We start from the raw sequence: 576716 nt of genomic DNA on the forward strand, positions 1-576716 counted from the left end.
TTTTGTGACTCATCCAAATGACTTCTTCAGTCTCAGCTGACTGCAGGTTTCCCCAACCTTATAAACAGTACATTTGTTTGTTTTCTTTTTCAGCCATTCTGTTGTAGATTTGCCGCTGTGTTTAGGTCCATTGTCCTGTTGCATGACCCAGTTTTGGTCAACCTTTAGCTGTCAGACAGATGGGCTCACATTTGACTCTTCAATACTTGGGTTTAAAGAGGACTTCAATCAATGAGCACGAGGTGCCCAAATCATCACACGTCCATCACTGTGTTTGACAGTTGGTATGAGGCATTTATTCCAATATAATGCTTGGTTTTTGAAAAACATCCCCACTCTGGTCTTGTCACTCCAAGGGACATTGCTCCAGAAGTCTTATGGTTAGTTCTGATGCAATTTTGCAAGTCCAAGCCGTGCTGCCAATATTATTTTTTAAAGAGATACAGCTTTCTACTAGTGATGTGCGGATCAATACTGAAATATCGATTCCTCCGATACCAGTCATTTATGTTCTAGAATCGATTCTCACATTAAAATATCGATATTTTAGTAATTTAGCGTAAATGTGTAGTTTATCATTAACAGGAACACAGTGGGAAGAACCTATTTCATTCCGATTGTCTACATTGGAAGGAACTACTTCCTCTTCCGCCTTTCATAGTCATGTGCGAAATACAGCTGTATAAATGTGTCAGCTCCTTGGCGTGCACACTCACAACAATGGCTGAGCGTAACTGGAGTTATGCGCGGCCATATTTTACATCCACAAACGTGGTTTGCGATACATGTGGCAAGAAAGTGAGGTGTTGTGGCAACACCACTAACCTCGTCAAACACCTCAGAGTAAATCATATCACAGAATATGACGAGCGTATGTTGAGGCGAACTGAAGAGGAGGACAGGGACATGTGCTGCTAGGGCGAGACAGACGTCTCTCACGGAGTCCTTTAGTGCTGCAGGCGGGCAAGGTGTTCAAATAGCGCACAACTTCAGGTTTTTTATATCTATTTGATGAACTCTGCATTGTTAAGTGATAAGAACAAGTAATCTGATGTCCTGTAATCATTATGACGTTATAATTTGAGATACAATAAATAAAATACGTTTTTGTACAAAGTATTGTATCGGATCAGTATCGTCGATACCACCCTGAATTTTACCCTTCATTCTAATTTGTGTTGTACAGTTATTTCATTTTTAACCTTAATTTATATTTTATTCCTTCCTAGTTAAATTTACCCTTTTTAATTTTTCATATTTATTTCCTATCTTATTCATAGCCTTTTCCTTTTTTGTTTTCTTTAGGTCACGAGCAGTTGTCCAAGCATTTCACTACATATCGTACTGTGTATGACTGTGTACGTGACAAATAAAATTTGAATTTGAATTTGAATTTGAATTTGGTATCAGATCGGAAAGGAAATCAGTGGTATCGCACATCACTACTTTCTACCTTCCAAACAAGCCATACTTTCCAGTCTTTTTCTGTTTGTATAGTTATGAACTTTAACATTTAACATGCTAACTGAGGAATGTAGCCTCTGAGATGTAGCTCTTGGATTTTTGTAGTTTCTCTGAACACTGCACAGTCTGACTTTGGGGTGAATTTGCTGGAACGTTCACTCGGGGAAAGATCGGCATCTGTCTTGAACGTTTTGCACTTGTGAGTAATCTTTCTCGCTGCCAAAATTGTTTAACCCTCCACAGACCTTAGAGAAGCAGCAACAGTTGCTTTTCTAAGATAACTGCTTATATCGCCCCTTCATGGCATTGTGTTAACAAATACTGTACCTACACATAATGCACAAAACCAGCAAACTCACAAAGCTTCCATAGACATGCTTGATGTTGATCAGTTAATCAAGTGCAATTGGTGCTACTTACCATCTTAATTCCAGTGGAAATAGTGAAAGTGTATTTCGTTTTCACACATATATATTTGGCCTATTGTTTGTTTAAAAAAAAATGGCATAATGTAAAGTTTTAGGCTGTAAAATGCTCCTTACCACAAAATGTGTGACAGGTTGGGAATGCAGGTTAATAATTTTACTGAAATGAAACTCTCAAACTCTTCTTTGGTTATAACTATACCTATAGCTTCCTGTGTACCAGTTTATTGCAGGAGTAGATGAAGGGGTAGGGGTTGAATGGCGTATTGAAAGAGCAAAGACAAGACAGCCATGGATTTTAAGAATATATCAAAGCTGCTTAGCTGGTGACGACTTATTTGCTGCATTCACAGCCGAGACAGTAAATCTCAGCCTCCCCCACTTTTGTTCATCTATCTTTGTTCTGCAGCCATCTTCCAAAATTTCTCTTTGTTTCTTATGCTGCCTCTTTTTTTGAAAAATAACTTCATTTCAGGAGATTGCCTTATAATTATCACTTTAACCCTTTTCTCAGATTTTGTCAGATTATTTAGTGCAAATCTGTGGTGCATTGATTGTAAACTCTTTATCAGGCTACCTAGATGCCCACAGACTGAAATTCAGCTCTGTCTGCGCTCAGTGTGAGTGAAATGTGGGGTTGGGTGGGCTACCATTGGACCTGAATAATTCATGCTGGCTCTGCCTCTGTCCATGTGTTTTAAATACTGGTTATAGACTAGAAAGCTATGAATCATTCATCAGAGGCGATTAAAGTCTGCTGTTAATTAACCCTTATCCTTTTGCAGTAGTGTGGAGAGGGTCAGTGACTGATCCCTGCCCTGACCTCTCAGACCACCTGCTCACTCCCTCCATCTTTCACTCCTGAATTTCACTATACGTCCCGTTAGCGTGTGAGGCAGTGTGCAGTTGTCTTTTCTTGAATCAAAACGGCGGATCCAATTGAGATACAAGCAGTTTTTCTCATTATAAGTCACCCGAAACATGTTATTTTTTTATCTTATGACTTTCAAGAATATATTGCAGCGCTCAAAATAAAAGACTCTTTGAAATGTGTTTCGAGTGTACTGAGTATGTTAAATGTGTGTAAGTGTGCGAGTGTGTGTGTGTGTAATTGCCGTGACGAGACAAGATGTTGAGAACTCAGCGATGCATGTCGCCAGAGCGGTTGAACGCTCCACGGATGGCCCACAGAGAGGAGGAATGAAGGAGAGACAGAAGGGGGGTAGAATGATGAGAGGAAAAGTCAGGAGAGACAGATATATATGAATAAACAATGTGTATTCTTTAAACAACAGAGAACTTCACTGAGACACCACACCAAGCAGCTGCATGTGCGATTTCTATTTTAGCTCTTCAAAGTGTGTGTGTGCCAGGTGTGTGAGGTCAGCATAATTACACTGAAAGTTCAAAGTGTCATTAAATGGCTAATAGCAAATTAAAACAGCTCCATTCTAGTGTACATATGTTCTTTGTGTGCATTTATATCATATGCATTCAGATGTAGAAGTGATATACATGTAGCTACTATTCTTTGAAGCAGTTAACAGACAAGATGTTAATATTTGAGTCAGAATTGTCAATGCGTTTCTTTCTGCAGCAGTAAATCAAAAATGCAATTCAAACCAATGCAAGTTCTTGCAATGGTTTGAAGTCATGCTTCATTTGTTGCACAGCGGTTGGGTCCATTTGCGTACCATAAAGTTCCTTCGCGGAGACTACAGAGAAGGATTTTCAACCTATGAAATCATGCTTCTTTGCAGCCCTTCAACAATACAACTGCACATAGCTCAACGTAGATGACACTATGCACAGGCTGAATGGGGGTTGGTTGGAAAACAGGAGAAATGTGAAAACACATCAAATATCAAAAAGTAAAGCAAGAGAAGCATAGTTAGTGGCTTTACTGGACTCTTTTACCTGGTTTATTTAGTTACTTTTTATTGTTTTTAACACTTTGTTTCAATGTAGACCTTCCTATGCTATAACAGCTCAAGCAAGCACAGCTCACAGACTGCTTGTTCATGATGCTGCCCCCTGGTGGCAGTAAACGAATAAAAATGTGTAGATCAGCGGTTCCCAACCTTTTTTGCGCCACGGACCAGTTTATGTCTGACAATATTTTCACGGCGAGGCCTTTAAGGTTTCGCGGATAAATACAACAAAATAAAAATCGACTGGTATAAAAAAAAAAAAGCAGATTTATTCATAACACACGGGAAAAGACCCAGGGAAACTGAGTTAACAATAAAAATATTTAAAAACACAACAATAAAAACCATGAAAACCATAAATTTTCCAGTACTAAACGACTCACGGACTGGTACTGGTCCGTGGCTCCGGGGTTGGGGACCACTGATGTAGATGACTTTTGACAAAGCTGCTTGTAGGCTGTGCACTGCTCGCCTGAAGAAACCATGTTGGCGCTCTTAGTCTGCGTGAAGCGTGATTTGCAATAGTGGACTCCACTCAAATGGTTGCCACTATATATTATATTCTTGCATAAAAGTAAAGTTACCAAGTGCCAGTGTCATTTTGTAGTTAAATTCCTTTCCTGCAGCAACTACGTCACCATCTGTGGAGGAATTTCTGAACATCTAGGAATATAAGAGAGAAATGCAGGTCGTCTACACTTGACACCGTGATTACGACTCTACATGTAAGATTACAGAGAGGCTTTAACAAAGTCATGCATTTCTTAAATTTTACAGTGAACTTCCAGGCATTTTGTTAAAACTATATCGTGTCACCAGTGTTGCAACTATGCAGAGTATTCTGCGCTCATCTTACATGCTCTCATTTTGCAGAGGATTCATCTTTGTGAGAGACAGAGGACCCTGTTGAATTCTGAGTGAGCAGCATTTCAATTCCACATGCCACGGTGAAGCGACTCCACACAAACACCGACAATCGCTTTTTTACATGTACATTTCTTCTGCCTTTCTGTGTGTGTGTGACTGTCACACATGTTAACAAACACACTTACTTCATCAGCAGTGCTGTTAGGAGCTGTTTGGAGGAGATTGCTATTTGCCACCACGTTCTCTCTGCAAAGGCAAACTGTAGATACGTTGGTGATTCTACGGACAGTATTTCTTTGACAGGACTTGGGACTGATGGAGTGTGTTTGTGTATGTGTGTGTGTAGCTGCTGGTGGTGGGGGAGTGACAGGCAGTGACGGTGGGTACACAGCGTAACCTTTAGAGTGGAGCCACAGGAGCATGACGGCCAGACTCCAAGGTAACAGAGAGGGAGAGAGACAGGGAGAGGTGTTGTGGGGGTTGTTGGGAGGAGAAGGAGAAATTCGACAGGTAGGGGAGATAGAAACTTCAAGGTATCTGTGTCATCTGCTCTTCTGTCTGTTTGCTTTCCTATGTCCCATTGAAAGACTGCTAGCAGCCAAGAGGTTGGAATACAAACGAAAAAAGTTTAACGCTTTAGAAAACAGGTGTATTTTTACGACAGCGCCACTATACACATCAAATATCTGCTAGATATAGATAAATGTATACCTTTTTTCCTGTGACTCTCCTATGAAAGATACTGCACCCCGACGCATTCTTGACACGGGGAAAAATGTAACTTAGCACACATATAAGGTAAAAGAAGAAGGTAGAATATGTGTTTGCTCACTGCTATGTATCAGTAAATCTGAGGAAGTGTGGAAGAAATGGGTGAATTTCTTCGTTCCCGCCCTGCCTTGATTACACAGAGTTTTAATCATTTCTCCTGTCCAGCAGGTCCAGTGCTAATTAATTTCTCTGTGCACATTTTAACACACACCCTCTACATATGCAAAGACATGGTGCCTATTTACGCTTTACACATGCTCATGTGGACGCAATGACACGGCTGAGTGTCTCCCTGCAACATTTTTCTCATTAGGATCTCTGTCCTGTCAATCGAGGCTTGGTGAATAATTTATAGACGTTGCAGAAAAGAGTTTACAGGGGGGAATATGTGCATGTGTGCAGCCAAAGGCAGTGATTTCAGTTTTTAAGCTTCCATGAGACTTCGGGGGGGGGGGGGGGGGGGGGGGGGGGAGGTTGTCCATGTTTCCACAAGCTCAGATCTCCAATTCATTCATACAGACCACATATCCACATGCAGTGTAGAGGTGAGCACACACACTGAGCAATAAACATAGTGGTGGATTTACGTGAGGCCCCAAACGCAGGACAGTCTGATGCTGATAAAGCAGGGCATGAACAAAGGCGAATGTCCAAGAAACAAACTGCAAAAACGCAATCCAAAAAATGAAAGAAAAAAAAACTTGGACTGCAGGGCTCCAGGGACACAGCTATGTGGGATGACTCAACAAAGGACAAGGGGAGACTGGGCCAATATTTGCAAAAGCTAATGAGAGAAGTAGAAATAGCTAAAGCTTATAATAGACGAATCATTTTCCATTCGTCTATTAGGCACCAACAGAAGATCACATATCACTCCAGTTTTGGCCTCCCTTCACTGGTTGCCTGCACGGTTTAGGTTTCATTTTAAAATTTTAGTTTTAACCTTTAGGGCCCTAAATGGTCAAGCTCCCCAGTTTATACCTGACCTGCTGAAACAGCGTTAATCGTCCCGAGCTCTAAGGTCATCAAGCCAGAGTCTGCTGGTGGCCGCACGCACTCGATTTAAAACTCATGGTGATCGGGCCTTTCAAGCAGTGGCACCACGGTTGTGGAATTGTCTTCCACTGTTTTTATCCTGTTACTGACTCCATTGATTCTTTTAAACAGCAGCTGAAGACATTTTCAGTATACAAGCTTTTAACTAATTTGTTGTTTTTATGTTGTATTTTATTGTTTTACATTGTTATTTGTTGTATTTTCATTCTTTTTCATTTTCATTCTCTGTATTGTGAAGCACTTTGTGATTTTTATCTGTGAAAAGCGCTATATAAATACATTTTACTTACTTACTTACTTACTTACTTACTTAACAGTGTGCAGCTAGGTGGCTACAGCCGCCAGCTAATGCTAGTTCAGGCAAACTAGCTAGCAAGATGTAGTTCACTCTGAACGAATTAAATGCAATGCTAGTTTTAGAAAATGCTGAACAATACAAAAAAGGGTACCACCTTTCATTCAAAGTGATTCTAATAATTTTAGGGTAATAAAAACCCTACTTACTATGAACAAGAAAACTCTGGAAACCAAACCACACTGTAGCAGGTTGTACAATATTGTATTTCTACTTCTATCTAAACGTGTGTGTCTACAGAGATTAACATGCTTCTAAAGAGAGCCTCGGTTCAATGTTTGGCACTTCTAAGTTTTCTTTAGTTTTCCACCCTGCAGTTTGCTGCTTACCTGCCGTCGCTCTCCCACAGCTGCACCAACTGGGAACCACATCCATGACGAAAGAAGTCTGCTGTTGGCTTAAGATTCACCGACATACACAACATGCCATGTTTTATTTTTTTAAAAATCCAGGCCTGTTGCATCCTCTAATAATCTTTCCCACTAGTGATACTTTCTGTTTTCTTAATCTCTTCCTTCTCCACCTACTTTATTCACATGTGGTTACCATGGAATACAGTTTTCGAAAACCAGACATTTTCTTTTGTTTTGTTTTTCAGTTGCGAGTAACATTTGTTATCATGTTCTTTATGTTGTTTCTTGTCATCTTTTAGGAAATATATTGCTGATATCATGAAAAAAATAATACATTTCATCTAATTTAATTTAATTTAATTTAATTAAACTTTTGGTCTTAAAATGGTTAAATAATTTAAAGAAATAACAAATTTGCATTAAATCAGTAATTGTTGCAAACAAGCAAAGGAATAGTTCATACAGAGGATGGTTACAAAATTGCCTAGTAAGAGCAAGAAATAATGTGAAGTTATCAAAAACTACAATATATGTTCAATGTATAAAAACATGTTAAAAAAAATTGCATGTGTTAAGTGTGTGTCAGAGAGTGATGGATGATTATATTTCTGATAAAGAGGAACACATTACTCTCTTGAAGACAATGGTGTTGTTACTCTTTCCGCATTTTGAGTTGAATAGTTTCCAAGTTTGCTAGTGGTGATGTTCAGCTGTGTCAGCTTGATATGGTTAAAGGGAAATTGGTTTCTAAAATTGACAGATAAGTTCATTTAAATATTTCCTCATAAACTGACTTTATGCATATATATTTATCCAATTTAATCTATATGTCAACACAGACACATCTGAACATTATCACATTTTAAAGAAAATGCACATAATTACATATTTGTCGACTGGGACTGATTTATGTACGTTTTCTTTTCTTTATTTGTGGGGTTTTTTTTCCAAGTTAAGATTTATTCATTTAGGTTGATCAGTTATGGTTTAGTTGTGCCAGCATGTCGACATGCAGAGAAAAAAGCGGCCAAACGTTATAAATGAAGTGCACATACACATGTTAAAACACACACACACACACACACACACTGCTTGGACCTAGGCCTGCGACTATGACAAGCCCTGCTGTCTGCTTCGGTCCTCTCCCAGGCTTTGGGAGAGGATGGGGAGGAATGCTAAAGAAACCAGGAGAAGCCAAGCATACAGTTTTGCTGTGGGGGTAGAGGGAGGCAGAGTGAGGGAGGAGGGATGGATGCTGCTCACCACACCACACAACTCTCTTTCTCCATCTCCCTTCCTCTCCTAGCATCCTTTCAGTCTGCAGAGACCCCATGTGTGTCAGCCAAGCAGTGGAGCATTCCTTCTGTCTATTTTACCTATTTTTTGTTGTTTCTCCTGCTGTCTTTCTCGCGCTCCTCTTTTCCACTTTCCTCCTTTATGTTTTCTTTTGTTTTTACATTTTGCTGCTTTTAAACATGTTTTTCAGCAGAGGGGTTACAGACAAAAACATAAACTCTCAAGCTTACAGTGTTATGCACACTGAGATTAAAAGAGAGCCAAACTGGAGGAGGTGTAACAGAGAACAAGAGTTATACGATGAACTCTAGATTATTTGAAATTCCAGATTAAATAAAATAGAAATCACTAAAATTGAGAAGAAGGAATGGGTGGTCGTAGAGAGGCAGCTCTAGCCAGTTTGGGTCTGTCGATTTGTTTCCTGTTAAACTTCTCCACAGCAGGTGTCAGCTGAAGAAGGAGACTTGGAGGCGGAGACATTGAGGAAGAAGGCAATTATTGTTGGGGAGCGTTTTGTTTTGTTTGTGGAAGCAGCATTGTGTGGCCTTCTGCTAATGAGGCCCAGCAAGCTTGTTAATAATGAATTGGGGGAAAAAGGTGACACAGAGTGTGTGTGTGTGTGTGTGTGTGTGTGTGTGTGTGTGTGTGTGTGTGTGTGTGTGTGTGTGTGTGTGTGTGTGTGTGTGTGTGTTTGGTGAGGTCATCTCACCAGAGGGTGTTGACATTCTCTCTGATAGGGCCCTAGGATGAATATGGTGTCACAGCACTGTTTGATATTGATCTGGTCTCACTCTCTCACACGCACACACGCACACACACACACACACACACACACACACACATACACATTCTAACTGGTTTACTTCTATCAAAAACAAATTTGTTTGCCGTACTTTTCCAATATTTGAATTTTAAAAAGAATAAACTACTGTAATACATACTTTCATTTCATTTCATTTATTTGTTTCACACATGGTTCAACAGTATTTCATTTCTTACTGACAAACCCTCGTTCCCATTAATATAACACTGCACCCATGAGTGAAAAGGAGCAGGACGAAGAATAAATTCTTATTAGCACCTGACCCCTATCTGAATTCCAAATAAATTTACAAGTGGGCACCTACAACCCCAAAAGCACTCTAACATTTATCTACACTTATCAATGCAAAATGTAACAACAAAACAACATAATCAACAGTATACAATACCAATAGATGGCTGCCTTTGTGTGATCCTGGCAAACTGATGCTTAAAATAAACTTTCCTTTTACAGTCCCCACTACCTGAACACAATACAAATAAACTTCGAACTTTGGAGGTAATGTATTATTTTTTGCCTTGAACATGATTAATTATGTTTGTAATGTCACTAAATCTTCTAATTTCAACAATTTTATAAACAGATTATTTGTATGTTCTCTATATTTAACATTATGAACCATTTGTACCACTTTCTTCTGTAACAAGTATAGAGGTTTTATATTACTCGCATATGTATTCCCGCAAACTTCAGCACAATAACTGAGATAGGGGGAAATTAGTGAGAAATATAGAATACGCATTGTCTAATAATCTAGTATGTCTCTAACATTAACTGGAATATAAATATTTTTAACCATCTTTTTTTAGATTTCTGTACTTTCTCTACTTTGTTTAATAATTGCCCAAAAGTTCTCAATACATGTCGACATGTGTGAATTTCTTTAGGATAATTTTGTCTGAAATCAAACACAGCAAGTTGTGAGTGTCACACTGTAAATGGCTTCATATTAGTAACTTGTCTCCTTGCAACACAAAAAAGTTTTTTTCCTCATAAAAAGTCAATTTCAACTCACATAATGGCAGTACCGGGAATAAAATAAGAAATAAAATAAGAGTAGAAAACACTGGGCTCAAATTTCAGGCTCATGTGTAGCCCTCTGTCCTACTGATGACATATTATGTGAAATTATTTAACAATAAATTAATGTTAGAGCTGGTGATAGATTTCATTACTGGGTTGATTTGTAGAGCTGCAACTTTTTTTCCTACAAAATAAAACTAATCAAAGTGCAATCAGTGTGTCAGTAAAACCAGCAGGTTACATCACTACTGGTTCTCTCCATGCCTTCATCCATCAGGCATTGTACTGTTAATTTTACAGTGTTTTACAATATTGTTTAGTTGTGACTACTAAAGTTGTTTGTTGGTCTTGCTCATCCCATCAGTATGGTGACCTTTCAGCATGAGAGCCGTGCAGCATTCCACACTCATTGTTTTCACTCCTCTTGAAGCTGTACTTGTTAGTTTAAATTAAAAGCGCCAGAACCTAGAAGGTAAGAAGGGACAAGCAGACATAACTATCAAATGGGCCTTCACACGTTACATGGGATGTATATATTTGCCATCTTTAGTTACATTTTACACATTATAAAAGTTCCAAAATATGTTTAGTTCACAGTTCTGTGTTGTGAGCCAAAGCCTAACTTTATTTATGCTGTATACATTTAACAAATGAATCCAATTTTAGATCAGAAAGGTGAGTGTTTGAAAGAAAAATCAGTCTGGAATTGTGTTATTTTGTCAGCTGTCTATAGCTTTCCTCTTCATGTTGGTGGTTTACTCAGGTTACAGTGATGAGCACAAAAATCTGATCTTATATGAGAGGCGACCACCACAGTAAAAGTGCAGACTGTTCCATGCTTACCTTTGCTCAGCGTGTGTGGGTTTGTGTGAGCATGTGTGTGTACTTCGCCTCGATGGGTGTGTCTTTGCCAAGTACAAGGAGTGAGAGAGAGAATTATTGCTCCCCTCACTTTGGTGTCCAAACGAAGCCCCTTGGATTCTTCCAAACTAACACCTCCCCGAGGAGAGAGGATCAGACAGTCTGCAAGAGGAATGAATCTCTGCGTGTTTCTGTGTGTGGGTATCAATACGTGTGAGTGTGTGTGTGTGTGTGTTTGCGTGCATGTGACCAGCAGCTGTGTTAGAAGGTTTAGGTTAGCATGGACCACAGACCGCTGACAGCTTCTCCTCTGTTACATTTCCTTGCCTTTCTCTGCACTTTGCTCTCTTTTGTCGTTTTCCATCTTCATTGTGAATACAGCCTGATCCTTCCATTTCTCCTTTTAGTCTTTCAGTGTACCATCTGACTGTTAATAGCCTCTGTCAACACTAGCAGTCTTTTCTCTGACTATCTGCCTGCTTTTTTCCCCCTTACCTCTAAAAGGTGAATGTTTTCAGCATCCTGCTTTTGTCTATATGGCTGTCTGTTTTTGACACTCTCTTCTGTTGCTTTAGAAGCCCTTTCTCTCTTCCTCTCAGCACCACTGAGACAGTGACCAAAAATATACAGTCTTATTTAACTTGCATGGTTCTTGCTTCCCTCCAGCCATTTAGCTTTTCTCTCGTCTCGTGTCTCCTTTCATTTCTTTCTTTTACTCGTTTGTATCAAACAGGCTGGAGGAGGACGTGAGGTGCATTGAGTTAATTTATTTGTCTCTTCCTATCATCTTCTTCACCCATCTTCTGTAGATCAAACTCTATAGGCAAATACTTTAGACATATTTAAGTGTGAATTTGCTTTTGCCATGCTCTCTAATGTAGGGTATGTGCATGATGTGACTACATAGTTTGGTGTTGCCTTTCTGAACAGCTTCACACATTTTGGAGGTTTGTTATTCTCGTTCTTTCTTACCATCTCACCAGCCTGTCCCCCTGGGGTGAGGCAGAGGAGAGCCCAGAACACCACAGCAGACCTTGTCTATTTCCATCCCCCTTTCCCGGTCGCTTCCTGACGACACAGGCGGCCTCCTGGTACCATGGCTGACCCCTTCAGTCAACTCTCTTCAGCCAGACTGACAGCTGTCAATCAAATGTCTGGGCTGCGTTGTGACATGCAGAGGCATTGATAGACAGCGGCTATGTTTGTTAGTGTGTATTTGTGTTTATACTCATCAGCAATGTGTGTCCTTAATATCAAAGTTGTCCAAATTCATTGATTAAAAAGCTGATGTGAGGTTCATTCATGGAGCTTTTATAGATTTAACATTTTGAAAAATTTTGTCGAAATAAAAGTTTTGTCCTTTCTTTTCATTGCTCTCCAATGTACAGCGATAAAAGACAAAGAAGTGCTTTACTGGACTGGTTGTATTTAATCAATATACTAATGACTAAACAGGCAGAGAGGTGGAATTAAGCTCAGTAGCTTTGTTCATTTTAAAAGCGCCTCCTGTGTTGTGTTATTGAGTAAGGCAGAAATTTCCAGACGGTTAAAGGTTTTGAAGCTGTTGTTGGAGCTCTAAAGATTTCTCATCTCGCCTCTTTTTGTTTGTGTGGGAGCAACAGACATTTCCATTGTTTATCTGCATTATTATTCTCCACTGGCACCTAAACCACTAATGGCACAGCGTTCAGATCAAACGGCTCTGTTTATGGCAACCAGGTCGGATCTCTAGTCATAATCAGAGCAAACAAAGTGAAGACTGTAGACTGAACTGTATCAGACAGTGTGGGTCAAGGGCAAGAAATCATCTGTACCTTCAGATATTAAAAGTATCTAGTTTGGATTTAAAGTTTTTACTTTACACAACACCAACTGAATGTTATCTCTATAAATTATCAGATACCGCTGACTGAAGGTAAAATGAAGAAGCACTGAGATCTTTTACTTGAGTACAATTTTAAAAATGCTCATAAAAAATAAGGCATTTGTGAAATAGTGAAACTCAGCTTTTTAGTGTTCTGAAAATCACATGCATATATATATACAGCGAATCATAATTTTAGGCCCATTATGTATGTAGCATTTCAATGGTATCAAGCTATGGCTAATATTTGGCAGTTTAAACTATATCACATTTTTCATTTGCAAGACATGAATAGGTGGAAAATTAGCCATTCAGTGGTGGACTTGCCAGGGTTTGGTATCATTGTCCTACTGCAAAAGTGTTCATGAGCTTCAGCGTATAAACTGATGATCAGACATTCTCCTTCAGGATTTTGTGGTAGAGAGCAGAACTCATTATTCCATTAATCACAGCAAGCAATCCGGGTCCCCAGACCCAGTGGTAACATTTTTCAGACAGAATGAAATTTAAAAACTGCACTGTATTTACTCAGGTCATCTTTGTCTACTATTACCATTTGTTTGATGATCTGAAGTACACAAAAAACAATTAAAAAAAAAACTTTTTCCCAGCAATTTAGGTACCTAATATCAAAAAGAAACACCAATTAACCCCATAAACCCAAAAACCTTCAAGTAGTAGAAAATTGCATCAAATCTAACTTCAGTTGACACAGTAAAGCTACTGAGGTGCAAGTCATTGTGACATAGTGCAGCAAAAATGTTTCAGTTCATTTAGGTTTGCTGCATGGACGTGTCATGTCTCACAGTGCTCAGAAGTGAGATGACCTAAAACAATGTTCTTAAGTGGGAACCACCCAGGCATGAATATATGCAAAGTGAACTGGTATCTTAAGATTTTTTCAAAAAGTAAAAGCATTTAGTTAAATAATACTTTGTTATCATTGTGTAATGTTGTTATGTGTTCTCAAAAACAATGTTCCTTGGTAAATCAACAAATTCAGCTGGCTTAACAATTCATTATTACACGTAATGAAAATCTTATTAGCTGAGGGCAGTACAATTAAGACTGTGATTTATATAACTGCAAATTAACATATCAATAAGCCTTATAGGAAATGTCTCATTAATTAGTCATCCCTTAATTGGCCCTGAATGCCATTAGTGTGCTGTGTGTGTTAACCATGCGTTCATTAATAACATTACTGCGGGACACGGATCTGCACGGCCAAGCTAAGTTTAACTGTTGTCTCTTCAGCTGTTGCTGTGTGTGTGTGTTTGTGTGTCTGAGAATGGTATGACACCCGTGGCCGTGCTGATGCGGGCTGGTTTTTCTTTGACCGATGGTGCCTGGCATTGGGAGGGAGGAGGGGTGGGGTGCTGGAAGGTGCGGTGGGAATGAGGAAGGGGTTTGAACCTCCCACTGGTGCTGATGAAGACGAATGAGCTAACAAGACATGACGGAATTGCTTTTGCAAAGAGGGGGGCTGAATGCTGTGTAGTCATAGTGTTAAGGGCGGCTAACGGGGCAGGTTGATTTATTGTTCCTGCAGCAGATAGCCACCATTTTGCCCCCTCCTTTCCCTACTTATTCAGCAAGACCCCTCGGTCTTTAATTACAGCCCCCAGCTTCCTTCATTCTCTCATCCATGTCCTTATTAGAAGAGTCATACCACACATCATACATCCATGCTAGCAGAGGACAACTGTGTATGAGACAAAGCCTGAAGGGGAAAGGCTGAAGCCCAAAATGTCATCGCTACATTGAGTTTGCATTCCATTACTTTCTCATGGTCAGGAAAACAGGGAAGAAATACAGGAATGGGAGAGAGTAATGAAACAAGGGAACTGAAGGTCAAAACTAGAAGAAAAAAACACAGAATGGATAAAATTGAGGAGAGGGGGAAATGGAGTGATTAAGATATGTACATAATGGGAATGAGGGGATTGTGGATAACAAATGCAGAAATAGAGCAATCCTCAGAGAGAGGAGGAGGGGTAAATACATGTTAAATGGTGTTGGAGGTCTGAGAATAAGGTGGAACCTGGTGGCCCAACCTGATGAATTCATAAAACCCCCATGGAAAAAGGAGGAGGAGAGGATAACATGCAGAAAAAAGGAGGAAAGTGGGAGCTGCTATCTCAACAACAACAAAAAGGCTGAACCAAGAGCAAAATACACACTTCTTTCCTTTCTGGTTAATTACAGTTTAGTCTGTTTTAGCCTGAATGTGAAAAATCTGGATACATAACATAAGACTCCTCTGCACCAACAAGTGGATAAATAGCTGTGCAGGTCTACATTAGCAATTCTCTGCAGCAAAAAGGCAGGAGAGAAGAGGAGTGAGGTACGGAGGGTGTGGGGGGGCAGCTCACCCCACAAAATTTATCACCACATGGCTTTTCACTCTCTGAAATATCAGCCTATTAAAACATTCATTGAGCTGATTAAACTGCAATAAAATCTAACAAAATTTCCACTGACACTTTCAGTGCATGATTCATTCGGCTAAAGCTTTGCGTGTGCTTCTCCAGTGCTCATAAACAGAGCGATGGGAAAGGTCTGATGCTGCCGCCATCTCTTGGCTGACTGTGAGTTTAAGCAAGGATCTGTCAGGGGTTTTTTTTCCCCTTTATTTAAAGATCAGGGAGAGCAATAGCGTACAGGATTTATGTTGAAAGGGAGCAAAGTGCTGACCTCAAAATGGCCTTTTGCTTCACTATCTATTTTTCATTCTGATTAATTTTTACCACAGTGGTTTTAACTTCATGCAATGCCAGGTCTAGAGTCTACAAAAGTCTACAAAATACTTCTAGGACAATCTAGGACAATATACTCGTCCTAGATTGACTTAAGGTAATAAAACACACCAATGAGCAGAGTTTCTCTGGTTCAGTATGGGCCTTTGAGGGCCTGACACAATGTTAATCATGTTCATTCACAAACAGCAAATGCAACGACTCTGTTTCACCATATCTGACAAAAATGTAAACATTTTCTTTTATTTGTGACCCTTTGGTATGCAAAAACGTCAGTTTTACCTGTAACTACTAAACATGTAACCTGTAGTTAAAACATTTAATGTAGTAGTGCAGAAATTTAAAAACTTAATCTAAATTACTATGGAAAAGTCAATCTATGAAAAAATGTTTAAAAAAATGATTCTTTATGTCTACATAGATAGATAGATAGATAGATAATCACAGTCTTAATCACAACATAAATTACAGAATATTACAGACAACTGGATAATTAGAGATGGTGAGGGATCAGATTGCAGGGATATCCAGTCCACATATCACTGCATTAGCTGAGATGGAAGTGTTTTGTGTTGAACTGGTCTTGTATTGATCCATCTGGTTTATTACAGCCAGTGTGAGTGTTAACAGTGTCAGGAAGACAGGAGCAGGGATTACCTGGAAATGGTGCTATTGATTGGGGTTCGCCTCAGGAGAGAGCTGCATGTCACTCAAACCACCAGGGGCACACAATTTTTCGAAAGATGGTGCACAAAGCTGCCTTTTGTCCACAGTGATGTATCTGCTTTAGAGGTCATTTTACTGAAGGAAAGGTGTTTTCTTAAAGGGGCTGCTGTGAGTCGTGACCTTCACAGATGACATGAGTTGATGAATCACAACAATAGAAAACCATTTAACTTAAAGCTCTTTTTTAAACTATCATGATGCATGAGCTTGTCTGGTTGTGTATGTGCGCCCAAAGTCTTAATCTGTTCCTATGACACAGAATTAGACTTTGAGACCTTGAAAGGTTTTTTTTAGAAAAAGGTGAGGACGTGGTGTTACAGTTAAGATTTGGTTTAATGTTAGGATACGTCAAACATTTAGGTATGCTGCTGAGATTATGGGTTGAGGTGTCCATTATATTAGTGGGGGTCCTCAAAAATATACTGTAGCTGTGTGTATAATGCATGTTATTTGTCAGTCTGCCTGTGCTTCACTGCTGTAATCTTAACCTGTGTTGGTATGAGAGCCACTCCAGTGTCATTGTCACGTGGCTGCATAGCTTGCTGGCTGCAAAGTCAGCCATCGATTTAAAAAACACTGACCCCATTTAACATGACACCACTGTTATAATGTCATACTGTACCAACAGAGAGACATTAAACCAGTTTGTCAGCTCTTTAAATAAATTTGACAAAGTTATAATGAACTGAACTACAGAACACATCGTCTGGCGAGTTCAACTCTGCGGCATACGGCAATTTTAAAGGTACAGACAGTTGTTTTTTGAGGTTATTTAATCGGAAAAAAGAATAATTCTATTTTTTTATTAGTTTGTAATTAAATCTTCCAACAAACTGATGCATCCTCATAAACTTAGAATTAATCTATCAAAATTACATAGGAGGGGGCGCCATTTGTGGAAGCTCCACCACCTTAGATATTGTGGCCAAGATGAACATTTTTATTCTGCCTAGTCATGTTTTATGTATGTGGCTAGAGATCAGCCGACATATGTAGTACACCAAAGGCAAAGGAGAAGAGAATTTTTAGGCATTTGCATGACATGGATGAAAATTTTAATTCATGTCTGCACCTTCAAACTCAAGATATGAAGGACTAAACCTATGTTTTATCATTGGCGAAGAGTCTCCTTCACCAAATAAGTGAACACATGAAGGGAAGAGAAAATCTGGATAAACGTCAGACCCTTCCTCCTCAGCTCACGCCTCATCTCTTCAACTGAAGTCAGAGCTCGAGTACACATAAAGTTGTATAAGCATGCTTACTTGTTTCAGAAATTGTCACAATTGCTAATTGTCAGCAGATCAGACATGAATTTTAACCCTGGTCCTTTGTCTTCTTCAGGGCTTCTTTGCAGTAGCCAGTGTGCACATTTGGGGCAGTGTGGATCATGCTGCCACTTGGCTTTGTACTGGAATTGTGTGTAGTAGTATTGGAGCAATTTTAATAGCTTACATGTCCTTATTTCCTAACCTAATATTCACCAGGACTGGTGGATTTTTTAAAATTTTGTTTCATTAATTGATTTGCATTTAGTACATATTTATATGATTAATAAAATTGCTTGTAACTGTGCTTTTACTGGACATTTTTGACTTCAGTATTTGTATAAATTTTATAGTTGTAACCCTTCTTACGGTGCAAACTACAGGCAACTACAGGTGGCATTTTGCTAGGAACCAAAGCAATTGCAAAGAGGATTTTTGGCACAATAATGTGTACCTCTTTGCAACCAATTTCACCTAGCAACTGACTGGTCTCTAGGCCTGAGTGACTGGGGCCAAAAACATCCTAAACATCTTCTGACTATTTTAGCACTTTACCAATTCCCTTTTGTTTTTGAAGCCTAAACCCACTGTCTCACTCGTTAACACAAACCAAAACATGATCTTAATATATCCACCCAGCCGTCTGACTGCTGCAGACACTTGCAATTTGTATCTGATTACCCAACATGCTTAAACGATGAAGCTCACTACTCCACAATGAAGAAGTGATATCAAAGCTATTAATACAGATCAGAATGGTTTCAAAGGAACAGAGGTACTGGGAGGATGTGGCACTCAGGGCTCCTCATTGCTCTGTGGCTTCTTTGTGCCACCCTGTTGGCCTGCTTGCTCCTCTGGCTAAGAAAGAAGTGCCAAGGTAAAATTTGTTCCTTTGTGTGTTTTGGTATGGGCCCGTATGGTCTATGTTTCACTCTGTGTTTTATTCAAATGGCAGTATGAGACCGGTTGACTGGTTGAATTTGTTTTCAGGAACTTTTGACGTGTTGTTTTTATTTTTATTTTGGTAAATTGTCATACCTTACTGGGTAGTAAATACAGAAAAATGACACGGTTTGACATATTCAGTTAGGATGACTGTGCATTTTCACAGTAATGGGGGAAAGGAGGGGAGGGGTTCCTGTGAGGTTTACAGATAGCAGCTCCTGCGTCTATTTAAAGTCAGCTTCAACAAGCTAACTGCAACAGACCAAACTGTTGCAGTTAGCTTGTTGTCATATTGATCCTTACTTTTCATATATAATCAATTCACACATGCATCGATATCAAAAATTGACATCCCACACATTGGTTTGTTTAACTATTATTTGTGTGTTAAATATTGAGTTTCATCTAGCTTTGTTTTGTCTCATTTTTCATCTAACACATAGCAATATAGTTAATTCAACATTAATTTAGGAGACCAAAAATAATGTATTTCGTTCTGCCGTGCTGGTTCCTCAATTAATTCAGCTTCTTCAGGTGTGATTCATCAAACATTTTTAAAAACTGCAAAAACCCTCTGGACTCATACACAAACAAGCCTGTACCCACATCTGTTGGAGGTGTAATACTGTGCTGCATGTAATTACTCATCTGATTCATAACTGTGCATGTCAACAGGGGACTAACAAGGTATAATGTGTGTGCAGGTGAAAGAAAAAAATGGGCACAGTTTTGTGGTGCAGAAGATTTGTACATTTTCTTGCATACAAACAATACAAACAAGTGTAAATTGCTGTGTGAATTACAGGCTTTGTGAGCAGTAGTCATCTATATGGAATACCCTGAGGTCTTGTTGGTTCAGCACTGAATTGGACTTATTGACTGGCTGAACTGAGAGGAGACTTTTTTCTTATTATAAACAAAATAAACAAAATAACACCCAGCACCGCCAGCATTGATCTGTGCAGCGTTCCTCTGACTTGGCATGAGAGTACAACCTTGCCATGCTCCTATTCAGTGGCGGTGGGCATTGTTAAATTGGCTGTACTGTGGCCCAATGGCCTTACGGGACACCATGGGGGCAAACCATATTTTGAGGAAGGGGGGTTGGTAGAGCGTGTGTGTGTGTGTGTGTGTGCGTGTGTGTGTGTGTCTAAATGCGTAAGCACAACTATGTGTGCCTCGAATGTCTGCCAACAGGATAGTTGGGCTGTGCACTTTTGCAACTGTTACTACCTTCCATAACAGGCAGGCTGACTTAGAGGCTCCTTGTACTGTACACAGTACAGCAGGGTGGCAGGGATTTCTGCATTCAAGGTCTCTTTCTCCCAGTCAGCTTCAGCTCCAGGACCATGGCACAACAGAGTCCTACCGACCCCACGAAGATGGGAGTGGGTCGGGCAATTGCCGTGCTTACCTCCGGAGGCGATGCCCAGGGTAAGTAGATGGTCTCCGGGGAGCATGGTGTGCCCAGGCAGTATTGCTGTTGTTTTGTTTCAGCAGGTGGCAGATTTGACTGGTGAAAATCAGCACTTAGGGACTCATCAGCAGTGACAATACAGTCAAGAATTTAAGTCTTGTCTTTGAAACTGTTCTTGATTGTCAAAGACAAATAATAAACATAATGAATACAAACTGTGCATATATAACAATGAATTAGACTTAACACTGTAAATCAGTTTTAGCTAAAGTGCTAAGAATGGCCCAGACAAACTTCACTGCCATGTTTAATCACCACAGCAGCTCTGTTTTAATATCGACTGTAACTACTCGCAAATTTTTACTCACTGATCATATTTAATGATTTTCCTTCTAAAGAGTTAAACTACTGAGCTATCCACTCTTATGGATAACTTATGTAAAAGGGCAGCATGAAGGACTTCACCCAGACATGGTAGAACTACAGACAGAGATAGATGCTCCCCTGACCTTTAACTTGATGAGGAATATCTCCACTGTGACCTTTGGGAGGCGTGTCAGTGACCCCACACAATCCTGTAGTGTAAGCATGTGAGGCAGTGAGCTATTCAAATGATTCCTTTTTTTTCCATCTCAAATGTATAAGATCCTTGAACAGAGTGCAAAACTGGATATCTCTAACCTTTCTTTATTTTCCCAAAATACCTAAAATACATAATCCTCATTAGAACTTGTATGTCATTTACCAAGTTTCTTCCTCCTCTTCTTCCACCTTTCTCTGTAGAACTGTATCTGTTATGGGGGCTAATTTTAGAGGCGTGACCTTTCTGTCATGTGTTTGTAAAGGGGGGAGATAGAGTGGGAGTGCAGTCCAATTCTTCCTTACTCTCCTCTCCTTTTTTACACCGTAAGTGGAGATGCTCTTGACACCCTTAAAGTTAATTTTCCATATCTTGTCCTTTAAACAACCCCTTCAAAAGAGCAGACACAGGCCCAGTTTCCTTTCCAGCAGTTTACCGCTATCAGCTCTCTTGTGGTTCTTGATGCTCCCATTTGGTGTTTATCAGCTGATGAAACATGTTAATATGAAGTCTAAAAAAAGAACTGTCATTATACTTGCAGAGATTAGTTGTGCTAAATCAATGCAGATTATTATCAAAGAAAATGGTGCCTTGGAAAGAGTAAATAGCCTACTCGAGTTACCCCACTAACTTAGAGACAACCAGACAGACTTTGATGTAAAACTAAAAATAATGCAAGCGAGGGTGGAATATTCTTTAGTGATCCCCACGAGGCTGAGGTGTAAAAATCGGTTGTGAAAATATGCTAATCCAGTTATCATAAATTTTTAAGAAGGGCATCATTTTGAACTTTTAACTGTATTTTCATGCATTTTACAGCTTTTCCTATCAATAAAGACCTCTCTTATGGCCATTTACATACCACCATAATAGATAAACAAATGACATAAACCTTCCCTTTTTTTCACTCCTATTCTCATTTCTGTTTTTAACAATGTGTCCAGTAATAAAAGAATAGAATATTTTTGTTAATAAATATAAACTCGTATTTGATAATTGCAGGACAGCCTGCAGAATGAGCTACCAGAACCTTTTCTGTCATTTTACACAATTTTATTTCTAACAATTTATGCCCAAAGAGTTGTGGCGACTTTGTTATGCAGAAAACTGGGATATATTGTTGTAATTGACTTTGCATTGCTTTTTCTCATACTAAATTATTCTAAAGATTAAATGTGCAGTTAAACATCTCTGTACTGATAGAAAAAGGTGTTTCATTGATCTAACTTACCCGAGATCGAAGTGGACCGTATGACCCCCATATTGTAAAAGGAGTGTGACATCCCTGCCATAGGTATAGAAAATCTGTAGGATTAGGAGTGGTGGATATTCATGCATGTAGCATGTGGGGGCCAGCTCCACGTGTAACCCAGCACCTTAGCCAAAGGCAATCACAGGAGAATTGCTCCTGTGTGTTTTTGATGGCAGTGGGAGTACAAGGAGAACAAGAAACCTCTGCGCAAAAGACCTTTAGCACAGGTTTGAACCCAGAACCCTCTGGCTGTGGGCAATGGTACAAAACTTTAAACCACTCAGACTTTAAATCATTAGACATACATATGTTAGGCAGGAAGTTGCTGAAGTGCCGCATCTATCCCAAAAATTTAAACCAAACTTTTGTGCTGTCATAAGTTTCCTATACATTATTCCTGCAGGTATGAACGCAGCTGTGAGGGCCGTAGTCCGAGTGGGAATTTACACTGGAGCCAAGGTCTTCTTTGTGCATGAGGTAAATTCTGCTTTTAACTTCATTTGGTTTCTTCAGATTAATCATTGTAAACACAGATTCAAGAGCTCCAGGTGGTATGTTCAGTTTCGGCATGATGTTTGTGCAACAAACCAAAATTACCATACCTAATATTGCAGGTATGAATGCGAGAGTGAATGAATAGTGGCATTGTAAAGCGCTTTGGGTGCCTTGAAAAGCGCTGTATAAATCCAATCCATTATTATTATTATTACCATACCTAATATTGTTATTCAGTTAATACTACCGTTAACAGTAAATATATAATAAAATAAAAAGTCTATGCTTGTTATTTTTCTTTTTAAAATTTAAAAATATTATTTGATTCTATATGGCATATATTCCACTGCCTAATATCCCCACCATAATAATAAAATCAACTGACGGAGTAGAGTAGCTGACTATATAATCACTAAGATTCCCGTGTTATTAAGCCCAAAGCTTTATCCAAGATATGACCCTTTTCACTGAGGTGATATTGTTCTTGTTTGTTAACAGGGTTACCAGGGTCTAGTAGATGGAGGAGACAATATCCGCCCTGCTACGTGGGAGAGTGTGTCAATGATGCTGCAGCTGGTGAGAACACACAAGGATGCAAAAACTGCTGGGTTTTCATTTTTGTTTGTTTTATTGTTTTTTATGTTAAAAAATGGTCACAGACTAACTTTTTGCTACACTCTAAAGCAGTAGATCAAACTAGCAGCTAAATATCAGCATTTTTAAATTGCAATACTAAATAGAAATGAAACATTTGTGCTTAGATTTTGTATAATTGCAGCTGCCATTCTCCTTATTATCCTCTTTGTGATTCTTGTCGGGGTCTGAAACCCTTCTTCATTGCCTGACGTCAGGGTGGGACTGTGATCGGCAGTGCCCGCTGTCAGGACTTCCGAACCAAGGAGGGTCGCACAAAGGCTGCTTGTAACTTAGTCAAGCTGGGCATCACCAACCTGTGTGTGATTGGAGGTGATGGCAGCTTGACGGGTGCAAACCAATTCAGAACAGAGTGGAGCGAGCTGCTGGCAGACCTTGTTAAAGCCGGTGAGAAACACAGAATTCACTTTTCTTAGCGACACAATAAACTCATGTTGTTATGAAACATCCATCGTTTTCTAAACTACTTGTCCAGTTCAGGGTTGCCTATGCCTGGCGCCGATTCTGGATCACCAGCCAATCACAGGGCTAGTTATGGAACGTGGCAAGGTGCATTTTACTGCTGTTAGCCTATTTGTCAAGTGTTTTGTCATTTTGGTCCTCAGGTAAGATCACGGCAATTGAGGCCAAGTCCGCTTCCCACCTTAATATTGTTGGCATGGTGGGCTCCATTGACAATGACTTCTGTGGAACTGACATGACCATCGGCACTGATTCTGCCCTGCATCGCATCATAGAGATCGTGGATGCCATCACCACCACCGCACAGAGGTATGCCCAGAGGCATTCGCATTTTTAAATGTGAACAAAGGAGACAACTGATTTCAGAACTCCTGACCCAAAATCTGTTATTGTGCAGTCACCAGAGGACCTTCATCCTGGAGGTAATGGGCAGGCACTGTGGGTAAGTACAGCTTGTGTGAGTGTTTTGTGCGCGTCAGTGCAAGTGTCAGTTCAGTAGTCACAAAGCTGTAATTACATTATCTCTGTGGAACCACAGAATATGGCACTGACACCAAAATAGATGGAAATGGAGGTGATGAGTTGTGTGTGATATATGTGTGTTCAAGTTATGTCATCCCAGTTTCTTTAAAAACAATCCACAAATTCTTGATATCATCTCTAAAATTGAGGACGATGTTTTGTTTTGTTTTGTTTTATCTTATGTTTACTTGGTCACATTCCTTTATCGTGTTTGTTATTATCATTATTCTAGGAATTAATTTTACAACAAAAATCTCATTTTAATATGTACCAATATGAGCGTTAGATATTTTAAAGTTTTAGAAAAAATATTACTTGGTTTAGTTTGTTTGGTTTCCAGTTACCTGGCTTTGGTGACAGCTCTAGCCTGTGGTGCTGACTGGGTGTTCATCCCAGAGATGCCCCCAGATGATGGATGGGAGGAGCATCTGTTCAGAAGACTAACAGAGGTGGATTTCACATTCATGTTCACTTTGGCTTCATTACAGTCCATACATGAAAAGTGAATTGCAATACTGTGTTTTACTCTGTCCCTCTTAGCAAAGAGGCCGTGGCACCCGCTTGAATATTATCATTGTTGCAGAGGGAGCGATGGACCGCCAAGGTAAACCAATCACCTGTGATCATGTCAAACAGGTCAGTATTGGCAGTACTCTAGAATACCACGTTAAGCTCAACTATAGTTAGAAGGACTGCTCATAAATCATCTGTCTGTGCAGCTGGTATCAAAGAAACTAGGTTTTGACACGCGCACAACCATCTTGGGCCACGTGCAGAGAGGAGGGACTCCCTCTGCCTTTGATAGAATCCTGGTAATGTCTCAGTAAGATCTTCACAATGAATCACCGGCTGGTATTGTTTTCTTTATAAAGTTAACTGTGTAAAGAAAATGTGTTTCAGGCAAGCAGAATGGGAGTGGAATCAGTTATGGCTCTACTGGAGGCCACACCAGAGACTCCTGCTTGTGTGGTCAGCTTGTCGGGAAACATGGCTGTCAGACTTCCACTCATGGAGTGTGTGCAAGTGGTGAGTTAAGATCCTAAGCACACAAAAAGTCAGATTTCGACACACGGGATCTTCTAAGTATCCAATATGGAATATATAACATGTATGAGATACTGTAGGCAAGCTATAATTGGCTTTGGGGTTGATATTTTAGAATATCTGACCCAGATTTTTGTTTTCCTTCCACCTTCACCTATATCAGACTAAAGATGTCACAACAGCCATGGCTGAGGGGCGGTATGATGATGCGGTGAAGCTCAGGGGAAAGTGAGACATGTACTTTTGTGTTGCTAATACGAAATGCTCATGTGCTGCAATAATTTTTCAATGTCCATATTTTTTTTGTTCTAATTTCTGGCAACAGGAGTTTTGAGAACAACTGGAACACTTACAAGATGCTGGCTCATGTCCGCCCCCCAGAGGCAAAGGTTTGAAACTGCCGTGCTACCGAATAAATTGTCTTTCAGTCATTAAGCCTCATTGAAAAACGATATCTCTCTGTAAATATTTTTAATAAAAATCAAATATGTCTGTAAATATTTCTTTGCCAGAGTAATATCAACATCGCCATACTGAATGTGGGAGCTCCGTGTTCTGGAATGAATGCTGCAGTCCGTTCAGCTGTCAGAACTGGACTCCTCCAGGGCCACCAGATGTTGGCTGTGCATGATGGCTTCGATGGCTTGGCCCATGGAATTGTAATCTAATTGCATGCAAAAAATAATAATTAAATAAATAAGCCAGACCAGGGACCGTTTACTGTTTAAGCATTTAAACAGCTGTTTACCATAACTGTGCACAGCCATGACATACGATAGAGCACATGCTCTGTGACTCCACAGATTGAGCCCATTGGCTGGTCTGGAGTGGCAGGATGGACTGGAAAGGGGGGCTCCTTCCTGGGCACAAAGAGGTGAGAGGTGACAAGTGCAGTAATGAGAGTGCGTGTTACAAGTCTTACATCTCCATAACTTTTATCTTAGGGAGATTTAATCTGTTATCATGTGGCTTTCTTCTGTTCTGAAGATCCCTGCCTCAGGAGTTCATGGAGAAGATCAGTCTGAGCATCACTAAGTTCAACATTCATGCTGTGATCATTATCGGAGGCTTTGAGGTGAGCAGCATTAGACTGTGATAATGCCACAGGTAGATCGGTATTCACACCATAACCTACATATTTTAGGTTTGAGCAGGGATAAAGAGTAAATGCAGGTATTATTATTATTATTATTATTATTCATTAAGTAGTTTTATTTAAAAGGGACCATGTACAGTATTAGCATAAACGTTGCCATTCAATACATTGTATCACAGTAAGCTTAAGTTGATTTCTTTTATAATTTAAAAATATTAATACACAAAACAGTACATTTAGGAAAACAAACAAACAATGTATTTGATGCAGCATTTCACATCTCTTTAACACAGTAATAACGTATTTAACATGTGTTTACATTTGCACCCATGAGGGAGTGTCCAATTCCCACTTGGAGAATGACAAAACACAAAGTCCAAAGCTAGAACCAGCTGTGCCATAGGTCAGCTACCCTCTCTATTTTTAACTGTGAAAGTTAAAAATAGAACCCAGACCTCTTACAGTGTAGGTTGCCTTCAGACTGCAGCATGTAGTAGGCTCTGGCCTACACAGAAAATCAGGAAAATGTGACAGCTGAGCTTGTAGTGTAGAGCATCTGTGCACTAGAGTGGAAGCACAACCCAGTACATGCACCTCCAATTAACCCAAAACAAGCACAGAAACAGGTTTACAGCAATTGCAAAACATACACACACACGCACGCACACACACACAAAAAACCAACCCTCGGTCAGTGCCAGTTACCCACAACAAATGTGGAGGTGAGTTTCTGTGTGGATGAAACCAGTCTACTCTGTTTCCGTATCTTCCTGCCACATTGAGAGCACATAAACAAGAACGACAGACACTCATTCTTTTACTGTTTTCTCCTCATAGGCATTTTTGGGAGGTCTGCAGTTGGTGCAAGCTAGAGAGAAATATGAGGAGCTGTGTATCCCACTCGTTGTTGTTCCCGCTACTGTGTCCAACAATGTTCCTGGATCCGACTTCAGCATTGGTGCTGACACTGCCCTCAACACCATAACTATGGTAAAGCTCTTATTTGGCACACTCTTAAGCACAACAAAACAACAAAGCATCAAAGTCCTATGCAGCACATTGTTCTCTTCTCATGTGTCTGCATTTGTAGACGTGCGACAGGATCAAGCAATCTGCTGCTGGAACCAAGAGAAGAGTATTCATTATAGAGACTATGGGAGGATACTGCGGCTATCTGGCAACCACGGCTGGTTTAGCAGGTGGAGCTGATGCAGCCTACATTTATGAAGAGCCTTTCAACATTCATGACTTAGAGGTTTGTCTGTCTCGTTATGAGAATCACTGATGGATATGTGGATATTTTTAAACACAGGTTTCTTATTCTTGACTTCAAAAAAAAAAAATTAATTTGTAGCTAAATGTGGAACATCTGGTGGAGAAGATGAAGACTACAGTGAAGAGAGGACTCATTCTGAGGTTTGAGGGAATTATCAACATTATTACATTTATAGGGTTCACCACTGGAGGTCATATCTTATCTGTTATTCTACTTTTGTTTTAGAAATGAGAAGTGCAATGCAAACTACACCACTGACTTTATCTTCAACCTGTACTCAGAGGAGGGTAAGGGCGTGTTTGACTGCAGGAAGAACGTCCTTGGGCATATGCAGCAGGTGAACTGCTTAATGAAGATCTTCTTGTTTTTTTGTTTCCAAGATCATTATTTGACACCCAGTTCAATATTATGCATTAAAGGAAACCTGTATGTTATCAGGGTGGAACCCCTAGTCCTTTTGACAGGAATTTTGGCACAAAGATGGGGATGAAGTCTGTCCTGTGGTTGACTGACAAGCTGAAGGAATGCTACAGACATGGTGAGATTTTAGTATACCTCAGAAAGCAAAATGTTGTATTGACTTGCTGACCATCGATGTTCCCTGTGCTAATGCCACTTGTGCTGTTTAAACCTTAAACCTCAAGGTCGCATCTTCGCCAACTCTCAGGATTCAGCCTGCGTGTTGGGCATGAGGAAGAGAGCTTTGGTTTTTCAGCCTCTGGCAGAACTGTCAGAACAGACTGACTTTGAGTGAGACCGCATTTCTATTCTTTTCTGCTATCTAGTGCGCTGAAATAACTAAATGCAACTTCAAAAAGAATGTTTTACATATTTACTCAATAATTTGATCTCTTGATTTCATTGATTTCCCTCTGCAGTCATCGTATTCCAAAGACTCAGTGGTGGCTAAAGCTGAGGCCCATCTTGAAAATCCTGGCCAAGTACAAGGTCAGCCTGGACATCTCTGAAAAGACTGCAATGGAGCATGTCATCAAGAAGAGGGGCTTAGTTAATCAGTAGTTCAGCTGTAGGCTTATTTATAAGGCATGGGCACATGACCTGACTGTCTTCTTTGAAAGCACTTTGTAAACCATGTTTAAGGAGAGTGCAATATAAATAAAGCTATTAATTTAAAAAAAAATTGTCTCACAGTGGACTCCTTCACCAAATCCCAAGGTGATCACTTTCCTTCATTGCTTATCTCACTGCTGCTGCTGCTGTGCAAAAAAGTTTTTTGTCTATTTTATGCACCCAAATATAATGCCTGTCACTTTATTTCAATCTAAAGTTTATATAAAATACAGCTTTTCAGTTATCTGTAACTGTTTCCCTTTATATGAGAGCTGTCCAATATTACATCAGATTTCTTCTACTCTTTTAACCACATTTTAGACTCAAAATGTGCTCTGAAATACCATTGTCACTGTGCATTGTTATTAATTAATAATTAATTATTATTAATAATTATGATAATTAAGTACAACATGGCACTAATACCTTTAACATATAAATGAAATAATGAGCTATCTTTGATTTATATGGGCTGAAAATAGATTGTGATTGACTGTTTCATTTGAAACATGTAAATATAAATAAAAGAGCAACAGAAAACAAAGTAAAAATCAAAACAAAATTAAGTCACCATGAATAACTCCATATGCCACACAATTTAAATGTCTAGTAAGGAGTAGGATGAAATACTATTTACACCCCCATGGCGTTATTTAATAGTTTACAAACATGTGTTCCTCAATTTAATATATAATACGACAATGGACATGTATAATTATTTACAAGCATAAAGTTTAATTACTGCTTGTAATATTTTTCTTAATTTAAGATTTTGACAATGAGTTCTCAGTGTGATTTCTGCATTTTTCCGGCTAATGTACGATTTATATGCAGTGAGACTCAATAAAACTACGGTACCCATAATTCATTCTGTTTCCGGCTAAAACGGATGTCTTGTCGGATTGGTCTTCAACGATCTTTTAAAAACAGTGAGCGGGGGAGTAAATTCTGTGAGAGGAAAGCGGCGGACATTGATAGTAATTTTTTTAACGTACACTATTAAAAACAACATTACGCTATTGTGGAAATGTTGCTTATTGCGGGCAGCTAAAAACCTGTTTATCTACCGTACGCACAAAAAACATTTTTAAAGACGTCGACCTTCAAGTAAGTCGCAGTAACTGTTCTCGGTTAAAAGTCTGTTATAGCGTCATAGTGTATTGACGTTGTTGCTAACGCTAACTAGGCTAGCCACTGTGTTGAAGTTTAAGTTATCTTTTATTTACTCTTGGCTAACGTGTTTTCCACAGCTGTCGTCATGAAGTGTTTAAAGGTGGACGAATACATCAAGCGGACTGCTTCCGTGAGAGAAACGGAACTTTTATTCCACGAACTCGAGGTTGGGACCAGTTTATTAAGAAGAATGCTATTAACTTTAGAATTCACGTTAAATTGCTAGTCTGACGCAAGCTGTTAATGTACCTATATTAATCCATTATTAATTGCCTCTACGTTCTCGATTTGAAAGCTGGATTTATTTATGTATGGTCTTTATTTTGCAGAATTATGTAAAGGGTAAGCCCGGGCTTCAGGGTCGCACACTGTGTGACCGGATCATCAGAGCTTGTAACCATCAACTTGGAGTTGGAGGCCTTGACTTGGAGCACATCGGTCAGTTGGTGAAACTGATGGAGCTTTCTCTTCATGGCTATGACATCTTTGCAGCACTTGTGCCTCAGAGCAACCCCTTATACATGGAAAAGATTGTTTTCCATATTGTCAAAAAGCTAAGCAGCATAGAAGTTCACACTCTGTGCAGCCACATAGCTGGACTACTTTACAGTCGTCTTTCTAAAGCCCAACAGGTATGCGTTGCTTTCTCTACAAGAGTGTCTTGTGAAGTATGTCTGACATTGAGTTGAAAAATTAATAATTTAACAAGATTTGTATTTTCTGTAGGATGAAGAAGACTACTGTGTTCTTGTGAGGAGCTGTTTTTCCGTGCTGTGGAACGGACTATCTGCTGCCAAAGACAAGAAAATCTTAAATCCTCAAGACAGACTGCGCTGCCAGATGCAGGCTTTGAGCTTTCTTTTGCTTTTGGACACTGAAAATGCAACTCCATCTCTGCCTAAAGCTGTTGTATACATTGAAGATATCATCACTGAATTTGAGAGTAGCTGTGGAGTGATGACAAAGGAGGATACCTCCATTCTTCTACAGGAAATGAACACACTTTTTAACACATGTTGGACTGGTGATCAAGACTCTGACAGGGATGGCTCAAAGCAGCGTGCAGCATCACGTTTTTACGTGCTTTCTGAAATGGTGCTGATTATATTGAAGGTGCTGTGTAAGGCTGGCCACCACAGGCTGGCCTCCTCCTTCCTGAGTGAAATTGAGAGAAAGGCCTCAGAGTTTCTTAGCTGTCAGTGTACAGCAGTGGTGCTTGCCAAATGGGGAGTAATGATTCATTCAACAGTGAAAGCAGGTGATGAGGCTCGCCAGGCTTTAACAGAGTGTGCTAGGGCCGTGAGATCAGTCTCTGGTAACCTGGGTGACAGAGAAGGTCATGCATTTCTGGAAGGGTGCAGCTTTGTTGTGTGGGCTGTCGACAGTGGGTATGACAAGGGTTTAAGTGGACCGGTGCTACTGGCTTTGTTTTCTTTTTTTGAGGAACACCAAGAGTGCGTAATGAGGATACTAAACAAGGTTAGCATTGCCTCTGACGAGTCAAAATAGGTTGAAGTTTGGAAAAACTGACTTTTTCCTGATTATAAGTGCTTTTTTTTATTATTATTATTATTACATTTATTTTTTCAGAACTTGTCATGCCAGACCGAGTGCAGCAGACTACAGAAGTCACTTTGCTTCAGTATTTACAAAGGCTTTGAGTTTGCCTACGAGAGCATGCTTGCATCTGAGGTAAGTAGGGATGGGTAGAGTGACAACATAACATTGTTTTGATTATGTTTTTCAAGGAAAGTAACAAAACTAAGACCCAACTAGATATTTTCTCTTATAATTACATTGTGCTGTTAATAACTTTCTTTTGCTCTTCTTCTTTTACTGTTGTTGTTTTGTTGTTGTTGATTTTGTTTTTTAATTTAGCAAAGAAGAAAGAGGAAAAAATAATAATAATAATAATGGATTGGATTTATACAGCGCTTTTCAAGGCACCCAAAGCGCTTTACAATGCCATTATTCATTCACTCTCACATTCACACACTGGTGGAGGCAAGCTACAGTTGTAGCCACAGCTGCCCTGGGGCAGACTGACAGAAGCGAGACTGCCATATCGCGCCATCGGCCCCTCTGGCCAACACCAGTAGGCAGTAAGGTAAAGTGTCTTGCCCAAGGACACAACGACCGAGACAGAGAGCCCGGGGATCGAACCGGCGACCTTCCGGTTACAGATACGCTTCCCAACCCCCTGAGCCACGGTCGCCCTTTGTCTGCCAATACTTATACCAGTATGCAGTTAGAGCTGTGGGGATTAGAACGACTGCAGGAGGGGCATGGATGACCAGGGAAAAATATAGAATGATTTTTATTTATTTATTTATTAATTTTTTCTCTTAAACTGAACTTGGAAAGTTCTTGCTTTATAGCTTCTTTTTTTTTTTTTTTTTAAAGTAAAACATTTTGGTAAACAAATTCAAAAAGAGAAAGCCGCTTGTTAACCACTGTTATAGATAATAGAATTGCTCTGGTTTATTACTGTTTGAGTTGTGCACATACAGTCAAAGGTGTTTCTGTAGATGATGATGGTGTTGGCAAAACTGAAAAATCATATATTTCTGTGTGGTTGTTTTGTTTGTTTTTTTGTTTTGCTTTTGTTTTGTTTTTTCCCAGTTCTGATTGTACTTGGTTTAACTGTTGGTTGTGATTTGTTGTACGTAGCTGGAGGACAGTGACACACTGGAAAGAGTGCTGCTCTACTGCCAAGCCACAGCTGGACTGATGATGACAGAACTGCATAAACTGTCTAGTGAAAACCTTGTCATCAAAGCAGGTGATTTTCTGTTATTAATGTTGTCAGTTCACTTGAAATGAAATTATATGAAAGGGTTCCTTAAATTATACCATACTTTAGATAGAAGGATTTTTCCTGACGGGCATAAATGAAACGTCAGGTAACAAAACTGCTTTTAAAGAATGTAATTACATGAAAGTTTTGTTGACTTTCTTTTGTCTCTAGCTCAAATAAGAAATACCATGAGGTAAATAGTTCAGTTTATTTGGTCAGGGTTTTTGTGCCTTTTTTTATTTGTCATTTTGTGTTCATGTGTCTTCTAGTAATTGCTGTGAGCAACTTGGCTTGTGGGTTGTACAACAGACGTCTCTATGACAAAGCCTTTATCCTAGTTGAAATCCTCTGCAGGGATCTGTGCAAAAATTGCCCTGCCTCTCTCTCTGTGGATAGGGTAAGTGTTCTTTAATGATTGTGTAATCTTATATCTCTGGTCATATTTTGTAGTGAGGCACAGCTAGGGGAAAATTTGGGGGTTTATGACTAACATTAGTATGCAGACTGCAGCAGTTGGTTTACGAATGAAACCAACGTAATGTATGGGAAATTTATTATATTTGCTAAATATTTGCAGTACTTTCTTTAAAATGTCTGTTTTTACGGTTTGTGATCAGTTGAGCCGGCCCTTCATGCTGGCTGTGCAAACTTCACGGCGGACTGGGCAGTATGATCGAGCTCTGGACTGGGTGATCCTGTGGCTGAAGGCTTTGGGGGACAAAATCACTGCTCACATGACTGAACCTGTATCGCTGTGGGTGAAAACAAAGACTGATGCAGCGTGTAATTCTGAAGAAGACATTAGGCTCAGGTACAAACAAGGACTAATGAAGTGATTTTTATTGTATGCTTGTCTTAGATTTGTCTTTTCTAACAATATTAAATGAGTAGAATATTGATTTAACAAAAGATAAATGCTTGTTTTGTGTTGGCCATTTCTTGAGCAGGACGTTGCGTGACGGTTTTGGTCCTGATGTACCTGATGAGAATGTAATGTTGCGCCTTTTGGAGGAAGAGCTTAGTGCTTACAAGGAGATGCCAGGAGATACAGCCCAGGAACGGTACAACACTCTGTGTGATCTGTTGGATATCTGTCACGAGGAGAGTTCCCATATACATCTGCGGGCTGTTTACCTCTGTGAAATGGCCAAAGTTGTGTGCTTCCAGGATTTCAGTGAACAGACTGACTGGTAAGAACTTTTTTTTTTTTGCACCAGTTCTAATGAACTCTGGTCCTTGAGAGACAAAACACATTCTTTAGTGTACCACCAAACTGTGTACTTGGGTTATCACCATCTATGGAAAGTAAATGTTTTCTCTGTGCTCATTATGTTATATTATTTGTGTACACAGCTCAGCAGTGGATTTTATTCACGAAGCTCTACGACTTCTTGATGAAGAACCAGAGACTCCAGAGAATGCAGACAAACTGAAGGATGACAAAGCCCATGCTTTGCTATGGCTTTACATCTGCACTCTGGAGAAGAACCTTCAGGAGGTGAGCGCTGTGTCATCAATCATCTGCTTGTTTTTGTGGATTGCTGTTGTTTGTTTGCACAAAGGTGTGAGAAGGAGTAAAACTGAAAGTGTAAAGTCCGGTTTACATAGTGGAAGCCATGAGAGGTTATTTAGAGGTCCCTATTCAAATGAATGGGAAGAGAGACATATATTTTAATTTTAAGGGAACTGTGTATGGAATCAGCAGTTGAGTCCAGTAAAGACCAGACATCAAAGTCTGATGACTTGTCCCGAAATACTTTTTAAAAGCTTTATACTCTGCATGTGCACGTGCACAGTTTCATGATATGTTTCACGAACATAAGTGGCTAAGCTGTTTCCCAGTTCAGCAGTCGATTGGCTCTTTAGAGAAGGACAGCAGCCATATTAGCTTGCCTCCTCGTTTTATATAATGTTTCTGGTGTTAGTTTGATACTTCTTATTTGTTTGTGTTTGGATTAATTGTTGCTTGTTTTTTTTTTTTTTTTGTATTTCTTTTTTTAACCAGGCCATTGATAGTGACAGAAAAAGGAAAGAGCTGCGTGAGCAGACACAGTGTGTGACCAGTTCCATAGGAAACAATGATTTTGATTATGAAGACAAGCAGAAAACACAGGACAGTATTCCGGTTTATGAAGGGCTGCATTTCAACCTGACTGCAGAGCACAGTAAGAAATTTTTTTTCCCCCCGTCAGTCAAATCTAAACTGATTGTTTGTTACTGGATATGTTTGTGTGATATTTACAGTCCTCCTTGTTTTTTTTTGTCTTCAGAGTTGTGTCAGCCGTTGGAAAGCGCTTTGGATATTTGGACCACTATTTTTCAGAGTGAAACCCTGCCTTCTGTCAGAGAGCCAAAAGAGACGTGTCGTTCCATTGGTGTGACTGCATCACTGTTCAGACTCATGGGAAAGGTAACAGCACAGGATGTGTAAAATGTTTTCTTTATGCTCCGTTTTGCTAATATCAGTCATTCTAGAAGCACATTTTGCCACTTGGTAACCAATGAAAAATTAATTGGTTGAACATGTTTTTGGTTTTTTTTTTTTTTTTTTGAAGCTGCACTGTAATGGTATGTTTGCTGTGTTGCAAGAATATTCACTGACCATGTTTTTGTTTCCAGCAAGTTATCTAAACACCAATTCCATCCACTTAAAAAAAGAAAAAAAGAAGAAGGCATGATTGAATCCTTTTGTGTGTTAAATAATAATTATGTTAAATAGTTATGATATCAAACTTTACCAGAATAAGTGTATGGCCAGAGAGATTTCTTGTAACTGTTTTGTTTTCTGTTGTTTAGCCTCTCCAGGCTTTGAAGGCTCTCCAGATTTTGACGGACTTCTCAAGGAAACTGGCTGATAACGAGGCCTGTGCCAGCTCGCTCATTCATTCAGCCAGTATTCTTCTTGATTTGGGCTCCACAGAACTGGCGCAGGTAATGCATGCCGTTTAGTAACCTTTCTTACTTTATATGCTTTTGTTTAATAAGAGGCAATATCCAAATGCGCCATATTGTTTTTAGACACAGCTAGACCAAGTGGAATCAGTTCTCCCAAGTAACACAGCAGAGGGATCTTCATCCTTGTCCTTACTGGCAATCCTGGTGAAAGCTCAGTGCCATTACAACAATGGGCAGGTATGTAGCATTCTTCACATTAATCCACTGATTTTGATTTTCCTAAAACATATTATTCTTGCAAGTTATCATTGTTGGCGGGATTTTGTCTTTTAATTGCCCTTCTTGCGTTTGCTCCCATTTCAGATTGACTGTGGACTTCGCTGCCTTATTGAAGTGCTGAAAGAACTAAAGCAGCAGCAGAAACAGTCAAAAAGCTGGTACTTGCTGCGTGCACGGACTCTGCAAACATGCGCTTCTTTTTTGAGCATAGATGCAGCTCTGCTTCCCCAAGTTCAGAAAAATCTTATAATGGAACAAGGTTAGAAGCACTTGCAACTCTTTCTTGAGCCAGATGGCCTTGTGTGTTTTTAATTTTGCATTGTTAGAATATGGCGAAGAAGTTTTCACCTATAGTATGTATGTATGCATGTGTATGTATCTCTTAGGTATAAGTACTTCAGATGGTGCCCTGTACGAGAGCCTAAAGCTTCTTTGCAGCCTTCTGGTTACTTTGGTAGGAAAGGGCCTCTATGGGACTGCCACCAGCAGCAACAGTAGCACAAACGTGGTTTTCATCAACCAGGGTATGTTTGTCCCTCATTCTGAAAGTCATTGGTGCTTGTTTTGCCTCTTGTAACTGTCTTCCTATTCCCTTCTTATCCCCTATGAGCAGGAGATAACCTGGCACTTAAGTGGCAGCTGCTTGCAGAACTGCTAAACTGTTCTAAGAAGATGGTGTCTGTGAGGAGCGACTGCGGGGCCATTAATGACGCCAGACTACAGTGTCTAGAAGCCTTGAAACTGGCCATAAAACTTCAAACACTCAGCCAGTATGTACATGTACATCTTAGTGAGTTAAAATGCAGTTTTTATGAGATATTTGTCTATATGCTTTCTACATTGGTGATGTTAATGTATTGAAGTGACATTTTTATTGTGGCTTGTTTTGGTTTTTTTTACACTGAGCACAGTAAATTATGAATTCCTGTTAACAGTGTTTTATTTTGTTGTTTGTTTTGTAGATGTTCCGAGTTGCTGGTGATGAAAGCAGAGTTGGAGCTGATGCAGGGAGAAAAAGATGAAAGTAGAACTGATTTGGACATCGTCAGAAACCTTCTGGAGCGCTCCACAGGTCTGTAAATGTATAGCTCCAACACATGGGGCCAGATGTTAGTTTAATAGTGTTGACTTCCAATAAAAGGTAATGATATGATCACAACTGAAATGTTGCTTTTCATGTTATTGAGTCACAATAGACAATGAGACTGGACTTACCAGAGGCCACGTGAAATTATAAAATATGTTGCAAGGTTGTTGTTTTGTAACTTTTTTTTTTCTTTTGTTTTCCCAAAGACTTTTCTGATCAGGTGCAGAGGGCTGAAGTGAAAATCAAGCCAAGGAAAGGTCGTCCTGTCCAGAGACCTCAGTCTCCTCTTCCAACCATAGAGGATGATCTCAAGGACATCTTGAGCACCAGGTGGACCTCCAAAGAGCCTATAGTGAAGGATCTGTCCGGCTCTCCACCTCTCAAAGCCCTGCCTCACCGCTGGCTGTCGTCACTGACCCATGAACCTGAATGTCAGTGCCCTTGCTGCTCTGAACCCTGTCTAGGTCGTGCCACTGCTCGCTGGGCAGCTGCACAAGCTGATCTGCTTCTTCAGCTGGATCCGAATGACACCAGTGTCAGCTCCAAACTTCAATGGGCAACATTATCCCGCTCTAAGACTGTTACTGCCAAACTTGGAGTAAAATTGGCTAAACTCTTCCCTCTGTACAATACTGGCAAGCATATTTCTAAACCCTCCCTAATGCAGGATATAGTTGGCCGTGTTTATCTGCACATGGCTTTGTCTGGGGTAGATCCGAGCCTTACCAAGGTCTGTGCTATATGGAAAATACTGGAAGCTGGGTTAGCTTTTGTTGAGTCTACACCTTCTCCAATGCTAAGGCCTGTGAGAGCAGGCCTAATGACAGCCAAAGCCATTGCATCCCTGATAAGCTTGGCTGCCAAAAACGAATGCACTCCTGAGGAGCTCTTCTCAAAAGCTTGGACTTGGAATATGCCGAAAGAGGGCAAAGACCTGAAATCAGAACAGAAAAATGATCCTCCTGCATCTGTACTGAAAAAATCTAAAGACGTCATTAAAAACTCAGTTACTGCTGATCCAAAAAAGGAGGCAAAGAAGACCAGGTCTGTCAAACCTAAGATTCAAGTCACAAGCTCCTCAACCAAAGAAAAGAGTCAGGTTCCTATCACACCAGTAACTGTAAAGTCTTATCCTTTTGTTAAAGAGCTCAGCTCTTATGACTTCAACACAGCGGTACCTACTTTGGCCCTTACTCCTGTACAGATGGTAAGATGCCCTGCTTCAGTGCAGAAACCATCAAGGACTGCTCCTAAGCTACAGTTTCATGTGTATGAAGAGTTGTCTCCAGTTCAAGGCAAAGCTCAGCCTGTGCCTGCTGCTCCTAAACGAACAAAGAAATCCCGTTTCAAGGTAAGCATCTAATGATGTGAGATTTTATTATTTCATGATGTGCACTCCAATTTTATGCAAAAATAAGAAAAATGTCTTTAAATTTTAATTATAGGTGGAATTTAGTGATGAAAGCGACTCAGAGGCTAATGCGCAGGCAGAGCCCAAAGTAAAAGCTGAAGCCTCTAAGACACGAACAACTGCTAGGAGAGCTGGCCACAATACCAAAACAACCCCAGATGCACCTGCAGAGAAGGTTCCCCCCAAGAGGCAGGTTAGAGGAAAAAAAAGCACCGTGGTCCCTCGTGCTGCTTCTTCTGAGGACGAGACATTGGTCTGTCGGCCTGGTTCAACAAGAAGAACCAGAAAACAAGTTTCCGCAGCTGCTGTGGAGGAACCAGACACAATGAGGACCATTGAGGAGGAAACTCCAGAAATTCTGGACATGAGCATTGAACAACTTAGGACATCAGATGCTGAGGACAATTCAGCTGCAAGTAAAGATAACAGTATGTATTTTGTGCACATTTTGGAACATCTACATGTCAGTCATTCACATGTATTGCTGTTTTGTTTTTAAATTACATCAGTGAATTCAGATTACAGAGAAGTTTTTCCCTAACTCCCTTGTCAGTAAAGTGCGTAGTTGTAGTTTTCACAACATTTACTTGAGGAACAAATATCCGCAAGCAAATACAAATATCGATAATTCAATTCAATTTTATTTATATAGCGCCAAATCACAACAAAAGTCGCCTCAAGGCGCTTCATAGATACAGAGAAAAACCCAACAATCATATGACCCCCTATGAGCAAGCACTTTGGCGACAGTGGGAAGGAAAAACTCCCTTTTAACAGGAAGAAACCTCCGGCAGAACCAGGCTCAGGGAGGGGCGGCCATCTGCTGCGACCGGTTGGGGTGAGAGAAGGATAGTGGTCACTATAGTCTCTAACAGAATATCTTGACTGTTTCTCCAGACGTGGATTTTGAGGTGCTGCGGAGGGATATGTGCGGTAATCTGGAGAGAGATGAGCTGTTGGTTCTCAGAAGCAGAGGTCATCTGAGAGAGAATGCACAAATCCACCTCTCTCATGCAGACAGCAGGCCAGGTGAGCCAATATCAGATGATGCAGTATTAATAATGGACTGGATTTTATACTTGTATCTTATGATTGTTTTCCTTTTGCTGGCACCCAATGTAAAATGAGTTCAAGTACTATAAAGGAAGGGTTGCTTTATAAAGTAAAACAAGGGCTATGATACCACGATAGGGCTGCTCAATTAATCGAATTTTAATCACGATTACGATCTGGGCTTTCAACGATCATTAAAAATGACTGAGCCGATTATTAGCCCCTCCCTCATTTATCCGCGACACCTTAAAGGCCGGTCCGTGAAAATATTGTCGGGCATAAACCGGTCCGTGGCGCAAAAAAGGTTGGAGACCGCTGATTAAGAGGACCCGAGGGAAGCTCTGAAAGCTAAGCAGAAGTTATTTGGAGAGTGACTGCTGTTGGTTGAAAAGAGAGTTTAAAAAAAAACAAACTTCAGTGGTGTTGCACACTATGTTATATTATTTTTTTAAAGTCATTGTTAACCCTTTAAAGCCGGTCAGAGCAGCACGCTCCGTTTTGCGTAACTATTGTTAAATCCCTGTAGAACCTGAACCGTGTAAGCTAGCGCAATAATTTGTTTTGCATATGAAACCGGAGGAGTTGTACTTACATCTGATGCCATCAGCTTGTCCTCGGTCACGGTTTCGTTCCACATATAGCTTTGCAAAAATTGCATAAAAAGCGCTTGCAGGAACAAAAACATAATATTCCAGAAACACGCTTTGCCGTTCCTATCAGCTGTTCCTAACACTTCCCACAGTGAAATGATGCACATGCTGTTTTCTTTGCAAATTTGCATCATAGGATTGTTTTTTGTTTTTCCTGCAGTATATAAAAATTGCTGTATCTCCAAAATAAAACTATGAAGACACTCAAAATAAATTTCCTGTTGTTGTAAACTATTTTTTGCAACTTTATTGTATTTAAAGTTTTGAGGGATAAACCTCTTAAATTTCTCCAAGTAGAAATATATGTAAACAAAACAAAAACGATTTTTAATTTTTTTTGTAGTTTATTGCACTTTTTTGCAATTTATGTAATTACTATGGACTTAATGCATACATATTATTAAAATATGGGCTATAACAGTTGTATTGATGTATAGCAACTTGAAATGCTCCCACAAATGGCACTACAGCATGTAAAAAAATAATATAAGCTCTGGCGGACTTGGTTCTATAGTAGGTCTTAAAGGGTTAAATAAATATCGTCAAATAATCGTGATCTCAATTTCAGTGAAAATAATCGTGATTATCATTTTTGCCATAATCGAGCAGCCCTATACCACGACTGTAAACCAGATTTGTATGTTAACACTGTTTTTAAGTTTTAAAATGTAATTATCTGATCCAAAGTGTCAAAAAAGGGCCACAACAATAGAAAAATAAACATGGAAGTAATATATTAGATGTGGAGTCCCTAATGAAGTTTCATCCTTAACATCTTTTTTTCAGACAATCTCACTTTGGAGGATGTTCAGTCATTGCTCCGTTCAGCGTGGTTGACTCTTCAGCACTTCCCCCCTCCCACTCTTTATCCGACCCTGTGTGCTCTTTTGGCCTTGACCACGGGACAGCAAAACTCTATAACCACAGCAATGCTACATAGCCATTCTGTGGGCATCACAAGTCGGCATCGCACAATCAGGCATATAGCCAGTTGTCTCAAGTAAGCACCTGTAATATGAAGTGTCAATTTATGATTTTCCACTCATGACATTCTATTTTCTGACACCCGTCATTTCTATTGTAATAGAAAGCTGAAAAAGGCTTCCAGTGAGCTGGAGGACAAGATGCATACTCTGAGTCTGAATGAGCTCACTCAGACTGTGTGTGAACAGAGGCTGGCTCAGATGGAGAACATCTTTTTATTCCCAACAGCTGACCCCTCGACTTTTCCAGAGACCCACGGCCAAGAGTTTATCCAACAAATCCAGCACCTTCCTTCAGGTAGAATAATACTTTCTTTGATTTCTCTTGCTACCCTGACAGCAGTGAGCGTCTTCTATTTTAGCATCCATAGCCCAACTATGTCAGAATCTTTAGCATTTGAAAGGCTAAGCTAAGTAAAAGCAGAGTTTGCATTATCAATGTGACCTAAATAACATCATTTGACAGTTTCTCTGTCTATACTTTCTGTTTTAGGAGTGACTGCATGTGTCATGTCTGTAATGGGAGTCAAACCAGGAGAAATGAGCAACAGCATCATGCTGACACGTCTGGAGAAAAGTTCTGCTCCTGTCACAGTTTATATTGACACATCTAAACAAAAGGTGAAGGTTTTCAGCAGACTGTTGATCTATTTTCTTCCTTCAAAGCAAATACATTTACAATTAATGCAAAATGAAAATGTAAACTAACATAGTTTTTACCTCTCAGCCATAAAAAGACTGATGGGGTATTACCACCCAACTTTGTGAACACGATAACATGAACAAGGAGACGTAAGATTTTTATACCATAAGTGTATCTATTAAAAATCTCAGACAACTTTGTCTCGTCAACGTCAGAGGTCAAGTTTTCTGAAAGTCTTGTGAATGCAATAGCTTAAGAAAGAAGTCACCTAGGATTTTCAAATTCATAGCACAGGTGCATCTACTAGGGAGCTTAAATCTAGAAACAATCAAGTAAGGGAATTTTATTACTGTCATAATCTGACGCCTGAATTTAAATACTTTGTTTGGTTCTGTGACTTCATGCCTCAGTCGTGACACTCAACAGCAGCAGCCCCAGTGCTTTGTCCAGCTTTGTTTATAAGACCTTTAAATCATATTTTTAACAGACAATGACTAACTTTGACTTTCTGTTGTGCAGCATCCCATTAGCCAGTTAGTCCAGGAGATGGATAGTATTCTGGTCGAGCAGAAGGTTGTGAGCTGTGTGTCTGAGAAAGCCAAGTGGTGGGAGGGCCGCAGGACTCTCGACTCTCGAGTTGAGGTCAGTATTACAGATAAATGACGTTGCTGGACTTCATAGTGCCTGCATTATTCACCTACTTTGATTTTGTTAAACAGTCATTTAGACCAAAAAGTGTCATAGAAACAAAATTTCTATGAGCAATGTGAATTGCTGTTTTAGAGCGTTCTTTTAAAGTGAAAACATTTTGCTATCTCACCTTCAGCAACTCTTGAAGGACATGGAGAAGTTGCTTGGATGCTGGAGAACCTTCCTTCTACCCCTTTCACTGGATGCTGAGCTTTCCAAACAGACCCAACACCTTTACAAGGCATTATCTGCAAGGGGGGTGCCAGTGCAAGAAGAGATGTTGAAGGTGGTGTTTTTTTTGTTTGTTTTTGTTTCATTTCCATGGATCTTTAACATCAGGTTAATCGATTATTCTGACCACTAATGCCTCTGACTTGTCTTAGGTTCTGCTTTCTGCATCTCCTGTGCTATCTGAAGACGATTTGAAAAGATTCACTCTAGGAGTTTCTCCACAGTGGGACACTGAGTGTGATCAGCTTCTTCACACTGCTGTGTCCCAGCTCTTACAGAGGGATGAGCCCCGAAATCATGTGGTTCTAATCCTTGACAAGGTTGGTTTCATCATCTCTGTGAAATACTGAATTCACTTTTATAGCTAATGCAGGCATGTGTGTCACTACAAGTTGAAAAGCATCACTGCATTGTATCACTTGTGAGAAGACAAAGTATTTGCTGCTTATCAGCTTTTGTGCTTTTTGCTGCAGTACCTTCAGAAGTTGCCATGGGAGAGCATTCCCGTCTTAAAGTCTAGCTCTGTAAGTCGGATGCCTTCTCTGCACTCGCTGCTTGGACTGAGCATTCAAAAAGAGGTATGATTAAGCTCTATAACTGTCAGGTAGGACTCATACATCTATGTTAAGGCGTTTAACATTCACACCTCTCATTAACTGCAATGCTAATAAAGACATTCCCATGCTGTCAAGGATTAATGCAAAGTGTCTGTATTGCTAATGAAATAGTTGATTTCAATAGTCGCAATGTTATCATTATTTCAATCATTCTTTTAGACTGACTCCGAGTCTATTTTGAGGCGTGGTGTGGATGCAAAGAAAGTGTTTTATGTGCTCGATCCTGATGACAATTTAGGAAACTCCCAGGAGCGTTTCAAAGACTGGTTTTGCAGGTGAGACTGAAACATATCAGTAATTGAGCACAAGTCCATGCATAAATGTTTTTCATCAGTTCAGTTTTCTATTCTCATTAAAGCAAACCGGACTGGGAAGGAGTGTGTGGAGTTGCACCTGCCTTGGGCCGACTAGAAGAAGCTGTTTCTACAAAAGACGTCTACATGTGAGTTTCAGTTTTTCAAGTAAAAAATTAACTACTGATTCAAACCCCTTTGTTTGAACATTTTTCTCTCTTCAAGATTCACTTTAAAATTCTTTAAAAAGAAAAAAAAAAAAGGGTCTCCCTTAAAAACACATTAAAACCAATAATGTCAACCTGAATGAACTACATATATATATATATATATATACATACTTGTAAAAATTAATTCTGTAAGCAGACCACTAAGCACTGTGACGGACTCCAAGGCACTTCATCACTTGGGTAATACTCTCATCTTGGCAGCATCATGCTATTGGTGTACCTGTCAGGGCTTAAAGGAAAGAGGTTGGGGTGAAAGTTTTTCTATTAGTAAAAATAATTCAGCCACGGTCTTGTTGGAGTAGCTTGAGGACAAGTCTGGTTTTACCATCGTTGTTGCTAACGACAACCCGTAAAAACAGGCGCTTGTCCGTCTGTAGTGTGGTTATATTAAATATAAGAGAAAGAGAGAACTTTAAGAAATTAATATAGCCACTACAGTGACCATCAGAACGATGAAAAAAATATTGTTTTATTTTGCGACACCACGAAACAAACGATAGCGTAAAATGAAACGATAGACGTTTTTATATCGTCATCCGATATATATCATTATATCGAACAGCCCTATGTAGAGATGTGTACAAAAAGACCCAAAGCTTAATGTGCTACTTTGAGGGCCTTCTGGAGATAAGTAAGGGGCAGTGTGCAGAAAGTGAAGGTGTCTGGATGGTGACCCTGAGCTTTACTGTAGATGGTTCACACTGGGACTGATTTCTTAATCAAAAATAAAACTTTCTCTTTGTCAAACATATAATAGTCATTCTATTTTACATAATTAGGGCTTGTTTTTCGTAACATTCAGTTCTGTCAACAGATTTCCATCCATCTTTTTTTACCTTGTATTTCTATTTTTTTTTTTTTTTTTTTTCTTTCTGTTCGTTTTGCGAGTTTCACTTTTTTTAATCTATCTCTCCATGATTTTAGTTATGTGGGCCATGGAGCAGGAGCCCGATTCCTGGACAGCCAGGCTGTTCTCAAACGGCCGCTGAGGGCAGCATCTCTGCTGTTTGGCTGCAGCAGCGGAGCCCTGGCTGTCCGGGGGCAGCAGGAAGGAAATGGCATTGTGCTAAATTACATCATAGCAGGCTGGTAAGATATTTTTGCATTTTCATTCATGTGCAGCTGAATGAAAACTGGATAACGTGATCATATGAAATGCACAGCATTTCCTTTTGATGGCTGAAGCAAGTTATAATAGCTGATGTGAAACCTTTTCATTGTATGCATTTATTTTTAACTTGTGCACTACAAAGTACTTATGATTACAACCTAAAAACAAAAATTTAAATAAAGAAAAATAAACATAAATAATATATTTTTTTAATACTGCTGTTGCAGATTTAATTGCAATTTTTTTGAAACAAACTGTTGTTAACAGAAGGAATATTTGGGAATCTTATGTACAGGGTGGGCCATTTATATGGATACACCGTAATAAAACGGGAATGGTTGGTGACATTAAAGTCCTGTTTGTGGCACATTAGTATATGTGAGGGGGCAAACTCCTCAAGATGGGTGGTGACCATGGTGGCCATTTAGAAGTCGGCCATCTTGGATACAACTTTTGTTTTTTCAATAGGAAGAGGGCCATGTGACACATCAAACTTATTGGTAATGTAACAAGAAAAACAATGGTGTGCTTGGTTTCAACGTAACTTTATTCTTTCATGAGTTATTTACAAGTTTATGACCACTTATAAAATGTGTTCAATGTGCTGCCCATTGTGAATGTGAATATAAACAATAGGTTGTTTTGTTTTTTTTATATACAGTAATTACATAAACAAACACAGTTGTGTCTGAGAGTCAAATTGAGTCACTTATATCCAGTGAACTGTTCAAGTTTGTCAGAAAACTGCATACTGACTTTATTTAAGGGATAATTTTAAGGCAATACAAGGCTTATTTTGTAAACTGACAGAAATCATTTTAATAAAGAACAGTGGTCCCTAAATCTAAAAAATAGAATCTAATGGATGTACATTTGTTTTTATAAATACAGGTAAAATATCTTGTTTCAATCAAAATCTATTTTGACTGCAGTTCCTTCTCAGCTGCTTGCTTTGGCTTCACATAACAAGTTAATCCATTTATACTTCTCCCACTCTTCACACACTGATAGCAACACCGCAGGAGAAATGCCAGCACAGGCATCCGGTATCCGTAGTTTCAGGTGCTGTACATCTCGTATCTTCACACTATAGACAGTTGCCTTCAGATGACCCCAAAGATAAAAGTCTAAGGGGGTCAGATCGGGAGACCTTGGGGGCCATTCAACTGGCCCACGACGACCAATCCACTTTCCAGGAAACTGTTCATCTAGGAATGCTCGGACCTGGCACCCATAATGTGGTGGTGCACCATCTTCTGGAAAAACTCAGGGAACCTGCCAGCTTCAGTGCATAAAGAGGGAAACACATCATCATGTAGCAATTTCAAATATCCAGTGGCCTTGAGGTTTCCATGGATGAAGAATGGACCCACTATCGTTGTACCCCATATACCACAGCAAACCATCACTTTTGTTGTTCCAACAGTCTTGGAGGGATCCATCCAATGTGGGTTAGTGTCAGACCAATAGCGGTGGTTTTGTTTAACTTCACCATTCACGTTAAAGTTTGCCTCATCACTGAACAAAATCTTCTGCGTGAACTGAGGGTCCTGTTCCAATTTTTGTTTTGCCCATTCTGCAAATTCTGTGTGCCGATCTGGGTCATCCTCGGTGAGATGCTGCAGCAGCTGGAGTTTGTAAGGGTGCCATTTGTGAGTAGCTAATATCCACCGAAGGGATGTTCGACTAATGCCACTCTCCAGTGACATGAAAGTTAGCGAGCAGTTTGCTGACTGTAGCATGGGAGATGGGTGGTCTCGTAGGGCGTCTTGCATTGAAATCTGCTGCAATGACCCGGTTACTGCGTTCACCAGATATCAACACAATTTCGATCCGCTCCTCACGTGTTAACCTCTTCGACATGTCAATGGCTGTGAACAAAGAGAAACTTGTAAATAACTCATGAAAGAATAAAGTTACGTTGAAACCAAGCACACCATTGTTTTTTTCTTGTGACATTACCAATAAGTTTGATGTGTCACATGGCCCTCTTCCTATTGGGGAAAAATTCAAAAGTTGTATCCAAGATGGCCAACTTCTAAATGGCCACCATGGTCACCACCCATCTTGAGGAGTTTGCCCCCTCACATATACTAATGTGCCACAAACAGGACTTTAATATCACCAACCATTCCCATTTTATTACGCTGTATCCATATAAATGGCCCATCCTGTAGAGCAGGGGTGTCAAACTCAAATACACAGTGGGCCAAAATTCAAACTGGAACAAAGTCGCGGGCTAACGTTAATATTTATTGAAATATATTTATTCCTCCAGATATAAGAATGAATCTTTTCTTATGGACTCAAACACGTTTGCTGAAAAACTGAATATGGAACAAGCAAAGCTTTATACTAAACAATATATATATTAGCTGTATAATACCAGTAGGCCAGCTCTGATAGTAATTTGGTATGGCTTCGCGGGCCAAATGTAAGTAGGCTGCGGGCCAAATTTGGCCCGCGGGCCAGAGTTCAACACCTATGCTGTAGAGTATCTAGTTTGTAACATGTCTTATGGTCATCATCCTTTTGATTTTTTTTTTTTTTTTTTTTTTTTTTTGTTTGCTTGTTTTAGCCCATTCATCTTGGGAAATCTCTGGGATGTCACAGATCGGGATATTGATCGCTTCACCAAGGCCTTGTTAGAGTCGTGGTTTTCTGCTGGCTCCGGGGCACCACTCCTCGACTTCATGGGGTCGTCTCGGCAGGCCACTCACTTGAAATATCTGATAGGCTCTGCGCCCGTGGTATACGGGCTGCCAGTGCACTTATCATAGGGAGCCACTGAGGTTTTTTTTTTTTTTTTTTTTTTTTTTTTTTTTTTATAAATGCATTTTGAGTATAACATTATAAAAAAATGTTATATAACCATTGTTTTGATTATCTTTTTTTGTGTGTGTCAATATGTTTTAAATAACTTAGGATTTTATTTTATTTTTTTTAATTCATCATTAATGTATAGAATGAACTCCTTTTTAAAATATAATAAATGTTTTTTTCACCCACAATCTGTCGGTGCCCTGTTAATTATGTAAAGAAATGAAGCCCAGATCTGTCTCCACAATTATCAGATCTCAATCTCTGGGAGTTGGTTGACCAGGAGATTGGTATGATGGATGTGCAGCAGACAAATCTGCAGCAACTCTGTGATTCGTTCATATTTAAATGGAATAACATTTCTGAGGAATGTTTCCAGCACCTTGTTGAATCTATGCCACGAAGAATGAAGGCAGTTCTGAAGGAAAAAGAGGGTCCAACCCAGTACTAGCAATGTTTATTTAATAAAGTGGCCAATGAGTGTACATTGAACCTGGTGCCTGTGGTACCTGACATATTTACATAAAGCTCTCTACCTTAAACCAATACAAAAAAAGAAGAGTAACGGTATAAAAGTGTTTGACACGAAAAATGTCTTCAGAAAGGAGCCCCCCATAGCCCATCTTCTCGTATCACTGCTGAATGTTTTTCTAGTCACTGTTTTGAACTTTGCACCCATGGGGCATGCATGGTGTTATTTCTTTGGAATAAATTATTTTTTAACAGCAGTTGGTGGATGTCCACACTTTCTGGGTGCTCTTGCAGTTTTAGTTTTATTTTGTCACAAGCACAAAAAATAAATTTTATATAGGGCCTATATCCAGCAATATTTTTCTTCTTCTTTTGGCCTGAGCAGATTGAAAGCAGATCATCTGCCTGCATCTCACTCTATCCCAGGAATCCCCTGTCACACAAACCCTCTGCATACCATCCTTAACTACATCCATGAATATTTTCTGTTGTCTTTCTCTTCTCCTGCTGCTTGGCAGTTCCATCTTCAAGATCCTTTGTCTGATACATCTGCCATCTCCCCTTTTCGCAGGTCTAAACCATCTCAGCTTTACCTCATCAAACTGCTATTCCCTCTGTGTACTCATTACTAAATCCTGATCTCTCCCACTGAAAACTACATCTTCGATTGTCTGTGAAGGTTCTCAGTCAACCAGGTCATCGTAGTCTATGGAGCTTGGGGGGGAGAAAGCATCTGGAGACATTTCATCTTTTATCCAAGAAGCGTCTTTAGTTCATCTTCGACTGCCACCTGCAATTCGGACTGCTGTGTTTTAGTCATTTCAGCTATCTCCAAACTATACATCATAGCATGTCTCACTACCACCTTGTAAACCTTCCCTTTCACACTCGCTGATATCCTTCTGTCACAAATCACCCCGGACACTTGGCTCCACCCTGCCTACACACTCTTCTTCACCTCTCTTGTGCACTGTCCATTGCTTCAGATGGTTGACTGCAGGTATTTAAACTTCTACTTTCACTACCTTTGCACCTCGCTACCTCTCTCATTCACACATATGTATTCTTTCTTTCTTCTATTGACTTTTGTTCCTCTTTCCTGAGTATATCCTCACTTCTTCAGGCTCTTTTCCTTTCTTCCTGCTCTCACTACAGATCGGTGCCATCTGCAAACATCAAAGTCCACAGAAACTCCTCCCTGACCTCATCTGTCAGTGATCACCATTTTAAACAAGAAGGGGCTCAGTTCAGATCCCCAGTGTTATCCCAGCTCAAACTTGAACCCATCTGTCAGCCTCACATACTTCTCCTTGAAGAGGCATAAGGAGCTGGTTCACTTCCTCACTTCTCCGCAGTGGGGCGATGTTTCAGACTAGTGACGGTCCAGCTCCATAACCCGGAAACAGCATCACTAAAGGTCTCTTAGCATCACGCTTCCAACATGGCGGTGAATCTGACAGACCTCTCCCTGCCTCAATTAGAGGGACTGAAAACCCAGCTAGACCAGGTAGTGTGCCTAGTTTATCCGTGTGTGTGTGAGGAATGTGTCCTTATAAAGGGGTCTAATCAGAGCTTTAAGCGTGCTGAGAACGGGCCCGGGTATTCAGCCGGCTAGCACCACTGATGCTAACAGTGCAAACCCATTGTTGTTGATGCTGTCGGCACACCTTATCAAGTCAAGCATAAAACCATTGGTTGGTAACCGTGTGCCACTTGCTTTCTACGCGTTGTGTCTTTTTGCAGGAAGTTGAGTTCTTGACGTCTTCGATAGGTCAGCTCAAAGTTGTCCAGACCAAGTATGTTGAGGCAAAAGATAGCTTGAATGTCCTAAACAAAAACAATAAAGGTGAGTAATAATTTTAACTTCTGACAGCCTACCTCTGGTAGATTGAAAAACATGTTTATCTCAAGACTCAAGAGGCGTGAAACTGACTATATCGGCAATAACTCGTATTATTATATATTAGATGCACCGGTATTCAAATGAAATGCAAGTAGCAGCTACTACCCTGTTTATTTACTTCCCCTTTTAACCAACCAGTTAACTGATAAATGTTATGTAGTGAGAGTGAGGAGCAGGTTGAAGACAGCCTAGAGAGGTTTGAAAGTCAGCACAAGTGTTGAATGAATGCCATGTTGATGTCAGAGTAGAAAGGTCAGACTGCTTTGAGTTGATGGAAGAACAACAGCAACTCAAATAACCACTCTTAATAACTAAGGTCTAAGACATTCATCGGACGTCCTCTATGAAAAATCAACTACACATCCTGGATTATAGTGTACATGACTAAATTGTGTGGCTATTACCCCTTTCACAGTTTCAACAAAAAAAAAGCAAGAGCAAAACACAGAAGGGCTGAGGCGCTGATCTGAGCTCATATGCACTGTAATGATATAACCAGTCATCACATTAAAAACGACACTTGTTACAACCTTATTAGTTCTTATGACACCCCCCACGACCATTTCTGGCCAAAAACAGAATTCTGCTTTTTCAGTAATGTTTGCTGGAAATCTGTGGCTTAATTTGATTTATTATTACCTCCTCCTTTCTCCTCTCTCATATAGGAAAAGAACTCCTTGTGCCTCTTACCAGTTCTGTATCCTTTTGTTTGCACTGGACAGTAAGTGTTTTGCTGTGTTGTATGATGTGCTTTAAATTACGTCATGGTTATCTTGAGCTATGCATGTTTGTCCTTGACATTCCTGTTACTCAGATGTATGTCCCTGGGACATTAAATGATGTGGAACACGTTTTAGTGGATGTGGGGACAGGATACTATGTTGAAAAGGTAAAAAAATAAAATAAAAATTTGCAATTTGAAAAGCCATGAATGGATTATAATGAAACAAAATGTTTAAATGTGTTTGAGTTGTGTTGAGATTTCTCCTTTATGTCTCTGCAGAACGTGGAAGACTCAAAGGCATTCTTTAAGCGCAAAATAGACTTCCTCACAAAGCAGATAGAGAAAATTCAGCCGGCCCTACAGGAAAAACATGCCATGAAACAAGGTAATTTCCTTATCTCGGTGCACCATCATACAATGTGACATTATACTGGTTTTAAGCACTGTATGAGTCAGAATTCTGGCTGGGTTGGAGGGGGATGAAATACTTATTTTATTCAATGACATGCATGTTTCTGGACTTTTTATTTTTTTTTCTTCAATTAAAATGAAATTATCCTAAAAATTAGACGACAGCAATTATGATTATTTTCACCACATTAATGTCGACTCTTTTTGAATGGATTGAACCTCAGTCTTGAAACTTTACCTTTACCTTTTGATCTCATCGGCAAAGCTTCATGTGTGTATCTTGCAGAGTTGTGATACAGTTGTGGTGACAAATTGTGCCAAATAACAACCAAATTACTCATAGTGCCTTTGCAGTTGTTTCCCGTACAGAAGGTGTCTTCATAAACACATTTTATCATCATTGACAAAAACACAGACTTACAAGGTGAAGATGATATCAGCTGAAAATCCATGTCCACTCATGTGATGAACCACGTTGGATAATAAGTTTGCAATGCAACATAACTCCCCCACATCTTCACTGTGTCTGTGCCAGGCATCGTACTTGTCCTCACTCTGTTTGTTTTTTTTTGTTTTGTTTTTTAGTTCGTTTAGCCTTGGCTTTTTTACAGTACAGTTTTTGTTTTATACACTAAAGAGTAGTAAACTAAATACTTAAGTAGCTTTCAGCATAGCTAGCTAATATGAATTTTGATGAATTAACCTATGAAGATGACATTTGATGACCTCGCCTGTACCCTCAACCTAGTACACTAATGCTGGGTGATTTAACCCATGTGTAAGTTATATAAAACAGCATGTTAGTGTTGTTGGGTTAGTAACGACTTTACACCTTGGCATTTATCAATGAAGATGTGGTTCAACAACCATTAGAACAGTATTCGGGTTTATCCAGGGGTAACTAGGGGCAGAAACCCCCTCACTAACTTTTGATTCAAACACACTCATTTTGTTCTAATAGTCAGGAATTAAATATGACAGAAACCACTCAGAAAAGAGCTTCAAGGGTTATTCTGAGTAAGCTATGAAGGGTAATAGAGCTAAAATACAATAAAAGTCGTTCATCAAATCACCTGAGTGAATAGTTCAAATGTGAAGAAAAGCAATGTTTTCAGCCTCTCCCATCCAACAGGGAACAGCATGCTAAATTAAGAAACAGCTCAACTGAAAGTCATTTGTATGCTTATGAACTGCTCAGTCTTTAAATTTGGCACATTTCCTGCCCCCCTACTGTCTGTATTGCAATGGAATTCCTGCACTACGCAGGGGTTAGTCTAAGGAGGGGCCAAATGTCACTTTAGTGACTATTCTTTGGGATTTGGATAATATAAATTATTAATCTAGCAAGGATTTTATGTATATTCTTATTGATTAAACTAGCAATATATAAAGAAACTAAATGTTTTTTCTGGGACAGCAAATGTTTGATCAGTGGACTTATGAACCATGACTGTTTTTTTTTTTTTTTTTTTTTTTTTTTTTATGAAGCCATGTGTTGAGTCTTTAACATTAAAGAATAACGGTAATTTCCAGTGTCCATGCCATTACAAAAGATGGGTATGAGTGCATATCGGAAAATGTTAATGTTAATCGATAGCAGCGTTGAATTTATATTATACTTGTCTTCTTTTTTGCAGCTGTAATTGAAGTAATGAACATGAAGATCCAGCAGTTACAACAGAGCCAACAAGCCTCGCAAATGGGGACCACCAAGGCATAATAAGAACAGCTGTTTGAACTCCTTATGAGCAGGAGGATTTTTTTAGTTTGTGTTGAGAAAACATGCTTCAATCTGACGAGCACAAACCTTGTTTCAAATATATTACAAGTAGCCTGTTGTTATTGTAAAGCAGCCATATGCGCTTGGTCAATTTTAAATTAAATTGGGTGTCCAGCATGTTTGATTATTAAAGAGGTCACTGTGGATTCAATGAACATTGAAGTGTTTGTGTTATTGTGTTTATCAGTGAAAGTCAATAAGGACAGCTGTTTTGTTTGTAAGACTGAAGATTGTAAAAAATGCACTACTAGACTCTACTTTGGTACTACTTACAAGACGCTGCACTCCCACTCCCATGTTTTTATTTATTCTGGTTAATTAAATTCACAGGGGCTGCGCCATCCTTTCTGACTTGTTTAGCTGGGGTTTAGAAGGGGTTTGGTTAGAATGAAGCTTGCAGGGCTTTAAAAGGCAGACAGTGATCATTGTTTCTGTGTTGCAGTGTTTCAGGTGTTAGCAGGGATTTTGATTTATTGCACAGGCTGGGTAATCAGTAATCCACTAATCACATAGTGTTGTGCAAATTGTGTTGCTTTTGAAAGACTGTGGTAAACGAAGTCCCTGTAATAAGTTTGACTGAGGTAAATCTCAAAAACAGTGACCTCTACAGGACATTTTGACTGTTTCAGAGTAAACTACAGCTTCTCCCGACGGCCATGTGCTTAGGATCATGAGACTTTGACCCCTTCAGGCTGAAGGTGGGCAGGGCCATACTTAAATTGCAAGGTCACTGTAGAAGGCCACAATTGCCCTTAAAAAAAAAAAAAAAAGTAATGTGACACCATTAAATAAAATTGGAACTAGCTTATTAAATGTCAAATTAAATGAATCGTTAACTTATTTATACTGATAAATTATTTCACTTTGTAATTAATAGCAGTTTTTTTTAATGATCTAATTTTGTCAGTCCTCCACAGTTCTGATTTAATTTGCAGATTTAATCAGCCAAAAGTGAAATCACGTGTGCGGGTTTTATGAGAGCTGCGTTGATTCAATCGACATGATTTCATCAGTATTGTCGTGCTGGAGCAGCACCGTGTCAAGTTCCACCCACTAATTACTGTTTAGGTGAACTTCGCCCGGTAACCCAGTTTTGTCCGAACTGCATGCTGTCACAGTTCACATTTTAAAAACTCTCCTTGCTTTTACTTTTCCTACTGCGACAACACGAACTTATCGGACTGGCTCTTTCCAAAGCTAATTCAAGGCTGTTTGGCAGTACTCCGTTTCCTGAGGTCACAGATGGTTGCTATGCTGCGTTGCTGTTGCCGTGGAGGCGGAGTGCAGCCTGTCGGGACGGTCGGTTGAAGATAGAGGACGTAACTGTCACATGCTGGAGGAGAGTAGCGAAGTTTATCTGCGGGATGAGGATCTGAATGGAAGAAATTCATGAGTAAAATGGATAGTGCTTGTTAAAAAATATAGCGAAAAAAGTTTTCGGTGTCTTAAAGATAACAGATCTCAAAGTTGTCGTGCGCGCGGACGTGCCTTTGGAACTGGAGCGCGAGCTGTCGTTTAACCGTACTGCCGCAGTTGTTGGAAGAGACCTTAATTAAACGTAGACACCAAGATCAGCAACTTCGACTTACGATATTTAATAGCAAACTTCGCACGACAATTGAACTATCGGTTCCCCGCGACTGACGAGGACCTACGGAGAAGATCAAATCAGCATGGTGAGTTTTGACGAGGCCTTGTTGCTAGCTAACGAGCAGCAACCTGTTTGCTTCCTTTCTCTCGTTTCACACACGCGTGCTGTGTGAAGTTTCTCAGATACTTGTGTGCTTTTTCTTTGATTACACTACACTTTGTCTTTACGTTTCTCATTCACCACAAGCACTTCTCTTGCATTATTTTAACATGTCAAACACATTAGCTTAGTTTAGCAGTACGAAGTGTAGCCGGTGTCGTGTGCGGGTAAGACGAGAGCGAGTTAGCGAAACATGGTGGTGTCACTTGTTACATATGGCAACGTTACGGTAGGACACCAACCAAAGACCCTATTCGGCAAACACGTATTTACGAACTCATTGACTTGGTGTTGCTGCTTTACGAGTAACACTCGGTGTGCGTTTTAAAGTTGGATTACACGTGTAGTAAATATGGCACGTGATTTGTGTTAAACGTTAGCACCACTGTAGCTGAATAGCCCGTGATAAAGGTCATAGCACTATGCGACGTTCATTGTGAAAATATAAGAACACGTACAGCAGGGGTAATGATGATCGATGACAGCCATTTTAACCAGAGGGAGACTTATTTAAGCGAACTTTAAATGAACACAGTGAATATCACTTCGTGTTTGAAAGCGCTCAGGCATGTCGGTGCCATGTGCTCTTCTCGACCCTCAAAGTACTTCTAGTATTTCACTGTAAACCCAGACCTGCTGCTTTTGTAATACAGTGTTGGAAAGCAGATTGGATTGAAAATAAGATTCTAGTACTGTGTAGCTACTCTAAATATTGCACACTCGAGATTTTACAATGGATGACAGGTCAAACTGCCTTATTCGAGTCATGCTGCCTTGAGGCGGGTCTGCGCCATGTACGGGTGTATGTGAGCGACTGAGAGGCGGAACAATGGTGATAAGCAAGCCAATGAAAATTCAGCTGGGGCTTACGTGCGTATGCGTGTCAATGCTTTAGTAGTACTACTTCAGGGCTCCGGTGAATGTGTGTGAAGAGTCGACACATTTGCAAAGCTGGATTAAAGGATCGCTAATGAACAGAGTTCATCCATTGGATTGGCTCTGATGTATAATGCTAAATTAGCTTTGAATGTCTATTTAGGATCTTGACTGACCTGTCTTGTTGATTGACTTGACATATGGCTCACAAATGTTTATTGACACTTGAGACTCATCATTTAGGGGGTGGGAAAGCGCATCTGTAACCGGAAGGTCGCCGATTCGTTCCCCGGGCTCTCTGTCCTGGTCGTTGTGTCCTTGGGCAAGACACTTTACCCTACCGCCTACTGGTGATGGCCAGAGGGGCCGATGGCGCGATATGGCAGCCTCGCTTCTGTCAGTCTGCCCCAGGGCAGCTGTGGCTACAACTGTAGCTTGCCTCCACCCACCAGTGTGTGAATGCGAGAGTGAATGAATAGTGGCATTGTAAAGCGCTTTGGGTTCCTTGAAAAGCGCTGTATAAATCCAATCTATTATTTATTATTATTATTATTATTATGACTCATTCAATTTGTTTTGTTTTTTTTAAACTCCAGTACATATATTAAAAAAATATCAAATCAAAAATATCAATTAAGACCACAGTGCAGTAAGTACAACACTAAAGTAATCTCTTTATTCAGTAATATACATGTTTTTACACTATACAAGGCTGTACACAATCTCTCATTTTTAAAAATTACATTTACTCTTGCTACAATTCGTCCAGTCTTACTTTCACTCCACTTTGAGTGACATATTTGAATACCACTTTCTTATGATTGATGAATGTTTCTCAGAAATTAGTAACCTACCAACTGTATGCAATTATGTGTAATGTTTGAAGGAAAAAGCTATTTATTCTGTCTCTTTTAATGATCATGCAGGTTACCACAAAGGGAGCGGGCCTGAACCCCAATGCCAAAGTGTGGCAGGAGATTCCTGCCCAACAGAGTGAGAGTCCCGAGGAGATGGACAATGCTCCATGGCTCAATACCTGCCTTCCTCCTGCTGAAATGACCGAAGGTATGTTTGCAGGGAAGAAAAAGTTAGTTCCTCTTATATGGTACTACACTAAAACCAAACGTTCTCACTTGTACAGTGTTTTTTTTAAATAAAAAAAATAGGGAGTTGCTGTGTGGCAAGTATAGACATGTATAGTAAAATTATAGACATGGTATGAGGAAATGGTTGAGGTTGCTTCTCTTGTCCATGGGAGTGTGCAGTAAATGCAAACATGACAAACTTTGTTTTGTGTATTATAGTATCAACAGTTATGACATAAATGTTGCACAGTGAGGATTGAATGAATTAAGTGTTCAGGTTCACTAAACTGAAAATTGCTGACCAAACAGTAGGACCGGAGTGCAACAAAAGTTGGTTGGTTTTCATGAATGAGATTGGGGGGGGTTTGTTAGTGTGCTCCTGTATTTATCAGGTTCATATTGTGTAGCAAAGTTTGGTCTTGCAGTTTTGTGTTGAAGGCCAATGAAGTTTTGCTTTGTTTTTATTCCCCACCCCCCTGGAAGACCCATGAAGGTTGAGTTCTGTATTGTCCTTGACACTTCTCAAGCAGACAAACAGTCATTTCCTTTAATAAGCCCTTTGGCAAGTCTGAAACACTGGCCCATCTAATTTCATCACTTAGATTGTGCAAGTGGTACACTCTGTCATTTTAAGAAGACAGATATTGTGTCACTGATGCTTTGACTCATTTATACATATTGATTACTGTACCGATTGTCATCACCCATTTTTCTGTAGCCTTTTCTGCTAAAGTCTTATAATCAGATGTTTGAATTTCACTGGCAGTTGATCCACAATTTGGAGTTCACGTATTCACATGTCATTTTACATGCATGTAGTTGAACTAATTGGAAATCTCTTGGATTAGAGTTTGCTTAGCTCTCATTTTGATGTTAAGGGCCCGCAGGGTTATAGTTTATAGCCCGTTATAGTTTCAGTGTAGTCCTCAAAAGATATATCTCCATAGGATGAAACCTTGCACTTGTAATATTTGAAATAATGAAACATTTTTAGTGAGATTGCACAAAGGTGCACTCAGTCCTGTTGTGTACTACTTTATTGAATGTGACACTTATCACTTGGCTACTGTTTTCTCTTAGATTACTCAGATGTTCCCTCTTCAGGAGGTAAAGGATACTACAGTGAAAACGTGGACAGCATTGCTGAGTATACCCCTGTGAATGACATCAGTCCGTCTGACCAGGGGTATTTAGGCTTTGACCCACAGTGCGAATCCGCCATAGATAATTCATCTGAGGTGCAGGCGATGTCCGAAGAGAGTTTGAGACAGTCTTTAAAGGAACGTCTCGAGTTCTTCTTTTCTAGGTGAGTTGTGTATAATGTTTTGTTGCCTTAATGGGACAGCAGTAATTACTGAATTTACTTTGTTTCATAACTGTAAGAAGCCATTTAACTTTTAATTGGTGTATATTCTTATATTGAGTCATTGGTGTCTGAAGTTTCTAATTTGGCTTAACTGCGGTTTTCATCTTGATTCAGCTGCACAAACAATAATTCAGGCCGATAGTGATTTAATGTTCTGAAATGTCTTTAGTATTTGCGAACTCTGTGCTTATTGAACAAAACTTATTTTAATTTAAATTATTTTATAGTGACATGTTAAATTGGACAATGTCTAACACAAAAGTGCTTAATAAATGGCTTTCCTACACTAATGTAAATGATTTAACATCAACCCCACCACCAACCACCATCATCATTTTGGTTGTTAAAAGGTTGATGTTTGTGTTTTACTATTACTGCAAAGAAAAAGCTGTAACTCAGAGAGACCAATGTTTTGGGTATTGCAGAGAGAATCTTTCAAAGGACCTCTACTTGATATCCCAGATGGATGGTGATCAGTTTGTTCCCATTTGGACACTTGCTTGTATGGAGAACATTAAAGCTCTTACCACTGACATGGACCTCATTCTGGATGTACTGCGAGGTACAAGTGCTTCTGTTTGTCGTTGTTTCACATAGACAGGCTGATACTTTTAAAAGTTTTGAACTCTAATAGTTCTTAAACTGCTACCTGCTCCAGCTTGATCAAATATAGAAGATTTAATGTAAGACTTTTTATTTATTAGGTAAATGCAATTACCTAGTTTACTACTTACAAGTGCCCATTGTTACTTTTTAAAAAGTAATGCATTACATACTTGAAAGAATTCATTACATTCCTTTTGTTTTACTCTTAGTGTGTGGTTAATTTACCACATAAATAAGATTATTCACAGTGTCTACCAACTTTAAACTGGCTACAGTGGAGCAAAGGTCTTTCATAGCTATTACATAAATGGGATATGTCAGTTGTCTTCAGCTGCACTGTGAAGATTTAGGAAAAGAATTTAAAAAAATTTTTTTTTTTTTTTAATAAGCCTCCCCCATGGTGCAAGTTGATGAAACTGGGAAGAAGGTTCGACCAAACCACAGTCGCTGCATCATTATTCTAAGAGAAGTGCCGGAGACAACCCCAGTTGAGGTAAAGACGACTCCTACATGCTAATAAAATATTGCTCTGTAACCCCATACTGTCTGACTGAATAGTAAAATCTACAAAGGAGGGCTGGAAACTGATTGTGCTTGCATAAATTGTGATAACTATTGTCAAGTCAGCTTTAGATGATTAAAATATTGTGTGGTAGTGTGTATGCTGTAGCTGAGTGATAGCTCTTTTTCTTTTCGGTCAGACTTTGCATGCTGACTTGTGGAGAGTGATGGAATGGTCTGTTTTAGGTCAAAATGTTTCATGTTGTGTTCCTCTCACAGGAAGTAGAGGCTCTTTTTAAGAGTGAACACTGCCCGAAACTGTTAAGTGTTGAGTTTGCGCACAACAGCAACTGGTACATAACTTTTCAGTCAGACATGGATGCACTACAGGTACGTCCCCTTATGAATTACCACAAGATACTTTTACTTATTTTTAAACTGGTTGTACAATTTTAGGTTTACACAACCAGTTAAATATTCTATTATTACCTGGCATATTTAACTTAAAATTGCTAAATCTCACTACCAAGCAGGTGCAGTACTTTCTGATCTTTTCATGTTTCACTAAGGTTCTGCATTAAAGGAAAGAGCATTTCTACCACATTTTCTTTACTGTTTTCTTTTCTTGCCCTCAGGCTTACAGATACCTAAGAGAGGAAGTTAAAATGTTCCAAGGGAAACCAATCATGGTGAGTCAGTCAGTGCTTGTTATAGATGTATGGAGCTTGCTACGCTTTGTTTTTCACTTGATAAGCAAGAATGGGGATTTTTTTTTTTTTAGGGCTTTTAAAAAAAGTTTTTCTATCAGTGATATTTTTGCTGGACTTTGTTATGACATCGTGTGCCCTGCTCTTTTATCTGATGGCGCAAATAACACTGATTTGTTGATGGTCCTGTTTAAGCCCCAGTGATGATCAGTATCGCGCTTGGAAGGACCCATATGGACTGTGGCTGGCTGGGTGGAACCTTTCACTGGCTTTCTTAAAATCTGTCTGTTTCTATGCTGTTCCTCTCTCCCTTATTTTTCTTTTATACTCCTTCCCCTCCTCCCCCTCAACACCTTTCTTTCCTCCTAGTCGGTGCAGTTTTTATGGCCTAATGACCGTGAGATTATGAGATCTGAGGGGACTAAGGACAGTAGAGCTATATGGGTCCTGTGGAAATGTTATATCGATATTGATTCACTCATTTTCCCTGCAGGCCCGCATTAAGGCCATTAATACATTCTTTGGCAAGAATGGCTTCTGTAGCATCCAGGATTCAGGTGTGTACAGTCAACATGCTCCACTGCAGGCTCCATATGACTCAAGTGCTCCAGTGTACATGCAGTCGATGTACAGCCCTCAGCAGCAATACCCTGTTTATCCTATTGTGTCTCCCTCCTGGAATCCTCAGCCATCAAACATGCCTTATTTCGAAACACCGCTGGTGAGAACCTTAATATACTATTCAGAATGTCCCATAAAGCTGCTATGTTATTTATTTTAATGTTTTTAATGCTGTTCAAATTAATGGCAGTCTCCATTGTAGCTAATATTTATAACCTCTGTAAACTCAAAGTTAATATTAGAAGTATCAGAGGGTTTTTTTTTGTTTTTGTTTTTTTTTTTTTTTAGTTACATTTGTAATGATTTTTCCTGTTTGGTGATATGCAGGCACCTTTCCCCAACAGTGGATATATGAATGGTTACAGCAGTTCCGGGAACTACAAAGCTAACTCAAGCTCCGTCAACACACATGCTGCTATGACCAGGAACCGGTATGTACAGTTATGATACAAACTTTTAGTTTATTAGATCAGTGCAGACTTGAAGTTACCATCAGATAAGATAAGATAAAACTTTATTAATCCCTCGGGTGGGCTCCTCTGGGAAATTCGGTTTCCAAAAGCACAGCACCGACCATCAGGTGCTGGCAGTGTTTGTTGTAAGCTTTAATTTAGGTAATTAAGGACTTTGAACTTGGTAAAATACTTTCTGCGGATGGTAATGCTAGCATTAACTTAAATGGAACGCAGTTTGGTACCAGTCCTTCCGGAGTCCATTATTTTGCTTCAGGACTGAAACTTTGTTCTTTAAAAAAAACAAAGGAGAAAAAAAAAAAAAAGAGTACTGTCAGTTTCCTCTGTTATTGTCATTTGCAAACCAATAAAGATGAGCTTTCTTGCATTGGTCTTGTTCACTCGTTTTATTAAAAAAAAAAAAGTGTACAATCCTGTCAAACTATGCTTTTGTGGTAGCGCTTGATTTCTGTAGTAAAACTTGTAATTTTTTTGTGTGCACCTAGAAATCATTTAAGAGGTCATCCCAGGCCTGGAGATGTGCACTCTTCTTTTGCTCCAAGGAACCGGTTGGATGGTGTGTCTGGTCCACAGGTCCTGCAAACACAACAGCTGATCTCTCTGGCCTCCTTCAACCTTAAAGATGTGAGCGGGTCTGGACGGGGCAGGTGAGTTGGTGTTATCCTACACTTACCCCTGTTAACACTAAAACTGTTTCCAATCTGATGTGGCAGTCTAATGGTATGTTTGTTTGTTTTTATAGAAGAGGCCCCAATAGAAGCACAAGGAGAAAAAGGGAAGATGAGCAGGCAACGGTCAGTCGGTTTCCTCTTTTCGTGCTCTTCATTTAAGAAGTTGACTGCCTGGACTGTGTCCTACAGTGTCTTGGTGTGCTGCTTTTTAATATATTGAATTTTATTTCTTCATTCAATGTAGAAGCCCGTCCCTGTACCGGAGGCCAAGGCATCGCATCCAAAGTTTGACCTGGCAGCCTCCAATTTTCCACCTCTGCCAGGATCTGTGGTCAGTATGCAGGAGGAAAGTGTCCCTGAGATGCGCCTTTCTGATATTGTGCGTGGCCTGAAGGTGACAAACAAGGTGAATATGTTGCCTCTCCTGGTGCTTTCTATCCTTAAGACTCTTTACAAAATGAGGTAAAATATAAATGCACAAATTTTAATTGTCATTACAGTCTGTCGGCAAAGATGTTCCCACAAACATCGCAGAAGGTCCTGTAAACAAACCTGATCCTGTAATTCCACCTAAACCTGCTGTTGTGTCCACACAAACAACCACTCCACCAGTCTCAAGGTAACCTTTGCTTCAGGCTAATATATCAGTGAATAACAAAGGTATTGAGTCTTCAACAATTCACTTATCCCTTACTTTTTTTTTTTTGTATACGTTTAGTGATTCTCTTGTCGTAAAGGAAGAGGATAAAACTGAAGCTCCTGTAACAAAGGAAAATGTCTCCTCATCCGCACAAACTCACACACAATCACCTTCAGAACATGCTCCCTCCACCTGCAGCCAGGCTCTTTCTACCGAAACATCTTCATCGCTTCCCACATCTCCAACATCAGAACCGGTAAGGACTTATTTTGTGCTGCTTATCACATTATATTGTCTTGTAACATCAGCTTACAACTCTCCAAACTCAGCGTGTTTTGTCATCTTGTTGTTGTTGTTGTTTTGTTTTTTTTTAAACTGTGGTTCCCTGTTCTTTCACCAGGGTCTAAAAAAGCTCAGTTATGCAGAGGTGTGCCAGAAGCTGGCCAAAGAACCGCTGCCAGCACAATTGCCCTCTCCCTCCACTCCCACCTCTTCAGACAGCCAACCCCTGCAAGAGCTCAAGGTAAACAGGGTGGAGGAGCCTCGTCCCAATGGCCGACAAACTGCAGAGAAACGTGGAGATAAACGGCCTCCTCGGCAACCACTGCGCTCCTTCAGAGGGGGAAGTGGCCAAGCCAGAGTCCGAGAGCCAGGGCAGAAGATTCGGGAACATCAGAAGGGCCTGAACACTGGGAAACGATTTTCACCACAGCGGGCAGCCAGACGCAGTGGCAAAGAACAGAATATCCCTCCAAGTTCACCAAAGTAACCAAAGGGTGGGGGAAAATGAACTGAAAACAGAAAAGAATATATGTACATATGTAATATATAAAGACAGATGCCTATATTTCATTTCATGAGTTTGTCACATCTCTTTAGATTACTGCAGGCCTGAAATTATTTGAAAAATTATAAATAGATTTTCCTTTTCGGAAAAATGTCGTCATGGATGGAATCGCAGGGTTCGCGGTGATGAAGCATACTTTGCTGAAAGTAGTGTCATGATATGATATGAGGATGTCCCTGTACATTTGTTGAATTTGTGGCATCTACATCTGTGGTTTAGAAAATATGAGACCTTGTGTCTCTTTTTAAACATGTAATTAACAAGTAATCTGAAAAACTAGTATCTATTGTCAGTTATCCATGGACTTGACATGTTCAGCTTCAGAGTGGGTTGAACTTTTGAAAGGTAAGAGTAGCAATATTTGTAGAAATGTTTGTAGACACTTGTTCTACGACTAGTGAATCTTGTCTTGAACTTATAATACTTGTTGGGTTTTGTGTTTTGCAATAATTTTCCTTTGTGGCACAAATATTGGATCAATACCGCTAACATTGGAATAAGTGGAGCAGATCTGCTTATGTCATTTTTACTAGACTTTACAAACCTTTTTCTTTTTCATAAATTATAAATATCTAATTATTCTATCAGTGCTAATGGTTGGTGGATGTAGGCAGGAAAGTGTTTGACCAGATCTTGGTGATGTTGGCATCTGCTTTGTAAAGTACAAGTAAAAAGGGTTTGTTTTGTTTTTTTTCAGCTAACTTTGGTTTCTATTTCACAAAACCAGTGTACACTGGGATTAGGTAAATAATCCAGTTAACTAGGTCATTGTAGTAATTTGGTGTTTGTGGTTCCTTCATAGTTTCAGATTGTTGAAGTGGAACAGTCATGCTGATTCAAGTCTTCGTCAGTGAACCCTCTTTACTACTAAAATATTATGAATGGCCTGAGGGACAGGGAGCAGAAATTTTCCCCTCAATGTTGAATGTTTTCACTGCTTGATTTCAAAAGTAGCATTTTTATTGCTTGAATCACACGTGCTGAATGTAGCTGTGGATCTCAAACCATTTTTAATGATTTTTAACATGTATGTTTTGTGTTTGCAAATTCAGTTTTTGTTTGTCCACATGGTAGTGTATTTTGTTGTTAGCGTTGACTACATGTTATTCAGTGTTTGTAATGTTGATGAATTGGTGTGTAGACTAATTTTTATTAGCTGTTAGGTTCTGATCTGTAATGCAGCTTGTGGCTTGACAATGAATATCTTTCAGTTACAAATGACAGAAGGGTATTGGGATGGATTTTTCAACTTGTTCTTATTAAATATGGTTAAAAGAGATGAGTAATTTAAGATAGAATTCAGATGTTAACAGGGAATTTACAAGACAGGCTGTACACTCTAGTAATCAGTAGTTTATACTGGATTTTTATTTATTTTATTTTATTTTATTTTTTTAAAGTGTGCAGCTGACTGACACTGCTTGTGTTTTAGACTATAAGGAGTTATCAAACCAAACTCCTAGTGCCTTAATGGGATTTAATTTCATTGTAAAAAAATGCTGTAAACCACCTCATTTTGAGGCAACAAAAGTTTCAGTTCATTCTGTAGGACTTGCCCTTTTTTTTTTTTTTTTTTTTTTTTTTTTTTTTTAAATGGGCTGGACATTTTTCGGAGTACATTGGTTTATGCGCTGAGTTATAGTAGCTTGATGTATTCAAAAAAATAAAGGTTTTATTTTTTAAAATTGGTTTTGGTTTTTTGTGTTTTAAGCCAGAAAACAAAATCTGTTCAAGGATTTCAACATGCCATCTGCCAAGTAAACATCCGGAAATAAACATTATGTAACTGCTGTAGGCGCGTTTGGCTTAGTCTTCAGTGGGTGTGTTCATAGCTTTCGCTGGTAGTTGACGCGAACACAGCGGAATATATATGTAGAGTTGACATAACGGCACATTGAGATAAAAGTCAGGGAATATGTAATGATTCATATAATATCAATCTTATTTCGTGTAAAATCTACGATTCCTCCCACATAGAGAAATCCTGTTACATAATAACTCTTCCAAGTTCTCTCGCGGTATTTGGATAATGGAAGTGTCAAGAGTGTCAACAACGGCCAAGCAGCAGCACAGCAGCGCTGTCCGGAGCTGGGAGGGGGGGAGTGAAGAGGCAGTCTAAACGTGGGGTAAGTTTAGGGCATACTTTAGTAAAATGTAATGTAAATCGTCATTTAAAGAAAAAAAATGTGTGTGTATATATATGTGTCTGGATATTCATAAGGCATGCACCGCGCTCATACAGTCGTGGCTTGGTATATGGGCACTATTTAGCATTAGCGTGCTAACGTAATGCTAGCTACTAAGTTGGCGGACGTGTTAGTGTAACTTAAGGCAAGCTAACGAAGCTTCCATTAGCACTTAGCATGAGCTCAGCTAGGGGATTGTACTTGCACTAAACAGCTTTATTTGCTAGACGTGCCGCGCCTTCTGATATTTGGAATGAGTTTGTTCAATGTTAGCTTCCATGTTCGCTATAATGACACGTATGTCAGGTTGTGGAAAACAGTATTTCACGTGCTTAGCAATGTGGATGTGCTACCTTGCGGCCCATTTCTCATTAAGTCATAGCTAACCAGTAATGGATTTGTAACCTGTGTGTCCTGTCCACAGTCTGTAACCCATGTCTTATAGCTAACTACATAGCCGGACTACATCGACAGCGCTAATAGCCAACGCCAGTGACTCGATCCTGTTAAGTGGAGGTTGCATGGTGAGGTGCTTTGGCTCTTGCTGCCTCATCGTTGAACGCTAGTCCCACATTATACCCAACCGAGTCTAAAGAAATGCTCAAAACAGGCCCACAGTCTTCGGCCTGTGTCCCTCCTATCCAGATGTTATTGTGATTTTGGTGACAGATGAGCAGGCACGTGTAAATTATGACGATTTAGATTGTAGTTCTTATCAGCTCCATGACACTCAAGCTGATGCTGTAGGTTAAGAACATTTGGTAGTAACATATCTGGTGCCCTTATGTAATATGTCTTGGGAACCTGAACATCAGCTGGTTTATCGCCTAATAAATTGGATGACATTGCTGTGTTTGTTGCTTTCTTTTACAGATCATTTGTCTGAGATGGCGGATGACCGGCCCTTTGTATGCACTGCCCCAGGATGTGGGCAGGTATGATTTCTTAAGACATACCCCTAACTCTAAACAGCCATAGGAGTCTGAATCTCTGCTTTTTATTCTCTTGTTATTAACTGAACCCAGCTTAGCTCACCAATTACGACTGCTGATAAGGTGCTGTGTAATGTATGATGAAACATTGCTTTAATAGTGGAAACCAGGCGTTATTAATCTCGCATCAGGATTAAAACTGTCTTGATATTCCTTAAATGTCATGTGTGGTGTCTTTTGCAGAGATTCACAAATGAAGATCACCTGTCAGTACACAAACACAAGCATGAAATGACATTAAAATTTGGTCCTGCCAGGACAGACTCTGTTATCATTGCAGGTAATGGCATCGCCATTTGTCTTTTTTTAAATTAATCTGTGCTGAGGAGGTGGTCAGTGCTCTGAATAGATGAATTGTATATAATAGTCTGTGTCTGAAGGTGATATTTTTGTCCACTAATACTGACAGTTTTTTTTGTTTTTTGGCAGACCAAACCCCCACTCCCACACGTTTTCTGAAGAACTGTGAGGAGGTCGGTTTGTTCAATGAGCTGGCCACCTCCTTCGAGCAAGAGTTTTGCAAAACGCAGGAAGATGATCAGAGGACGAAAAACCCGGTGAGAAAGACAGGGTTACTGTAGATCACGCAGTGTGCTGGTTTCAAGATAAAATTTGAAGGCTTTCATCTTCTCATCTTTGCTTTTGGTCTTCAAGGCCGCATCTTTACAAACACCATCTGAAGTAAAAGATGAGGATGAGGGGCCCTTACAAGTCGATTCTTCTCCTCCTGGAACTCCTGATTCCTCGTCCAGCATGTCAGAAAACAGCAGAGACTCTAGGGTGAGAGCTGTGTTGTAATTTGCTGTCCTTGCACGCACGTAAAAATGATGGACACACAAAAATAGTTACATTGCTTAATTTATTAACAGGAGATCTACACAAAGCCCGTGGCAAGCTCTGCTCCCACTCCAACTATTGTGCGTCCTGGTTCTCTTCCCCTTCACATGAGTAATGACTCACTACACCCCACGTTGCCATCTCCAACCTCCGTCATCACACAAGCTCCACCCTCCAACAGACAGCTTGGGTAAAATAATTTAGGTTGCTGTGGTTTGCTTTACTGTTTTACTGTTTGGACCATGCTGACAATTTGTAAAACTTAAAATGAATTAACTGCTGGTAAAATGTAGAAATTATAAGTCTAATTTCACATGACCAACTAGCAAGAAAGTCAGTAATCCAGTCCAACCAGAAATCAAAGATGGGGTGGTTTGATTTTTACCTGGTGGGGAGATATGCTCCTATTAATTAGAAAGTCTATATTTGTCAGTCACTTTTATTGAACCATAAAGTGCCTTTTAGACTCTGCGTCTGTTATTTATTAGCCATCATTTATGGCCATTGTAAAGCTGTTGCAGTTTTTTGTGCAAAAGAAAGCATCACTTTTTTTCTCTTTTAACAAATTGTTTCTCTACCAATATTTAAACTTTTTTGAGACACTCACCCCAAACTTAGAAATATAGCTACCTCTTCAGCGAATCTCTTATCCGTAGACTTGGATTACAGTAAGCAGCTGTAGTTGTTGTGTTGTACCACAGTTTAGCATCTTTTTGTTTTTTAATTTCCAAAAGAAGTATGGTTACTATCATCGTATGTGTCTTGATCTACTATGGAAATTGAGGCAGGTGTTGGAGAGCTGCAGCTCTGCACCACTCCGATTCTCCAGACTTGCGTGTTCCTCAAGCCAAGCTTAACTTTGAGAACTTTTGAGTCACATCTTCATGCTGCTTGTGTAAGCTCTGTACAGTTAACTCATGAAGAAGTGTTCATCGGAAAAGTGAAACACTATAAGCCTGATCTCTGCTCTATCAGTGGGAACACAGTGGAGAAGCACCTATTTACAAATGTCTAATCTGGCCAACAGCTCTCCCACAGGCTCGTATCCACTGGTGAGGCACCTCCCTAATGGACAGGCAGTTCCTCTCTTGCCCAGTCCTGTGCAGATGACCTCAGTTATATCTGTAAGATATTTTCCAGAAAAATGAAAAACTATACAACAAATTGTAATTGGGATGGAATTTTAACATATCCTTTTGGTTTTTCCCCTCTCATCCACTTTATGGATATTCGTTGCTATGTGGAGCTTGCGAGGCCAGTGAACACAGTGCCTAACATCCCTGGGATTCCAGGACCGCCTGTTGGAGGTGCTAGCAGTGGTTCATCCTCCCCATCTGGCTATACTCTTCACTCTGAGGCAAAGATGGTGAGACCATCAGTTGTACTTTCATCATTTTGTAGGCTGCTGGCTAAACATTTCATTTACATAAACAAACGAATGACATTTATAAAACTTTTACATGACCTGGGTGTTGTCTCTGTGTCTTTTTAGCGGTTGAAGGCAGCTCTAACTCATCAGGGCCCAGGAGCACAAGATAGCATCAGTGGGGGGTCAGGATCCATCCCTGCTGTTCCACAGCGACAGGAACAAAGCCAGCAGCCCTCTCAAAACTCTGATGCACCATCACCTGCCCAACCACAGGTAGGTAGTGCACATATCACACAAGTTATGTGGTCCTAGAGCACACCTAGGACTATAGACTTTTAAATGTGTGTGATGAAGGAAAACCTTTGAATGTTCCCTCAAAAAGCTAAATGAGACTCAATGCTAACAGCTGTAGTTTTCACATTATTGATGGCATCAAAGAGAAAAATTTAGCAGAATGTCAGGCTTGTCCAACATTTGTGCTCATATATGCAAAATAAAGGCCGAGTCAGTTTAAGTCAAGCATGAGCATTGGATTGAGTGTGTTTTGGTTTGGATGCTTTAATTTGACAGTTAAGGACACCAAATTGTCTGCTACCCCTGATTTTTTACCCCTGTTAAATGTCAGAAGTTCCTGATGCAGTTGTTCTGTTCTCCCCCACTTACTGATCACATTTGGGTTTACAAGTAGCCAACTTTTACCCCCTCCTCATTCTCCAGGTGTCCCCTGCTCAGCCAACAGGGGGCAGGCGGCGGCGAGCAGCAGAGATGGACCCTGACGAGAGGAGGCAGCGTTTTCTGGAGAGGAATCGGGCAGCTGCTTCCCGCTGCAGGCAAAAGCGGAAGCTGTGGGTGAACTCTCTGGAGAAAAAAGCAGATGATCTGGCCAACATGAACGTCTCCCTCACAGTGAGTCGTCTCCAGGGCGTAACATCAAGCATGTAAACACCCTGGCGGTCATAAATGGGTTTCTGTGGTGATATGGCAATAACGGGGCATGATGGGAATGATTTATGTACTGTATTTCTTTTTGTGCTGCTGTCAGAATGAAGTAACCCATCTGAGGAATGAGGTGGCACAGCTGAAGCAGCTTCTCCTGGCCCACAAGGACTGCCCTGTCACTATTATGCAGAAGAAGGCAGCTTTATTAGGTAACCAGTTGAGATAATGAACTGACCATCAGACTTCTTGTACTGTGTCACTTGTGCCAGGATTCATCTGTCACCTCATCCCATCTAATGCATTATTTTTACTCGCTCACCTCTCTAAGGGTGAATGTTGCTCTCTCTGTCTGTAGCTGCAGGAGGAGAGGAAACCTCCAGGGATACTTCCACTGAACCCATCGGCTCCCCAGCGGCAGTCATTCAGCACGTGCCGTCGCCCTCGGCAACAAGTCCGGGGGCCACCATCAACGGGCTGAGCGTGCGGGCTGCAGAGGCGGTGGCCATGTCGGTCTTGGCCGGCATGGGATCGGGCCAGGCTGCAGGGGTTGTCATGGCAATGCAGCCGCAGTCCGCCCCGAGATGATCCGCAGACACTTAATAGACCAGAATGAACTCGAGTGGCATTCGGAGGTCGGACTCGTGCAAAGATTTCTGAAAAGAGGAACCTGCCCTCAAATCCCTCTCCCCTTCCAACCCACACCCCAAAACTAAGATCCACTTCCACACCCACCCAATTCCCTCGCAGTCGCCGATAATCACACAAAGACGCGGCACAGTGCCTCCATCAGCCCTCCACTCCAAGCAGGCTCCCTTTTTCATTGAAGCTTCGTCACTCTCTCTATGTAAATATGAATTACATGTCAGACACTCACTCTGCAGGGTTTGGGGTAAGTTCTTGTTCAGTTCTGACACTTGGGAAAGGTTTAAAGGCTCGAGAAGAAAAATCTGAATCAGAAACATCGTTTTTTTGTAACTTCCTTTCACAAAGCCACTGTAGTCCACCTTCTTCCTACACACTGGTTGTGATGAGTTCTTTTTTTTCTTTTTATTTGTCCTTCCCAGGCTGACACTTTTTCTGTAAAATATCTTGTATTTTTCATGTGTAAGAAAAGATTTTTTATGCCGGATATGTTAGTCAGATAATGTTTTGCTAATGCAGTGAAAGTCTGAGGAGAGCTGAATGCAGTGAGCAGTAGCCTGGAAAGTGTTTATATTGTTTTGTTTTCAACCTGTTCTTTCAGTTTTGAGTTAATACACTTGTCGCTTTAGTCAGCTGAGTTCTTAGCAAACCAAATTGTAGATGGTGTTCACTGTTTACCCTGTGATTGTGTGCCTGACACTTTTTTTTTTTTTTAAATCATGTATTTTAACCCATTCAGAATGGATGACATGTTAGTCCTGTGTATGAAACCCTATTGACTGCATGGAGTATTTAAGGGTGAAGATTACCACTGTTTGTGATTCATCCTATTCACTGTTTTCATGTTATTTTTTGGTTCTCTAACATTGTTATCAATGCAAAAATCATTGTAAGGATTCCATCCTCGGTCCTAATGTAACACACTTGAAAAGTTTGATCCTTCAGACGGCCTTTAAATGATAATCATACGTAGATTTTTAAACTCCAGTACCCATGCATTTCAGTTGAGGAAAGACTAGTGCAATATATTTTTCTATTGAATATCGATGTTCTTGCATTTAGATGACATGTGTAGCCCAGCTGCTGAGGGGGTGGTGGGTGTTTGGTCGAGTTTTAAAAGCTAAAGTTATGAGGTGACCAAAGCAAATGTGAAGATAAGTATTCTTGAGTGAATGAGATTTGTGATTAGTGTGCATTTTTAGAGAGTTACAGGTGTCCTGGTCTTGTGTGCTTTCCACCTTTTGACGAGCCGTCTTGTATAATGAAGTAGACTCAATACTTGTGCACGGTGCTTCTTTTTAATTGCAAGTTTTAAAATGCAGCTTATTTTATATGGCATTGTACTTCCAAGACTATCATATTGCCCCCCTCCCTGTTGCTCTTTTATAACATGTCTTTGTTTTAAGATGTTTATTTTTGCTCTGTGGGTATGTTAGACCCCCACCCCCCAATTCATGTAATAGTACTTCCCCTTAATTTGTAAAGAGGACAGTTTTTAAGTGTTTAGCGACAGTGAATCCACATGGGAAAATGTCTTGGAAGGAGTTTACTCAGGCCTCAAGATGGGATACATTATTTGTGTACAGTCTCAACTAATGAATAAGTTGTCTTGAGCAAATAATAAAAATAAATTAACGAACCTGAATTGTGCTTCAGTAATAGTATGTTGGGGTTAAAAGTAAGCTGCTCTTAAGCCTGCAAGTCGTTTTTCATTAAACTTATCGCATCTTTTTGGGTGCAGCTGATGAAACAATGGCATAAAAATTTCCACTTTTTTTTTTTTGGGTTGGTGGAAAACCAAAAACAAGTTAAAGGGTGTTAAATGCAGGATCTAGACCACTGATTGAAACATAACTCTAAACATAGTGTTGCCTTTACTGCTGTCAAAATAGGTTGGTTAACCTGGCCAAAAGGGCAACAACGTAGATGCATAGAAACACAAATTCTGTTTGTTATATAAATATTATTATAATTATACAAATTAACAGTATTTACTCAAATAAAATAGTTGCACACAGATCTCACCAGGGCTTGACATGGTTAAGACGAACCCCTGAAGTTCAAACTGATCATTAGATTTAAAGGGACTTTGAACATGGCAGAGTTGTTGTGTCAGGTGGGGGTGGTCTGAGTAATTCAGAAACTGGTTATCTAGTAGGATTTTTCACACAAGCACACCAGCCTAGAGATGGTTATTTCCATGCCACCTTGAGCACACCCAAACTTGTCTGATCTCAAAAACTAAGCAGGTAAGCAGGTCTGGCCTGGTTAGTACTTTGATGGCAGACCGCCTTGGCATACCAGGTGCTCTAAGTTTGGGTTGGCTTTAGCTCAGGAGGCGTCTACTAAACGGAAAGTTGGTGGTTCAATCCCTGGCTCCTCCAGTCTGTATGCCAGATATCCTTGGGCAAGATACTAACCTCATGTTGCGCTCTGATGCATCCATTGGAGTGTGAATGTTGGATAAAAAGTGCTTGTATGAATGAGTGAATAAGGTAAGTTGTATAAAGTGACGCCATATAAGAACCAGTCTATTAAAGTTTTACAGAGACTGGTCTGAAAAAGTGAAAGCATCCAGTAATTCTCTGGATGTAAGAAGAGAATCACCAGACTGCTTTGAACTGACAGCAAGGATAACTCAAGTAAATACTTGTTACAAACGAAGTATGCAGAAGAGCATGTCTGAATGCACAACACGACAAATCTTAAAGCAGATGAGCTACAGCAGCAGAGACCACAGCGGGTTCCATTCCTGCCAGTAAAGAACAAGAAACTGAGGCTCACCAAAACTGGATAATAGAAGATTGGCTCTTAGGTCTGATGAGACTCATTTTTTCATTTTGTGGAAACAGCAAGAAAACATGGCTCCATCCTGCCTTGTATCAACAGTTCAGGCTGCTGCTGCTGGTGTAAATGGCATGGAGTATATTTTCTTGGCAGACTTTGGGCCCATTAGAACCAACTGAGCACTGTTTAAACTCCAATCTTTCTGTCTATGCCCATCTCTTTATGCCACTGTCTTCCAGCAAGACAGTGTGAAATGTCACAACGATCTGAAACTGGTTTCTTGAGCTTGCCACTGTACTCAATGGCCTCCACAGTCACCAGATGTCAATGGAGCAGAGCGCATTTGGGAATGTGACGCATCTTGTTGAATCAGCAGTTCTGGAGGCAAAAGACCGACCAACCTGGTACTAGAAAGGTGTGACTACGGAGTTGACCGGCGAGCGTGTTTAAAATGAGTGCGTACATGTGATTTCCGGTGCCATCTTTGTTTGGAATAGGTGGAAAATAAATAAAAAGTGATGCAGCCTGAAAATTTTGTTAAATTTGTTAAGTGTGCAAGTGAACATTACATTTTTTTTATTCAGATATTTTGTTTTTATTTATCTATTTTTTATTAGGAAAATACGCCCCCCCAATCCACGGGGGATTATATATTTCCTTGAAACATCACACAAAATATCTCCAATAAAACCTGGCGCCACTTCCACCATTAGTGCATGAAAATACCTGTACAAACTCGAGCTAGCACCCACCTGAGGGGAAGGTGACAGGTGAGCTGAGGCGACAGGAATGCTGTGTTTTCTTTTCTTTTTTTTTCTCCCAGCTGTAAAAACACAACAGCAGAGGGAGCAGAGAGTCTGCTTTTCATCCCACCATCCTGTCACGGCAATTACCGTCAAGCCTGGTCATGTGACTGACGGACTCCTCTGGCGAGTTGTTCCCATCTCCCACAGTCATGGCGGTGTCGGGGAGTCGCGGAGATGGAGTAAACAACACGACTACTACATCTTGATTTTTTAAAATCCCCCCCACCTCTTCCTCTGAGCTTCATGGTGGATCTTACCTGCTGTCATTTGAGATTTCACAAACATCCCGCAGGCTGCTGTGCTTCCAACGATGGCCGACCGCGGCGTTGATCTGTCGGCTCTGCCTAAAGAGGTCAGGGACCAGCTGGCGGAGTTGGATCTGGAGCTCTCCGAAGGTAGGGTTTGCATATAGCGGCGATAAGTAGGTGGTGGTGATGGGAAAGCTGCGGCTCGCTGAAGTTAATAGAGAGGGCTGCGTGAGCGTGTTTGTGTGCAGTCATCCACCGTCTGCTTTCCCGTGTCAGCTGGAGGAGAGTCGGTGCTGCTGCAGTGCATCGGGACACGACTGCAAGAATTTATAAAAACAAAGTGACCTCCTTTTCCAGCTGTTGTTTCTCCATCAGTCATCTTCGTGTGTATGGCATGCTCTTAGCATGATCACCTTAATATTTGGGTTTTTTATTTATTTTTTTAGCTTCCGCTTCTCTATATTCTTAATGAACCCACATCTATACCACGCAATGTTTACAGAGCACATACACTCCTGTCTAATGAAATGGGTCAAGGCATTGTGTGTGAAGAATTTGTGGACACGAACTGATTCATTGGGCTCTCTGAACGCTCTGAACCCTGAACTGCTGCACAAATAAAATGGATTTTGTACATTTATTTAATTATTTATTTTTGTAAGAATGGCTGGAAGAAAACAGAATATGGAGCTGACTGTTATGCAAGTCTCCTCCTCACACTGTGAATCACTGTGCAGCAACTTGATTGGTGCTGTGCAGTTCTCAGGTGCCTGGGGGTGGATGAGTAATGTTGTGTTTCACATGGAGAGCCATGCAGGAGGAAGCATGGGCCACTAATGATGCCTCGGTCTCTGTTGCAGTGCAGAGTTGCCCAGCCCATGTGAAAGAAGAGGTGAAACTTCACATGGGCACGAGAGCGAGAAGAACCTCGGCAAAAGTGTCGTGACTTTCTTTTTGTATTCATTCGAAAGGTGACACCTCTGTGAAATGTAAAAAATGTTTTCCCCGTTTTTGGTTTAGATTCAGGTTATAGGAACTGCAAAATAAACAAAACAGCACCACTCTTAATAGACTAGACTCTCGGAGCATGACTGCAGCCTGTTCAGACCTGAGCTAGTGCTGGGAAAGAGTTGTGTCTTTAATTATAGGCTCCAATCAGCAGTGTGATAATGAGAGTGAATAACTGAGGTTGTTCACTGTATGTTCATCTCATTGAACGTGGCTGAGAGGCAGCGAATGAGAAATAACCGTAACGATGTGCACACTGGCGTGCAGTAATGGCACATTCATAACTGCGATTGTTATCATCCTGCACTTTTCATGATGAACTTTTAAAAAAGAAAAAGGAAGAAAAAAGCTTGTTTGTGAATGAATTAGGTGACTGCAGTGTCAGATCAGTTTACCTGGTGTGGGTTGGTGTTTGAGCACTGTGGCACGATTGCAAAATGTAAGTGCCACTGAGCCCAAAAGGCAGCACTTTGGTTGTGAAATTTACTGTTTTAAGAGTTTGAGATTTTTTAAGTCAGATCTTCTGTAAGAGAACCTATCATGTAGTTTGGAAATGTCTTTGTAAAAGAAATGAATATCCTCTGTTCCACTATAAATATAGTTAGTTGAGTGCCTGAGTAGAGCAGGGCGATATGGCCAAAAATATTTATCACGATATATATTTGAAAATTTGCGATAACGATATAACTGACGATATAATTGATGCGAGACAAAATACAACTCCACAACATTACTAGTGCAAAAAGACAACCTTCCATTTATTTTCACTTAAACAAGAAGCTGGTTTTTATGTACATTAAAGCTTTATAAAAATGTAACAGTGCAAATGCAAATTCCTTGCTGAAAGTTTAACCAAAAGGCATTTCCAGTAGAAATGGGCTGACATATACTGAGCATAACCATGTATAATATCCACTGAAGTTAAAAAGAGGTGCTTTGCAACATTAAACTGCAGTGTGCAGTACGTATTTTTCGGACCATAAGGTGCACGGGATTATAAGGCACATTAAGCGAAACAAAGCAGTCAGATAAATCAAACTTTATTCAACTCATTCTTCTTGCTTCCTCCACTTCTGTACCATTGATTCATTAGTGTTGAATTCTCTGGCAGCTGCTCTATTCCCATGTTGTTGCAGTATATTAATGACTAACCTTGTATTGTGGATGGATTATCTCAGTTGTTCTCCTGACTGAAGTTTGGTCCGTTTACAGCATCCTGCCATGCGACTGAATTTGTCTCCAACTATCAGGAACCTTAACGTTAACTTTTACAAGTGGAAAAGTGTTAGTGTTCGTCCTCCAGCTTCACTGTTTATGTTATGCTAACATAGCTGTGTCGCTAGCGATCACGTAGCACATCATTATATACCAGCTAGCCCAACTTCAGTAACCCTACAAACGTCACTGCTGTTTAGTTTCCTGTCTTCATTTATGTTGGAAGTGATAGCAGAGCTGTACGTTTGAATTTTTTCAGAAATCTCTCAGTCAGAACATGCAATATCATGCTTAGGTAACTAGCGAAACTAGCGTGCTAACTTCCGCTAGCTTCCTGCTAACTTCTAACTCCGTTAAATGTAATAACTTTAGTTTTCATGGATGCCTGGAAGTTAAACTTTATAGTTACACCTGGTAAAGCAGCAATGCTGATCGTTTTATTAAAGATGAAAGAATTTAGACAGTTTTTAACTCTCAGTGATGCTGCAGTGTTGTTTGACCTGAGAAATACGGGGTTTAGGACCCAGATTACTCCCAGATTTAAGAGCATCTTAGTCCGACAAATACGACAATAACGACAGCCGCTTGCATGTTCTGCAAAAAATGTGCTTTGTCTTGTATCTGACGGACAAACACCAAACCAGTTCCACATCACTGAAGTTAAACCATTTTTACAAACCAATTCTGGTTCATCTGTTTCACTCAACAATCGGCCATGTGCGTATGAAAACAAAGGCACTGCGCATGCGCGTTTTACTCATATTCTATCGCGATATTTCATTTTCCTATCGTTGCCTAGCATTATACCGGTATTACCGTGAACGGTATAATATGGACCAGCCCTAGTCTGGAGCATTGGTTTTGGCAGGTCTTATTATTAAAATGGCCAAAAGCAATAAAAAAATGATAAATGGCCTGTATTTGTATTGCGCTTTACTAGTCCCTAAGGACCCCAAAGCGCTTTACACATTCAGTCATTCACCCACTCACACACTGGTGATGGCAAGCTACATTGTAGCCACAGCTGCCCTGGGGCGCACTGACAGAGGAGAGGCTGCCGGACACTGGCGCCACCGGGCCCTCTGACCACCACCAGTAAGCAACGGGTGAAGTGTCTTGCCCAAGGACACAACGACCGAGACTGTCAGAGCCGGGGCTCGAATCAGCAACCTTCCGATTACAAGACGGACTGCCGACTCTTGAGCCACGATCACCCAGGGTTATTCATAAACTGTCAGGACTTTTTTTAAATAAATGAAGGCCACTCATTGCCAGGTCCGAGTGTGTGTACCACTACCTTCAAACATGCTCCAGAGTATGTCAGAGTCCTTAGTTTGACAAACACATGCCTCTCGGGTCCTCAGTGGCTACTTCACTGAATAATACTGCTTAGAGCCAGATTGTGCTGGTTTGTGAAGGACGCTGTTGTCTTCAGCACGGAGTATAGCCTTCTTTCCTTAGAAGAAGAAAAGAAATAAGTTTTAGAGGAAAGTTCTTCTGTAACCCACAGAAGCTGTGCTCGGTACACTTGACCAGTTAACACCGTGGACCACTGGGCCACAGGAGAGAATTTGCTAAAAATGGTTCTCTGTGCACCTTTATAGATATTTATGATAAACAATTTCTTTCTAGTATATTTTTATTCTTATAATAGGAGGAAACAAATGTGCTTTTCTTTATAGGATGTCTATCAGGTTTCAAACTACTCGTTATTTACTCTAATCTGATTGGATTTCAAGTCATCCAATTTCAGCTGTGTACAGTTTTCGGTGTTTTTGCTTTGTTATAACCTCGCAAACGGTTGCTTCTTCATTCTTGTCAAATGGTCTGCCTGGAGCAGCTGTTGCTGGCAAGCAGGAATTTTTGAGCATAGGGGCCTACGGTGGTCAGAGTTACCTGCGAGAGTCTTTTAGTGAGATTGTGAGGTAAGTCGACACCACTTGTCCCTCTTCTGGGGACTGAGCCTCAGAGGGTGAGTGCATCGTTTGTAACTTTAGATGAGACATGATTCTCTTGCTAATGAAAAGGTTCGCTGCTGTCCAGATGTCCTGTTTCTGTATCCGCAACTTCTAGTGAGATAAAGTGCCCTCGCCGTGTGCTCAGAATACACACAATGGGACAAGGCGAACAGCAGCTGGACCCCCAATGAGTCTGAAGCTCTCTCATGGCTATCTTATACATAGCAACAATTTCCCCCATTGTTGCCCACATAGATGGGACTCCCCTAGCAACAAACAGAGGAAATGTGCATCAGCGTTTTTTTGACAGAAATAGTTGTGGGCTGCAGTGTGGGTATTTGTCTGTATTTGTGTGTGTCTGTGTGTGTGAGAGAGAAAGAGAAAGGGCACAGCTCCACCTACTTTAACCTCTTTGACTGTACAGACACAAAGAGAACCTTTGAGGGGGGTTGGTGTCAAAGACTTGCTGTTTGAACTCGACTGGAATTTGGAGCCTCTGAACCACAACTGTTTTCTGCATTTGGGCTTCATAATATCAGCAGCTTCTATCTTCAGAGTATGTTAGGGAGTGAAAGTAAAAGAGGGAAAGTGAAAAACAACTGCACAGCTCGTCAAGCAATGTTGAGTATCCTGTTTAGTTATTCTCCACTCAGACAATTATTGATTTGAACTAAACACTGTTGTTGTGGGATCACAGCAGCTGTGACACCATTTCAATGTCAGATCACACCTGCCCTTGAGCTATGACTCTCACACACCTGTCAATAGGGCTGTTCGATATAACGATAAATATCGGATGACGATATAAAAACGTCTATGTTTAATTTTATGCTATCGTTTGTTTCGTGGTGTCGCAAAATAAACTGTTTACGGCAATATTTTTTCATCGTTTTGATGGTGACAGTAGTGACTAAATTCATTTCTTCTTTCTCTCTTTCCCTTTTATTTAATATAACCACACTACTGATGGAAAAGCGCCTGTTTTATGCGTTGTCAACGAAGGTAACACCATCGCGTGTCCGCTTGTTTATGTTCCACATAAACCTTTCACAATAAAGCTCAAGATCCTGTTGAGACTTTTCAAAATAAACGGAATCACGTGAAAGAGCAGATTATTTACGGATGAGAAGTAAAAAAGAGCCGCCAGGTGCTAAAAAAATAAACCTTAGACGCAAACGTTAGAGCGGCTTTTCCCCGCAGCACGCCGTGTAATAAATACTCACAAAGAAAACGGCGGTGGTTACAATTTATGTCTAAAAATGTATAGTTTCATGCATCGGACTCCAGGTACACGACGCGCAGCTGGAAACACTTCACGCAAGTCGAGCTGCCCGAGATTCACATAATTTACAGAAAATGTTACATTTTTGTGATTTATATCGTTATCGGGACGATAGAATTCTTATATTGGGATATGAGATTGTGTTCATATCGCACAGCCTTACCTGTCAAGCTTTTTGACTCTATTCCATTCAGTGCTGAAATGCTACCAGTTTTATATACCAAATGGAAAGACATGGAAATACATCATGTGTGAAAAAACTCTGGTATAGGAGCATACTGTGGGAAGGGCCCATAGCCCCTTGACCCTACTTCCGGCACTATTTATGGGATGGCACTGATCCATCTTTGAACTCGGGCTTCATTTTGAGCTCAACTCAGCTCTAGTAAAGTTTGATGATAGCATCTTGTACAGTTGCGGCACTATCGTGTTGACAAATCTGGCCGCTGTGAGCCCGTGGACCCTATCTACACCTTTGTAATAGTTTGCACATTTTGCCATGGTGTATTCTTCGAAGATCATGAATATACGTCTGCATTTTTATGACAGTTTATCCAACAGTGGGTGAGATGTTTGAGTAGACTGTCAGATTGAATTTGCTGCCCCCAAACCTATGCAATGCTATGCTAAAAACAAAACAAAAACAGCATTTTGCTATTAGTGTTGAAGCTCAGATATCATTTTGGTGCTTGTAATGATAATATATGCCATCTGCGCCATGATTTTCTGCATGGATGTGTTTGACCATAAGTGCATCACGAGTCCAGTAAGACTGCAGTTATGTGTTTACATAGTTTTTTTTTTTTTCTCATATTTTTACGAGCTCCCCAGTCCCTGTTGCAAAGGGCCGGCTGTTGAGTGGACGTGTGTATTCTCTAATGAACAGCATCCATCCCGCTGTCTGCCTGCGATGCTGCTGCAGAGGGGATGCAGGTTTTCATGTCGGCAGCCCGCTACATACTGAGAGAGAGGGAGAGAAATGAGAGATTATAGCCTTGCCTGCGTCTCTCAATCTAGGTCACAGAGCATCAGGAGGCAACAAGCCTGGCTCATTTAGCCTGTGAAGCACAGTGGGCCAGGACTGCTGCGGGGGGATCTCTCCTCCTTTCCCACCCATCCACTCTGACTCTAAAAATGACTTCTCTCAGTCTTCCTCTGTCCCCCTATTGCTTTATTATTTCAGTATTACCCTCCACAAAAATAGATGAAATGCTGTCCTGTGTGTCTGATTAAAAAATAACAATAATACTGAAGTAGTTCTGTTGGCATTTCCTGCAGTGAAGAGTGTTAAGAGCATTATGACAGACTGTATATAAAAGATGGACAGGTTTGTTTTTAGAAGTCGTCTTGGCCGTCGTATTGTTAGCTTCTTTATTTAAAAACTGGACATAACCACATTCGAATTAGGGTAGACCTTCAGTGTTGTCTGCTAGTGCTAGCTAGGCTGATTTACTCTGATTTGTGATGGGATGCTAACCATGGCCAGCATCAGCAAATCTAAGCTCTTAGGGTGTCTTTTAGTGCAACCAAACACTGAACTTCAGTCATCACCCACCTAAAGCAGTCACACCCTTAATATCACATAACATTAACCTTATAGTATAACTGAGTGAAGTTAATCCTTTGTACCTGTTGGGGAAATTACCTCTACCAAACCCTTTTTTGGTACCAGGCTTTAAAAATGTGTGTATTCATGTTGCAGAGCTTACAGCTCCATTTATTTGTGGTTGGTGTGCACACAGCATTGACCGGGACAGGAAGGAAGCTGATTTAGCTTTTATCTCTTTAATTTTATCTCTTTAAAAGCTCATTAACTGTTGCAGAGGAGCTGCCCTCTGATCTTCACTGTCCCAGGCCACAGGCTTGATCCTACACCATGAAAAGATGAACTCTTCTGCTGCTTGTTTCACAGCAGGATCCGGTTTGGTTTGTTTTAATTTGTGGATCATGGTTTTCATGTAAAACTTTGCATGTCCACTTTCACCACAAGCGCAGACACACTGTTACTAAAAACCTTCTGCTGCTTTGTGTACTAAAGAAACTGAATTATTTAGATGACATTCAAGCGCACCCCTCCAGCTGGGTAACTGAATCGTGTCACGTTCAAGTTCACAGTGAACCACAGGTGGGTCTTTAGCCTCCTCTGGCTTTAAAGTTGTGCTTCCCAACACCTTCTGGTAATTAAAGCTAAACTTCCTCTGATCTGTTAGTTTCCATTCTCATGCCACTTTCTGCTAAAAATAGCACAAGTCAAAGAAATGCCAGAGTGAGGGTGACAGTGTTGGAAAGAGAGAGTGTGGTTAAGTCGATATGCTATTTGCTGAATTATTAAAAAGTGGCAAATAGAAGTGGCAGTCGGACTTGGCCTCACATGCTTCAGCCCAGGCAGTGCGCTGCTACTTAATCCAAGTTTCTTTCTGGTTTATGTTGCTTTCACTTTCAGGCCGAGCCTCCTGAGCTCAACACGTTATACTTATTCTACGTGTCAGTGAGTTAATATTTTGATAAATTGTCCTCATCATAACTCAGCCCAAATCAATTACTGATTGTACTGGCTGGAAAATACTGTTATAGTAGCTGCTAATTCAAGCACAAGAACTACAGAGGAATAGCTTAAAAGAGCCTTGTGCCGCTTGACCCTTTCGATCAGATACGAGGCTTCTCATCCTGCCTTGTCTGGATGTCTGTGATCAAACCAAACATACTGAAATAGAATTAAACATGCAAGTTCATTGCCCTAACACAGATATGTTAGCCTGCAGTTTTGTTGCCTGGAGGCCCTGTTGGCTGTAATATGCAAACTACTGCAAACTACGTTACACTTGGCTGTTCGCCCATCCGTTTATCAACATCCATTGCACAACAGGACCTCTTCAGCATGCTGTTGATCATTTTGGAACCGACTCCAAATAAATGCTCATTCAGTGACTGAGCAAAGTTCGCAAGCTTACTTCTGTAAATCTATTTCATCTTGCATTTCATTTCATCTGCTTCTAAAGCGCCATCGTGTTCATTTAACACAGGGGTGGGAAACTCCAGGCCTCCAGGGCCAGTGTCCTGCAGGTTTTAGATCTCACCCTGGGTCAGCACACCAGAATCAAATGATTACTTCATTACCAGGCCTCTGGAGAACTCCAAGACATCTCGAGGAGGTAATTTAGCCATTTAAATCAGCTGTGTTGGATCAAGGACACATCTAAAACCTGCAAGGACCATCATGGATTCGTATGTCACGTTCCCTCGTGCTGCACCACACAGTGGTATGGACACAGCTCTTGTGTGACCACCCACACCCTGCCCCCAAATCCTCCCTCCCCCCCTAACACATGCATTTTTTTCCTTTTGAAATTTTCCATAAAGCCTTTATCAGATTAAAACAGCCATATGTTGAAGCACATACAGGAACACAACTGCACACTGTGCTAAGCTGTTAAAACCATTATACGGGAAACATGAGGCTTCTGCCACCAATGATAATGTGCTGAGATGCTTTTGCAAATGTGGGGGAGAAATGCAGCTGAGTGTTGCTGTGTTGCATGATTTTCTTATAAATCATAATAGTCAATCGAGAGCAATTAGCCGATTCCCATCAACCCGTGAAGACAGGAAATGCACTATACGCTTTAGCTGGTTATAGTTTCAACTGTACAAATAAAAGCCCCTCATGGGTGTATATATTCTACATTTTTAATGTTCCTCCGTGAATCTTTTGCAAATGAATACAGCAACAAAGAAGTTTTATTCGGTGGGACGAGTAAAAGTTCTGCAGTTGCTAACAGATTAAAAACAAGGCATCTGATTGGATAATTATAACTGTGAGGTCAAAGGAGGGGGTCCTGACAAAAGTTTAAAAAAAAAAAAAGAAAAACCCAAGACGAAACGCTCAGACTTCAAATAACCAAAGAGGCAAAAAAGTGCTACAGAGCAGGGATCCTTAAGCAAAACCATTAACAATTAAAGCAAGTTATAGTAACTATAATATTTATGAGAGGCCTAATAACCTTCTAATGCTTTCTTAATTATTTACAGCTCAGTTTGTAAATGCTTAGCTGCACACTTTAATAGAAGGGAATATAAACAAAGACGTAAAATCAAAAAGAAAATAATCTCAAATGAATTCATGGTGAAAATAGTCTTTCACCATGAATTTGAATGAATTTTTGAAGTTTCTACATCAGGGGTGGGCAATTCCAGGCCTCGAGGGCCAGTGTCCTGCAGGTTTTAGATCTCACCTTGGGTCAACACACCTGAATCACATGATTAGTTCGCCTCTGGAGAACTTCAGGACATGTTGAGGAGCTAATTTAACCATTTAAATCAGCTGTGTTGGATCAAGGACACATATAAAACCTGCAGGGACACCGGCCCTCGAGGCCTGGAATTGCCCACCCCTGTTCTACATGCTTCTGAGGGAAACCTCACACTGGTTAATGAGGAGTGCCCATCATAGTTTTCACGTCTGGTTCTCTGGAGGTTCATGTTAAGTCATGCTTTGCTGTCCTCCAAAATAAACTGTCTCTGTGGAATGGGTCTTTGGAAGTATCAGGCCTTGCATTAAACAGGGCTACTCTCATGTGTTTTGCTTAACACCAAAACAGTTTTTAAGTGAGCTCCTTTGGTGCTTTTGTCGTTCTTATACAACATGAAACTTTTATTTTGAAAAACAAATCATTTTTTTTATTGAGTTATTTTTAAATTTTGCTCATAAGGACCACATCACTTGTTCACACATCCTCATGTTTGATCAAATTCTTACAGTTGATGTCTACATACTTGGATACTGGCCACTGGTACAGGTCTCAGCAAGAAAACTGGTGTGTGAAGAGTTTTCGTAGGAATTGCAAATGACAGTAAGAACGAGTTAAGCAGAGGTAGCCTCTTTCTGCTCTGCCAGGCTGATTGTTCTGATCTCATCAACTAAACCACACGTCCACTTAGCTGCTCCATTCACTGACCCTTAACCTTTGCTGTTACACCATTTTGAAACCTTATCAGACTTTTTTATAATAGCTTCATCTCCCATTTTCATTTTCTGTTTTCCTTTGTGGTTCTAGAGTGTACAGGCTTGGTCATGAACCCTCACAGGGAGACGTTATACATTACAGTCAGCTGTACAAATACACTTGATGTAATCTGACTTGACTGGAAAGGATTTGACTGTGACATCTGCTCACCAGGCAGTTCTGTGACTGCCTAAAAGTGTGTTGAACTTCACAGTCAGCATTTCAGCCCCCACCACACACACACACACACACACACACACACACACACACACACACACGATTAAAACCCGGAATACAATCCTCGCCTGGGTTTAGATCTCGCTTTGTAAGACGCTAGACATATTTAATGCAGTCAAAGACAGCACAAAATCATAGCATTTGCTAAGTTAGCATAATATTTAAAAAATATAAAAACAGATATATTGTGTTTAACAGCGTGCAAAACTCTGTCAGCACCTGCGTGATGTTTTTGGATACGGTGATACTGCTCCTGGGACATTTTTGTTTTTAGGTTTACATCATTTGTCATACATAATATTATAGCCAGAACTCAGCGTCTCACTGGTTGTGTAAATCCCGTAGGAGGATATGCGTTTGACGGTGTTCAACGTTTGTAACGGCTTCTTCCAGCAAATGTTGAAATGCAATGTGTCAGGTGTGTCTCCACGCCCTTTTCTTTCAGTCTTGTTTCCAGCAAAGACAGAAACTAAGGAAGGAGGTGGAAGGGCTGCCGACTGAGTCACGGTTTCATCCCAGACACGTCTTGAGCTCAGTGTGTGGAGGCAAACATGGAAACATGAATTGCACTGTTGGCCAGAGTTAACCACACCCTGCTTACAATTTCAGGGAAAACGAATCACCTGAGAGATCAACTACAGGGAAACTGTGTGTGTGTGTGTGTGTGTGTGTGTGTGTGTGTGTGTGTGTGTGTGTGTGTGTGTGTGTGTGTGTTTTTTAGAGCTTGAGGCTTTTTTGAAGCACTTTCTTTCACTCACCAGTGCCTGTAATTCCAGTTTTGTTGTCTGACAGAGTAAAGGTACAGGTAAAGGTAAAGGTACACAGAAATTCTCTGTTGCTTTCTTTTCGATAATCCATTGTTGTTTTTTGTATCCTCCCAAACGGCAATAATTACTAAAACCATCATTATAAAATTCTCTAAAAAAGATAAAGATGTTTTGTTTGGTGAAATAAAACATTGCACAAGACACCTTGAATTGGGGAAATGATCATTAAAAAAAAAGCAGTGTAAAAGTGTGATATGTCAGACAGTGTAGAATAAGATCATCGACGCTGAAGAAAGGCGAACAATATGGAAGTCACAGAAGAAACAAAAAGCTCCAAGTTTTGTCAGTAGCACCCGAAGTGTCATTCACACTTGCATGGTCTTGTATTCTCAAGCAGTCTGGACTGATTGTTCAGTACAGAAAGCATGCATCATACAAAGGACATGAACCATTTGCTAGGATCTACATTTATGTTCCATATAGACAAAAGTATTTGGATGTACATATTTATCTACAGGCTGCACCCTGTACCAGGTCGCCCGTCTGTCACATGGCTCACACAGAGAAACAGACAACATACATTTTTTTTATCTAGCTATATTATCCCAGTGTGGGTGTGTGTGTCTTCTAGAATACACATTCAGTTTTCTTGTTGTCTAAAAGCAACACAATATTAAGTGTTCTTAATATTTTGTCCCCGTAATATATTATTAATGTGTGGACAAAATGCTGAAATGTCACCACCAGGTTTCAGTTCAATCTTATACATGTTCCCTTGAACTCAGTCAGCAAATGCAGAGGAGCCCCAGAGCCAAAGAGGAGGGGCCATATGTCAGTTACTCTGGGTAAATTCGAATACTTCACTGACAAACTTGTTTTATTCCGTTTGGAGGATCCTCCTTGGAGTTTGCTATTGTGTGATTATAGTAGACACATTATCATCAGGCTTATTCGCTCTTGTAAGATGAGAGAAAACGGCAGGAAATCCACGTTTCCTCTGTAATATTTTGCCAAGTGTTTATATAATTTTCACAAAGCAGGTGTTAACACGACTTTAAGTTGTTTGTTTCTTTTTTTTTCTTTTTGGAGACCAAGTATTCGAATGATAATGTGATGAGGGAGAGAAAGAAGCAGGGAAAGAAAATAGAGGGCAGTAGCTAATTACTATTCAGACTGAGTGCCTGTGGGGAGGAAGGAGAGTGCAGGCCTGCTGCAATTCAAATAATCTGAAGCTAGAAAGTGTGAGAGTGTGGAGGGCTTAGACAAGGCACTGCTTTGATGTTTCTCCCCTTCACGTCGTGGAAAGTGAAAACGTACGCTCTGAGGTGCACGCACGGGTTTCCTTTACTGATGCAACTGTCAAACAAAGACAGGAGAGCAGAGTGGCGGCAGCCTCGTGTGAAACCTGACTGTAACACTGAAATAGTCGCATGGTGACCTCTCCACCAATAGGACAGACGTGACTGGGCCACTCTGAGAAAGTGGGTTAATGAGTGAGGCCCTCATCACCTCAGCAGGGCTGTGATTTGCCTCTAGCAGATTTCTTTGACTGTTTGCATATAGTGTGTGTAGACATGTTTGTCTTTATAATATAAGCTGGGCTAAATAATACATCTTTTTAACTCTTTTTCTGGTAACATTTTATAATACGGTTTGCAACTAAGGGTGTAATTCCCCTCTAATTAAATGGGATTTCAATGTTTTTTATGTGAAATTACAATGTCATTATATTTACCCACAAATACGCAGTCTGACTAAAACAGTAGTGCCTCATGTCTTTACTGAAAAGTGTTGGTAAAGTATGGGAATTCTTGAATATAGACCTGGAGTGAGCACTTTCTGTCATATTTCAGGCCTGCTTGCTCGAGAAGCAGGCCTGAAATATGGTGGTGATATACATTTAGGGGACCGAACTTTGTCATTAAGGGTACGGGGAGGTTGTCAAACGTCGTATTTTTGCGGGAAAGAGTCAAACAGTGACGACCTTTACTTATGAGACTTGCACAATGGTGAGGAGGAAAAAATCTCCCAACAAAACCATTTCAGCTCATAAATGTTTCAGGGTTGTTGTTATTGAACAGAATGTCAGAAAAACAGGATTTTACCTTGGCCATTGCAAAACATTAGTTTTATTTATTTTTTAACAATATCATTGTGGATGTACCTGTGTGCTTTGACTCATTCTGCTTGCACAACACGACCGAGGTCCATGGTCATGGACTGCTGCTCAGACACGCTCCTGCAAAATTTCTCAATGAAATTCAGACCTAATCTGTCCAAGTCCCAAATCTTGATGGCCTGTCCACATAACTTGTTTTGTCCTCCAAACACAACATTTATAACTTTTATCAGAAAATTACATTTTTATCTCATCTGTGTTACCGAACAGTCAATTTTTGTCTCACACTGGACACTTTAACAAAGATTAAGTTGCGGTGTGGAGTTATCTGTAGGTGCTCTGCCGTTCCCGTGGATTTTTTTTTCACCACTTCTGGGCTGTGTTCATAGTGTAAACTTTGTATGATGCCCGACACTATGGAGAGTTCCTCTATCGCTAGACTAGGGATGTTAAACATAAAACCCAGGGGCCAGAATGGGCCCATTAAAGATCTCCAATCCAGCCCACTGGACGGCATTGGAACATGTAAAGGAGAGCATAAACTTTGGAACTTTAACTCCAAATTTTAATAGGTTTTAATAGGATTTATGGGCATCCATAAAACACACCATCTACTAAAGGTGGTTTGAGTTGTTGTGCTAGTTATCATGAACTGAGAAAACCCCAAAGTCTTTATAAATGCTTCTGGAGCCATTTCTAGCATATTGCACTTTGATTTTTTTTTTTCTATGATGATGTGAAAAATTGAGGCGCGTCACACTAACTGATCCTTCTTCTACGAACTTACCATATCAGTTTTTTTTGTTTTTCCTGTGCCCTTTATTCACAGGGCGAGGCACCGCTACAAGCTGCAAGGGTTGAAGTGTTTCCAATCCCATGGAAAACCTCACTCAAAATAGCTTTTTGGAAAAGTACCAAAAAAAAGATGTTGGTAATTATAATAGTTTTTTTTTTTTATAGTCACATTTTAGGAATAATTGATGGAAAAAAAAAATATAAGGGAGCACACATACATATTTTCATGCAGGGCTCTAATCACCTGTAGTTCACTGATCGCATGCAATGCTTTCACATCAGTTTAACCCTTCAGCTTCAACTGCTGGAGACCAAATGTGATGACGCAGCCGTAAAAACACAGATGACTTTCAAATCATCCAGATGGAACAGTGATTACTTTGAGATTCATTTAATGCCACACAAGCCCCTCCCCCTTCACTGACTCCATCTCCCTCTCTGCCTATCTGCAGTGAAACTGCCTGTTCACATAAGCTAAAAATAAATTGTGTCACTGAGCGTGGCCAACTGTACTGTTCATGCATTACTTATGGAAGTGTTTGCTTTTCTTCCATTTTCAGAAAAAAAGGGCCCTCAGTCGCCGAGCAGATATTGTGTTGGAGTGGTCTCTCAGGCAATATCCTCCAAACAGGAGCACTTTCACTGTTGCCGTCCTATCCACAGTGATGTCAGCAGTGTGGCAATTTATATGGCTGTGTTGTAGGTTGCCTAAGCTTTTCTGTCTCTTCTGCTTAAGAGTTGTGTTAGAGGTTCTGTTTAAGACCAAGCAGATTAGTCAGTTATTAAATATAAGCGGAGGATCTTTGTATCATCTGTAATGTCAATTACGCAAAATGTGATTCTTATTGTTTTCATCCTTTCATAACAACAAATCCAAAAATTCCAACAATCATAAAGCAGGAAACAGAGGCCCAGCTTGAATATCCACCACAGTTAAAAACACCTTTAGCCTAACATGTGAGGCCATACATTCTCACTCTTTACAAAATAAGAATAACTAAAGTTTAAGCAAACTACAGTTTCAAAGGTATTGGTGTATTTTTTTTTCTGGACTGTTTAGTCATAACCGACATCTAAAGATGAAGTTTGCATATAATTGCGGATACAAATCATCAGCTATTTCTCTGAGCGGTTTTCTAAGTAGATTCAAAGTTACTCAGAGCGAACTTGGATGATGTCTTGACTGCATGTGTTGTAAATCATATGCGTTTCATGTTGATTTAATAATAACATGTTCACAGTGCAAACTTTTTTGCACATCTCCTGTAAAGAATTCATACAAATTTGTGACCTTGAACCTCTTTCTGTTTTGGTTTGCGCTGGAAGGCCTTCTGTTTTGGGGATTCGTGTAACCATCATGATTTTGTTCCAATTTTATGCTGCTTTGCTTTTAACACACCGACTTCAAAAAGTGACACTTCACTTGCTGCTTTATATTCCACCCTTTGTCTTTGTAACAAGATGCTCACTTCACGTTAGTGCTTTTAACTTTGTGGTTTGTTGGAACCACATCAGAAAATCCTCATCTCCTCTCTGTTGTCCTCTGTGCTGTAACTGGGCAGAGAATAAAAATCAGTGCCAGAAAGATTTGTATTTTTCTTTGCATCTCAGAATCCTAAATTGTAATCACAGATTAAAACTGAGGCCCACAGGGCATTATGCTACTGAGTGGCTGATTCACAAACATCAGGGTCCTCCATCAGACCGGCCAATACTTGTAGTTGATATAAAGCTATCTCCCCTTCGTACAGACATTTTCAGGCACTGTAAAAGGATAACAGGTTGTTTCAGAGACATGTGGAGATGAAGTTTAAAATGCAGCCAGGGCAGCTACTGGTGAACATACTGAATGAATCATTGCTGATCAACACAATTACTGTAAGAGTGTGTACGGGCTCTCCAGATGGATTTTTAGTAACTCAAAACCTGACAGCTTTGCCCACAGAAGAGTTTGGCAGAGTTTCTGTATCGCTTCGGGGCCAGCCGAGAGCTCAGTCAGGCTGTGTTGGGTCTGGTGGGGTGGAGGAAGCTGCAGATGGGCTGTTGGCAGGAGGGATGGAAGATGGTGTCGAAAGGACACTGCTTACCTATCACTTGAATACGATCAAGTCAAACCCGTGGCTCAGGATTCCTCCTCTTCTGTCCTTTGCAGCATCATTCTCATCTTCATAAGCTTTTTCTGACTTCATCGCTTTATCTTCTCTGCATTTCCGTTTTTCCCTTTCTTGTCCTCAGTTTTCACACTTCTGTCTTTTCTGTCGGTGTCTCTGAATCATCCCATCTCTTGCCCACGCTTCCGTACGTTTCCAGATTTAGTCCTGTTTTGTTTTTCTCTTCTTTGAGGCTGGAATCGAGCCACATGTTTGACGCCTGCAGTCATCTCCAGAGATTACTGCAACACTGTGTGGGTCCAACTGTGTTTTCATCATCTTCTTTATCATTTTTTTTCTTTTTTTCCCTGCTGCTTCCTGCTTTTTCTATCACAGTGGGTTGGAACAGGTGTTCGCTGACTCCATTCACAGATAGAAAGCTGATCATGCTGAAGCTGTTTATTCTACCATCGATCTGCGATAACACTTGAGTAACTGTTGCTTGGTCCTTATGACAGTCTTTCTACGATCTGCTCTGCTGAAGCAGGGTTAATGAGAGGGAAAAAGTGATATTAATAATGCTGATATTGTTGTAATGGCAAAGAGAAATGTGAAAACACTACCATCATAACATTTTTTATTAAAGTTCAGGGTTCAAATGAGCACCTTTGACAGTCTAACTGGTGTATATTTGAATTCCATCAAATAAAACAATCAGAGTTTGAGATGTTTTGTTATTTTTATGGTGGCATATCTTATGCTCATTTTTTCAGAAGCAATACAGAGTTTTATTTTATTTTATTTTTTCTACAGGTGACATCACACAGAAGGGCTATGAGAAGAAAAGGGCAAAACTTCTGGCTCCCTACATAATCCACACTCCACGTAAGTGTTCATAATCCCTTTTTTGATCGGGCTAAGCATAGATGTGCATCCCTCATGTCTTTGCTGTTTTCCTGTCTTGCTTAGGCATACTCAAAACAATATTTTCTTTGTCTTTTTGCCGTGGCAAAGAATCTGTTCTTGACTTAAATTAAAAAACTATATTTAAAAATAGAATCATTTCACACCCATAGCTTTTTTTAGTAGCTTTTTATTTATTATGTTACAAAAATGAAATTAAAAAACAAAAAAAACAGACTTGGAACAGCAGATCTACAAAGCAGACAAACACGAGCTGATTCTCTCAGTTGGAATATGACAATCCATGTCCTTAAAACAACGTCCAAAAAGCCCACCTAAAAAAAATAAATGTAGCTTCAAACACACACAAAAAAAATCAATTTTAATATTTTTCATGTCATTTGAAATTTACATTCAGTTCAGTTCAATTTGATTTCAAATATATGGCGCCAAATCACAGCAAAAGTCACTTCAAAACGCTTTATATTACAATATTATAGAGAAAACCGCAACAATCCTCAGAGTAAGCACTTGGCAACAGTGGGAAGGAAGGACCCCCTTTTAATAGGAAAAACCTCTGACAGAACCAGACTCACAGAGGAGCGGCCATCTGTAATAATAGCGATAGCAGAGACCAATTGACATGACAAGTATACATGGTGTGCTTAATGCACAGCCACACTGTGCACATATGACAGCAACATGGTTTCATGGTAAAAAGGCTAAAGTGGCATTTGAGGTTTTCCTAAAACAGAGAAAACTATCCAGTCTTTGTTGTGATGCTCATTAATATCATTACTATCATCACTGAGGTTCTGAAGAATATTAAATGGTCTGATTCCTATACAGTGCTCTCCCACTCCAGGTGAACATTCAATGTGCTTTATACACCGTTTCATTTATTCACTGCTTCTGTTCACACTCTGATGAACAACACATATTTGGGAGCAACTCAGATTCCAGTATCTTGTCCAAGAATACTTTGAATACTTTGTCCAAGACTACAAACCACCAACTTTCTGATTAGTAGATGATGACCTGCTCTACCTCCTCCTCTAGCCACCCCGTTGCTAAGAATTCATGTACCTTGGTAGCCTGGTGAGCAGCCACAACAGAGCCCATAAAAACATCACAGCCAGAGTGAACAAAGCTAGAGGTGCTTTTAGGTGACTGAGAAATATATAGGATCCAAAGCAAGCTCCAGCTCTACAATAGCAATGTTAAGACAGTGCTGCTATATGGCTCTGACTCTTGGCGGGTAGTGCAGAAGGACATAAACCAAATCATCACCTTCCACAGCACAGTTAAACAGATAGTGTTTAACAGAAACAGTTAAAAGTTCAGCAGATACCCAAGGCCTGTTACAGGAAAGTCTTCTGCCTATTAAATCAAAGTGTTTGCAGAAATGAGTATGTAAAGCAGTTTTTGATTGTTTTGTAACAATGCATGTATTTTGTGTTTATTTTACAGCACCACCTCCTCAAAATGTACAGCCTCCTGCTCCTAGTTCCTCGAGCCATGCACCTCCACCCTCCAGCTCATCCCGGTATCGTGAGCGACGCACTCGCAGAACGCATCGCAGTGGAGGAACCCGGGATGACCGCTACAGATCAGGTGAGCAAGAAGTCCAGCGCCAAAATGTTCTTCATCCCACTTTGGTTGTCCCACCACGGATCACACCAGCGGTACAGCACACTACAGCACAGTTTTCAGAGCTGAAACGATCCGACAACAGTCTGTTTTTAAGCTCAGATCCTGGGCTGTTTCAAAGGGACAAATTAAAGAGCTGTGGGGAACGTGTGTGTGTGTGAGAGCGAGGCAGACAGCAGTGCTTTGCCGCAGCTGGGAAAGCCCCCTTAGTGAGGACCCCCTTCTCAGGCAGAAGAGTGATGTCAGTGGCTGGCTATGTATGAGAAGGTTGTGAGGAGAGCAGGGGAATACAGATTTTTTTTTTTTTTTTTTTACACAAAAAAATCCTATATAAGTGGTAAAGATCCGAGAAAGTTGATTCTGTTCAGCCGCTGTGTTTTCAGTGGGAGAAACGTTTCGTCACTCATCCATGTGACATCTTCTGCAGCTTACTGCAGATTTCCTCAGCCTCATAAACACTATATTTACTTAATGATCAAAACCAACACCACTGACTAACAGTGGGGCTGTGCAGCCAGTTTCATGATCATTACTGTGTAAGTTTGTTAAGACTGATGATCAATAGTCACGAGTACCATTCAGAGAGTAGTGAATGTCTGCGATCTCAGCATTGTTACGTGTTGAAGATGTACCCTTTGGCCCCCTCCTTGATTCAGAGATGGTTGTTTCCTTTTCACGTGAAGATGAGACAAGAGAAGCACAAAGCACGTGTGCAGGACACAACTAGTGTTTGTTGACTGAGAGTCGGGCTCTAAAAGCATCTCCCTGTGGGCTGACCCACACCCTGCTGGTTCTTTTCTTAAAAAGCCTCTCAGCCTGTGCAGCATGCTAAATGCCAGGCTGACTAATCTAAAGTCTGTCTGTCAGACTGGAGTTTAGTGGAGAGTTGTCTAAAAATGTTTCAGCTTTACAGAAAATCTTACTGGCAGGGGCAACATACATTATTTTTGTTTAATCTGGTTGGAGGATTCAGAAAGATTAGAGCTTAAAAAAACTCAGTAGAGGCTAAATTGAAATTGTGATAACAGGTCTGTGTTAGGAAATAAATCTTTGTTTTGATGTTTCGCTGATGGCATTGCACGATAGATAAGAATTTAAATATTGAAAGTCCCCAAAAGCTATATTTGTGTCCTGGCTTCAAAATAGGTTGTTGTTATGTTGGTCAGGCTATGATTGTTATACTTACTGTGAGTGAAACTTGGCAATAAAGCTCCCTTGTGTATTCAGTTACTGCTCTTTTATAAGACAATCAGTAGTTTACAGTGTAGTGGGCAGTGAATTTAGATTTGAGACACATGCATTTATCTGTGTTATTGTCTATGTCACAGTCACTTCTGTGGTTCAAAACCCTTAATTTGGATTCCATAGTGGAATGAAAATTGCTCCCAGAATTGTTGTGCTTCGTTCCACAATGTTTTCGTAGTCTCGAAAGTCTCCGACATATGAAATGAATTCTGGTATAAAGAATTGCAAATACTGCAAAAGTGGTTAAATTGAGAGATGAGAAAATGTAAAATAAAACCAAGCTGAATGGCAGATGGTATTCCTCAACTAAGTTTATATTGCAGGATGAGAACAAAAAGGAGTGTCACAGTGGACAAGAAGTTCCTTTACATGCTGGAAAATACAGAATATGCAAATATATTGATGCACTGAGGAAATACAACACCACACACATTGATGTTTTCACAATTATGTTTATTCAACTAAAATCTAAGAGGACCCATTCTTTCAGAAATGTTTTTAGAGGCAGGCTGTGTGGCTAGGTTTCTTTGGTTTTATACACCTGAATTCCAAGATTAAGGCATTGTTTGGCCCAATACTGTGTCCACATAGTGCATATTTAACTCTGAGGTTTGGAGAAAATCAACAAAAACCGTTTCAGCACAGAATGTATAAAACAATATTTCTGTTCCTGATCTTGTTCCCTTTTGCAAATTTTAGGCTACACGACTAAGTCTGAAGCTGTGGTGATTCCATTCAATTCAGTTTTATTTATATAGCACCAAATCACAACAGCAGTTGCCTCAAGCACTTTATACTGTATAGTAGCAACCCTACAATAATGGAGAGAAAACCCCAACAATAATGACCCTCTATGAGCAGGCATTTGGTGACAGTGGGAAGGAAAAACTCCCTTTTAACAGGAAGAAACCTGCTGGAGGTTTCTTCCTGTTAAAAGGGAATCTGCCACAGCCGGCTGTAGGTGAGGGGAAGAAGAGTTGTGGTAGTAAGTTTATGGGGGTGTATGCTGAAGCTGAATGCTAGTCTTGCCATGTACAACGGCAATGCTAATAACTGATGTTAGCACGTTAATTAGCTTGCACACGTTTTGCTAATGTGCAGTAAAACAGAAGCTAAAGCTGAGCCCATCAGTTTTGAGGTACTTTGTTGTAATTTTGCACTAATGAAAAAAATCATCAAAAGTGTCACATTTCACCCTGAGGCACATGGATATCTCGTGATAAAGGCTGGCAGCATGTACTGACACATTTTACATAAAAAATAAAATAAAAATGCAAATGTGTTTCTGATGGTGGCATGAGGAAAAAAAGAAGATCACTAAAGTCAGGAGGTGTACCCCTCTGGGGAACAAAGGATTACTATAGTAGGCTTATAATGGCAGTTCATCCAAAAACCGATGAGGAGTTTCTATCAGAACCAAAGTTGTGATCCTACTCGACAGAAAAAATGAACTTGATGACCTTGAGTCATGTTGTTAGAAAATGGCAGGTCAGAGATTTCTAATTAGAAGTGTTACAGCCTAAAATAATGTAAGAATAGTAGAAACTGCAGCAGTGAGGAACAGAAAAAATAAGGTGGTTATAATTTTAACAGACTGCAGAACAATTTAATTGCCTCTGGCTTCCTGCAGTTATTACACCTCTTACACAGCCTGTCACTACGGAGTTCACTCGAATACACCGCTGACTGCTTTCTGGAGCTGCTCTCGCTATGATTACACTTTATGTTTTATGTTTTATGTACACCATTTTAGATTCAGATTAAGAAGATAAATAAAACGGGCATGCATCAAAGACATAAGTAAAGGTCCTCAGCTGCCCACATGTCAGTATTGATTGGAACTGGAGTAAAACTCACCGCAAGCTGCCACGCACCCCACTGTGCCCATCACCGTGGAAACCGCCCTCATCCTCCCGGACATGTGCAAGGAGTCGTCTCTCCTGACGCTCCGGTGCGAGGATGCGCAACAGCACATTATGAGAGCGAATGATTTAGCTGAGAACAATCTGTTAAGCAGAATGACAGTTATGTAATTATGGTCCCCACTGCTGCTGTGAAATGAGCTGTGCTCTGTGATTTATTTAAATCTGTTGATGTTTCAACAAAAATGATGCCCTCCAGTCGATAGATGTGAAAATTCCCTAAGTCGTCTTTTGTGGCGCGTGTTCTGTTACGTGTTCTGAGCGTGCGTCTGTTTACGCGGTGCCTTTTAATGCGCCTGTGGGTGTCATCAAGTGAAAGTATCTCGGCATTCATTACTGTGTGCATTTGCGCGTGTAGGCATGTGAGTGGGCTAATACACGGCTTGGCTCTCTCCTCTCTGTGTGCCGTTTCATTGGGAAAACGCTGTCTTCCTGTAAGGATTTCTTCAGGCTTCTCACCTGTCACCGTTCTTCAAGTTTTAAACATGACTTATAGACATAACACTGCACTCCTGCTCTCAAAAAAATGCTGTCACCAGCTAAAGCAAAGTAATGTTTTTCATCATTATTTTGCAAGCTTGCTAGATTTTTCTCTTCTTCTTTTTCTCTTTATCGTGGGACTCCTAAAGTTAGTTACTGTGCCTTGAAATCTCATTTAGGGGGCTCGGCTCCTCGGTTGAGATCCCCTATGGAAATCATTCAAACATATGAAAATGTTATTCACACAGCAGTGACTCTTTGAAGTAGTTCAATAAACTTTCATATAACAGGGAGAAAAAAAGGTCTCACTAATGGAAGAAAAAGACCATAAATGGAGGTAGTAAACAAAATGTACATTCTTGAGTCATGTTGAAAGAATGTGAACAGCTTTTTTTCTTTGTGGCCTTCTTTGTTTTGTTGCTCTGAATGAGATCCAAAGCCATTGGAACTAATCTCTACCTAAACTAAATGTGTTTGTGTCAATACAGATATCCATACTGAGGCAGTACAAGCTGCCTTGGCTAAACATAAGGAGGAGAAGATGGCGCTCCCCATGCCTACCAAACGGAGGTCCACATACGTGCAGTCACCCATTGAAACACGCACACCACCAGGTAGGACGTGCGAAGGCATTAAAGTTGGACTTTTTAGTTAAGAATTATGGACATTTACATTTTGTTTTGTGGCACTAAGACTCCTCGTCTGGATCCGAAGATGAGACAGCCGTGCGCAGGCAGTCGTCAGTGGTTGCTCCCCAGCCTCAGGTCAACCCCAACCTGCAGAGCCCGGAGTCTTGGGTCAACCACATCGTCCAGGGCTCTTCCACCTCCTCCTCGGCCTCCTCCACCCTCTCACAGGAGGCCAAACCACAGCCTCAGAGCCAACCTCAGCCTCAGTACAAACCGCAGTACCAGCCTCTTTATAAGCCTCACCACCAACCACAGTACCAACCTCAGCACCAGCCCCACGAGCAGCCTCGCACTGCCGCGGTGACGGACATGCTGGCTCACAGTCGCATTGGTGAGACGTGCGCCTGTGTGGAGAATGTTCTGTGCAGACGTTGTGTATGTTAAAGCAAAGGACAGTAGACTTATTAATTATTTAACTGGTGGAAAAGCAGCAGGTAAAAAGTTTGGATCATCTGATTGGTCAATTTATGTAATGCTGCACAACTAGCTTTAATATAGCCTAATCCTGTAATGCAGAGTACATAAACCTACCAGCTATAGTTAGCTTGTGAGTAGTGTTTCACATACAAATAAACTGAGGGCTTTTCACTGCCATGTGTGAAGGTAATAATAGTCTTTTGTTTTTGCTAATGCATGAGTGTTTTATTTTTATTTTTTAAATTTAAAATTAAAATTATAGCTACAGTACATTCGTCCCATTAAAACACGTGGACATCTCACTGCTTTCCCTTACAGCCCACTCAGAGAATAGTGCACCTCCTCCAGATGTGACAGCTGTGGCCCCTCCGGCCAGAGGCCCACGCGTGGACCTGCCCTCCAACGCTGTCGTCCGAGGGATGAGCCGGGGACAGAGCCGCTCGAGCATGATGGAGACAGCGGATGGTAATGGAGAACAGTTCATTTTTAACATTTTGTGTCTCTTTGCAAGAATCTGATTTCTCTTTCTTCAAATAAGTGTTGACTTCCAGCTGTGACCTTTTTATTAATCAAGTTGTTTTTCTTCCCGATTTTTTTTTCTTTTTTTCCACTCTGTCAAATTATTTTTGACCGGCTAATAGGAAGAGGTAATATACAGAGTAAGGAAACTCCTTAATCTACAATGTCCATGGCGTTCTGTGTTTCTGACTCTCCCTGCTGTGTGTACTTAGTGATTTAACCAGGAAATGAAACAAAAGCAACGTCTACACGCACAAAAAGAATCCTCATGTGTGATCCCAAACCAAAAAAAAACCTTTATCCCGGCTCTCACTCCGTTCTCCTTGTGTTGACGCCACCCACCGCGCTGCTGCTTTTCAGTCCGGACATATGTTACGGTTGACTCAAAATGGTGTATCTGTGGTTAATTCAATTTTTTACTAAAAAGTTACGGCATGAAAAACAGCAGACTATGTGATGGTAAGACGCTTAAACAATGTTCTAATGTTCTGTCACTGTGTGTCGTGGGATGTGTGACTGTGTATTTATCCCTGCTGCTGCCCCTCTCCACCTTCACCCTGCCTGTAGGAGTTCCTGTAAGCAGCAGGGTCTCCACTAAGATTCAGCAGCTGCTGAACACCCTGAAGAGGCCTAAGAGGCCCCCGCTCAGTGACTTCTTCACCGATGACGCCGAGGAGATCGTAGAAGGTACGCTGCTGCACTGAATTAGCTGTAGCGGTAGACTGTTCGACTTGCACAAATTACACATAGAAAAATTGGAATTTGTGCCCCTCCTTACTCCAACGTTTTATAATAAGTTAAAATAGTCAGATGTAGTGCTCCAAAATGACATTTCTGATTATTTATGAACACTTACCTGTTTTACAAATGTATATTTAGCTTTCTCTAATAAGCCAAAGAGTTTAAAAGTTGTAACTAACTAGCATAGTTCCCATTTAGGGTGAGTGTGATGCAGGATATTTTAGGGGCTACATGCAAAGATGTTTCCTAAATGCCACACATGCAGGAAGTTGGTCTAAAAGAGGACAACTCTAAGGATGCACGCAGTGAAAGCATGTATGCCACTGTTTCTAAACACTGTAATCTGCCCAGAAATCAGAGCTAATGCTAACTGAGTCAACAGCTGCTGGTAAGGAGAAACCTAGTTTGTATTATTTTTATTAAACCACATATGCAATGACTGGTTTAGTCATTGCATATGTGGCAAGAACTGATTGTTTTATAAATGTCCCCAAATTTCTTTTGCAGGTTGAGAATTTGCTTGTAAAGGTGTGTGGCCAGGCTAGAATTTACTGATGTTCTCTGAACGTCTCACGTGCAGTGTTATTGAAAACTTCAAACTTAGTGGCTCCATGGTATAATGCATGCACTCACCTAGCAAGCGACAATCCCTGGTTTCTCTCCCTGGAGGAGACAAAAATCCCTTTGGGCTTGCGTCAGGAAGGCCATCTGGTGTAAAAACTGCCACATAAAATATCTATCTGCTACAGTGACCCCTTGTGAATAAGGAAAGTAGCTCACAGAAAACTTCAAAGTCAACACTGCACTCTGTCGGGTTCCCTGCAAACCAGATGAACAGACACATGCAGAGACATACAGAGATTCCTGGATTTTTTTTTTAGGGCGATTGCTTTTCTGACAGTTCAAAAATATTTTTCTAATCCTTTACTGATTATGTTGAGCTATTTATGAGGAAAAGGATGTTTGTACTTGGCTTTAAAGTTTGAAAATGTTAGTAAAAACACAAAATAAGGATAATTAACGAATCAAGTCTGCATCCCTAACAGGTAATATGTTGGTAATAAATTAAAAGATATAAAAATGAACCGTTTTTCACAACATGGTGACAGAAAAGTGCTTTGCATTTGTAAATCGTTTTAAATAAGTGTCTTTATATATGAGATTTTTTGGAATTCAAATTTGTGTGATGTAAAGCAAAACACTGATAAAAATCTATTTTAGAATAAGGAGATGGTGATAAATCTTTGGCATTTATATATATGTGTGTATACATATATATGTGTATACGTGTATACACATATGTGTGTGTATATGTATATATATATATATATATATATATATATATATATATATATATATATATATATGTGTGTGTGTGTGTGTGTATGTGTGTGTATATATATGTGTGTGTGTGTATGTGTATATATGTGTATGTGTGTGTGTGTATATATATATATATGTATATATATATATATGGAGAGAGAGAGAGTTTAAGAATAAACTTGCTTTATAGTTATAACAAGTTGCAGACTTCTTGTTTATTCTCTGCCCAACTCTGCTTGGATCAACTGATCGTTGTGTTTGTGGCATTTCAAACACACATTGCCAACAGGCAAGCTGCCCTCTGGTCAACAAACTATGCATTATCAGCACTCACTTTACAGAATGTTGTCCAATTCTTATCGCTCTTCCTTCTGACGATGCTGTCTGTGTTGAGCGCTCAGTGAATCTGCGTTCGACTACTCCGCCTAGGCTGCACTGTCGAGCGCAGATCCACTAAGCGTTCAACACAGACACCCTCATTCAGATCTGGCGTTTGGAATTATTTTGGTTTTTTGGTTTTCATGTAACGTATGACCCTGAAGGTAAGCGTGTCATGGACTAAAGTAAAACAGTATGTTGGATGTGCCATGCAATGCTCAATTACATGGGTGGGAACTAGTGCGTTAGCGCAGTTAGCTCGTTAAGGTGTTGGCCGTCTAGCCCCACGCAGGGGTAGCTCGTTAACGGAGATTTGCCGTGTTGTGGCGTTAACGTCATTTCAACGAGATTAACGCTGACAGCACTAGTGGGAACACAACGAATATGACTGCACATTTACCCCGACATCATCCTAGTGCAAAGACAAGTGGAAGCAGACAAAACCAACAAGCATGCATGCTACAAACTTTACCCGAGTCATTTAGACAGCCGTTAGCACATGATTCTCCTTATGGGGACCTGATATGTTTAATATTGTGGCGAGCTCAGACAAGGAGGAGACGGAGGTATCGTTTGGTCTTGCTTCCCGTGAGCTAGCCAGGGAGCACAGCCGTTTATTGACATCTGCAGAAGAACACTGCTGCTAGCTAACTGCTCAGCCCGGCAACCGCACAGCAACAACAACAACAACACACAGAGCGCCCTCTGACCCCGGAAGGACACACCGTGGCAGCGAGAAGGCGTCACCTGTCACTATGGCAACATAAACAAAACATAACTGTACAAACAGAACCCCGAACAGCCCTGACCCGCTACATAGCCCCCACCTAAGGGGTCAGTCGTCCCCGACGACCCCATTACCCCACACAAATGTCCAGGTGCCTTCTTTTGGCGCACCGGCCGGTCACGACCGGCGGGGGAAAAGTCACTCGAGTCAGAACATGGGGTGCCACCATCATCCCACTTCTGACACCAATGTGGCGAGCTCAGACAACGAGGAGACGGAGGTATCGTTTGGTCTTGCTTCCCGTGAGCTAGCCAGGGAGCACAGCCGTTTATTGACATCTGCAGAAGAACACTGCCGCTAGCTAACTGCTCAGCGCGGCAACCGCACAGCAACAACAACAACACACAGGGCGCCCTCTGACCCCGGAAATACACACCGTCGCAGCGAGAGGGCGTCACCCGTCACTATGGCAACATAAACAAAACATAACTGTACAAACAGAACCCCGAACAGCCCTGACCCGCTACAATATGCTGCTGAGAATATAGCCCAGAAGTAGCGTATAGTATAGCTTTTATTTTGGAAAGAGCCTTTTCTCTGTAATAAACTCTCTTTTCCAAAGATGAGTGACTCCTCAATCAGATACAGGTGTTACCGCGCCAGATCCGCGGCCCCGAACCGTAGTAAGGAAACCTCTGGCAGTTACTTGAAGGTTCCGTAACTGACTCGTAGCCGGCAACAGCTTACTATACAGGTCAACTCCGCTAGCAAAAAGATCGAAGGAGGCGTAGGAAACTGCTTCACCGAACTTTATTTCTTCTCTAAGGCACGAACACCGCGTACAGTGGGCTGAAACAGTTTACTCACAGCGAGCATCGCCGACACAACTCTGGCTGTCGAGGGAGTTATTATATTCCTTTTATTTATTTTCTTTCCGTCTCTTCTGTAGCTAACCGTTACTTTTTCCCCTTCTCCGCTCTCTCTCTTCACACACACACACACCAGGCAGTCCCGCTACACACATCCCGAATACATTTCCCATCAGGCTTCATCCTTAAAGGGCCATGCCTGTAAGTTAACACAGGGCTTGCAAAATCGCTAGCCCGACGTCCCGGGGCTAGCGATTTTTCCAGTCGGGCTACCAAAATCTATCTCTGCCCTGCCCGTCGGGCTATCATAGGAAGGAAAAATATATGTCAATGCTTTTGCATTCTTTCGTTAATGTAGCTGGGTAACTATGTCATTGGCATCGGTGAGCCACTGTCAATATGTGACATATTGAAATCGTGTTTGAATTTGCTCTTGTTTTTTGCTTTCACTTTGCAAATGTCCAGGTGCCTTCTTTTGGCGCACCAAAGTCACTCGGGTCAGAACATGGGGTGCCACCAGCATCCCACTTCTGACACCAATGTGGCGAGCTCAGACAACGAGGAGACGGAGGTGTTGTTTGGTCTTGCTTCCCGTGAGCTAGCCAGGGAGCACAGCCGTTTATTGACATCTGCAGAAGAACACTGCCGCTAGCTAACTGCTCAGCGCCGGTGTTGTGCCAAAAAGTGATTGTCTGCCAAAAACTGATTTCCGGTATTTGCCAAAAACTGATTGCTCGTATTTAAACTGCTATAAGTAACTTGTTGGGCTATAATAGGTGAAACATATGTCAAATGCATCCCTCATGGATGACATAAAGTCATCTTGAGCCACAAACAACATTCGTGTAACAAGGTAGAAGCCGCAATCAGTTTTTGGCAGTGACTTTTATATAACCTTTATTTATCCAGTTAAAAAAAAATCTCATTAACATTAAAAATGTCTTTTGTAAGAGTAAGTTGGCCAAGAGGACAGCAGAAATGGCAGCAAATATTACAATATTTCTGTAAAAATATTTTAAGTGGGGATAAAGGACCGGATTGGTTATAATGTAAGTACAATAGCAGAGAGTTGTAAAGATACTTGAAAAACAGATATTGTTTTAATTCTCTATATAACCCCTTTGTAAACCCTGTTCACCGAAGTCTATTTACGAACATACGTAAAGATATTACACATAAAAAATACACAGAAACATTGGAAATCAGTTTTTGGCAGACAATCACTTTTTGGCACAACACCGGCAACCGCACAGCAACAACAACAACACACAGGGCGCCCTCTGACCCCGGAAGGACACACCGTTGCAGCGAGAGGGCGTCACCCGTCACTATGGCAACATAAACAAAACATAACTGTACAAACAGAACCCCGAACAGCCCTGACCCGCTACATAGCCCCCACCTAAGGGGTCAGTCGTCCCCGACGACCCCATTACCCCACACAAATGTCCAGGTGCCTTCTTTTGGCGCACCGGCCGGTCACGACCGGCGGGGGAAAAGTCACTCGAGTCAGAACATGGGGTGCCACCATCATCCCACTTCTGACACCAATGTGGCGAGCTCAGACAACGAGGAGACGGAGGTATCGTTTGGTCTTGCTTCCCGTGAGCTAGCCAGGGAGCACAGCCGTTTATTGACATCTGCAGAAGAACACTGCCGCTAGCTAACTGCTCAGCGCGGCAACCGCACAGCAACAACAACAACACACAGGGCGCCCTCTGACCCCGGAAATACACACCGTCGCAGCGAGAGGGCGTCACCTGTCACTATGGCAACATAAACAAAACATAACTGTACAAACAGAACCCCGAACAGCCCTGACCCGCTACAATATGCTGCTGAGAATATAGCCCAGAAGTAGCGTATAGTATAGCTTTTATTTTGGAAAGAGCCTTTTCTCTGTAATAAACTCTCTTTTCCAAAGATGAGTGATTCCTCAATCAGATACAGGTGTTACCGCGCCAGATCCGCGGCCCCGAACCGTAGTAAGGAAACCTCTGGCAGTTACTTGAAGGTTCCGTAACTGACTCGTAGCCGGCAACAGCTTACTATACAGGTCAACTCCGCTAGCAAAAAGATCGAAGGAGGCGTAGGAAACTGCTTCACCGAACTTTATTTCTTCTCTAAGGCACGAACACCGCGTACAGTGGGCTGAAACAGTTTACTCACAGCGAGCATCGCCGACACAACTCTGGCTGTCGAGGGAGTTATTATATTCCTTTTATTTATTTTATTTCCGTCTCTTCTGTAGCTAACCGTTACTTTTTCCCCTTCTCCGCTCTCTCTCTTCACACACACACACACACACCAGGCAGTCCCGCTACACACATCCCGAATACATTTCCCATCAGGCTTCATCCTTAAAGGGCCATGCCTGTAAGTTAACACAGGGCTTGCAAAATCGCTAGCCCGACGTCCCGGGGCTAGCGATTTTTCCAGTCGGGCTACCAAAATCTATCTCTGCCCTGCCCGTCGGGCTATCATAGGAAGGAAAAATATATGTCAATGCTTTTGCATTCTTTCGTTAATGTAGCTGGGTAACTATGTCATTGGCATCGGTGAGCCACTGTCAATATGTGACATATTGAAATCGTGTTTGAATTTGCTCTTGTTTTTTGCTTTCACTTTGCAAATGTCCAGGTGCCTTCTTTTGGCGCACCAAAGTCACTCGGGTCAGAACATGGGGTGCCACCATCATCCCACTTCTGACACCAATGTGGCGAGCTCAGACAACGAGGAGACGGAGGTGTCGTTTGGTCTTGCTTCCCGTGAGCTAGCCAGGGAGCACAGCCGTTTATTGACATCTGCAGAAGAACACTGCCGCTAGCTAACTGCTCAGCGCCGGCAACCGCACAGCAACAACAACAACACACAGGGCGCCCTCTGACCCCGGAAGGACACACCGTTGCAGCGAGAGGGCGTCACCCGTCACTATGGCAACATAAACAAAACATAACTGTACAAACAGAACCCCGAACAGCCCTGACCCACTAAAATATGCTGCTGAGAATATAGCCCAGAAGAAGCGTATAGTATAGCTTTTATTTTGGAAAGAGCCATTTCTCTGTAATAAACTCTCTTTTCCAAAGATGAGTGATTCCTCAATCAGATACAGGGCTTGCAAAATCGCTAGCCCGACGTCCTGGAGCTAGCGATTTTTCCAGTCGGGCTACCAAAATCTATCTCTGCCCTGCCCGTCGGGCTATTGTAGGAAGGAAAAATATATGTCAATGCTTTTGCATTCTTTCGGAAATGTAGCTGGGTAATTATGTCATTGGCATCGGTGAGCCACTGTCAATATGTGACATATTGAAATCGCGTTTGAATTTGCCTTGTTTTTTGCTTTCACTTTGCAATCGCATGAACTGTGTATAGAGAGCGACAGTACTGATTGGTGAGTGATGATAATTTGGGCACCAATTCCTCTGACATCGTCTTATCAATTGTTAGCTTACTATGCAAACATGACAAGTGAAATCTCCCACAGCAAGCTTAAACATATGAGAGGTGGATCGCGCAGAGAATCGCTGACCATTGTGTGTGTGTGTGTGTAAAAGCAGCAGGATACATATTTTAGTTCTGCTGAGCCAAATAAGACAGGTCAGGGTGAAGAAGTGACAGCCAAAGAAAAGCTTACCACAAAACGTAAAAGTTATGACAAATCAGACTATAAGGCAAAAAGAAAGTGCAGCTTTCTGGTTTCATGGACAAAAGAATTTCTGTGGCTGCAATATGATGAGCTAAATAACCAGGACTGCACATAAGTGGTCCGCAGGTGCGCATTCGCTGTCAAAAAAACAAAAAAAAAAAAAAACGCGCACAAGATATGAAGTTGCAACGCGTGTTTGCATACATAAGATTTTCTGGACGAGGACAGACATTTGTTTAAAACTCTTAAAGATGTCGAAGAAGCTCCTTTAAGCAATTACTTTGGTGTTCCTCCACCTCCAAAGAAATGTCAGAAGGAGTCCGAACCACAAAAGAAGCGCGTATTCTCGGAAAAGTGGTTGCAGGAGGTGAGCTGGCTTCAAACAAATGATGAACGCACAGAGATGTGGTGCGGAATGTGCCGTGAAAATCCCACTCTAGCGGACTAAAACAGTGCTTTTATATGGACGCAAACGCGCGTTGCAACTTCTTATCTGGTGCGCGTCTTTTATTTTGACAGCGAATGCGCACATGCGGACCACTTATGTGCACCCGTGTAAATAACATAATGTTCTGCCGGGTGTGTTGTTAGTTTTCTCTCGATTTCTGAGTCGACAAGCGCCTTTGTTACTGGGACCAGTCATTTTAAGAAAGGCCCCCATTAGAAATGCAAGAAATGCATTATTGCTCAGTCTGCAATATCTTTCCCAGAACAAACACCAATTGCAAATAACATACTAAAAATAAACCTGAAAAATCTGTTTAGAACAGCGTACTATGTTGCAAAGAGTGAACTACCACTGGCAAAATTTAGCAGTCTTTGCAAACTTCAAAAAGCAAATGGCCTAGATCTTGGTTCCACTTGTCTCTTACCCGTGACTTCAGCGGAAATTTCAAATTCAGGATCTGACACAGACTGATTCATGTCCTACACAGTTCTTACAAGTTCATAGAAATTTCTGTTCAATTAGAACCAAGTATTTGAGTTGATGATTGTAATTTTTATACAATGTTGTAATTTGTTTTTCAACAATTTTTTGATTAACGTTTTGTTTCCTTTACAATATTATACTTTAATGTATAATATTGTAAAGGAAACAAAACATCAATCAAAAAATTGCTCTCTTTTTTATTCGGGCTACTTACATTTATTTTGGGCTACCAAAAACTGAAGAGTCCCTGCCCGAAGGGCTACCAGGGAATTTGAAATTTTGAGAGCCCTGAGATATATTTATTTTTTTAATTACTTTTGTTTCAGCAACATTAAATTTAAAAACTGTACTTTTGAGTTAAAATATATATTTATAATTTTAATAAATGACAAATTAAAAAGGCATGAACGATTTTTTTGTATCGAAAAAATATCGAACCGTGACACCAAAGTATCGAACCGAACCGAGAATTTTGTGTATCGTTGCACCCCTAATAAATAAATACATATATATATATATATATATATATATATATATTAGTAAATTTAAAAAAAAACGAAAAAAAAAAAACCAGGTAACATGAGAGCTCAGGAAACAAAGGGGGAAACCATGTAGGAGGAAACTGATACCCCGCATGGACCGGTTTTACCTCCGTGATATCTCATCTCATTAGTCTGTAATATACTCAAAAGTGTCCTGTTGTCTCTCTTTCACAGTGCCCCAACCGGACCCCAACACACCCAAGCCAGAGGGCCGTCAGATCATCCCAGTGAAAGGGGAGCCTTTGGGAGTGGTCAGTAACTGGCCTCCAGCCCTGCAGGCAGCGCTGGCTCGCTGGGGAGCCACTCAGGGGAAGAGCCCTGCCCTTACTGCTCTCGACATCACAGGCAAACCACTCTATACACTGACTTATGGTGAGACACAAGATTCAAAGAGAGAAGTATAACGTCATCAAGTCAGTAAAATGATGTCATTTAATGTCATAAACGCTTATTGTGACGACTGAAAGATAACATTATATATGTTTATTATTTTAAAACCTAGTAATAGTAAAAAAAATGTGCAAACTCTTTGACATTATATTTCTCTAAAGGTGCTAACCCCCCCCGCCCCCTCAAAATCTACCATCTGTCTGTTAGGGAAGCTGTGGAGTCGCAGTGTGAAGCTGGCGTACACCCTCCTGAACAAACTGGGCACTAAAAACGAGCAAATCCTCAAACCAGGAGACCGAGTAAGAGCTCACACTCAGAAAACACACACTTATTTACAGCAAATGATTATTTTTAACTTGTGTATTTGCAATGAACATTGACTGTATCACAATTTATTGCTGCTGCCTCTGTGGGAGGCAGGATTTTTTTTGTTGTTGTTGAAAATAACATCAAAAAAGACTGTTTTTAGTTTTTCACACACTGCTTCTATGCTGCTTTTATGTCTATTATGTCCTGTTACGTAAAACGACTGATATGGAAGAGGGTTTACTTTATTAAAATGACCACTGGCCCCAGAAAGTGCTTGTTTTAACGTCCAACTAAACTTTCTTGGTAGGTGGCGCTGGTGTACCCCAACAGTGACCCCGGGATGTTCTGGGTGGCATTTTATGGATGCCTCCTTGCTGAAGTTATACCTGTACCTATTGAGGTACCGCTGTCTCGCAAGGTATAAAAACCGTCACAGGAAACTTTCATTTTATGTTTTTATTATGTTCAAAAATCTGAGTGCTTTCTTGTTGTCCTGTTTGTGACGTGTTTAGGATGCAGGTATCAGCCAGGTGGGTTTTCTGCTCGGTAGCTGTGGCGTTGGTCTGGCTCTGACTAGTGAGATCTGCCTGAAAGGCCTACCCAAGACCCCCACGGGCGAAATACTACAATTTAAAGGTCAGCAAGCAAGTTCTGTCCTGAATGTCCTGAATACCTGTTTTGTTTTAAAAAAAGCAACCTTTGTCTAATTCAACACTAATGTCAAAAACATTGGGATGCTTTGTTTTGCAAATTTCAAAAACTCTTATTCACAGTAGAACCTGGAAAACAGACCAAATGTTTTAAATGAGAAAAAGTAACATTTCATAGCGACACGTATCAAAACAGTTAGAACAGGTCTGTGCGTACTGCTGTGTGGCATCCAGTCCATAAACATCTGGAAACTGAGGAACCAGCTGCTGGACCTTTTGGAAGGAAATGTTGTCTGCTCAACAGTCCTGGGTCTTCTTTGTCCTGTTTTTGGTTTCATGATGAGCCAAATATTCTCATTTGGTGAACGGTGTGAACTGCAGGCAGGCAGGCCAGTTCAGTACCTCGCCTCTTCTACTATGAAGCTGTTGTAATAGATGCAGTATGTTGTTTAGCATTGTCTCCAGGCCTTCCATGAAGGAGGTGTTTGTCTTAATGGGAGCATATACCTTTCTGCATTGTTGGCACCTTTAAACTTGTGAAAGATACCGTTTCCAAAAAGGCACCAATGCAGCTCTATTCCATCAGAGATGCAGGCTTTTGAACTGAGCATGGAAAACAAGCCAGATAGTCCCTCTTCACTTTAGTCCACATGATGCAGCATCCATGTTTTCCAAAGACAATACACAATTTTCATTCATCTGACCACAGAATAGTTTTACACTTTGCCTCAGTCCATTTTAAAAGCACTTTGGTCCAGGGAAGACAGCACTTTTTTCTTGATCATGTTCACTTACGGCTGCTTCTTTGCACGATAAAGCTTCAAACTGCATTTGTCGATCGCACAGCGAACTGTGTTCACAGACTGTGATTTCTGGAAGTGTCCCTGAGTCCATTCACACTCATGTTACTGACCCAGTTAGTTCAGTTCAGCATAACTTTCTTTTCCATCCTTTTGTTTCTTCCATCTCAACTTTTTCAGACATGTTACAAAATCCATCCAAATATAAAATGATCTAATATTTGTATGCCTGAGTTTAAACATTTGACATGTTTTCTGTGTTATGTGTGAGTTTATATGATTTGCAAATCATTGCATTTTTTTTTTTTTACACATTACTCAGCATCCCATTTTTTAGGGAGAATTGGGGTTTTAATTCAGATCAATTTTGGTGGCTTTTAGAAAACCTGTGAGGTTTTGTTGTTGTTGTTTTTTGTTTTTAAAGAAATTAAATATTTCTCGAAATTGTTGTGTGATGCATATCTTCCCTGTCTCTGTTAGGCTGGCCTCGAATGAAGTGGGTGATAACAGATTCAAAGTACTTGACGAAACCATCCAAAGACTGGCAGCCGCACATTCCCACTGCTAACACTGACCCTGCATACATAGAGGTAACACAGCTGTGCTTATTATTATTTTTACTTTTGTTGCTTCATTCTTAGAGCCTATTCCATCCTGTCAAAGTACCAAAAATATTTTAAAGCATCATTTTAGTCAGGTGTGTTGTGGCTCATCTGTTGCTTCATCTCTTTGTAGTATAAAGCAAATAAGGAGGGCACAGTGGTGGGCGTGGCTGTGTCTAAAGTGGCCATGTTAACCCACTGCCAATCACTGACTCAGGCCTGCAACTACTGTGAGGGTGAGTAGAAGGATAGTGTTTGCATCATCCATTACACAAAGCTTTATTTCGGTTCAGCTCCATATTATTTATATAACAGCAAATCACAACTTGAGTCATGTCTCAGTTTAGATTGTTTAGACATAGCCAACCTCACTTATGTGTTTGTGTCTCTGTTTTAAGGGGAAACTTTGGTGAATGTCTTGGACTTCAAAAAGGACATGGGCTTATGGCATGGAGTTCTCACAGTGAGTGTCATTAGCTGTAGATTTCTAGGTTAGGTTAGGTTGCATATACAGCTAGGTGCATGTACAACGTCTTAATTTGTGTGCACATTATATCTGAACTATAAATTCGCTAGTAAATGTAAAATGTTAAATTACTAATGAAAGATTTCTTGCACAAAATCATCACAAAATGGGTTTCTCACTGTTTGTGTTGTTTGTCAAGTTGGAAGGAAAAAAATCCCTTCCAGTTTTTTTTTTATTTGCAACCTCCAGTAATCAGGTTGTTTGATTGCAGGCTGTAATGAACAGGATACACACGATCAGCGTTCCCTATGCAGTGATGAAAGCCTGTCCTCTCTCCTGGGTGCAGAGGGTCCACATCCATAAAGGTAAATTATCTTTTACTCTGAGACGAAGTGTATTAAAAAATAATTTTATAATACTCCATGTAACTCCTGCTGTTGTGCAGCTCGTGTAGCTCTGGTGAAGTGCCGAGATCTGCACTGGGCCATGATGGCTCATCGGGAGCAGAGAGACATCAGCCTGGCTTCATTACGAATGCTCATTGTTGCTGATGGTGCTAATCCCTGTGAGTATGTCCCGAGCCATCGCTGCTTTGTAAAACTGGGTCTTTTCCAACAAGCCAAATTAGATGTCACACTTTTAAAATTGTACTTTCCAGGGTCAGTGTCTTCCTGCGATGCCTTCCTGAACAAGTTCCAGTCTCATGGGCTGAAGCCTGAGGTGATTTGCCCCTGTGCCACATCTCCAGAGGCCATGACGGTAGCTATACGAAGGTAACTCACTGACCTATATTCACTGCTCTTATTGGATGTTGTTAAAAATTACAGAAAACTTAAAGACAAAACCAGAAGATTAAAACCAAATTCTTTCTATTCTTTCATGTCTCACACAAGCCACCTTCACAGCTTGTATTTCAGTCCAACTAGACAGAAATTTATATGTGATGTTGTTCATAAGAGGGTAGGCAGATGGCTAACAGATGGAAACATCCATGTTTGATTGTGAACTGTCTACTCGTGTAGATCCGGAGTGCCTGGTGCGCCTCTTCCTGCCCGTGCCATCCTTTCCATGGGTGGCTTGAGCCACGGTGTCATCAGGGTGAACACGGAAGACAAGAACTCCGCTCTGACTGTACAAGATGTGGGGCACGTCATGCCTGGAGGTGAGGGTAGAAGAAAAGCTGCATGATAAACGGCTTTTTGTTTGCATTTGTTTTTTTGATTGTAATTAATTTGCTAAAAAAGAGACCATTACGACCTACACTTAAAAAAAAAACAAAAAACAGTTTTCTATACATATTAGGAGATTACAATATTGACTAACTATAACCACGTGGTTATAGTGTAAAAATGTAATAGGCCTAGTTGCCGCCAGCTCTGAAATCTTTCTGTTTGACCTTTTGCACGTCTCCAAGAAAATGGAGGCAAACAAGCTTGTTCAAAAATATAATCATAAAATTATAATCATATGAGAAAATTAGAAATTCAAATAATTATCTTCTTCTTTTCAACATCCAGATAAAATGTTCCAGTTTTTTGGCAGATGTTTATTTCTAAGACTTCATGACATAAACAGTTGGGTTTTTGAACACTAAAACAGCATTTATTATTTTGGCTATATACCAACACTTGTTCATGTTACAGTTTGTAATGAATATGCAGACTTTAAGCTTTCACTTAGGAGGTCAAACTAAAATATTGTACCAACAACTGCCATTTTTATATATATATAGTGCCCTGTTTATCTGGGCTCATGTGTAATTGAACAATCTATACGAAAAATTGACTCGGCCTATTCATTAATATTTCCTCATAAATGAATGAGGTCAAAGGTTTGGAAGTGATTCCAAGTGTGGCATTTCATTTTTAAAAGCTTAATCTGTGAACCCACAACATGCACTAAAGAAGCTCTCAGTGGAGGTCAATATCCACCAGAGAACTAGCAGGGACATTAGCACGTTGGCACAATAATGAGGGGGGTAAAAGGATGCACTGTTGTACTTGAACCTGGACTAATTTGGTCAGTGATCATGGGATCTTTTCCATCATAAAGAGAAAAAAAAACATTTATCAAACCTCTAGGAGACAGACATGTCATAATCCAAGCCTGTAATAAGCCCCTCATAAGCCTCAGCAGTAGAAAACAAAGATTAGACATTGGAGGCAGTCTGATGCATAAGTGTGCATCTGTGGTTAAGCAGACAAATTTGTACTTTAAGCTAAAATGAAACCCAGGAGTTTCTGAAGGTAAAGAAAGGCAAGACTGAAGGCATAAAGAACCACAAAATATAAAAAAACATTTGCAGGCCTGGAAACAAGGAATCCCAAAGGAGGAAACTCATTCTTTGGTGTTATCTGTTTGCTTCCTGACATCGTGCAGCCATTTCCTGCAAAGGATCCTCAGCAAAGTCTTTAAAATGAATATTTTGATGTAACTGTGTTAATTTGTTCATTTATATTTATGACACTCAGATAGGGGACTGAATATAAAAATTGTTAATTGTTAAAACAAGTAATACACTCTTTTATTAAATTTAAGCTGAAAGCCTACACTTTCCCACATTCTGTCAATCCAGTCAATCTTTTTAAACTGCAAAAATAACAGAAAGGATGTAAATCTGAATACATGTACGCAACAAAGAATGAAAGTGGGACTTTTTTTTAGTCATACGTCTAAGATAAAATTATCAAGGGAATCATTTTAAATTAGGAAGTCCGTGTTTTCTTAACTTTGCCTTTTTGTCCCTCCAGCTCTGATGTGTATCGTTAAGCCAGATGGACCGCCTCAGTTGTGTAAAACAGATGAAATTGGAGAGATAATTATCAACTCCCGTGCAGGAGGCAACATGTACTATGGCCTGCCTGGACTCACCAAAAACACCTTTGAGGTGCGAAAGCAGAATAACCAACACTCAAACTGCACATGCTGCCACCATCGTTAGTAAGGGACGCAGTTAAAGCTGATTCTGTTTTTGTGTGTTTTGCTGTTCTTTCTTTGCGTCGTCGTGCCCAGGTGATACCGGTTAACGCTAACGGAGTTCCCATTGGAGAGATTCCATTTGTGCGATCTGGACTCCTGGGGTTTGTTGGCCCAGTAAGTAGGACTCTTTCATTAGAGCACTTCTGTGGCAACCTGAAACCATTCGTCTCTCTCACTAACCGTATAACAACCCTGCTGTTGCATCACTTGCTCTGTACAGGGCAGTCTCATCTTCGTGGTGGGGAAGATCGAAGGCCTGCTGATGGTGAGCGGGCGGAGACACAACGCCGACGACTTGGTGGCCACAGCTCTTGCAGTTGAGCCGGTCAAGACTGTGTACCGTGGCAGGTGAGGCAAAACTCTTCTTCATGGATTAAAGAAAATAATCTTAGAGCTCTTTGGTGGGTCAAGTGCAAATCTTATTTATAACTACTGACATCTAGTGGTATAGAGGAAACACAGCAGGCCCCACACTGACAACTGAAGGGATTATTGAAAGATAAAGTATTTCTACTTTCTGTATGCTTTAAACTGCTCATTTGTGTTTGATTTCCACGTCTTCTGGCTAATCTTCAGTGAGTTTGTGTATCCTCGTGTGTGTCAGGATCGCTGTGTTTTCAGTCACGGTGTTCTATGATGAGAGGGTTGTAATTGTGGCAGAGCAGAGGCCCGATGCCAGCGAGGAGGACAGCTTCCAGTGGATGAGCCGGGTGCTTCAGGTAAATTCAGCCACAGCGTTCGAATGGAAGCCTCCATTCAGTGTGTCTACAATATAATCTTCAGTCTTTGGAGTTATCGAAAAATCATTCGACATATAGAACATTACCCAGCAAAGCTAATCTCAGTGCTTGGTTTCATCTGTAGGCTATTGATAGCATCCACCAAGTGGGGCTCTACTGCTTGGCTCTGGTCCCGGCGAACACCTTACCAAAAACGCCGCTGGGTGGCATCCACATTTCTGACACAAAGCAGTTTTTCTTAGAGGGCAATCTCCACCCCTGCAATATCCTAATGTGTCCCCATACCTGTGTCACCAACCTGCCCAAGCCCCGCCAGAAGCAGCCAGGTAGGTCTGTCTGACACAAACTTCTGTTCAACATGACTGAAAATGATCCCCATCAATTTCTTACAAGATTATGCCAAACGAAGCCTCGGTGAGGAGGTTCATAATTTAAACGTATTTAGCATAAATTATTAAATGGAGTCCAGCACAGAGACTGTTTATAGATGTAGTTTGTAGGAAACCTATGGGTCTGCTGTGCAGTCATAAGGATATAGATGCAGTAATCTGCAAATGTCTTAAGTCACCCCTCATTTCTAGGTGTTTTGCTAGGAAACTGCGAAATAAGAGCAGGAACTTATTGAAATGTGCAAACATGCATGGCATCTAAATAAACAGTGATTGTACTATTCTAACAATTCAGTATTTGGTTTGACAACCTTCAGTCTTAAACAGAGTCTGAACTCTCTTAGACAAGCTTTCCTATCATTTTTGGGGCAGGGCTAGCTCAGTAGGTAAAGTGGTGGCCCCATTATCGGAAGGTCGGGGGTTCGAATCCACTGAACAGCTACACTGAGGTACCCCTGAGCAAGGTACCGTCCCTACACACTGTTCCCCGGTGCCCAATGGCTGCCCACTGCTTCACTTAGTGAATGGGTCAAATGCAGAGAGGAATTTTCCCACAGGGATCAATAAAGTATACATTATTTTTATTATTATTATTATTTTTTAAGTAGTTTTCAGGAATAGTTCTCCGGGCTTCTTGAAGGACATTCAAAGCTCTTCTCTCGATGCTGCCTTTTGTTTGTTTCTGTGTCAAGATGATCTCACACAGCTTTGATAATTTTGAGGTCTGGCCTCCCTGTCTTGTTTTTGCCTCCTACTTTATTTCACTTTATCTCTTTCGGACTGTTTTGTCTTGTAGTTGGTGTCGGTCCTGCATCTGTCATGGTGGGAAACCTGGTGGCAGGAAAGAGGATTGCCCAGGCTGCAGGGAGAGACCTCGGTCTGATTGAAGATCAGGATCTGGTCCGAAAGGTACTAGAACTATGAGCACCGAACTCCGAATCTGATAACCCAAGCTTCGATCAAACTGCCGGCAGAAATGGCCATAAAATGTTCATCTTCTCATCCTCTTTGGCACTGGTTGAAATGCTCTGGTGTCTACTGCACATTAATTGGAATCTGCAATAAATGAAAATGTGAATGGATGAATGTATGCAAGAACTATATCAGAATTTTGCACTGATTCTTGCAGTGTGACCGTACCCTTTTTAACCTAACTCCTGTTTTTCACAAGAGCTAAATGCAAGTCTTTCAGAAGCTGCAGGCACCCTGTGCATGTAATTAACAGCATTGCTCAGCAAAGTGTGTTAAAATAGGAAACACTGAAACATTTCAGCTGCCACTGTAACAATGGCTCTACCTCAGCCAGAGCTCAGTTTTATAGAAAAATCTGGACTCTTCTTTCTCTCTTCTCTCGTCACTCTCTGGATGTAGCTCTGTATGTGGCCCACCGTAATGGTAAGAATCACGACCCTCTCTGGCATGTTCCCCACCCTCGTTTATTCTGGTCATGCTCGAATCTGTATTGTATTGTGGTTTTAGTTTGTGTGCTTTCGTTCAGTTCTGACGTAAGCAAGAATTTGCATGGGTTTTTAACTTTTTGGTATTTCAGAAAATAAGCACCTTCCATGAATGTCACCCTTTATTTTTATTGCTGATGTACCTTTCACATCCTAAGTTAGGGTTCATTACTATAAGAGCTATATTGGCTTAGTGTGCTATTAATTCTTGTTCAGATCATTTATACCAGACAGCTCTCAGACAGCACACTCAGTGTAAGCATCGCTTTGTTTATTTTCAATTTAGACCCTAATAAATTCTTTTTTTCAACACCACCCTTCCTGTATTTACCCCCAGTGGCTGGGTTTGTAATATTTTATACACTTAAACAAAAAAACCCTCAGTTTACAGTGTGTAATTATGTTTCTTATTTAATAACAGCATCAGTATTTGACAGAGGCGCTACAGTGGAGGGCACAGACAGACCCAGACCACGTTCTCTACATTCTTCTTAACGCCAAGGTACCAAACTGATCTGTCCATACACTGCAAAATGCCGTACATCATCTATGTGATTGACAAAAACAATACATAGTAACCTTACTGTCACCTGTCCTTCAGGGTGTGACAGTGGGGACAGCGACCTGTGTCCAGCTTCATAAGCGAGCTGAGAAGATAGCTGCAGCGCTCACTGAGAAAGGCAGCATCAACACAGGAGAGAATGTAGTGCTGCTCTATCCTCCTGGTGGGTTCTACCTCCGGCTCCACGTCTAAGCGTTCCTTCCGTCATCATTGTTATGAAATGATTTTCCTCTGTTTGTTTTCCCTCAGGGATCGATTTGATTGCTGCTTTTTACGGCTGTCTCTATGCTGGATGTGTTCCTGTAAACGTCAGGCCTCCGCACCCTCAGAACCTGGCAGCCACGCTGCCTACTGTCCGCATGATCATTGACGTAAGTGCATGTGGTTACATGCATTTATGCCTGTCCTTTCATTTAATCCTAAGCAGGATCTCATTCGTGTAGATATTAGGACTAAAAAAAACACATCCATACACTGGATTACTTCTACTTATGCTTTCACCAAAAATAACTCTGCAACTACTTGGCGCCTCTCTGCGCTTCATTAGATTTTAACAGATCTTTATGGCATCCAGTTTCCTGAAATAATTTCCATTTACAAGCTACATTGATTCCGAGAGCAAATTATGCTCATGAAGTGGGTCCAGTTACAGTGTCCATCGTAGTTTCCACTTTTTAACTGTAATCGACCCGCTGATGGAATGTGCTGCTCACAATTTTACAACAAAAATGATTCTGACTGTTGTGTTGTTCACGCTCCCATTCAAATGTGTTTTGTTACCAGGTCAGTAAAGCTGCGTGCATCCTTACGACACAAAACCTCATGAGGACTCTGCGCTCCAAAGAGGCAGCTGCCTCTGTTAATGTTAAAACCTGGCCAACAATCATTGACACAGGTAGTAAATACTCTTAGTATGTTAATCAAGCCTGAACATATCTGAGTACTGCATGATGCTCTGGTTACAAGCCATGGGCTAAATCAGGCCCCCCCTTGTGGTGCCAGTTGGTATGATTGAGACGTTCCAGCTATTTTTAATGTTTTATAAACACCGTCAAGTATTTGCAACTCAGATGTAAGTATGCAGTTAGTATTCAGTTATTAATCCTTGTATCAAAGAATTATGAATAATAAGTCAGTAATGTGAAAGTCAGGCATTCTAAAGAAAGATGATTCGCTGTCCTCACAGTTCATTCATTTTGGTAAATATTCTGGTAAATATAAAAGTTTGTTTATTATAAACTATCGTATTTATCAGAAGGTTGATCAAAATTAATCAAAAATTAAAGGTTAATGACTCTTTGTTTTTATTAGTAGCTTCATAGTATGGTGGTTTACACATTTGCCTAACAAGGAAAAGATCCATTACTTGGTCTCCGGAGGTTACACAAATCCTTTTTGGGGTTGTGTCCACTGTAAAGGCATCCGATGCAAAAGCAAACGTGTGTAGCTGCCCACTGCAGTGCCCCATTGTGACTGAGGGAGCTGCTTTTATAACAGTTTGCTGTCATTTTGCTATGCTATAGTTTTCAATGGTCCATCAACGTGATTTTTAAATAAATCAGCCGTGAAAGCTGTAAATAAGCAAACACGCCGAAAAGAAAATGAGAAAATAAAACACTTTTTTTCCCCTGTTCAGTTTTAACATATGACAAAACTTTAAATCCTGCAGTTTCTTGTTATTTACATACACACTCCAAATTAAGTACACGTTGTTCACAGCGCTTGACTTTCTCATGTGTCAGATTCAAAGCAGGAACATGGTTCATTAGTTGTGGGTCGCAGTCGAGGCAGCGTAGATGAAGTTGGCGTCGGTTATTGTGGACTGTTTGAATCTGCAACACTGAGACACTAAAACAGGAAGCTGGACATTTCACTGCTTTCTACAATTGTTATCCAAGTTGCTCAGTGGGTAGATTTGTGAATAGACACCTGTTTGGTGAACTTTGAGTTAGTTGTTGCTTGCTGGATCCTATTCTATATCATTGCTCAATATTATCTTAAGTTTACTTTGTGCACAGCACTGTAAAACCCGCATTATTGGTGTTTGCAGATGACCTTCCTCGCCGCCGGCCTCCACAGATCTATAAGCCGCCCACAGCAGAGATGATAGCTTATCTGGATTTCAGCGTGTCCACAACAGGCATGCTCACTGGAGTCAAGGTGAGACACGTGACTTTTTATATGACTCCTCTACTGACTGGGGCTTTTACAGGATGGATTTTGCCACATGAAAAAGACTGTAAAAACACTGAGTTCTGTCACGGCGCTATTTTAAACCAAATATTGGCATCAATTCTGTGGTCGTTTTTTAATTTCGTGTTGGCTGTATCTTAAACTTGTTAATGACTGTCTGGTACACTGTCTCATACATTACAGCAGTAGTAGAGTAGTATTAAAACACCAGCAGGAATCAGCAGGGTGTCGTTTTTCTTGTTGTAATCCAGTACAGTCACAGATGCACATACCTGGAGCATGTCTTCATTTTTAAAAAGTGAAAGCGTGTAAGGAACAGTTTCTGGTTATATATGAGTGGCAGATATCTATGGAAGACTTTACTTTGTTTTATAAAACATACACAAAATTAATTCTTTATCTTTTCTCTTCTTTTGTCAGATCTCTCATGCAGCAGTCAGCGCACTTTGCCGCTCTATAAAGCTTCAGTGTGAGCTGTACTCCTCTCGCCAAATAGCCATCTGTCTGGATCCTTATTGTGGTCTGGGCTTCGTCTTGTGGTGCCTCGCCAGGTACGGTAAAACGTCAGCTACAATATTTCATGGTTATTTACAAAGGTATCACTTTCCCCACTTTTTCACCTACATGTTTTGTCTCACAGTGTCTACTCAGGTCACCAGTCAATCCTGATTCCTCCGTTCGAGCTGGAGACCAGCTTGTCTCTGTGGCTAAGCACGCTCAGTCAGTACCGTATCAGAGACACCTTCTGCTCCTACTCTGTCATGGAGCTCTGCACTAAGGGATTGGGTACTCAGACAGATTTACTCAAGGTTAGGACTCGACATGCAGGAAGAGAAACAATACAGCTATTTTTAAAATAAAACATCATGGGTTTGATCATTTGCATGTTTGTTTAAGGCCCGTGGTGTGAACCTGTCGTGTGTGCGGAGCTGTGTGGTGATAGCAGAGGAACGCCCTCGTCTTGCCCTCACACACTCCTTCTCCAAACTGTTTAAGGATGTCGGGCTGTCGTCCAGAGCTGTCAGCACTGCTTTTGGTTCCAGAGTTAACCTGGCCATCTGCCTGCAGGTACACCAACCAGCAGGACGTCGCTGTTGATCATAGATCAAATGAGAAAGAAGTGGGACCTCTTTAAACCTGTTCTTTTATATATGTGTGTGTTTCAGGGCACCACTGGTCCTGATCCCTGTACGGTGTATGTGGACATGAAGTCCCTGCGCCATGACAGGTGAGAACAGTCAAGTTAGTTAAAGTAAACTTGCTAGTATTTAGTAAAAGCTTACTTTACACTTTTTTTCTAGCTAAATGGGATTTATTGGACGCGATCAATATAAAAAATAATATCACGTCTGGGGGGGTTTTCTGAAAAAACAATAAAAACAATAACACAGTGAGGTTCTGGCTAAAACCTCACTGGCATCAGAAACTTCTCTGTGCAGGAAAATCCCTGACATGGTCCAATTCGCAAAGATTAATTAGAACTTTGAATATTTATAAATGCGCTGCCTGTGTTTTTGGCAGAGTGAGGCTGGTGGAGAGAGGAGCACCTCAGAGTCTTCCTCTAATGGAGTCTGGCAAGGTGAAACTCATTATGCGCTGTCCTGTGTGGGGTTTTTTCTCAATTTTTGAGAGGTTTAATGAAAAGCATGTGAGTTGTATTTAGTGTCTTTGTTTCTCTGTCATTTTTAGATACTGCCAGGTGTTCGGGTGATCATAGTGAATCCAGAGACCCGAGGCCCACTTGGCGATTCTCATCTAGGAGAGGTTAACCACAGCACACACGCATATCGAGACCACACCTGAAGCTAGAGAAGATTTTCTCTGAAAGTTACAGATGTTTCTTTCTCTTAGATCTGGGTAAACAGCCCTCACAGTGCCAGTGGCTACTACACCATATACGGAGAGGAAAGTCTTCAGGCTGATCACTTCAACACCAAGCTCAGCTTCGGAGACCCGCACACTTTATGGGCCAGAACTGGATACCTGGGTTTTGTGAAGAGGACCGAGCTACTGGATGCAAGCGGGGGTAAATAGACCACAACTGAGCTAAAACCTGGACTCAGAAATATTGATGGAATAGTGCTGATAAGTTTAATGTAACAAGGTTTGCAGATTTAAACCTGATAAAGCATAAACTTAAACAAACTTTATGAAACTAAAGTAACCTCGATCCTACAGTAACCAATTACAAATTTTGCTGTAATGTGACTGAATTTGTTTGGGGGGGTGTTGCTTATATTGTTTGCATTTCTGTGCTCAGATCGGCATGATGCTCTGTTTGTGGTGGGCTCACTGGATGAGACATTGGAGCTACGAGGCTTGCGCTACCATCCTATTGACATTGAAACGTCAGTGTCACGGGCTCACCGAAGTATTGCTGAGAGGTGCGAATGCATGCACACACACCGACACACACTTTAATGTTTTTAACAATGTAGGAGTAGATAATAACTGCACATAAATAACCTGAGCTTAATATATAATAATATCCTATAGTATTTATTAAAAATAAAAGGGCAGCTCGTTCTCTTTCTTTTGGCAGGACTTTAGATATATAACAAATTTTGGGGTTAACTTGAGAAAAAAGGCAGTTGGAAAGGTCAAATGTATCATAATACTACAGTGGGGCAAAAAAGTATTTAGTCAGCCACCGATTGTGCAAGTTCCCCCACCTAAAATGATGACAGAGGTCAGTAATTTGCACCAGAGGTACACTTCAACTGTGAGAGACAGAATGTGAAAAAAAAATCCATGAATCCACATGGTAGGATTTGTAAAGAATTTATTCGTAAATTAGGGTGGAAAATAAGTATTTGGTCACCTCAAACAAGGAAAATCTCTGGCTCTCACAGACCTGTAACGTCTTCTGCAAGAAGCTTTTCTGTCCCCCACTCATTACCTGTATGAATGGCGCCTGTTTGAACTCATCATCTGTATAAAAGACACCTGTCCACAGCCTCAAACAGTCAGACTCCAAACTCCGCCATGGCCAAGACCAAAGAGCTTTCGAAGGACACCAGGAAAAGTATTGTAGACCTGCACCAGACTGGGAAGACTGAATCTACAATAGGCAAGCAGCTTGGTGTGAAAAAATCAACTGTGGGAGCAATCATCAGAAAATGGAAGACATACAAGACCACTGATAATCTCCCTCGATCTGGGGCTCCACGCAAGATCTCATCCCGTGGGGTCAAAATGATCATGAGAACGGTGAGCAAAGATCCCAGAACCACACGGGGGGACCTGGTGAATGACCTGCAGAGAGCTGGGACCAAAGTAACAAAGGTCACCATCAGTAACACACTACAACGGCAGGGAATCAAATCCCGCAGTGCCAGACGTGTTCCGCTGCTGAAGCCAGTGCATGTCCAGGCCCGTCTGAAGTTTGCCAGAGAGCACATGGATGATACAGCAGAGGATTGGGAGAATGTCATGTGGTCAGATGAAACCAAAGTAGAACTTTTTGGTATAAACTCAACTCGTCGTGTTTGGAGGAAGAAGAATACTGAGTTGCATCCCAAGAACACCATACCTACTGTGAAGCATGGGGGTGGAAACATCATGCTATGGGGCTGTTTTTCTGCCAAGGGGACAGGACGACTGATCCGTGTTAAGGACAGAATGAATGGGGCCATGTATCGTGAGATTTTGAGCGAAAACCTCCTTCCATCAGTGAGAACTTTGAAGATGAAATGAGGCTGGGTCTTCCAACATGACAATGATCCAAAACACACCGCCCGGGCAACAAAGGAGTGGCTCCGTAAGAAGCATTTGAAAGTCCTGGAGTGGCCTAGCCAGTCTCCAGACCTCAACCCCATAGAAAATCTGTGGCGGGAGTTGAAAGTCCGTGTTGCTCGGCGACAGCCCCAAAACATCACTGCTCTCGAGAAGATCTGCATGGAGGAATGGGCCAAAATACCAGCTACTGTGTGTGCAAACCTGGTAAAGACCTATAGTAAACGTTTGACCTCTGTTATTGCCAACAAAGGTTATGTTACAAAGTATTGAGTTGTATTTTTGTTATTGACCAAATACTTATTTTCCACCCTGATTTACGAATAAATTCTTTACAAATCCTACCATGTGGATTCATGGATTTTTTTTTTCACATTCTGTCTCTCACAGTTGAAGTGTACCTCTGGTGCAAATTACTGACCTCTGTCATCATTTTAGGTGGGGGAACTTGCACAATCGGTGGCTGACTAAATACTTTTTTGCCCCACTGTATATTGTGATATTTAAAAACCCCATGTAACAGTATCATTTCTGAAACGTTGTCAACACAATTAAAGGCAGTACAATTACAAACATAGTTTTAAGGATAAAAGACATGTTATGAACATGTTCCTATATGCTGTTAATGCAAACAAAGTCAATATAGCATTAATATCATTTTGACCTACAGAGGAATCGATGGACTTTGAAGGATAAGTCAGAGGTCACGTATGAAGTCATATTTGAAGTGTTTAAACAGTACTTTCTGTATCTTGACAAAACATACCACACCTCTGAGATTCCTGTCAATTCTCGGCCAACAAATCATTAACTTGACCTTGAACAACTTCATGGATTTAAGCCAGATTTTAATGGATCATTAACATGACCCTACAAAGTTTTATCAGAATTCATTCAAAATGTTTCCAGCTATTGTGTTTACAGACAGAAAGACACACAGAAACGCTGCCAAAAACATAACCTCCTTGGCGTGAGTAAAAAGCCTGGCTGGTACTAATAAGGATAGAAATATAAACCTTGCAGATAATCATTGAAAATATTATGTCTACATTCATTTAGAAATCAGCTGTTTTTGTTGTTGTTTATGGGAGAAAGAAATACAAGAAGTGATGAATTAATTTCAAAGGAGGAGCAACTGAGAAAATAACCTTGAAAACATGAAGGTAAAAGCAGTAAAATTGAGCCTTTGTGTATAAATTTTGGAACCCCACTGCCTTAATAAAAGATTACATTTTAGGCTGTCATCACAACGTAATATCCGATTAGTTTTTATTATTCCTCATCGTGACACTGCTGTTAAGTGCCTCGTCCTTGTGCCTCACAGTGCTGTGTTTACGTGGACCAACCTGCTGGTGGTGGTGTCGGAGCTGTGTGGTTCAGAGCAGGATGCGTTGGACCTGGTGCCTCTGATAACCAACGTGGTGCTGGAGGAGCACCACCTCATTGTGGGTGTGGTGGTCATCGTTGACCCCGGTGTCATTCCGATCAACTCCAGGGGAGAAAAGCAACGCATGCACCTTCGTGACTCTTTCCTCGCTGACCAGCTGGATCCTATCTATGTTGCTTACAACATGTGAGCACTTGTGGTGGTGTTCTGGGATTTAAAAATAATAATAATAATTTTTTAGCCATTATCCCGCCATCTGGCTACTGGCTTGGTTGAGGTGTAAGGCAAAAGCATGAACCACATATACTGACACCTAGCCCTGTGTGACACCAGCATATCTTGGCCACATGCATGTCTGTGATTGGATCTGTGATGCTTGGAGTTGTTCACTGTGTTTTTGTTTTTTTTGTTTTTTTTCAATATATAGAATTTTGGGGAAGAGGTAACATGTGCATGTCGCACATTGGAAGCAAAAAAAGAAAAAGTCCCTGCTGCTCCTATTCTTTTCTTTTTTTGTTCTGCAGAAGGGACGGAACAACACATACAACAGGCCGTTACCACAAAAACCTTCCCTTTTGTGTCTACGCACCGCAACTGCACTTCAATCTGCAACTTGAAATATTTTTACATTTCAGACGCACACAAACGCATCTGCTGAGCCCTCGTCATTTATCACTAATACAGATGAATAAGAGGGCAAACTGTGAAAATAACAGCAAGTCTGTGGACATTACTTAAAATGCTTTTTTTTCCCTTAATAATGAAGCCAAATAGATTTTCCTGCCCTAATATATTTCTTGCCTTATAAAACTTTCAAACAGCCATACATTCCTAACTTAATTTTTAAGACTTTACCCTGAACGGCTGTTGATTCTCCTTTGGGTCTGAATAGTAGTTGAAATCCTGGTAGATATCCAAAGGGATCAAAGCAAAAGATGAAAGAGGCCGTATTCTGTACTGTACTTACAAGGGCCTCCTTTTATTTTAGATACTGTACGTAACTGTATAGATATTTTTAATTGTAAAAATGTATAGATGCTTACTCAGCTCTCTCGGTTGATGGTTTGTAGATAAAGAACCCAACAGGGAGATTACAACAGTAGCAGAAAGAAGATTGTAAATACAGTTTAACAGTTTCGAAGTGGTACACTAGCTATGTAATGGAGGATAAAGGTAAATAACTTTAAAGCATTATTAGTCAGGATGAATTTAACATTGCACTTTCACAAAAAAAATCTCTATTTTATTATAACAATGAGGCATTATAAATGGTTCAGGAGCATGTGTGTGATGAATCTTGGCTGAGGACTTTTGAGGTGTCAGTGGGAGGACTATTGCTGGTAATGCCAGGAAACTTTCTATCAGCCGCTGCGGGGGGGGGGAGTGTCTACGGAGAAGGCTAAAAACAATATTATGACTGTTTTCAGGCTACCAGGTTATTTTGTAAGAAAAAGCAGGCCCCACAAGTGTTCATATATAATCCATTACCATCATACTTGCAAAAGAGCCATGCCCCTCTAAGTTTACTTTACACAATAGAGCAAGTATGTAAAAGTTCAGCCCGTTTCTCCCCTCACCGCTAGAAGGTTCATTCAAACTGTGTTTTGTCTTTGTGCAACTTTGTAAATAGTTAACTCTGAATGGCAAAAGCAATGCTGTTAGTACCATCATTATGTATCTGGATTATTTTCTGTGTTCAGTCACTGGATTTTTAGAAGCACTTGTGAATCCATCTGCAGAGCTTAGCCAGATTTAAAACATCTTTGGTTGATAATGAAAGGTAATGCAGAAAAATGGGTAAAAAAAAATAAATAAAAAGCAGCTAGATATATTTGCAAACTGTAGTTGGATTCCTGCGAACTCGTGCTTCTCCTTGTGCTCCTCAGAGAAGTAAAAGTTTGTTTGTTTTGGATCGTACTGTTTCAGTGATGAACCTTGAATATCAACATGTATATAGTAATTGTTTTTTTGGGGGTTTTTTTGTTCTGTTTGGACTTTTGCTGTAGTTTTATTATAACATTCAGTCATGCCAAACATTTTAGAAACAACTTTAACATAACTGGGAATGATAATCATTTAATGACTGCACTTTGCACTGGTGGTACTTAACAGCAGGTTTCTAATGTGTGAACTTTATCCCCGTTCAATGTTACATTAAGTATGTAATGTAATTTTACAGCTTGATACTTGTTTTTGCCTAGTTTCAAATCCCCCCCCCCCCCCCCCCCACACACACACACATATATATATATATATTTAAAAAAACGAATAGCTCTTCATCTTAGCTTTAACACTGCATCCTACAGTTGCAGCAGAATGTTTGCATGACTCAGCCAAGCACAAGAAGGAATTGTCTTGAGGCACATCTTGTCTTGAGGCACAAATGTGGGGGAGGGAGGGGATTTAAATATGTTTGAAACTGTATATTCAGGGAACAAAACTCCTAGGACAGGGATGGACCAGCTGGTCCCGTGGTGCAATCTGTGAAGAGTACCCATAAAATGTAGACATTTGTCAAAATGAGGCGTCACAAACCTAATAAGCATACAGAGGGGTAACTGACAACCAGTGTCCATCTACCATCAACCTGCTTCACTGGGAAGTCTACAAGGGCTTCTTCTGGTTTCCACTCTTTTTTTCTCCGTCAGAGTTCTTACACACTATGCAATCCCGACGACGGTGTAATTTCTTTTCAAAGCTTGCACAGTCTGGTGAAATAAACATGATGCTTATACATTTTGTAATTACTAAGAACGGAGGACTGAACAAATTTAATCAGTAGTGTACTTAAGACTGTATTCATCTCTTGAGTTGTTCTGTCAATGTTTTGTGTATGCACACTTTAGTATGTTGTATTTTAATTATTTGGTGAAATCTAAACTTGCTCCAAGAAGGTGTGATCCACTGATTAATCTTTATTGCTACAGAGGTGTTTCAACTTGTATAGTTAAAAAAAATAATACTAAGGTGGTACACTTTCCCATTTTCTCACTTATTTTCTATTTTGGTTTGTTGTACTTTGTTTTATACTTTATGTATAAGTAATGCAGAATAAAAAGAACCATTTAATCATTTCAAGTGTCTGGATATTCTTGAGCTTACTAATGAATACTGTTATTACTCTAAATATCTTACACTCTTTGAATTATTGTACACACTGCATCCCCACAGACTGTGGTCAAAAAGGGATGGACATGATCAGTGACTCGCGTAGGCTGTGGTGTTTAAACGATGCTCAGCTGGGGCCCCAAATGTTCCAAGAAAAGATCCCCCACATCATTACTGCACCACCACCAGCTGGAACTGTTGATATAACAGGATGGATTTATGTTTCCAGCCAGATTTTGACCCTGCCATCCGAATGTTGAAATCGAAACTTAGCAGACCAGGAAACCTTTTTCCAATTTTAGTGAGCCCATGTGAATTTTAGCCTTGACAAACCTGGCACCCGATGAGGTCTTCTGCTGCTGTAGCCCATCTACTTCAAAGGTAGATGTCTTGTATTTCTGCATAGTTTGGTTGTAACAAGTTGTTATTTGAATTATCGTCTTTTCCTATCGGGAGAAGCAATTTGGCCTCTGGCATCAAAAGCACATTTTCACATAGAGACCTGCTGCTCACTGGATATTTTCTCTTTCTCCAATCATTTTCAGTAAACTCTATTGATGCCTGTGTGGGGAAAATCCCAATACATCAGTAGTTACTGAAACTCTCAGATCACTCTGGCACCAGCAAGGATACCATGTTCAAAGTTACATTAAATCCCCCTTCTTAGGGGACAACTGCTCTTGCAAGTTGTCTTGACCATTTCCACATGCCTAAATACATTGACGCGCTACCATGGGAATGGGTGATTTTTTAAATTTTTATTTTTGTTAAGGAGCTGCTGAATGGGAGCACATAACAAAGTGTAAGTTAAGTGTAAGTGCTTCATTTACAGTAACTTCTACCTACTCCACACTATATGCAGTAGAAGTCTTGATTCTCTCTGAAAGGATGTGAAAACAACTCAACACCTTTTTTCTGTGAAAAATTACATAAGTCACTCACTTAGACACACTGTAGGTTTACAGAGCTGCAGTCTTATCTTTTCTGCACTGCCATATTTTCAGCAGGCACACCTGCACACAGACATTTAGTGAGTGTATTTCTATAGGATACATCTTTTGAACCTATTACAGAATAACCTGGGTCATATTCTCAAGTAACAGGCTCTGCAGTTCTACCAATAATTTTGCACATGTTTTGTAAGGTCACAATGACCTTGACCATAATCACCATAACTAGTTCATGCCTGTGTCAGTTTGTGTCAAATCTGAAAAAAATTGCCTCATGGAGTTTGAGATTTACATTTGCACAGCTGTCACTGACTCCGAGCTGAAAACATATCAGTCTTTTAAAAGATATGCAACAAACATGAACATAACTTTTAGCAAATGGGTCAAACCATTGATGCGACTTCAGAGGGGATTTTTTTTTTACTGGTACTGAGATTTTTTTCACCCCTAACCCCCTCCCTGAACCTGGTTCAGCCTGAGGTTTATTCCTGTTAAAAAGGAGTTCTTTCTTCCCACTTTGGCCAAGCGGGTTGTTTGATTGCTGGATTTTTCTCCATTTTCTGTAGGGTCTACACTTTACAATATAAAGCACCTTGAGGTGACTGTTGTTGTGATTTGGCATTATATAAATTAAATTCATGTGAACTAAATTAAATTACATGCGTACATAAAAGTGGCAAGTGTCTAAGAAGCGTTAACAACAAAACATACTACATTATACATGATCTAAAAAATATGTAATATTTTTGTCAAATTTAAATGTTAAAAAAAAAAGGCCTGTATTTATATAGCGCTTTACTAGTCCCTAAGGACCCCAAAGCGCTTTACATATCCAGTCATCCACCCATTCACACACACATTGGTGATGGCAAGCTACATTGTAGCCACAGCCACCCTGGGGCGCACTGACAGAGGCAAGGCTGCCGGACACTGGCGCCACCGGGCCCTCTGACCACCACCAGTAGGCAACGGGTGAAGTGTCTTGCCCAAGGACACAACGACCGAGACTGTCCAAGCCGGGGCTCGAACCGGCAACTTTCCGATTATAAGGCGAACTCCCAACTCTTGAGCCACGATCGCCCCAATCGATTACTAAATCACATAGATATAGTAAAAAAATTACAACTTCTATTTAAAACATAATTAAAAAACAAAAATAACTAAGAAGACACTAGCATCATCAAATCAGGACAGAATCATAAAAAGAAAAATCAAATTAGATATCAAACTCAAAAGGACAGAAGGACGACATTAAAAAGTTGCAAACATTTAGTCTTGAATGCTCTGCACAAAGTCATATATATATATATATATATATATATATATATATATATATATATATATATATATATATATATATATATATATATATATATATATGTGTGTGTGTGTGTGTGTGTGTAATATCATAGATAGTTGAGTTTGTTGTCTCATTAAAAGCAAGAAAAAAAATTGGCCTTTTGTGTGCAAATTTTGATTTGAGAATGCGTAGAACGTGGCAAGAACCTGCACTACATGAATAATATAAAATGCATAATCAGCAACAACTAGAGAAGAATCAGAAAAAATGTTGTCAACTATATTAACCATTAACATGAAGACAAAAACAAATGAGAAGATGTGTCAGGAGGCTGTCCACAGATAGAGCATTTCACACCTGTCATTCTTTGATCCGTTTAAATGAACCTTCTTCAAGTCAACATCTCAGAAAATGTTGCAGCTCGAATAGTCAGAATTGTCTTTATTCCCTGAAAACATAATGAAGTAAACTTTTCATTTCTCTGTGTTTACTAGTTGTTCAAACTCTTCTCACCAATCACAAAGCCTAAAGAAACTGTTACGTAATGCGTCTTTGCTTTAGCAGCACCGCCCATTTCCTTTGGGAAAAAAGTGGTCAGCGATTTTTTTAGCTGACATCTTTATGTTTTTAGCCTTTTAGCCTTCGGTGCTAAGTACTTTTAGGATTACTTTTTTTGATCAAAGGTCTATACCCAAATCGCAGGAAGTCCACGCTGTGAGCGAGAGCAGCTTCTCTGCATTTGAAAAGGTAAATTTCAGCTGCCTGAGCGGCAATTTTGTGCTCGTGTGGCTGTCTGCTCGGCTGTGGCGGTAATGGCGGCTGCTACTTCGTCAACTCCTCGCCGTTTTACGAAAAGGGAAGGTGTAGTTAGCTTAATGGCTCCCCGTATCGCTGACGTCTGTTGACGCGGTAACTTGCGTGCCAGTGACAGAGTTGCACATATTTGCTCATTCAGACAAAAGCTTGTCCATCCTTTGAATCGGAGGAGAGAAACTTGCCTCGGATGTTGCTATGAAATCGATTTATAAGATTTAAACTGCTCAACATCCGTTTTACTGTACGTTAGCTACCGTTAACTAGCAAGTGTAACCTTAGTGATCTAGATCATTCTAGCAGTGAGGAGCTTTTATTTCACCCGAAAACGTTTGCTTGGGATGGAAGTTGCACATTGTAAAATTAGCAATAAATGAATAAAGAAAAAAAAGTTGAAACTGTTGACTGTCGGGCCTAGGCATGTTTCGTAACTCCTTTGCAACGTTAGTTGCATTTGGGCTAGCGCGACCTAACCAAAGAGGAAGTTGTTTTTTTTTAGTTGGCTGTAATTCATGTTTTTTAAACTGCAGAATAATTAAATAAACTGTGATTTGACCGCTCATATATTCTTCACAGTGATTGTATTAATGGTGTTAAGTAGTAGAGGAAAAGAAGCAGAGAAGGCCACAGCGGATTGGTTACAACATGTCACAGGCGTACCACCCCGCCACAGAAAGTTGTTGTTAACACTAGCGCCACTATGAAACGGTAATGACTTATTTCTTCCCAGTTACTATGGAAGAAGTACAGCAGGTCAGCAATGGCATTGAGTCACAGACTGCAACCATTCCCACTACCATCACAACCTCTCAGTTCTCACAGATAGGCCACCAGGTAACTAATAGATTCAAAATGCATTAAGAAGTATCACTGCTATACTACAGCTGCTCTCGCACTGCTGATAATACAAGGCCACTTATGAATGCCAGGCTGAAAGCGCATATCTGACCTTTTGTTACAGCTTCATGTTTAGGTTCATTCATGAAGTTTTTTGTTTTCAACTCTTGCTGTCACACACCTTAAATTTGTTTACTTAAAATGGATTAAAGAAAAATTGAAACGAAAAAACCAAATACATTCTAGGTTGTAGTGTAGTAAGTCTGCTTGGCTTAATCTTGCTTCTTATTTCATAAAGCTGTTTCAATTCATATCTGTAGTACTATTAAGGTCACAATATCTATGAACTATCCACTTAAAGTACATGGTGTCCAAATGAGGATAAATGAAGACTTACATGTGACAAAAAGCAACTATGTGGAATCATATTGTTATCAGCTTGTCGGGTTTATAAATAATAATTTTAAAGATAATTTTTCTTAAGATATCCTTTTATAGTTTGTTATTTTTAGTCATACTAATTGGATATTGCCCTTGCTACTGAATGTCTTTTAAAAAAGGGAGGGGAAAAGCTTTTGTGAACAATTAAAGACGAATTTACCTCTACTAAAACTACACCGGCGTGCCACAGGAAGCTTCGTGGCTAAATATGGCAAAAATAAAAAGTATGTTGTGTGTAAATTTGAGTGAAAATTTCCTTATATCCTTATTAATATTTCTGTTGTTCTCAAAAGTTCGGAGCACACTTGTGTGTATGTATACACACACACACACACACACTCACTGACACCAAGCTACTATGTCAAACATACAGTTTTTTGACATTTAGAACTTTTCTGTGTTTTTTTTCCAGATGTCACTGGGTGGTTCTCCTGTAGCTGTTGTGCAGCTGCCTGGTGGTCAGTTTCAGGTTCAGGGTGTGATCCAGTCTGCACAGTCATCAGTCATTCAGTCCCCTCAGGGGCAAAATACACATGTAAGACCGGCTGCTTTTCTCAGCTCTGTATTTATTTTATTTTCAAATGGACCTTTTGCTTAAATTGTTTTTATATCATAATTGACCACCTACTTTCAAGGCCCTGGGTACAGACAGTGAAGACTCACAGGATTCATCAGACAGTGGAGCAGCAACTCAAAAAACCAGAGAAATACTGGCGAGGCGGCCTTCATATCGGTAAGGAAAACAAACAAACAAAAAGAAACTGAAAACCCAGTTCTTGTTTAATAAACAACAATTCAGGAACTGTCATTTTTTCACATTATAGAAAAATCCTGAATGACCTTTCAGCAGAGGAAGTGGCACACATTGAGGGAAAGGACAGCAGTCCCACATCCACAGGAGTTACGGGTGTTACAGTACCAACCACACCAATCTACCAGACCAGCAGCGGCCAGTACAGTAAGAGCTTTTCCCTTCGGTTATACTTGAAAGGAGAACCTACAAAATCTTTCTCGCTGACTTGCGAAATTAAGAATTGCAAAATTAAGAATTGCCTTGAAATGTAAAATATATATATATATATATATATATATATATGGAAAAGAGCTCTATATACATGGAGCGCTATACTGAAAGTTAGAATTTTTGTAGTACTTGAGCTACTCACAAAAAATGTAACTTTTACTTTTGCTTTACCAGCTTCTAATACTCTTTGTGTAATTTTTTTCTAGTTACCATAGCTGCAAATGGCACAATCCAGCTGGCATCTCCAGGGTCCGAAGGCATTCAGGGACTTCAGGCTGTCACCATGGCCAACTCTGGTGGAGCCCAGTCAAGCACCACCATCCTTCAGTATGCCCAGACACCCGATGGACAGCAGATACTGGTGCCTAGCAATCAGGTTGTTGTACAAGGTGAGTCAATAAAATTTGCCAGAGTTTTCAAGCAGTTTTTTCCTGATTACTTTTTTGTGAGCTTAAATGTGTTCAGCTAAATTATGCTCTCTCATAACATGTTCCGGTCAGATGACGGTGCCTTATCAAGGGGCTCTGACTACAAGAACAATGTAGGATTGGCAATCAAAAAAGTAAATCCAGTCACAAGTCTTCCTGGAGCTTACTCCAACATCCTGTAGTACATACCACGGACCAGTAGAATATGGAAAAACACACATACTACACTAAATACTTACCTACCATGCAGCATATTGTGTAGTGGCCTTGTGTCTGAAAATCTTTACATTCTTAGATTTTATCTGCTCAGTGGTATGTGTGTAGTAACTTGCCAAATACAGCTTGTAAGGTTCTTTATAAGAACCATCTTACTTCCAACAAGATGTCTTTTTATTTTTCAGTCTAATTATTGTTTATTTGAAAAACAAACCCAAACTGCTAGTTGAGTCACATAAGTTTGAATTCTTTTGAAATAAGAGGGGTAGAAAAAAGGCCAACAAACCCGAGCAGTAATAATTCAAATTTCAGGTGAACACAAGAATTCCTCGTGTGTGCCAAGTGAAGTAACATATGTCTTGTTGGACTATACCACTGTACATAGTTCTGGTCAACTGAGAAGTAATTACTGATCAAGCATCTTAACTCATGCCTGCATGCAAAACTCTTGTTTTTCCAGTTGTAATTCTTTGACTATTGTTCCACACAGGTGCAGGAGGAGAAGTGCAGACGTACCAGATCCGCACAGCACCCACATCCACTTCCTTGCCTCAGACTGTAGTTATGACGTCTCCTGTGGGACTGTCCCAGACTAAAACTGATGATCCAACAATGAAAAGAGAAATTAGGCTCGCAAAAAACAGGTAAATCCACAGTGTATTTGTGAGTAAAACAATGTCTCATATTCCGCCTGGATGGGGAAGCTTTAACAAGTTGTATGAAAAAGCTATAAGTTTACAAAATCATCAACTGATTTGGACCCGAAAAAACAATCTATAGGTGTGAAAATGCCCCAGGTGCTTTTACTTTGTGTACATTCATTTTATGTTTATAGTTATAGTTGGGGAGGTAGGGATTGGACAAAATCCTCTATCACCGTATCAATAAGTTTATAGTGCACATTGTGAAACACTTTTTTTTTTCCTGTTTTCAGAGAGGCAGCCCGTGAATGTCGACGGAAGAAAAAGGAATATGTTAAATGCCTGGAAAACCGCGTAGCTGTTCTCGAGAACCAAAACAAGACTCTGATTGAAGAACTCAAAACATTAAAAGATCTTTATTGTGTTAAAACAGGTTAACCTGTGTGAATAATGTTCATGGATTGGGACGTAGTGTGACAGTGGTGCACCTCAGCCATTTGGACGTGATGGGGTTTCTGGGAACACTTCATTTCAGGCTGAGATTCTACAGGGTTTTGTTTTTTGTTTTGTTTTTTTACTCTGTTTGATATATAAAAAAAAAAGTGACTTATAGCAGTGACATTTACTCGGGAAAAAAATACAAATTGGCCATTTTTCCACCTGCTGTTTTTAAAAAATGCTAATGCTATAACATTTATAGTTGTGTACATTTTTAATAATGGGAGATGTGAAATTGTGAGCTTTAATGTTGAGTCTCAGTTTCTAAATGTATCCCTTTCCTTTTTTTCTTGTTTTTTTTTTTAACTTTGCTGTTGGATTTTTTTTTCTTAAACAACATCTGCAGAAATTTGACTATATAATTACTACACAGACATATTTTGTTTATTTTATGAACCAGCATTTCCCCTCATTTCCCTATACGGAGATGTTACAATTGTCATTCCTTATATTTGTGCAATGCAATATAAAAGGTAAGAGAGAAAGGAAACAAACAAAATTAAGTGTGGTTTGTTTGGGTGTTTTATGGCCGTTCCTTAGACAATCAGGGAAAAAAAGCACAGTGTCCAGGTAATATTTATTATATACATCATGGGAGGGAAGGGAAAGGAGAACAAAACAGTAAATGAAATGTTGCTGATTGTGTAAATAAATATATTTTCACTCAATTTATGTAGTGTGGCTAATGTATTGCAATAAAAATGTAAGCAGATCTGTTATAATTACAGGGATGAATGAAAATAATTTCAGGTTTTTTTCAGAATTTTAAACTTGTGTGCACTCAGATGGGCTGCCTTTCAAAATAAACCTCCAGCCTGAACTTGGACCTCAACTAGTAGTTTGAAATTCATATGTGAACTCTGGACAGGCCATTACAAGTGTTGCTTTAGGATGTATGTCACTGTATAACCTGAATGTTTTAATATAAACTCCACAGTCCACCATGCCGTCATTTAATACAATATCCCATGATGTGTGGCCTGATCATCAAACTGACATCTGGAGCATCAATGTGTCTCAAGTTAAGCTCGGAAAAACCAGCTACCTCTATATCTTTCCATGTTGCTCTGGTAATCATGCATCCATCCCCGAGAAAGCACCAGAGAGGCTCAAACACATACTGCAAAAAGTATGTCCAGGATGAAGAATCTGAGACAACATGTTCCAAAAAGTAGAAGGCGCCACCCTGAAACACAGTCAGCAAAAAAGATTACATTGTGTTCATGTGTGGTTGTGTAATGCTGGTTATACATACACTGGGGCTGACTTTCTGGCTGATACTGGTTCAAACTAGATGAAGTGTGACAAAGAAGGGGTGTGGCGATTCCAGTATAACCATTGGAGTCATACATCTATCAGATATTTTAGGATTTGCTAACAGTAAAAAATATTCTTGACAAGCATAAAGGGAAAAAGAAGTCTACTTTAAAAGTGCGGTCTTTTGCATATTTTAACTTAAAATATTTAACAGAGTTGTTCAAATGCCATGCAAGACGTGTGAGGTTCAGGTAAAATATCACCTTCAGTGGGTCAACCACAGATGATGCAAAATCTGCATAAGTAGATACTTCACAGAGAAACCAGTCTAATACTTTGTAGAATGGCTTCATTTCATTTCATCACTTGAGATGCCACTGACTATACTACATGTTGAGTACTTCTGGAAGAAGGGCTTCTAGAGCTACAGATATTTACCCAGTCTCTAGCCCTAGCTTTTCATATTGGCGGAAGTTGGGGCCAAATACTTTTTAAGCAGCCGGTGATATATTTTAACCAGATTCATTGCATAAGATGATTTCTGGGTTAAAATTACCCCAACCCGTTGTGGCAGATGGCTGTTCCTCCCTGAACCTGGTTTTGCCAGAGGTTTCCTCCTGTTAAAAGGGAGTTTTTCCTTCTCACTGTTGCCAAGTGCCTGGGGCTCATCTGATGTAAAGCATGTTGAGAGTAGGTTGTTGTTCTGATGTAACGCGATGTAAATAAGACTCAGTTAAATTGGATATGTTGTCCACTGCTCTACAAGAAGCCGGGAAATGGTGGTAATAACACACCGAGTGTGTTTAATGCCACATAATGAATTTACTAGCCGACCTCATGTAACCGACTACAATGCCATTCATGCGCGTTAGCAGCAAATAAAATAAATCCTACTGAGCCTGAAGGCAGCACCGAGACGTTACTTACTGTTCTGAGAACGCGCCGGGCCTCCTGCAGGACCTGCTGCACATTGCTGACAGAGCACAGGACTAAGGTGCAGACAACAACGTCCGCAGAGCCGTCCCGTACTCCCCGCATGTCCTCCCCGGAGACGCACATAAACTTGTCGTAAGTCAGATGCTGGTTTGCGTCCATGCTCATCCGCAGGTACTTCTCGAAGTGCGGGTTGGGGTCAGTGCAGGTCACCGTGCAGCCGTGAGGGTAAAACTTGAAGTTAGCTCCGCTGCCGCACCCGATCTCCAGCAGGCGGAGGGTGCCATCGGTATCTGCAAATTTGGCCATGTTTCGGAAAAGCTCCCTCTTGACTCTGTGCATTTTGTCGTTGTATGAAAATGTCACATTGTAGGCGAGCAAGGGAAAAAGGCGTTTGTACATGCCACGCAGCCCTATGACCTGCATTGCGTGCAAGGGCAGACTCAAGGCTGAACAAAGCAGTCTGCATAATTTCATTAGACAAACCTTCATTTCTCACCGAGCTTACCTGAAACTTTGCTGTGGCACCTGAAGATGAACGATTTAAGAAGCTCAAAAGATTATAATCTTTAACACGTGACCAACGCCTCTCATTGACACCAGGAGGTGCTGGAAATGCAGTGCAGCCTACATGAGAGTGAAAGCAACACCAAGTTCCTCCCAATCTTTGAAAGAAAACAAACTCAGTGGGATAAAGACTTTTAATTGCTGCTGTTTTGACACAGTCACCTAAATAACAGCAAAAAATATAAATTTTATCTGATTTTAATCACAAAAGGTACAAATCAATCCCCATAGCTCACAAACACTAAGACAATTTTTTTCCCGGCAAGCAATTTGGGAATGAGGAATGGAGGATGAAACACCACAATGTATTTGTCACTTTAGCTGGATTCAAAATTAGAGTTGTGTGCTGTCTATGTAAGGTTGTCTTTTTAGTGTTCATCTTTTTTGTACAACACTAATGGCTCACTCTAATAAAAAAATAGTATTAAGGTGACTGGTGGTTTCTATTACTGGTGGTCACATGATAGGAGAGGAAAAAGGCAGTTAATGCTCAGCGTATTCAGAAGCTGGTTGTGTGTGTCTGTGTGTTTTGGAAGGGGGTGGGGGGCTCCCTAAAAAGACAATCAGACTGAATTTATTTGACAGCATAGCCCGAGATGTGAGGTTTCATTATGAAGAAGAGTGGCGCTTCAATGTGTCTTAGTTTGAGATCAGAGAATCCGGCTTCCTCCACATATTTCCATGTTTCCCGGACGATCCAACATCCGTCACCGAAGTAGTACCACAAAGGCTGGAGAACGTGCTGAAAGAAGTACGTCCAAGTCGAGGTGTCACCAGCTACGTGCTCTAAGAAGAAGAAGGCTCCACCCTGCACGACAAAGATTTAACATGTAAACTATAAAGTGTGTCAATATTGGGTAATGAGTGGTAAATTAATAGTTTAACTGGCAAACACGTAGGCGCTCATTTCGTCTTAAGATCTACTACAGAACACACAAATTGATAAACAGAAAAAATACATCCCCAACAAAAAAACACAACCAACCAAAACAGTGGTGAGCTTTTGTATCTGTGGCCAGCCTACCAAAATCACTCGAAGAAAACATCAATGTCTCATCCAGGAGGACAGAAAAAAAACAAAAAACAGAACATCATCTAAAGACTGAGAAATTTGTTTACTGAAAAAGATCCCTAAGACTGTGCGGCCATCAATTCATGTCCTAAATCTCAAGGTTATTTGGATTATGCAGCAGGACGATAATCCGAAACACTAGCAAGTCCACCTCTGAATGGCTCAAAAAAAAGAAATGATGGTTTTGGCGTGGCCTAGCCAAAGTCTAGAGTGAAATAAGTTTGAGATCCTTTGACATAGCCATAAACAGCCATTCATGCTCAAAAACCCTTCAGTGTAGCTGAATTAAAACACAAGAGTTGCCTAGAATTCCTCCACAGACATGTGAAAGACTGATTCCAGTTATCACAAACACTTGATAACAGTTCTTGTTGTCAAGGGTGGAAAAACCAGTTACCAGGTTTAGGGAGTGATTACTTTTTCATATAGGGCCAGGTAGGTTTGGATAACTTTTTAACCCTTAATAAATGAAATCATCATTTAAAAACTGCATTTTGCATTTACTTGGATGACCTTTGCCCAGTATTACATTTTTGATGAATTGTTCAATGATTTCAAACATGTAAGTGTGAGAAATATGCAAAAACATAAGGATTCAGGCAGGGCAAATACTTTTTCACAGCACCGTACTTACAAGCATTAAACTTATTTTTCCTGTTCAAAAAATTATTAATACAAGCATGAAGTGAAATTTACAGCCTACACGCTAATGGCGCATGCGCACTCACAAAGGAACCTTCTGACCAACTTTACACAAACATCACATTGGGGAGACATGTCAGAAAGGTAGGCTGATAGGAAAAACAACGAAAATACACTACATGAGGTAAGAGGAGGAGAAAAAAAACTGTGTTAAAATAAATAAATACATAGATAAAATGGTCAACAACATCAATTTGTTTTTTAATAAGATGCCAAAATACAGTTATTTACTGTTAAAGTAAAGAACTTTTGTAAAATACATGTAAAAGTCACTTTGCCAGTATTTAAACTGTGTGTAAATGACTTGTTGGCCTGTCAAACATATCTCTAATTAATTACTCCAAGTCATTCTCAGCCTGAAACAACATTCCTGTCATGAGATCAAAGGTGCAATCAGTTTTTGGCATTCGTTTCTTGCAAAATGCAGGAAATCGCTTTTTATGTTAAACAGAATACCTCACTGCATCTGACACATCCATGGAAGTTGGGCGTCTTCCTCTTGATCAATGAAAATTGCTTTTCACACATATCCAATAAATTAAAAATGTAATGTATAAAACAATATTCTTAAGAAATATATGCACTATAATGATCTAATAATTTAATTAATATTGCTTTAAATTAATATGGAATCCCATAAAACAGACCTAAATGCCTTAAACTGGAGACAGATTAAAAAGGTGCATGGTACAAAGTGCTATTACTGTCCATCTAGTGACTTAGTGCCTATTGGACTGATATTGGAAACTAAGAACTGATTTCAGTATTGCTGTTGGATATAACAGGTGGTCTCTAATAAATTTAAGTAATGTTTATGTTGTACAATCAAACAGAAAATGATGATAAACTTTTTAAAGCGTGAACACTGCAGTTGTTTTCTTGATGACTCTTCAACTTTTACTGATTGATGCAGAACCACAGCTGGAAGGCAGTAAAATCCACCAAGGGAAGGTGGCAGTACCCGCTTATCACGATCACGTGTCCTAAAGCTCACAATTGTTAAAGCGATAGAGAACACTTCGACAATTATAACTTTCATGAAAATATATTGACTCTAGACAACGACAGACTCTTAGGATACGAAGCGTCTTCTTCTCCCCCAAGAGAAGCAGCACAAATAATAACATAAACAGCATGGCTGCCAATCAGTGTTTAATATGGACTCGATTCAGTCTGAAGTAATTGCTGCAAAGCCCACTCACTGGTCGCAGTATGCGGTGTGCCTCTCGCAGGGTTTGGCTCACGTCGTCCACAGAGCAGAGCACCAGGGTACAGACTACAACATCTATCGAGTCGTCCTCCACTGCCCTCAGGTCCTCCCCCGACGCCACCACAAATCTCTCATATCTCAGGTGATCGTTCTTGGCCATAGTTTCTGTCAGATATTTCTCAAAGTGCGGGTTGGGGTCGGTACAGATCAATCTGCTACCAGGCGGATAAAACTCAAAATTTGCACCTGTGCCGCAGCCAATCTCCAAAATTGTGAGCTGCCCGCCAGCCTTCTTGAACTCTGGCAAAACGCAAAACAAATCCTTCTTTTTATCGTGCATCTTCTTATTGTACGATTTCGCCATCCGATTTATACAAATTGGGAAAATACGCTTGTATATTCCGTACAGGCCTACGGCGTGAATCAGGTGAAGCGGAATGCATAATATATTTACTATAGAGCTCAGAAATCTCATTACAGAAGTCATTTTTGTGGAGCACGACTGTCGTGCAGCTAAGCCGCGTAAACAGCAGCGAATGATCGCGAGATAGGAGGTCAGACGGGAAGTGTGTCACGCTTTTCTAAATAAAAGTCTACATAAAAAAAGCTATCAGGTTACAAACAGTAGCTGCAAGCATGCAGGAAACAGTCATCAGAACCCAACCCTAATACTGATATGAATCTAAGGCGGGCACTAATAAAATTATGATAAATATATATATCTGTAGGTGGCGGTAGTGCTGAAGTTAACCTGCTCATATTTCAATATTACTGCATATCAGTACAGTGTAATTCACTGGTAACAGGCCAGTCTCAGACAATATATCAGACTACTGATATATCAGTGAAACTTTAATGGACATGGGCATATCCATTATGGTGGAATCATGTTTTTGACCACCCATCCTTTATCACGTTTTTATAAGATCATTTTTTTCCTTCTCAAAAATTGTCGAGTCATGTCAAAAAAAAGAAAGAAAAAGAGTTTATCCCCTTTTCAATAGTCTGTAAAGGTTCTCGCTCATCCAGGTCATTGCAGTCTTTCACCCCTCATCTAAGATGCTTCTTCAGTTAAATTCTGATGTTTTACTATGAAAACTGACCAGGTTATAAAATACAATCTCAGATGAATGAACAGCACATGATGGACTACACTGGGTCATTATTTATTTTAGTAACTTCATAGGCAAGAGTCTCTGAAGATGAGGAACAGAATAACAAACACCAAAATACATTTGTCACTTTAGCTGGATACAAAATCAGTATTATACACCGTTTGTGTCTTTTTAGTGTTTATCTTTTCTTTTTACAACACTAAAGGATCACTCTAAGTTGACCGGCACTTTTTATCTCTGCTGGTCACATGACAAAGGAGAGGAAAGTGAGTTAAAGTTCAATGTATTCTGAGCGGCGCCTCAATGTGTCTTAGTTTGAGATCAGAGACATTGGCTTCCTTCACATAATTCTATGTTTCCCGGCTGATCTCACATCCATCACCAAAGTAGAACAACACAGACTTGAGAATGTGCTGAAAGAAGTATGTCCAAGTCGAGGTGTCACCAGCCACGTGCTCTAAGGAGAAGAGGGCTCCACCCTGCACGACAAAGATTTAACATGTAAATTACAAATTATAATAACTAACAAAGTTTTATGGACCCACATGCAGGAGCAAAATATTTACAGCCTCCAATGCTGATAAATAAAAAAAATAACAGTTCAAAAGCAAAGTGCAGCACCAGGAAACAAACATCTAGAAATACAGGAAATGCAAGAATACACAACTAAGAGAGACAACATGACAAACCAAAATTAGGTCCCTCTCTCTCTCTGAAAACAGGACAAAGGTATATAACCTAACATGAGACACAGAGTAACCATTACCAAAAGCTAACTAACAAATACAGAGTTAGACACACATATAAATGCAGAACCTTTATACTGAAAGAAACATAGGGGAAGGCTGCAAAACAAGCAAGAAAACAATTACTATAAAAGCTATTAATAATCACAATAAACACAAATTCTACTAGTTAGTAAAACCAGTTCCAAATCAATTATTTTTCTCTCTGGTAAAATCCATATTTTATAACAATCTTTTTTTTTTTTTTAACCATTTAGTACTAAACTACATTTACTACGTAACTTGCAACACAATTACTATGAAGGTTGACATGAAATTGAACTGCATATATTAAATGAAAAACTTAATTTAAATGGCGAGCAGAACTGTATATTGTCTAATCCACTATGTTCACAAAGAGGGAAGATTCAATTGATGTCAAAAGTTAAAAGAAAAAAAAACTTCTGGTGGACTGCTCCAAGATTAAGCAGGAAGTTGATGTGGAAAATCAAGAACATTTTGGCTTAGCCGAAGACTGAAGGGTTAAAGAGCAGAGAGCAGGTCAGATAAGTGACTGCAAAAATGGCTACTGAAGCTGGCTTTGCAGGCTCTATCGCTCTTGTGCCCGGTGTGCCTTTTAGGTGAAACCAGCAGACACTGGAGATGTGGACAGAACTGCACATGTGCACCAGGAAAGCCTCCATGCTAATGTGAAAATTCTGACATATAATGTCAAGGCTGACTGGGAAGCCTTTTATTCGCAGTTTCAATTTTAAGTCCAGGCTAATGGTACTGAAGGAATGCACCTAAGCTCACATGGCCACTTCCAGTCAGAGTGGCTTAGCTTGTGGTCTCTTCATGACATTCTTGCGCACAGTGCATCTTTCAATGGTGCTTTTGAAGCCTTTGGATTTGTACTGGCCAGGATGAAGGCAGGAAGGCAAAAACATCTACATAAATGGTGCTTCATGTGACATAAGGCCATGTTAGTAGGCCACAGGCTAAGGCACTGATGCTGTAAGCTCCGTAGAATGTGGAAGGGATTGGCCCACCCTCAGATGTATTCAGGACTTAAAGAGGGGTTTCTGTACACAAAAACTGTGCTCCTTTCTATAGTAAGTAGATCAAAGAACAACAGTGGAAGAGAAACCCCTTACAAGCTTTCTATAGTTTGAAGGAAGCAAAAAAATCTCTTTAAGGTTTCACTTCACTACAGATGACTTAGTGGAGGTCCCAGTGCTTTACTCACTTGAGCCCTTCTTCCTTTTGGTCTCGATATGGATGTCAGCAGTGTTGGATCAGGAGCTCTTGAACATTGCAGGTTTTTTTGAAGAGACATCAGCCAAAAGCTTACTGCTATGGATGCAGCAGAGTGGAGGCGGATACATGAAGATGATGTTCACGTCAAACTGGTATTTGTGTGAGATTACCATGGTGTCTCAAGCTCCAAAGGGACTCTGGTTGGTGTTTGATTGTTTATGTTAGTGTAATGCTGGTGAGAGCCACCCACAGGAGAAAAGAAATGGCAGTTGCTCATACCACCGACCTGTGGGAGATGGTGCTCCAGGTGATGTCCATCTTCAATGGTTTCCTGCAGGGTACCCCAATGGAGAGAGTGGTGAAAGACATCCATGGTCTTTTAAATAATTTCCCCCAGGGATCAATAAAGTATTCTGATTCTGATTCTGATTCTGATTTCCCCCAAACTATGAGGGGAAACCACCATGCCCTCCCAGCTATATAGAGTATTTCACCAATTACATCGGGGTCGGCCCTGAGCCCCTTGCGCTCGTAATAGACATGCTGAGAGATGAGGTCAGGCAGGCGTCTCCATAGAGTATGATGTTTGCAGATGATATTGATCTGTAGTGGAAGTAGGGAGTAGGTGGAAGAGAGCCTGGACAGGTTTGAATAACTGGGGTCAATCATCGAAAGAAATGGACAATTCAGGAGACAAGTGAAGAAGAAAGTGTAGGATGGTGTGGATGGAGACAAGTGTTAGGGGTGACTTGTGACAGAAAGACAGATAGTGGCAAGAGCAAAAAGGAAAGTTTGCAAGGTGAGATCTAATATATGGTTTGGAGGAGGAAAAGAGGAAGACCACAGACAAGTTTTATGGATGTAATGAAGGAGAACATGCAGAGGGGAGAGAGGGTGATATGGAGCAGATGATCTGCTATGGTGACCTCTAAATGGACAAGAAGACAAAGATGAAGAAGATTTGTCTGTATTTTCAGTGCTTAGAGTAAAACCATCTATGCATGGTTACAAATTTAATTTCACATTTGCAAATCTGGTTACACACACATTCCAAATTACACATGAACAAATCTCTGTAAAGATTTACAAATATATTTGCACATTTCTGATCACACATACATGAATCAGAATACACACACACACACAAATCCACACAGAGATCAAAATGCACACACACAAATAATTTTGCTAGAATAATAGCCCCATAGTAGAGTCCACCATGTGAAACTAGCAGATTAGCCTAAAATACAACCTCAGATGACCAAAAGCACATGACATATTACATTGTCTCATTATTTATTTAATAATAGCACCCTTTTTGTTTCCAATAAGAGGAATTAAGAAGGTAAATAGCAGCCAGGTGCTGCTAATCAAATGCATTCGATTAACATGTCATCAATAAGTGTGGACACCCATGGAAACAGTTTTGGCAGTTTGTTGGTCTGGAGCAAAGCCTCGACCTCAACCCTAATGAAAATTTGAAGCTTGAACTTAAAAGCCAGGTCTGTACCAGAAACCAACCAAATACTGAAATTGTCAATGGCTACTATAACTGTCAACTACTATATCACAACTGTAGAGCTATAAATGTCTTTATTTTTGTAATTCTTCTTTGTCAAAAAACACAATGGCATGATTTCAATACGCTTCTTTAACCCCTTTGCAAAGGTAAATAAAACTAATAAAGATAATTTGGTTGTGTGTACATCCTTTTTTTCAGATTTCATCAACCAGCTGTCAAGATGGTGGCCCAGGGATGATGATTTGGGCTTGTTTTGCACCTGGGCACCTTATAGTCACTGAAATGAACTATCAATGTATTCTAGAGTCAAATGTGAGGGCAAATCAGCTGAACAAGAAAGAACTCAAGGTGACATAATGTCCCAGTTAAATTCCAGACCTCAACCAGATTGAAATGCTGCAGGACATTAAAAGGGCTGTGCCTAAAAAACACCTACACACCTTATTGAACTAAAGCAATACTGTAAAGAGTAGAGGGCCAAAATTCCCCTACAACAATGTGAGAACCTGATAAAGTTATACAGGACAATGATTGTTTCAAGATATTTCCTCTAAAGGTGGTTCTACAAGCTACTGAGTCATGACATGTACCTAGTTTTTCCAAACACTGTTTCTAATAATGACACTGTAAAATAGTTCATGTATTGTTGTTCATCTATTCATTTGATGTGTTTAAACAATTTGAGAACCTGCCATGGACCTGATTCATCTTCTTTTAAAAAAAAAATGTCCTAATGTTTAAAACCTTACAGCTGCTTCAGTTTTTTAACAGGTGCATTTTATATGGCAAAAATTTGTCTCTAGGTTTTTCAATCACATAAACTCCCATGTTGTGTGGTTTACACTGAAAAGAGTCATGGTACTGAACCAAACAATACACTTACAGGTTCATAAATGAAAACATCAATCAAAAAGAGCCAGAAGTGAAGAATTTAGTCAATGTTTCATTTTTGGCCTGTTTGTCACTAAAAGCAAAATCTGTCATAGACTAAAATTATTAGGGCCCGAGCACTAAAAGTGCGAAGGCCCTATTGTATCTGCTCCGTTTATTATTATTATTATTTTTTTTTTTATTATTTATTTATTTATTTTCATTGAAATGAATTGCCTTTTTGAGGGCTTTAACATGCTCAAAAACTCATGAAATTTTGCACACATGCCAGGTCTGGTGAAAAATTTCGTATTTTAATGGATTTACATATGAGCACTGGGAAATGGCTCTAGAGCGCCACCTGTGCCTTGTTAAATGCAGCCCTACGAACACATTGTTTGAGCTACATACATGAAATCTGGCACACATGTGTATCATACCAAGACGAACAAAAAAGTCAATTGGCCCACTGACGCAAACCCAACAGGAAGTCCGCAATTTAGAAGTGAAGGTGACATTTTGGCACTAATTTTGCTATTTCCATGCCTCGAACTTTTGCGAACTCCTCCTTGGGATTTGGTTGTATAAGCTTCATTTTTGGTCAGTGTCAACTACACACCTGGGCCATGTTAAATTGCGGAGCTTTGGAGTTTTCGGGATACGGTGAGGCCGTGGCGCCACGGCGAATTTCGATGACTCGCCATGAAAATCTTATTGCCTCTCATTCTGTCATACATTGTCCGATTTGGACCAAAGAGCACACATATGATAAGGCTCCATATTTGACATCAGGGACAGCGCCACCTAGTGGGAACAGGAAATGTCATGTTTTACACTTTGGGGTACGGTATTGTGATGGGCGACATCTGCAGCCTCAAATTTCTCCAGGAAAGCCTTAAGGAGTTGGTCTTGGGTTACAGAGAAAACGGTGACTTTTTGCCAAAGGGTGTGAACCCTGCAGCATGGCGAACTTTGATGTCTCGCCATGAAGAAACAAATTAGTATAACTCACTGAAATCCAGTTTGATCAGTACCAGACTTCACAGGCATGATGTCAGACCCGCCCTGAACAGATTGATGTGCCCATTGTCAGGAATATGCAGAGCGCCACCTAGTGGCAACAGGAAATATCATGGCTTTAATTTTGTTGTACTGATTTTCACAGGTTCATCATGGCCACCTCAAAAGTGGTGAATATCACCATCAGTCCTTCATGATGCTTCAGTGCGAAAATTGTGACTTTAAACTGAACAGCGCACCCTGGTGGCAACGCGGTTCACCATGAAAAATAAAGTTGCTTTTGAGGGGCTTGGAAAGTTTAAAAAGTCTTGAAATTTGGCACACACCTCCAATGTGATGAAGGCTTTCTTGTTATGTGATCATTTTTAAGGAAAATGGTAAAATGGCTCCACAGTGCCCCCTAAAAAATGTCAAAACATCAGCCCCTGCTCTGTGTTTTATCTATGAGTCTGAAACCTGGTAAGCTTATGGAAGATATCAAGATGTACAAAAAATTATCTTGGAGCAATATCCCAAATCCAACAGGAAGTCAGCCATTTTAAAATTAATGTGTAATTTTATCGACATTTTGCCCTCTTTTCAGGCCTCATACTTTGACGAACTCCTCCAAGGGATTTCATCAGATTGAACAATTCTCCAGTGTGTGGAATCTAAAGACCTTTTTGATGTTGAATTGCGAAGCTTTTTACGTTCAGGGAAACGGGGTGGTCATGGCGACACGTGGAGTTTCAATCACTCGCCAAAAAGCAGTAATCTGCTGTCACTCCAAAACACAATGTCCAATCTCTCCCAAAGGTCACAGGTGTGATGAGAGTCGAGCTCGGAAATGTTTGATATGCCATTTGTCAGTAATGGTTAGAGAACCACCTAGTGGGAGGACTATAATCATGATTGAATGAGATGAAATGTTAGCTGGATGTTAAATGCATGAATTCCATCAATGTGACATCAGATCGGAGGTGCTGGTTTCAGGTGTTGGGCGTGGCCCGACGCGCCGGGGGTGCGAGGGCCCTCATAACGCTGCTTGCAGCTTTAATTTAATTTGTTATTAATAATGTGATTATTTTGGGGAACAGCACAGATGGTGTATTTGCGGATCCATCCATCCATTCGCTTCCGCTTATCCTTTTCAGGGTCACGGGGGGCACTGGAGCCTATCCCAGCTGTCATAGGGCGAGAGGCGGGGTACACCCTGTACTGGTTGCCAGTCTGTCGCAGGGCCAACACACAGGGACAGACAACCATTCGCACTCTCATTCACTCGCACATTCACACCTAGTGACAATTTGGATTATCCAATTAACCTATCCCCACAAGCTGCATGTCTTTGGACAGTGGGAGGAAGCCGGAGTACCCGGAGGGAACCCACGCAAACACGGGGAGAACATGCAAACTCCACACAGAAAGATCCCGGCCTGATGGTGGAATTGAACTCAGGACCTTCTTGCTGTGCGGCAACAGTGCTAACCACCGTGCCACCGTGCTGCCCGTATTTGCGGATGTTTTTATTATTCATCCAGTTTTTCAGCAAGTGAAGACATGTATAAAACTCCATGTTTGGAGTTTTATACATTCTGGTAGCAGAATGTGTTGCTGTTCACATGTAACTTGAGAAGAGCTTCTAAGACAATCTGGTGGATGTCTCTGTCTCGTCTACAGTACACTATACAAATAATTTACTCGGGACATCTATATCCCATGCTTAGAGTTTTTTAAATGGCTCACTTATTTCCAATAGACATTAAACTGCAGTTCTTTAATGCTCCACTAGATGGAGACATTGTTAGCTCACGACACTTCCTTCATAAACTCCCCCAACACTGTGATTTGAAGGGTGAGGAATATAGACAACATATTGCAAAACATTTGTGGCTGAAAGCAAGTTACAGGTAAGAATTTTGTAATCTACAGGGTTGTGTGTTTAAAAAAAAAAAAAAAAAGTCTCATAGGGGAATGACGGCACACTTAACTATGTGAGGTCCATGTGCAGTAAAGACAGTAAGTCTGTTTTCTATATTTAACATAAATTGCACAATTTCCAGTCATTTTTGACAATTTCATAAACAAAACAGTGTATTATTGTGTTTAAGTAAAACCTTAATCATCAAATTTATTTCACAGTGCTGGTGATTTTTGGTTAGCCTGCTATGGGGCTCCAAAAGCTCAAACCCAGTGTTTTAAATTAATCAAGTCTTGAAACAATTCTTGGAACTCTAAACAGCATGGTTTACAGTTAATTTTACTGCTTGTTACAAGGTTTGGGAGCTTCGTTGAGGTTCTCCGTCAGATAACTGTGCACATAGAATTTTGAAATGATTACATCCAATAGAAAGTTGAGCTTTAAAGCTGTTAGCTCGGAGGTGGTTGTTCCAGTTTTGAACAGCTGTAACAAGATTGATGCTAGTCTGTTTATGTTGTACACATTATATGTGTGAGAATCACACACACACACACACACACACACACACACACACACACACACAACCATGGCTACATCACTTTAACATACAGACCGAAGGAGCTGGGATCTGTTGGATGAGTCACTGTACCTGTTCGTACTCTTGAATCACAGCTACCTCTCTCTCTCTCTCTCTCTCTCTCTATATGTATATATATATATATATATATATATATATATATATATATATATATATATATATATATATATATATATATATACATACAGTGGGGCAAAAAAGTATTTAGTCAGCCACCGATTGTGCAAGTTCCCCCACCTAAAATGATGACAGAGGTCAGTAATTTGCACCAGAGGTACACTTCAACTGTGAGAGACAGAATGTGGAAAAAAAAATCCATGAATCCACATGGTAGGATTTGTAAAGAATTTATTCATAAATCAGGGTGGAAAATAAGTATTTGGTCAATAACAAAAATACAACTCAATACTTTGTAACATAACCTTTGTTGGCAATAACAGAGGTCAAACGTTTACTATAGGTCTTTACCAGGTTTGCACACACAGTAGCTGGTATTTTGGCCCATTCCTCCATGCAGATCTTCTCGAGAGCAGTGATGTTTTGGGGCTGTCGCCGAGCAACACGGACTTTCAACTCCCGCCACAGATTTTCTATGGGGTTGAGGTCTGGAGACTGGCTAGGCCACTCCAGGACTTTCAAATGCTTCTTACGGAGCCACTCCTTTGTTGCCCGGGCGGTGTGTTTTGGATCATTGTCATGTTGGAAGACCCAGCCTCGTTTCATCTTCAAAGTTCTCACTGATGGAAGGAGGTTTTGGCTCAAAATCTCACGATACATGGCCCCATTCATTCTGTCCTTAACACGGATCAGTCGTCCTGTCCCCTTGGCAGAAAAACAGCCCCATAGCATGATGTTTCCATCCCCATGCTTCACAGTAGGTATGGTGTTCTTGGGATGCAACTCAGTATTCTTCTTCCTCCAAACACGACGAGTTGAGTTTATACCAAAAAGTTCTACTTTGGTTTCATCTGACCACATGACATTCTCCCAATCCTCTGCTGTATCATCCATGTGCTCTCTGGCAAACTTCAGACGGGCCTGGACATGCACTGGCTTCAGCAGCGGAACACGTCTGGCACTGCGGGATTTGATTCCCTGCCGTTGTAGTGTGTTACTGATGGTGACCTTTGTTACTTTGGTCCCAGCTCTCTGCAGGTCATTCACCAGGTCCCCCCGTGTGGTTCTGGGATCTTTGCTCACCGTTCTCATGATCATTTTGACCCCACGGGATGAGATCTTGCGTGGAGCCCCAGATCGAGGGAGATTATCAGTGGTCTTGTATGTCTTCCATTTTCTGATGATTGCTCCCACAGTTGATTTTTTCACACCAAGCTGCTTGCCTATTGTAGATTCACTCTTCCCAGTCTGGTGCAGGTCTACAATACTTTTCCTGGTGTCCTTTGAAAGCTCTTTGGTCTTGGCCATGGCGGAGTTTGGAGTCTGACTGTTTGAGGCTGTGGACAGGTGTCTTTTATACAGATGATGAGTTCAAACAGGTGCCATTCATACAGGTAACGAGTGGGGGACAGAAAAGCTTCTTACAGAAGACATTACAGGTCTGTGTGAGCCAGAGATTTTCCTTGTTTGAGGTGACCAAATACTTATTTTCCACCCTAATTTACGAATAAATTCTTTACAAATCCTACCATGTGAATTCATGGATTTTTTTTTTCACATTCTGTCTCTCACAGTTGAAGTGTACCTCTGGTGCAAATTACTGACCTCTGTCATCATTTTAAGTGGGGGAACTTGCACAATCGGTGGCTGACTAAATACTTTTTTGCCCCACTGTATGTATATATATATATATATATATATATATATATATATGTATACTTTTTTTTTTTTTTTTACACCCAGCACGCCCCTGCGGGCGGTTTATCCTTCAAGCTCGGGTCCTCTACCAGAGGCCTGGGAGCTTGAGGGTCCTGCGCAGTATCTTAGCTGTTCCCAGGACTGCGCTCTTCTGGACAGAGATCTCCGATGTTGTTCCCGGGATCTGCTGGAGCCACTTGCCTAGCTTGGGAGTCACCGCACCTAGTGTTCCGATTACCACGGGGACCACCGTTACCTTCACCCTCCACATCCTCTCGAGCTCTTCTCTGAGCCCTTGGTATTTCTCCATATATATATATATATATATATATATATATATATATATATATATATATATATATATATGTATATATATATATATATGTATGTATATATATATATAAACCAGCTGTTCTCCACAGAACCAGCAAAGGTGTACTCTCAGTGGCAAGGGAACAATAAGAGAACAGCACCACCAAGGCTGGAGACGGAGCAATACTGGAAGAGCATATGGGAGAAGGATGCAACCCATAACGGTAATGCTCAGTGGCTAGTGGATCTGAGGGCAGACCACAGCGACCTCCCTGAACAGGGTCCAGTAACCATCACAGTGGCAGATATCCAAGAAAGGGTCTCCAGTATGAAGAGTTGGACAGCACCAGGGCCCGACATGGTTCACGCCTACTGGCTGAAGAAGCTAACTGCACTCCACGAGCGTCTGGCAGCACAAATGAACCAGCTGCTAGTTAACGAGATACACCCGGAATGGCTAACTGAAGGCCGGACGGTCCTGATCCCCAAGGACCCCAAGAAGGGACCGGTCCCCTCCAACTACCGACCAATAACCTGCCTCAGTACTACATGGAAGCTCCTGTCAGGCATCATATCGGCTAAGATGAACAGGCACATGGGTCAATACATGAGCGGGACACAGAAAGGAATTGGCAAGAATACCAGAGGTGCAAAACACCAGCTACTGGTAGACAGAACAATCAGCCGAGACTGCAAGACCAGACTGACCAACCTGTGCACTGCCTGGATTGATTACAAGAAGGCCTATGACTCAATGCCCCACAGCTGGATACTGGAATGCCTAGAATTGTACAAGATCAATGGGACCCTAAGAGCCTTCATCAGGAACTCAATGGGGATGTGGCGTACAACACTAGAGGCCAACTCCAAGCCCATAGCACAAGTTACCATCAAGTGCGGGATCTACCAAGGAGATGCTCTGTCCCCACTGCTGTTCTGCATAGGCCTGAACCCCCTCAGTGAGATCATTAACAAGACTGGCTACGGATACCGACTACGGAACGGAGCAGTTGTCAGCCACCTCCTGTACATGGATGACATCAAGCTGTATGCCAAGAGTGAACGAGACATCGATTCACTGATCCACACTACCAGGCTATACAGCAATGACATTGGAATGTCGTTCGGACTGGAGAAGTGTAGTCGGATGGTAACAAAGAGAGGGAAGGTAGTCAGAACTGAGGGGATTGAACTACCAGAAGGCAACATTGCAGACATAGAGGACAGTTACAAGTACCTGGGGATCCCGCAGGCAAATGGGAACCATGAAGAGGCCGCTAGAAAGGCTGCAACCACCAAGTACCTGCAGAGGGTCAGGCAAGTCCTGAGGAGTCAGCTGAATGGTAAGAACAAGATCCGGGCCATCAACACATACGCCCTGCCCGTGATCAGGTACCCTGCTGGGGTAATAGGCTGGCCAAAGGAGGAGATAGAAGCCACTGACATAAAGACAAGAAAGCTCCTGACCATGCATGGAGGGTTTCACCCCAAGTCCAGCACCCTGAGGCTGTACGCTAAGCGGAAGGAAGGGGGCCGGGGACTGGTGAGTGTCAGCACCACAGTCCAGGATGAGACAAGGAACATCCAAGAATACATTGGGAAGATGGCCCCAACTGACCGAGTGCTCAGTGAATACCTCAGGCAGCAGAAACCCAAGAAAGAGGAGGGAGACGAGGAACCATCATGGAAGGACAGGCCCCTGCACGGTATGTACCACCGGCAGATAGAGGAGGTGGCTGATATCCAGAAATCCTACCAGTGGCTGGACAAAGCTGGACTGAAAGACAGCACAGAGGCACTAATCATGGCAGCACAAGAACAAGCTCTGAGTACAAGATCCATAGAGGCTGGGGTCTATCACACCAGGCAAGACCCCAGGTGCAGGCTGTGTAAAGATGCCCCAGAGACAATCCAGCACATAACAGCAGGGTGCAAGATGCTAGCAGGCAAGGCATACATGGAACGCCATAACCAAGTGGCCGGCATAGTGTACAGGAACATCTGTGCCGAGTATAACCTAGAAGTCCCGAGGTCAAAATGGGAGATGCCCCCAAGGGTGGTGGAGAATGACCGAGCTAAGATCCTGTGGGACTTCCAGATACAGACGGACAAAATGGTGGTGGCTAACCAACCGGACATAGTGGTGGTAGACAAACAGAAGAAGACGGCCGTAGTGATCGATGTAGCGGTTCCGAATGACAGCAATATCAGGAAGAAGGAACACGAGAAGCTGGAGAAATACCAAGGGCTCAGAGAAGAGCTCGAGAGGATGTGGAGGGTGAAGGTAACGGTGGTCCCCGTGGTAATCGGAGCACTAGGTGCGGTGACTCCCAAGCTAGGCGAATGGCTCCAGCAGATCCCGGGAATAACATCGGAGATCTCTGTCCAGAAGAGCGCAGTCCTGGGAACAGCTAAGATACTGCGCAGGACCCTCAAGCTCCCAGGCCTCTGGTAGAGGACCCGAGCTTGAAGGATAAACCGCCCGCAGGGGCGTGCTGGGTGTTTTTTTTTTATATATATATATATATATATATATATATATATATATCCACAGAACCAGCAAAGGTGTACTCTCAGTGGCAAGGGAACAATAAGAGAACAGCACCACCAAGGCTGGAGACGGAGCAATACTGGAAGAGCATATGGGGGAAGGATGCAACCCATAACGGCAATGCTCAGTGGCTAGAGGATCTGAGGGCAGACCACAGCGACCTCCCTGAACAGGGTCCAGTAACCATCACAGTGGCAGATATCCAAGAAAGGGTCTCCAGTATGAAGAGTTGGACAGCACCAGGGCCCGACATGGTTCACGCCTACTGGCTGAAGAAGCTGACTGCACTCCACGAGCATCTGGCAGCACAAATGAACCAGCTGCTAGTTAACGAGACACACCCGGAATGGCTAACTGAAGGCCGGACGGTCCTGATCCCCAAGGACCCCAAGAAGGGACCAGTCCCCTCCAACTACAGACCAATAACCTGCCTCAGTACTACATGGAAGCTCCTGTCAGGCATCATATCGGCTAAGATGAACAGGCACATGGGTCAATACATGAGCGGGACACAGAAAGGAATTGGCAAGAATACCAGAGGCGCAAAACACCAGCTACTGGTAGACAGAACAATCAGCCGAGACTGCAAGACCAGACTGACCAACCTGTGCACTGCCTGGATTGATTACAAGAAGGCCTATGACTCAATGCCCCACAGCTGGATACTGGAATGCCTAGAATTGTACAAGATCAATGGGACCCTAAGAGCCTTCATCAGGAACTCAATGGGGATATGGCGTACAACACTAGAGGCCAACTCCAAGCCCATAGCACAAGTCACCATCAAGTGCGGGATCTACCAAGGAGATGCTCTGTCCCCACTGCTGTTCTGCATAGGCCTGAACCCCCTCAGTGAGATCATTAACAAGACTGGCTACGGATACCGACTACGGAACGGAGCAGTTGTCAGCCACCTCCTGTACATGGATGACATCAAGCTGTATGCCAAGAGTGAACGAGACATCGATTCACTGATCCACACTACCAGGCTATACAGCAATGACATTGGAATGTCGTTCGGACTGGAGAAGTGTAGTCGGATGGTATCAAAGAGAGGGAAGGTAGTCAGAACTGAGGGAATTGAACTACCAGAAGGCAACATTGCAGACATAGAGGACAGTTACAAGTACCTGGGGATCCCGCAGGCAAATGGGAACCATGAAGAGGCCGCTAGAAAGGCTGCAACCACCAAGTACCTGCAGAGGGTCAGGCAAGTCCTGAGGAGTCAGCTGAATGGTAAGAACAAGATCCGGGCCATCAACACGTACGCCCTGCCCGTGATCAGGTACCCTGCTGGGGTAATAAGCTGGCCAAAGGAGGAGATAGAAGCCACTGACATAAAGACAAGAAAGCTCCTTACCATGCATGGAGGGTTTCACCCCAAGTCCAGCACCCTGAGGCTGTACGCTAAGCGGAAGGAAGGGGGCCGGGGACTGGTGAGTGTCAGCACCACAGTCCAGGATGAGACAACGAACATCCAAGAATACATTGGGAAGATGGCCCCAACTGACCGAGTGCTCAGTGAATACCTCAGGCAGCAGAAACCCAAGAAAGAGGATGGAGACGAGGAACCATCATGGAAGGACAGGCCCCTGCACGGTATGTACCACCGGCAGATAGAGGAGGTGGCTGATATCCAGAAATCCTACCAGTGGCTGGACAAAGCTGGACTGAAAGACAGCACAGAGGCACTAATCATGGCAGCACAAGAACAAGCTCTGAGCACAAGATCCATAGAGGCTGGGGTCTATCACACCAGGCAAGACCCCAGGTGCAGGCTGTGTAAAGATGCCCCAGAGACAATCCAGCACATAACAGCAGGGTGCAAGATGCTAGCAGGCAAGGCATACATGGAACGCCATAACCAAGTGGCCGGCATAGTGTACAGGAACATCTGTGCTGAGTACAACCTGGAAGTCCCGAGGTCAAAATGGGAGATGCCCCCAAGGGTGGTGGAGAATGACCGAGCTAAGATCCTGTGGGACTTCCAGATACAGACGGACAAAATGGTGGTGGCTAACCAACCGGACATAGTGGTGGTAGACAAACAGAAGAAGACTGCCGTAGTGATCGATGTAGCGGTTCCGAATGACAGCAATATCAGGAAGAAGGAACACGAGAAGCTGGAGAAATACCAAGGGCTCAGAGAAGAGCTCGAGAGGATGTGGAGGGTGAAGGTAACGGTGGTCCCCGTGGTAATCGGAGCACTAGGTGCGGTGACTCCCAAGCTAGGCGAGTGGCTCCAGCAGATCCCGGGAATAACATCGGAGATCTCTGTCCAGAAGAGCGCAGTCCTGGGAACAGCTAAGATACTGCGCAGGACCCTCAAGCTCCCAGGCCTCTGGTAGAGGACCTGAGCTTGAAGGATAAACCGCCCGCAGGGGCGTGCTGGGTGTTTTTATATATATATATATATATATATATATATATATATATATATATATATATGGAGAGAGAGAGAGTTTAAGAATAAACTTGTTTTATAGTTATAACAAGTTGCAGACTTCTTGTTTATTCTCTGCCCAACTCTGCTTGGATCAACTGATCGTTGTGTTTGTGGCATTTCAAACACACATTGCCAACAGGCAAGCTGCCCTCTGGTCAACAAACTATGCATTATCAGCACTCACTTTACAGAATGTTGTCCAATTCTTATCTGATAAAGGATTTCATCTGCTCAACAGTCCTGGTTCTTCTTTGTTGTATATTCAATTTCATGACACACCAGATGTTTTCAGTTGGTGAAAGGTCTGCGCTGCAGGCAGGCCAATTCATCACCCGGACTCTCCTATTACAAAGCCATGCTGTTGCAATAGCTGCATTATGTGATTTAGCATTGCCTTGCTGAAATATGCAAGATCTTGCATGTAAAACGCAACATCTGGGAGGGAGCATATGTTGCTCTAAAACCTGCATATACCTGTCTGCATTGATGGCACCTTTCCACATTTGAAAGATGCCAATTCCAAAGGCACTAAAGCACTTTCATACTATCAGAGATTCAGGCTTTTCGAACTTAATGCTGACAACAAACTGGATAGTCCTCCTCTCTTCTCTCCTCTCTCGTCTTCAGTTTCTCCAAAGGAGATTTTCAAGTTTTGATTTGTCTTACCAAGGAACAGTTTTACACCTCACATCAGTCCTTTTTAAATTAGCTTTGGTCCAGAGAAAATTATGGCATTTCTGTGTCATGTTCACTTATGGTTTCTTCCTTACACGGTGAAGCTTTAGCCTGTATTTGTGGATGAGACAGCAAACTGTGGTCACAGTGATTTCTGGATGTGTTCTTGAGGCTGTGCAGTGATTTCAATGGCAGGATCATGCCTTCTTGTACTGTCTGAGGGCCTGGAGATTATGGGCATCCAATATTGATTTTTGGCCTTGTGTTTTTGTGCAAGGAGATTTCTCCAGATTCTCGGAATCTTTTGTCAATATTATGTGTTATAGACGATAAGATATTCAAAATGTTCACAATGTTTGAAGAAGATTATTCTTAAATTGCTCCACAATTTGTAGACAGTTGTGCTCATCTTTAACATGCTAAGATGCTCTTTTATTTACCAAATCATGTTACTGAGCAGTTGCCAGCAGTTGCCACTGCACAGACTCAAACTTTTTTTCCACGTGACTGTATTTACAGTGATGCTGTGCTTTTCCAGTTAGAATAATTAGATGCAAATGCTGCCATCAAATTCCAAGCTAATATTGAGCTGAGGTAATATTTCTCATGAAATGTTAAAATGTTTCAGTTTAAACACGTGGAATGCAGTGCTCTGAAAATCTCATAAATCCACATTTAGTTCACATCAGAACAGAGAAAATACACCAGTGGTGTATTTTCTCTGTTCTGATGTGAACTAAATGTGGATTTATGAGATTTTCAGAGCACTGCATTCTATCTTTACTTACATATTACAACATATTACAAAACAACCCAACATTTTGGAGCAGGGCTATTATATACCACTGCTGGTATATACCTTATATTTTGTCTTCTTTCAACTGTATTGCATGCTTCATCCTGTCACCCCAATGTTACAAGCTCCTTAATCATGGGATGTACTTAGTTCTTCACAGGACTGCACAGACTCAAACTTTCTTTCTCACATGACTGTATTTACAGTGATGCTGTGCTTTTCCAGAAAGGAACTTATAAAAAAAATAGCAATTCTGGTTTTGTATCTGCTTATTTATGACACAAGGTGTGACAAATTTCGTGTTAAACTTAATTCTACAAATCAGTTGTATTGAATGCAAATTCTATGCAATCTAAGCATTAAAGTAATATTAAACAAATTATTTGTTTTTTGGTTTGGTTTATTAATTTGCAAAAATTAAAGATTAAGGTATTTTGCTAACTGCTTACAAATCCCAACCAGAACACGAACGAGTTATCTTACACGAGTAGCGTACACTGTCCTTTTTTTTTAAATAAAATAAATAAATAAAAAATAAATAAAAAATACATTTCCTTACGACGCTGCGGTCTCTCGTCCGTTATTGAAACCAGAGGCATTTACCGACACTCCCCAACAATTTGCTGAGAGTCATCAATTATGCAGGGTAGCCGCACGCACTGGGAAGGAAGATAGCAGCAACAATATGGCGACAGCCGCATTTACTCCCGGCTCTTTCTCACATCTGCAGTTCGGTGACAGCTGTCTGGATTTCTGTTAATGCGAGAAAAAGTAAGTAGACCTTATTTTTTCTGCTTTGTCTTTTATTTCACGTCACGGGATGGATCTCGGTCTTACTTTGTCGACTGACTGCATCCCAGTGCCGCAGAGCGGTCCCTCTCTCAGCATCTTTTCCCAGCGTCTGTGGAGGGCTCCTTGCCAGTACATGGACTAATATGTAAGCGGGGCGGCAGGCAGAAGTAGCCAAGATGTGATTTATGGAATGAAAAACAGCCATCGAAATGCGACGTGGTAGAAAAAGGGGAGACGGGAGGTTGTTAAGGGAGTTGGCCCGCCGCTGGATAATAGGCTATGACATTTCAGTGTGTCGGGATGTAAAACACAGCCTACGCATATAAGTGAGATCATGTCAAACTTCTGTCAGTGGCTACAGCAACTATGGTGTGTGCTCTCAATGGCTACGCGAATAATGCGCCCCTGGCAAAAAATCATCCTCCCAGCATTTCCAGCTTTGTGCCATTATTTTCTAGGCTAACTGATAGTTTTACCCCCTCCTCTGCCACCCCCACACTCCACCTCTGTGCCCCCCTCCCTCTTTCAGTCTCTTTGGAGACTGTATTGCAGGAAGAGGTAGGTGCGTCTGTAGTTTGGCAGTCCTCAAAGGGGACCACGACACCCCTTTCTAGTCTTTTCGTGCAGTATTTCCCGCGGTGGTGGTACTCTGTAAACCTGCATCACAAGGAGTCTATAGATCTCCGAGGTCTATAGATACGGGTGCGGTGGCTAAGCTGTAACATTAAGGCCATTTTAGTTTCGTTTATTTTCTGCAAAAAGCCCAATTTCACTTTCTGTTGGGCGAACTGGGTTGTGCTGACTTCGTGTGTGTTTTTGTCGGTCCAGAAATGAGTATTCGGGATGTAGCTTGTGCATTTAACTGACCTACTAGAGTCAGAGCCCATATAGCAGCAGTAAACCACACTGCAGTATTTTAGGCTATGGCCCTATAGAACAACGGCGCGCCTCAGTAACAGTGGACTTTACCCTGGACTGCACAGGCTACATATCAGCATCACCAGGCCACTTTCATGGCAAGACGTAGAATATTAAAGAGGGAGTGGGTGGTCTTAATCCCACAAAGGGTAGAAGTTCTCTAAGAAATAGGAAGATGTGTGCTTGATTTGTGTTCAGTTTTACCGCACAGCTCCCTGAAGGGAAGAGCTCTGTAATAATTGTTTCTCTTTCCTCGTCTGTTCTCTGAGGACAAACGGGTTCAGATGAATAATCAACTCATCAAATTCCCACTCAGGACATCAAAACTTCGGGCCTACCTGAAATAGAGTCAGCTCTGTCATCCCCGTATATGATATGAGGGGGTTACTTGAGCCCCCTTTCATATTTGGCAAGCAGCTTATTTTCTCAGCAACGCTTTCGTTTTGATGGCATTTAGAGGCTGGCAACGTTTAGACTTCGCTGCAGGAAATGAAGGATGAAGTTCTGTCCGATCCATGTGACTCTGATGCAAGAGCCCCGTACGCCTCCTACTCTGGAGCACAGTTGTCTCCGCGGTGTCCTGATAGCTTCATCACATGTCAGGTCATCATCAGAGAGAGAGAGAGAGCCGAATCAAAAGCTTCTCTTTTCTTCACCGGGAGTACGGCCGCTGTGCGCCTGGATGCCTTTCCTATGCGCAGAGGGCGCAGCGTCACGGCTCTTTTTCAATGGGAGGCAACTGAGGCTCTCGGAGTTTTGGGGCTTTTCTATCATCCATTCCTTATTTTCACTTTGAGCGGATTTTAATCAAACCGAGACCGGGTTGGCTCTGCGGAATTTAGCTCCGGCTGTGTGCGGTAGCATTCACTGCAAATTATGTAAGAGTGACCCGAGCGGCGCTTTTAATTCGAGAAAAAGTCCTATTTTTGCACTTTTTAAAAATGTTTTTCATGTTATCCTTTAAGTTTTGCTGGAAATCATAAAAACGACATCTGCAAAATTTCGAGCAGTTTTACTGCCTGTTTTTTTTTTTTTTTTTTTTTTTAGATTTGTCCCAGCTTTACCTGTGAGTGCACACGAACTGCTGGTCATGCTATTGCATCCTGGTTTGAATCACCTTGACGGATCAATTGATGTAGCGTTGGTGGAAGGAGACTTGGAGGTTGTGCCGTGGTTGGGTTACTTAAATCGGACTTCGTTCCCCTTCTTTTTTTCCAACATATACTCAGATACCGGGTTGCCGGATCTCTCTCTGCCTGTGGATTGCTTTTGAGTTCGTTTTTGATTTATACCCAGGTCTGTAACCTTGCCATTGTTCCCCTAAATGTTTTGCACACACTCATGTTTGAATTTTTGACTTGACTGTTTAATAAAGTGTATTATAGAGCATGCACAGCCATCTGGGGACTGAAATCTATCTATTCAGGGTGCATGAAGACAGTATTATAACCTTACTTTTAAGCAATGAGTCAGAGTATGAGAGGCTAAATAACAGTGACCAATTCATAAAATCATTTATGCATTACTGTGTGAAACGGTTCTGTGCCTAAGAATGTTAAACGATTATAAATCAGTAATTAATAAAGTTAATCAATCATTTAACTGTTGTTACAGGATGTCGGATACCAGGAATGTGGCATTTGTAAAGTGTATCACAGTAGGGGTCAGGTGGATGAATTTGTCACACTGAATCATAAAAACTGTGATTTATGGGCAAGCTAAATGTATTTTAAAGCCAGCTCATCATGCACAGTGAATATTTACATTATCATCATGGATGAAACCCCACCCTGACTCGCATTAAGTTTATTAAGTTCTTTTGGTGACAGTGTTCTCATGTCTGACTTTACTGAAATGAGAAATGTCTGGTGCTTTCTGGCTTGTGTGTTTGTTTTGCACTGAAGAGGGCTGAATTTGCCTGTGTGCACTTAACATTTCTACTAGCAGCAAGAGCTGTTTGAACTCCACCATAGCTTAGTTTTTCCATATCTGGGTTTATCATTTCCATAGCTGAAAGCTGCACATATGCTGCTGCAGAGTTGGATATCTCTTCTAGTGAGAGCTACCACTTTCACATTATGGTTTTTCATTTTATTCTTCACTACTTTAGGCGCTGTGTAGCTGCAAATAAAATGTAAAGTAAATGCAGAATTTAATGTCAGATATATTTTGAAGGAGAGGCTATCAGACGTACAGTGCATAAACTCAAGAAGAGAAAACTTGACACGTCTCCTTGTTATGTAAAGTTGGGGTCACAGAGGTGAGAACAAAAGGGAATTCAATGCTGTCTGTGTGCCTCAGTCATTAAGGCTGATGGTTAGATGCTTGCACTTTTTATGTCTTTTAACCCTCTTTTTCTCTTTGTTGAGTATCTGTTCTCACTCTTCCACCCTTTATCGTTGTCTTCCTATCAGAGCTGGATGTCTGGGATGGAAAACAAATAAAGAGGAAATAGCTGCAGGATGAAAACATGGCCGCACCCCTTCTTGCACCCCCAGGACCTGACAGCTTCAAGAAATTCACCCCGGAGTCACTCGCTAATATCGAGAAACGCATCAAAGAAGAGAAGAACAAGAAGCCGCCCAAGCCAAGATCAGACAGCAGTCACCGCGACACATCCGACGAAAATGAGCCCAAGCCCAACAGTGACCTGGAGGCTGGGAAGAGCCTGCCGTTCATCTACGGCGATATCCCTGATGGAATGGTGGCCACACCACTGGAGGATTTGGACCCGTTCTACCTGAATCAGAAAGTAAGTTGTTATACAGCCTTACTCCACTAAACAAATGTCCTCTTCTTACCAGACAAACACTACATATATTAAATCAAGTTTAAGGATTCCAACTCTCTTGAATTCTCTGAATAGTATTAAACCATTGTCCTGAACCCCCTGATGGGCAACTGCCATCACTGTAAACTTAACACATTAGGTGATTTGAAATGAACAACAAATTTAGATCTCATATCACTTCAAGCAGAAAAATCAAATTATTGTTACCACAGAGCTAGAGATAACAAAGATGACCTTGAGGCAATCAAGTGCTTTTCAAAACTATTTTTTAGTCATGGTACTGGGGCTTCGAGGCAGTCATTAGAGTGTGCTTTGATAATATAAAATATCTGTGAGTTTACATATATGTTTTTTTTTACTACACTTGTACAATGAAAGCAAAGCTGAGGAAGAAGGACATTTGGCTCGTGCAACACTGCAGGGCTGCTGTGGAATGCAGTTCTTGGGCAGCGGTTAGTCTCGGGTTTCTGCAGGGTTGATTAATAATATGTGTTAATGCATAATAAAGATGATGTAACAGCTGGAGGGGACGACAAATTTGCCTTCATGTTTCAGTGCTATTGTGAACTGAATTCTGTTACGACAAAGCAAACTCCCACATAACAAGTGCTCTGTCAGGATGGCGGAGGAGAAAAAACGATCTAACTGGATTGTGTTTATCAGCGCAGCATATGTGTGTGATTTCTTTTTTGAGTTTTAGTGTTAAACAGTACATTTCTTTAATTTTAAAATAGATAAACCAGAAAAAATCAAAGGTTTTCTCAGTGTTCTCTCAAAATCATTGTTACGCAGCGTTTGTACCAAACTCCAAACTCATATTTCCCCCCCAAATCATGTATTTCTTATTAATGAGACCCACGGCGCTGAGATTCCTGTCACTCCATACTAGGAAAAGAGGAATGAGTAGTGGAAGGCAGAAGATGGCAGAAGAGGACAGGGAGTGGAGAGAAAAAGGCTGGAGTGTGCAATAGTACTTTCAGCTGTGTATAGGTGGGGAGTAGCCAGTCTCCAGTGTGGTAGCAGGGATAATGTGTAAGAGAATCTGTGGGCTCTGTAGACGCCAGAAGCCCAGTCAGCAAGACTCGTGATCTCAACGAGAAGCACTTCCTCGTAGCCTGGATGGAACTATTAAGTACATGTGCCTTTTCTTATCTATTGAGCCAAAGCCCTGATTCAGTAGTGTGTATATATATATATATATATATATATATATATATATATATATATATATATATATATATACACACACTACTGAATCAGGGATATTCAGTTGGAATATTCAGCATTCTTAAAAAAAAAAAAAAGTGTAAAAATGTCATTTTGTTACATGAAACATTAAATTTAATGAAATCTGGTCAAATGAAATTTACTTGATTCAGTTTATGTTAAGCTGTTCGTTAGCTGTTATGTTTTCTGATAATGATTTATTATTTGAATAAATAAACATTTGTCTTTATATATTTCATTTGCTATTTTCTTAAAATAATTGCTTCATGTTTACAAAGGCCAAGAATAATTTTTCAGATTGATCTAAATCTTCCTGCAGAGTTTTCTTTTAAACAGTAGTGTAATGATAATCAACCCCCTGTGTATTTATATGCTCTTACTGTCCAGATGATTTGCGGTACATGGCGGAAGTATTCTTTAAAATGGTTATGATGACATGATAACATCTACATTATCAGTATACAGGGTTCTGCTTCAAACGAAGTAGCATAGCATAGTATTTCCATGCGAGAGGTCTTTTAGACTTATATTTCTTCTGTTGGTACAAAAGTTAATATAATACCGTATAATTGCTGCAGGTACACTTATGTGCTGTGTCAACATGCATAAGCTAAATAAGATCAATCAGAAATATAAAAATGCCTCACTGGCGACTTACAGCCACAGTCCTTAGTTTGTTTGTTTTTTAATCCTCTGAGCAGCTCTGTTGGTGCAGCTGTGACTATGCTGCATGGCTGAAGAACACATTTACACTAAATTAGGTAAATAAGGTATGGGTGCTAAACTTTTACACTTCCATCCATCTTTGGCTTCACTGATTCCTGCATACAGTATGTGTTTCTGAACATATCAATACAGGTTTTGATTTCTCTTTATTCTGCTCAGTCACGATTTGCTTCCCTTATCGCAGCTAATTATGTGGTGAATTAGCAACATCATACCATCTTTCGTACCAGTGAACTGCCTAATCCACTCATGTATTTAACTTTGATCATAACCATGGAATTTACTCTAGTTAGTTAGTTCCTCTTACTCCCCCCCCCCCTGTTTCTGCAATCACCTTTTCGGGCTGCTCGTCTCCTCTGCTCAACCCACCATCGCTCACCGCTGCGCTGTGTGTCAATGAGTGTGTCTGAGCGCGTTCATGTGTGTTTGCGTGTGTGTTACCATCAGCTGCAGCTGCAGGAAACCTGATCACAGCACTTTAATGCAGTGTTAAAGTGGTACTGTGTGGAGAAAAAGAAGCTCTGGTTTTGTTAGTTTGAAAGCTTGATGTGCTTTCTGTATGTGGCATTTCTGTAACTGTCGTATTCTAGCAGCACCCAGTCTACCAGTCTGCACAGGCTTGTGCAGGGCAGCAACTGCTAGTGGGTGCACAAGGGGAGCTCACAGCGAAAAGAGCGGTTGCTTCTGAAGCTCAGCATGTAGCACTGCACACACCATTACATTATGTCCCTATCCCATCATCTCTGTCAGTGTGTTTGTCTATCTCCTTTACTCCCCTTTCTCCTCTCCTTTCCGCTGCCTCCTCTCTAGCATGTTCTTTTCTTTCGCGGTGTAGTAAATTAGAATGAAGCCCAGGCTTTAGTGCTCTGTCTGAGTCCTCAGTCTCTGATGACACAGCATCCTCCTGTTCTGAGCTGAGTGAGGAACGGATAGAGGGAGGGGAGGGGGGTTGAATGTGCTTTCACTGCTAGCCAGGTTGGTATTAAGAGGGAAGGTAGGGTAAGGGGTGGAAAGTGTTTGGTTTTTGTTTGCAGCACAGCATATGGGTAAGGAAGTGGGATGACGCAGTTTTTCTGATACAGGTGAATTAGCTTTGAGTCATTCATATTTAGATGCGACCGTCTGTCCACTGAGTTTCGACGGCAGCGAATGAGCTATATTTGCTGACACTTAGTAATTAATTAACATGTCTCGTGATGCTGGTTTGCCATAAAGGAAGTGCTATGGAAATAATACTTTGTCAAGTCTAACAATACTTTTACTTTTCCATAAATTTATTCTAGATTGACTTTGTCCATACCAGGTACACTTTACAGATTGGGTTTTTGACCGTTCTCGCTTGCAAAAGTGTACCAGATCACGACAGAAATAATATCTACTTTGCCACTTTATTGTTTGGTCAGCATCTTAAAAGGGTAAAAAACTGCATGTTTGTCTGGTTTGGGTTATAAATGATTCTAATGTAATCGTTTGTGCATTTTTGTTTGATCTGCTTTATACATTTTTTATGTCCATCTTCTAATACATGTGCTGATCACAAAGACTTAATTGTTGTCAGTTTCATAAAGAAGTAATTAAGAGAAATAAACCACCTCTTCCCTGCGACTTACTATAATCTCCCCTTTAAGATTTCATTGAGCTTTCTTTGTTTCTCTTTCGTCCTCTTCTCATCTCTAAGTTTCTCTCTCTGCTGCATGCCTACCAATTCCTCCTACTCCTCCTCCTCCCTCCATCTACCCATCCATCTCAGGTTTGGCTCTCTCATCTCTGCAGCTCTTTGGTTTTCTGTTCTGCATCACTCCCCCTCCATCCTCTTATCTGTCTCTCTTTGGCTCTCTTTGCTTGTGTCCCGTACCTCCATGTGTCCGCTCCATGCAAACACAAGCACATCTGCAAGTAGACTGCCATTGTAGCTGCATTCTGTCTCCTGATTCTTGCATGTGCTTTGTTGAGAGTTATTATCATTTCCACAGCTTTGCAGCAAAGGTGGCTTGGTAGAATGAAGCCCGACCTGCTGAGTCGTGCATTTAAAGGTGTGCATATTCATTTGTTTATAGCAATATAGATCAGTGCTATTGTGATAAGCGTATGCACTGTACCTTCATGCACTTTGTGTGAATGACTGCAGTAATCATTATGTGCCGCACAGTCATTTGTTTGGTACTTATCTACTATAGCCACTCTATTTGATTGTATGTTTATCCATTTGAAGAGATGCAATTGAACCACTCGTTCACTACATGTTAAATATTTTCATCCCGCTGGAATGCTTTGTGAAGGCTAAAACCTTAATTTCATATTGATGAACTGATTCACTGTCTGTGATCCTACTTTACAGAGTTTGTTCAAGAAATTAATTAAACCAGGGAAAATTGTTCTGTCAGTTAGGCGCTTTGAAGAATTTAAACAGTCAAAGTTATCCTTCACACATTCACTCAGCTGCTGATTTCATTGGTTGGACTCAGGATGGTGGCTGCTAACGATGGCATGCTTCACGTGTGTGCCTGTTTTCTTGTGCAGGTCCTTCCATCTAGTTTTATTCTTTAAAAACTGTGAAAAGTGAATTCCAGTTTACAAAATACTCTTATAATTTATATCTGACCACAAAGATTTGCTCCCATTTTTGGGATCAGGAACAAAAGTTGGACTGTCCTTTTTTTTTACTCATATGTTTTTACTCATACGTTAGTTCGACTTTTTTTTTTTTAAGAATATGACTTAGGATGTGCAAAAATAGCCTGTAAAAATGACACGTTTACTAAAAGAATTCATTCATTCACTATATATAAGGTTCAGCGATTCATTGATTATATGATCAATTAAGGAAACTGCCTGACATTTGCGAACCTTGTAGTAATCATGCCAAGTTTGCGTCAACAGTAGATTTTTCTGTCTCCAGGCTGAGACAATTCATAAAGTAGTTAGAAAGCCTTTACAATTGAGTCTACGGAAGTTTCTGCATTCCCAATGCAGCAGAGGGTGACCTGGAGTACTGTGAAAAAATCTTGATCCACTCCTCTTTTCTGTGCTGCTAAGGAGCCAGACGTTCTTGTAGTTTTGGTTTTTTTTGTGGATACCATCTGCCTTTTCTGTCATTTTCAGTCCAGTCCTTTGAAAATAATCACAGACACACTGCTAGTGCATTAAAAACATGAATAGATAATGAGACACACACAGTAGAAAACTATCACTCATGGATTGACCTCCCCAGAGCTCGGACCTCAAAATTACCGAAGGAGTGTGGGATCATCTCGACAAAGAACATAATAAGACAGTCAACATCCACAGATGAGCATTGAATGTCCTCGAGGAAGCCTGGAGAACTATTCCTGAAGACTGCTTAAATTACAAAAAAGGCTTGGCAAATTGTACAAGCTCTGTTTTTGCCTTATAGACTATATTTCGATGTTTGCTTGTTCATGCTTCAATAAATTGCAGCACCTTTCCACCCTGTATTCTTAGCAAACGGGATGGGTAAAGATATACCATACTACAATATGGATTACTATACAATAGAGACTCAGGTTTTATGATGACTCAGGTTTTTAAAAGCATCAGTAAACCCATATGACTTATCTATCGCAATATCCTTGACATTGATTAGCCTATCATAGTCTTGCACAGTGGGCATATGCTGCTAATGAGATATTCCTGTTCTTCCATCCCAATGCTGTATTGGTGAGCGAAAACCTTCACTTGACCTCTGGGAGAGATTTACCCTTTGGACAAGACTTGGACAAGTCTGTGATTTCCTCTTTTTTCTGTGGTCATTAAGTAGATAATCCTTTTTATTTTTCAAAAAAAAAAAAGAAAGTAAGAGGATATTTTGAGTAGTGGTTATGATCTATGGACAAAAAGCAGCAGGGAAGGGAAAAGGAGGGGAAGAGTAAGGAGTTGTCTGATCTAGAGGATACATTTTGTCTTTAGCCAGACTAAGGGAACTATTTTTGATTTAATTAGTTTTCTGGACACCACTTGATTCAGGACACTTTGAGTCGCCTCCTCGTTTCTTTTCCCTTGGTGGATATCCCAAACTCACGGTGTGTGTATTAGTGATGTGGTTACTAAAGACCAAATGCATCTATCATATGGGTTATCACTACAGAAGTACAAGGATTCCTCGTCCTTTTCGTTTTCTTCTTCTTATCATTACTGTTACTATTATTATTTCCATATCGATTAGCTCAATGAACTGAGCTAACTGATAATTGATATCCATCCATAACATTTTATGAATGCAAGCTCACTGCGATATAAATGATTAGCTTTTGAACTAAGAGGATAGAATTGCTGTTCTTCAGTGAGGGCATAACAAAGAACATGATCAGTTTTCTCCATATAGTGGCAGCTGATATTGTCAGTGATGTCATAAAGACGCAGAAGAGGCTGTTGTGAACAAAGACAAATATCCAGGCAGCGTCCACATTCATAACTCACTTACATTTACATCCAAACAACACATTTATAAATTGTCAGTGAACCATCTCTAAACTGTATTGCATGTAGATACAGAAAAAAAGAACAAGTGCTTGCAGCAGCTGCAGCTATGAATGCACAGTATCCCTGTGTTTGTTTGCAAATAATTCCTCTTACTGTCACCTCCCATAGTTTTGTCCAACACTGGGCTCAAACATCCACAAACGTCCACAAACAAACACACAATGCTGTCTCACCCCAGTGCCCAGCCCCACTTGGCCCGGTGCTGTTTATGGGTGGGGACCGGAGCAGTCGTTGAGAGCCTAGAGTCAGCAGATCTGCCCTGATCGATGACAGCATTTGCCATCTCCTTCCAGTAAGAGCTTTAAACTTGGGATGAAGAGAGACATTTGGCCACGAAAAGGAGAGTTTCCCATGTGCCTGTCTGCTGATCCTGAAGCTGCTCAAAGCTTTTATCAGGGGGAAAGCTGGCCAGGGCAAAGTCCCAGTCTGATGTAAGAAGGACAGAACTGTAACCCTGATTCCTGGGTGAATGATCACCCATGTCAGTAGAGACTCTTACTGCTGCTGCGTACCTTTATCTCTTTATTACCGTTTTTAACCTGTATACTTAGATCATTGCAGGGTAATTATTTCCAAATACGTATAGTCACAAACCAATAAGCAGGAAGCACAGTATAAACTCCAGTATTACAATCAGCCTTGTAGATACAGAAGAAACCAGTGTATTCAGAGGTCAGCTCAGTAAGCTCTATCATCATACTTTCAATAAGATAATATGAAGGTCTTCAGACTGTTTACTGAATATTTGACATAGAAGTGTTTGTAGGGTTTGTCTGTCTCACTATCTCTGTCTCTCTCTCTTTTTCAGACGTTTATAGTCTTAAACAAGGGGAAAACACTCTTCCGCTTCAGTGCCACGCCCTCCTTGTACATCATAAGTCCTTTTAATCTATTTAGGCGAATAGCTATTAAAATTTTGATACATTCATATCCTTTCAAGTTATTTGATTTGTTTGCCTTATAGTGAATGAAAACATTTTTTCTGTTTGCTGTTGAAGTGGCCAGCTCATTGTAAGTTATTTTAATGAACTATAAGGACTAAATGTCCCTGCTGACTGCTCTTCTTTAAGTTTGTCTTTAATGTTAAAGCCATTTTTCAGTTATTATGGACGCAACTGTTCAGTCTTTCCTTAACTGTGTTCTCACGCTATTCAGCATGATCATCATGTGTACGATTTTGACCAACTGCATATTCATGACATTCAGCGATCCCCCGGAGTGGTCCAAGCAAGTAGAGTAAGTCCACCTCCATACTTCTCCTCAGCAGTCATATCCTCATTTGATGTTCTCCTCACCTTTTTTGTCCTCTTCTTTTTTTTGTCCTTGAAAGGTATACCTTTACAGGTATCTATACGTTTGAGTCACTCACAAAAATTGTTGCCCGAGGTTTTGCCATCGACGGGTTCACCTTTCTCAGAGACCCTTGGAACTGGCTGGACTTCATGGTCATTTCAATGGCGTAAGTACTTCAGAACACATTGATTTGTAATCAACAAAAATACGACTTCTCCCATATGAAAGATAAAACTCGCAGCTTGAAAACGGCACAGATAAATATGCACTGTCTGAGTCTTCTTTTGCAATCTTGACTCAGATTATATTTGTATTTAAAGTTTATATTTTATTGATCATAGAACAGCCAACAACTGCGACTTTGAGAAGTTGAAAGATTGGAATCAGATCAGGGTGTTTGTGCATCCTTCAAAAGTCTCGAAACTTCTTAAAAACAAATTTTCTGTTATAAGGCGTTTAAAATGATTGAATTGACTTAACTTCAGTTGGGATGGGTCCTAAAAGTTTTCAGTCTGCCATACGTATTGATAATAAACACATAAGGACAGTCTCTTTTCCTTAGTTTTCTTTAGTTTTATCTTATTCTCTTTTTCCTGAGCTAACATAATAACGTATTTAAAGTGGTATGGGAAAGGTCCTAAACTTAAATTTAACTGCTGATGCCAGCAATACTTTTCTAAAAAGTTGAAACATTAACATGTTTACCATATGAAAGTTTCTGGCATATTGTACTCATACTTCATAGCACAGTACCTGCATTCATTTTAGAAATAAGCTCCTTATTTGATCATTTTCTATTCAGCCGTCATACTTCTTTAGTTTCTGAGCTATTTTGTTCTGGCCCATCTTAAATGAGCTCAGTGAGTTTCTGGATGCATTTTGCTGTTGATAATATGGTATTAAAATGCATTTGTTTATGCACTGATAAATTTTAGGTTTTGTTAAGGTTTTCAGAAGTGCTCCTGAGCCCATTTAATGATTTCCACTGCAGAATTATTAGTCTGATCTTGATGCATTCCCACCTGCTGGCAAGAAGCTTGGGGCCATTCAGTACTGGTTTTCAGCCTCGTCCCTCGCATAGAAACTCTAAATTATACCATACACTTCTCAATTTAGGGTTCAAAAATTCTTAAAGCTCCCCTCACTGTGACGTCTGAAAGACCCCACCTACCTGGGATGCTTTTAACCCCCCTGGCAAATTAAAAAAAAAAATCAAACATCAGTTTGCTTATATGAGTTTTAATCTGACACTTTTGTGCAATTTATCAGTCATAGTAACAAAGTACAGTACGCACATTTTATGTTAAATACTCATATAAGCTCAGAATGATTTGAACATTGTTAAACTGGGGTTTTATTTGTGATTCTACACACTGGCATGTTTCTTATCAACACTTTTTTCATTGCCAGTTTGCTCTTGCCTGGGTATAGATTATGAATTTCTTTCCTTTTTCCTGTTTGCCAAGTCGTGCATGTGTGAAGGCAACAGGGGTTAGTTAATTTGAGAGAATGAAACCATTTATCGCTTTATTCACAGTTAAAGTGATTGTAAGTTGTAAGTAAAGTTGATTGTAATGCACTCAAAATAATATTCATGCCCAAAAACGCTTTAGTGTAATTTAATTACATATAAATTTTACAGTACAAGGTAAAACAAAATTTTCTTGATTTGCATACATCCAGTTTATACCAAGCAAATTTTCCTTACCAGTTAATTATTTGGATAAATAAATCATGGATTTTATATTTTTCTGTTGCATTTTGCATTTTTGGGTGTGATTTGTGTTGATATTTTTAAAATGAAACACTTCAACACAATGACTAATCCACATCACTCCATCACAGTTGCTGATGATGCTTATTCACATAGTCTGTATTAACCTCTTTCTTTCTTTCCCCTGGTCAGCATGGCTGCTGAGTAACTGTATCTGATCCACCTTGCAGGTATATAACAGAGTTTGTAAACCTAGGCAATGTGTCAGCTCTGCGTACGTTCAGGGTTCTGAGGGCTTTGAAAACAATTTCAGTTATCCCAGGTAAGAGAGTCCAGGTGTTTGTGTTTGCGGGTGGGCGAGCCACGGGGTTGATGTTAGGTGTGGTTTTGTTCCACTCCCTCTCCTCTCCTCTTCTCTCTGCGTTCTCTTCCCACTGGTTGAACAGGTGTTCTTGCTCTCACCGTGGTGTCCCTCCTGGTCTTCGATGGTGGTGCTGGTGTCGTGTTCTTGCGCATACGTGCGTGTAGTTATCGTGTGTGTGTGTTGTGTGTCATGGGGCTCTGTTCTGTGTGTCATCCTACCTTGTTACAGATATATAACAGAGTTTGTGGACCTTGGGAATGTCTCGGCGCTGAGAACGTTCAGGGTTCTCCGAGCACTGAAAACTATTTCTGTCATTCCAGGTGAGACTCCCATTTAAACACTAAGGCTGAGCTTACATTACCTCTTAGCTCTATTTGATTCTTTCATTTTAGTCTTTCTTTTACTTTTAAAGAAGGTATTGATTTTGAATTATTTCCTTTGTTGTTTAACTTTTTATTTTTTATTATAATCAAAAATGGTAGCAATACATTTTTGATAGGCTTAGCAGTCTACTTGCACCTCACATTAAATTAGAAATGTCCAGAGCTGGCATAAATTAAAGGGAAAAGTTTACTCTAAAAGCCATTCTGCATGTTGTTAAAAGTGATTAAATGAACAAACTAATTATTGTGAATTTTTTCACCAACTGTCAGATCAACTGTGTTCAGTTTTACTACGTTCTTTGATCCAAATTATCACTGCAGGGATTTGTTTTTAACACTATTTCATTCCCTAAGACTGCCAAGCCTAATCTGACAACTGCATGAAGCTTTGAAGTACATGCTATTACACGTTTGGCTTTAAGAGGCTATTCTTTTTATTTTATTTTATTTTATTTTATTTTATTTCATTTTATTTTATTTTATTTTATTTTATTTTATTTTATTTTATTTTATTTTAATCAGGATGTAAATAAACTTTTTTTTTCTCTTTTGAAGATCTTTATCCATCCTGGGAGTGAAAGAGAAAATATAAAGAAATATTATAATGTGTTACATTTCTTTGCACTCATTTCCTATTCTTTGGTGTGATAAGAAACTTAAGTCCTGATTTCCAAATTGACATAAGTTAGCGAGACAGCCTAAATCCACAGAGTTGTTACAAGTATTCCAAGGTAACCTTCCAAGTACCTTGAAAAACTGTACATGAGTGTAGTGTACTACTGTAATCTAAATATTTCATATGCTCTAATTTTCTTTTTATGTTGGCAACAAACAATAGGTCTCATTTCTGTATTTTTATATACATCACATTCACCCGTTGTATTTTTATGACAACTCTGTAAGCACCATCGCAGCACATTACATGCTTCACACATACAGCATACACAGACAGGGTACAATAATGTTAATTCCAAGCGTACAACACTTAGTGTGGTAAAACCAGCTTGAAGTTTCAACACCATGAGAGAGAAAAACAGATGCCCGGGATGGAAATGGTTCTTCGGTTAATGCAAGGTCATCACCACGTTTTAGACGAGTGATGCTGACATAGTCACTTCCTTCAGCCTTAGCGTTTAAATGACCTGCATGACACCTCTCATTGCCCCCTTACCCCCTACCTACAGGCACGTACTCTTCCTCACCTGTCCTCTCTTTCTCCTCTTCACTTCCTGCTTCCTCGATTGAGCCTGATTATGTCCACTGTTATCTGTTTGTTGTGCTGTTGTGTGCAGTTCATTTGTTGGATGCAGTGTAATTATAAAAGAAAGCTACTCAGGGATGTTCCCATAGATGAACACACAGATTTAAAGGAAATTAGGTCTTTTTCACATGGATCCTAAGTTACACAGTTGTACAGTTCCGATAAATCAGCTTCGTATTTCTTTAGCTCTCACTGTGTACATTGTGTACAGTTGTTATGTTTTTTTTAAAAAGAAAGTAAACCAAGTTTCAAGTCTAAGGTTTTACATATTGGGACATAAGAAAAAGGGTTAGGGTACTCTTCAGATCTTAAAATGATTTAAATACAACCTAAAATCAACAACAACACGTGACATTTTGTCCATTCTTTATTTAACAAAAAACTAAGACAAAGTGCAGAAGCAGTGTGTCAACAATATATCTTATGATTCATCAGCTTATAGAACCACTTTGAGCAACAATAACTTGACGTCATCATTTCCTGTTTGACATTATCAGTCTCTTACATTGTTGTGATGAAACCACTCTTGGACCGCCCTTCTTTACAGCGTTGCTTCAGTTCCTTAAAGTTCACTGATATTTGTTTGTCCACATTTTTTTTATCATTGTCCTGTTCAGTGACTCAATGTCAGCCAAGCCATAGCTATAGAAATGGCCTCACGTTTGAGAATATTTTGGTACACAGAAGAGTTTACGCTTTGCTTGTGCTGCTGCAAAACCAGCCCAAATCATCACCCCTCCACCACCGTGCTTCACAGTTGGTGTGAGGTGTTTGTTGTGATATGCTGTTTGGGTTTCACCCAGTGTGATGCTGTGCATTATGACCAAACATCTCCACCTTGGTCTCATTGTTCCAGACATCTTGTAGTTTCTTCAGATGGAAATTGGTGAACCTAAGTTGTGTTGTCATGTTCTTTTTAGAGAGGAAGCTTTCTTTTGGCTTTCCTCCTAAACATACTTGTTCAGTGTTTTTCTGACTATACCAATATGAACTTAACATTTTACATGCTAACTGAGATCTGTAGTTTGCAATGTAGCTCTTGGGTTATTTGCAGTTTCTCTGAACATTGCATTCAATTCTTCAGAATACCGTAATTCCAAAACATCTGCTTTTATAGAGGTGGTGCATTTGATAATCAGCACCTGGCTGTTTTTCACACACTGCTTCTGCATTTATTTATGTTAAAAAATGATGACACAGTATAATATGTCATGTCAGTTGTTCATCCATCTGAAGTTTTAATTTGGAGAATAGCTAAGGACCAGATGATTTTTATCTTATGCATAACATCAGAATTAAAATTGTTCAGCTTCTTTTTATATAAATATAAATACAAAAGTGTGCCTTTCTAATGGAAACATCCCCTACAGTGGTAGTATTCGTCGTAGTGCCATATGCTCTCTGTAGAAATTGAGTGTGATTTCTTTTTAATAGTCTATGACAGAAAAATCAGTGCTGTACACTTCAGTATTGGTACGGTAAACTTTAACTAGAACAGGCCAGAGGTGATACAGTGGCCAAAGCTAAGCTTATCAATGACTAAATATTCAAAATGCAAAAACCTGCATAAATGTTAGATTTTCTCTTAATATAAACACTCATTATATTAGGTCAGCTGAGCAGCCTGCAGTCTTAATCTAAATTAATACAAGGAACGCTGGAAGTCAACAGGCAGAAAATTAGTATGTAGGCAGGGGAGACGTGGAGAAGCAGGACAGCATGTTCTTCTACGTCTAAGGTGCATAAATGTATCTGCAAACAATGGCTGTCTACACTTTTTTGTTACTTTATGGGACTACCTGTACCTGTTTATTTTTTGGATAGCAGACTATTACAGATTCTGGATGAAATATCTCACAAACTGACTGGTTTTCTGTTAAGGATGAATTAGGGCTTTAACAAAAAAAATGAAGGAATTTAATTGCATATTATTTTGAAAATGCGCCACTTTATTCTACTAAATAATAAAATAAAATTAACTTTGGTTAAAACGTAGTTAAGTGATAGTTCAATTACAAACACACAGCATACAGTAGCTAGTGCTGAATAATTAATCAGAATTTGGGCTTACACTTGCATCGAGGCAGAAATGACAATGAAAAGCAATGCCTATGCACTGGTTTTATTCTGTAAGGGACTGCACAACACACTCTGAATGTCAATTTCTGGTATTGAGACTTGGCAGAGCCGGGTGCAGATTCTTAAGAAATCACTCCGATGCCTGCCAAGTTTAGCTTTATATAAGAATCTGCACAGCACAGGGTTAAAGACAGAATTAGTTTATACATTACCTAATTTACCCTTTTCATGCATGATTCGAGTCAGCTTAGAAGTGCAGCTATAACACTGAACCCAACACATCTAGTGCGAAAACATTTTATTTGTGTCTTATTTTGTGTATGTGTCTATGTGTGTGTGTATTTGAATGTGTATCTCGGTGTGCATGTGTGTGTGAGTTGTGCCTGTTTCCATGTGTGTGAATTTGTGCACATTTGTGTGTGTGTGTGTGTTATTCATATGTTAATCGACAGGCCTGAAGACCATTGTGGGCGCTCTAATCCAGTCTGTGAAGAAGCTGTCGGACGTGATGATCCTGACCGTCTTCTGTCTCAGTGTCTTCGCTCTGATTGGACTGCAGCTGTTCATGGGGAACCTGCGGAATAAATGCGTGATCTGGCCGATCAACATGACGGCTCTGTACCCGAATGGCAGCCGGGCTTTTGACTGGGGTGAATACATCATGAACACCTGTAAGTGTTGACTTTAAAACTTGATTAAACTTTGGGACGCGTATGCAGCATTAGAGATTCTTTGACTTAGTCATGATGTCTGAGGGATGAAATATTAACAGAAACGCTGACTCACTCGGGTAACACAGACTCTTTGCCCAGTGGCCAATGCAAGTGACTGCTCTCTCTCTCTTTTTTAAATAGCTAATTTCTACTTCCTCCCTGGTCAGCTTGATGCTCTGCTATGTGGAAATAGTTCTGACTCAGGGTAAGCCAGTACTTCGCTCAGTAAATCCTCACAATTATATTTATGCTATGTTTACAGGAGCTGTCTGCCATATTCCTGTTGTTCCACCACACATCTTAAAACATTATCAGAAATTTAACAGGGGGGCAGTCGGTGTTTGGGGTATTTCAGCATCAGATCCTTTTCCTGGGATGACCCAGCTAATTTCTCCAGTCACAGCCATTACGAGGCCTTGTTGACGCTTTCTTCCAGTGCAGTTACTCCTTGTGACATCAATGTATTCTTGTTTTCTTCTAGTTTGTGCTAGTGCTCCACATTCCTCCTAAATACTGCTACCTGTCATATGTTGGGCTGTGGTTTTATGCCTGTAAGATTCTGTTGAGCTCCAGCCAGTTAAACTTTTGATGCTTAGATATGGCTTATTGCTGTATTTGGAGGTGTAACAACGGCCCTGTCTTGCATATCTCCAGGGGATATTTGATCGTATTTTGATCTGATGGATTCACAGGGTGTGTAGATTAAAGAAAATCAAAAAGCACACGAGATATTTTTCATCTCGTTGCATCCAGGGCAGGGATGTAGATCAGGATGCATGTTATCTTACCTGTGTCGATGTCAAAGTGGTGCTTTTCATTCACTTTTTAAATGATGGTTTTCGGTATTGCTCTGTTATCCTCTATCAGACGATGTCCAGAGGGTTTTACATGTATGAAAGCTGGAAGGAACCCCAACTACGGTTATACCAGCTTTGATAGCTTTGGATGGGCTTTCCTCACCCTCTTTCGTCTCATGACCCAAGACTTCTGGGAAAATCTCTACATGCTGGTAAAGACTTGTTTTATTAAAGCCTCTCAGTGCCCAGTAGCTACCTCTCCCTCAAGCAGCACACTTCATCATAAAAAATATATATGAATCATCAGATTAGCATGGATGTCTGAATGATTCAGCACTTTTTGATGCTTTTAGGGACACAAATGCATGTGCAAATTCAGTATGTGCACCAAAATCTGTTAAGGTAGCTGCACTACCATGACTGTGAGCTGGAATATTTCCTGCTTCTGTAGACCATCACCATCACAAGCATAATAGCTTCTCCTTTTTTGGCAAAATAGGTTTGTGTTGTAGTGTGTGTACGTGTATGTGTGCGCAGACTATAAGGCATCGTTTCAGTATGGACGTTTTCCCGGAGAAGGTCTTCGGATTGTCGAAACATCAGAAATGCTGACATAGCACACAATATAGAGTGCATACTAAAATCCAGCAGAAAAAATCCATAAACATTAAAATAACTGTGCACCAAGGAGGATTTCAGTTATATTTTATCATTACTTGTTTCATTTTAGTCTTAATCTTGCATGATAAATTACTGATTCATTCACTTTTATGCTATGTCTGTGTTTTCTGTGAGACTCTTCGAGCTGCAGGGAAGACGTACATGATCTTCTTTGTGCTGGTCATCTTTGTGGGCTCCTTCTACCTGGTGAATCTGATCTTGGCTGTGGTGGCCATGGCCTATGAGGAGCAGAACCAAGCCACGATTGAAGAGGCACAGCAGAAAGAGGCAGAATTCAAAGCCATGCTCGAACAGCTCAAGAAGCAACAGGAAGAGACTCAGGTCTGTCATACTCTCTAATATACATACACCAATATGCATTTTTCATAGTTTTAGGTTATCATGTCTTTTTTTTCTCTCAGGCTGCTGCCATGGCGACATCTGCTGGTACTGTGTCAGAGGCTGCGTTAGAAGATGAAGGTGGGGGGCACTTGTCCCGCAGCTCCTCGGAGGTCTCCAAGCTGAGCTCCAAGAGTGCAAAAGAGCGTCGCAATCGCAAAAAGAAATGGCGACAAAAAGAGCAGGAGAAAGAGAAAGGAGACAGTGAGAAGGTGGTTAAGTCCGAGTCAGATGATGGCAGCAAGAAAAGCACCATTCGATTCCCAGGGAGTCGACTGGGAAGGAAGACGTCCATTATGAACCAGGTAAAGTTAGCGAGAAAAGCTGTAAACTCGAGAGTTTCAGCAATGGCCCCATAGACTGTATATAAAAGATGGCTGTGGATGCTGTGATGTCACTAGTGGTGTTGTGGCCTTCTAAATCGAAGTAAAAACATTAATGCTCATCCTCCAGCTTCACTGTGCTAATGTGTTAACATTATTCTAACCATAGCTCTGTTTTTAGCCACCAGGTAGCAAATCTTTATATGACAGTTAGCCCAACTTCAATAATCCTACAGACATTACTGCTGTTTAGTTTTCTGTCTTCATGTGTGTCTGAACTGATAGGAGAGCAGTACGTTTTTGTTTTTTAGAACATGGTATATCATCTTTAGAAGGAAACTTGCGAGTTAACTACCTGCTTATCAGTTAAACTTTGTAATCCTTTTTATTGTTTCCTGGATGAGCAGCCCACACACACACACACACACACACACACACACACACACACACACACACACACACACACACAACCATGGCTACATCACTTTAACATACAGACCGAAGGAGCTGGGATCTGTTGGATGAGTCACTGTACCTGTTCGTACTCTTGAATCACAGCTACCCAGATGCAAAAGGCACCAACAGAGCCCCCACATGTTAAGTTTATTGACTACAATTACTTGCACTTACACCTAGTAAAATCTATCTGTCATTCAAAACAGCCATTCCTATAATAATGTATAACTTTAAGCCTTAAAATTAAAATGGGTGAGTTGTGTAAAAAAATTGTTATTTTTGCTATAAAGTTGGACATTTTAACATGTGGGTATAGGGGGATTGAGTTACTTTTGTAGCCAGTCTCTTGTGGCCATTTAAGGAATTGCAGTGGCCAGGATTTGTATGGGGATCCAAGAAGAGCATGTGTGCTCATCCAGAGCTTGGGTGGATGTGATGATTCAGCTTCTTCCTGCACTTGGTGGTTTAAGCAGTGACCTCGTTGTGGTATCAGCTGTATCAGCCTCTCTTGAGCCACAGCCCTCTTGGGACTCTTCCTGCCACTTCAGTTGTCATACAGGCAGTTTTCCTACTCTTCTTTCACTCATTGCAGGACCTTTTGAGACTTTGGTTTCTTACTACTTTGTCTACATTTGTTGGCCAGTCCTCTGTACTTTATTTGTGCTTGTACGTATTTGTATTACTTTATCTTTCCCTGCATTGCAGTTGCAGACAGGATAGAACAAAATAATAATCAAAATAACCCAAAAGCTTGCAGTGAGCTTTTCTTTCGTTAAACATTGTTACGTAGTTTTTTCTCAATGAACACCACAATGTGTAATGCTGAAGATTTTCAACATTAATACTTCACTTATTAAGATCTAATGTGTCATTTAAGTGTGACTTTTAAGATACAGATAATCGTTTTTTTTAAATGTATTTTTTTAGTAGGAAAAAAATGGACCGAGATGAACATCACTGTTTTGCCTATTTGCCACATATGTGGCGTGGTGCAGAAAAATTTAATATGTGTCTACAGCCTCAAGATATGAAGGATCATTTCTATGTTTATCATCTGAGAAGTGATCCCCTTCACCAAAGAGTCGGAAATGTGATGCAGGGTTTACTTTACAATAGAAGGCGTCTTGAGGCTACTGTCGTTGTGATTTGGTGCACTATAAATAAAATTGAACTGAATAGAAAAAAATGGGACCAGCATCTAGGTAAAATGTTATCGTCTTATTCTTATTGTCAGCAGATTAAACATATAACCCTCCAAGTTCCATACAGCTGACGAGATGGCTAAATAACAAGAGCAGCTAGTTCTGAGCTAACATTATGCCTGCTAATGTTAGACTCAAGGGTCCTAAAAATCACACTTTCTCATTGATAAACAATTCAATTACATTCTCACGTTTTACTAGTTTATTCGATAAGTGTCTGAATCTAACAAGGATTCCACTTCAAGGAAAGTTACAATAACAGTGGCTAACAGAGGCTAACGACAGCTAACAGCGGCAAAAACAGCAGAGCTTAACAACTTACACTGTGCCGCAGTCATCAATCTCCTGCTACTGAGTGGTGAGATTTTACACACTGTAATGTTATTTTTTTGGAGCAATGCAGTTCTTCTTGAAAAGCAATATAACATGTTTTAAATATATTATGGTTATATTTTGTGCCTACTGCCTGTTTCTCATTTCTTTTTAGTTCCCTTCCTCTGATTTATTCTTGTTTTATATACCCCACCTGTACACATCAACTAACTCCTGCTGTTTTAAATAACTCCTTAATTCTCCCTGTCCTCATTTATCTCTCCTCTTTCAGTCACTACTCAGCATCCCAGGCTCACCCTTCATGTCGCGCCACAACAGCCGCAGCAGCATCTTCAGCTTCAAAGGCCGTTCCAAGGACATGGGCTCAGAGAATGAATTTGCAGACGACGAGCACAGTACAGTAGAGGAGAGCGAAGACCGTAGAGGATCCCTGTTTATACCTTACCGTCGCAACAGCTACAGTGGCAACAGCCAGGGCTCATCACGCATCCATCCGCTGGCACCCCACCCTGGAGGGAAGAGGAACAGCACAGTGGACTGCAATGGCGTGGTGTCTCTCATCGGCCCTGGGCCCGGCAGACGGCTTCTGCCTGAGGTGAAAATAGATAAGGCAGCCACTGATGACAGTGTAAGGACGTCCATGGGACACCTAATACAGTTTAGGCATGATGTTGGTGGCCCGGGTTTCTGCAGCTTCTCCTTCACAACCTCTTCCCCTGCCTCTTGTTCCTCTTTTCCCTAAACCCAGTATCTCCTTTTTTCCACTCCCTGAGTACACAGAATCTGTTTTATTTTTTCACCATACACTGACTCTTAGACTTCCAGCCTGATCTAATGCCTTTTCACTTCTTTTTTTAGCAGCACTAGAAGTCACTAACCAGTTGAAAGAACATCCGCAAACTCACTCCCTTGCCAGAATCATCACCATTACTTCACTAACAGTAATGCGTAATGAGATCAGCCCTTTCGAGTTGCCCTAACAGTTCAATCACTGAGAAAAAAATCATTATTATATGAAATTCTTTTCATTCTTTACTTCTACTTCCTCATTCTTGAGGGCTTTGTACATCTGGACACATACTATTTTCTATCACTGTTCTTATCTGGAGTTCTTTTTTCTTCTTCTTCTTCCTTTCAGCCTCACTTTCCCTCTGCTGCCTTCTCTTTCCTCCTTGCCCTCATTTATCCTCTGCTTCTGAGAAATGGATGATGCAACGACAAATATGAAAACTTTTTTTTCCTATAATAAATGTCTCTTGTCATTCTAGCTAGCATGGTTGAACCCTCTTTTATTGTCAACCAATCTACCTGCTTTTTACCTTCTCTAAAGTTTAGCATGATGTGTCACTAAATGATGTCTTGATGTCTTCCACTCTCTTGTTGACATGCATGCCACTGCATGCATTTTACTGTTTCTTAGGGATTGTATTTTTGTCATGCACATTAAATGATGGCAAAATTAGAATGTGCTACCTTAAATTCTCAAAAGTAAAAATACCTCAAATCAGATTAAATCATAATGGAAAAAAGAGGAATTGAAATTGAGCCCTCTTTCAAAAAAAAGTTTTAAATAAACCCTGGTTCTTTACCTGGTTGTGCTAATTTAAGGCACCTATTTGAGAATTTACAGTAAGAACTTGAAATGTATTTGATTATATTTTCTGGAAAATGTAGAATATCAGTACATTATTTGATACTAAAGCGACAGTTCTTTTGCCTTGTGAGCAGACCTCAGATCTCTTTCATGATTTAGATGGATCAAGTTGCATCTTGTGGCAACTGCTGTTGTAATTTGGCGCTATATAAATAAAATTGAATTGAATTGAATTTAGATAGCTGTGGAGCACAAGGTTGAATGTCTGTTTAGATTCATGTAATGACCGTGACATCATGTCTTTCTCTGAGTACAGACTACAGACGTTGAGATTAAGAAGAAGCACTCTGGCTCTCTCATGGTGTCTGTGGATCAGCTCAACTCCTCCTTCAAAGGGAAGGACCGTGCCAACAGTCAAATGAGTGTAGTCACCAACACTCTGATAGAGGGTACAGAGAGTTTATATGTTTCTCTTGTTCTTTCTAATCCTGTGCCGTTAATTGTCAGATTAGCTCTTAGTGCTAAAATACGTTGAGGACATGAAAATGCACAAGTAAAAACAACATCAGTTTTCCTCGGTATCAACTAAGTGACAGCTGTTGTTGCAACTTGTTAGTATATGCCCATAAGTTGCATGTAATTATCACATAAGTGAGGTGTTCAGGAGTCTAGATGTTACAGCACATAATGTCACTTAAATAACTAAATGTTAAACATTTCACGTCCCCCCTTTTCTTCCATCTCTTTGTGCAGAATTGGAGGAGTCTCAAAGAAAGTGTCCTCCCTGCTGGTACAAGTTTGCTAACGTCTTTCTCATCTGGGAATGCTGTCCCATGTGGCTAAAACTCAAGCACATAGTCTACTTGATTGTCATGGACCCCTTTGTTGACCTGGCCATCACCATCTGTATTGTTCTCAACACCCTTTTCATGGCCATGGAGCACTACCCAATGACTCCACATTTTGAAGAAGTCCTGTCTGTTGGAAACCTGGTAAGAAGCTGCAGTCAGTCTTTATTTAGTCTTTTTTCTTACTGTTTCCATTCCTTTTTGTTGTTGTTTTATGACTGCATGCTCAGTATGTCTCTCAGAAGGTACAGAAATGTCGTAGGTGTATTGTGTGCCTCAATTACCTCAAGCCAACTCATCAAAGCTTCATTTGATATGTGCACTTAAGAATATATACACATACCGTATACAGGAATCTGATGGGGTCTCATTAAAGATTTAGTACCATTTTAATGTAGCCAACTAGGCTTGCCTGCCAAACTTTTATTACGTCCACTCACTCTTCATCCGTTGCATCTTGCTTCCTTCAAGTCTGCTGAACCCTTAACTTGCTCTCAGCTGCTTCCATACAGACATAAGCCTGTTCAACACTGATTTGACCAAGTATATAACAAGATCTGTCGCAGGCATTCTGGTTTGTCTGTACTCTGTCTGTGCTACCAGATATCACTGTCGCACAGCTGTCTGAGGGCAGAAATACTGGCACAGTGTCAGATATTAAGACAGGAAATGAGGTCATAGGCATTGGCATGCAGTCCAGGAACTGAACTCAGAGGAATCTGCGCAGTATGATGGATGGTGCAGTGTGAATCACTGGGTGTTCTCTGCAGCACTAACAGGACATAGCAGAAGGACAATACAAAGCAACGAGTAATATAGTTAATTACGAATTCTGCTGAAACATATCCTTGTTAATTTTTTAACAAGAAATGCTTCAAATGCAATCTAAGCATGCCTCTTTATCCTGTTTCCCGAGGAAACATATTAACATATTCTTCATGTTTTTCTCTGTGTGGGTCTTTAGGTTTTCACTGGCATCTTTGCTGGGGAGATGTTTGCCAAGCTAATTGCCATGGATCCCTACTATTACTTCCAGGAAGGCTGGAACTGCTTCGATGGCTTCATTGTGACTCTGAGTTTAGTCGAGCTGGGACTGGCTGATGTGGAAGGCCTGTCAGTGCTCAGGTCTTTCCGATTGGTACGTGGAAAATAAGAGACATTTGATTTGACCTTTTGTGGCCTTAATATACAAGCTAGTATCAGGTAAAATTTGTGCAGCTCTCTTTCTTACTGATCATCAGATCAAGGCTGACGTTAAGCCTGGCTTCTGTAGATATTACATCAGGTTGTGTTTTGTAGATATGAAAAACTATAATTAACCCTGTTCGTTTGTTTTGTGCTTCTCTTGTAGTTGAGAGTGTTTAAATTGGCCAAATCATGGCCAACACTCAACATGCTGATCAAGATCATTGGCAACTCAGTGGGAGCTCTGGGTAATCTAACCCTGGTGTTGGCCATCATTGTCTTCATCTTTGCCGTGGTGGGAATGCAGCTATTTGGCAAAAGCTACAAGGACTGTGTGTGTAAGATTGCAGAAAGCTGCGAGCTGCCACGCTGGCACATGCACGACTTCTTCCACTCCTTCCTAATTGTGTTCAGAGTGTTGTGTGGGGAATGGATTGAGACCATGTGGGACTGTATGGAGGTGGCAGGACAGACAATGTGTCTAACGGTCTTCATGATGGTCATGGTGATTGGTAACCTAGTGGTAAGCAAAGACAGACATTACATAGTGTACAGGCTCCTGAATTATAGTAATCCATTGAAGTTTAATAGATACATTGCTGTGAAAAAGTATTTGCAGTTTTCATGATTTCTTTGTTTTTTGCATATTTGTCACACTTACAATTTTCAGATTATCTAACAATATTAGACAAAGATAGTATATACAAAATGGTGTTTTTATGATGATTTCATTTATTAAAGAAAATAATATCCAAACCTACCTGCCCCTTGTCTAAAAAAGTAATTACTCTCCTTGTCAAAACACAGTTTTTGGAAAGCTGAGTTACAGCCAACCCAGACCAGTTAAATCAAGAAATCACTTAAATAGAAGTTGTCTGACAAAGTGAAGTAGGCTAAAAGATCTCAGAAAGCAACACATCATGCCGCAGTCTAAAGAAATAGCTGACAAACAAAGTCACTGACATCTATCAGTCAGGAAAGTGTTACAAAGCCATTTCTAAGGCTTTGGGAACTCCAGTTGACCACAGCGAGAGACATTATCCATAAACAGAGACAACTTGGAACAGTGGTGAACTTTCCCAGGAGTCATCCAGGACGTCACAGAAGAACCCAGAACAATATCTAAAGAACTGCAGACCTCAGTTGTCTCAGTTAAGGTCAGAGTTCATGATCAACAATAAGAAACACACTGGGCAAAAATTGCATTGACACAGTTCCAAGGAGAAAACCACTGCTGACCAAAATGAACCTCAAATTCTCGTCTCAAATTTGCCTAAAAACATCTTGATGATCCCAAAGACTTTTGGAAAAATATTCTGCGGCCGATGAGACAAAACCTGAACTTTTCGGAAGGTTCAAGTGCTGTTCCATCTGATGTAAAACTGACACAATATTTCATAAAAAGAACATCATACCAACAGTCAAACATGGTGGCGGTAGTGTGATGGTTTGGGACTGTTTTGCTGCTTCATGGTGATTTTCCGTAAGTGATGGAACCATGAATTCTGTTTTCTTCGAGAAAATCCTGACGGAGAATGTCTGCCTATCAGCTTGTGCCATCAAGTACAAGTACACTTAAGAAGCAAGACAATTATCCAAAGCACACCAGAAAGTCCACCTCATTTTGGAGTGCCTAGTCAAAGTCAGGAGTTAAATCTCATTGTGATGCCTTAGCACGATCTTAAACAGGCTGGTTTAACAGGATTTTCAGAAACCCTCCAGTCTGGCTAAATTTAAAGAAAAGATGTGAAATGTGAAAGCCTCATTGTCAGTCACAAATGCTCCATTGCAGTTCTTACCACCAACTACGGTACAATCAGTTGTTAGCCTTAGGTGGCAATAGCTTTTTCACATCAACTTTTTCCTTAAATAAAATCAGTTTTTATTTAAAAAATGCATTTTGTGTTTACTCTGGGGTTTTTTTAAATTGAAATTTCTATGATGATCAGAAACACATGTGAAAAATATGCAAAAAAAAAGAGAAATCCAAAGGTGGCAAATGTTTTTTTCCAGCGCTGTATATTGTGAGTGCTAAAATGAGAGCTTCTGTCTATTTTCCCTTTGAGGTGCTGAACCTGTTTCTGGCCCTGCTGCTGAGCTCATTCAGTGCAGACAACCTTGCTGCCACTGATGATGATGGTGAGCCCAACAACCTCCAGCTCGCGGTTGCTCGCATTAAGCTGGGGATTGCCTGGTTCAAGGCAAACATGCGGGTTTTTGTAGCCACAATGCTAAAGAAGGTACCATATAATTTAACATTTATACATCTCCTTGTTTAAATAACATTGTTTTGTGTCAGACTCCTATTTGATGGCAGTTTGTTTTGTAATAGCGATTTTTCATTGGTTGTTTTATCACTATGACAAGCAGCCTGTCGAAGACGAACAGAAGCCTTTGGATGAAATGTATGAGAAGAAGCTCAACTGCATTGCAAATCACACAGTGGATATCAATCGAGGACTGGACTATGCTAAAAATGGCAATGGGACCACCAGCGGAATTGGGAGCAGCGTGGGAAAGTACATGATTGATGACGACTACATGTCCTTCATCCACAACCCAAACCTCACTGTCTGCGTTCCAATCGCTGTTGGCGAGTCTGACTTTGAAAACCTTAATACTGAAGATTTCAGCAGTGAATCCGATGTGGAAAACAGCAAAGATGTGAGTATCATCTGCCCTTGCTTTGCAGGTAGTTTTAGTAAATTATTGTTTTGATGTCAGAGGTGATGAGGTTGCTAAATATAACATGGTAGGAAGCAATGCAATAGTGCAGTAAACAGAATAAAGTTGAGTATATCGTGCAATATGCAGTAAGTGGAACTCATCTGAGTTGCCACACTGGAGAGACTTAGTTTAACTGACATTTAAGAACATCCATTTAGACAGGAGCGCTGTAACACTGAGCCTGAGTGCTGACCCTGCAGACAGCCAAGAACAGCAGGCAGACAACAGACTGCCCTGGTGAGATGACAGAGAAGCAGAGTCACAGTCTACTGTACAGTATAAATGGAGGAGAAGGATAGCCAGACCCAAAGTGTGTGGAGAAGTCTGATGGGTGGGTCACCTTGACCTAGTTTGTTGTAGGAAGAAAGGAGATAATGCAGCTGAATCACTACTGTACCTGCATCAGGTTTATATTCTACTGAGCTTCCTCAACCACAAAAATCTACCCAGCGCTGCAGCTGGCCAGAGGGCACGCTGCAGCGCGAAAGCCAGTCAGAAAAGCATGATGGCTATTTTGTAAAAAGAATTTTAAAAAAATGGTGGAAACAGGGGAAGAAGGGGTGAATGTTGATGTGCATTCACTCTTCAGTGAACTGAACTGTCCTGAGTGTTTGTGAGTGTTTTTGTCGAGTTAACAGTAAACGACTAATATCAAACGTGTATCTAAAGTATTAAATGAATCGTGCGATTAAAACACACATTACCTTACATCCTCTTTTCCCTCACAACACAGATAAATCCCCCGATTCTTTCAAATGTGTGCCAGTGCAATCCCTCCATTGTGTTTTGTGAGGTTTTGTTTTTTTTCTACTTAGGTTCTGTTTTGAGTGTTTGCTGTTTGCTGGTGTTTTCAATGCATTTGACCTCTCAGGGCCACCGTATAATGACTATTATTAACAATTCAAAGAATTACTGATTATCTCTAGTGACTAACATGACTTTTAATAACTGCGCTACATGGCTGTAACGTGTATACCTCCATTTATAAATCATGTCATGCATATAAACCCAAAGGATGCATTAATGTAATGGCTTCACTGGCACTGTGCCTTATACATATTGTACGCTTTCAGCATCTCACTGCTGAACCTATAACATTCAGAGAGAAACTAAGAGGTTGAACTGATCTCTTTGTCCTAGCTGGATGACACCAGCTCGTCTGAGGGCAGCACAATAGACATCAAGCCTGATGTGGAGGAGGTGGCAGTGGTGGAGGTTGTGGAGGAGTATCTTGACCCAGAAGCCTGCTGGACAGATGGTAAGTGGTGATTAATTTTTAACTTTTTGGTTAGTAATAACAACAAGCCCACACAATATGTTATCGGTGTACTGTGTTAATGACAGCTTATTCACAGTTCAATCCATGATGTATATCAACAGTCGTGTTTTCATTTGGCATGCAGAGTGTGTGGCCAAATATAAGTGCTGTGATGTTCCCATTACTCACGGGTGGGGGAAATACTGGTGGTTCCTGAGGAAGACCTGCTACCTGATAGTGGAACACAACTGGTTTGAAACCCTGATCATCTTCATGATCCTGCTCAGCAGTGGGGCCCTGGTAAGAACACACACACACACACACACACACACACACACACACACACACACACACACACACACACACACACACACACACACACACACACACACACTGTAGCGTAAACATGTTTCCAGTTTTGCACACTCTCACAAACAATCTAATTGCCCTACTACAATATCTAATTAACAATATGATAAAATGCACATCAAAGGAAGAATACAAGCAACAAATTAGAAAAACATGAGCAAAATCAGTTAATGATTGCATTTAGTTCTGAGGATGTGAGCAAGCATCATCTTCTGCTTTTCTTCTGCAACTGCTCTTGATATTATTGCCGATAATGGACAGCAAAGTGCTGTAATGCACCAAGCTTTCAACCAGGAGTTTCTAGCTTAGGCTTGCAGCTTTATCCAGGTGGGAGGTAAAGACAAACACTTATATGTGGAATAATGGAAACAGGGAATGAAGGGAACCATGACCCTAGTCTGATAGGGTTATGTTTATCAGTTATTTTTCTGCATGGTGTAAACAACTTATTGTCAACAACAAATAAACACAGCATGTCATCCAGCAAATTCTAACCCAGGTGATTTAGAAGAGTGAAAAGACCTTCATACTGATAATAACACTGGTTGTTTCATGCCATGCATATTGTCTGTGTGATGTTTCTGTTCTGCTCTTCAGGCCTTTGAGGACGTGTACATAGAACAGAGGAAGACAGTCCGTATCATCCTGGAGTATGCGGATCGTGTTTTCACCTACATCTTCATCCTGGAGATGTTGCTGAAATGGGTGGCTTATGGCTTTGTCAAGTACTTTACAAATGCCTGGTGCTGGTTGGACTTCTTCATTGTTGATGTAAGTACATTTGTATGTGGCTTGGTTACATACTGGCCACATGATGATAGTTTAAGATTGCAACATCTACAGATTTGAGAGTTTAAAGTCAGTGAGTCATTTGTCACACAGAAAAGATGCTCTATTGGGGAAACACGTATGTTTGTTTTTTGTTTCTACCAAATGGGCGAATGTCTCAAAAAACATGGTTTTATTGCTTCAGCCAAAAACTAGAGAGATAACAGTTCCTGCACTGCTGAGTCACAGACCTCTTTATCTAGTCAGCAGTGTCTACAAACACCAGGGACCACAGAAACGCATCTGCACATTGCTCCATGCTTCTGTCATGAAGCCTGGAGATTTTGCTTAGTTTCAGTAGCACAATGGCCTCTCTGTCCTGAATGTTCAATCTGGCCTGCTGAGGCATTCAGTGTTTCCCTCTCTTGACAGCTACTGTAATTCATATGTGGTTTATCCTTTTCTCTCATTTGTGTGTGATCTGTTTCTCACGTGAATTCTTTCCTGCATCTATATTTTAAAAAATGATGTCATAGCTAGTGGGCAGCACGGTGGCACGGTGGTTAGCACTGTTGCCTCACAGCAAGAAGGTCCTGAGTTCAATTCCACCATCAGGCCGGGGTCGTTCTGTGTGGAGTTTGCATGTTCTCCCCGTGTTTGCGTGGGTTCTCTCCGGGTACTCCGGCTTCCTCCCACCATCCAAAGACATGCAGCTTGTGGGGATAGGTTAATTGGATAATCCAAATTGCCACTAGGCGTGAATGTGAGTGTGAATGGTTGTCTGTCCCTGTGTGTTAGCCCTGCGACAGACTGGCGACCTGTCCAGGGTGTACCCCTATGACAGCTGGGATAGGCTCCAGCGCCCCCCGCGACCCTGAAAAGGATAAGCGGAAGCGAATGGATGGATGGATGGATGGATGTCATAGCTAGTGAAATATCTGGTGCTTCTCAGGAAGTGACACTTTTTATAGCACTTTACTTCGTTATTTTACGGTTTTGAGGAAAAGAATAATTTGGAAATTTGAGAATTAAAGTGATTGATCACTGAATGTGATGGCATACATTCAATGATATTTTATGGACAGTTTATTTAATTAGTTGATCATTTCAGTCCCTGACATTGACCTTTCCAAATCCAAATGATTTTTTCCTCAAAATGTGTAATTTAATTCAATTTTATATATTTAGCAATAAATTTATATTTTTTGTCTTGTCGTAATATTGATTTCTATATATATATATATATGTATATATGTGTGTTTTTTTTATTATGTCCTATGTTGTGCTAAGTCATTCATTTATTTTATTTGTCCTTTGACCACCAATTTATCTTCACCCTTAATTGTGAAGTGCCAGTCTGTCTATGTTAACCTCGACATATACATATAAACAAGCATTTAGTTATGTTTAATAGGAATGTAGTATTGTATGTTGTATTCCTGATGGGGGTCAGAAATTGTAAGTATGTTTACCCTGCACACATACCATATGTGTGCATTTTTTTATGATTATTTGTGTATATCATGTATTTTCAGTTACTGTCTGATTGTCTTTTACAATATGTAACGTCACAATAGTTTGTTGAGAACAAAGAACATAGGAGTAGTCAGGTTGCTTCACAAACATCTGCCTTTGTTTTTAACAAACATCCTCAGTTATCAAGATTACGATTGGAATCTGGCCACTAACTTTCAGTGATCATGTTGAAAAGATCAGGTGGTCAAAGAATCATTTGAATATAGCAGTAGAAGATGTTAAAGTTTGGAGAAACTGACCAAATGACACTGCTGCCCACAAGAAGGACAAAAGAAGGACAAAGAATAAGTGTGTGAGTCTTCACACGGCCACTTCAATAGTTATTCTTAATTAGCATTATGTTCAATCCCCTTTTATCTTCAGATCTCCTTTAATTCTTTGTGGCACAGATGCAACAAGGTGCCAGAAACATTCCTCTGAGATTTTGGTTCATGCCGAGTCGACATGACTGCATCACACAGTTGCTGCAGGTTTACTGGAATCTCCACATCACCTTCTAGAAAGGTGTGAAGGTGCTCTGGACTGAATCTGCTAACTGTGAAGGTCATTTGATTTCAGTGACCTCATCGTTAAGATACCAGAAACCAGTGGTATGTTCTCCTACTGGAAGGAGCCATCAGCAGATGGTCACTGTGGTCATAAAGAAATAAACATGGTCAACAAGACCCCAGAGGAAAATGTCTCCCACACATTATACCAGCAACACCGTGAACCATTGATGAGACAGGATGAACCCATGTTGTTTATGCCAAAATCTGACCCTACCATCCAAATGTTGCAGCAGAAATCAAGACTCATCAGAACACACAGCATTTTTCTTCTGTTGTCCAGTTTTGGTGAGCCTGTGCAAATTGTAGCCTCAGATTCTTGTTCTTAGTTAAAAGGAGTGCAGAAGACCACACCCAGTGCTGCTGAAGCACATCTGCTTCAGAGGTAGATGTGTTGTGCATTCAGAGATGCTCTTCTGCGTGTCCTTTGTTGTAAAGAGTGTTTATTTGAGTCAATATGCTTTCCTGTCAGCTTAAAGCAGACTGGCCATTCTCCCCTGACCTCTGGCATCAACAAGGCATTTTTAGCCAGAGAACTGCCGCTCAGTGGATATTTTTTTTCTTATTCAGACCATCCTCTGTCAACCCTGGAGATGGTCATGTGGGAAAATTCCAGTAGCTCAGCAGTTTTTGAAACACACAGACCAACTGTTCTGGCATCAACAATCACACTGCGTTCAAAGTAATTTAAATCAGTTTGAAATCGAGCAGGTCATCTTGGCCATGTTTACATGTGCTGAGCTGCTGTCGTGTGGTTGGCTGATTAGTTAATGAGCAGTTGAACAGGTGAACCAAATGAAGTGGTCAGTGAGTGCATACACAACATTTGTGAGACTTATAATACAATGTTATGCAGAAGATGTTAATATCACTACAGGACTGAGATATAAATTCACTTCCATAGAAAGCCCTTTAAATGTAAATCAAAACAATATGCAGTTACTTGGCTGTATATAACAACAATCAATATAAAACAACCAAATGTTAAAACTGAGAAATGATATTGTCGCTTTAAATGATATGTCAGCAAATCATTTAAAAAGGGTTTAGATATCTATATTACAAATGTGTAGCATCTTTCTTTTATTTGTCTCTGTAGGTGCTTAGAAACGTCACAGTTAGAGCCTCCTTTGTTAAATATTGGCATTTATAGTGCTTCAAATAGTATCAGTTGTTTTCAGATCTGGACTTTTAAGCAGTTTTGCATTGTCTGGTTAAGTAAGGTCTTCTCTATGAAAGATATAAATAAGGACAATTTTTGTCAAACATTTCCCATTAATGAGCAAGTGATTTTTATGCGCATTAACTTTGTAATGAAGCTTGCAAAATCAAGGGTTATCTTCCAATTTACACACAGTGTAAAAACTTCAGCAAAGGTTTGAGCTATAACTTTAGAAAGTGTTGTGCCAAAAGCAAAAGAAATCAGTTTAGACTTGAGAAAAAGAATTGCTTCTGCTCACAAAGCAGGAAGTTTATCACAGAGTTCCTGAGTGTCAAGAACTGGAGCAAGAAGTGTGATCGAGAAATTCAAATAGAGCAACACAGTACAGAACAAGCCTGGCAGAGGCAGAAAGCGAAAGATTTCAAAGAGCGTGGAAAGAAAACTAGTGAGAGATGTGTCTGCAGAGCCCAGGACAACTGCAGAGGGGTAGGGTAACCCTACACCTGCAAACCAGACTGAAACAAGCTAAGGTGAAGATCAGAAGAAAGTAGAGATTTTTAGCCACAGATATGCTGCTTATAGTTGGAGAAAGAAGGGGAAGGCATACAAGCCAAAATGACACCATCCCTACAGCGAAACATGGTGGTGGGAGCATTAAGCTATGGGGATGCTTCAGTCCATCTGGAACTGGAAATCTCATCAAGGTGGAAGGAATGAAGAAGAAAGAAGGATATGTGACGATTTTAAATGAAAACCTCAAGCAGTCGGTAGCAAAACTGTCCTTACTTTTTTACAATTTTCATGTAGGCTAAGTACAGATTTTCTAAATGTGTGAGTTGGATCCTCTCTTCCCAACAATTATAGTAAGGGGTCTGTCCTATGGGTCATGATGGACGACAAAAGTGTTCAATTATTCAAGTTACATGGTGGATTTTTTTTTTTTTTTGCGTAACCCTGAAATATGAAGACATCGCAATATAGTCTGATAACTTAATCCAGATTTTTTTAATGCAGCCCTCTGTCCTAACACTGACCTGTCCTCTCTCTCACAGCAGGTTCCTATAACTGTGTCTCTCTTTAAGTTAAGAGAGACGTTGTGCAGCTATCGAGAGGGACTGAGGGGTCGGTGTTTGGGGGTCCAGGGTAAGGTTGATGTGCTGTGGTGGGACTCCTACTTTCACAGGCTTTTCCTCTCTTCTAACCCTGAAAGTTGTCGTCAGCTTCTGCGTTTTCTCTCCCTTCTTTAAGTACAATGCCCTCTGATGTGGAAACTGTACTGTTTTGTATCGTGTACTGTGTGTATATTATTGTGTCACATTGATTTAGTGTTTGTGAACTCATTTCTCCTCTAATTTTTCCCTTTGTTTGACTCTCTTCTCTTCCTCTCACTGTGTCAACCACAAGTTTCTTTCCAGGTGTGCTCACTGTGCTGTTAAGCTGGTTATCACGCTAGACTGGCTTGCCAAACTAAACCAAACTCAAACATAAGCAAACACATTTTTTTTAAAAAGAAAAGGAAAAAAAGAAGTCCGGCTACGCTTTATTGACCGTTGTTTATTGTAATAACTCCTGTTTAACCGTTATGCTATATAGATACATATACTTACACATATATAACCTATATATGTACTTATATATATCTGTATATAACCATTCAGCCATCCTTACACTTTAGAGTCCACCTTTCTCTCTATTTCCCCTCTAACTTTGTGGGTCCTCTCTTCCTTTGCCTCTGTCTTTCCCTCTTCTGTCCCTATCTGTGTAGGTGTCTATAGTCACCCTTATAGCTAATGCGTTGGGCTACTCCGATCTAGGCCCGATTAAATCACTCAGGACACTGAGGGCCTTGAGACCCCTCAGGGCCCTGTCACGTTTTGAAGGGATGAGGGTAAGACCCAAGATACCAGGCAGCTGGTCCTTTTGCATGCCGAATAAATAAGAAGTATCAGCGCATGCTAGAGATGGCAGAATAGATTTTAAATATCTCTGAGGGGACTTTTCTTTTTTTAAAGATGACTCCTTGGATTAGTGAGAAGCTTTTTGCATGGACGCAGATCATCTCAGATGGTCATCATACATCTGATTTGATTAATCATGTTTCATTTCATATATAATAAATTTAGCATTATTTTAAAGCATTTAGCAGTGACTCCAAATATTAACAAAATTAAACTCTGTCCAATGCTTTATTTAAAAAAGTAGACTGCACTCCAATTTTTTGTTTGAGTGATTCAGCACGCTACAATAAAAGCTCTGTTTAGTACCAGCTGAAGGAACAACTAGAGGTTGGTTTGAACTGTCAGGCAAAACAAATTCAAGCTGAGCCATGCAATAGGGTTATGACACAGACCCAAAATGCAGTCTGTTAAGTGCTACAGAGCCCCCAGCTCAAATGAACAGATATCCAAATTAGTAGTCAATCTTTGTGCATACTTCATTTACAAGGTGCACACAGTTAAGTCTGTCCTTAAGTGTGTGCACAGTTTCTACATCTATAGTTGTGATGTAACTCCAGAGTTTTAACTAATAAACAAACAAAACAGAATCTGGTTTAATCTGGTTATTTCATGTGATGGATTGCGTCAGCCTCTGGTTGTTGCTGGGCAAAAAAAAAACAACAAAATTTTTTATCGTGCCTAGGCTCAGCATCTTCTGGCTTTTGCTCTGGCTCAAGTGTCCTGTTATCTGATATTATCACAGTTTGGCTTTGGCATTGTCACACTGGAAGATCAACAAACTTCTGGTTGCATAACCCCTCCCCTGACATCCTTGCTCATCACTCCTCAGTGAATTTCATCACCATGATTTTCACGATCACCGTTTTGCAGTTATATTAAGTTATCGCATAGCTGCATTGTCTCTATATTACAACATTAGACAGAACACAAAATAACGCAAATAATTTTGACATTTGATGTTTGCCTATAGTTTTGGTTTATTTGGCTTTCTGTTTTCATGGCTTGGTGTTTGGAAATGCACATTCCTGTGTTTTCCTCCTAATTCTAACAGCTGTATATCATTCAGGACGGTAAAGTTATCTTTTATATTAACAGTTCATGCAATCATTACTTAATTGATTGAATTAATTTGTTGCATTGAGCAGCCACAGCTAACACAAATGTTCTCTTGACATACTGGAACACAAATAGTATACGAGTGTGTATGAATGCAATATACTTTTGATGGGAATAACAATATGCTGGGGCACAATACAAAAAAATCTGATAATGTGGATTAGAAGCTACAAAAGGATAACTTTATAATGATTTAGAACTAGTTGTAATGAGTTTTAGTTTAATATACCAAGCTGTCATAAAACAGTACTACGTCATTTAAATGCTGACAGTCAAAAGTGATGATTTATAAAATTTGTAATATCCCCTTTATTACCAAAACCTATAACACAAACTATTTTAAGCATGGCTCTCTGTTCAAAGTTGAAATAATCAGAGTTCTACACTGTTTTGACTTGTTGTGCATTGTATTGTGCCCTGTTGTTATACTCGCTTGTAGGTTATTGTGATTGGCATGAATTTTTACGAAGCAATCACATAACGCAACTTGAGTCTCTAAGGGAGGGAAAGAATGTGCATTTCTATGTAAGTGTGTGTTTCTGTGCAAAATGTTATAACATCTACAAGCAGGTGGTGTTTGATTGCTAACATACACTCTTGTCTGCTCCCCACCCCCCTGTTCTTTTTAGGTTGTAGTGAATGCCTTGGTGGGTGCAATTCCCTCAATCATGAATGTGTTGCTGGTGTGTCTCATCTTCTGGCTCATCTTCAGCATCATGGGTGTCAATCTGTTTGCTGGAAAGTATTACTATTGTTTCAATGAGACAGCTGAGGAGTATTTTCTACCGCATGAGGTGAACAACAAAACAGAGTGCCTCGCACTCATCAATGACAACTATACTGAAGTCAGATGGAAGAATGTCAAGATCAATTTTGACAACGTGGGCGCGGGATACCTGGCACTCCTACAAGTGGTGAGAAACTTTTTTTTTTGCTACTTCGCATTTGTACAATTTTTTTGTTTTCTCACACTGTGACTGCCACCATCGCAGGCAACATTCAAAGGCTGGATGGACATCATGTATGCGGCAATAGATTCTAGAAAGGTAAGCTTTTTCAGTTTACAAATAGTCTGACTTTCACATCAGCAGGACCTACAGTTTTTTTAATATGTTTTTTTGTTTATGGCAATTTGTAGGTGGAGGATCAGCCCATTTATGAGGACAACTTGTACATGTACATCTACTTTGTCATATTCATCATCTTTGGCTCATTCTTTACCCTAAACCTCTTCATTGGTGTCATCATTGATAACTTCAATCAACAAAAGAAAAAGATAAGATTGCTTTTCTTCATTTATCTCTCAAATATACACATTTTTACTTTCTCACCAGAGTTAGATGAAACAGTCAATTACACTATAATCAAGAAGACAGATGTATGTCCCAAAATGTCATTAAAATCTACACCGCTGACTTTGACTTTTTTTTTAAAGTAGATCCTGCACTGGAAAATGTGGTCTTGCAGATTGTAACCAAATTGTTTTTTGTCCCTTTACTTTGGAGGTCAGGATATCTTCATGACAGAAGAGCAGAAGAAGTATTACAATGCAATGAAGAAACTAGGGTCCAAGAAACCACAGAAACCAATCCCCAGGCCCCAGGTAAATATTCTCCTCCCTTCTCCTCCACGCAAGTTACATTTCTAAAAATCATTAAGAAAATCACTCCAACATCCCTCTTCTGTCTTCTCGCTTTCTCCTCAGAACAAAATCCAGGGCATGGTGTTTGACTTTGTGACGCAGCAGGTGTTTGACATCTCCATCATGATACTCATCTGCCTCAACATGGTCACTATGATGGTGGAGACAGACAATCAGTCGGAGGAGACAGAGAACGTGCTTTACTGGGTCAACTTTGTCTTCATTGTTGTCTTCACTGGCGAGTTTTTACTGAAGCTCTTCGCACTACGTCACTATTACTTCACCAATGGCTGGAACATTTTCGATGTGGTTGTGGTCATCCTTTCAATTGTGGGCAAGTATTTAAAAAGGCTGTTTATGCATGAGGGGAAAAGTCAAAGCAGCTTTACTGGAAATGGCTCAAATAAGCCAATTTCATTCACGTACTGCAGATGCACACAGCTCAAACATGAGCCAGACTTTAAGCTAACCTGTGTGTGGTCTCCTGCAAACTCTGTTCAGGCAGCTCTCTTGCCTAAACCAAACTTTGTGTTTCTACCAGTTGTAATATATATGAATTAAAATATATGTAGCACTAATGTGCGCAACCTGTCAGAAGGTGAAATTTAAAATCTTTCTTTATATTTTGCTTTCAAGCAGCCAGACTTTCTTGGAATTTTTAAAGTGGTGTTGAGCAATAGCACTTTCTTGCTAGTAGCCTGTCACAAAAATCCATAATTTGGTTCCATTTCTTTAATCGAATCTATGAAAATATAACATAGTTTGACAGGGATAAAATTTTATTTTTGCACCAACAAAATAGCTAAAAGCTTGGCTTATCTCAGCATGGTGGGCAACTGTGCCGTTAAAAGATTTAAAGCCAATCTTATGGAAGGGAAACATTGAGAAAGGGCTGAGGTATGCCAAATTACTCAAGAACTGGACTGAAAATAAGCCTCAGGAAAGCTGCATAAGAGAGTTCAGGCTCAGTTAAAGAACACAGCTGGTGTAAAGAAATATTTCCCATTTTCCAAGTAAATATAAAGAAATATAAAGAAATCAGGGATTGCTGGACTTTTGCCCAGTATACATAAAATCAAATATAAAAAAAACTTCAATTTCTTTCTTTCAAATGTCTTCAGTTCAAACGTTGCCATACAGTTTTTCCTGGCTTTTTGTTGTGATCCTCGTGCTGTATAAAAACAGATGGATTACTAACTAAGACCAACAAGTAATGAAGAATCAATGTTTCTTTTCCTGCTGTGTGGAATGGGGTAAAGCATTCAGTCGGCTTTTGTCTCAGCCTTAACTAACATGTGTTTGTTTTTCCTTCCTTTGAATTTCAGGAATGTTTCTGGCTGACCTGATTGAGAAATACTTTGTCTCACCAACACTGTTCAGGGTGATCCGTCTGGCTCGTATCGGCAGGATCCTGCGTCTCATCAAGGGGGCCAAAGGAATCAGAACTCTTCTGTTTGCCCTTATGATGTCACTTCCTGCCTTGTTCAATATTGGCCTCCTTCTTTTCCTGGTTATGTTCATTTTCTCCATCTTTGGAATGTCTAACTTTGGCTATGTGAAATACGGGGCTGGAATTGATGACATGTACAATTTTGAAACCTTTGGCAACAGCATGATCATCCTGTTTATGATCACCACGTCTGCGGGATGGGATGGCCTTCTGCTGCCTATTCTGAACTACCCTCCGGACTGTGACCCCTACTTGGAGAACTCTGGGACCCCTGTTACGGGAGACTGCGGCAACCCATCGGTGGGCATCTTCTTCTTTGTTATGTACATCATCATTTCTTTCCTGATTGTAGTCAACATGTATATTGCCATCATCCTGGAGAATTTCAGCGTGGCCACAGAGGAGAGTGCAGACCCACTCAGTGAGGATGACTTTGAGACCTTTTATGAAATTTGGGAGAAGTTTGACCCAGATGCCTCCCAGTTCATCACCTATGCCAAGCTTTCTGACTTTGCAGATGCACTCGAACACCCACTCCGCGTGCCCAAGCCTAATACCATTGAACTGATTGCAATGGACATGCCTATGGTGAGTGGAGACCGCATACACTGTCTGGACATCCTCTTTGCCTTCACCAAGCGTGTGCTGGGTGACAGCGGCGAGTTGGACATGTTGAGGCAACAAATGGAGGAGCGTTTCGTGGCTGCCAATCCTTCCAAGGTCTCTTATGAGCCTATCACCACCACTCTGAGACGCAAGCAGGAGGATGTGTCTGCCAGAATCATTCAAAGGGCCTACCGCTCCCATTTGGCCAGTCGGGGTTTTGTTTGTAAGCGCAAACCAGCCAATAACAAAGACGAGAATGGTGGTAACAATCAGGAACAAGAAAAGAAAGAGGGCACTCCCTCAACTGCCTCCCTGCCTTCTTATGACAGTGTAACCAAACCTGAGAAGGAGAAACAGGACGACAACAATGAGGGCAAAGGGGGAAGGAAAGAGAAAGGAAGAAACCAAAAAGACATCAGGGAATCCAAATGTTAGGCCACTGGATGTATATTCACAGTAATAACAAAAAGATGATACTAATGCGAGCGGAAACTCACCAACACAGTTGTACAGATTATTTCATTTGCAAGTCAGAAAAAAAAAGTCTTCAGTAATTTTGTTTACAGACTTCATTCTTATATTGATGCAGAGAGAAGCATCTTGGTCTGTTACAGCTTGAAGACTTGAACTTTAGTCAAACCAAACATAATCAGCATACTGTGCGACTCTGTATCTGGACTACTTAACAAAAAGTCAATCAAAACAGACTGCGTCCCATACCGCTCACGTATGACTGGTCTTACAGATAAGTTGAGCAAACTCTACACCAAGAGGTGAAATGGAAAAAACAACAACAAAAAAATCACGCGTCTGGATGCAAGGAATGGTTTTCTTATGGAAGACAGTACTGTGAAAGACAACAAGGATGCTGCTCGCTGCTGAAGAAACGCCTTCTTGCAGCAGCCACAGAGTGTTTCTGTGTCTTTTAATACAGAAATGTATAAAGGAACAAATGGCACACTCACTCTATGAGCAAACAGAAGGTGAGTGAAAGACACAAATAACAGTGTGAACTACTTTTTTGTTTTATTGAGCTAGAAATTGTTTTCGTTTTGTTTTTTGAGCAGCGAAAATGCAAACAGAAGAAAAAAAAAGAACAATATCCAACAAGTTTGCCCATGTCAATCAACTCTTCTACTCATTTTATCTTTGTTATAATCCACATCGAAATCCTTTTTTTAACATGGGCTTTCACACCAAATTGAGTAAGTGTCTGTTTATTATGGAGTCAACTCGGGCCAAGGGCTTAACATTTACTCAGAAAGATTTCCAAACAAATAATAAGTGTGCTTGTTCAATGCATAGAAATGACTTGCATGATGGCATGTTTTGATCAGAAATCTTTGCATGAATTATCATAGTCCACAAGACACTAATACTCAGACCACGACGGTGGCTCGACTGTACGATCAAGACATGTTCGAAATTTGAAAGTTCAGAGTAATTTGTTCCACGAAGATAAGCGATGTGGGGAGGGGGGGGTTGATCAGCTTAAAATGGATCCAAATTTTAATCTCATTACTCAGCACATTTCAAATTACTGTTTAAACCTGTTGTCTCTATAGATGGAAGAATGATATATGTCGGGAAATGATAGCACCGTCAGTCCATCAGTGGGTGAAATAAAAAATAAATAAATAAGTAAATAGTTGCTGCTTTGGAGATTTTGAGTGTGTAAGATTTAGAGAGAGATATTTGTGTGTGTGTCATGGGACTGAAACGTTTGTTAATTTGGACAGAAATACAGTATTTTCAAGGGCACAGCACTTTGAAATGAAAAAAAAGAAGCTTATATTTATAATTTGTATGCACCTATGTAATGCTCCATACCATCTGCCTTTATTTTTTTGTAATCGGGCATTGTGGGTATCCTGCTGTCAGTGGTTTGTGGGGATTTCACAGGTTTGGCAAACTCCTTTCTATTTCTAATGTTTCTCTGTGGGTGGTTAGACCTTTTCTGATAGGGCTGACAAGAGTTTTGATCCTTGTTAGGTTAATTTATTTACACAAAATGTAAATGTATGTATCTTTTGTTGTTGTTGTTGTTGTTATTTTCTTTCAGGATATAATTTCCATGTCTTATTTTGTGCTTTTACTTTTAGAGAAACGATCTTGTGATGAGACATATTAGTAGTATCTTATTTTGTTGAGAAATGGGAAATAATGAATGGGTGATGAGAACATTGTGCGTGGAGAAGCCAAAGAGACCTGCCTTGTTATCCCTTGTTGCCCTTTGTCCATGGAGTGGGATTGGGTTAAGTATGCCCTGCCCAGTCTGTTTTCTCGCTGTCGTTATTAGACAGAGACCCTAGAAATGTATGCAATGCTTGAAAAATTCATCCCTTTTTCTCAGGAGATATTATAAATGTACTATTATGAGCTCTGCAACAAAATGCAAGTGAATGTGATGGGAGTATTTATGAAATCATGTTTTACTCTTTTGTTTTATGCCATGTTGATGGACGATGATCTCGGCTGGTTGTCGCGTTGCTGACAGCCGCCCGGTCAGGGGCCACTTTAGTGCTTCCTGCTTACGATGCTTAGAACTATAGGGCTAGAAGCATCTCGATGAAACGGCGTCATTGGGCTCGCTTGTAATGGTGACGTTTATATGAATAGTCATTATGGACTGCAGTCTGGTCTCAGTTAATTTCAGTAAACAAACTAATGTTCACCCTGATAGCAGCCAGATATAGGAAACACTGTGAGGAGATGTCATGAAAGTGAATTGGGACACGTTGGTTTGAGCAGCACTCTTAATTCCTTCTGAAGCAGAAGGGGATCAGTGGATCGGCCCAGATTTCAGTATTCACCAACAACAAGTGCTCCGAGCATCTCATTTGCCATGTTTTTCTCCCTATTGCTCTACTGCATAACAAATACCAAATAATCAGGCAGAGCACTGGATGCATCTTTACGGTGCTGTGAGCCTAGGCACCACACCAGAGCTTATGCACTTCCTGTCGTCCAGTGATGTCACTACCCGTTTATAAGCCGCTCCCAACCCCTCCTCATCCGTTTTCAAGTTCCATGGTCCAGTTGCTGCATGAAATCTCCAAAATCAGTGTGGGTGTTACCTTGAACCAAATAAAAAACGCTGAATGACAAACGTAAAAGCTACTGCCGTCCATTTTCTCCGAGACCTCCACGAATACGAGATTGACAGGAAGAAAGAGGGAAAATAAAAAATCAATACACATACATCCATTTGGGGAAAAAAGAAATAAAATTCAGGCTTCGTTCTATAGGGCACAAACTGCAAAAGCTAAGACTGGACTTTTTAAGAGGCTATAAATAATGTATTATATTATTTTAACAGCATGTGTAGTTTTTTTGTAAATACAGGATTACTTAAAAAAAGAAAAACTACAGCTATTAATCTAACACTAAATATTAATAACCATAAATAGAATGGCTTCCAGCTGACACCCCTTGTCACACTTGTTAGGCTGTGACGCATTTGTTAGATGGAATAGGTTTTTTCTTTCTTTCGTTCTTTTTTGATTCACATTTCACAAAAAAGAGGGAAGTAAGCTAATCTATATTTAAAAAAAACTGATTGTAATAAAAACTGTATAAATTCATATGTGCATATACAGAGCTATATTACATATATATTATATATATATTCTACCATTATATATATATATAGTATATATACATTAGAACAGTGTCTGTAACTCAACTCTCCTGTCCACTCCTTGCATTGAGGTGAAACCAGAGCCCCAGAGTGTAACTGATCATGCTTCTTTCTTTGTGTGGTATGTTCAGAGAAATAACCAAAACTCTGGCCTGCCCAGGACTTGTGCATACTGGGTACCAGCGTACAATGCATGGTGTTGTACTGGCTGCTTGCTGAGAAATGTGGAGCCTGCCTTGGTTAGAGGATTGCACTACCAGCATACCCTTTTGTATATGTGTGACGATGTCTTGCCCCTACTTTCCTATATTGTAGACACAAGGTTAAACGGATTCACACACACGCACACTAACACCCTCGCACATGCGCACACAAACACGCACACTCACACACACACACACACACACACTCACAGCCTTTTTGCAGGCGACTGCTGGTTAACCCGTGTGCCCCGACTACGAGCCACAGCTCACTCTGTGTGACGATTTCTTTTGCTTGTTGCAGCTCTAACCCTCCATGTTTCCCGTTAACACACTGCTGTAGTTTTGGAGCTCACCTTTAATTTCGCTGTCACTTTCAATATGATATAATAATAATGATTTTAAGGGTTAGTTGTCTTAACTGTCTGTGTGTTTGTTTATGGTGCAATATCTCTTAACGGCACGTGCCTTTTTAGCTTTCTATTTAGTCTGTCGATAAATCAGCAATGAGAATCTCAACACCCATCGAAGTGAATCAAAACGGAGCACGATAGACGCAATGTATTGAGTTCGTAAATAACCTGAACTGAAAAACTCACCACCTAGATTAGACTGTCTGGACTAACATCTTGTAGAGTCATGTAGTAGAAGTGCTCTCTGTGTGTTCTGTTTACTGGCTCTCGGGCTAGCAAAAGAACAGCTTGCCTTTTGTTTTACACTACAGCTCATTTCCTAATGTTGGTTTACCAAATGGTATATGAGGCCATTCTTTTGTAGCATGACTGAGATACATTTCTTTTCTTTGAAACTACTTTAACTGAAAAAACCCTTTTGACTGTCATTGTCTCTTGCCACTAATACAGTCAGAAAGATAACACGTGTCGCACAACCACATTGGAAGTTAAATGAGAATCAGTGAAAGAATGTCTTCATTTGAGCACGAATCTATTTCCAAACAATAAAGCAGCCTTCCAGTTATTCCTCTGGCTGGTGTCATTTTTGGTTCTACAATGCATGGTTCTCATACAAAGTCGGACGATGTATCGCTGCATCATAATCTGTGTTACCTATTTAAGAAAATTACTGACACTTTAAAGAAGGTAATTTTGTTTGTTGCTGATGATCACAAAAATTGCAAGGCAGGGAATGTGTGCAGGTTGCAGTATACAGGGAGGGACAGAGACTACATTAAAGAACTCTGTAGTTTGTGTAGTTGTGAGAATGAGAACACAGCCTTCCTGCAGGAGTACGCATATGACATCGTTTCTGTTTGTGTTACCTGAATGCGACTCTTTGATCTGCCGTGTTTTGGGTGTGTCACGGTGAAACTGTAGTAAGATGGCAGGTGTGTGCTTGCATGTGCCCCCCCCCCCCGCGCCCTCCTCCTCCGTGTGTGTAAGGTGGTGCACTGAGTGAGGCAGGCGGGTGGTGGGGCGGGGAGGAGAGAGACAGCACTGCAGTGCAGATAGATGAATGCAGTGGCCTGGGCTGAGTCAGCAGCATGTTCCCAACAGGCTCAGACTGTACAACTCGCTGCGTAGCGCCTCCTTGCCCACAGCAAGCAAAGCAGAGGGATCTACTTCAAGAAGACGAGGAGCACATGAGAACAGTGAACATATGCACACGCGAGTGAAAAGCAAGTCGGCCGCCGAGGATGGAAGCGTCACCTTCTGCCACACATGCTGCAACTGTCTGAATCGTGCATCTTGCAGACCACTGCTACTGCCATTTTAATAACAGAGTGTGCGAAGCTTATTTCCACACTGTTTCTCTAAATGTGTTGCTTCCCTCTGTAGATGTTGTAAAATAACCCAGGCGCATTATAATACTGTACAGTGCAGAGATTTTGTTTCATTTCTTCTCTTTAGGTTTCTGTCCTTGCATCCTAATGTATAGAAGTGCATCGCTGCAGAGGTAGGACGTGGATTAAGTAGAACATTGGTCTGATCTGTCAGGTTGTGTGTTGTGTGAACAGATTTATGAAGGAGAGAGGGAGGCTGTGAGTGTCTGTAAGGGGTTGCACGGAAAGGGATTCAGCTGTAATCTGCAATATCTCCTTCACCAAATGTGGGCGAGGACTTCTTTTTCATATAAGAGATTTGTTTGTCAGCTCTGTCAACTTCCAGCTTTCCTTGCCCTTCTTGCCTGACTGAAAAAAGACTGATTGTAAAACTGATATTTAAAGCTCAATTTGGCCGTTTTTACTCCCACTCACTGATTTATTAATAGAGTGCAGCACCCTCTCTCCCTTCTGGGTTTTGTTTTCCATCCCTGCCCCTGTCTGCAAATATCACAGGCTTTGACTACTGTATTTATATCTGTAAAATCTCTAGATGGCTTTGGCATACTTCAAATGCCTTCTTACAGATATCTACCACCCTCTAGTGGGCTTTGTTGAAACACCACTTCCACAGATTTAGGGATGGGTAAAAGTTAATAATATAAGGCACTATAAGTTACTTTCTGGTGCTCTTATGGTGTATGGCGAGATGTTATCTCTCAGGCTGTTAATCCAGCACTTCCCCATCAAGACGGGATCTTGCCAAACAAAATGAAAAGGAGCAAGTGGAGCCCTGGCAGTCATCTCCAATGGCTTCACAGACAAATTATTGGGGCAAAATTATTTAATTGTTTTTTTTTTAAATGTTTAATTTTGTAAAATTCAATTAAAAGATTAAATGTAACTTTTCATTTTGAAATGGCTCATTTTTGTGGGGACTTATCACAAACATTAGATATTTAATGTTTTTCGGCTCTAAAGAGAAATATAGCCTCTTCTAGAAGAACTACTCATTTCATAATTTTAACACTAACTTTTTCACTTGACTGTCTGAATTTCAAAGTAAGTTTGACCATATGTGGTTCAGGAAAACCCAAAAAAGGTACACTTGTCCTACTGCACAGGTCTCTACTTGGACTGAAGGAGGAACTCTGCAGACTTCTTTGGAACTGAAGAAACTAAAATAACTGGATGATCCAAAGGAGAGAGTAATAAAATGGATAAGCATAATGTATTCGCAGTTACTACGTTGTATTTTTCTCATTCTTTTAATGCAAAACTTTTAATCACAGTCTGTGCTTGCCATTCTGCAGCCATGCGTTTGGTTAATTAACATACTTTTACAAATAAAGCCAGACAATAACTGAAAAGAAATGATATAAACTGAACTTGCAGGAGTGATAATGCAACGATTAACATTCAACATGGTGAGAACCATCTCGAGGGGACCCTGTAGGTGTCACTGTTATACTTGTTATGTGGTGTAGCTGCTGCAGTGTGAGTGTCATTAGAAGGGCAGAGACAGCAATTCAAAACAGGGGTCATGTGCTGATTTTTCTTTTTTTCGTTTGCTGTCTTATTCCACACCTGTGATCACAACTGAGATCTCAAATGCGGAGACATAACTAAGTCAGGTTAATAATTTCACTGATTTTAATGCTAAATGTGAGACATAACATAGCTGAATTGAAATTGTTAAATAGGAACAGAGGTTAGCTTTATCGTAGATGAATGGACTAACAGTTGCTGTCAGGAATATGGTTTAAGGTGTGTTAAAATACAATCCTTAATCAGAAGCAAAACAAAGAGAGTTTTGCTGTGACATGACTGACGTTGCAGCAGGGCGAGACTTACTGTGGCTGAGAGGACAAAAATTGTCTGTGACATGTCAGCACAGGCTCGCTGTTCTCTCTCACTCTCTTGAGCTCAAGTACATGACATAAATGATGATAAGGTTTCCTACAACTTGAAAAATTACAAAACATTAAAACATCAATAGAGCGCACACTACTGATGAAAGAGGAGACTTGTATTGAAAGGCAGAAGAAAGGTGATTTAGGTGGCTTTAAACGTGGTGTGTTTGTTGACAGATAAGCTGGTCCGAGTATTTAAGAAAACTGCTGATCTTCTGGGATTTTCCCACATGAATATCTCTAGGGTTTACAGCGAATAGTCAGGAAAACCAAAAATATCCAGTGTGTGACAGTTCACTGAGCAAAAATGCCTTGTTGATGTCAGAGGAGAATGGCCAGACTGCTTTGAGCTGATAGAAAGGCAACAGTAACTCAAATAACCACAACCAAGGTATGCAGAAGAGCTTCTCTGAATGCACAGCTCATCGAATCTTGATGGGTTACACCAGCAAAAGACCACCATGTGTCAGCTCAGAACAGGCATCTGAAGCTACAGAAGATGGGAAAAAAATGTTATTTGGTCTTATTCAGATGGTAGATTCAGAGTTTGGCGTAAACAACATAAAAACATGGCTCCATCCCACCCTGAATCAGTGCTTTCTTTACACTGGTGGTGGTCGTATGACCCATCCATCCATTTTCTTCTGCTTTTCTATATCAGGGTTGCGGCGTGACTGCAGCTTATTATCCTTTACATTTTGGTTATTCTACAGACGCTTTTTCCGAGCCAATACTTTCTTTAACTGTACGTCAACTTAATGTCACTTTGCGAAGAGAAATATGCCACTGCCAGGCTAAAATATCACATTGAACCCAGTAAGTATATTTACTGCAGTAACCCATCATCATCATAGCATCATTTAGTGAAAGATCAGTACATTCAAACCTTAAAACATTTTTAATTTCCACAGACAAAAAGAGAAAACTCAAATATTTTTCTTTTTTTTTTTGGTATAATATCTTCATTTCCATGTCACAACAGTCTCTAGTGAGGTAGACTACAACAGGTCAACAGTTTGAAACGCTGGTCTTTAAACTGGTATGTGAAATGACATGAAATAAATACTTCCATGTACAAGGTCTTCAACATGAGGTAGAAACGGTTACAGAGAATGTACAAGATACAAGAAAAGTACATGTGAATCACAAAGATAACCGTGAAGTCTGATTTTCCATCTGCGAACGCCAACACTGACTCCACCCCCTTCACTGAATCAGAGTAACACAAAGAAAAGGCAAATGCTTCCCGCAATGTGTCTTTTGAATGCAGAGCACATCCTGTGTTGATTCACTTGTTGTAACCAAATACTTGTAAAAACCTGGGGTAAGCATAAATCATGATTTACTTAGCACCTCTTTCCTAATCTGAATTTCTTTTCTGGTGAGCTTCTACTTTTTCCCCTTAAACCGCATTCTGAGTAAGATAGTAAAAAAGCACTAAAATGGCTTTTAATTACACTGAATTTCCAATTAGTAAAATTAAAGGGGAATCCATTCACTTTAGATTTGAAGTTCAGCTTTGTAACAACCTAGACATCTCAAGCTCATGTTTCATTTGCCCTCCTGCTTCCACTTAAACAGATTTCTACTTTAAACTGCCAGTTGTGACCAATCACACCTGTTTGTGAATCACCGCATGTGATTAAGAACATTTCTGCCAATTTATGACACCAGAGTTTCACTTTCACTCTGGTGGCTTGTGGCTCAATCGAGTTGGGTTTAGAGGTGCTTAAGGGTCAAAACTGAAGTAAGAGTTTCCTGATTCGTTCATTTAATAGGCTTTTTTTTTTAAATTAGAGGTTGGCACAGTTCATAAATCAGTGGCATAGCAGAGCAGCAAAGCCCCAGTGCGCTGACAGTGTTGGTATTCAACTTAATTCAACTTGAAGTTAGGGCTAAATTCAAGCTGAATCAAGTGGTTTTAAAATACTGAAATGGTGACTGGATACTTTATTAAGACATTTAATAAAAATATCGCCTATGCACCATATACTGTAGTGTGTGTACATCTTGATATGTGTTTATCAGGAGTGCTTTTCCTTTTCCCCACTGCTAACTACACTAACACTTGACATGCCAATATTTTCTCCACCAAAACCTACTGGAGACTTACATCTATACGTGGAAAAAAATAGATCTAAAAACATCATTGATGTACGTATGGCATGTCTTTAAAAAAAATATCTGAATTACATTCAACATTTCAGGCCTTGATATAAAAACCTCGAGTTTCCCGGAGCTAAGAAACCATGTAGTGTTTTGTGTGTGTGTGTGAACGCATGTACATGTGTATGTGTACGTGTGCGTTCACACTATTAAAAGGCCTTAAAAGTTCATTGTTTCCCTGAAGTGTCAGCCATGGCATCGTTTTCATCTCGCTCCATTAAAGCTCCCCCACCGACACCCTAAGGTATCAACATACATTCGTAGTTCATCTTTCTGAGGTAACAATATTCTTCCTGAGTATTCAATAACACGATAAATCATCCTTCTGACAGGCAAAAGTAAAGAGAAAAACATATAAAGAAGTCAAATCTAACGACAAGCAGGTAAATTTTAACAAAGTATGTAGCTGAATAAAACTTTTAAGAGGCACTCGCTCAGACGCATATATCCTCTGCTGCAACGTGCGTGCCTGTGCAGCCACACTGAAGCAATAATGAGCTTTTATGTAGCTAACCTGCACTGAGTACATCTTCCCAGTATGTACAATCATCTATGTTTTTCCATTGTACAGTCTGAGATAAAGTTGGGTTAAGGATTAGCAGAAATATCTGTGTGAAGAAGATGCTTTTAAGATGATTGAGCCATACTTGATTTACCCATACTGCGACTTTATGAAGGCTAAATACATTTTCAATGGATTTTCATGAATAAAAGCTATTTAAAGTATTTCCCTACTTCAAAAAAAGAAGAAAAAAAAAGAAAAGAAAAACAAGACAGTTCACCTGCAAATCCAATATATGTATTTTTCCCTCTGTTGTCTAGTGCTGTTCATCAGTCTGGATTATTCAGGTGTGAGTCAACAGTTGTTAACTCTGCATTATAAATAATAGGACTAAATAGCGATGGCCTTGTGATGCTCAAAATAAACAAACAAAGAAGAAACAAACAAACAAACAAACAAACAAAAAACACCTAAAAAAAAACAAGCATCAATGTTTTACTGTGGCCAGTTTTCAGTAGGGACTATTTTACATCTGTCTACATACACCAACCAAAAGTAGTGTGTAGCTAGCAAACACCCATCTTGCCATGGGCAGATGCATGGACCACAAGGCAAGTGCCATTTAATTCCATAATTCCAACTAAACTCTAAATTAATACATTGCAGGAAAAATACATAATTTTGATTCTGAGGTCAACTGCCTGTCAAGAAAAGAGTGGCGTCATGTATATTATGACATAATTACGCAGCATAAGCAGCTTGATATCTATAAATGAGACAAAAATGGTAAGTTGGGGAGCAAGGAGAATAATTAATCAGAGGACAAGAGGTCCAGGATAGAAGATAAACATAAACATGGAGATAAAAAAAAAAATCTAAACAAAAGAAAAGTGAAATGAAACCTGAAAACATTCATTTCTCAAGGCCAAGCCAAGCACAAAGACTTACAGCCAGCAGTGTAGTCGGGATTGTGCTGAAGTAGTATGGCATTCTCACCACTTCAGTTATTGCTCTTTTTACTTTTTGGTCATAATGATTTTTTTATTATTAATTTTTTTTTGGGTTTTTTGTGGTGCGATAGAGCATATTGCAGTCAAAGGCCTTTTAAATACATAACGGCCACAAACAATTACACCAACTCCAAAAACAATGTTGCAGTGCTGTTGCCACAGTAGCAGAAAAGGGAATAAATAGGATCCTGAGAGAAACAGACACGCGTACATTTAGACTGTCTTAATGATATCTATGTAGCGAATGCCTCAACCTCACTCCTAAGACTGACCTCAGCCTTACAGGGCAAAACGCCTCTGTGAATCTTTGGGAAAACATGATAAACAAAAACGTTAATGTACAGGAAACACCGGTCCTGTAGTAGGGAAATTAAATGTTTCATCGACAAATTCAATGTTATTTCCCCGAGTCTGTCAGGGTTAGGAACCCTGGGTGGTTTTTAAGGAGCAAGGGAATCCTTCAATATGCCAACCTGGTCTGTTAGTGCCCTCCAGTGGGGTCCTCAGAGTGTGCGTGAGATGCAGATATCTTCATCTGCATTCTCTGCTGCTGAGGAAAGCTGTGCTCCCCCGATACACTCTCTCCTGCTAGGCCTGATGGCGGGCTGTACTCCCCTGCCCTGACGTAAGGGGGTGATATGAGGGGCTTTCCAGATTTGAAAGACTGTGCATCTGAGGCGGGCACACTCATATCATAACCATTGCCATGCCCGTTGTCGGAAGCTTTGTTGTGACTGTTCCCGTTGCCATATTTTCTATAGCGAGATCCTTCCACCTCTGCTCCCTCTTGTCGTTCCTCTGTCATTTCAAAGGCCTTGCGTTTCAGAGGTACACCTGTCTCGAGCGTCCCTCCAAGGCTGTGAGATGGGTAGTTGTAAGTCCCCCCCACCATGGTAGGCCTAGGGGCCAGAGGAGTGGGAGCGCTAATCCCAGACGGCAGGTAGGACGCACTAGGGCGGCTGTATCCCGAGGACAGGCTGGTTTGGGGGTAGCACCCTGGGGGGTAGTTGTAGACAGGTGGGCTAGGGCTGTAGTTGGACACTAAAGTAGGTGGAGCCTGCAAAGAGTGTAGAGGGGTTGGTGGGAGTGCTGCACTGGGCTGAGGGCAGTATCCTGAAGACAAGTAGGTGCTGTTGTAAGCAGGAGGGTATTCCTGAGATGATGGAGCACTGCACGAGCCAGCACCACTAAAGCCTGGCTCAGGGGCCAAATTACTGCTCACCACTGTTACACTTCCTGTAGTCGGGATCCCCACAGAGGCAGGGGCCACCTTGGTGCCAGTGAGTGCCTCAAGTCCAGGGTAACAGTCCATGCCTTGAGCCAGAGTCCAGGGCTCAGAGTCTGATTTTAAGAAAGTCCCATGCTCTGCGTAAGCTCCCGTAGCAGGGCGGTCCAGGCCTGAGTACTTCTCAGCGTAGCGCTTGAGCAGAGAAGAAGCACTAAGGGCTGATATGTCGTCACTGGCCCAAGGATAACTTGTAGGGGCGTAGCTTCGGCGAGGACCTGTAGCGTAGGGGTCGTGCTTGTGGGCAGACGGTGGCGAGGTGGTGGAGGTGACATCTAAGTGCTGTTCAGGCCACTGAGATAAAGGGGCGGCGTGCTCCGGAGACCAGTGCATCTTTAACAAACCTGACAAACAAGAACAAAGATGTTATTTCACATAATCTCAGAATAATAACCCTGATCAGATAACATTTCTACACCTACTTTATGGTATTTAGCTCTTCACAGGGATTCCAATTTCTTCTAAAGAAGACAAGATCTTATATCTGCCCTCATAATCACCTTGCAACGCTGGCTCTTTTCCACAGTTTTGTCAATGCTTAGCCCATGTCCTTCTAAACAGTCTCTACCAGGCGGAGGCCAACTGCTCTAATCTGTATGAGAAGCTACCAACATAGCCCCCAGCCTGGTCTCCACGGCGATAAGCCTCTATCAGCCTGCACACTGCCCTCTGCCTTCGTCTCTCTCACATTGGGGCCATTGTATTTTCTCTTTGAGTCTCTTAGCCCACAAAGCCACCCCCACCAAGCGTGTGATCTAATTCGGCCCAAACCTCAGGGGTCTGCTGGACGAGGGGGGGGGGGGGAGAGGTAGACTAGCTTTTCTCCAAATTACACAGAGACTGTCCCACTAGCATCTATGGACACTGAAGTGTGTGTCATTAGTGAAGTGACTGACTGATGAGTGAAAAATGACAGATTTTTGATTACACACGCACATTTGCACAGAGTAATCCGCTGGTTTAGTGGCTCAGGGTTTGTCTTTTTGAACTGGCATTAAGCTGACATTCCACACATTGCAGAGTATTACTAAAGTGTCCTGACCCCAGGCTTTGACCAGAGGGGCTTCCTTGCAACCACTGGACAGCTTTATTGATTTCTGATACTGCATCAATATACAGTACTGGACAAACATGGTACCATCCTACGGGCACTGGCCATTTACTTGTTGTGTCACATCAAGTTATCACAGTCTAAATGTTCGAAGAAAGTCTAATGGAGATGTTGGAACAAGATAATAGTTTCTGCTGTGTAAAACCTGAACCATGAAGTAACTGCAAGAAAAACTCTAATTTTGTGAAACTGTATTTTAGTGAACATCTAAAAAATTTTAAAAAATAAATTATATATCAGTTTGCATATGCAGGTTTTGATTTGTATCATGTTTGCTACATCTGACATTTCTGTGCAATGTATTGCTTAAAAATGAACTTCTGTAATTTATTTAGGTTTTCACTCATGTCTGGTCTGAAACTGTCTGCAAGTGGATTATACCAGGTTGGGTCATATGTCCACACGGACCACCAGATGGGTCGCTAAACGGTCCACACGTTGATCCCTAAATTAAATGATCCTTCAGCCTAATAATCCCTCTCATCCATTCCAGGGATAGCAAGTGCTCTTGTCTGGCACAAGCTCCACCCTTGAGCTGAGAAATCCCCACGCTCCAGGGAATTCTGACCCGTCACGGTGCACAAAAACATTACACATTCAAAACAGCAAACACAGGCATCAAAACCTACCTAAACAAAATAACTTGACCTAACCCTGAGAATTATTAGTCATACACCTGTACACTAGACAGACTCGTATTCTGTTTAGTTCTGAGTGTGGGTTTTTAAATAGTATTTCACAAGCCCCAAGGGAGTAGGGGTCGTCTAAGCCTCTGTGCCTGCTGTGTTGTGAATGATATTCCATATTTCTATACAATGCCAATGAATGACTCAGTCTTTCATGTCAACATCAAATCCCCCAAAATGTATCTGAAGGAGATTAAGGGATAAAAAAAAGAGCACTTGTGAGGAAGAAGCCCTCATGACATGTTTCCGGGGTGTTTGTTACTGTCATGTTTTTAAGGTCATTCACATTAACAGAACCACAAGTGTGAAAAGTTTATAAATGTGTGTTGATAACGGCTCTACCGAGATCTCCACTTTGTCGTATTTGAATTCATAATCTTGATGCTCCTCGATGGCAAACTTTCAATTAGATTTATTGGAAAAATGTGAGCAATTGCTATAGTTACCTAATAGAGAGACAGATATTTTGTGCTTGATTTCTTTAGCAGGTTTGCACTAGTTGAACTGACAAGAACTTAGCTGAAGAGAGCACAACTACTCGATTACATGCTAATTAGTATACTGTACTTAACGATTGCTTATTTCTTGAGCTGCTTCATCATAAGCTGCCATTTATTTTATTTTCAACATGTGAGCTCTTCATTTTCCTTTGTGTCTACTTAGACTTTACTTCACTTTGTCTTTTTTCAATGTGAACAAACTATATGTTACTTGCATGCTTAAAATATTTGATAAATCCAAAGGAAATTTACAACCAATTTCTGATTTCATGGCAGACGAACAGCTAAAAGAAACAAAAGGAAAAAAAAGAAATATGACCCAGTGTTTGATTTATGTCTGCATAGAAGGAGTTTATAAGAAACTGCTCACAGTAGGCTCAACACTACAAAAGCACTAGTGCAAATGGGAAGTGCAAATACAATCAGTTCAGTTTAATTCAATTCAATTCAATTTTATTTATATAGCACCAAATCACAACAATGGTCACCTCAACCGCTTTATATTGTATGAGCAAGCACTTGGTGAGAAGGGGAAGGAAAAACTCCATAGGTTGTCCTTTCTCGTATGTAGCACAGAGCAGGGGACAGTGTGTGTCATTTGTGTTCTCACATCTGAAAATACTCTGGGCTACCATGGCTCTCACTGAACAACAGCTCAGAGAGGATCCTATGATCCTATATTGGATCAGCGGAAGAGGATGGATGGTTGTTTTTGCCAATCCCACTGAGAATCTGTGTCCCGCTTTGTAAAGCTTCCAGCTCAATACTGCATTTTTCTTTATTACATATAAAACTATTAAACAAGATTACTGACATATGTGTGAAGATAATCTGATGTGAGATTTTTGGCATTTTTAAAAAAATGAAATGGCTTCATGGAATTATTCTCATATAAATTCATAGCTGGCCAACATCAATGACATATAGTGGTGGCCATCAGTGTGGTATTCACTGATCATACTGATTGCAGGCATGTGGCAACCATTTTTCCATGTTGTCTTCAGTCTAGTTCTCTAACGACATCTCCACCACTGGCTCTATAATTTAGCCAAGGCTCATTTGAGCGCGGTGATCTACTATTTCTGGAACCTTCACCAATTTTGGCAAAAGGAATTTAAAACCTGAAGACATGGAAAGATCCCCCTGAGATGAGAAGATGAAGAGTTAACAGGTGAGTCCGTCTGTCAAGAACCAGACTGAGAAAAGTACCTGAGTTAATGATGGATTAGAGCACATGAGGCTTATGGGAGCGTTAGCGCGTGTTTAAGCTAACAGTCAGCTCCAAGAATTAAAGAAGCATCACTTGCAAACTCACTCTCAATCCTGGCGGTAACTTTCACAACATAACATAACACAAGTCTTTACATTACATTTTCAAAATAACTTCATAGTTATTTTTCATTCTCATCTCTTCATAATTTTCCAAATTAATAACATATGGCAGCTACATCAGGAAAAAAGTATTTTTATTCATATTTAGGCAAAAAAAAAAAAAGATTCTTGAACTTTATTTTTGAAACACATACTTTTCAAAGAGTTTGTTCCATGTCCACTTAAAGCTGGACAACATGTGTTTTGACCTTTGAATTTTGTATGGAGTGACACATAAGTGTCCAATGTAGTGGTTTATGTGCAAGTATGCCCTCAACACTGACACAAATACAAGAAAACAGCCTTTGAATAACTGTCCAATGTAGTGACCACAATGCGCGAAAGGGTTAATGAGTATATTTCATTGCTTATTTATATATTCTGTATTTATATAGGTATATATTTGCTATATTTATGCATATTCTCTTTTTCCTGTTTATTTTTTACTCTAACTTCTTACTATGCAAATTTCTGTTGGTGTTCTGCTACTGGAAACAGAATTTCTTTAAGTAATCTTCAGGAAAAGTTCTCCATTCTTCTTGCAGGACATTCAAAGCTTCTCACTGATGTTCATAATTCCATCAAGGCCTGTAAAAATACTTATGCCTAAATCTTATGCCTGGCTCTTTTATCTTTGACATTTTTGCAGGTTTAACTAAAGAAATTGGAACAATGATGTGATTTTTATTGCAGGTTGCTTGCAACAAAGTGACTATAGATAGAATTTAAAATCAGTTCTTGAAGTTGTTTAATAAGTATAGACACAACACTGGTTCATTCCTTGAGTTTGGTGCCTTTTTATGACCGAACGATTCATAGGTCAGTGTTAAGTGCCTAAACAAACAAAGAAACATTCCTCTGAAAATGCTCAGGCCCAAGGACTGGACTGAAAATGAGTGAAAAAGCAGCCCATGCCCAAAGAAAAACTTTACAAAACCTCCAGAAAGCCTGAAGAGCTTTTGCTCAAGCCCACTTTGAAAATGACATGAAAGTCTGGCTCATGTCGATACACAGACTAGATCTACTTTATAATATTAATATTCCCGATAATAAGCTGGCTAGAACATTTCTGAGATGACTCAAAAACAGGAAAACAAAGTTAACTGCTATGCATGCAGGAAACGCTGACTCTTATGTTCAAAGGTGCATGTAACCAGAAATCTTTTGCAAACTAAATTGCTGTTACTATGACACCCCACTCGAGTCCTGTGTTTACATGTCTTTGCAATAAGAGACAATGAAACTGACTGAAAGCAGGAAGTCAAGTCAAGTCACACAAAAACGCACTGACGAACTCAGAGTTCACTACACAGAAAAATGTGCCTTGCATCAGTGTGTAATCATGTGTGCTGTGTGTTTAAAGACAGCCAAAGACAAACACATAAGGTGATTCTAATCTGAGACAGATGAGTGCTTAAAGTGTATAGAAACGCATCTATGCACAGTTAAAATGTAACTTGTTCTCTCACCTGCTTTGAGTGGTCACTAAGACTGGATGCCTATAAACTCCAGCCGCATTGCTTTTTTGAATAAATGGTCCCCAGCCATCAACAACCACCACCGGAACCAGTTTCAGTGCTCTAATTTGGATGTGACTATTATAATGACTTGTACATTTCAAAAACTCTGACAAAACTGCTTGAATTTTTCTTTTCTGCAATTCTGCAACTCTGTGTGTCAGTGGAGGCTAGCTTGACTCCCAGTCCACTGCATGGTCAGTATGAGTAATTAGGGGTTAATTAGATGGAAGTATATGTGGGGGAAGGGGCTAGCTGAAATGAGATTTAGGGGGTTGTGAGGAATAAGAGATGGGTGACTGGCTGGATGGAGAGTGGACACAAAAATCACCCTTCTGCAGCTGTAGGGTCTCTGTAAGTGCTTTCAGTCCACCCACAATAAACAAAGACACCCCCTGAAGACGGAAAATCCAAAATACACACACACAAAAATACACACACACAAAAATGCACACACACAAGCTGCAGCAAACTACAGTCTTATATTGTGTTTTTTCCATGGAGGGTTCAGCTTCAGCTGGCCAGCACGCAGATGGACTCTCGGTCATTGGTTGAGTCAAGCTGCTGGAATGCCAGGAATCTAACCTGAGATCTATTTACAAAGCACATATCCTTTCCATGCACTCAGCACGCCTTGTCTATTCCCAGGCTAAAGGAAGCGAGGGAGAGAACACAAAGAGAGAACGTGATTCCTTACAGTGCTGACAAATGACCTTGTAGCCTGTTTGCACATTACTGAGTGATTTGTATTAGTTAGAAGTTGATTCATGCCACTGCCAAGATCAATACACATCAGAGGAGAAACGGTATACGAGTTTACAAGGAGAATGTCACGCCAGCTGAGATGAACAATGAAATGCACGCACTTTACCCATATATCCCTGTGTTTCAAGCTAACGGTATAAATTAGTGTTATAGTCCTGTGAGCACTGACCAAGAAAAAAAAACTGGGTGTGCAGTCAGTGGGAAGGAGAAGACCCTCCCTCCCTCTCTCTTCCTTTTATTTCCCCTTCCCCCTTTTCTCCAGGCCTGCACACTACACCAGGCCATGCTGCTGTCAGCCAATCAAATACTGTACCAGGTCTGATTCAGACTTTAAACATCCCTAACCTGAAAGCTATTTGAAAGCTCCAAAGCCAAATGAGAAGATCAAACTATGCCAACCACAGAGTTTGACACAGTTTGATCTCTGAATCACGACACAGCTGGTTTCAGCTCGATCATTTGAATCCTCCGTTCCCTCTCATTTAATTTCTCTTTTCTCTCACTCGCATTTTGTTCATTCTTCCTATCCCTCCTGCTATCTGCGCAATAGCAAAGACCAGACTCTGTGTCCCAGCCTGTGTGGTCAGTTTCCCTTCCCCCACTCCTCTAAGCTCACACACTCACATGTGGCAGAGGTTGGCCTGGCCCCTCTTTGCTTATTGTGTCCACTCATATATCAGGCTGCAGCTGACCAGTCCCTCCTTCTACATCTTCTCCATCTGTCCTTCACTTTGCTCTTTCTCTGTCGTTTTCCCCACCGGCGCCGCACATCTACACTATAACACCTAATAAGGAGCCGCGGCTTGTTGCACTTTCTTTTAACAAGCTTTTGCGATTATTAAGCAGGGCTGATGCATGCGTGTGGAGACAGAGGGTGATGTTTATGCGCCCCACTACAACAGCACTAATGAGAGGCTGTTGACACCAGGTTACTAACGATCTGGCTTTCATTCACAGAACTGCTTCACCCTGGTAACGGGCGGCTAAAACGCGCTAACGCCGCTCATCACTCTCACATTATCATCATTAAGGACAAACAATCGCAGTCACCCACACCTTAACGAGCTGTGATTGTTTCCTTATTTGTGTTTGGGAATTGATCTGAAATTTGTCAGTGTGTGTGACACGTGACTGGAGGTGGTGCGGTTGGGAGTAAAAAATAAAATGCCAGAATGTGAGCGTGTTTAGTTTCTATGAGTAGAAAACTGACACACTGCTGTGAGTTGCTTTTGAGGAAGGAATGTGACACGTAGATGTTACCAGAGCTTCTTTCTACACAGACAGCCCCATCGTTGTGCCTCGCGAGACGTCAGAGACGAAGTATCGTGACATTTTGCTGTTTGTTAGCTGCTGCTTCTCTGTGCAGTTGCTTTAGAATACACAAAACATCCAGCGGTAAATCCCTGTTGCATTATTCCAATCAGGTTAGTGTTGTAATCCTGTTAAAGCTGGTCCTGATCAATAAGCCGGTCAGTCAATACAGGTATATTTAACAGTCTAGATAGGAACCTCGCATAATCAGTACACATATGAGTAAGGGAGGGGCTATTCTGTGACATGTTTACATGATCTGAATATATTTTGCTTTTACATACTCAAGTAACAAACAAGTATTTTGTGGAAATGCCTTCCAAATGTGTCAACTCTTTACCACGTCTGGTAAAAATACAACTGGAGTTTATTCAGATTGAACATGTGTACTGCCCTAAACCTGAGACCTAAAGCCTGTTCAAGCACACATTCATTCTGCAAAATATGTGTGGCGTTTCTAAAAAGACAAACATCTGCTGTCTGTTTGGTCTCAAAAAACAGTGTCTGAACACTTTCTGTGAAATTCCTCAATGCAAAGCCTGGAGACTCAGCTGTTAAAGGCTTCAGGGTATCTGCCTTCTCAACATGACTGCTCAAGAGATCCCCCTCCCTTCACCCCAGCAATTCGCTTCCCACTGCATATCCACAGGAGATGAGTTCTGGACAAAAGAGGGGCCTGAAGAAGAATGTGTACAGGAAAACAAACTCAAGCAGAACTGGAGCATGGTATGCACGTACAACATGATGCATTCATCCAATAAGTGTCTCCCAAATGCAAACCAAAAAAATTAAAGACTTACTGTATGGGGTGACAGGACTGAGCATTCTGCAGCCCTGGTCCCAGGTGAAGAGGAGAGGACCAGGTCCACTTGGTGCTAGTGAGGGCCCAGCTGCATGCTTCAGGGTCTTCCTGGGTTACCGCTGTTGCTTCTGCTGCTTTTGGCTGTACTGCTGCTGGTAAAGGCTAGTGAGTGGCCTCCTGTACTGCTTCATGGTTCATCTCATAGTTCAACACCACTCTGACACATTGCCACCTGAAGAATGCAAACAAGTCAGTGTCAGAGCCAGCAGACACCTTGTCCTGGTTTAATTGCTGTCGCTTGATTCTAATAGATTTTACGAAAATAATGATAATTAAAAATAAAAGTCATGCTTACTCGCTTACACCGTAGAGCAATATTAATATTCGTTTATTTTACTGCAAACCTTCTAACAAAAAAAGTAAAATATTTGTTGTCATGTAAGCTGTTATTGAGTGGTAATGAGCTTTGCATGTATTTTCATTGCGCTTGCTTTTCTGGTTCTTTCCTTAGCTGTGCGCACAGACACAAGCGCACAAGAGAGACTGAAAGTCGAACACTGACACAGCGCTTTACCCTGTGACTACAAGACGGTAAAGCACGGTTTTCATGATAAAACTGCAAACCAACAGAGGAAAGAGAACTCCATGCTGCCCTCTCTAATGCTGAATAGTTCAAGGAAATTTAGGGCAAAAAATGCGTCCAAAGTGCACGCACTTAAAGCAGGCACCAAACAGTCGACACAGAAGGCCAGCTAATTAGAGTTTAATACATATGAAGACAAGGGGAAAAGATGGAAGATAAATTGAAGTAATCTAAGTAAAAACGAAAATCACGACATTTACCGTAAGGAAAAGAGAGAACATCAGAAAGGACCGAAATGTGCAGGCAGCAGCGGAAACATTGTCATTACTGCTGAAGGGAAACCAAAATCTATTTTTTCCTAATAAGTGAGTAAATGGTTACAGACCTGACCATGCCTGGATTTGCCCGATGAGTGTTTCAGTTTGGGAAGTAATCCACTACTCCACAAATTGTAACAGAAGGTCTCTCGCCCTCTCTCTCTGCGTATGTGTGCATGTGTGTGTGTGTATGTGTGTGTCAGTGTGTTTGAGCCTCTTCTGGGATCCTATCCTTTTCTCCTACACTCCCTCGCTCGCCCTCCAGCTCGCCCCCCTCCCCGCCCTCGCTCTCCCTCGCCTGGTGACAACAGAGCAGCGCACGCATCCCCTCCCCCAAGCACGCCACCCCTCCCCCTCCGTCTCCCTTCTCTTTTGTTAAAACTATTTCAGCAGGAAGGGAGAGAGAGGGAAAAAGTGACCAATCATGCAGTGTCAGAGAAGAGCCTATTTCCCCCCCTGCGGTGTGTGTGCATGCGTCTATGTGTGTCTCTGCCTGAGTGCACATGTACCATTTCTGCACGTGCGGATTTGGAGGATTGATAAGACTTGCATGGGTGGCTGCATGCTTTTGGTTACAAACCTTCAGTCTGATGAATGGGCATGTTGGGACACATGCAGATGTGCAAAAAAAATTGAATTTTCTCCTTCACTGATCACATGAGAAGTTCAGTTATTGCCAATGACTTTTATTGATCTGGTACATTGATCTTAGTGTTGTTTGTAAGGTGGGGGCTGAAATGGCCATGTCAGTATTACCTAATTCCTCTGGCACACCATCCCCCCACTATACACAAATACACACATTCACACAGTAGCCTGCACACATGCATGGACGACAGCAAACGACCTCCACATTGGCCTCAAACCTTTGGCCAAGAAGTGAGTTAATTTCTTCAACTGTAATTTATCAACATGGTTATAATGTGCAGACATAGTTTTGTTTGTAATATTGTCTCACTGAACACTCTCCACTCATGGTACGGTGTTGGAAAACCCTCTAAAACCCTGCAGGGCTTACCTCTTCTCTTTTGGTTGTGAGGCAGTAACCACATGAGCAATGTGACATGTGGGAGATGCACTTCAGAGGATGGCCGTACACAGGACAAACTTACTTCAATCTTTTTAGAGCATAATCCCAAAACAAAACAGACAGTTTCCCTTCAGTAACACTTTATATTAAGGTTCTTGCGATAGGTAACAAGGTGCTCACAGTCCGATCAGAACTAGTTTCAGTATGATGACTAAAAATGAAGTGAGACTGATGGATCTCAGCACTGTTACAATAAAGATGGTCAAGTCAGACCTTTGGACCAAAGTGAGGATCATATATCATATATCACTGCAACAAGGGAATTTGATCCATTTATTTCTGTACTTAAAAAAACCCAACAACTAATATGGCTGTGAAGAGGTAATTAGTGAAAAACAACAACTATGGGTTGTATTTATGGGCTTATACAGCTAAATTCAGTTTAATTTGTTGTACAGTGAACTTCTACATTTACGATTTTCCCCTTTCTGTCCGTGATGCTCAGGAATGCTATTAATCATAAATGGTGGACCCCAAAGCATGAGATCAGGACTGAGATGTTTTGTTCTTCTCATTCTTTTTATTAAGAAACTTTTATTTCATTTTTCTTATTTTACTTTATTCCAATGCATAAAGAGACTGTGGAAAACAGTTTTTGAACACAAACTTTCTTTTGTATCCATAGTCAAAATGTTAATAAATAGCAGTAATATAAATAATAAATACTTTACAATACATGTATTAACTAGGTATGCCCCTATTAACACTCAGCTATGCTTTTACGCAGTAGCTTGAGTTAAAGTAACAATGTTTTACTAGGGTTAATAAACACATTCCTATACAGTTAGAAATCATTTTCATGGCTCTGTCCTCTGGAGCAGTACATAATGTTAAGAAAAGACAATATACAAATTAATACAAAGAAAATCCCTTAAAAAAAGATTAAATTAGGCCTGAGTGTCCTGGTCCAAATCATGCTTTGAAGAGCTCAGACTCACTTATAAGCAGCTTATGACTTATTAATTACTGCTTATTACAAGGATCTTGTTTTAAGTATTACCTTTCCTTCTCCTTATAGCAACTGTAGAAAGGCATGGTGTGGCAATACCAGAGTATTGGGTTAAAATCCTGCTAGTGATAGGAGTGGAGATACAGGCCTTTCACTGCCTGACTCAGAGCAGTAATTGCTAGTGCGGCACTCAGCTCTTTCCCCCTTACCTGCATTGCTGACAGACACTGAAAAAAGGCCATGCTGTTATTTTACAGGTCAGGAAACAATACACCTAAAAAATTCCAGTTGTGCAGTTCTTTTCATTACAGAAACTGTTTGATACATTTTCACCGTAGTGTAACAAACCCAAGATGCTGCCTCTCATTAGATCCAGAAAACATCTACATTTAGCCACACAACCTAAAGCAGGCTATGAGGAAAAGCAGGAGGGACAAAGAGCAAAAAGTGTGCTAATGACAGCTGAACACAATGGCTATCAGCAAGTTTGAGAAAACATTTACTTTTGGAAACAAAGGAGAGAAAAATCCCCATATAACTGGGGTGCACAATGTACACAGGAAGACAGATTTCCACTCACACGCGTAACAGCCATTCTGGAAATTATTGGTAACTCTAACCCAGAGCTGCTTTGCTCCTGTGGGTGGGATAGGTCACATGATAGCACCCTAGAGAAGCTCAGCTGTTTGCCGCTCTAATTCTGTCTCTAGCAGCTGAGCACTGACCCACTGCTCCAGTGAACTGTCCCAGCAATTATAATTGTGTTTGTGTATGTGCGTGTGTTTGTGCTTGTGTGGATGAAAGTGCTGTAGGAGTTTATGGAGTTAAGGGTGAAAAAAATGTGCAGCCATAATTGGCCCACTTGTTGTTAAATGTGTACCTTCAAAACGCTTAACCCCTGCAAGCATACCCATGTTCGCAAATGATTTGAAGGGTGAATTATGAGACAATGAGAGAGAGAAAGGGCAAAACAGGAACAGGAAATCTTTGGAAAAAGAACAGGAAATGTGTGTATTGTGGTCTCCCACACAGAAGACGTCAATGTCAGTTCAGTACAGTGCTTGAATCTGAACGTTCTTGATTCTGACAAATCCCACAAAAAAAGGTCAAATTCCAACAGCAAATTCATCCTACTGATAAATGCTGCCTGCATAGCCAAAGATTATATAGCTTACTGTTAGATATTAGTAAAACACATCAATGAGCCTTTTAAAACTGGTAAGATGTTCTGTTAAAACGAACATGGCCTGGCCTGTAGTTTATTTTAGTCATTTGCACCTACATCACTCTGCTGACATGAGTACAGACAGACACAGTAGGCTTCATGATAAACAGATAAACTCTATGAAGGAAATGTTTGAGATGAAAGTACAGGTTTTCAGCTTTAATTCAAAGGTGCGACATGTATGGCAAGAACCCCTTTACTTTCATACCCTAATTTTCAGAGACCCTGTTTCCTTGTTATTTCATGGCAAATCAAGCAGATAGAAGATCTGGGTTAATTCCAAGTGTTTGGCATCTTTTTACTGGAAGTGTCAATATGAGATCCAAAGAGATGCCAGAGCAAATAAGGGGGGGACACCCAAGGCTAAAAACCAAAATAAAGTGGAGAAAGTGGAGTGGCCAAATAAATTATTTGGTGTATTCTTTAAGAAAATAAATTGAAAACACTAGCCAGCTCCAAAACTCCTAAAACTCAGAAAGACCGCAGAAGACAACTACACGATGATGATGAAAAAAAAATCACATCTAACCAAGTCTAAAAACAGTCGTATGGAGTTGGGTATATCATTGTTAAAGTCTACAATTATGATCCATGGATGCAAATACAGGGGATTCACAACAAGGTGCAAACCCGTGCATACACCAAAGAATGAGACGACCAGATTAGACTTTGCTGAAAGAGCCTCAACAGTTCTAGAAAAATATAGTTTTATAGTTAAAATTACCTTAGTTTGTCCTCTGAAAATACATGTCTCTATAAAAATAGCTGTGATTCCTAAACAATTCATGATATGCAAAACCTAAAATTCACAATTCAATCACATCTTGTTTGATTTCAAACCCACTATCATGGTGTACAGAGATGTTGTATCTATAGATAGATAGCTAGATGGTAGTAGTTACACCCATGTACTACACAAAGTCTATAAAACATATTGGAGTTATAAATGTATTTAGTTTCACACAAAAATCTGGAGACAAGCATGTGTTATATTATATATACAGAGCTGCGTATAATTATTCTGCTGGTAACATTTTTAATGTGTTCAGTTTTTAACTGCCTGACTTTCTCATCTGGGAATATGATAATGAGTGCAATGGGCCTGCTTAAGTATTCAGAGGATTTATTAATTAACTTGAATTTATGCCAAGTACACTTACTTAAACTCTAATAGACCCACCCCAACAATGTCTTCACCTCAAAATGTAATTTTCATTTGTGGGAAACTAGTGCTTCAACCCCATAAAGAACATATGTGACTGTATACACAGATTTAGGCCCCGAAAACACGGCTAAAGCCGGATTCTCTATTTCTGCAAGGTGTCAGTTAGCTAGCCTTATGCTCAGAGTAGTGTCTCTTTAAGGTTAAATAACATTGCTCTTCCAGTAATTTCAATTGGAAGATTACAGTTAGAGGCTCTAACTTTCTGACAGAGGCATTCATTGTTCTGTTTTTTCTTGAAAGAAGTGTAAAGGTGTAAAGTTTTTTAACAACCCTCCTGAGTTGAGTCAGTCTAGAAATTGAAAACAAGGGCAAAAGAGGAATTTTATTCATAGTGTTTAAAAATACCAGCTAACTGAAGGAAGCTAACTGCTGTTTTCTTACCCTGCCTCGCACAAACAGACAGACACAAGACTGCACACCGCACACACATGCAGCACAGCGCTCAGTGTTGGAGTGGCTTATTGTTCTCTGGCATAGAGGACACAATATCCAAGTCTGGTAATAGAGGTTAGATTAATTGCTGACAAATCTGTATTCAGCAGTTCCCTTTCTCCCCGTGTGACAGATTTATGACAGAGATTGATGGAGAGGAGGGACAAGCTGAGAGCCAGCTCTGTTCAGTGAGAAAAGGGGACAACAGCTCAGTGATTCAAAGAGAAAGAGAGAGAAAGAAGAAGAAAATCCAAACACACCATCGCTTTGGTCAGATCTTATTCAAGCTACAAGCTCAAAGACCAACAGTTTTGTCTGTGAACATGTATTTCACAGTTTGTACCAAGGAAAAGTTACCTCCAACAATCCGTGCATGTTAGAAGTTAGCAGCTGAGTGTTCGCTGTTATTAGGTTAGAAGAAACCAAGATGATTGTCATTCTTTCTGCTGGTTTCTTCTTAAGTTACTGTACGGGCATGGGATTCGAATAGTTTTTACATCTAAGTAAGAAAGTGGGCATGTTTATGATTAAATGAATAATGCACAACAAAACACAGCAGTAAACACACACATTGACAAATTACTGCATTATACTGAGATGTATTCATTTCAAATGAAGCTCACTATTCAACATTTGGCTTTTCTGTCGAGGCCAAAAAGCCAAATGTTACATTCAGGATGTTTCTTCAGTTCTCGTTCACAAAAACAAGGACCTTCATCCAGACACAAAGACTTTATATGAATGCTTAAGTCTTGAAGAAAGGGCATTGAGGCTAAACTAGTTTTTCACCTCTAATTAAATTGCACCAGTGAGATGATAATAATAAATGGAATACACAAATAGATGAACTGAAATTCCATGGTGGGTAAATGTCATGTATAGTTTGACTAGCTGACCACATTCGAAGCACTGTGGGGAACTAAGAAAGCTGATGATTCATTTAAAATAAACTTAAGTATCCTGTCCAGCTCTTTCCCTCAACCTCATGTCACAGCCAGAAGCTTCTCTCAGTGGCTGAGGCGATGCCAGCTGCTTGTAATCAGGAGCATTTGGGAGTCAGATCACATGACACCCTTGAGGCACATACGGACACTTAGATGTATGCATACAGAGCGCAGTGCATCTTTAACCGCATACTCCTTCCCACAGGCAACTCCTTTGCAGTCAAGATCACCTCCAGATGTGCACACTGTATTCTCACACGGGGGAAGGGTGCTACACAAGGGAGGAAGTTTGAAAAACCTTCTGAGTATTTCTCAGGATGTTTTGGGTGGGATTAGTGTTTATGTTTTCTACAATGATGCAACAGATTTGAATTTAGCTTAAAATTAGAAGGGCAAAGTCCTTATGGTCAGAACCTGCTAGAAAGGATTGTTACTCTGCTGCCTCCTAGTGGACAAAGTCATTAAATACACTGAAATATATGCATGGTCAAACATATAAATACTCATTTTGGTGGCGTGTATTCAAGAATTGTGGCAAAATGACATAAAACACATTTTTCTTCAGTTTTACCTGTAGTTATTTATTTTCCATTTCCATTGTCAAAAATTAAATTTGATATACATATAAAACAGAATTATTTCTTTCAAGACTAATACAAGAGACAAGGCATCGCTCGTTCTATGGCTCCGAAACTGTAGGATTAATGTTACCGCGGTACAAGTGTTCTTCTTCTCAGTGGAATCTTCCTCTCCCCCCTCTACAACTACATTTTTCCTCTACTGTCACCTCGTCCTTGAAATAGACATCGGTTTCACATAATACTTATTACAAGGACAAAGTGCACAGATGTCACCTTTACCTACATGTAAAAATGAAGTGGGCAGGAAAATATAAATAACGATTCAGTACAACAATCCAAAACTGGACCCAGAAACAAAAGCGGATGTAAGGTCAATGGTGCAGGAAAAGGCAGTACAACAAGAAATGGTTATGTAGTCTATGACAGGCACGCATGTACTGGTATTGCACATATATTTATAGTCACATCCACCTAATGAATGAATCTCCTGGCTACATGTTTATGCAATCATTCTACGGTGCAATGAAGGCATTTTACTTTATATTTACCGTACATTCACATAGACATCAACAGGTTTAAAGTCACCAAAATAACTTGTAGATTCTTTTTTTTAACAGCACATTCAAAATCCTTAAACACTGGATTTTTAACAGTGATTTTACATTTTGGTCAAATCCTCTTTTTTTTACCCTTAGCTTTACATAGAATCAGCTACTGTTTGCACTCACTCATATGATTACACAATAATATTTTATTAATGAATTTAGCTACGGCTGCACTCAACTCACATTCAGATATCTGACAGAATCAAAGCAGAAGTGCATGACATGAGTCACACTCCACAAACTTTCACATGTGTCACAGAGGTGTCACCTTTACAGTGACACATTACTTGTGCACTTTGGATCAAATTCACTTAAACAGAACAGATGAAGACTGTTCAGGAAGTATCCCTGAAAATGAACTGATGTTAACAGGATATTGTTATTTGTGAAATATTACTAAGTTAATTCATGATGGCTAATGTTAGCGAACTTCAGGCAGAAATGGCTGTATAACTTTGACCTGAACTCTTCATTACCAATTGGGCCAGTTCTATTGTCGACCGCATTATATTACATAACAGGTGTCTCCCACGACTGTATGGAGGCAAGACATTCACCAAAGCATTAGTTATGTGCTGCATTCTTCAGCCTTAGAATACAGAAAGCAAAGAGGATATTTTGTGACTTTGTATCTAAAAATAAATAATAATAATAAATAACTGTAACATTTTATTAAAATAATTTGGTTGCTTAATAGAGTTTCTTAAAATAAAATATATCAACGTTTCTTTATCTACAGAAAGTGCAACTATAGCAGAGACTGTTGGTCTAATGAAGGTTATTAAACACAAGGGCCCACATTACAGTGCAACCTTGTTTATGCAGACTGAAAGGTCTCAGATGAAGTTGACATTGCTCAAATAGCTTCACTTTATTAACTGTAACTGTTAGTGTAACATGTAATGAAAGTGCGAGGAAGGCCTTCAGAGTCCAGCTCAAGATGAATATACAAAGTTGCACTAGTAAGAAAGGTTCCTGAAGAATAAAAAGCTGCAGTATGATTAGTTTTGGGTGGAGCGTGGGTAAATTATTGCTTAAAATAAAACCCTGAAGCCTCCCTCATTTTTTGATACGCACACGTTTCTGGTTTTTCCTACCTGATGTTATCCAAAATGCCTTACATGAGTATTCGTGGCCTTGTTTGAGGTAAATAAATAAGAATACAAGCAGAAAACAAACACACAGGGTGCTGTCGGTATAACAGACTTGATTCTTACACAATCATTAATTTAAAGATGAACACCCAATAAAGGAAACATTACACCCCAAAAAGCACATTGTTGATGGTGCTTTCATTTCCCGTTTTCTGATGAGTCTACCAAATAATCAACCATATTAAACATATCATTGTTTTTGCTTACTTTTTTGTTGACACAAGGTTTTTTGATAACCAGCAATAAATTATTACTTAAATCTGCGCTTTGCCTCAGCTCTGTGGAGCGGTACAGGTTAACGGTTTTACTATTTTGTTTCACTCTCACTGTTTTCATGGTACTGTTCTTTTAGTTAAAAGCAAACTAAATTTGACTCATACAAGCTGAAACAAAACCGCCATCTTTTGGAGATGAACCAGTATGGTTAATTGAAATGGTACGTCCCAGTTACCTTTATATGACTGCATGGTTTGAAACAGAAAACAGTTCTGTGACTGTCAGTGGAGCAGCTCCAGGACTTGCCTCTAGAGTACAACTCCATATCACTGCTCTCCACAATTCAGTTAAAAGTTGGACGTTCAGTAGTATTGGAATCTCACAGCTAAATATTGTTTAAGATTGTTCAGATGGTGTAAGAAGGTTGACATTATATGTGCCTAATAAAAACAAAACTCCAAGCCAAGGTGTTTAAGATATAGGAGTGGTGAGGGCCAGAGCTATAAGTAGGTAGGGATTTGAATTTAGGGAAATTAAACAATATATATGTAGTACGGTATATATATTTTATATATTTACAAACTTCACAAAGGTAGAAGTGAATGGATGGATGTTCTACACCCTTGACTTTCCCTGTGTGTCTGAGAAACATGTGTTTTATGGGTAGCTGGTAGAAACTAAAGACTCCTTTTTCTGAGCACTGAAGTGGCTGATGGTTGAAGCAGCCAAATCCTGTCCAGTCAAGAGATGCAGTCGAGTCTGTCATGAATCTGGACATCCTTTACTCATCGATGAATGCAATCTCTTCAAACCTGCAGGGCGAAACATACAAAGGCTGAGTTAAGACAGCACAGAGCACAAGGCAGCAACCCTGAGTTTTGAATAACAAAATAATGTTAAAATACTAAAGATACAAATGAGCACAATATAAAGCAGGAATGTTTCCAGATTGTAGGGGTGAGGAAAAATAAGGGGTGTGGCCTTGCCTTTTTAGCAGTCAAAGGACGAGTGTCCTTTTGATTGGTGTTGAGAGATTTCCACACGGTGGTTTTAGACATTTCATCAGATATGTTAATATCAGAGGGGTCACACCTGAGGAGCATGGAAAGGAACCGGAGGGTTTAGGGAGAGGTCTCACTCACAGGTGGCACAACAGAACAACACACACTAGTATATAAATACAAGCATGCATGTAGGTTGCTGGGAAAGTGACAAAAATCCTTGTATACAGGGAGTGCAGAATTATTAGGCAAGTTTTATTTTTGAGGAATAATTTTATTATTGAACAACAACCATGTTCTCAATGAACCCAAAAAACTCATTAATATCAAAGCTGAATGTTTTTGGAAGTAGTTTTTAGTTTGTTTTTAGTTTTAGCTATTTTAGGGGGATATCTGTGTGTGCAGGTGACTATTACTGTGCATAATTATTAGGCTACTTAACAAAAAACAAATATATACCCATTTCAATTATTAATTTTTTACCAGTGAAACCAATATAACATCTCCACATTCACAAATATACATTTCTGACATTCAAAAACAAAACAAAAACAAATCAGCGACCAATATAGCCACCTTTCTTTGCAAGGACACTCAAAAGCCTGCCATCCATGGATTCTGTCAGTGTTTTGATCTGTTCACCATCAACATTGCGTGCAGCAGCAACCACAGCCTCCCAGACACTGTTCAGAGAGGTGTACTGTTGTCCCTCCTTGTAAATCTCACATTTGATGATGGACCACAGGTTCTCAATGGGGTTCAGATCAGGTGAACAAGGTGGCCATGTCATTAGTTTTTCTTCTTTTATACCCTTTCTTGCCAGCCACGCTGTGGAGTACTTGGATGCGTGTGATGGAGCATTGTCCTGCATGAAAATCATGTTTTTCTTGAAGGATGCAGACTTCTTCCTGTACCACTGCTTGAAGAAGGTGTCTTCCAGAAACTGGCAGTAGGACTGGGAGTTGAGCTTGACTCCATCCTCAACCCGAAAAGGCTCCACAAGCTCATCTTTGATGATACCAGCCCAAACCAGTACTCCACCTCCACCTTGCTGGCGTCTGAGTCGGACTGGAGCTCTCTGCCCTTTACCAATCCAGCCACGGGCCCATCCATCTGGCCCATCAAGATTCACTCTCATTTCATCAGTCCATAAAACCTTAGAAAAATCAGTCTTGAGATATTTCTTGGCCCAGTCTTGACGTTTCAGCTTGTGTGTCTTGTTCAGTGGTGGTCGTCTTTCAGCCTTTCTTACCTTTTCTCAGTTCACGGGCAGTTATTTTGCGCCTTGGTTTTTCCACACGCTTCTTGCGACCCTGGTGACTATTTTGAATGAAACGCTTGATTGTTCGATGATCACGCTTCAGAAGCTTTGCAATTTTGAGACTGCTGCATCCCTCTGCAAGATATCTCACTATTTTTGACTTTTCTGTGCCTGTCAAGTCCTTCTTTTGACCCATTTTGCCAAAGGAAAGGACGTTGCCTAATAATTATGCACACCTGATATAGGGTGTTGATGTCATTAGACCACACCCCTTCTCATTACAGAGATGCACATCACCTAATATGCTTAATTGGTAGTAGGCTTTCCAGCCTATACAGCTTGGAGTAAGACAACATGCATGAAGAGGATGATGTGGACAAAATACTAATTTGCCTAATAATTCTGCACTCCCTGTATAATCTTACCACTCCAAATATGATGTCTATTATTTAAATTTGAACATGTGTGCTCACCTGGGATCGTGGGCTTTTGGAGCCTGAGCAGGCTTGGTCTTCTCCATGGGAATCTGAACTGTAGTCGAATCTTCTTTATTTGTGCTGAGCATAACCTGTGACTCCTGCGAGACAAATCCATGATGTACGCGCTCAATATGTGCACATTTATGCATTCACAAAAGGTGAACTTTACATTTTAAAATTCCCTTTAGACTACCTCTTCAATCTTTTTCGAGGCATCGTCAAGATTTTTTTTCTTCCACTCGGGCATTAGGTCATCTAGATAGCTTAGCTCTCGCTTGGAGAAACACAAGTCCAACACCTTGCGGATGAAAACCAGAGCCAACACCTGCAGAAAAAGGCAGACGAACAGGCTCGGTGTTTAAACAGAAGATACGGCTCCACTAGGTAAGACGGAATGGTTGTGGTCAACTCACCATCATGGGGAAGACTATGGCCGCCGGTGATGTCTTAATGACCCAGAGAAGCACCAGACACGTGAGCTGGGTGACAGTAAACAGATGCACCTTTCTCAAGGGAACGTGTCGCAGGTAGATGAAATCTGGCTGGTGCTTCGCCGGCATACCAAACAGTTTCAGACGGTCAAAGAACTGAGAAGTGGTAAAGATGAAAGCAGGTGTTATGGAAGTTGGCAAAGGAGAGAACAAATTAATGAGAGCAAAGCAAAGAGACAGATGGTGAATATGGAAAAAGAATGAATGCATCTGGTTAGTTCAGACAATAAACTGTCAGGCCATGATTAATTGCAACAGCATTATAATTAGAAAAGGCAAGGGTGCAGCAGGGGGCATCCAGCAAGAGAGGACAAGAGAACAGTTTTAATTATTTTGCAGTTTTGAGTCAGAGTTGGTGTTTTTTTTGGGGGGGGGGGGGGGGGGGGGGGGGGTTTTGGAAGTACGTTATTCATAGTGTAGTATTGTTTCAGACATTCTCCAAAAACAGTCTGCATGCCAAAATATCCTTGGGCAAGATACCGAACCCCGAGGAGCTCCTGATGTGTTCATCAGAGTGTTAATATATACAGCAGCATGCATCGAGAAGGGGCCGGAGTAACCACTTTTTCCTGGTTTGAACCTCCTCACTGGCAAAGACCAGTCTGCGTGGAGTCTGCATGTTCTACTGTGTCTGTGCGTGTTTCCTTCCACAGTCCAAAAACATGCTTGTTAGATCAATTGGTTATTTAATTTGGCTGCATGTAAGGATTGGAGAATGAGTGGTTGCCTGTCTCTCTGTGTTAGTCGTGTGGTGGATCGGCAATCTGTGCAATGGCTGGCGTATTCAATCACACCAGGACAAGGCGCCTTCAGCTGCCACCAGATTAAAGGAAGGAGAGCTTTCTAAATAATCATAATCACAGTACATTTTGTTTTTGTGTCAACTGCACAATCATGCTGCATAGTTCCTCACCTGGATGCCTTTTAATGAAGACACTCCCATGTAGAGGAAAACACCATACAACACTGGCATAGGAATGAGCTGAAAAAACAAACAGACATTATATTTTTATCAGCTAATTTATCCATTAACTTCCATTATAAGTATTATATTTTTTTTTTACAGCAGATATTTCTTGTCATAGTAGGTATATTGCACATCTGATTCATGTGTAATACACCAGAGGGGGCCACCATTATATAGCTTCTCTGACTAACCTTGAGGGCTCTAGTCATGAATACAGATAAGCCCATGAGCAGGAAGATGACCAGGCCAGTAAGTCTCTGTTCTCTGATCCCCAGGAAGCGAGGCTGCTCCCCTGGAGCTGAGCTCTCTGACTCCAGCTTCAGACTATTGACATGAGAGATCGACAAGACAGTGGCTGCCACGAACCAGGGCAAGCCCATGATGGAGCATACGGCCAGCATCACTCCGACCATCAGCAGGTCCAGATGGTACCCACAGCCTTTCTGTATCGCAGAAGTCCGAAAATCAGAAAAGCTTCAGGACTTATTTGAATATGATTAAAAAAATGTTGTCTTACCAGTAGTTTGTGCTCTTTGCGGTTGACTATAACGGCAGTTATTTGTTGGTCCATGAAGATGAGGATCGTACAGAGAAGAGCAGGAATCGATGCAACCAAAGCTGTCCACCATGGATTTCGCCCTATTGGATTGATGAACCAACCACGATCATCTCTGGTAGGCTGAAGAGGTAATTACCAGAAATATAATGCAATAATGCAGCTAATCATCCTCAATGGTTTTATATCATGAAGTGCAAGTTATACAGTTCCTCTATACCTGGAATTTGCTTGGCACATTCAGCTTTTGGGAGGGTACTCCAATGGCAAAGTCAATCAGGACCATAAAAACAATGGTAAGAAACACTGCAAAATCACTGATCATAGACCGCACCTGAGCAGAAGAGACAACAAGGCTACGAGATTAATGATCATTAACACAATGCAATAAGTTTTAATGCTATTGCCAGTGCCTACTAATCTATTACTCATGATGTGGTTAGTTACCTTAGTGGGGAAATAACGGCTAGTCTTGAATTGTTTGAGAAAGGCAGACATGAAGAACGTTGAAAAGAACAAGATAGCAGACCAGAAAAGGACATCTGGGGTGTAGGGGCCATGGTGACCGCATGCTGTCCCAACAAAGTGGCCGTGCAGACTGATACACTCCTACAGAGATGAACAGAGATCCTATTACAATAAATGCATCACATTCATTCATGCATCACATAAAACTGTTTTATCAGAATTATGTGGCGGACTGGAAGAGTCTACAGAGCATAAAAAAGACATAAAACAGACAAACAAAATGGCCTTTGGTGTGCTTAGCTAAACACACAGCAGCGAGAGTTTAATTGAAGTCTCCTTGTCAGTGTTTGCAAAGATCCTTAAGTGAGGTCGGCTGCACATTGGAAGGTGAGGGGGTTAGTTGAATGTTAACAAGTTGGGAAAGTAAACAAGCTGAAACAAATGTGGCAAGTGCTATTATGAAAGTTATATCAACATTAGACTTCATTAGATGTGTGTTCCCACATAGTTACGTTACCTTGACAGTCAGGTTGGTCCAGGGTACAGCAGAGGCTGTGATGTTTCTCTCAGTCCAAATTTCCACGGTTTCATTACTTGGATTATCAGGTTCTGCACACTTACAGCTACAGACAAAGACGCATAACACACACAATGAATTGAACTATACATCAGCTCACAAAAATGTGTTTTTTTTCTTCAGTAGTCAGAACAAGTCAAGCATAAGATGAGGAAAGCAGGAAAGTGATCAGCAAAAAAAGAACGAGCAGTGAAAAAGCTACAGCGTAAACATTCTGGTAAACTCTCGAGGAAATTGAGTTACTGACTATGCCAGGGTGAGCTTGTCCAAATCACTGTATGCGTTGTAAGGGTAGAGTTCTCCCAGGTGAAACAGTTTTTCCAAAGCCTCATAGATGAAGATGAGGCAGATGAGGGCAGCAAAGGCCTCCTCTGTGAAACGAGTGATGTAGCACACCAGGGAACTAGCATCTGTGGCAACCAACAGTAAACACAGCAGGGCTGTCCATAAGCCTATGCAAGTCCGCAGCGACAGATAAGAAAGGTCGTAGTCCCTGAAAGAGGAGAGGAGAGGAAATGAGAGAAGAGACTAAAGTTAGAGCACAGCGGGGAACAGGGACAAATGTCATTTTGGCGATAATGATGTCACAAGGAAGCTGTTGTGAGTCCTGTACATACTTGCAGAATTTGAAGAGGATTTTCTCAAACACAAGAACAGGACCTGTGCTGCCCAGGATGGTGAGAGGCTGACCAGCAAACAGCGAGTAGGCTACTCCAGTCATAGACGCACCAAATAAGGACTCAATGGCGCTCTACAACATATGTTGCAAATGCAGAGAGCCTGTAACCTTTGCTACACAATCTTCAGTAACATTCAGTCTTGATGCTGTGGTAGTAATGGCCTAAAGACACGGCAGTATATAACTACAATATAGTACTGTGAATGTGTCCTTGAGTGTGTTTAAGCTCTTACAATACGTCCTTCTGTCGCCTCCCCCAGCAGTCCCCCGAAGGTGATGACAGGAGACATGCAGGCACAGTAGAGGAAGAGGAAGGAGGCCACACACTGGAGGCTGACACCATCCTTAAAATCACTCCAATAGAATGGAGCTTTCCTCTTGATGTCCAGGATCAGACCACCAAATAACCTGATCGCAGCACATATGGAAAGAAGAGGACTAGTTCAGTAAACAAAGACAGTTTAACCTGACATATCCTCACTGCATGAACATGATGAGCATGGAATATTTTCAGAAACAGTTCTATTTTTTTGTTGTTGTTTTTTTGTATTTGCAAAAACACGTCAAGGCAAAGAATAGTACAGTACATGGACTTGGGACACTTAAAGAAAGGGGGGAAACTGGTACTAACATTTGCCTAACGAGCAACATGTCCCCTGTTTGATCTGGGGTTGGGTCAGGAACGACATTCAGTGTAAAAAAATGGAAAAAAAAAAAACAAGGGGAAAAAATCAGCCAAATCAAACGTGTAACTACCTGCTGTACCAGGCCCTAGTGAGTAAGGAAGCAGCATGGTACTTATTGAATTACTGAAATAACTAGCTTAACTATAGTGAAACTAGCAAGTGTAACGCCTTTGTGGCACTGCTTTATAGTCCTCAAGTCTAATGGCTGCTTCTAGTGGCTCTGTGGTGTTGTAGAAAGGTTCACTGGGATTGTGGTGTGTGACAGATCACAGCTCCTTGCTGTAATAAGTCACCTAATTGACCTACAACCTATGAGCCATAGCAGCATCTTGGCACTCTTCAACTTTAATCGGTGCTGTATCAAACATTTGAAACAGCCTCACAATAAAATCACAATAATTTCAAGTTATTGTGTTAATGTAAATAGGAAAAGTGCTGAGGAAAGACACCTGCAAAAGATCTGGAGCCACCATAAAGGCCTTGAGTGGCTCAGCAGGGCAAGTTTATCAGTAGTTTAGCAGCAGTTTAGACTTGTAGCGCAACACTCTCTGTCATGACCTCCTCCAAACAGTCCGCAGTTCTAAGGAGGGAGCCTGTGATCGTCACGTGTTCAGCATTCAAGTGACTTTTTATGCTGTGTAGAATTCAGATTGCACTGTGGAAAATGTGCACATTTGCTGCTGGATGAGAACAACAAAATTTAATTCATCTACCTCTCAAAGGTTCAGTCTTTTATGCTAAACTGAGATAAACAGCTCCTGGCTCAAGCTACACAGCTAACACACAAATGGACATTATAGTCATCTAATTTAACTCTTGGCATGATAGTTGCTACTATTTTCTAAATTCAAGTTATTACTTTAAGATTAATTTGGACAATTGATAACATGATGATCAGAAGAAAAAAATGGGTTAAAATGAAGTTGCCTGTAAATGATTGTTGTAGACAAAATGGACAAGATGTGATTGTACTAACCTTTATTTCAATAAAATGGAACTTTTTTTGGTACCTCACTAAAAATTGTGGTGTGTGGGATGTAAATAGAAAAGATAAAAAGAATCTTGTTGAGAAAGAAGATTTCAAAGACAACCTTTTCTTTAAAGAATAAAGTAAAATGTTTTCGTCTTCAGTTTCCTTCAGGCTGTCACATTCGCACTGGTAATTGTCACTTGTCTGTTCCTCACAAATCCAAATTTAGATTTCGTGACCAGAGCAAATGGGAACACAGTGAAGAGTGCTAAACTCAGGCCCAGGCTGCAACACATCCATTAAGGCACCTAACTGCAAGCTGTTTTAAGGGTTACATTTCTGGGGGAAAACACCCTGCTGTCTGAATATGCCTTCTACAGTCACCATTACAGAAGCAAGAAGTCTGGGCAAACCTTCCAGTTCTCTGCAGTTCTGGCCCGTGGTGTTCAGCATGCAGCTCTTCCTCTTCCTGACAGACGGTGCCATTAGGGACTCCAGGCATCTTCCTTTTCTCCTGCAGATATCAAGGAATGCAAAATTATGATACACTGAACCAACAGTTATAAATTTTCGTTGTACAAATATCTTTAATTGACTGCAGCTATGTACCTGAGATGGGACCTTTTTTGGGGGTTCAATACGGATTGAGGGGTCCCACTCTCCTGGTGGCAGGACAGTTACTTGGTCTAGAAACTCATCTATTCCCGCTAGAAGGTCACTTCTGTCCTTTGCCTTATATGCTACATCATGAAAAATCTGGTACAGAAAAAAGCAAAAGAAATAGAAAACTCAGCCTCTTTATACCTGCAAGAGAGATGCTCAGATTTATTTTGATTGACAGAGTGCTTACCTCATCTGTCATGATGGTTGCCATGGAGCGACCGATTTCATGGTATTGCTGAGCCTTCCCATCAGGGCCAAGAAGTATGAAGAGGAACCTAATATTTGTCAGCAGATGAATTTCAGTTTATAAAGAGTTTCTGGAATATTGAATTTGATTTTATGATTAAAGCAGGGAGCTGCAGCTGTCTACCTGGTTGGTATGGGCACCTCTGTAAGTCCAGTGAGCAGCACAGCAGGGGAAAGGCGCACAAAGGCTACAATAGGCCTCTCCAGGAAGTCCAGCTCTCCCACCAGCACATTGGAAGCCTCTGCACCCTCTGGGATCTTTTTCATGAAGTGCAGATCCACCTGTTCAGACAGGACAGATGCAAATATCAGTACAGGATTTGATCTCAATGTTGATGTTATGATGTAAGTCGATTGGGATTTTTGTTACGGTATTTAAAAACGTTGTTTGTGAATTTTTGTATATCTATTCTTCATTTGTCTCCAGTTTTCTTTTCTATGCTATTGTAACTTGTCTGCCCAGAATTAATGTCCTTAATTTTCTTCTCTTTAGCGTGTTGTTTATTGATTTACTGTAATAACTAACTTAACTGTAGAGAACCGAGCAGGTCCAGTGCTCATTGGAAACCTTTGTCTGTGGCTTTATGGCACTGCTTTTTAGTCTTTCGTTGGTGGACTGCTGTTAGTGGCTCTGTGTTGTTGTGGTTATCACATTTGCCTTACATGTGGAAAAACCTCTTGTTTGATACTAAGAGGAAACACAAAAACCCAACCTCAGGGGGTTACAAGCCTGGATAAATGGGAGTGTTGAGTAAGAAAGGGCATCTGCTATGGCAACCCTTTGGGAGGCTCTAAAAGTACCTTTATTGATGGGCTACTGCTGTGTGTTGTTCCACTGTAGGGGGCACTATGTGACACAATTGTTTCTCATTATATTTACAGCATCCCAGTTCAGGTCTCCAGTGCATTCTCAGAGCTGAGAGCCCCCCCCCCCCCCCCACACACACACAAAATAAGATCTGTTGTTGTTGTTTAGCATAATCATATTTACAAGTATTCTGGGGGTTTTTTTAATAGCATTCATCTAAAGAAATGCAACATTTGCTCTACAGCCTGCTTGTTTACCTTACTCAGGTCCACCTGAGTGCTGTCCTGTCCAGCACCGTTCTTAGCTGCTTCGTTGGATTGAATAGGCTGGGGAGACGTGGCTGACCCTGCAGGGTGTTTATGTGCATGTGTGATGGAAGGAGACAAATGATTCAGAGTCAGTAAATATGATAGTTGTTGTGCCAAGTCCAAACTAACAACGATGAATAAAAAAATATATCGCCCTGAAAGAAATATATGTTTGTTATGCAGTCTGACTTACTTTAATCAAATCAAATCAATACTTACTTTTCATGTATTTTTATGTATTTTTACCCTGACTATAATTTGAACTGAAAATCTTAATTAATATTACAATTAAAAACCCAATCAAGGCCCCTCAGCACACAGCCAAAGTAACCCCCCCCCCCCCCAAAAAAAAGCCAATTTCAGCCCTATATCAAGACATGACTTCTACTTTGATGTAGAGAGCACAAGTCAGGATGCGCTTGTGTGTGACATCCACCATCAAACTCACCAATCAGATGAGGTTCTGACTGTTTGCGTGCTCCCTCTGTGATGGAGCGTACAATGGGAATCAAATTCTTCTTCTTCTCGTTTTGGTGGTGGTGTCTCTTGAGCAGCGCCTCACGAACCCTCACTCTTACGCTGTCATCCAGCTCATTGGATGCCTCCTGGTGGTCCAGTACCATGTCTGCAACGCAGGTCAAACTCATAAACCCAGAGTTTAGTATGATCAGAGCGTTGGTGTTCCACATCAAATCATAATGTCTCAACATTATACCCTCCTTGATTTATGGAACACATGTTAATTTTATGTAACCGCTGCTTTTAAAACAAATACAAGCCAATCTGGTCAGACATCTTTCACTGTTGAACAGAAGGTGAAAGTTTAAAGGGTTATGTCAATATCTGTCCACATGAAACTGCAGAATAATCAGCATCTCTCCATCTTTCTTACCGCTTCTGCACTTTATCAGGCCTTGCTTACTCACTTGTTCTTGTTCTTGTTCTTGTTATTTTTGTTTGTGTGTGTGTGTGTGTGTGTGTGTGTGTGTGTGTGTGTGTGTGTGTGTGTGTTTGTTTGCATGATGTGCATAATTACCTCATCCAGTCATGAGTATGCATAAATAAATGAAGGTGCAAAGTTTATTACTTGCATGCAAATGAGTTTGGATCAAAGTAGATTTTATGCAATCACAGTTTCAGCTGCAATTTCCAAGTAAAATCCAGGTGTACAGGTGCTGACAGCAATACAATTTCGGCTCAGGTTTATTACACAAACTGCAGCTTGATGTGCTGCCTAGAACTAGGCTGGTTGTTCTGCAAAGTTACCATAAGAGAAGCAAACTGTGTTTCTGAGTCCAAAAGAATATAGTCGTTCGTGTATGTTGTTCTTCTTGGATTACAACTAGCAGGCATTCTGACAAGGCTACAGTCTGATTCATAGTAACAAAAGTAACATGAGCTAAAGAACTGGCTCTATAGAGCAAGGTGGAGAAAAACAGACAAATAAATGGTATAAGGTTGAATTTGTGCAGCACGGTGGCACGGTGGTTAGCACCGTTGCCGCACAGCAAGAAGGTCCTGAGTTCAATTCCACCATCAGGCCGGGGTCTTTCTGTGTGGAGTTTGCATGTTCTCCCCGTGTTTGCGTGGGTTCCCTCCGGGTACTCCGGCTTCCTCCCACCGTCCAAAGACATGCAGCTTGTGGGGATAGGCGAATTGGATAATCTAAAATTGCCACTAGGTATGAATGTGAGTGCGAATGGTTGTCTGTCCCTGTGTGTTGGCTCTGTGACAAATTGGCGACCTGTCCAGAGCGTACCCCGCCTCTCGCCCTATGACAGCTGGGATCAGCTCCAGCGCCCCCCGCGACCCTGAAAAGGATAAGCGGTAGCGGATGGATGGATGGATTACTGACAATATTAGACAGGCCAATATGCAGACCAATGGAAAAGTTGGGAAGATCTCTTGGAGCCATTTTTGAACAACTAGAGATTCCAAGATCATCGGTTCAAACAATTGTAAATACAAGTTATTTTGACATGTCACCTCTTTTGTTACCACCCAAACCGTCACCCTCAGATGAGAGGAAATTTCATGTTCACATATAACTCAGGAATCACCGAGGTTCAAGCCTGCCATGAACCAGAAACTACCGGAAGACCAGCGTCACTTACTACAGTGAAGTGAGTTTTACTCTCTGTGGGCTGAGAGTGTGCCAACCTAGAAAGAAGCTTCTGCTCCAAAATCAACACCTTAAAGCTTGACTGAATTTCTAGCTTTCCACATAAAAGTTTTCTGGAGAAAAGTTTTATTGTCAGAGGAGACAAAGATTGAGCTATTGGGCCAAAATGATAAGAGGTATGTTTGGAGGAATAAAGGTGAGGTTTTCAAACATAAGAACACTGTACCAGCTGTCAAGCAAGGTGGTAGTAGCATCATGCTCTGCAGCTGATATGTTACACAAAGCAGATGGGTTAATGAAAAAGGAGGACTACCTCCAACAGCTAGATGGTAAACACAACTGACAACTGGGTGTGCCAACAAAGCACTGATCCCAAACACATGTCAAAACTGGTTTTGGAATGGATAAAGCAGCTAACATTACAGTTTTTCACAGACGCTAGGACACATTTCCCAATACTTAGGTCACGTTTGCAAAACTCCTCACACAGTGAGCACAACAGAAGTCTATGTGGGCTAAACTGAGGACCAGTTATCATTGTTTTGGCTCAAAATGCATTCAATGACTACATCTCTCAAATTTCATGAATTATCTTCTCACTCAGACACAACAACTGCCAAAAAGCTTTGTACGGACAGGACATTTTGCATGTGCTTACATACTGTTTTCAAAACTGTTAAACTTATGGCCAAAACAATAACACAATGCAAAACTTGAAAAGACAGCAAAATCCAACAGCAATATTTTATTGAAACATATTTTAAATCTAAAAATGCAGTTTAACCAGCCACAGCTTATTCTCATTGTAGATGAACATCTACACAGGTGTTACTCCTTCAATTTTTCAACTCCTTCAATTCTGGCATGCCAGCAGATTCTTTCCTAGGTGTATTGCCCTAGATGACATAAGATGTGATGTGGATGAGAACCTGTGGCCAAATGGAGAAGACCGAGTAGAATAGCATTACTATTGTATGTGTATCAGTGGATGGTGTGTATACAAATTCTTGTATTTTGGGATTACTTAGTGCAAAAAAATAAAAATACATAAACATAAATACATGATGTCTGATTCATTCCAGTAACATATATTGAAATTATAAACAGAGATGTGTCCTTGTTTTACACAGGAAAACACTGTGTAATGCTACATGTTGTTAGTGTTTTTTAGGTCATTGTTTTGTGGGTGACAAAGTGTGTTTGTCGGCTGTCAACCTTTGCTAGTGTTCTGGAAGAATGAGGTTATTTGAGACCTGAATAAAGTGTTTTGGTAGTTGTAGTGCATTTTGAATGTGAAATGAACTGTTTTGCCAAGCTGACGGTCAGTTAGGAGGATTGTGTGAAGAGTTTTGCAAAAGTGACCTAAGTATTGGGAAATGTGTCCTAGCTGCTGTAAAAAACTGTAATGGCTACCAAAAGCAACTGGTCAAGATTCAACTGACTAGGGAGCATTGAAACAAATGCTGTGTGTGTGTGTGTGTGTGTGTGTGTGTGTGTGTGTGTGTGTGTGTACACTTTTGACCCGGTAAATTAGAGAAAATACAAAACAAAACAAACAAACAGCAATCCTTGTTTTTTAAAGTCATTAAAGATGTATGCAGTGAAATGATTCCATCCTGGAAAAAGAACACTTCAAAGAAATAATTAAGTTCAGAATGACCATGACCTTCATGCCCATAATGGGTGTATATAAACTTCTGACCACAATTATATGCCAAACATGAGAAAACAGCACATGATAAAGACCAATAATAAGTTTTGTTTCGCCCTTAATAATGAGTCTGAACCTGCCTTCTTATATAGAGCACTCGGGTAGAGTCATATTAACATACAAGTGTTCTCACCTGCGATCTCTTCAATGCAGTCAGCATGCATGTCAAGCAATACGCTGCCGTTGATAATGCAACTGCGCAGCTCAAATAGACTGTGGAGGGAAAGCGTAGCAACGTAAGGCTTGCTCCACCTTTCTCCACCGTCCTCCACATCTTCCTCAAACTTCAGCCATCTGCAGCATAAAGAGATGTTATTTAGCAACTTGCAAGTTGGAGCACATGTGAAGTATTATTATTATGATTTTTTCCTTCTGTTTAATTCGCTATATTGATTACAAAGGCTACCATACAAAGGCTTAATTATTTTTATAAAACTTAAGAACATAATTTCAATCTTATAAATTGACAAAGTGCCATTTAAATGACAACAGCTGAGCCAAAACAAGCTGTTACTGTGGATAAAGAATAACATGTAAAGAAATGTTTGCTTTAGCAAAAGCTTCTTTTCAGCTACCATTAAAAAAACAAACAGCATTTCTATCACTTCTTCATTTTTGCATTTTTTTAGAAGGTCAATAGTATAATTTATTCCTAAGTATATCTACTGTCAGTTTTCTACAAAAGTCCCCACTTGGTACATTTGCTGTACATCATCTCCCAGCAGATAAAATGTTCCTCACCTGATTAGTGCTTTTGAACAAAGCATTAACCTGACTCCTGCAGTAGCTCTGCAATCAGAGCTTGATTGTAAAGGGCACCGTTAGCCCATTGTTCAGTCTCCTCTGGCTTTTTGGTCTCATTCTAGTTGCAGATATGTAACTTCAATGTATTTGGGCTGTTTAGGGCTGTTAGAGCACATATAGTGTCGCTCTATATGTGTGGATAATGTGGGTTCAGTGTACAGTGTAATTTATTTTATAACTGTTTTTTAGTTTTATGATTGCAGACATTAGGAATATTTAAATAAAGTATTAGTTAAAATAAAAATCATATGATAAATGTTTTATTTATTTATTTATTTTTAATTATTTAATTCTATGGGTGTTGTTTGGGCTTTAATCTTTCTGTTGTTGGAGCTCCAGTTTTATTCTTGAGTTATTAATTTGTCAAAAAAGACACAAAACGGAAAATCTGTCACGTTGTGTCATTGTTGTTTTTTTTGCTTCCAATTTCCTTGTTACTGCTCCACTGCTACATGATATTATACTGATTTTCTGTTTCCAAAATATCTTGTAAATATTTAGAGTTGACCTCTCACACACGGAGGACAGTGAGCTACCACACAAGTTGCTGGTTTGTCCAGCAGGAGTTGCTGATGCAGAGACTTAAAACCTTTAGGTAAGAACTGAAACCAAAGGCCCTTGAGAACAGATGCTATGCTTTCCCAGCCGTGGCTATAATAGGGACTGCTTGACTCACGTCGGGTCTTTTTAAAGGAGTTCCTTGAAGTATGATGAATACACTTCTTCTTCAGGTTAAGTGTAGAGGGAGTATTCAACTTTAAATAGAAAGCTGTTTTTCTTTCCCACGCATAGATGTGCTTTAAATCTCTTGTACAGTGGTTCACACCACCAAATAAAAAAAAGTGAGCATGAGAAACTTAGATTTGGCATTTGAACAGCACAAATAAGCCATATTTGTTTGACTCACGGCTTTTGATCTTTTCACCTTGAGCTAACCTTCAGCGAGCTTTAAGTGTAACTACCTCTTGTAGACTTCCCTCTTCATATTAGTGCCGCTGTAGAGCTGCCAGGCTGTCAGAAACCTTATTGCTAAGCACTGTTACCAACAGCTCCCTGAGGAGATATCCTGACCTGGCTGTTTCTTTCCACTCAGCATCCTTGCCATCCTTGACACAGATCTCATCCAGCTCGGTGAACAGCTCATGGGACACGTGTTCAGCGTCCTCCTCATTGCCTAGAATGAACTGGACCCGCTGGGATGGTGTGTCTGGTGATGTGTGGGAGGAAGGAGAGGTGACCTGTAGGTTCTCAAAAGACTTTCCAAAACACAACATTTCTTACTCTGTCCTTACATGCCTTTTAATGGCTTCTGAGCCCACATGCATACATACTTTAACACACATTTGTACACATGTGCAGCATGCTGATTTGTTCCTGTTCTGTGTTAGCTAATTAGTGGTTTGTCAATTTCAGCCTGGAGTCCTGCATGTGTGAAGTGCCCACAATATTGATAGGCTTTGTTTAACAACCACTACCTACTCTATGGGTGCTGGTCCTGTTAGCAAGTCACTATATGGCTCCATCTGATTGGTGAATGACTATATGAGCCAAAATAATCAAAATAATGCATCTAAACTGTAAAACACTTTAAGTAATGGGGTAGCCTAAGAAAAATTCTGATGTGTTTGTTTCTGTATGCGCTACCATGACTAGAACTGGTTGTCTCATTCTCCTCGCTTTGTTGTGCTGCAATGCTGCTTGCCCTTCTGTCTCTCTTGCGGTGGCGGGAACCATGACCTTTGTGGTGACGATGGCTCTGCCTGGGCATCCGGACCCCAACGAACAGAGTCCTGTGACCTGAAAACAATGCAAAAAAAAAAGACAAGAAAAATTAAAAGAAAGTATATTTGATTATCAAGTAAACATGCGAGCATTTTAATGTCACACAGGCATGCACTTTAGTTTAACTTCATTTTATCTGATGAAAAGACTGTAAGGAGTTTAGTGGATTGACAAAACAAGTAGTTATTATGCAAATAGGCTAATCCGAGATGCAAGATGTCTTCATAAGTTCTATTTTTATTGTTAATTTATTTAATAAACATGAAACAAGGAGAGCTCCCGTCAGACCAAAGGGACTCACAATGAAGAGGTTTTTGCTCCTGCTGTCAATTGATTGCTGTGTGGTGAAGATTTGCAACCAAAATTTAAAACTGATGGTTATCTTGAGAGAGCTTCAGTAATTTTACAAGATTTGACTAGAGACTATGTGACCTGTTTTTGTGCAATTAGTTTACTCTCTACAGGTATTTTTAAGTTTACCCGCAATATTAAGAGCATTTAGCGCTTGGAAAAAGAATTATCTTCAAACACTGAGAGGGGAAAAACATGAAGGAATAATGTGTCCTATGATTTCTCAGCATGCAGGATAAAAGTGAAAGCCATTAAACTCAGGCATAGGTGTTAAACTCCACGGGGAAAATGAGAAAACAACACCCTTCCTGTCCTATATTAGTCTTGACTGTTGCCATCATTAATTATCATTAGTGGATTCAATTTCAAAAACAGCGTGGTGTGATAACCAAGAGACTGATTGCATGTGACACTGTATATACTGGAGCTTTATTTGAATATTAGTCTTTTTGAATAAATAAATAAACAACAGGCTTACACAAATAGATTTTAAACATTTTGAGAGAATAATTCTGCATAAGACATATGAATTTTATTATTTTTGAATATGAGTGAACGTACATGCAGGCACTCATGGACACACGTTATTGATCAGCATCTGGTCAACTCAGCATAGCGTAGTGCAGGACTTCATACATTTGTTTGGCAAGCAGGAGGTTATTGGTTCATTTCCAGCCAGAGATCCAGATCCTACATTGGTCTCATTTTCCACTTGGCGGGCAAATATGTTAACCACTACACTACACTGTTAGCATTGCTGCCTCACAGCAACAATGTTAGCAGTGCTGGGTTTGAAACTACCATCTGGCTGGGGCTTGAAGTTTGCCTGCTCTTCTCATGTCTGTGTGGGCTAACTCTGGGTTCTTACTACAGTCCGAGAACATCCAGTTAGTCGAGTTGGGTTAATTGGTGATTCTAAATTAGATATGAGTATGTCTGTCTCACTAAGTTGGGCCTGCAACAGGCTGGCAACCCGTTAGGAGTGTACTCTAAATAGTTAGCCATACGGATCTGGTGCAATGTGGATCAGGAAGTGCTCAAAGGTGGGGGCTTTGGTTGTCTGATCCCATTCTGCTGAAACTGGTTCTTGAGACATATAAGATTACTTGTATTATGGACAAAGGACCCAAACGAGTGTGTGAGACTGATATACAGCTAGATATAATTGGGAACACCTCAGGATACATACTGGGTTCTGGAACCGGTCTCCTGGTGAGTGGTTGGAGTATAATCCACTCTGGAGTTGCCTTCAGTGTGAGGCAGTGAGAGGGGGTGGTCAGAGGTAAAAGTGGGCCACAGCGATCCAGCTGATTAAGTTTAATTACTTTTTTTAATACAGTTTAATACTGTAGAGCCAATATATACAGGTTGCAAAAAAGCAAATAAACTTTTAAGCAATTTTTAGCAGATTGGAGCTTTTAGATATTGAGTTTTTATGTTCAGTTGACCACTGAAATAAAAGTTCATTTAGATAATGCACCAAAATAACAACCCACCACCCCCACATCCCCCCAAATAAACATACATGTTTCTGTGTGGCTGCTGAGTCTTTCTAAAAAGTGGGAGTAAATTCAGCTTTTGGAAAGCAATAACGATAGTTTCAGGAAAGTGTTCTTTTATATTGTAAAATTTGGTTTACATTGTAAAATCAGAACTTGGTGTCCATATCCATAAGCTTGGTGCTTATGCTGGATACGAGCTGGATGTTGTGTGGCTGTCTTGGCTGCAACCTCTGCAAGATCATGTGAAAGGTGGAAACTGTGGTCTGGGATTGGCATACTTTGGTGCTGGTCCTCCTTTTTAAGGAGGAGGGCCAAGGGACGTGTTCTAACTTGAACACGTCCCTTGGCCCTTCCCGAGAAGGTGTGCACAAGGGTGCTGGAGAGGACAGTCCATCCACTGGCTGAACATCAGATTCAGGACAAACAATACATTTTCCTTCTTTGTCGTGGATTACTGGATCAGATCTTTATCCTCTTGAGGATTTTTTTTATGTTGGGTGTCCTGCTCGGCGGCACTTCAGGACTATAGGTTATCAGGCCTGTTGTTAAAAGGCTACGTGGTCCATGTACAACTACAGAGAATGCTTTTTTTGGTACCGCTGAAAGTCATACTTGCAGCAGTACAAGTCAGACAGTCTAAAATAAATCTTAACAAAACTGTGACAGATGGATTCTTGCTGACCCTGTATTTTACACATGGGGGCAACTTTCAACAAATCTGCAAGTTACTCACTTTCCAGTTCTTCCTTCTCATAGTGGATGTTCAGCACAGAGCTGGTTCCTCCCTGATCTACCACCACCTCCTCATCAGGCCTCTGATGGACACAGATATAAAAAAGACACATGTAAGCATAATGATTCTGCTTTGATTTTTTTTTTTTTGGTGTAATCAATGCTCTTTGTCTCTAGTAGCCATATTGATTCGGTGGAAGTGTTGATCGTCTTCAGCCTTTAAAGATTAGGCCCTGAAAGAAAGTTTTAAAGGTTATTAAGTCAAGAAGTTTCCTGATAAGGAGAAGCTATTGTCACCGCAAAGGAAGTTTTTCCACAAGAAGCATCAAATTCCTGAAAGTTATTCTTAGAATGTCTGGTATGGACACATGCAGGAGGACAGGCAGGCGTGCACACTCGGCAGCACACACACACACACACACAGCAGAGGTAAAAAGAGTATGAGTGCAAGGCTCTACTGTCCTGGGGAAATCAAATCAAATTAACAAAGAGCCATTTCCATTGGTGATGAATCTGTTGGCAGACTGCTGCAGGATGTTGCTGTTCTAAGAAACAGTGCAGTTAGCTCACATGCAGTGTGTTTTTCATGGTGAGTGTATCTGACCTATGATAATAAGGGCAGATTGCTCCAAGACATGTTACAAAATGTTTGGAGTAACTCTACTGCTCCATCGTATCTGTTTACAGGATGTTTACAAATATATTACCACAATGAATTTTAAATGAAACAACTCAGATGCAGACTTTCAGATTTAATTCAGTGGGCTGAACAACAAGATTACATAAAAATGTGAGGAACTAAAGCATTTTTACACATAATCCCTTCATTTCAGGGGCTCAATAGTAATTGGAAAAATTAAATAACTGAAAATAAAATGTTCATTTCTAATACTTGGTTAAATACCCTCTGCAGGTAAAGGGCCTGAAGTCTTGAATTCATGTAGTTCACCAGATTCTGGGTTTCCCCACTTTTAATGCTCTGCCAGGCCTTTACTGCAGCAGCTTTAGTTGTTGTTTGTTTGTGGGCCTTTCTGTCCGAATTTTAATCTCCAAGATCTTAGATCTTAGCAAAGTCCAATCTACCCTTTATATTCTTGAGGTTTATGAATGACTTGCACCTTGCAGTGAACTCTATGTATTTACTTTCATGCAGTCTTCTCTTAATTGGTAGACTAGACAGGAGCCTACCTCCTGGTGAGTGTTGTTCACTTGGTTGGCTGTTGTGAAGGTGAAATGATTCTGTGATCATAAACCACTGTTGTCTTCCATGAACACTAGGTCTTTTTGTGTTGCTGAGCTCACCAGTACTTTCCTTCTTTCTCGGCGTGTATCAAACTGTACATTTGGCCACTCCTATTATTGTAGCAATTTATCAGATGGGTTTTTTCCTGTTCACAGCTTGTGGATGGCTTGTTTCACTTGCATGGATCACCTCCTTAGGAGCTCATTTGACCCCATGTTGTCTATTTAAACCAAAGTCTTCCAAATGCCAGCACCACACCTCAAATAAACCCCAGGCCTTTTATCTTTTTAATTGATAATGACATAACAAAGGAATTGCCCATACCTTTCCATTAAATAGCCTCTGAGTCAATTGTCCAGTTTCTTTTGTTCCCTTTAAAAAGAGGGCGACACATGTTAAGGAGCTGAAAATCCTAAATCCTTCATTCAATTTGAATGTGGATTAAGTGAAAGCTGACAGTCTACTCATCATGTCTATCCATTATATAACTATAACTGGGATATGTTTCAGTAAACCGGTAAAAAAAAAAAAACATTTGTAAGTGTCCAAATATATATGGACCTAACTATTATAGTATGTTGTTGGTTGGAGCTATTACCAGTAAAATACATTGACAGTTGTTGTAGTTTTGCCTCTGTACACCACCACGTAGATTTTAAATTAAACAATCAAGATGTGATTGAATTGCATACTTTGTGTAAAGGGGTTTTCCACAAATGTTTCATTAACAGAATCAGACATTTTTATACATAATCTCCCATTTTCAGAGGCTCAAATTAACAAACTAACAGGATTTTAAATGTAAAGATTATTTTATTACTTGGATGAAACTTTGCAGTCAGTGTCTATCTAAAGTCTACAACCCATGGATATCACCAAATGCTGTTTCTTTCCTTCATGTGCTCTGTCAGATGTTTACAGCTGTTATCGTCAGTTGTTGCTTGTTTGTGGGTTTCAGTAACTGAAAAGCTGCCCTACCTGGCTGAAATCAGGTGACTGATTTTAACCCCTTTTTTGCCTTGAGAAATTCTGGAGTTGCTTTTGCAATATGGTTTTGGGTATTTCCTGTGAAGCACCGTTTGATCACTACGGCAGAATTAAGCTGAATGCTTTAGCGAGTATAGCTCTGTACACTTCAGAATTCATGCTGCGACTTGTGACAGTCCCATCTGGCAGCCAGACATTCCCCTGCTATAATATTGCCTTCATCGTGTTTGAAGATCATATGATATGCTTTGGATCATTACCTGTTTTTCTCATTCTCCATATGTTTCTTTTCCCATCATTCTGGTACAAGTTCGTCTCAGATTCATCCAAAGGTTGTTTTTTTGTCAGAACTGTGAGTGCTCTTTTAGATATTTTAGCAAAGTCTAATGTGACCTTCCTCTTCTTGAGTGCTGTTGTAAATGCTTTGTGCCCATTCATGAAGAAAACACTTGATTGTGAACTTTAATATATCTACCCTTGGTTTTTCAGCCTAATGATGGCCTTCCTCACTTGCACTGACTTCTCTTTGGTCCTCATATTTAAAATGACAGTCAACAAGTTGAATCAATTTCAGAAATTATGTCTGTCTCCTTTGTCAGGGTGAGGAGTTAGGCCATTCGTGAGGGACTCAGAGTAGAACTGCTACTTCCTCCACATCTGGGCTCATCTTATCAGGAGACGGCCCTGGGCAGACTCAGGACATGCTGGAGAGATTATATCTCTCAGTTGGCTTGGGATGTGGTTGCCACCACAACCTTTACCTAGATAAGTAGCAGAAAATGGATGGATGGATGCATTTGTCATGAAATAACAAGGGAACAGGTCTCACCTGCTCATGAAACTTCTTGTTTGTCAGCGGGCCAATTATTTTTGAACCTTTAAAAATAGGGATATATATATATATATAAATATATAATGCTAAACATTTGTAAACCCCTTGAAATAACGATGAACATCTGCACTTCAATCACATATTGTCCTTGTTAAGTTTGAAGTTATTTAGATCAATTTGGGGTCATCTTCCTATAATTAAGCGATGTCTGGGGTAACAACCTCACAGATGTGGTCAGACTCCTCTGTGATGATTTATTATTTCAGTAGTTCAGATAACATAGCTCAGAAATAAAACTTCCACTCACTGTGACGTCTACTTTTGCTGACGTCAATATGCCTGTGACAGTGGGCACTGCACCAGTCTATAAATAAATGTAAATCGATGAAGGGATGCATGATGCCATAAATCCCTACCAGCAGCACAATACAAACACACATGCAGACACTGATATATATAATCTGCTTTCTACACTATGCATGCTTTTGCCAACTCTGTATGCATTGTGTTTACATACTGGCAATGCTACTGTGATTGCATGTGGGTGGATGCAGAATTCTGTAGAACAAAAAATACAGATTTTTAATCAATAGCTTTAAAAACATCTGATAATCTAATTTAGAGCAAAGCTGTTTTGAGAGCATTTGTCTCAACAGGTGTGCATGAGGAATACACAATTGTCATACCATATACTGAATGATGGCTGAGAGTATCTGGATAATCCATTCATTGCATTGCCTTTTAGGGGAAAAACTAAAGGGGAAACACTGAAGACTTGCAGTGTCTCTGTCAGCAATGTTTTGCTGTGGCTGGGATTGCTGCATAATGACCACAGCAGCAACAATAGTTGCAATATGTCTTCCCGAAGGGCTTTTGGATTGTAATATTAGCTTGGTCTACAGCAGAGCCACTGACTCACATTTGTCAGACATACACATAAGAGCAAGAACCTGGACAATGCTACAAAGTATTCATATGAACACAATACATATGGACGATTAGCTCTTTCAATCATCTATTTGAAAATATATCTGAATGATGACTTGCTAAAATTCCAGAAACTCCCTCAACTGCAAATTGTTTCAGGGTTTTCTTGCATGTGCGGCCCATTTCAAGTCTCCCAACAGAAATTCAACGGGGTTCCAAACTTTGGCTTTCACTGGGGCAGTCCCTCAATTTATTCTTTTTAGAACCATCCCTAGGTGGATTTGATGGCACGCCTAAAATCATTGCCCTGATGAAAGGAGCACTTCAGAGAGATGGCCTTTTGCTTGCACAAAATGTCGAATCTGAACAAAGGACGAAAAAAAAACCCATAGTATAAAATTATGACCACAGTTGGAGAAACATATCCTGATACATAAAGCCTGTCAGGACACAAAACATCTATTGCACTCCAGTACCATGTGTGTATCACTGTGTGTTATGGAGCAGGAGCTTTTTATTTCTCACAGGGTTTAACTGATAAAACCCCACGCATGTTTTATTGCAAGAACTCAATGGTTTCTGGCTGCACTTATGAAATGTGATTTAAAAGCAAGACAGTGCTGTAAGTGTGTCTGTAACTTGAAGTCCCAAAGCAGTATTTAATCTCCCACTTTCTTTAGCCTCTCCATGCTGCTAAAAATGGAACAGCTAAGCATATTAACATAAGATTCTGATAAGGAAAAAGTAATTAACATGCAGTTCAGACAGATGAATGTCTTACTCTATTATAAGCAAAAATTCAAATCCACAACACACTTCGGTTATGTTTTATAACAGCCTCTTTCAAATGAGCTTAAAAGAAACACAATGGGTGGCCTGGTGCTGCCTTCTTGCCTCCTTTCACATCCTCTCTACCATATCAGCGCTTTGGGATTTCTTTTTTCTTCTTCGGTGACTGAGCACTTCATATTCCCAAGCCAATTCTGTTATTTCAAAGATTAAGGGTACCTAATTAGGTAGTCAGGCTTTGGCCAAAGACCGAATGGGACTCAAGGTGTATGTGGGCTACATGTAGCAGTTAAGTGCATCGAAGTTTCATTTAATTCTACAGATGCTTCTGAGGCAGGACAGCCATACAACAATACATCTGCTGATGAAAATAGGACTAAAACGCTGTCAGCTTATTCACAGAGGGTCACCACTGTGAGCAGCTCCACATGTTTTGGTTACTACTTTTTTTTTTTTTACACCGGATGCACTTCCAAAGGGATTTGTGTCTCATCCCAGAATCAAACTGGGGCTCTTTCACTTGTTGAGCAAATGTGTAAACCACTACACTACAGAGCCATGAAAATAACACTTGACTAATAAACTATTTACTCCAGAGTAATGTCTACTTTTTATCCTTTTGGTTGCTTCCTTAGGTGGTCTCCACAGTGGATTATCTACCTCTATCCCTAACATCCTCCTCTGTCACACCAACCCACTGCATGTCCTCCTTCACTACACCCATGAGACTTCTATCTGGTCTTCCATATTCAACATCCTTTGTCCAGCGTATTCACTGTAATTTCTCAAAACATGACCAAACCATCTCAGCCTTGCCTCTCTCAACCTGAGCTGTCACTGTGTTCACTTCTAATCCTGTTCCTCTTTGTTTTCTTTGAACTAGAGTTAGCTATTTTAGATTTATATATCTTAAAAAATAAAAGTAGATACTGGTGATCTGTTTTTAAAGATTTATGTCTTTATTCCTGATAACTGGACTTACAAACAGGGGCAGAGGCTGCATCAGTTGGTTTGTTGGTTTATTTTATAGTAATGCAACTTTTGCTTCAGAACACTGTCTTGATCAGTAAAACTGCAGTTTGCATTGGAGCGGTTCGCAGCCGAGTGTGAAGCAGCGGGGATGAGAATCAGCACCTCCAAGTCTGCCATGGTCCTCAGCCAGAAAAGGGTGGAGTGCCCGCTCAGGGTCAAGGACGACTTTCTGCCCTAAGTGGAGGAGTTTATGTATCTCAGGGTCTTGTTAATGAGTGAGGGGAGAGGGAAGATGCAGTGATGCGGAAGCAGCACCGGTTCGTAGTGGTGAAGACAGATGAGCATAAAAGTGAAGCTCTCGAATTAACAGACCCTTTACAGGTTCATCTACATCCCTAACCTTACCTGTGGTCATGATATTTGGGTATTGACCGAAAGGACTAGATTGAAGATACAAGTAGTGGAAATGAGCTTCCTCTGAAGGGTGGCTGGCCTCTCCCTTAGGGGAGACCTAACAGATACACAGACTAGGCACACAGATGATAGGAGGAGAGGAAAAACCTGAGAATAACTAACAAAGAAAACTATGAATACTAAATCAGAATAAAAATCTTATCTGAGCAAAGGTAATATTCAAATTGAAGACTAGAACAAAGTCAAACAGAAAATGTCAAACAGAAACTGAGTCTCCAAAGTGAAAACACTGGATCGTTACAAACAGAAGTACTGTACTGTATGTACAAAAGAACTGGGAAGCCCACTTTCAATTTACTGGTAGCATCACATAAAAGTTGGGACACACTTTGGGCCATGTTTAGCACTGTGCAGCATTCCCTCTTACATTAAGTCTGTAAACATCTGGGAATGTCTGAAAAGACCAGCTGTTGGGCCAACTATAACTGGTCGACCTAACTTCTTGGGACATGTTGCTGTTCATTGCATTCTGTTTTATTTACATTTTAAACAGAGTTTTGTTTATGATTTTTTAATTAGGGTTTGCATTTATAAGAGCGAGAAGAACATGTGGAAGATATATCATCTATACAAACCAGGTCATTCAAATCTACTGTTCAAAGCTCTGTGTGCATTCACATGTAGCTGTGATTTTCTCTCACACACAATGCCCCAGTAATCTTTGCAGCTGTGCAGGTGTTGGTTGTTTCATGCAGTTTATAGGTTTGGGCTCAGGCTGCAGGCAGTCAGCTCCATTAGAACTGCAGCTTTACTAAACATATAGACACACTCCAAAAGAGGGACGACTCTAAAGGCTCTTTGTCCCAGACAGGCCATCAGATCAGATCAATTAGTTTGTTTCCATTTACACACACACACACACACACACACACACACACACACACACACACACACACACACACACACACACACACACACACACACACACACACACACACACAGACTGAGACATCTAAACTCTAAAACAATAACTACAACTACAGACTGAGTGAAGCTGCATTATACAGAGGAAAAGATGCAACATGAAAGAAATAAAAGGTCGCCACTGTGGGCGAGATCAGATTACACAACCATGTATCTGTTCCATGATTATGATGTTCTTTCTCCTCAGTCTATGCTCGTGACTCGCAGCCCGCAGTCATCTAGGTCACAGTTGACTAACAGCACTTCCTTAATGGCAAATTCATGCAAGTGTGTGTGTTTTTAACAGGTTAATGGTTCCCTGTCATTCACAACTCACCTCTCCTGTGTCACGTTACATGCTTCAGCTAATTAAAGGCTCACATGGAACTCAAAGTTTTGTTTGTTCCCTCTGTGGGAGCACATCTGTGACCCTCAAAGCACGCACGTGTGCGTAATTTTCCACTGACAGAGCAAGTCATTTGTGTGATTCTGCCTGTTTTTATATCCTGGCAACCGGACCTCTTTCTTTACTCTTTTCCTCAAGCTCAACATCTGCCACTGTACTGAGGTGGGATTATGGCTCAATAATTTCCCCAACAGATTAGCACGACTGTACCACAGGATCAGTTCACTGCCAAAATGGCTGCCTGTCCTTGAGGTTCTGTCCTTTACCAGCATCTCGGCGGAAACAGTCGACCCTCACCGAAGCTGCTTTGTGACTAAAAAGACGTGATAGTGTTAATTCAAATATCATGTGAATTCAAAGCTGGAAAAGATCAGAACTTAACTGCACTGTATTTTTGTAAATAAACTCTAGCTATGTTTTGCTTTCTTGGGACATCAGAGGTATTTGCCCTCCAGATTTTCCCAAAGTAATGCGACTTTTTTAAAGGATGGTCTTTTTAACTTTACTGAAGCTTTTTGTTGATGTGCAGTGAAGAGACAGTAATGTTAAGAAGCAAAATTGTGCGTAGAAAAAAAGACAGCGCCTTTTCCAGGGAATTAATCTGATGTTTTATGCCCTTTGAATTTTTTAAATATTAAAAGGGTATGAAATAATATTTTTGTTCACCTAGTAAACGACAAACTGTTAGAATGGAAACAAATGATTCTATGTATTACACTTAGCCAATTTCAAAGATCTACCTGCTGATGACTTTAAACACCTCAGTCTAGTGTCTCAGTATGAAAATGAAATGTGAGTTTGATACCTCTGAAAACGCCGAGCAGGCTGTCCCAGAAACATGTCAGATTCCCAGAGCAGGGTTGAATGTCCTACTTAGACTGCTGATAAAACCTGCCTGTGATGCAGGACGTCATCTTTAAGATAAGTATTATTTGACAAGGTGTCAAAGCATCAAAGAGGATAAAAAACAAAACAACATATTGAACTGCTTATCGTCCCGAACAAGTAGAGCAGCAATGATTTGAATCCCCGTGTCCTAGCTGAGCGGGGCAATCGATGCTTGGCACTAAAATGCTCTCTGACTCCAACGGGACTGCAAAGGAGCTGTGAGTGGAGTCAGAGCTCGCTGGCTACTGTAAAGACTTTGAGCTCTTGATGGAGAGCTTTGAAAACACAAGAGGCAGGAAAATGATGCGCGTATGAGCAAAAAAATTGTTGCAAAAATAAGCCTGAACTTTCAAGTCTTTTGAGATTTCATTCCTGACTTGACCAATCATAACATTGATTTCGCGCTCTGTAACAAAAGTTTTTCAGCAAATCTTTTGAGACAAAATTTCCCTTCTCCTCCTTAACTGTGTTTCTCTGGCGTCTCCTATTTTTATCTTCAAACTCCAACAACACCCCACCTCCCTTTTCAATGCTGACCCCTCTGCGCTATTCCCCACACACAAGCACTCTGAATTGACAGCAGGGATATACGCCCTGACTCAGACAACTGGGTCTGTCACTTCCAGACTGAGCTTTGTTTCTGAGAGCCTGCATTGGCACTTGGCGCCATAGCCCCAGGTTATTTAAACGTGTCCATAGCACGGTGACATTACAGATCTGGTGCAGACGCATGTGACAGCGCTTCACTAAGAGAAGGGGATGAACATGAATGGTGGAGAGGAAGAGGTAATGGTGAAAGAGTGAAAGAGGAAAAGAGATAGCTGGGGGAGGTAGGATGAGAGGGACGGCTGTTTTGACTGTATCAGCCCACGAGTAGCATGACTCATACACACCTTATTCAATGCCACATGTTGAATTCAGCCTCCCTGTAGCTCTCTCTCTAATTATTTTCCTTCTAGAAAGATTACTGCCAGCTCAAATGGCTGTGTGGGTAAAAGACTGTAATATATACTGTAATTAAAAATCACACCTTCTACAATATAGTACACAATAAGGTTAAATAATCAAAAGCAAACACTAAAGCGGGCTGAGCACTGAGTTTTGCGTTTTTAACTAATTCTCAGTCATCTGGCCCAAAAATTGAAATAAATAAATAAATACTAGTGCCAAAGTCCAGGGGACCAAATGATTCCCAAAGACTCTTCTACACCATTTCCTAATTTTTGAAGAGTTTTTCACATATCTGTGATTATACACGCTCTTTCAAACTAAATGGCTGCCAATAATTGGACGTGCTGGTCATGCCTCATTACTATAATAATGTATTGAGCGCCTTAAAAATGAGAGTTTTAGTACAGTTTTCACATAACGTGGAGACTTTTGGAAACTAGAATGTTGCTCTTTAAAGTACACATTCATTCATTAGATGGGGGCTTATTGATCACGGTCACTAAATGGATTCTATACCACTTAACTAATTAAAATGAAACTTTGGGGCCGATGCCAAATAGTTGCCGTAAAGCGACTAAACTGGGAACTGTGACAGTTTTGTGCTTGATGGGCTTAAAATGCAGACAAATGCACGATGTGGAGAGCACTAACTTATTAACTGTAACTGAAAATCACTTATAGTAGCAGGCCTGGGAGTGATACTGTGAACATTTGAAAATGAATACCTGTTTAGTTGGTTTAGTTAGAGATCTGGAAGTCATTGCAGTTTGTTTTGACTGTGTCTGTAGGCTTGTTTTTGCTGGTATTTGGATTTATTGATTTACATTTCTGTTAGATAAATGAAAGTAGTGAGGGAAAATTAAGTCGTCTCAATCAATACAATACTTTCCTTTATTGCAGGTACTGCAAACGCAGTGCATGAATGGCACTAAAAAAAATTACACTGTGCCTACTAAAATGAAGCACTCAAGTTTGTAACAGTAAGACTAAACTTTATCAGTGGTTAAACTAAGGGTGTCCAAAATACAGCCCATGGACCAAAACCACCCTGCCAAAAGATTTAATCCGGTCCTCAAAGGGCTTTGCAAAGATGGAGGTCTGAGTCATTGTCAGCTTTACAATCTTTTGTTGAAAAAGACAATTAGAAGCTTTTGACCAACATCCCGGTGACAGTTAACCGGAGTAGCTGTCATGATGCATTTCACTCATTTTGGACCTTAGAGTTCTTTGCAATGGCAGCACACTGGCTGAATGTGGACATTTTGTGAAATTTCACTTATTTTTCTTAAAACATAGTAGTTTATTAATTAAGTTCAAGTTGCTCTTTGTTCTATGCAAAGGTTGTGCTAGTTGTGAGATCAAATTTGGCTGCATGGGGCGAATGGACTAAAAAGTCAATTTATGCAATCAGTAAAGAGTATCTGATAACATTTACACAATAATTATTTCCCAAGCGTGACATTACCTCGCCTGTTTAGTACTTGGAGAAAGACACATATATAAAACTGACAATTTGCTTGATACAACAACATCTGTTTGTCCAGTCCTATATCCATATTCTTCCACGGTTGCACTTCAGCTTCAACTGATTTGTACTTTTTCCAGTAGTTGTATATGTAGTTACTTTGTATCTAAACCAAATATTTTAAAAAAAATTAACAAACCTCTAAAAAATATTTATATATATATAATGCAGTATCATAGATTAAACGTGGAAGCTGACATTATTCGCCTTTTATGGCAAGGAAACATTAATACTTATTAATTATTACATTAATTGTTATTATTAATAATGTAATAATTAACCCTTCATCAACGTATCTTTGAATCGTGCAGATATATCTAAGTGAAACTGTTCTATTCCCAGCCTTACTGCTGTTATCCATTTTTACATTTTGCATTTTCCTAAAAGAAATTACCTCTCTTTTCCCACCACCTGAGCCCCATCAGCAGCACCGTGTGAGAAATCAACAGGTTGCAGGTGGTATGAAATGCAAAGGTCCACAACACATCACAGACATGGTGGAGAGACAATTATACAGATTTTAACACAAGCTTAGATAACGCTAATATTTGAAGAGCTTCTGGCCATTTCCTCTCCCTTACTGAAAGCTGGCTAATCATGTCAGAGACTTCCCAGCTCACCTCTGGTCTTACTCCATCTGTCTCTGGCCCAGACAGGATGCTATGAATCAAAAGGGTGACATGACTGTTAGGGCAGGCTGCATCAAGTCCATTAAGCTGCCCAACTGCATGCCAGGGTGGTTATAATCAGTCGGTTCAAATGTTAATGATTGTCAGTTTGAATGAAGCCTGGTGTGCTCACTGGCTTTCTTAGCCATACTGCTACTGAGATTCTGTTAGAGGACATGACACATGCACATCAGCAGGACACTGGATCAAGACAATTTCCCCTTCAAACCACAGCTTTCCCACAAGCTGTCCCCCTTCTGCCTGTATGGAAACAGACCCTCGGCTCTTTATAGAACACCATGTGAGAATGGCGTCAAGGTCATTTGAGGGTAACTAAGCAGAAATAACACGCCGTTCAACTAAAAGTCAGCAGAAAATCCACCACACATCTCTTCCTTTTATTCTGCCTCGTGCACACGCGTCGTTCGGACCAGCAGTTTTTAATGAGCGCTGTGTTGGACAGGAGGAAAATATCTAATCAATAATCTGCTGCACTCTCACAGCACCGTGTCCACGGCATTTCCAGAACGCAATCCTTCATGTATTCTTGTGCGTTAGTCCCAGGAGCTACGACCCCTCTGCGCATTTCAATGCTCTCCGGAATCAGTGCACGTGTTCGCAACTCAGAACAACATCAACAACATCCCCCGATTACAGCATCATCCTGTAGGGCAGGAAACACACCTTAACATCATACAAAATGTTTTACTGAGGTCTCTTAACCATTAAAATGTTTAGGTAGAATAACGAAATAAAAATAATATTATAAACCTTCCGGAGTGCTCTCAATCTTTGAGTTTGAGAGAATCTCGAAGCATGGGACTACAGTTGTCCGAGGTTGTGTGCACCCTGCTCAGTGCCAGCCCACAGTGTCAAAGCAATGCAGCACACAGTAAAAAACCACTTTACCTGGTAGCACAGTATACTCTCGGGGTCGTTGACTTGCGCGCTCATGGTCTCCTGGTTATCCTGCTTTACCTTCACGGAGTGTAAAGTAAGACTTTCACTGAGCCGCTTTGCGCTGTTTTCGGACGTTTTGAGTGAACAGTCACGAATGGGCTACATCAGCTCCCTTTGTTTCTGCGGCCATATTAAGTGTTTACATCTATCTCAAAGGACTAAAGCGAAGAAAACTGTTATTTTGCTCCTGTGTTGAGATGATTTCCCAGTCGCGCTTCGAGCTCCCCTCCCTCCTGCTGTAGCTGTGTGAAAGCAGGATGCGGAGAGCATCACTGCAGCCCCATCCAATCAGAGCGCAGAGGTAAGCAACGAGCTGCGACGCATTGCTGCTACCAACACGTTGAAGCCAAGACTATTATGAGCCTACAGAGCTTCTTTACAGTGTTCTTTCCAGCAGTTTCCGGTTGTGCGACTACTGTGTACAGCAAAAGGTTCAATCCCGTCTAAAACGACTGCATAATCTTAATATGACAAATAACTCAACCTACACAATAATTTATACTAACATTATTTATCTTGTTTAAAGTTCATTGGTGCTTCTCCTGTTTATTGTGCGTATGTTAGCTTTCTGTCTGTGAAAAACGTTTAATTAATAAACTTTATTTACTTACTGTAGCGCAGATCCCACCAAACTAAATGTGAAGCTGGTATGTTTTAATGGGACAACGACGCACATCTTACTAATGCTAGTAAGTGGTCTGAAATACTGAAATCCACAAAAAACAAAACAAAAAACATGCAGGTTAAAAGTCTGGCATATCACGTGAAGGCTGCTGTATCATATATGCATAAATGTACGTACCATTTACGAAAATATAACAATATGCAATATGCAAAAAAAGTCGTTCACTCATGTGTTCCTCTTTTTCAATTACAAAGCTGTTAAAAACGGTTAACTGTCATTTCAGATGCATTTCATCCTGTCTAGAAATCATATTTGGGTAAAGCTTCATCTTTACCAGTTGAATTAATTTTAAGAGACTGATCTTTGTAGGAAAAGGCGTAAAAATTTCCAACCTAACAATGAAATTCATGCAGTAGAGTAAATGTTTTCATGTAGTCCAGTAGCAAACCACTCTACCTGGACTAAACTTTGTGACTGCGGGTTTCGGGTTACAAAATACGCAGATTGGTAACATAATATTAGGCTGTAACAGACGCTAGTGTTGCCTTCTTGGCGCACCGGCTTGAACGAACACAGACCTTCAGAATCTGATTGATCCAGAATATACCAGAAGTCTTCGGATGCCATCGTGTGTTAAGCTGATGCATTACGCAAAGAAAGATCCATGCGTAGTAAATGACATAATTTACCATTGAAGGCAGTTATTTACGATGTAGCACAGATGGGTTCCTTTACCTACGCAACATGTTAATCTTTATTGATAGATAAGGAGATACGATTTAATTAACCAGGCAATAAAAGCAACAGTTTTTGTTTGTTTGTTTTTTCCATCATTGACCTCGGCATGAACTCTTGCCTACCAGTCACGTTGCAGAGCACTGTATTGAATTTTGGCAAGCTGACCCTCTTTAACCACTTTGTCCATTCACACTGAATTCAAAGTGCAACTGCAACGGGATATTTCCACACACATATCATGTATGAGTGCCTTAATTGTCCGTGTGCATGTCGCATACACCTGTAAGCCACGCTGTTTGCAACTGATAGTGTCCGATAGTGATCCAGTTTCTTCAAGGCATGCCTCAAGGTGGTGGATTTTTCATCCACCGGCGTGGCGTCCTGTTTCTCCTGGACACTGTTGTTGGGGCAACTATAAACTGTCTGTGGGAGCATGCACGGTTGTTATGGGAACAGTGTGCGGCAGCATGAAGGAAGCCGGACTGAGCAAGTCTATGGACGCATACAGATACAGCCCAGTTCAGTGGGGAAGTGACAACAGAGGTTTGTATATTCATGTCCACTGTAAAATAACACCTGGTTTTATTTGAGATTCATTTATTCGTTATGCCTTTTTAATCGCTTATTTAAATCATGGAGAGTTGGCTTATCAATCCACGGCTGGTCATGGTGTATTCGTTTTATGTTTCTACTCGTGTGCGCGCACCTGCGCCCTTCTTGCGCGTAGCTCTGCCAGTCATCACAGCCTAAATCAGTTCAGATTAAGATGCCTGATTAACCCAATTTACATCCTTCTTCAGCTGCTGCATAGACAAATTTAGGTACCACATGCCATACTATTTATAGTAAAGCCTCCTCTATTTTTCAGCTGCAGGGGAAACAGTAGCCAGTAGCCTAAACAGCATGTTTAGGTCTACAGTGAAAAGGTATATTTGGATATTGGAATAATGTCCCTATAAATTTGGATCTACTTATATTAGCTTGCTATTCATAGATCTGTATAATTTCAAATCCTATAATATGATGTAAAAATAGTGCAACTGGGTGCATTTTTGCTTTCTCTTTCACATTGTGCATTGGTCAGTTGAAAAGAGACCTACAGACCTCAGCGACAAATGCCAGGTAAGTCATTGTACATCTGCTGGTAAAAACATAATTAGTACTTCATATTTAAATCTGGAGTTTGTTCCAGTGTTACAATCCACAGTTGCTCCAGTGGGGGGAAGGATACGATCCAGTGTACGTAGCCTGCCAGTGATCAATCCAGACAGGCTGAAAACAGCTAAAACGCTGGTGGACAAAGCTGTGAAGGTGATCATATGTAAAAACAGATTTTTATTGTAATGCCAGAGTTGATTGTGTCATATTTTTTTTCTTCGTTTCTCTTCCCGTCATTCTCAGTTAAGGAAAGTGTTTTCAGTGCAGGGACCCTATCCAGTGATCCGTGCTGCATTATGGGCCAGAGGGTGGGTTGAACGTCGTTTGCCACATCCCGTCCAAAGATCACCTACTTACCCCTGCGTTGAGGAGGGGGATGGTAATGATGGGCTGATCTGCAGTTATTTTACTGGTAAGGCCAAAAAGAGAAAGGATTGCCCCCCTCTAAGTGTGGGAATAATTAACAGAGAGTAATTGTAACACAAGTTAGATGGATTTCCCTTTAGCTGGTAAACAAGAAATCGTATGCTGCATTACAGATGCTAGCCTCTAACACCTGTAACCATGCATGTATACACACACCTCTTATCTTGTGACAGAGAGAGCGGAGGAAGGCGAGAAAGGGGAGAACCTTGATAACATGTATGATCTCATGGTAAGATAAGCTTTAGGTGTACCCACTAACTTAACACAGATATCTTGCCCAGTGTAAAGCCAAAGGGACTTTCACTTGTGTCTTTGTTGTGACTCTTGTAGTCTCGCCTTGTTCGAAATGAAACAACGTATTTCTACTGGACGACACGACGGGACAACATAGACTGTCGCTCCTTGCGGCATGACCAGATGACCAATCACTATGCGAATGCTGGAACATTTACCACAAAGGTAAAACGTTTCTAATGATTAGCTGGCGCATACATTTTATTTAGCTCTTTTCCTGCAGTGTAATTGTTTTGTTTTCAGGTGGGACTTTGTGTGAATCTGCGTAACCTTCAGTGGTTTGACACAGCGGATCCAGACACTTTCTTCCCAAGATGCTACAGGCTTGGAGCAGAGGATGAAAAGCATGCATTCATAGGTCTGCTGTAAATTACATATAACAGAAAAAAAGATGTTCTACAAGACTAAATGAGGTGTAATTTAGGTGCAAAGAATTTTTAAGTTTACTTATGTCCAATAGCTTCTCTGACTGTTTTTCTCTTTTTTATGAACATAAAGAGGATTTCAGGAGAACAGCATGTACCAGTCTGCTGCAGTATGTGGTTGAGACAAGTATTTGGAGAAGAGATGAACCAGAGGGGGACAAACAAAAATCCAAGAACAGTCTCGCTGAAGGTTTAGAAATAATTTCTCACACATAGGAATAAAAATGCTTTTGATGCAAAGTTTGGACAAGAGGGAGTATAACGGTGCAATATTCTCTCTCTCTCTCTCTCTACAGAGTTGGATAATGAGGAGCATCGATCTGTTGGTCCAGAAATTATTAACACAGCCTTACACGTGTGTCAAGAGTTTCTCAGTGTTCTAAAGCACAGCGACATTGATGTAACAGCAGAAATACCGCCCTCGGTGGAGGAAGCGCAATGGGCAGAGTTTCTTAAACACTACTACATGGTTGTGCAGTGAGTTGAGAGATTTTCTGGGAGCTTCCAGGGTTTTTCTACAAATTGTCATCGGGTTACACTCGTTTTATTTTCATTACTGGCAGTGGAAGTCTGCTTATAAAAATCAATTTAGGTTGCTAACAACTTTAAAAGGTATCTGAAATAGCAAAATTGGAGTTCTCATTAGTCAGGAGAAGATCCCATAAGGGACGTGTGTGTGTTTCTTATCTTGGGTCTTCTACCAGAGACCTAGGAATTTGAGGGTTCTGCGCAATGTCTTAGCTCACTGCACTCCTCTGGACCTCAGGTGTTGTGTCTCAAATCTGCTGGAGACCATCTTCCAGTTTACAGCTTACATACAGTTTACAGATCCCAGTTCTCCCATTACCACTGGGACCACTTTGGACTTTAGCTAGAGCGGATGTGCTCTAGTTGTACTTTTCTATTATCTTGTGCTCTTTCTTCCTGATGTTACTGACCACTGAGATTGTCGCATCTATCACAACTATGGTCTTCTGCTCTTTGTAAACCACCACCAAGTCTGATTGATTGGCCCGCAGCTGCTTGTCTGTCTAGAACTTGAAGTCCCACAAGACCTTAGCCATGATGTTTCCAACCACGTTTGGTGGTGTCTCTCATTAGGACTTGGGAACTTCTGTATGCTCTTGTACACTATTCCCTCCACTTAGTTGTGCCTCCCAGTGTACGGTGTCCTGGCTTGCCTCTTACATCCTGCTACTATGTGCTGGACTGTCTCTGGGGCATCAGTCTGGGTCCTGTCGCCTGCGGTAGACTCCTGCATACATCCATCTGGTGCTTCCTGTGCCGCCATGATCATAGCCTTTGTGCTGTCCTTTTCTAGCTGCTGGAAGGATTTATTCATGTCAGGTGCCACTTGTAGCTGTCAGTGGTACATCCCATGCAATGGCTTAGTCAAGTCAATAAGTAAAGGTTGGGGTTAAATATAGAATGACATGCTATACATGTTCAAAATACAGAGGGCTTCAGAAAACTACCACTACTATAAAACTGTATTTGCAATTCTAACAATAACATGTTTATATGCAGTAAAGGCAAACTGATCAGGGGCAGCAGTGTATTTGTGGAGCGTTGCCAGGATATGTTAACCAGACTTCAGGCTGTTTGCCCACAGCTGGACACAGATGGATTAAACAACATCTGGATCATCAAACCAGGTGCCAAATCAAGAGGAAGAGGTTAGGCTTTTTTCTGATAATTTACCTTCGTAATAGTTAATATGATACTTACATAGCAAGCTTGCTTTTTTTTTTTTTTTACAGGTAAACAGCTGTGAAAAATATTGAAGAAAGCAAGCCTGGTTTTGTTTTCAGACATTCAACTGATGAATGGACATAATTAATATATATATATTTTTAGATTTTCCTTTTTATTTGGGAAGTTATATTACAGCAAAATAGAAAAAAAACCACAGCACATACATAAAAATTACGTAAAAATTATATGTGCATAATAATATAGTCTGCCAAGACTACAGTAGCACAACATAAATTCTAGCATCAAGTCTTCTGTGCAAACTTTCTCATAAAAACATTTGAAAAAAACCCTATATTTTATTAACATCCCTGTTTTTTCGGTTTTGTTTTACTAATTTTAATACATAGAGAAGAAAGATGTCATACTCTTTTTTTCCTCCTTTCACTGTTTTTATTTCAAGACTCACATAAGTTTTTTAACACCACTGTTTTCATCTCAACAAAGATATGATTTGTAGTCAAGTCTGGCCTAAGTGGAATTATATATGCAGGTATAGCTACTTTGCCTTCACTCTCATTTATCTTTAGTAGATGGCTGTTAATTTTGGAGGGCTCTTCTTATTTTTATTGCGCTTTGCAAGTCATTTTTTATTACTTTCTGACAAATTTCAGAGGACAACTTTGTCCAGGGATCATTTTTGTTTGTTGAGCTGTCAAATAGTTTTCTGTCTGCGATCATGCTCGAATTGTTGGTCTTGGTCGCATTTCCTTCCATCTGGCTGCACACAAGAGGCCTTTATTGCACTGCACAGCAGTGGTAAAGCCAAGCCTTCTTTTTATTTTTGAAGTACTTTGTATTTCATTATTGACTTTATGTGTGTTGTTAAGAAATTAACATGACCCATTCTTTGAATGTATGCTGGGAAATTTGACATGGTATTGACTGAAAGCTGGCATAGTGAAATTACTTTAAAAAGACTGGAAAGATATGAGATTCCATCATCAAATATCAGATTTGATTCACGAGGTCATCTTAAACACTGCTGAATCAAATAGTTGTCAAAATTGCAGTTCTGATTTTGTGTTTTAATCAACTCTGCTTTCACCTCTTTTTTCACTCCCACACCCTCATCATCATTAGGCATTATGTGTATGAATCACCTGGATGAGATTTTGGCACTTGTGGACACTGACAGAGCACTGACAAAGGAGAGTAAGTGGGTGGTTCAAAAATACTTGGAACGACCCCTGCTGGTCCACTGCACAAAGTTTGACCTCCGTCAGTGGTTCCTTGTAACTGACTGGAACCCTCTGACTATCTGGTTCTACAAAGAGTGCTACCTGCGGTTTTCCACTCAGCCTTACTCGACAAAAACTCTGGACAGGTCAGTAAGAGTTTTCAAACAAAAGACAAAAAATGAAGGTTACAGTTAAGTTTTACGGTGTCTTTTATCTAGAGTACTTTGTGGATGTTCCCATTTTCTACCATTTTCCTCAGCTCAGTCCACCTGTGCAACAACTCCATCCAGAAGCACTTCCAGCCATCTCGTAACCGCCATCCAGGACTGCCGGAGGATAATATGTGGTCCTGCTCACAGTTTCGCTCTTTTCTGCAGCGAGAGGGCCGTGAGACAGAGTGGGAGTCGGTGGTGATACCAGGCATGCAGCAAGCAGTTGTCCATGCTCTACAGACAGCCCAGGATTTGGTGGAGCCCCACAAGGCAAGCTTTGAGCTTTATGGAGCTGATTTTATGTTGGGCAGAGATCTGAGGCCTTGGCTTCTAGAGATCAATGCCAGCCCTACTATGGCCTGCTCCAGCACTGTGACTGCGCGGCTCTGTCCTGCTGTGCAAGTCGACACGCTGAGGGTTGTGCTAGATTGGAGGACTGATCCCAGCGCTTACACAGGAGGCTTCAAGCTTATTTACAAACAGGTTGGACTGGCTTCAAAGCCAATTGCTGTTTATTTCCAGGATATTTCTACTTAACAATGAATGCCATGGAGAATTTTGTGATTTGTTTTTACTTTATCACATTTTCAGGCTGCAGTTGAAGTTCCTCAGTATTTGGGAGTGAACCTGCTAGTGGAAGGAGCGACCATAAAGAGATCCAGACATTACAGACAGTCTTTTATCTCTAACTCACCTCTCCCTCATCAGGTCCATCCAGAGCAGTTATCTCAAGCTGTGGCTGAGCCAAGACACAAACAATTCAGTCAGAAGCCACATGCAGTTGCTGATTTTCCCCTTTTAGGCAAGGAGAGCCAAGTGAAAAAGAGCCAGATGACATCTACATGTCCAAAGAGGGAGCACGATAGAAAAGCAGAACGTCAAAACACCTGCCCTGTTCGCAAATCCTGCCGCAGCGTGGCATGTGAACAGCCTGCGAGTGTACACACTGAACCTCAGAAGAAAGCACAGCGTTTGGGATTACGTCGCCGTGTCAGTGGGGCAACCCTGGTGCCAAGGAGTCTATCCTTTTCCTTAGACCCGGCATGTTGTACATCAGAGGGTAAACATCAGTCCATCCATCATCATGCATCACACACGTCCAAATCCTTCCTTTCCCAGCGAAGCTCTGAGCCACAACATAAGATTTCCTCCAGGGTCTTTCCGTCACTCCAGGGTCCCCTTCCAACCCTGGAGATCTTTCAATTGCAACCAAATATTGTGACTGGAACTAACGTTTGTCATAATTCTGCCTTTTTATCTCACCCGACAACCCACAAGCACCAGTTATGCCTAAACTCTCAAAGGCAAGTCAAAGCTAGACACAAAGGGGAGCTCACAGAAGAACATAAGTACAAGAGATGTTGAGTTGATGGAGATGGAGCACAGCCAGAAATGCTGAACATAATTTACATTTTAATGGGCTGAAGCCAAATTAGCAGAATATCTGTTAGTTTATCTATATGCATGTCTGTACAAAAGTTTGGCCTTTTTATAGGATGTGGGTATTTCAATTCCCCACCAGGTGGCAATAAAGTTTCAATGATTAAAAAAAAAAGTTTTAAGGTTTGGTGATGACAGGAAATAACCAGAGAAAATCATTCTGGGTCCACAGACACGCTGATACATTTAGCAACACCTATTTAATTGAGTGTTTCGGTGCTTTTTTATAAAAATAAAATTTAAATGTAAAAACAACTTGGAAAGTTATTTTTTAAGTGATATGGGTCTTTATGCCCCAAGAAGAAGAATCTTTACTCTACTGATTACAATCATTTTCTCAAAACATTCAGACAGTAACACACTTGACTGCCACAGGTTTAATCAAATTCATGTAAACTATCGTTAACTAGATTTTGTTGAGCTGTGTGTTAAATAACATATGTGGATAAAATAATAAAGTTTTTTTTCATATGCTTTGTCATAATTTTTTAACTACAGACAGGAAACAACGAGAGAGGGACAGTCGAATATGACTTGAGAAAACATGGTATTCATCTTATCCACTAATTTGCTACTGCTGGAAGCAGCCATCATAAGATGGGTACACTGTGGTCTCATCCCTGAACGATTACCGGCCAGTTGCACTGACCTCGGTAGTAATGAAGGTGTTTGAGAGGCTGCTGAAGAACATCATCTCCTCCTCCATCCCAGACACTGCAGATCCACTGCAGTTCGCCTACAGATCCAACAGATCCACAGAGGATGCCATCGCCCACGTCCTACACACCACTCTCAGCCACGTGGACAAGAAACAGGGTAACTATGTGAGAATGCTGTTTGTTGATTACAGTTCAGCGTTTAACACAATAGTGCCCTGCAGACTGTTCACGAAGCTCAGGGATCTGGGACTTAACAGCCGTCTGTGTGCATGGGTGTTGGACTTCCTCACTGGCAGAACTCAGGTGGTGAGGAAGGGCAGGTGCTTCTCCAACAGCATCACCATCAACACAGGAGCACCTCAGGGATGTGTCCTCTCGCCACTGCTCTACTCCCTCTACAATTCAGACTGTGTGGCCACCCATGGCTCCAACACCATTGTGAAGTTTGCTGACGACACAGTGGTGTTGGGTGCCATCTCCAACAACGATGAGGCGGCCTACATGGATGAAGTGAAGAATCTGGCATCGTGGTGCCAGGACAACCAACTCCAGCTGAACGTCGGCAAGACCAAGAAGCTAGTGGTGGACTTCAGAAGGGGTCAGCACAGAGACTACAAGCCCATTATCATCAATGGAGCTCCAGTGGAGAGGGTGCAGTCCTTCAAGTATCTTGGTGTTCACATCTCCTCAGACCTGACATGGGCTGCCCACATTCAGGCCCAGACCAAAAAGGCTAGGCAGCGCCTGTATCACCTACGACAACTGAGGAAGTTCAGGGTCTCTCCAAAGATCCTCAGGATTTTCTATACAGGCGCTGTGGAGAGCATTGGGAACAGCTGTGTGAAGGACCAAAAAGCTCTCCAGAGAGTGATCCGTACAGCAGAACGCTGCTGCAGGATTGCTCTCCCCCCGCTTCAGGACACCTACACCAGGAGATGCCGGACTAGAACAGCGCAGATACTGAAGGACCCGTCCCATCCTGGCAACAAACTGTTCCAACTTCTGCATTCTGGTAGAAGGTTCCGCATCTTCCGGGCAAGGACAGAGAGACTCAAGAGGAGCTATATGGCAGCCTCGCTTCTGTCAGTCTGCCCCAGGGCAGCTGTGGCTACAACTGTAGCTGCCTCCACCAGTGTATGAATGTGAGAGTGAATGAATAGTGGTATTGTAAAGCGCTTTGGGTGCCTAGAAAAGCGCTATATAAATCCAATCCATTATTATTATTATTATTCTATCCCCAAGCCATCCGTGCCCTAAACCACACACACCCGCCTGCTCACATCATCTCACATCATCTATAATTGACTGAGACAGGACTCTCTTCCAGACACTAAACCAAGGCACAATGTACATTTCAAATTCCTTTAATTTTAAATATGTTTATATTGTCTATCCTGTAAAATAGTCAGATGTCTATTCATATTAATGTACAGAATTCACCTGCTTGCTGCTACTACTGCACATTCACCCAATGTATATACTATATATATAATGTTCTTCCTCTACAGCCCCACCCCCCCTATTTTTGCACATGTCGAGGAGTGTGTCAGGCTACATTTCACTGTGTGTTATACTTGTATAACTATGCATGTGACAAATAAAGAACCTTGGACCTTGAACCTTGAAGAGCATCTATGCAAGCACAACACAAACCTTAAAGCAGATAGTCTTTCCAGCAGATGGCCACACTGGAATTAGTACTTGGTAATCAAAATTGGATAAGATGAGACTAGAAAAACATTCGCTGGTCAGACTTTGGTGTAAAAAACTTGAAAGCATGGATCTATCCTGCCTTATATCAATATATGTGTGTGGTGATGCTGTTGTAATGGTGTGGGGTTATTTACTTGGCACACTTTGGGCTCTTAGCACCAACTGAGCATCATTTAAACACCACGGCCAATGTACTATTGCTGACATTGTCCGTCCCTTTACGACAACAGTGCACTCATCTTCTGATGAGTCCATCAGGGGGATTACAGGTCATGTCACAGAGACAAGATCATCTCAAACTGATTGCTTGAACATGACAATGAGTTCACTGTACTCAACTGGCCTCCACAGTCTCCAGATCTCATTCCAATAGAGCACCTTTGGGATGTGCTGGAACAGGAGATTCACATCATGTGTGATGTTATCATATCAGCGTAGATGGGAATTGCTTAGGAATATTTCCAGCACCTTGTTGAATCCATGCCAAGAAGAATTAAGGCATCTCTGAAGGTAAAAAGGGCTCAACTTGGCACTAGCAAGGTGTAAATAACAAAGTGGGTGGTGAGTACATGTATAATGGTTTTGCTTGCAAACTCATGACATCAATACAACATGCAACTCCTCCTGAAACAAATAAATGGAAATCAGCTTCAAGGAAACTAGTTTGAAAGATATAAATGACATTTAGGTGGCTGGTCGTAATCTCAAACTGTAGATTATATAAACAAACCAGCAACAGAATGACTAAGCTCCGAAAAAAAGGGCACTGGAAAAAAATGTGTAGGTGGGAAGACAAAGATGTTGTGACTGGCACTGGGCTTATGTTGAACTGCACTGAGATAAACCTATAATTGGAGGTGCTATCGCATAGATGAAAAATGTGATTGCACAACACAGGACGTAGTGGTAGCATTTTTTGTAAATTATACAGCTACATGTTTTGCATGTCTCCAGGAGGTAAAGCACTCTGCAGGGAAACTAAATGCAGAGGGGTGTGTCACAAATCTGGAATAATGGTATTTACTATCGTCTCATACAGCCATAGAGACAAGATGCAGATGTATTCTGACTGTTGCCTCAGATGATTTACTGTAGCTGTTTATACTCGTGTGTTTACTTGTGTTTTTGCATTTGAGGCCACAGACGGTTAACCAGCAGGAGAGCCATGCCACAGATCTTCCATTACATAAGTGTTCCCTGTGACGTGAATGCTGTGGTGCTGTAAAACCTCTAAAAAGTATTTATTTGTTTTCACACACATTCTCACTCTCTTTCGTACATATACGGTCAGAACAAGTTTCCACGGGAAAAAAAATACTTTATTAATACACTTATATCATGTATATCAACAATTATAGACAAAATATTTACATCAAACATCTTTCATGTAGGTCCCAAAATATAAAATCTCAAGTACCTCTTTCTATAGAAAACTAGTCTTCTGGTTAAAACGTTTACATTCACTTCCTTGCTCCTTTGTCTCCAAGATTCATACATAGTACAGAGAATTAACATCTGAGATTTATCAGCTTTTCACAAGTAAAAGGCAACAGCAAGCACAAACACCGGGTTTGACTTGAGCAGAAACAGATGTCGAGTATGCAGACCAGGTCCAGCACAGTGCTACAGTATGTACACAGTTTCTGAGTACACGACGTACATTGTCCACACTCTGCCCTCCTCGTATATCTCTCGGGGCAGACAGAGTGCGAGAAGGTATCAAAAATAGAAATGTACAATAAATCTATGAACAATAATTACAGAAAAATCCATCTTAGGCGTCTGTTTAAATCATAAACGACACTTCTCTCATTCAGCGTGGCCATGCGGCGGCCTTTTCCTTCATCTACCATGTGGTGTACCCTCGCTGTCTGTACACATTTGAGGGAATCCTTGTATTTTATGGTGCCGGTCATGGCTGAAAGGGCTTTTTTTTCCATCTCAGTAATCATAATGGTGAGCAAAGGACATAGGCGACAAACTTTGGGTGGCAAATTATCGCTAACATTTGGTGCAACACGTTCTAAATTACAAAATCGCGAGTGAGATGCGTCAATGTTCATCTGTGTTTACACTTTAACAGCAGCAGCTAAAACATTTCTTTCTTTACATTCAACCATATGTGTGTTTATGTGTGCACAGGGCAGATCCAGTTTATATGATACATATATACCACTGAACACCGCTGAGCATTTGACATTCAACCAGAGCTTTGCATTGCTCTCAGTGTGGAAGGATGCTGCTCTCACCTCTTTCTCTCTCTCTCCTTGATCATTTCTACAAGTCCTCTTATTTGATGCTTTACCCTCCAGGCTGAGGAAAAGAGGAGATGAGTGATTATGAATTATGGAACAGCTCAGTCGTGTTTTGAGAACAGGGCAATATATCAGGGCAGTCTTTTCGCCTTTATCTCTCAGTCTTTGGTTTCCAGGTTGAGGGGTGGTACTTGCTTGAGTGCCTGAAGGAGAGCAGGAGAGTCCATGGGAGTCTGAGATATGGCTGGGGCTGGAGAACCTCCCCGGGGAGACAGCACAAGCTGAGGTGGGCCGGGCCTTTCACTGGGTATGGTAGGTGATGAGCTGCTCATGCCAGGGTAGAGCATTGGCATGGCCCCAGGGTACCAGCACTTCTCAAGCATTGGTAGGTAAGCTGCAGCAGAAGGTGGAATGAGGTAGAAAGGCATGCAGAGGGGATGTGGAGGAGGGGGTGGATGGTTAGGGGATGCACTCATGAAACTTCCATATCCGCTAGAGGATGAAGAAGTTGATGATTCTCCGCCTGAGAGCAGCTCATCCTCAGACGACTCCACACGGGCTCGTTTGTGGCGTGGCTCGTCATCCTCCTGCTTGATGCTGGAGTTCTGCCTGTCAGCCAGCAGTCGCTTCTGCTGGCTCCCGTGAACGTAATAATCTGGATGTCCCTGCGGCGCCCCAGATTCGTTTTTCTCCAGCTCTCCTCCGTAGCCACTGTCTGTGTCTGTATCACTGCCGCTCTGCTCGCTGCTTGGTGAAGCGTACACCCGCTGGATGACGGGCACACAGTTCCTCCCGTAGCCCTCGCTGGGCTTAGGGGCTAAGCTGGGAGACATTTCTTTATGAGGTTGGTAGGCAGGGATTTCCTCGGGTTGAGGGCTAAGAGGGGTGCGGGGTCGGGCTGGACTGTGCAGCACCTCTACAGCTAACTTGTGAATGTGGCTGATGACGTGGGATGGGGTGAAGTCTCCGTCAGTCTTGTGATTAGCGAGATACTGGAGAATTTCCTTGGCACACATGTGGAAGCCAGAGCAGAACATCTCCTCTGACTTCTCCTGGCTGATGGCAGGCTGCTCTATAAACACATAAGGAAACAACACACTCAGAAATCTAATATAGACTGTGACTTTTTGTAAACAGCTGTAAGTGAAGTTACTTTCAGTGGTGCAATTCTGCATTCATCTGCATTATTTGCATTCTGTCTAGAAAACCCATCCAGTTCCTCCTCATGTGTTTGTGCGTGTGCAAAAATGATCTGCAGCTCACCGATTTGCATGCCGTTCTGAAGAGCGAGGATCTTCTGCTGCTGCTGCTCAAGAAGAGAGGTGAGGGCTTTCACGTGCTTGAGCGTAAGCTCTAAAACCACAGCCTTCTCCAGATGGCCCAGAGTCTAATGGAGAGACACGCACACAGTCAGCATATCCTCTTATATAACAAGCAGAAACCAAGCTCTACTACACATGTACACATCACCACATGTGATTACTCTGAAATAATTTACACCAATTTATTGAAATTTCATTTGCATTAAGGAAATCAACACTGAATGTAACTTTTTAAAATATACACTCGAAACAACAAAAATCTAACAGCAGCACATTCTCTTTAACGTGAGCCGTCATCGGCATGAGCTGCTGACGCACTCAACAAAGATGTGATAGCACTAAACAGCCACTAGATGGTGCGTGCCGCTCAATACAGCCAATCCCATTAACCCTCCCACCTACACTATGAACTTACAGTTAGTTTCAGGTGCTCGGGTAATAGATCTTTTAACTGGGCGATGCATTCGTTTATCCGGTCACGTCTTTTCTTCTCAATAAGTCTGTGAGGCAGCTTGTAGGTTTCCTAAGAGAATAAACAGAAATGTTGCGTAAATTTAAGTGAAACGAGAGCACATAGTTCTCCATGACCAGAGGCAGATACACCGATAGGGAGGAATCCAGGAGTTATGTCATAGTAGAAACTAGGTCAACCATTTATGGGACTATAGACCAACTCCTAATCTAATTCCTGGATGTTTGAGCTCTATGGTTATTACTTAACTTTACCAATTGGCAATAAACAACCACAAACACGAACACACACACACACACACACACACGTAGAACGGACCTTGCTCTCTTCTCCTCGCTTCATTCCCCGCCTGGGTTTATAGACATACATTGGGAAATCCATCCTAAAGAAACACAAAAAGAGCGCACGAGTAAGGAATCAGGTCATTTTGATGGTAAAGTGCACAAAATTATACATTAGGTGCATTTTAGTTGGAGGTTAAAAAGGGGGCGACGCAGTCTGGGAAAGCTACATCTCCAAAGTATAACTTACCCCTGCACGTCTGACAGTTCAGCCTGATGTTTGGACAGAGGGGGTGGTTGCGCGCTTGGAATTCGCTCCATTCTTTGTATTCCAATTTTGCTGTCAAAACCGAGGTACTCTTCCAAAAGCACTCAGAAATAAATACGCATTTATTTACGCGCTCTATCAGCACTTGCAAAGCAATTTGTAAATAAAAAAGGAAATGATAAAATGCAACGAAAAATGCGCAGAATGCGTCGAAAAAGGTTAAAACTGTTTAATAATCTGTCATTTTTTTTAAAACAAAACGCTGTAAAGTTAGTTCCTGCGATCTCCACGCCGTGGTCCCGCAGCGGTGAGGAAGTCAAGCCTTGGTGGCGCGCTGGGAAAGTGGGGGAGGACAGAACGACGAGTTAAATAAACCCTCTGACTCTCCGCTCAGACTGATCTACCTCTGTCACATGAGGCTCACGTGTTAAACGGCGCTGTATCCTCGGCGAAAGGACGGCCCACTCCCTACAGATGAGGCGCCTCAGTGGGCGGACGGCGAATGACGTCAGAGCGCAGGGCGGGGCATGACCGATCCCGTGTACCACCATGCTGAAGTGTATGGAAACAAGGCTGTGCGCCGAGGAACGTGCTGGCAGTGAACCATCGCAGGAGTTCAACAAACCCGAACCTCGCGAGGCGAGTAGGTGTGGTACCTACTACGGTTTTTTCTTGTTTGTTTTTTTTTTTTTTAAAGGAACACAATAAAATTAAAAGAGTATATCGAGCAGTTAAAGGCACACAATTCAATTCAATTCAATCTTTATTGGCAGACTACATGTCCATAAAAACAAGACAAGAAACACACACACACAACTCCCCCCCCCCCGCCCCCGCCCCCCACACACACACACAACACAAGGTATACCATTAAATATATATATGTATATAAATAAGTATATAAAAATATATAAATCTCACGTACGACTGCAAAATAGCAAAAAATATCGGAATATTTCTTCAAGGGCAATAAAAACAATTTAAGGGGCTTTTCAAACGTCACGAGCTCTGCACTAAAGGACAAAAGTTCACTTTATTAATCATTAATCTCATGGAGACAAACAACTTATTGAATCTGTAGAAGAGGAAAGATGAAATTGTCTCGTCTATTGGTCTGTTTGCAGAACGGCTCGGTCACGGTGGGAGAACCACGTGCGCCTGTGCGTGGACGGCTGTGTGGAGTCCGTGTTTACTGTCATGAGGCGGTGCCGTCTGTCACGTTGATCTCCTCATGGCCCCAGGATCCTGCTGAGCGCGCGCGGGGCACATCCAGCTCATCCAGGCACACGGCGGCTGCACCTGTCCGCTGCAGGCTGCAGGCACACTTTTAAAACGTGCTTCTTCATTGATTGCATTTCTCGCAGAAAAACGAAATGGTATACAAGGACTGGTGTGACGACGTTTACATTGCAGGATTTTGCTCATATTTTTGCATTCACTAAAAATATCCCCTAGAACTCTCATGTAATGTTGAAATAAGCAGTAAGGTCCTTTTTTCCTCTCACGCAAGAATAGCTCATAAAATGAGGTTTGATGATGATCCTAACAAACTTAATACACAAGGGTATTTCCACATTTAATAGGAATAATAGGGGTCAGCTGCAGCTTAATGAACGGAAATATGAGAACACACCAACATTCAGTAGGTGTCACATGTCAGACGAAAACAGGAACGACAGCAGTGGCATTTAGGGGTCACTCAGCAACATACAAGACGTGAAAATCATAAATTGTTCATCTCGTAGTTAAAGACACCTTAAATTCAAGGCACATTATGAAACCACCGTGAAAGAGGTTTAGGGTTTTCCCAGTTTTCACACCTTTTTAACACAGCAGCAGCACATTTAGTCAAATCTATGGAGAATCAGATGAAGTCGTGCACGTTTTTGTGGGGTTTTTTACATTATGAAGCTTCTTGCATTTTCATCAGTTGTTATACTCCTTCTGACAAAAAAACAAAACAAAACTAAAAATGATTACTGTGTTTAAGAGCTCATTTTGTCTCCCTGCTTTGCTGCTAAAAGCAATCTTTTCGATCTGTCTTATCTAGCAAAAGAAAAAGAAAGTTGCAGATATCAAACATGCATTCATAACATCAGAAGGCATTAGCTCTGAAAGTTTCACTTAAATGACACTAATTTTAAAAGAATCCGGAGTAAACAGACGTTTCATTGTTTCAGATAATCAGGATCCTTCACAGTAACTGGTAACAGTCTGTATTTCCACTAAAACCCTCCAGAATCTCTCGTCCTGTGATTTTATCAACTGTTCCTAGAAACTGTTCCTAGAGTTTGGTGAATAAAGTGGGGCTCAGTAATTGGAAAACAACCATAATCCCGGTCACATCCCAATCTTTTATAAATAACCATAACGATGGAAAGCACCCTGAAGGCAGTCTGGGGACACGTAACACAAGTACATCCTGCTTGTTTTTTTATGTAATGAAGCCTTTTCTTTTTCTTACAAAATGTTTGAGCTTTGGTAACAAAAATATTGTTTTTTATGTGATACTGTGAAACCACTGAGAGAATGTCAAAGGCTATTTCAACAGCCTTTTAGGCGACAACATATAGACGACAAATAGAGACGAACACTCTCTTAATCTGAAGCATATATTTAGAAACCTTACTTATCACTGTGCAAAGGTCTTGACTCTCACCCCTCATTTCGTCTTATTTTAATCCAATAGCCTGTCTTTCTTGTAATTTATTAAAAGTGGTCATGAGCAATAGTTTTCCAGGCTTTCTGGAGGTCTTTGGAATTTTTTTGATTTGGACATTGGCTGCTTTTCCACTCCTTTTCAGTCCACTCCTTATACCTGACCATTTTAAGAGACATTTGTAGGACACTTAAGACTGACCTATTGATCATTCATGCGTAAAGGCACTAACGCGAGACATGAACCAGTGTTGCATCTTCACACAACAAACAGCATAGAAAGAAACGGATTTTAAATTGTATTTTTATGCACAGTGTTATGAGCAGTGCATCCAAAAAAAAAACAAAAAACCAAACAGTTAATTTGTTGCAATTTCTTCAAGTTTAAAGTTGAATTGATAAAAAATGCCACAGATAACAGTTTGTAAAGCACCAACAGGATGATCCCCAAGAGCTATTACACAGACATTTGAAGAAACTGGACAAGTGAAGGGCAAAAGAAGAAGTGCTAGGCCTAAAACAACAACAACAAAAAAGCACCATCAGAGTTTCAGCCAACATCCAAAGAAGAGCTTTGAATGTCCTTCAAGAAGCCTGGAGAACTATTCCTGAAGATTACTTCAATAAATTCCACTAAGGCTTGCCTAAGAGAGTTGAAAATAAAGGTGTTCATACCAGATATTGACTTGCAAACTTGTTAGGATTGTACAAACTATGTTTTTGCCTCAGAAACTGCATTTCTGTGTGCGTTTGCTGCTATAAATAGCTGTAACCATTCTCATTTTCCTAACAAAATATAAAGAAATTAAGGGTGGCGCAATGCTTTTGGGCAGTACTGTTCAGTTTCAATGTTCAATGCAAATACAGGAAGCTACACAAATGTTAAACTCTACAAATATTCTGCCTGCGGAAGGATGAAATACAAAAAGATCAAATGAAGCTTACAAATGTGCAACCCATGTACGCGCAGACATTTCCCCATGCTGTATGATAATCGAAGAAGTGCACTTCCTCATTTTTAGAGGATTTCGGATAAGAGATAATCTGCCGGCAATTCCCGATTATGACTTCTGCATGCTGCATTTTTTTCATGCTCACTGCAGTATCAAAGTGCATGGCTGTGACTTAGGGAATTACCAGATCTTCACTTCCTTTTGTGTCACATTTGTAGATGCAGACATTGGTTTCAGCAACCATATTTGACACACTTATTTATTTAAATAGACTCCAAGAATGCAATGTACAGTTCAGACAGAATCCATCAGTAAGTATAAAAGTTGAGTTTGGTTTAACAGCACTCCAAATTCAATCTAGTAGTTTTTTCTTTCTTCACATTAACATGAACACAGTCTTTGTATTCTTTACAAAGTGACCAAACAAATAGCAACGATTGCTTCTGTGCTACAGAAAATATCAGTGCTTCAATCTAAACAGGTTAAACGAAGGTTAAGTAAGTCAGTGCAGACATCAAGGATAATGAAGATAATGTTGTTCCCAAAAATCTTTTATGTTTGGATCTGTGGTTTTAATGAGATCCCACATAAATCACATTGTTAAATACATCATGGACCCAGTGTCAGGGTGAAACAATCGCTTCAGCTCTCTAGGAAGTCCATAATGTTCATTATACAAAAAATATCTCTCCAAAGTTGTAACGGGTCAGAATTATTTTTTATCTTCAAAAAAAAGTTACCACGTATTCCCAACGATTGTTTTTCTTATATAAACTGCCCTGGAACAAGGAGGCCCTTAGTTTGAGATTACAAAGAATTCTGAAAGTAGTATCAAATGCTTTCTCTCGACTTAAAAAACAAAGAAACAAACGATTACAGATTTAATAACATCTTTATATGCTTTGGAAAAGCTTGGTGACCTCTTCAGTGTTGTTTACAGCTTTGTCTTATATTTTAAATACATGATAAATCACTTTAAATTAAAAAAAAAAGCAAACAAAATTCTCAAAACTAGTTAGTTCTTAATTAGTCATTGCATATTAAATAGCATTCTTATTGCCATCTGATGAAAGCAAAATATTAAATATCATGTTGTAGGGGTCAAACAAAACTTCAAATCCACATGTGACCTGAGTTTGCTGGTGCAACACAGAGGATGAAATCCTCATTACAAGGACACTTGAGAGGAATATTCCCTCAGGAACAATGGCTAAACTTTGGCATGCTGTCTGACAGGTCCGATGCAGAAGGCATTCAGGGTAGTAAAGCTGAAGACAGAAACTTACAGGACTGGCTTCTCAGGTCCTGAGGCACGTCGTGCACACTCCACCCACACTGACACATCTATACTACATACCAAGATAACTTTTACTCACGTCTAAGGGAGTGTTTTGGAAAATACAGCCATACATTGACCTAAATAGATACTGGAGATGGACATGTTTTGGCATTCTCCTGGCTAACATGTTGTACACTGTTACGGGTGCTCAGGCACTGGTGAAAATGGCCCCAAGGCCCCTCAGGCAGGCTGCTGGGGATTGATGTTCATGTGAGGAGGGTGACCAAGAAGTCCAATTCGTTGTTTCTGCTTCCTCTGTTCTGTCATCTGCATAGGGGGAAAAAACAAGACAGTTTAAAGGCATCATCTCAGTATAGAATCCCTGATGTTAATTCTCATGTCTTTATAGACTTTGGAGTTTTTGACAGTTAGCTGTGCAAATTTTTTCATTAGGGAACTTCGTGACTCCTATCAAAGCATTCTAAAGGTTGGCTGAGCAAATCTACAACAGAATGGCTGAAAAAGAAAAGAATCAAGGTGTTGCAGTGGCCGAATGCCCACAAAACTCAATAAACTCTATTTTAAAAAAAGGGTGGGCCAAAATACTTAAAGAACAATGTGAGACACTGACACAGTCTTAAAGAAAACTATTATTTCAGGATATTGTTGTTATAGGTGGTTCTACATGCTATTGAATCACAGGGTTTATTTGGATTTTCACAGGACTGCTTAGAGTCCTGTGAAAGCTTTCTGTTTTCACATGACTGTAAGCACGCAAGCATATGAGAAATAACATTTTCCCCCTGATTTCTCAATAGTGTGCAAACAAAGGCAAGTCAGAAATGAAGATGTAAACAATACAAAGTGTAAAAACTGGAGTTTAATATTGGTTGCAGAAAGCTTTGAATCAAAAAAAAAAAAAAAAAAACGCAAACAGAAAAACTCGATGGTGTATTACAAAATGAGGGAGTTAGTTGACTGTCACATGATATACCTGTTCTTTGAGCTCAGTCAGCTGTGCAGACAGGTTTGTCACCAGCTTCATGGTTGACTCCAGCTTCTCTTGCAGGTTCCTGATTTCATTCTGCTCCCCCTCCGAATCACTGCTCACCAGTGACATGGCACGCATCCGAGGGAACCAGTCCAGGTTGTGCTCCTGGCATTGACAGAGAACATCAGCCGAGCGTTGAACTACTTTTATTAACAGTTAATGAAAAGGCAAATTCAAAATATTGTTACCAATGGAAAAATTGGGAAAACTTTCTACTACTGCGATGAAAATCACAGTGTGCACGTGACTGATTCCTTTTTAAGCTTTAAGAGTTTTGGCTAATCTGCCTTTCTGGTGCACATACTTCCCATTGGTCTGTTTGTGTCTTTAAATGGACATGACAGGTATGTCTGTCAGTTTAGATTAAAAAAGCGGAACACAATCTACTAGGGTGTGTGGTGTGTGTGTGTGACAAGCTGGTACGTGTTTATGTGTGACTCAGTAGGATAAACTGATGAGCACTGCTTACCATAAAAATGTGACACAAAGGGAAATGCTGCCCAAAGCGCTCTTGAATTCAGGACTGAGTATTGCAAGGAGCACTCTGATTTCTAGTAAATGGCTTGGGAATGATGTCAAAGATACTTACGTCATCAAGCTGTGAGGTTAAGCAATTTTTATGCAGAAAGTTCTGCAGATTACACAGTCTTTACAGACATTCCCTCTGATTTTACACACTGTTAGTTCTAAAACAGTGCGGTCTCACAGTGAAGTCGATCAGTTTTTAACATATAGGCTTGCAAAACAACCAGATCAGTTAGCTCTTTGTTTTAAGGGTGTGTGCATGCTTTGCGTTTACCTTGATCATCTCAGCCACGTAGCTTTCCGGGCCGGTGTATTCAGTGGAATCTTTAACTTTTACCAGGACGATAAAGAACAGATAGTGCCACATGTTGTGCTCCTCTTTAATGTGCTCCTCAAAGGTCACCGTCTTGTTGTCAAACTTGTCACGCTCCAGACCTGCCATGAGGAAAATAGCACGAATAGAGGTCACAGTGTGTTTTGGAAAAATAAAGCATCAATGTTTCTTGATGTTTTGTAAGTAATGCAATGCACATTATTTTAACAAGTTAAATTCATAAATATTTGCTAAAATGATGTGAATGTTGAATGTCAGTGAATGTTAAATCTAATCAAACTTTGGTGTTACAGGGGTCTCCTTGCATTGGGTCCTGAAGAACAACAATTTTTCTCTGTATTCACTCTTTCGCAGTGTCTTCTGTAACCCCAGACTGGCTCAGTGTGTTGAGGTCAGGACTCTATGGGTGCCAAACCATCTGCTGCAAGACTCTTTGTTCTTCTATTGGCTTAAAATGGCTCTTGAGGACATGGGCCGTCTGTCTTGTCAGACATGAAATTTCCCACTCGTGGGATTAATAAAGGTATCTTATTATTATTATTGTCATGTAACTGTCATTTGACACTGATCAGAGAGCACTAAGTGATCTAAAATGTCTAAAAAATTTGCTCAGAACCAAGACAAACAACATGCAAAGTATACAATTAAAATTGATTAAAAACTGTCAAAAGATAAGATAACATTGGTAACAAATTGCTTCCAGGAATTGTTGTTTCCAGGAATAAAGCAACATTCATACAGAAATTAAGAAGTCCTAAAGAAAAAATAAGAAGTTTTGTCAGTTTGTTAGCCTGGAGCATTTAGCTGTGTGGAAGCCCCAGCAAATTCACCCCAAGGTCAGGCTGTGCATTTCTCAGAGAAATTCTGACTCTACAGGCATCGGTTAGCATGTTACATGTTAAAGTTCATGAGAGCAAGGTTAGAGAAAGACAGAAGAGGTTTGGCTTGTTTGGAAGCACTGACAGGAAAAAGCTTTTTCTCTCTAAAAGGAACATTTTTGCTAAATTGCGTCTGAACAAACCACAGGACCCTTGAAACTCCTTTGGACAGACGAGGCCATAGTGGAGATATTTGCCCCTAATGCACAGCGGCACAGGACCTGGACACTTAAAGACAATGATTTGACCACAAACTCAGTTGTATACTAAAGTATTCTAGAGTCAAATGTGAGACCATCTATCTGAAAACTAAAACTCATATATATATATGAACTTAAAAGTTTTTTAAACGTTACCCAGTGTGACACTGACAGCCAGCAGGTTGCACCCATCCTGTTAGCTAATGTGGGCAGGGACAGGCTCCAGCTCCCCCTGTGACCCTGGTTGTATAAGCGGGTTGGAAAATGGATGAATTGTTCTTAAAGTTAATTTTCTCAAGATGGTATTTTTGGATTTATAACTGAAACCACTTCTGTAAAGTAGACAGTCGAGTTTCACATTTATTGATTAACTTGTCACATGGACTGAAAAAAATCTTACTTTCCCGAATATGGCAATTCAAATTTCAGTCTATATTATTTGCTAGCCTGTCATTACAAAAGTGATGCATGGTTTACTTTACCCATTAAGAATAATTATCCACATAATGAAACCAATTAGTCCTCACTAAAAGCCCATAAACCCTAATCTTTCTACTCAATAAAGGGGGCTGCACAATAGTGTTACTGATGTACAAATGCGGAACAAAAAAGGCCCAAGGATAAAAACCTTCTACAGTTTGATAAAAAAAAAAAGAAGCAAGCAGAGGCTCACTCAAGGACACCGGCAGCATGAAAACCAGACCAATAAGATGGTGGAGGTCATTTTATCGTGCCAGTGAGCCTGATTTGTTGCACAACAATAAATTAAGCTACAGGTAAAAATCCCTGTGCAGGAAGTTCATGACGTAAATCAATCATTGGCAACAGCCCCCAAAGACCTGAAGACTAATACGAGACTGAGCGAAAGATCAATGGCTTATAAAACCAAGCTAGAGGATGTTGAGCCACTTAACATCCTCCTGCGGAGCCCCTAATCTCTGCATCTCCTGTTCTCTCGTGGTCCTTCTGGAAACCATAGAGACAGCAGCTCCCCCTGTGGCCTGGCCTTATTTAACATGAATGAGTCAGAGCTGATGGCTGGCTGGGTGACATAATACTGTTCTCATTCCATATGCTTACCACTTGTCCTGACTGCCTGACCCAACATACGCATGCACACACATGCTCACATACAGCATGTACTTCTGGGCTTACACTCAGTAATGAGCAGAGACATGCACACGCTGCACGGCATGTTCTTATTTAGCTACTTACTTACATATAATGTACATATAAGGACATGCGGCTGATGGCACACGGAGGGACAAAGTTCGGGCAATCGGCGAAGCCTCACGAGACATATGGTAAGGAAATTAAGTGTGTGCGAGTTAGTGAGCGAGCGAGTGGGAGAAAATGTCTGTGCGTGTGAGACAGACATGAATTATGGAGGCGAGCAGAGCAGTGGCAGGAAGCCCTCATGACTCAGCCTTCTTTGGAACGGCAGCAGAGTGAGAAGGGGGAGGGAGGGCGGGAGAGACGAGGGGGAAAGCAACAAACTAATAGACTAACTAATATGGGCGTACCACAAACCACAAATACACCAAAATCAAATCAAATCTAATATTCCAAGAGGAGAATTTGGGAATAAAGTAATATTAGATAGACTGTGGAGGAGTTCTAATAACAAGCAGTCTTTAAAACCACACAGAGCCCTTCCAGCAACAGAGCACAGCCTTACCGGGCTGGCACACTGCCCTTATGTTAAGACAAGTCATCCCATCACTGGAAAGTTAAGAGGTTTATTTCCCATGACTAACATCACAGGACTTCTTGAGACAGAAAGCTGTGCCCAACACCCGGTAGGTTACACACAACATTAAAGTATGTATGCATTTGAGCTGCAATTATACATTATCAGCTTTTATCTCTATTGTTATTTATTTTATTTTATTTTGGAGCAGTCACCTGGCCTATAATGTCTCACTAGTGGAATTTGCAAAGGGCACAAAACATGTCAGGAGGGAGAGTCTTTTACTATTTTCCTACAGAGTTATGCAGCTTCCTCATATTTTTATTCCTGGACTCTGCCAAAGTAACTTTGCATAATTCAAAGGTTATACTGGGTCTCGCTCTTTATAGCCTCTCATTTACGGGTCTGGTTGAAACACATATACATACATATAGGATATATGTGTAATAACGTATATGGAAAAAAACAACACATCCCCTTTAACACATTAGATTGAGCGGTCTTACCGCAGATAAAACACGAGGTCTTCAGGATTTCCTCTTTCTTCTGTTTTTCACTCCTCAAGTCAGCAAAGGTGTCAATGATTACACCAAAAATAAGGTTCAGGACAATGATGATGACCATGAAGAAGAACAGCAGGTCATATATCACTCTTGCTGCAAACAGTGGCTCCTGGGTAAGATACAAAAAACAGGGTTGTATGAACATTAGGGTCATGATCCCACATTAAAATAATTATAAACTTTAATTTGAGTGAGGTTAATATAGGGAGGGGAAACAATGAGGACCCCCTGTCCCATTTAATGGCATGACCTAAAAGGCAGGCCTTTATGTAAGCAGGTGTTGTGGATGATGTTACGAGTATAAAACGAGGTTAACCTTGGTCCTCACGGTTGTTCATGGAAACATAAAGCCGTGGGTATAACCTGCCAGATGCTACAGTAACAGAGAGGACAGGAAAGCCGGTCAACGCGGTGCAGCCCGTCTCGGATACACCGGTTAGATTCACCGACTCGTTTTGCTTATTTACTCATTGCTCTAGAAAGTCATGGGATGAGCCTGTCTCTGGATTCTTTCGACCACCCTGCAGTTGCCACCCACACAATGCATACTACCCCCACTTGTTTGTGACAAACCAAATAAAGTTGGAGCCACCATGCCACCCGTGTCCTACGACTGCTGTAATTTGCTTTAACAACTAGTAAGGGTCTCAGAGTCGAGTTGCGAATGCGTGATTGAGACATTCACATCCTCTTTTGACATCATAAGTGGTTAAGCCTTCATTCAGTGGAATTCTATTTTGAGGCGTAATTCTCACACAAGGCGGAGGCAGCGCAGCTGTAAGGAAACATTGCGAAACCTCCATACTTTTGAAACAAAAACAAGTTTAGTGGCTCATAGCGAGCTCACATGATCCATGGCGCAGCTGCGGGTGCTACACCTTCTCAGCCAAAAACACAGACATATACACATGCACACACATGCAACATAGCGCCTGAGGCCTAATCGCAGTTGCACGTACCTCTTTGGAAGGCTTGCGAAGAACATCCCCCACTCCCCCTCCACTCCTCAACCCGTGACTCAGCACAGTAACAATGCACATAAGTAAAGAGTCGCACGTCCGTTCCATGTTGTCCTCCTCAATGTCATCCCCTAAATCTGAGGAAACAGAAAAGACAGCATGTTTAATAATTACAATAATTAAATGAGAGACTATTAAACAAATCATTGTTGCATATTCGCATCACTGCAGCACTAGAGAAAGCCTATAACAAGTCTTTATGCTATAATGCTTGACCGGACTGATCCAACCAGGAAATCAGCACATATAGAACCCGCAATCATCTGTTTATCTAGCATCAAAACAACAAGGTGTGACTCGAAGTGATTGTAACAGATAATAACATGATGAAACACTGACCTCTGGAAATAACAGCAGCCTGACATAGTTTTAAAATAACTCTCTGCCTGCTCAAATATAATAAAGTCATAAACTGCAAATGCATATTTATTTTCGAGTCGTTACACAAAAAAAAAAAAATCCTGACCCAAATTTGTTAGGTTTTAATCGCCCCCTTTTTTTGCTGTTATATATATATTTGTATATATGTATGTGTATATATGTATATATATCTCAACCACATGCACTGAGTGGCTGTGAGGCGCAGACGCAATGCAGTTAGCTGATCGATGGCTGCTCCCACAGTCTTATAATACATTTAGCAATCTTTGATTTTGAAAAATGCACCCTATACCCTATGAATATTTATTATCTACCAGTATAGGTGTTGAGTTTGTTCCACATTTATTCAGCTATCATATAGAGTTAATGGACTTCATATCAAATCGTGTGACATCATACTCAAGATGCATTGACTGCATTAGAAACTTTTCGATGCTGTATAACTGAGATGCTGTGACATAGTGGTTGCAATGTTCATATTCAGCATTTATGAATTGGTTTATGATAAATAATACATGTAGAATAATTCTCTATAGTAGGAAGTGGAATTATCCATGTAGTCATTCATTAAATATAAGACGTCAACTGCCATTCTATTATAAAATATCCTTGACTTTGATGCAGCCATGCTGGTATGTTTTGGTTCATGCTGTGAAGCCTCTAAGTCAAAGCAAAAGTGTTTGTTTGGCTGGAATGTAAGATAGATGCTGAATTTAAGGACTTCTTCCAAAGTCAAATCAAAAACAGAGTAGAACACGTGATCTCTTTGCTGTTTTGGGCCAAAGTATTTTTATTGCTATGTCAGTGATGATGGCAGAGGGAAGGAAACTCAGATGGTGAACCCCAGGAGAGTTTATAGTTTCTCTGTGGAGCAAATGTAAACATGGAGAACGGTCCAGTTTATGAGTCACATCACTGAAAATATTTTCAACCATCATTCTGGTTCCAGCTCCAGACATAAACAGTTTTTCAAACGGGTAGCATTGATGGCAACAAAGCTGGCGGGAAGTTCCCCAGAAATTTTATTCCTTTTTTGTGACTGTCATTAATCTGTGTCACATGAAGGTTGATAAGGTCGCATGTGAGTTGCTTAGGTCAAATGGCAGGCACATGAAAGACAATCGAGTCACATGGATTGAAGTGCGGATAAAAAAGGGAAACAGTGCAACAGTTTTCCTTTCCGCTTATTGTTGTTTCACAATTATATCCAACAACAGATCAAACCTAGACTAGACATGACTTCCAGTAATTTGCCATCTTCCTCAAGATATTCTCCTATCTCAGGGTAGTCAGGGGAAGAGGAATGTAAAATATATCTCAACCTTAAGTTAAACACACATGCATACAACTAATGTCTTTAAACCATCTCAGAGGAGGGTGTCAGTCCTTCTTCCAACATCTAAACACTATTTATAGATTAATGGAAGACTCTGATGTTGCCTGATAGGGTTACCTTCCTGGAGGGCATCTGTAGTGCAGTTTTCATCAGTACCTCCATGACACACTGTTGCAGACAGGAACTCGCCGGCCAAACTACCTCCACTTTCTAGAAAAGAAGGGAGGCAATGTTTTCTAGTCCTTTTTTAATGTGGAGCTAACAATCTATAATTAGTCTACTTGGAAAACTGATAAATAATTGCAGTCTCTCCTCACTCATAGTTGTGTTGGGGATATGGTCCACCTCCAGGATGAAGTCATCCTTGAAAAATATGTAACCCACGATGGAGAACAAGTAGACCAAAATGAGGGCGAGCACAGCGGTCAGCACGATGGAGCGTCCATTACGAGTCACACTCTTGATCACATTCAGCAAGGTCTCCTCTCTGTATACCAGGTCAAACAGCTACGGAAACAAAGCACACATTACAGAAGAACAAACGACTAAATCAGAATACACCATGAGGTTTCTTGGCTTCCTTGCATGATTTGGCATTTTCTGTCTGCCGCAAAATATTAGATGTTCGTGTAAGATTGTGCTATTTTTTGAGCTGCTTGGACCCACGTGAAAGGAGAACATCGAGAAACACTTGGATACTCAGACCGATGCGCTAAAAAGCAGACCTGAGGCACTGGGGAATAGCAGTCAACAGTCCAATGACAACATTGTTAAAACACCAAAAAAGGAAATTTCTAGGAGGATATGGCCCTGAAGGCATCACGGCTGCAGTTTAATGAGAAAAACAAAAATAGGTGGGGTTTGTGGGTTGCTATAGTGATTAACTCCCTTTTAGTCATAGTTAAGTTTCAATCAGACTGTATTAATCTCTTCTCAGGACGGATGTTTATTTAAAAAGTGAATTCATTTGTGTGATTGTCTTACCAAAAGACTGTAGAAAAAAACATGGCCAAACACCCCCAAACAGCAGATGATGAGGTAGATGAGGTGGTAGAGGAACTCAAAGTCCATCACCATGGCTTTGTAGCCTCGTGTGAAGGTTCCTCGATTGCCAACAAAACTTATCAGGAAGATTATCTTATTACAAACCTGAAAGATAAAGACAAGCTGCCTTTAATAGCAACAATAGTGAGTAATGGATCAGCATTTTAATATTCAATTTAAGAAACAAAACAAAACAACAACAGCCTTCACTGAAGACAAGCTCTGAAAGCCCTGACAACAGTATGACTCTGGTGCCTTTTAAGCTAAACAAAGTCACTAAGTGTTTACCCCGGTGTGTGACCTGTAACTTAATTTTTTTGAACATCATCCAAACAAGAAACTCTGTTTCTTGAATCGGGTTAAAGGATTAACAGAAACCCGGTTAATGCAGCCCGAGTGGATACCTGCTTGAGAAAGTTGGCGACTCGAGCAGACACATCTGTTTAACCAAATTTCTCCACGGGGTTTTTAAAAGAGCACATTTGGCTGATAAAGAGTTCAGATAGGCGTAGTATCAATGCAACGATAGTGGAGAGTGATGAAAAGAAAGGTCATACACTCCGCAGCCTTTTGACCCAGATAATGAAAATCTATAGCCTGACTAAGAACGAAACTAACACTAAATACCAATTAATTAAGTTTCACAGTAAAAATATGATATTTATTTGAATATTTCCACCTTTCCATTTCCAATCTTTAAAAAAAAAAAAAAAAAAAGGTTAAAATATGTCAAATACATAGCCAGAAGACATTTGACCTGCTGTGCATAAACTAGATTTCAGTGTACCGGAGCTACTGCAGTCCGTGGTAACTTGTTCTCTGATTTCTTGCCCTAACCTGGTTTCTCCCAATAACCTGCTTTTGTGTGTACATGTAAACACAGCCTGCACAGGGAGAGATGACCGCGCGCTTGAGTCTTTATTTTGCATTGTGTGTGTGTGTGTGTGTAAAAGTATATAAGAGCACATCTAGAAAATCTCTGGCGGGTGAAGGGGCGGTGTAACCCTCTTTGAGATCCAGTGACGCACTTAACACCACAAAGTACAGCCAAACACAGCCAGCCTACAAGGCTGGGGGCAACACTACAGGCAGACGCGGCACTGGCATGCCAAGTGGGCTCAAGTGTGAGTGAGAGATGAAAGGAGAAGTGGAACTGGTGTGGCAAAGGTTTCTGAGTATGTGAAAGTAGTGGTGTGGGTGAAATAGTAAACCCAAAATTTAAAAAAAAACGTCTGTCATGTAGGTAGTTTAGACTTAAAATGCCCTGTCAGTCTAAATTTGAAAAGCATCAAGTTTCTAACGCTTATCCAGGCTCACTGTGGGGCTGGAGCCCATCCCAGCTGGCACAGGGCAAGAGGTGGGGTACACTCTGGACAGTTTGCCCACTTGTCACATCATTTATTATTATTATTATTATTATGGATCAGTTAGCTTATGAAACTATTTCTGAGAGCCCAGTTTGACATCTACTTCAAACTGCTTGGAGGTTCAAATGACCAATCCAAAAGCCCTAAAATATTTAGTTTATTGAGTTATTCTTTATATTACTTTATATTTTTTAGATTAGAGAATTGCTGAAAATAAGAAAATGTTTATCTTGTTAGCTTGAAAGATTGAACCAAGGATTCAGTTATAATCTGCCTATTATAGCGATTTCTAATTCTTTTGCATTAGCTAATACTCACTTTTACAAAACTTTCTTTCATTGTATTCAGCTGGATACACAAATGCACAAATGGATGTTTGGCACTGGTGGTGGTGATTTGGGTTAAATGACCGTCCCTGTGAGCTCACTTACATTGAAAGCACCCAGAAGGAAGAGCGTGGGCTCCAGGCCCACAGAGAAGATGAGACGAAGGATTGTGACAGTGACCAAGGCACCGATGCCCAGTGGTTGTGGCATGATGATAACAATGATCAGCGCTGCCAAGACTCCCATCCACAAAAGGGCAGATAAATGGGGATCCAGGGTACCTGCAGGTAATAAATAACACATGAAGACAATTAAATGTGCAAAGCACAAACAAGCTATAGGTAAATGCACAAACCAGCCAACTCGTTATACAGTAACTGTGACACATGTGAAATATGAAAGGACATGTTGAGAGGATACATGTACAGTCTGGAACTTTTCAGTATCATCCAACTTTGTTTTTTTTTTTATGAGATCCGCTATCTTCTTCCTACTTTGGAGACTTTGAACTGAAAGAGAGCCAATTACATAACACTTAAAGTGTATGACACAGTTTCTTGCGTTAGCGTGCGCACCTGATGTTCCTCCTGATCCTGTGGTAAATCCAGGATTAGTGTCCTAGTCAGGGGTTTCATGTGACAGTGTGTCACTCAAGCTAAACCCATGTTTCAGGAGCCTAAAAACAAGGCCATATCTAACCTGCTGCCTCTTTAAGCAATGTCTTTTCTAAAACGTGTGTATTATTGTAAGAACTCCGTGAACTCTATTCACAGATCGACCTCAGGGAGCGGATACATGAGGAAAATAAATGGGGTAGAATTTAATAGATTGAAAAAGATGAAAAAGTGCAGCAGTGGGTGACAAAATAGAGGGGGGAATATTACAATGAAGGCACCGCTCTTTACCTTCCCTCTCACTCTTTGTTTCCTCCCACCTTGCCTTCCCCTATTCCCTTCTCTCCTTCCCTGTCTCTCCTTTTTTCCTCTCCCTCCCCAGTCCCTGTTGAGATCACATGACAGGTGCCACTTGCATAACACTGTTCTCTAAAAATACCTCAGCTGAAAGATTCATGAGGGATGAGCGGGGAGGAACGCACAGCTCGAGTGATGTCGCAGACTGAAAGAGGGGCGTTTACGTGCACTCACAAGCTTTGCATGCGCTGCACACCTAAGGTTAATGTGCAGGCAAATGATTGTGTGCAAACAGCTAGAAAGTCTGCAGTCGAAAAGCTGGAAAAGCGTGCGCTGTTTGATTGTGATTATGTATCATGGGTGTGTGACGCTAGCCACAGCTATTCACCAAAAGCCAGTCACTCATGCATGCAGGCACAACACACTGACCTAGATTTCCTGCTCTTATAACCCTCATTCTAAAGCCTCAAGCAAAGGAGGGCGTTGAGCCAGGAGAGCAATGTATGCAAAGGCATAGGCCGAAAGCCATAAAAGTGACTGTTTAACCCTCTCCAAGCAGGCGTTGCAGATTTGCAACAGTTAAAAACTAACAACCTGATTACCCCACATACGTATTTTTTTACTCAGAAGTACCACTGCAGGACTTGGTTGTGCATTAGCAACAAAAAGTTTAATTTGAGCCTGAGAGGGTTAAGCCAAAGGTATGCTGGAGTCTCGCACACAGGTCAAGTGGTTCAGTAAGACCTTGTTGGTGACGTTATGAGAAACCGCACCAGATTTTAGTTTTCATTTCAAAATGCAGTATTTTTTGTCATCACACATAATTCACAAACCCATCAGAAAAGCTGTTAAGGCAAAATGAAGTGCTGATTGCTAAAGCAAGGCAAACTTCTTTCCTGGAAATGGGTTTATTGTTTGATTTTTATTTTTATATAAAAATGTTTGATTTTTATATATATATATATATATATATATATATATATATATATATATATATATATATATATATATATATATATATATATATATATATATATATACATACACACATTATATATATACACATTATATATATATACACACACACACACACACACATATATGGCTTGTGCTACCTAAGACAATGCAGGCTCAGTTTACAGTAAATTAAAGTGCACCACTCCTCTGTTTATTACGGTTTCCATAGAACTACAAGGTAAATATGAGCTGAAGCTTTAAGGGCATGGTGTTACTGCGGGTGTGTCTCAAACACAGATTACCAGGTGATTAGAAGTCAGCATGTAAGAACACCGTGGCAGAATGAGATCAGTGGGTCAGTGGCCACGTCCAGCAGAGTCACCCAGCTCTTTAAAGTGTACCTCTCTGGGTGTGTAGCATGCTGTACATTACAGATTCTTTCTTTTTGGTGTCGTTTTTAAAACTTGATTCTTAAGTCATTGTTGCCTCACAACATTGTTATCGTTTTTAGAAAACTTCTACACAGCTGTCTATATTTGCATTTCTCAACCCATTGTGAGTTATAGAATGTTATAGATGTGCTTTGAAGCAGGAAGAAAACATGTCAGTGAGCCCCTGTCCTTCCGGTTTTTTCCCCCTGAGTACATAACCTTTGTCTGACCCTTGTTTCGAAAGAAATCTGATTGCAACATCATGGCGCTAGATACAAATCGTCTCAAGCAAAACAGCATCGAAACAATATCTACATTCAAAGAAAAAAAGAAAATCTCTATACTGTCTGTGAGCATGTCACATGCATGAATGACTGATAGGCAGCCTCATCGGAACACCTGACAGAAAACGTCAAATGAAATGTGTCAAAGTTTTAGTCTAAAACGATTGATTAACTGGAAATGTTGCAGAAATGCTTGCGCCTATTTTAGCAACAGGATGTGCGCGCAGTCACAGTTCATACTCGGGTGCCACCTCACTGACCTCCATGTACCCCTTCGAGGGGGTAGAAGAAGCAGACCAGGAGATTCATGAGCACAGCCAGCTTGAAGGAGATGCCACTCCACACCGACATGTTTCTTGAGCACCAGTACAGCACCGGCTGGGCTAAAGAGAAGAAGAAAGACAAAACAGATTCTATTTTTAAAATCTGCTCCAAAAGCCAAAAGTGAAGTTGGCGGGTTGCCTATGTTGAAATACCAATTCAGCAGTTTGAATTCAAATAACCTAAAAGTAAATTCTTTTATTTGAGAAGCTTTGAATATTTAAAACTTATGCAGAATAAATGAAACTTTTTGAAATATAAGGGACCAGCAGGTTCAGCTGATTTCAGTATTTGGTTTATGCATCAACAAGCTGCAAGTTTGAAAAGAAGAACTGAGGAAGTTCGGCTTCAGTGTCTTTGATATGTAAATATGAAGTAAGCGTAGCTGTCAAAAACAAAATGAATGGTTTAAAAGTTCAAGATGCAAAACATGTCACCTCGACCTTTTAACACAACATTTTGCCTACTCAGGTTTAATTGGAAAAGAAAGAAAAAAAAAAAAAAACAGATGCAGGGACTTTTCTGTGTCCATCCCCTCCTTTACGTGAAAGACAAAATAAGGGTTTGTGTGGGTATGAGGTATGTGAATTAGAAGTGTGAATGAGTGTGGGTGTGGGTCTGCGTGTGTATGTTTGTGTGCATGCGTAAGCACGCTCTCACTTGTGATTCATAAGGTTACTGTATAAATGTTTCATGGCTCAAAGAATGTGGAAAACCCCTGTCCGCTTTTAGACAGTGGAAACATGCACATGCATAACATGAGCGCACACAGGATGACATATTTAGCCCTGCCATCAAGGTGCTGATGCACATCCTTTCATCCATTTTCCAAACACTCTTATCCTGTTCGGGCTCGCAGGGATTGAGCTCTATCCTGCATTAAGGAGGGAGGTCACCACCAGTCTATCACTTAAATACACATAAAAAAAAACACATTTATAACTACGGCTAAGTTGGAGTTTCCCCTTTCACATGACCTGCATGTTTGTGGAAAAAAAGAAAGTAAAACACCCAACAGAGCATGCAAATTACACACAGAAATTTTCAGCTATCCATGAAGCACAGTATTCCCAGAAAAAAAAAAATGCACGGAAGTTGTACTTGCCATTAGGAAACAACAGGGGCATGTTGCCACATGTTTCAGTACCTGTTTTAGTACACAGACTCTCACCTTCTCCACCTGTAGTTACTCTCCGTGAAAACAGACTGTTGTTCGCGCACGCACACACACACACACACACACACACACACACACACACACACACACACACACACACAGAAGACAAACTCACCTCTGAGTTTCTTCTGCCAGTTCATCTCATTAAAGAGGTCCTCTGCTCGAAGGAAGAAGTCATTGATCTTGCTGCCTTGCTCATCTCTCTCTGTGGTGTAGTACACCCGGAGCTTTGACTCTGAAGTTAGGAACTCACAGATGTTGGGTACAGGGAAAACTATCTCCTCCATGGTGCGGTCCTGACGCACAATCTGCAGAGAGACACTCACAGTCACCTCCGAGGGAAGCCCACAATTTGTGACGTAATGTACAGAAAACATGTTCCGATTCACATTCTGTGACAGGGGTTTTGCATTATGACCTCTATCTGAGCAGTGTGATTGGCATAGAACTCCAAGGCCTCATCCCCCTCTCCACTAGACACTCCTGGCTTTAACATCAAGGACAGCTCTTTATTATGACGTGCCAACTGTATAAAGGACACACAGGTAGCAAGTGAGTTGGTTACAAGGGACAACAAAAGGAAAATGCATGTTTCTAAGATACAGCATATACAGATTCTGCAAAAAGAGATAAATAAGACACCTGGTGAGCTAAGATATAGATGTTGTGTCCAACATTTCGGGGTGAAGCAGCATCATGTTCCTCTTCTTCTCCGTTATCCTCCTCCTCCTTTGAGTTTTCAAACTCAACCTCCCCCTGCAGATAGGCTTTCTTTATCACTTCCACCTGCAGACACCCACATACACATATATATATATATACATACACATATATATAATATATATAATAAATAATACAATTCTCATCGTGTTGGTCTTCAGAAACTTATTCAAGATGACATCCCTTCTCCTTCACTATTTCAACACTTTCCCTGGATTCTGTTTGGGGGTGTGTGTGTGTGTGTGTGTGTGTGTGTGTGTGTGTGTGTGTGTGTGTGTGTGTGTGTGTGTGTGTGTGTGTGTGTGTGTGTGTGTGTGTGTGTATGTATGTATGTATATATATATATATATATAAATATAAAACACACCCTAGTATTTTTACAAGGTAACATCAAATTGTTGTTATGTACTAACAAAAACAAGGTTATAGCTGAGTAGATTTTGCATTTGATGTAGAAATAGCAGCTCAGGACTCAATGACAAGATGGACAACAACAGGTTCTCACCAGCTCTTTAGGCCTCATATTGTACAAGATCCTCTCAGCATTCTCACTGTCATGACGGCTTTCCATGATGGCGAGCAGCAGCTTAGATGCATTGTTCTGAGAGTCAGAATTGGAAAAGATAAGAACTACAGTTTCTTCATCCAAGTAAAGCAGGCGGAAAACCTGGTGCTCTAGGAAAATAGACTGCTGCTATTTTTCTTGGCAGGTATGCAGAAAAGCTAGCTCAGACGGGTGAATTTCCTGCTCTTTCACGTCAAGCCTATTGGTGTTACTGCTGTGAAAGGAAACTACAGCGTTTTTCCCCTCATTTTTTAAACTCTAGTCTTAAAGTAAAAGTGAGATCTGGCTCAACTTACCTTGAGCTCTAAAACCAGGTCCATCCGCTTCTTCCCAAGTGGGTTAATGTCATTAAGAATCAGGGCAATAATGATATCAATGCCATTGGACTCATGAGTGGCAATGCAATTCTGGGGGAGAAAGGAATAACTGTAATAAAAAAAATAGTGGTGAAGGAGTTATAACTTCCTTCACCGCTCAGTGTCTTTCGTACCTGGTTTTCATGGCAAGGGCCTTGGCAGTACTCTGTTAGACTCTCCAGTGTTTGGTTGATGAGAGCAACATTCTTCTCATTGATGTAGAGTCCGAGCAGACCGAGACCGCCTGTGGTGCTACCACAGATACAGTCTAGAAACTGAAGCGTCTCACACACAAGGTTGTAGTTGTTTTTGTTGTTTTGGCAACGAAGGAAGTTCTAGGAAAAAAACAGTGAAGGTTTCACACAGTTAACCAGCATGTAAACAACATCAAATTCAAGAGTGAAACGTCCAAGGAACAGCTCGTGCATGCTAGTGGACGTCTGTTTTTGCACAACAACATGGAATTTATTAACAAGCAGGTAAGCAAATATCTATACATGAAAATACAATTATTCTATCAAAATAATAGTCTTTTTAGAAACCTGCATATGAGTAAACAGTTGATAAAATCTCATTTTGTACATCTTGGAGGATCTTGGGGGAGGGAAGTACAATTAGTGGTACTGTTTAAGTCTCTAAACAAGCTTTGACGCAAAGAGCTACCAAGAACCAACATCCTCTGCAGATACATCAGTAGAAACTAAAACTGATTAAACAGAGCCTGAATCCTCAAGACTCAAGAGCTTAGTAACAGAAAATCTCTGCTTTACAAGCTCGGTGGAAAACAAATACATGTGAGGCTCTCTGAATAGAAGAAACCTGAAGCCCTGATATCGCTGCAAATAAAGATACTTTACAAAGACACACAAAGCTATTGGCATTGGTAATAAAAACCATTGGAAATTGTGTCTGGACTCTAAAGGCTTCAGTTTAATATTAAAAGGAAGTAAAACTGGACTCATTCTAAAGTAAATCTGTAAAACTAAATTTGCGACGCTCAGTCTGACCCACCTGTAGGTCACGGTTGTGATTCTCACAAAGTAGCTGGAGAAAGCGAAGGATAGGCTGCATGATAACAATCACAAAACTCATCTCTCCTTCATCCTGGTTCTTGTCCCCCGTGCTGGGCTGACCATCTGCTGAGGTGAAGTGGTCCTCGGGGTCAGCTTCTCGCCGATAAGAGTTAAAGGCTTTCTTTGTGGCAGACGAGGCCTCTAATAGCTGCTCTTTCACGTCTTCTGTCATCACCACAGCTGGGTCTTTTGCTATATAGAGACATAGAACTCGTACTATAAACTGAGTCACAACTAAAAGAACCTTCAAATATTTTTTTTCCTATTTTAAATTTAGAAATAAACATGAAATCAGCAGTTTCCAAACTGGGCGTTGTTTAGTGTTAACAACCCTACAGGTGACCTCTGACCTTTTTTGCGAACAGGGGGCTCTTTGTCCTGGCTGTCATCGTCTCTTTTCCTGTTTCCCAGGTCGCTTGTATTTACTGTCACCGTGGCTTTGATCTCGAGCTGGGCTGACTTCATGCGGTCATAAAAGACACGGAAGAACTTTTCTGATTTTTTGTCTTCTGTCAGACGGCAAAAGAATGAGCGCTGGAGACACAGAGAAAGAAGAGCAAACTGGAATTATTCCAAAACCACAGTACATGCTGTGTCACTGTAAAATGGAAACGAACATTCAGTGGTGTCAGATTCTTTGCTGAATGTGTTGACGCTCACCTGCAATATGAAAAACCGGAATAAGAGCAGTTGATCAACAGAAAAGCAATCTGCTACTATGCTGATAAGATTATCATATATGGTGGGGAAATAATTATTTGATCGCCCGCTGAATTTGTAAGTTTGCTCACATACAAAGAAATGAACAGTTGTTATGGTAGTTTTAATGGAGTTAGAATATCAACCAAAAATCCAGAAAAAACACATTTGAGCCCAATGCAAAACATGACTTAGCAGTTGGTGGAGAAACCCTTGTTGGCAAGCACAACGCTAAGATGATTGTTTTAGTTGGTCACCAGGTTTGCACACCTTTGGCCCACTCCTCTTTACAGAAACTCTCTAAAACCCTTAGGTTTTTTTGGCTGTTGCTTGAGAACTCAAAGCTTGAGTTCTCTGCACTGATTTTCTACAGGGCTGAGGTCTGAAGATAGGCTAGGCCACTCATTATCCTTAATGTGCTTCTACTTTAGACACTACTTTGTTGCCTTGGCATATGTGGGGTATATTTGTCATGCTGGATGAGCCATCCACAACCCATCTTCAGTGTTGTGGCTGAGAGAAGGAGGTTCCTGTCCAAGATTTTATGACACATGGCCCCGTCCACTGGCCCCTTATGTGGTGAAGTCATCCTGTACCCTTAGCAGAAAAACAACCCCAAAGCATAATATTTCGACCTCCATGCTTGTGGGGATGGTGTTCTTTGGGTGATACCCAGCATTTCATTCCTCTAAACATGGCAGGTCCAGTTAATGCTAAAGCAACAGCACTTTCTCCCAACTTATTGCTGATGGTCTTGTAGCCCATTCTAGCTTTGCTCAGATCAGTCTTGCCCCTGACATCCTCTGAAAGCTCTTTGGACACGCCCATGATGGTTGAGAGGTTGAAATGGAAGAAAGTGATTCTCTGGACAGGTGTGTTTTACACACATATGGAGTTGAGATCAGGAGCATCTGTAATTGATTGGCTGTAATCTGTGGGAGTCGGAATTCTGGCTTGGTAATCGGGGATGAAATACTTACTTCGATCAATGACATGCAAATATATTTGTAACTTCTATGTATGTGTATGTGGTTTTCTTGATTTTTGGTTGATGTTTCATCTCTCTTTATTAAAACGACCATAAAAAAAAATTCAGCAGTGGATCAAAGAGTTTTTTCCCCTCATTGTATATAGCATGGAGGTTATACCACGGGAAAATTTAATATCTTTTGGTGTATGTGATCTTTAAACAAAACAAGCTAATAAAAAAAATTGTAGAAAATTTAAGAGATAAAATAGAAAGAAAGAAAACAAATAAACGGTCAAACTTTTTCTTAACAAATTAGCACACTGTCTCGGCTTACAGTAAAAAACAAACAACAAATCGTTACTTTATATCAGAAAACTCTTCTTTATAGGAAAACAAATCTTTATTCAAAAAAATATTAGAAACTCTAATGAAGCAGGTCTAATTTTACAGTGATGTGAGGATTTAATCGCTGCAGCTATGGCTGTGGAATGAGGTCACACAGAATTAGGACACTTCCATGCCCGATGTATACACTGTGTCCCAACCCACAGGTCTGTTGTTTTGATTATGTAAGAGATGTTAGCAGCACAGTCTATGGAATGGCTTCGACGAGCCAAAGCAGCTTTGCCACACTAAAAGGGTGAAAAAAATTACATGAAAGGGAGAAGCCTGGCCTACTTACACAGATACAGAAATGGAGATGGTGGGAAGTTGTGAGAAAAAAAAAAAACTTGAGGCAAAAGATAGATACCAAGAAGTGGGAAAAAGGGGCAAAAAGAAGGGGAAAGAACCTATGATCGAGAGAGGGGAAAACAAGAGCGAGTGATAGGGAGGGAGAAAATCTTATCAGATGTGGTATCTAGGCCAGCTCTCAAAGTTTGTTACATAACCATATGGTCTTTTCAGGTTAGATGTAGAACTGGGCTAGTTAAGAAAACAAATACAGTAAATGATAGTCACATGGAAAATGTTAAGCAAAAATAGACAAAGCAAGCTTTGTTTCTGCTCCTCCAAGGACATTGTTTTAAATGTGTTTGTACTGCGGCGGTTACATGCGATGCAATTTAATTTTTAATAGGCTCGCTGTGCTAAATTTTTCATTCAAAAGTAAAAATAGTGACAAACCAATTAAGGAGCCAAAGTGAGAATTTATCTGGCTTATTAATGACTCAATGAAGGGATACGCCGGTTTTACAGCCTAGTTTCCTTTAAAGAAACAATGACATAACTGTGTGACTGTGCCCCAAAGCAGATTCTCGAGCCTCGTGCCCCACCCTGGCCCTCCACCACTGAGCAGCAGCACTCCTGCACGTACACACTCTGCCAACTTAGGAACACGGAGACAGCAGCGTGGGGAGGGGAGACCTACCAACCAAGGCCATCGTGCAATAAACAAGTTGATGACAAAGTGAGGAGTACAGAGACGGGCATTAGCTACAACACTGGCAGCCCACTCGCTGCTCACACATCACAGCATGCCTGAGGAGGGAAGGGTTGAGGGGACAGTAATGGTCATGCCTGTCCGTCTTTTTTTGTTCATATAACTGCCGTCCATCAGCCGGCTAAAGCGTGGGCCTGCAGGGCGGGTGGGGGAGGAAGGCAGGGTGCAAAGGGTGAGGCATGAGGAGCGGTGGTAGGTTAACACACAGTGATTAAACCAGAGCAAACACAGGAGAGCACTCACCAGCACTCTCTCACCCCTACCATTACATAACTCAAACAGACACACACACACACACACACACACACACACACACGCTCGTACAGTACCAGCACACACAGGCTGGAAAGCACATACGCTAATACGCCTACTGACTTTTACACTCACCAAAGTGGGTCAGCTGTCTCTGCCATAGGCACATGCCAGTTCAGAGAGGACACACCCACATATCACACATGCTCTGCAATACAGTATTCTCTCTCAGCTTTGTCCTTATGTAATCATCAATCATTTTCATAGCCTGTCATTCAAGTAAAATATCCTATGAGATACTATGTTTAGTCATTTACATTCAGGCCTAGCAAGACTAGCACCAGTGCTGAGCTACAGTATTTGATAAGGTGAATCAAGTTAAACTGAGTTATTGCCATTCGCTGCGATAGCGACAGTGGAGGTGAATGTACTGGGCATGCCAGAGCGTTCTTTTCTTTTTCCCAGCATCATTTCTTTTTCACCTGAGAGCTAACTGAGTATTTGTTTTGTTTTTTTTAAACACCAGTTCTTAGGAACTGAACCAAATTGAGTGACTCACTGAAACAAGGACGTGCGCACAAGTAAGGGACACCACAGTAAAGAAAAACACCACAGCAAAGCTTTCCTCTTCTGATTTCTTCAGAAAACGTATGTGACAACAATCAGAAGTGAAAACCTGTACTTTCATATCTAACCACGTTGTTACATTGTGTAGCATTTGGACGACAGTCCTCACACATTGGTTTACGAAATCTGTGCTGCTGTATCAAGACACCATCTGTGTTTTGATGGCGCTTGAAAAGCAGGAGGAAGACTGGCATAATGGAGAGATGACGTTACGGATGAAGTAACACATGGTGGTCAAGGCAAGGAGAGAACACGGTGATAGTAACGAAGGAGGATAGATGAGAGGGACGAAGATGTCACGGGCCCCTGCAGTGTTGGGTAAACACAGAGCCTGTCTGTATCTATGGAGGCAAACCCTAAGTGGAAAGAGACAGAGAAGAGCAGGACGGGGTGGGGGCGGACAACACTGAAAAACAAGGTCATAGCGCTTTCCCTTCTCTCCTTCCGTTCCGCCACTTGGCATCAACAAAGGGATGTTATGTAACAGCTATTTATACTCGCGCTCCCTTTTCCTTTCACCCTCCCTCTCATGTCAGGCAGCGCCACATGTAAACCAAATGGAACTGCTGCTGCTCCTCTCTACTCTACGCTCTTTCGAGACCTTTTCCCCGTTCCTCAGTTTCTTCCTTCTTCCTTTAAATTCGCCACCTCTGCATTCACATTTTTTCCTTTTTTTAGACTGACTACTCTGGTTTAGCACACCTGCACATCAAGGGCTTTGGAGGGAAACGGAGCAGCACACCATGCAGTTAGAAGCCAGATGGCTGACGAGTAAAATGTTAAAAGTTGTCATGTAACAACAGAATTTACAGCTGTCTGAGATCTCTCATAGCTGTAGCAAAAAAAAAGAAAAGAAAAAAGAAAGATAAAAAGCCGCTATGTGACTGAAATATAGGAGCAAAGGAGTGCAAGAGCCTGAATGTAAAATATAACCTCTAGTGGATCCGTGCATTGGCCTTGCATGACAGCAAACAGCATGCATGTGTAAGTGACTTAACTGAGCATGCAGCTGGGTTATTCTGTGTGGTTTATTTCTGTGCACTATGTAGGCCATGAGTAAATAGTTAACGGTGTTACGTGAGTACAAGACACCCAAGATCCAACAGGTGCTCAGCTCAGCACGACAGTCACACAACCCCACTTATATTTCCCATGGCGTGCTTTCTTGAAGAGACGAGAGAGAACAAAAGAAACGCCTGATCTCAAATTCAAGCTTTAAGCTGTCAGTCACAATCATCATTGTTGTATTTATAGAGATGAAACGAGGCTTTTATCTCAGGCTTCCTTTATAAGCCATCCAGTAACTAAAAGAACATAAATATTTGCACTGTATGGTGCAGTTCTAGCACTGCAGGATAGCTTTCCCTGCAAATAAATCTCCCTTTCCAGAACAAACTTAAGAATGCGAGGGTAAGAGGAGCTCCAGTTTCTCCTCAGTCCGCTCTGTGTTTCCTCATCCCTCCGCCCTCTCTCCCCACTGCCCCAGTTCCGGAGGCCCAGCGTGACCCAGTTTGGGCCAGCAAGAGAACGCAAGGGAGCGAGGCTGGAATGTTTTGAAGGCTGAGACATTCCTCATTGTTCATTCACACAGACCTTATGTAACACAGACGGATCACGTGATGTGGCTCTGCAGCAGCCGTGGGAAGCCAATGCATTATCTCTGAAACAGTGGCTTCCTCTAATCTGATTATGCAAGCTCCTTGCTTACACAACGTAGACGGACACACAAACAGAAAAATGGGGATCCACTGACAGAACAACAGACATAGGAAGAATGGACGGTGGGGGAAACAGAGCAGCTCGGGCTGAACCCGAAAGGAGGAGAGTTTATTTAAACTACCCAATACACACCTAAGAATTTCTAAAATGAAAAAACAGAAACACATGAACATTTTTGATCCAAAGTCTACTTTAGGTCTACTATTGACATTATTAGCAGCTGGTCTGGTCTCCCAGCTAAGTTATATAGGGCTAGACGTGAGGGGGAGGTGCCGCAGTAATGTACATGTGCAGCTATGGTGGCACACTGACCCACTTACTGAAGATTGTCTAGTGATGAAAAATTCCCTCAATTACACAGTGTTCTTTACACTGATCGTATTGGAGCAGATCATATTTAAAGTGTATAATTTTTTAAAGTGAGATGCAGATTTATACACAAATCAGTTGTTTCGCAGTAGACAACAGACACAAGTCCATATTCTTAAGGTTGAAATGTTTGGTTAACTGACCTGGATGGTGGTGTTTCCACCCTCCAGCAGCGCAATAGCTAAGAGGATGCTTTCTTGGAAGACTCGGTCGCTCGTGGTGTTCATGATGAGGTCAATAACCAGGTCAGAGGCTCCTTCTTTGTCCAGATGACACTGTACCTCTGCCAGGCTCATTTCCCCACGACTCAGGCCCCCATGTCCCCCTAATCCACCTAAAGACCGAGATGAGGCAATGGGACAATTCAGAACAGGCTATATCAGACATGTGGCGTTAATTTTTCATTCTAATCTGGTTTATTTTGGAAAATTTCCTGCAAATACATGGGAACTACAACTATAACCATTTAACAGCTTATTAAATCATCTGGAGATAATAACAGAGAAACACTACTTTGCTCTTAGTAAAGCAAATTATAGTTCAATTAAAACATATAGTGAGATTAAGTATTTGGACTTTTTTTCATCTTTACACCAGTACAGTGCGCTTTAAATCAAACAATTAATATGCAAGTGAGTTGCAGTGTTGAAGTACAAATTACTTTTGACAGTTGAAAATGGAGGACTATATAATTTCTATTAAGTTGATGCCATATTTTGGTTAAATCCCTTTAAGGTGAAAGTCTTCACTTCCATCACATAACCTGTGGTTGTTTACAGAGACAAAGCTCTAAAAATGTGCTGTTTTCCAAATATTCATGGACCCAACAGTATACATACACAGTTAAAATTAAATAAGAAAAATAATGTGCTCAAAACTTTTTGTTGCTTTAATAATGCTGTGAGTCATCAGAAAGTGTGACCACCACTGTCAAATCAGAGGTTTTAGCAGTTTGCTAGTCTGGCATATACAGGTGTGTGTAAACACAATGGCACAATCTTCCCAGTCGTGGATATTCCAAATTCATGCCAAGGTCATACAGTGCAAAAGGCAGAGAAATTGCAAAAATCCCAAGAGCTACATCGCAGACTCTGCAGACCTCAGTTAATATGTTAAGTGTTAAAGTTCACGACAGTATAAGCAGAAAAAGACTGAAGAAAGATCCTTTTTTTTGAAGAAGAAAAGATGCCGGGAAAAACCCTCTTTTATTTAAAAATAACAAGGCAGCATGGTTTAGGTTTACATCTGAGCAAGCCATAACTTCTTTAATAATGGCCTTTGGACAGATAATGATACCATTCCACTTTGGCAATAATGCCAAAGTGGAGATGTCTGGTAATAATGCGAAGTGTCAAATTTGGAGAAAACCAAACACAGCATGTCAGCACAATCAACCACACAAACACTAACTATCAGCATGGTGGTGGAGGGGTGATGATTTGGGCTTGTTTTGTAGATAGAGGACCCGGGCACGTTGCAGTCACTAAGTCAGTCAAATACAAGGCCATCGCTTAGACACCTAAAGCTTGGCTGAAACTAGGTCATGCAACAGGACATTGACCCCAAAGCACAGCAATCAAAGTCCAGACCTCAACCAGAGTGAAATGCTGTGATGTGATCTTGACAGAGCTGTGCAAAAACAAGCACCCATGAATCTCAATGAACTGAGTTATTGCTGAAGTTATTGCTGCTAAAGGTGGTAAAAGTTACTGAATCATGGGGTGTACTTAGTTTTTCACTGCAAAATGTACAAACTTTTTCTTTGTTAAAGAGTCCAAAAAGATGAACTTAAACAGGTCCCGAACATGCCGTGCTATCAATCCTTTACTAACCACCTGTGCAGTGCAACTGTCCAGTGGTGTGATTCATTGTACAAGCCTTTGCCTGTACATCCCCCCTTGAGGCCCAAGCTTCAGGCTACATATGGAATCTCAGTGTGGCTCTTGTTTCTGCAACAGGTGCAAAGTCTGTTTTCACAGGAAGTAGCAGCTTGTCACCTAGCAACAGTAAAAAGTGGATCATGGAGGGGATGGGTTTACTTCCTGCTGACTGGAAGTTTGCCAAAATGTTGGCACAAAAGGGAAAGATGGAGACCTGGGTACAACTTTAATCATCTCTGTTCTTGACTCCTGTTGAAAGAGCTTTTGTACAAACATCTGAGCTACTTATCACAAGGCTTAGTGAATCAGTGATGTCCTTTAAATCACTTGTCAAAACAGTTGTTTTTTTTGTGGTTTTTACTGTTATTGCCTTTTTTAAAATCTTAATTGCATTTATTTTCTGTTGATATTTTGTGTCCTCTTTTGTCTATCATTATTATCATTATTATTATTATTATTATTATTATTCAGTAGCATTCTTGCCACAGCAGATACAAAGTGTTCAGATTATTAGGTTAACAGACTCACAGCACATTGTACTGACACCAGCACAGTGTCCGTGTGTCCCCCGAATCTATATTATGATAAAATGTCTTACATCAAACATGGCAAAAATCAACCAATCGCTCAAAAAACAGAAGAAAATACACACATTGCTTTAGTATTTTGACTGCAGATAATAAAAAAGTAGCAATGTTATCAGGTAGTGATAAGAATATTTTGCTCTGCATGCTCAAAGGGCAGTTCACAGCCTGACTCAGGAGCTGATAACCAGCTCAGGGCCAGACAGATAAAGCCCCATCCTTATATAACAACCCAAAAAGAGGTTTGCCACACTACAACTTCAGAGGCAGGGAAAAAAAACGAAAAAGGTTCATCTAGACTTTGATCTTAAATAATAGTAGTTGTAGTCATGTTTGGCAGCACAATCCCCCTCCTCTTCAGCAGCATGCGTTTGGTAAATGCTTCACACAGACACCAGGTCTATTAGAGATACTGAAAGATGGGTTTCCTTGGCCTTTCATGCAGGAAGAAAACACCACTGAAAAGAATGAACAACAAACTTCCGTGCTGGTTGTTAGAGATGAGTAACAATCGTCGTTGCGTCCCACCTGATTGGCTTTTGCCCGGTCCAACCTGACCGAGGGGGCCATTGCTAAATGACGTCAGGCTGTCCCTCCGCCCACCACTCCTATGGAAGTTGCCATAGTAACGATTCACCAGAATCTGTCTCAGCACCTCGCCCTGCAAGAGAAGACAGAGAAGGATGTAATGATGTGATGTCTGTGGCGGGAGAGAGAGAAATAAAGAACAGCTTGTGTAACGGGACAACGTGCATCATTAATGATGCATTGTACATTTCTTTTCTCTGTGAAGACTGCAAGAAAACGCAGCCTCAGAGTAATACAGACTAAAGACAAGTTAAATAAAGAGTAAATTAAATCTCTAATAAAAGAAAAATTCCTAAAATTCCGTGCTGGACAAACTTTTAGGTATAGGATAAACTTTCTGATATTTACCGCCTACATTACAATATTGTTATGGGTTTCATCGCAGCAGTGACTCTGTGTAGTGACAATGTGAGGTCCTGATTTTCACTTAGACAGACCTGGGGCCAGCCCTCCCACACTGTGACTCATCCTCTGTCGAGCAGTCAGCAGCACGACTTTGGCGTTGTCATGGAAACCGCAGCCCATAGCTACCTGACAGACCTCCCATGGGATAAAGTGAAGGAAATGAAAGAGAAGGGTTTTTTTTGTGTTTGTGTGCAATTATGTGCAAATCATCAACTGTGGGTGGTCCTTGATAGACGACGGAGGAGTTATGTAAGCTCCGCTGCCATAGTTATGCTCCAGAGGTCAGGATTACTTTATGTAGGAGGTGCGGGGAACACTATTCTCATTGTTCATTGGTTGGAGGTTAATCAATGGTATGCATCGTGCTTAACGGCAAAGCACAATCAGATGGAGTCAGAAAATTATTCCCTGATCTCTAGAGTCGTGAGGCATGAGCCAAACCCTTATGGCATTTTGAACAGGAGGTTATCTAAACTGTCAATACAAAGCAACTCTATAACACTATAACAAAGTCTTGCCACTCGCCACTATTAAGCAGCAGGCACAAACTTTTTGAAGCATTATCTAAATCAATATTAAATTTCGATGGTTATTGGGAAATGAAAAAGATCCAAATTTTGCGCTAAAATAAGTTTCATCCATCTTCGTCCCCCTGTAAGTTTTACCTCTACTATTTTTTACTTCAACATTTTTGCTGTTGAAAAATTCTTCCAAAAAGTAAAACAGGAGTTTCTCTGTGACATTCAAAAACATTCAATAACTCTAGGATATGAAAGGCCTTTGGAGGTAATAAAACCTTCACTGCTCATTTGGTAATAACTACATGCAAGATGCCAGGAGTCAGGATACACATATTTAATGATTGGATGAATGGTCAGTGATTAAACCTGTGTGAAAAATGTTTTCCTCTAGGAGATTAGTCCTATATATTGATGAACCCATCAGTGGCGGCCTCTAAAAATACTGATTAGACACAGACATGCCTGAGGCTCTGTAAAGTCTCTGCTTTGTCATAAACACCATTAGAGCGAGAATGCAGAGGAAAAACATGTTTTCCTTCATCAGTTACACAATCACCATGACTGATCACTTGGCTGTTGCTTAAAACACTAAAAGAAGAGTTCTCATAAACCTAGAAGGCAAAAAGAATCAGGTCACAAAGTGGGAATTTTTCATTCTATATGCATGACTGCTTTACATGTAAATCTCAGTATGAATCTGTCTAGTGTTGGGGTTTTCAGTTAGGTTGCCATGCTCTTAAAAAGTACCTACCCTCTTTTGGTCCTCCACCAACTTCTCAGGCTGGTTGTTATCCAGCTGCTGCGTGCAGTGAGTAGTGTGCGCATAGTGGTTGAACAAATACAAACACAGGGTTAGTATTCATGCAGCACAGAGAAGGCAATTGTCAGGTTAATTACCACATCTTGTACCTATTCAGCTGTTTCAAGTGGCCATGCAAAGGTCTGCTCGGTGTGACTTGCTATGCTTTTACTGGTAGGTCAGAAACCGAGGAAACATTATGGCTACGTTTAGGAGAGCTGTGATAGGAGATGTGTACTGCGGTGACTGTGTTGAAATTCTCCAGTGGATGTTTTGTTCATTTTCTGAATTCCCTGCAGAAACAAAACTGTAACCCTTTTTCACACATTGGGCTCAGAGATTAAAGGTTCAAAGGTGTTTAGACACTTACGCATGAAGTTAAACAAAACCACTGAATCAATGAACCATGACGTTCTGTTCAAATACACGCCCGGCTTTGAAAAACATGCTAGGTTAATGCTGCCTATATCAGCCTAGAACGCTATTGAAAAATAGGTGCTTAATCTCAATTTTAATAAAGGTTATCATTCTAAACTTTATCAGTCTTGTTTTTTTTTAGTTTTTTTTTTTTTATCTTCCTTGAGGATGATGCCCTCCAAGTCTTTACTGCTTCACTTAAACTCTTGCTTTTGGTATTTCATATGCAGTCTTTGGGTAGTGAAACACATGCCCAGTAGGATTGAGATCAGATAAAAGACTCAGCCAATCGCCAAAATGATGAAATCTTGTCCAGTGACCTTTTGCTTATTTGGCCAAATCTGAGTCTGCAGGATGTTTCTGTCTACCTCTCTGTTGGCATATTGCTTTTTTCAGCAAAAAAACCCCAAAGAAAAAACAAATAAATACCAGTGGACAGGTTTTATTTAGAGCCACAATAGCTTAAACTTTACATTCATTTAACCGTAACCAGACCTGTTTTGTGAGGGAAGCATCATGTAGTGAATCCTTTGCAGATTATTGTCATGTCTTCTCTCCAGTTTTGACCACAAAACATCAACGCCTACATCCAGAGAATCAGTCATAACGTGCATTTTTCAGCAGAATTGCGCTTCTTGCATACCTGCTTGTTTGCTATTTCCTTTCTTTTTCTACTTTGTTTTTCTATTCACAGCTAGTTTCTTCTGAATTGATGCAACACAGCTATTATTGAGAACTCTGACCAAGTTTGTTCATTTTTAAATCTTCAGTTGTATGTGCTCTTCATACAAACAGCCTGCTCTATTTGAGTTTAAATGCCAGATCTTAACTCTTAGTCAAAAAGTTTTGATGCATGATCAAGGATCCAGGTAAGGAAATCCAGAAAGTTGATTCTTTTCATCTGGATGTAGTGTTTTCAGTGGGAGAAACTTTTTGTCACTCATCCAAGTGACTCGGAGACCAAGACTAAAGAAGTCGTTTAGTCAGAAACCAACTTTCCGTTAAACATAAATTGGTCAACTGTCCAACTGATTTTGGATTTTTGCAACTTGGATAACGTGTGTATAAATGGCCATTTCCCCTCAAACAGTTCTTTCAGTGGTGAAAAAGGGCAACCAGCCTAAAACTGAGGATATGCACTTTAGCCTAGTCTGAAAAACAAACAAACAATATTGTAACTTTTCTAATGAGCCATCAAGTTTTTTAAAAGTATAGTCCAACCTGCTGGATAATATGGTTTTTCACTATTGAGTTGGGAGACCAATATAATTTTCTCATATGGCTTTTCTTTTTAAATATGAAAACTCTGCAGCTGAACTTATCATAGCTTAAAGAATGACAAAAGTCAACTATAAAAAAAGTGTAGCTCTGTCTAAAAAAAAAAAAAAAAAAATCCAAGTATGTTTTTTAAGTTTGTTTTAAATGATCACATGCCCCAATGAAGGATAAAAAAAACATTTTGCTTTTTGAAAACATTCATGCTGACCATTTTGATCATCGTCTGAAGGAGTCATAGAGACAAAGTCTACAGTACTCTTTCTGTAAAAACTGTATGAGTCAAAAGAACGTTACTTTCAACTTTAAAATTTCCACTTTGCTTCCGCAGATAGTATTTCCTTTCTGAGTTATGGACAGTAACTCAATGCAGGATTTCCTGTGAAAGAGCCAGTAAATCTGAAAGTCTGATTTCACTTACTCAGACAGTTGAAACTTCAATTTAGCTTGAAATCAACTCATAAAAAAATATATGCATGAGGTCACTTATGTATATATTTTCCCTTTTCCATTATTGCCTTCAATAAGGGAAGTAATTACTTTATTCTGATTCAGTAAAAGGACTAGATGCTACAATCCCTGATGGTGCATATGATACAAATGCATTAGAAAGGTATAACTTTTTTAATGTTCATATGCACCCTAGATGCCATTGAAAACCCTACAGTTCCTAAGGCTTATTGTTGGCTTGCTGCATGAAGTATAAGGGCTTCTTGGTTGGTTGAATTGCAGTGTCACAAGTCTGTTACTGGACTGTTCTCCAAAATATACAATTATCATTTTAATAACTTAGACCTTCCCCACCGTGCTCCCCTCCTAAAACACACACACACACACACACACACACACACACACACACACACACACACACACACACACACACACACACACACACACACGAACCAAAACTGAAATCACACTGCAACTGTCAGGTAGTCAGGAATGGGAAAATACAAATGAGGTGAGAGGTTCTCAGTTTGAACTATGCTATGAGTAGGACATGACAAAAAGTGCAATGATCCACTCCAGTAATATAGAGATGCATTGTGTTCCTATTTTTAATTCCTAAAGTCCTATTGGCAGAACCAAAACAGTGGCAGTTCAGATCAGATTAATATTAAAATTCAGTAACTATATAATTCTTCTGTTCACTGGGGAAAAATTCAACCAGAGTAAGCTACTGCTGTGCATACATTGTTATGTAAAAGGACAGTGTAAGAGGGCAAGAGAGGGGAAAAGACAGGAGAGGGGCGATGAGGTTAGAGTTACATAATCACTCTAAAAGAAACCAGGCCACTAAACCAATGACAGAGATGCTTGCAGAAGCCATCTGTTACCAAAAACACAGTGGGCAACAAGAAAACCAGTGAAAGGCAGAGACAGAATTAATAAAAAAAAGAAACATGCTATGAGTATGTTTTCATGTATTCATGTGAGCTGAAGCTGAACTCAAGAGTATGATGATCAGAGGTTTGCTCAGATACTCACATAAACTCCTCTTGATTGATTAAATGTTTCTAGCAAGTTGCACCTGGACCAGATGCTTTTGGTAGTCATCAACATGCTTTGGGCATATGTTTTCTTGGCAGAATTCAAAGGGTTCATTTAAAATCGTTGGTTTCCTGGCATAGACCAGGCTTTTAAATGTAGAATACAAACTTTCAATAGGGTTGAGGTCAGGTTTTGGGAAGGCTTTTTCCAGAAGCTTAATGTTAGCTTATTTTTCTTTTCCAAAACCTGTTTTGAATAGTTTGTGGGATTATTTTCCTGTTGAAATACACAGTTGTGTCCAAGTTTTACTGTCTAGCTATTTGGAGGTTGAGCAATCTGCCAGTACCACTGGTAGCAAAACAGACCCAGAGCATGATGCTACTGCCACCATACATGACAGTACAGTGTTCTTAGTTTTGAAAGCCTCACTTTTACTCCAGCGGGCATATCTCTTGTCATTATCTGACCATAAAACCTTTTCTTTGTCTCGTCCATGTGGGCAGCTGCAAAATTTAGTCAAGCTTGAAGGGGTCGATTTTGGAGCAGGGGCTTCTTTCTTGGTTGGCACCCTCTCAGTCCATGGCGATGTAAAACATCAGTGGAGCAGTACAGCAGTTTCCAGTTCATGTCAGGCTTGAGCCTTGGTGGTTACTGGGTTGTTTCTGAACATCCAAACCAATTTCCACCCATCTGAGTGTAACATTTTGGGTCTTTTCCCAGACCTCAGCAAAGTGGTGACACATCGAATAAGTGCATTGTCTCTTTCAAATAGCAACTAATACTTGTTAACTTTTGTTTTTATGTTCTAGAATTTTGTTATGAAGCACTTTGTGATGTTTATCTTGAAATGTTCAATACATTTAAAATTTTACATACTTTTTTAAACACGATTGTTTGAACTGATGATCTTGGAATCTGACCTACTCAACTTGTGTAAATGTTCACTTCTTAGATCTTCACTGAGGTCTTTGGGCTTTCCCATTGTTCTCAGTATGTGTCAATCCAATGAGTGCTGTCAACAAGCTACCAACTGTAATCAAGCAGGATTGCATATGAGAAGTTAACAGACCTTGTGCAGTTAAAACATACTGTATAACCTTGCGCACCACTATCAAGCCTGTATGCACTTTTGATCCTGTGTCGATTACAGCTGAACCAGAATAGATTCAGACAGGTGGATTCAATATGTAAAAGTTATGAAAGATATATGCTGTACAACACTTTTCTACTTACTTATTAAGGCTTTTGCATACATTTTTGTGTCATCAAAAGCTCTGCAAGTATTCAAAGATACGCAAAAATTGCTAACATGAATGTCAAGCAGTAAAGGAGGAGGCTAAAGAACACCCTGAGTATATCTGATGTGGCATAGTTAACACACACACACACACACACACACACTTAAAAGAATACAGGTTTTTAACCCTTTACTCTTAAACATAACATCTTCACAGTTAAGAATATCTCCCCAAATCAGAATAAAAAGCAGGACTGTTTTCAGTTATGTGACCGTTCTAATGTGTTCTAACATGTTTCTTAACAGGAAAATGAGATACGCATTTTGTTTGTTGGTGTGTGCGTGTGGGTGGGGGTGAAAAAGCACAATGAGACAGAGCAAGAAAGAGAAAGTGACAGACGGAGACACAGCAAGAAAAGAAGAAAGGGAAAACACAGAATATACTCATGAGTTCTTTGGAATAGCTGAAATGCAAATAGTGGGATTTTAGCACATGGCATCAAAAAGCGACACAATTAAGTCTAGCCTGAATCTTGCAGGTTTTAAAATGATTATCTGTGCATAAGCAGCAGCTATGACCTATGAAATCTACTGATTCTAATGTTTCCAGCACTTCTGATGATGATCAAAAAGCTTATGCCTTCTGCTCATTGCAACAATTATTTCATATGAAGAGTATTATTGAGCGAGGTGTGATATGAGACGTGGCTTGGGTTCTCAGTGTTAAGCCTTTTTGACAAACACAACAGCTGATCCCAGCAGCAGATATAACAGAGTTTAGCATCAGGTTGGGGGCTACGCATGCACACGCTGGAGGATCAGCATCTTTCACAAGTCTATCGACATGTTTTCCCTGTCACTACATCAAACCACAATGCAAAACGCTGATCAGAGTAGATATATGCTTCTCACCACCCCCCGACCTCACCACAACGACCACAGGCTAACCCCTCACGTCTGCCACATCCGCCCAAACTACAGTATATTCCACCAAACTGGAATCTCCCCAGGGCAAACCCCTCGATCAGTCTCACACCTCTCAGTTGAACATAAAAGGAAGAAAGTATGCAGACACACATGCACGTACCAAAAAATTCATGCTAATTTACGTGTGTGTGTTTTCTTTTTTCTCTGACAGTGCATAAATAAACACATCTTTGCAGGTGGAGGCTGAGTCATGTTTAAACCAGCGGTGAATGACATGAAAACTGGGGTTTACCACTCGACTGCTTGTTATGGGCAGACAGTAGAGCAGACTTAAATTAAAAGGCTGTGCTCTGTCATTTACATTGTAGCTGACCCACTTCTATACCAGAGCTGTAAAACAAATTTCTGTCTTGACCAGAGATGGAAAAACCTGCTGTGAGAAAATGTGTTAAGTAGATATAAATAAAGCAAGTCAAAAAAGCAAGATTACTCTTGCAAGCCACAGGAAGAAACAGTGCAGTGAAAGGGATGATACAAGCCTTATTTTCCAACATGGAAGGCTTGCATAACTGCTTTGCCTAGACCACACACACACGCACACACATCAGGGCAGGTGAAGCCTGAGAGTAGAAAGCCTAACACTGTATCCTGAATTCCTCTGGCTCTTACATAACTCTGACAGTCAAAGAGCAATGAATTAAGCTGATATTCATCTCGGTGACATTTAGCAATGGGATAGTACGCACACATCAGTGAGGCCAGAAATATACCTCGGGCCGTCTCTGTTTCCATTTCTCCATTTCAAAAAATGCCTCCATAATACTTTGCAGACACTGCTGCATAAATCGACTTCATGTGACCCACATAAACTCTGTTTCCTGTTAAACACAAACGCACAAACATGTATCCTTCTTCTATACCATATATAATGCTATTCTGCTTTGCTCAAAGATCAACAGAAGAGACAAGAGCCAGCTACGCACTTTCATATCACACCTACGCAAACATTCACAGCCAACTTCATTACGTTTACACAGAGCGGGTGTGTGTTTGCATCCATGTGAGAAAAGGTGCGAGTGGAAGTGGGGTGGGGGGGGGGATTTGGAGCAGTTAAGGAATTGTGTCACAATGATTTAATGGGGCCAAAAGGGGGAAAGAGGTGAGAAGAAATATGAAGATCGGCACGGGTTTCCACTTTCCTGCCACTCTTACACAGGAGCAGCTTTTCACGTGTAGACAGCCAGACAGAGATGCAGCACATGAGAGAAACTCATACAGCCCCCACCTCACTTCCCCCCCACAGGTGTGCACATGCACATGTATGCGTGCGCACACAACTGCTCTGTGGATAAACAGCTCCTCAACACTTTTATTGGCAATTACTGCTGAAGGTCACACATCAGCGGCGGGGCTGAGTTCCAGGAAAAAAAAAAGCCTGGTTCTTATGTAACCTCAGCCCAGAGTTGGCAGGCACCCAGGAATCGTGCAGCTCGCAAGCAAGGAAAACTAGGACACAGCCTCAGTGACTGCCTCAGCCCTTCACAGCCCAACACGTTCATTAATAGGCGCATATACAGAGCACGCACACAGTCAGAGCGCCCCCTATTGGAGCAGGAGATACTGGGGAGACACCCAGCCCCCCTTCCCAAAGGAATATAAAAATATAAAAAGGAAAGGGCAATGAATAATCTTCATGAGAACAGAGTGAGAGGAAATTAAGCAATGGGAAATCTCATGGTTTTAATAGATTAATCTTTATATTATCATCAGCTTTTTAGTGTTTGGGGTTTTTTGTGTGATGTTTGTCATATGGTCATTGCATTCTGCACTCTCATGTCTATTCAGTTTTTTTGTCAGTCTCTTATCAGTATTTCTGTTGCATCAGTCCGTTAGTCTTCCCTTGTAGCTAATCTATATCAAAATATAACTTCTTGACCCCGCTTTTCACAGGGCTGCAGTTTATTACATAAAAAGATAACTCCCTTAACTGGACCTGAATACAGTAAATGTGTGCAAAAATGACTTTCAACCAACACTTTGGCAAAAAGTCATGTACAGTGCAAGGACACTGAGTGGATACAAATATAGCACTGGCACATAGCCCAACCAGTAAGTGACTACCTTGGAAAATGGAAGCTCAGTTGAGCAACCTGCAGTCAGCAACAGAACACATCTCCCAGCCTCTCTTTTTTCTCACGTTTTCAGTTCTACACACCGTTTTATAGCAGACAATGCAGCAGGTGTTTAAGACAGAATTGGTCTATGACTGTTTGTTACCAGCTGTGCCCAAACCCCCACACAGCCAAAGCAGCTGCTACAGTAGGCTAATGTTAAAGTACAGCTAATATAGTTTCACAGATGTAACAGATGCTCTGGGAAACAAGGGCATGAATGGAAGATAAAGAGAAACAACCTTAGGCATATCCATCTCATCATCAAAGGCCCTGAGCTGAAAGAGAACAGAGGGTTTCAGGGGTTAGATAACAATGCAGGAAGCAGGAAGTTAAGGCAGAGGTCAATGATAAAGCATGTCATGTTAGTTAAGTGAGTTAACACTGCTGAAAAAAAAAATCTAATTCAGGAGCACAGATACAGTGCCATATCCATGTGCAGTATTTTTTCATGGATATTAGGAAAAGTGAGTATAATTAGTACAGTCTCACACAGCAGTGACCACCCCTGTTTAACTGAAAACCAAGGACAAGCCAAATCCCTTCAAAAAACTGGTTGGGGTACGTGTGATGCAGTATGTGTGTATATAGTGTAAACTCTATATAACTACACAAAAGATTTGATGAAATCATTTTCATATATAAAATCATAGTAAACATTGTATCAGATTGCTGTTTTTGTGTGAGGACTTGCCTTTTGAAAATGCATCATTTTAGGAGTTTTGTGCTTCACTTTTAGTTAAAACGAATGAAACTTAGTTGCTGAAAAGTTTTTTTTTTTTTTTTTTTTTTAAACCCGGCACTTTAAAAGACATAAAAAATAGCAAGAAACTATCAACATCTTTTATTCTAAACCTGCATTGATACAATAAAGTATATACAATGTAAAAAATGTACAGTCATACCGCCTACAGTGAAGTGAATCATCTCCCCATAGAAATACAATATGCCTGTGCTTTGCAGCATCTCCTACCTTCTCTCCATAACCTCTGTCCTTAGTCATCATCTCCCGAAGCGTTTGCAAAACTTTAATGCACAGTCTCTCCTCATTTTCCTCCAGCAGCTGCTTGGTATGTTTGATCAGCCTGCAAATGAACATTAGAGCTTTAGTCTCAATCCTAATGAGGGCCTTTACGCTTTAATTGTAAATTTCATCGATCGCAGCATTCCTTACTTGCATATAAATCCTCCGCTCTCGCACTTCTTGCGCGAGTCTGTGTTCTCAGGGAAGAGCAGCTCAGGCCGATGCAGCACATCCACCAGAACGGACAACTCAGCCTGGACCAGCGGACGAAGACGGTCTTCGAGAGCGGACACGATGTCCTATATTACAGATAAAGCAACACCCTGAAGGTTTTTGTGCAATAAAGAGACATAAAGCAGCGCAAACTCAAACAAACCTAACCTGCAGCCTCTCTATGATATTCCTGTAATCCCTTGACGCGGTCACTATAGAGTCTCTGCGTGCAGCGTTGCGAGCAGTAAGTCTCCAGCTCATGGCTGTCTTCTGAACGATGTTATTGGATTTCACAAACAGGTTGTTCACCTGGTTGTCCAGGTCCACAGGTATGGCTATTGCTCTGCCTTTGGCTGGTGGATTCAGAAAGACATACAACATTAGTGTCAAATCGCTTTAGGATTAATATAAACTGTTAAACCTTTTGAATATGATGGACTGATTTTGAGAAAGACCTTGGTCTTACCAACATCAGAGAGCACTTTGATACAGCTCTCAACATGACCCTTCTGCACTGGCATCAACCAGTTGCAGTGATAGGCCCTGAAGACAGCCTGCAGCAGCTGCACAAAAACTGGTTGCCTGGTCTGGGTAAAAAAATAAGAAGAATAAGAGAAAAACAAGTGAAACTGTAGTTTATTCTTGATTGAAGTTTTCTGATAGATGTGTCTCACACGCACACACAGTGCTGTACCTGAGCTGCTGTGATATTACTGTGCTAATCCCCGCATGCTATTGTGGTCAGTTGCTACTGCTAACCCATCAAGCAGACCTTTGCCCAAAACGCACCTGTGAAAATCTTTCATATTGTTTAAAAAAAGAAAGAAATCTTAGCACCCAGATCTTCTGTGCCCTTATTTAAATTGTAACCGATACCTGAAATATTTTCCCCAAAAGAGAAGCCTGAAGAGCACAGAAAACATACAGCAGGTGACAAATTAAATAGCAAACCAAGATATAGTAAGGGGTTAGGCCAACATTGTGCCACAAGAGCAGCTTAAATGTGCCTTTGTTAGCTCTCTGAAACACTACTCGAGCAATGAATGCTATTCTTTGAAGTTATTTCATTAGATTTAATGATGGCAGTGGAAAGCATTATCTAGTCCGATGGTCCAAAATCTCACAGATGTTCAGTCGGGTAGGCGGTGAAACCATAGCTTATGATTCATATCATTTTTGTGCTCATCAACCATTTAATGATCCCCGTCGATGAAGGTGCTGTCATGCGGAAATCAACTACACCCAGATGTTTCATCACTGGATAAGGGTGATTACTCAGATAAACACTGTATCGAGGGTTTTGGTTTTTTTTACCTTTAATAAACTTTTTCTATAAACAGTTTTTAAACCCTATGAAGGAAAAGAACAAAAAATGATTCATTAACCAAAATTATTGTAAATAACTACTGGCCATGTCTGATCTTGCAATACCCGATTACCTCTACCAGAAGTTGACTAACATGCTGAAAACAGAAGTGGGAAGAGAGAGGAAACATGGTGCCAACAACCCAACCTAACCACTCCAAATAATGTTACTCAGCAGACACAGTTCTCGGGAACTCTGAGGAAACGCTGAGTTTACCACTTACGGAAGCAGAGTCTTGGCATTTTCCCATAATTCTGCTTTTGCAAGAGAGACTCGGGCTATTGGTATAAAATTACATGAAGCAACAGTCATACAGTATATTTTATACTTATATTTGTTCTGATGGCCACATAAGGACAAACTGTTTGCTATTAGGCTTAAAGTTAGCAGGTAATAACTAGTTCCTAAAAGATAGTCTAGGCAGTTAGATTTACATGAACTCTACACGTTACTGTTATTTTCAAAATGTTGAAGTATACCAGGGCTGATATTGACATTAGCATATTTATAGCTACTGTAAAAGCTTTTTTTTTTTAACCCCTTTGCATTATTGTAACAGGTTACCTGCAGGCTGGTGCTCTGGTCAGAAAAAGGTGAGCTGAAGAAGGTGGTCACAATGCCCATGACTGTCTCTGTCACATAGCGTTCAAGAATAGTGTCTGCATGCTTACGGTCACTTGTGTTGTTGCACACCTAAACAACAGAAATAACACATTTTGTCTTTTAGCTTGTTTGTTGTTTTCTTTTTTCCTTTAATATAGCTTTTATGTCATTATTGAAATAAATATGGGGTTTCTTACTCTGCAAATGTCAACTAGAAAGTTCTCAAAGAGTTTCCACATGTGGTTGGAGGTGTAGATCTCCTTCATTTCAACCTCAGTGTCCACATAGCAGTGGTTGAGAAAGTTGATATAAGCAATCTTCACCTGAAAGGTTAAGATTAAAGTTCATGTAAAAAAGATGGCGCTAATCTAATAAAACAACAGCAATACCTGTAGAATTTGTAACTTTAGATACACCACTATAAGCTCTAGACTCCTAGTTAAGGATTTAATAGTACCACATTATGGACAAAATTCATAATGTGGCACTATTTGATACATTTGTCACTAAAGCTAACTATGTGACATTTTTAAAGCTTGACATGCAGCAAAAACAATGAATAACTGTATTGCATTAGCAATCTGTAAGACCTGCAATCCACACGAAATCAAATGTATTTTAGATAATCAGCCTCTATAGCATACCTATTGCAAGCAGTAACACTTATCTTTAGATATGGCTCCCTATCTTTATTTCTTCAATTTTTCCAGTGCATTAAAATCACAAACTGTGCAGCTTATTGTTTCTCATAACTCTCAAACATTCCAGCTTATCTCACCTCAGGGATACAGTCTTCATGGGTCACCACCCGCACTATGTCATCCAGTGGCAAGAGCGAATTACACTTTATCTCTGTGTAGACGTTCTTGCCCTCAGTGCACACAGCCAAGAGCTCCACTAGGTGTATGTGGTACATTAGAGGACTGTTCTCATCCATGCGATCCCTCTCTGATCGCATCATCTGGACCAGAGTCTGGAAGGAGGCACGGTCATTATAGAAGACCAGGACATCTTCACCAGCATTCACCAGCTGGAGGAAGAAACGGATACATATTAGAACATAAGGAAACTGTGGCATAAGTGAAACACAGTGGGGGGGAAAAAACTGTGTAGAATTGATTTAGCACCTCTGCCATGACAATGTCTTGGCACTTTTTGATGAACTTGTTCTCTGCCTTGACAATAGTCTGTAAGAATTTCAGGTATTGGACGTTGCGGCCATGTGTTTCAATGCAGTGGACAAAGTGCTGAACCACACGCTCATTTATTTCACTGCATAGCTGGAAGTTGTTCATGAAGATATGCTGCATGGTGATGGCCTCCAAGATCTGAACACAAGAAAACAAAGACAAGAGAAGCCAGTTTTCCAAGATGTTGTTGTTGTGCAAAATCAAAATCTGTGCTTTTGTATCATTAACACTGCAAGCGTCAATCAGTGCACAAGACAGCTCACCCCTGGGTTGAGGAAAAGATTGATGTGCTTGTGTAGCAGCGCCTGGTTCTGCTGATTTCCTGCACAGAAATTCTGTAGAAACTGATGGGCTAGCTTCATAATATCCTGCATGCGTAAGTCTTCTCCCTGGAGTGGAAAAGGGCTAACGTGAAGGTTTGCCCGCTCGTACACACAAAAGAATGTGCTACTAAAAATAAAAACAAAAAATAAACCCATTGAGAACCATTGACACCTTCTCATAAGGGATCTGTAAGAGCTCAAGAACCACAGCATGAGCCCCCATGTTCCTCAGCAGCCTCTGTTGCTGCTTCTTGCTTTTTCTACCTGACAGACCTTCTTGGACACACAACCTGCTGAGACGCAGCAGGATCTGTGAGGGAGAGTTGAGAAAAAGCAAAAACATGAGGAAAATATATGTAGAAAAACTCTAGTGCTGCGCAACAACATTTGCAAAATATTCAGATATGTTAAAACAATCTTTTAACAAGGTTAGAAAACTTGTTACCTCCTTCACCACCCTGTAGTTGTAACTGCTTGTGCTTTCTGCTTTCTTTGGTTTGTCTATGCCCCCTGAGTCACCCTGTGAACGACATAACAGCGTGTTATAGCCTTACTGTGGTAAAAAAACAACAACAAAAAAAAACAAAAGGAATACTTTTTGGTGGATGGCTTTTCAGGGTTATGAGATTGGCTCTGTTCAGGAAATAACACCCTGCACCTTTTTATGTTCTGGCTCAGCGGCGAGCACGTCCACTACATCCATGCCCTCGTCTGGCCCCAGCCTCTTATACACCCAGAGCTCAGACTTCTCGACGATGGAGCGCAGCTGGTCCAGGTCCGACTTTATTTGCTTGTAATTTTCCACATCTTGGCTGGTGACGAGCAACTGGACCTGTAAATACAAAAATTTGCTGGAAGATTAGGCAAACTGCAGAGCAAAAAGCTATACAGGATCCACAAAATGTTACTGTGAAAACCTGAATATGCATTTTGTGTCACTGAGGTTTAGGAAGATCCTCCAAAGAATAATTCTTAATATTTCAATGTTTTTCATCCATTTTAGAGCAATACAAGTATTTGCAAATCATAATATACTTAAGCAAATGTCAAAAACACAAACAAGTGTACGGGTTATTGATTTCCTTGCTTTAGTTTTAAGTTGAGGGGAGTCACTGTGAGGATACCTGCTTAAATGCCTGCAAGACCTCCTGCCTTTGGCTGAAGTGCCTGAACAGCAGATGCAGGGCTCGAGACACCAGAGGAGGATAGTCGTGCATGGTTAAATGGAGCAAGACCCTCAAAAAGGTTCGGCCACCCTGATCATCCAGGTCCAGAGGGGTGTTCTCTTCACTAGACATAAACAGAACATATACTCAGAAACACTTCTCTATTTCATATTTTCGACTCTTTCGATACTCAATGTGTGTTTACCTTCCACCAAATATCCCCTCTGCCTGCTCTTCTATGTGCTCAAAATCCAGAGCCCCTGGAATCACAGAAAATCTCTCTAACTAACAAAGTCCATAACTTGTTCACACATTTGTGTATGATGTAGCTATGTTATTCTAAACCTGGCATGTTGTTTGGTCCTTCGACTGCTCCAGCTAAAGATATGTCATTTTGGGAATTACTCTCATCAAACTCCCTCTTAAAGATCGATAGCAGACAGGAGATCCTGTAGTCCAGGCGAACATTCAGGATGAACTGCAGTGAAGAAAAAAACAAAAACAAACGACATACATATATAATGTGCTGTATTTATTAAGGTTATATTGAAGTATAACAACATTAGAACATTGTATGTCTTCCACCTGCAGGATCTCGATGATCTTGAGCTTGGTGTCCATGACCAATATGTCTTGTTTCTCTGGTTCAGTCTGGGTCTTGACTGCGTCACCATTGGGGGCCCTGGTTGAAGATGGGGGAAGGAAACCCCCCCCTCTGAGCACTACTTGGGACATCAGCTCACCAACGCCATGAATTGACCTCATCACATTACTGCCTGGAAGCATTGACACGCACGCAAAACACACAAATGAACTTCATATCCATGGGATTCCGGTCCTCATCTTGCCAGCCTGTGTCCCCTTACCTTTACTGTCATCTCCTTTGTCCAGCTTGTTGAAAGCAAAAATGGTACTGACATGGACACAGTCTAGAATAGCCAGGAGGATCTTGGTTAGTCTCAATAAGTCACTGAAGGTGTAGAAGCCAAAATAAATCAGGTTCCTGGCCAGATTCACCACCTAAACATGGAAAATAGATGCTTTCAGCGAGTTTGCTGATTTGATTTTTGGAGCATGACTACTATGACATGAGTGTAATTGTAGTATATCAAGAAAGCACCAGGGTGACCTCAAAGGTGAGTTTGTTCTTCTCTTTATCTGCAAAAGGGAAGCTCTGAGACACCACATCTCTCAGGTAGTTTTCAACAAATTCCATCGTTTGTGAGAATCGCTCCTTAATTTCATCTTTAGATGTTCCATCATTGTCATAGCTACAAGTAAACCATATGTAAACAACAAGTTACGAAACTGCAAACACATACATGAGAAATGCTTTACAATATGATTATATAGTTTGTCTACTCCCTCACTCGTCAATAGCAATCTCTGAAGGGATCTCAGACCACAGTCGTGCATATTTGACTGGTGTAACCTGCTCCTGAGGGTCACGATCCACATGCATGTGCAGCATCATTCGACAGAAAGAGGCTCGTAGGTCATACGGCAGGTCTTCATCTGACATACACCGCAAGATCAGGTCCACATCCAGCTGGCCAGAGATCTTGTTGATTGCCAGATACTGACGGTCCAAACACATTCTGGCAAACAGGTTTAGCTGGTACCTGTAAGGTGTCCACACAGGTAAGTCAGGCTCTCCTTTTGTAAATTTGCCATCACAGGATACACCTTTTCCATCTTCAAGGAGCCGGCTGAGGTGCGGTATTTACCTGTAGTAACTGATCACCTCCTGGTCATCCTTCTGACCCTCCTTGGCATCCTGAGCAAGCTCCCGGATGCTTTTACTGCGGATCTCTTTAGTGTTGTCTTTCCAGAACAACCACACTTCCTCCTCGTCTTCCTCTGATTCCACAGAGTTCTCCCCGAGTGATGCTCCTTCAATCTCAAATCTCGAAAGAACCAGTCTACAGAAAAAAAAGAAATCATCAAGAAAAAACTTAATAAAAACAGACATTATTTACTTTGCTAGTGTAATCGTGTGGGCAGAAGAAAGCCTTTGTATCAAAAATGTTTTATTTATTCCAAAACTGCGACAAATAACCTTTGTATTTTTAATCACAGTACTGGATAAAATGCCTTTTCTAGACACCAATTAATGGGCAACTGTCAAAGTGAAACCTCAGTACATTCACAGTGACATCAAACAGAGGGAACAGGGAGGAGGTCAAGAGAGTGATGAGGACTCACTTCGTTTCTATGAGGATGTCTGCGTTAGCTGGATCCAGCACTGCATTACAGATGAGCTCCTGTGTCACAGGGATGGACTTATTCATTGACACACACAAGTCTGAAAGGTAGTCCAAGAACCTGAACAAACAAAAGTATAACATTTAATCCCAAGTCTTCTTTTAAAAACCTCCACGATCTCTCAAAGCACGAGAGGTGATGAGTCTTTGAAGCGAGGCTTCAGCTTTTCTGATGTCACAAAGAGTTACAGTGGGGGAAATAATTATTTGATCCCCTTTCCAATTTATCAGTTTTGCTCACTTACAAAGAAAAGATCAGTGTCTATTTTTTTGCTGGTTTCATTTTAAAGCGGAGAGATCAACCAAAAATCCAGAAAAAGAAACACATGTGGCACACAGATATCGCCCATAGGACATCTAAATGATTCAGAGAAGGCTTGGAAGAACGTACTGTGGTCTGATGAAACCAAAATCGAACCCTTTGGCATCACCTTGACCTGTTCAAGCGTGGAGGTGGAAACATTATGATTGGGGCTGTTTTTCTGCTAAAGGCACAGGATGATTATAACGCATTAAGCGGCCAATGGATGGATCATACGATCTTTGATGAGAAAATCCCTCCCTGGCTGACAGCATACTGAAGATGGGTCTTGGATGGGTGTTCCAGCATGTATGGGACCCAAAACATACCAGCAAGGCAACAAAGGAATGTCTAAAGAAGACGCACATTAAAGTCATGCAGTGACCTAGCCTGTCTCCAGACTCAAGGGAGCTCAAGTCTTGAGTTGTCAGGTAGATGCCAAGAAACCTAGAGGATTGAGAGATTTTCTGTAAAGAGGAGTGGGACTGCACACATCTTCCCCCGAGATGTGTGCAAACCTGGTGACCAACTAAAAAAACGTCTCACCTCTGTCCTTGCCAAAAAGAGTGTACCCACCAAGCACTAAGTCATATTTTGCTTGGGGCTAAAATAGTTATTGCACTCAGTGACATGCAAGTCAATGCATAATGTTTATGTAATGTGTTTTTTCTGGATTTGTGGTTCATATTCTTTCTATCGCCATTCAAATGAAACTACCATAAAAATGAGAGACTGTTCCTTTCCTTGTAACTGAGCAAACAAATAATAATTTCGTCCACTGAATGACAAAATGTTGCAACGGATGTTTATTTGATCACCAGAATGTTCTTAAGTACAATACAGACATAGAGTTATGGTAACACATAACTAAGTAATGGTTTAAATTCAATTTAATTTTAATTGGATGCAGACACACACACACAAACCTGGGCTCACGGTTCTTGCGCACCAGGCTAACAAACGTGTCGATCTCTGCAGCGGTAATATGTTTCTCCAGGAGCTTGCGGTTGTTATGGAGCAGAGCTGTGATTGTGTCCTCTGCCAGGACATCATAACCAATCTGTTTCTGCATGAAGCGAAACTGTTTGGCTATATACTCCTGCAAGGGAGGCAGACGCTCTCAACAAAAAGCAACAAAAGACAGCTTAAGCACATTTTAAAGAATGTCATTCATTACTTGGCCTGTCTCTCTTTAAGCTCTTTCTAAAAAGCATAACCTTAAGTCGAAGCCATCATTGACTCATTTTGCCCCGTCTTTATCAGTGTGCAAAAAGAACAGCATGTCCACAATGTCCTCTTCATTTAACCTAATGAAATGACTCCTCTAACTATTACACTGTAACCAAAGAAATGGACTGTTCCTAGAAAAGCCAAATGGTAACTTTACTTTACAAGAATTCTTTATAGAATGAGCTCATATCACACTGGCTTTGTGTGTTTGTGCCAACAGAAATTGATAAAGAGACCTGGCAGATGAACCAGCGCATACTTCAGAGTACTTTCAGTTACACATCTTGGATTCGGAATATTTTTTGCTTCAGTTATCAAATCAGTGTTATCACAGAACAATGGCTTATTTTACTAAGCGGAAATACACCTTTACAGAAACCACAGCGAGACCTGTACCAAACGTCAGATGGGAACTGCACTTATGAAGACTTCAGGCCAGACAAAAAGTACCTGGTTCTTGCGGTAGTCCTGCTGCGAGTGACGTAAAACTCTGTAACATAGGCGGCAGATGTGTCTGAAAGGGGCATGACGCTGGTCAGCCAACTCCTCCAGCCGCAGCATGGGCCCATCGCCGCTATCTGTAAAAGGAGCCTGCAGGAGCTTGAAGATCTGAATTTAAGAGAAATGTTAAGACAGTTGTAACAATGACATTATACATAACTATATACAACTATGCAATACTGCTAAAGCAAATGTGGCAAAGATGCCACATGTCATGAGAAGATAGAGGGACTTCAGTAAGTCAGTAGGACTCAAGAAGTTCACACAAAATGGAAAATTTAACCTTGAGTGTCTAGAAAATGTTATATTTACGGTATTAAGACATCACCTGTTTGAGAATATTCTGTTCTCTCATTAACTTCTGTCGTTCTCTGTTGGGTTTGTTAACCATGATCTCCAGAACATCCTGTCCATTGTTGGGAATGTCCACCACAAAGAACACCAAATCCTCCAGAAGCTTGGTAACGGCTCTGATTTTATATGCAGGAATAACAGTAAGATCGTGCTTATAGTTAGAACTTAACAGTGTTTACTGTTTAACTGTCCCACTATGCATTTTATACCTCCTCTCATTCTGGGTGATTGTGCCTTTTTCCAGCTTCCCAGCAATAGAAGCCAGCACTTTACTGGCATCGTTGGCAAAGTCAAGGTCTCTCACTTCAGCTGGGGAGACGGGCACAATGGCAAAAGCCTCTTTGTCTTCTTTGAGTGCAGAAGTTCCAATCTTGAAAAAAACAAAACAAAACAAGAATTGGTCTGTGAAACACTTGTTAAAGCTCTTTGCCAAGAACCCATAATCAAAACTGCAAAAGAGCATTTTTTGTGAAAAAGAAAGAGAGCTACCCGCACTTAATATATAACAAATTTACTGCACAGCAGGTGCAGGAGGAAGAGGGAACCAATGTGATTTAGATTTGACTGATCCAAATCTCCAGCATAGTTATAGCTCAGCATCCTGCACAATTTGCTACATATTTAGACATTATTGTAAATTAAGTGTCACTCACACGCAGCATGACAGGCTTTTCCTCCTCCTTGTCGATTGGTTGGTTGGTGCTGTGAACCCACGTGTTGGTGCACAAGTGTCTGAGGCGTACATACGAGTTTCTGAAAAGACATTTTATTGTTATGCTTTGTTCTTGTTTATATCTGCAAATTGTTTGTGCATCATAAGTGCAAAGGCTACATAACTCTCTTTTTTAAGAAAAATCATGCATTTGAAGCAGAACCTTTGATCACCTTACAAAAGTTCACAAATATACATATGATCTGGGGCCTACATGGTCAGTCGACCACTTCCCATAAATGTGGCTAGGCAACAGCTTTCACTTCCTCGAGCTATTCTAGCGAAATTCGGTGCATTTCTTCTGCGACACTGCGAGTCTGCGTCATATTTTCTGACTCCTCACCAAACTTACACAGACACACGTTCACATAAGAACAGAATAATTGTCTCCTTTACACACTTTATTATATGCTCTATCTCAACATCCCTATCTGCATTGCCATCATAAAGAACAACTACACCTGCGTAACTTCCAACATCCACTTTATCGTGAATAATCATCAGTTAGAGACTCTCTTACAACAATTATTATCACACACACTTGCCATGCTTGTTTTGCAAACATATTACAACAGTGGTAATATACTGTGGAAGTCCCCTGCTTGTAATGTGTCTGCTGTCTGGGTTTCCGTGGAAAAAGTGACAGGGCAGGAACCAGGCAATGAATTTCTCTGTATCGCAATAACACAATAATCAGGGTGGGTCTGAAATGCTTCATCTTTTTTATCTTTCATACCTGGGAACTAGTGAGTCTCCCCCCCTTAAAGTGGTAGGGTCGAGCTCAAATATGGAAGAGATGTCATTTCCATCAGGAACAGACACAAGAGTGTACATGACTTTGTCCTGGACATTTCTCAAACGGGCTCTCATAGCTTCTTGCTCTGAGTCAAGCTGGAGGGAAAGGGGGAAAAATAAAGTCTGATTAAAAATAAACAGCAAAATAATTTTAAAAAATGTCAGAGATATGTCAGTGAAAGTGTTAAAACTCAGTGTGGAAAGATTTCTAGGAACTGAAGCAAGATACTGCTAATATATTACAGTGACCATAAATATTTCTTCCTTTTTTTCCCCTTGTAAGTTGCATTTCCCTCGTAAAACGTCACAGTCTTAATTCAGTAACTGATAATGGTTCCCACGGAAGGCATAAGACTACCTTAAATAAGTCAAAACTCAATAAACAAAAGATGTTATATGCAAAAAAGACTTAACTATAATGAATTGAAACTAATTTCCTTTTAATCTGAAGAGCAAGGCCGTAAACTGAGGAGGTGACTGGCTAGGATTTGGTTCACTTGTTACAGCTTGGCCAACAGATGTGAACAACTTCGGCCCGGCCTGTGAGATGAGGCCTCCTGCAAGTGCAGTGTATGGTTGAGGCACACTGCTACTGCACGTTTCAGGAACACACATTCACAGTGAAAGGCTGCCATCTGCTGTTCGCTGAAAGTTAAAGCATTCACATCCAGTAAAGCTACACTGAGCCCTCTATTGGTGGAAATGGTAAACAATACAGCTCTGATTATAACACGGGAAAAGAGGCTATGCCTTCTGGTTTTTTATTCATTTTATTTTTAAGTCACAATTTGGGGTTATTGTCTCAAAATTCTGAGTTATTAAGTTGAGATTTTGAGGAAACCCAAATGGATGCCATTATAATTATTATAAACAAGGTTCCATATTAAGAAATGAGTAGGTGAGTTTCACCAACATGGTATCTGTTAAACTAAACTATAAAATACAAATACATATGTGATATGTGAAAATAATTACACATTAGCATGTATTTTTAAAAACTGAAGAATTAGATTGGAGATGCTCTTCTACACTACACAAATTCTTTCTGTGGCCATGACATTCACCTACTAAGGCTTATTAAGCACTGGATTCCAATTAAATATTTCTAAATATTATGACTTTTTAAAAAATGTCTACTTACTGAAGAGCGTGAGTCCAGGCACTCCTCTTCATAATCTGGGTTCAGCTGCAAAAAACACAAAAGTGATTCACTACTTCGTAAAATAAATAAATAAATCCAGTCCAAAAAGCATTCGGAAGATTGTAACTTAGGAAAATGAACTGAATGTTGGGTCACTGATATTTTCTTCAGTGTAAATAAAGTCTAATGGAAGTTCTTGAAATAGAAAAGCTGATGAGTAACATGTTATTAATAGGATGTTTAGATCACTTGGCTCCAATTATAACCAAAGAGGGCCTTAAAAATCACAGCTTCACATATCTGAATTAAGAGGTCTGAATCCACAGCAAAAATAAAAATGGGGTCTTTTTTTGCTGCACTCCCCCTCTTCACCTGCTTTCATGAATTTGCCCTGGTAGTTTTTGCGTAATCTTGCTGTTAAAGAGACAGACAGACAAACAAATGGAGGTTGGAGGCGTGCTGACCTCTGCAGCCAGGTAGTGTCCAGTGGCCAAGTGTTTGAACCTAAACAGGCTGTTCCAGTACCCTGCGCCCCCTCGGCACGGATCGTGCTGTACGACCTGATGCAAGAGCACAAAAAGTTGATGATATAAAATAAATAGGAAACAGATCACAGTCTCTATTCAGGTTTTTGTTGCTGCAGTTCAGAAAATCTACACCTGGGATTGCATACAAGTGCACAATAGGAAAAACCAGCTCTAACAATATTCCTGCTCACTTCTATCTCCCATAGGGCTTTGCTGCTGGTTGCCGAGGTAGCTGACTGTCGTCCCGTAGTGCGTAGAAACACATATTGCTTTTTTCTGTGATCGTCACATGTAAGGAATTTCTCTTGCTCTGCATGAAACAGTCGTACCACATCACCCTGGAGAGAAGAAAAATGTAGGTTACTTTTCTCAGGTTAATCTTAAAACCACCAAAACTTGTATGAAATGAGACTAGTTTCAACTAGTTCAGTATATGAGGAATAAGAGAAAAATAATTAAACATTTTCTGGCTGCTGCCAAACATTTCATTTCATGGAGGTCGCATGGCAGACCTAGTTGCCTACGCTGTTTTAGATGTTAAAGCCCCTAATGTAGAGCTGTTTCTGTAAGAGATAATACACATTTGTTAAAATGTTCTGTAAACTGATGATACTCAACTGGGAAAATGTATATATATATATATATATATATATATATATATATATATATATATATATATATATATAAAAAAACAAGCAAACAAGCAACCAGCCCACTCAACTCTGGTGAGGGAACCTTATGCAACAGCTTTTAGTTAGAGCACAGTTTCCAAAAAAGTGGACACTGTGAGATGCAATAAGATGCAAATTATTTGAATTCTATAGGAAATGGAAAACAGCACCAAAAAAAAGCAAAGAAGAAATTCCAGATATTCCAGACTCCAGCCACTCTACAGCCCTGAATTGGACAAGCAGATAAAAATGACTGGATAGATGGGCAGACGGATGGAAATTAAATTCCTATATGGAATTTGATGCCAGCAAAATGTTTAAAAAAAAAGCTGTGGCGGTCTGCGAGAGGTGTGTTGCATCACCACTTCTTTTAACAATGCTAACACTGTAAGCATCTGGGTAGTATAAATAGGATTTCATAAGCTCCAGTTGTATATATGCAGAATGTGGTTTGATATAATCCTACTAAAACAAGCTTTATAGCTTTACAATAAAATAAAACATCTTTCTGCACTCCGGAACCGGCAGTCTCTGAGCCTGTAGCTTCCATGACTTCCAAAAGACGTTAACATTTCGATTAGTGAGGCCACAGGACATTTTCTGAATTTACCTAAACGTACTGTGAACGGAGAAGACGGCTGAAATTCTGGGTCAAGGTTACCTGTGCTTTTGCCGTTGACAGTAGAATTTTAAATTGCATTTGTGGATCTAGCAACAAATTTGGTTCACCAGCTGTGGTTCTCACTTCCTGTGTCCTTGAGCCGATTTACCGATTTCCACTACTGAATTTGAAGAGCTGTTAACGTAGTGCTGCTGCAGGACTCTTCAGTATTGGTTTCTGGCCACTTTCTTTACATTCATAAATTCTTTAATATCACATCATCACTGTAGATGATTTAAACCCTCAGTTCTTTAGTGAGAAACGTTATTCCATCATAACTGAACCATTTACCCACGCACTCTTTCACAGAGTGGTGAACTCCAACTGAATTACACTGAAATAATCATTTGCTGTGGGAAGCTTTTTTTTTTTTTATAAATAGTTAAATTACTCATTTAATTAGTGTAATTAATTCATTTAGATTTTTTTTAGCTTCATGATCGCCGCCTCCGCTTGCATAAAAAACTACCAAATAGAAACTGAACACTTGCAATTCAATCAAGCTAATTTATCTGTTTCATTTGTCATTGAGGAAGAAGGGAACTGCTCGTCAGTCTGTGGGAAAGCATATAGAAACATAGCTGTGATTCTTAACGAGTTAATACAATACTTATATTAATCATATCGTGATTGTTTGATTTAAAATCCTCCGTGATGTAATGTGAAACATTACAAAACATTTGTCATTGTCCAAAAACGTATGGACTCGTAGTCTTTGTACTATTTCAGTCAAATATAGACTATGAATGCAACTAACTGAATTCTTGTTATATTGGCATTTTATAGCGTCTGAAAGGTTTTCCATAAAGCCAGACTGAACTGACTTAGATGCTGTTGTATTATTTGGTTTGTTTGTTTCTGTCATTCTATTCATGTTATATTAAAATACAGTTATGTTATAACCAGTGTTGGTCAAGTTACTTGAAAAAAGTAATCAGTAACTAATTACTGATTACGTCCCCCCAAAAGTAATCCCATTACTTTACTGATTACTTATTTTCAAAAGTAATTAATTACTTAGTTACTTGGTTACTTTTTAAAAACACGATTTACAACCTGAATAGGTGATAAAGCGATAGATCTTTCAGCCCAATTCTACTTTTTCTACATAATGCATCATACAAAATGTAATCAAATGGCAAAGTCTCTTTTAAAACTTGTTTTAACTTGTAACTAACACCTAGTTTGCATCAACTTTATGCATCAAGCAAAAATTTAATTATATGCAACATTCTATGACTGGAAGAAATTTGTTTAATATTTAAACCTATTTTCTGCACATTCCAGCACATACAGTGGGGCAAAAAAGTATTTAGTCAGCCACCGATTGTGCAAGTTCCCCCACTTAAAATGATGACAGAGGTCAGTAATTTGCACCAGAGGTACACTTCAACTGTGAGAGACAGAATGTGAAAGAAAAATCCATGAATCCACATGGTAGGATTTGTAAAGAATTTATTCGTAAATCAGGGTGGAAAATAAGTATTTGGTCAATAACAAAAATACAACTCAATACTTTGTAACATAACCTTTGTTGGCAATAACAGAGGTCAAACGTTTACTATAGGTATTTACCAGGTTTGCACACACAGTAGCTGGTATTTTGGCCCATTCCTCCATGCAGATCTTCTCGAGAGCAGTGATGTTTTGGGGCTGTCGCTGAGCAACACGGACTTTCAACTCCCGCCACAGATTTTCTATGGGGTTGAGGTCTGGAGACTGGCTAGGCCACTCCAGGACTTTCAAATGCTTCTTACGGAGCCACTCCTTTTGTTGCCCGGGCGGTGTGTTTTGGATCATTGTCATGTTGGAAGACCCAGCCTCGTTTCATCTTCAAAGTTCTCACTGATGGAAGGAGGTTTTGGCTCAAAATCTCACGATACATGGCCCCATTCATTCTGTCCTTAACACGGATCAGTCGTCCTGTCCCCTTGGCAGAAAAACAGCCCCATAGCATGATGTTTCCACCCCAATGCTTCACAGTAGGTATGGTGTTCTTGGGATGCAACTCAGTATTCTTCTTCCTCCAAACACGACGAGTTGAGTTTATACCAAAAAGTTCTACTTTGGTTTCATCTGACCACATGACATTCTCCCAATCCTCTGCTGTATCATCCATGTGCTCTCTGGCAAACTTCAGACGGGCCTGGACATGCACTGGCTTCAGCAGCGGAACACGTCTGGCACTGCGGGATTTGATTCCCTGCCGTTGTAGTGTGTTACTGATGGTGACCTTTGTTACTTTGGTCCCAGCTCTCTGCAGGTCATTCACCAGGTCCCCCCGTGTGGTTCTGGGATCTTTGCTCACCGTTCTCATGATCATTTTGACCCCACGGGATGAGATCTTGCGTGGAGCCCCAGATCGAGGGAGATTATCAGTGGTCTTGTATGTCTTCCATTTTCTGATGATTGCGCCCACAGTTGATTTTTTCACACCAAGCTGCTTGCCTATTGTAGATTCAGTCTTCCCAGTCTGGTGCAGGTCTACAAGACTTTTCCTGGTGTCCTTCGAAAGCTCTTTGGTCTTGGCCATGGCGGCGTTTGGAGTCTGACTGTTTGAGGCTGTGGACAGGTGTCTTTTATACAGATGATGAGTTCAAACAGGTGCCATTCATACAGGTAACGAGTGGGGGACAGAAAAGCTTCTTGCAGAAGACATTACAGGTCTGTGTGAGCCAGAGATTTTCCTTGTTTGAGGTGACCAAATACTTATTTTCCACCCTAATTTACGAATAAATTCTTTACAAATCCTACCATGTGGATTCATGGATTTTTTTTCACATTCTGTCTCTCACAGTTGAAGTGTACCTCTGGTGCAAATTACTGACCTCTGTCATCATTTTAAGTGGGGGAACTTGCACAATCGGTGGCTGACTAAATACTTTTTTGCCCCACTGTAATTTTTTTTGTGTGTGTTTACACTCACTCTTTCAAATAGATGCAAGTAAAACACAGCAGAAAATAAATAAAATCAAAGACTCAGCGGTCCTGTTGCTCTATTTTCACCTGTAAAGCAGGAGTAGGGTAGGCGGAGGTTTACCCTGGTGCAGGTGTGCCGCGGCGGTCAGTGCCGCGAGTTTCTCTGTGAATTTCCCATTACGTCGTTGCGCGCTCGGTACTTGCTTGGGAGTTTAGGGGTTTTTTTCGCTGTAAAAAGACGTTTTCTTCCCACGCACAATGGACACTAATGTTTTTGTCACTTTTTATGGAATCAAACTTAAAGTAAGGTCAGTACTTCCACGCTTTAAACGCTGATACTCTCTCCCGTACTCGATATGTTATCCACTGTTGATCTGCAGACAGCTGTTGTCATGAACGTCGCACTCGCTTACGTCACTGTCATGAGACGTTCTCGCAAAAAAAAAAAAAGTCATGGTTTTAGTAACGCAGTGTTCCTACGGGAAAGTACCGGTAATCGAATTACCGCTTTTGCAATTGTAATCCCTTACTTAACTCATTACTTGAAAAAAAGTAATCTGATTACAGTAACGCGTTACTCTCTGGTTATAACACATATGCAATGATTTTCTAAAAGCCATAGACAGTTTTTCTAGGCTGGTTTCTACTGTGAGACAAACCCCTTTAAGAATGGCATCCTGATTGTCGCTCCATTTCATAAACAAGACGATCTTCCAGCTGGTGTTACAGTTGACTGAATTCACCTGAAAAACAAACAATCAGAAGAATGTGAGTTGTAGCATCATGTAGTGACACTAGACCTTTCATTTGTTTTCTCATATTCTCCAAAGATCAAAAAAACAAAACATAAAATCATCATAAAATCATTTATTTTGAGATTAGATCAGAGACCACTCTTATTTAAAGATAATATCTAAATGTATTGTGCATACGTTGGCATATATTGCCAGAATCAGTACTTGTAATTCAGTTAATAATCTACACATGTCGCTAAGTCAACGCCAAAGAAACTGATATTTAAAAACCTATTTTAACTGTCTAGTAAACATACTACTGTAAATATGAAACTAACTAATACAACATATCAAACACAGAACTGAACTTTATTCCTCTGGTTCCTCCGTTGGAGTCTGTTTGATGCCATTAACATCCAAGATTTATGTTTTCACTTTATGTTTAAACCACTTGCAGTCATCAGTCATCAATGAGATACAAAAGTTTTTGCGTTTGCTTTTCAAAAAGAAGAAAAATAAAAGCACTTATTTCTTAATCTTTTTGTGTTTCTACTTAATGCCCTTTGATAAATTAATGAAAACAATGTTGCTTAGTAACACAGAGCAGAAAAACAGGACAACTCTCCTAACGTATTGTTAGTTTTAGCCTTTTGTTTGATTGCGCTCAATCTAAGGAGGACACCAGAAGAAGCCTGCAGTTTAACAACAGTCAGCTGTCAGCCAAGCCGGAAAAAGCGCTAATCATACCTCATTGCATCCTGGATTATCCACGAGCTGGTGTGTGCTGGCATGAAGCGGCTGACCAGCATTCACTGGGTTCAGGACCACTTTGTCCCCGATCACCACCTGCCATTAAAACAAAGAAAAAAAAAAGAAAACATTAACAAAAAAAATAATAGTCTTACTTCTTCCGCTGTCTTAACTATAGTTGTGCAGATTCATTGTTTTATTTCTTTTATCTTTTACAGCTTTAAAAAATATATATTTTCAAATTCTGTGACGTTTTAAATTTTATTGACATCCCTCGACTTTCATTTGATTCTTGGTACTTCCATAACTGTACATGCTCTGGCTGCTTTGTAAAATTTGTGATTCTTTGACTTTAAGGAGGTTAAATTGAGTCAATCTATAGTAAACTGTGTCAAACGACTTAGTTAAAAAACATCTGCCAATGACATGCACACAGGCAATGGTCAGAGAGTATCACCATCCATTTATATGCCACTGCACTGTCTATTCTCAGCAGGTTGAGAGTGACTCCAATTATCTTTTTGTTCTTGACCTGCTGCTTAGGCTTCATGCCATAACTAATTTGAGAGGAGCTTAACAGGGAAGCCTGGACTCCACTGTAGTTCATTTTGTCCTTGGACAGCAGCCTACTACTTCCTGCCGTAGGACAGAAGAGCTGTTGCCAAAAACAGCTTTGTGATCAGAGAAAGTGGGCGCGAGCTGAATTCTGTTCAGGGATGTGATCAAACAGATGCCCAAGAGTAAGGCTAAGGAGGGCAAAGGCAACCTGCCTCTTAAAGGCCCCATGTATAATATATCATTACGAGTTAATCTTTCAAATAATTAATATTAGTATGAGTTCTATCATTTAAAAAAATGTAGATAATGCCTGTTTTATCTTCCCTGCAGACCTGTATAACCGACGTCTTACAAACATACCATAAATCTGGCTGAAAGTTTAAAATGGAAAAATGAAAACTTACAATTAAGAAGGTGAATATTTTGCTTAGAACTGATGGCTATGAAAATAATATTAAGTACTTGTAGTTTAATATCTCCTACTCACACCATACTAATATACTACTGCACATTAGTCACGTCATTCTAAAGGGATGTCTTAAAAATACAGGATTAAAAAAAAACTCCCAGACACAGTACAGTTGTTTGCTTTGCCTTACACTGAATTACATACGGTATAATGGCAACACACTCTTATCTACACAATGACTCACACTGTCCCCAATGGAGCGAAGTTTGTAGAAGGGCTGTATGTAGAACCAGGAACCCTCATTTCCAGCAGTGTCCAGCATCACCCTCATGGCATTTTTCTCCAGCAGTGCCGGCAGTCGTTTGTTCACGGTCAGATATTTGTTGCTCTTCAGGTGGAGGAGCTGAGCAGAATTACATTAAACAAATGAAATGAATTAAATTCATGGCAGACAAATCAGAGGCTGAAATCTGGTGTGAGAAGGGAAGTGTGTTTGATGGACATCAGCCTGTGATCAAGACACTCCTAATAGTGTCTGATGTTTATATAATAAAGTTTATATATGATATGAAATGGAGAGATTATTTGTCATTAATTTGTTTGTTTCCAGTATCTTTTGTTAAGGATATTTTTTAAGGTCACTTCAGTTTAGTTTCATTAGTGTGCAGCATGAATTTCAGTTTAGGGGTATTGCAAAACAATACTGTAGTTTGTTTTTTAACCAAACTTCAGCAGTTTTTTAAGTTTAATTGCACTTAGCCATAATACCTACCTTTAGCAAGCTTGCACTTAAATACTTTTAAAAACACTTTTAATACTAACTTAAATCTTATTAACCTACTATTTCCATTTATAAGGCAAATAACCATATTTGGTAACTTCAGTTGGACATCAAAACTGGCCTTACAGGCCTGCCAGCCTGAAGAACCACATGGATTTCTCCCAGGCAATCAGCAAAGATCAGGCTGCGTGACTGATAGCGATATAATTGCATCTGACTAATCAGCAGAGGCCTGGAATTTTTCAAACTTCAGTGTTCTTCTGGAATTCAGGAAATTTTGTTTTTTCCCCACTTTTATATCCTCCTAAACCAATGGTCATAACACTGAAACTAACATTGGCAAGATGATGAAACTCACACCTTATGTGGTTGAATAGTTATGCTAAAGATTGGTGTTGTTTGTATAAGATTTCTAGAAATTAGTGAAAAATGGCAGCACTATATATGATCATATGACCTGTTCCTGTAAAACTAGTGCACGTGATACAATTTAAAGCATGTAGCAGAAAAATATAGAATGACAGAAATAAGAAAATATTGTGTGTTTTTCTTATATTCCTTTTTGGAAAACATCAAAAATATGTATTTGAAACATAAAAAAGGAAAAATCTTGAAAAATGTGCCTTTAATATTCTCCAATAACAAGTGAACTCTTATAGGTGTGAGGCACCCCTTGGAAGACTGTTACATATATTTAACAAACATGAAAAAACAGAGAGAGAAAAATAGTGTGTACACAAAATCACATGTGGAATAAATATAAGTGAGTTGACACATGTCAGCACAATGTAACATATACCCAGTATATTAAAATAGGAATCCTAAGAAATTCTATGAAATGTCTGCTTGTCTTTATAATTTCTATTTAATCAGTTTATTTCTGCCAGTGATGACTAATGTCAGTTGAATGCAAACTAGGTGTTAGTTACATCAAAGTTTGTGTGACCAGCTTGTAAACAGCCATTTCCCAGAGACACACCTGAATGACATTTCCATACTGAATCACTGTTCCAAGAAGCTTTTTGTTTTCAGAGTCGTTCTGCTTCTTCTCCAAGTCAGCCGCACTCTGAGATACAAAAGAGAGATGAGAGAGAAAAAAAACAAAACAAAACCGTATCTAACAGCTATTGCAACATAAATCACTGCCAACACTCTTACACAGTAATTCCAAAAGATGCAATCATGTTGGTTAGCCATTAACAAGGCACCACATTATTAACAAAGTTCTTAGTCAAAAATATACGCAGCAGAGACTTTTAGTTAAAGCTCAGGCTCACATTTCCATGGAAACGCAGGCACGATCGCAATCTTCCAGTTTATGACTGTGTAGTCAGATTGCAGATTGCTTTAAATGGTAATGTATTGCAGCAGAAAAAGGGAAAGGAAAATGTAGAGGGTGGAAAGATAGGACAGTAGTAGGGAAATGTCAGAAAAGTCTATAAAAGGACTTCTACTTTATAAAATACCTGCAAAACCTTTAAAAACCCACCTGAAACTGTGACACAGAGTGCACACAATCGATAGAGTGATACACTCACTATGCTGTTTTTTAATTCAGCGTCTACAAAGTCTAGACTTCATCAAGACCATTTAAACCCAAAAAGTTAAAATAACAAAAAAAAAAAAATCTGACTCTTTCTTTAATGTTTATCTTGGGAGCTTTTGGGAACATGGGTGTTAACTGCAGTGGTCTGTAGTACCTGCTGTGAGGTTCACTTCACTTACATGCAACTTGTTAAGCAGCACTGACTCTGTGTTCCCTCCAGGTTTCGCCGCTTTCCAGAACTGCTTCTGGGCTGAGTAGCGGTTCATGGGACACAGTCTAAACAGACAGTCTGCACAGAGATAGAAATCACTGGCTTTAGCTGAAAAACTGGATCCAAAAACATGTAAACATGCACACACACTCAAAAAGAGATATATATATATATATGTGTGTATCATTTAATCACATTAAATATCATTTAATCACATGATTTCTAATGACATCATGCTGGTGCACAGTCTAGAAACAATTCAATTATGTAAATTAAATAAATATATAATTATTTTTAAAATCTGTTTTTAATAACTAACATTAAAACTAAAATAAAACCCAGGAAAGAAAAATAAATTGGTCACCCAGGGCTAAATCGACATTTTTACTAAATATGCATATGTTCATATAACTTTGAAAAAAGGCAAAAAACGATCAGTCCAGATGGTTATAAAGAGAGAAAATGGTCACAATTTGCTCCGTCTGTTTCTGTCCACATTTGTCTTCTCCAGTCACTCCTTCTCTTCTCCTCCATTTAATACAGATGGAAAATATACCTCTGAGTCCAATGCAAATAATTTGTGTAACAATTTTGAAAAAAGAAGAAACAGAAGAACAGAAAAAGTAAAAAGATTACACATGATTCTATTTTCCCTTTATGGCTAATGACTGTTCGTACATCTCCAAGTCTTTTCATTTCACAAACTGGTGGATCCTTACCCAGCCATGAAAGCTGGGTTCACTGATGTTAGTGGATATGTGACCTGCTGTAGTCAGAATCCGTCCACATCAGACGCTACATAATGTTCAGTTCTCAAACCAGTTGAAATCGGAGCAAATTCTCAAAAATGGTTTTGGTTGTATACCACACTTATTACAGCTGACAATGGTAAATTAGTTAAAAATCAAACAATGTGTACAAAATATATTCATCTACTGGGAGTAAAGCCTGGGAAGGTTGATGCTGTGTGGAAGATGGGTAACAGCCACAGCTCACACACAAACCAACAGCGTGAACAGCAAAAACACCACAGTAAAAATTATTAAAGACACTCACCTAAATAAATTAGACTTTTTTGCCATTTTAAGTTATGTGCTCAAATATTAAATAACCACAACATTTAAGCACACATTATTCTTTCAGTTCTCCAGAAAAAAAAATTCACGCATGTGTGTTCCTGCACTTCAAAAGCATTAATAATTTGCCTGCATGAAGATCAAAGGTCTTTGTCTGCTTCATGGAGCAGTCATCACAGACAACACAGCATGTGTTTGTTATGTGTGCTTACCAGATGTATGATCATAGTAATGTATGGTTATAAGCTGTGGTTGGACTACCACACACACACACACACACACCTATGTGTCTGCAATGTGATCCAGCAACACAACAAGTTGTAACTGTAGCAACGATGATTTGCAGCTGTCATCAGGAGTCTCTGATTTTGCTGCTCATTTGCATAGATACTGCAAAAACCGGTCTGCAGGGAAACTAGTGTTTTTTTTCATTTGCATGTGGATGCAGTTTTAACAGAGTTCCTCTTCTATCCTGGGAGACTTCCTCTTTTGTAACAAGCTCTACAGCAACTTCAGTTGAATCCCTCAGAGACTTCCACAGGATGAGTACTGATAAAGCATTTCGCTGCAGAGTTATAGCCGCTTTCCCTGCTGAGTTCAACTACAATTCGACAGTGACTCCTCCCTGCGAGTCCTGGCTTTCCTCTGACTTCACCTCTCATCAAACCACAGCTTTCTTTTCTAAGAGGATGAAAAGAGGAGAAAAAAGGAGCAATGTGTCCATCCTTTCTCCATTCTCTCTCTTCTTCAGCTCTAGTTGCAGTAACATGACCAAATAAGGCCGGCCAAGAAGGGGAGTGGGATGACTGAAAGAGAGAAAGGAGGGTGGAGACTCCCCAGCCCTATATTCTGTCATCTCTCCTTCTCCTTTCTGAATTCCTCCAACCATTTCACACAGAACTTGTTCCCTCGGAGTCAACGTCTCCGTCTGTGTCTCCTAAATTGTCCTCGGGCCTCCCTTAGCCCCTCCCCATTAAATATGGTTTACTTCTTGGCCCAAAACATGGTTAGAAAAACAAAGCAAAAAGGAAGTGAAAGAGAAATGAGAAAGGCCAGAAGAAAATGAAAGAATGTAAGATAGAGCACAGAAAGGTCAACTAAGTGGAGAAATTGAGCTTTTAGATATAATCAGTGTGCGTTTATGTGTTCCACATAAATCAAAACATACAATAATGGATGTGGCTTTAACTTGTAAACATAAATGAAACAATGAATACATATTTCACACAGCCTGTTTCACGTGCAGCACTCCATGGAAAATATTTGGTGCATGTGACAGATAGATGATCAGCTAATAGACATTTACCTTGCATCACAGCCAGCTGTGAGGGGAAACGTGCTATTTAAGTGAGACAGAGGTGAGAATTTCTTCCAGGGTCACAGATTTCTTTCTTTAGCATGCAAGTACACAATTGAGCTCAGAAATAAATCTGTCTTTGATACTGGCCACCTCGTATGTACTTATAAATGCTGACCTACAATTGTTTAGCTATAAGGCGGGTACATGATAAAACAACTGAAAAGGCTAAAAGCCTATCTTAAGTCATATGACAGAAATCTTAAGCCAATGCAGAAGAAGCACTGGATTTTTAATATATACACATCTCTTTTCATTGTTTTGTAGGACGTCCGTAACTAATATTAGTAATAACTTTGTATCGCACTTTTCAAAACAGAGTTTCAAAGTGTTTCACAATTTGATTAAAGTAACACATAAGTATACATATCCCAACATCATTCCTGCATACGCACTTCCACATACACAAATAGATGTAAACCAAGGATGGGGAAAGGATTAAGAGAAAGCTAGCCAATAAAAGTGAGTTTGTCAGAAGTCGTTTAAAAAAGCCGACCTGATAGGCTGAGGAAATTCGGTGGCTAGTGCCCTGTGCTTGCTCACGCACAGCCACAGTGACATAGAGTAAGTTATGCATGAATGGGCTGGACATTGATCTACTGCCAGTCAGTGTGCTGAAAAGGGTAAATCCACAAATCACCATAACATGTGCAAAGTATGAAAGCAGCTTTAAGGCTGGGTTCGTATTCACGCATATATTCATAGTTATTCAAAGTCCTCTTCCTCCATCTCTCCCACACACAGTGCTGAGTGATTCTTGACTCACAGCTGAAGATGGCGTTAGATTGTGACAGTGCCTTAGAGTATAAACAGAGAACAAGTGAGCTGCGAGTGTCACACACATGCATATGTGACTTAACTTAGCAAATAGCATAAACGTTGCAAATTCGGGCATCTTTTTAAAGTAACGCCACCATCTAATGTGACAACAGTCTGAAAGTCAAAGTGAGGCAACAAACTGACTATAAGAAGACATTCACTGACAGTAAATGGGAGACGTCATGGAAAACATTTTATTTCATACATCAGGCATATTGTATCAGCTGGTTGACTCAATAGAAGTATGTGACTGAAATGATTGTTGTATCTGTGCTGGTTTGATTTCACTGTCAGACTGGTTTTAAAGACAAGGTTATGAGAAAGTCTTTTAGATGCTGACAAACTTCCGCAGATTAAAGAGGATCAAAAGGACGACGCTTGAAGCCGTGCAGCCAGCAACTGAAGAAACTCTAAGGGGCTGTAAAGCACACAGAGATGATTGAAAGTTTTATTACAGCACAGAACTGCCACCATACTTGGACGGCAGGATGAAGGTACGACAGCTTCTCATTCAACTGAATGACAACATAAAGTTGCGCACTTCACTGTAGCTGAAAAAAATAATAAATTGGAAATTCAGCCTTTCACTTTATCTCCTCTTAACCGTCTGCTACCCTGTCCAAAACACAGTACTGGATTTTTTAAAAACTACGCTGGACAATTTACAAAGAAGTAGTAACATAAATAGCATCTCCTGCAGTAAATATACAACATAGTCTAGCTCAGGAACTGGGGAAACATAATGCATTACACGTTTTCTATTCTCTGCTAAATCTGAAACATCACCAACAATCTGGCTTGTATAAAGTGCTATTCACTGCATCCCTCTTATCCTGTTGGAGGTATTATAGAGGAAGCACTTGTAGTGCATCTGAGACAGTAAATGGATCTACTGACAACAGCTTCCCTTCACCGTTTCCTGCAAGACCTCTCATCTCAATAGGCAGGAGAGGAATTTGTGCAGTTGTTAGCAGGGGAAGGGGGACTAAAGACAGGCCCGTTTCTGGTGTTTATCGCAGATGAGCCACCCAGCGTTTTTCTGCAGTCCGTCTGTAACAGCATCAGTGGCTCGGCCTGACAACAGACAAGTGGTGGTAAGGAGCTGGCACTTCAAGTATAATTGAGTCTATTTAAATGTTTCAAGTTATTTCAGGTAAACCAAGGCATGAGTTGTGATAGGCAGGAGGTGGCAACATCTGAAGCCAGCACAAGAAGACGCTGCCCAGTGTAATGGCCTTCACATGCTACTAGTTAAGCAGTGAAAATGTCAGAGTACAACAAGCAAGCAAAAAAAAAAAAAAAAAATCACTTGTTGTTCAGAGACCTGTTTTGTTAATGGAGTCCTTTCTAGTGTTTGTTTCAGGTTTCTCACACCAGAGCTTTATAATTAACACTATTCTAGAAATAGACCAGCAATTATATAGCACTTTTCTAGTCTCACTTCTCAAAGCACTTTAGACTACAACCCAGAATAGGTGTGGTTAAAAAAAAAAAAAAAAAAAGCAATGCTGTCACACATCAAACTGACAAGCATCATTTTACCATGTTCATAAAACAGGCAAATAAACCAAATCTATTAAAAATTCAGAAAAAAAAAAGAAATAAAAGATAGTTTGACTGAGAAATTATATTTATCAAGTATTTAATGAATATCTTTCATACAAACTATGACCATTCTGTTATTGTTATACAGTGTTTTACACATTCTCTTTACAACAAGGATAAATGCAAATCCACACTATGGGGCTTATTATAGACTTTTTTAGAGTGGTACACAAAGGTCTATTCAAAGCTACAAAGAGAAGAGTGTTATGAATACCCACAGCTCAAAACAAAATTTTAGGTCAGAGTCTCACTCACCAGAGACTGTACACATGTCTCAGATTTCAGCTGTTTATTACATGAAGTGCCAAGAGGTCTGATTGGTTAATACAAGTTGAGTCAAGAGGCAGCTTTGGCTCTTAGGAGAAATAAAGGCCAGTGTGATGATGACAGTCCCAGAGTGACAAAGCCAAAGTGTGCCATGTTTACAAAGTTGCAACAGATTTTAAAGAGGAGGGCATTTTTGAATAACGCAGCTTTCCTCCACATGTAGTAACTTTGATGAAAGCAACTGATCTGACTGGTTGTGCAAGAGAGCCTTAAATCACAGTGACTAGAACGAAACACAAAGCAGTCTCTGCCTTAGATGTGTGTGGATGTCGCTCAGTGTGTGTGTGTGTGTGTAGCATGTGTGTAAAGGTATCTGAAATACTGTAAAGGTGAAATGCAAAGAAAAGGCTGATGTCTAAGCCTATGGACAAAGGCTTCACGAGTGGGAGTATAAATTGTGTGGAGAGTGCTCATGTTTACATTAGGAGGAAATGTTAAGCATACCTCAGCAGTGACCGTATCACAGAGTGGACATGGCTCGTCTGGCCTTATTGCTCTTATGGTGTCCACTTAGTGGGATTATCACTACACAACTGGGTCTCTTTCCAGCTGTGCAACTCCTCATAGTTTTGGGGGTGGGGTGGGGGGCAAACAATGAAGACATGTATTGTGAACACATACATGAGTTTGGCAGCTGTCAGATTTTTACGTTTTACGATTGGTTTCCCCCCCCCATGGTTGAAAAGTAAATTTTCACCACATAGCTCGTGCTTCATGCATATGTCACAGCTAAAAGTTAAATGTGTCAATAATAAAATGAACGTCTTCCATGTACTTGTAGTTTCCTTTTAATCCTGGTTCACTGTCACATTGACTTAAAAGGGACACTTTCATACAACAGAGCCATTGTTAACGGTGTTTAAAAACACCGCCGCCTTTTCTTCTTTTGACATCTTAAAGTCTCTGCTGTGAAACGCTCCATTTCTTTTCTCTTTACAGTATATGCTATACCATTAATGGGACATATATTGCACACGTTATAGCAGATAAGTAAGTACACTACCTCTTTCCTATTTGGCTCCTTACAGAAACAGACTAGTTAAAGATGTCTCTGCGAAACCATTCACAACATTCTGAAGCCAAAAGACCCAGGGTCATTTCAAAGAGGTACTACAGGAACTACACTTTAATGAAGCTATAAAATTTCAAACAGATTATTATGGTCAAACTTGAAATGCGCAGGCCTGAGACACCCTGATGTTTACTCCATTTTACATCGTCCAGGCTTCTTTTCATTGCATCCTACCTGCCTGTATAAGGACATGTCTGCTTATTTGCATACCTTCGCTTAGGATCCAAGAAATGTCATAGGGTTGCTATTTTAAATTTTACAGGCTCCAAGTCCATTATATCATTGCTGTTATCACAGAGTTACTTTGTCACATTTTAAACTCTACCAGAACCAAAAGGATTATAATATTTGTACAGGTTAAGTAGTACTCTACATTTTGAGTAAACTAACCTTTAAGGAATTTGCTATGTATGGTTTTACTGGAACCTTCTCCAGGTGGCTTTGTCCACATCCATTAATAACACCTTTTTCCCCTCTAGCAGACACCCAGAATCCTCTCTCACTGGCATTAAGGCCTCTTCTGATCAAGCTGACACAGTGAATGAGTTACTAACTCCAGTTAGACACAAAAGGTCTATATATTGCCAAAAGTATTCACTAACTCATTCAATCATTGACTTATGTGTTTCAATCACTTCCATGGCCACAGGTTTATAAAATCAAGCACCTATGCATGCAGACTGCTTTTTCAAACAAACGTGAAAGAGTGGGTCAGGCTCAGTAATTTCCAGAGTAGTACCATGATAAGATGCCACCTGTGCAATAAGTCCAGTCATTATAATTTCTCGCTACTTAATATTCCACACTCAGCTGTTAGTAGTATAAACAGCCAGTGCTTGGGATCATTGCAGTCCTAAATAAAATAAAGCTTCTGCAGAGTCTTTCTACGTGGTGCTTGTATGGTGGAACAAAATCTGACCTCTCCTTTCTGTATTCATAATTCCATCAGTTTTGACAAGATCCAAACCACGACAGAGCCTCCATGATGTTTTACACACGACCGTAGATGATCAATGTCGTATGTCTCTCCTGACCTCCTACACATCATTAGGCCTGCCACTTCTTCTTTTGTCCAGTTTCATAAATGTTTTTAAGGACATGCTGTACAACAAGGCAAGACATCACCTTGTTGGAACAGATATACAATTTTATGTGTGTCATACTGACAAAAAGTGAACAAATAATGTATTTTTGCGAAAGGCTGCTAAAAAAAAAAAAAAAAATGCCTGAAGACACAATTTCAAATTGGTTATTTGCTAAATTGTCTGTTATGTGTAGACACAGCAATACTTCATCCCTTGTGCTCGGTGTCTTTTTATCCTTGGTTAGTGTTAAGTGGTGTAAAAAAACCGAAAGCGAAAAGGTTGAGAAGGTCACTTATATAATGAAAGACATTTAAACAAACAAGAACTCCTATCAGTAATACATACATAAACACTCACACACATCATATATAAACAGTTCATATACAAAAATAAATAATAAGTTAAACCATGTAAAACACAAACTAAAACGTGAAAAAGTAACAATCTTGGAAGTTGAAGGCCAATATTGATTAACACTGTGCAGAAGAAAACTATGCTCAGTATCTGCCAGATTACTGAATGGAGCTGAAGTGAAATAAACTGCCAATTTCCAAAGAAAAACATTGAAAGACGTTCGGAAAGCCTGGAGAACTATTGCTCAAGAATTTTAAGAAATTGCAAGCCTGGCTTCTTGGAAACAAAACATAATGAAAGGAGGGCTGACTCAAGAATTTTGCACAGTAAATGGTAAATGGCCTGTATTTATATAGCGCTTTACTAGTCCCTAAGGACCCCAAAGCGCTTTACATATCCAGTCATCCACCCATTCACGCACACATTCACACACTGGTGATGGCAAGCTACATTGTAGCCACAGCCACCCTGGGGCGCACTGACAGAGGCAGTCATTAATGCAGTCATTAATGACTGACAGAGTACAGTCATTAAGACTAAAAGCAACAGAATAGTTGAAATCACGCCCAGGAAGAAAACATGTCAAACGTTGCCACTTTGTAAGTTAATAGACTTATCGTATCACTGCTCCATTGCTAAAGAACAGGTAGATCTGACTATAATTACACGGCTATTCAGTTTAATGAATGTGTTATTTAGATGTTTTATGATCCCCAAGACAGTGTTTAGCCCTATTCTCACACCTGCAAATGCATCTGTATTATATACTAATGGGAAAGTAAAGAACTAAAAGACAAATAAAATAATTCAAATGGATAAGTACTCATATGTCTTATATGCTCAAAACGTACAATTCTGAAAGGCTGTAATTACTCTCTTTTGTAGGCTTTTATAGAAATGGCCGATACAATTACTTTGAATTGCCAATGAAAACAAAGAACCAAGGAAGACTACATTTCTCTCTTTCAAAAAACTTAAATTAAAATGAAAATCTGAATATGCGGTTGAAGCTCTACCAACGGTCTAGCTATATTACATTTTCTTTAAGTGTCATCCAGCAGCAGCAAGCTAAAGTGCATGTTTCTTATAAATGTGTACCAGTGCCTGTGACTGCTCAGGCCTTCAATCATATTCTGTGTACAATGTTTAGCCAGCTCTCCCCAAGGGACATAAACCTCTAGCCTGAGAACTGCAGGTCACGAGTTCTACTTCCTGTATGAGAACTAATAATAGCAAATTCACCCAAAGACACAGCTGAAGGATTTTTATTTAGAAAACAGATTCTCAAGTGGGTGTTTTTTTTTTTTTTTTTTTCAACAAATCAGCAGAAGAGATGACTCTCCATCTGCCTCTACCTCCACAGACCTGTGCGAGCTAGGGCACACAGCTAATAAATACACACACACACACACACGCCTGTTTGAAGTCCAGGAGGCTGAGATATTGTGGCTGTCACCAAAGAAACACAGCATAACACATTCAGCAGCAGGTCTTACACGCTTCACAGTATAAACAGATAGGAGTTAGTGCTATGAGGAGGAGTGTCACGAGGAAGAGGGGAGATTAATTTGCTCCTCTTACCTCTGAACTTCTTCGGCGGGTTGTTGAGGTCCCCAGCATCAGGCTGGATGACGCAGCGGTCATCCACCAGGCTGTAAATACGGACACATGACACATGTAAGCGCTATACATATAATAAGATCATATCCCAAGTTACCATGACAAAGCTGGCAAAGCCCCGAGCATAACAACCACAGCAGCAATGAGGAATAGTTAAGTTCACCTTTAAAGTTGTTTTTTTAAACAAGACTCGAATAAGTATGTAATCATTTTCTTATTCTTCTATTACAGTGAGCTGAATGCTTATGAAGTTTGGACCATTTTAACAAAAATTGAATTATCTGCAATTAGGCCATTTTGATGTTTATGATATTTTTAGAGCTCACAATGAATCAATTGGTACAAAAAATATTTAAACACTGCTTAATTTAAAAAGAAAAAGTACCAGTTGCAAGCTAATTTCAAAAACACTGCATCAGTTGAGTGTGTTTGATTAATAATTTTATAGCACAGCAATGATCGGAACATTTAAAAGGCCAGGAGGAACAGAGGGTTGATAATACTGAGACAGTCAAAGTGATCAACACCACATTTTCAGAACTACAACTCAGCATAACTGGTCAACATTTCTGCAGATGTACTAAGATTGCCATTGTTCTTGGATATCAGAGTCACTGTAATTCATCATTCCTGTGGGTTTGTGTTTAAGCTTACTGTGTATGTGCTAAACAGAGACTCAGGCAAAAAAGTATCTCCAACAAAAGCGTGTGCAAAAACTCTACCTTTGTTTCATGAATTATCTGGGATCGTTACATAGTTGCAGCATGTTTTAGCCTCCCCTTCCACAAAATAAGGAAATATTCTGGATTAAATGACCGGTGGCCAGACAGGAATTTCTGGTGACAAATTTAGCTTTCACTGGCTTAGAATAACACTTGTCTGGACACAGGCCAAATCCCACATCCACTTTCAGCCTTCTGAAGTTGCCCAAACAGACCTCACTGTTCCATCAGCCTGCACATCTCGAGGAACAAGACCGACTACAAAGGGCGAACATACCCATGCGTGTTAAGACAAATAACAGCAGAGTGCCAAATTAAAGGAAAAACTCGCACTTTTTCACCTCAAAAGTGAAGGCATTCAACTGCTCCACTATACTGTGGAAGCTCTAATCTCCCTGACCCCTTGGAAGGAATACTAACTGCAAATCAACACAAAGTTGTTGCTGAAAATAACATGAATCACATGCGCTGACCTTTGCAGTTACCAGATCTAAACCTAATTTACTACGAGAATTAGCCTTTGGATCAACATGTTAGTCAGTTTTCAACACCAGTATTGTCAAAACACCAAATGAGGGAGTATCTTTTGGAAACACGGTGTTGCAGCCCTTCAGTGGAGTCTTACTGAATCAACGCTAAGCTCTGCTGAAGTTAATCTGGCATCAAAACTCCTTACTGTACTTGGGGGGGGGGGGGGGTCGTCACATGAGCATGCTTCACAGAGGTCAGTTATTAACACAAGTTTAATAGTTACACCTCTGCACAAACAGGATGGGTCCTGCTAAATACTCAATGCACACAGCAGCATTTTCCCCCCAAAAAAAAGAAGAAAAAGAAAAATGTAGCCTTTCATTTGCTCATATAGCCCCCTCCCCTCTGCAGCTGTTGACTTGGACTGCTATTTGAGTGAAGAAAAAGAGTTAATGTGTACAGAATTTTCTCAGTATGGTGTCTTACTTTAAGGGCAGTTGATCTGCTGCTGAGTTGGTGTTTATGCGTGGAGAGGATGGCTTCTGGCCAAAACCGTCATGACAATTTTCTAAATACATGTGCTAGCATGTGCGTGCGTGTGTGTGTCTATGTGGGAAGCACATGAATTCCAGAAAGGCCACAATGTCTCTATAGTGACTCAGTCTTCGCTGTAGGTCATTCCATTTTTCATGAGCCAGGAGGGGAGGTCCAGGACACTGAGCAGATAGCCCTGATACCATTACTAATGCTAATGCCATGGTTTACCGTCTTGTGATTTCCTGATGGTTCATACCAGCAAAAACATTAATGCAAACTTTCTCTTGTTGCTTTGTTTAGATTCAGAACAAAGGGGAGAGGTTAAAAGCAGCACAACTGAATCTTACTGCGCTTGTGATATTTCTGTCATATCCTAAGGCCAGTATTTCAAGCAGTAAGCCAGTGTAAGTAATCCCAACAGACAGACCATATCAAAAATATGCATTTTACAAGTAAGGAGAATTGATGGAGGAAAATGATGCTGTGACTGTGTGGGCAAATGAGTGGCTTGCCAACAGTACCACCAGACCATTTATTGTCTTCTAACTCCACCCTTCCAACCCAGGCCTGCCCCAAACTTTAGCATAATCTGCATGTTTTTTGCATTTGTTGCAACAAATTACATTCACTACTTAATCCCATTCCGAGACCAAATGATGACCCTGTCGCTGCGTGTAAGCAAACACGTGCATACACAGGCATCGGACTAAAGGGAAGAAATGTGCTTGTTCTCGACTTTGTCATCAAAATGGTTAACAGTTGCTACTACAAGTGTGATTTCCTCCCTTCCAAAAACTGCTGGCTCAGTATCATGACTGAGCAGCATTTTTTAAGAAAAGTGTGAAGTGGGCCCTCCACACAGGCACAGGGACATACCCTAGGGTGCTGATGAAACCATTGGTTGATCCCTCTGCATACAGGGAGCAGATGTCCCCAATGTGTAGGAAACTGGACATTTTGTCCGACATGTTTGGCACACAAGGGAGCACCTGTATAGGAGAAATTGGGAGAAAATATGGATATTATTAGATCATTTAATGTAACATGCCTGTCATGGACACATACCATCATGCATTTATTCAGTATCCATATGCAAATTAGTAGTTCCAAGTTAGAAGCAGTTTTCAGAGAGCGGGTTCCCTTGCAGGTGGAGACTACACAAACACAACTGTCAGGCTGCAAGGATTTGCATAGAGAGGAAGAGAAAATGTCTATTAGATGTTACTGTAGCCCCGCTGGTGTTGTGCTGCGCCTTACATGTTTAGGAGCTGCAGCTGCCAGCGAGGTTTATGCACCTGCAACAGGTCATGGCCACTGAAAGCTGATAGAGAGCAATGCAGGTCCCCTCCACTCAGGTTATCTGCCTGTGTGTTTTTCTTTTTTCTTTTTTTAAGCACTGCCTCTCACTGAGGTCGATAAAGCCCCATAACAAGTTATTCTGGTAGCTTTCCGACCGCCGTCTGTTGCAAGCCCGACCAAACGATCAACGATCACACAGCAAAAGTTCGGATCTTATTCATCTAAGCACCGAAGCGCCAGCGAAACTTGAGAAAGCACATCCAGCGTTAGCATTGTAATCGCGGCTCACTATCACATTGCTTCACAGCAGCCCGAAATCATTGTCGGTGTAAGATCCACCCGACCGTGATACAATCTTGTTGGGCTTCTCTTCAACAAAAATATTATTCACTAAAAAGCGCCACTTTTGAGCTCTGAGGTTTTTTTAACCATTTAAGGAGAACTAAATCCTTTTCCCCCCTTTCCGCTGCGAGAAGATAGACATATGAAAGGAGGATGATGGCAAACTGCTCAAGTTAAGCTCTCAACTTTACCTCGGCTGTGCTCGGGTATTTAGCTTTCTCTGGGCCAGCTAAGACAACATGACTGCGGTTCTCCTCTCCTCCGGGCCGGGGGATGACATCCAGGCGTCAGCGACTGTAATAATCCAGTTTTTGACAGCTCGGACACCTTTCCGCGCCTCTCAGTGCTCCCGCAGCTTGTGCTCACTGAGGCAGGCAGGCAGGCTGGTTGAACTGCCTGGCTCACTTCCACTTCTTCTTCTCAAGCGGCCGTAGTGTTGATAGCTGGGAAATGATGTCCACGTCGCCCCATCCTACCGCTAAGAAAATCTGAGCTGGGTTATCACTCCTGCTACTGCGCTGCCCAGATTTATACGAAGAAGTCTATTTTTCTGTAAAAAAAACAAAACAAAACAGAAAGGTCAAAAATCTGTGTGATTTTGGGCGAATAAGTCATTGAAGTGTATTTCAGATAAGCGATTGTATTAATATCATCATACACCCCCGGATGTAGCTGTATTTGCGAGCCGTGATCAGAATTTGCAGTGTTTTTGTGGATTAACAGAGTTTAGTCCACAGCAAACATTCACTTCGGGAAGGAAAGGGTTACGTTTTGTTACACTGTAGCCAGCTGACTGACCACGTGACTTTACGGAAGCAACAGTGTCAACATCATGCATGGACCCTGAGCTATGCCTTGGAAACAAACCATCAAAATGTTGCGTTATTTCACCTTATTGTTCATATTTGGATGTGTGAGCAAAGTGTTGTGTCTTCAGAGTTCATGTAGCGCAGAACCTCCAGGCCCGGAAAGAGCGGCGGGCTGCGGTTGTGATAAGCTGACTAGAGACGCTCCAACTGTGGATCCCTTGGACGAGGATGAGGGTAAAGCAGCTTCCACAGATCCTGATCTCAAATACTCCAAAGACGCAAATGACAGGACGAATCAGGTGCAGGACAATGAGCGGGAAACACAAAGTCCGGTATGTTGCGACTCCTGTTACAGAAGAAAAAAAAAAATAAAACACCGCTATTTTGTGAGAGTGTGGAGATAAGGTTATGCGTGCAAAATGTCATAAAGTTGTTACCAAAGTCGAATCTGATCGTTCTTGGAACTATTAGGCCTCCTGAGGTTCCCATGCATAAGCAAGGCCTTGTAGCCAATCAGCTGCAACACAGATCTGTCGATTAACACCAAAACCAAGGGTTGCAAAATTGTGTCCACATATGTGCTAATTTTAGTTGTGTGTTTAAATAAACCATAACACCATGTGCTGTAAATATGACTTGAATGCAGAAGCAGGAAGTTTGACACAGTCAACGTGGGTTACTGACCTGGTAGCCTGGCTGGCCCTGGGTGGGTCCGGGATGGGCGTGAGGTTCTGGGGGCGCTCTGTCTCTGGGCTGGGACCCGGACTGGGCCTCGGGGGCTTGGGTCCTGGTTGGTGTGTTGCCGGGGTTGTGGGCGGGTGGGTGCATGGGGGCCCAGCCCTGGAGAAGGGTGCCGCCGGTGCGTCGAGCCACCTGGGGGGCTCTTCAACTGGTGGGGGAGATTGTCACATCTTGCAGGAGCTTTCCTCTCCTCAGGAGCTCCCTCTGCAGGAGGGGGAGATACAGGAGAGGTGGAGGAAGATCTCAGCCTGGGTGTTTATTGTCTTATGTAGTCTGGAAGATGAGTGGTTGGTGGGGTGGGTGCAGTTTTCTCTGTGGTGGGGTTGGGTGGACTGTCCCGGGCTCTGTGGGGCCGGGCGGCGCTGCTGCACTGGGCCCGGTCTGGATGGGCCTGGGCCCCCTTTCCCTGGCGGGTCGCGGAGTATGGGGGTGCCTACTGGGGTCAGCGGGGGAGCTGGCCCCAGGGAGGGGTCACTTGCCCCTCCCTTCCTTCCCTCCCCATCTCCAGCTGCCTCCCTCTTCCCGCTCCACCACAACCACCCACACATGCAGGGCCTTGGAGTAGGGGTATGTCACCAGGGTGCAGAGGAGGCTACCCCCCCCCCCCCCCTCTGTCCCCTTCTGGCTGCCTCTGCCTCAATTTTATCCCACAACTTAGACATTCACATTACTCATTTCATTTCATTTCATTTATTTATTCATTTTCAGGCACAACAAATACCTATATTGAACATAAAATACACAAAACAAAAAACAAAACTTGCCTGAAAAAGGAGTGGGACGAAGAAAACTTATTAAATCCCACCCCTCACACTCTCATTACACATACATATAGGATCTTGGGGGTGGGCACGATACACGGAGTCCAAAGTACCATCAGGGTGTACACCCCACCCCTGGCATCGTTGCCCACCTCTCAATTTTAAATACACGTAGACATTGAGGGCTAGCAGGAGGGACCATGCGCTTACCTGCTGCTCTCTGGCAGGTAGCTCCAAGCCCTCCTGGGTTTTAAATGCACCTTAGAACACACATGCATCAACATTTCAATGAGCGGGTGGAGGGAGGTTTGGAGTCTTCTCTCACCCCCGTTCTCTGCGACCTGCTGGAGCAGGGGGGCTAGTAGGAGGAGTTGGCCGTCCGACTGCGGTCTGGAGTGTGGAGCCTTCCTGCTGCTGCGGAGTCGGGGCGGTCTGCCTCCCCCCACCGCAGGGAAAAGGGAAACACCACCTGGGTCTGGGTGCAGTTCCCCCCTCCAGGGGCGAGGGCACCTAGACCCGGTTTGTAGAGTACGCTTGGGGAGTGTGATCGTGTGTACAACGTCTCTTTATGTCTGTCTCCACGTTGGTTGAGTGTGGAGTGAGTGCATATGAGAGCATGAGGGTGGGAATGGATGTTTGTATCTGTGTGTGCCTGTATGTCTGTGTCTATATGTCAGGTTGGGTATCAGACGCCACCTCTCTGGGGACATCTCAGGCCCTCCAGGGTTTGGAGGCCTATCTCCCCCTACCACCACTTCCCCTGCCAGTGGCGGACCCCCTCAGACATCGGTGCGTTGGTGGTTCTTTGTGTCCGGGGATGGGCGTCCAGGTACACACCGGCTCACTCCTTGGCGGCCGCTTATCGGGGCCTGGAGCCTGGGGCTCGCTCGGGCCACTTCGGAGGTGGGGTGCCCCCGGCCTCTCGGCCTGGGGCTCGGTCACTCAGGCGCAGCTGGCTGCCGGCGGAGCTCACGGGCGCGTCACTGCAACTCCCCCTGGCTTCTGCTCCACGGCTGCTGAGTGAGCCCTCATCTGGGACTCTCCTCAGCTCTTTCCGGGACAGTGGCGCAGCTGCCCCTCTGTTGGTCTTCCTTGGTCTCTTGTGTTCTGGGGGCCTCTGGATGTCTGGAGTTTTGATCTCCTCCACACCTGCTTCATGCCCTGGAGGACGGGGCTGTGGCCCCCCCACACCCTCTAGCAGATTATTACATGAAGGAACCTTTTAAAAAAAACAAAAAACAAGCGCGTCCATGCTCACAGGTGTACACACGGGTGATCACACCCACAAACTACACCCTTTTTGGCTCCTACCTCAAAGCACACTGTGTTCTGTTGATCTTATGTGCTGCACAATAATGTTTAACATTTAGTATTTACTGTCATATTCCCATATATCATTGTGATGTTGTTTATTCTATTACTCTTGTTCTCTTCTGCTTGCTTTCTTTTTTCTTTCTCAGCAGGTGATCCAGGTGATTGATATATGCATTTTTTTTTCTCTGCCCGTTCGGTTGGTTTTTGTCTTTTGCCCTTCTCCCCCGTCCCTCTTCTCAGCTGTTTCTCTTCCCCTCTTTCTTTCTCCCCTTCTTTCCCCCAGTCAAGTCTGTCCCGTATTCAGTAAGTGAAAATAAAATAAACAATAAAAGGTGAATCAAATGGACCATTACGGCAAGGCTGGGATGGTCAGTTTGGTAAAGTAAATCCGTTGGGCATCTTTCTTTGCCTTTAGACAACAATTCTGATGGCAAAAGAGCCAAACGGGACAGGCCAAAAAAAAAAAAAAAAAAAAAAAAAAAGGAAGTTTGACAGCCTAGCCTTTGTTTCCTGTAAGTTACCCTCTTAATATTGCACATTTGTGGCACTCTGGTGTCATATTTTTTTTATTTCTACTAGTATTTCTATTATTTATAGGTGGCTAATAACTTAGATTTTTACTAGATATATTATAGATCTTCATTGTTTTATTGTGTTCTTTATTGGTTGTTATGATCTTGTAGCTCATAAGAGTTATTAATCCTGAATCTACATTCCAGTTTCTAGCACAGTTTGTTTGCATATGTAAATAAAAATTGTACTTGTTCCGTGCAGATGGTGCAGATTTCTGGAGGGGAATTCCTGATGGGAACAGACAACCCAGGCATCCCCCCAGACGGTGAGGGCCCCCAGAGAGTGGTGTATGTGGACTCCTTCAACATAGACATCCATGAAGTCACTAACCAACAGTTTCAGAGCTTCGTCCTTGCGACAGGATATGTGACTGAGGTTTTAAAAAATATTTAAAAAATAAAACAATATTTTTCTGTGAGTGGTTTTCATTATCCTGGTGTTGTTTTTTGCCCATAAAATCTGTGTCTTTTCTGATTTTTAGGCAGAGAAATTTGGAGACTCGTTTGTTTTTGAGGGACTTTTGAGTGAGCCAGTGAAAAGCCAAGTCACTCAAGCAGTAAGTGTACCACTGAGCAGGCGACTTACCTGTGCAGCTCACTTTTTACCTGCTACATCAGTTGTAGCTTTGAAGGAAGACATGTGCAGGCTACATGTCATGCTTTCGATTTCACTGCACAAAACGAGCACACAGTCAAAGATGTGCTCTACATTAGTTTGCACTTATGCAACGATCTAACAAACTATTTATTGCTTACACATAGATATTGGTAGCTTGCAGGACTAGAGGTCCAAGTTCACACACTATGTTTAGTAGACAACAGTAAATATAAAGTGTTGTAATAAATGTAACCTCACAGGCTTTCATGCTGTGTTTAGATGTCTGTAAATGTTTATGTGTAAAAAAGCTTTTTTGTTCATATAAGTACATGTAGCTAAAGTTCCCAAAGGGAGTTTTTCTCTCCCACAAACAACACTGATGCTGAGCTAGGTCAAAGGTTTCATTTGAACCCCATGCTTTTCTCCTTTGAGTTCTCTATATCACATTTTCATCATGCCCATCTTGTGGCTATTTTATATGCCCTCAAACAAAGGTATGAGCAGTCCACCCTTTTTTGAGCCACTTCTCACACTCTAAAATGTCCCAGTCACAAGAAAAGCACGCCAAATTTTCTGTTTTTGGCAGCAAAAGAGGAAACACAGGAGTCTTTATGCATGCTCTGAATCTGAGGACACAGTGGATCGGCTTTATTTTTGATGTCAGGGTCCCCACAACAGATGGAAAACCCTAATGTTAGCTTGCTGCATGACAAAATGTGGCTAATTTGTTTATCAAATGCCCAGAGGCTTGATAATCCAGTTCTTCGGCATGTGACAGTTTCACCTACAGTCGTGTGCTTTGCAAAAATAAAAAATAAAAATATCATGCCAAATAGGAAGAAGCCTCAAAGCACCTCCTTCACAGAAAGTCACCTTAAACAGTTTTTACCTGTCAGCTGTAAAAGGTTGATGGGGGTACTGTCGTCACCCCGCTAGGTGGGCAGGCAGGTGGCGTGAATACACAAGTCTGTAAATGCAGTAACTTGATAAAGAAGTAATGTAGAAATTTTAAGTTGATGTTTTAGGTGTATTTACTAGGAGGCGGAGGGGTAGCACTGGCAGCTTCCAGTATTTTTATTTTTATTTTTATGCACACAGGACTGAAGACTTTTACCACACTTCAGCAGCAACATGAGTCGATGAACTTTGGAGCGTGCTAAAGATAGTTTTTGTGGTTTTGGACAGAACATTTCCAAGAGATTGTTGTTTGATGCTTCCTGATGTTTCTAGTTTTCACTGTGTGTTCATTACATACCTACAGCTTGACAGGTTTACCTATAGAAGTCTTCTGTATGACCCTCAAACCTAGAGGCTTCCACACATTTACCCATATGGCACAATAACTTCACTAATTACTGCTAATTATTTCTCAAAGAGTCCCAGTTTGAAAGTTATACATTTGTTGGATTTTGGCAACAAAGTTCTTTATTCTAAAAGTGTGATGCTGTTATTAAAGTTACACATATTTTATTATAAAAGAGTGAGCCAAAAGTGAATGCAGTCCTTATATAATGTGTGACAGGTGAGTGCAATTAAGGACAAGCACCACACCCAATCAAAGGTGAGAGAACTAAACAAGGTGCATCTGGTGAAGTGAGTGAGTGGGTGGGCTGGGATGTGCTAAAAGGTGGGTCTTTACAACAATTATTGTGCACATGCATGTTTCTCTATAGCTATCTGAACCTAAAATAAAGTCATAAATGTATAAATGACCACTTTAATATAATATATCTCACATATTTACATTCAACATTTTAGATATATTAAAAATTAGCAGCACAGCATCAATATTAGCATCATGACAAATGTTGTTCTTGGGAACTGTAAGCTGCTCCAGTCAAATAATATTAAAATAAATAAGGCAGCCTTTGACAGGGATTGCATTTTATAAATGCAGCACAGTATGTTTTATTCATTTAAATAATTACATTTTAGTTTTAACCCAGCACCTTCAGAGAGCACGTTTTTGTCTTTAGCTGGACGTGATGATTTATACTACAACTGTTTAAGAGTGTTGAAAATGGCCTGTTGTTTGAGGAGTTGCACATCAGTGGGCTTTGCAAGAGAAAAACAGAAAAGAAAGTGTGAAAAGCATAATGCGGTCCGTAACAACTGTTACTACCATTTTTTGTTAGGTGGCCGCTGCCCCTTGGTGGCTTCCAGTCAAAGGAGCCTCCTGGAGGCACCCTGAGGGCCCAGACTCCAACATCACAGACAGGTAGAAAAACTCTCTTTTACTAAAAACTTCGTAATGTTTTCAATAATACGCTCCACATTTATATAAAACACCTATCAAGCATCAAACCTTCACTCTTCTTTTATTTATGAAAAGATGATAAGAGCTCGGTAAATTACTTTAAATCTGTGTTTTTTAGGCTCCATCATCCTGTTTTGCATGTCTCGTGGATAGATGCTGTTGCCTACTGCTCCTGGGCTAACAAGAGACTCCCTACAGAAGCAGAGTGGGAGTATGCCTGCAGGGGTGGCCTGAAAGACAGGTAAGATGTTAACTGATGATGATGATGATGCATCATAATCAGAAAACACATTATTGATCCATGTAGGGAAACTGCTTTGTTACAGTTGCTTAACACACAGTTTATAAGAGGGGGAAATACTAACAAACCTCTAGTCTGAAATGTGCATTCAAAAATGGGAATAATAACAACGTATGACCAAAGTGAGCAGAAGATTCATAAGCACAAATGCAAAAGGAACTTTTCTGTGAAAGATGTTTGAAAATGTGCATTTCCTACATGAAATATGTCTCAGATTACTTTCCTGGTATACCACGCCTACATTTAGACTTTATCCATGGGGAAACAAGTTGAACCCTAAAGGACAACACTTTGCTAACCTCTGGCAGGGAGACTTCCCCACACACAACTCTGGAGAAGATGGGTATATCAAAACTTCACCGGTAAGAGACACAAGCAAGAATGAAGAAATGCCATAATTATGGGTGTGTTGAGGGATCTCATATTTCAGGTTTAGTCAGAAAAAGTTTGGCCCAGGAAAATACTAGACATAATTACGCATTCCAAAGCTCGATGAAGTCACAAAAGAAGCTTGCAGCCTTGAGAGATTACATAGATTACAAAAAGACAACATAAATCCAGTCTTTCTTCACAGAGGCAACTTCATAGTTCCAATTCTAGTATGAATCCTGAATATCCGATTTCTGTGTGAAATCTTTAAGAGTATACGGTGTTGATGTAAAATGATATTCTAATCTGCATTATGTCACCTTGTTAGGGTAAAAGGCAGTCACTGATGTTGAAGTAATAGGGGAACTTGAGCTCAGTTAAGAAATCCCTTTAGTTGTCCAGCGGGTTTAGAGGTTTGATTTGTGTTTCAACATTCTGCTTTCTGCATTAAGATAACAAAGCTTTTCAGTTTCCATCTACCATGTAAATGCCCAGTCTTTTTTCCAAGAATGTCACTGAACCCATCAAACCTGTAAAGTCAACCCTCAGCTTCACTAACTTGACACTTTTTTTTGTTTACGTAACTTAAAAATCTGTGCATGTGTAAATAAACAATTTTCTGCAGTCATCTTTTTTGCAAGTTATTTTAACAACAATGAACAGTATCTTACTATAAAAGAAAATCTCTGTGTTTGTTCCTTTGTCTACAAACTCCTTCTATACTGGGAGGAGTTAAGCAACCAAAATAAGTTTAAAGATTCTTATCTATATCAGATATTATAGTGTCATCATGTTTTCTAGAAACTACTTGGCAAGGGGCTAAAATGACCCGTTTTATGCATTTAAAACCTATAGCGCCTCATAATAGTATCATATCATTGGTATTTCATGTCTAATTTATGTTCACAAAAGTTGATATAGTTTTTATTATTTATGTATTTATTCATTTTATTTTCTCACTGTGATTAAGGATATCAGTTTGTCAGCAGCACTAACAGGCCAAATAATACTGTAGCATTAGCGTGTTCTAATTACCATAATATACTGTGTGTACCATTGAAAGACACAAATATTCATGCACAATAGTTCTTCAAGCCACAGGGCTTAAATATCCTTTAGATAGATAGATTAGACTACTTTTAGAATTAGTGTAGAATTTAGAAATTAGAAATGATAATATTAACAATAATGTATTTTTAAAAACATTGCAGTAAAGTGACAGTAGTGCCCTTATACCCTACAGGTGATGTCCTTTCCTCCCAATGCTTTTGGTCTGTACGACATGGTGGGGAATGCATGGGAATGGACAGCAGACTGGTGGACTGTGCATCACACCACGGACCCGCAACGCAACCCAGTAATGGCAGATTACATTCAGGCTTTTGTAATTGTCATGGGTGTTGATTTTTTCTTTTTCTATAATTATTATCTACCATTGCTCTCTTTCAGATGGGGCCTCCCTCAGGCAAAGATAAAGTGAAGAAGGGAGGGTCATACATGTGCCACAGGGTATGAAAAAAATTATGTTAAACATCCAGTTTTTTAAATCTGAAATTTAAAACGTGGTTAATTATTTATTTGTTTAATATACCAAGGGCCTCACTCACTGGGATTTTGTGGGATTTTTTGGAATAAAGTGATCAGTGAAAGTAAAGCGGTTCTGGCTGTTGGAGAAACCATGTTATTGTTGGAAACACTGAATCCAGACAACTGATATTAGCATTTCTAAGAGGAAGTAGGGTAGCTCTCTGCTCTCTGTTACTCTCCACCTGTGGGATAACAAAGGGATAGATGTATTCATTCTTTCCTTTCTGGTTCATGGGGCTTTTGATGCTAGTGACAGCCTTGTCACATGTTGACTGGCCACAGTTTTCTTCTTGTTTCACATTATAGTTACACATGTGAGGGACCCGAGAGGTCAGTGATTGGAGACTGTGCATAAGCAGGCTTTCTACAAGATTAATATCAGTAGTCTTGACTATCAAACAGTAAAATATCACAAAGCAGTGTCTGTTACTGACATTATTCAGTTCATTCACAGTACATTTCCCCCCCGTTCCCCCCCTTTTTCAGTCTTACTGTTACAGGTATCGCTGTGCAGCAAGAAGCCAAAATACACCGGACAGCTCAGCTTCTAATCTTGGTTTCCGCTGTGTTTCTCAGGAGCAACGATAATCTCACCTGCTTGTCTTAAACACACTTTTACTGAAGCTGCTGCCTAAACCTGTTGTTGACTATGCAGGAAGGACATGCAACCTGTGATCTGTGATCTCATTGCCAAACATCTGAATATGATGGACAGTAAATCTTCTCTACTATGATATATGTTCACAGTATTCTCACTTTTTATAGTTTTTCAGATGTTTTCATAAGAAATGAATGGAAAAGCTTTCTCTGGCCACCTTTGAGCACTGGTGGGAAAAATATTAATAATTCAAGTTACTGTACCTTTCACTGGAACAGATTAGTGTGGGTTTTTTTTTATTGTTGCCATTATCAGCTAAAAGCTGGTTGTGCTGAAAGTAAATCTTAATGTACAGAAAATGACTTTGCTGTAAAATCATTATAGAAACTTGTACTTCTTTTGCTCAAAATCACTGTTTCATATATTTCCATTATAAAGTTGTCGTAATAAAGCAGTATTTCCTCTTTTTTGTATGTTGTATTAGTTATGTACTGAAAGTAAAAGCTTTGATAAACAGCCATATTAAACATGATTAGTTTTAATATGTAGCATCCACCAGAGGGCAGCACACATTCACGTCTATCTGTGGAACTGAGAGCTTACAGTACCATTTATTAAGACATGAGATTCAGAGCCTAAATACAGCATGTGTCATCAACCACTAACACTGTTAATCTAAAGCGAACAGATGCAATTCTAATGCCAAAGAGTCACAGAAAACTCCCAAAGTTCTGTAAAAGAATCAAAATGTTATTTATTTTAACGTGTTTAGTATACATGTTGCATGTGAAAATAATAAACTAAGCAGCCAACAAATGTCTAGCCAAATAAAAGAATGAACAAAAAGTCAAAAGGCTTCTAGTGCACCTTAAGGAAAAAGAAGTCAAAAGGTACTTATCAAACATTTGCATTTCTAGCATTTAACATCACATTTATCTGCAAACTAAAATCCTAATATCTTGCGCTGTAAATTAGAAAGTTCAAAGATATAGTTGATACAACATTACTGCACAATTGCTAACATTCAGTAGACAGTTTAACAAGTCTAAACCCCATTGTCAGCTTCGAAGTTTGTACAAACTCCTTTATCTATCAGTGCGCAACAGATTAACTGTTTTACAAAACCGAGAAAGAAACATTTCTAGTAATGCTGGAAGAAGTTCATCGACCCTGCTGCTGTAGAAGCTTCCCAAAAATAAGTGAGTCAAAAATGTACCACAGAAACAGAGCAGAGCAACTAAGACAACCTGGAGGCTAACTACAGCTGCCATCTTGGAAAGTCCAGAACGTTAGAAAGAATCAAACAAAGGCGATACGCTATACTAATAAAAATCCTGCACTTGATCACTCTGCCTCTTATTAGCAAAGCTGAGAATACAAAAAAATTGCAACTTTAGTCAACTTTTGCCCCAAAATGGCAAAAGTGTGTCGTTGTGCTGCTGGAGACAATAAATCCTCAGTGAATCCTCACCACATGTAATAACTGCGTGTGGTGTCAACAGGAGAGGGTTTTCCCTCTGTGCTCCCATCTTTGTCCTTCTCACCGTCAGCCTCCCATAAGTTAATGAGTGGAGGGTAGAGCTCGTTAAGTGGAATGGAGGATGTCTTCAGCATGTATTTCTTCAAGGAGTGGTGGTAATTTTTCCTCTTCCATCTTCGGGCCATGTAGATGCCCACAGTGGCCAGACTGAGGAAGAGCAACATGGTTGACATGACAGCTAGCACAGCTGCGCTTGGGTGCTGGTCTGTCAGGTCCAGGGCAAAGGTAGCGCTACGTGTTGTCACATTAACGCAAGACTTGTGTGTCTGCAGGTGGATGTTGGAGACAGTGAGGCATACCTCGTACTCGGTGGCAGGTTGAAGGTGCGTGAGGTTGTACTCGTGGACATCTACAGGGACACGGGCTGTGTAGGTGATGTGTGGATTGTCAATCTTCATGGTGGCCGAAGCCCACTTCAGGTTCGAGGACATGACATTAGAGTTGACTTTCCAGGACACCAAGATGGAGTGTGACTCCGTCTGCTTGACATAAATCTTCATCACCTGAGCGCTGTCGAGCAGGGTTCCATTTATGCGGATGGTGGCGACCCGTGTGTCGGCCCCTTCAGTGTTCTGGGCCACGCAGGTGTAACGACCAGAATCTTGCACCTGCACGTGAGAAAGCCGCAGGGTGCCCTCGCTGCTCAAGTGATAGCGCTCTGACACAGTGTCCATTGTGATTTTGTTTCCAAGAGGAGTCACCCAGTATATATCTGGATTTGGTTCAGCCATTGCCCGGCAGTCCAGGCTCACGCTCATGCCCAGCTCTAGATTCAAGTGGCTGGGAAAGGTTTCATGGGATATAAGGGGAAGACACTGCTCCGTTGACTCCAGCAGCCTGAACTCTCTGACTCGTTGACCTCTAAATTCTGGTGGGGAGGTGCACAGCATAGTCAAGGGCTCCATGAAGCGCACCGTGGTCCTGTTGGAACTCATCCACTGTATGACACAATCACACCGCAATGGGTTGCTGTGGAGACTGATCTCCCGCAGATTTGGCAACACATCCACAGTTTGCTTGTAAAGGGCAGTAAGAGCATTATTATTAAGCATCAGACTCTCAAGGGATGGCATATCCCTGAATGCAAACCTGTGGATATAAGACAGCTTCGGGTTGTTGGTTGCCTCTAGTTTAGTCAGTTCTGGGAGGTTGTCCATAGCATAACGGTCAATAGACACTAACTCCATCATGTTGTTGATGCCCAGCTCCTTCAGACGTAGCATGTTTCTGAAGTCTCCTTCTTGAATTTTCTGGACTGGATTCTTGTTTAAATCCAAGAACTTGAGATTGGGAACTTTCTGAAGGGCCAGTTGGGGGATACTGACCAATTTGTTGTCATAGAAAGAAATGCTCTCCAAATTATCTAAACCTACAAATGCATCGGGTGGAACATCAGTGAGATCCATTCCAGCCAGAACCAGACTTCTCAGCCTTACTAGGGGCTTGAAGTTCATGTCTAGGAGGCCAATAACTGGATTCTCCCCAATCATGAGAATCTCAAGATTGGGTGTTTCTTCAAACCAGCGGCTATCTATGACATGGAGCCTGTTGGAGTTAAGGTGGAGGCGCAGCAGACTGTGCAGTCCTGCAAATGCTCGAGGGGAGATGGAGCTTATCTGGTTGTGGTTGATGTAGAGCTCCTGAAGGTTGGAGAGGTTTTGCAGGCAGTGGTCTGGCAGCTGCGTGATCTGGTTCTCCTCTAGATGCAGGGTGGTCAGGTGGTTCATGCTTGTGAGGCCGACAGCTTCCACAGTGCTAAAGTTGTTTTGGGATAAATCTAGCTCCGTCAAGTTAAACAGTACCTCCAGCTCTCCGCTGGTACGAGAGATGGCGTTGCTTTGGAGCAGTAACACTTGGGTATCCACTGACAGGTTGGTAGGGATGTGTGTTAGCCTTAAATCATTGCAATCCACTGTAGTTGCCTCCTTGTAGGTTGACTGAGGGGTGAACCAAGGGCGGATCTCGCAAACACACAAATGAGGGCAATCTTTGCCGTGTGCCGGTGACAGAAAGCAAAGAAGCAATCCTATGCACAACCAGATTAGAGGAGGCCAAGGCTGACAGCTGAGCGCCATGTTGTCTCCTCTCCCTGCTCACAAAAGGCTTAAATGAGAGGCAGCGTTTGGGAGGAGGATATAAGGGTACGGTTAATAAGCATTAGTCTCCTTTGTAGCTAGCTGCTGTAGGTTGAGAATAGTGATTTCTAACCAAGAGGACGGAGTTTGCAAAAGACAGGCAGGACAGGCATTAGATCCAAACTTCAACTTGAGGTTTTGACCTGAAAAAGAAAAAGAGTAAAGCAGCTGTTAAGGGATATAAGTAACTGGGGGGGGAAATTGAAAAACGGCATAACAGAATGAAGTGAGAAAGTAATGAGTTCATTATTAATTTCAAGATGATGGAAAAAAATGAGACACGTCACATTTCCATACCAGCACCTCACAGATGTTTAGGGATATTTAAAATGATGTGTCTAACAGGGCAGAAAGAATCTGTCAAATTCATGTGGTTCCCCTTGAGTCACATAGGAATTTATCATCATTTTAAATTGTAGCTCACACATCCAGACATAACTGATAATAAGCAGAAGTGTGTTTAATTAATTTGAGATCTTGAAATGAACTTCAGCTGAAACAAGTCATCCCAAAGGACTGCTTGAAATTTGCTCTTGAGCGAGGCACTCTTTATTTACATGTAAAGCTTTAGTGTTACAGCAATGAAATCACAAGGCATTGCAACGTATTTAAAATCTTGCTCCTCCTTCACTAAAACTGCCATTTTACCCAAGCAGGTTAACTAACAGGGAGAAAGAGGCAACATTTTTAGACTGAGCACTACACTTTTCAGCACGTAGGATGATAGGTTTGTTTTTGCCTGTGCCTCCTTGATGTATCTGTCTCCTTGGAGATTATGAAAATGTTTTCTCTCGCTCTCTCTCTCTGGTTTGGTTAGATTATCTGCATACCAGCTTAGTTTCAGTTATCCTCTTCAACGAGCGAGCAGGGTGGGAGCAGCCGGCAACTCTGGCTGTGAGCCCATTACACAACAGGCTTAATATACTGGGAGTGAGTGCTCTTCACTGTTAATCACTCACTGCTTATGATAAAGACCCATGGTAGGCAGTCACAAAAAAAGTTTGAGCTGTGGGCCCGCTGTATAACTGTGCACGTCCAGGTTTGTTGAGATTAAGATGAGCTGACTGTCATCCTGAGCCACCAGCGCATTTTTAAGATTTTATGCTTTTTTGCTTTTGTTCTACAGTCTGATGTCACCCAGTCTGACAAATATTACTAAGAATGACCGGCACAGACAAGCAATATGAGTGTTGAGAATGAGGAACTGCTGTCAGTTTCTTTGAACAAATAAAAAGAATTCCTCTATACTGTTACAAACTAGAAAAATAACATTCTTCTTTTAGCTAGTTTTGCACGTGCAGACACGGTATCTTGTCTGTATGTGAGGTTGTGTTTGTGTCTATGTGTCGGTACGCATCCTAAACAACTGAAAGGAAATCTCCATTTATTCCTATAATAGAAGACAGAGAAATGGGAAAGCAAAAGAGGCTCTTGGCTTTCTTTCACTAAAACAAACAACTGCAGTTTCAGCTTCCAGTGTGACTAACACTAACGCTTGTTTTGATCCTCACATACTGAGGTTGAGTTTGTGCATGCGTGTGCGTGTGTGTGTGTGTGTGTGTGTGCGAGATGGGTAACATTTATTTCAGATCGTAAGTAGCAGGTTCCTCAGATATTAACATAAAATAGATACAGATTGTTTTCCCTCACCTTTCATATGGTGTCTGTTCACGCTTTGCGATGTGTTGACAGATTCTCGCTGTTTTTCCCTTAACATCGCATACACCATAATGTAAAAACTGCTTGACAGATACAGAATAAAAGCCTGTGCCATGTCGAGAAATAAGTTGTTTCTAGAAATTGAAATGCAGCAGAGGAGAGGAACTGCACATACAAAAAAAAGGCAAATTCAGTCAAATAGAGGAAATATACCACAGAAAGTTTAAGCATTAAAGCTTCAGCGCTCACCCCAGTTTCTCAAAAGAATTCATATGCTACCTTGGATCAGGTGGCTGATCTCTGCAGTGACCTGGTCACACACTATCCGATCTAATGATTCTCTCAGTGTGACTAAAGTGAGGCAGCAGGAACGTGTGCCTACTATTCATAGATCCTGATTAGAAAACTCTGAACATGTGGCTTCTCCTTCTGCTTTTAATCATCCATCATTTAAATAATCCAGTCATATGTTCTTCATTTTAATTACTTGCCTATAAATATATGTAGAAATCTCCTCGATAACACATTTATCTGTCCTCTCTCTCTTGCTCCATGTGTTGCGTTGCTCGGGTATTAAATTGGAGAAGACAGGAGGAGTGATGTTTGTTTTCATGCTGAGGCCATAAAACTCAGACACCTGCCACTAGGTTTCTGGCAGCCTGGCAACACTGTGGGAGTCAGCATCCGGTCCCCACCTATGTCTTGCTGTGTGTACGTGTTGACCTTATTGACCCTGGGAAGTTTTGTTGGGCACATATGCTCTTTTTCACTGGTAGTTTGCTTCATAATGATTGCAGTACACAAATTTACACGTACACTCTCTCCGCTCAACCCCCACACACACATATTGTTGGCCACGGACCAGTTCTGCTGAAGTGATTGGAATGGCTTCCCACCTGTTCATAACATCGAGCCTTTGCTGGTCCAGTGCTAAGCCATGCAGCCTGCTGCTCTGACCCCCTGCTCACTGCTACTCTTACTAACGTGTTTGAAGGATAACTTTAATCTATGTCCATCGCTTTTTTTGCATACATTGTGTCAGAGTGTTATGGCCTTTAATGCACATTCTTACAGTTTTCTACACAGCTTGTGTGTTCTGTGCAGTCTTATAGACTGCTTCTGTAACTGAGAAGCTCCACGTACAACTTCCTCATGATAACTATATATTCTGTAGTGGGCAACACACTTCAGTCTCACAATTTAAATTGCAACAGAGGACTTGTAAAGTCCTACCAGATCATATCAACAAGAGGGTGGGTGGTGGACAACTTTATGAACTTTTGTTTTCACTGCTCTCAGGGATGCAGCAGAGATTCGGTTTGAGATATAATATAATACACTCACTGCCACAGCAGGGCTGCACCTCTTGGGTACGAGCACCTTTATGCTGAAAATCTATTGCTAATCACTCGGCTGTGGCAGCAGAGAGCACAGATATTGTATGAAACATATTTCTTCTTACATTTGGATCTACACTTTCACACAAAATACATTTTTCGTCCCATCGCAACACATCCCCCGACACATACTCGTCCTTGCCTATTCTTATTTGACTTGCTGATTTTTACATGCATGCATACTCAGAACACTAGAAGGAGGAAGAAAAATCCTTCAGTAGCTCGGCATTATCCAGCTGACTGTCTAAACTGAAGGCTCAAGCTGAGGGATTTACTCTCACAGCACACCCAGTAGTTATGAGGTTTTAATCCAAGTTCACATTATATATATAAAATGCGTCAACAACCATCTACAATTGCTGCACGGAATCTACAATTGGTCTGCACTTGGTTCAGCTGAACCTTCAGAGGTTCATTGGCCCTGAGGGTCCGAAGCATGACAGCAGGATGTAATTGCGGCACATAACGAAGTTTGTCTGTTCTATGTTAAGGCTCCATAAATCTATTTATAAGACATTTTCTTTGGACAATACAAGTGGCGAGATAATGAGAGCCCCTGAAGGAAAACAAACCTGCAATCAGATGCAAGATCATTTCTCTTTAGATCTGCGGCGTGCAAGTCTTTATGGGTGCACCTGGCAGTCGTTGTTTTCAATCACAGACATTAAAGAGGTGATTTGAAAACACTTTGATTGAATAAAAATCATGACACTTGTGTTGTTTTATGAGTAATTTCAGTTCATTTGATTTTACGCCCTTCTAAGAATTGCCGCTAATATTATATTTCACCATATGCCCCTGGCACAGCCAGGAGGGACCTCACTTGATAGCGCACCACATCATTTTTCACAGGAGGCAATTCTTTCACCCATCTGTTTCTGGGGCCCGTTTCACCGGGTGCAAAATGTGAGCAGTGTTTCTGTATCAGCAGCCACACAACAGGCTCACAGACATGCCATCACCATGGCAACGGCTATGCCACCGGCATTTGTTCCATAACCAAAGATATGAGAAGACAGCTATTAGTGCCATCAGGCAGCGAATGAAATATGCCAGTAAAAACTTGGGCTGGTGCAATAGAAACCCACTGGTATGATTAAACAGCCAACCATATGTGCAAGGAAAACACTGCCCTCGCAGAGGAACCAATAAATAAAACTATACTTTGCACATGCATCACCATACGCTATATTATAATAAGACACTTATTCATTTACTAATGCTTCGAGTTTGCCATGACAAACAGCATCAATCCAGAGCTGTAATGTGGCACTGAAACCTAAGCAATGCCGCCTGATGTTTTCTTCATGTCCTCACTGTGCTGGCCTGCCTGAGAGACATCCTGTTTCTGCTCCATTAGTATGCAAGTGTCTCACTTCACATCACAGAGGGCTTTGGTGCAGCTGCTGATTGCAGAGGTGTAGCTGAGAGGGATGCATGTCCAACCAGTCAGGGAAAAGACAGAGCGCAAAGAGAGAGAAGGTGGAGAGCTCGAAGACTACAGGAGGAGCTGAAAACGCCACAGGACTCAAGGAGCAATGACAAAATCGAATAGTATGTATGGAATCACGGAAAAGTACGCTGCATGATTTCTTCAGAATCCACTGAAGGTTAAAAGTCGCAGAGCAGCAAATTGTCTCTGTATTTCCATTTACCGCAAATCCATACAGGAGGCTTATTTCCCTGTGGAACAGAGATGGATCTTGACACAATTTTTCTTCTTTGGCTTTATTTTTTTTTCTGTCCCTTTTTTTTGTCCACACTCTCCCTCTCCACCTCAGCTCTCCTTAAAGTTGCAGCGTGTGTGAAAAGCCAATATGTTGTCATTGGAGTATCGATTAATCATAGTGACATGCCAAGGTCTCTAATCTCTGGGGAATCCCTATTTGGAAAGACTCAGAGGTCAAGGGAAATTAACTTTCTCTGTTTAAATTGACCTACTGCACAGAGCAAAGAAATCGTGCCAATATTAATTCTTTTGAGTGGAATTTTAGGAAATGTGCTTCTTTATTATGTGTGAGTTTACATGTGGGAAGGGACAGTGAAGACTGCATGTGTACAATAAAAATGTTGTGAATGAATGTGGTTTGCATCGAATGGACAATAAGTCTTCACAAACTTAGTTCATTTACTATTTCTTATTTTTACCTACATTTTCAGTGTTTTAGTTTGTTTTTAATGACATACTTAATCTTTAAATTGACTGAGCATCATATTTTATTTTAAAAAGGCTTTTTAAAGTACTATGTAGAGTGTGAAAAAACATATACTGATAATGAAATAAAATAAAAACACTCATTCAGTCACAACAAAACGACAAGACCTTTAATGGCTCATTGCGTTCCCATGTTTGAATTCACATCACACTCTCAAAGGAATAAGGTCAAGCTGTTGACACCCGCAACTCCCCTCCACCACTGTGGGAACTGCAGCTCCAGAACATGCTGCAGCGGTAGCCCTATGGCGCACAATGGCGCACAGACACACCAAGTCGTGTCTTTGTGTCGGTATTTTCTCACACTCCCTGTTACCAGCTGAGGAGATACGTCACTGTGCATTGTTGATGCTAAGATTCGGGGGGGGGGGGGATCCACAGCTTTCATATCACTGGCTCGTTGGGCGACTACACAAAGTTGTGTGCTTGCATTTGCTGGAAGATTGGCAGTGTGCAAATCATGCACAATCTTTTTGTCTGTGTAAACAAGATGACAAAACTCAACCAGACGTTTGTAATAAACAGTTATGATCCTCAACCCTTGGTGCCGCATTAGTGACCTCAGTAACAGGTGCTCTGTAGTGCAGCAGCTGAAACAACAGAGCCAACTTGACAAAGGTGACCTGAACAATGCAGACCCCCCCCCCCCCCCCCCCCCCCCCTTTCTTTTTAGTAGAAACACAGGGTTGTCTGTCTCCTTTCCTCTCCTTGTCATAATTTCACACACTTCCTAAGGATTCATTTCCTCACCCTTATTTGGCATGCACATATATAAATATGTGTGTGTGTGTGTATATATATATATATATATATATATATATATATATATATATATATATATATATATATATATATATACACACACACACACACACACACACACATATATATATATATATATATATGTGTGTGTGTGTGTGTGTGTGTGTGTGTGGAGAGAGAGGTGAATACTACTCAGCTGCCCCAGTGCACTCTGCACTGCACCGGGTAAGTATGTGTAAATGTTAAATGTTACACTACATTGTTAGTTCAACCAGCTACAGTGGAAAGTCTGCAATACTGCGCGTTTAACAACATCCATGTAGAGATGTATTTAGATCTTTTATGGAGAAAACTATAACAATTAAAACAGAAATAATTTCACTTAAAGCCATTTTTAACACCAGGTTTGGTTCATGTTTTCTTTGTTTTCCTGCGTCCTAACGTCACACATTGATGATTGTCTAGACTTGGAACGGCTCATAATGAAGATATGCCCTGTAGAGACTGACTGCAGAGCGCAATCTCCTCGAAAAATCACAGCAAAAAAAGCATTTTATTGATAAGACTGACTGAGCACACACCGCAGAATGATAACGTCCAAACATCGATAAACCTTAATATTATTATTATTTTATTTATTTTTTTAATATTACTATTATTGAATAATCTATATTTCCGTTTGTTCGGGCAATCAAATCAGTCTTGTCTCTTAACGAGAATCCATTATTGTCACATTGGATCTTTGTTGAACAGTGCAGCTCTCAAATCTTTTTAAGAACTGCAAAATGATGACTTCATCTGTATCGTTCTGAAACGGATTAAAATATTAATGCCGTCATACAAGTCAGAAATTAAGAAAATCGCCCGAGCTGTTCTATGGGCATGCACCGAAAAACATCAGCACATGCATAAAATAAACAGGCGTTTTGCTCTCACCTACGAAGCGCCGAATCCTCCGTACCAAAGAATGCTGCAGGCTACTGTATGTGACCCATGCAGCATCCGCCACTCCAGGAAGGTGACTGAGCGACGCAAACTATGTTTTCGAATACAGATGTGAACCCGAACGAAGAGATTTTGTAGCAAAGCACCCCGTACCCCGGCTTTTCGCTCCCCTTCTACTCCAAATGGTGTTTGAGACACGGCGACAGGCGATACTTCAGCAGTGAAAAGCAGCAGCGCGCAGCTTCCAGAGAGCAGCTGCCCTGTACAGGTCAGCTGGACAGAAAAGCCTCTGACACCGACTCTGGTGCCCAAACAAGCAGCCTCACCATCTGTTCTGTCATCACAACCATGGGAACGAAAATCCCACCCTACCGGCCGTAAACTGCGATGCGCGGATTATGTTGTGATTGAACCTCAGGCTGAGGAAACAATGACATGTGACTACACTGAGACTATTTCGATGTTTTCTTTTTAGATTATTAGTGTTATTGTTGAGCGCTTAAACATTGTGCGTATTTTCACTCTTCGGGTAAACCTTACTGAAAAGTAGTTATCACCAGTGGAAAAAAATGTGTGAACGTGTTTGGTAGAAAATCTTTTGTCTGCCACGAGCTCGGAGTTAATAATTCATAATAATTATGAATTGAAATGGACTTTAAAGTGGATCTAGTCACCCCACTTCTTCCCCCATTTCCCTAGCTCTCTCTTCCATGTGCATGCGCGCGCGCACACATACACACGCACAGACTCGGAAGTTTAATGACTAACATTGAATTCCTGGACTTTTACCATCTTTACACACTGGACCTTACCCAATGGTTTCTCAAGACTAACTGGTGGAACATAGAGTCGCTGCAGGCATGGATGACCTGGAGAAAAACATGAAGAGAAGCTAGGTTCAGTGATATAATGATAATGTAATTTTTTATTATAATTGAATTGTTAATGATTTTTGGCTGCTGGGTGTGAACTTTGTGGCTTGTGGAGCTTCTGAAGTTTAAGAATCACTCAACTTGAACATTACCAGAACCCTTTGACCAGATCTTCAGCATTAAATTAAACTGTTTACGTCATAGGGATTTTCTTTTATCCACATACGGAAGGCGAGTCCCCACACTGACGTGGAAACAGATTTAGGCATAAGGCAAGTAATACGCAAACTCTTCACACAAACACAGGAGTCCATTTTGGGAATTTAAGAAAGATACATATTTCCTACACAACTGTCACTTCTTTGGATTCATTCTTGCTCCTCCGCCGCCTCCTCCTCCTCCCTCCTTTTCTTGCGGGAGCCGTGAAAATGACACTGTTTCATCACTTTCTGTTTGAGCTGCAAGTCTGGGCACTGCCTGTCAGGTACTTCATCCAAACTACAGCTACGGAGAACAGATGTTATCATCAATGTGTGCAAGAATGTGTGCAAGGATGTCACGTGCAGGGTTTGCTCTTTTACAAAAGAATTAAGGAGATAATTGCAGATATATGTATATACATTGTCAGCACAAAGACACTTTTGCCATTTTATTGGTTTTTATCAAAGCTTTTATAGATTCTTCATTCCACATTAGTAGACCAAGTTTGGATTTGCGTACCACTGATGAAATACTGCAGTGTTCAACCATTTCACATGGTTATGATGGACTGTTGATAGAAAGACGCAAACAGTTAAAAGGATTATGAACTGTTGACCCCAGGAAACAGATGACTCTTCAGATACATACATTCATTTAATACTGAGCAGACCCCAAAGAAAACCTCAGTGGTAGTGGAAGTTAATATGATGGCGTCCTTCTTGTGACATCCACATAGTAGGCATTTTAGGTTATTCTTTTTGTTTTGTTGTTGGAATCTTGAATCTTTTTTGAAGAGAAAGGACCAGTCCATTCACCATTTCGATTTGTCACCCCCTAACCCTTTAAATCAGAGGGTTCTGAACATTCTCCTCAGACCCCCTCACATTGTAGTGGAGCCCTTTAAAAAAGGTTTATGCATTTCACTTTGTTGATGGAAACCCAACAGACTAACTCCTGTTCTGCACAGGATACAATATAATATTCTATATGTCAACATCCTGATGTCAGTAAACTAAAGGTGAGAAAGTGCATCAGGAGATTTTTTTTTTTTTTTTTACCACCCTGATCTCGAGAATTAGGCAGCATTAAGTAAGAAATTAACCTTATTTTCTTTCACTTCTGTAGGCTAGCAGTCAGTTTTCCTGCAGAAGTAAACATAAAATGAATGAATTCAATTATAGGTCATATTTTAGTCTAAAATCAAATAGAACATGTCAGCAATAATGACTAATTTTGCATAATTTATTTTGGATGCGCAGGAAAGAGAGCAGAAAAAGAGAAAAGTGAGCAGGCTGACGAGGAAACAGCTGCATCCTCTGAATCTCAGATGATGTTCTAGTCTAGATTTACATTTTGAATTATTCCGTATAGTTGCAGGGCGTCTAGGTACAAATGTATAATGTTTTTTTTTTCTTATATTTGCCAATTTGCAGAATCCATCTGGAACTTTTTCTACGTCCTTTGTGATGTATAAAACTCGCTACTGCTCACATCGTGCTACCCCCACTGAGAGCTCAAAGTTGATTCAGCAGTCAGTGCGTGCGCAGGTTGCAACCAGCAAATCATAATTTCCCACCATTAACCTGCAGTGCTTGTGGTGTGGTTGCTCTGGCAACAACTCCCTCCCAGGAATGGCGATGCAGCATATCCACCGGTTTATTAGATCTCCGATCACACAGCTCCCTCCACATGACCATCTGGGAAAAACAGTCGCAAAGAAACATGTGCCCCCTGTTTTACCTTTCGCAGGTCTTCTCGTGATTTTGCTGCACTGCACTCCGCTGAAGAGACGATAAGATGTCATTTTTCTTGTCAGTGCTTGTTTGGGGTCATAGATGGGTGGACTATAAAAGGCAGAAATGATCAGATGAATACTGAAATAAAATGCATGCTGAGAAGTAGATGGAGACACTCACAGACATGATAATGCCTCCTTTTTTTTTATCCAGAAGCATTTGCTTGAGTTCACCCACGGTTTATTTGGAACACATAAAATAATATTTATTGGAGCACAAGATCTCAAGGGAGTTTTATTTGAAGAGATTTTTTTTAACTGAGCTTTACTGATGTTATTATTAACAGTCTCATGCTGTTTTCAGATGGAACCAGAGCAGATGCTGCTTGCCTCTGAACATTTAACACATTTACAGCCTTGATGTGACATTATGCCATAATTACACCATCCTTGGTACCATCACCACCTTCTGCCAAACTGCAGCAAACACTTCTAAGGAACTGCAGATGCCCATTCCACCAACGCTAATAAACGGACACTTACACGTGTGAAGTTGTGAGCACATATACACTCACTAGCCACTTTATTGGGAACACCTGTTTAGCTGCTCTTTACTACAAATACATTAGCCAATCACTTGGGAGTGAGCCAGTGCATTGAAGCATGCAGACATGTTCAAGACAACCTGCTGAGGTTCAAACTGGGGAATGAAAGGTGATTTAATAAGGCTACAGTTCACATGGTCTCACCAAAACTGGAAATAGAAAACTAGAAAAACATTGTCTGGTCTCAATTTCTCCTGCTAAGGTTAAATATCATGAGAGCATGAATTCATTGTGCCTTGCATGAAAGGTTTTAAGCTGCTGGTGGTGAAATGGTGTAGCACATTTTTTCATGGCACACTTTGGGCTCCTTAGCACTATATGACTATCACAAACACCACAGCCTACCTCAGTGTTGTTGCTGACCATAGTCATCCCTTCATGACCACAGTGTGCAATCTTCTGCACACTGTGGTCACTGTGGACGCACCATGTGATAAAGCTTAGTTAATCTCAAACTGGTTTCTTAAACATGGCGTTCACTGCATTCAACTTACATCAACAGTCACCAGATTTCATTCCAATAGAGCACGATTGGCATGTGGTGGAATGAGAGATTCTCATCATGGATGAGACCAGAAATTTAGAGCAAAATCTCTGAGGAAAGTTTCCAAAACTTAGATTAGTCTTTGCCAAGAAGATTTAAAGCAGTTCTAAAAGCAAAAGAGGATCCATCCCAATATAATGGCAAGATGTACGTAATGAAGTGGCCGGTGTGTGTATACATGACAAATACAGAGGTGTGTTTTTATTTCTGTTTAGTTTCTCTGTGACTTAATAACTATGAAGTTAGATTTTGGTGCAGATGGTGCAGTTGAAATGATTATTATTCACTTCCTTGAATAGTGCTTGGGCCTTGGCCTAGTTGTGAGTTTTGTAATTTTCTAACTTTATAATAATTTAGACTTGGGATGGGCAGAGAAACAGAAACATCTTACAATACTGCATGTTGCAATTCAACAAAAACTAGCACAACCAGCCTCAGAAAATCTCCCCTCAGCTGAATCAGCTCCTTTCAGTATCAACGTAGATTGAACATTTTAAGCTTCACTGCATTTATTGCAGGGTTTTCACATTTTATACCAACAGTGTACAGGTGCTGTGTTTTCTGTGACTTTCAGCTGGCTCTGTTATATTATACCAAACCATAGACTATAATACTGATGATCATTGTTTTGGGGATATCAGCAATATCACTCCCACAACTACAGCTACAGCCCAGAGTCTTAACTTAACCTGGCTCAACTATCTTTCCAAAAAATAGCAAATAAATAGCCAAAAAAAACAACCCCATAACCAAATCAATCACCCCCACATCTCTTTGTCTACAAATTATGACAGTTTGTCCATATCACATAGGTTTTTTTTTAGGGGATTCCCAAAAAGCAGTTGGCACATGCTAATTAGTAAACTTTAAAGGTGCTGACAGGATGGAGCCAGACTGGCTTTAAGGTAAGCTAAATCTCAGATATTACAAGGATATTGTTCTTGTATCTGTATGTTGTGACTCTAATGAGTAAAGTATTTTATTACATTCTTCGAAATTCTCAAGTCACTTAGGGTCCACTCAAATAAACACACAAAAGTACGTTCTTATACACCCGCAGATAAAGGTAAACTGTGCCTACAAACCCGAACTATTTAACAAAAAATGCGAGTGATAGTTATATGAGAGAGCGTGACTGCATTATTAATCCTGGGAGAGTTAATATTTGATAATCTTTAACCATACTGTTAAACATGCTGTTTAGAAATGCAGGGCAGAGTGATACCACTGACTTTGTATGTCCAGCTCCACTGCTGAGACTCAAGGTGAATTTGTGTGAAATGTCTCATCGGAATTGGTCTTAATAGCCACAGAGGTGATGAGGTCCTGACTTCTGTTACACATGTCACTTTGCATTAGTGTCCACATTAGGGCCTTCTACTCTGCAACCAATCAGAGCCACTTAAAAACAAAATCAACAGATCCCTTTCTAATTGCTCCTTAGCAAAGCAATTTAGCAGAGGCTCTTGGGAACGGACTTTCATTTGAGTTTGTCAAATGCAGGCCTTGCTTGATTTGTTTTGGCCCAATCCAAAATTAAAACAGTTTCTGAAGCATTTGCAGTGTGTGTGTGTGTGTGTGTGTGTGTGTGTATAAAGTAGCCGTGTGTACTCCTTTACGTTTTGCTTTTCTTTTTGCAAAAATATATTAATAACACTAATTGCCCCTGGGTGTACTGTGGTGAAAAAGTATAATAGAATAATAGCATCTCGTTAATCAGTTGTATTTATCCATCCTTCTCATGTCCTCTCTCAGACAAATGAGAATATTAAAAGCAATTTGGTTCTTTTCTGTTCATTCCTGCAACAATAACAACTCCTTAAAAATTCAATCACACGTGGCACGAGTAGGGTTTTACATCACTGATGTCTTGCAAAGCAGGAGAAAAAAAATGCTTTGACAGCCTCAAGTCGAAGAATGAGGTTTTTTGTTTTGTTTTTTTTATACTTCCAATTTCACAGATACAGCTGGGGACGCACAAAAGAAAAATGTTGTCAAGTTCAAATATTCCGAATGAATCAAACTCTATTCTATTCATTCCATTTCAAAGCAAGACTTAAATATGCCTTATGTGTCATCATCAAGAGGTAATTGGGAGTATGTTGAGATCAGGGAAACCAGAATACTTCAGTTTGTGTCCAAAGAAGTTATTTTTTTTATTTTATCGGTTACTAATGGAATAATTTTACTTTTGTATCAAGCGGAGTAATATTTTTTTTGGCTCAGTTTTTATCCTAGAGACATATTTGTGCATTTAAGTGATATCACTGCCGATCTTTGACTCAGATATTGCAAGACTTACTGGACAGACTGGCATGAAATATGATGTATTCTGGCTTTGATCATCCCTGTAACAGCAATTCACTCATGTTATGAAATATCACGTCATCAGTTTGATAGTAGCTGCAAGATGGTTCTCCTCCAGAAATCAATAAACTACTAAAAGAACGTCTTCATCGAGAAAAAACAATAAAATGTACGCATACTTTACCTGATGAATACATACCTGCAAAATTAATGTGATTCACCCAAGCTTCAATTTGTGCCTGGAGTTAATTTGCATATATTTTCATGCTAACATGCCAAAGTGGTTGGTGAACTGCATGGTAAACAAGCTTTTAAGCTGCAATATATCAGCATGATAGCATTATCATTATGAGCAAATTAGCATGCTACATTCAGCATTTTGTTCAGACCTCTCTAGCAGGGTGCAGGCCAGCCTCACAGGGCTTCTAACACTGCTGCAGACCCTTAAAAAGCTTTTGTAGCATTGCTTTAAGCTTAACTCATCCCTCAGAATAGAAATACACAGTATGCTTAAGCAGTCATTGGTATAATGCTTTATATTACACGCTTTTGTGTAAGCATAGATCCACCTGAGTAAGCACAGCGCTGTTTAAAAGCATGGTACTCAGGATTCTGCATTGTGTGTACGTGTATTATTAGAGCAGGAAATTTTGCTTCTCAGCTCTTTTTACGTTCATACTGAGAAAAAGAGAAATCTGTCTCTCCCCATCCTCCATCCTTATCCCTCCTTGTACCCCCTCCCTCGCCTGTGCCAGCTGAACAAAGACAACTGTTCTTTGTTTGCTTCATGCTCCGTCTGAGCTTGAAGTCAGAATGTGTCTTTTTTTTCTTCTTCTTTTTTTTTACTGATGCTTGTGGCAGAGATAGAAGTACTGCTAATGTGTGTGTCTATGGGCAGCAGATATGCAGAGAAAGAAATAATCCAAAAGAAAACATTAAGCTTTGTGCCCACCAGGTTTCTGTTTGGAGTACGTTTTTGCAGATATTTTCAATAGAGGCAGCTGAAGCAGCTGTTTTTGTGAAAGCACTTTACCCGGCACCTTTTCTCGTTCAAAACACTCCACCTTTTTGTTCAGCTGCTCTCCGTGCTTGAGCTGAAAAATATCTTACAAAGAAACATTGCACTTTTGCTGTCAAGAGGATGAGATGTTCTCAGAGATCAAAGCACTTCATCCTTGAAGCATCCCAGTGCATTTTTGCAAGGGAAAAAAAAGTGTCCAGAAAGCAACAAGGATTCGGGTTGAGGGAAAGGGCAAGTTGGCCCACTTAGGAAGAAGGAAGGTGAATAAAAATGTAGTGAAGTGATTAGGGCCAGCAGAGGATTTGCATTAGGAGAAGTTAAGGGAGTGATGGATTTAAATATATATATGCCCCACTCAATTTTCTCTATATGGTAGGACTGGTGTGCGCTGGGGAGGGGCGGTGAAGTGATTCACCAGTCTGTGTTATTGGGTAAGTGGGGGGTAGAGGGTGGGTGGCCTCTTTAACCAGTCTGCTTCCTCGTGGAATATCTCTTTGTCTTTATTTTTTTATAATTCCTCTTCTTGTCTTCAGAGCCCTGATTGCCTTTTCATGCTGGTTTATATTACTAGTCATTAGCACTGTGCCAGGAAGAAAAGAACGTGCATGTCACAATTAATTATTTCCATAGCATGATGAGAAAGTATGCATAATTAATCGGCATGTTCATAATGCAGATGTCAGTTTGTGTGGTCTGTAAAAATTTTGTATAATGTGCAAAATTCTCAGTTAGAGGGTAAATCCTTTGGACTGTTAAAGTCTCTCAGTGAATGGGATAATTTAGCTCCATTTCCTGGCTGACTGATATCAATAGATTGAGAGTTAAAGAGCGTGAAGAGAGTGGGTGGCTATTAGCTCTTATAAATCATGCTGATTCTAGAACGAAAGAGCCAGTGCTTCAGAGGAGTAGTGAGTGGGTGGAGGGTGTCAAGGACAGGAAAACTTCAGAGAATGTACCTTAAAGAGTCTTTAGCAGAATGACCAAATTACGCATAGGCAGCATGCTGCAGTAAGGAAATTCACGCTCGGGCACTAGTCAAGCTATTAATTTGCTAAAGACTATCAGACTGCCCTCAGCTGCTGCTATTGTGCGTTCTATACACTCAGATGACTCAAAAACAAATTATGCCCGTAGTTATATTTTAGTGTTAAAATACAACCCACACAAAATGTAAATACACACCAGGTCCAGTGTCCTCTCAGGCAATGTTGATACAGCATGCACGAATCACCATCTGCAGGTTATCCAAGAACAGCCCGCAGCACACCATCAGCTCTGGGACTAATTGTAGCTGCAGGATTCAGTGCAGTAATTGGAACAGATTTGGGATTTCTTTTAAGAGCTTTATTTGATTAAATCACCGCAGTGAAGCAGGGTTTCAGCTAGCCAGCCTCATTACATTTGAATAACACTACTCCATGTAAACAGTGGGGCCCTACCTCTAACTTTGTCATTCAGTTTTTCAGTAGCTGACTCCTAAGTGGCAAACTTTCACACATTACTGAAGCAATTCTTTGCAAAAACACTCGTAGGCATGGCATAGCACAGAGTGCAGTTTCTTCTGTAAATTATTAAGAAGCCATAAGAGAAAGAGAGGCACATTGTACAATATGCTATGTTCTCCCATTGCTCAGTGGAAATATTTCATTTTATGCCTTTTGGTCGTTTCTCTCCATCATGGACATCTCCGTGCCTGTACCTCTCTGTTCTTGTTAACTTGCTTAGTGGTTTGTAAAGCTGAAGTTGCATAAACATACAAAGATATCCTAAACATTGCTCCTCTGTATATCTTTACAGATATACCTCTGTATATCTGTATAACAAATTACTCTTTAAGATATACAGATTGATTTGTGGCTCTCTTTTTTTTTCACTGAATCCTGCAGTTTGCATTATTTTCTGCAAATTCTGACACAAACCTTATTGTGAGATAGAGTCTCATATCAGCTTGTGGGTGATATCATTTAATCTTCATTTGCAGAGTAAAATAGACCTTCAGCAGGAGCCACTATACTTGTTTTGGGCACTTTGTATAACAGTCACTAAATAGCTTTCCTGCTATGATCCTGTGACAGTCAGTCTTTCTCCAGACAGACAGAAGCACACATAATGATCAAGTATTCAGAGCTGTGATGACCTTTTATCTGATCCTCCATCCTCTTTGGCACACCCCTTATGCACATCCTCCTGTCTCCCGCTGCACTTGTTAAATCCAGACAAACATGAAATTTAAATATTAACAGGCTCCTTCAGACAAAAAGTGACACACACTCTGGGGCTGTTGTACAGACAGTGGAACTGTCAGTACTAGATTGAAATCATCTGAGTGAAAGTACATCTGTACACCAACCATGGCTAAAATGTTGCCATTTCATTATCAAGTCGTACACGAAGGTTAACTTTTAAAGTCTTGGAGTAAAAAAAAGTTGGAAAAATGGTGGATGCAAGCCGTATGATCTGAAAAAAAGAATCTGTTTTTATATAAATTATTGTTTAATATTCTCCTTTTTGTCTTACATTAAAGGAATCATTAGAACATTGAGGACCTCGACGACCAGAAGCTTACATTAACTAGCAGTGGTTACTGTTGCTGAGCAACTCCATGACCAGTTACAGATGGACGACTAAGAGTAGAAAAGCTTAATAAGAAGAAAAACACATTGCTAAATTTTTCTTCAGCCCTGCAACTGAGAAATGTTGAGTTTATAGTGTGATTACTAGAGATGGCACGATACCACTTTTTTATGTCCGATACCGATACCGATATCATAAATTTGGATATCTGCCAATACCTATATGAATCCGATATAGTGTTTTTTAATCAACAAAACTGTTTTTTAAATATTTTGCTGCATTTTGTATAAGTTCATACTCAAGTTTAAAACAACAACTACACTAAAGCTATTCTGTTATACCTGTATGCAAAAAAAAAAATTTCATAGTTCAGCAATACTGATCAATCTAATAAACTTAAACCTACACCATCCTCCCTATTCTGGTATTTTAAAGAGTACTTAGCATAAATATTAAGCAACCTAACTAATAGGGTTCCAACTCCCAGCAACAATAAAAATAAATAAATAAAAAATAGGGAACCACCCCTCACGCTCCACCTCATGATGCTTAATCGACGTAATCAACCTTAATTTGATGCAGTGTGAAAAAAAAATGCACAGAAATCAATTATTTTTCAAGAAATATTAAATAGATTCAACATCTTTCTTCAACAAAATTGCAGACTGCACAGATGGTACCTTCCCAAAGGAAAAAGTACTATAGCTTACTAGGGTATATATATTAGACTTAATAGTTACTATATACAGTAATTGACTTCTATTCATTTTACATCAAATTAAAACTTTGTGTGTCAGATAATTATTTATTAAAAGCTAGACATTTTAAATGAGAATAAGAAAGAAAAGTATGTCTTTGTGCCCCCTTTTCCCTGTTAATGCCCTATCGGCCCCCCTAGCTAAACTTTGCTAGATCCGCCCCTGCACAGTTACCAGCGTCAGCTACGTAGAAAAAGATCCTGGTGTAGAAAGTAATATTAAATAAATTCTAACAACAGCTGATCAAGCTTAAACGTGCTGCTGTTGTTCAGCCGCTGGTTTCCTCTTTCTGGTGCAAAGTGGGCCAAAAACAAACCAGAGACACGGACTCGCAACAGAAAAGCCGATCAGCTGATCGTTAAGCAGTTTCATGATTGAAGTAGCAGCAGGAGAGGCAGTCGCTTGTTAAGCTTAACGCAGGAATGCTTTACAAACATTCAGAGATGGACTTACACACTTGCTTTACTTCTCTCGGGATAACTTTGTCGGAGATGAAATGCCGGGTTGAGGTCCCGCATGCCACAGCCGCTCTATCACGTGATGCATACTGCTCCGACGTGCTAACGTTCTGAGGTGAGTTACGGCGTGTTGCAAGTTTTGTGAGGTGCTTTCGTGATATTTAATGGATCGGATTACATTTTTTATTTTTCTCCGATATCCGATCCAGTAATTTAGGTCAGTATCGGACCGATACCGATACGTAATATTGGATCGGTCCATCTCTAGTGATTATATTATGGTGCTATCACCAACCTCAGGCTAAAGCTGGGGATATATTTTTCCATTTGACCCAGAGCCAAAGGCAATATAGTCATGCCACAAGCCCTCTTAAGATCACTGCATGACTCCCACAGTTCCAGTGTCTACCAGTGGCATCCACCTTCCATCATGGAAATAAGGTGGTGTGTTCAAGCATGTATTTCCCCAGTGGAGAGTATGGTTCCATTTGGTATTTAAATGGGTCAAAATGTGGTGATTTATTCATGCCCTGAGTCTTTAGTGAAATTCAGCCTGACAGGCAAGCTTCAGGCTTACCCTCTCTGTGCATAACACTTGCAGTCACCCTTTCTTAAGATAAATGTGTGTAAAATATATTTACACTATAGTCATTCAGGGTAATATTCCTGTATCTAACAAAACTACAAATCGTAGAATTCCAGCTACAACTCAATAAAGTCATACAACCAAAACAATTATTAATTCAGGGCCCTTTTAACTCTGTTTATTCACAAATTAATAAAGTATTGGTTCATACATAGTCAGGAAAGCAAGTGTGATTTTCAGATGAAAAACAGGATTTACTGCAGTAAATTTAGATGAAATAAAACTTACTCTCCATGATAAGCAGTGTTTCTTTTCATCAAGGAATATTATGCTTTACTCTGAAAGGTTGCCCTAAGACACAAAACTGTATGTACACACCCATATGGAAAAGAAATAGTAAAAATTTATAAAAGACTTGCATAAGATGTGGCCTACTTCATATAGTGAATCATATGAAAGTGGCCACTTTCTCATTACTTTCATATATTGTTTTAGTAAGTATCCAAAACATACAAGTCTCATTTATATAATTTTTCAAGGGATCTTATGTCTGTTTTCACTCTTGTATGCTTTTCATACAAGTTTCACACAAGACTAGAGATGGACCGATCCGATATTACGTATCGGTATTGGTCCGATACTGACCTAAATTACTGGATCGGATATCGGAGAAAAATAAAAAATGTAATCCGATCCATTAAATATCAGAAAGCACCTCACAAAACTTGCAACACGCCGTAACTCACCTCAGAACGTTAGCACGTCGGAGCAGTATGCATCACGTGATAGAGCGGCTGTGGCATGCGGGACCTGTCGGTGGTCTGGATAGCATTTGGAGCTTCGCTAGCAACCCGGCATTTCATCTCCGACAAAGTTATCCCGAGAGAAGTAAAGCAAGTGTGTAAGTCCATCTCTGAATGTTTGTAAAGCATTCCTACATTAAGCTTAACAAACGATATATGGAGCGACTGCCTCTCGCTCTCCGGCTGCTACTTCAATCATGAAACTGCTTAACGATCAGCTGATCGGCTTTTCTGTCGCGAGTCCGTGTCTCTAGTTTGCTTTTGGCCCACTTTGCACCAGAAAGAGGAAACCAGCGGCTGAACAACAGCAGCACGTTTAAGCTTGATAAGCTGTTGTTAGAATTTATTTAATCTTACTTTCTACTCCAGGATCTTTTTCTACGTAGCTGACGCTGGTAACTGTGCAGGGGCGGATCTAGCAAAGTTTAGCCAGGGGGGCCGATAGGGCATTAACAGGGAAAAGGGGGCACAAAGACATACTTTTCTTTCTTATTCTCATTTAAAATGTCTAGCTTTTAATAAATAATTATCTGACACCCAAAGTTTTAATTTGATGTAAAATGAATAGAAGTCAATTACTGTATATAGTAACTATTAAGTCTAATATATATACCCTAGTAAGCTATAGTACTTTTTCCTTTGGGAAGGTACCATCTGTGCAGTCTGCAATTTTGTTGAAGAAAGATGTTGAATCTATTTAATATTTCTTGAAAAAGAATTGATTTCTGTGCATTTTTTTTCACACTGCATCAAATTAAGGTTGATTACGTCGATTAAGCATCATGAGGTGGAGCGTGAGGGGTGGTTCCCTATTTTTTATTTATTTATTTTTGTTGTTGCTGGGAGTTGGAACCCTATTAGTTAGGTTGCTTAATATTTATGCTAAGTACTCTTTAAAATACCAGAATAGGGAGGATGGTGTAGGTTTAAGTTTATTAGATTGATCAGTATTGCTGAACTATGAAATTTATTTTTTTTTGCATACAGGTATAACAGAATAGCTTTAGTGTAGTTGTTGTTTTAAACTTGAGTATGAACTTATACAAAATGCAGCAAAATATTTAAAAAACAGTTTTGTTGATTAAAAAACACTATATCGGATTCATATCGGTATCGGCAGATATCCAAATTTATGATATCGGTATCGGTATCGGACATAAAAAAGTGGTATCGTGCCATCTCTACACAAGACAGATACAAACTACAAAGATTTACATGTATCTTTTCCATATGGGTAGACACTATGATGCATATAATGCAATGCCTTTTGAATTCAAACAAGCAGGAAAAAAAACACTATCACTATCCAACAGTCAAGATAGGGAAGATTGTGTAACCAGTCATAGTCATGTGTACTACACTGTAGCTCCTTTAGCATGAAAGCACCTCATCCAAATCAATTCTTCTAAATGGCCAAAGTCACGTATTAAAATACATTTTAATTCTGGACAAAAATCACAAATACTAGCTAGAGTCTCGCAATAATGGCAACATCCCACCAATCAGTATCTTATGAACAACTACTGACAACTGTACAGTAGTTATATTAGGTGTGAAAATAATAGATTTCCCAGTCACCTGATAAATGAATGACTGACAGTGCTTTACATGCATATTTTCCTTATAAAACAGTGCCTGACAACATGCTAAATGCTTAGCTAGCTATACAACAGCTTCATAGTTTTAAAGCTTTTCAAACTGCAGCTTGCTTTTGCTATTGCTGCATGGGTTTTTTTGGCACTCCAGGTGATATTATTGCACATTGATGTGATTCTTCAGGGGAGGACTGAAACATCAATTCAGGCCTGAAACTTGACTTCCACCTAGGGCTCTCACTTTGCCCCGTGAACCTGTGTGTTTATTCAAGACTTTCATGACATCAGATGTCCTTTCATGATTATCAAGACCAAAGAAATCACATATGAATGGCATTATTGGATGTCTAGTATAGGAATTTTGGAAAAAGGTGATTATTAACTCCCAAAATATGGAGGAAGGTGGAAAGAGAGTCTGCACCCATGACCAAAAGGTCAGTTATACAAGGCTGAAATTTGTCCATGTTTGTCTGATGAAAGATATCCAGAATACAAATGCAAAAGATTTCAAACTAACCAATCTGCTTGAATGCTGAGTTTTCAAGGTATGCTAAAGGTGTAGATGCACCTTCAAAAACTCACTAAGAATATAATAATCATAGCCCATCCTAATAAACATGATCTTTATATTCAGGTATCAAGTATTAAAAGAACTGAACAATGACTGAAACTGAACCCAAGCTACAAAAATATAAAAAGGCTTAGTGTATTTGTTCGGTTGGTGTTTCTGACTGGCATGTTTTCTAGCTAGTAGTTATTTTTAAACATTTAGCTCCATCTCATTTTTTATGCTCTTCATCTTTCCTTTGATTATCCATCACACTCCAGTATGGCTTTGGATGACAAGTATACTGTTAGACAACATGTTATTTGAGAGACTGAACTCTGACGAGTAGTAATAAGCACTAGACAATAAAGAATTAAAGAAAGACTCACTGAGCCCAACCCCATCAAACCTAGCGCAAAAAAAATGATACATGTAAACACAGCTGTTCTGATGCCACCTGGGCTAGTGTCACTTTTAGTTCCTCTACAGAAACAAGCTTTCAGACACTGTTCACTGATGTAAAAAGCATCCAGACACTCCCTCTGAAATCTTTAGGCCTGTGCTTCTGCTTTCATTGACTCCAGGTCACCTGTATCAGTGAGCAAAACAAAAGAATAGGCCCACTGTTGGCTACAGTCAAACATGAAAAAAAAAAATTCTCGAGACAAACATATGTGATGACAGACAATAAGACACAGAGCAGCATTGTGTTTTGTTTTGTTTTTCCACTCTTGGGGGCTGTAAGTGAAGGAAAGAGAGAAAGGCGAGCAGAATGACAGCGAGAAGTTGACCCATGATTCGCCTCCAGTGAAAGGCCCACAAAGACCCACACACAGTGTCAGAAACAGGATGAGATTTTTATCAAGGTCACTAGACAGGGAGCTGTATTCCATTACTCAGACATTTATAGCCTGTAGAAAGGTCTTTTTTTTTTCAGGAAAAATGTAATATTGAAGTATAATTTTGTGCATAAAGTGTCAGACTTCCAACTTTTAATTATATAGATTTCTGTTGGATGGACATCATTACACTCTAATGATGTTTTATCAATAAGGATATCTTTTGAAAATTGTTTTAAGGGCTTATTTTTGGCCTTTTTGTCTTTCTGTTACTTACTTTATTTAGATAGCTAATGTTTAAAGCAGGGAAAAGTTACAGGAAACATGGGAAATAAAGTAAGCAGGGCAAAAATCCCTGACTGGACCTAAGCTAGGTCAAGTCTGTGTCTAAGGCCACAAAGACAGGCCGGGAGAGAAGACATCATAAGTAAGGCAATGCAACCAACAACCAGATACCTGAACAAAATCAAAACTGACAAAACTGCACAGCAAATGCTGAAAACAAATAAAGCAAAACACAGTTTAGCATCTGACAGTGCAATAACTACAGAGGAAACTGAATGGCTTATGGGCCCATGTGGAATAATAGCTTACATTTTTTTAAAGCAATGCTAAACTAGCAGAGGATTAGTTATATGTTTCAGTAATGGAAGCTTTGGGTGTTTTTCCTGTTTCACTTTAGTCTAATCCACCTGCAGATGCTAGGGGATAAAGTGGAAGCCAACAAGTATTGACACTGCTTTTTAGGCCTGCAACGTCCACAGTAATTACACTAATGCGGCACCCTCTCAGCAGGCTCATTTGTTTGGTTTCCATAGAGCTTACCAGATGGTCCCCTAAGTCCTGTGTTCTTCCATATTCATGAGATGAAGTTTGACCCTGTCACCTTAAGGGCTGACCTCTAACCTGGACTCTTGAGGACATCAATGGGATATGGAAGAGGGTTGGCACATCAACACCCACCCGCAGTCCCAGGGGTGAGTGGCCGACCCCGCTGACTGTAGGCAATGGAAATGCGTGAATACCAGTTTGAGCCCAAGCTAGGCGAGCCTTTACGTGGTTTCCCAGGCTTTGATGGGATGTCACATCTACAAGGGAACATCTGTCCCATCCACACGGAGCCCTGTAGGGGTGGAGGAGGCTTGATATGCAGACAAAGTCACGGAAAGCAGACTAATGGTGTCAGACCAAGCCATCCATGTACAAAAGTGTGCCATTGAACTCCTCGCAGGATGTTTTCGTGATCACGAACAAACCAAATCATCATGGGAATAAAGATAGCAACTGCAAATCGGTGACCTTCAAGACCGATCAACACAGTATGTGACCACTTGTCACTTTATCTATATAACCATGAGTTTGCGCTGTCTTTTTCCTTCCTTTCTATTTTAAAGGAAGCCATTACAAGGTTTTTTGTGCTAAGGAAACTGCTTATTAAAAAAGAACAAAGTGAGACTGTGGAGATAATCAAAATTCCATCGGGATGAGGGCTGAGTCACCAAATGACACAGCATGATTTCTTCCTGTCTCTGTACAATTACAGAGCAGATTCACAAGGAACATTTTTCAATTTCATGTATTTTAAACTCTTCTTCTTCTGAGCAAGCTGAGAAGGGTGACATGTCCAGTATAATTTGAATTGTGTTATTTCAATTACAGTTCTCCCATTGTTCCCGCAGCTTTACGAACGTGTTTGGTTTTTGAGTACCTCTTTAAGCTGTCGCTTCTGAAATCTTCTCACTGTGGTGTTTGCAATAAAGAGACTGAAACAACAAGATGTGCGAATGTGAAATATTTTATTAGCTCAACGCTTCAGTCAAATGAAATGAGTGAAATGAAAGTGTAGCAGTTACAGAAGCATTTTATTACGTGTTCAATAACATTCCGATGCTAAGTGATATGATTAGATGAGCATGTGCGATGGTAATGTTTGCTTTTTTTTCCTTCTTTAGTTGCTACGACGGCAAAAATATCAGCATGGTGGCTCTTTATTACTGATCTTATCTGGGCCTATTCGGCCACAGTAGTTTACAGGAGCTGTGTGACTGTGTGGTGGAGATGAGCCGGAGTGAAGATAACACTGCACATCCATCTGACTAATTGGCTCTACAGTGCAGACAGAGGAAAAAACTCTGATTTATGGGGCCTGAGGATGCAGTTTCTCCCTTTTAAAGTATCTGTCCTTCTCTATCAGCTTGCATTAAAGTTTAAATTCAGAGCCCATTTACCAATTAAAAAATTGTAATCCATGATCTCATTTACGGCATTCTGTGCGCTCCTCCTGTTTAATATACACCCCGTGATAGAGCCATCTATCTCACGGTAATTGTGGGCATTTTGTATTTTCTGTGTGTATTGTAAAGCAGAAGAGCAATAAAAATGTGTAACCCCGGGCGACACCACCTCTGGCAGGCTAAAAGCCTTCAGAGGGGGTTTGTACAAAAGAAGATTCAACCATATAAGCCGATTATGTTCCCCCAGAGATGATCATGTAACATTTTATTTTGGGTAGCCACAAATTATTCGCCTATTATGTGCACAATGGCTTCTAATTAGCTATTCACTCATAATTTGTGGACTATCTCTTTCTATGGCGAGATTCTCTACAGGGTTTAACAGGGACATTGGTGGTTTTAGTGGCGCTTTCACAGAAATGGTGCCCCTAGGGTAATGTGACACACAGTGCTGACATAGTATGTCGTGCCACAGGAAAGACAGCCCTGTCTAGTCCAATGCACTGACACCATGGATACAGTACATGTCACCATTTCCAACATCACACTTGTCACATGATTCCTGCCACTGTTGATACGTCCTTCTCATGACAGCAACAGAGACTGCGGGAAAAGAAAGCTTCACACCAGTAGCTCAAAGTTGACACTCCGGATATCTGACCTTAACTGGGAGTTTAGTGAGCTTCACTGTTCGCTGCGTATTGTGACATACTAGAGAAGAAGACAACATAAAGGGGAATTTATTCAGTGCATTATTATTTAGAGAAATAACACTTATTTTCCTTTTTATGCAGAAAACACGATTTTAAACTATTTTCACCAAATCTCTCAGTCTCCTACTCATCATAAACTTTTAGTCTAATATGGCTCTTTGGCCCATACTGCTGTACATTTATGGGCCATTTCATTAGGTATAAGTGTTCAACTGCTTGTTAACACAAATATCTAATCACCAAATCACATATCAGCACCTTGATGCATTTAGGAATGCAGACATGGTCAAGGTGACCTGCTGAAGTTCAAACCAAGCATCAGAATGAGGGGGGAAAAGGCATTTTTGACTTTGAATGTGTCATGGTTTTTGGTACCAGATGATAAACTGCTGATCTAAAGGAATTTTCCCACACAACCATCTTTAGTGTTCTGAGAATTGAGAAAATATCCAGTGAGTGGCAGTTTTCTGGTGAAAATAACTGCTGGCTATTCTCCTCTGACCTCCTGTTGATGCCAGAGGTCAGAGGAGAATGGCCAGACTGCCTCAAGCTGATAGGAAGGCAACAAACCTTAAAGCAGATGGGCTACAGCAGCAGAACATTACATCAGTTCATAGTTGTGTCAGCTAAGAACAGGAAACGGAAGCTACAGTTTGCATTAGTTTGAAAAAAAAATGGATAACAGAAAAATGTTGTTTGATCTGATGTGAGTCTTGATTTTTGCTTCAACACCACACGGACAGAATGGGCCGCTCAGTACTATCACATTCCAACATCTCCTTTGGGATGTGGTGGAATGGGAGACTGGCATCAGGGATGTGCGGCATAAAAAACTGTAGCAAAGATTAAATTCAAATAATTATTTGAAATGTAGGAAATACAGACTGGTTTAGCTCTGAGCTATTTACACAAGTACAATATGAAAAATGCTAGAAGCAGGGTAGCTCAAATTACTATACAATAGAAACCAATGAAGGATTATTTAACTGTTTAGAGCATCATGCATCTCTTCACTACAACATCCTATTATTTGGTGTAGAGCCACAGAAAATAACTGTTTTCCCTTCAAATTCATCTAAAATGAAGCAAATTACTCATAAAACTGATGTTATTTCATATGTTACAGTTGGAGACCACATGTTAATCTGTTAAAAAAATTATTGGATCATCAATTCATTTAAAAAAAAAAAAAAGGGTTTATAGTTCGCTCACTGGAGAGCACAGAACAAGCCCCCCCACCCCTATCAGTCTGACAAATTGTTCTCAGTCTTCTGTTCTGAGTTTGATCTGATTTATACGAATGATCTCCTTGTTATAATTTCTCATATGTGCACTTATTCTCCCCAAATTTCTTAAAGACGAGTTGTCATGGACTGTGTTAAAGATTATTTCTGGATGTTTCTAGTTTCATGTCTGACAGGATAGAACAGTCTTCAAGTCTGATCCTCTGTAATGTCAAAAAAGAGGAAAGGTGGGCCTGCTCTAATGTATCCCTCACAGTATCTCTAAATTTCACAGTCAAATCCACTCTTTAATGGTCATGTTAGACTTCAAAATGTTAAGATGGTGACAGTAAAACATGATGTGGTGGCTCTGCTCATATTTTATATGCAGTCTTTATGAAATATAGTGAAAAATCAATAGAAAAACAACAGAAATAGTACAAATTCAAAAAACAATTCTACCCACACTGCTGGCTTTAACATATTTATTTATATGTAAATTTTACATGCAATTTGTTACATAAGGTCAATATAAAATTTACATTTAATGGAATCTGTTGCACTCAGTTTATATCAAGCACATTTTTTTAAAGAGAAAAAAAACATTTGTCTAAATAAACAAATAAAAAGTTGCATTTCACTCAAAATTATTGCCTCATGTTTATTGAGGGTAAAAACATATTTTTTGATTTATTATTTTTATTGAATTTTGGGTTTAGCCCTCGGCTGAAATGTTTGTTGTCGAAAAGCAAAGGCATATTTTAAACCTAAAAATGCCCGCGTTAAAGTAAATAAGATGTAATTTGAACTGTATTGGTGCTGGTGAGGGGATGTGAAATATAATAAAATATTTTTAAAAATCTCTAAAGGCTTAAAAAAGGAATTACTAAGACAATAGCATTGCAAAAGAAAATACTGACTGGTGTTGCTTATGTGCATCAGGTTCGCGTTCATAAACACTGTAGTCCTCTAATAGCAGACATGTAAGCTCCCTCAATCATTTAATGAAGAACCCTTGAACTGGCTGTGACTTTTTACTAATGCAGTCATTTGTGGCTTTCCTTATGACATTTAAGCTCTGACCAAGACTCATTTATCTCTTAAAGAGTTCAAGGACTAAACAGTCGATACCCTACAGATGGTTGGGGAACAGCGTAATCCGTGCAGCCACTCGAGGCTACCAATTCCAATTACCTGGAATAGGAGGCTTGGAGTAAATGGGGAGAAGCGCAAGGTAAAGAGGTGGCAAATGATCCCACAGCTGTAGGTACAGGAGATGCTGCATTAGTCTTTTAATGAAGCACTGAGAGGCTTTGCCCTGTGAAAGGTTTTTCTTTTGAGAGCGGAGTTGAAGCTGAGGGAAGTCACTCCGTGGCACTGAAAAGATCAAAACTGTGCCATCCAGCGTCACTGATATTGTATCATTTAATGACTAGACCAATAAGGAATTTTGACCTCTGACCTCACCCTGTAATGCATCTCCCATTTGACTGGCATGCCTCATTAAGCTCTGGAGTTGGTTTAATCAGTATAATGATAATAAAACCATCGGGGAAAACACGTGTACTTGTTTTGCATGTAATTTTAAGCCCAACAACCATTCTGCACTAATGTCATTAGTTTATCAGGGTGGATGCATTCATTATATTCTATTTTCAAATTAACCAGCACAACAAGTACTGCTTCAAAATCCCTCAGACTGCATGTAGTTCATTGCAAAATAATGTTTTATAAATGCATCCAGGTGTGTTTGCACCATACAAGGACTCGAGCACATATGTTTAGTTAAAAACTTACACACACACACCCTGAGGTGGTCTTGTAATAGTGAAAAGAGCAAACGGCCTGCCTGCCAATCATGGGGTTCCTGTGTGATGACTGATTGGTTCCACTCTCTGTGCCCACACCATCAGTCAGAGGGAGAAGGCACGGCCTTCATTAATATTAATTTATTTTTTCCTCTCATCTATATTCATACACTCATTCATATTCATCACTGGTTACACGCAGAGCAGATTAGAGAGCTTTGTGTGCATTTCGGCGGATCATCGTTTGAGAGCTGACAGTGGCTCCATAATGTAGTGGTTTACACGTTTGCCTAACCTGCGAAAGACCCCTGGTTCCATCCCAGGAGGAGCCAAACAAAAAAATCCCTCGGAAGGGCATCCAGCCTAAAAATCTTCCGAATCAAATATGTCGAGCTACCTGCTGTGCCGGGTATCTTGTGAATAAGGGAGCAGCTGAAAGTCGCTGTTGTTTGAGAGGACAAACATTGAGGATTTCTATAATCTTACTGGTGGAGTTTGAATTAAACTTCATCCTGAAAAGACTCTGGGCAGAATATCCTTTTTAAAGTGATTATACTGTTTTCCAGACAATTGGACTTCATAGCCAGAAAATTTATTAGATTATCCTCTTCGGGTTGGAGATGGAGAAAATGTAATAATTGTTGTGTGCGTGTGTGTATGTGTGTATTTTCAGATTTGAGTGTACTTCATTGCAACAACCAGGCCAGCAAAATAAATAAATAATAACAACAAAAACAATAACAAAAACTTTGCCTGTCTGCAGCAAATGGCAGACAGGCAAAGTTAACAGAAATTCAACTATAACTACAGCAGTCGTGTACATCACCAGTGCTTGTATGTGCTAATCAGCTCAGCATTAACATGTCATCTAATACTTAATTATTTTTACACGGAGAAGCTCCCACTTGTTTCACTGAGGATACAATATTAATTATTCACATCCTAATAATACATCAGTACAGTACCCTGTGACAGTAAACACCTGTCATCATTTATCTTGGGCTTGTGGGTGTAGTAATGATAGCTCCCATAAGTGACTTCACTCCGTGAGTGGAGGAGTTCTTCCTGTCACAGAAAGGACTGGACACGCTCTCGCTAATCATTCACTGTCACTCTCAGAGAATAATTCACTCAGCTATCAGACTGATTGATAACGCCACAGCCACAAAGAAAAAGCTGGATTCTTTACAGGTTGTCCAATTAATTTCCTTCTTTCATCATGCACTGTGTGTCTGTTTCCTCTACTGTTCCTTTGTTTCATTTGTATCCCATTTTCTTCGCCTTTCTCCTCCCGCTGCCACTACAAACAACCTCTTCTCCAATTTCCCCTCATGTCTTCCTCGTGTGCTATTCATTTTCACCCAATCAGCCTCTAATTGGCTGCTTCACACCAAGAGGATGGCAGAGATAGAGCAGTCGTTTGTACATGTACATCAGCAGACACGTGTTATGGTGGAGAGTAAACAGGAACATGGCTTGTAAAGCTTGCTAAATGCTAATGTGTGCATAATCCATTTTAATGATTTTTTTCCCTCCCTGTCCTTTTTTTTTTTTTTGCTGTGACATTTATGAAAAACAAAACATGTTTGCTCCTAATAGCGCAGCACAAATTCTAGTTACCCATATGATTTACTATATTTCTCTAGTTTTTGCCTCCTAGCACTGGCTTCCCCTAGATGCAATTAAATTGTTACCTATGAAATAGTAGACTAGCGTATTTTAACCTTTTAACACAGAAGGCTGATGTCTTTGTTTCAAAGAAAAAGTTATCAAGACACTAGAGCCCTCTTCTTTCTCTACTCTAAACCCTTAGATAGTCGAGGGGACATTTTCATGCTATTTTGGCTGCGCTGACTAAACATAGCTCATATTTGCCAGAAGATATCTATTTTTCTTTTTTTTTTACGATCGTTGTCTCAGGTTCCTTTTAGCTTAAAATGGCCAAGCTGCGTGAAAACGACCACATTTTATTCACAGGCCAAAATGTCTCATTGAAAATAATTGAAAATGCACATTTTTAACCCCCATTTATCTCGACATCTACTACTAGTACTGCATTCCTTTATGTTAAGATTTTATTTTGGACTGCTCACCTTCAATTTTTAAGTTTTAATTTTTAAATTGGTTCACCAAGTGGCGCTACTTTTTTTTTTTTTTACCATTTACAGACCAGCTGGAGTCCAACTCTGACTCATCTGATGGTGAGACTGGAAAGGAGATAGTTGAAGCAGTGACTGGATGGGTGTCTCCATCTCCATGTTTTGGTCATCCCCATATTTTGGTTTTCCACAAAGACTGCAATGCTCCCCTACATCCCAGCAGCCAGAGGTTTGATCCCAGGACCTACACACTATGCCACCAGCTATGCACTGCTGCTAATTGATGAAATCCTGCAGGAAACTGTGGCCATGACAAGCCTGCATGGGAAACACTCAGTGGCCTATGTGGAAACAGAGGAACTGCAGTTTTGTGTAGAGATGCTCATTTTGTGTTTACAGGTCAAAAAAAAATAAGCAATTCAGATCTGCAGGGTGTTGCTGCAGGCTCCTCTCATCAGCAAATGTAAGGGCAGTGTGACTTTTGCATGGACAGTCTGTCCATTTGCGGCCTCTGTCCCACCTCAGCTGGTGTCCCTTATTCTTTAAAGGGTTAAAATCCAAAAAATATGATTAAATATAATTAGTCACTGATATTTATATTTCAGTCTGAAGTAGTTTTAAAAGATTGAGTCATTTAAACTGAAAAAAATATTACTCTATAATAGCAGTTTTTGGGAAGCTGTCGTTTTTTTGTCCTTAGGATGTTGAGTGAGACTTTCTTTTAAGTTGACATTACAGAAAAAATGAAAATCTATTTGTTTTTTCTGTTTTGTTGTTCTCTCCAGGTGCTCCGGCTTCCACCCACAGTTCGAAGACATGCAGTTAGTGGGGTTAGATTAATTGGTAACTCGAAATTGCCCATAGGTGTGAATGTGAGTGCGAATGGTTGTCTGTCTCTATGTGTTAGCCCTGCGACAGACTGGCGATCTGTCTAGAGTGTACCCTGCCTTAAGAAAGCTGGGATAGGCTCCAGGTGGAAGAGAATGGATATTTCAGGCTGAAGTAGTTTTAAAAGACTGAGTCATTTAAAGTAGAAAAAAATATTACTATATAATATTTTTACATTTTGTGGCATTTTGTGGCCTTACCATAAAAAGAGTCTTTTTTTTTGGTTTTTGTTTGTTTGTTTGTTTGTTTTTTAAAGAGGGTGATCTATGAGTTAAAGAAGCACCCCACTTGGGATGCTCAAATCCAGACTTCAAACCTTATTTATTCTTGTAGTCTTAGAGGTCTACATAACAGTTTCATGTATATATATGAGAGGAAAGTACATGCATTGCACTGTAGTTCTTAATGAGCTCCCTAATGATGCCTAATGAGTGGTTATCATCCTTAACATTATCGCATTGCTGTGCAGTACTGTGTGTTTATGAACTGCTCATCTCTATTTGGATGCAGTCTCTCTCCCCACTCCCACTGATGGTTGTTGAGTATACATGCATGAGAACACATTACAGTAAGAACATGTAGGCAACATGCGTCTTAAATGCTCTTCAAGACGAACATTTTCCTTACTTAATGACAGATTGTGAACATTTTGTGTTCTTCAATTAAACGAGAGTGAAATCACCCATTTCTTTTATTTTCTCTTCTTTAATTACAACCATGCCTTTAAATACTGTATAGAGTAATAATTCATTTTTGACCAACCCTGATTTGAGTTTGCTGAACATAGTGTACTCCTATAATACTGGGGGAGGCAGTGATAGATCTCCAAGCCTGAAGCAAGCAAGAAGCACAGAGACAGCTGCTCCTCTCATCGCTGCTCCTCTTGACAGTACTTTAAAAACCTCGTGCCATCTGTGTGAAATCTGTAGCTTAATATAGTTATAAATTCCTATCATGTAAAATTCTACAAAAAAAGTCCATTTATTCTCTTTAAGTGTTTGCAACACAAAGGGTCAACTCAGCAAAAGCCAAAATGAGCTTTTCTGCATACTCCCTAATGGAACAAAGGCAGAAACTTTAGTGCCCTTGAAATTAATTATTACAGTAGAACCTCACCTCTCTGTCACTACTTAAACCTTGCTTGCAGACAGGGTTTACTGGTGCAGATACAGTAGCTGTACTCCCATCCTTTCATCCACAGCATGCACAGAAGTTGCTCACTTTCAGTTGACTCAACCGTTTCTAACACTAAGGTGTAAATTTTCAGTGTAGTGAACACTACTCGTGGGAGGCAGTTTGCAATACACATTCATCCAGATAAATGATGTAATCATATTGTGCAAAATATATTGTGTAACTGCAGAGTATTGTGTCAAAATGATTGATTTTTGCATGACACATTGCCAGTAAGAACTGTGACAGAAGATTAACGGATTTTTGAAGCTGACCAAGGATTATTTAAAAGCATTTAAAGAGAAAAGACACTGAGCTAATCACTTGCTCTGTTTTCTTGTGTATTGGTTTCCTTTCCAACAAAATATTCATTTGAAATAATAGTGAGAAAAAAATATCCAGTGCGTCTTAATTGCCTCCAGTGTGCCGCAAAATAATACAAAACAAAAAAGGTAAATTGTTCCTGCTTGCTCAGCTTGTTTTGCTTTGTTCTTTGTTATTTTCTCATCTTAGCCCCCGTTTGCTCTGCAGCAGGAAGGATTTGATTAAAAACACAATCAGCAGGATGGCAGGCCACGCGCCTTCTAATCAAACCATAATGGGAGTTTACCATGCATTATCTCTGACTGGGATTTAATGAGACTTTAGCAAGCATAATCGCAAAGTGAAATTTAATAGCAGCATCCAGAGGGCATTCGCTATCCCGTCTGCATCCCATCGCCGTGAACGAATGGGAGGAAACAACCGCGGGGGAAAGGTGAAGCGAAACTTGTCTTGGAAACATCCCGGCAACAGATGTTGAACCTCTGTTTTGTAGATGACTTTCCATCTAGTTGCCTTGCCCTTGAATGTGTGTTTGGAACATGAAGGTGTCTGGATGAGCAGAGAGAGGCTGTTCTTCAGCTACGGTAGTGCAAAGTGTTTGAGCCCCTGTGGCAGCGAGTGTCATCCCACTCAGATGTCCTTGAACAAAATTGAGAGTCCTGTGCAGCTCCGGTGGCAAAAAAAAAAGTTGCTCAGACAGTGAAAAATTGTTTTGTTTTGGAAAACAACAAATGCAACACTCGAGCCTTTCCCATTCTTTGAGCTCCGCTGTGTTTGTGAACCTTTTTTTTTAAAGCTGTTACTACAGTAGATTTTGTAGTAAGCACATGTCAGCAGCGCACAAAAAAAGGCCACACGTTGGAGAACATGTGACAATAATGACCTTTGGAGTGAACAGCTCGAATGTGTGTTGATGCTTCTCTGATCAAAGCTGTGTCGGAAACATTGATGAATAATTGATTTTACTCTAATGGGCACATTTTTATTGTGTGTTTAATAATGGTGTGCATCATTATACTGTACTTTTGCATTGCAAAACATGCGCATGTGTGTGTCTATGCGCTGTTATTTTTCTGAATAAATCATGATGTTGTAAATTCAGAAGATGGGCAGCCACAATTCCCCTTTCCATGTTTCCTGCAAGTGTTTTCCATGTTACGGTATATTCAGAGGACTCTGCTGCGTATTAAAATGGCAGGAATGTCATCACCTCAGCATGTCAGCCTGTCCATAGCTTCACCACTAACATTATTTCTGCAAAACTAATTAGCAATATCATATCATCATCCACAATCCCTAGAATGCATGACAGGCAACCAGGAGGGGAGTGTGAATCTATTAATATTTATGGATCCATTTAGTAGTGAACAGGAAAAAAACAGACAAAATTAGCAAGTCTAATGCTTTGCACTGCGAAGGGGTGGAAATTGATATACTATGCACTATCCAAATCATTGGTGGAGCGCTGCCATCAGGGTTGATTATAGGGCTGAGGGGTTCTACATTTACCTTGTGCTGTACTCCGCATTCAGAATAGGATGTGCCTTATGAAGCTGTATAAACTACAGATGGCTGGGGCATCTGCATTATGGCATTTGTCTCTTTCTCTCCTTCTCCTCCTGTCTCATTCTCCATCCTACCAACTTTTAATGAGTCTGTGTACGGCGGTGATTAGATTTAATGAGGTGCCAACAACCTTGGATTGACTCAGCTGAGCTGCAACGCTCTCATTTATTTGTGATAGACCACAGCCAAGCCTTGGACCGTATGACAGAAGCCCCATGCAAGAAAAGACAGGATTAAAGCTTTCAAAGTGTGTTTGCTTCCCTTTGACTTCAAGCCCTGTGTAATTGGTAGGAATGCCAAGTCTTGTCTGGAAGATTTAAAGGGAGAGACTTTCACATTAGCATCTGTAATCAAATTTTGTTCTTTTATGTTACCAGGAATTAGACCATCTCAAAGATATCAAAGATGACTTTGAAGATGGGAAAGAGCTATCTGGGGAAATCCAGGGACAAGTCAAGAAGAAACAGAGTTTCTGATCTATTATAGCCAGCGCATGCAGATGGTGTATTCATTTTTTGATTTGTTGTACATTCATTTTATGGTTTTGCTTTGAATTTAATTGGCCGATTATCACATTTTTTTAACTCAATGCAAAGAACACACAAGCAACACTAAAACACCTCCAGTGGAAACACTGAATAAACTTAACAAAGAAGCTACACCCTACCTAACAGGCTGTCATGCTCATCAAATTGGTGTAGTGCAGTTTCAAGGGAATGGTGGAGTCATAATGCCTTGTCACGCCGACTATTCAGACAAGCTGCTTTCGTCTCTCTGCGCTCAACAAACCAGTGCTTGTCAAGCCATAGGCTGGTATGTCTGGTGCTGCCTATCCACCAGTAATGAGCTACTTTTGCGAAGCAGCTCCAAGTCTATGTTTCGAGGGGGAGGTACACTCAGGCACACACACACACTCCATACACAGTGTTGCCATGATCCCTCTGTCCTTGATCTGGGTCATGCTCTCAGCAGCTGAGAACAGCTCTCATTAGTGTGTGTGTGTTTGTGTGTGTGTGTGTGTGTGTGTGTGTGTGTGTGTGTGTGTGTGTGTGTGTGTGTGTGTGTGTGTGTGTGTGTGTGTGTGTGTGTGTAGGTGAGAGAGAGAGAGAGAGAGAGAGAGAGAGAGAGAGCACTCATCGTGTGCTAGTTACCTGCGAACACCAGAATGAAAGCACCAAAAATGAGGCTCCCCTGATGTGAAATTCATCTGGTTTTACTGACAAGCAGTAGGGATGGAAGCATCACAGATAATGAATAATAACACAAGGTATAATGCTGCAATATGATGAATTCTCCAGAAAAAACATGCAGGCTTTTCTGTTTTGGATTGCTTACTGTAAGCACAGCCCAATGCATTTGTCCCATTACACACCATGTAGCTTTGTATCACATTCATAATGTTTTTCTTGGGTAGATAAAAGTAAAATCTAAAACTTAATAGAAATGCTCCATAAACTTCCCACATTTACCATTTACAGTGTTCCATTAAAACCAATAAACCACAGAAATGTGGAGCAAAACCTTAATGATGAAACTGCTGGATTTAATGATCAATAAACGTGCTGCGCCGAAAACTAATGTCTTTTTATCGTCCTCTCGACAGCATTAAAAAAGGGGTGTAAAATGTGGACTAGCATTGCAGTGACCTGCCGGTGACCTGCTGTAAACTTAGTCTAAATCTTGTTTTTCCAATAAACATGGGACTAAAATAATGACGTGCATTTTTTAAATGAAAGCTCATTTGAAAAACTTGTTTTTTCTTTGTTTCGGTGGTTTTAACCTGGACACATTTATGGGATTAAAATGCATGTTTGACATGTAAATACACTGCTCAAGAAAATTTAAGGCTAGCTTAAAGAATAGCTTTTTAGCATCAAGTCAGTCAGAGATATTGATCTGGTCAGTATTTGAGTGACTGCAATGACATTTCAGTAAAATAGACCGGCTTGCCTCATCTTTTCTTTCACTTCAGTTTTTTGTCTTTGGATTTAGCCCTCTGTTGATTAATCCTTTAAATTTCTATCAAGCAAAGTGGCATCAGTTTGTTCCTCACACAATACCCAGTGCACATCAGTATATATGCATTTTGAAAGCGTTTCCTTTAATTATTTTGAGCAGTGAATATCTCGTTGTAGCATTTTTTGAATGTTTAAGTAGACCTACAGTAGGTGATCTGATTTTTGCACCACCATCAGATGAAGGTTTTCCTGGGAGAAATCTCAAATATTTTAATAACTTGATCAACCGTTTCTCTCACATGTCACATGAAGCAGAGCCTCGGAGAAATATGTTGGATCCATGTGAACAGATTGCTAGGAATAATGTACACTCATAATTGTATGAGTTTATTGATCCCCTGCTTTTAGTCCTAGCAGCAGTAAGATGTCCAAGAACTAGATGGATGAGATTTTTTTTCCCAGCAGCCATTTAGACAAGAAATATCTGGTAAACCCAGGTGCTTCATAGCACATAAATTTAATGCTCTGTACCCACTGAACACCTGTGTTTACCTGCTATTTCATGGCAAAGTGGCTGCTGTGAAATAGGCCTGTCTGGAGATTAGTACTGACCTCCTCGGATGAACGCTGGACCTTTGTGCTATTTGAAGATCAATTCTTTGAAAATTATGTTTTAAATCTCCTTAACTGTAGAAAATGATAACAAGGTTACATGCAGAACCAAAAAGGGTTAACATTGCAATCTTATACATGAGCACATCGGCACTTAGGTCTCTTGAAAATGAGATCGCACTTAATGAATTTCTCAAGAGACCACCCTCAAAAAGGTACAATGGTGGATGTTTTTAAACACAATCTATGCAGGTTAGGAATATTTTTTCATTGGTAAGCATCTGCCTGAGGTTGAAGAAGGGCAGTAATTGTGAGGGTGGAAGATAGCGATATAAAATGATCTCAGGTTGTCAGACCGTGAGGGAAATGTATCACAAGGGGATGAGAGCATGCCCTCTAATGCCAAGTGCAGGCAGTCTTTCACTGCAAGCCACAACGATACCAAATCCTTCCCCTCGTTTTTTTTTTTTTATCAGTTTGGGAGGAAACTCTTAGCATCGCATTACATCCTTTAATTCCTTTGTTAGCTAAATCGCTTTTCCATCCTCTCTTCTTAAGAGGACACTCATCTTTCTTCCTGACTTATTCCTTAGGATGCAAACCATTACTCCTAATTCTGCCAGCTAAGAGATCACAGGTCACAAGAGAGGCAATGAAGAACACAGCAGGACTGAGATATGAACCTACAGGCCTACATCAGCAGATATTGAGACTATATTAGAAAATTTTAGCTTATGTGTATCATGGCAAACCTTACAAGAGATCTTAATGGTGTCAAAAAATGTTCAAAGAGATTTTCAAAGAGCCAGAATCATTTCAAAAAGGCCAACACAGGCTGTCCTTGCTGCCATGTCCTTGCAGAAGCAGTCAAACCAACTGATTAATGATCCAGGAGTAAGAAACACACACAGAGGCAAGCAGGTACTTTGGGAATCAATTCATCACACTTTATTTTGTGTGACCCCAGCTGATGTACTGGCTAGAGAGCAGCACAATACATTCTCAGCACAAACGCAGCAGTGCAATATAGAACACATAAACCTTCGCTCACGCACGGCAGTGTTATTGGATGATGAAACCCACTGATAAGATCTCAAAACAATCATTTCTACCTGGATTTTATTGGAGTGAGTACATCTTAATAGAGAATGGGGGAAAATAAGAAAGCGCGTGTGTGTGTGTGTGTGTGTGTGTGTGTGTGTGTGTGTGTGTGTGTGTGTGTGTGTGTGTGTGTGTGTGTGTGTGTGTGTGTGTGTGTGTGTGTGAAATTATCAGCAGAGCCATCCTTTCTCCGTTGCTTACATTTCCCTATTTACACTCAATAAAGCATCAAACTGCAGCACAACACAGTGAAGGACAGGTTTGGGTTGCCCCGTGCTATGATTAGATTTACTGAGGATGCTAATTTGAGAGGGTGCCAGAGAGGTCACTAGGCCATTCCCCTAAAGACTTCCAGATGCTGGTTGAACTGGTCAGCACTTTCTTTGGCTGTAAGAAGTTGCTTTTCACACCAACCAACCAGAGCCTGCTGCAGCATTTCCACGCGCGCTCCCTGAAAACGTACAATCTGAAAGAATCACGTCACATCAATATTAATAGATGCAGAAAATGCATGGCAACAACATGAATTCAGCAAACCAATCCACTGTGGAAAGACACGTGAAAGTGTGGAATGCAGTTATTTATTGTGGACTTTACCTCCTGCTTAGCCACTCCAGAAGTGTGCTCAAACTCAGTCTCTGCTGCTTTCTTCACTTCTTCCATCTGATGAATATGAAGCGCATGTTATTATCATTAAGTCTACATCAGAAAGCCCACAACAAATGCTGTTTCCTCTTACTAACAGATACGTTGCTGACACCTGCTGGTTACAAGAAAATGTGCAGATCTGACCATGCTTTTAAAGTATGGGTGCAGACACTCACAGCAGCCTTCTTTACAGGTTTCGCCTTCTCTACGTTCCTTTGGGCATTCTCTAACTCCACTAGTTTGCAGGTTCTCCTGAAGAGCATCTCCTTTATTGGACATAATAATTGTGTTACACGCTGAACAATTTAGTCACATTATTCACTCCAAACATGTTGCATCTAACCAGAAATCTAAGATTCAATATAGGAAGGAAGGCAGCATGTATACGATGAGCATGAAATGATTGCAGAACTAGAAAACACACCCTTTCCGCCTCCTGATAACGTGACTCGAGGTCCAGGCCCAGTCCAAGAGTGTTCACGTTGTTCTCAGCAACACTCGTCATATTTTTCTGCCCACACACAAACACACGATGCGGCAAAGCACAAGTGCACTGCTGTTTGTGATGCTATTAGAAAAAACAAACAGCTTACCTTTATAGATTCAAACACTTCTGATAATTTCACACAAACCCTGTAAGAAAAGACACATATATACATGTATGCAGCTTTATCACAACTTATATGAATCATTCAGATGCTTTTCCTTTGAATACACATGATAATGGTGTGAGTCCAGTACTAATGTTTTTTTTCCAACCTAGAGAAAGCCTGTTTGTCAGGATCCTCGCCTGGTTCCACGCAGAGATGCAGAGCAGTTGAGAAGTGTCCACAGGCCACTGCTATTTCTGCAAGCAAACAGAGCACTCTAATACAACACATTGGATGAATTCAGCTGACACTGAGCCCCAAAAACATGTGTACATAATACCATAATTATCATCTGCTGAATTTGATCACACAAATCTTAAACAACATCGACGGATCAATTCTTTTTCTGTGCTTTCACACTTATATAATTTTCTTACTTTGCTCTGTTGCCACCACATCTAGGAATTTCTGCAAGAAGAAGGGAAATGTTTGGAAATCAAACTAAGAAAAGGAGACGACGACGACAAATAAACAGACCGAGAAGCAATAGGTGACCGTCTCACCTCAGCTGCAGTCTTGGTGCAGCCGGTTAGAACGAGGTTATGATCCCGTTCATTCTGAAAGAACTCATCCACATCCTGCAGACACGTTGATAACAGCATTAACCCCCCACTTTCTCTGGACACATTCTGCCTATATATGAGTCCCAGATGCGTACCTTATGGCCTTCTTTTCTCATCTCCTCCACAGCTTGACTCAGTCTGTTGAAAATGTTCTTCTTTACTTTCTGTCTGCCTGGAGGCTGAATGTAAGGACATAATAAAAGCTTAAATCATTTATCATTACACAGAATATCATAACATATCACAGCAAATGGCATTTTGTTATAAATGTCCATTGAAATATGCTGGTAAAATGTACAAGCTGAAAACTATTAAAGCTTAATAAAATAAACGTTTGGCCAGAATTCGACACACAGGAAACAAACGTATCATCGAGATGTAACACACGCAACACTGACTTTATATATTTCAAGATACTACGTTCCTTCTACATGTGTCTGTACAAGTCTTGTGCTGACCCTCATTTCCTGATATTTTGTGTCCAAGTAGCCAGACTTTCTTGTCATTTTTAAGGTTGTCCTAAGCAATAGTTCTCCAGGCTTTCTGAAAATCTTTGAAAGTTTTTCTTTGGGCACTGGTTGCTTTTTCACTCATTTTCAGTACAGTCCTTGTACCTGACCATATTAAGCCACTTATGAGTGGCCTATGAATAATTCAAGCATAAAAAGAGCACCTAATTCGAGGGTTGAACCAGTGTTGGGGCTACTTGTGACAAAAACACGTCATTTGTTTCCACTTCTTCAGCTGAATTAATGAAAAATATCCAAAGATAACAGTCTGACAGGCCACAGTGGCAACAGTTCTTATAAAGTGAATGTCTATAGCCAATGTAAAACATGTAAAACAAGGTGGAACAAAAGGAGGGCAACATCCAAAGAAGAGCTTTAAATGTCTTTAAAGAAATCTGGACAACTGAACACTACTTGAAGAAATGATAAGAAAGCTTATCTAAGAGAGTTCAGGCTGTGTTGAAGACTAAAGGTTCTCATATCAAATAGTGACTATCAATCTTTTTAGAATTGCACAAACTCTGCTTTGGCTTTATAGACTGTATTTCCATGTATGTTTGTGCATTTGTATGACAATTTTCTACCTTCTTTACACTACAAGCCACACTGACCACAGTTACAGTGCTTCTTATTGTATATGCAGTGCTATCAGCATCACACACATCTAACCACTGACCTGATTATTAGACACCCTGCTCTAACCCAAACAACCACCTTCTTGTAACAAGAACTGTATGCTGGCTATTTACAGGGTGATATCTGACTGATGTGAATTCATCAGTAGAGGTTACATACGCAAACTCTCACCCTTTTAAAAAACTTTTCTTTTGTGGATACAATCTCATTTGGAAGGCCATATATATTTATATATAAAGAGCCGAATGAATGAGTACTGTCACATGGATCTCTATCACGTTGGTGAAAGTTTAACCATTTATTGTCAGTCTCCCGCATCACAAGGTTTCACGTGACAACCTGTTGTAACATGAGATTCTAGCTCTAAAGTTGAAGCTTGGCAAAGCTGCCAAAAAGCTGTTTCTGTTCACTTACATCCGAGCTGGTCAGAAAGACCTCCACGGCTTTATTTTTGCTGAGTATGCTGTGTGCAGCAACCTGCTGCAGGAACGTTTCTAATGCTTTACAGTAGGGCTGACACTCTCCTAAAGCAAGGAAACCTGCAAGCAAACTATTGACATTTTAACCACACCACTTCACATCACATTTGACACTGTACATCAGAACTGGGAAGTGTTTGTCTTTGTGCACAGGCAGTCTTCAGATGTACTCACCAAGCTGTTTTATAGATCTGGGAGATGCATTCACCTGGGGCTTTGCAGGAAGAGGAGGGAACTTGAAAAAGAAGACAATATTATTTTATACAAAATTTTTTATCCCATTATTTGTCTCTTAAAACATGTCTTAAATACGAGCTTGTGAACGTTTCGTGCATTTTAAAGTTACTCTGTGCTTAGATCCGTTGTGATATGCAAACTCTATGCACTATATCAGATATTACACAATGTGCTTGTGTAATACATTACAAGGAACATCAACACACACTGTCATAGTAGGAAATAACATAAAAAAAATACACCCTGATGGTGTACTGTTGACTTTCTTTGAAAAAAGTAGTCCCTACATTGTTTACTTAATTCCCCACAGTACTGGGGCAGCTGGCAAAAATAGCAACGATAAAATCAGTTGATTACAAAAGAGGAGGACACAGGAAGGAAAAGCAGGAAGGACTTTAAACCACAAAAGCAGTACAATCATAGCAAGAAGAAAGTACGCTCTTTTAATTCTTTACATACCAGGACACAATAAAAGTCATCTGGTCCTTGGCAGGTTTAAATAATTTAACTTTAAACTCATCATTATCATTATTTAAACACAACCTCAAATACACAACAATACATGACATATTACACTGTGTCTTTATTCATTTAACCTTTGTGTGGTGTTCATGTTTTGGCTACTCAGCCCATGTTTGTGGGTCTGGGTGAATCCAGCGCATTTTGGGGGTTTTGAATCTATGCAGCCATAGAACTTTGTGTACAAATACTTAACAGATGTTCACTTTATCCCAGTTCCAAGAAATTCATCAGAATTGCATCAGCAATAGTGGTTGCTCATCAGTCTGGGAAGGGTTATGAGGCTACTACCAGAGAATTTGAAGTTCATCTTTTTTTCTGTGAGAAAGCTTATTGACAAGTTCAAGCCATCTGCCAATATTCCCAGGAGTGGGCATCCCACCCAGCCCACCAGGGCTGACTGCAATCTATGGAAAAATCTCAAGAGCTAGCCTTTTAAATGTTAAAGGTCAGGAGTAAATTTAGAAAAAGACTCAACAAATATGGGTTGTTTGGAAAGTTTGCAAGGAGAAAGCCTCTTCTCGCACAGCTTAGCATTGTTGCATTAGTACAAATCACAAGACTTTGGGAACAATATCCTTCAGACAGACAAGGCCACAGTGGAGATGTTTGGCCATAATGTGCAGTGCCACATTTGGACAAATAAAATCAAACACAGCATATCAAGACAAACACCTCCTAACAACTGCTAAACATGGTGGTGGAGGAGAGATGCTTTTTGTACACCAAAGAATTCTAGAGTCAGATGTGAGGCCATCTGTCCAACAGCTAAAAATGCCCCAAACTGGGTCCTACAACAGGACAATGATCCTGAGCACAGAAGCAAATCTGTGACAGAAGGGCTAAAAAGGAAAAGAAAGAAAAGATGTTACAACGACCCAAAGTCCAGACATCAGCCTGACCTAAATGCTGTGGTGGGACCTTAAAAGAGCTGTGCATAAATGAATGCCTAAAAATCTTGATGAAATTACATTATAAAGAAGAATGGGTCTACATTTCTCCACAATAATGTAAAAGACTGACAAAGTCTTACAGAAAAACATTATTCCAAATTATTCCTGCCAAAAGGTGGTTCTACAAGCTATATAATCAACGGTTGTACTTAGTTTTTCTCACACTGCTTCTGCTTGGCAGAGTTTTTGTTACATAAATGATGTCATTCTGTAATATGTCATGTGCTATTGTTCATGTGAGGTTGTACCTACCTGATTGAAGAACTTCTAAGGACTGGATAATTTATTATATCCTGACATTCAAATACAAGAACTTAAAGAGGGTTTACTTTTTTTTTTTTAACCACGACTGTTTCTTGGATAGAAACACCACACAAATTCAACATTTGTGGCACTAAAGCCACCAGTACTCCAGCCCTGACCCTGTTACTGTCAAATAAGCACATACAAGCTACATTAAAGAATAACAAGTACTGACTATGACTCCCTGTATTCCTGGCACATCCCCCTGAGAGAACAAGTGCTGCTGCAGCCATTCAAAATCCTCATAGGTCCGGTCCACATGGTATTCCCCTGTACCAGAGAGCTGGAACAGAAAGGAAAGACAACCAACTACTTTTGGAAAATCATAATTCAAATAAATAAGCTGACAGATTCTATGGTTCTTGTGTCATTTGCCTGGATCTAACCAGATGACAGTCTAATGAATCTCACCTTTTGAGATACGATGATAAAGGTGAGAGTGTCCCCGTCTTTCAACACCTCTGTAACTTTGATGCTGTCGTCATGGACACTCAGAACAGATGCAGTTTCTTTCACTTCTTCCTGCAATTAAAAAAACAAAGCGGTCAAAAGCAGTACAGCACAGCAGAAGCAGTCTAATGGTATCTGTACAGGCTGAGATTAAAGTCGCTTTCATGCTCAAACTAAATTTAAAGGGAGAAAAAAAAATGTAATTCAGCACACACTGTACTCATGTCTGCGAGGAGTAAACGCCTGTCACATGACACTCAGAGGCTTACAAATCCTGCAAAATCTACAGGCATACTCACCATCATTGTCAGCTTTGCAAACTAGCAGTCTGTCTTTTATCTGCCTTTGTGGTTTGTCCTTTTAGCGTGATAAAAGTACATAAAACTGGAAAGAGCTCTTGCCTGTTGCCTTTTAGTCTGCTCGAGCTCCAAGTGTTGAGAATGCACAGGATATCCTTTGGGTCAAAGTGCACAATGGTCCCATGAGAAATGGAGTAAAACTGTGCCAAATCTAAAGTGCTGGCGCAAGGAAAAAGATGAGTAAATGGCGTGTGAGTAACTCTGGACCTTCGACACACCCACACAGGAAAAGTGGCATAACGGCTCAGTCGGTTATCTAGCAGCCAGCCTTACAACCCCACAGCTGCTGAATTTATAAGTGAGACCATAAAAGGGGGAAGAATGTAAACAGGTTCAAAGGGTCTGTTTAGGTGATTTTTTTTACATAATGAATACAAGAAACAGATACTGAGAGAGCATTTTAGACAGAATACTTTATTATTGATAAAAGAAAACATGCTAAAAGGTAACAGTCATTCCAAGCACAGGGAGAAAAAAACTTTTAGAAGTAGTACTCTTCTTCATATTCATCTGGATCTCCAAAATAAAAGCTAAATCTTTCCCCTTCAAAACTGTAGTGATCATAACGACCATCCTCCTCATCCTCTTCCTGGTGAAAGCGCCACTGTCCACCAAAGAGACTGTCATCAAAGTCGTGGAAGAAGTCTGGGAAGCTGAAGTGGAAGCTTGTCTGATACTCATCCTCAGGCTTGAGTAGGTCCTCATTTTTCAGGAAAGCTCCGTGGCCCACATGGTCATACGCCCTCCTTTGCTCCTTGTTTGAGAGGACTCTGTAGGCTAAGGAAACACAGTTAGAGGGGAAAAGGTCAACTTTGGTGATGGAGGGGTGTGGTTGCAAACAAGCAACCACAACGCCTCGGCACCTTGCAGTCACTGACTCAATTATGAACTAGTCTGTGTACCAAAGTCCTCTAGAGTCAAATAGTAAAGCTAAAGCTGCCCAGACACCAACCTGTGTGAAATGTTAGAGAGTAGTGAGCTACATTTAACTAAACTAGCAGCTTAACTTCATTTTGCAAGAGCCAGCTGGCCTCCAGTTATTTACATCTTTTTTTTTTTTTGATGGGAATAGCAAGTACATTTTTGCACTTTTGCCAGGAAGAACAGCGGTTTTTTTAATCAGGGGAATTTTTTTTCTGAAATCACACATTCCTTTAGTTTTTAACATAATTTTTAATTTAATTTTAACTATTTTCAAACCTTTTTTCTGAGTAGTTTCAGTTAACTAAACTCCATTTTGTGGCTTTGTTGTTCCTCAGCTTCTTCCAGAGTGAAGTAATTTTCAGTTTACTACAAAATATTATACTAATGATAATGATGATAATAGTAATAAAACTCCTCACTTATTTACACTGTAAAATGTAAACGTTTCCGTGTGTCGGATGAAGCATCCTTTCATCCTTTACCTTCAGCAATCTCCCTGAAGGTCTTCTCAGCATCTGCGCTCTTGTTCTTATCAGGGTGGTACTTCACGGCCAGTTTTCGGAAAGACTTTTTTATCTCGCTGTCCGTTGCTGTTGGCTCAACATGAAGAGTGTCGTAGTAATTTCTGTTTATCACTTCGGACAGGGCTTCAGATAGACAGAGCAGCAGAAGCATGCAGAGTCGCAGCCAGTAGGAAGCACCTTGCGCTGCCATGTTGAGGAGCGCCCCAGCACAGAGAGCGTGAGGAGGAACTCAAAACAAACGTCGTCATGTGCACAACAGTTTATCTGGAAGTGTGGCAGACCTTGTGGTTTAGCGTCTCATTTTCATATCCACACAACGCCGTAAAGTCTCCAGTCAGCACTGCTTGTAGTAAAAGTACACCAAAAGTATCAGTTGTTGGTGTATTTACGACAATTTCTATGGAGCTTACGACAAAAACTGTGATACACGGGCACGAAAGAAAAAGTGACCTCGTTCACAGACTGTGCAAGACTCCGTGAATCCAACTTTACGTCGTGCACGAAATTATTTCGTGGTTTTAAAAATGAACAAATTGTGAACACGCTAAGGTGGTGTTCCGCATTTCCACCAATAGAGGGCAGAAAATCCCAATCAGCGAAAAAATAAGGAAGACGCCGGCGCTCTTCTTCGTTGGTATTGAAAGCTGCATTAAGAAATGTGGTAAACAGCACCAGGGCCTCGAGGAACCGCTAAAATAAAGCAAGTTTTTTGCTTTTGTTAGCAGCGGTGTCTGTTGACTCAGTTAGAGGAAGTTGTTTCTTCGTGGAAGCTTCTCAGCTGTACTTTGGAACCTTCTCTATCCTTCGATTTGGTAAGACTGCAGTAGTACCCAGTTAGCTAGATGTTCGCTAGCCATTAGCTACCCAGGGTAGACGACGGTTTCGTAGTAACATTTAGGCTAACTTATTCTGGAATATAATATAATACGACAGAGTATGCATTATTTACTGGTTGAAATCCGTTGCATTCAATTTAGTTGATGTTTTGTAGTGTTTTACCAAAGAACCATGTAAACAGAAGCAGGGCTATTTATTGTTTACGATGTGTTGTCACGTGCTAAATTTCTGTCCTTACCTTGTCTAAGGTAATCATATACATGTCCTGTTGTCTTACATGCCGATATTCAAATCTCCCGTTTTAGTTCTATCGCCAGTATCTCATGCTGGGTTCGTGTTTTTGTCTTGCAGGTAATTAAACAGCAGATTGCAATACTTCGAGTGTGAAGAAACAATTAATGACTACTTCTGTGTATGTGAATGTTTGCCAGCTCACATTTGCCAGTCCCAAACACACATGAGTGCTCCTTTCTCCTTGAGCTGGGCCGAGCGCCATGCCTGACCGGGACAGTTCCTACCTGTCAGGTGGTGGTGGGAGTGGTGGTAGTCTGGGTGAAGAAGGGGGACCCGGGTCTGGTTTGGCAGGGAGTGCAGCAGAGGGCAGAGGAGGTTCGGGAAGTAGTGTCGGAGGAAGCGTCTCTGGCTCTGGGGGTATGGGTGGAGGAGGAGCGCTCGGAAATGGCAACAGCTATGGGAACGGTGGAGGCCAAGGTGCGGGACTGGCCTTGGATGGCGTCTGCCGGGACTTCATACGCAATGTTTGCAAGAGAGGAAAGCGCTGTCGCTTCAGACACCCAGACTTTAACGAGGTACCAGACTTGGGAGTGCAGAAGAACGAATTCATCTTTTGTCACGATCATCAAAATAAGGAGTGCATGCGCTCCAACTGTCGCTTTGTCCACGGATCCAAAGAGGATGAGGACTATTACAAGAAGACGGGAGAGTTACCTCTCAGACTAAGAGGGAAAGTTGCTGCACGGCTAGGCCTCTCCCCCATGGATCTCCCCCATAGCCGTGGTGAGGTTCCCATCTGTAGAGACTTCCTGAAAGGAGAGTGCCAGAGGGGCAATAAATGTAAATTTCGCCATGTCAAAAAAGACTGTGAATATGAACCAACCAGGGTTGGAGTGGGTGGCGTTATGGGGCCAGGTGTCAGTGGCATTGTGAATGCTGTAGGAGGCATGGGTGGAGGAGGAGGTGCTTGCGGAGGAATGCAGGGACTTGTGGGAGGTGGCGCAGGGGGTGGAGGTAATATGATGGGGACCGGCTGCCCTGGCTTGGGTGGTTGCAGAGATCCAGGTATCTCAGGTCTTGGAGGAGTAGGAGGAAGTGGAATGAGTGGGTGTCTGTCCATAAGTTCATCTGGACAGCGACGTTATGACAGGAGCACATGCTCAATGTTTGATCCTCTGGTTGAAAGTGGTCTGTTTGATGCTGGTTGCCTGGAGACCTCTATGGACCACACCACTTTACAGTTAAAGAGGCGACGGTTGGAGGGGCTGCGTCTGACAGATGGGAGTGGAGGTGGGCTCTACGAGTTGGGAGTTCAAGCCACCTTGCCGCCTCGTCCTCTGGAGTACAGATTTCTAGAGGAAGAAAATTCCCTGCTAAGGAAGAGAGTGGAAGAATTGAAAAAGCAGGTAGGTATAAGAATCATAATATGACTTCCTGGGAATGGAGTCATGCCACTGATGCAGAATGTAAATGGCTTCAGTCATTTTTTTTTTTTTTTTTACTGAGATACATGCAAAACAAGCATTGCCAAATTCCAACTAAGCGGAAACTTTATCGAGGTGTTTTATGACACATCCTGGAAAGATTTTTCAACATGACAGGTTCAAAGAAAACGCCGATCCAAACAGCATCTCAGCGGTATATCCAAAAATCCACCAGAATGTTCGTCCCATGTTTGTTAGAAGTGTGATTAGGTGTCTGCTGACAGACTTGTATATTAAAATCCCAGCGATCAACAGTTTACATTAACATTACAATAAATTTTTAAATATAAGGTGAAAGGAGTTGGTGACAAAGGGGGACTTTATTTCATGTAGTTACAATTAAGCAAACTTTGCTGATCTAAACAAAGAGTCATCCAGGAACCTATTTATGTGTTGCTTCTTTGGAGGATGCTAATGACACATTTTTGTGTTGCTGGGCTTTTTTTCAACATTTAGATCCCATCATATCAGATGGGATCGAAATGTTGGAAAAGAACCCAGCAACACACTGTTAAAATGGTCAATGTTATTAGTAAGAACTGAGATCATCTGATGTCCAAAAGCACAGAGTTTAGACTGCTGTAAATGCTCTGCCTATTGAGTAGAATGGTGGACTTGAAGGGGAATGAGCTGAAATTGTTACTGAAGAGTTAATATGAAGTGAAGCTGTGCAGGAGTAAATGGGGAAGAATTTGTTTCCCCTTTAGTCACCTGACAAAAAGGCCCACTGGATGTTTTGGGGGTAAAAGGAAAAGACACTCTGTAACATCATGAGACACGCAAACACTCAGATTCTGCCGTTTTTAGCCTTCTGTCTCTGTGATAAGTTAACACGAAGTGTAAGACTACTTGTAAATGATTTCCTTTATATCTTTGCGTATTTCAAATATTTAATGTCTGTGTTTCCTGTCATGAACTTTCTGCCTGTTTATACTAAACTCTTTCTTATGTGTTTTTCAGGTTTCCAATCTCATTGCCACAAATGAGGTTCTCCTGGAGCAGAACGCCCAGTTCCGAAGCCAAGCCAAAGTGATGACACTGTCTTCAACTCCCGCACCCACTGAGCAGAATCTGGCGCCCCCCGTAGGTTCAGTGAGTTCCTACAACCATAGCATCGCCCAGACTCACACCACCTTGAGCAGTGCTCCATTACAGGCTCGGCCAGTCACCCAGCAAGACCTTGTAGCTCCCGCTGGTGCCCCTGCAGCCCCCCAAACCAATGCAGCCCCACCCACAGCTCCTCCACCACACCTCAATCCTGAGATAACCCCCCTCTCAGCCGCCCTCGCACAGACCATTGCCCAGGGAATGGCACCCCCTGTTTCTATGGCGCCAGTGGCAGTATCTGTGGCACCTGTGGCAGTGTCCATGACTCAGCCGATTCCCGGGATCACTATGAGTCACGCCACCACCCCAATGGTGTCGTACCCAATTGCAAGTCAAAGCATGAGGATCACAACCCTGCCACACTGAATGATTGCAGGGGCTGCAATACCAATGAGTCGAACTGGAAATGTACTTGAACTTTAATGGGTTTTGAATTTTTACACAGATGGATTTTTTTTTCTGTGTATGAGACTCAGAAGACGTTTGAACAAAGAGAGATGTGTGATAGAGACACTTCGTTTTCTCCACCAGGGGTCAGGATAAATGCTTATCCTTCCCTAAATCAGAACTTTGTTCTATGGCAACGTTACAAATGTTGAGGGTTTTGGGGGGTTTTTTGTTTTGTTTTCGCAGATTGACTGACACAATCCCTGGCAAAGGTCTTTGTACCAAAGGGATCTTTTCATACACACATACACTAAAAATGACAAGACTTAAAACTCATGCCGTCATCTGTGGTGTGTGAAATGTGAATCGTTTTGGCAAAGCTGCAGCGTTGTCCATCTAAAGACATTGGAAACAGTTTGTTTTTTTGTTTTGATTGTTCTGGTGTAAATTAATTTTGGTACTTTGCACATTTGAAACAAAACCAACAAAAAAAAAGAATTACAACCACTCAACAGTGAATCCTGTGTTTTCTGTCTTTTTACAGTTGCTTTTTTATGTTTACATATGTCATAAATGGATATATTTTCATGTTGAAGTGATATGAGTGCTCATGTTTATATCCTGTTGGTCTAGTTGTTTGGGAGGAGTCATGCTGTGTAAACTAGAGCTTAATCTCTGTTTAGTAACTTCATGTGCGTGTGGCTCTTTAAACAGCTAAAGTATCTGGCGTTGACTTCACACTCTGGGGCCTGGTGGGAGCGCTTCAAGTTGTATTTAGTTACTGTCAGTTTAGTATTTATGTAATCACGGCAAAGCAAATATTTCTGAAAACAATTAATTCAAAACCAGATATTGCACCTTCATACTAAACATGGTGCAACCAAAACATATTCTTTAATCAGAGCATTATTTTGGGGAAAGTGGTTCAAATGCAAGCCCGTACTAGCTTTTAAAATACACCCACTTTATTAGGTATGCTTGTTTAATTGTTCATTCATGCAAATGTCTAGTTCAAAGTGGGCATTGAAATTGGCAGAATAAAAAGTTGTAAAGTGGTTGTAAAATAGTCAGATGTCGGAGCAGAATGGCCAGACTGCTTCAAGCTTTAAGGAAGGTAACAGGAAATCAGAAAACCACTTTTAACAACAAAGGTATGCAGAAGAACACCTCTGAAAATAAAATAGTGAACAGCAGCAGATGATATCACTCCAGCCAGCAAAGGTCAGGAAACGGTTTGAAATTTGCATGGGCTCATCAAAATTGTACAACTGAAGTTTGGAAAGTATTTCCTGGTCTCATGAGTCTCGATTTCTGCTGGTTTGTAGGATTGGAACCTGACAAGCAACCTGGAAGTATGGATCTATCGTGCCTTCTATCAGTGGTTTGTGTTTGTGGTGGTGTAACAGTGTGGAGGTATATTTTCTCTGGGCCTTTAGGACCAATTGTGCATCACTGGTGCCATATACCCTACCTGAATATTATCTATCATGTCCATGGTGTACCTGTCCTCTCATGTCACAAAGGACAGCAAACTGGTTTCTTAAACATGAACTTGAACAAGTTCACTTTACTCAAATTTCCTCAACAGTCATCACAACTCAATGCATGAGAGCACCTTTGGTAGATGGGGAGCTTCTCATCATGGATGTGTAACCAACAAATCTGATATAATAATATGGACCAAAATCTGAAGGGAATGTTTCCAGCACCTTGCTGAATCTATGCCACCAAGAACTGGGGCAGTTCTCGGTGTGGGGGGTAGGGTATTATCTACTCAATAAAGTGGCCATGCTTTAGAAACCGCATGATAATGAAAAGTGTGGGCACGTGGTGTCTCTTAGAAAGTGCTTCATTTTGTGCCAAGAGGAGGAAAAAAAAAGTATCGACTTCAAGCAGTTTTAAGTGCAAGTGTTTCCAAATTTGTGTGTTCAAGACAATTCTTAACAACTGAATTATAATCTTACTGCAAATTTATCACAGTTAATCTTTACTTACTATACTACTTATTTTTTATAATCTGATAACGTAATCCTAATTACATGTAATTAGTTACTATCCAACCCTGCTTACTGAAATCATGGCAATAGCCTGTGCGCTATTTGGGGGTTTGGGGAGAGATGATAAAGCAGTAGGAAGTATTTCCAAGCGTGTATTGTTGAGTTAATGGGTGGTCTGTGCTTCATCAGACATATACCCTTTTTTTCGGATAGTTTGATTATAGAAAACTTACGAACTTCTACATAATGCTGCAGTAATAACAGTGACTGGGTAATTTGACGCAGCAAACAGTCAAAAACGCCTTTTTAGTGGGCGTGTTTTTATCCAGCTAACGGGACTGGGTGAGCAGCAGCTTTCGGGGACTTCTCCGAGATCTGTGCTCAATCAATACTACCGATCCAATCCAGCGATCGCGATCACATTTTAATTGTAGTCCGTATAAAATGCAACACTCGCGAACGGCGAATTAGCGGCGGTGCGTTTGTTCAGGCAGTGGCTCGCACGAATCATGAAACCGCAGATTAAGTGTTAGGGAAGTTCGATCGCCGTTTTAAAGACAGCAAATATCATTCAGCGAACAGCCTTGCGGTATTTTAGTGGTTTTAGAAGATAACCATAATGCAGAGCGACAAGCCGGAGCCGAGCGAATCCAAGGGCGCCGAGTGTCCGAGCACAGGCGACCGCGAGAAGAAAGCCATGAGTAACGTGGAGGCAGAAACTGACAAACCCAAGGGGATAAGTGCAGTGGCGGTACTCTGGACCTTTGGGAAATGCCTGGGTGCCTTGCTGCCCGTCTACCTTGCCGGATACTATCGGGTCAGCACCAGTCTGCTGGTGTTCGGCATGATGATCTACACGGGATGGAAACATGCCCGAGAAGGCAAGGAGACGCGCCTGAAGTCAGCCATACAGCTGCTCGACAACGAGCAAGAGTACACATCCACGAGAGTGTCCAAAATCAAGCGAGACCTTCCTGCATGGGTAAGACATGAATGTACCTGATGGTCTGAGAGCATATTAAACTTTCTGCTGCTGCACTGTCTCCCCCTTAGCCCACTTTGGCCTAGAGTAACCTTACATTACACAAATCAAGCAAAGCCTGGCACTGAACCATGCAATCACAATACCACTACAGAGGCTACTGTAGGGTGTAATGAGTATTTTTGAGTGATTTATCCCCAACCAGTAATTATTATTTGCTGCAATGGAACTATGGCATGCACCACAGCCTAGTATAGCCTTGAAAAACTTTGCTGCACCGTTGCTCTTTAGCTCCTCAAAGGAGTATGCAGTTTTGTAGAACTCTTTGTCCCTCTTCCTTTCATACAAAGACACTTCCTAAATTCATTGCACACGTGTTTAATTTTAAAACGAAACATGTCTAAAAGCACACAAGGGGATTGTTGCTTCAAAAACAGCTCCAAAAACACTCAAACTGTCTAATCAAAACTGAATGGAGAATGTGTGAGGGCACTAGACCTGCAGTCTATAGTACATCTTTGTAGTAATTGTAGACAGAACGCAAATTCAGAAACCCACATGTGCCTCTGTCATCTAGGAGTATCTGGCCACACCCAAGTGAGGTTCTGTGGGTTCCTGTTTCAGGAGTGATTAAAATGATTGCGTGCATAACCAGACAGAATGCATCTCCTCACTGAAAGGTTCAAAACAGATTTCTCAACATTGTCACGTGGCAGTGCTTTGTCTGAGAGAAACCTATGAAATATACATGGGGGGAAACACTTCAAGCACATATATTGCAAGAGTATCTTGACAACTGACTTACAATGCTTAATGTGTAATAGCCACATCATTTTTAAAGTGATCTTTTTATATAACATATCTTCATCCATTTTTTTGTATAGTTTTTGAAAAGCTTTTTCAGTCTGAACCCTCAGGGAGAGAGCACTGTTGTGATAGCAACAAAGTTACCGGTCATCTGTGAATGAATCATTTCCCTTTCCTCTTGTTTGTTTATCAGTTTCTATATAAAATTTAAGCGTGTCCCTGCCCTCTGTTTCTATCCTTCAGGTAAACTTTCCGGATGTTGAGAAGGTTGAATGGCTGAATAAGGTAAAACATCAACAAGTTCCTCTTTTTCTTCATCATTTTATTGTACAACTGTCCATTTCCCCTCAAGCCCAGCAAACACACGCTGTTCAACAGCCCAGCTGTTGTGTTGATTGACACTTAGTGTGTGCTTGCTGATAAGTACTGTTGCTACCTTAGTGGAAAAAAGGCCACACCCCCACCATTGTGGCCACTCTGTCTGTACTGCAGAGGGGAGGCCCGGTGCCAGACAGCCCACTCAACATTTCCATTTCATTGCAGCCTACCAGACTCACAGGAAAGAGGAGGAGCCACATAGCTCTCCAAACTAAAAAGAAACCCTGCAGCCCCACCCCCATCTCCTTCTAGCTCTTCTAGCCTAGAGAAAGGCCTCTAATACAGACATAAAGAAATAAAAAGCATTCAAGATAGCAGGATCACAAGACGTAAGCATTAGAAAGCAGACAAAGCAGAGGTTTGAGACTGCTTACTGGAGGGGAGGTCAGCAGATTGCTTTACTGCTCAGGCTTCATGCGCCATAAGAGCAGGCAGCTGATGACTCATTCTCCACTTATGCCAGACTCTAACCAACTGTGGGGTTTTTGTTTTTTTGACAAAGTCAGAGGCACGCAAGCAAACTGTGCTCTGTTTTTAGATTCTTTCTCATTGACAATAGACTGAAGACTGCACAGGTTTACATAGCGGTATTAATATTGTGCAGAAAGAACCACATCTAGACCACAGATGTCATACAGCATGTTGTGACCCCAAACAAGAACACTAACAGCTGGGGAGGTTTGGTACACTGCAGCTGTCTCTGTCATTCTTTCTGGTATTTCAAACAGAAGGCGAAAGTTTACTTGAAGCAGTCGTCTCGGTTATGTTTATGAAAGATAAAAACATCGTATTAAAGCATGTGCTTGATATCCTGGCCAGGTCCTGCAGCAGGTGTGGCCCTTTGTCGGCCAGTACCTCGAGAAGCTGCTGGTAGAAACCATCGCTCCTTCTATCCGAGCCTCAAGCAGCCACCTCCAGACCCTCAGCTTTACCAAGGTGGACATGGGAGACAAGGTGATGACACTGAGAGTTTACACAATGCTATGGATTTGCAGCAAAGATCCACACAAGTGATGCATGATGGAGTTATACTGTTCAAACAAATGTCCTTTATGTTTGCTTTAGGCCATGAAGGTTGTAGGGATCAAGGCACACACAGAAAATGACAAGGGACAAGTCTTGCTGGATCTGTATATTAGGTGACTTTTTACTCTTTTGCTTTTTACTCTCTCTTTACTGGAATGTTTCCAGGGTGCTCATATTGGTGACATTTTTGTGCTTATATCTTCAGCTACGTTGGCAACGTGGAGATCAATGTTGAAGTGAAACGGTACTTCTGCAAAGCTGGAGTCAAAGGCATACAGGTTTGTCTTCTTATCCAAGCTTAAAACTACTATGTGGTGACATTATTAGACAACCATTTCATGTAAAGCTTTTAAATGCCAATCTAAAGACCCAGAATTCAGTAAAATACAAAGAAAATCTGCTTTTCTTTATTTAGTGATAATTGGCCTTTCTGTTTCTCTTTTGCTTCAGCTACACGGGATGATGCGAGTGATCCTTGAGCCTCTGATTGGAGATGTGCCCATTGTGGGTGCAGTCTCTATGTTTTTCATCCGTCGGCCTGTAGGTCAATTTATATTTACAATTCACCTCCATTAGTCCTTCTCTTGTTGCACCTTCCAACCCCCATTTCTGTCAATAACACGTGTCCTATAGTCTTGTATGCTATTGGTTTGCTATCAGTCCTTAAAGATTGCTCTACACGGTTCCTTCTTATCTCTTCCCAGAAACTAGACATCAATTGGACTGGACTGACTAATTTGTTGGACATTCCTGGACTGAAGTGAGTCATGCTGAAAAAAATCTTGCTTTACACATTATTAATAACCATAGCCTTTAAAGGGAACCAAGTCTGCTTGTTTCCAACTAAATGTTTCCAACTTCATGTACGCTATTCAAGAAGCTTTGCATGATCATGATTCACAGTTAAAAATAATCCCTACTCATCCTATGCAGTGATTTTGTAAAGCCCCACAGTTTAGCTTTACCTCTCTTCCCTTCTGCAAATTCAAGGCAAATTTCTGCTAATTGAATGCCCTTCATAAACAGACAAGTGGGCGGGGCTTCTCTCTGCTTGCAAGAGATGAACATTTTAGTGACGTGAGCCTGATCAAGATCGTTTGGCTCAGAGGAATCACCTGTACATAGGCTGACTTCATTGTTTGAAACTTCTGTCATATTTAAGATGTGCATGCAACATTAACAGTATATTTATAAGAGAAACTAAAGAAAGTACAATATTTTCCCTTCAAAAATGTCGTTTCAATAATTTACTTTTATTGTACAATGAAAATTAAATGATTTTTAGTGCTGCCACTGAAATATTACTCTGTTCTATGTTTTAGTGTCATGTCAGACAGCATGATTATGGATGCTATTGCCTCCTTCTTGGTGCTGCCCAACCGCCTGGTTGTCCCGCTGGTTCCTGGCCTGCCTGTGGCCCAGCTACGCTCTCCTTTGCCCAGGGTAAGGCCTGAATATTCATCTGCACATTCAGACTACAATTGTACTTCAAGCTTTAAAACACTAGTACCGTATATGAACCTCTTCTCCTCTCTCAGGGTGTTGTACGCATCCACCTACTGGAGGCACAGAAACTAGTAGCCAAGGACAACTATGTGAAAGGGGTCATGGCAGGCTTGTCTGACCCCTACGCCATATTAAGGGTGGGACCTCAGACCTTCACCTCCAAACACATTGACAACACAGATGCCCCCAAGTGGGGAGAGATGTATGAGGTGAGGAGAAAGGTTTTTTGTTTTCTTTGTAAACCATCAGCACGTAAATTGGAAAATGTTGTCTTTCACACATCATTTCACTTTGTTCTGTATTTGAGTGTTTCTCCTGATATATCAGTCACTGGCATTGTTCATTTTCATTCACGAGGCTGCAGACAGCTTCCATACAAGCCCCTTTGTCAGTCGTCATGTCCTTATATGTGTTCCGTACATCAGGTTATTGTCCATGAAGTACCTGGTCAAGAGTTGGAGGTTGAGGTATATGACAAAGACCCAGACAAGGATGATTTCTTGGGCAGGTACATATGCATAATTCATGTCCTGGTTGAATCTCATGTTGTCACCTTTCATTTGTCACCTGCATGAACAGTGGGGAAAAGTACTTCGAATGTACAGAGTCTCCTTTCTGTTCTGTTGATCATTGAAATTGCACTACTGTATTTTGTTTTTAATCCTTCTTGTCTTGCACTCCTCCTCCTTATAGGACCAAATTGGATTTGGGCATTGTGAAGAAATCCATAGTTGTCGATGATGTAAGTGAGCAGTTTTCTTTTTTATCTTTGCCACACTGAGGATGATTTTTTTTAATCATAAGACGGTGAAAGTATGTCTGAATGTGTCTTCCCAGTGGTTCACTCTGAAGGACACAGATTCTGGACGGGTTCACTTCAGGCTAGAGTGGTTGAGTTTGCTGCCAAGCACTGATCAACTAGAGCAGGTCTGAGTGTCTAATTTTCACTGATGATCAGCTTTTCGTGTGTCATCGAGGAGACTTGTGTTTGTTGTCAAACAATTACACTAAAAGAAATGTTGTAAAATCATCATCTAGGTCCTGAAGAGGAACGAGAGCATCACCAACAAGAATGCTGATCTCCCTTCTTCAGCCATCTTGGTTATCTATTTGGATAAGGCTGAGGCGCTTCCTGTGAGTCAAATAAGTGTGCTTTCTGTGCCCACATTCGTGCACAGCTCAGAGCTGCTTCCTGTGTGTGGTTAAACTAACTGAGCTGAAACTGCTATTTGTTTCGCATTCCACAAGTTTGTTGCCTTGGCCTCAAACCCAGTTTAGTCTGTTCCACTGTTGATGAATATGGGTAACTCTATCCAAAACTGTTACACACTTTTCAGACTCTTCTAATTTTGTCATATATTTAAGAAGAAAAACAAAAGTTAAAGAAACTTTGGAAGAAAACCCCCGGCTTATTGTTTTTTCTCTTTGCAAACTTAGACTTCCTGATTGTGCCAGGCAGCACGGTGCTTCATTTCAGTTATTTGTGCTGTTGCTATGGTAGCCATGCACATACTTTCATTGTGACCGACCTCATGTTCTTATAATAGTAGATAAATCTATTTGTTGTGCTGCTCTTGGTTACAGAATGTCAGTGTCTTACTCTGCATTCATATCTGTCCGCAACTGTGTACGTTTTAGATGAAGAAGGGAAATAAAGAGCCCAATCCCATGGTGCAGTTATCTGTGAAGGACGTCACTAGAGAGAGCAAGGTACATCTCCTGGAAAAGCCATTTAAAATTCTCTTGATATGTTTTGTTTATTTTTTTGTCATATGCACATTTTCCGTCTTCTCTTTAGACTTGTTACACAACCATTAATCCAGAGTTTGAAGAAGCTTTTACCTTCTTCATCCACGATCCTCGCAACCAGGACATAGACATTCAGGTAGTAGATGATGAGATTATGTACCATTTACTATGCAATAAAACTCATCTTTGATAATCTGACGGGTGATGGTGTTGAACTGTCTTTTCTTCATTAGGTGAAGGATGCTGACCGTGTGCAGACGCTGGGAAACCTGACCATCCCGTTGTCCCGTCTCTTATCAAATTCCAATCTTTCTCTGGACCAATGGTTCCAGTTGGAAAACTCTGGATCAGCCAGTCGCATCTACCTCAATGCGATTCTCAGGGTAAATGGGACTAAGACCTATGATCCTGCACTGTTATAATGTCTAATAAACACACTAACAAAAAAGTGGAGTGTAGGAAGTGATTAATTCCAAATTCAATTAAGAATTTTTGTCTTTCTGCTTCTCCTTTTTCCCATTTCACCAAAGGTCCTGTGGTTAGACGAAGAGCGCATTCCATCTGATGTGTCCTCCAGCTTATCCCAACAGCTCCCACAGCAGACCTCTGCCCATCCTAGCTTCGCTACAGAGGTAATACAGGACAGTCCAGTTATTTTTTTCTTTTTACTTGATAGCTCTTAGGATCTTGCTAGTATTTTTTTTATTTTTTAAAAATTTAAAATGCACATTTTTATTTCAGGGACTGCTGAGAATTCACCTGTTGGCAGGTCAGAATCTTGTTCCGAAAGATAACCTGATGGGAGGCATGGTGAAAGGCAAGAGTGACCCCTATGTCAAGATCAGCATTGGGGGTGAAACATTCACAAGCGAAGTTATCAAAGGCAATCTTAACCCCACCTGGAATGAGATGTATGAGGTAAGAAATTGCTGTAAAATTTTAAAGAATAATCTGCGCTTTTGTGTGTAATTAAGTAAGGAATTTTATTTCAAGACAACTGGTTCACATCAAATAAAAACAAAAAACAAGAAAATAGAGAACCAGAGAACCATTTTAAAATAAAATCTAAATCCAAGTTTAAAAAGACAAGTCTTCAGCTGCTTTTTGGCTGAGTAGTTCATTTAGTTGCAGTGTAATTAGTTAAAAAGGGTCCTTTGAGATGTGTACTTGGTTTGCCCCTCAGGTTATTTTAACCCAGCTTCCAGGCCAGGACCTGCATTTGGAGGTCTTTGATAAAGACATCAACATGAAGGATGACTTCATGGGCAGGTAACTATATCTAAATCAAGCATCACAATGCTTATTACCATCTACATGATCTATTCTAATCTTGTATGTGTTGACATGCAGGCTGAAGATCAGTCTAAAGGATCTCATTGATGCTCAGTACACTGATCAGGTGGGCATGTGCTACAGTGTTAGCCTGTAGGAATGTGATTAGCCACCTACATAGAGTTTTAGTATTTCAGGTACAGACACATATGAAATTTTAGAAAAATGCAAATGATAGATCTGCTTGAACTTTTTCTCTAAAATTACTTAATTAAAGATAGTTCAGACATTAAAATGATTTCTCTTTATTTTTCAGTGGTACACGCTCAGTGATGTGAAGTCTGGTCGTGTACACCTGATATTGGAATGGGTTCCAACAGCCTCAGAGTCAGACAGATTGGACCAGGTCAGTAATATCGAAACAAGCCACGGATTAATGAACACCTTGTGCTGAGCTTGATTTATATTCTGCGGTTGCTTTCTGCATCTTTAGGTTCTTCAGTTCTATTCCCAACAGTCCTACAAGAACAAGGCAGTTCCCTCGGCAGGCCTGCTGTTTGTGTTTGTCGAGCAGGCAGATGGATTGTCAGTAAGTCTTTTAATACTGCTTTGTAGGACAGACTGTAGAACTAGGAGCTGACCTTTGGACTCCAAATAAATATTACTGACTGTTGTCTCTTCCTGCAGGTGAAGAAGAGTGGAAAAGATCCAAAAGTAGGAGCAGAGTTAACTCTTGGAGCAAAGTCTCGAAAAACTACAGTAAGACTTCAAGCCCTCATCCTGATACTTCTGCTTCTCTTTCAGTACTAAGATTGGCAAAGAACTCTATGGATTGACTCTTTTGTCTCGTCTTAAGGTGTGTGATCGTACAACATCACCTCAGTGGAATGAAGCATTCTGCTTCCTGGTTCGTGACCCCAGAGAGGCTATTCTTCTTGTTAAGGTAAGATGACTTCGGTGTATTATAAAACTTATCCTCATGTAAACAGATCTCTCATATAGAAGTTGTTAATACCAAATATTGTGTTTTTCCAGCTCTCCCACAGCTGGACCTTACCCATGGGCTCTGTGGTTATTCCTATTCGAGAGCTGCTCTCTGAACCAGAGCTGGTCCTGGACCAGTGGTTCCATCTGGATGGAGCCTCACCTGAGAGCCAGATTCTTTTGAGAACTGAACTCAAGGTATGTCAGTCTTTGTCTCTCTCAGTTTTTCAGTTCAACTTTTTTTTTGTTTGTTTGTTTTGTTTTTTTGTTATCTTCTAAATTAAGCATAGTTGTAGTTTAAGTGAGTCAGAGCATCAAGCTCAGCTTCAGTCCCAACATATCAGTTGATCTCAGTGCCAGTCCACAGTTTCTGAGGGCTCATATAGGGCACACTATATGAGCCGCTTTAGTTGCTGAACCCCTGCAAGCTGCTTTGCAACCCCTTTACTCCAGCTCCTAGTATCCTGCTTTATGTGACATATCGGTGTCATAGCTGTTGTCACTGTTGCCTGCTCTGTATTCTTGTTATTATTCTTGCTGTTGCGCCCTCTGCCCATGGCTTTCCATGTTAGCATAGTGCAACCAAAGGAGGTGGCAGAACAAAGCTATGCTTAATTTAAATCACTGCAGATACAAATATCAATCTTCAGTTTTAACTATGTTGGTTTAGACCGAAATATTTAACATATTTCATATGAATAAGTGAATATCATTAACTTTTGTTTTCGCGATAAGTCCCCTTCTCTGACTTTAATTCTCTCTTTTATTTCCTTTTTTGCTCATTTTTTTGTTCTTTTTCTAATTTGTTTTTGCAACGGGTGTAATGACTGTGTAATAAATAACATAGTTAATTTAGAACAATGTCCATTTAACTACAGATGCTGATTCCAAGCAAATGTCCTGTTACCGCTGATAAAACTAAGGTGACTGCGGTGTCAGATCCTTCTGCTGCTAAGCAGAAACAGGAGACAGAAAAAACGCTCAAGTAAGATTATTTATTCAGTAAAGTCTATTTCTGTTTAGCCACCAGATTTCCCTCTTAAACTTGACTGATTTCTAATCGCTGTGTTTTTAGGTCGAGCTCAATAGACACTCCTCCCGTGGAGACTATTGTCTCTTCAGTGACTTCGCATGAAGATGCCGATGCCAAAAAAAAGGCAGCTGATTCAATTCCAGATGAGACGGAAGAAGAATCACCAAGTCCTGCCATAACACAGCCCCCTCATACTTCCCCAGACATCAGCTTTGCCAGTCAGGTAACATCACAACACACTGATCTACAGAAGCAGATACGAGAAGCAGGGCACGACAAAATCCTGTTTGTTAAAAAGCCGCATGGATGAAAATATCCCTCCCTTTAGGGTCTGCTGAGGATCATCCTGCTGGAGGCCCAGAGTCTTGTTGCCAAAGATAAAGTGATGGGTATGGCAAAAGGCAAGAGTGACCCTTACGCTAAGATCAGTGTCGGTGAAGAAAGTTTTAAGAGCAACGTGATCAAGGAAAACCTCAACCCGGTCTGGAATGAGATGTATGAGGTGTGTATGAGGGGCTGCATAAAATCAGAAGGCCTGTTACCACCTAACATCTGTGACTTTGACTAAACTTGTTTGTGTTCTCTAAGGTGGTTTTGAGGCCTCAGTCAGGACAGGAAATGCAAGTGGAACTGTATGATAAAGACATGGACAAAGATGACTTCCTGGGCAGGTAGGGGCTAATGTGGAGGTCTACACTTGTTCAGAACTGAGTCAGAGGAGTCAGATCACACTAAGATAACTACCTGAGCATAGCAGTTGGTAAACAAATGTGTATACTGGCAAAAAAACCCAGTGTCAGTCGACCATGATATGATGTTTATCACAGTACACTAGTAAAAAAAACAAAACACTGTTTCTAAATTCAGAATCGCTGAAACAGGAATTGTGCATAATGTGCATAATCTTCTTTGTTGACTAGATTCAAAATCAGCGTGGCAGACATAATCAGCTCCCAGTACTTAGACCAGGTGGGTATTGTAGATATTTTCTTACTAAATGTGTGTACGCCTTGTGCATTTATAAACTGTAATCCAATGTTTGAGCACCTCTGTTTCAGTGGTACACCTTGAATGATGTAAAGTCTGGCCGTGTCCGTCTGATCCTGGAGTGGGTTTCAACAGTGTCCCATAATAACACCCTAGACCAAGTCAGTGCATGTTTCTGTACACAAACAAAATGCTCCTTCTCTGATTCGCTGTGCACATCGGTGCTGAGTCACTAATGTATTTTTTATTTGATTCTCTGCTGCAGGTAATGCATTTGCTGTCTCTGCAGTCTTACCAGAACAAGGCCACTCCCTGTGCAGCACTCCTCTTTGTTTATGTGGACAGAGCGCACTCATTGCCTGTGAGTCCCTTGTAATTTTGCACAGTGAAAATCATTATGATAGACAGTTTGATTATGAGTTCGTTTACGCACATAAAGTGAAAAATTGCCACTTTTAACACTTTATATTTTATAAGATAGTATTGGATGTCATAATTACGGAGAATAATGTCTACTGGGATAAACTCTGATCACACTTAAATTGGAGAAGTTAAGAAAATAGATGAAAGGAATTCAAACTATTCATGTAATCTAATCTTTTTTATTTCTGTGTACAGTTCAAAAAAAGTGGAAAGGAGCCCAAGGCTGGAGCTGAGCTGGTGTTTGGTAACACAGTCTACAAAACTAAGGTATGAAATTAATAATATATGTGACATAATATACTATAACTTCACACCTGATTTTTTTTTAAAAGAGAAATAATTTATTACCATTCTTTATCCATTTTCTGCCTGAAGGTGTGCGATCGCACGAGTGCTCCTCAGTGGAACGAAGGATTCTACTTCAAAGTACACAATCCCAAAGAGGAGATGCTCATCATAAAGGTAAATGTCCTGAATTTGTTACAGTACAATACACAGTACAGTACAATAGCATTTAAAGTCTGCTGCTGCCCTCTTCATTTCAAGTGCTGACTGATATCACAAATGTGTCCTTTCGCTGTGTAGCTCTCCAGTGCGTGGGACCAGCCAATGGGATCTCTGGTAGTTCCTGTGAGACAGCTTCTCTCTGAACCACAGCTGGTCCTGGACCAGTGGATGCCTCTTGATGGAGCATTACCTGAAAGCGAGATCCTCCTGAGGGCTGAGCTCAAGGTATGAAGATATGTACACTCTACATTAATGTTACTGTGACTGACATCAAGGAACCCCAACTGAAAATGTGTCATTAACAGATTCTTAACTCGAGGATGGATGAAGTTCCACGGCCGACTGTGACCACTGTAAAGAAAGAGGACACCAGCACCCACACAGAAAAGGCATCCGCAGCAGCTGGCAAGGAGGAAAAAAGTTCAGAGATGCCAACGCACAAGTGAGGCATTTGCGTGTGAAATCTATAATCTCACGTTGAAGCTAATGCTGCTGTACCCGAGACTGTAGTCTTATTCAAAAACAGTTCAAACCAAAGTTAGAAGTGCTGCTAAGGAAAATAAGCAGTTCATACACCTTTAATTTAAACACAAATAAGCTTAATAAATAGAAGATATTAAATGTGCTCCCTGTTGGTGAGTGAAGGTTTAGGAAACGTGCTCCTTGATGTCATATACCACTTAAATATATAGACATAGTTGCACTAGGACTGCACAGGACGCATCATTCAGATGGTATTATGTCTGACAAGCTTTATTCCAGACTTTCATGTTTTTAGAATAATGTTGCTCTTAGGTCTGTTGCAGTATCAAACCAGACTAAAGAACCTGAAGCAAATCCTGCAACTGCTACAGAGATGGCTCCTCATGTTGAACCAGCACATGACCCATCCCCTGCTGCCGCAGTGAGTCACATCACACAAAAGTCAGTTGTTACTCTGCCCCAGATGTCTGTTTTCGTCTTCATAACATTAATGTAATTTTGCTCAGCTGGTGGACAAGCCAGCCGATGCAGAAGAGCACCGCACACAGCCCCACACAGCAGACAGAGGAGACTTTGAACCACAGAAAAAGCAAACAGAAGGGTGAGCTCCACGTGACAGCAAACACAACTATATTGTTCCTTCAGTTTTTCATATTTTTGTCATGTTTGCCTCAAACAAACAATTTGAAAAAAAAAACATAATGAGAAAAAAAAATCTTCTCCATTTTCTGTGTGTTTGGATATGAATGAATTTCCAGTTTGGGCAATCTTGCTCACGCCACAGTGGCAGGTCTTCCCACTGACACTAAAAAGCCAGAAGTGGTTCCTGAAATCCCCAAACCTGCTCAGGTTCTTCCACCACACACAACCCCGAGCCAGGGCTTTGCTCAAGAGGTGGGTGTAGTTCTGTGTTTGTTATCAGCATGGAAAGGAAAGCAGTATCATGTAATTTGCTTTTGAGTTCATATATACATATTCAGATCATTCTGGAGGTCTAATTCTAATGTTTTGAAATGTAGGGCTCCATTAAGCCTGTGTTTTTTCATTACCTCACATTAGACAATATCCCCCCAGCGATTCCATGTGTCCTCAGATATTCGGTGGGGATAATTAGATAAATGGATGCTGCTGGGATTCAACCTATCATTTGGGTTTCTAAACAGCCCCTCATGTCTCTTTCTGCACAGCAGGATTTTCCTTCTTCCTCCTGTTATTTTACTCTGAGCTCTACTAGAATGGCCCCCTCTGTTGTGTCATACCAGCTTCAAGGAAGAAGAAGGACATCTAGAGGCTTAAAACAAAATGAGCATGTTGCAAACGCAACTTATAATGTAGGATACTCTTAATGATGGATCCTTTGCTAATTTGAACAAGAAAAGCAGGTTTTCATTAAGTAGTTAAACAAATCTCTGATTGATGGTTATCTCTAAAGATTTATCTATGAAAGTGACAAAAGAATGTCAGATTAACAGCTAGTAAGCAAGAAATTCCTGTTTTCCAGTCTTCCGTGGGAAGGACAGAAATGATCTGGATCACACTGAAATGTATACACAGACAACGAACGTCTGCTCTGTTCTGTGGTACTTTCTGTATAACACTTGCAGTCTTCATGCTGTAGGGGCTCCTGAGGATTCACCTGCTGGAGGCCCAGAATCTGGTTGCAAAGGATAACCTCATGGGGGGGATGGTGAAGGGCAAGAGCGATCCCTATGTCAAGATCAACGTAGGCGAGGTTGCATTCAAGAGCCATGTTATCAAGGAGAATCTAAACCCAACATGGAACGAAATGTATGAGGTAAGATGTTTAAGGTTGTTGTTTATTATCTGAGCTTTGATTTGTCTGAAGTAGTTTTTTTGACAAATGTTTGCTTCTCTTACTTTTAAACAGGTCGTTGTGAAAGGGCACAGCATCCAGGAGATCAAGTTTGAAGCATTTGATAAGGATATAGATTCTGATGACTTTCTAGGAAGGTGTGTTTCCTACTCTAAAGAATCAGTGCTGTGTTTCACTGGTCTAGCTTGATTGCAGCTTCCACTTCGAGCCATGGAAAATGAAAGATAACACATTTTTGTTTTATTTAAAACAAATTTCCACCTGTATAAAATTAATTGAGAATACCATTTACATTATTGTTATTAATCCAGTATTGACTGCTTTTTTCACAAAGTTTGTCTCTTAAAACTCCTGACATCTGGAAATCAGCCTGAAGTAAACATGGTCATATTATGTGAACTTAAACTCGTGTTGTTGTTAATCATTTGCCTGTATTCGTGTTCACAGATTCAGTATTAAGCTAAATGAGGTCATAAGATCACAGTACACAGATCAGGTTAGTCATGCAAACCTTGAGCCACACCCTGTGTGTTTTTAACTCAGTGTTGCCTGTTTTCCTCGTACAAAGAGTTTGTCATGTTTCTCTAACAAACGTTGTCTCTCTTGCAGTGGTACACTCTGAAGGACGTGAAATCTGGACAGGTTCACTTGATACTGGAGTGGGTTCCTGCAGTGTCAAATGCAGCCAGACTGGAGCAGGTGGGCCCCCCAGACCGTGTTAATAAACTCACTCAGTTCAGCCTCGCTCTGTTCATTTAAACATGGAGTAATATGCCTCCGGCCTCCTAGAATGCTGTTGAGCAACATAGCACCACACAAGGTATATTCACTTTGCAAAATAATCACCTGACCTAACTGGCTGTGCTCCATGCCACAGGTGCTGCAGCTTCAGTCTCTCCAGGCTTTTAAGAACAAAGCTGTCCCTGCTGCAGCTCTGCTCTTTGTCCATATAGACAGAGCACATTCATTATCTGTAAGTCGCCCGCAGTTCATTGATACACTGTGCACAAGTTGACAGAAACAATCCCACGTGCTGTGTAACTTGAATGCCTCTCTTTTGCTTCATAGTTGAAGAAGAGTGGAAAAGAACCAAAAGCCGGAGCTGAGCTTGTTCTGGGTGAAACAGCCTACAAAACCAAAGTGAGGCTCTTTCTCTCATGATGCTCTGCAACTCAGTGTGATAATTGCTTTTTTTACTGCTATATTAATCGTATCATTTCATCACACTTTATCAGCTCTGTGACCGCAGTACCAGTCCTCAGTGGAATGAGTCTTTCTACTTTGTGGTCCATGATCCTAAGCATGATATGCTTGTGGTGAAAGTAAGATATTTATCTACATCTGTTTTTAACTTTTGCCATACTTCTTGCATTCATTTCTGTGTACAGATTTAATTTGCTTACATGTAAGAGTACTAATATTGGGGTGATTTTCATTCTCACGCTCTTTTGCATCGCAGTTGTCGAGTGGCTGGGACCAGCCAATGGGATCTCTGGTGATTCCTGTCAAGAATCTGCTTGCAGAGCCACAGCTGGTTCAGGATCAGTGGTTCCATCTGGATGGAGCATCACCTGAAAGTCAAATCCTGCTTAGGGCTGAACTCAAGGTGATAACATCTGACAGATAAAAGCAAATGAGTTGACTCGTTACTGCGCACTCTTACTGTTATCCTGGATGTGTTTTATAGATACTGGCATCCAAAATGACGGATTTGATTGGTGCAGGGACTTTGCCCTGTGCTGCTTCTGGGTGCAGTTCTGGAAACGGGCAGGTGAAGCTGTCGCTTTCATACGCCTCGCAAGAGAGAAAGCTCATTGTCATCGTTCACGCCTGCAGGTGTGTGAAACAAAACATTTAAATCGCATGAGTGCTGCATATGAATATTATGCATCTGAGGCTGTGTTAAAGGAAGGTGTTTGTAATAGTATAACACAACCTCATCATAACTTCATCATAAACTTACCATGTTTCTGCGTGGGGTCAAAAACAGGTCATAAACTAAATTCATGTTTATTTTCACCAACTTTATACTGACAGAAAGATCATTTTGAATTCATTTTGGACATCTTCTGATGTGGCTGTACGAAAACTGAATTCAGCACATGATGGAAACAACACCTGAGTCCATCAGAAATGCCTGTATGTTGTTGCATTGAAAAACATTCTGCTCTGCATTTCTGTTGGTCTCTAACACTTTAGGAAAAACCCACAAATAGGGAAATTATTAATGATAACTCAAAGAATATTTCATGCTATGTTGACTGCTCCATATATTGAAGAAGAAACTGTATTGCTCTAACATACTAAATGAAAAATAATGTCTCCATCATATGATATGACAACCTTTTCGCACGAACTGTGAGACCGTTAATTTTATAGGCTAATGCTTTATGTTCATTTAACAGATGCTAGATTTTAATAGAGTTATCCAGGGTATGAGTGATCTAATGGTAGCAGATTTTCTGTTAGGTAGAAAATATATTCATAGACATTGTGGGCTTTACCAATAGACGCACAATGAAGCATCTTTAGGAAATGCACCCCCTGTCCAGTGGATACTTGGAGTGAGAGCTGCAACTTATACTTATATCTGAGTTTCTCATGTTTGCTTGTTGTACTTTTGCTTTTGAAGTTGACTGTTCATGAACTCAAAATAGCTCCCGGGAAACATCAAAGTGCTCCCACCCCTGCTGGCATGTCTTAAAACATTTTTACAGTTAACTTTTGTTCATCTTTGCTATATTTCATTTTTATATTGTTTATTTTTTTATCCACACAGAGGTCTGTTGTCGCAACATAAAGATGGTGTGGACAGCTATGTCTCCCTCATGCTGCTACCAGATAAAAGCAAGGCCACTAAGAAAAAAACAGGAGTGAAGAAGAGAGACCTCAACCCAGAATTTAATGAAAGGTTGCACTACCTTTTTTCTCCTTTGTAGGTTTTGTTATCCCTAAAGATCTGACCTAGTGTTTTAATAATCTTTTTGTACTTTTTTAAAGGTTTGAGTATGATCTGCCTAAGGACGAGATAAGATTCAGACGCCTCAGTGTATCAGTGAAAAATAACTCCTCTTCATTCAGAAGCCGAGACGTCATTGGACAGGTCAGACTGAAATCATATTTGTAGCTCTTCCTGCATCTGTTACATGGCTTTAAATATACTGCCAAACAGCACACTGAGATTCGGTTGGGTAAAATGTACTCCAATCTCCTCACTGTGCCTTAGCTGGTAGCGTAAATTGCATTGATTCCATAAATGTGTTTTATCTTTTCACTCTGAAATGCTGTGAATACAGGCAGAAACTGTGTTCATGCAGATGCTGACATGACATTCCCATTCTTTAGGTGCAGCTCGAGTTGGCTGAGGTGAACCTCGTGTCTGGTGTCACAGAATGGTGAGCAGAAGAGATCTGGTTTCATCCAGACTGTATTTACATTTATTCAAATGCTCAAGCTTGATGGTCATTATTTCTGACCATTTTTATTGACCATCAGGAACTCTTACTATCATTCAATGACTGTTCCACCTCATCTTCCAGGTTCACTCTCAAGGATGAAGCTGAATAGAAATCGCTGCTTGCTGATGCCGTAGTACAGCGATGAAAACGTCATCATTCAAATCCTGCTGCTGCTAATCACACCGATGCCTTCTCCTCTGTACTTCTGCACACAGTGCCAGCATGGCAGCCTTACCTATATCCACCCAGCTCACTGTGTTATAGCATCTAGTATAGAAGTGCACAGCTCTCGTATTCACATACAACCACATACATACAAGTCACCAAAGATAAGTAGAAAGAAGCAGCTAAGTTTAAAAAAAAAGGTGTAAGTAAGTTATGATTGAAAATTATATGAAGAAATTGAATTTAAAGACTGAACAGAGAAAGTGATGGATGAAGTGGCCTGAAGGTGTCATGTTACATTTTATTGCTTTGTTTGCTCCTTGTTGCTGTGAGAGTGTTTAAAATCTTGTTTGAAGTGCAGCAACATTATAGCTTTTAGTTGATTTTCATGTATCACTCATGAATTTTAATGCCATTTCAGTATTTTAATCTTGTTTTGTTTACCAGCTTAAGGTGGATTTTTTTATATTTCACATTGCCACGCAGCTTTTGAGAGTGCCTTTGGAAATAGTTTTTGTATGGTTATTTTTTTACAGCTAAGGATGTGTTACACATATTTCCACAGTTATGGTTTAATTTGTGTATATTTGCAAAGGTCATTGATCAGGTGGGAAAATGTTATTGAAAAGATGGCAACAAAAATAAACAGATTTTGCACAGCTCACATTTCTGCAGAACAAAAGACTGTTTCTGTATAAATTTGTTACCTTTTGTACTTTGCTCTTGTTATGTTTTAATTGCTTTCTTGCTTGCTTATTTACTACGGGTGTACTGTACATGAAAAGCTCGGACTCTTCTGAGTCTAAAAAGGAAATGTTTTTGCAAACTTGAGTTCAGAATATAAAGAATGAAAGGATGTATGTAAAGCTAGAAAAAACAAATTCTCAATTCATATAAAAAACTGTCAAAACTATGTACAGCAAGTAGGAACAAATAGAATCATGAATTTTATTAATTCAATTTTGTAACAGTTTTATTTTGTGAATATTTGTGATACAATTTCTACTGAATTTTTGTTATTCTCTTTGATATATAGAAGAGTTATTGTAGGCACAGTCAGTACACTAGTTTTAGGGTGGCCTGGTCAAAGTCAGGACTTAAATCTAATTGAAATACTTTGACATTTTCTTAAACAGGTTGCCCATGCTTGAAAACCCTCCAGTGTTGCTGAATTGTAATAATTTTGAAAAGAATGAGAATGAGCCCCCACAGCAATGCGAAAGACACATTGCCAGTTATTTCAAATGGTTGATGGTAGTTCACAAGTGTGTCACAACCAGTAATTAGGTTTAGGGAGTAATTCATTTTTCATATATGGTCAGGTAGGTTAAAAAAAAAACGTAATAAATGAAATCATAATTTAAAAACAGAATTTTTTAAAATTCTCTTTGCCTAATATGAAAATGTGTTTGATGATCTAAAACGTCTTGATGCATGCTCAATCATCCAGGTAAGTAAATCTCCAAAAATCTCCAAAAGTTGATTTGGAGATGATCTAAAACATGTCAGAATGTCAATATGCAAACAAACAAAAACAACAAGTAACCAGGAAGGGAGCATATACTTTTTCACTATACTTTACACCACCTCACACACAGAGAGAGATGCAAGCATTTAACACACCGTATTTCACATCAACTGTAAACTTTATTTGAAATATCTAGCGAATAATAAGTCAAACATAAACAGATAGTTTATTTCCACGGCCATTTTAACTGAGCCAACGGATTTTATTTGTGCAGCAAATGAAAAAAAACGCACATTAAAAATTTGGTGCGATCACTGTGACGCTCTTGTTGTGGAGGTAGAACGTTTTCGCTTTCGTTTATCAGCAAAAGTCACTTTTTAAAGTAGCCAGCAAAGGTAAGTGGAAGCTTCATATTTACGAGCAATAAATGTGATTCGGTAAGCACAATGTGTATATTTAATGTGTAAATTAAATATAACACATAAAAAAAATGATATTTGCATTAAGGAAAGAGATAATAAAGAGATAATAACGGTTCTCAGTACGCCATTTTGAACAATATCCTACTGAGAAATTTTTTTTTAAAATTCACCAGATAAAGAACTTTTGAATGTTTGAATAAAAAGGTATGTTTCGTGGGCCTAAGCTGTTTGTTTGGTGTGTTTTGAAGGGAAAAGACTGTCACTATGTCAGCGAACGTCTATGAAGCTGAGCCCATGAAAGTCGTAAGTTGCAGAAACCACGGCCATGAACCAGCCAACCAACACTTCATCAGACTGAAAAATAGCTTTAAAAGGAGCGTTGGCATTAAACATGATCAATACATTTTCACAGTGACTTGCTACAATAAAAGACGTACAATAGTTAAGAAAAACAGCATTTCGACACATTGATTTTCTTTTATATTTACAAATACTTTTCTCCCTTACAGTTTTATAGTAAACTACTAAGAGTAACAGTCAGTAACATCCAACATATATTGAAACAACTGTATTTAGTCTATCTAGAGTTTTAAGGTGACAATTTTGAAATTATGATAAAAGTAGTTAATCTCACATTATTTATGTACACTATATATATGAAAAATGCACACTAAAACATCTATGTTTACAATGTTAGGAAGATCTAAGCTTGTTTAAATAAATTAAAAATTAAAATTAAATTAAATTAAAAAGTGTTTTATTATGTTTCTATCACAGGATGATGAAGAAGTTCTATTTGTCCTCTCATTGAAGTGGACAAATCTAAAAGAACCACAAAAAGTGAAGAGGCTAGAGACTCGTCTACATAGAATGCTTCAGACTTGGTTCAATAAATGCAAACATATGGTGGACTGTGCAGTGGAAAGGACCTTAAAAGATGGCCGTGTTGTGGTAAAGGCTAAACCAGCTCCAGGTGCAGTATAGTCTTGAATAACTTTAATATCTTTCTTAACTTATTCAATAAACAATTACTGAATTATAACTTATTCAGTAAAAGTATATTTTGACTTAATTCAGTATATTTATATTGGTTTTAGAAAAGAGTTCATTTTTTGTCTTTTAAGCCCTGGCTGATCTTCAGAAACTGAATAACCAAACACTAACTGGGAGGGATGGACAATCAGTCACCATAATATCCATCAGTCTCACACTGCCATCTCCAGAGCTCGATACACAAGTACCAGAGGATGCTTCAATTAACCTTTCTGCATCTCTGCAAGAGTTACAAACGGTATGTACGATGTGATAAAGCATCAACAAATGGAATAGAAATGTTATATGCCATTCCATTAAATGTACTGTACTGTATTATGATGTACTGTATTTTTAACAGGAACAGGTTCAAAAAAGTGAACAAAGTAATGCCCCTAAAGAAGAGGTGCACTCTTGTTCCGTCCCAGTGGGTCATTTCTGGTATGTGAGCCACATGTATGAAGAGGAAATAAAACGTATAGAAAAAAAGAATGGGGTTAAAATCATGGCAGATGTGAAGGTGAGATTTGAAGTAGACCAAAAACATGGGAGACCAGACCGTGCTCTCGAGGAGTTTGCAAACCTTGTCCAGAAAAGCTTAGTTGAATCCTGTGGCTCAGTTATTCCTCTCAAGTTCATAGAGTCAGATGAGTGGGGCAACGCCCTGAAAACCATCCAGAAAAAGGAAAGTAAGCTTTTGGTTACTCTGACTTCTGATGTAATGACTGTGCGTGGGCCAGGACAAAGTCAAGATGTTATGAGTAAGTGCTTATATGCAGATGCAATGCAGACAACAAACACACATGGTTCTCTTGCTCAGTTTTATGACCAAGTTCAGCTGGGGAAACAGAGTAGCACAGTTTCTGCAGGTGAAGAAATGTACACTTGTTCCATCCCAGTGGGTCATTTCTGGTACGTGAGCCACATGTACGAAGAGGAAATGAAACGTATAGAAAAAAAGAATGGGGTTAAAATCATGGCAGATATGAAGGTGAGATATGAAGTAGACCAAAAACATGGGAGACCAGACAATGCTCTCGATGAGTTTGTAAACCTTGTCCAGAAAAGCTCAGCTGAATCCAGTCGCTCAGTTATTCCTCTCAAGTTCATAGATTCAGATCAGTGGGGCGATGCACTGAAAACCATCCAGGAAAAAGAAAACAAGCTTTTGATTACTCTGACCTCTGAAACAATGACTGTGCGTGGACCAACACAAAGTCAAGAGGCCATCAAAAAGTTATTAAATGCAGATACACATCGGAAAAGAAACACAGATGCTTCTCATCAAGAGTATGAAAGAGAGACTCAAGAATCACTGAAGATTGACATGACCATCAAAGATGATTTCCCGCATGCAGGACTGATCATTGAGAAGACATTTTGGAAGTTGATGACTAACTCTTATAACAAGGAAATAGAAAAGATCAAAGCTAAGTTTAACGTAGCATTCAATGATTCAGACATTGATCAAGGCAAAGTTAATGTCAAAGCTTTCTACAAGAAAGAAGGAAATGCCTCAATGGAGAGCCACGCCCTCAGAGCACTTCTCTGTCTACACCAGAGGTTTGTTTCATCCTAATTCCATGGTGCCACTGGGATCAGTGGCACAAAAATTTCTCAATCAGAGGGGGCCTCCAATGAGCCTGTGTTGAATGGCCAATCAGCAAACAGGAAGCACAACATTGACCCACCAACTGACAGTGGGAAAAGAGCAGGTGACCAAAGTGATGAAAGGTGTTTGATTTATTTTTAAAAGTCTTTCTTCATTATTATAGATGCAGCATTCTGCTTTGAGTGACAACCAGCAACATTCATCACCTACAGATACAACTGCTGCAGTAAGTGTTTTGCCGAGTTTGTGTGCTTATGCTTCATCTGTTCTATAAAACATAACCAGTTCCAGCTTTTATCCATATTCTTGTAAAAAGTAAGTAAAAGTGAAAGCACACAAGCTCAGCTAACCTCAGCTGATCAGGTTCATGAGTGAAGAAACTTCATAAGGTTGCAAATTTGTTACAGGAGCTTTGGTGTTAAAGGGTCATTAAATAATCAACTTTAGTGAATATCCACCTTCATTAGCACCAATAAACTTCTTTTTTAAGTTGACACAACACTTTTTTTATACTTAAAAAGCCGTCCTCCCATTATTATAGGTGCAGCATTCTTCTTTGAGTGTCAACCAGCAACACCTAACACCAATTGATACACCTGGTGCAGTAAGTGTTTTTGTGAGTTTCTGTGTGTTACGTACGTTTTCGAGAATTAAGCACACAAGATCAACATAATAATCTCAGCTGATCCACTCTGGAGGTTCATCAGTGAAAAAAACTTTGTAAGATTGCAAAATTTTGGGGGTTAATTCAGTCATTAAATAGCCATAGTTATTATCTTCATTGGGAGCAGTATGCTTGTTTTTGTTTTGTTTTGTTTTACTTTCAACACAAGAGTTTGTTTTTATACTTAAAAAGACTTTTTATCATTATTAAAGGTGCAGCCTTCTGCTATGGGCAAAAATGAGCAACATCTAAAACCTACCGATACACCTGCTGCAGTAAGTGTTTTGATCAGTTTGTGTGTGTATGATTAAGTTCCCAGTAACACAAAACAAGCTCCAGCTCCAAACAAGATTATGTGAAAGTGAAAGTATTGATTACACAAGATCAATATGATAATCTCAGCTGATCAACAGTGGAGGTTCAGGAGATACATGATCAATGCTGTGTAAAGCTGTTCAGTGTGACTGTGATCGCCAGTGAGAAGATTTGTAAAGTTGTTCAAGCTGAAAATGTGAAAATATGACATGTGGCTAACCTCACACTATTTATCTGCATTGTAAAAGTGAAAAAATAATTCTAAAGATATAAATTTAAACAATGATTAAAATGGCTTTTAGATATTTTTATTTTCATTGAATATCATAGGATTACACAGATTTACACTGCTTTATCAATTGTTTATTTCATTTCTTTTTATCACAGGTTGAAGATGGAGCTCTCATTGTTCTCTCACTGAAGTGGACAAAGTCTGATGATGAACCACAAAAAACAAAGAAGCCTGAGACTAGTCTACATAAAATGCTTCAGTCCTGGTTCAACAAATGTATACCTAATGTGGACTGTTCAGTGAAAAGGATCCTAAAAGATGGGAGTGCAGTGATAAACATTAAACCAGCTCCAGGTGCAGTCAAGTCCTACATAATCATTTGATTAATAATCATCTGATTAATCTACTGTCTTTATAACTTCTCCAAAATACATAGTGTTATACACACACACACACACACACACACACACACACACACACACACACACACACACACACACACACACACTGACTTCTTCCTGTATATTTATATTGGTTAAAAAAAATTCTTTATGTTTTTTCTTTTAAGCTATCACTGAGCTTCAGAAACTGAGTAAAGAAACACTAACTGAGAAGGAAACTGAGAAGGGAGCTGGGAAGGGAAAAAAAACAACGGTCACCATAACATCCATCAGTCTGACACTGCCATCTCCAGAGCTCGATACACAACTACTTACTGAAGATGATTCTTCAGTAAGTCTACCAGAGCCACAAACTGTATGTAAAATGTAGTAAATCATTAAAAAACAAATATTAATGCATGCTATTGAATTTAATAATGTATTGTATTTTAACAGGAGCAAGATCAACAGGGGGAGCAGAGTGAAACAGGTTCTACAGCTGGAGACCAGATGGGTGCTTCTTTCATGCCAAAGACAAAAAATGTATGTACTGGGTCATAAATTAAAAGTTTATCAAAATATTAATGAGATATACTGTATAGTGTATGTATATAAGTGCATTATACAGTATACAGTATGTATATAAACGATATACTGTATGTTTTTTCAACAGGAGCACATTCAGCCAGGGAAGGAGAGTAACACAGGTTCTACAACTGAAGAAGATAGTGGTACTTCCCCAATGTACTTACAAACTGTATGTACTGTGTCATTAATTACAAACATAAAAATGAAAAAGAAGATCTTCAACAAACAAACATAATGATCTTTTTTTTTTAAAGATTATTTTACCTTTTTTTTAATCTTCAGGAGCAAGTTCAGGTGGGGAAACAGAGTAGCAGAGATCCTGCAGGTGAAGAAATGTACACTTGTTCTGTCCCAGTGGGTCATTTCTGGTACGTGAGCCACATGTACGAAGAGGAAATGAAACTTATAGAGAAAGAGAATGGAGTTAAAATCATGGCAGATGTGAAGGTGAGATTTGAAGAAGACCAAAAACATGGGAGACCAGACCGTGCTCTCAAGGAGTTTGTAAACCTCGTCCAGAAAAGCTTAGTTGAATCCAGTGGCTCAGTTATTCCTCTCAAGTTCATAGATTCATATCAGTGGGGCGATGCACTGAAAACCATCCAGAAAAAGAAAAACAAGCTTTTGGTTACTCTGACCTCTGAAACAATGACTGTGTGTGGACCAGGACAAAGTCAAGATGTTATCAGTAAGTGCTTATATGCAGATACACATTGGAAAAGAAACACAGATGCTTCTCATCAAGAGTATGAAAGAGAGACTCAAGAATCACTGAAGATTGACGTGACCACCAAAGATGATTTCCCGCATGCAGGACTGATCATTGAGGAGACATTTTGGAAGTCGATGACTAACTCTTATAACAAGGAAATAGAAAAGATCAAAGCTAAGTTTAACGTAGCATTCAATGATTCAGACATTGATCAAGGCAAAGTTAATGTCACAGCTCTCTACAAGAAAGAAGGAAATGCCTCAATGGAGAGCCACGCCCTCAGAGCACTTCTCTGTCTACACCAGAGGTTTGTTTCATCCCAATTCCATGGTGCCACTGGGATCAGTGGCACAATCATGCAGATAAAGAGCAGAAAAGAAACATGAACAGAATGAAAGAGAGACTCAAGACACATCACTGAATATTGACATGACCACCAAAGACCATCTCCCAAATCAAGGATTGATCATGGAAGTTGATGACTACCTCTTATAACAAAGAAATAGAAAATATCAAAGCTAAGTTTAATGTGGAATTTAAAAAATCAGACATTGATCAAGGCAAAGTCAATGTCAAAGCTTTCTACAAAAAAGATGAAGGAAATGCCTCCATGGAGAGCCACGCTGTCAGAGAGCTTCTTTATTTATATCAGAAAACTGCCACATCTCCCATGAACAGTTCAATACTGCTAGTGAAATGAGTTTGTCATGGACATGACAGTAATCTCAGTTTAGTGCTAATATTTTGTGTTATTTGCATGCTTACAATGGGGTTGTTATATTTCACAATGTTACCATGTATCTTTGTTTCGTGCCTTGTGAAGCCTTATAAAAAGTTGGAGATCAGCGAAACAATTTTGCCTTAAACAAAAAGTAAACAAGCTTTGCTTGTTGGTGTTTGTGTGAAATGGCTTTACTTTTATTTTGTGTCTCTTCCTACTTTGTAACACAGCTATTCATACTGCATAAATGTTCAATTTAGGATTACTGTAATGGAAATGTGAAATACTGTATATTAAAGGATCTTTCCCACTGCATGTTGAATCTACATGAAAAGATTTCATTTATTTGTAACTGCAAAGAATGGAGGAGCATTTTTAGGACGGAACCACAATATATCACTTTTTTTAAGTGGTGGCAGAAATGCTTTTTTATAAAAGTACAAACACAACACCAGAAAATCTCTGTAGCAAGTGAAACATGAGTAGAATTGGTAACATATTATCAGAAAATGTTTTTGATTTACACTAAAGAAAATGTCAAACAGAAAATTTCCGTGGATTGTAAATGATACATTTTACCTGTTGCATGAGTTATAGCCTGCAGTAAATTATTTTATTTACAGCATCATGCTGTATAGCTGGTATATCCTATATCAACTAAATGAAACAAGTCAGTGCTGTACATGTGTCAGAATCATATGAGACAGTAGATATTTATCAGAAGTGAGCTTACACAAACTGCAAACCATGAGATATCAAGCCAGAAAAAACTTGTCCTACAAAAGACATCTTCTGCCCTTTTTCTGGAAATGAAGGGAGGTTTAGTATCCACAGTCATTTTAACTGAGCAAACGGACCTTTAGTCAACAACAGAGGACACTCTGTCCCAAATAAATGACAGAGGCGAACTTGCGTGTTGGGGCGTGACTGTGGCGCTGCAAGCTTTCACTTTCGTTTATAAGGAAAAAACAGTTTAAAGTAGCGAGGCAGGGGTAAGTCTAATACGCAGTAAAGTCATATTTTCAAGATACATTTCTGTTTAGATGATACATAAAACGTGTGATATAACGTTGTGGTTGTTACAGGTTTGGTTAAAATGTAAGACATTAGAAAACTGGAAAGTGAAGTGCAACCAGGAGTGTAGCTCTGCAGGTTAGGTGGAGAACGACGTTAGCTAATTTATGAGAATAGTTTTATATAAAATCACCAAATACAGAATTGTTGGTTGTCTGAGTGCAACACACTGTGTCATGTCGTCTGTGTTTGATGTGTTTTGAAGGAAGACGATCAAAATCTTGAACATGGCCAGTGCAGAGCCCATGGAGGTTGACAGACCTGATGACATGAGCCAAGTATGTAAACTAACACCGAATCAGAATAAAATAATATAGTTTCAGGAACTTTGGTGTTAATGCAGTCATTAAATATCCACAGTGCTTATTTTCAGTAGGAGCCTTACATATTTTAAAGTGCACTTTTGAGGCCACGGTTTGCTTTTATACTTAAAAAGATTTTTTATTTTGGTGAGTTTGTGTGCTTATACTTAATGTCCTCCATTTTTTCCGTATTCTTGTAAAACGTAAAGTGAAACTACTGAGATTACAAGGTCAGCATAATATTAGTTTATTGGCGGTGTCCAAAAGTTGGTTCTGTTCATCTGGACGTAGCGTTTTGTGGGAGAAACGTTTTGTCACTCATCCAAGTGACTTCTTCAGTCTCAGCTGACTGCAGGTTTCCCCAATCTTATAAACAGTACATTTGCATAATGACTGAAACCAGCTCACTGAAGGAACAATGGGCTGGGAGGTCAGTTCCTTAATCTTAATTATACAAATTCTCATGATCATTGATCAACAACCACTGACCAAAACTCACTGATCACAGACCACTGATCAATGGCCATGAGAATTAGCATAAGATGAAATATAAACCATCAGCATTGTATTGTAAGAGTTGTGAGATTGAGGAACTTAACAATGTGTAAAGCTGTTCAGCGTTACTTTGATCATCAGTAAGAACATTGTAAAGTTCTAAGGCTGCAAGGCGACATCAGTGTGACAAATGTGAAAATATGACACGTAGCTAAGCTCACACTATTCATTATAATACTAAAGAAAATAATTCTAAAAAGATATATCTCAACAATGCTAAACTATACTTATTTAAATTAATGATTTTCAGCATAATATCACAGGCTTACATGTTTTTAGTGTTTTATTATTATTTCTTTTATCACAGGTTGAACATGGAGCTCTCATTGTTCTCTCACTGAAGTGGATAAAGTCTGATGATGAACCACAAAAAACAAAGAAGCCTGAGACTAGTCTACAGAAAATGCTTCAGTCCTGGTTCAACAAATGTATACCTAATGTGGACTGTTCAGTGAAAAGGATCCTAAAAAATGGGCGTGTTGTGATAAACATTAAACCAGCTCCAGGTGTAAACTCCTACATAATCATCTGATTACTCTCTTATCTTTATAACTTCTCCAAAAAAAGCATTTATTTCTATTTCATTCTGCATATTTATATTGGTTTCAAAAAAGAATCCATTTTGTCTCTGTCTTTTAAGTCCTGACTGAGCTTCAGAAACTGAATAAACAAACACTAACTGGGAAGGATGGAGATTTAGTCACCATAACATCCATCAGTCTGACACTGCCATCTCCAGAGCTTGATGCACAAATACCAGAGGATGCTTCAATGAACCCTTCTGCATCTGTGCCAGATCCACAAACTGTATGTAACATGTAGTAAATTATTAAAAACCAATATAAATGAATTCTGTTAAAATTAATGATGTACTGTATTTGTAGGATCAGGTTCAACTGGGAAAGCAAAGTAAAGCAGTTTCAGCAGGTGGAGAACAGACAGGTGCTTCAGAGGATGCTTTGACAAACCATCGTACATTTGTGCCGGCTCCACAAACTGTATGCACTGTGTAGTAAATCATTAAAAATACACACACGTTGTTGTTGTTGCTGTTGTTGCTCATTTGTTTATTTGTTTATACCAGGACCAAGTTCAGGAGGGGAAACAGAGTAGCACAGTTTCTGCAGGTGAAGAGATTTGCACTTGTTCCATCCCAGTGGGTCATTTCTGGTATGTGAGCCACATGTACGAAGAGGAAATGCAACATATAGAAAAAAAGAATGGGGTTAAAATCATGGCAGATGTGAAGGTGAGATTTGAAGTAGACCAAAAACATGGGAGACCAGACCGTGCTCTCGAGGAGTTTGCAAACCTTGTCCAGAAAAGCTTAGTTGAATCCAGTGGCTCAGTTATTCCTTTCAAGTTCATAGAGTCAGAACAGTGGGGCGATGCACTGAAAACAATCCAGGAAAAAGAAAACAAGCTTTTGGTTACTCTGACCTCTGAAACAATGACTGTGCGTGGGCCAACACAAAGTCAAGAGGCCATGAAAAAGTTCTTAAATGCAGATACAGAGCAGAAAAGAAACACAGATGCTTCTCATGAAGAGAATGAAAGAGAGACTCAAGATACATCACTGAAGATTGACGTGACCACCAAAGACCATCTGATGCATATGGGACTAACGATGGAGGAGAGCTACTGGAAGGTGATGATTACCTCTTGCAGTGAGAAGATAGCAAAGATCAAAGCTAAGTTTAATGTGGAACTGAAAGAATCAGATATTGGTCAAGGCAAAGTCAATGTCAAAGCCTTATACAAGAAAGATGAAGGAAATGCCTCCATGGAGAGCCACGCTGTCAGAGAGCTTTTTCATTTATATCAGAAAACTGCCACATCTCCCATGAATGTCTCCCAGTCCAGTGCTGCTACTGGAATATGGGGTTGGTTGTGGCTATGGTAGCAATCTCAGTCTAGTGTTAAACTCTTGTGTTATTTGCATGCTTACAGTGGAATTTGTATATATTTCATAATGCTACCATGTAGCTTTGTATTGTGTCTTCTGAAACCTTTGTTCAACCCAATCTCTAAATTCCACCATGTTTGCTGAAACATGGCAACAAGAAATAAAAAGGTTTTTTTTGCATGTTGGCGTTTGTGTGTAATAACTTTCCTTTTATCTTGTGCCTCTTCCTACATTTTAAGGCAACCTCCTATACTCAGCGTTGGGAAGGTTACTTTTAAAATGTTTTCCACTACAGATTACAGAATACACGCCCCAAAATGTATTTTGTAACGTATTTTTTTGTAACGTGTGCTCTGAACCCACAGAAGGATAACGTTACTCAATGAGAGTAAAGTATTCTGAATACTTTGGATTACTTAATATATTATCATGCTTTTTACAACTACATGAATGTACTATTGCTGTGTGATTTATTACTATTATTGAAGGCTACTCGCCATACCAATACCAACTAGATTTTTAAATCTTAATATGAAATGAGTAACAGTAGGGTGGACATTAGGTAAGGCTGCACTTTTTGCAGCGGCCGCGTATATAAAACAGGTCCGCCGAACTGTAAGGGACCTCTGGCTACGTCGGGTTCCGCTCGTAGCCGAAAACTAGCTTTACTTTGTTGACTGGATCAACTTTGCTAGCGAGAGACAGAGAGAGGCGTTGAAAGGCTGCTCCAACGGAACTTACTGTTTCGGAGGAAAACACGAACACAGTGTACAGTCGAGTTTTAATAGCTTACTTACAACCACGAGGCTATTCTTTAGGGTTATGCCTGTAACACTCTGCCTATTGCCTTCATATTAAATAATTTTTTGAGCAATAATTTTTAAAAATATTTCTTCACTTCATTATGCAAGTAGAGATGACATGGGCCGCGAGCTTGAGACCTAGACATTGTTTTGTGTGGGTTTAAACCGGCCTGGAATTACCAAAAATAGACAGGGGACAGCCTAACAGAGGTGGGCAGTAACGCGTTACTGTAATCTGATTACTTTTTTCAAGTAACTTGACCAACACTGCAGCCTAATATATGAAACAAAGTAACTGTATTCTAAATACCACCTGTTTAAACGGTAACTGTAACGGAATACAGTTACTCATATTTTGTATTTTAAGCACGTAACGTCAGTACACATATTCCATTACTCCCCAACACTGCACCTATACTGCATATAAGATTTTCTGTAGGTATACTGTGTATTAAAGGATCATTCCCACTGTATACTGCATCTAAAAATACATACGATTAAATTAATTATAATAAATGAGGACAGAGGGGCATTTTTAAGGCTAAGAAAAAAGTTCATCACAGCATTTTTAAAAATGTTATAAAAATACAAACAGAACACCAAAACCTTTTACAGTGAGTGGAAAATGAGTAGAATTTGTGAAATATCAGCAGAAAATGTACTTGAGGTACTTTAAAGTTAAAACCAAAATTTTCAGTGGATTCTGGCATTCTGGTATACATTTGACCTTTTATTTGAGTTATAGGCTATTATTAATACTTTTCCCTCAGGTATCATAGTTCTGAAGGGAGTCAAAGATGAAATAAAAATCAATGCAGTGTTCGTCAGAATCATATAAGACAGAAGATATTTAACAAAAACGATCTTACACAAACTCTTAAAAATATCTGAAACATAAAGCAGACAACATACATGTAACATAAAGAACATTTTCTGTAGTTTTCTAGCAATGAAGAAGGATTTAGTTTCCACAGTCAGCTAAGCGAACAGACCTCTTGCCAACACTGCTGGAAATGACAGAGGTGCACTTGCGTGTTTGGAGTGTGACGCAGATCCTTATTGCGGAGCTGCAAGCTTTCGCTTTCGTTTATAAGGAAGTACCAGTGTTTAAAGTAGCGAGGCAGGAGTAAGTCATATACGAGGTAAAGTAATATTTTCCAGGTATATTTCTGTTCAGATACACACATTTGTACAGGTTTGGCTAAAATGTAAGACATAAGGAAACTGGAAAGTGGAGTGTATCCGAGAGTGTAGCTCTGCAGGATAGTCGGAGAGCAACGTTAGCTAATTTATGGAAACGTTTTTTTTATATATAAAATCAGCAAATAAAGAATTGCTGGTTGTTTGAGTAAAAAACACACTGTTGTTATGTCGTCTGTTTGTGTTGTGTTTTGAAGGAAGACGATCAAAATCGGAAACATGGACACGGACATGGTGGAACCCATGGAGGTTGACGACCAGAGCGTACGTAAACTAGCACCGAATCAGAATACAATAATATTGTTACAGGAAATGTGGTGTTAATGCAGTCATTAAGGAGGAGCGGCGTTCAAATGTCACTTTTGACACCACACTTTGTTTGATTTATTTTTAAAAGTCTTTCTTCATTATTATAGATGCAGCATTCTGCTTTGAGTGACAACCAGCAACATTCATCACCTACAGATACAACTGCTGCAGTAAGTGTTTTGCCGAGTTTGTGTGCTTATGCTTCATCTGTTCTATAAAACATAACCAGTTCCAGCTTTTATCCATATTCTTGTAAAAAGTAAGTAAAAGTGAAAGCACACAAGCTCAGCTAACCTCAGCTGATCAGGTTCATGAGTGAAGAAACTTCATAAGGTTGCAAATTTGTTACAGGAGCTTTGGTGTTAAAGGGTCATTAAATAATCAACTTTAGTGAATATCCACCTTCATTAGCACCAATAAACTTCTTTTTTAAGTTGACACAACACTTTTTTTATACTTAAAAAGCCGTCCTCCCATTATTATAGGTGCAGCATTCTTCTTTGAGTGTCAACCAGCAACACCTAACACCAATTGATACACCTGGTGCAGTAAGTGTTTTTGTGAGTTTCTGTGTGTTACATACGTTTTCGAGAATTAAGCACACAAGATCAACATAATAATCTCAGCTGATCCACTCTGGAGGTTCATCAGTGAAAAAAACTTTGTAAGATTGCAAAATTTTGGGGGTTAATTCAGTCATTAAATAGCCATAGTTATTATCTTCATTGGGAGCAGTATGCTTGTTTTTGTTTTGTTTTGTTTTACTTGCAACACAAGAGTTTGTTTTTATACTTAAAAAGACTTTTTATCATTATTAAAGGTGCAGCCTTCTGCTATGGGCAAAAATGAGCAACATCTAAAACCTACCGATACACCTGCTGCAGTAAGTGTTTTGATCAGTTTGTGTGTGTATGATTAAGTTCTCAGTAACACAAAACAAGCTCCAGCTCCAAACAAGATTATGTGAAAGTGAAAGTATTGATTACACAAGATCAATATGATAATCTCAGCTGATCAACAGTGGAGGTTCAGGAGATACATGATCAATGCTGTGTAAAGCTGTTCAGTGTGACTGTGATCGCCAGTGAGAAGATTTGTAAAGTTGTTCAAGCTGAAAATGTGAAAATATGACATGTGGCTAACCTCACACTATTTATCTGCATTGTAAAAGTGAAAAAATAATTCTAAAGATATAAATTTAAACAATGATTAAAATGGCTTTTAGATATTTTTATTTTCATTGAATATCATAGGATTACACAGATTTACACTGCTTTATCAATTGTTTATTTCATTTCTTTTTATCACAGGTTGAAGATGGAGCTCTCATTGTTCTCTCACTGAAGTGGACAAAGTCTGATGATGAACCACAAAAAACAAAGAAGCCTGAGACTAGTCTACAGAAAATGCTTCAGACCTGGTTCAACAAATGTATACCTAATGTGGACTGTTCAGTGAAAAGGATCCTAAAAGATGGGAGTGCAGTGATAAACATTAAACCAGCTCCAGGTGCAGTCAAGTCCTACATAATCATTTGATTAATAATCATCTGATTAATCTACTGTCTTTATAACTTCCCCAAAATACATAGTGTTATACACACACACACACACACACACACACACACACACACTGACTTCTTCCTGTATATTTATATTGGTTAAAAAAAATTCTTTATGTTTTTTCTTTTAAGCTATCACTGAGCTTCAGAAACTGAGTAAAGAAACACTAACTGAGAAGGAAACTGAGAAGGGAGCTGGGAAGGGAAAAAAAACAACGGTCACCATAACATCCATCAGTCTGACACTGCCATCTCCAGAGCTCGATACACAACTACTTACTGAAGATGATTCTTCAGTAAGTCTACCAGAGCCACAAACTGTATGTAAAATGTAGTAAATCATTAAAAAACAAATATTAATGCATGCTATTGAATTTAATAATGTATTGTATTTTAACAGGAGCAAGATCAACAGGGGGAGCAGAGTGAAACAGGTTCTACAGCTGGAGACCAGATGGGTGCTTCTTTCATGCCAAAGACAAAAAATGTATGTACTGGGTCATAAATTAAAAGTTTATCAAAATATTAATGAGATATACTGTATAGTGTATGTATATAAGTGCATTATACAGTATACAGTATGTATATAAACGATATACGGTATGTTTTTTCAACAGGAGCACATTCAGCCAGGGAAGGAGAGTAACACAGGTTCTACAACTGAAGAAGATAGTGGTACTTCCCCAATGTACTTACAAACTGTATGTACTGTGTCATTAATTACAAACATAAAAATGAAAAAGAAGATCTTCAACAAACAAACATAATGATCTTTTTTTTTTAAAGATTATTTTACCTTTTTTTTAATCTTCAGGAGCAAGTTCAGGTGGGGAAACAGAGTAGCAGAGATCCTGCAGGTGAAGAAATGTACACTTGTTCTGTCCCAGTGGCTCCTTTCTGGTACGTGAGCCACATGTACGAAGAGGAAATGAAACTTATAGAGAAAGAGAATGGAGTTAAAATCATGGCAGATGTGAAGGTGAGATTTGAAGAAGACCAAAAACATGGGAGACCAGACCGTGCTTTCGAGGAGTTTGCAAACCTTGTCCAGAAAAGCTTAGTTGAATCCAGTCGCTCAGTTATTCCTCTCAAGTTCATAGATTCAGATCAGTGGGGCGATGCACTGAAAACCATCCAGAAAAAGAAAAACAAGCTTTTGGTTACTCTGACCTCTGAAACAATGACTGTGCGTGGACCAGGACAAAGTCAAGATGTTATCAGTAAGTGCTTATATGCAGATACACATTGGAAAAGAAACACAGATGCTTCTCATCAAGAGTATGAAAGAGAGACTCAAGAATCACTGAAGATTAACGTGACCATCAAAGATGATTTCCCGCATGCAGGACTGATCATTGAGAAGACATTTTGGAAGTCGATGACTAACTCTTATAACAAGGAAATAGAAAAGATCAAAGCTAAGTTTAACGTAGCATTCAAAGATTCAGACATTGGTCAAGGCAAAGTTAATGTCACAGCTCTCTACAAGAAAGAAGGAAATGCCTCAATGGAGAGCCACGCCCTCAGAGCACTTCTCTGTCTACACCAGAGGTTTGTTTCATCCCAATTCCATGGTGCCACTGGGTTCAGTGGCACAATCATTTCTCAATCAGAGGGGGCCTCCAATGAGCCTGTGTTGAATGGCCAATCAGCAAACAGGAAGCACAACATTGACCCACCAACTGACAGTGGGAAAAGAGCAGGTGACCAAAGTGATGAAAGGTGTCCTATATGTTTGGATAAATTCAAAAACAAGAGACAGCTCAACTGTAAACATGAATTTTGTAAAGACTGTCTGAAACAAGCGGAGAAGGCGAATGGGCCCATCTGTCCTATATGCAGAGTTGTCTTTGGTAAGATAGTCGGAGACCAACCAGATGGAAGAATGTCACACCAGATATTCACATTTTCCCTCCCTGGATACTCAGACTGTGGCACCATAAAGATCAGCTATGAGATTCCAAGTGGAACACAGACGGTAAGTGACAATTTTATCTGAATGCTTATGTCCCTGTTTAAAAAAACAAAACATGATTGTGTTTTCATTTGAAGTTTTATAAAAAGAAAAAAAATGATAAAAATTATTTACTTTCCATTCTGCTTTTAAGGCAAAACATCCCAATCCTGGACAGCACTATTATGGTATTAGTAGAACAGCATATCTTCCAAACAACAAAGAGGGCAATGAAGTGCTGCGACTGCTGAGAAAAGCGTTTGACCAGAGGCTCATTTTTACTATTGGGACATCCAGAACAACTGGAATGGACGGCCAGGTGACCTGGAATGACATTCACCACAAAACATCCCTGTCAGGAGGAGCAGAAAGGTAGAGTAGCCAGGTTTCTTACTTGTGTTGCGGTAAATGTTTTCTTTTACTGTTTTCTCTAATAAAATACTACATGTTAACCTTGGATATGTTCTGTTTCCACAGCTTTGGGTATCCTGACCCTGAGTACCTGAGCAGAGTCAAAGAAGAGTTAAAGGCCAAAGGCATTGAGTGACGTTCTTAATACAAAGTGCAGCTGGATTAAAAATGTTTAAAGATGACTCTTTAAACAGACACTGAAATTCAAATACTCTGTTTTGCTCTTTTCTCTGTTAATGTTTTATCTGATCAGTAAAGTTTAGAATTGACTTCTTTCATTAGCTATATATATTATCTTCAAATACTAAGTGATGATTTTTTTTTCTGTTGATTGTCAAAGTTTTCATCATGTAACAATATAAAATGTAGATTTGCATAAACACAGATTTATATAATCTCAGGTCTACAGTGCTGATGGTCTGACTTTCTGTTTGCCTAATAAATGATTAAATCCTCCACACTGAATTCCTCCTTTTATCAGGACCAATTGTGAACAAAACACAGAACACTGTGGCTTGTTTTCTGTACAATTTTTAAAATTTTATTTATAACAATATCTGTTATTTAGTTTGTAAAGTACTCCAGCAAAAATTAAACATTATTCTCTTTTCAGAAGAAAGTCTGCGCCTCCATGCATTGTGTACTATAAAAGCTATGTGTCATTTTTCATTTTAAAAAACCAAGGACTAATCAAAACAAAAGTCTGGAAATGCACATATGATTTAGCAAAAATGTCCTTTCGGTAAAATGATTGTACTTCTCTCTCAATTAAAGACAAAACATACACGACGGCATAAAATAACACTGGCTTGACAGGTAAGCAAAATAAAAACTTGTTATTGTAGTTACACTGAAGACTTGTGTTACTTTTCACATGCATTAAGATATGGCTGACACATTTCTGACAGAAGCAGCATTTTGGGACAGAGGCTGAGCGTAAGGACGTGTCAGAGCAACCAGAATGGTAGCATTAGCAGCAGCAGGGCACAGAGAAGAGATGGGGAAGGGCTGAAGAAAGAAAACAGAGAAACGCTAAGGATCAAATGAAAATAATGCACTTAAGACAGAGTCATTACACAACTGTGAACATACAGACTTTGATCCTCTGAAGGCAAATTTACTCACAAAGCCAGATGGATGCTACCTGGTCTTTACAGAACAAAAACCAGGGCTGGAGAAGCAGAACACACATAGAAAAGAAATCTTTCCTTCCTTACATTTGACCATAATTGCAGCCTCTACAGGAAGACCAGAAAACAGACGCTAAATAGTGCAAACATGACACTATCTATAAGTCTTCTATCAAAAAAGCCCCCGCCATTGTTAGCCAGCTGTTTTCTGGGCATGTACACACAGCCAGCTACCCACCCATTAAAGTATCACCCCATCTATTGCTTTACATCCGTAATCTCCATCCATCACTCTGCCTGGAATGTTTAACCCATAACCACCTTCCACGTTCTTCATATAACTGCACAATCACGCACCAACAAGCCTCTTTATCCTTTCTCCACAGCAACACATCAGCTCCAGCTGTTACACAAAGTGATAAAAACAAACATTTTCTTTACATCTTAAGGTATAAAGCCTACAGTATACACTATACCGTAAAATGTGATATTCTGTGCAAGGAAGACCACACAATCATTTTATGAACATTGTTCTCTGAGAAAGAAAGAAAAATACGTGGAAATACTGTAGTTGCCATCTGGTATTGACATTTTACATGTGCTATACACAAACGGTGCTATCACAAATCTGTCTCACACATTCTTGCCAAGAAGCTCGACAAGATGACAAATGTACCGATTTCAAAAACTTTGAGTTTTTGCCTTTTCCCGCTCAAAGTCGACACAAACAACAGACAGTTGGCACTGGTGAAATGGAACAATGTTTTTGTCTTTTCTATACAATTCATACAAAAATAAAAAATTAAAATTGCTCCAATGATAGCATTTCTTTTTTTTTTCTTATGATTTCCATGTTTCCATTTCATTTTGCACAGAGGTAGTGGCTATTTAGGTAAAGGGTAAGGGACGAAGTGGAAATTAAAAATCTCTCATAGAAAATGTTATTTGTTTTTGACCAGAGGAATCTCAAAAGAACAAAATATAATACTGCAATCACATACAAAAGTAGTCCTTCATTTTTGTACATTTTATACAGTGTTCACATGGTTTATCAATTTTCTCTCACACTTTTTATTGATTTTTTTTTGTTCAATTTTTCTTTAAAAGGCAAGAATGGGGGGGTGTTTGGAATAGCGTGATCCGGCACCAAGGTCTATGCCAGTGGGTCCACAAGGGGCTCCTCATCTCCACGGGATAGCAACTCCTTCTTCTCATCTGTGCTGGCCAGAGAGTTGCGGCTGTTGTGAGCTCCCATATACAGAGTGGCATAAACTGGGTTGGTGAAGTTAGTGGGCTGGAAGGAAGAAAAATGATCCATCACATCATGTTTAAAACACTGAAGTTTAGCATCACGAATATACAGTGCTGTGCAAAAGTCTTCAGCCATTCCAATTTTTTTTTATATTTTGCAAGATAAATGTGGAATAGATGCTGGATTTATTGTGCAAACATACATGGAAATGCAGTATAACCAGCTTTATTCTTCAACATACCAAGAACTCTCTTAGGCAAGCTTCTTCTTCTTGTAGGACATTCAAAGCTCGCTTCCATACACACTGATGACAATTTGAATCAAAAAACTGAAAATTTGGATTAATCGCTTCACCTGCATCTCTCAGGTCCTGTGTCAGGTCTTTGCTGAACCTTTCTTGTTTCTTAATTACATGACCTGCTGTTCATCAAGTGTTTTTAAGGACACACTGCACATCATGATGAGAGATGCCAATTTTTTGGGCTAATAGCTTTTTTGGGAATCGCCTTGTTGGTGCAACAATACTATTTTAAGCTTGTCTGTGCTGTCTGATGATGATGTTTGCGACAGTCTGCAAATAACAAAGTGGCTAAAGATAAAACTGGTTCTTTGCTAAGTTGCTTGTTATGTGTAAACAGAAAACTGCTTCATCACTTGAGTTACGCACCTTTTTTAAACCCTTCAATGATTAATAGGTTGGCGTTAAGTGGCTTAACAAACAAGAAAGCATCCCTCTGAAAATAGTCAGGTACAAGGACTGGACTGAAAATACTAACTATTAAACTATTACTCAGGACATTTTTTTTTAAATAAAAACTGCATTATAATAGTCTGGCAACTTGCAAGAACACTATAAAGAAATGAAGAGTGACTGAAGTTTTGCACACGTCTATATTTTTCTCTACCTTGTCTGGGTCCAGAGTGAAGTCTGCATCTAGCAGCTCCCCAGCATCGTCATCAGGCTCGCCCTCATAGATCTTGTAAGCAGGGTTTCCAATCTCAACATTCATTGCCCCATTGGTCATCCTTTGGTGCTGGAAGCCCTTGGCCCTATACAAAATGACAAGGAGAGCAGTCATAATTTCATCTTTTGTTCAAGAGTAGAGCTGCCTGAAGAGTGCAAGCAGGGACACAGCCACATTACGACGGGAGGGGAGAGGCATTGCATGACTCTCACCACCATCCAGGCTAAGCCACAGCACAAGGACCAACACAAACCCAGCATTCATGTACAGGAGGTAATGTCAGATCCAGACATACTGGACCTGGATATCTTCCCAGACCCCCAATAAATCCACAATCATTCCTCTAAAATACGAATGAAGTATCCATGGCTAAGTAAATGCTGGATTTTGGGAAGTTGCATTTTCCAGTCAGAGCTTGGAACAATGCTACTGGACTCTCCATGTCTCGCTACAAGAGACACTACCACAGCTCAAACCACAACACAGTACATTATGGCACAATATGATGGACAACAATATGAAAGACCTACAGCACTGGCTAACACACAGACAGATCTATTCATTTAATCTTTTCAATAGATCTGCCCTGGAGCCCTGCTTTGAAAGAGAATAACTACACAGGACGGACACTGTAGGAGCGGGATGACCTACAGCCTCAATGACCATCAGAAAAAAATGGCACAACACTAAGGACCAAACACAGCACAGGAACTCATGGTTAAGGGAGAGGCAGGGAAAGAGAGAGCCTCAGAATGAAGAACTGAAAGAGGGCATGGAGAGAAAAGTGTAACCCTGGCAGCCGTTACCGCAAGCGTCTGGAGCCGGTTTTTCCGGGCCGGCTAGACCTGAGGAGCAGAAGAGATGTCATTACAGAGGAGGAGGGTAAAAGTGCAGATCGAAGAACGGAAAGGAGGAAGAAAAGGGGGAAGAAAAAAGGAAACAAAAAAACAAAAAGAAGAGGTCAAAGTAAATCAAAGTTTTGAATGTCGTGTTACTCACCCTCTCATCCTTCTCCTGTACCAGAACAACGCTCCTGCAGCCAGGAGGATCAGCAGCAACAGCATCAGCACTGCAATCAGTATGGAGACTGTGCCTGCACACAAAGAATTAAAAACAAACAGCCTCATCAAACAAAACTCAAGAAACCTCTGTTATCAACGTCACAGTGGAAGAGCTGACTCACGTCCGCCTGAACCTGAAGCATCACTACTGGCCACAGACTCACAGCGATGCCCTTCCCAGCCAGGTGAACATCTACACACGAACACAGACACCAATACAAGATGACACAATAAAAAATATGTAATCTATGCAGTATTATAATGACAGAGATATATGCAAACAGAAATATTCATGCACACTATGAAACAATGCAAAGGATTTAACCAAGACTGATAGACAACAAATATGAATGAATGCACTCCTCACATGCACTTTGGAAGGCGAGTATTGGAGTCTATAGAGCACTGGCCATTTGCACAGTACTCGTTCGTATCGCACGTGTAACAGCTGGGCTGGACTCGGCCATCTGTGCAGCTATGGAAAGAAAGAAATTGAGCAAAATGTGACAGCTTCACGCATTTATGTTTCTTTTCCGTTAATCTGAGGCAAATTATAAGTGCTCTTACCGACAGGTGAAGTTCACCACCGATGTCAAAGTATTGCTGCGGACGCACTCGCCATCCCGACAGTAGTGACACCTGTCAATCTCACATGTGCTACCAGTGTACTGGGGCTGGCAGCGGCACAGTTTGGTGCCGCTTTCGCTCTCCAGACACGTTCCTGCGTTCAGACAATGGGCTTCGCAGGTTCCTGCACACACGGGCGCACACAAATAACGTAGGTGCATTAATTCCTGGCCACATCATAAAGGCTCATTTCAACTGTTCTTTTTCTTTATTTCAGTTTTAACAGTTTGAAACTTGTCGCGTCACACAGACAACGCAAACACTCACTGTACTGGCACTGGTCGCCAAGGAAGCCAGAGGGGCAGTTACAAGTTGGCTGGTTTCCAGCGCTGACCGTACAATTGCCTTTATTCCGGCAGTAATTCTTACAAGTGTGCAGGTTACAATTTGGTCCTGTAAAGCCTGTCAGGCAACGACAGGTAGGAGAGCCTGTGGGAGGACAGATACATGAAGAGAAATGAAGGGAAGGATGGGTGGAGAATGGAGAAAAGTGTGCAATATTTTACTGGGCCAACAGAACCATGAAGGTAGCCTATAAAGCAATATTTTAACCCAGCTGTTAACTGCAATATCGGGCATTATAAATATAGCAAAGTAAGCTACGTTTTCATATCTAACCTGTAGGGGAAGGTGTGCATGTGCCTCCATTCTTGCAGTAGTCCCTGCATTGGTCAATCTCACATCGATCTCCTCCATAATTAGGCTGGCAGCGGCACTTGGGCTGCTTGTGGGCATTTAGGAAACAGCTGCCGCCGTTCATACACTGGATTAAGCAGGGACCGCTAGGAGGAGCTGTAGGCGACAAAATCCTTCAGTAGCATGCATATACATACATATACAAGGCAGTGCCTGCGTACATTCTGTGTATGCGAGTGTGTACTTTCTGTCTGTGGACTCACAGATAGGAGACAGCGTGGGAGTAGGAAGCTCTACACATGTGCCGTTGTCCAGCGTACGTCCGTTGGGACAAGTGCACACAGGTCCGCTGGGGCTTAGCAGGCACAGCCACTCGCATTTCTTCCTGTCGCAGGGATTAGTCACTGATAGAAAGAGAGCGTGAGAACAAGAATTAAAAATGGGGGCGACAGCTGCTTCAGTGCACTAACTGATTAAACACTGCTGCTGCTGTTTGAACTTTTGCTCTTTTCTTTTTTCCTCACACTCACTTTCAGGTTGTTTGTAACGGTGATACAGGGCGATATCTGTGGCGTGATTTATTCCGGTTGTCAGGTTCTCGATGGGGCCTTTGCCAAATTTGTTCACCCGGAAGACGTAATTGTTGATGTAGGTGACGCCATAGATGTAGTCCTCAAACACATCGATGTTGAAGGGCTGATGGAGCTCTGAGTGGAAACAAAGGTGTAATTGGAACGGATTCCTGACTAATAAAGACGGATCGATCAGAAGTGATTACAAGAGGAGCTGTAGAATGCAAATAGATGCCACGCAACTGTTTTTAATGCTGTTTACAGCCACGATGGCGTCACTGCCGTTCAGCTTCACGCTGCAAATCACTGAGAGTTTAGCGTCAGCCCAGTACAGACGCTCGTTAAAGTAGTCCACCGCCAGGCCTATGCACACACAGTAAATTAGAGAAAGTTTAAAAGAGGAAATACTCAAACTTGATACTAACTGCAGGCAAGATGAAAAGAAAGTGTTGCTTTTGTATAGCTGTGTGGTTTACCGGTTGGCCATTGAATGTTTTCTTCAACCAGAGTCTCTCTCATGGTTCCATCCATAGCAGCTGTTTCAATCTTGGGGTGGTTGCCCCAGTCGGCCCAGTACATTTTCCTAATGAATGAAAAGTAATTTCTCTGATGTCAACACAATTAAAACACAGTGTGCATTCCTCAAACTCCTTTCTCCGATATGACTGCATATTACGCCTCCCACAAACCACTTACCCTCTCTGGGGGTCAACTACAATTGCATGAGGCTCATCAATCATGCCTGAGATCAGGGTTTTGCGGTGGCGTCCTCCACTTATCTGGGCCACCTCGATCACATCTCTACCAGAGTCAGTCCAGTACAAGTTCCCTGCCACCCAGTCCACAGCGATGCCCCGGGGCATTTTCAGATCAGGAATCTGAAAACAAACAAGAAATTGAGACTGCAACAAGAATCTATAAAACTGGACAAATATTCTTTCTTTGTTTATGGTAGATCAGATTTCTGTAAGCACGCAGCAAGAACACACAAGAAACACAAAGTTACCTCAAGGCTGGTGATCCTGGAGTCACTCTGGCGTCGGTCGCGGTTGTTGTTGCTGTTGGGGGACGAGGAGGAAGAAGGCAAATCGTAGGAAGAAATGCGTCCCGTGTGCCAGTTGGTCCAGTAAATGCGATTCGTCTTCACGTGCAGGTCCATGGCATCAATGCGCACGTTGGCATCACCCTGGAAGATCTGCTCATAGTGCCAGTTTGGCATGGAAGGGTCCAGGCTGCGGATTTCATTGTCATCAGCGATGTAGAGGACTTGTCTCTGAGCTGGTGATGAAGAGCAAAGTGAGTTCTGGTATAGGAAGGCATTGAAATAAACACAAAGAATGTACAGTGTGTATATAGAAGCTACTTTCTGCTTCTCCCTTGCCACAAGGGGTCGCCACGGCGAGTAACTCTGCATATTTGATGTGGCAGTTTTACATTTCCTGATGCAACCCCAAATGGGATTTGTGTCTCTGGCTGGAATCGAACCAGCAACCTTGCTTGTCAATCAAAACAACAAACGAACCCAAAACATTGCTGGATTAGGTTAGAAGTACTTACTATCAGCTTTGCATGTGTCATTGATTCTGCTGAAGTACTTGTGGCAGCTGCACTTGTAGGAACCCTTAGTGTTGTTGCAGATGTGGGAACACACTCCGAACTCCTTGCACTCGTTCTTATCTGTGAAACACCCCAAAAACCACATGACACACAACGCAAACACAAAACGCCTTAGAGTTGTAAAAAGACACATGAAAAATGAAGCCAGGGTACCTTGACATCTGTTACGTCCACTGGATGTGAAGCCAGGTTTGCAGGAGCAGAAAGAGTCGGTGCCGTTGACCACGCAGTGAGCTTCATCTCCATCTCCACACACCGTCCTATTACTGTGACAGTCATTCAGTACTGTGTCTGCGGGAAAGGAAACGGGCAGCAGGCGGTCAGAGGGTGAACACTGCCAATGTGACAAATTCACTGTGGCCCAACATACCTTTCTTACTGCAGTTGACTTCATCAGAGCCATAGTCCTCACAGTCGTTGAAGTAGTTGCAGCGCAGAACTGAGCTGATGCAACGGCCGTTCGAGCACCCGAACTCGTCCTTTTGGCACGCTGGTTTGGAGGTACTCCCTTTTGGAAGAGAACAAGGGTCACAGAGAAGTTATTTTTAACATGTTACATGTGAAAAATTAACCATAACAAAAGTCTTACATCCAATTGCAAAACAATACGCAACTTTTATCTGACGTTACAGTAAGTTACTAAAACCCTGCCCTCCTTATCAATCCAATAATAAATACTCATTTTCAAAAAAGCACACTTACAGCAGTTGAGTTCGTCACTGTTGTCCCCACAGTTGTTCACACCATCGCACCGTTTTGATACAGGTAGACAGACACGGTCGTTATGGCACCGGAACTGTCTTGTGGGTGGACACTGGAATTTAACTGAAGGACCAAAGGAGAAAAAGCATTAAGGAACAGGAAAACCTCTATAAGAGCAGGCTATCAAATGGTCTTCTGTAATTCTAGCAATGTGAGGAATGCACTGGTTCTCACCACACTGTTCTGGGTTCTCATCAGAGTTGTCTCCACAGTCATCCTCACCATCACACGTCCAGCCCAGTGGTTTACAAAGGGTGTTGTTGCACTGGAACTCATCCTGGGGGCAGTGTCTACCAGCTGAAACAAAGCGGCGAGCGCTCAGTTATCATCGGTCTTAGATGCTGATATTTTAAGAATTAGCTTTGTTAGAAATATCCAGTGGTGGTACGATGACGCATGCTTCTTACCGCCGCTGTCACAGCTCTCTTCGTCACTGCCATCCATGCAATCGGGATCTTCATCGCAGCGCCAGCGGAGGGGAATGCAGTGGCCGTTTTTACATTGGAACTGATCTCTGTCACATTTCACATCACAGCCATTCTGAAAAGAAAAAAAATGAATTGCTTTCATTATAGCACGTCAGATTTTAAACCAAAAAGTTCCATCAGAAGTTAAAATGTGAGCGATACCTCATCTGAGCCATCAGCGCAGTCGTGGTCCCCGTCACATTTCCAGCGCCCTGCAATGCAACGCCCGTTTGTGCAGGAAAACTCGCTCTCGGAGCACTGGCGAGGCACTGAGGACACAGGGACAAGCGCTCAGAATGGGTGTGAGCATGATTAAGGAGCAAGGAGAGTCGAAGCAAGGAGCAAGGAGAGGTGTAAGGAAAGGAAAATAGAAGAGAAAAGGCGGGAATAGAGCAGACTGAAAAAAACAACACAAGAAGCTCTGTTGAGAGCCGGACGTACGTGGATAAAATAAGTCAGATAGTTCATATCACAGGGTTGGCTCGGTGGGTACAGAATCGGGCATGTGTAACACGGGAGCTAAAAGAGCTACGGGGATTTAAAAATAAACAAATAAAATGAAAAAAAAATACTGGCAGGACTAAAAGAAAAGCCGGGGGCACACAAAGGGCTGGGTAACTGGTGATAACACCTACCTCTGGCTCACAGCAACTGGCCAGTGTAAAATGCAAAACAGACATGAGATGATGTGAACGTGAGATGTGCAAATGGCCGTAAAGCCATCTAACTTAAAAACAAATTAAATCTCAACCATGCGTGTATAAATATAAGACACAAACGCAGAGTGACAAGCGAAACCCTGCTCACCACTAAAACCCACTCTAATGGAACAGATTACTTAACAATTATATTACAAATCACTGTGCGTCGAGGGTGGGTGAGAGTGTTAGTGGGCGCCGTCCCATCCAAAAGTAAGAAAAGCTGGGGTGACCTACCACACTTGTCTTCATCTGAGTTATCACCGCAATCATTGTCGTAGTCGCATTGCCAGCGGCCAGGCACGCAGCGGTTGTTTTTACAGCGGAACTGGTAAGGCTCACACGTCCGCTCATCTGTACAAAATACATATTTAGCACAAGTTTCCCCTCATCGCCAGCATCTTTTATCTTTATTCACCTTCCAAAACTCTTTCCTTACCACACTCCTCCTTGGGTTCATCCGACGCGTCCCCGCAGTCATCCTCTCCGTCACACTTCCATCGTGCCGGGATGCAGCGGCCCGAGTCCTTGCAGCGGAACTCATCCACACCGCATGTCATCTGAGCTGCAACAGAGGAGACTGACTGGATTAGACCCTCAAAAGTAGATATGGGACTTTACAGGCTTACTCCCTCCTAACGGATAAACAGGTCATGCCTCCTTTACTGATGCTGTAAAAAGAATTGCCTGGGTTTTAATCAGCTTCAAACTCGACAATAAAAGGGTGAACGACGACATGATAAAAGTCTAGATGCAGCTCTGTTTCACTCCGTAGTTTTAAATTTCTCTTTTAAACTCCAGCGCAATATTCTCCACATCCAGATTTCCTCTGGTGCTGACATTCACAGCGTCTCATTAGTATAATTGGTCAGATTCTATTACTGAGCCATTTCATTTCGATGCGGAGGAGACGCTCTTCATAAGCAGAGCAATTGTTTTGGTGTTGTAATAAAAAGAAAGATGTCTTACTGCAGTTGGCAGGCTCATCAGATCCATCCACGCAGTCGTTGTCCCTGTCACACACCCACACCCGTGGGATGCAGCGCTTCGTGATGGTACACTGGAACTGGTTGGGGGCGCACGTTACCTCCGCTGCATATGAGGCAAACAGATGGGCCCATTTACTTCATCACACTACATAAAGACAAGCTGCTCTCCATTTGAAGAATTCACATGTTAAAAAGCTGCAGTGTTTGGGTTCTGCTACCGGCTCCTTCAAACGGCAAACACGGAGATCCTGCTATAAAGGTGCTAAAATGCTCATTTTGACCTCTGGATACTACGACTGAACAGTTCATGTAATCTCTCTCTAGGGAAAATGAAATGTCCTTAGCAAATGCCATCCCAATTACATTATGCAACATAATTTGGCCCAAGGGCTTCGTTGCTAAAGGAAAGGTCAAAAAGGACAGAGATCCTCCGGGGAGGGACACAGCGTTTAGCAATTTCCCATCTGCTTAATAGTATAGTGGCCTAAGTGAGACAAAAGAAGGACGGTTATGGCCTCTCTGCAATCAGATTGGTTCATCCTCTGGGGACAAATTTGCTACAAGTGACGGAGACAGCTTGCTCCGAACCAAAGTGTTTAAGATAAAAAGGCAGTCACACCGTAGTGAACAGGAAAGGGAGACACTAAGAAAATAGCAGAGGAACTAATGACTTACGGCAGTCTTTCTCATCCTCTCCGTCTCCACAGTTGTCCTGCCCATTGCAGCGGAAGATGCCAGGGATACATCGACTGGGGTGGGAACATTTAAACTGACTTGGCAGGCACACGTGGATGTCTGAAAAACCCCCAAACAAATACAATAAATAGTGATTACATGGGATAAAGACTGTCAGTTCTAATTTAGACTTTCTAGATATGTGTAGGTGTTTGTACCACAGTTGGCTTCATCAGAGTTATCCTGGCAGTCATTGTCTCCGTCACAGATGTAGGCCGGGTTAGTACAGATGCCCGTACCACACTGGAACTGGCCTGGTCTGCACCTAAACTCAGCTACAGGGAGAATACGTGGCGCATTATTAACCAGCATAATCAAAACGTCAGCCTACAACAGTAATGTGTCACGACTGCTACGGTCGGATCACTCACGACAGTCTGCGGGCTCATCTGAGTGGTCACCACAGTCATCTTCAGTGTCACACTTCCACCAGAATGGGATGCATTTGTCGTTTTTACAAACAAACTGAAGGAAAAGAAGAAAAACAGATGATTTTTTTTAATATCTGGTATTGTGATGTGTCATCATGTTTTAATACAGGCAGATATGCTTTTACCTGACTGGCGGTGCAGTTGGACAAGCAGTGTTTGCCATCGGCTGCTAGGTAAAAGTTGGTGGGGCAAGCGCACTTGTAACCGCCTCCAGGAGAGAGCAAGCACAGGTTACTGCAGCCTCCATTGTTTGTCTGGCACGGGTGGCCTTCCACTGAAGAGGAGAGACATGTTAACAAGGAGGACACAGAGCAAATCAGACAGAACCAGAGCACAGATGAAGATTAACATGTGGTTGTTAATGACGGGTATCTTTGTCCTACCATCAGGTTGGCGATATGGGTGGTAAATGTGGATGTCCATGGGTCTGTGTAAGGTGCTGATCAGCATGGTCTTGGTGGTCCCCAGAGTCTTGTGAGCTCTGTTGATGGACTTTGTTTCCCAGTCTGTCCAGTAGATGTACTCCTCAAATAAAGTCATGGCAAAGATGTGGGGAATATCCTGGGCCAGAACTACAACGTGCAAGCATAAAGACGGAGAATTTAGCCACAAAATCAACACCTGAAGTTGCTCTTGTGCGTTTATGTGTATGTTACCTATATGTCTGCTTGTTCCATCCAGGCTAGCAAACGCAATGTAGTCCTCCCGAGCGTCAGCCCAGTAAATGCGGTCATTAATAAAGTCCAGAGTTAGACCATTGGGCCAGGTGATCTTATCCTCCACAATGACGCTCCTGTTGGTGCCATCCATCCCAATCCTCCCTATGTGGGGGTTGTCACCCCAGTCAGACCAGTACAAGTACCTGTGAAGGATATTTATAAGGTTTACTGATTAATAGCAAATCTGAATTTAACATTTACAAGGTTCAAGATGTCCTAGACATTCAACCTTCTTATTTTGTCAACCTTTGATATTTTGTCTGACAATTATGCGCTGACCATCAAAAATGGTTAATGTCTGAAGACACTGAAAAATACTTCATTTCTATGGATTAAAATTCACAACTAAAAAGATGGAAAACATTTCTGTGAGCTTTTACAGCAGCTGACTGGTTAAACTAGATACAAATTTTCACTGAAAACAGGAAGACTATCTTACTAGAGAGTAAGAATGAGAAATGTATTAAAATTGTGCTTTTTAAGGCAAGAGACCAGTGACAAAGTGCTCTACAGGAGTTTCATCAAACAAGATCAGGATGGAACACACATGAATCTAGTAAGCGAGCTTTATCAAGCTTACATTTTTTTAAATGTTACTAATTGTAGGAATTGTACAAAACATTTTTGAAAATAAATCTTATTTTGCCTGCAGTTCTCCAAAGCACCACAAGAGGTATTATTACCCTGTTTGAGAAAAACTGATTTAGAGTCTCATGTTCATTTCACCTCATGTAACCTACAGATGTAGGTTACTGACTACAACAGATATTGGTAAAGTGAGCCCTTCACTTCAAACAGAAACCTAAAAATTCTTCTTCCAAAAAGAAAAAGAAAAAAAAAAACCTTCTCTGTTAGCACTTTAGGAACATTTTGCAGTGTCACTCTTACCCGTAGCGTACATCCACAGCCAGAGCGCGAGGCTCCCTCAAGCCGTTGTTGACCAGAACTGTTCGATAAGCTCCATTCAGCTTCGACACCTCAATAGTATCCCGTCCTTTATCACACCAGTACAGGTTTCCTCCCACCCAGTCGACTGCCAGGCCGTCTGGGTTGCTGAGTGATGTGCGGTGAAGAACCTGACAAATGAACAGGCAGTTTTTATTTTCTGAAACTAAAAGCGTGTCTTTGGCTTTCACTGCACATCCAATGTACACACACACACGAACACATTCATCATTTTGAATATAGTTTACATTTCTAGCATTTATTAGCAGCACATTTTATTTCTCTTCCTCTGCCAAGACGCTTCTATGCTGACCTGAACATTGCTGCCATTGATGTGCATGCGTCGAATCATGCTGCCCTGGGTGGTCACATCTGTCCAATAAATCATCTGCTGGCGATAGTCGAAGTCTAGAGCGACAGCATTGTTCAAGCCCTGTCAAGGCATGGGAACTGCATTAGTCTGTTGTGTAGATAAACTCCAGCACTTTCCAATCACATCAGCAGGACTGAAACTGCAGGGCTCACCTGTTTGATTAAGGTGTAGTTAGAGCCGTCCAAGTTGAGCTTTCTCAGGTAATAGCGGTTGGCAAAGATGAGGAAGGGTTCTTCATCTGCAAGGAGTGAAGAGAGGATATGACAAATTATGAGAGGCTTTCCCTTAAACACATCCCTGAATGCTAATAATCTGTCACATTTCTTACCAGAAGTGGATTTGCATATTGTGGGGTTCTCGGGGCTAAGCTGGAAACCCTCCACACACAGACAGTGGAAGCTGCCGTGCGTGTTGATGCACCGCTGCGTGCACGGGTAAGTGGTCGTGCATTCATCTATGTCAATACAAGTCTTCCTGTCATCTTTCAGATGAAAGCCGGGATGGCATCTGCACTGTGGGGGAGCAAAGCACAGAGCAGGTAAAGCAGCAGTCCGTGCAATTTTTTTTTTTTACACATCCATTACTTAAGAACTCAAGTCCTAATTTCATGCTGTTCACTTACCTTAAACCCTATTTTCAGGTCTTCACAGAGCTGGGAGCAGCCACTCAGTTTGCTGTTCAGGCACTCGTTAATGAAGCAGTTGAGCTCATCAGAGCCGTCGCCACAGTCGTCTTTATGGTCGCAGAGCAACGTCTCGTTCACGCAGTTTCCATTATTGCAGATGTACGCGGTGTCGTTGCACTTCTTCTCTGTTCCGCAAAGTGAAGCAATGAAATGAGAAACAAATGAAGAGAAAATGTCAGCCGGCGTAGCTGATATAAAAGCCTCAGGATTAATTTCAGTCGCAAACGCTGAGAGCGGATTACAATTGCCAAAAAGATAAAGATAGTGGAGTCTTATTCTCTTTTAGGCTTGTTAGCATACAGTATTTAATTATAATATAAAGACTGTGACTTCTCCTTGTTCCCTTTCTTTCCTGGAACCTTCTTTATATATGCTATAATATTATTGTCCCTTTATTTTTATTTTGGAGGTTTTTTTGCAAGTTCAGTGGTTAAAAATGAATTTTACATGTCCTGTAATCACACTAATTCAATAAATATACTGAATACATGAACTGAATAAATAAAGTACTCCTGGAGAGACTCTGTGTGTCTAACCTGGGCCAGTGCACCGGGGATTTTTTGGAGCTTCATCTGAGTGGTCATGACAGTCGAAGTCTCCATCACACTCCCATGAATTTTTAATGAGACAGCGTCCGTTCGCACAGCGGAACTCGTTCGGTCCACACGTCGGATACTCTGTAGCGACAAACGGTACATGCTACTTCAAAAAAAAAAACCCAAAAAAAAACCCAAAAAAACCCCCACATACTCAGGAGGAGGGAGAGTGTTTCAAATCACAGGTCACGGCTCCACTCACCGCACTCCTGGGACTCGTCTGAGCCGTCGCTGCAGTCGTTGTCATGGTCACACACAAAGTGCTTGGGTATACACTGTCGGTTCTGGCACATGAACTCATTGCTGCTGCATGTGTTGTTGAAGTCTGAGGCGCAGAAATAATTGGCGCACAAGTGAGATCATTAAAACTGACAGATATTCCTTAGTCTATGAGAGTTATTAAAATCTATTTATCTTGATCAAACTCAGCCCTCAGCTTGCACTCACAGCAGCCAGCTTTCATGCTCTCGTCAGCTCCATCAGGACAGTCTTTATCTCCGTCACACATCCAGCGTTTAGGAATACACCTGTGTGATTCGGGGCATTGGAACGTCTCTGGACTGCAGGTTTTAGTCTCTGTAATAGAAAGAGGTGACTGATTGGAATGTCTATTAATGGTTATTTTAATATAAAAAAAATTTAAAAAAATCAAATTTTTTGTACACAGCCTAATGTTTTGCACTTATTAAACTCATATTGTTTAGTGCGCAGAAGACCACCCATCATTTCCTTATATTTTGCTAAGAAAATATGAGGTAGGTGCAGCAAAGCACATGCAAACATGTGGTACAATTCAGTTCTCCAGGCTTCTCGAAGGACATTCAAAGCTCTTCTTTGGATGATGGCTGCTTTTTGTTGCTTTCTCTGTAAAGATTGTCGCACACTGTTTAAATCATTTTGAGGTCCGAGCTTTGGGGACGCCAATCCATGACTAACAGTGTTCCATTGTGTGTTTTTCTATCTCAGCTCCTATGTCTGGATTTCTTCTTATTTCTTAAGGACATGGATTTCAGATATTGTTCATCTGCTGTAGATACTCAATGCCTCTTCTGCATTTGTACTCTGCTTTTCCAGTTTCCTTGGATACAACTTATTGGTTCTTTGCTAAGTTGTTTGTTATGTGTAGAGTGATCCATACCTTGAGTTAGGTGCCTTTTTATGCTTAACTTTGATGCATGAGTCAAATCAAGTCATGTGGCTTAACAAACAAAAAGAAATTCTCAGAAAATGTTCAGGTACAAGAACTCGACTGAAAATAACTGAAAATAACTGAAAGCCTGGAGATCTGTTGATCAAGAACACTAAAAATTGCAAGAAAATCTTACTGACTATGAAAGTTCACAGTATACAGAAATTAGGGGTGACTCATACATTTAATCAGTGCTGCAGGTTAAAAACTGTTGCAATATTCACTCAACTTTAGGAGTTCAGTATGTGTCCATGTCTAAATATGCCTTCAGCACTTACTGCACTTGCTGTCCTCGTCACTGCTGTCCCCGCAGTCATCCGCTCCATCACAAACCCAGCGGTTAGGAATGCAGCGGTGGTTCCCACACTCAAACTGGGTGGCTGAGCAGAACTTGTCTAAAGGAGAAGTGAGAACGCGTAAAGTGCAAAGCAAAGACATTGAAACAAAGCAACGGTCTGTTGTCCTGTACAGCGTATACGAACTTACCACAATGAGCCTCGTCCGCACCGTTCTCACAGTCGTTCTCCTTATCACAGGTCCAGCTCATAGGGATGCAACGTCCGCTGGGGCAGGCGAAGAAGGGCGTTGGACACTTTGTTTTCCCGCTCCCTGGCAGAGCAGCAGAAAAGAGGTTAGTTTGAAAAGGAAACATCAAAGAGTTAATCCAGCATGAAGAGAGGAAAAACAAATTACATTTACTTTGCTGTGTTTTTCAAGGAGAATTACCTCCCAAAACACAATTTAATGGATGAAAACATTCATCGTTTTTCCCTGTTCCCTGTGGCATAATCCAAATAGTTCTTTCTACTCTAACAACAAACAAAAAAACTCAATCCAAGTAGATTTAGCTGTCAGATGTAATTAAAATACCAGGGCAATTTCTTTCATCTGAGAAGTCTCCACAGTCGTTGGCACCGTCACACTGCCAAGAAGGTGCATAGCAGAGTGTGGTGAACTCGCACTTCTGAAATGTCACTCCCTTCACTCCCAGATGGAAATAACTGGAACAGTCTGTGGCGGCTTAACAAAGAGAGAAGCAAAACATTTTACCACTGCCTCAGAGTAGCAAATATGTCAACATTGAATTTTTAAGAACAAATCTGATGATCTTAACTTACTGCAGTTCATCTCATCACTAGCGTCCTCGCAGTCCACTTTCTGGTTGCACTTGCTGGAGTTGGAGATGCAGCTTCCGTCTTTGCATTGGAACTGATCGGCTGAGCACAGCGTGGCTGGCGAGAGGAGAGGCGGCGGTTAGTGAGAGCAATATTTTAAGAAATGCGAATGCAAAAATGTTTGATTAATTGGAAAAGCAGACTCACTGTTACAGAAGAGCTCATCTGAGCTGTCTCCACAGTCATCCTGCCCGTTGCACCAGGAGCTGTGACCCACACAGCGGCCATTCACACAGCGTCTGTAGCCCTTCTTGCAGACGCGGTTGGCTGAAAACCAGACAGGATGGATTCTAACTACAAAATCCAACAAGAAAAAAAACACGGCTGATAGTGTTTCGACGCGCAAAAAAAGGTTCCACTCACCGCAGTATGACTGCTTCTCATCAGACTTGTCCTTGCAGTGAGCCATGCCATCACAAGTCAGGGTGTAGTTAACGCAGTCTCCATTTCCACACTCAAACTCATCAATGCTGTTACATGTCGTGTTGAGGGCTGACAGGCAAAAAGAGAGAAATAGGGACTTAGGAAGAGTCGCCTAACCCAAGACAATCAGAGCAGGCACAGAGCCGATATCTGTCTTTGCTTGTTACTTTATCACATCAAGTTCTGCCCGAGAAGAATGTCTGCTCATCATCACCAGCATCACCACGCAACAGTACCATCTGGGACACATCTACAGTAATGCTGCTCAGTCTCAGCTCATTCGGCAGTGCGCGGCCTCAAACACTCAGCCAAGAGTTTTTAATATCCATCTTCAGCAAAAACAATAACAAGTTCTACCAAAGACAGTCCCCGACCAGCCCCCTTCTCTTCAGTTATCAAGATTAGATGAAGACAGCCTAAATCCACGGAAGAAGTGTGATGAGTCCTCCAAGAAGATGGGAGCAACCTGTTTGCCAGGTACCTTGAAAATCAGTGTACAAATTTATCTCGAGGATGTTGTGTTTTAAAGGCACACTGATCTGATTTAGTGTTTCTGTTTACTTATGGAACTATAAAAAAAAAATGTGTCCGAATTTTGAAATCGTCCTCGCTTTGTTTCCTGTGTATAAACATTTCCTCCATATAAGCGTGTCCTATTCTTGAATTACCTATGCAAGTGTTGTCTTCGAATAGCTTCCTGTCGCCCCGACAGCTGCAGTTGACCCTTCCCTCAGAGGTCAGCAAACACAGGTCCTGACATCCCCCGTTGTTAACCCGACACATGGAGAATTCACCTGTGCAAACAGGAGGACAGTTAGCACACAAACCTGAGAATTTCTGATCTCGCATCCAATCTCCTGACACACAGGCGAACACACATCACGAGCAGACAGAAACACCTGGGTGAACCCGGCAATGGCTCTGCCTCAGCTGAATGCACAATGTGACTCTATCTAAATAGGATTTGCGGCTGTTACAGCGGGCTCTCGGCTTGCATCGGTGCTGCGGGTATTGGTGCAAAACTGTTTACTGAATAAGGGAACTCGAGGGAAAAGATACGGTAGAGTGGAAAAATGCTTGACTTGATTGAAATAAAAAGATACGAACAATGATAAATGCAGAGAGGAATAAAAAATAAATAAATAGTAGAAAAATTCAGGATTCCTTCACTTATCATAAATGTGAAAAAGATGTTGAATGTTTTACCGGCTCAACTCAACCAATGTTTGGTTTGCAGGCTTTATGTAAGATCGATTTGCTTCACACATTTACATGAAACAGTCCAGCAGTCGTAGTCTTACGACAGAGGACTGTGATGAAAATCAATTTTACATTGAATTTCCTCATTTGGTGCAAAGACTTACAGCTGTTAGTGTCATTGGCCACCGCGACAATACCCATCGGCTGTTGAGGAATATCAGCACGCAGGACCTTCATATCTGCCCCGGTGTATTTCTCAGCCCGGAGCACAGCCCTCCTCACCCAGTCGGTCCAAAAGATGTAGTCTCCATACACCGCCAGGCCAAATGGATGGACCGGTTCATTCTTCAGCACGACCTGCAGGGGGAAGCAAAACCACAGTCATGAGAACCCCAGTCTTTTTCTATCAAACCAGTGAAAGAGTAAAAAGCTGACGGTTGCTATTTAAACAGTCACATTGCTCAGCCATGCAGCATTAGAAATATTTTTAGTGTTTTTGTCACTCACGTAGCGCCTACTGCCATCATACTCGCAGCGTTCAATCTTGTCCAGTGTGGCGTCGGAAAAATAAAGCTTTTCAGCGCGGTGGTCTATGGCCAGGCCGTTGGGGGTTCGGATGTCCGTGCCAATGATCACAAGGACGTTGGAGCCAGTCAGAGTGGCGCGCATGATACTGGGAGACTGCTCGTTCCAGTTGGTCCAAAACATCAGGCTGTGGAAAAACAACATAATAATCAGTGATACAAACAGGTGTAATGAACTGGCGTGAGCAGAATGGCCTGCAAATCGGCGATGTGAACAACTGAATCAGTTCTTACCTCTGACACTCGTCGAGAACGAAGGCCCTCGGGTGGTCGTCTCCTGACATGGTGACCACTGTATGCCGGTCAACGGCACCCCAGCGGCTCTGGTCCACAGTGTGGCGGGTAATAGTCGAGGTAGTGTAGCTCGTCCAGTACAACATATCCCAGGCTCTATGGTATGCCAACCCCTCCACCGAGCCCACATCTGAAAAAGCATGAAGGAGTCGAGAGAAGAGCACACAGACAGTAAGAGAAGGCAACGACCAGAGGTGGGGGACGGAGTAGATAGAAGAGGAAAAAGGGAGAAGAAAAAGAAGCACGTCAGCTACGGGGTTGTGTTAAAAGGCCAAGTGTAGACCGTTTGGCAGCAGCTCAGAGCTGGCAGACTGCTGTGTGGCAACCCGGAGTCAGGGCTCTGGGCATGACAGCTTAGTATTAATGACTAAGAACACTGTGTGATTCAAGGCTTTTATCCAGCAAATAGTGGAGGATAAAGGTCACAATAACGGTTACCAGCTAGCATATTACTTTCCACTGGACTGCCTCATCAAGAGATGAGAAGCAAGAGGTCATTTTTTTCTGCTTTCCCAGCCTTAAAATTAATAAGAAGTTGGGAGCTTCACGGCTGAAAGGAGGCCAGAGGACAGCCAAAAGTCAGCAGAGATGGAGGAACACAAAGTTCTGCAACATCAGATGGAGAACAGCTGCACCGGTATTGAGAAAACACGCGACGCAGACACAAACAAATACTGTAACTTGTGCTTCATGGAGTCAGAGACCGCTCCAAATAATAAGTAATAGTCCCCTACTTGTTACTGCAGCTGCTGCAATGGAACAGTGCAGGTCTAATGATTAAAGCAGCCTTTTCTTAGGACTGGATATGATCTCATCCCACCAGATGTCAGGCCAAAGCAACGGTGAGGTTTACCACCAGGTGGGACAGTTCACACTACACCTCAATATCTCCAGTGCGACACCGCAGACGTGAATCATCGCGCGTCCAGCGCACGCTATGGGACTCTGAGAGAAGCAAAGCGACTGAAAATCAAGCGGAGCATCGCAACACGCAAGGCAACTGTCCCCCGCTTCTCGCACTCATAAATCAACACCCTAACCTAACAATCGATAGAGAGCGCCGTGAAATCTATTCACCCCCATTTCCTCTTTCTTTAGCGGTGTTAATGAATTTTAAATCACAAACTGCCACCACTGTCTGCTCAAATCACATTACTGTTGATCTAGGGCTACCAAAGATTCTCTACATTTTCACGCGCTGCTTGTGCCAATACAGGCAAGCTGAATATACAGGTCTTGAGCTCTGCTGACAGTGATTTTATGGCCGTTTATCTACAGTAGGTATGATAGCAGTGTAGTGTTTGCCATCAGGCCGGGAGTCAATAATTACCCCGATTCTGAAGGCAAACACTATCTCACTGTGTCGCTCTTTGTTTATTTTTTGTATCAGCGCAGGTTTTTGTGCAGGCTGTGCTGCAAATGCACGTCGAGACAATGCAGAGGCCTTTCCACAAAATGGGAAGAAACTAAATAGAGCATGGGAAAAAAAATATGTTGGGCCTCAATAGGCCCTCCCACAGAGAGTTGGACAGCCCATCCACGTCCTGCTCTATCATAATCAGTCCAGAGTTCACCTACCGCTTACTTGGTTTCATCCTGTCTTCCTGTCAAACTATCAACTATCCTTTCCACTGTTGCGGTTTTCTCTGGAAGTTCCTTTCCTGGATATATGAGGAATACTGATTGTGGAAGGCGAATGCCATGTGGAGTAGCTGCCTGCTCTGAACTCACACAATCTACAGCATTCACCTCTCAACACCCGCTTGCCCTTAACAGGAGTTCAACCAGAAGAATGGCAAGCAGCTCAGAAATCAGGTGTGTCTTGACTTCAGTGGAGGGGCCTGATCTCACTTTGTTCCCCTCTACAATACCAAGCCAATAAGAGGTGGAACAGATCGAGAGGAAGCAGCTTTAACTGTACACTTTTATACAGTCAGCACAGTCATATGTGTTTATGTATTTAACATGATTCAGTCTGAGGCGATTCATGTTAAACTTTGAACTGTAAATCTGTGCGTTGTCATTTCTGAGAACACTGCTACTGGAATGTCCTTAATCATTCCTACATTTATGATCAGAAGTTTTATGACCAGATTGAACAAACTGACCCAACAAAACTGAAGACACAATGCTGCTGCTGAACTCTACAAGCTCAGAGGATCTGTTGGGTAACAGTAGCAGTGACCCTGGACTGGACAATGTGGAACAGGTTCTAGTCCCAATACTAGATTCACTAATTCTGGTGCTGGGAGTTAGCGGACACACCATAGTGATAGTAATCTTATGTAAGCGATGGAGGAGAGGGGTGGGACGTATTGGACAGTCTCCCCAAAACTCTGTGATGGGTATGGGGACAGACATCCTGCTTCTGGCCCTGAGCGTTTCAGACCTGCTTTTGCTCTCCATGCTTCCCTTCCACACAGCTGCTATAGTCATGCAACACTGGCCATTTGGTGACTTCATGTGTCGTCTGCTGGGCTTCCTGGGATCAGCCTGCTCTTCAACCAGCATCTTTACTCTGGCCACACTGGCTGTGTGTCGCTATCTGACTGTGGTGAAGCCTGCCAGAGCATATTCCCTTCTCACTACTCGCCGAGTCTCTGTAGCTGCCATACTGGTCTGGGTCCCAGCCTGCTGCCTTGCTGTTCCACAGCTAGTCTTTCGCTCTGTAGGAACCCCACAAAAAGCCCTTGACGGGCTTGCATGCTTTGCTTTCCAGACCCACCGTGACCAGCTGATCTATGGACTGTCTCATTTCTTTGTGGCCTTCTTTCTACCACTAGTTACCATAGCAGTGGCATATGGCAGCATCTACATGTTCCTATGGAGGAGTCGGCATGCTGGAAGAGCCCCCCAGGTGGAGCGTTACCAAAGCAAAGTGACCCAAACGTCGGCTATGCTGGTGCTGGCTTTCACCCTGTGCTGGCTGCCGTCCTACGGCATGACGCTGGCCTTACTGGCGGATAAAGGCACAGGAGCCACTGGAGCCTCACCACGTTATGGCCCCTTTGCTGTGTTTGCACGCTTTATGGCAACCTCCTCTACAGTGATGAACCCTATTCTCTATGTGCTGATGTCTGAAAAGTTCAGGCAGGACCTACTGAGGCTGTTCAAGAGGGACGGACAAAGAGACAGCAGGGATGTGGCTATGGCTGCTGCCTGACAGTATTACTACGAGTAGCTAACTTGACATAACGTGACTATTTTAATTGCGCACAGCGAGGAACTGCTGGCAACTGGGATCGACAAAAAAACACAAGCTAAAAAAACGTGATCAAAGACTACAGATAAACTGGACGTCAGCGTTGCCTTCATGAACAAAGTCAACTCAAGAGCTCTCACAGCAACAGTCGGCATCATTGCTTTGAACAACAGTTGCTCTTGAATTGAGTGGGAACTTTGCTCTGGGATTTGTTGCTTTACATGCACAGCGGGAATATCACGCATTCCTTGTAAAAGAGATTAAAGTAAAACATTAACGGTGCACCCGTGTTCTGTTGTGCTGAGATAAGGTGAATGAAAGTCTATCTGTCTCTCAGCCTGATTGTATTGCTTCTCACTCTGTTCTAAAAAAATGCTTTTCCTTTGTTTTTACTTTGGCTACATCTACAGAATAAATATGAGTATTTTAGGGAAAAGCCAGCAGATTTCTTCTCCAGGAAGATTTCTTATCAGGGAGTCTTATGACTGGACAAATGACAGGAGCCATAAACCTTGGGTGGGGTAGGGTGGGAGGTTTAGGCCAGATCACCATGTCATGTTAGTTACTTGGACGGAGCACAAAGCATTAAGAAAACTAACTTAAGAATCAGGAAAACTCACTCTCTACTACAGTCTTGCGGTCAGACCCGTCATCACTGATCTGCTGGATGTTGCCAAAATGAATATCACTGAAGAAGATACGGTTAGCTCCTTTGCCTCCTCCTCCTCTGTAATCAAAAGTGAGTGCGATGACGTTCTTCATGTGCTCGGGGTCCTCGAATGGTTTTACGGGGGCATTCAGGTTGTTTTCGTCGGACAGGTGAACGCTCTTCAGTATGGTGCGCTCCGAGTAGAGAAGGTAGCCATCGTAGTCGCGGCACGTGCGGCCGTCTTCAGCCAGCATGCCATGGGCGCAGGCACACGTACGCTGTCCTTTGCCACGGTAAAGGCAAAGCTGCTGACATCCGCCATTGTTTTCCTTGCACACATTTGTTCCTGTAAAGAGAACAAAATGCAATTAAATATACATTTGAATGATAATATATTTTCACCTGACTCTTATTATACTTTTACTCATTTTATAGAATATATGTAGCGGCATGTGAAGGCAGACGATGCGGCGCAGCCAAGCAATGATGTCGTCGAGAACAGACTTTCCAGCATTTCCTGTGTTTGTTATCTTAGCTTTGCTGTCTGCAGATAGCTCTCAAAAGTATGTCACAAAAAAATGTAGTATATCAAACAGTTTCTGACATGTTAACTCCAAGTAAGCAGTGCGCTATTTTACTCCAGGTCTTTGTTCCAACAAGCTTCTCAGCTATCACGAGAAACCCGTGCACAGCGCACTCATACATGCCCAGGGATGCCTGGCCAATCCGTCAGTGAAATTTGCCCCTTTAGTGATGCTGGGGATTTTTGTGTGGTGGTAACACTGTGTTTACTGTGACTGATCAACGCTTTAGTGTAAACCTTATGGATTTGTAAGTATTTATGTATTTGCACTGTTGCAAAAACTACTTTTGCACATTAATCTAGAAGTTTTGAAATTTTAAGAAACAAAAACACGATTTTGTCCACTTTTCTGTTCAGATTTAATGTCGATGTATTCATTATTGCACATTTTTAATTTAGGAAATTAAAACTTAATAGGGAAAATTTACTCTCCACTGCTGTATATTAAATAATAATAACGCATATGTGTTCTAAGGTGATAAGCTCAGGGTTCACACATGCTTCATCTATAACTTTGTTTTTCCACTTCAGGGCTTAGATGACGTCAGCTCAGCATGAATTTCCAAGCACTGCGTCCTGTTTGCAAGGACAGCCAGTCATAAAAAAATCTGGGTTTTAGAAAGAAGCAGCTTAAGGACACAGGAGCTAAAATAAGTTTCAAAGATATGATCAACTGAGGTGCTCCATAAAAACCTTTAAAGAGTAAATAAGGAGTGTTTTAAAAGGCGATTCATGCAAAGCTATTCCAGGGAGTGCCAGAATAAAAATGGGGAGCTGGAAATGAGCGTAACAGGTCACCTTTAAAGCACACTTTGCTTACCTTTCTGCCTGGCCCTGTTGAAAACCTTGATGTCTTTGAGCTGGACCCCAATACCAGTCCTCAGTGACACAGAGTCTGTGGCATTGTCCTTGCTGCCTCTCTTTATGGAGCCATTAGCATGCGTCCTGGTTGACACCAGACAGATTATCAGCATTAAACACAAGCTGACATTTGCTGATATAAATATATATATTTATAAATAAACATTAGGACCATTCGCAAAAAGAGGGATAAAACTGAGTAGGAATGGTGTATCTGACCTGTCACTCCAATAGATGTAGCTCTCAAACACAGACACAGAGAACATGTCCATGTTGTTGTTGCCCAACACCACTTCCCTGTTTTCTCCAGTCTCCAGGTTGATGCGCTCAATCTTATCAGTCCTGGCATCGCACCAGTACAGCATACCATCCTGCATTCCCACATTAAGTAATGTTAGGCCCACTCTCTGTGCTGCAAGTCAGCGATATAAATGTACAAAATGATCTGTTGCGGTGTACCTCATAGTCGATGGAGATGCCATTGGGCCAGCTGATACTGACGTTGACGAGGATGGCTCGCTCAGATCCATCCAGGCGAGAGCGTTCGATGCGGGGATACTGGCCCCACTCTGTCCAGAACAGGTAGCTGCTCGCGCCAAAGCACGCAAAGACAGAAAACCAAATACCGCAGAAATCAACACTGAGATAAATCACAGAAGGAGAAGCTAAAGTAGGAACCTGGCACAGTCCTTCGTTCTCACCCTTTCTCAGGATGGACAGTGATGGCACGAGGTTTGTCCAAGCCCTGCGAGATCACCACATAGCGGAAGGAACCATTCAGCCTGGCCACCTCAATCACATCGAAGCCTTGATCTGTCCAATAGATGTTTCCTGTGGAGGATGAAGGAGAAACAATTTCCTAATTTTTAAACCGCATTGACCTGGAAATAATACTTTTTTCTCTCTGTTTTTGCATCTACTTTCTGTTTTCTCACTTAGTGCAACAGGTCCACACTGTTGCTTTTAACAGTGACAGGCGGTATGTGCAAGCATGATAAATGTGCAGAGAGGAAAAGCAAAACGCTCTTTATCAGTATGTCTAACTGTCATTATCTAAATTTAGTACGCATGAGCCGGGACGCAGTTTCTCTCACCAGCAATCCAGTCCACAGCGATGCCCTCTACCCTGCCGATGCCATTAGTGACCACGTCCTCTCTCCAGGTTTGGTCTCTCTTGGCCCGGCTGATGGTGCTCAGGCCCATGTCTACCCAGTAGATCGTGTCATTGTCTGTGGGAACAAGTAAAACACAGAGTTGGACTAAAAAAGGAAGCTAGTAGCTTTAACAAATATTTTATGGAGCAGTGAATTCAGCTACACGAAATATGCAGAACTAGAGAATTTCTTTTTTTTTTTTTTTTTTCCCGCCTGTCCCATTTGGTTCTTTAGCCATCAGAATTGTTGTCTGAAGACCAACAAGGATACTTTACTTTGCCAAATGGATCATCGTGGCATTGCCGTATTGGTCCATTTGGTCGATCTTTGTTTTTATTATTTATTATATTTTATTTTCAGATGTTACAGATGGGACAGACATGAGTGAGAGATAGGAAAGGGAGAAAGAAAGAGGAAGGAAAGGAAAAACAGAAGGGGAGAGGGACAGTGAGAAAGGGGGGGAGAAAAAAAATAAAAATCTCCTGGATCACCTGTTGAGAGAAGAATAGAAAACAAGCAAAAAAAAGACAAAAAAAAAAAAGAAACAAAGCAACGTACTAAACACAACACCATCGCATTAATCTAGCTAAGTGTAAACAGCAGTAAATACTAAATATTCAATGTTGTTGTGCAGCACGCAGGACAGATGTGCTTCGAGGTAGCAGCCAAGAAAGGTGTAATTTGGGTCTACGAGCAGTGAACACCCGTGTGCATACCTGTGTGGATCAGCGTGCTTGTATTCCAAAGGTTTCTCCATGTAACGATCTGCTAGGGAGTGTGGGGGGCCACAGCCCCGTCCTCCAGGGTGTGAAGCAGGTATGGAGGAGATCAAAACTCCAGACATCCAGAGGCCCCCAGAACACAAGAAACCATGGAAGACCAACAGAGGGGCAGCCGCGCCACTGTCCCAGAAAGAGCTGAGGAGAGTCCCAGATGAGGGCTCACTCAGCAGCCGCGGAGCAGAAGCCAGGGGGAGTTGCAGTGACGCGCCCGTGAGCTCCGCCGGCCGCCAGCTGTGCCTGAGTGACCGAGCCCCAGGCCGAGAGGCCGGGGGCACTCCACCCCCGAAGGGGCCCGAGCGAGCCCCAGGCTCCAGGCCCCGATAAGCGGCCGCCAAGGAGTGAGCCGGTGTGTACCTGGACGCCCACCCCCAGACACAAAGAACCACCAACGCACCGACACCTGACGGAGTCCGCCACCGGCAGGGGAAGTGGTGGTAGGTGGAGATAGGCCTCCAAACCTTGGAGGGCCTGAGGTGTCCCCAGAGAGGTGGCGTCTGATACCCAACCTGACATATAGACACAGACATACAGGCACATACAGACACATACAGACACAAACATCCATTCCCACCCTCATGCTCTCATATGCACTCACTCCACACTCAACCAACGTGGAGACAGACATAAAGAGATGCTGTACACACGATCACACTCCCCAAGCGTACTCTACAAACCGGGTCTAGGTACCCTTGCCCCTGGAGGGGGGAACTGCACCCAGACCCAGGTGGTGTTACCCTTTTCCCTGCGGTGGGGAGAGGCAGACCACCCCGACTCCGTAGCAGCAGGGAGGCCCCACACTCCAGACCGCAGTCGGACGGCCAACTCCACCTAGCCCTCCCGCTCCAGCAGGCCGCAGAGAATGGGGGTGGGAGAAGACTCCAAACCTCCCTCCACCCGCTCATTGTAGTGTTGATGCATGTGTGTTCTAAGGTGCAATTAAAACCCAGGAGGGCATGGAGCTACCTGCCAAGGAGCAGCAGGTAAGCGCATAGTCCCTCCTGATAGCCCTCAATGTCTAAGTGTATTTAAAATTGAGAGGTGGGCAACGACGCCAGGGGTGGGGTGTACACCCTGATGGTAATTTGGACTCCGTGATTGTGCCCACCCCCAAGATCCTATATGTATGTGTAATGAGAGTGTGAATAATGTGAATGTCTAAGTTGTGGGATAAAATTGAGGCAGAGGCAGCCAGAAGGGGACAGAGGGGGGGTAGCCTCCTCTGCACCCTGGTGACATACCCCTACTCCAAGGCCCTGCATGTGTGGGTGGTTGTGGTGGAGCGGGAAGAGAGAGGCAGCTGGAGATGGGGAGGGAAGGAAGGGAGGGGCAGGTAACCCCTCCCTGGGGCCAGCTCCCCCGCTGACCCCAGTAGGCACTCCCACACTCCGCGACCCGCCAGGGAAAGGGGGCCCAGGCCCATCCAGACCGGGGCCCAGTGCAGCAGCGCCTCCCGGCTCCACAGAGCCCGGGACAGTCCACCCAACCCCACCACAGAGAAAACTGCACCCACCCCACCAACCACTCATCTTCCAGACTACATAAGACAGTAAACGCCCAGGCTGAGATCTTCCTCCACCTCTCCTGTATCTCCCCCTCCTGCAGAGAGAGTTCCTGAAGAGAGGAAAGCTCCTGCTAGATGTGACCATCTCCCCCACCAGTTGAAGAGCCCCCCAGGCGGTTCGACGCACCGGCGGCACCCTGCTCCAGGGCCAGGCCCCCATGCACCCACCCGCCCACAACCCCCGGCAACACACCAACCAGGATCCAAGCCCCCGAGGCCCAGCCCGGGCCCCAGCCCAGAGACGGAGCGCCCCCAGAACCTCACGCCCATCCCGGACCCACCCAGGGCCAGCCAGGCTACCAGGTCAGTAACCCACGTCCGTCAGCACAGACCCTCCCCTAGCCCCGCTGCACGCAGCCGCGAGGAAACAGTCACCTGAGAGCCAACAGAGCCCCCAACCGGACATGACCGCTACCCCGGGTTGAGCCCCCCAAGGAAGATGCCTCCGGGGAACCCCCCGACGCCCTAAGCCTGTCCCTACCCCCACACCAATCACAACAGTGAAGGTGGGACCAAATTATGACCCCCCACCCCCACTAGGTGATGGAGCTGATAAAAGGAGTCCAGAGCAATTGATCTGATGTGGTGGCAGAGGCTGTATCAAGACTAATGTAATCTAATAGATAATTCCTATATTGGTTAGAATTAAGATTATTTTTATTTTTCCAGTTCATGAGGACTGTTTTCTTGGCTATGCATAGGGCAGTGAAAACCATATGGGCGATATTCTTTTCTGAAGTGACATTATCTAAGCTGCCCAGTAAACACACTAAGGGGGAAGTTGGAATGTTACATTTCAGACACTTTGATAAGTCTTCACATATCTCGCGCCAAAACTTTTGCACTGGTGGACAGAACCAAAGAGCGTGGATGTAATTGTCTGGTGTATTGCCTTGACAGTGTGAGCAGTTGTTGGAAGATGTAAAGCCCATCTTGAACATCCGATGACCTGTATAGTGCACTCTATGTAGTATTTTGTATTGTATTAATTGCAGACTGGGATTTTTAATTAATTTAAAGGTTTTTAAGCAAATCTGAGACCAGAAGTTTTGGTCCGAACTAGAGAACTAGAGAATTTCTTACCTGCATGAAAATCTATGCCCACTGCTAGGGAGGTGCCCGACACTGGTACAAGGGCATCAGACTTATCTGATGGGTCCAAGGGAATACCCCGTATGCCCTCGTGCACAGAGTACAGCAAGAAAGAGCCGACACCTACAGCAAACAAATAAAATATTCATTTTTGAGCGTGGCATCACTTCACATTCATCACTTCATATATCCAGGATTGTCTAAAATCAGGCATATGGCATGGGTATGGGAGCATCGTACCCTCACAAGACTGCTGCCCTCTGCGCAGGCTGTATCCTGCAGTGCACATGCAGGATCTGGTGGTTGGGGAGGTGGGGAGACACAGCTGGGAACAGTCTCCGTTGTTATTACTGCAAAGATTGGTGCCTGGAAATACAAAAGCAAAGAGCAAATAAAACAAATCAAAGACTAGTAACAGAGGCATAAACAGATGTGCTTTAGATACACACATAAGCTCTGGGCTACATGCAGTCTGCACAGCAGATCTTAAATGAAACAAGGACATATCTTCTTCCTATTTTTTTTGCAGAGCAATTTCACAAAGCAAAAAAAGACTGAAAAAAACCCCAGAAAAATTGGCTTGCAGCACCAAACTCTGCACCTTTCTGCACAGTTTCATCATAAATTTTCATGTGCATCATGGGAGAAGTGCTGTTCCTCAGGACTTTCCAGTTTCCACCGTCCTTCTTGTCACAGGTTCCTATCTGGTCAGTTCCTTGGTCCGCCCACCACAACTTGTCTCCTACAGGACACAGCGCACATGAGGATGATCAGCGTTCTCCATTAAAACCTGATCTCACACTACAAGAACCGTGTTAACCGGAGCAATTTTCAATGCAACACAGCCAGATAAGAGTAGTATCACGCAAGATGAATAATGCAGTTTTAATGCACTCTGGGTACCTACCCATGATGGCCAGAGCAGTAGCCTTGGTCAGCTTGCCCTTGGCCCCTTCAAGCACCTCAAGTCCAGAGCCGTCCAGTTTACAGCGGTTGATGGTGCTGTTTCCCGAGCTGATCCAATAAAGCCGCTCAGCTTTAAAGTCAATGGAGAGGCCTGAAAAAAAAAAAAAAGGAAAAGAAAAAAGACAGCTCTGAGTTGTAATCATCTGCCCTGTCACTAGGGGGTGCTGTCGCTTATACAGTCACAGAAAAGAGCCGCTAACTCACCAACAGGGCCTTTCTGGTTGGTGAAGAGGACGCTGCGGTTGGTGCCATCTGTGTTGGCCATGCTGATGTTGTCCCCATCTGTCCAGTACAGCTTCCTGATGGAGGTGCGCAGAGAATCCACAAAGATATGATGCGCAACAGGAAGAGAGAGAGAGAGAAATTTTACTACATCACTATTAAACTTGAACCAACCGTGGTAGTACGCCACTGAAAACCATAAAGCCTATAGGTACACAAAGCATGAACAACAGTGATGTTATCGATAAGAAATGAGAGCATCAGGTCTGTGAGCAACACCGAACTGCACGCGAGCTTATTTGGACTTTTCTAAAACGCAATCTGCCGTTTTCATTTCAAAGCCAAAATCGCATCAACAGACTGTAATGACGATGAGTGAGGCAGAAATAAAGCTGGCAAAAACCTGACAAATAAGAAACTATATTTCAGTGCGTTTAGTTCAGCAGTTAATTAATGTCCCGATCAACCGCTGACAGCTTTAATCTCCCACACCAGATGCACTCACATAAATGACTGCTTCTCAAACTGTCATGAGGAAATGCACATATGCAGAGTATAGAGGGTAACATGTATATACGTGTGTGTGCCACTTTGTTTGGACTGCACATTTTCTATGCTCATTCACTTTCTGTTAAATCCAGCCAGAGCCACCACGCCCTTCCTTTGTTTGTTAACTACCCTTAAATAAAGCATCTGAAGCATATAAACCCCTATATTGTCATGTTTGTGTACACACACACACACAAACACGCACACACATTTCCCTCCCAACTCTTTGCCCCGCCTCAACTTTCTTTGACCCCACCCACCTTTGGTGGGGTCAGCGTGTTTGTGTGCCAGAAAAAGGGGAGAGCTCACAGATCTCACATCTGCTTCTCATTTTCTCTCACGCCAACAATGCTCAGATCGGAAACATTCCTCCTCTTAAGGAGGCTAAAGCCTTTCACAGAGAGGAAGGAGTACAGTGGAAATAATGCACACAGAGGCAGAGACTTGTCTTAAGAAAATATCTTTTCTTCACTGACCTCAAACACACAAAAGCCCACATATTCCGGCAGATCAAAACTGAGTATATGAATACAGATGGACTTTTTTATTCTCTGATGGAATGAGAAAAGACTGAGTTCATGGAGCTGGCAAAAAAAGAAAAACTTATGCAAGGCATGACAGGAACGGACAGGATGTAAGATAAACACAGTGAAGAAAGTGATGAGAAACAGAAAAAGAAACACAAAACAACAGAGACACTTGCTGTAAATTATTTATACTCTGAGCACAGAAACTTTTGAAACAGAAATAGAAAAAAAAGACAGAGAGAGGCGGCATGAGGGGAGAAGGATTGGAACCACTTCCTGAGTGACAAAACACTCCGAGGTCAGGAACTGAATTACTGTGAGCGCACACAGAGGGGAACCTGCCAGACAGACTTTGTATGATTGTTTGTGTGTGTCTTTGTGCAGACTTCTGCTTGTATCTGTTGCAAGTTATAGGTGAAGCCAGGAGGGTGTCTGTGAGCAATTTCTGAAAGCTTCAGCGTGGCGACACATGACAGCTTTATAGTATGAGTGTGTGTGTGCATTTGTGTGCGAGACCAACCCCAGTACTGGATGGAGCACTAGACAGTGGGGTTTGTCTAAGCCCTGGATGACAGCATTTTTGAAGGAGCCGTCCAGTCTGGCAACATTAATCTGCTTCTTGTTGGCATCATAACTGGTCCAGAACAGGTTCCTGGACACCCAGTCGACAGCCAGACCATGAGTATTGGGCAAATCTGATGAAAGATGAAGAACACGAACAAACTCTTATTAATCAGCCTTTTTTTTTAAAAACAGATGTTTTCTATGGACACGTGTCCATAGGTTAGAAAATGCAGTACTGCATTTGTTGGCTAACAGGACAACTGATGACACATTTTATCACCTGAATCTTTTATTGTTTCCAGCTAACTTGTTTTTTTTTTTAAAGACAGAGTTAGCTGGCATAGATCATCCACCAAAACGTGCCCACTCAGGTTATTATTTCAGGCAAAAGATCGCCATTCCCCAAGCTAATGAGTTTTGTTGTGTAGAGCCCTTGTACATAACAGCATCTGCATACTAGGAATCTAGAAGTGAGAGAAGCATTAATTTTTAACTACTGGACAAAAATCTTGGTGCAGTCTGATAAAATTACCCTGCTATATTTGTTTCTTAAAGTAAGGCTCTAAATAATGAGCCTTTTAATTATGTTCTGTAATGTGTCGTGTTGCCTCCATCATACCAGCAGAAACCACAGTTTCAACTCCAGTGCCATTGATGAACGCCCTCTTGATGGTCTGAGTACGGACATCTGACCAGTAGATACGCTGCTCCAGAGCATCATAGTCCACCACAGTCACGTTGTCGATATCCGGCACAGTGAAGGAGATGATATAGTTGTAATACGGGTTGTCGATGTCTACTCCTCTGATCTCGATCTGCCGAGCGTACAGCAAGAACTGGCGAGACTCTGCGGGAGACACAAGATGTTGACGTGGACCCTTGGTATTCAATGTGAGTAATCGGGAGTTAAATGTAGCTTCAAGTCAAATGCACGAGTACACACTAATGCATGAGTCAGAGCTGCGGATAGATGGTTACAGCATGGATCAGTACATCCACGCATTATTCCTACCACTTGAACAAACAGTTGATCCAATTGCATCTTTTGACTAATGATTGTGTCTGGCTGGCTAACTCAATAGCACAGCCAGAGTAGAGCGAGCGAATTCAATCAGTGAAGATACATTGCAATTGCACTGGTCTCAACAGTCAAGTATCATTTAACTGTGTGCGGCTTAAATGATAGACAGCAAAGGAGGGAAAGAGAGCCGGAGAGGGCAGAGTAATGACAGCGCCGGGCTGTATTGGCCATCCCAGAGCCGGTGGTGGAAGCTGGGGGATGTGTCTGATGCTTGCATCAGACAGAATGGGGCTCTCCATTCCATTACCGCCGAAGATAATAGAAAGTGCTGCCTTGAATATTAAACTCACACACTGAATAAACAGGCCAGCTTTCACTATTTTACAGACGGACACCTCAATACGCTCCAAAGCTGTCACAGCAAAAAGACCTCAAAGCAACCAAAAAAAAAAAAAAAGTCTGTTTAATCCTCTCTCTTTTTCTCCAAGAGAAAAATAAAAGAAATTATAAATAAACAATTCTGCAAGGACAGGGATTAGACAGTAACATTCAAGAAAAGAACAGGACTGCGTGGAGGCTAAGAAAGACTCAACGAGTCTATTTTCCACAGTGGTTGCATTTGTGTTCGTGAGCTCAGCCTTACCGTAACACGTGCGTTTGTCAGGGCCCAGCTTCATGAGGTGAGGACAAGCACAGGAGAACGTCTGATTGAAGTTGATGAGGCACAGGTGAGAGCAGGGCTCTTTGCCGTCTTTAGCTGCACACGGATTAGGAGCTACGGAGACATGAGCACAGAAAAGGTTTTATTTTAAAAGTATGAAGGTCAATGAAATGTTTTAATGTGTGCTTAAAATCGAATGTAATTATACTTCCTAATGGTCAAGAAAATTCAGCATAGTGTAAAACTTCTTTTCCCCGTGAATTCTGCAAGCCACTTTGCAGCCCCCCTCCCAAAATCAGCTCCCCCCTTGCATGGTGTTCCTGTCTAATTACTGTTCTGACAGTTTTATCGATGCCTTCGTGTCTCGTCACATGCCTTAGGCTTTCATTATAAGCAGATGGAGGTCAGAGAGGTCTCAGAACGGCCAACTATAAATGACTGCAGATGGAAATACTGACTGTAGTGGTCTTGACTTACACAAACTTTCTTGTGGGGTGATTCAGTTTATGACTGTCAGTAACTCAAAATGTACAATTAACAACTTTGAAGGCAGAAACTTGTAGATAATTTCAGATTGTAATCTTTCCATATACTGATTGAATGGTGGTGCATACATGAGTGTGTGTCTGTTTCCTACCCTGTGGTTGTCTGGATGGATGGTACACTTGAAGGTCAAAGGGTTGCGTATTGGTTCTCTGCACCACTGTGACGTTGCTCCCGGTCCACTTGTTTGCCTTGGCCAGCGTGTTGGTCCTCCAGTCTGTCCAGTAAACTTCTCCACCGTACATGGTGACAGCAAACGGATGCGACAGATACTCGTGGCCCCTCAGAACCTCAATTAGTCCAGAACCATCATACTTGGCTGAATAGATGGCATCAGACCTGCATAAAGCACAAGTTTTAGCTATGTTTCGGAGTATTACTGAACATTTATGTGCAAATATTTTCATGTTTTTCCCTCTGTACAACCTGGCATCAATCCACAGGATGCGACGCTCTAAATAATCCACAGTGAGTCCATTTGGCCAGCCTCCATTGCCCGTTTCCTTATGGATAGTCTTCCTGCCTTCTCCACTCATGGATGCAGCTTCAATCCTTGGCAAACTGGCATCCCAGTCTGTCCAGAAGAGAATCCTAAAGAACCATAACACGAAATGAAACAGTCAGCAAGGTTTATAACTGAAAAAGCTCCGTAGTTACAGCCAAAACAATTAGAGCCATTGTAACGTGATGTTAACGTGTTCTCCTTGATATGAGGAGGAGGCGGAATAAACAGCTGTTACCCATCCCGGGGGTCAAGAGCAATAGCTCGGGGGTGCTCCACCTCCCCCGCCAGTAGCGTGGTCCTCATGGTTCCATCCAACTTGGCTACCTCTATCTGATCCAGGTTGCTTTCCACCCAGTAAATGTTTCCCGCTATCCAGTCGACTGCCAGACCCTCTGGTGTCGCCAGCCCGTACTGGATTACCACATCAAAGCTGGTTAAAGCTACAAGAAGAGAAAAAAAATCAGGGCATATGTTCAAACATCATATTTCATCTCACTACTCAATAAAATAAACACTCCTCTGGGGTGCTTACATTTTTTAAATTCACACAGTATCTCAACATGTAGCATTAAAGGCTGCAGAGGCTGGGATTTGCTGACGACTACATTTCTAATCTTAACTGCTAATCCAGTTTTAGTTTGACAAATTATGTAAATGCAATGGAGCTATTTGGATAAGAAGTTAACTCTGCGATTTTCTTTAATCAAATGGTAAATACAGTAGTATTGTTCAGCATGGGTGGTGATGCTACAATTGCAGAAAAGGTCTCAAATGTGTGGTGTCTTCCAGGAGCAAAGAGACACATTTTCCAGCCCCTTTCTAACCCTTTCATTTTCCGTTGGGCTCCTAATCAGGGTCTAATTACACGAGTCATTATCCTCTCTGCCACAATGAAAGCATACACATACTGCTGCATGTAGCCTATGGACTGTGTAAGTAAACATGACACACAACAAGCAAATAAACATACAGTAAGATGCACAATATAAGTGGAGACTTGTGCACATAATTTCCTCATTATTGCTGCTGCAGCCATGATGACGCCTTGCTTGCCTGATGCAGCAGGTCTTGATTGACCGGTCTGACCTTATGTGATGAAGTATCTGATGTTCTGTTACCCAGAAGCCACAGCTCCAGCAGCATAGCTGTACACACTCTACAGTCTATTCTGCTTTTAAGCACAGAAAAGGGGCCCTGCATTCCAATGTGTTCCTTTCAGCTCAATAAAATCCTAGAAAACCTAATCATTGCACTGCAATTGGAAGGCCAATTTCCAGATGTTTTCAGCTGCAAATAGAATTGTTTTTCACTGATGAAGATCGTGCATTCTGGCATGAAACTTAGCGGACCCTCGATTGTCAAAACAAACCAAAGAGGTGGTGCTTTTAGGTCTTTTAGGCATAAAACCCTGTTACAGTACAAGGCTTCACCTCCATTCTCAGACAGCTTCCCACGATAGATCTTATCCTCCACGACGTCAGTCCAATAGAGGGCACTCTGGTTGAGATGGAAGTCCAGGGCTATGGTGTTTCTGAGCCCAGGAACTAACACGCTGAACTCTCCCTTATTCAAATCAATGCGGCGGATCTCATGGCGGTTGGAGAAAATGATAAAGGGTTTGAAAGGATCTGTGGAAAGAGGAAAAAAAACAATATCCTAAAATATGGAGCTAACCAGATCATAAAGGGTTAAAACTTTTGCTTGGTCACCGTTGATTGATACTCAAAACGCTCCAAAATGGCTCTGCTGTGCAGCATGGAAAACCCTGCAGCCCTGTTCCTCTGCCGTGTGTGGCTTGACCAGCAAAGGAGGGGGTATGAAAGTGGCTCTAATCCCTGGTAATTAAAACTCAGTGTAAATAAGACAGGAGTTATCTGTACCTAACAGGCAGCCATACGGGCAGCAGGATGAATGACAGGGTGCTGGTGGCTAGTCTCTAAGACCTGGCAGTGAGAGGCAGCATCATAAATCTGTGTCCTCGTTGCTGCAGGGAGATAGCTACATTCTTTATGTGGATTACAAAATTCAAAGTTGATATAAAGTGATTAAGTATTTTCTGTCTTTCCCAAATTGCACTTTTAATGACTTTAATAATTTTTTTTAAAAACACATCAGCTCTTTAGTTTTTTCTTTGACATTTAATAATCACTTTTTCATAAACTAAAACTGGTAGTCAGAAAACACTAGCTAGGTTTTCTTCATGAATCTTTTTACATGTCATATACTCTCATTAAAACAATGTAATATGTTCCCCTTTCCTGTCTCCAGTGTACTGTCTATTGTCCAAAAAGAATACCATATTCTGGCGATATGCATCCTCTCCAACCACAGTTTCCTGCTTGGCTTGCCTCTCATTTCCTTCATCCCGAAACCAAACCACCCTTCGATTCTGCTGTTTTGGCAGTGATGAGGTATAGTAAGGGTCACTTCTTCTCCCCCTCCTGTGTAACTCAATTCTATACACACACACACACACACACACACGCACACACACACACACACACACACACACACACACACACACACACACACACACACCCCTGCTCACTTCCCTAAATCTGCCTTTTGTTTCCATGATCCCTTACCCGTGCTCTTGCAATTCTCCTTGTCAGGCTCCAGTTCCCAGCCGTCGTAGCACGAACATATGACACTGAACTTGTTCTGCTCGCAGCGTTGACTGCACTTCAGGTGTTTAGCGCAGAAGCTCTGGATCTGACAAGTCTTGTTGTCAGCCCCCAACTCCATGCCCAGAGGACAGGAACAAATGACCCCCTCTCCGGGAGCCACTGTGCAGTTATGGCTGCACTCGCCGTTGTCCAGCGAACACAAGTCTGTAGATAAAAGGAACAGATGTACTTAACCGTTGATTTATTTTAGCGATCATTTTAAATGCAGGCCTTCACTTGCTGCGTTGCGTTCCCTGCAATGAGACATAGCCTGGGTGGTGTTGTTCCTTACCACAGAGTTTCTCATCAGAACCATCTGGGCAGTCGTCAGCTCCGTCGCAAAGTTTCTCCGCGGGCAGGCAGATGGTGGAGTCGTTGGCACACACATGGTGAGAGAGCTTACACACCAGTGCCTCACAGTTGTCCTCATCTGAGTTGTCCTCACAATCGCTGTCGCCATCACAAACCCAGGCTTTGCTGATGCAGCGTGCTACAGACAGAAGGCAGGGTTATTTCACGAGCAACGTCCGTCAGAACGTTGCATAAAATGTCATTAGAAGCAGAATGAAATTAGTCGGTGCATTTTAAGAAGTGTGGATTCCTCACCGGAGTCCCTGCAGCCAAACTTGACAGCTGGATCACACATGTGCGTGACACCCTCACAGTTCTTCTCATCGCTCATGTCCATGCAGTCAGTGTCCCCATCACAGCGCCAGCGCAAGGGGATGCACAGGCCATCCATCCGACACTGAAACTCATCTGTATGACAACCTCCAGGCGGGCGAGTGGCTGAAAAAACACAAAACAAACCAAAAAACAAGACATCAAAAAGACATCACTCGAAAGTGACGCCGTTTTGCGACATCTCTCGCATTAGGACACGCAGCCTTGAGCAAAAACAATGTGCGACTTCAAAAGATTGAGAACTAAAACTAATGAGGTGCCCGTTAGAAATTAGCACGCAGAAGGACAGATTTGACAGAAAAGCTTTAAGCGTGAATTCAGAAGGTCACTGTTTTCTACACATCAGCAGGCAGTTCGTTACAGCAGCAAAATATATTTGATTTATTTCGCTGCTTTTAAGAGAAGTTACTTATAAGTATAAGTAGGTATATCTGAATTATTGGGTGTCAAAGGTTGTACCTAACAGACAGAGTGACTTACGGACACGAAACCCATTGAATCAACTAAACAAAAGAAAGAGATTAAATAAAGAAATTAATGCAGAACCATCCGTGCCACTAACAGCTACCTGTGCTTCATAAACACCAGCTTGAACATGAGCTTGAATGTTTAACATAAATTTGACTTCTGTAAACTCATTCAGTCTTGTTTGTTTCAACTAAGAAACACTGCAAAATATCCAAACTATACTATCAGCCAGGGATAGCAGGGATAGTTCAGTAGGTAGAGTGGTGGCCCAATGATCGGAAGGTCGGGGGTTCGACTCCACTGAACGGCTACCCTGAGGTACCCCTACGTCCCTACACACTGCTCCCCGGGCGCTGCACTGGTGGCTGCCCACTGCTTCACTGGGTGAATGGGTTAAATGCAGAGGAACTATTTCCCTATGGGGACTAACACGCACACTTTACACTTTACTTTAGCCAGTAGCCTTCGTAGGGGCTCTGTAGCGTAGTGGCTAACAAGCGAAACCTCCACGGTTTGGTCCCAGGAGGAGACTCAAATTCCTTTGGAAGGGCCATGCAGCGTAAAAACTCTGGCAAATCAAACATGTGGAGCTACCCGCTGTGACGACGCCTTGTCAATAAGGGAGCAGCCGAAAGTAGCTTCTATGGTAAGCCAGTGGCCCGTAACTTTTAGTGCACAATGTCTTTTTCCCCTTTCCTCACATTTATTGCCAGTACTCCTTCTTAGCCATTCTTCAACTAAAGCTTTTATTATTAAATATGAATACTAATTATATAGTATATAAATGCAAATTCTTTGTCAGGGGAAATCAATTATCATACATTTTTATGGGTACAACAGAGGTTGGTAATAGAATGCAGTCTGTTCCATCAGCTGCAGGTCCTTTTATTGTATTATTTTATTTCTGTATAGTACAATTGTCACGTTCGATAGCTACTTTTTAAATCATGTTTGTTTTTTGTTCCTTCCAAATGCAATACACCATAAAACTTCGCTAAGTACTGTGTCAGATTTCCCTGCCTGATATTTAAACGACTTCAAGTGTCTGAATAACATCACATAACATCCTTGGGAGTGCTGCGTGAACAGAAACATGAAGTTCAGAAAAGAGATGAAACAAACCTCTTCAAGTTGAAGTCAAGGCAAAACTTGTTCGCACAAGTGTAGCAAGGCTTTATCTAAACAGAAAACTTGACTCTTAACACACTGATTTTTTTTAAAGGATATTTTAACACACTGCTTTTTCTAGTTAAAGGTGCATTCGATTGGAAAGCAATATTCTGCAGCAGTGGAAAAGTTTCAAGAGACAATATGGAGGTTAGATACAGACCCTGATTGGTGCAGTTTGCATGGGTCTCGTCACTGTAGTCTCCGCAGTCATTGTCTCCGTCACAGGTCCAGTAATCTGGGATGCAGCGGCCGCTGTTACACTTGAACTGAGCGCTGGAGCAGGAGTGACTACAACCTGCCTCGTCACTGTTGTCCCCGCAGTCGTTATCTGGAAAACAAATGCAGTGAAGCAACGCTAACTTACTCACTTTGTGAGGCATGCAGTGCAGATGATAGATAGACAGGTGGATAGATAGATAGATATCATCTTTTCTCAATTACGACAGAGAAAATTTAAAAAAAACTTAACACAAATTAAATTGAACATCAAAGATGAGAGTCAAAGTAATCACAGAAACTGCATAGATCAGACCATGCACCATGAGAGAATGTACCCAGCGCTGATACATTGAGCTTGGAAGCAGAGCATTCTGAGCACTTTTGAGACAACCTAATACATAATGTTCAGTATTTGTTAAACAATTTGACTATGAAGTCATCTGGAAAATAGCATTTATTCTTTAGTTAAGGTTTCCAGTAATTCCTCAAAAAGTACACTTTGATTATTTAATGTATTTGTTTTAATGAATAGTTTACTTGGTGTCAAATTTGTGCACAATGGACTAATCAATGCTAGCAGTTTTGGTCTCAGCTTGTGGCCATGTTTAATGAGCAGAAAAGCAGCCCTAACTGTTTCTAATCCTGCCTGGTCAGTCCTAAAGCGAGGCTAGCATCAAGGCTTTTGTGGTGCATGTTGATCTATGCACTAACCGGTCAGGTTTGGACAATTCAACTCATCAGAGCCGTCCTCACAATCCTTTTCTGAAAGACAGAACCAATGGAAGACAGCAGATTGGGCTAACAGCACAACACGTGACAACAAAACCAATTGCACACACACACACACACATGCACACACAGACACGCACATGCAAACGCAAAAGATGATGAAAAGAAGAGCGTATGCCAAAATGAGGCTGGTGGCCAAACATGCACAGATAACTGGGACAAAGACAAACAACGAGTTGCTACTGTACGTCGACATAAAAGACACGCAGACGAGATAATAAAGAAGAGAAACTGACCATTATCACAGCGCCAGTTAATGTTGATGCAGCGCCCATTGTTGCAGGTAAACTGAGTGAGGGGGAAACAGGTGGGGTAGGCTGTGGACAGAGGAAGACTTTTAGATATAAAGCGCTAGCTCACGTGGCGCTCATATGGCAAAACAATTTGTACAACGAGCTGTCGGGTGGAAATTAAGTTGACTAACCGCAGGAAGCAGGCTCATCTGATCGATCACCACAGTCGTCGTCCAGGTCACATGTCCAGGAGATGGGGATGCAGCGCCCGCTAGCACACGAGTACTGATTGGGCGGGCAGGTTCGGGCTAAAACACAAAATAGCAGAGTTCACGTCATAAATAGAAAAAAACCTCCGAAACGACCCAAAATAAATGAGTCTTTGTCTACCTGAACAGGTGGTGTTGGACTCATCCTCGTCATTCCCGCAGTCATTATCCCCGTCACACAGCCAGCGCAGAGGGATGCAGCGGTTGTTCTTGCACTTAAATCTGTCTGCGGAGCAAGTGTGCTGGTCTGGAGAGGGGGAAAAAAAGGGCGCACTGAAGGGCGAGGGAGAAACAGGAATACAAGAAGCCGTGTGTGGAGATGGGGAACGGAAAGGTGAGAGAGTTCGGAGATGTGAGGTGAAAACGAATACAAGAGAGGGTAGATATTCCAGCTGGTTTGGACGGGGTGTTGTTTTGTCTGGAAGGGAAACCTGTCTGCACTTTTGACCACAGGCAGAAAGACAGACGGAGAGACAGACAGAGAGCATTTCCCGAGCCGCAGAAATCGTGTACCCGCATATACACGGGCATTCACACACACACAAACTCTCGCCCACTCAATTCAAAATCTCTCATTTCATTCTGGCTCCACTACAAATTCAGGACACCATCTGACTCAGTAGCAAAAGGAGGGGCAGCTGTTTTGTTTGCGTGTACGGGCAGTAACTCACAACACAGTTCAAGAGCCTCATCGCTGTTGTCCAGACAGTCGTTGTCTCCGTCGCACTTCCAGCGCTCTTGGATACAACGGTTGTTCTTACAGGCAAACTCTCCAGGCTGGCACTGAGGAGGAGGTACATAAGAGGGGTTTGCTGTAGAAGAGAAGAAGGAGGTTAAAGACAATGTGGGGGTAAAAACAAAACATAAAAACAAAGGTCCTGAGGGACATAAAAGTAGCAGGAGTTTGCAACGAATTCTGAAAATATTCCACAGAAGGGAAAAATGCGTGGTTTTGTGAAAAAGCACAATTACATGAACATTCATGAAATCCATCAGTCAAAACCCACCCATAGCAGGCTGAGGCTGAGCTGACTGGTGCTTGCATAACAATCAAGAAAACCAGAAGGGAACCACTTGTACAAAGACTGTAATCTCTGGTTTTTTTGCAAAACAACAAGAACACCTTGAAGACAACGCTTCACAAAGGCAGCGTTTTTTGCACAGTTTGCACTGGATTGCATTACAGTATGTAGATGTTGCTTGCTCTTGTAGCCTGCTCTTGTGTGTCTGCATTTGTTCAAACATTTTAGGACTAACAGTTTTAGAAAACATACAGTCAGACTGCTTGACTCATCTTGTCTGACATACAAGAAGCTTAACCTTGTGGGTAATGGAGCAAAACTGGTGCCATTAGAAACACCCTGCAGACGCACACAAGCACGTACAATGAGTTCATGCACAAACCTCTGCAGCTGGTGTTGTCAGTTTTGTCTAGTACTTGGTCTTCTGCACAGGCACACTGCCTCCCTCCTGGTATGGCCAGACAGAGACTGTTGCAGCCTCCATTGTTTACGCGACATGCATTAGAACCTGTAGATGAATGGGCACTTATGAGATGCTGTCTCTGTGGACAATAATACTTTTTAAGTTAGCATGCTTGGATGGATGTTATGTATAACGCTTTTCCCAGTACCTTGCTGCTGCTGAGCATCGTACATTCGAATTTCAAAGATGGGAGGTCGCTCGTTGCGCAGTAGAGTGGCAGTGCCTGTGGTGGTGTCCAACTTGTAAATGCTACCACTGCGGTACTCGTTCCAGAACAAAAAGTGTTTATAGTGGCACAGACCAAAGGCGTGGTTCAGCTCCTGACCTTCATACACCGTCTGGTGATGTGAGAAGAGAGGCAAGACTGTAAAGCATGTTTTTATAATGAACCGCTACTGCATATATATGGTCAGTTAGGTAACAGATGGGGTTGTTGGTCAGTTTCAGCTGGTTTGGTGTTAATGAAATTAATAACAGTTACAGTAGAGGAAAAGAAGGTTTGCTGTGTCTCCCAGGACAGTCTCAAGAACATGGAGGAGATTCCAAGAGACAGGCAGTTACTCTAGGAGAGCTGGATAGGGCCGTAGAAAGCCTTTAACCCATCAGCTGGACCGGTGTCAATAGGATGAGCACTGCCAGAACTACGATATGACCTCCAGCAGGCCACTGGTCTAAATGTTAGCATGTCTAACCATCACAGACAATGAGAGACAGACTCATAGTGGGCCGTATGGAGCCTGATTAGCATTTGCCCTATAATTCCAGAATTGGCAGGTCCACAACTGCCACCCTGTGCTTTTCATAGATGACGGCAGGTTCACCTTCTGCACAGTTGACGACATGACCTGTTTGATAATGGCTCAGTGATGGTATAGGGTGGCACCCTGACTGCAGTTAGGCATCAGGATGAAATCCTTGGACCCACTGTCAGGCCCTACACTGGTGCAGTGGGTCCTGGGTTCCTTCTGGTGCTTGAAAATGCCCGCGTTCATGTGACAAGAGTTGACTGGCCCCCACATTCACCTCTCCTAAAATCAGTCGAACACTCTTGGGACATTATGTTTCAGTCCACCCAACGGCATCAGTATAGATATCCAGCATGATTTTTTTCCCTTTAATTTTTTTGAGCAGTGTAGTTCAAACCTTGCTCATGGTGATGATAAAGTATGATGCAATGACTGGTGTTTTTTACTAGTTATTACATGGGTTAAGTAACATAAGTGTCTAGGCAATAGCAATATAAAAATGCACATTAAACATTGACTGGCACTTGTTTCACTAATGTGTGTGTGTGTGTGTGTGTGTGTGTGTGTGTGTGTGTGTGTGTGTGTGTGTGTGTGTGTGTGTGTGTGTGTGTGTGTGTGTGTGTGCATAATATTTAGATTCCATTCCAGTTTCTGCATTATAAAAACAGCACCAATAGCACCACAGCTCAGTGAAATCAAAATATCAGTTCAGACACAAGGAGAAACCAGTGTTAACAAAACTCAAGGCCACATTGTTTGTACTACACAGTGATAGACCACCCACATTATTCCACTGCTTTAAAGCGCATTCCTTATTAGTGCACTGACACCCGTTTTTAACTCCTGTCTGAAGTTACCAGACTCCAGTAAAACAGTTTTAACCTTCAATTCTTAAACCATTTTAATTCTGACCTTGCGTCCGGAACTGTTAAGGTAGACCATCTCTATGCGGTCGTAGTAGGCATCCACCCAGTAGAGGATTCCCTGGGGGATGTCCAGGCTCAGGCCGTTGGGCCACAGCACTGTTTTACTGGTCAGAAACACATTTCTGTTTGAGCCATCCATCCACGCCCGCTCGATCTTTCCACGCTTGCTTTCCTTAGGATCCTCTTCCCAATCTGTCCAATACATCCACCTGAGGAATAACAAGGGAACTGTTATGGGTACAAGTGATAGCAAGACAGGAAAAGATAAATATTATTGGTGCATCGTAAAGAATCACTTAGGATTAACAAAAGCAGTGACATTTTATCTAGCTGCCCTAAAGCACCCAATACTCATCAAACCAACCAGTGGGGAATGCTCAGCAGTGTGTCTCAGCTGATATGCCCACAGGCATGCCGGTGTTTGTCATCAGGTACTCTAGGTCCTGTCAACCACTGATGTCTACACTATTGTGCGACATTAGAAACGTCCCTTCTTGCCATAATATGACCGACATTAACAGTGGCATTCTATAGTTCCCTTGCCTTTTCCTCTTTCTAGTGGTTTCTGCTAGTTTCTCCTCCTCCTTGCTGAGCCTGATTGATTACAGGCATTAGTAGAAGTGAGTGCCTTTCCCCAGGGAAGTGTGTGGACACACATCACCCTGTCACTAGCAATCCAATGTGTGTGCGTGTCTTTGCGTGGGTTTATGAGCATGTATTTCTCAGGAAAGAGCACAGGAGGTCTTATCAATAAGACACATCCATGTACACCATTATAAAGAATTATTTGAAAGAGCAATATGGCTGCATGCAAATGAAATGGAGCTAATGAAACTAATATACAAAATGCTCCATCTGTTTTAGTAAATAAGGTGTGATAGGTGTAATCAGAAAGGACTCGCCAATTCGAGGGGAAAATGGTCAGCAGCACTGGGTGAAAAATGATCAAAGGGCTTCGGCTGGATGATACAAAGATACTGCTTACAAGGAAAAGCAACAGATAAAGATAAAAGCAAACAAAGAGAGCAGACAGAAATGTTGCTTTGGTTTTACTGACAGGGGAGCAGCAGGGTGGGTATTTTTTTACTTGAGTCATCAGACAGACAACCAGATGTAACGATCACCTATTATTATTATTATTATCTCTTATCTGCTTTCACTTGTACCTTATTACCATCATTTCCTCTACTGCTCTTTACTGATATCTGTTCTCTCTGCACTCTATTCCTCCCTTCATCTCTTTATCCTTATTACCCATGAAGCGGATCCACTACAATGGCACGAGGGTGAGTCATTTTCCCTTCAATCAGTGTTTTCCGGGTGCGTGAAGCCTTTTCCAGTCGAGCCACACTGATAGTTTTCTTGGGCCCGTCATCTGTCCAGTACAAGTTGTCAGCCATCCAGTCCACAGCTATACCCTCCACCGTGTGGATCGCTTAGACAAACACAAACAGTGGCTGTGAAGTTTTTCTACACAGCATAAAGCATATCACATGCTTTATAAGTAAGGTACTGAAAGAGGCTGTAGTTGCTACTTGTTATAAACTGGACTGAATAGAAGAGTCATATTGTAAAGCACTTTTTTATCTCAAATAATTTTAAGCCAGATCAACAAAAACAGTCTTTTACAATATGGCTACAAATTTTATTTTAAGAAATGCGTTTTTGAGATTATTATGGAAAATCATCGAACTAGCTCATAATCTTGGCATGTCGTTTTGGTCTCTCCAATCAGCTGCTGTTGCCGTACCTTCCTTCAGAATGGTATCCCTCTCCGTTCCATCAATCTTCTGGCGCCCAATCATGTAGCTGGTGGCGTCAGCAAAGTAAATGAACTCGGTCTCGGCGTGAAAATCCAGCGCTCTCGGGTTCATTAGATTCTCGATCGGGATCATGTACTCATCTGGCACCTTAGCATTCATGTCCATGCCTCTGATGACCCCCGGGCGACCTTTACCATAGACCAGGAAGAGCTCGTGCTCTGGTTCTGTGGCAAAACAAGGGAATAAAGGTAAAACACTTCAACTTAGACCATCATTTACTGTTCTTTACTTTATTTTTTTTAAAGGAATCAAAATTAGAGGCCAACTCATATGCTGACACAGTTATTTCTGAATAATTTATATGGATTATTAATGTTAAAAAAAATGCAAGTTCAACAAAAGCCCAAAAATGAAAATTAAGTGATTTTTAATGAGACAGCGAAAGAAGAGGATGGGTGCCCTTTGGGTCAATCAATATTGCCATTTTCAAGGACGTTCTTTTCTCAGTAGGCAGATCAATATAAAGCTGTTATTGGTGGATAGTAAAACACTTCTCAGAATAAGCTGAATCACACTGACAGCTTTGTGGAGCGGCCAGCAAAGAGCCAGCAATGCTGTTAAAATACATAAAACAAATGCTGGAGCTCAGTGCCGGCGTTACTTTCAGAAAACTCAACTCTGCAAATAACTTGAGAACAGAAAGACTGCATATGCAGGACAGCAGAAGAGATCGTTTCATACATCGATAAATGACTTGTACAACTTGGTTCGCAGATCATTTGATATAGAGTCACTGAGGTAGAGGGAGAGAGTTGTGCTTAAACTCAAACAGTGAGATAGCAGGATTAAATCTACAGGAGAATGAACACAGACAGACAGCAACTGCTCGAGACATCTGTTAATCTGGTGACTTCAAACTGAATCTACATGGATCCGAGCCAAGGCAACAGTTGAGACCAAAATACACTTAAAGCAGCTCTTCTCATAGAAAGGCCTTTATAATACCTTCTCATAGGGCACATGTAGAAAGTCTAAAAAGACCGTCCAAATTCTTAAAAAAATGGCATTTCTACATGTAACAATCTTATGCACGACACAATTCAACAAACTTGTTTCTTTCTTAGTAAAATTTCAAATTACTTGAGCTATGCCCCCCATACACCCACTGGGAAATTCAGGAGCCCACCCTCGTCTGGGAATACTGCTACAGTGAATGTTTGACACGCAGATAACTTTTGATGGATGTGTTGATTTACAATCGCTGGAGCTCAGTCACCGTTCATTCCCACTCACTTTTGCAAGATTTGCCATCGCTACCCAAGCTAAATCCAGAGCGACAGCGGCAAGTCCGCGTCTTTTGGCCATTCCCCAACAGACAGATGTCGGAGCAACCTCCAGCCTTCCCAAACTGGTCCTCCTCGCATGCGTGGCTGCGCACTAGAAACCAAGAAAGAGGGAAAAAATGAGTCTCATAATAAAATATCCACCTAGGAATGATGTATATGTGCGGGCATGTCTACCTGGGGGCTGCCGTCTCTGGTGGTAGACGTGCAGAGCTCCTCCCTTGTCCACCCTGGTCACCACCTGGTAGTCTGTGCTGTTGAAGCGGTTCACCCTGATCACACTGGTCTTGGGCTGCATGTTAGCGTTGTCTGAGTTGGTGGCGTAGAGATAGTTTTCAAATACAGTCAGCCCATACAGATGCTCAATCTAAAAACAACACAAATCAGAGGGAGAGGAAAGCACAAAAAACGCTTTATTTTTTTCAGTATTTCATGTGTTTCGTCTCTTGTTGTTAAACTTACATGTACAAATACTCATACAAAATAAGTTTTCCATAAACAAAGTCTCTCTGACTAACAGTCTTTACAAAAAAATAAACCTACAAGCGCTTTATTAGTCTGCAGAGACTGTAAAAAATCATCTAAGCCCTCGTGACGTCTACGCAGAAACACTTTAGTCTTGCCTTTGTGTGTAACCTCATAAAAAGGGGTTTAACTTTCATAAATTTGAACAAATAAATGCAATCCAAGAGCTGTTTTTTTAGTAGTGCACTCCCCTGCATCGCCAATATACAACAATGGATCTGTCACTCCTTGCTTTGTGACATTTTCCTTGAGCGAGTCTTTTATTTTCTCTGTATGGGGACAATTTGGTAGCTATTATTTTCCTCATTCCATGGCAACTTACCACCAAAACAAAACAGTTCTCTCCTCTTTGTGATCTTCTTGGTGACATTTCCGATGGTTAGATTTTTAAAAAACTCTTTTACCATTAAACAAATGCTGTGTTGCTATGTCACCTTTAGTTTAATAAACCATGCGCACATGTGTAGAACAGTGGTCAAGCTGTTTGAGGTGCCCCAATATACAATTTTAAAAAGCCACTTGTCCAAAAAGTAGAATTTCCCGTGGTCAGCATGGTGCAAAGTGTGACCGAGACCGAAAATAGTCCAGAGCTCTCAAACATGATGATTGCTCACACAGCACTTGCCTTTAGCTGACAAAGTCAGCAGGAAATACAAAAACACCGGAACAACACGAAATCTGACATGGAACTGAGGCCTGTCATTGTGGATATCGCTGATAAACACAGACTACCTTAAAGATTACATTTACATACTGCTTCCTATCATAATCTGGATTCAGGCAACAATTAACAATAGTGCATTAGGTCACCTTAGCTTCCACATGTAGACAACACAAACCAGACTGACGGATTGTGTTGGCCAGAGTGTGTGATCTGAACGTTACTTTTTACGCAGCTTGCACCTTTAAGAGAGTGTGTGCTAAGTCTCAGCAAACACATACACCGACTTGGTAAAACAGCCCTGACTCAGCACCATCCATAACCACGGTTCTTTTTATCCTGTAAGTGAAGGATGTGCATGTACTAATGGTCTATCACAGGTGCGCACACACACATATATTACAAGAGGTGGCGGTTTATGTGCGTGTGTGTGTGTGTGTGTGTGTGCATGTCTGTGCCCTTAGGTTCAGTGAGTAAATGAAAGCTGTTACTTCCCCCACAGATCACAGTAAAAGCCATGGTAACAGGTTTAAGAGCCAATGTGCTTCAACAGCGCAGCAACATCAACAGCCTCAATATTGGACACGATTAATCAGCTTATTTAATGAAAAGCCAAATGTCCACCATCTTCTCCCTGCTAATCACTCACTGGCTAAAAACGCATTAAAGGCGCACACTGGGGTAACGTATCGTGTATAGAGCTCCAGAGCATGTTAGACGGCGTTATGGGGAATTTCTTACAGCTAAAGAGAGATAATAATGAGATTATTTTCTTACCAGCAGTCCCTGAATGATGGTGTGCCGGTTCTTGCCTTCATAGTCCACCACCTCAATATAGTCTAGATAGGCATCAGCCCAGTACACCAGCCTGCTGACAAGGTCCAGCGTGATGCCGTGGGGGAAGACGATCTTACTGTCCACCAACTTGGTGCGGTTCTGGCCATCCATGTCACAGCGCTCCACCTTGGGGATCTGTCCGTAGTCTGTGAAGAACACCTTCCTATAGAAAGAAGTGAGAAGAAACGGACTGATAGCAGGGGTGTTTTCATGATTTTTCTAAATGGAGTACAAGGGGGGCACAGGGGGCACCAAAGATGCAAATTGGTCTGCAAAGCACAGTTTTCAAGGCTATATGCAGCCCTGTGTCATATTGCCGATTTAATATGCAAACATAATCTTGTAATAGATACTTTTTAAAATAGAAAAAGTATTCTGACTTTTTCAGTAACTAAAAATTATAGCCTATTATAACCTTTATTTATACAGGTAATCCCACACAGACTAGATGTCTCATTTACAAGCAAGACGTCACCTGTAAATGAACTACAAGTACATAAAGCCTGAGAAAGTAGTTGAGTAAATGTACTCGGTTACATTCCTACTGGTCCTATCTGTGCTCTCACCTATTACTGTTGGGTACTGTAAGATTAACAGCACTCTAGTCCAGTGGCTTTTTGGGTGGGAGTAGGGTGGGGGGTGCCAGGGAGACCAAACATATTTCAGGAGGTGTCGGGAGCACCTTATAGCCCGCTCCCAGAGATGCTGCTGATTGACAGACTTTAACTTCTGGTTGGAAAAAATACTGAAAACTTTATTTTGGGCTTTTTGATGGATATTTGAGATCTGATAACATTTTTTCCTTCCAAAACCAGTTTGTTAGACCATAAGTTTTCATTGTTGCCAGAGCAGAAATATAAAAAAATAAAATAAAATAACTTGTTTATGACATCAAATCATCAAATCCTGCTCACAGTCTCTGTAAACGTGTTAACAAACAGCGTCTACTGTGAAAAACATGTGTTACACAAGCGAGCTGTGAGTCCTTCTCTAAAGTAGACCTCTCAAAATCCTTTCATAACAGAGAAACGGAGCAACTGCTAATGAGTAGATGAAGGCAGGAAAAATAGAACGATGTTATTTATTTATTTATAAAATTTTGTCTTTTACTTGTATGTCACTCAAAGTAAATCAGCCTGCAGATTAAAAGCACAACTAAGACTTTTTTTGCTGTGCCAGTGTTTGTTATTGCTGTTTTCTCCCTCTAATGACACTGCCGATTACCAAAAGAAAAGCCAGCTCCAGCAGCTCTACCTGTTCCTGAACGAACCAATTACAGCAGAGAAAGCCGTGTGGGAGGAAAACTACAAGCAAATACGTGCACGCGAACGCACATTCTTGCATTCGCGCAGTTTTCTCCGAAGAACGATCTCTCAGAATCACGACCACGCGCCGCAGAGACAGACGCACTTTCAGGAATTCAGCTGGAAAGTTTGGTCATAAACAAAAGAGCCGAAAACAAAAACATGCTTTTCCTCTCAAAACCTTATACAGTCAGCATACCGCCAACATCTGCGCTCAATTACTCCAGCTTCCAAACATCCAATTTATCCTGTTTTTTTCCCTCTATTTCCACATATTTTAAAGTTGAATAACAGCGATGGATGACACAACGCAGTTGCTGGACAAAGTTTGTGTGATGTCCTTCCCTCCGTACTTTAAGAAAGTGACCACACTCACCCCATGGTGGGGTCCAGAGCGATGCCTTTGGGGTTGTACAGCTCCTGATCCAGGAGGGTAACACATGTCTGCCCATTCTTGTCACACACGAAGATCCTGTCATCCACGTCGTCCACAAAGTAGAAGTTTCCGGTCAGCCAGTCAATGGCCATCTGCTCCACATCTGGATAGAAAAGTTGGAAGTGGGGTGGGGGAGAAGATGGGACACAGAGGGAGCAAGGTGAAGCAAAAACTGTACTTGTAATGATTCAGTGACTAGTATGGAACTCGTGGCGTGCGATGATGTTGTTTTTATTTCTAGGAGATGGGTAAGAGGTTTGGCTCGTCTGCAGCAGTGTGCTGCAGACACTCTCTCTCATGCACACATTCGCACACAGTCCAGGACGTCAGGTTCGCATTCGGATCGCTTTCCCTGACTGACAAACAAGACGACAGCTAACGCCAATTAGCCAGAGTCTAAGTACTGTGTCTGTCACTTAAAATCACTTCAGCAAAATATGAGAGAGCCTGTTTGTTGCTTCGGGTTATGTGATGTTGCCATAGTGGTACCTCAGAGCTGACGGCTCTGTGTGGTTTTTCACTGGGTTTATTTTCCCCAGGCTCCACTCCCCACATACGGGACAAAAATCAAACACGTACAGCGCACAGCACAGCACCACACGCAAAGTTTATGGAACATTTAAAGCCTACCGAAGCTCAAATTCAGACCGACATAAAGACTGTAACGTCCCTTCCCCTATCAAAACTGTGCCGAATGCGGTGAAGAGGGGAGGGGTCTGAGGAAGGAGAAAATAGAGTAAAAAGAAACGTTACATTAACAGACCCCCTTCTTCATCAAACAGCAGCACGGCCGCAATGAGTCAGAGCCAACAATCAAAGACAGAAAGCTTTTGTTGAAGATGAATGGAGATGGGAGGATATTAAAGGCCTGGAATTATCACTACCTGTTACTCTCACTGTTACCAATTTAAGTACAGTGCATTGGTGAAGCACAAGGGCAAGAGAATTACGCATAAGTTCTTTATATTTTGCATTTTTATACGTACTCTTAATGCTGAAATGGATATATTTTTCAAATACCTTCATTTATCTGGCAGGTTGGAAAAAAGCTCAAAGCTCAGACCAGAAATAATTAAGTAAGGAATAATCCAATAATATATTTTATATATTGCAGACTATACTCCTTTTCATATGAGTGCTGTAACTTTTTTACTGTTAATTCTATACTTTTAACAAAGTATACATCATATAAAGTTGTAAAACATGATTAGTCTCTTTCCTTTTGAACTGCTGGTAAATGAATAAAGTCGATTTCCAATACTGTTTTAAAAGATGTGGCTTAACAAATACTTTTTCCTCACAGTAAAGTGCTTCTCATCACCATGTGTGTTTAATTTTTCTGGTGTTTATATTTGATTCATGCCAAGTTTACAGCAAGCTCTTAAGTCATACTCAAAGTAAGGCAGGTATGTGTGCGTGTGTGTGTCTGTGTGTTGACATTTGGACATTCGGAGGAAGCTGTAGCCAGAACCTCAGTCCTGCATCGGAACTCCCTGGTCATTACTGCAAACATCTTGCAGGAAATGACATCACCAGTGCCAGATGGCATTACACAGTTCTAAAATATTCTCACATTACATTTCTTTGCTTTGTCTGATTTTCACCTTTATTACATAGGGGTTTTATTGGTTACATACCTGTTTGGATTAAATTAAGCCTTAAAGTTAAGCATTATTAGACGTGGGGATGCTTTATGACAGGTGGGCGTCGACACAGGCTGAACTTGCCCCTAAATGACTGCTAGGCTGCTTACTCAAGTCACTGAACTGGACTTCTCTGTTTGTGCTGGTGTCTTTATGCAATTACCTGACAAATGATAAGGCTTGCTGTGTGGGTAATTGTACTAACAGCCAATCTGCAAAGTCTGTGCTTCATTTTTGTTGAGGGAAATTACAGTATTTTATTTGGATGTTACGCAGCACTAATTAGCAGTTATCTGTGTTTGCGGAAGCAGTTTAGTAACTGAGTTTGTTGGCGTTAGTCAAGTGAATTTTATCTGTATAACGCAAAAGGTTCAAAAGTCTTCACAGACATAAAAATATATTAAAGACAGCAAAAAAGAAAAAATTGTAACAATGACACAAACAAGCAGCCAAAATAAAATCTAGTTGATCCATCTACTGTTTGCCAAAGCTTAATTAGAAATGCTCTCAGTGGAAGGATGGCTGTGAAAAGGCCATTCCTAAGGAAAGGAAAATGAGCAAAAAGGCTGAAAAGTTGTCCAAATTGCACAAAAAACTGGGCTGAAAAATCAACGGCAACAGTTCTTATGGAGTGATGAATCTATATTTAAAGATGGGTTCAGCAGAGAGGTGCAACACTGAGTGTCTAAAGCCATCTGTAAAACATTTTGCAGGCTCTGTCATGGTTTAGGTCTGGATTTCAACCTGTGGTGTTAGGAATCTTGTCAAAATCAATGGAATTGTCAATGTGGAAAAAGGAAAACATCCGATTAGCAAGAAATGATTCCAAACACAATAGATCACTATCAGCCACGGGTCATAGGCCTCCCCAGGGCTCAGACCTCAATATCAAAGCAATGTGGGATCATCTTGATAGAGAACAGAACAGAAAAGGCAGCCGGCATCCAAAGAAGAGCTTTGAATGTCCTTTAAGAAACCTGGAGAACTATTCCTAAAAAATACTTAAAGAAATTGCAATCTCTCAGGTCCTGTGTCAGGTGTCTGTTTCCTAATGACTAAGTTACTCCTCATATTATGTAGATAGTTTTTCTTAAGCCCCTACACTTTTCTTTTTTTGTCCTCTACTTGTCCACTTTCCTCAGATCCTTTTTTAGGACATACTGGACTGCATGTCGAAATGTGCCAAGTCTTCTACAAATTTGGGAATCTACTTGTTGGTGCAGAAATACTAGTTTGTGATTCTCTGTCAAAGACATCTTGAAAGCCTGGAGACCTATTGCTCATCACTTTCAAAAATCTGAAAGTCAGGCTCCATGGAGGCCAAATATTATGCAGTCTGTGCAGGGGGAACATATGACAGAAGACTGACTATGAAATCAGCCATCTTCATGCAACCGACCAACATAAATTTATTTTTCTTTGCTCTTAGTCTCTTGAGATGCCACAGAAACAAGCTGTGAACATAACCCTTTGCTACTTTTTTACCTTTACTTATGCAAAACAGCTGAATACTTCTTCCAACACCAGCAAACGTACCTGTAAATATTCATTTTGGCATGGCAGATACAAACTATGCATATACTAGGGAGAAAGTAAGAGAAATCCTGGTGAGGCAGGCTTCACATATCACAAAGCCTGTATTTTCACAGCTGCTTTGGCTCAGCTCTCCACAGAACTATCCTAACACACTCTACGCAAACACTTCGTATGTAGGGCTAAAGTCATACTGTAGGGGTCCTTGGCCACGCAGCGCTCGGAGGTTTGGGTGGTGGTGTAACATGGCAGTATGTTTACCAGAGTGATCAGGTCCCCGTGCTGACTTTAGGGGAAACCTGAGGATCAATTTTTTTCAACCAGGAAAGAAACGTTTGGGTTCGGGAAATGATGGAGCAGATTCCTTAGTATAAGAATGCAGTAAAAGTGCCCATAGTGAAAATTCACCAGCAATGAACCAATAAATCTGTTTAAACTCTTGTTTAAAAAAAACATAACTCACATTTTTTGTGAAGAGCTTAAAAAAACAAAAGGAAGGCAAACGGACCACCTTCAAATATTTTGAGCCTGAACAAAAGTGGAAAAGGGATAAAAGAAAAATGCAGCAGTACAGAGAAAGAGAAAGACAAAAAAAAGTGAGAAGAGAAGAAAGATGGCGAGGGAGAGATCTGATTTCCACTAGGGAAACTTGGCAATTGTGCAGCAGCATTTCTGAGGTTTATGGAATCAGCGGCCGTAAGTCCCAAAGGTGCTCTTAATTTTTAACACAGAGTTCTCTGTTTAAATGCTTCCAGCTGCCTCACAACACCGATTCCCAGATTAAACCCTGGGTAAACAACTGAGGGAGAAAAGAGGAGATTGTGCAAGATTACTGAAAACCATGAAAAAAAAAAAAGGTTTTCCTACACCTCTGCTGAGCAGAAATGGCCTCAGCAAAGCCACAGACTTTTCTATCTCCTCCCATTCTCCTCTCTCTCCTCCTCCATGCATCATCCCCCATTCCTCCCCTTTGTCTGTTCCCCAGAGGTGGGAAAACAGTCTGGATTCATTAACTGCAGCTCTGTCTGTCTGAAACTATGCTATAAAAAACAGCACCGTATAATTGAAAAAACAGAAACAGCTGCCTTATTCATTTAGCCTTCCTTTCTCTAAACAACTCATTTTCTTCGTGTTTTCTTGTTCGTAGGCTGCTCCCCATTGGTCTAAGAAAAACAAGTGCATGACTAGCTAATGGAGTTAAAATTTATTTCTAGGAGCTCAACAACGTTTTACACAAGCAACTGCGCACGTAGTAGGGCGGTCACGGGGCCCAGCATTGTACTACGCCGCTAACAGAAGGACGCATTAGCGTGCTTCTATCAGTATCATCGCGTTTAAAGCGGCGGATATGGCTTTGAGACTTCATGGCTGTCAATTTGAAATGTTTGAAGCTTTAACACCAGTCCCTCATACTGCACAACCCAGTCCCCGTGTTAAATAAGAAAAAATGTGCAAACTAAAATGAGTGAGGCGGGTAAAGGAGCAGAAAGGGAGCGAGGGAAACTTAAAGCTGACCAAGTGTTGAATGGAAAGACTTAAAAATGTGCTGACTGGCTTGCCTTTTAACAGCACATGACCCTTTAAGGAGATTTCAGGCCAGTGTCTGTCCTAAGCAGCGTACTGTAGCTGGTTGTGCAAGGGTAGCAGGTACTTTGGCTCTTAGAGTACAAGCTGAGATGAGGGGGGCTTACTGGCAGCTCCGGGATCAGCCCTCCTGTGCATAGCATGAAGCATCAAAGGCTGATTTTTAGTAAATGTAAACTTATCTCTGTTTGATTTCATTTGAGCTCTTGGGTACCAGTTTAGACTGTCCTGCTGCTCTAGCGTTAGCTCTGGATACTTGATTTGTATTTCGCTTCAGTTTCATATTTGCTTGCTTAGTGTCCTTGTTGTTTCCGTCTGTCCTTCCCTCTGTCACGTCTTTCTGTGTTCCCTAAAAAAGGGAAATATGTTTGGTATTTGTTTTTCATGTTACCATGTCTCCTTGACAGAGCTTGTGTGTACCACAAGTTTTGTCAAGTCAGTTTCCTTTAGAAAGGTTTCTAACTGAGAGAGTAGACGTGGAAGTATCTGTGTCGCAGTCATAATAAGAGGAACTGTAAATAAATACTAAGGAAAGGTGCTTCTGTCTGTGCTTCCTTTATTACATCCTTTAGCAGAGGATACACTGGACCATCCTTCATGAAAGAGGATAATGCCATCCCACCATTCATAGATAATTGACAAAGTTGCGCAGATCACCTGCATGTTAATTATAAATGCATTTTCCATTTCGTGCCGTAACCTATTGATATGGTTTGAATTTTGAACAGGCTGATAAACGCGCAGCTGATCTCTGAATGCCACGCCGCTGCTTCTTGGTAGTTACATATTGAAACATTCAGATGGCTCGTAGTAGATCCTTTACCGGACAGAAGCAAAACAAAAGGGTCAGGTAAGGCGTGCATGTTGTAGTCCATCTACTGGATGTTGTAGTTTCGACACAGCAGATATCTGACATCGTGCTGTTAAGGAACCTAGGCTGAGTAGACTTAGCCTTATCACGTCTCCTACACACCTTTCCTTCACCTTGTGACATTTCCCATTGAGGTCAAGGAAAAGTGTTCTATAGCTCATGCTCTCAGCTTCTCTGTGATTTCTATTTAAGCCTTAATTCAGCTTTGTTAGTTTAGTTAGCTTTTAGGGTTTTTTTTGTTTGTCATCTTTTTTGGCAGCTCCTTTTATTAACATTTTGCTCACAGTAAAGTTTACTCAGCTTTCTGAGTGTTTTTTCGGCCTGTATATTAAAAGGATAGTTGTTTTCTGCAGAGCCACGGTGTAGAATAAATGGTGCAGAACAACATACAGTTTATTAAATAAGAAAGTGCTGAGATAAACGGGGGAAAAAAATCATCAAATGTTAAGGAGGTATTTTTGCAACTTTCCTTTTTAAACAATCCTCTGACCTCCATCATCGTACATCAAACAGGAACAAAGGTTCTAAAAATGTAAATCTTATTTGGAAGGCTCCAGTAACAGGGATTAACGCCATGAAATTTAGTGCGGACATTAATGTGCCAGAAAGATGGATCCTACACTGCAAAATCCCATGATTTTTCCTCAAGCTGAGCAGGAGGCAGATGTTTGTGGGTGAAGCAGGGTGAAGCAGTAGCAGCATTACTTTGTAGTACTTTTGAAGTAGTATGATTATCAATATGCATATTTGTTATATGCTTTAGTTTGTGCTTTGTGTATAGGAATGCTAATTATTATAGCACACTTTAAACGTGCTGCATCATGGCTATAGACTTGTTCTGTCATCCCATTAAAAGTTTGCCTGATTTTAAATTTGTTTATTTCAGAAATTTGAGAGTACAAAAAATAAAAATAAAAAAAATAAAAAAGGCAATGTGGCTAAAGAGAGTGACAGTGTTCGCGGGTGGAGACACATCTGGACAACTCATCTGTGAAATAGTGAGGTCATGAGTCACTCTGATCACATGTGCGTCATTTCCTATGTAAATCCCTGTTACTGGAGCCCGCTGGCTCCTTTGACGTTAACTGTAAGTGTAAATCTGCTCCTTCCTCCTTCCAGCCTGTACAAAAGATGAAGTCTGATGGGCAGTCCCTTCAAATCATCATGTGGAACGGATGACAAAAACTCTTGCCCGTTTGTACTGTTTATTCTTTACACGGCTCAAAGTACACAGCCATAAATGTTTGTTTTTAAAGTCATTATAGCATAAAGATCTACACATCTTTCCATATTATGTAGCTCATACCCAGCAACCCTTTTGTGCCTCGGATACGCTTGCTTTAATTCAGCATATTTTGATTTGCCTCATTAGCAACCGAAATGCATTTTCCATCAACAACAATGACACAGAAACCACAATACGGTGACAAGGATACAGAAAAAGCAGCGCCCTTCGATTGCTTCCACATTTACAGCATCTCTAATCCTGCATCATCTGTCATGCATATCCTGTCCTTGCTCTTCAATGCAGCCAGTGCTCCATCTTGTCAGTGCGTGGGTGCGCACACATGTGTCTGTGCCTACAAACGAACACTGCAGTGTGTGTGGGCGTGCATGTGCGTGGAGGACAGGCGTGAGGAAACCAGCTGAGGCTGATGGAATTTCCTTTATGGAAAAATAAATAAATAAATAAAAAATGCTTCTGGTTCTTAAATTGGCAAGTCGGTTGTAAGGTTCTGGTTACAGCTGCACAATTATAGCAACTGTGATAATTCTTGTTTTTGAATGACTTTGATCATAATTATTATTATTACTACTCTCAAATACTGTATCCTTAAAGGCAAGCTCTGTAATGATGTGGCACTTTCTGTAATTTTGAGATGGGCGTTATGATGTACTGATGTGCAGTAATAAGCTCATGACGAATGTAGCAATAGCGAACACACACAGAGAAATGCTTTTTTATTTAGTTTTTTCTACTCTGATGATAAAATCCCCCATTTTTCCTGCTCTAAGCTTGTCTAGTATCATCTGGTTTACAACTAGCACATTTCCAAAAGACAGCTGCACCACATTGTGTGTGCATGTGGAAACCAGAGCTCGCCTGTCTGTCACTATTCTGCTTCTAAACTTTCTATGACGGTCGGCGCTGAGCAAGTCATTTCTGTCATGTTACTTCATTCTTTTAGTCACATGGAAAAGGAATGTGGAGAGAGTGAGAGACAAGTGGTTGCACTCCAAGCAGATGTGAGGGGAGGAAAAGGAGAAGAACAAATCTACATGCTACATTATTCAATAGGGCTGCTTGAAGTCCCGAAATCAAAAGTAAAGTGAAAATATGTGAAAGTTCACACAAGGAAGACTGTCTTTAATGTGCACCCTCTTTCTCATTTTCCACTCAAATTCAGTCAGCGGACTGAGGGCGTTCCCCTATTTCCCATAAACCGATTCGATTTTGTCACGACCTTCGTGAGCACATTATCTTCCTTCTGTTGAATTTTAAAACTCCTCATTTCCCCTGCTGCTGTAAGGAGCTACTTAGTGTGTCAGATCCCCTCCAGTTCTCATCAGAACCAATATCCAGAGGTCTGCTCGCTAAGCTCATCAAAAGTCCTGCACGCCCTCCCATCTCTCCCAGCCGGTTCTTCAATACTTCTCATTCCTTCATCGAGTTACAGCTCTGTTGGCGCCGCTCAGCAATTATAAAGTACAAATGAGACGTCGCGTACTTCTTCGACTTTCTCTGGTGCACTCGCAAAATAGGCTCGCTTTCATTTTAGCCTTCCCTTAAGGTGACGGTAAAAGATTGTGGGGAGAAGCACGCAGTTTATTTTCCGAAAATAAACGGAACGGCAAAGTGAGGGAGAAATTCGGCGTTGTACTGATTCAGGGCCAAGTCCCCCGATTAATGTTTGCAGCTACGAATGATTACAAACCACCTGTCGACCAACTTCCCAAAAGATGTTGTAATGAGGCATCGCAGGTGGCTTTCTCAAGATGAGATTTCTGTTTTTGTCGCTCTGTTTTCTTCTGACTCATTGAAGACAAGCTGCCCGAAACCAAGCCACAGTATGACTAGAAACAGGGTGCGAAGCAAAGGAGCGATAAAGGGGAAAAAGACGGTAAGAAAGACGGTGTGACTGCTTGACCTGCAGGGTGTCTACACTCAGGAACATGCAAGTTCTCATGTCTGTATTCAGTGACTCTCCTCAGGTTTTGACTTTTAGTTTCATTTTTACACAAGTAAGGACTCTACAGTGTTTTTTGAAAGGAGACTTAAGCCATGGAAAAATACAGCTGCTTCTAATGTGTTGCCATAATATCTATGACTGACTGTGCACAGAGCCAAGAGAAGCTCAGCCCAGCTTTTGGCCCAGTTTCCGGACATTTTTTTGTTACCCTATTTACATTGTGTTTTAAGTATTTATTTACCCCTCTGATATACACTTTCATGTTCTTTAACCTTTAAAAAAAAATGACCAAAAAACCCCCATTTGAAAACATTTTATTCTTCTTCTTCTAGCAGACATCTCTCTCGCTGCCCCGAACATTCCTTCCTCCTCTCCTCTTTCTTTGTCTTTGCCGGGCAGTTTCCACCAGCACCCTGCTGGCCAACAGGACCAGACAAGAATTTAACTGGGCCCTCAGCTGATCCGGTATGGAAATCTTACAAATGAGTCACATGTTTAATTTGGCAAAAATTTTTATGCCGGGTTCACTTTGTGACACAAGTGTTCCCGTTTATCTGGGCTTGAGACCAGAACTAAGAGAACCTGTGGCTGACTTTGGTGGGACCGTACTAATCGGATTAAATTGCCCCAAGGTGTACGACAAGCTCTGTCAAACTGCCATCTGAAAAAGTGGATGGATGTTTATTTGTCTATCTGACAAAAACATGGGTGTATGTTCATCACACAGAAAGACGCCTAAATCACTCCCAGATAACAATGTCCACCTTGCTGCAGGAGAAGTAGTAAGTAGTAAGTAGTAATGGATATCTGCTATGTCACAGCTAATGCACGCATTACATCAACAATTCATTTTAATAAGACCTGCATGTATAACGGAAGCACTTTTCTATGCAAAGCTACAAAAATGCTGAAACGTCCCTCCTCCTCTTCATATAAACCAAGAGAAAAAGTCTAATTATCATTTCTGGAGTGTAGTGCACGCCTGTGTTTTTGACTATGCAAAAGGCCTACAGAAGAAAACTGAAAAGCCAAAGCTTAAAAGATCCCAAGTGGTTTGGCAGATTGCTATGTAGCCACAGGTGGTGTAAAGTGTGCCTCACTGAGCTAATTACACTGAGCAATTACAGCAAAACATTTTTACGTTGAATTGCTGTCAGAAACAGAATTACAATACAAACACATAAATAATACATTCCCATATTAAAGTGTGAGTAAAGTGTGAGAGAAGGCTATAGAAGACCATTTTCTGGTGCACGCTCTGGACTATGCAGATAATACTGTGCTGAGTTTTTGGAGCAAGTTCTGTAGCTCATTGAATAATTTGAAAAGCATTTAAAGCGTAATTTGAAAACATTATAAACATTAAATGGTTTAGCTGTGATGCTGCGCTGTACTTACGGTGCAGGCTGAAGGAGATATTGATGATTCTCTCGTCCGTGAAGCTCTTCAGATTGGGGATGAAGGCACATTTGAGGTTTGTGGACGAGGGGGAGTCTCCCACATGGATCCAGCAGACCTTTTCCTCAGCATAAAGGAAGTCCATGGCGGTGGTTTGTTTGGTGCTGGTAGACAGCAGATTGTTGACTGTGGTGCCGCTCAGAAAGGTGGCGTTTATGTTCTGGGAATTGGCGATCAACAGGACAGGAAGACGCTCTACTGGCACTGGAAAGAAAGACGGACATAACTAAGAGTAAACAGAAGGAACGCGAGGAGATCATCAATATGCACTGAGACAACCTGCTTCACTCTACAGTTCTACTGCTGCCTGACTGTACTCACCATTCTTGGCCTTGCAGGAGCGGTTGTCTGGCTGAGACAGGTAGCCTTCCACACAGGAACAGGTGTAGGATCCTTCGGTGTTAGTGCAGTTCTGACTGCAGGTCCCGTACAGGCTGCACTCATCAAAGTCTGAATCCAAGAAACCGCAGATGGTGTTATTAGTCAGTAAATACACCAAATAGCATCAACAGCTCAGAAATGAAAGGACAACATAAAAGGATAAAAACTTGACTGTATAATTTTAAGAAAAAATGCTGATTAATATTTACTTTCAGTTTCCTTAAGCTGGCAAATACATCTCTCATTTGTTTTTCATGTTCCCACTGGCTTCTAATTTCTTAAAGGTGTGAGTATTTGTAGATAGACACCAGGTTTGTTGCAAAAATAACCATGATATAAATGGGATTTACAAGTGTTGCTCATCATTGCCAGTAAGTCCTCCAAAAACCTGCCAAAATGCAACATTTTCAAGACAGACTTTTGCAGGAAATGCTCCACATGTTTCTCAGCACCCAACCCACCCGCACTCAGTTTGGCTTCTATAAAACCTGAATAAACTTTGGTTTGGCTTTGTAAACAACATGTTTATTACTAAAAAAATGTGCGCATAGGACAGAAAGATGAATCACAGACTGTTTTTCTGCCGTGACACGATGATTAGACACTTGCGGTCCATACTTGACTATCGGAATTTATAGGAACTCACCTTTGCATGTCTTTCCATCTGGACTGATCTCATAGCCAGTCTTACAGTAACAAGCAGGCCCTGCCGGAGTAACGGCACAATGTTCCTTACAGCCCATGTGAGAGCAGTTGGTGATATACTCTGAAATAAAAGGAAAGAGAGCAACGGAAGAGAGGAATGATGAATAAATGAACACTAAAAACAAACGACAGCTTTTAATCATGTTCGTCTCCTGTTACTTATATTGCTACTGCACTGAAAATGCTTCCTCTGTGGTTTTAACGGGGAAAGGGATTTGTAATAATTATGCAATAATCCCTTCAACATATCACTATACACTCAGATATTATACTGTGATCACTCAGCTTCCGTTCATCTCGCTCAGTACTGTCTATCAGAAGACACAGAGCTTAGAGAATGCCTGTAGGTATCAGGCACAGGTGCTGCTGAATCTGCTATCGTACGCTTTCTTTTTAGAGCTCAGCAGGGTGCTTAACTGCATAAAATCTTGATGTGCATTGCTAAATTGTTCAATTTCACCCTCTGTGGCTTCCTCCCGACTGTGAAGAACATAAATAATGGGCATGAAAAATTTATAGTCAGCTCAGTTATATCATCAGTTAAGACACTAGAACTGACAGAGACGTGATCTACAGTTTCCTTGGCTGCTCTGTGCCTCAACATGTCCCTGAAAACAAAAACAACCCAAAAAAAACCCTCAAAAATAAATCAAATCAACAATAACTGGAAGTAAGATTTAAAAAAAAAGAGTCAACAACAACAAGTGGTTCTCAGTAGAAAAATAGATACAGGGGGGTTTATTCAAAATATGACTGTGTTTGTGTAAATGGTACAAATGGTTCCCATTATAATTCTGCTGTTGCATTAAGGAGTTTTCAGGATCAAACTTTGACTGTTCAGCTCAACGGAGGAATCATGAGACTTGGTCAAACGAATGTATCGAACATCTAGTAACAACTAATGTACCAGCCTCGCCCTAATATGACGAGAAATGTTTTAAACTTACAGAGACAAAACTCAAACATACGTATACAGTCATATGAAAAAGGTTTTCGCACGACTCTGTGCAGTCCTGTGAAAAACTAAGCACACTCCATGTTTAAGTAGCTTGGCAGCAATAATTTGGAAGAGTTGTTTCCTATATGACTTCATCCGTTTCTCACATCATAGTGAAGAAATACTGGGCCATTCTTCTTTCCACCATTGCTTCAGTTCATTGAGGTTTGGAGGCATTCGTTTAAGGACCCGCCACAGTATTTCAGTCAAGTTGAAATCTGGACTTTGGGTAGATTTTAACTTCATTGTTTGCTTTTTCAGCTATTCTGTTGTAGATATGTTGCTGTGCTTCAGATCATTGACTTGTTGTATGACCCATTTTGGGGAAGTTTAAGCTTTCACAAAGCATTTGACTCCAGAATACTTTGGTACACAGAGGAGTTCATGCCCAACTCAATGATTTCAATGTGCCCAGGTCCTGTGGCTGCACAGCAAGCCCAAATCGCCATCCATCCACTACTGTGCTTTACTGTTGGTATGAGGCATCTGTGCCTATATGCTGTTTGGACTTTATGGTTTGTCACATTACCCTTGGGTAATTCAAAAGTAGAAAGTAAATTTAACAGCAGTGCCAAGTGCAAGTGGCGAACTGATACTAATGATTACAGGGGTAGCTGCAAAGTAAACTCTAAATTGGGAGAAATGTAACCCATTTCACTAAAGTTATTTCTCTGGAACTCTTAATCTTCAGGTCAACTCAAAGGTAATGCTTCAAATCACTAAAGTATAACATATATATTCTAGTGATCTTAAGTTTGATTGTTTTAGTTCTAAGTGAGTAAGAGAAGAGACATAAAAGAAAATAACCAAATATTCCCACCTAGCATTCAAAATCAATGTCTCAGTGTTATCACAGACCATCTCCAAGGCTACGTACACGTCTGAGATAAAAGAGTACAAACATAACATCAGGAGAGCTTTCAAAAGAGCAGGGAACACGCCATGAGATATAAATCTAGACATGAGTCATAGTCAAACAAACGCACAGCCATGTCAAACCAAGCTGAGATCTATCAGTCACAAGTGATTCACTTTTCCCAGAAACACTGGAAGACTCTTCACACTAAAAAAAACACCTCTAGAAAGAGAAGAGGCGCAGTCAAAGTGTCGCATTTCTGAGACAAAATCCCACGAGTCTGTCGCAGTGCTGTGCAAACCTCTGAACTACTGACCGAATGAATTTCTTAAATAAAAAATAAACTTCATCTGTAAGCACTAAGCGGGAAACAGAGAAGAAACCACACAAATCAGCAGATTTTTTTGGTTTGTGCATTTTTAAAGATGTTACCCCAGACCCCTACATGAGAAAGGGATGAATTCCCCCGTGTAACCACTGTCCTGCTGACAATCCTATGAATACACCAGTCTTTCTCCTGCTCTCAAGAGACTTGCTGGGACAGCCACAGTTGAAATTACAGACATGCTCGGAATTTTCCAAAACAAGTCTGAGCGCCGAGCAACTGAGATTAGTTTAGAAAACCAACATGGGCAACAATGTAAACAACCTACGGTGACAGACACGGCAAAATATTTATTTTGAATTACATAAAATGCAGAATGCAACCTTAAAATCAGTCAGATGACTCTTAAATGTAACACCTGATGTCTCAAAAAAAAGCTTAAAAAGTCATCAAATAAAGATGCAATTCCAACTTTAACCCTTAAGTTTAACTTTAACCCCAAGTCACAGGCCCCAAAATGATTTCTTTCTTCTTCTTTCTTTTTTTTAATAGTGCAGAAGGTACCCCTGGATACAGGGGCATCCCATATGTTGACAGAGTTTCATCACAATTATGAGGTGAACACACACACACACCTACACACACACACACACACACACCGTAACGAAGTCTAGCCAACCTGAAAGCGCATGAAAATTTGATGCCTCTCCCAGTGGCTCTTTCTGTGTTTCTTCAATAAATATTTAATCCCAGCTCATTTTTAACTAAGAGTATTGGGGACACCCAGAAAAGAATAAAGGAAAAGAATGACAGACGGACTCTTAGGTGAGCGAGGTGGTGAGCAAGACGACGAGGTTAGATATTTAGTTCAGAATCTAAGAAGCCAAATCTCACAGCTTTGAAACGAATATTGAAATATCAATTAAATATTTTCATCCAGCAGGAGTGGGATTTTTGTACAGGCTGGATGTGAGAATGGCAGGTTTCGGTGTGTGTCCTCCGCAGTAAAACTCTACCATTATTGACAGCTACGATTATTAAAGACACTCCAGAGGACAGGTGAGTGATGCTGGGTTTGTGATGTGTGCTGACTTTTGACCAGCGCCACATAAAGCAGTCTGATTGATAGTCCATCATCAATTCTGTTCCTCTGCTGACCTTTAAGTTAAAGTCCCCAGGTTGAGTTCCTTTTAGATCTTTACCCTTTCCTCCAATAATGTAAAAGTGTTTTGCACAATTAAATTCTATTTTTTGAAGCTCTTTTGAGCTCAATCAGCAAATTCTTAAAAAAGAAATGTCACATTCCTTGGAGTCATCATAAATTACTTCCCAGTTTCTGGTTTCAAAATGACTGCTTCCCTAATTCAAATCATAAAGACTTTAAAGCTCTAAAAATACACACAGCCGCAAAATACAGCACACAGAACCGGTGGGAACATACGCAGATGGCAGCACAATCCAATGTTATAACATGAATGTGGTAAATCAACATGTTGCTGCGATGTCAGCGGTGCTTCACGGCGTGCACATATCATGGGTGAAGACTGTACAATAAATAAGTAAAAAGACAGTCAGACACCATTAGTTTCACACAGATCCACACCTGTAATATTAACCTACACAGTCTTATACAACCATATTGCATATCATAGACGAGGGCAGAATTATGAGCTTCCCTATGAAAATTGTATGTAGTTAAGAACAAGTTTTCAACATAGTTTTCCAAACATCCAAAAAAAAAAAAGTTTAATTTTGGACACTTTCATTATTTCACTTTACAAAAACCAGAAACTGCCAGGGTCAGTGCTCAAGTCTTAATGACCTATTTATACTGTGTGTAAACTGGAAGATAACCCTCAGCTTTCCATAAAAAGGTCAGTTTTTCAGGAGGCTAATAATACGGACCTTAGTAATCGTTCTTTTTTTTTCTGAAGTAATTCGGTTATTGTGTGCAAATAGAAATAATTTATGCGTTCCAAAGACAAAAGCTTTCATAGGGAGCTAAGTTTTTATCCTCATCTGTGTGTGTAGGGACTTTTTTTTTTGGGGGGGGGGGGGGGGGGGGGGGGGTATAAAAATGTGGCTTAAGTGATACCTCTGCAGTGTGGTCCTTCATCCCAGCCATCAGTGCAGTCTGAGACCCCATTGCACAGTTTGCTCATGTGGATGCACAGCTCTGTTCCCCCACACTGGTATTCATTGGGAGGGCATCGTGATACCGTGCTGTGTGGACCTGAGGGAAGACAAACACAAACACGGTTGACTGACAATGTTAAGTTGTAGTTGTTAATGCCAGCTTAGTCTTTACTATTTCCACATGTCGGTTTCATTCTCCTTTTTCTGTAACAATGTGTTTTACTAACATCCTTCTTTGAATTTTTGTTCCCAAATTTTAGCGCTCGCTGCAGTTTGCTCCAATTTCCAGTGGTGGCTGAAAATCCTTCTGCATACAGGAAGTCAAATTTCTGGTGTCACAGTTTGTGGAAGTAAATGCCACAGATGGATGCAGATGCAGTACAAGTACACTTTGTAAATGTTAAACTCTGAATTTAATAACCTCTCATCCAAACAATTTCAAAGTTGACAGTACTTTTCAGAAGGTTCCCACTAATACATATTCTATGAATTAATTTATATAAATAGCAATAAATTGCAGACAAAATCTGGGATGTAGCAAATATGATTTCTTTTTATATATAACATTTGTCGGAAGCTTCAATAAATGCTCCATTTTCAGAAAATTTGGATTTTTGGTTCAGGCTTCTTAGGTTAGTCATAGACTTAGCAAAGCGTTGGAAACATTCCTGAGATTTTGGTCCGTATCGACATGATAGATTCATGCAGTTGCTGTAAATTTGCATATCTATGATGAGAGTCTCCTGTTCCACCACATCCTAAATGTTGCCCTACTAAACAGATCTGGTGAATCATGAGGCCATTTGAGCAAAATTAACTCATTGTGATGTTCAAGAAATCAATTTGACATCATTTGAGCTTAGTGACACATCCCGCTGGACGCAAGCATCAGAAAATGGATACACTGTGGTCTTAAATTGATGAACATCATCATCAGCAATCCTCAGGTAGGCTTTGGTGTTTAAATGATGCTCAGTTGCTACTAAGGGACCCAAAGTGTGCCAAGAAAATAGCCCCGATACCAATATAACAGATTGGCAGCCTCAAATGTTTATACAAGGCAGGATGGCTCCATGAGTTTACGTTGTATATGCCAAATTTTCACACTACCATCTGAGTGTCGCAGCAGAAACTGAGACTCATGAGACCAAATGACATTTTTACCAATCTTCTACTGTTTGGGTAAACTTGTGAATTGTAGCCGCAGTTTCCTGTTCTCAGTTGGCAGGAATAGAACCAAGTGATGTCTCTGCTGCTTCGGGGTTCGACCTGTTGTGCATTCAGAGATGCTGTTCTGCATATCTTGGTTGTAACAAGTGATTATTTGAGTTACTATTGGCTTTCTATGAGCTGGAAGCAGTCTGGCCATTCTCCTCTGTCTTTTGACATCAGCAACACACCTGAGAGATGGCTGTGTGGGAAAATCACAGCAGAAATAATTCAGACCGGCCCATCTGGCATCAACAATCGTGCCGTGTTCGAAGTCACTCAAATCACGTTTCTTTCCCATTATGATGCTCAATTTTAACTACAGCGGGTCATCTTGCTCATGTATTCATGCCTTAATGCTTTGAGATGGTGCAATGTGATTGGCTGATTAGTTGTCTGCATGAATGATTTGTACTGAATAATCTGTACGTATATAGATAGATCTACTTTAGTTTATTCAACATAGGAATATAACCCAAAGAAAGATTAATTGGTTCCATTTATAATTGGTATCACTTGTATATTTAGTGCCTACATAGTTAAACTAAATAAGAGAAGTCACTCTGCTTGGGTTTCCAATAAGAACGAACCACTCACGGCAGGAATAAACACAAGTGTGATGGATACCAAAATTGTACTGTATCACCTCATCTGTGAAAACACCTTCAGCTGTGCCATTGCAAACACTTGTTGAAAGCAGCTTTGTCTCAAGCCACAGAGGCTCATACAGCACAGCCCAAGAATAATCTTACCCTCTGGATCTTCATCATAAGCCTTGTCCCTTTATCTCTTTCATCAATTTTCTCTCGACTATAAACCGTGCAGTAAAGCAGGAATGCTTTAAAATCAGTCTTCACAAAAATACTGCCCTTTTGTTCTAGCAGTAGATGACAGACTTTCTGACAAAGTCCTCGGGCACTACATTTGTCAGACCGAAGGAACACAAAATCCTTCTCTGCCACCTCCTGAGTTAAGCTATCCATTCCTAAATGTCTGTGGAGAGTACCACTGCTGTTGGATTCAACACAAAACATCTACAAGAATAAAGAATCCATAGTCTGGCTTTCAGTGAATCAACCTATATAGGTACTATTATATCTTATAACCTTTAAAGAATACCTTTTGTCTAGATACACTGTAGAGTACACCTGACCCAGTCACTGTGCTGAGTAATTGATGATTTAATCAGAGCTGCATGTTGTAATATCTGAGGTTTTAGAGTTGGGAAACCTCGCTACATAAGATCCTGTTCTTACACTGGCTGTTGTTTTGTGAAACATTAAGTGTCTCCTCTGTGTAATGCAAACAGGAAAGATTACATTTAAAAAAATCTAATGTTTTTTCCTCTAGTACTTCTTTATCGTGGATGACCATGCATTTTTCCTGCTTGCCAACTTAACTGGCAGAAAGACACAGCAAGCATCCAAAGCACCACTGAGGCAGCAAAAGATGGCCACTAAAGAAAAGTAGGAGGAACTATAAAAACACACCACTATCCTAGCTTGGACTAGCCAAATGACTGCCTTCACTGAATCTGCAGTGTGCACACAGCTCTCTCCAAAAGGCAAAACAGCAACAATAATCACACCAGAGCTCTGGCATGTAGTCCCGATGTGAGTGTGTGCTAAGGAAAGAACTTTGGGATTTCTGGGAAGGAAAACATGTTGACCTTTGAAAAGTAAATTCATAAAACTTTAACTGGATATAGAAAGAACATATGCTGACAAACCCCTTTGCTAAGGAACCCCTTTTTCCTTTTTTGGGGATTGAGTTTGCTGTTTTGTAACTCTGACCAGACTTTTTTTCCCCCCACAGACTAAATGACTCAGCATAACCCCGGTACAAACCCTCTATGTGTGCCCAGAACTTTGGCTGGTATCTCCAAACTCCTTTCAGCATATTTTGAAGCAATAATCCACAACTTTCGGCAGCTCTTGTAACTTTTATCATCACAGTAATAACATCCAGTTTGCAGCAGAATTAGGCTATAGCTGAGAACAAATGCTTTAATTAGATTTCATACTTGTGTTTGAAATGTGATAGATGGTGAGACGGTTCTACTCAAGGGATAGTTTGGCATTTAGAAAGCATTTTTTCCTTCTTTCCAAGAGTTAAATGAGAAAATCAATACCAGAATGAAGCTCCAGCCGAGTTGCTTAAACTACTTTCCAGTTAAGATTAGTGATATTTCGAGACATGCAGCTTGTGGGGATAGGTTAATTGGATAACCCAAATTGTCACTAGGTGTGAATGTGCAAATGAATGTGAGTGCGAATGGTTGTCTGTCCCTGTGTGTTAGCCTTGCGACAGACTGGCGACCTGTCCAGGGTGTACCCCGCCTCTCGCCCTATGACAGCTGGGATAGGCTCCAGCGCCCCCCGCGACCCTGAAAAGGATAAGCGGAAGTGAATGGATGGATGGATGGACATTTTTTGAGACAGCTTGACTACTGTAAAAATTTCCCTCTGCTTCAAATCTTCATGCGAAGCTCTGTCCCAGCTCTGCATTTAGCACAAACACACTCGAGACCGGGATCAAATTTCCCATCAACTCATGCCAAGAAAGAAGTTTCAAACTGATCCTTTAAGTTTCGTTCATTAATAAAACAATAACCTAAAAATGGGAAAAAAAAATTATTTCTTGTGTTTAGTGTTATGACATATACAAGTGGTAGGAATTAAGTTTTGTTCCTCGCTTAACGCACCGACTTCAACCAGACTGCTTGCCTATATGCTACAGATGCTTTTTCTGTATATGTGAAAAGTTAAACTGTTGGCTCTGCCTTTCTTCCACGTTGTTATGCCTACTCACTTTCCTTCTTTAAACAGCACATAAAAAATGATTTGTCCTCCAAAGGCGAGGTAACGTGACGGAGGCAGAGAGAGAGAGAGTGAGACAGAGAGGCAGACAGAAATAAAAAGAGAGAGCGAGAGAGAGAAGACACAGAAGGCCATGTGAAACACCTCATCCACAGGAAGTGGCCAGAAACCCACAAGGCTCAATTCTTCTTCAAGCTGGCACCAGGCGAAGGTGCCGCGGTAGAAAAGGCATTTCTAATTTGAATTAAACAGGGTTTTTTAATCAACATTCCTCTACAGTGAGTGAGCCAAGTTAGCAGGCCCGAACCTTTTTTCCTTTAAGAAGTTTCCTCTGCTCTATTTTTGTACAGAGCTCATTCACTAGTTCACTGAAAGACCTGCACAGGGCTACTGGGTACAGATTCAACTATTCTCTATCTCAATACGGGGGTCCACGAAAAAGAAAAAGTATCTTAGTGCCTGCATTGTGATGCTGACGGTGGTTAAAAACTGCGTTCTGGGAGTTTGACTATTCTTTTCCTGTGGAGAATCAGAATTTGTTCCAAGACCTAGTTTCTCCACTACAGACGTCACGGAGGCATCAGCAGATACAGGACAGATGTCATTTCTTCCATATGCCTTAAAAATTTAAAACTGCAATGCAATATGAGAGCTGAAGTAACCATCTATTTTATGATTTACCCCTTTTTTAATCTGCAGAATCAGTATAAGCACCTGGCGGTCACAGCTGGAGCCAAACAAAGCTTTTCTTCTTTAAGCACCAATCAAAAGCAGGCTGAGGCATACAGGATTTCATACACCTTGTACCAGTGGAGTCTCTAAGCCGCTACACACTGAGGTAGATCACATGGACTTTTCCAGTCCAAGGGAATGAGGGCAGAGGGGGGCAATGGTAGTGGGATGGTGAACAAAGAACTAAGGCCATTGTTTGGATCATACAAATCGGCTGTGACCCCCTACAAAACAGGCTGAGCCACAGTGCTGTAAGCAGTGTCACGTGCGAAGCCTGACCTGAGCTGTGGTACAGCCACGTGGAGGGAGAGCTGGGGTAACAGTAAAGGGTAAGGGCCACGGGGCACAGGAGCAAAGTGATGACAGGGCAGCTGGCGCTTTGTGATTTATGAGGAGAATGTTGTATGTGTCATTTAGGACTCTCTCATAATTTTGCAACTTTAAGATTTTTTTTTTTCTTTCACAAGATGAATGCTGAATGATTCATCCTGGAAACTGCTTCCTCATCTGCATTCCCTCTCCACCAGTAGAAAGGAGACAAGCTGATTGAGAGGGAGTCATGATCTGGGTCTGGATTAGGCTGTCCCAGAGCCCAAAGTCTGTTTGGCTGCAAGGGTTTTCCACTGAATAGTTCACACTTTCCCCCCATATTGCTAGTCAAATGGATTCTTAATGCACCAATAAAAACACAAATACAAATAACGAGATCCTGCCGGTGCTACAATAAAAGATAAAAGGAGCTTTATGCGAGCCAGAATGAGGCTCACTGCAGAGAAAACCAATTCTACCCCACTGCCTTTTATTACATTTGAAATACTTCAGACGTTTAAAAATGAGAACGTAAAAGCAAATTGTACAGAAAAGAAGAATCTAATCAAAGGCGTCACATATACTGTAAACGTAAACTCATGACCATGTCCTCACGGGCCCTCACTGGTGATGCTCTTGAGCCACATGACATATTCTTGGATGAAGCGCCCAGATCCTGACCCTCGACCCTCCCCTACCCCACACCCCCCTTGCCTGCCCTGCCAAAGGAAAACAAAACCCCAAACAACTAGGACACCAAAAATTAACACAGCAACAGCACAGCCTTTGCTAAGGCTAAGAGAGGACAGAGAGGGGACAGCGAGGGGGGGTCTGTATTATGATGTGGCTACTCAACGCAGCCCTGTCAAAAAAAAGATGATGGGCAGCAAAAGAGCAGGCACAGCAACGGCAGGCAGCCGAGCGGCAAAGGGAACAATGCTGCACTTCACAGCTGTTTTTTCCCCTCTTTCTGACAGCCATCCTATAAACACTTTGCTCCGCAGGTGGCAAACAACACATTAACCTGCCACTCGAAGCGCACCTGTGGGTGACTCACAAGTACCACAGTGGGACAATTTTCAGTTAGGCTATCTGAATTTTCTTTGTACAGGCAACCACATCTGAGTATTAGCTGTGCTTTTTTTTTTTTTTTTTTTTTACAAAAATTTACATCATAAAAGTTTATTTCAGTAATATGTAGCTTGACTGTGTGTCCTCTCCCCCCACCCTGCTGTTTAATGGTTGGATCTTAGCTCTCTGGCTCTTTGCTCACTCTTTTCATTCTAAGATATCAAGACTGCATTTTCCTTCCTTCTTGTGGGGGGGTGGGCTTCTAGGGTGGCTGGCAAGGGGACAAGCAAAGCAGGAAGGCTAAATCTAGCTCTCGAAAGCACAACAAACTGAGCCTTCTCCAAACACACGAGCACCACTGCTCCTCGGGGCAGAGCAACCACTAAGCAAACAGTGCTGTCAGCGCAGTAAATTGAAAGATTCAAACAGGACAACATCATCAGAATACCCCAACCAGCTAGACAGAGTGGACAAACGCCGGTATTGGTTATGAGAGAGAAAAAGTCAACGATACAGGCAAAAACCAAAAAAAAAACAAACAAATCTGGTGTGGTGTGAAATTTAAATATGTGGGGGCATTGATCCAAAACACACTTGCTCTACTTCAGCTTTAAAAGTACAGAAAGGAGTTTAACACGTCTTTCTCTCGCACAGCAAACGAGACGCTCTTTCCCTACCCTTCACTCTTTCTCTTGGAGTTTTGAAAGAAGAGGAACAGACCCGTCGCTGACTAAAATAAGGTTTTTACGCGGCGCCTCTTTTTCTCAGATTGAAAAGACTTCTTTCCTCACCATGGTGTGAGGCTTAACTCTCAGTTTTGTTCACATTTTCCTCAAAGACTTACTGCTGGCCCAGAATGACTAAATATCTGAAAGGCATTCCAGTCCACTTTGGCTCAGACCTCTTACCCAGAGAGCAGCAGGCTGACTTTAATCGTCACAAATCGAGCACCGAGCCCCAAACCCCAAACCGAACAGTTATTTTTAAATTTGTTACAGACTAATTATCACCTTGAGAAATAGATAAATGAAACACAAGGGTCGGGGGTTGAGGGGTCGGGATGAGAGTAATCCTCATTGTAAGAGGAGTGTGAAGTTAAACAAATGCTGCAGGAGACAAGCTGTGTGTTCAATAATGCACACTACAGGATACAGGCTGCAGTCGTTCGCTGCTGCCACTAATCAGACACAGGTGGTGAGAAAGATGAGCCACAAGGCAAAGCCAGGTGTTCAGCATCTGTCTGTACATTCAAAATGCAGAGTTTTGTTTTTTTGTTTTTTCTTCAATTTACTGATTTTCTTTGAGCTGAAAAGCATGCTGTATATTTCTTTTTAGGCTTGCTTTCGCTTTATGGTGCCTATGGCCTGCCGCACCTTTTTTGGGGCAGCTCAGATTACATAATAGCGTTTTAAAAATTGAAACGCCTGACATGCTTTTTTTGGCTAAACATAGGCAGGGCTCTGCTTCGGGCGCCAGCTTTGCCCTTTTTCGCTGCCCCAGCCTCAACCCCTCATCTAAAAACGGCCCCTTAGTCGGTGGGTCACATCTGGCTCGCCACATCCTTCAATATAGTCATTACAGTAAATGCACAATATACGTTCCGCGGAGGTGAAAACAGACCCACAGGTTTCTATTTTACACATAAAAAAAAAGGAACTGCACTGAAATAAATGACAGCAAGTCTTAATGTAAAAAGCAGGAAAGGATGATGCCATTTACTCACGTTAGAGGCAGAATTTGTGCAAATGCAGCTGGGGTTTAGGTCGGAGTTAGTGATTTCTCTAATGATTCGGGCAGATCTTAGCCATCATGAAATACCATCAGGAAGTCAAATAATGGGTTCAAAAATCCTTCTGCAGCAAGAGAATGAGCCTGTCATAAAGAACTGTCTACTGCAGCAACACAAGGAGGCTTGCAACAGATGGTAAGGCCCCCACAGAGCCCTGATCTCAGCATCACAGAGTCAGTCTACATAAAGAGACTGAAGAAAATAAAGGAGCTTAAATCAACAAAACAAGATGCTTCAAACCACCTACTCTTGCCAACCACCTTGAAAAACTTTGCAGAAGTGCACCTTGCACTGAGGTTTTATAAGGGGAAGTATTTTTTTTTCCTGCAGTTTGTGTAACTGTACCCGAAATATAAGAAAAAATATCTTCGGCATTATGTTTTCAAAACATACCTATGTTACAGTACGACATGAATAAGCAGGGGGGGAAATAGACGAACGAATGGCTATGTACACGTTTTGTTGTGGCCATTGGGATTTTAGTGTCCCTGTATCCTGTCTGTGACTTTACCCTCTGTGTTCAATTTGTTACTTCCTGTTTTTACATTACAGGGTTTGTCTCTGGTGTCTTTTCTTTAGATATATTTACTGTCCGCTCTTTACCTTGATTATGTCCACCCGTGTTTAGTTTTCCCCTGTTACTTTGTGTCTTTTTTTCCCTCATTGTAACCACTCTGCCTTTACAGAGATTACGTTTGCCGTTTCCTTTGGAAACGTGGATTTATCAACTTTGTTTTTTGGACTTTTTGCTGCCTGTAAGAAAATGGTGTTCAGTTACCTTTTGCCTGTTTTTGGAGCATTTGGGTCATTTTACCTATAACTATAAGATGTTTACATTTTTTGATATGCATCATGTATATACAACATGTATTGCACATTTTTAGATTTTTTTTTTTACACCTATGGACTGCTTAAAAATCAAATATAAGACTTATTAATCTGAACTTTTACACAACCCTTGAAAGATAATACGAATGTAGCCATACATATTGGAAATATTTTTAAAAATAACTGAAAAGGGAATGGTTTGAATCCTTGCAGAGTTTATTCTTAAATATAGGAAACTTTAAATATAACACACAATGTTATTTTGCAGAATAATATCAGTGAATTTTGAGAAACCTATGGGGCATATGGCAGGGAAAACGACATCAGTAGAATATATAAAAGGTAAGGAGCAGGAAATTTCCCTCAGGAGTTACACTGGAGTCTTTTGTAATGCAATGAAACAAGAGTTATCTTAGACTAGGCAATAAAATGTGAATCCAAAAGTTCTGCTTGCAAATCCAAGCAAAGGGGTTTGCTTGCTTTTGAGGTTAATTTCACAGGCATAACCTACACTAAAAGATGCAAAGCAAGTCTATCAGTGAGTCTCAACCATGGTAACAGTTTACTGCGCATACACACAGACTAGACTAGCAGCAACGTGTCAAGCAGAGACGTGTAATGTCAATTAAATCTAGCAGCTGTAGTCAGGTAAGATACCTGGTCATGATGCAAAATAATTGTGTTAGAATTACCTATTAACTACATACCTATGGCTAAGAGCCATGACTGAAATCCTTCAGATTCCACTGAACTGCATGTTTTAGATTCATTAACAACTTTTAAACTTGAAAAACAAAATGTTTAGATTTGTTTTAATAACAGTAAATACATTTATACAGTTTTTTGAATTTTAGCTTCTGCTCAGTTTTTATAATTGCAAACATTTTCTATTTGATTGCATAGTAAAAGTGTGAAAAAAGCTCCATATAAATGAAACCTACGAATATAAATGCTACAAGTGCTCTTCAGATCAGCTCTAGTGATACTCTCTATCTGTTGAATGCATTTATAGGTACAGTAACACACAAACAATAAGAGATTCCAGATGTCACGTTTACACCTTTTTTAACTATTACTACTATGAGTCCTCTTTGTCACGCGTGTCTGCATTACAACTTAAATTTCCTCCAACTGCGAGAATCAGATTTACTGAGTCGGTTAAAGTGTTGTCTAATTATGTTGCTGCACTCATTTGGCATGGATCCATGGTCTTTGAAACCTATTTTCCTCATCTTCTTTAGTTAATAATTAAAATTGTTATTATGAGAGGTAAAAATGTGTGTAAAAAAGGGGAAGTACTTATACCTTAATCCTTGTAGGAACAACAGACACTTATACTAACCTAGGATTATCTAATTTAATGGCTTTAATATGACCTTGGTTGTTGCTCCTTTTATAACTGCTGTCTTATACAACAGTCAACTGTATATCAGCAGATTATAACCGCTTTTACCTTCCAAGGTTAAAGATGAAACTTACTAGATTTTATTTTCACGACAGTCTTTCATTTCTTCTGATAGGCATCAGTGAGATGCTCCACTACATCAGTTGTTTTCCCACTCTAAAAGTGGCTGTTACAAATATGTTTCATCTCCTAAAAAGCTAATTGCAGACTAGACAGGAAATGTCAGTCTAAAAATGCACTTAGAGGCTACAGGGAGGGCCATCATTTCAGCATCACGCTCTTCCTGTGTTATCGAGGCAGGAATTGACACCCTACCTGAAGGCTGCGGACCACACTAATATTCATCTTTTGGCTTTTAACTGTTCATTGACTAGAAATGTAGTTCAAAGTTCTATATAAAGGCCTCACGCCCAGAAGACCATTTTATTTTTGTTTTACTCATTCAGTATCCCTCTCTGCCAGTCTGACCCAGCGCCCCGGAGTACAAAGAACAGCATTGTAGGGGTTACGCAGCAGGGCAAAGCAGCTGCACTGGACAGTGGCTGACTTCACTGGCAATAGCCAACACCTCAACAAAGCCCACTGTGAAGCTCCGTCCACATGAGTGAATAAATAAACTACCTCATGCATCTTTCAACCAGAAGCATCTGCAAAAGGCCCTCAACAAAGAGCACTTTTAATCAAAACAATAAAAACGCAGGTTTGTCAGTATATGATGTTTTTGCTGTCCATTATTATCTCTTGTCATATTCTCTGAAAACTCTGGTTTAGAGCAGCTTTTTAGGTGGTTAGGTTATGTTGGCCGTTATGCCGTCATTTAAAATTTAATGTACTGCAGCAAATTAAAAATTGCTTCATCGCAGAGACCATCCAGCAGGGGAGCGGCTCAGACTCTCAGTGTTGTATGCGGCACATGTAGAGTATGCATCACAACTAAGCAGACGAGTTTCAGAGTTAGGCAAGACCTTCGCAGTGTCGCTCATCCTTATTTTTACTCTTACTTAAAAATTTTGACCATCTTAACGTAAAACTAGCTCATATATTGCCTGTGGCTTCGGAAGATCTGCAGTTTGAGCCCCAGCTCATCCAGTCTAAAGATTGATGTATCCTAAGGCAAGATACTGAACTCAAATTGCCCCCGAGGCATCTATCGGAGTGTCAATGTGTGCGCGTGATAGTTAAATAGAAAGTATTTAAAGGCACAGAATAAAGCGCTGTATGAATGTGTGTGTGAAGGAGGAAAATGTGGCTTGTATCAACATCAGCTGCAAAGCCCAGTATCCGGTTGTTCAGTGATGACGCGACGGATCCTACTTCCGGGTCTAAAGTAGTCTGCGTTTAATATGGCTTTTGTGTTGTTAACATGTTTAATGTTATGTATTTTCTTCTATTTGATCTCAAAAAGCTCCTAAAACAGTCAGTGATCACTGTTGATCTCCCTCGGCTTTTATTACCGCTAATCATTTATTTAAGCTCAGTTTTTAAAACCTTAGGATGTAACTACAGCCCAGCCCATGCAGCAGTATATGAATGACTAACCTCGTATTGTGGATGGATTATCTCAGTTGTTCTCCTGGCTGAAGTTTGGTCCTTTTACAGCATCCTGCCATGCGATTACATTTGTTCCTGACCACCGAGAACACTCACGGTAACTTTTATCGAGTGGAAAAAAAGTTAGCTTGTTTATATTATGCTAACGTAGCTGTGTCGCTAGCGGTCACGCAGCACATCATTATATACCAGCTAGCCCAACTTCAGTAACCCTACAAACGTCACTGCTGTTTAGTTTTCTGTCTTCATTTATGCTGGAAGTGATAACAGAGCTGTACGTTTTAATTTGTTTCCAAAACCCCGCAGTCAGGACATGCTATATTGTATTTAGATAGAAGCTAGCGAGCTAACTCCCTGCTAACTTCTAACTCCTTTAAATGTCATAAATTCCGTTTTCATGGATGCCTGGATGTTAAACTCAATTGTTACACCTGAGCAGAACGCTGATCATTTTATTAAAGATGAAAGACTTTAGACAGTTTTTCAACTCTCAGTAATGCCATAGGATCGTTTGATATATGGACCTGCAGCGGAGTTTAGACCCAGACACGGCTAGTGACGTCAGACTGAACAACCGGATTGCTTCCATGCCTATTGGGGTTACAGACTCACAGCATATTTAAGCTCCCATGCTTTTGTCAAATTTCATAAACGGAGGAAAAACAATTTGTTTGTTATCACTTATCCATTTCAGGGTCATGGTGAAGCTGGAGCCTTTCCCAGGTGCCATGGGGTGAGAGCACGGGTCACCAGCCTGTCGTACGACTATAACACATACTGACAGACAACCTTTCGTGTTCATGTTCACACCTACGGCCAATTTAGAATTACCAATTAACATAACCTGCATGGCTTTTGACTGTGGGAGGAAGACCGAGAGCCTCTGGCGAAACCCACGCCGGCACTGGGAGAATATGGACACCCAGGACGGCCCGAGCAGCTTGTGAATTCAAGCCCGGGACCTTCTTGCTGTGAGACATTAGTCCTAACCTCTTAATGTTGCATGTGGCTAATAATTATGTTTGTTTGTGACTACATGCCGATAGCATCCGTTCATTGTTGGTTTGGGTGTTTTCTTGAGATTTGGAAAACCTGATTGCTGGTATATTTTGATTACGGCAAGGATAGCATTAACTGAGCATAAAAGAAATTCACGATCCCAATTAAAGCCTCCTGTGCCAGATGGTTTAACCACCTGTTTATTTTCTGACCTTGCTTCACTTCTAGAGTTTTCCTCCCTGACTGTATAAAATCGGGTCCCTGGAGGCAATAGGTCCTATGACTGCTGCTGTTGAGAGGTTTGGCATACGATAGATGGAGTAGCAAGAAACAGAGGATCAAATCACTTCTTCCTGTCCCAGATAGACACAGAAGAAGAAAGGCCAAGATGAGAAGCGGGGAGGGTGTGTGTGTGTGTGTGTGTGTGTGTGTGTGTTTGGCCTAGGCAGGTTGTGAAAAACAGCAGGTTTCTCCATTGCTCTGGGCGAGTCTCTAATGACTTCCAGACCTGCTCTCATACAGCCTCATGCGTCTAGACTGCAGCTACAGTTCTCTGTCCACACAGTTGCTCTCTCTCTCTCCCAGGTCAGCCCCTCCAAAAACACACACACACACATACACAGACACATACCACTCCCCAACCCACCCGGAGCCCTCTGTCCTCTTAGATAACTACAGGCATTTTAGTCTCAGAGGATGACCAAAAAGACACTGCTACTTTCATCCTCACCCCAGGGATTCGGCCTCAAAGCATCTCAACATCTAGTTGAGGACTTTGAAACAAGAGCTGTCTTTTTTTTTCTTTTTTTTCTTGTTTTTTTAGCACTTTCTGTTTGGTTTCGTGTCACGACTGTGTCCTCTGTGGGTCTGAGTGTTAGTGGAAAATCACATTTACCAGGGAAAAACAAACTTTGTAGATCTTCTAATTGGCCGTGACAGAGCTACTCAACGGCAGAACGACCTCCTCTCATTTGCTGATAGAACATCCCATTGTTTTCTCTCGTCTGGCGGTGGTTAGCCAAATAAATCGAAAAGTGCATCAATCTCGGCCTTTTAGTCAACAACTGCTGTTAGAGCGTGTTTGAGAGAACAAACGCTGCAGTATTATATTGGCATACCACGGATACAGAGGAAGATACATTTTACAAATCTACCCATGCAGGTTCTGATCAATTTCCAAGCCAATTTCACACTTGGTGACCGTTGGTTACGTGCATAATTCACACATTGCCAAAAGAATGTATTCTGCACAGAGAAGCTGAAGATGTTCTTTAGACCAAGTGAGCTCGCATTTTTAATTTGAGATTGAATAAAATGTAAGGTCTGCATAACACTGCATTTTTAACTGATTTAGTGAAAATGCTCCCTGTCTTAACCTGCCTCAAACACACCCTTATTCTTATCAAATGTGATAAGCAGTAACCTGAGCACAGAATGATTCACTCTGGACTCTATTATACAACAAGAAAGAGAAGCAACATAACTAGTCTTTAATGTCTCTTCTCAGGACAACAGTTATCTGTCTCTGAATGATTAACTGCCAGATAGTTTATTCTGCTGAATAAGTGAGATGCAGCATGCTCAATAACCTGATGATTTATTTGGATACAGCATATTTGAGCCTTTAAACTCATTATTTTTTGAAAGACTTACAAACATCAGGCTCTTCGTCAGAGCCGTCCGGGCAGTCCTTCTCCCGATCGCAGCGCCAGCCCTTTGAGATGCATGTTACCCCATCTTTGCACACAAACTGCTTTGGGCTGCAGGTCCTTGGGGCTAAAAAGAGATAGAAAAAGAAAGTAAGACTAAAAGGATTTCTGGGAGAAAAATAGAAGCAGCTCTTTTTTTTTGTCAATGATCTTTATTCCTGAGGTCTCATTAGGAAGCGGTGTCTGTTGTGAGTCAATAGAAGCTCACACTGGCCCTAATTAGGTTTTGGAACCTTGTTACATGACGGAGGGCAATAGAGAATGGATACACACACAAGAAAAGCAAAATGAGCACTGAAGCAAGCCTGGAAGCAGCTTTGCATAAACTTGCTGCACCTAAATATCCAGGTCAGTATTTGCAAGCCGGTGGCAGAGAAGCAGCTCGTCTGGAGGATATCAAAGAACATCCTGTTCACTGAATTACCCTCCCTCTATTACCCCCCTTCAGTCCAAACTTCCAGGGCGAGGAAAAACTGCCCACTCTAGCCACAGCCAAATGGCAGCGCATATTCAAAGCCACATTAATTCAAGTCCTCTCTGTGCAGCACATGAACACTTTAACAACACATATACACACAGAGAAGCAACAAAGCTGAGTCATTCAGCTTTGGTTTTGGACGAGCAGGACTTACTGTTGAGCGGTGACCAAAAAACAGACGATGGAGTACAAAGTCTTTGGCTTTGAAAATACGTTAAAACAAATGGAAGAAATAATCTCGGTCTCCAAGATTTTACAAACTTAGTAGGAAAACGTAAACACTGACCTAAGCTTTTTAACCATATTTCATTCAACGTGTATTCAGCTGTCACTGAAGTGTAAATAAAGGCAGGGATTAATGAATACTCTGACATGGACTGCTCTTCACATTGTCCCGAGCACTCTTTGTTCACGTCCTCTTGTAAAGCTGTGTTTTATACAGAGCAGATGTTATTTATTATTGCCAGTGTTTGATAAGTTCCCATAAGGTAATCACTGCAAAATAAATTGCTAAATTGTTTCTTTTTAAATCATTCGTCATCAGAAAGAGTAATTCCTACATTACTTAACATGTGTACGTTTCAGTTGCTCTACCTAACTGTAAGGAAATCATACAGAAGTGATGCTTTTTTGTGGTTTTACAGACAGCAGCCTACGATCTGTGGATGTTTATCAGAGTCTATGGTATTTACTGTCTGTCAGCAGCTAGCTTAACATTTGCCATTATGACCACATGCAGCAACATCTTATAAGTACTCGCTTCACAAGGTTCAAAAATCCCAGCAGATATGTGAACGCAAGCTGTTAGCAGGCAACCGGCTAGCTTAGCTAAGATTACTTTGTTGATACCAGAAGGCTGAAGTCTCCTCTTCTGAACAAAGACTGTATACATAAACTAGACTTTTATATACAGTCTATGCTTGCAGCTGCACAACCCAAGCCACAGTGCTAAGCTAAGACATACCAGACCACGCTGAAGACGGAGAGACTAAGATGACTTTGAACCAAACAACATATTCCTCTAATTATATTAGAGTTACTGGCATACTGGTAACTAATATAATTACTTGATTCCCCCCCAAAAAATTAATTCATTTTAATAGTACGTTTAACTAAAACGGTTTTTTTATTATGTTACAAACGAAATATAATTTTCTAGTTATATTTAAAGATATAATAAACTGCTTAACATGGTAATAAAAAAGGTAGAATTACAGACATTTTTGTTAACTAACTAGTAATGCCCATGTTAGAGTATTGTTTGGCTTGTTTGTGCTGTTGGCACTTTATCACACTGAGAAAAGTACAAAAATAGAGACAGTAGATGTTGTTTATATGCTACAAATGGGTCATTTTAGCCCGTTGCTAGGTGGTTGCTAAGCATGTATCATTCAGCTTTTGAGGATATAAATGAGATGTTACTGTTGTGAAATTAAAATGATAGGATGCTTTCGCAAGGTGCTGTAGGTGTCTAAAGGGTAAAAACGGGTCATTTTAGCACATTGTTAGGTGTTTGCCAGGCAAAGTGATGGCATTAGAGTATCAACAATATGCATGCATAACTCAGCTTTTCTAGGTTTAAATTAGATCTTACATCAGATGATAATTTTATAAGATGTTACGGGTGCATAAACTCTAAAAACAGGCCATTTTCAAACTGTTGCTAGGCAAATTGATGGCACTGTAAGATCTGATATAGATAACAACCTTCAAGGACCAAAGATAAACCTGCATGCCAGGTTTGGTTGCTCAGCTCCTGATGGTCTAGGAGGAGTTTGTGAACAAAGAAACAAACACACAGATGGCAATTTCATGCATTGTAGTAAGATGGGACCATACGGTAAATAATATACTAAGATTTAGCTTAATACATGACCGAGAAGTGTTGTTTTTACCATTTTGCAAAAGTCTTTCATGGCATTTAAATGGAACAAACCGACACTTTAAAATTTGTCTGTTTTTGTGGATATTCAGTGTTTAAATATCCATCACGAGGCTGGTGTTTTTCCATCATTTGAGTTCAAAGTTTGTTTTTCTAATAGACTCCTTTATTTCTTCCTGTCATTATTTCGAATATAGTGGTCTGAGGGTGATTCTTCCAACATCTTTGACAGCATCGCCTCACTGAAGCGATCCACCCACCTCAGTCCCGCGGCACGACTGATGATTTACATTTTCAGTGTTATCTTAAAAAGTGTGTTGTATAGACGATTATGTAACGCCATTGTGCAGACGAGTCAGCCTCTTTGGGTCAGAATGCGAGGCCAGAAATGGGCATTTTTACCAGAGCTACAACTTAGTCAGATAGAGAGCATGACGAACAGGACGTGGGGGAGTGTAGGATAGCATAGGAGTGGCTTATGGGATGAAGAAGGATAAACAGGATGACGGCATCTACATGTAAAGCTACTCTTCAACTCCAGCAGTGAAAGGAATCTTCAAATGGGGCTCAACCTAAAAACCATGAATTCAACCTGACATATTGCTGCGCACATTCACACGCTCCCCACTTATCCTCCGCTCTGTACCGCTGTGATCACCGTGTGTGTGTGTGTGTGTGTGTGTGTGTGTGTGGATGAGTGTGTAAAGGGTCGCCTTTTTTTTTCTCTCTCTCAGAAGTCACAAGGTTTTGAATTATTCATGAAATGCAACCAAGCTTGTGTTAAAGGGTTTCCTCTTTGCTTCTCTTCCCTCTTCTTCGGTGTGTGCGATCATGTTTTTTTGTTTGTTTGTTTAGGGATATCAGCACCAGCCAGAGCAGGCAGCAGTTGTGGTGTATCTGTCTATTGTCTATTGTTTATGTAGATGCTGACACGCTCTGCTGTGAACTCCGCTTTCAAAATGGCTGTGGGGGGAGTTAACAAGCACCTCAGGCTCAGCTGCAAGCGGCTGCTGACAGAATCATATCAGGGAAAATAAGAAGTAGGTCAAGAGGTTAGCTAAGGAAAAGTGAAGCTCAGTCTGGGATGGGCAAAGGGAAACCATTAAAGTAAGTCCTGGGCTACCCATTCTAAATAGCAGGCAATGACAAGTAATGACAAAATACTTAATTTTGGCGAGATCAAGAAAAAGAATCAATCGTATTTTGAATATGCAGGTTTACTTGCATGTGAACTGAGGTAAAACTGTTTAGTCATAGAAGATAGAAGACAGCTGCCAGTGACAACCACTTTACTGTTAGCTGTGAAAGCAGTCTGCTGCTGGCACGATCTGAATTAATATGGTTAAAAGTCGGGGTTTAAAGGGATCCAAGGACAGCTTTAACTGAAAAGCAAATAAATGAGGTCAACAGATGGATAGGCCGAATGATGATATAAGAGAACAAATTAGATGTACGGCATCAATGCGAGAGGAAATGGAGAGTGGGCAGTGAGCTACAACTCCTTGGGGGAAGTGATCTCAGCTTTCAGGACAGGCCTGAAGATCAGAGAGCACACTGAGCTGGGCAGGGATATTGAGATGGGATGGAGGAATGTAACACTTGCTATCAATGAGCTGCCTGTGTGCTTACTAAAGCGGAGGCTGCGGGAAAATGTTTTGAATTGTCGCCATTTGGGACGGTTTATAACCCACTGCCCTCTGCACCCCGCCGCTGCCCGCGAGCCCTCTAAGATGAGCTCTGTCTGCTTGGGAGGAAGAGACCTATACTAAGGCAAACACAAGCCTTGCCCCCAGTCACTGCAGCATTTCCTCAGACACCCACAGCAGAGCTATAAATAAGTTGGAAGTCTGCCCTCTGAGATCAACCAGGACAAAGCTCCAGCAGACACTGAGACTATGGCCTCATCACACACTGCTCAGCAGCGGTTGAGATGAAGGCAGACTTAAAGTACTGTCAACAGTGGGGCTGAAAGGACTCTGAACAGCAGGAAGTTTCAAAGTTAGTTGTTTAAAGGGTCCTTAAGAATACAGGAACTGTTTAAGGGCTCTAACTGTTGCATTTGGCACCTACTTTTGTTCTGTCTACACTGTAGAAACTAGAGACCATTGTGGTTCTTTTTTAACTATTTAGATACTTCATCAGCCTATGAAGAACCCCAAGTGACGTAGTTATGCTGGGACTAGTGTATAAATGTACCTCATTTTTGAAAACCAGTGTAAACACTGGTATAGACATTATGGACTAATATTTGTACAATCACTGGCCACTTCATTAGGTAAATGGCCTGTATTTATATAGCGCTTTACTAGTCCCCAAGGACCCCAAAGCGCTTTACATATCCAGTCATCCACCCATTCACACACTGGTGATGGCAAGCTACATTGTAGCCACAGCCACCCTGGGGCGCACTGACAGAGGCGAGGCTGCCGGACACTGCCGCCACCGGGCCCTCTGACCACCACCAGTAGGCAATGGGTGAAGTGTCTTGCCCAAGGACACAACGACCAAGACTGCCCGAGCCGGGGCTCGAACCGGCAACCTTCCGATTACAAGGCGAACTCCCAACTCTTGAGCCACGATCGCCCCTTGCTAGCATTGGTTTAACCAATGCTAGCAAGTTATACCTTGCTAGCATTGGTTTAGACCCATTTTGCTTTTAAAACTGCCTTAATTCATCATGGCCTAGATTCAACAAGGTCCTGAAAACATTTCTTAGAGATGTTGGTCCATATTGACATGATAGCATCACGCTGCTCCTGCACTTTGGTGGCTACACATCCATTAAGCTAATGTCCCATTCCATCACATCCCAAAGGTGCTCTATGGTCACGAAGGCATGGACAACACTCATGTCGGCTCTGTTGTTTAAACAATGATCAGTTGGGGCGGAGAGTGTGCCAATATGATGTCCCCCACACTATTACACCATCACCAAAGTGCACTATTGCTACCAATTCATGATGAATCAGTGCTTTCATGTTGCTTTTGACCAATTCTGACTTTATTGTCCAAATGAAATCAGGATTTGTCAGATCAGGCAACATTTTTCCTCTTTTGCTGTCTTTTGCTGCTTTAGCCTCTCTGCTTCAAAATTGAATGTCTCGTGTTTTCAGACATGCTCTTCTACATACTGTGGTTGTGCAGGAAAATCCCAATAGATCAGCAGTTTCTAAAACTGTGAGATCAGTCACATCTGCCACCAAGAAAGGTGACTTAATTCCCTTGGGTTTCCTCATGCTGATGCTCAATTCGAATATCAGAGATGGTCGCCTTGACTAAATCTACTTGCCTCAATGTATAGATCTTCTGCCACATTATTGGTTGAGTACTGATTTAAGTTAACAAGTAATTGAGGAAGCAAAGAAAAGGCTGGTGAATGTATAGTACTTTTCTAATCTTACTGACAAATTCACAGAAAATAAAGGTCCACAAGATACGACATACATCCTGACCATTGGGAAGCTATTGCATCATTTCAGCATTCCAATTAGTAGATCTTAGATAGCTTCAAATTAAACGGGGGAAGAAAGAGATGTGAAGGTATTTAGTTCCTGGGGCACCTCCTCAGTAGTTACTAACCACCAGCTAGTCCTCAGGTTCAGTCCTGAAACTGCTAATCACATCACAGGAGTACTTTCCTTAAAATGGATAGTGACAATGTATCAAAGAGTGGAGTTAGAAATCAAAAAATGAGAATTTCAGTGTAGTAAACCCACCACTGTGATAAGACCAACAGTAGATAGAATACAGATTAGTATTATTATTAGTATTAATATAGGTTATAGAACCTTCTGAGGCCAAACTCTGAGCTTACTAAGAATCAGCTTTCTTGGCCAGCCTTACATGCTGATGTTAAGTAGGTAAAATATTTACTATGCACACCATCTTAGCTTAGTGCAGACCTTCCCAAAGTGTGGGGCCCGCCCCCTGGAAGGGGGGGGGGGGGCAGAGCCATTGCAGGGGGGGCGCGGTATGAAAAGGGGAAAAAACAAAAAAACAAGGCTTGGACACTGCTAGCACAGGCCGCCCACACAAACACAAAGCAGGAGATGAAGCATCGCTGAATATGTTTCCAAACCAACTTCCTTCCAAGCCAAAGACTAGAAAATATGGTGAAGCATATCTTCCCTTTGGTTTCACCTGCACAAGTGCCAGGTAGGTCTCCCCTGCAGAATTGGTTTTCCCTTACTGGGATCAGGCGTTGGGCTCTTCAAATCACGGACAAACAGTATCCCACATTCTTGATTTTTAGTTCACAAACACTTCTTGTAATAAATAACTACTCCTGACATTTTGGAGATGTTGGCTCTTTATACAGTAAAGTTACAGCAGGATACAAATAATATCAGGCTGATCCTGCCACGATTTGTTCCCCCGGTTCAAATCACGGACAAACAGTATCCCACAGTTGTTTATGTTTTTAAACCCATTTTGCACAGAGAGGCATTTTTTGAAAAATGTATTGATAGCAATGTTGAATATTATTACACAGGAAAAAAGCAACTACATGTGAAATAATCACACCGCAACGCCTCTGCCTTTGTAAATAGAGGGACAGTAACTGGTGTAAAACCTGCAGATAGTCAGATTAACAGTATTTTGTCTCCATCTCCCATTCTGCAATTCATCTCATGTAAACAATAACGTGGCGCACAGCGTGACGTGAAAAAAGGCACATACCTTTGACAAACTCTGTATTCCTCGTCCACACGTAAAAGCAAAAAAAGGAGTTTTAAAAAATCTCAGTTTTCGGTGATTCGAAACGCCGTTTACATGTGGACGAAACAGCTGTGTTTTCAAAAATACCCGTGTAGGTGCGGACGTAGCGTTAGAGTTAGTAGTTTATTTTATTACTACCTGTAATTTATTGCAGTTTACTTGTATTTGCTTAATTGTTTACTAAATGTTTGAGGTGTGAAATAAACCGCAATTGAGCAAAATATGGGTGTGTGTGGTTGGAGGATGTGTTTTTTGTGTTTCTCCCCCGGGGGGGGGGGGACATTTTTCTTGTAAAACAAAGGGGGGCCTAGCAAAATAAGTTTGGGAACCACTGGCTTAGTGTGTTAGCACAGCTGAAGCTGATGAGGCTGATGGGATGGTGATACTGTGTTTGAGGGGAAAAAATGACACTGAGCACATTTCTTTATACCAGATTTCTTTGGACTGAGCTGTTGATACATGTTATCCTGCTTGCACAAGTTGGGGAAAAAATGGTAAATCAGAAATTCACCTTTTTTTTAAAAAAAATAGCAAACCTCTAAAGCTATAAATATATTGCAATGCATGTGGCCATACCACCAGGTGAGCCATAAAATAACTAACAGCAAACTGTTTTAAAGTATACAATAAAACAATTGTTATTTGACTGTTAGACCTGCTACCCAAGCTTCATCTCACAAGACTGGAATCTGACTGTCTTTATGAAATAAGAGTTGGGTTTTTCCCCTGACTTTTCCGAACCTAAGTCACTCATGCCATCCACATACACTGAGACTAAGCAGGAAAAGTATCATATAAAATCTTTATACAAAAGAAAACTAATTCAACTGAAACTAAGAAAGCTGCCAGGGGGCATAAAAGTACCAGGAGGGCGTGCTGGCTGAAGTAAACACACAGTGAAGTCATTTTAAACACTTACAGAGAGTTTTGAAATGTCTAATGGGAAACAAACGCCAAGTTTAGTCTACAGAAGACAGCATGTACTCGCACAAATGAAACACTTCAATAGTTTCTCAAAGGTTAAGATGCTGTCACTAATTTAAACATTTTTGCTTCTCAAAATATGTGTCATCATTATGTTTTCTAATATTTAACCAAGGAAGTTTAACATCTTGAGTTGTGTGCTGCAAGTCCTGACCCTGACACAGACTCTGGAAAACTTTGAGTTGGATTTGATCTTTACTGAGTCACCCACTGAGGAAAGAACCCAACCCAGCCGGTTTGATATCGACTTGGAGCTAAATGTCTTGACAGAATTCAACAAAAAATAAATAGAAAATTTCACAGTGGATTCATGGCAACACGCTTCTCACTCTCAAGAAATGGCATCTGACAAACTTGTATAGATATAGAAAACACTGAGGTTGAGCGAAAAAGAAATGGGATATGGGTTTATTTACTTGGCCTATGGGCTGAACTGAGGGGGTTCTGCTAAGTGCCAAAATTGAGGGATGAGCATATCGGCCTCTTTGGCTGCAGTCTGCCAACTCTTCATCCACCTCCACAGCTGAGCCATAAACACTTCAGAATTTTGTAATGGAAGAGGAGGAGAAGAAAGAGGGAGGGAAAAAGTTCCTGTGTTACAAAACAAGAGATAAAGGCTCCAGCTGTGCCTCTTAAACAAAATGGGTTGTAGATGGGTCTTCCAGCGCATTCCACCATCAACCAAAAACATAACACCAAGACAACAAAGGCATGATGAAAAAAAGGTCTCCAGACTTAAATCCTATAGAAAACCTGTGGATAGAGGTGAAGCTTCAACTGATGAAGCAGCAGCCAAGAAACCTAAAGAGTTTCTGTAAAGAGGAGTGGGCAAAACTACAGACTAACTAAATTAACCTCTGTGCTTGCCAACAAGGATTTCTCCACTAAGTACAAAGTCATGTTTTGCAAGGGCCTCAAATGCTTATTTCATTCAATGACATGCAAAGAACTTTTTCGTAATGTGTTTTCTCTGGATTTCTCTCTTTCCAGTAAAATTAAACTACCATAAAAATCACAGTGTTCATTTCTTTGTAAGTGAGCAAACTTACAAATTCAGCAGGGGATCAAATAATTATCTCCCCCACTGTACTTGTCACCTACATTAAGGTAATGAGGCCTTTAAAAAAAATCTACAATCCAAGTCAAAGTTTGGCTTGTGCGTGCAGACTTACTCAACCGCCTTCTGGATGGATGTAAATTTTGTGCCACGTGTACGTTCGTATGCATGAAAGTGTGTGTCATGCATGCATTAGGCTCAGGAGAGCCATCACGAGGAATATGTTCAAGTCTGGTGCTAGCTGCAAAGGCAAATGAGGCTTCATTTACAGGGCAACACACTCCTGAATGTGACTGTGATTTTTACAGGTCAAATCTGAGAAGAAAAAAAAACTCCACAAATTTCAGCAAGCCTTTGTAGTATTGTGAACAAGAACCTATTAGTTAAAGCAGAGTAATCAAATGAAAAGCTATTTGGATGTCTGGCTGAGATTTCACCATGTCTCAGCCCCGGTGTGGTAATCAACCATGACTGCTATTTGTGCTACTACAGTCACTGTTAGAACTCAGGGGGGGAGGAGGTCATGAACTCCTTCGCTTCATCATAAGGGTTAATCTTTTTTTTCTAAAGAAGAAGAAAAAGGGACGAAGCAGAAAACCACAAGGTGTGATGCATCATTATCAACTTAGTCAGTTTAGACAAATCCCTTTGCCGCACTAGCACCGAAGCACACGCCGTATGCAGCGGCAGAGGGGGGGAAATGACAATTAAGCCTGCTTAGCATGCTGCCGAGGGGAACATATTAAAGAAGATTATATGAAATTCTTTAGTGCCTTTTCGTAAGACCAGTACAAATTTCAAGTCTCAGTGTGACGCATGAGCTCTATGCAACAAGACCTGATTCTCCAGAATGTTTTTTCACCTCCATGTGCTAAAGCAACCTTGGCTGAGACTCCAACGAGACACTGACGATCAATCAGAATCAGAATCAGAATCAGAATCAGAATGGGTTTATTGCCAGATGTTGAGGTTTACAACATTAGGAATTTGCTGCGGTGCTTCAGTGCAAACAATAAGAATTAAAGTGCTATGTAGAAAGAAAGATATGTGCATGAGATATACATGAGAACATCAAAAAGCAAAGTCGGAAGAAATCCTCTTGCATAAAAAGTAACAGATTTAAATCTAAAGGTTGCTGAAATTTCCTTTTTGGGGAAATTTGGGAATTCAAACAAGCCTGCATGAAAATGTAAGAAATTGATATCGCTGTAAATACATGTCTGTGGTATTTAAGCAGACAGCAGCTGTTAACCTAACTATGCCTAAAAATGGACACAGAAGGAAAACCACTAGCCTGACTCTGTCATGTGGCAACACAGTCGCTCAAAAATCTCTGTTAATAAGAACATTTTCTGAGTGCTGTAAGGTGGGTTTCTTGGCCTTTGGCACATTGAGAAAAGACTGTGAGCGAGTGATATAATCCTAATCTTAATCTGAAAGCCAAATCACTCCTTCAGCCAGTTCATATATTTAAAAATGCAATTGCACACACTCCAAAATACCTCATATACATAAGGAAATGTCTTCAGGGATATTTACCAAATATATTCCAACTAGTTTAGTGTGTGTAGGCTAATAACAGCAGACCAAACAGCCACCCATTCTTTTCCCAGAAGCACACAATGCACATAATCAGAGAGACCACATTGCCTACACACATACATCTGAATGTGGGAAATCTTATGCAAGAAGCCAGTTGCTTAAAAACTGCGTGCAGCATTTGCAGTGTGGCTCATAAAGTTAGCTCCACAGGTTTTTGGATTTGTATTTTTGCCTTTGCACACCACAACAATGGATCCTAAATCCAACAATCAAGGCGTGATTGAAGTGCAGATTTTCAGCTTTAATTCAAGGGGTTTAGTAATTAGCTGTTAGGGAATTACAGCTATTTTTTTTAGACACAGTCACTAAGGCCTGTTCTCTCGTGCTTTTCTTGCTTTGCATTGGGAAACAACATGTGATCAGTCTTTTAGAGTTTGCCTAAATCTAAGCAGAGACTTAAGCCCTGTTCACTTAACAGTTCATCCTCCTACTTCTATCAGCACTCACGTCATTAATGAACACTAGTGACCCGCTTCCATCGGCAGCCATGCATGCCCATGCTCTAACATTGCCTCCTTCATCAAGGTCCTCATCAGACCCTGCTAAAACTCTTTAGTCGATACATGTAGGTCAAGTTTGTTTCTTGCTGTGCTTTTACAAATGTTATCAATTTTTTTTTAATTCTTACTAACAGAGTGTCTCTGCAAGTTTTCTGCTTTTTTGACTTGTTTTTTTTTTTAATCCCACTGAGGAGCGCCTGTTTAGCATGTATTTCTTTAGATACCACAGAGCGCTTCTATTTTTTATCTTCCTTTTCTGATTGCCTCCCCCGTGTCTGATGTTAGGGCGTGCTTTAAATCATGAACCTTTTCTCTCATTCTTCATATTTTTTTCTTCCCATCCTTTCTTCCAAGTTCATTCTGGTTTCATCTGTACAAAGATTATTTTTTAGGAGATCTGTGCAAGCTCTTCTGGATATTTTCTGTCAAAGTCTAATCTGGCCTTCTTATTCTTGAGAATAACCAGTGGTTTGCACCTTGTTATAAAACCTTCATTCACGAAGGAATGTCTTGAATGCAGACTTTGACAATGCACAGTTTAGAGTGTTAATTTAGTTAGATTTGAAGTTGGGGTTGTTTTTTTTTAAACCATGGAGTTAATTCTTCATGCACTTGTCTTCTGTGGTCTTTCAGGCCTTTTGGTGCTGCTGAGCTGGCCACTGTTGATTCGTTTTTGCTGTCTCTATGATAGTTTCACTTTGGTTCTCTTACTGGACATCATATTGAAAGTTCCAGTAAGAAGCTATGAAATGCAATTTCAACACTTGGGATCAACTCCAGATCTGCTCGTCAGTTTTGCGGCCTCACTTCAAGAATAGCTTAAACTCTGCACTTCAATCACATATTGTTCTCTTTAAAATACACAGTGATAGTGTACCGAGACAAGAGCATGAAAAAAAAATATGTCACTGCCCAAAAACATATGGACCTAACTGTAAATGTGTAAAATGTTTGCCAGGAATTGCTACATAAATAATCTCCCAGTTGACTGCTATATTTCCTCAGGCTTGTTTCTCCACTACAGACCAGGTCAGGAGATTTTTTTAAAAATATTTTTTTACCTCAGAGTCAAGGCTACTGTCTGCTCTTTTTTTTTGCAATTAGGCCTATGTTGAGGTTATTGTTATTTACATTTTGCATTAGAAGTTTGTAAATGAATCTAAATCACAGTGCTATGAATTATAACCTCGGTGCTGGTGCGTCTGGGCCTGTGGCTCAGCGCTCATTGTTTGAACCCGAGTTAGGAAGAGTTTGCTGGCATGAAGCCGGAGGACTCTTATTACATTGTGGAGCCTAGATACAAACTGTGATGTATCAGCAAAGGCTGGAGAAAAGGATGAGGTCTGTTTGTGTAGACCTCTGGATGCGTGTCCACTCTATCCCGGAATAAATGGATGTCAGTGAAAAACAATGTTTCTAGGAAAGGCCTTAATGGATGTTAATAAATATATTTGTTAGAGGCCTAGTGCTAAAAAAAAGAAAAAAAAAAGACTACATATTGGTTATATCTGCTGGTGCAACCAAGACTGGGAACATTTCGAACAAATAAAAAAGACATTTCCCCTGGGGCTGGAGCTGAAATTCAACAATGTTTACAACAGGAAAATAAAGCAATTTATCTAGCAAACTGATAAAAGAAATAAATTCACAAATTCTGCCTTATGCTGGGACAATCTATCACATTGCCTCCCTCGTGCTTTACGAAATCTGAAACTTGGTAAAGAGAAAAGAAAATGAGAGAAGGTCACAGCTTGAGTCATTAATATAACAGACATCCTTTCAGACTGACGCCCGAGGAGTGAGTTTACCTCATGTTTGCTATCGGTGATAAAAGGGTCCCAGCAAATCCTACAGCCTGACCATGGCACTGCCTCGCATCAGCATGACGTGGTTGTTGTTGACGTTGATGAATAATGCACATTACACACCTATAAAGCACGACAGCTTCTTTGCAAATCTGGCAAAACCCTTCAAACTGGACTCATTACACAATATTTAAGCACCTTTGTGTCACCATTTTTGGGTTTTTTTGTTGTTTTATCATGACAATTGGGTTGTTATGAAAGGTTAGTCATCCACTTCTTATGAAAACTGTTTCTCTCTCACACACACACACACTTAGACTAATATTTTTTTTGTTGAATTTTCAAGGCAGCCTGATTACTTACGTAGCCCACTCCTACATGTGCTCGCATCTAGCAGCAGATAACACGGCTTTCCACTAAGTGTTGCAATAATAAAGGAGTTACATACTTCGATGCAATAATAGTATTTCAAACAAGTACCAGGGGGAATCAGTGCCACAACATTAAGAGCGCTGCAGGTTTAGAGTTTTATTAAAAGAGAAAAATATTAAGGCTATAATACAGCCAAAAGCTGCGTTTGATTTAAAGTGCACTTTCTAATACTATTAAAAAAAATGCTGTTTAACCTGAAAGGATGAGAAAAATGAAGAAGAAGACAGCAAGGCAGTAAGTCAGTGAGAGGCGGCTGGGCTGTGTGGGCACTGCAATGTGTGTCTGTGTGCGTGCGAACTCGACGGTGGGGAGAGAAGAGAGCAAGGAAGTGCAGTTCAAATCAGCGTATCAATACTGCAGGAAATGAAAACTAAAACTCTTTCAAGTCTGGTATGGAAAAATCAATAATTTGACAAAGTAGCTGCGGCAGTAGATGTGAAGTTAATTGTCTTTGCCCTGGTACATATCGGGGGAAGGTGTACTGATGAGTTTTACACATGAGACTACAAGTATAACACAAGAGTGAAATGACTGTCTTTGTCATAGCTATACTTTTATCTACAGGCCATCTTTGGATTTAAAGCTACTACTCAAAGCAGATCCAACATCAGAGTGGTCTTCTTTGCCCCAGAAAAAAAGTCCTCCTCACTTTGACTCAGATTGAAAAATTGAAAATCAGATTTTCTTTGTTTTTGATGTTGCAGACTGAGACTTTACTGATTTGGGTCGCTCTCACTGTGCTGTTTCCTAAAGCTCTACAAATCAACCTACCTGCTTGGCAAAAAACTGCAGATTACAAAAAACAAACCTCAGAAAACTGCCAACTAACTACTGGACGCGGTCGAGAATTTATCTGCAGAAACAGACAAATTGTTCCCTTAGGAGTTGGTGAATAGCCAAACAGGCTTGCACACGGGTGTAAATCTTAAGACCAGATAGCAAAAAAACATAAAAGCAGAATAAACATCTGTGTTTCACCACTTTGCTCCTAAAAAAACAAAACAAGTGCAGTAAATAAGCAGATATGTGAATTTATAAAAAAATAACAGGCTGCATAGCCTGAGCCTAGCCTTCACATCAAATACGATTAGGAATATTTGCAGGTGGTTGCAAACACCGGAGCCAAATTTCAACTGGACACTGACTCACAATCCTGAACACTATGTTAGGTCAACTATGGAGCTCTCTGCAGCTCATCGCTACTGCCCCAAAATCCTGTTCTCTCCTGAAACACGTTGAAGCGCGCTCATCCTTCTCTTCTTCTAACTGTCATTAGAAGGTTTTGTAGTATTACTTTGTACTCGCTTTTGGTCTTAATGCAGGAGTATTTCTGCTATTGTTTCTAAAGAGAGGTGACCTGTGAATAAGACTAACATTTTCCAGGGATTATATTTCATCTGAGGTACAAATCAAAGGATCCTGACATGAGATGGACTGGTATTTTAACTAAGCTTCAATTCATACGCAGTTTCTTAAAATATCATCACCTTCACATACAGTACGGTGACGGTTGTTAAGTCATTTGCTGGCTAATGTGTTGCGAATGTAAAGAAATGTCATGATCATTACATCCCAAGAGCAACTTTCCGCTCTGTCGCCTCTGTGCAGCATCTTCAGTCCTTAAATAGCTCCATATAGATAGCATATCTCAATCAGTGGGTCACAAGCCTAAAGTGGGTCACAGGACTGCTCTAAAAAGTGTACGTGTACCCAGAGCCGAGTGGCTAGAAAGACGTTGCAATTTCAAAGATTTTGACAGTGTACCGCTTAATTATGAAGATTTTGTACACAACCAGCTGGTAGCATTGTAGTCTATATTTACCTATTGAGTATAAGTGAGCTTCAGGAGACGGCTACATTAACTTTAAATAAAGACTAGTGTTGGCAAAACCTCTGCAGCTGGAAAAAGAACCTGTCAAAGTGCCAAAAACTGCAGTTCCTCTAACAGCCACTTGAGGCTGGCTCCAAAACAAGTCAGTCAAATAGACTCTAATGCACAATGGGCATCATCACTCTGAATGGCATGTTTGCACACAGGCATCTGCAGCCATAGGTGTCTGCTATACCTCACCTCCATTGTATTGAAACCACTACGATGGACCTCTCATCACAATCTGTCCAACTATTTTGTGCTTGGTTATAGTGAAATTGCACTATTTTATCAGTATGCTGCTTAGCATTGATATTGCTTTATTGTTACACTACTTAAAAATTCTAGGGAACACATTACCTAGGCTACTTCTGTGCTCACATTTAATACTGCTGCTGCTGGCACCTCATGGCATTGCATTTATACTCTGAATCAGGTCGCCTAGCATCAACTACAGCAGCTTATTTGAAACGAAGGACGGCGAATGACCTTCATTTTGTTTGCACTAAGAAATGCTGCTGCCTGCGAGCTACAATCACCAATAAAATGTTCTTCAGTATTTTTTTTCTATATATCTTTAAAAATATTGTTATTACAGATGTCCTCAGAATATCACAATAGAATTATGAGGCTATATCCCCCACCCCTAAATGTGACCAGCTACCATTGTTCTGGTCATGGTCTACTAGCATCTATAAGAGTTAAAGATAAAAATAAAAAAAACGGCAAGATTTTGTAAGTGATGCAATGATGTGAATGAGCTTTATGTAACCACCTGATTGTTTTCCCCTGGTTAAGCTCCTCATTCATCCAGCTGGAGTAGCTTTGAAAGTATTTTCAGAAACAAATGAACTGATCTGACCTAGAAATTTATATAAGACTTCTATATATGTCTCATCTGCTGTTTGCATTAGCTGCTGCGCTTAAATGTTTTAGGGTAAGATAAGGTCAACAGCTGTGAAGCTCTCACAAACCTACTCTGTATTCTATACAGTTGTAAACAATAAGCCTTTTGGCCCTATGCTGTCATTGTCATGGGAGTAGCACCCGGCTATCAGCCAAATGCCGGGGCAGTTCTTAGGCCTCCACCAAATGTTGCAGCACAGAGATGCACAGAGGGGAACTGCCAGGATAATCGCTGCATCGTGAGTTCATTAAGAAGGAAGGAACCCGTGCCACTTTCATCATCAAGGAAGAAAAGCAGTAAAAGAAATTATCAAAAGTTGAAGAGACTGATCTTAAGGCACCGCTTCTGCTTTGTCATTTTCTGAACAAAATATTTATCGTTGAAAGCCTGGGGCGGGGTTTGGGGGGAAACTGTCTATTTGTAAGAGGCCAGTGATCTCTTTCTAGAGTGAAATCACTTTCATAGACCGAAGTGATGGGAATTCTTTCATTAGGGCCCTTTCCACTGGGCCTCCAATTAGCAGAGCTCTCTGAACAAGCTGAGACTGTTCATGGAGGTCTCTTCTGGGAAACAAAGAGCAATTTAGACCCAATTAAACTTGGGGGTTGTTGGTACCCAGAGCCTTTTACACTGACTACAGTGTATGAGAAAAAAAGAAAGAAAGAAAAACCTTTATGGAAAAAAAGGAAGAAGACTTTGAAGTCAAGTCGGGGGGGGGGGGGGGGTTTACTAGTAGCATGTGTAACTGAAGGGGCCCTAAAAAATAAAAGCCATTTAACTACGTTAGAAAGAAGGCAATGTAGTGAAGAAATCTTCCAAATGCATGAGTTACAATTAGAGACTATTTGGTAAATCTCACAGTCAGTCTAACCAATAAATTGTAATGAAACACCTCATCTGTAAACAAATTAGAATCTTTGCTCACAGATGCCGTCGAGCACAGCAGGCTCTGCATCTCAGTGGATTTTTAGGAAAAACTCAGGTTTGGTGATCTCCTCTGTTCCACTGCACTGGTCTGACTCATCAAATGAAGGGAAGGAAAAAAAAGACTCAGAGGGAAGAAGATTTTTGCTAAAACAATCACTGTGAATTGAGGCAGAAGCTGTTTGTTTTAAACGCTTAAATGCAGGCTCTCAAGTCTCTCTCAACTTACAGGTGATTGCAGGCTATCGATCTCCAAGGTGGTGTTTTTATGCGGGGGATTGTGCTCCTTAAGAACCTCACCGCACTGGGCTGCCAAGTGAGATGAGATGACTTCAAAAAGACACAGGGAGCCATTTGTGGCTCGATGAATAATCTCAAAATGCAGCTTGGGATTTGAATCCAAGTCTTGCTGAATTTAATGACACTGTGAATTCAGGACCTCCGATTAGCTCTGCTGACCCTGGTGACATCCCCCTCAAAAATTACATGAAATTAAATTTTAAAAAGCTGTGTTTGAAGAGCAAGCTTATAGATTTACTTTCCACCTGCAGAGATTTTAAGAAGTCTGTCAGCAAATCTTTGTCTTTGAATGAATACTTGTTTCCTGTCTCACACAAAAACAGGAACCCTGAGTGGGACTGTGAAGCTTAATAGTTTCCAGAAGTTGTTCCAGTGTGTGTGTGTGTGTGTGTGTTCATAAAGTCCGGGGGGGGGGGGGGTACAGCAGAGGCGTTTAGAGCTGCTCACTGTCTACCTGCAGATCACAATATGACTGTCGGCATTTCGGGGGCACAGATACGCAACAAACTGAATAATGGCACCGACACACAGCAACAGTGCACAGCGTTACGCATGCCTGTTGATGGCAGCACATCCTCGGAGCTTAAAGATGCAGAAAAAAACCAAGTGTGCAGTGATGGACACGAACGGGTCCTCTGCTCTTAATAAAGCACGATCCAGCCACGGATGGGACAAAAGTGTGGCAGTGCGGTTTGACTGAGGGGTAGCTCGGCTGCTGTCATCGCATCAGCGCTCTCGGGGAAAACTGTTGAACGTGAACTGACTGAAGTCGAGACACATCAGATAGGCTCGATTACAGCGCGGCAGAGGTGCTCACAGCTCTCTTCTTTTTTAATGAGACGTGGTACTATCATAGCTTAAAAAAACGCCTCAGACTGCAGGTCGACACATTTTTCTAATGAAGGTATCGACACGTAAACATGAGCTTTGAGCTCTTATCGGGGCCTATGCTGGGATGCGAGCGCCTGAATCAAGTGAAGGGTGGCGGGGTGCTGATGGAGGGTTTGGAGGTGGGGTGCTGTGACATTGCAACATTCACACGCTTCACCGGGACACAGTAACAAAAGACCGCTTTAATTGTCTCGCCTAGGTTTCATCCCCTCCACGTTGCTCCGCTCAGTGGGGGCAGGCATTCCCCCTTCCACCGGGTGCAGTGTACTCTCATTGCAACGCAGGCACAGAGCAAAATAAATCCCGCACTAATCACTGTGCACACATCACCTAACGGCTATAGATCTTTTGAGCAATTGGCACAACACTCTGGGTAACATTCAATCAGCTCTGCTTACCATCAATGGCCCTGGCTGGAGCGATTACTTCCAAATTGTGTATGAATCCCAAGAAAAGCAATCCTGTTGCCAGCATGTTGGCCGCGATGCGCAACATTGTAGCCTATCTTGGAAGAATATTACTCATCAATCGCTTCTTGCTCCTGTCAAAAGCTGGAGGTTGCAGAGCAGACAGGCGACGACGTGTAACCGTGTGCCCCGGCGGGGATGCTCCTTGCTGGAAATCCGCTGTCTGGGTGCGCAGTGAGTGCTGACAGGGCTGCTGCTTGCTGTCTGCCCACACTCGGAGAATAAGTCTTCCAGACTTGTCCAGGCAAAAAGCCGAGGCTTTCTCCCAGCCCGGGTTGCCTAAGGGGTCCTCGGATGCATGGAGAGCCCTGCCACAAAGGCTAGCAGGCTGAATTGAGCATCAAGCTAGCCCGGCTTGTAGGCGAGATGAAGGAGCTCGCTGGCGCCTGTAATCATGCAGCTGTCCGCCTTTTGTTCTCCCTGCCCCGATGGAGAAGAAGTCACAGGGGGGGAATAAGAAGTGGATCAAATGTTCCTCTCCTCCCCGCCACCTCTGCTGCTGCTGGCCACAGATTGAGCCTGAAGCCCGGAGCCCAGTCAGTCAGCGGTCTGAGTGACGTCGCAACATCAGGGGGCTCAGCTGGCCCTCCCCTCTCCTCTCCCTCCAGCACCACCCGACACCCCCACCACCACCATTCACCTCCTTCAAATTAGGCTCACTCATGTAAACTCGCAAACTGCAGTTGCTACCACGGTAGGGATTCTCAGTCCACCTTATTAAACGGATTTGACATTTAGATTGTGACATAAAAAAACACCCGATCGTTCCAGTATTGTCGTTATTTTCAAGTACTTTGCAACTTCATCGGGATTTGACGTTGATTTGATCTGAATTTTCGCAATAATATTGGAAGTTGCGGTCAATCCTTAACAAATGTATTGAACAAGCCACCCAGTTGAAGCTTTATGCCGCGGCTGCCCTAAATTTGTCAGTACTGCTAATTACCTAAATCATTTTTATGTTTCTGTAATGCTTAATCCACCAGCATGTAGGCTCCTTAATTCAAAATGACATTTTTAATGCTAAACTTTAATTATTGTCGTTATCCACGAAAATTCAAATGTACTGTTTTACAAAAAAGATGAAAAGCAGAATAGTATTATTTCATTTAAGATGCCAAATTCATCACTGAACAGGATATGTAGTTTAGGTGTTTGAATGTTTTGGTTGATTAACAACATTAAGTCAGTTTCATCACTGAACAGGATATGTAGTTTTGGCGTTTGAATGTTATGTTGATTAACAACATTAAGTCAGTTTGCTATTTGCCCAATAAAAATCTTTAGTTTTAAACAAGTTTCTGACAGATTTCTAATATTTGTGCTTTCATATTTTTATGACTGGTGGTCTAATAAATTTGCTAAGCACAGCAAACAATTTGCATCTTGATAGGGCCCAATGACTTGCAGATTTTCAGACCCCCAAGCCAGCTACCTTCTGGATGCAGCCTTCACAGAACTAAGTTTAACGACATTTGAAGAAGACCCCACATGACCCCATAAACCTATTATGATGCACATAGTCTTGAAATCACAACTTTGAAGGACATGATCCTTGAAATGGAATGACGTTTTAGTGGAAGAATGCTTTACTCAAGAATCAGAGCCATACTTTTTAGTGATGTGTGTGGCCATGACTGGTATCTGATGCTTGCTTTCTGCCTTCAACAGGGTTCAACAGTACCCATGAAAAAGCTTCTTACTGTGATAATGAGGAGAAAGTCACGTAATGTGTTAGAAAATAGTGTGCAGAGGCATAATTACCACAGCAACCATTTTACTATTTAAAAAAGGTAACCAATCGTAGACAAAGCTGACACACTAACGGTTTTGTAAGCTGTGAACTGCCTAGTATGGAGGGAAACACCCATCTGTACATCAAAAAATGTGTGGGGATTTTTTTTTTACCCTGAATGATGACAGCTGATGTTGTTGGGATGCTAAACCAGCCTACAAGAACCTCTATCCAAAACGACAGCCAGGCGGCGGACACGAGGGTTTCCTTGCCTTTGTCTTAATTTAAGGTTTTCAAGATATGGAGAAGCTCATCCTGTCTATTTTGAGGCTGCTGCTTTCTCCACTGATACTCCAGCACATCGAGAAATGTTCGGAGAACTGATGATATTTTGGATCATTACCATCGCTTTACATTCATCAAGTACAAACTGCTTACTTGAACATGTTAGGCAATAGGTTTACTTGGATCATTTAACAAAAGCAACACCCTGAAACACATATTTTATTTTACTGAAGAGCACTCCGGGGAGCTGGGACTATAATGCCAGAGAAAAAGCCTAAGCTAAAGGTTTGGGATTAGATTACCTGGTTTATATAATCGTCGATGATAACATCTGATGAATACACAGAAAGACTACATACAATAAATGGCAGTGTGACTGTATAAGGTGAATTATAGATGGCTTAGATTAATTTAGACTTAAGCAGTGAATCATTTCAACATTTGTGGCTCAGCAGAGAGCAGACTTTGTCTTAACACAAACGTTCTTCATTTACAAACAGATTGCTGGGATTATTGTCTGACATATGTTGAACTGCTCTTTAAAATATATAAAGTAAGGCCTGCAGCCTCTATTAAGAACCCTTCTAACTTCATTGTTTTTTAAAAAAAAAAATCATGCAAACAGCTTGTAAGACACTGGCTATATGTTAATGGTTTACTTCCTCTTTATTAAAACAAGTCATTCGTGGTCACAGTCCTACTGACGCTGATATCTGATGAGTCAAAGTTTTATTCTCGTTAACCCTGATTATGTTTGTTGTGACTGTATTTTGGTTTTAAATTCTGTGACTTTTTACATATTTAATTTAATCCCAACTACAGTGTAAAATTCATTTACAAAAAAAAGTGGCACAGTCACGCAGAATTGGAAGAAACACAAGACCAGGTGTGGAGTCTTTAGACTGAGCCTTAATAATAACTATGTTTTTATAGGTTGTGCATGCTCCTGACAGCACAAATGAATCTGGCTTTTACTTACGCATCCCCAGTGTGTGTGCACCAGTTTAGAGCAACAATATCAAGTGACCTCTAGAATCTATCTGTGAAATGCTGTGCAGCACTGACACCTAGAGGGTCTACAGTGCAAGATTATCTAAAGCCAAAGAACAAAAGGTCTTTTGTGTCAGTGGAAAAAAAAAAGAGAGAAGAAGACTGTATTTAAAATACTACCAAAGTGACGCATAGCTTTAAGTATTCTGTTCTGTGTCAGCAGTCCCCCCAAGACTCTTACAAGGATAAGAAAATAAATGAGTTGCAAGCGTGACCACAAAGAATATCCAGCAAAACACTTGACCGAGATGTTTCTGAAAGAGAGAATGTTAATACCACTTGTGCTTTTAACCTCAGTCTTTTCTTGATTTCAGGGTCATTATATTTGCTGAAGCCAAACCTTTCAGGAAGAGTTATGAGCAACGAGGTTTGTTTTTAAATAAAACTGAAATTTTCATTTACAGTTAGTGTTAAACAAGCTATTATTTGGTGTTAATTCAATCAGGAATTCCACATTTTTCACCCAGATCGTCCTCTTATAGCTGTTTAAATGCTTTATTTAGTGCATGCAGCATAGCTAACAGTATAACAGCGCCACATACCAGTTCTTACCTTATCTAATGCTGTGTTTGAGTCCAAAGATGTCCTCATACCAAATGCTTTTGTGCAGTGCTTACATAACTAAAACCAGACATTCACTGAAAAAGCATGGAAGGACAGAGAGGGAAAAAGACTTGAGATATATTTACAAAAAAAACATGTAGTCTTTAGAAAATTCACACACACAAACCTCAGACATGTACGTGTGATAAATACAGCCATTTTACATCATTCTGCGACCACCTTGTCCCACGATGGCACATTTTTCCCAGTTTATGGAGCTTAGTAACAGTGCAAATGTTTGTCTGAACCCTTTTTGAATTTTTTTTTGTGAATGTATTTTCACAGCCACTGGGCTCCCCGGACGAAAGAAAGAAAGAAAGAAAGAAAGAAAGAAAGAAAGAAAGAAAGAAAGAAAGAAAGAAAGAAAGAAAGAAAGAAATGAGTGCATCAAGGTGAGGTTGGGATGCTTTGGAGATGTAGAGAGTAGGGATAGTGGATATTTTGGAGTAGATATATATGGATCTGCCAAGCAGAAAGAAAAGAGAAAAACCACAGAGATTCCTGGATATAGTGAAGGACGACGTGCAGAGTTAGTGTGACAGAGGAGGATTGATGGGGTGAGAGGGAAAGGGCGCAGCAAAAAGATGATTTTGTCCTCATTTTTAATTAGACTATACTTAAACTCTTGAGATATTAGTTGCTGTGTAATGATTTTGTTCAGTTTTCTAAAGTTCTCTAAAAGGTGATCATGTTTTAATTCACTTTTGTGTTTCCCTTTTCTCTTCTTTTTTTGCTCTTTCTTGTTAATCAGCTCTGGAAAACATACTCAAGTGAAACTAATGAAACAAGGGAAAATCAGTCTTGGAGTGAGCTGTCACATCACCTACTTGCAGCATTGTTTGTGCATGTAAACATATAACCCACACATTGCAAAATTATAGCAAGCGTGTTGACCCGTAACACTGCTTCCTTTGCTCTCAAAAAGGCTCTTTATGGGGGAAATGTTGAGGTATCAGTTGCTGTTTTTCAATTTATACCAGCAGATGGAAGCATAACACAGGTGGCATGCTTGCCTGTAGAGTCCACAGCGCTCACAGACATCACTTTCATGTTACCCTCAGCCCTGTGTGTGGTAAAAGCAACGACTAGACTAAATTACTGTTTTTGGTTTAACTATTTTTGAGCAGGAATTAATGAATGAAATCTAAAAACAACAGTAAAATAGGAAAAAGTAATCAAGAATATGCTGCTATTAACACATCGCTCATGATTTCTTTCCATAATTCCCTCTAACCCTTCTCTTGACCTTGTAGAAGTCTCATGTGTTACTTGTCAGATTTAGATCCATCTCTGGGGATCTTCACTTTTTCTCCTCTAATCAGTTTTAATGCATTATATGTGTGACAGCGAAACAAATGGAGAAACACATTAGAGATCTGCTCTAACAGCTAACAGTAATATTTATCCCTGCAGCAATCCTAAAGTGACTCCGATGCTGTGCATATATACACCCACGCATCTTTCACCATAATGACATTTTGCTCAGCACTTCCCTTTCTACCTGTAGCTCCAGTATATTCTGTATCTCTGCACCGATCGTGTGATCGTGGCTCAAGAGTTGGGGGTTTGCCTTGTAATCGGAAGGTTCGGCTCGGACAGTCTCGATCGTTGTGTCCTTCACCTACCGCCTACTGGTGTTGGCCAGAAGGGCCGATGGCGCGATATGGCAGCCTCGCCTCTGTCAGTCTGCCCCAGAGCAGCCGTGGCTACAACTGGCCTCCACCAGTGTGTGAATGGGTGGATGACTGGATGTGTAAAGTGCTTTGGGGTCCCTAGGGGGGACTAGTAAAAGCGCTATACAAATACAGGCCATTTACCATTTACCATTACCACCATCATATTGTAAAACACCATGCTTCTGAGTCCTGCACATGATAGGCTATATCAGGATTGGAAGCACTTGTTTCTCTTGGTCTAGTTGCCAGTAAAGCCATCATAGCCTGTAGCTTTTCTTGGTTGATGTTTTTGACATGCTTTAATTTCCCAGCCACCCTTCAAAGGATAGTTGGATGGATGAAGCAACTGCAACTGTGCATGTGAAGTAAAGTGTCCACACTGTGCAGTGGGAAAACATCTCTTCTCCTTACAAAATGTATCTGATGTGAGTGACACTGAATTACCGTATTAATGGAAACACTAACCTGTGGAGAACTCTCTGAGAGCTGTGCTGGGCTTCTGGTATGTCTTTTTCCGTTGCACATTTTATTGATGAAGTAAGTGAAAACGCCATTCATCTGCTCTGTGTCATGAGCAAGGAACAAGGATTTTGTGCGTCATTCTTTCATCCTCAAACTAAGGCTCTTGGTGCACCTACGCCCAGTTTACTGCAGCTGTGGTGAAAGCCAGGGTGAAGCGCAGAGCGGAGGAGGCAGTCTGTACTTGCTCCCCTCCAGCATGTTAATGTTAAGATGTTGGATTATTATTTTTTCCAAAACTGATGAATAAAGTATGGATTGATTTTAGGATTTCACGTCAATATCTGTTTTGTGTTTTTTAAAACTTGGAGCGTTTTTTAACTTTCCTTCATACGCGCACACGCAAATGGAGACGGGGATGCATCAGTCTCTGAAGTAGATCATCACTCATCTTCTACTCACCCGTCCCTCCTCCCTTCACTGATGCTCTCTCCCTCCCCTCCCTTGCCTTGGAGCCAGATGGATTACCTCATCAATCAAAGTTCCTAGAATCACATCTTGTGCATGTGTGCGTCTGTGCATGTTTGTGTGTGCGCGTGCATGCGCATGTGTCCCAACACTACAGTGTCTTCATTTTAAGGAAGAGAGAGAGAAAAAAGATATTTAAAGAAATTTTCTGTCTCATTCACTTCTCTTCATCTGCTTATACACAGGGAGCAGCTCATTTTCTTCATGCATGAAAGCCTGTTTGAGCTGACAAAATGACACAATCAAAATAATGTGAGTGTTCTTGTTTGTAGGTGGGACAAGGGCTTTTAATTTGACAAGTGTACGTAGAATTCCAAAGCTGAGCAGTGAAATATGGCCTGATTTCTGTAAACAACCAGAGAAGACAAGATTATGCAGTATTATTTGAATGTATTTTTAAGTTTTAAATACTTCAAAACTGTGAAGATTTTTGCAATACACAATCAAAATGCAATTAACTTGATTAGAAGAATCTAGCCCATTTCCCCTTTCTATTCCGTGCTATGCATTAAAAGTCAGACCCGCCCTTTTAATGTTAGTCTACAGTGATACAAGTGTAGCTAAGTCAAAAACTACCCCTTGTTTTATGTCCTCTAACCTATGAGAGGAAGTTCTACAATGTTGTACAGTCTGTGTATTTTTTTTCCCCTCCTCGAAAGAAACAATTATGGAGCGGGCAACGCTGATAACACCTAAGGAATTTGAGGCATGCACAAACAGCCCTTCCCCCATCCGCTTAGCTCAATCTCTCCCCTTCCCCCTTCCCTCATCCCCTTCTCTCCTTTCCTCCCACTCCATCATCAGGCTTTCTTTCTGCCTCTTTACACTCAGAATCTGTTCACATTACTTGCAGCTGGGACTTGGGGTTAAAAAAAAAAATCAAATCAAGAGAAACAAAAATAAATCGTGCAACATTTAGATTGTGGTGTCATGACAGTGAGCCCAATGTTTATGCATGTTAACACCAAATAGGTTCTCAGTGATAATCTGTTAATTACATCCTCAGATGGTGAGTTTTGAAATGTTGTTAAACTGATGTGTACCAATCAAGCAATATGGCTAATTATTAAAAAATCTATACTTTTTATTTGTATTAAGTAAGTAAGCAAGTAAGTACATTTTTTATATAGTACCTTTTTAGATAAGGCTCAGAAAGTCTTTCACAACAACAATCAGCAAAACAAAACAAGTAATCATGAACTCGAGAGGAAAAGGAATCCAGAATTTAAAAAAATATAGACGTATATATATATATGTATATATATATATATATATATATATATATATATATATGTAGGCGAGTGGCTCCAGCAGATCCCGGGATTAACATCGGAGATCTCTGTCCAGAAGAGCGCAGTCCTGGGAACAGCTAAGATACTGCGCAGGACCCTCAAGCTCCCAGGCCTCTGGTAGAGGACCCGAGCTTGAAGGATAAACCGCCCGCAGGGGCGTGCTGGGTGTTTTTTTATATATGTAGTATATACATTGGGTGAATGTGCAGTAATAGCAGCAAACAGGTGAATTCTGTACATTAATATGAATAGACATCTGACTATTTTACAGGATAGACAATATAAACATATTTAAAATTAAAGGAATTGAAATGTACATTGTGCATTGGTTTAGTGTCTGGAAGAGTCCTGTCTCAGTCAATTATAGATGATGTGAGAGGGCGGGTGTGTGTGTTTAGGGCACGGATGGCTTGGGGATAGAAGCTCCTCTTGAGTCTCTCTGTCCTTGTCCGGAAGATGCGGAACCTTCTACCAGATTGCAGAAGTTGGAACAGTTTGTTGCCAGGATGGGACGGGTCCTTCAGTATCTGCGCTGCTCTAGTCCGGCATCTCCTGGTGTAGGTGTCCTGAAGCAGGGGGAGAGCAATCCTGCAGCAGCGTTCTGCTGTACGGATCACTCTCTGGAGAGCTTTTTGGTCCTAAACAGGAAGGTTTTATGCTAATATTAGGTCAGTGATAGAGTTGACATTAGGGTGAAGATTGTTGAGGTCAGTTGTCTTAATAGTTTTCTCATTTCCTATTTGAATTAATGAAATAGGAGCTGTAAACTGCTCCCGTTTGTCTCAAATACAATCTGAAATAGTGCCTCAGAAGAATCAGGATGTCCGGGATGCTTGCACAATTTTACTCACTGTGCTAATAGATTAATTATCATTATAAAAAGATAATTAATGGACATGTGCACACAAACAATATCTTACGCTGAAACCTAAAAGTCATCATCCATTCCCCTCAAGCCGCCTCGCCCCTCAAAACTTCCTTTTTCACACTCTCCCTCAAAAACACATTCCAGCCACAGGGAATGCCTGACTGATTGTTTGATGAGTGTTAGGGGTGTGTGTGTGTGTGGTCTTTTCGGCAGACGTGTTAAGTAGCTACTCTCACGTGAAGCAAGCGAATGCATCCATTTGTTTGTCTGTGCCTCTGATAATGCATCTTTTTTATGGCTTTTATTCACTACAACAGAGCTGTAGCCATTCATTCGCTGCTTAACCCGCACTGAGAACAAGCAACACGCACATGTGTAATTAAATTCATTAAGGTTTTAATTAAAATGGCAAAAAGCTATTTTGTGAGATAGTGCACTTTTTATTGTTTACTGTAATTAAAAAGAGTTTATTTCGTGACTACCAGTGTATTTCTCTCGCTGCTGCTGCTGCTGTGTGAATGGTTTATGTTACATGAAAACCAAACACATGAATTAACATAAATAATAAAAGCCATAGCTTATGAAACTCGAGCTGCACATATCTGCAGAGATTGCTTCAATATGCAGTAAGCTGTTTCTTTGTGTGGAGCAGGTGTTGGGTGAAGGGATTGCTCTGTCAGAGGTGAAGATTTTAAAGAAAGAAAGACTGGCTGCTTCTCATTTTCACCCTTAACCACATAGTGCTCATTGGTCATTTTCGAATGACACCTTTGTCTTTTTCTTCTTTTTGCCCACTTCTAGAAATTCTGCAGTGACTTTCTGCCTTTCTACCACTCTCAGCCATTTTGACCTTGAACCCCACATTGACAATCTCAGTGACCCAGACCCTTCCTCACACATGAACTACCTGAACCCTTTCACAGCATTCATATCCACTTTCCACCACACACAGGCTCCCTTCCTCCCAAACAACAACCCACTTTGATGACAGGGGTTCACCCCCACTGCATTCATGCTCTCTATAGCAAACCACAGGGTGGAATTTCCTAAACAGTTGCCTTTGTCCTGAATGGCTTCCACACTGCAAAATAGCTGTGGCTATATGGCTGCATTTCATAATAAACTTGCAAATAAAAAGTATCTGCTAAGGCTGATTTATTTTAGAAGACAAATTAAAAAAAAATGAGAACATTTTTAATGCAAGTCTGTACCAGATGCAGCTTTCATTTTATGAAAAGAACTCTGACCCATGCTTCAAAACATAGTTTCACTCCCACTTTGAGGCCACGATAAATTAAAGGTTTTTTTTAAGGAAAAGAAACAGGCAATGCACCACCTCTTTCTTTCTTTTTTTTGTCTCTAATATAAAGCATTACGGTTATCCCACACATACGCCTGCATGCACACATAAGCATAAACACATGCCCGTGTGCACATGTGAACCGCTTAGCTACTCTTGAGGTAATAAGTATGGATTCACAGGCTATAACACTTGGGGTGGAGGGGGCTGGGTTACTTAGCAACTAGCCTGTTGATGTCCAAACAATGTTCATGTCGTCAAAGCGGCTGGTTGTAACAGACTGAGGTTCTGCTGCTGGTGCAGCAGTCTTGCTGGTGTGTTCCTAAAGGGAAATGAATGAACAGACACACACAGGCTGCTGAAGCCAGAGATACACGGACTAACACAAAGTGCTTATGGTTCATTTCTTAGAAATATTGACCATACCGCTGCACTTGTCATTTTATTGTCCACACAGAGGACATGCAGTGCTCACAGCTGGCAGAGTGGGCCGTCTGTGGAGGAAGGAAAGCCTTTTGCTCACTAGACTATACAGGGATGTGCCATTTCTACAAAGTCTGCAATCTGTAGAGCTATTTTGTAAAATCTACAAAAGGCAAATTGATAGCAGAGGAAACTTTTTTGTGGTTTTTAACTTTACCTTAAACAAAGCTAATTATAAGCAAAATACACAGAGAATTTGGAGACTAACAGCTACAGCTTTATTGAACAGAAGGCACACAATCCTAAGGGAAAGTCAGTTCTGCCTACCAGTTGTAGCCTGTTTTATATGTCGAACACATGCATTGCTCTTAAAAGTCATCTCTGGTGTTTGTATCAGCAGCAGAAATTGTGCTTTGGTGTGTACATGCTGGAAAAAACACAAATCACTCTTCTTCTGGTGAGAGATTTTGCAAAGAGTCCCCATGCTTGAAAAAATACATTGACTCATAAATCATTCATGACTCGATATTGATGTACTGTCCAAAACACTGAAATGAAACTAATAGATTGCTAATTTCATAATTGATGGCTGCAGTGTGAGATTAAAAGTAGCAGCAGGGCTGGGTTTTTTGTGTCAGTGCTGGTTATACTGAATGCCACTGCAATTTAGGAATCAGGTTTCAATTGCCATCTGTGTTGGAATATGTCTTCCAGCCAATTGCTGGCAACAAGAGAAAGTGAAAAGCCATTCAAATATAGTAGTAGTAGATAAGAAACCAGAGTCAGTGACTAGGCAGCTATGGATAACATGTTAAAGGTAACTTTAGGACAATGCTCATTCACACTCTGATGTCAAATTTTTAGGGTTAGCACCTCATGTGTGTCTGCTCTTTGATAGTATTTGTCTGTGACCTTCAGAACAAACAACACAGTGTTGCATTTGACCCATTTCACTGTGACAAAACCACATCATTGCCTCGCACAAAAGTTTATTTCCGACCATTTAAAACACCAGAACTAAAAGTTCTAAGCAGCACAATTTAAGTGTTGCACAATAGTTTCTACTAGTGGTGAGTCCTAGATACTTAATTGAGTTACACAAACAATACAAACAATAGCTTTGTTTCTGTTTGGTCACAAGTCATTGGGTCAGTGACGGCACAAGCAAGAAACTGACTATATGTCTAAATATGTCTCTTTCCCTCCAGATGACCAAAACAGGAAGGTCTCAAGTTGTACACAACATACTTGATTATTTTTTGCTTCCCTGGCCCATGAAATTATTTTCATCTTGCTTCTGATGAACTAATGACTACAATGGAGGTGGCACTAGCGAAGGAGAACCTTAGTAATGACATTATAAGTCTGGGTTTATAAAATGTATTCATTTATTTTTCTCTTGTGCCAGACTGAAGGTTTTAAGGCTCTGTATGTCTTCAAAAGACATGTTGCTTGGATATTAATCATAGGGGAAAAAAGACAGATACACTTTTTTAAAAATGGTTTTTAGGAGCAGATTTTACACGTTTAGACATTTTCAAACAAGATGCTCTAAATGGGGGCATGTTAAATCATGCAATGATCCTCGAAGCTCCAGCTACTCTGGGGGATCTGTGTTATAAGCATCAGCAGTCTGGAGTTATCACAAATGGTTCTTTCCTTCTTGGGCAAAGTAAGATAATAATAAATGGCATCTGAAGGCATGCAGCAGGAGAACGGCACGGATAAAACTGATTGGAGTGATGAGAACATGTTAATGGAAAGCAGAGAGCTGTAACTATAAAACAGTATGTCTTGTCATCTTTATAATGATATCCAGAAAAGACTGACTTATGTGAACTGGCTGATTGTTTGCATTCAGTATTTAATGAGGAAATATTAACCATTCTCAGTTCATAGGAGTTGCTGTACTGCAAATGTACTTAAGAAAGTTTAAAATGCATTTGTTATCAGTAAACAACAACAACAACAACAAAAAACAAATAGAGAGAGAAAGCCACACATACAAAGGAAAGAGGAGCAGCAAATTAAATATGCTTCAGTTCAGTTCAATTTAGTTTCATGTTTATAGTGCCAAATCACACCACAAGGTGCTTTATAGTGAAAGAAAAAGACCCTACAATATTAAAGAGAAAACCTCAAAAATCAGATGTCCCCATATGACCAAGCACTTGGTGACAGTGGGAAGAAAAAACTCCCTTTAAACAGGAAGAAACCTCCAGCAGAACCAGAATCAGGGTCAGCCATCGTCCACAATTGGTTAAGGGGGTGAGGGAAAAGAGAGCACAGAGAGACAGCACAAAAAACACCCACGGGAAATAGCCAACCCTTCAGGTGGGTTAAAAGGATGTGGAGGTGTTATGAATTTCTTACATCTAAGATAAATAAATGATGGCATCTGCTTTTCTACTACGCTTTTATTGTCTTCTGTATGGCACCTCTCGCAAAACTTAAAGTTTAGATTTTTGTCTCTGTTGTTAAAATGAGGAGAATAATGTAGTATAAATTATATATAGGCTAAAAATAGGTGAAAGTAGATATTTCTGGAAGATGTGTGTAACAGAAAAACTACAAACTAAAGGAGAGGGTAGACAAAAGATAATAATATAAAAACACAGAGGGAAAAGAGGTGAGATGAGAACAAGAAATGCTCAGTGCACCATGTGTGCCCCTCTGCAGCCTGGTTAAGCTTCACCTGATCCAGTCCTAACTATAAGCATCATCAAAAGAGGAAAACTTGAAGCCAACACTTAAAAGCAGAGAGGGTGTCTCTCTCCTGATACCAAACTGGGAGCTGTTGCACGGGAGAGGGCCCCGATAGCTGAAGACTCTGCCTCCCATTCTACTTTCAGAAAGTCTAGGTAAGGCTGCAGACTGAGCGAGAAGTGCTCTGTTGGGATGACATGGTTTTGCAAGGTCTTAAAGCTATCATTGGGATATTATCATTCAGGATTCATTTTAAATTCAGTCCTGGATTTAACAAGGAGTCCATGAGAAGAAACTAATGTAGCAGAAATGTGCTCTCTCATAGTCCCACTTAGGGTTTTGGATCAAGTGATGGCTAACACATGCATGGACTAGTTTGTCAGGATCACTCTGAGACAGGATGTTTTTAACTTTGTCAATAATTCACAGATGAAAGATGCATAGTGCATTTCCTATCTGGCCTCAGTCATTTGCTGGCTTCCTTAATTACCACCCAGTCATCAAAAGATCGAGAACCCTTATTATAAGTCAATGCTTTTAAAAGTGAATGAGAATTCTGAAGAAGGTGAATGCCTGTGAAGTCAAGAGTGAATCGAGGACCTTCAGACAAAAGCACACTGTAACTTTGATGGGTTTTTTTGTTTAAGTGTTCTGCTCCGACAAAGCTAATTTTTTGAGACTCTTCTTGTCTGGTGATTTTTACTCGAAATCCCCCTGCTGAGTGAATGAATCTGAGGTAAAGCCCTTCTTCTGTGCGGACCCCTAAAGGCGCGCGTGAAGGACCCCCGAAGGATCTCAGGGGCCAGCAGTGAGGGGCAGGTGGGGGAGGTCGGGGGAGGTGAGGGGGGGCTGTCCTGCCGCAGCAGCAGCACCACTCGCCGTCGAGCAGCGGGACTCCAGGCTCTCACTTCCCCAGCTGCTGACGTCAGCTGGCAGCCTGGGCTGTGCTCGCCGCTCCGGACATAGCGCCGAGAAAAATGCTGCTCTCCGTATCGCCAAGGGCAGGAATCAACCCATACAACGGCTATAACAGCAGAAACAGCAAAAAGGTAAACGCTTTCGGGATTTTCCCCAATTTTCGGCTTGTTCGCCCTGCAGGGCAACACGCCTGCGTCTGTCGCGACCAAAAAAGAGAGAGAGAGAGAGAGAGCGAGATAGAGAGAGAGAGAGAGGGTTTGTGACAGTGAGCTGCAGTGTCCTTGAGAAGCTAAACGAGCTGAATTTAACTTCAGACTTCGTGGAGTCAAATATTCAGCTTAAAGAGCAGGCCCGCTCCGTGGTGTGTGTCAAGGTGGGAAATTTCCTTCTACCGCTCGGTCCCTGTCACGCTGGACGCCTGGCTGTTTTATTTAGTAGTATTTGTGTGCGGGTACTACAAGCGGGGGATGTCGATTATGGCTCTGCTCACTCATTTGAGAAAAGTCAGTGGTGGGGAGCAACTTTTGTGGTTTACTGTACGGTGCTGGGATAGCGCGTCAGTGCCTGGATGGTGTTTGTGGAAGTGGGGGTAGGGAGAAATGCAGACTGAGAGGGAACATGTTACAAAATGAATTCTGCCTCTTCCTCCGTGAGAGAGCTCCGGACACAAGTATCTGGTGTTAAATCAGGTCTTCATTGTCTCCGCCGCCGCGTAAGTTAGCAAAGTTTTTTCCCCTCTTTCCCTCGTTTCCCATCAGAAAGCGGAATATGCCCCACCCCTTGAAAAATCCCACCAGACCCCGATGACTACATTCCCAGAATTATGAATCGCGCTCTCTCTGTTGCGTTCACTGTTGACATTGTCACTTTTTGTAACCACTACGTGAGGGCAAATGTAGCCTGACTACTCTGCTTCGAGTAGTACACTATACACCGTAACAGAAGCCATTTAAAAATGAGCAAAAGTGTCTCGATACAGTGAAGTAGCAAAGCTACTTTTCGAGAACTTTTCGCTTCCTATAATCCATATTCCAGAGTGGTGTTTTTGTTTAGTCACGCAGACCTCTCCCTGTGGACCCTAATGACTTCTAAGTGACGGTAAAAGCTTTTCCTTTGAACGTGAAGGCATCGTGTTGTGATTTTTTTCTCTCCATCCAGTAGAGTAACAGTGGTTTTTCATCTCCTGCTGATATTCCTGCATTTCACTGAGCGTGTTGCTGTGAGCTCCTGAACCCCGAATGGCATTTTGAAAATGTGTATTGACATATTGTCTCTCTGTGATCGCGGACTGCTCATCCTACCAGATCTGATGTCAACACTTGCGCTTGTCTGGGGCAAATAGCTTAAAATGTTTGGGTTGTGCAGGCTCAAACTCAATTAGCGATTTGTTTTTGATGCAGTGGCACTGGGTTGTTACTGAATAGACTTTTAAATTCACTGCTGTTACTAGGTTGGGTTTTATATTGTTTCTGACAAATGGTTCATTCTCTAAACTATCAACACCCACTTTATTTTTTACATTTTTTTTAACACCACTGGGGACTAAGAGATACTGTCAAAATTTTTTTAAGGAAGTACACAAGTGTGAGCAGTGGAGTGTGTGCATGTCAGCACTTTCAGTTTCATTTATTTAATTTGGTCTTCTAGTGACATACATGTACACAACAGATCATGTGGCAGTATTTAATTCATTGCGTGCATAAGCAGATATTTTGGTGATGTGCTAAATTCTTGTGGGAATTGCCAACACTATTTAGATTTTCCACTTTCTTTCTCAAAAGAATTCAGATGTTTCAAAATGTGCACTGGCAAATTAAGACTAAATTTTCTCATGTGTGTTGATGTTTCAAAAACTATATGATTGGTGTTTTTTAATCTGATTTTCTTAATTTTATTGGTAAATGGCCTGTATTTATATAGCGCTTTAATAGTCCCTAAGGACCCCAAAGCGCTTTACATATCCATTCACACACACATTCACACACTGGTGATGGCAAGCTACATTGTAGCCACAGCCGCCCTGGGGCGCACTGACAGAGGCGAGGCTGCCGGACACTGGCGCCACCGGGTCCTCTGACCACCACCAGTAGGCAACGGGTGAAGTGTCTTGCTCAAGGACACAACGACCGAGACTGTCCAAGCCGGGGCTCGAACCGGCAACCTTCCGATTACAAGGCGAACTCCCAACTCTTGAGCCACAAACCCCCCACATCACTTACAATGCTGGTAATCAGGAAATTGTTGCGTTCGATAAGTTTAACACAAGCTTTCACCAGATCATAAATGTCAGCTGATTTTCCCTTGCAGACTCCAAATAAAAGGCCTTGATTATATCTTTTGCTTCTGCGAGTCCGCTACGGTCCACTTGGCTCAAAGTGACTTAAATTTCATCATCAGACAGTGGGTGCGAAAGTCCATGTGGATGCCTGCATGTCCACCAATTTTTTGTGACACACAGGCTTGTCTGTTTGGTTGTCGGGTCTCTACTTGCTGACCGTGTCCGAGTATAATGAAAGCTAAATATGACATCTGCCTTTGCCGGGTGCCTTTGTTTATCTGTTGCATTAAGTGTTGTTTTCAAAAAAAGGGTGCAAAGATGATTTGATAAAGAGCTGGAATACTCTGGAGAAGTCCAACCCATGTTGGCTTTTTAAGACGGACACCGATAACTGATGATATTAAACATCCATTAGTCTCGTAAATTGATTGATTGATGATATTTTTTTTCTTTCTGACGCTTGCACCATTAAATAATTGTATAAAATTTTGTTATGTGTAGTTATTTATTTACTAGTTGTGCCTGACTCAGATGAAACGTGTGCTGACAACAGGGAAATGTTCTCCTGTGGTCAACTCATGCGACATGTACAGTCCTAGCACGCTTCACGAGTGTTGCTCTCATCTCTACTTAGATTTTCATGAAATACACATAAAATACACATCAGCATTAAATATTAGTCAAATTTGTTTTCAAATATAAGTATCAGCACTTCTTTTAGTTAATATATTTGCATCTGAATTAAACGTGTGATACTCAGTTGATTTGAATTTGCTTATCTGTGTTTTCAGTGCATAATGATTAGTTTCAGACTTCTCAAAGGAATAATTAAGGTGAAAAGGCATAAAGCAACATGTAAAAGAAGCTTAAGGCATAGGCAAAACATTTACTCAGTTGCTTTAGTAGTATCAAGCTCCTCTATGTTGGGGAGCCAAAGTTCACAGAGGGGTCAAGTTCCTGTGTTTTGTTTCCGCGCACCTCCTTTCATTCTTTTGGTCCCTTGCTCACATTTTGCCGTACCTGAGCTATACAAGTGCATCGAATAAAAAACAGAATGAGAAATAAACCCATTCACAGGGGTGAGAAAAGCGCTCTTTGTGTGAGCACGGTGATTACTGAGACTGACTTAGCGACTGCTAAATGCCATTCGGTTACTGTCGTGCTTAAAGGCTGCTGCTCCTCCCCTGACTCAGCACCTCATTTCCTCCTTCAAATAAATAGAATTAATGTTCTCAAATCAAATTTGGTCGGTTTCCGTGTATAGCTTCCTGCATGGAAACATAACAGGAGGCGGCTCGTCGCTTCTTAAGGTATCGTGAGACTCAGTCAGGGCGGCATCGAATGGCGTGGGTTTTTTTTTCTTTGTACTTGTCATTCACATTTTTGTTTCCCTCTTGGCTGGAGACCTTTTCAACAGATGTCAGCTTAGTGCTGTGATTTAAAGCTGTGGATGCCTCAACATTGACTCTGCTAAGTCAAAGCACAGCTATGTATATGAAAAGAAATCAAAGAAATCAATAAAGCACATTGACTGGAGCATTAAATTCACACACAGATAGAAAGGTTTGCTCTAAAAAGGCCATTGATGGAAAATAAGCAGATGTGAAGTCTCGAATCCATTTCTGACTCGGTAGTTTGATCCTTTTACACATGAACTCCAAACGCTTTCACAAGTATTCATTCCTGAATTCAAGCATTATGTAAACCAGCAACATTTAAGTGGGCATGTTTAGTTTTGTCACGTTACTCCTTGATAAGAGTTGATGTCAGAAAGTTATGCTAAGACTTCCAGACAGATGTTTATTAAATGCCTGTGCTGGCAACTGATTTTACTTTGCAGCACTGATGTTTAAAGAAAACCTCTCTCACTGTAACATCGTGCTCAGAGTAAACTGGGTCATTTAAGAAGTTTGATTTTGTTTGGTACGGCGTGTTCTCTCCTTAACGTGACTGTGGAGGTTTTAGTCGCACGCGGAAAATAGTTGACCTGCTCAAAATTCCCCAAATGATTGCACTAAATGCACTAAAGCAATAAAACATATGCAGACCAGCATCCGATGGAAGGTTTATGCCACAGCTGCCATTTTTACATTGCTGTAATATTTAATGCACCAATATCTCCAAGTTCTTTGAAATAAAATTATTTTTTTCAATGCTAAAATCTAATTATTGCTGTTATCCATGGATCCATGTACTGTTTTACAAGCAAAGAGCAGAAAAAAATGTAAAGATCATTATTATTGTTATATTAGGATGACGTATTACATTTATTTACTTACATTCCTAAACAGAAGAATTAGTTTTAGTGGTTGAATGTTACACTTCATTAATTTCTGACTGACTCCAGTACGCTAGCTCAAATGTGGCTATAACAACATGACTTCAGTTTATTATTTGCGTAATAAATTAAATAAAATATCTAGTTTTACATTTTTTATTGAAAGATTTCTAAAATATTTAAAAAATCTAAGCCAAACTAAATTGTTAAACTGTATTTGTGTATTGTGAATAAAAAGTCCTTTCCATTAAGCGAGCTTTTTGTTTGATGGCTGTTGTACAGTGTAATTGTAAAAAAGTAAATAAAAATAATGCCTTAGAGTTAAAGAATAAATGGAAAGCCTCAGTAACTCTGGGAGAAATAAAGGAAACAGTGATTGGGGTTAGTCGGGATAACAAAGTGACATGTAATCATGCTTTCATATGATAATTAGAACATCTTTAAACAGTAAGTTAATTGGTGCAGCATAGCGAGCTTGTGTTTAGCTTATTGAGTCAAGCACTTTATAGCACCCATATACACTGTTCAGTGTTTATTTGTTGTAAATGAGCAGTATTTGCCCCCCTATACTGCAGGCAAGGTAATTTAGAAAATAAAATTAGAATAATATGCCTTACACACTTCATTTGTTTTAATTTGCAGCTTAAGGAATGACCTGACTATTTATAGCATGTAGTATGAAAAAGAGGTGATACAAGCTTTTTTTTTTCTTTAAGGTGGATTAGCTGTTATCTTAATAAACATGGGTGATCTCAGCAGTGAGCAGAACCACTGTGAAGATTTTGCTAGCCACAACTGTGCACACCTGGACTGAGAGCGTGAAATCACAGTGCAAAGAAATATTTTTGCCACACAGCTGTGTTGGGGTTTTCTTTTCTTTTTTACTAGAAAGAAGGTAGAGCGAACTAAATGTTCATTAGGATTCATTTTGATACATTACAACTGTGCGCTGTGTCAAACATGATTCATGTCCTCGTTCATGTCATATTTTCCTGTCACTGTGACAGGAACTGAAAACAGCTGATGTCTAGGAGGTAGAAAGCAGGTGGCTGTCTCAAGCTTAATTCACAGTTTCATCGCACACAAACATGGCTCAATTTGTATTTAAATTTTTTGGGTACATGTCTCGCTGCTTCATAAATACGTTCCATGCAATCACATTAAATGAGGGCCTGAAAACTGCGGTTTGCTTGGCTGCCAGTCATCTGTGTAACCGTCTCACTGACACAAAGTTCTACACTGTGTGCCCCGACACAAACACTTTAATGCATATTAACTTTAACATCGTTGCTGCTCAAACACCGACATGCTAATGCTAGAAAATAGCTACACCCAAAGGCTTTAGTTTCCATTGATCAATTGTTTTTTGAAGTCTGAATGAGGGGAAAAAACATATTGGGTGGCTGGTTTTTTAAAATGATACTTATTATTATTTGGGTACTTTTTACAGCCCACACATTTACTTTGTTGTGGAGTCTTGTTGCTTTCATTAATCCTATTTTCAGCAAGCAGTAGGCAGCTGTTTTCAGGCAAATAATCTCTTAAAAACCCACAGTATATGACTTGCCCATCCCTAAATGAAGGATAAAGACAAAGATTAAAGTAAATATTGGCAGGGATTAGGGATGTCACGATACCACGATTTTAGTGGGTACCAATAATCAATTAAATGAATGCGTTTCAACTGGAAACCTTTTTATTTAAACAGGAATGCACGTGTGTTCTGACGCAGATTGAGGAATATGAATCAGGATTATTTATATTGTATTGAAATCAGCCAATCCTTTATATCAGACACTACTGAAAAAGGTATCAGAAACGACTCCACACGGTTGTGCGTAAAAAAACCAGCTGTTTTGCTGCAGCGAGTTTTGTTTTTTTTTCTTTGAACTTTACAGCCACCTTTGTCCTCCTGGTCGCATGCCAGGTATATGTTTATCTGTCTCTTTGTTTAATGTGTCAGATGTTTTGGATCAGTCCCTGGCCAGAGTGCCAGCCGCATGAACCGGCCAAGGTGAACAGGTAGAGAGGGAGACAGAGTCCTTGGAGAAAGCACAGCTGTCAGAAATCCAATGCCGAGGCCTGCGCCGATGCCAGACGCTCTCTCTCTGTCTCACATTTTGTTAGATCTCTAGCTGAGCTCTGGCCCAGTGTTTGAGAGTATCCGTTTGCAAGCTCTCCATCCTTTGCCACCTGACCCGGCTTGAAAGCCACGCAGGCATGTGCATTTGGCCTGTGCGTGCGCACATAGGTGTGATCAGCGACAATAAGAGACAGACAATTCCAAGATTAATAGGTGCCTACAAAGAGACAAAAGGAAGGGGAGCGTTGCAGACTGAAAGGAAGGAGGATTCAGGAACGAGTCTGGACGTGAGTTTGGTGTCCCTGTCACCTGGTTGGAATGCAGAGCTCCTCATTTAGAAGGCTGTGTGATAAGATCAGGAGCAGACACACAGCATTTCCTGCCTACTGCCATACTGTCACTCACCACTTTATGAGACGTACAGTCCTGTTCTTATCCTCCGCTAACACGTACAGACTGTTTAACCTTTTTAAAGATACCTGCTTTATGTTTTTATGATTATTAGCACTTTTGTTTTCTGGGACGGAGCGTTCCGTTGGGTGTATAATGAAGTGTTACATTTTTGGTTGTATGGTTTTTATCAACATGGCAAAGAAGAAAAGATGTGGTTACACACATCGGATAACTCTTCCGGAAGGTTTGTTAATGCTTCAGAAGGATCGTAGGTTTTGAATTCCCATGACTCATTGCTCTGGTCGGTCCTAAAGAGAGGCGGATGTAAAGCGGCAGCTCAGCAGTGTAATTCTATACACGCTGGAAGCTGTGTCCTCATTTAGTTAATCTGTGCATTAGCATAGAAGTCGGCTGCCATACACAGGCAGTCATGGCTCTTTCTTGCCAGCAGGACATGGGGAGGTGGGCAACCCCCCCCCCCCCCAACCAGGAAGTCCATGGACTTGTGTGAGTCAGCTTGAGAGGCTGAGATTTTAAAAAATAAAATAAAAGCAGAGGTGGCGTGAGACTTAAAGGACGGTTGAAGAAGGTGCACTCATGTGACACCTCGTGTCAAATGTCTTCAGGGTGTTGGTGGAGGATATTTCTGATACAATTAAACCGTTAGACATGCGATTCAATTAGGTAAGATGTCTCACTTAAGCCAGTGAGCTGTTCCTGTGCGTGAATCGCCTCTGAGAGTTTAATACAACACGGGGTACGTCTTTGATATTGTGAAAGATTAAAGGCAGGGTTAAATGCTTGCAGTATGCTATATTTAAAATAGACACTTCCTTCCAGCGTCAGAGTCTTCATACAGGTTTGCATAAAAATAGAGGAAATGGTTTTATTTATAGAAATGTTCTTGATTTTTATCTTTGGTCCTTAAAATAATCTATTTATATTTCCAGTCTCACAGAGAAGGAGAAATGCAGCGTCAGGACTACAAAATATGATTACTGCAATAACGTGAAAGCTAATTACCAACCGTTGGGGGTGGA

At 40.8% G+C, this 576716-nt stretch overlaps 26 protein-coding genes across 63 annotated transcripts in view; 16 read left to right on the forward strand and 10 right to left on the reverse strand.

Moving 5' to 3' along the window:
• The first annotated feature begins 19978 nt into the window (after positions 1 to 19978).
• On the forward strand, positions 19979 to 28727 carry pfkmb (phosphofructokinase, muscle b). The gene is made up of 22 exons (XM_026168075.1): positions 19979 to 20221; positions 22440 to 22513; positions 23030 to 23107; positions 23383 to 23572; positions 23791 to 23956; positions 24045 to 24089; positions 24510 to 24618; positions 24710 to 24805; positions 24889 to 24981; positions 25070 to 25195; positions 25377 to 25441; positions 25539 to 25602; positions 25726 to 25872; positions 26017 to 26087; positions 26201 to 26288; positions 27147 to 27299; positions 27400 to 27564; positions 27664 to 27725; positions 27811 to 27922; positions 28024 to 28123; positions 28230 to 28335; positions 28464 to 28727. The coding sequence occupies exons 1-22, from the start codon at positions 20137 to 20139 to the stop codon at positions 28603 to 28605; spliced, it is 2337 nt and encodes a 778-aa protein (XP_026023860.1). The 5' UTR covers positions 19979 to 20136; the 3' UTR covers positions 28606 to 28727.
• Positions 28728 to 29546: 819 nt separating this feature from the next.
• On the forward strand, positions 29547 to 47586 carry espl1 (extra spindle pole bodies like 1, separase). Its single transcript, XM_026168076.1, has 32 exons — positions 29547 to 29763; positions 29907 to 29995; positions 30159 to 30461; positions 30556 to 31308; positions 31420 to 31521; positions 32500 to 32611; positions 32896 to 33023; positions 33244 to 33437; positions 33574 to 33816; positions 33980 to 34124; positions 34632 to 34791; positions 34897 to 35036; positions 35423 to 35557; positions 35645 to 35758; positions 35885 to 36059; positions 36187 to 36324; positions 36414 to 36570; positions 36763 to 36872; positions 37094 to 38238; positions 38333 to 38726; positions 39196 to 39327; positions 40788 to 41001; positions 41089 to 41282; positions 41478 to 41605; positions 42147 to 42269; positions 42454 to 42603; positions 42701 to 42868; positions 43022 to 43126; positions 43325 to 43440; positions 43524 to 43607; positions 44613 to 44777; positions 47378 to 47586. The coding sequence occupies exons 2-32, from the start codon at positions 29915 to 29917 to the stop codon at positions 47577 to 47579; spliced, it is 6510 nt and encodes a 2169-aa protein (XP_026023861.1). The 5' UTR covers positions 29547 to 29763; positions 29907 to 29914; the 3' UTR covers positions 47580 to 47586.
• Positions 47587 to 49479: 1893 nt separating this feature from the next.
• pfdn5 (prefoldin 5) lies at positions 49480 to 53063 on the forward strand. Its single transcript, XM_026168077.1, has 6 exons — positions 49480 to 49597; positions 49834 to 49936; positions 50659 to 50690; positions 50808 to 50882; positions 50997 to 51102; positions 52766 to 53063. The coding sequence occupies exons 1-6, from the start codon at positions 49532 to 49534 to the stop codon at positions 52846 to 52848; spliced, it is 465 nt and encodes a 154-aa protein (XP_026023862.1). The 5' UTR covers positions 49480 to 49531; the 3' UTR covers positions 52849 to 53063.
• Positions 53064 to 53894: 831 nt separating this feature from the next.
• larp4ab (La ribonucleoprotein 4Ab) lies at positions 53895 to 64604 on the forward strand. 2 transcript variants are annotated; one of them, XM_026168079.1, is made up of 15 exons: positions 53895 to 54584; positions 56461 to 56599; positions 57700 to 57925; positions 58411 to 58547; positions 58981 to 59084; positions 59372 to 59482; positions 59728 to 59781; positions 60293 to 60520; positions 60748 to 60851; positions 61379 to 61540; positions 61636 to 61687; positions 61809 to 61970; positions 62065 to 62183; positions 62283 to 62460; positions 62605 to 64604. In XM_026168079.1, exons 1-15 carry the CDS (start codon positions 54582 to 54584, stop codon positions 62971 to 62973), a joined length of 2148 nt encoding a protein of 715 aa, XP_026023864.1. In that variant the 5' UTR covers positions 53895 to 54581; the 3' UTR covers positions 62974 to 64604. The 2 variants fall into 2 exon arrangements, with proteins under 2 accessions (XP_026023864.1, XP_026023863.1); XM_026168078.1 differs by lacking the exon at positions 53895 to 54584 and having other exon boundaries at positions 56455 to 56599.
• A 233-nt stretch (positions 64605 to 64837) lies between these two features.
• On the forward strand, positions 64838 to 71661 carry atf7b (activating transcription factor 7b). 3 transcript variants are annotated; one of them, XM_026168081.1, is made up of 12 exons: positions 64838 to 65177; positions 66111 to 66172; positions 66413 to 66509; positions 66659 to 66786; positions 66884 to 67009; positions 67099 to 67256; positions 68094 to 68190; positions 68313 to 68432; positions 68559 to 68708; positions 69168 to 69341; positions 69478 to 69583; positions 69730 to 71661. In XM_026168081.1, exons 2-12 carry the CDS (start codon positions 66125 to 66127, stop codon positions 69957 to 69959), a joined length of 1434 nt encoding a protein of 477 aa, XP_026023866.1. In that variant the 5' UTR covers positions 64838 to 65177; positions 66111 to 66124; the 3' UTR covers positions 69960 to 71661. The 3 variants fall into 3 exon arrangements, with proteins under 3 accessions (XP_026023866.1, XP_026023865.1, XP_026023868.1); XM_026168080.1 differs by having other exon boundaries at positions 64840 to 65177; positions 69153 to 69341; XM_026168083.1 differs by having other exon boundaries at positions 64841 to 65177; positions 69153 to 69341; positions 69703 to 69797.
• Positions 71662 to 73629: 1968 nt separating this feature from the next.
• On the forward strand, positions 73630 to 127049 carry dip2bb (disco-interacting protein 2 homolog Bb). Of its 7 annotated transcripts, XM_026168087.1 has the most exons (40): positions 73631 to 74004; positions 91145 to 91216; positions 92705 to 92848; positions 97020 to 97145; positions 97225 to 97551; positions 97956 to 98102; positions 98279 to 98296; positions 98724 to 98843; positions 107491 to 107688; positions 107914 to 108005; positions 108323 to 108433; positions 108528 to 108651; positions 109946 to 110055; positions 110201 to 110303; positions 110466 to 110530; positions 110805 to 110898; positions 110979 to 111098; positions 111192 to 111306; positions 111556 to 111695; positions 113284 to 113420; positions 113546 to 113626; positions 113733 to 113860; positions 114117 to 114231; positions 114377 to 114578; positions 115438 to 115550; positions 116013 to 116036; positions 116520 to 116600; positions 116700 to 116823; positions 116910 to 117031; positions 117444 to 117555; positions 118711 to 118820; positions 119274 to 119404; positions 119494 to 119662; positions 119751 to 119921; positions 120020 to 120081; positions 120375 to 120432; positions 120543 to 120617; positions 120705 to 120879; positions 121114 to 121237; positions 123913 to 127049. In XM_026168087.1, exons 1-40 carry the CDS (start codon positions 73920 to 73922, stop codon positions 124163 to 124165), a joined length of 4878 nt encoding a protein of 1625 aa, XP_026023872.1. In that variant the 5' UTR covers positions 73631 to 73919; the 3' UTR covers positions 124166 to 127049. The 7 variants fall into 7 exon arrangements, with proteins under 7 accessions (XP_026023869.1, XP_026023871.1, XP_026023870.1 ...); XM_026168084.1 differs by having other exon boundaries at positions 73630 to 74004; positions 110979 to 111306; XM_026168089.1 differs by lacking the exon at positions 116013 to 116036.
• A 2838-nt stretch (positions 127050 to 129887) lies between these two features.
• atf1 (activating transcription factor 1) lies at positions 129888 to 134953 on the forward strand. 2 transcript variants are annotated; one of them, XM_026168091.1, is made up of 8 exons: positions 129888 to 130080; positions 130877 to 130980; positions 131837 to 131959; positions 132060 to 132157; positions 132249 to 132382; positions 132655 to 132837; positions 133583 to 133736; positions 134027 to 134953. In XM_026168091.1, the coding sequence occupies exons 2-8, from the start codon at positions 130882 to 130884 to the stop codon at positions 134169 to 134171; spliced, it is 936 nt and encodes a 311-aa protein (XP_026023876.1). In that variant the 5' UTR covers positions 129888 to 130080; positions 130877 to 130881; the 3' UTR covers positions 134172 to 134953. The 2 variants fall into 2 exon arrangements, with proteins under 2 accessions (XP_026023876.1, XP_026023878.1); XM_026168093.1 differs by lacking the exon at positions 130877 to 130980 and having other exon boundaries at positions 129891 to 130080.
• LOC113022573 (methyltransferase-like protein 7A) lies at positions 134790 to 137036 on the reverse strand. 2 transcript variants are annotated; one of them, XM_026168095.1, is made up of 3 exons: positions 136930 to 137036; positions 136416 to 136755; positions 134790 to 135417 (listed from the first exon to the last, which is right to left on the reverse strand). In XM_026168095.1, exons 2-3 carry the CDS (start codon positions 136728 to 136730, stop codon positions 135181 to 135183), a joined length of 552 nt encoding a protein of 183 aa, XP_026023880.1. In that variant the 5' UTR covers positions 136731 to 136755; positions 136930 to 137036; the 3' UTR covers positions 134790 to 135180. The 2 variants fall into 2 exon arrangements, with proteins under 2 accessions (XP_026023880.1, XP_026023879.1); XM_026168094.1 differs by having other exon boundaries at positions 136416 to 137036.
• A 72-nt stretch (positions 137037 to 137108) lies between these two features.
• Positions 137109 to 140535, reverse strand: tmt1a.1 (thiol methyltransferase 1A, tandem duplicate 1). The gene is made up of 2 exons (XM_026168096.1): positions 139965 to 140535; positions 137109 to 137796 (listed from the first exon to the last, which is right to left on the reverse strand). The coding sequence occupies exons 1-2, from the start codon at positions 140457 to 140459 to the stop codon at positions 137563 to 137565; spliced, it is 729 nt and encodes a 242-aa protein (XP_026023881.1). The 5' UTR covers positions 140460 to 140535; the 3' UTR covers positions 137109 to 137562.
• Positions 140536 to 158210: 17675 nt separating this feature from the next.
• Positions 158211 to 202892, forward strand: scn8ab (sodium channel, voltage gated, type VIII, alpha subunit b). 8 transcript variants are annotated; one of them, XM_026168099.1, is made up of 28 exons: positions 158211 to 158348; positions 161702 to 162039; positions 169340 to 169458; positions 169678 to 169767; positions 169862 to 169990; positions 171769 to 171860; positions 176078 to 176296; positions 176480 to 176543; positions 177206 to 177347; positions 177931 to 178137; positions 178218 to 178499; positions 180780 to 181136; positions 182419 to 182551; positions 182856 to 183094; positions 183915 to 184088; positions 184302 to 184658; positions 186202 to 186375; positions 186503 to 186799; positions 188003 to 188120; positions 188266 to 188420; positions 189087 to 189260; positions 194269 to 194391; positions 196207 to 196491; positions 196570 to 196623; positions 196716 to 196853; positions 197076 to 197180; positions 197283 to 197553; positions 198545 to 202892. In XM_026168099.1, the coding sequence occupies exons 2-28, from the start codon at positions 161758 to 161760 to the stop codon at positions 199708 to 199710; spliced, it is 5946 nt and encodes a 1981-aa protein (XP_026023884.1). In that variant the 5' UTR covers positions 158211 to 158348; positions 161702 to 161757; the 3' UTR covers positions 199711 to 202892. The 8 variants fall into 8 exon arrangements, with proteins under 8 accessions (XP_026023884.1, XP_026023890.1, XP_026023889.1 ...); XM_026168105.1 differs by having other exon boundaries at positions 180780 to 181103; XM_026168104.1 differs by having other exon boundaries at positions 180780 to 181103; positions 186506 to 186799.
• Positions 202893 to 207166: 4274 nt separating this feature from the next.
• LOC113022576 (putative fidgetin-like protein 2) lies at positions 207167 to 220981 on the reverse strand. The gene is made up of 3 exons (XM_026168106.1): positions 220803 to 220981; positions 219833 to 220066; positions 207167 to 212115 (listed from the first exon to the last, which is right to left on the reverse strand). Exons 2-3 carry the CDS (start codon positions 219855 to 219857, stop codon positions 210968 to 210970), a joined length of 1173 nt encoding a protein of 390 aa, XP_026023891.1. The 5' UTR covers positions 219858 to 220066; positions 220803 to 220981; the 3' UTR covers positions 207167 to 210967.
• A 6194-nt stretch (positions 220982 to 227175) lies between these two features.
• slc4a8 (solute carrier family 4 member 8) lies at positions 227176 to 261175 on the reverse strand. Of its 2 annotated transcripts, XM_026168107.1 has the most exons (25): positions 260794 to 261175; positions 248321 to 248402; positions 245597 to 245749; positions 245024 to 245159; positions 243282 to 243442; positions 239764 to 239940; positions 239265 to 239353; positions 238324 to 238481; positions 238141 to 238228; positions 237900 to 238046; positions 237704 to 237804; positions 235868 to 236042; positions 235573 to 235706; positions 235203 to 235448; positions 234896 to 235001; positions 234358 to 234519; positions 234131 to 234244; positions 233872 to 234033; positions 233546 to 233797; positions 233301 to 233369; positions 232310 to 232483; positions 232090 to 232221; positions 231891 to 231994; positions 230142 to 230247; positions 227176 to 229967 (listed from the first exon to the last, which is right to left on the reverse strand). In XM_026168107.1, exons 1-25 carry the CDS (start codon positions 260836 to 260838, stop codon positions 229962 to 229964), a joined length of 3279 nt encoding a protein of 1092 aa, XP_026023892.1. In that variant the 5' UTR covers positions 260839 to 261175; the 3' UTR covers positions 227176 to 229961. The 2 variants fall into 2 exon arrangements, with proteins under 2 accessions (XP_026023892.1, XP_026023893.1); XM_026168108.1 differs by lacking the exon at positions 230142 to 230247.
• A 1352-nt stretch (positions 261176 to 262527) lies between these two features.
• Positions 262528 to 269713, forward strand: ttll3 (tubulin tyrosine ligase-like family, member 3). 6 transcript variants are annotated; one of them, XM_026168115.1, is made up of 13 exons: positions 262528 to 262750; positions 263292 to 263518; positions 263609 to 263777; positions 263965 to 264020; positions 264122 to 264250; positions 264329 to 264443; positions 264584 to 264700; positions 264807 to 264987; positions 266038 to 266186; positions 267346 to 267589; positions 267703 to 268138; positions 268247 to 268715; positions 269594 to 269713. In XM_026168115.1, the coding sequence occupies exons 1-13, from the start codon at positions 262654 to 262656 to the stop codon at positions 269626 to 269628; spliced, it is 2424 nt and encodes an 807-aa protein (XP_026023900.1). In that variant the 5' UTR covers positions 262528 to 262653; the 3' UTR covers positions 269629 to 269713. The 6 variants fall into 6 exon arrangements, with proteins under 6 accessions (XP_026023900.1, XP_026023899.1, XP_026023894.1 ...); XM_026168114.1 differs by lacking the exon at positions 269594 to 269713 and having other exon boundaries at positions 262530 to 262750; positions 263292 to 263329; positions 263400 to 263518; positions 268247 to 269566; XM_026168113.1 differs by lacking the exons at positions 262528 to 262750; positions 269594 to 269713 and adding an exon at positions 262770 to 263133 and having other exon boundaries at positions 263292 to 263329; positions 263400 to 263518; positions 268247 to 269566.
• A 3055-nt stretch (positions 269714 to 272768) lies between these two features.
• On the reverse strand, positions 272769 to 276486 carry LOC113022582 (class E basic helix-loop-helix protein 40-like). The gene is made up of 5 exons (XM_026168125.1): positions 276048 to 276486; positions 275835 to 275898; positions 275460 to 275567; positions 274986 to 275109; positions 272769 to 274794 (listed from the first exon to the last, which is right to left on the reverse strand). The coding sequence occupies exons 1-5, from the start codon at positions 276116 to 276118 to the stop codon at positions 273881 to 273883; spliced, it is 1281 nt and encodes a 426-aa protein (XP_026023910.1). The 5' UTR covers positions 276119 to 276486; the 3' UTR covers positions 272769 to 273880.
• Positions 276487 to 279921: 3435 nt separating this feature from the next.
• LOC113022580 (inositol 1,4,5-trisphosphate receptor type 1) lies at positions 279922 to 352944 on the reverse strand. 6 transcript variants are annotated; one of them, XM_026168116.1, is made up of 61 exons: positions 352664 to 352944; positions 351708 to 351820; positions 349063 to 349133; positions 339755 to 339864; positions 339009 to 339095; positions 337493 to 337651; positions 336279 to 336377; positions 335457 to 335540; positions 330738 to 330884; positions 330484 to 330579; positions 330020 to 330064; positions 328820 to 328974; positions 328025 to 328124; positions 327581 to 327741; positions 327346 to 327487; positions 326967 to 327125; positions 326213 to 326385; positions 324927 to 325046; positions 324449 to 324643; positions 324092 to 324343; positions 323851 to 323992; positions 323588 to 323741; positions 323307 to 323497; positions 323067 to 323199; positions 322927 to 322981; positions 322680 to 322845; positions 322214 to 322387; positions 322001 to 322075; positions 321728 to 321865; positions 321496 to 321621; positions 321170 to 321370; positions 320821 to 321072; positions 320240 to 320365; positions 320004 to 320132; positions 318950 to 318976; positions 318540 to 318660; positions 318242 to 318426; positions 318011 to 318159; positions 317810 to 317921; positions 317076 to 317114; positions 309271 to 309318; positions 307534 to 307666; positions 304685 to 304875; positions 298815 to 298998; positions 298403 to 298656; positions 297526 to 297726; positions 297332 to 297442; positions 296976 to 297071; positions 296393 to 296536; positions 296169 to 296276; positions 295866 to 296058; positions 294513 to 294635; positions 291775 to 291950; positions 289917 to 290081; positions 289250 to 289439; positions 289050 to 289142; positions 287156 to 287292; positions 286140 to 286305; positions 282806 to 282966; positions 281950 to 282111; positions 279922 to 281282 (listed from the first exon to the last, which is right to left on the reverse strand). In XM_026168116.1, the coding sequence occupies exons 2-61, from the start codon at positions 351797 to 351799 to the stop codon at positions 281196 to 281198; spliced, it is 8265 nt and encodes a 2754-aa protein (XP_026023901.1). In that variant the 5' UTR covers positions 351800 to 351820; positions 352664 to 352944; the 3' UTR covers positions 279922 to 281195. The 6 variants fall into 6 exon arrangements, with proteins under 6 accessions (XP_026023901.1, XP_026023904.1, XP_026023903.1 ...); XM_026168119.1 differs by lacking the exon at positions 318950 to 318976 and having other exon boundaries at positions 309271 to 309315; positions 317079 to 317114; XM_026168118.1 differs by lacking the exon at positions 318950 to 318976 and having other exon boundaries at positions 317079 to 317114.
• Positions 352945 to 353257: 313 nt separating this feature from the next.
• sumf1 (sulfatase modifying factor 1) lies at positions 353258 to 362846 on the forward strand. Its single transcript, XM_026168126.1, has 9 exons — positions 353258 to 353613; positions 356872 to 357045; positions 357152 to 357226; positions 359403 to 359485; positions 359643 to 359765; positions 360073 to 360187; positions 361438 to 361551; positions 361644 to 361703; positions 362268 to 362846. The coding sequence occupies exons 1-9, from the start codon at positions 353323 to 353325 to the stop codon at positions 362367 to 362369; spliced, it is 1137 nt and encodes a 378-aa protein (XP_026023911.1). The 5' UTR covers positions 353258 to 353322; the 3' UTR covers positions 362370 to 362846.
• Positions 362847 to 362957: 111 nt separating this feature from the next.
• Positions 362958 to 373407, reverse strand: LOC113022581 (leucine-rich repeat neuronal protein 1-like). Of its 2 annotated transcripts, none has more exons than XM_026168124.1 (2): positions 373186 to 373407; positions 362958 to 366197 (listed from the first exon to the last, which is right to left on the reverse strand). In XM_026168124.1, exon 2 carries the CDS (start codon positions 365992 to 365994, stop codon positions 363847 to 363849), a length of 2148 nt encoding a protein of 715 aa, XP_026023909.1. In that variant the 5' UTR covers positions 365995 to 366197; positions 373186 to 373407; the 3' UTR covers positions 362958 to 363846. The 2 variants fall into 2 exon arrangements, with proteins under 2 accessions (XP_026023909.1, XP_026023908.1); XM_026168123.1 differs by having other exon boundaries at positions 373024 to 373407.
• A 30888-nt stretch (positions 373408 to 404295) lies between these two features.
• LOC113021713 (sorting nexin-6) lies at positions 404296 to 410690 on the reverse strand. 2 transcript variants are annotated; one of them, XM_026166424.1, is made up of 14 exons: positions 410423 to 410690; positions 410085 to 410195; positions 409849 to 409956; positions 407836 to 407896; positions 407597 to 407721; positions 406133 to 406216; positions 405978 to 406052; positions 405852 to 405882; positions 405584 to 405671; positions 405418 to 405457; positions 405249 to 405335; positions 405001 to 405090; positions 404774 to 404839; positions 404296 to 404642 (listed from the first exon to the last, which is right to left on the reverse strand). In XM_026166424.1, the coding sequence occupies exons 1-14, from the start codon at positions 410426 to 410428 to the stop codon at positions 404505 to 404507; spliced, it is 1110 nt and encodes a 369-aa protein (XP_026022209.1). In that variant the 5' UTR covers positions 410429 to 410690; the 3' UTR covers positions 404296 to 404504. The 2 variants fall into 2 exon arrangements, with proteins under 2 accessions (XP_026022209.1, XP_026022211.1); XM_026166426.1 differs by lacking the exon at positions 410423 to 410690 and having other exon boundaries at positions 407597 to 407732; positions 410085 to 410151.
• A 185-nt stretch (positions 410691 to 410875) lies between these two features.
• On the reverse strand, positions 410876 to 412499 carry LOC113022585 (dnaJ homolog subfamily B member 9-like). Its single transcript, XM_026168128.1, has 2 exons — positions 411889 to 412499; positions 410876 to 411259 (listed from the first exon to the last, which is right to left on the reverse strand). The coding sequence occupies exons 1-2, from the start codon at positions 412118 to 412120 to the stop codon at positions 410964 to 410966; spliced, it is 528 nt and encodes a 175-aa protein (XP_026023913.1). The 5' UTR covers positions 412121 to 412499; the 3' UTR covers positions 410876 to 410963.
• Positions 412500 to 412569: 70 nt separating this feature from the next.
• On the forward strand, positions 412570 to 416491 carry zc3h10 (zinc finger CCCH-type containing 10). Its single transcript, XM_026168127.1, has 3 exons — positions 412570 to 412742; positions 413119 to 414407; positions 415446 to 416491. Exons 2-3 carry the CDS (start codon positions 413262 to 413264, stop codon positions 415956 to 415958), a joined length of 1659 nt encoding a protein of 552 aa, XP_026023912.1. The 5' UTR covers positions 412570 to 412742; positions 413119 to 413261; the 3' UTR covers positions 415959 to 416491.
• Positions 416492 to 418299: 1808 nt separating this feature from the next.
• LOC113022586 (extended synaptotagmin-1-like) lies at positions 418300 to 436234 on the forward strand. Its single transcript, XM_026168129.1, has 52 exons — positions 418300 to 418958; positions 420009 to 420050; positions 420963 to 421097; positions 421209 to 421282; positions 421375 to 421447; positions 421620 to 421709; positions 421874 to 421929; positions 422492 to 422612; positions 422708 to 422884; positions 423101 to 423183; positions 423369 to 423417; positions 423513 to 423602; positions 423714 to 423809; positions 424314 to 424385; positions 424474 to 424560; positions 424658 to 424807; positions 424955 to 425056; positions 425166 to 425342; positions 425608 to 425693; positions 425775 to 425823; positions 426013 to 426102; positions 426190 to 426285; positions 426384 to 426455; positions 426553 to 426639; positions 426732 to 426878; positions 427559 to 427665; positions 427756 to 427936; positions 428042 to 428215; positions 428302 to 428384; positions 428634 to 428682; positions 428772 to 428861; positions 428966 to 429061; positions 429319 to 429390; positions 429499 to 429585; positions 429709 to 429855; positions 429936 to 430072; positions 430426 to 430534; positions 430620 to 430714; positions 430872 to 431007; positions 431732 to 431908; positions 432002 to 432084; positions 432395 to 432443; positions 432557 to 432646; positions 432825 to 432920; positions 433016 to 433087; positions 433183 to 433269; positions 433407 to 433553; positions 433635 to 433783; positions 434727 to 434858; positions 434948 to 435050; positions 435293 to 435342; positions 435487 to 436234. Exons 1-52 carry the CDS (start codon positions 418596 to 418598, stop codon positions 435512 to 435514), a joined length of 5490 nt encoding a protein of 1829 aa, XP_026023914.1. The 5' UTR covers positions 418300 to 418595; the 3' UTR covers positions 435515 to 436234.
• Positions 436235 to 437029: 795 nt separating this feature from the next.
• Positions 437030 to 443937, forward strand: LOC113022589 (uncharacterized). Of its 3 annotated transcripts, none has more exons than XM_026168132.1 (12): positions 437300 to 437433; positions 437709 to 437763; positions 438238 to 438433; positions 438585 to 438751; positions 440268 to 440330; positions 440646 to 440708; positions 440981 to 441043; positions 441471 to 441669; positions 441884 to 442071; positions 442152 to 442238; positions 442369 to 442452; positions 442566 to 443937. In XM_026168132.1, exons 2-12 carry the CDS (start codon positions 437725 to 437727, stop codon positions 443379 to 443381), a joined length of 1965 nt encoding a protein of 654 aa, XP_026023917.1. In that variant the 5' UTR covers positions 437300 to 437433; positions 437709 to 437724; the 3' UTR covers positions 443382 to 443937. The 3 variants fall into 3 exon arrangements, with proteins under 3 accessions (XP_026023920.1, XP_026023917.1, XP_026023918.1); XM_026168133.1 differs by having other exon boundaries at positions 437301 to 437433; positions 441884 to 442047; positions 442566 to 443936; XM_026168135.1 differs by lacking the exons at positions 440268 to 440330; positions 440646 to 440708; positions 440981 to 441043; ... (3 more) ...; positions 442369 to 442452; positions 442566 to 443937 and adding an exon at positions 438854 to 440142 and having other exon boundaries at positions 437030 to 437433.
• A 717-nt stretch (positions 443938 to 444654) lies between these two features.
• LOC113022043 (uncharacterized) lies at positions 444655 to 454249 on the forward strand. The gene is made up of 18 exons (XM_026167023.1): positions 444655 to 444708; positions 444996 to 445068; positions 445955 to 446153; positions 446288 to 446454; positions 446532 to 446645; positions 446732 to 447549; positions 449399 to 449482; positions 449754 to 449820; positions 449973 to 450035; positions 450351 to 450413; positions 450686 to 450748; positions 451176 to 451374; positions 451559 to 451746; positions 451827 to 451913; positions 452044 to 452127; positions 452241 to 453404; positions 453535 to 453752; positions 453858 to 454249. Exons 2-18 carry the CDS (start codon positions 445018 to 445020, stop codon positions 453925 to 453927), a joined length of 3699 nt encoding a protein of 1232 aa, XP_026022808.1. The 5' UTR covers positions 444655 to 444708; positions 444996 to 445017; the 3' UTR covers positions 453928 to 454249.
• A 1501-nt stretch (positions 454250 to 455750) lies between these two features.
• Positions 455751 to 555372, reverse strand: LOC113022588 (low-density lipoprotein receptor-related protein 1). 2 transcript variants are annotated; one of them, XM_026168130.1, is made up of 90 exons: positions 554733 to 555372; positions 535928 to 536050; positions 521522 to 521659; positions 517190 to 517309; positions 516484 to 516612; positions 516103 to 516366; positions 505823 to 505985; positions 504083 to 504305; positions 502297 to 502486; positions 502070 to 502213; positions 500764 to 501000; positions 500268 to 500448; positions 499000 to 499222; positions 497490 to 497679; positions 497261 to 497386; positions 496528 to 496668; positions 495978 to 496103; positions 495779 to 495895; positions 495591 to 495671; positions 494507 to 494674; positions 492631 to 492813; positions 492317 to 492514; positions 491944 to 492189; positions 490789 to 490986; positions 489594 to 489798; positions 489280 to 489444; positions 488948 to 489192; positions 488293 to 488424; positions 487248 to 487475; positions 486585 to 486759; positions 484971 to 485065; positions 484708 to 484857; positions 484402 to 484542; positions 484041 to 484166; positions 483792 to 483923; positions 480306 to 480440; positions 479913 to 480042; positions 479671 to 479797; positions 479431 to 479582; positions 479171 to 479295; positions 477739 to 478113; positions 473857 to 474046; positions 473546 to 473750; positions 473203 to 473395; positions 472507 to 472632; positions 471779 to 471907; positions 471563 to 471682; positions 471359 to 471472; positions 471111 to 471260; positions 470727 to 470849; positions 470519 to 470635; positions 469499 to 469627; positions 469254 to 469376; positions 468992 to 469132; positions 468393 to 468580; positions 468099 to 468282; positions 467923 to 468008; positions 467711 to 467830; positions 467341 to 467528; positions 466390 to 466595; positions 466117 to 466305; positions 465859 to 466007; positions 465674 to 465767; positions 465461 to 465577; positions 465243 to 465362; positions 464548 to 464670; positions 464018 to 464143; positions 463816 to 463932; positions 463043 to 463149; positions 462821 to 462953; positions 462588 to 462710; positions 462354 to 462476; positions 462022 to 462159; positions 461805 to 461942; positions 461592 to 461711; positions 461041 to 461312; positions 460731 to 460912; positions 460511 to 460617; positions 460278 to 460397; positions 459993 to 460169; positions 459726 to 459866; positions 459445 to 459618; positions 459094 to 459255; positions 458767 to 458950; positions 458567 to 458674; positions 458322 to 458392; positions 458138 to 458231; positions 457945 to 457983; positions 457079 to 457223; positions 455751 to 456215 (listed from the first exon to the last, which is right to left on the reverse strand). In XM_026168130.1, the coding sequence occupies exons 1-90, from the start codon at positions 554827 to 554829 to the stop codon at positions 456075 to 456077; spliced, it is 13710 nt and encodes a 4569-aa protein (XP_026023915.1). In that variant the 5' UTR covers positions 554830 to 555372; the 3' UTR covers positions 455751 to 456074. The 2 variants fall into 2 exon arrangements, with proteins under 2 accessions (XP_026023915.1, XP_026023916.1); XM_026168131.1 differs by lacking the exon at positions 457945 to 457983.
• Positions 474939 to 477732, forward strand: LOC113022590 (delta-type opioid receptor-like). Its single transcript, XM_026168136.1, has one exon. It carries the CDS (start codon positions 476045 to 476047, stop codon positions 477077 to 477079), a length of 1035 nt encoding a protein of 344 aa, XP_026023921.1. The 5' UTR covers positions 474939 to 476044; the 3' UTR covers positions 477080 to 477732.
• A 13225-nt stretch (positions 555373 to 568597) lies between the features above and the next one.
• LOC113022591 (RNA-binding motif, single-stranded-interacting protein 2-like) overlaps positions 568598 to 576716 on the forward strand; it is a 26362-nt gene continuing 18243 nt past the window's right edge. For 2 of the 4 annotated variants that reach the window (XM_026168138.1, XM_026168139.1), the window contains exon 1: positions 568598 to 568775. In XM_026168138.1, the coding sequence (XP_026023923.1) occupies positions 568704 to 568775 (72 nt within the window). In that variant the 5' untranslated portion in view covers positions 568598 to 568703. Of the gene's footprint in view, positions 568776 to 568887; positions 569018 to 569152; positions 569357 to 576716 lie in introns of those variants that run through there. The other 2 variants (XM_026168142.1, XM_026168137.1) reach the window with 2 other exon arrangements.

Source organism: Astatotilapia calliptera, chromosome 5 (assembly GCF_900246225.1).
Source record: "Astatotilapia calliptera chromosome 5, fAstCal1.2, whole genome shotgun sequence".
Taxonomy (NCBI): Eukaryota; Metazoa; Chordata; class Actinopteri; order Cichliformes; family Cichlidae; genus Astatotilapia; species Astatotilapia calliptera.

Bases quoted from the DNA above. Each gene is read 5' to 3' on its own strand.
- pfkmb (XM_026168075.1), top strand. From the start codon at position 20,137: ATGGCACAACAGAGTCCTACCGACCCCACGAAGATGGGAGTGGGTCGG. The intron at 23,957-24,044 runs GTATGCCCAGAG...GTTATTGTGCAG, and splicing joins ATCACCACCACCGCACAGAG to TCACCAGAGGACCTTCATCC. The intron at 26,088-26,200 runs GTGAGAGGTGAC...TCTGTTCTGAAG, and splicing joins TCCTTCCTGGGCACAAAGAG to ATCCCTGCCTCAGGAGTTCA.
- espl1 (XM_026168076.1), top strand. From the start codon at position 29,915: ATGAAGTGTTTAAAGGTGGACGAATACATCAAGCGGACTGCTTCCGTG. The intron at 36,873-37,093 runs GTCTGTAAATGT...GTTTTCCCAAAG, and splicing joins CCTTCTGGAGCGCTCCACAG to ACTTTTCTGATCAGGTGCAG. The intron at 41,283-41,477 runs GTAGAATAATAC...TTTCTGTTTTAG, and splicing joins AATCCAGCACCTTCCTTCAG to GAGTGACTGCATGTGTCATG.
- pfdn5 (XM_026168077.1), top strand. From the start codon at position 49,532: ATGGCGGTGAATCTGACAGACCTCTCCCTGCCTCAATTAGAGGGACTG. The intron at 49,937-50,658 runs GTGAGTAATAAT...TCTCTCATATAG, and splicing joins CCTAAACAAAAACAATAAAG to GAAAAGAACTCCTTGTGCCT. The intron at 50,883-50,996 runs GTAAAAAAATAA...ATGTCTCTGCAG, and splicing joins CAGGATACTATGTTGAAAAG to AACGTGGAAGACTCAAAGGC.
- larp4ab (XM_026168078.1), top strand. From the start codon at position 56,455: ATGCAGGTTACCACAAAGGGAGCGGGCCTGAACCCCAATGCCAAAGTG. The intron at 57,926-58,410 runs GTGAGTTGTGTA...TGGGTATTGCAG, and splicing joins CTCGAGTTCTTCTTTTCTAG to AGAGAATCTTTCAAAGGACC. The intron at 60,521-60,747 runs GTGAGAACCTTA...GGTGATATGCAG, and splicing joins CTTATTTCGAAACACCGCTG to GCACCTTTCCCCAACAGTGG.
- atf7b (XM_026168080.1), top strand. From the start codon at position 66,125: ATGGCGGATGACCGGCCCTTTGTATGCACTGCCCCAGGATGTGGGCAG. The intron at 68,191-68,312 runs GTAAGATATTTT...TGCTATGTGGAG, and splicing joins AGATGACCTCAGTTATATCT to CTTGCGAGGCCAGTGAACAC. The intron at 69,342-69,477 runs GTGAGTCGTCTC...TGCTGCTGTCAG, and splicing joins ACATGAACGTCTCCCTCACA to AATGAAGTAACCCATCTGAG.
- dip2bb (XM_026168084.1), top strand. From the start codon at position 73,920: ATGGCCGACCGCGGCGTTGATCTGTCGGCTCTGCCTAAAGAGGTCAGG. The intron at 108,006-108,322 runs GTAAGAGCTCAC...CTTTCTTGGTAG, and splicing joins TCCTCAAACCAGGAGACCGA to GTGGCGCTGGTGTACCCCAA. The intron at 108,652-109,945 runs GTCAGCAAGCAA...TGTCTCTGTTAG, and splicing joins CGAAATACTACAATTTAAAG to GCTGGCCTCGAATGAAGTGG.
- atf1 (XM_026168091.1), top strand. From the start codon at position 130,882: ATGGAAGAAGTACAGCAGGTCAGCAATGGCATTGAGTCACAGACTGCA. The intron at 130,981-131,836 runs GTAACTAATAGA...TTTTTTTTCCAG, and splicing joins TCTCACAGATAGGCCACCAG to ATGTCACTGGGTGGTTCTCC. The intron at 133,737-134,026 runs GTAAATCCACAG...TCCTGTTTTCAG, and splicing joins ATTAGGCTCGCAAAAAACAG to AGAGGCAGCCCGTGAATGTC.
- LOC113022573 (XM_026168094.1), bottom strand. From the start codon at position 136,913: ATGAAGGTTTGTCTAATGAAATTATGCAGACTGCTTTGTTCAGCCTTG. The intron at 135,418-136,415 runs GTAAGTAACGTC...ACTGTGTTTCAG, and splicing joins CCCGGCGCGTTCTCAGAACA to GGTGGCGCCTTCTACTTTTT.
- tmt1a.1 (XM_026168096.1), bottom strand. From the start codon at position 140,459: ATGACTTCTGTAATGAGATTTCTGAGCTCTATAGTAAATATATTATGC. The intron at 137,797-139,964 runs GTGAGTGGGCTT...TTTGTCGTGCAG, and splicing joins CACACCGCATACTGCGACCA to GGTGGAGCCTTCTTCTTCTT.
- scn8ab (XM_026168099.1), top strand. From the start codon at position 161,758: ATGGCCGCACCCCTTCTTGCACCCCCAGGACCTGACAGCTTCAAGAAA. The intron at 176,544-177,205 runs GTAAGCCAGTAC...ATCCTCTATCAG, and splicing joins GGAAATAGTTCTGACTCAGG to ACGATGTCCAGAGGGTTTTA. The intron at 183,095-183,914 runs GTAAGAAGCTGC...GTGGGTCTTTAG, and splicing joins TCCTGTCTGTTGGAAACCTG to GTTTTCACTGGCATCTTTGC.
- LOC113022576 (XM_026168106.1), bottom strand. From the start codon at position 219,857: ATGCTCAGTCCTGTCACCCCATACA. The intron at 212,116-219,832 runs GTAAGTCTTTAA...CTTGTTTGTCAG, and splicing joins CAGTCCTGTCACCCCATACA to GTTTGTTAAAGATGCACTGG.
- slc4a8 (XM_026168107.1), bottom strand. From the start codon at position 260,838: ATGAGCGCGCAAGTCAACGACCCCGAGAGTATACTGTGCTACCAG. The intron at 248,403-260,793 runs GTAAAGTGGTTT...TGTGTCCATCAG, and splicing joins AGAGTATACTGTGCTACCAG to AGGCCTGATGAGGAGGTGGT. The intron at 233,370-233,545 runs GTTAGTCAGAGA...TTGTTTTTTCAG, and splicing joins TCATGACTAGAGCCCTCAAG to CTCATTCCTATGCCAGTGTT.
- ttll3 (XM_026168109.1), top strand. From the start codon at position 262,654: ATGGGAACAGTGTGCGGCAGCATGAAGGAAGCCGGACTGAGCAAGTCT. The intron at 267,590-267,702 runs GTCAGTAAGAGT...CATTTTCCTCAG, and splicing joins TCGACAAAAACTCTGGACAG to CTCAGTCCACCTGTGCAACA. The intron at 268,139-268,246 runs GTTGGACTGGCT...TCACATTTTCAG, and splicing joins TCAAGCTTATTTACAAACAG to GCTGCAGTTGAAGTTCCTCA.
- LOC113022582 (XM_026168125.1), bottom strand. From the start codon at position 276,118: ATGGAGCGAATTCCAAGCGCGCAACCACCCCCTCTGTCCAAACATCAG. The intron at 275,899-276,047 runs GTAAGTTATACT...GTGTTTCTTTAG, and splicing joins GAACTGTCAGACGTGCAGGG to GATGGATTTCCCAATGTATG. The intron at 274,795-274,985 runs GTGAGCTGCAGA...ATGTGTTTATAG, and splicing joins TCAGAACGGCATGCAAATCG to AGCAGCCTGCCATCAGCCAG.
- LOC113022580 (XM_026168116.1), bottom strand. From the start codon at position 351,799: ATGTCGGACAAAATGTCCAGTTTCCTACACATTGGGGACATCTGCTCC. The intron at 282,112-282,805 runs GTAAACGCAAAG...TGTCAATGCCAG, and splicing joins ACGTGGCTGAGATGATCAAG to GAGCACAACCTGGACTGGTT. The intron at 281,283-281,949 runs GTATATCATGTG...CCCCCTATGCAG, and splicing joins TGACTGAGCTCAAAGAACAG to ATGACAGAACAGAGGAAGCA.
- sumf1 (XM_026168126.1), top strand. From the start codon at position 353,323: ATGCCTTGGAAACAAACCATCAAAATGTTGCGTTATTTCACCTTATTG. The intron at 360,188-361,437 runs GTAAGAGACACA...TATACCCTACAG, and splicing joins GGTATATCAAAACTTCACCG to GTGATGTCCTTTCCTCCCAA. The intron at 361,552-361,643 runs GTAATGGCAGAT...GCTCTCTTTCAG, and splicing joins CGGACCCGCAACGCAACCCA to ATGGGGCCTCCCTCAGGCAA.
- LOC113022581 (XM_026168124.1), bottom strand. From the start codon at position 365,994: ATGGCGCTCAGCTGTCAGCCTTGGCCTCCTCTAATCTGGTTGTGCATA.
- LOC113021713 (XM_026166424.1), bottom strand. The intron at 407,722-407,835 runs GTGAGTACATCT...GTTTGCTTGCAG, and splicing joins CAGATCTATAAAACAGCTTG to GTTTCCTTGCTTTAGGAGAG. The intron at 405,458-405,583 runs GTTGGAAAAAAA...CTTTTCTTACAG, and splicing joins GACAAACAGGCTTTCTCTAG to GGTTTGTGTGAAATTATCAG.
- LOC113022585 (XM_026168128.1), bottom strand. From the start codon at position 412,120: ATGGCAGCGCAAGGTGCTTCCTACTGGCTGCGACTCTGCATGCTTCTG. The intron at 411,260-411,888 runs GTAAAGGATGAA...GTGTTTCCTTAG, and splicing joins CTTCAGGGAGATTGCTGAAG to CCTACAGAGTCCTCTCAAAC.
- zc3h10 (XM_026168127.1), top strand. From the start codon at position 413,262: ATGCCTGACCGGGACAGTTCCTACCTGTCAGGTGGTGGTGGGAGTGGT. The intron at 414,408-415,445 runs GTAGGTATAAGA...TGTGTTTTTCAG, and splicing joins TGGAAGAATTGAAAAAGCAG to GTTTCCAATCTCATTGCCAC.
- LOC113022586 (XM_026168129.1), top strand. From the start codon at position 418,596: ATGCAGAGCGACAAGCCGGAGCCGAGCGAATCCAAGGGCGCCGAGTGT. The intron at 428,216-428,301 runs GTGTGTATGAGG...GTGTTCTCTAAG, and splicing joins TCTGGAATGAGATGTATGAG to GTGGTTTTGAGGCCTCAGTC. The intron at 430,535-430,619 runs GTGAGTCACATC...AATTTTGCTCAG, and splicing joins ACCCATCCCCTGCTGCCGCA to CTGGTGGACAAGCCAGCCGA.
- LOC113022589 (XM_026168132.1), top strand. From the start codon at position 437,725: ATGTCAGCGAACGTCTATGAAGCTGAGCCCATGAAAGTC. The intron at 440,709-440,980 runs GTAAGTGTTTTT...TCATTATTAAAG, and splicing joins CAATTGATACACCTGGTGCA to GTGCAGCCTTCTGCTATGGG. The intron at 441,044-441,470 runs GTAAGTGTTTTG...TTTTTATCACAG, and splicing joins CTACCGATACACCTGCTGCA to GTTGAAGATGGAGCTCTCAT.
- LOC113022043 (XM_026167023.1), top strand. From the start codon at position 445,018: ATGGCCAGTGCAGAGCCCATGGAGGTTGACAGACCTGATGACATGAGC. The intron at 446,646-446,731 runs GTATGCACTGTG...TGTTTATACCAG, and splicing joins TTGTGCCGGCTCCACAAACT to GACCAAGTTCAGGAGGGGAA. The intron at 451,747-451,826 runs GTATGTAAAATG...GTATTTTAACAG, and splicing joins GTCTACCAGAGCCACAAACT to GAGCAAGATCAACAGGGGGA.
- LOC113022590 (XM_026168136.1), top strand. From the start codon at position 476,045: ATGCTGCTGCTGAACTCTACAAGCTCAGAGGATCTGTTGGGTAACAGT.
- LOC113022588 (XM_026168130.1), bottom strand. From the start codon at position 554,829: ATGTTGCGCATCGCGGCCAACATGCTGGCAACAGGATTGCTTTTCTTG. The intron at 521,660-535,927 runs GTAAGTCTTTCA...GTCTTCCCTCAG, and splicing joins TGACGAAGAGCCTGATGTTT to GTCCACACAGCACGGTATCA. The intron at 468,009-468,098 runs GTAAGAAATGTG...CACTCCTTGCAG, and splicing joins AATATGCAAATCCACTTCTG to ATGAAGAACCCTTCCTCATC.